Genomic DNA, 576,716 nt, shown 5'->3' with positions numbered 1-576,716 from the left:
TTCCTATCAAACACACAAGCTGGGTTGTGAACTTAGTCCCAGTAAGGAAGAAGAATGGAGAATTACGGCTATGTGTGGATTTCAGAGACTTGAATTGAGTCTCATTGAAGGATAGACATCCGCTTCCATCCATGGAACATATATTACAATGTGTGTCAAGAGCTGAAAGGTTCTCTTTGCTGGATGGCTATTTAGGTTATAATCAAATCCTGGTAAAGGAAGAAGATCAATTCAAAATAAAATTTACAACAAAATGGGGAACAATGGCGTACAAAAGAATGCCATTTGGATTGTCCAATGCTAGAGCAACCTTTCAAAAATCCATGGAAATGGATTTTAGTAATCTGATGTATAGGTTCATCTTGGTTTATTTAGATGATGTCACTATTTATTCGCAAAAAATAACAGATCATATTGATCACCTAAGATGGATTTTTGAGCGCTGTAGAAAGTTTGGCATCTCATTAAACCCCAAAAAGAGTATATTTTCTATGCATGAGGGGAAATTACTTGGATACATTTTATCTAATTCAGGCATCATGGTAGACCTTGGACAAGTTGCAGCAATTCTAGAGTTGCCTCTACCACAACACAAGAAAGGCCTTCAAAGTTTCATTGGCCACATTAATTTTGTATGAAGATGTATGCTTGACATTGCAGCTCTTCTCAAGCCATTGACAACCATGCTTAAAAAGAATGCGGTTTTTGCATGGACAAAGGAAGCGAAAGAGAATTTTTAGGCCATTAAAGATGCATTAGCAGCAGCACCCATCCTAATCAATCCTGATTTTGGTAAAGATTTCATTCTTTATGTATATGGTGGTTATGATGTGATCTCAGCCATGCTGGTATAGAAAAATGCAGAGGAATTGGAATAGCCAATCACATTCTTCAGCAAAGGACTAGAAGAATATGAGAAAAGGTATAGTTTTGTTGAGAAACATGTCCTTGCTTTTGTAAAAAACCTTAAGAAATTCAGGCACTTATTGATGCATAACAAAGTCATTTTGCATGTCATGCATCCAAGTGTCAAAGAGTTCCTCTTGAGTAAAGACTTGAATGAGAAGAGAGCTGGTTGGATCACACACGTCATGAAGTATGGCATAGATATCCAGATAACCAAGCTGGTTAGAGGAAAGGGATTGTGCGAGAAAATAGTAGATAAAGATATTTCAGAGCTTGAGGAGCAAACAAATGCTATTTTTTTTATTGGAGCTGCTAGAAACAATGACAGGACAACAAACTAGTTCCAGGATATGATACATTTTTTGAAAACTAGTCAATGTCGAGCCACCTTAGATCGAGCAAAGCAAAGATATTATCACTTGCAATCAATCCCTTTTGTGCTAATAAATGATATTTTATACCAAAAAGACTTCAATGGAGTCCTTCTCAGATGTATAGATTCAGATCAAATTGCTCAAGTATTGCATGAATTTCATGATGGGCATTCAGGAGGATATTTTTCCCCTAGGACAACAGCCTATAAGATTCTTCGAGCTAGCTATTATTGGCCTGATTTGTTTAAAGATTGTCATGCACATGTCAGAAAATGCACTAAATGCACCATGTTTGCAAGAAAAGAGAGGCTGCCAGCTTTTCCCTTGCAGCCAATTAAGACAGAACAACCCTTTCAGAAATGGGGAGTTGATTTTATAGGGGCCATTAACCCTCCATCAAGTGTGGGTCACAAGTGGATCATTACAGCTATTGATTATTTCACATGCTAGACTGAAGTAGTAGCATTAAAGGATGCAAATGAAATAGCAGTCCTAAGCTTTTATGATGAAAGAACAGATTTGGAGTACTAGATTCCATTATCTCTGATAATGCACTTGCTTTCATTGGAATGAAAGTCACTAATTGGGCTTTTAATCATGAAATGTATCTTAGAACGAGCTCTAATTATTACCCATAGGGCAATGGATTAGCAAAGTCTTCCAACAAGAACCTCATAAGGATCATCAAGCACAATTTGCAAGAGAATCAGAGAGATTGGCATTCAAAATTGAAAGCTGCCTTATGGGTTGACAGGATCACCCCAAAGCAAGTCATTGGAAACTCACCTTATAAGCTTGTATATGGGAAAGAGGCCAGATTGTCAATTGAGATAGAATTACCAGCGCTTGATCTTGCTACACAACTAGTTCTATTTGAGGAAGGTGACCCTATGCTAGTGCGGTGTGCCTAGTTGATGGAGCTGGAAGAAACCAGGAAAAAGGCCATGGAAACCATGGAGTATTAGAAAATGCAGATAAAGAGGAGCTTTGATAAGAGAGATCGAGCTCAAGAATTCCATGTTGGCAACATGGTACTGAAGTGGGATGTTCTCAAGAGCAGGCCCGGTCAGCACAATAAGTTTGACCATATGTGGGCTGGGCCATTTCAGATTGCTGAATGTAAATAACATAATGCTTACCAATTGGCTACCATGGAAGGAGATTTCCTACCGATCCCTGTGAATGGGATCCATCTCAAACCATGTTTTGGGGTATGAGTTTCAATCCTACCTTGTACATACTAAGTTAGTTTCCCTTGTTTTCAATAAATGCATCTGCATTGAGTTTTGCTTTGTTTCTGTTCTAGGTTAGCTTCCTATTTTGTTTTGTAGTTTAGTTCAGTTAAGTTGCTGGTTTATGTTGTTGAACCATCATATTCGCTCATTTCATTCATGCATGCATAAATATGTGTGCTTAAATGCATACACATATCTGCATACACATACATACACACATATATATCGCTGCAAATAAATGTCTAGCTGCCAGCCATACATATCTGCATACCCATGCGTATGCTTCATACATGCATCCATTAAAACCCACACATTCACCCATACTCAAACCAAATGGTCGACTATGACAATTTTGAATCCTAAAGTTGATACTTGAGTTTTGACCCTGCATATCCATCAATTTAATAAGAGTTTTAGGTCTTACTAAACTCACGTGCATGCATTCAAAACTGAACCAGCAAGTTTAGAAGTCACCTTGTGTCAGGTCTAGGTGCTAGGAATGCATAATCAAACTCTATGCCCAATGAATAACAACAACTAGTCAAGTGTCAAGTAGGTAGACAAACAACAGAACTCGCAAAAAAATGTTACCAAATTTTTTTGCATGCTGAAAATTTTACTCCAAGTAACATTGCAAAAGGAAAACATACATTTTCTATTCATTTATATTCCAACATTTTTGCAATCATATATGAAATCATGAGCAAAAGAGATACAATGTTCATTATATAGATCATCAACTGATATGTACAATTTTCATTTTTTACAAAGTATGAAATGAATTAAAATGCTGAATAGAGAAGACCTCACACAAGCCGTGAGTATAACTAGCTAGGTTGCTTTCATAAGGAAATGCATAAATAGAGAAACATATGCATGAAAAAAATAGGAATAGAGATAACCAGTCATTGCCTGTTGCTTTGACTGGTTATAAACTCTTTCCCTGATGTACTCATCCAGCTTCGAGCTACACACTCACCAACAACTGCAAGAAACATGAAAGTAATAGATGTTAGATCTCGAAGGATCTAAGCGATGACTATCTATCTCTACAACTACATACTATATCTGTTGATGCATTTCATTACGAAAGAAAGCAAACTGAAAGAAAGAAATAAAAGTCATTTGTGAGTATCACAAGCCCATGCTCGAACCTCACAGAATAATATGCCATAGGATCACAACGAATAAATAATGGTTAACATCACAAATTGCAAGGGTGTACTTGCTACAGGAAAGGATACTAGCCTATTGAGAGAAACATAATCAGCAAATGCTTTAACGAAAATCATTATTGAAAAGTATGATAGTTCCTACAACAGGTTCAATAGAATTCAGCACTATTGGCAACCCAATATGGGAAATATAAAAAATTGAATTTTGTTCTAGTATTTAAGTTCCATTGCTGATTCAGAAGTAGAAATCCATCATGTCATTTGAGGAGAAGTTCTAGCAAAGATGATGTAATAACACCACATGGGGAGATAGTAACAACGGAGACATTCCCTACCTGGAGGAAATGTTTTGAAGTAGAGCAAGCATTGGAGAGTGCAAATTTAATCCCATATTCTGCTCTTATAGCACCCTAGGAAAAGAAATTAACAAGACGACAATGGTTTGAAAGTGGAGCTATAAGGGGGCCACAAAACAACTGTCAAAGACTTGGAAGATGACGAAGAGGATATGTTGGAACATTATCTTATTGAGAAATCAGAGGGGTCATCTTATTGGAAAGGTGACCAGAAGGAGTTTGCAGCCTTCATCAAGATACAAGAGATTTACACCTGGCAAGTAATAATGGAGATTTGCAACAACAGGTGTTGATTAGAGAGCACAAGTAAGATAGAAAAGTTTTAGAATCATGCAGCCAACTTCATATTTCAAACAAGAAAAAAACTTTCAAAGAGAACAATAGCATTCATAGTTTTATGAATAGCATGAATATCTACAAGAACAGTGTGTGGGATGTGATGAATGCTAAATTGAAGAAATGTGAATCTCTCAGAAAAAGAACAGATTTTGAAAGCTTAAGGTAAAACTATCAGAATAATGGTGTCAGATACTGAACAAATTGAAAAGAGTGTTGCCTTAAAGTCATTACATTGTTAACAAATTTCATGAGTGGCTGAAACATGAATTACAGTACAAAGATGGTATTGGTGTTGTTAAAATGCAGGCTGCAAGTTGTGTAAGTCTTTCAACTGGGGTGACTGGAATTTTGGAGAGAGTTTTGAGTCTGCAAGAGGAAAAATGCAAAGCCATAACTCCAGTGTTGATTCAGAAAAAAGGAAAATGTGCTGATTTTGTGAACTAGTTGTGAAATGCTAATGTTAGATCCTACAAATAATGACTTGATAATATTTTACCCTCATTATACCTCAATATTTTTCAGCGAATGGAGGAAAAGAAAGTCCATATTAAAATAAATTATGGCTTTTTATTTAGTAACAACAGATCAAATAATCATACAGAGAAGGAAAAATATAGTTGCTTTCACTGGTGCTAACATTTCTACATCATGTGGTGACTAACTTGAGGTTTTAGAATTTTTTTAGCATAAAATTTGCCTTCATGAACATTGCCAATGTAGAGCTACAAAGTCGTGAAGACTTGATGTGAACAAGGCATAAGAGCTAGAACACCAATTTTTGTAAATGGAAAAGAATCTCCTCCTATAAATTCATTAACAGAATTGAATGAAATTGGGAAAAGAAATTGTGGTTTTTCAAATGTCCATCTCATACTTTGAAGGCAACAGATACTCTCAAGATTTCTATCAAACAGAAGCTGATGCTACAAGAGAAACCCCATTTTAAAAAAAAAAAAATTATGGAAACAAAAATATAACTTTCAGAATTGATCTTTCAGCACAACCTTTATGTAAAATGATAAATGCTGAAACATACACCTACAGTAGCATGTATGGCGCACATACAATACAAACTTCAACACTTTTAATGGCGGCTCAAGGGAATAAAATAAGCATAATAGATATATTAGTTTCATCCAACTGGAGGACATTTTATAAAAATCACATAGATTACCTCGTGCTTCAGGAAGCGTAGAGGAGGTGTTCATGACTCCAGATGTTATGAAGATGCGGAAAACATGAAGAGTCCAGAGTCTTGAATAGCACCAAGAAAAGAATTGCAACTTAAATAAGGATGATCCAGAAAAAACACAGAGAGAAAGGATGAAAAATGCACATAAAGGCTCTGATTTTTCCTCATGAAACCCTCATTCTCCTCCATGGCGGCGAGAGCTCCTCTTTCACAATTTGAAAAGTATAAAATGAGAGGTTTTTATATGTTTTAGGGTATTCTTATGATGCCTTCTAGAGCTTTCTCATCCCATTGTTTTTGTGGGATTTTCTTTTCTTTTCCAAGTGTTTTATTTCATGCCGTGAGCCTTCTTTTTTTTTGCCTGAATTTAATTATAATTTTGCAAAAGATTATCTTTCTGTAACTTTATTTTAAAGGTAAAATGAATATTATGAAATATGCATTATAGTATTAGGAGTGTGATTTTGATATATCAATGTTAACGATATGATTGAGTGATTTATGATTTAGATCATTTAAATAAAATTATTAACATTGTTAATCCAATCAATATATCAAAACAATACTCATAATACTATAATAAAAAATTAATTAATTTTTTTTTAAATTAATAATACTTATTATAAACCTTATAATTTATAATTTGATAAATATCAACTGGATTAATAATGTTAAGTGATTTAACGTATCATTTGATAACATTATTAATACAATTAATTCTTATTGAAATATAAATTATAAATATTATTAAATTAAATATTAAACAATTTATGATTTATTTATCTAATTGATATTAATCAATATTGACTAGATAACTAAATCATAAAATATTTAATATTAATGATAAGAATAAGATATTTATTTTACTTTTAAAATAATTAGAAGGATCTTAAGATATTTTTGCAAAGTTATAATATCAGTCATGTGTTGGTAAGACTTGAAGGCCGGGAAGTTATTGCATTTTGGAGACTTTTGAGAGTTTGCTTGGAGATATAATTGCATTTATGAGGGGCAGTTGATAATATTATCAAACCATGCCTTTTGAGCTTTTTTGTACACCTTTTTGAAGTCTTTTCAAAGACTGAAGTTTGGCCTCAAGGGCTTGATCCGACCTAGCATATATGGCTTTTAAAAACCAGTTGGATAAAAGTCCATAAGTATGAGTTTTTCAACCCATTGTAAGGGGTTCTGATTTTATGGATAGAGGTTTTGTGGCTATTTTCTGGGTCTTGGACTTTATTCTACAGAGTCTGTAATTCACTTTTTGGAAATATAATACAGGTAACAACAGTGTGATCATGCTTTGTGAAGTTATCAGTTAGGCCTTTTCCTTTCTGCAATGTTTGTGTGCATTTTTAAATGATTTGATAGATTAACTTGTGAATGTTTCATTATTCCTTGTTTTTTTGTCTCTTTCCAGCACCTTTGTGAAGAACAGTAAGTTTGTTTGCAGGTTATGATATGTGTTCTTAGGTGAAATTAGTCAAAGTGAGGTATTAGTTTATCCTCCTTTTTGTAGTTTTAGTATGGAAACCTTATTATAAATCAATTGTGCAAGCCTTTACAGGAAGTTGTGCTTTATCTGTGTTTCATAGAGCTATATAATCCTCTCTGTTACACGTGGGTTAGGTTTTCATAACCATTTTTGGTGTATCACCTCCTTAGTTTAAACTTTAGGTTTTAGGTTTATTTTAAGTAATTTCTTTCCTTTTTCCCTCACGTTTTTGTTTAAGTTTTAGAGGTTATCACTGAAAGATTCAATAGGAGCTGGCCTAGAATCTGGAGGTTTCGTTTCATTATCCAGTCTCACATAGTGAAAGGAATCCCATGTTAAGTGAGGGTTACTGAATGTTTCTAGTTTAGTAAAGGGTGCAAATGCTAAAACTTAATAGTAACAGCTTAAAGAGAAGAAGAATCAAATTCAAAATAGATAAGAGAAATTATAGGGAAAATGGTCACACTGAATGGGGGTTTGATTATCATCCATTGGTAAGTTGTTTGTTATATTTTTTCACAATTAATATACATATGAACCACAAAATGTGGATTTGATTATCATCATTTTTATGTAGGTCGATCTCCCCAGGGTAGTATGTGATATGGACCACCACATCTCAGAGGAACATGGAGGAATATGGAGGTGTCAGTACTGAAGGAGAAGATCATGATCCCATGGAAGATGATGAACATGCACCAAGAAACACATTTGAAGATGATGGTATGAATGCATTGATCCATGACACGTTTGCTATTGGTGGTGTTGTTGGTGATGATGATGATGATGATGATTATGATGAGGATGACATTGAGGTTGTCCATGATATACCTCTACTTGAGAAGGAAAACACTGTTGGAAATATAGATGAAGTAACTGAGAGGGGAGGAGTGAATCAGTTACCGCAAAAACAAGTCCAAAAATCCCTTAGATGTCTAAAATGCTTATTTATTGCTGATACTTGGTAAATAGTGCAGAAATACTTTAACTCGGTAAGTTAACTAATTACTGTTCATCTAGCATTCAAAGTTATTAATATGCATGCAAAGATTAACTAAATGAACACAAGAGACACCAGATTTAACGTGGAAACCCAATATGGGAAAAACCACCAAGTAACTAGTCACCAATTTTCACTCTTCTGAAGTGAGCCCTGTTAGGAGCCAACCCTGTTAAAGGTTACAATACACACTGTTAGGTGTGACCTTGTTAGAGGTCTTTAGAACAATTCAACTAAACTGTCACCTTGTTACAGGATTTACAAAATGGCTGTTAAACCAACTCTGTAAAGAGATTCTGAATTCACTGTTACAATGATAAGAAAGCAACAATGAAATGACCTGAATGATATGCAACTTATCTCTTTCTGATTATAGATCCATGTTCTGCTTTTCTAAATCCTTATTGATCAAATACGACTTTGCAGCACCTCTAGGATATCTAATCCTTCATCAGAATTCGCTCTTCCATTCACTTTTTTCACACGCACTCTCTATTCCACAACTTGAATATCTATATATATACCTTTTAGATTTATCAAGTCGGCTCAAATATAAGTTACAATAACAAAAAAAAACATCAGTCGGCTACATTAATTCCATGAAACAATAAAATCCTTCGCTAGCCAACTTAGCTCAGTAATCTAGTGTTAACCAAGTGAAGCTCGGTAAACACTGCTTCAGAATGTTCTCTAGTGTTAACCAAGTGAAGCTCGGTAAAGACTGCAAAATCTTGCAAAAGTCCTTTGGAGATCGAGTGAACTCGATGAGCACTGACTTTCCTTTGTTGTCCTAGTGAACTCGATGGAAGTTAACTTCCCGCCATATTTCCTTCGATGATCGAGTGAGCTCGGTAGACACTAGCTTTCCTTTGCTAATCGAGTAAACTCGGTAGAAGCCAAATTTCCTTTGCTGACCGAGTGAACTTGGTAGAAGCTAACTTTTCTTTGCTGACCGAGTGAGCTCGGTAGAATCTAACTTTCCTTTGCTAGCCTTGTGAGCTCGGTAGAAGCTAACTGATGACTGATATGACATTTGTGTAACATCAAAGACAACATTCAATTAACAATTGTATCCAACAAAACACAACCCTTTTATAAAGGATCACAATTAGCTATTCTCTCTATTGCATTATTATTGGTGAATTTAATGGTTATGAGTAGTTTATCCAACATAACAATGTCATGTATGGTAACGTTTGTCATATATGTCATTATAGTCTATAAAAGGTGAAATACGTATAATTAAGATTGTTTATACTAATGACCTATATATATATATATATATATATATGTGTGTGTGTGTGTGTGTGTGTGTGTGTGTGTGTGTGTGTGTGTGTGTGTGTGTGTGTGTGTGTGTGTGTGTGTGTGTGTGTGTGTGTGTGTGTGTGTGTGTGTGTGTGTGTGTGATTGATAAGTGACTCTTTGTTACCACCATTATATGTTATCCTCGCTCGTATCGAGAATCATGTGCCACTATGAAACATATTGGAATGAAGTATCAAGTAATAGATGTGTCCTGAAGATCATGCTATTTATCATAAAGAACACAAAAATGCAACAGAATTCCCCTAACGCCATACGAGTAGATATCAAGATGATTAAGTGACAAAAAAGGTGCATCACAAGGTTCTTCATTACATCCCCATTATTCCACGTCTTAAATGATTATTCAGGTGCAGTAGCTTGGCACAATTTATGGATTACCATGCACGCAATAGATTTCAAGATAACATTATTCAAATGCTTGTGGATGGTTTAACATCTATGGACATAGAAGAAAAGTGGACACACTTTAAAGAAGAACCTCAAAATCTTAGGCTTTCTCTAGCAACTAACAGTGTCAATCCATTTGGAGAGATGAGATTTGTTTACTTAGTGTGGCCTATTTTTGTTATCAACAATAACCTTCCTCCATGGATGTTGATTAAAGAGGGAGCACACTATGTTGGCAATGATTTTTATAAGTATTTTATTATTTTATTATTATCTACGTGTAATTATAAATCTTGGAGTGAAATGACCACAACAATTATCTGATGTTGTTCATTCAACTAGGTAAGTACCAAGTGAAAGATATGAATGTATATATTGCGTCTCTTATCAATGAGTTGATGGTGTTATGGAATGGTTTCACTATGTATGATATCTCTAGACCAATTGGACAAAAACAATTTTAATTCCATTCAATTCTTGTGTGGACAATTCATAATGCCCTAGGGTTGACACATTTATGTGATATGTTATGTTGAATCTAGTTGTGCATGATAATACTAATTCCAAAAATGAACATATTTAATCCAATTGTATCTTTATCTTGTAGGTCTTCAAATAAGGGCGAAATTGGCATGTCTAATGTGTGGTCCAAAGATGAAATCTCATCATTCCAAAAGTTTCATAAAGTAGGTATTTGATGAGAATAGACATTTCCTCCACAAAAATCATAAGTTTCAAAGTGCTGAAAAATATATTTTCAATGGGAAAGAAGAGACTACATCAAATCGACAAAGAATGACACCTCACCTATGGCAGTTGAAATATAATAGAATTTGAGGTAGTATCACTCTACCTAATGGTTTATGCTTCAAAATTATATATTTTGATTGTGTTTTGTTGGCTAATTATGTAATTGATGATCATGAAGGTCATTAGGGCATCAAAGGGACTAAAATTTTATCCCAAATAATTTAGTATGCTGCCCTACTATGAGCAGCTACAAATTATGCATCTATTTGATACTATGCATAGTGAAAAGAATGTAACATAGACACTGTTGAGAATATTGGATGGAAGGCATGACAAAGAAAAACTTGCCAAATTTTGTAGTGACATTCATGATTCCAATCATGCAATGAAAAATACCATTGAATCAAATAGCAATGGAGATTGGATTAATGCAAGTGCCCTTCCTTGGTTATTAACAAAGCAACAAAGTAATACCATAAAAGAAGTTATACAAAAAAATTGATTTCCTATAGGATTTGCTACGAATATAAGCATTCTCATATCAAAGAAAAGTACATTTGGGCTAGGGCTAAAAATGCATGATTGTCATACCTTCATCAAGGTAAGTCATAGTATTTTGTATTTACAATATATTTGTGAAACTACATTCAATTTTTATTGTATTATGTTAGAAAAGAATGAAATGATTTGTTGACAATTGTTGCAGTATGTACTACCCCTATCACTCCCAAACAACTTCAACAATAATATCAAACAAGCAATATATGATCCTTGGAAAATACATGGGGTAAGAAATGATATTTTTTCAATATATCAAACAAGTAATATATTGTAAATTCTCGTATTTATATGTTTTGTGTCTTGAATCCCTTGTAGGTGGTTGTCATCAAAAGAAATCCATAAAGAAGATATAAAATATTGGAAGAAAAGAATTCATCTACTAATGTGTGAAATGAAAAAGTGTTTATCTTCAAATTTTTTTAATGCACAAGTACATTACCTCATACACCGAATTGAGGAGATTGAATAATGTGGAGTTCTACAACCTAGGTCAATGTGGATGGTTGAGAGACACTTAAATTTTTTTGAAGGTTTTGAGCACATCCCGAGGGTTCTATGATTGAGGGATATATGGTATACCAGACAATGGTATACGTTACTCAATATCTTCCTAATCTTGCAACAAAGACTGATGTAGATTGCATTTGGGATCTCAACTCCATTAAAAAATTCAAAGGGGGGCACTTGGTGGGAAACAATAGATACAAGAAAGTGAAAGCTAATAAATTATGAGATGATATTATAGTTAATTAATTCTTAATCTTCAAAATAAATATGTTCTAAGTCATCTGTTTACTTTTGTACAATTGCTAAAGAGTAAGATGCAATACATTTGTCTATTGCAAACAATCAAAGATTGGATGATGGTATGGATTGAACGATGTCAATATTCTGGTTATAAATTGAAATGGGAATTTGTGTCTTCATTGGTTAAACAAGTTTTTTGTAATAGAGATCTCAATATTAGACAAAAGGAACTAGATTTAGCATATGGTTTAAGAGATCTCCATGTACTTATAAGTTTGGTAATCAACCGTATGTTTTTGCACTCATGATGCAATAATTTATACATGTTTGACATTATTGTAGGTGAAAAACCACAAAGTTATTTTATACAATGGTTATAAATTTTTCATCAAAGATTTTGATGACATGAAGAGAATTTGTGATTCTAGGATAAATGCAATCTTCCAGATGACCAATATTTCATCTAGAAATGACGTACATCCTCAAGAATCTCAAAATTTATACTATGGAATTTTGGTTGATATGCATGAATATGACTTTAATTCTTTCAAATTAGTTCTCTTCGTCATCAAATGGTATACTCTACAACTCAATCAAAATGATCCTTATAGAACTATTATTGAGCATGAGAATGGATTTCCAATGATTAATACAAGGTTGTTTGAGCTAGTTGGGGATGAGCCCTATGTTCTTCCAAGCCAATGTGAGCATGTATTTTACTCAGAGGTTTCACATAAACCAGGTTGGTCATTTTTTGTTAGACATGATCCAAGAGGAAGGCTGATAAAGTATAATGCGATAGAAGAAGAAGATACCGAGGAAGAGGAAGAAGTGGATCGTGATCAAGAGTTAATCAATGATGTTCCTGATGCTACCATTGATCATGATGATGATTCTTCTACTGTTCACGATGATGATGATGATGATGGTGATGATGGCGACAACAATGACCACAATAGTGGTACTAACGATGTTGACAATAAAAATGATCCTAATGATGAGATGGATGAAGAATAATATCAATGATGGGGAGGGTTTGATTAGATAATATTGAAAGGGGGTTTAATTATCAATGATAAGAATGAAATGTATAGTTATGTGATCAATGCCTATGCTATTCAATATTGAGTTCTTGATAGATTAATGATTAATTTGATTAACTTTTCATGTACCTTTTACTATTTATAATTCATATGTGATTCTACTATTCAATCTAATTTTGAGTATATGTATCATGAATATTTTAGCTAACATAAGACAATTGATTTACATATGCAGAAACCTAAAGCCCTTTCATAAGCATCGCACACAATCTCATGGATCATTGGGTATAAGTCAATACACCCCATAGAGATTAATGTATTTTAGCATTTGTAAACTATCTCTCTTATTGCCACCTATCTCTTTTATTTCATGGAGTGTAGGTATGAGCAAATAGGTATTTGTTAGATTTGTATTCCTTGAGCGAGGAAAATGTAGGAATGGAAGAAGAAAGTGAGACATTTAGTATGTCTAAATCAAGGAGATCAACTCGAGGTCAAAATATCAAAAAGAAATTCAATAAGCACATGAAATTTTTCCTTGCTCAAGGAGGGCCATGTTCATAATTATGACAATGAGAGTGAAAGTGACTCTGATGTGCCCTTTAGGTACAAACATATATAGAAACAATGGGTCCCCAATGAACTTCCTCCAATAAACACTAATTTTTGTGTTGGAGAGAGGAGATATCACATAGCACCATCCTCATTACATGGTTTGGGCCTATTTTCCATGGATGGCATGAAGGCCTCTTACAACAAGGTTGATGAGTTGACAAAGTAGGTCGGACCTTGCTATGATTACAGTAGTTGGATGCAAATTATTAGATATAAAAAAAATATGTGTAGGTATGAACTCGCGAAAAATTATATACAACAAAAATTTAGTGAACAAAGTAAAATAGTAGCTATATACATTGACAAAAGGCCAAAAGCATCAAGGAATATTGTAGGTCTTATAAATAGTACACGACCTGTGTCAACTAAGAAGCAATGTAATTGCATATTTGAGGTGCACTAGGGAAATCGTGTATTTGTATGTGTGATAAAATCAATATGTAGAGGTGAAGAGCTTCTTATTGATTACAATTTGAATCACATAGATACAAACAAAGCCACTATCATGGGTGAGGTGGTATGTACTGTGCACATTTAAAATTAAGTCCAATAAATGAATCCAACACACCATTAAATTTTGATATTTTTTTTGCTAACTTAGAATAATAACACACGTGTTTTAAAATGTCTTGATGCCTTTTTTTTTGGAAATATAAGGCTATAGTATGGATTAACAGCCATAGGATACACACGACAGTGATGGTTCTCACGAGACCTCTTCTTCCTAATAGGTAAAACTCATTGTTGTTGTACAAATTAGATACAAGAAATATGTTAATGCATTTTTATTATTATATTTTATTATTCACTACTATTTTGGATTGATTTTAAACATAGCACTAATAATATTGTTCTCGCAAATGAGTGTCGATCACGAAAAGCGAAAGGAAAAAGTAGTCCTCAAAATGTTATGGATCCTCTTCAATACAAGTCCTCTTCCCTCTGTGTATTTTCACTGAAGTAGAATGGCTACATCTACACAAAATAATAAATTTGTGCTCCCATGTACACTATAATTGCATTGCACTCCCCCTTTCAAGTCTCCACGAGAGGAAAAATTCTCACTATAAGGTGTACTAGAGACATAAGATTATGTTAAAATGAAAATGATTTCTTAACTAGGAAGAATTAACCTTTGTTTATATCAAATGTAGTAGCTTCTTACATGAACCACCTACATAACTACATTGTTAGATTTAGTGTATAGCATTTGCACAAGTCACATCTACATAACAACATTGTAAATTTGCAAGTGAAGCTACATGAATTAATTAGTAATCGGTACCACTACTTACCATAATTTATATAAATTAAATAATGTGACAAAATATAGGCTTAATAGCACAGTATCTCATTTATATTACATAGCACATTATCATGTTGAGGAACACTATATACTTTTCAAAATGATTTCGATTGCAATAAATGGAAGTTCAAAAATTTACAATATTAACAACTATTTTGAGAATCTTGTGCATTTGCGTTTTCTTTTGTTGTATAATCAATCCTCGGATTAGATTCCTCAGTGTGTTACCTCAACATTGAGAGGCTTTTAGGTCTTTCTTATTACAATTAATAATTTCCACAATGTTTTTAAAATCAAGTAATCTATTGTTTCAAGAAAAATGTTCTTGAATCATAAACAACAATTTTGATTCTTATTTAAAAATTATGTTGCTTCTATATATCAAAATTATTTATAAATTGTCTTCTTTTTTAATATTATTTCCTTATCGGTCTTCATTTAAATTGCTTGGAAGAACTTTTTCTGACATGATTTATTGTGCAAGTAAAGTTGTGTCTAAATTTTGTGCCAAGTTTCTACATCAAGTTGTGAAAGCTCAAAATCATAAAAGGGTGATATATGTGAAGTCCTTCAAGCAACACTTTCAGGTTCTTTACTTTTCATCATTTTACAATGAATTGATAATGCAATATTTTGTAGATTACAATTGAAGAGAGATTTTTCATTTCTTGATATGCTTTTAATTAGATTTGAACTTCTTAATCTTGTGATGGTCTGGTCATCCAAATTCAACTTTTCTATAGTGAAAAGTGTATAAATTGAATTTCATTGGCAATATCTTTTAATTATTTTTTGGACTGTTGCTAAAACCTCTGCCAACTTAGCACAAATTGCAATTCAGCTGATCTCCTATGCCCTAATCTACTCCAATGGTGTTTGCAAAACCAAAAGATATTTATTTGTTCAAGTAGATCTTATGGATTTATCTATTTGGAGCTTCTATATACAACACATTAAAAATAATAAGTACCAAAAATTTCAATGTGGTGAAAATAGAAGAGCCTAATCTTAAAAATTATATTATGAGCTACAAATAAGGGCAAATGCTAAATGACGCAGACAAGATTGGGGTATCTTATCAAACTACCTAATCTTGCAACCTTAACATATCATTCAACCCAGTATATGAAAACAAAACTAAAATGTATCTTGATTAAAACTTTCATTTGTACATTTATACAACACAATACCTGATGAACAATTGTACACATTAAGGATTTACATAAGAAACAAAATACATAATTTTTACAAAGGTTTCTAGACATCTCATGCCTGAACGTCTTCAAACCCTAATGTCTTCAAACCTTCTTGATTTCAATCATCTTTTCAAATTTTATTTTTTTCTTTATCCTATAGCTCTCGTGTTGTCTTGAACATCTACAACACACTCGCACAAGACTTTTTCTTCTTCTATTTCTCTTCTCCTCACAAGCTAATTTTTTATACTATTCCTTATGAAACTCACTAGATAAATCTGCAATTTCTCTCTCCAACCTTGATGCCATTGGTTGTTGCTTCTTAACACCATGAAAGGCTACATTAAATGCATTTATACTCTTTTATTTCCCATAATATGACCTTTGAAATTCCTTCAAAAATAATGAAATAAAATATAGTCTTCTTCCAAAATGTGTGTTATGCTGCTTCATATCAAATGCCTTTTTGTTGTAGATACCTTTAGAAAATGAATAAAATACTAGACCAAGTTGTGATACTTTGGTAATGGAAGAGTCATTAATTATTTTGCCTAAAGTCAACATCTATTCCTTGCTTTTTAAGCATCCAAATTGAATGAATAAGACAAGAATGGAATACCAAAAGTCACTTGTCTCATGAACACTTTTAGAGGCATCAAAATTGAAATCATAAAAGTAAATACTAACTCTTCTTTACAAGTTTCTTCTAATTTGCCAATGGACCCCTTCAACCTTTCAAATCTTGAAATTGTGTAATATATTCACATTAAACAACCTAGTTGGCTTTGATTTTGAGATGGAAGCCAAGTTTTGTCAAAAAGAAGATTTTGTCCTTACAACATTCCATAATATGCTCTTTAAATCACAACCTATACAAAATATGAAAAAAATGAACATGAGAAGAAAAATATTTTTTGGCGATGCATGATTGCTTGCAGCCCATCTCTCTTGCATCACTAAAAAATACTAACGTATTTCATGTATTGGTATCAACTACAAGGAGTTAAGTTAGTTTTGGTTAAGTTATTTGTATTTTTTATATTTAGTAGTTGACCCTCTATTGTAGAATCATGCTTACAATGCCAATTTCTACCTAGGAACAACATCAATAACAGGGGATTGAATTAAAGTTTCCATTGATGCCACCCATCAATCATAATTCAAATGTTTGGGTTCAAATATACTTCCAAATCTGTTTCTTATCAACAAATTTTCACCATGATACTTGTCTCATCACATTCTTAGTAGGTCCACTTATGGATTCTGAGCCTTTAATAATAGGAGTTAGTCCTTGTGTACACATTGTTAATGGCTAGGATTTGTTTAGCAGTGTTATGGTATGGAAGTTGGATGAGCTTGACATCATCCATGATATACAATAAGTTCTACCATATCAAATAATCAATATAACAAACGTGGGGTAGAGTTGACAGGTGATCTGCCAAATCCTTCTCTTCCTATTGATTGCCATGTGACACGACCCATTAAGGATGCATACCAATTGAAACTAGCCTCTTCTTTAATTGTATCCATGGTGTGAAGGGAAAGTAAATGGGTAGGGAAGCTAGTAATCCACTTTAAATTTGAGCACCCAAATATTAATATCTTTTAACATTAAGAAATACAACTAATGTCTTGGTAGTTTTTAACTTTATCTACTTGCAAAAAAGGTGCAATAGCACTTGATGGACATATATAGAATTGGAATTGCAATGCTCATATTTTGGCTTCTTGTTTTGTATCTTTTGGTTCATTTTCTCTTTTTTTTTTCCCTCTCTTTCTTTAGCGACATTCCACAAATTCCAAGTGTTCAAGTTATCTGGAAAATTTAAATAATTCTCATGGTATTGGGGCTAGGATAAATTCTCATCTATTTTTAGTAGCATTGAGTTTATTAAGATAGCCTTAATCATGATCCGAATCACAAGTGATTTTTTTGGTTTGGTTCAGGACTAGCTTGTTCGGTAACTTTTGAATGCAATTACAATCACAAGACATTCACATTGATTTGGAAATTTTTTTTGGCCTAGAAATGATCTGTATGTCATAACTCATATCCCTTGTATCTTTATCTTGAATACCAAATTGTAGCTTATGTGGGCGATTGGTGGTTGTTTTGATATTTCACACAACCAGTTTATAAGATATCTAAATATCTATATGATATCACGAGGTAAGGGACTTAACATTTTTCTTCCCTATCTGCTTGAAATAAATGTAATTCTCTCTTATTGGCTTATTGAATTCCTTATTTTTAAAGGAGATCTGAATTTATATGTTGAAGATTTATGAAATGTTTCAAGGTGAGTAAGAATGGCAAGTAGAGTGAATACTGTGGCACTGCCAAAACAACAATCAAATTGTAAGGAAACTTGGCAATAAAGAATATAACCATTTCCACATAACCCATAATAGATCTGAAATAAATACAGAATTAAAATCCACATGCAAGAGAATAGACAACATACCCACAAAATTGTGACACAAGATATACCCTAGGAAACCCTCATTGAAGGAAAAACCCAGCCTCCAAAAGCATCCATCACCATGTATTATTCAGCAAAAAATACCATTGCCATACAACCATGGAAGCCTTCATGGTCATAGCCACAACCGAGCAAACTATGTGAACAAGCATGAATCCACACATCCCATGCCATGCTTCCAACCTTCACAAATGCTCCCTTGGCTAACCTGTCAAGCCTTGTCCCAGTCGACTCTTATGTTTCTCACTCTTACTCTACAACAACTACCCTTGTGGCTGCTTATATAGTAGCAAATCCCACAAAACCACCAAGTGGTATTACATAACCATGTGCTAAAACCATGTGCTACCTAACCCATTGAACCCACATTTAATATTGGGCATTTAATTCTTTTCCCCAATATTAAATAATTACATGAAATATTTTCACAATGTTACAATACAACTCATCAAGAATATTCCATGGGAATCTTTACATGTTACACGTCCACCTAGATGCAACATTACATAATAAAATAAAATAATAAAATATAACAATATTATGCAATGTGTGCAACACCCATTATCTCAACACAAATGCATTATCCAAAGGATATAGCTTTGCTTCCACTTGGGACCAGGTTAATTTTTCCGTTAATGTATAAATTTTTATATACATGCATTATGCCAAATGTGCATTTGTTTTCTTCTTTTGAGGGACAAAGGCTTTTGAAACAATTCATTTAGTACTAGCAAAGCTTACCCTATACCTACATATTTTAAAGTCTAAACATATGTTAAAACAATTTGTGCCTCTTAAAACACCTCTTCCATTTATTTAAGCAATTCTTACCTTGCTAAGAACTTACAGTTGATTTTAATGTTGAACTTGATTGTATTTACATTTTGCTTTAGTATTACATTTCGACCTAAAGAGATTATTGTGGTTGAGCTGAACCCTAAACATTACTTGTATTTTACATAGACTTCTTCCATTCTTTTTTTATTGTTTGCGAACATATAAACATAAACACGATGTTCTTGTTGTCATTTTAGAAGGGAAGAAACATGCATGAATATGCAATAGTATTATAAAACACCTCCCCTCTTGTCTAGAAGTCTAGCACATAAAGTCTTGTTAAGCACTTGTTGATAGTGTACATGTAATTCATGTTCAAAATCTGAGACCTTTATCAAGTCATATCAGTTTTATTATTAGGTGGATTTGTACATATAATACAAAAAACTCCACAAAATACAAAGACTTGAAATTGGTTGGTAAATTGTGAGTAAATAAACAAAAAATATGCCCAAAGGCTTTTGTTGTCTTTCTTTGCTTCGGAGCTTTCAATTACTTGAAAAAATTGCCATGTATGGTTGAATGGCTCAAAGTCTATGGCTCAAAGGAAAGAATGATCTTTAAATAATAATTAATAATAAATAATAGTAAATATTTAATAATACATAATAGTAAGGTTTCAAAATCTATGCTTGAACTTGGCACGAAGGCCTCGGTGTGCAAATAGGTCATTCACCTTATAGTGATGGCTTACCCAACAATATATTTTGCATTATTGCTATTTGGATATAGGTAACACCAATCCAATTTCATAAGTGAACATTAAACAAGAAAATACAAAATTAGGCATTGCAAGCAACAATTTTTTTAAAAATTATTCTGTTATCCATCATAATTACGACGACATGTTCTAACAGATAGCTGTCACTCCCATAGCACAGTTGTCGCAACACCATTACAATTATGATGGCTAGTTTTGATGGTTTTCACTTCCATGGTAAAGTTGTCACATGGATGTCCCAATTGTGATGACAGACTAGAAGATTAAGAGATCACTATTGTGATGGTCCACTATTGCAATTACAATAGTGTTAACATGAACTCTTGCCTCTTCCTTCTTCCAAGTTACAACAATTTTATTTGCCACAATTGTGATGGAACCCCTTTTGAATGCAATTTGCAACAGTAAAAGTTTGACGCTCATCTAATAAGAGCTAGTTTGTGGTTCTATCGCTTGGGCAATGAGTGATCGTTGCAATTGTGATGACCTACCATTGCAATTTGGGCCCAAATGTATTAGTGTACACATCAACATTTTGTTCTTCTAATTTGGTCATATTTTCATCATTTTCTTCTTCCTTACCCAATCTCTTTTCCATTAGAGTACAATCATTTTCATGATGTTTTATACGACACTCTTCATCAAGTTCTAATGTAGAGACAAGATTAGTTTGGTGTTTTCAAGAATGGTATCTTTCATACTAGTTGTTCTCAAAGTTTTCTTTCACTTTGTTCCCATGTATCCCTTTTCAACTTTAGTGTTAGTGTGTACTAATCCTTGACATGTTCCATTCATTCTATCAAATTTATCCATTCGATCAATTTTCATTTGGAGAAGACTTTTTGTCACTAGATGTATAAGTTTTTTAAGGAGTATCAATTATTATATTTCTAGAATCAATGGCTCTATCAATCCCAAAATTGGTCTCCATTGCATCCATAATCTCTTTTGGGAAGTTTAATGGGAGGTGTTTTTCTTCTGCTTCTCTACTTGTCATTTTCTAATTTAGAGCTATCATGGCTAGAGGGAATATGTAACTCATAATCTCATATTCTCTTATAGTTTGGAAAGACATGCTCCTACTAGTCTTGAGATTAATTTATTGTCTAAGAGACACCATGGCGAGAACAACTTGATTCCATAATTTACCACTTTTTAGTAGATGTTGTATCTATTTTCATTGTCCCACCATTGAAGAATGTGTCTTTCTTGTTTTGATTTGCTTCTATAAATACTACGGTGTTCAAAATGGTTCATCACATCCTTCCTTTTTATCTAGAAGAAACCCTAGGTGTTTATTCTTGAACTTCTGATTGTCGCTCAAATGAAGTATAGATCATTACTTTTTCATTTCTCACCTTTCTACTTTGAGGAAAATTGGAGATGACTATTTCATTCATTGTTTGAGTGCTTGGGACAAAATCAATATTTTTCTTCTTCTATGGAATATATATCATCATCTTGTATGTCATTTTTGACAACATTATCATGAACCTCCTAAAACTACTCTTTGTTGGTATTGGACAATTTCAAATTCTATCCATGATAATTCAAATAAATATATTGTGCTTCACACTGCAAATAAATGTTTAAAAAATATAAATTTTAATAATAAGATTGGATTGAGAGGCATAATTTTGTACAATAGTTCAACTTGCCCCTTCAAAATAGAATGCTCATTATTTAAACCAATACTATCTTTTGAGTTGTTATAATAAGAAATGGAAAACATTAACAAAACTAGAACTATCTAGTAGATAGTTATAAGAGAATTCTAAGTCAACAAAAGAAAACAAAAACCAAAGAAAAAGAAAACATTTTATCATCTTGGCATCTATATAGCAAGGTAACAAATTAATCAAGTTTGTAAGTGGATGTGCTTTGATCATATCCCCAAATCATTTTCTATATCTAATTCAAATGACAAGAAGAAACAAGCTCAACCAAATAAAAAAATGCATCCTCACCATCTATTGTATTTTATATTATATTTTATGTTGTAGTGCACAATATTATCTATTATATATAATTTTGAGTCAAGAGTTGAGTATACAAGTGGCCACTTATCATACCATTTGTAGGGGTATGATCTTCATCTGCATAGGTTTGGTCAAACTTTCATATAAAATGAAAAATTAGTTTGACATTAAAATTTTAAATAATTCAAGTATAACCAACATTGAACCTATTAATGACATCTTAAAATAAGATATGTAGATTTTTTTTCCAATGTTCTCAAACTTGGTCATTAATTCTTGCAGTTTCAAATCAATTCATACCTTGATTCATTTTTGTGTTTTGAAGTTCCATTTTATGTTACTAGAATAAATTAAGGATAGAAATAACATGCACAAGTAGATTTCCCATTATTCAAATCTACTCTAGATACAAATCAATATAAACTTTGTAAATAAACCCATAATTTGCATAATAAATACTATAACTTTAAAGAACAATTGCAACTTGAAAATAATAATCATGAGAGTGTTAGGCATTAAACCATTAATTCTATGTTTCTTAACCATTATCCATGCCCTCCTCTCAAAATAAACATACTAATGTGTTAGCATGAATGTTGATGATACTACTTTGAGGAGTATCTTGAGCTTTAGATAGTATTGATATGTTGCATTCATGACTATGGTTTTCATTGATGTCAACATAGCATTGATTTTGTAAAGACTGACAAAGTAGCAGTTAGAGATTTTGATGGTATGAAAAATGGTTTGATTTTCTGGTCATGCATAATTATGGACATGTATGACACAATGTCCTAATGATGTGGTTGAGTACGTAGAGCTTGAGTCAAAGATATATAGAAGTTGTACCTAATTTACACAGAGCAGTTTAGAGATAGAGTATTGGGAAAGAAATTCCTAATGATTGTTAGCTATCTTACATATGAGATGTAATGAAGAGATGCACAATCAAGTAGTGATAGAGGATAGTCAGATGTTGATTTCATTGAGTGTGCAAGCTTTAGTATCACACACATGAAGTTTTGTATAGACTGTGAGCCAACAATGCTATTGTAATTGGAATTAATTAATTATCTTATTTTAATTAATTGGGAAAGCGTCAAGGCTGAGTCAAGGAATTATTATGAAGATGTGGTATAAAGGAAAGATGTTTTCTTTAATTGTAAAGAGTATGATGTGTATTGAGATTGTTGTTGAAGTGCAAAGTGTGAAAAGGAGTAGAGTACTTACTGAATTCGTGTAAGTGATCCAAGGGATTATTGGATGCAAGATTTGAGATCTGGTTACAAGATCTTAAGGAGCAGAAGTCTAGTTGACCAAACAAAAAAAGAGGAACAAAGTACATTTTAGTTCTATTATTCTAAAATTAATAATATAGAGATCATTTGGACAGTGGGTTCATTAGTCTTGCCCTTGAAGTTGTTTGGACAATGGGTCTAGCGGTCTTCCACAACTCCTAACAGGGTCGAAATCTCCTAACAAGGAGTCAAAGTCTTCTAATAGGGACTCGTATGTATTGAATGTTGTAACAAACTCCTAACAAGGTATATTGTCTAACAAGGAATATTATACATCATCTTGTAGTGATGCAGGAGCATCTTGCATGGGAAAATTAAATTGTTTTTTTTTTAAATTAAAAAAAAAAAAGAGAAAAGAAAATTGTGGAGGAGAGAGAAAGTGACAAAAATAGAAAGAAAATAATAAAAAAATTGAAAAATAGGAAAAAAGGAGAAAAGAGGAATTTCTATTTTCAAGGTGCACAAGTGGAATAAATAGAAAAATAAGAAAAATAGTTGTCATTACATTAATTGAGGTGTGTAGGTGGCATCTTAGAAGCTTGTGGAAAGTTCTTTAAATCATGCATTTAATATTTGTTGTGATCCATAAAGGAAATGTAATTTTCTAATTGGGCCACATGGTGGTGCTTAGTTGTATTTAGGAGGAAATTCTAGAAAGTTGTGGATATTCTAGAAGGTTGTGGATGAGTCATGAATTGGGTGTCAAGTGCCTATTTAAGGAAGGCTTATGTTCATTTGTAATCAAGCTCTTCGAATGTAATTTCTTGTAGAAGCTCTTCAAGTGTAAGCTCTTGTAGTGAAGCTCTTCGAATGCAATCTCTTGTAAGGAAGCTCTCAAGGTGTAGTGAACAAGCTCTTTGTTGTAAGCTCTTCTAGTTGGAAGCTCTGAGTGAGCAATCTCTCTTATATTGTAAGAAATTGGAGTCCTTTCATTTTGAGGATATTGTAATGAATTTCAAGTATTAATGGATGCTTTATGAAGCATTTTTGTCATCTCTCTATCTCCATATTGTTGCATTTTTGGTTGTGAGTTGGTACGGGTGGTGTGGCCCGACATTAGTGGTATCAGAGCAGGAGTTCCTGAGTGTGCGGACAGATCGCCGAACGTGAGGCAATTTGCACCAAGACCTTGAGTTGGGTGAAGTTTGTCAAGAAGTTCCTGATTGTGTAGACAGATCGCCAACTGTGAGGTAGTTTGCACAAGGTGCTTGTGTTGCACTAGATTTGTCTTATATAGACTTGATTATGGAGAAGAGAAAGAAGAAGATGACTTTTGTGATTGGATGGATTCTGAGGATTCTTCAACTTGAGAAAATTAGAGCAAGAAATCAAGGGGCATTGCTAGTTGATTTGCAGAAGCAAGTGAATGAATTAGAAGCTGAGTTGCGGCAATGAAGAGCTCATGACCAGAAAATGGATGTTGATAATTCCTTGGATGCAAAAAAGAAAGAAAATCCAGTGGAGTATTAGACATGTGATACAAAAGAAGAGCAAGAGGATAAAGCGGAAAATATTTGTGAACTAGAAGTTGAAGAAGATGAAAGAGAAGAGGAAGAGCATGAAGATAACCATTTGTATGCCAGAAGTAGATGAAGGTGATTTGAAGACTAAAGCAATGGAGGAAGAGTATATTGCCTTTCAAGTAAGTAGAGTAGTTACATGCATTGTTGACAACATGAAAGAGGCAAGCGAAGATGAAGATGTCAATGAGGTAAATTCTTATGAATCATGGGATGTTGTCTTTAATATGAGTTTAAATGATATTGATGATGGTTTTCATGAGGATCTTGTTAGTCATGTGTGGAATGCAAAGGAAGATTGGTATGATTTTGTTGGGTTTATTACAGGTGTGATTAATTCAACAAGATTGAATGAGGATGAGGTTTATACTTGGATAGAGTTCATTGCAGAAGAGAGATTTCAGCAGCAAACACTTGTTCTAGCCAGGTGTTGGAAAAGAAGAAAGAAGGAAATATATCGGCATCGGATACTTGTTCTAGCTATGTGTTGGAGGAAGAGGAAAAAAAGTCAACAGTGGCTACTTCATTTTGTGAATCCATACTCACAAAATTTTTCCTACCATGGGAGTCTGATGCAGGAGCATCTTGCATGGGAAAATTAAATTATTTTAAAAAAAAAGAAAAAAAGAAGAGAAAAAAAAATTGTGGAGGAGAGAGAAAGTGACAAAAATAGAAAGAAAATAATTTAAAAATTGTAAAATAGGAAAAAAGGAGAAAAGAGGAATTTCTATTTTCAAGGTGCACAGGTAGCATAAATAAAAAAATAAGAAAAATAGTTGTCATTACATTAATCGAGGTGTGTAGGTGGCATCTTAGAAGCTTGTGGAAAGTTCTTTAGATCATGCATTTAATATTTGTTGTGATCCATAAAGGAAATGTAACTTTCTAATTGGGCCACATGGTGGTGCTTAGTTGTATTTAGGAGGAAATTCTAGAAAGTTGTGGATATTCTAGAAGTTTGTGGATGAGTCATGAATTGGGTATCAAGTGCCTATTTAAGGAAGGCTTGTTCATTTGTAATCAAGCTCTTCGAATGTAATTTCTTGTAGAAGCTCTTCAAGTGTAAGCTCTTGTAGTGAAGCTCTTCAAATGCAATCTCTTGTAAGGAAGCTCTCAAGGTGTAGCAAACAAGCTCTTTGTTGTAAGCTCTTCTAGTTGGAAGCTCTTAGTGAGCAATCTCTCTTATATTGTAAGAATTTGGAGTCCTTTAATTTTGAGGATATTGTAATGAATTTCAAGTATTAATAGATGCTTTATGAAGCATTTTTGTCATCTCTCTATGTCCATATTGTTGCATTTTTTGTTGTGAGTTGGTATGGGTGGTGTGGCCCGTCATCATGTAGGTGCCATCCCCAACGAGGTTTTCCCTTTGATAAAGGGTTTCCCTAGTTAACATATCTGGTGTTATTGTGTATGTGTATCCTGTTGTGGTTTCAATTTATATTACTTATATGTTTAAGATTGTTTAAGGTTGTTAATTGTGATATTGGTTGGATAACTGATTCACCCCCCCGCACCCCAACACTCCCCACCTCTTAGTTATATCAGTGGACTATATATTCTAACATAATGCACAGATGACCATAAACAAGGTCAACTAATGAAATTTTCATCAATATTGCATCCATCATGTGGATATAAATTGTTAGAGTAATAAATTTATTTCTTATTAATTAAATCATATTGATATAATTATTAAGTCACTTATTATCTTTGGTTTACTTAAGCTAAACTTTGGGTATATAATAATTAATTCTTATCATGCAACCTAGGTTAGTTACATGTTAGGGTTTTGATCTCCTTTTATAAGGATTGGTCTATTTATTATTCATTCATTCACTTTTGATAATAGCAATATCTCTTTTTTCTCATCAAGATTGTCTCATATATGGATCTAGGAATTTCAGCCCCCATAGCTTTTGTTTCTCTCTTTTTGTGACACTTGTTTGCATGCAGGTGATTGTTGGGAGTTGTGGGGTTGATCTTTCATCAACTACAACATGTTATCAAAGTTCCAAATCTTCATGCCCTTGTTCTATTTATGAGAACTTTGGCTTGACTTTTAAATCTATGTTTTTTCTTTTAGAGGGTTTCATTTTTTAGAATTTTTTTATTGGACCTAGGGGGGTCACCTTTTTCTTGTACACTTTGAGTCCAAACAAACCTCACCGTTGAGCTCAAAGTGTCCAAAAACCTATATTTTAATATAAAATTAGTCCAATTTGGACACAATTGGAATCTAAGGCAAAAATAGTTACTGCTAGATTGCGCAAGTTTTCTTGAGGCAACAATTATGATTTTTTGGCACGAAAATTGAGATTTTTGGCATAGAAAATGAGGTTTTCTTGCACATATATCAAGACATTTTGGAACATAAATTAAGGTTTTTTGGTACAAAAATTGAGTTTTGTTTGTACAAAAATTGAGATGATTTCTAGTACATAATTGACACACTTCTTGATGTAATTTGGTACAATGTTTACATGCTTACCAAGACAATTTCTAGTACATGTTGTCCTACATTTTGTCACCACAAAATGTTGGTAACAACACCAAACTTTTTCAAGCTAGTTTCATGTCTCTCTAAGTTGAATTTGATATTCAATTGTTTAATGTTGATTGATCAATCAATTTCAATTCGTATATCACATTGTTTTACTGAAGGCTTTCGTCAAGTCTTTCTCGTTTTCTTTTTGTTTTGCCTTGCTTGATTTTTGAGGTCTTCATTGTCATTTTCTTTGCTTTTGAGTTTGCATTTGTTGGTTTTTAGTCCTTTGATCTTGCTTAAGTCATGGCTTTCAGTTTTCCCTTCGATTTGATCTAACCTAGAGCTTAATTAGAGTTGTCAGTCAAAAGTTATGGTCATTTTAGTGCCCAAGAAGTGGACCTTTTTGATGCAATAGCACAAATTTAAAATATCATATTATATTTTCAATTTGACATTCAATTTTTGAAAAATATAACTTAAATTCACTTTATGTTGTGTTTTTAAGTTACTTTATCATAAAAAATTTAACTGAAAGTAACTATAGTGCACTTTATGTTATAATTTTAAGTTGAGTAACTTTTTTATTTTTCACTTAAATTAACTATGTAAACTATATAGTTTCAGTTTAATTTTTTATTTTAAAATCAAATGCTCATTTTAATGTTACTTTTTAAATGATATTTATATGTTATATTTTTAATATGATATATAAATATTGTTCATGTCTGACTAAAGTAACAATTTAATGAAATTAAATGGATATATGTTTATTAAATGACTTCAAGTCAACAAAACTAGACATTTTATATGCAATTAAATATAAAATCCATAAAAAGTGGACATTTTACATGTCACTACATATAAAGTTCAACTTAACGTCAAAAGGCGATCAAAAGTGGACCTTTTTGATGTCATTACATCAAAAGGTAAGTTTTTGTTTCATTGCATCAAAAAAGTGAGATATAACTTAAAATATGCATTGCACCCCAAAAGGTTTGATTTTGACCATATGCATATTTTAAAATGTGTTATGCACTAGAAAAGGCCTGATTTTCTTTGTTGAAAGTTTTTAAAATATGCAAGTCACTCCAAAAGGTTCAATTTTGATCAAAAGCATATTTTAAAACATGCATATCACCCCAAAAGGTCTGATTTCGGAAGAACACATGCATTTTTCTCCAAGAACCCAATTTTGCTCATTGTGAGAGATTTACTTGATGGTTTTGCATGAGATTTTCTCCAATAGGGTCGTTTTTGCTTGGCAATGAATTTTCAAACATTGAAAATGAATTTATCTTGCTAAAAAAATATTTTTTCAAACTCCTTCCATGGGCATGCTTTTGAAAAAATCTTCAAACAAATCCATTTTGAGTGATTTAATTCATGGTTTTGCAAGGAAAAGAGGCATTTTGGCATATTTAATCACTGGCAATACATCAAGGGTCACATTTTTGCATTTGAAAGTGAAAAATGACTCATATTATGCCTTTTTTAAATCACATTTTTGCTAAAAATGCTTGGAAATTTGGGGTTTTTATCCACTTTTATGCATTTTGAAGTCACCTTTTTGCATTTGGATCCATGTATATGCATTTGGGGTAGTTGTTTTTTACATTCACAAGTCAAAAATGACTCAAAAACATGCATTTCTTTATCACGTTTTTGCAAAAATGGCCCAGATTTTTGCATTAAAAGATCATGTTTTTGTTCAAAAAACTCAAAAAATGACATTTCCAACCCATACCTTTGATCAAAAGGGATTTTTTTTGAGTTTTAAATCTATGAAATTGTCTTTGGAGACCATGTTTTTGGCCTTCTCATGTCAAATTCAACCATTGAATGTCCATTACATGCAGGTACAGAAAAAGTCAAAAAGTTGTTTGAAAATTTGGATTTGAGAGAGAATTGGTCTTCAAGTCTATAAAACTTGATATTTTGGCTCTTTAACCTCCAAGTAAGTGGATATTTTAAACTTGTTCATCAATTCATACTTATTTTGCTATTTTCATGCATATTATGGCTTGTTATTGCACACTTGTCCATATATATGCCATAAAAAGTGCATTTTGACTTTTAAAATGATGAAAACTCTCATTTTTACACTTTTGGAATTTTCCCAAATTCTAAATTTGAATTTTCACTTGAAGTAATTTGCATATTGACATGTTTGAGTTTAAGACAAAAGGCATGTGTTTGTTTTTCATTGTTTGTTTGCTTGCCTTTTCGTTTTCCTTCTTTTGGAAAAAATTGCAAGTTCTTTCCCAAGAACTTGAGCATGTTTCACTTTACTCCACATTCCATATCTGCATCTTTCCATGCTTCCCATCTCATCTATCATTCACACTTACATGTAAAGTGCATCTTCCATCCAACTTTGCATCACATCTTACTTTTCATCCCTTGTTGCATGTTGCACTTACATGCAATCATTTTTCATGCAATAACATCTTAAAGACCCTAAGTCATGTTTGAAAATCAACAATCTTTATTTGCACGCATTCTCATGAATTCGACTTTCATGTTTCAAGCATTTTCATCCTTTCAAACATTTGGTTCAAAAAAAGAGAGTTAAAGGTGCTAATGGAAAATTATTTTGAGTTTACATCTGGACATTGTCAAGAAGGTTTTTAAAGTGTCAGAGAATCCAAAATGTGCCAATCTACAAAGGAGAATTCACGACAACTTGAATGAGAATTTTTTTTATCACATCAAGATTTCAAATGACAATGGACAATTCATCAAAGAGAGTTAGAAGTTATCAAAATACACAACACCATGGTTATCAAGGTGATTGTAGTGACACAAAATACAAGAACTCCCAATCCTGGATCATCCAAGATTGCATCGTCAAGTACAAGGCCCTTTAGAACAATCCCTAGGATTGTGTCCATATCTTCTGTCTTCTTTCTTCTTCTTTCATATTTGTAGTTGGAGAGGATGCATGGCATGAAAAAATGTAATTACATGTAATGCAATTTACATGTATGTTAAAAGATGTAATGTAGTTGCACATACAGTTGCATGTAACCCTAAAATTTCTCTACTCATTAGATTGGGTCAAAGTCGATTTAGTTGCTCCCACTTTTTCCTCCATCTTTTTCTGAATTCTTGTGCCTATATAAAGGAGTCCCCCCTCATTGTAAAAATCATTTTTTGTTGTATACAAGAAAGCATTGCCACCTTTGTGCAAGCATAACTTTGATTATGTAGTACAAAGTTGGGAGAAAAGTGAATAAAAGAAGCAATTGGATTCAAAGCTTAGACTGGAAGCAATTGTGATAGAGCAAATTAGAAGCTTCGACTATAATTTGTGCCTATTTTATTGATTCATGTTATAATTGTGGTTCAATAAAATAACATAGTGATTTAAGAAGCAATCAAAGCAAAAGCTTTGACTAGGAGCGGTTATGGAAATATATAGCTCAAAGCTTTGTTTGTAGCTTATACTTCTTTCTTAATTCACAAAATAGTTAAGTTATTCTTACTTTTCAGAGTCTTTGTGCCCTAATTGTAGATTTTTTCCATATAAAAGTATGACCAGACTTTGAGCCAAACTGATACATTTTCAACTAGCCTTTCAGTTAGCGAAGATTTATTGGTATCATTATTTCCATCTTTTGATAGAAGTGTAGTTAGAGATTCACCCTGCCCATTACTCACTCCGTGAGTAAGTGGATTCTTTATTGAAAAATAAGAAGAAAGGATATTGGTAACACCCATTTTATAAAATATCTCAACTTCTTACTTACCTTGAGTTGATCCAAGGAATGGTGAGGAAGGGGAGCCTTCCCTTTAAGGTAGGAGAGACTCTGTCTCACACGATGTGGCTGGTCATCCTATTTTGTGACTAAATTTTTACCCAAAATTGTCAGTTGGAAAATATCCACCCAATAGTATGAACTAGCACGCTTCTGAGGTAATTTTTGCAACTAGCAGGCACACTTCCCAAGGCATTTTGGCATTGGTCCCAAGGCGGTGATTTTTTGTTTTAGCCTTTTGGATCTCTTTTGACCTACCTATGGTTTTTTGGCCCTAACTTTCTCATCTGGACTCCATTTTTCACATGCAAGATATCATCAAAAAGCTTATTCTGAGCCACTTGTGATGGTGTAGTTTATTTGGACTTTTGATGTTGTTTGGTTACTAGTTTATGCAACAAGGTTCTATTTTTTAGATTTTGCTTCCCATTCAAGTTTTTTTTTTTTTTTTGCACTCTTGTGGATATCTTGGATATTTCAAGTCTAGAGATTGATTTTGTTGCTTTAGATGATTTTTCATAGGTTGTACTATCTCATATATTAGCCTTATGTCTCTTTTGATCTTTGTTGACATCCTTTTGTAATATTTTTTTCAAACGCGTTGAGATAAAGTGTCATTCTATTGCATTTTGTAATCTTGCACATCTTTGTGTTTAATTGTACCCACACTACATTATAAAGTGCCTTGGGGGTTTCATATTGGTCATATTTTCCATCTTCCTTTGTTGAGTCAGTGTTCCTTCCATGACATTAACCTTATGATGTGTTGATGACACATGTCATTATAGGTATTTGTATTTCTTTTGCACTCTTGTTGTTTCTGATTCTTTTCTTTGTAAGAGATCTTGTATTCAATTTTAGTGTTCATGTCCTACCTCTCAACATTAGAGAAGGGTTATCATGGTTCTATTTCTTTCTTGGTTTGATGAAGTGAGCTATGTATTCAGTATTTGATCCTATGTACTAGGCAACTATAGTGGTTGGATACCAATGCATTTCAGTGAGATGGATCATTTACCATATAGATACTCTTTCATTCCTATTTTTGGAGGCCATGAAGAAAGAAGAGATTTCAACTTAGAAAATGAGCACAAATAAGCTCTATTGATATCCCATACTTAAGACCAAGGGAAGAAAATTAAAGAACTATTTAGTAACATGTTCTATGGAAAAAAATTGTTCTATGAATTATGAGTGAAAAACAAATCTTGCATTGGAATTTATGAGAAATCCAACAAAATTCAAGGAGACTATCCTCATTAAGAGGAAAAGTGGATCAAGTTGATAAAGATCAAATGAGATAAGTGCATACCAAAAACTTGGATGGGGAGATTCTTCACGAGTTCCAAAATAAGATAATATTGAATTAGGTAAAGCTAATGGGCCCTCAATGGTTAACCTTAGAAATAGGTTTCCCTACATAACTTACCAAAAAACAAAGATGCAACAAAAATTCGTACACATTTATGGTATCAAAAACCATAAAAATGCAACCTAGTGCAAATAAAGGTAGCATAACAAGTGTCACAAAGTGAAAATATATAGATGGCCTAGAACCATGTAAGAATATATAGCAATATATGCCAATCAAAACAATCAATAATAGTGATCACCAAGCCAATTTAATCAAAGAACAACTCATAAGACTTGAAAAAGTATAATGTAAGGTTAACAATGTCAGAGATTTCTAGAGATGAGCCACATCAGAATGGGTGAAATGGACATGAGTGAAACAAAGTTGAATAGAGGAATGTATAAATTAACTTTAATTTGAGATATAATCTCCTATAAGAAGATTGTTGATATACGAGACATAAGGGATTGGAAACTCTTTGATAAAAGTGTGATGTTTCAATGAAATATAAGAAACATAAATAAGAAAGACTAAAGTAGTTAGAAATTTTTTCCCTTGTAAGGTAAAAATAATTTTTGAAAATAAGTTAGTATAACAACTTAATTGGAGAAAAGAGCTTGAGAAATGTAAAAACGAAACTATAATGCCCAAAATTTCAAGTCAATTATTTGGCACAAAACTAGACATAATAATTTTTAAAATTTATGAAGTGTACGTAGTTTGTAATACATTGCAAAGTATTGAAGTCACATTAAAAGAAAGTAACATTACTATCAAAGTCATTACACAATTTTTAATGACAAGGTTGTAACCAATAATGTAACATTAGATAGATCAATGACTTGACTCAAAATCCAAGGTGAATAAAGATACCAATATTACATTTTGTTTTGATAGGTGACACCAATATTATAATTGATAATAAAAACTATGAAAAAATAGTATTTATTTGTTAAAAACAAGTATTAAAAATAAATTTTAATGATCATGAAATAACTCTAGAAATAGAGTACACCATATATTATTTTCATATCTATAATTCTTAATATTTTGATATTGTTTATATACAAAAGATTAACTTTAAGAAAAATACTATTAGTATTAAATAACACACAATTACTATTTAATGAACTAATATTGTAAAAATGGAAACTTCATCAAGATGTGAAAATTGTGATTACTATTAAACATTTAATATGCAAACATAAAAAGAAAAAAAATTAGAAGTTATAATAATGGGTTTATAAACCAATTATAATGTAAATTTAATATTGACAAAGTAGAAATCATTAAGTAGTAATGAAGAGAATCATTAAACAAAGTAATAATGAAAACAAAATTAATAAAAATACTAATCTTAAATTGAACTCAAAGACAAATTGTGTACCAAGGCACACAGACCAAATTGACTGTGTTATGGTTTGGGATTGGTTAAGTCTGTGTTTAATGCATAGGGCATAGTTGGTTAAGAGCACCCAATGGGTGAAGCACACACTCTCTTTTTTGAGTGCACAGATGACACACATGGTAAAAAGTTGTGGGTAGGCTAAAGGAAAAAAATGAGTAAGAATTAATGGAGGAGCGACCAACAAAGACAGTAGCTGAGGGGGAAAAATATAGTTTATTTAATAGTAGGTAACAAGGTGGTTGAGAGGCATCGGCTGAGTCTTTTGCAAATAAAAATGCATGACTTATTTTGTAGGCGATGTAGCCTTGAGAGCAACCATCATCAGCAACAAAACAATATTCAAATTTGGATACTCCCAAAAGATGCTACACTGGAAAAAAGATGATGAATGATGATGCATAGAAAGAATCAAAGGTTTAGTAGAGACATTGGGATAAGATGGCTTAGTCTTATCATGATTTATTTATTTATTTATTCTTTTTAGAAAGATGTTAAATGAAGACTAAACCTTCTACAAGGATGGACTTGGAGAAGAAAACGTAATGTTTCCCTTCTTTCTATGATTTATTCTCTTTGTTTTGTTTTTAAGGCAAGAGTAGTGCATAAAGGAAGTTTCTAAAATAATTTATAGATGCATTGAATGTAGACACTTTAGAAATTGTTCCCCCTTCTATGAAAACTCTATAGGTACAAGGCATTGTTGTAGAGAATTATGAGTGAGAGAGAATTGTTTGAAGAGCATTGTTATGCTATCAAAAAAAAATTGGATGTAGATATCACAACTGATTACAATTGAAGAGTTTAGGATATGAAAATCGTATTGTAAGTTTGTTGCTGATAATACGACTAGGTTTGGCTTTAGAGTGGTGGGTTTTTTCCTGAAAGGATTTCCCATGTATATCTCGTGTTTATGTGTATAATCCATTTTCTATATGTGTTTATTTAGTTTGCAATAGTTTAAGGTTTTGTGAGGTAAATTTCAGCATAATCTCTCTTGTTACAATTAGCATTTGGAAGCATTTTCACACTTTGGTTTCCTTTCAATTATTATCAGAGTGTGATCATCTTTGTTATTGTTGTTAGGTAGACAAGTTGTTTGTGTTGATCTAGTTTTAGTGAGAGTTTTTTCATAATCCTATTGCAAGTTAGATATGGAAAGCACATCCAACAGAGTAGAGAGGGATAAGTTTAATGAGAACAATGTTGAGTTGTGGAAACTTAAAATGGAGGACATGCTTGTAGATAGAGATCTATGGGTTGAGGTTTCCTCAACAAAACCTCAAACTACATCGCAAGAAGAATGGGATAAGATGAATAAAAAATCCAAGGGTTTGATAAGACTCTATTTGGCTAATTTTGTACTCCTGAATGTTCATGAAGAGAAGACTACAATTGTTTCATTGAAAGAAGATTGGTAATATCTATCAAGAGAAATCCTTGGTAAATATGTTATTTTTGAGAAATAAGTTGTATTCTTTAAGAATGGAGGAAGGAGGTTTTGTTGTTTATCACTTGAATGCATTTACGATGCTAATTGCTTAGTTGAATTATGTTGGTGATAAGATTGATGATCAAGATAAATGCATGCTTTTTCTATGTTCTTTTTCAGACTCATGGGATCACCTTGTTATGGCTATTGGATGCACAACAACCACTTTCAAATTGGAGGATGTGGTTGGTTCGTTGTTAGCTGAAGATATGCGAAGGAAATATTCTAAAATAGATAAGGATACCCTAGTTCCTCATGGTATAACAATGGAGAAAACAAAGAAAAAGGGAAAGAAGGGAAAATCCAAGTCTCTTGGGAAATCTAAGCTCCTGTTAAAAAGTCCAAGGCAAAATGCTGGAACTATCGAAAACTTGGTCATCTTCGAAAAGACTGCAAAGAGGAGAAGAAAAAAGAAAGGAAAAAATGATTTCTTTGATTCTAACATTGATAAATCTTCTCAAGATGATGCATATGTTTTTTTTGTAACCTTGGAAACACATGCATCAAAAGATGTGTGGTTGATAGATTTAGAAGCTTCTTTCCACATGACATTTCAGAGAGGTTGGTTTTCAAAGTATGAAGAGTTTGATGGTGGAAAGGTGTATTTGGGTGATAACTCTCACCTCAATATTGTTGGTCATGGTAGAGTCAAGATTAGATTCCATGATGGGAGAGTAAAGGGGATTGATGGTGTCCTGCATATCCCTAGTCTGGCAAGAAAGCTATTTTCAGTTAGCAAGCTTGTTGATGTGGGTGTGTAGGTTTATTTCTCAAGTGATGGATGCAAGATGATGAGATACTCCATGGTGCTTGGTAAGGATGTTAGGATGGGCACCTTGTATAGGCTGGATGCATGCACCTTTCAGTGCAATAGTACTTCTATGAAGTCCAAGAAAGGGGCTTTAGATTCTTCATCCTCACCAGTAGATGAAGAAAAGAAGATCATTATTTCTGCAACTAAAGGTCATTCTTTCTAGGTATTGTTACCTATTTTTTCCTCCTACCAAAAATTTGAATTTGAATACTTGAACCCACCCAACGGTGACTTCCCATCTTTAGTATTATTTTAACGCCATGGAGATACAAAAATAAATGAGTAAAAAACCTTATTGTATCCCATATATTTCTTAATTTATTTTTGTTGGCCCACAAATTTCTGCACCGTTAGATCTTTCATGATCTACGGTGGCCACTTTCCCACATTCTCAAGATGTACTACCTTTAAACAATGTGGGGAAGTCCCTTCGCAATGCATGGCAGGTGGGTCCATGTTCTTCTTGTGGGCTACAGAGGGAAGAGCTACTGGTGAGTTCGCAGTTTGATTGGCACCTACTTTCCCGCATTTTGTCTTTTGTCAAACTTTCTAACAATATAGGCAAGTGCCTTGGCAATACATGTCCTAGTGATGTCACAGAGGATATTCGCGCAGGTTCAGAGGGCACGTGTTATGGGTATCGTCAGATCTCCCAAGATCAATGGTTGGCACATGCCCGCAATGTGAAGTTGCAAGGATATTAAGGAATGTGGGTAAGTGCCTCACTACCGTGTGTCCTTGTGGGGTCAGGTTTGTTCCATATATTGCAGGGTGATGCCAGATGGGGCTAGGTCACTGAGGTGGTTGTCGAGGCATTCGTGGGCCCAAAAATTTTAGTGGGGCAGGTGCAATGTAATGAGGATCTTCACGATCATTGATCTTACAGAGATCAATGATCGATGGTTTCTTGCATTATGAAGATGCGAGGAAATTAAACAATGCAGGAAAGCACCTGAGGGACACGTGTCCCAGTGGGCCTAGCTAAGGAAATTAACATAAAGACTGGCAGTTATGAGACCATCGCAGTCAAGGTTTTGAGGAGGTGGAACAATTCGTTAAGAAGATGTGGTCAACTATGTGGAGACTTTGCAGGGTGGCAAAATGAATTTAAATGATTGGTCCATGTGGCTCATCTTAATGACAAGATTCAATTGACTTTTTGACTTTGTTGACTAATGAGAGAGAAGTAAGGGGAATCAGGTTTTCTTGCACAATCCAATCTTCATGATCAATTCCAACCACTTTCAAGTGAATGTTGTGCTTGGTAAATGAAGGAGAACACTCCACCACCCCCAATTTATCCATCTACTTGGTCAGAATGGTTTAATGGTGTCGTTTCCTATCTTCTTGAGGCCCTATTTTGGTAGAATATCAAATTTCATTGTATTTGAATCCATGCCCAAATCAGATTTTCTCCAAATCTTTATCAAGACTTAATGGCAGTGGTTGTGGAGTAACTTCAGTTAGAAAATATCTCAGTTATGCCTAAGCTATAAAGGCAATTTTTGTAGATTTTGTTCTGGTCGACTCTTCTCTGACTTCTCTGATATTGCCCTGCAACTTTAGTGTAAATTCCCTTTGCCTCTGAACTGTATGACATTCTGCCTTATCTCCTCCAACCATTGCTGTAAAGTGTAAGAACTATTTGCCTCTCTTTGGTGTATTGTAGAGATTTTCAATCTTGCATGACTATATCTCTTTTGGCCTATAAATGGTATATAAGTGAATCCCCTCTTTCCTTGTATCATTCATTTAGGTTTTCTAATCTGCATGTGATTGTTAGATTAAAGCAAGTTTGGATGTGTATATCTTTTGGTGTCATTATGGTTTGATAGTGCATGTATGGGTAGAGATTGATTTGAACACTATTTTGGTGCATCACCCCCTTAGGTTAGAATAGGTAGATTTGCTTCTATGCATTCCTTCTCCCTTTTCCTCTCCAAGAGTAGTTAGGTACACCTTGATAGTAAAGGAAGTTGGCCTTCTTTGGAGACTCAACCTCACAATTCAAGTCCCATAGTTTGGAAGTTTTTTCCATGTTTCACAAGGTTGTCCTTAGGTAAAAACTTTGGACATGGGTGCAAACTTTTGTGACAATAGTTTTTGGCATGCCCAATGGGACAAAGAAGATTCAACTATATAAGTCCACTGGTTAGCTAGTTGATCCTGACACACTAAGAATTTGGGTGTTATTCTTAGTACTACTAGCCTTTGGAGGCATCCAATCAAACACCATGGCAACTCTAGTGCAAATCTACTAGTTTCAAGCAGAAACAGTGCTGGTGTGTGTAAAGATCATCTCTGATCTTTTATGTTTTCAAGATTTTCTATGAGATTAGTTAATTGAATGCTTTATCATGGATTCTTTTCATAGAGATCCTTCCCACCTTCCCCCATATCATGAAGAGGCTATCCCTCATCCCCCTCACCCCCTACATCAACCTATCCAGTCTCCCTTGGAACCTCGTAGTGATCGAATGTCAAAGGCAGGATTACTCTATGATCGCTTAGATAGCTTGGGTTTCAAGTTTGTTGAACTTGAAAGATTTTTCAGCCGTGTTGAAAATCCATACCCAGATACAGATTATGGGGATTTTTCTCACATTAAACTCCTTATGTTTGCTTGGAATGTTGAGTTGCAAAATGACAAGGAAACATGGGAAGGTGACCCTCTTGTTTGTAGCATGGTGATTGAGGTTTATGATATTTTTGAGTTGGCTCATCATGTTCCTCATATAATGTGGCAAAAAGAAGAAGAGAGGGAGAGATAGAGACATTTTGAGGAGAACCTTGCAAGGCAAGTTGTTATAGCAAGAGAGGAGGAAATGAGGCTCTAGTCAGCTCATTTTCAAGCCAATGAGGCAGATGTCCCACCTTTTCCAAAATATGTCATCCCAAGCTTTAAGAAGCCCCCTCCCTCACAAGAACATGCTATTGTAGCCCCTCCACCATATAAGAGAGAGTTGGACTAGTCATGAACCCCCCAGACCTTTCACTATTTCCCTATTTCTAGGTGGGCAGGTTGTATGGACTCTTGATGGTCCAAATATGGAGTTTTGGGAGAGTGAATCCAAACCTACAAATATTTCATGTGATGAGTTGCAGTCTATTGAGGAGAACAAAGAGGAGGCTATTGAGCCAAAGGAAGAGGACCCAATCCTCTTATTTGAAGAGCTTCCCTCTTTCTTTGAGGAAGAAGAAGAAGACAATAAGGTTGTTCCTCCCCTTGAGGAACAAGTCATGGCTTTTGAGCCCTTGCTAGTGAATGAGGATCTGCTGCTAGAGAAGGAAGAGAATCATTTGCTGCAGCAGACAACCCTCTATGATGTGGAAGATGGACAATAAAGCCTCAAGGATAGCTTTGTCCTTGAGGAGGAATATGCTAACCTGCATGAGGTTTCCCCCCAACCTATGCATGTCTTTGCAACTATAATAGAGGAGATCAATGATGAGGATGATCTTTTGGACGAGTTGGATGCTATTTGCTCTTCTACAAATATTGAATCAGTATCTCCTATATGTGAGGAGCATGCTCCACAACAACAACAAGTGGAAGGTCACACCATACTAGTAGATCCAAAGGAAGTGGTTCATGGGAAGCATGAACAAGATGTGGAAAAAAGTTGTTTACAACAAAAGGAGGAGCCACTTCCGAACCAGTTGAAGGCTACCATTGCAGAGCACAGTCAAGTGGTCAAGGATGATTCCTCTGGCCCTACACCATCAAGAGGATGCCCCATAAGGTATCTAGCTTTGCAAAAAATCTACAAGTTGCCCCCAGTCATGCTCACTCTAGAGCATGAGGAAGATTATCATAAAGAGGAGCAGGTATGTTTTGCTCCACAAGGAAACACCCTAGTGTTGGAAAGCTTCATTGTTTTCAGCATTGGGAAGGAGGTGCTCCATGTAGCAGTGTGCTTATCATACCTGTTGATTCACCTGACTTCTATTATGCATGGAACAAAAAACCAGTTGATAAGGAAGGGTAGTTATTTCAGCAAACCAGTCAATGGGTTTGTTTGACCCCTCTCTTTGTAAATATTTGTATATATTAGAGTAGTTTTCTTTCTGTTGGTTTCTTGCTTTCTAAGAAGTGCACGAGCACAGGTTTCTCTCTATGAGATAGCCAGTTTTTTTTGAAGTTTTGAAGGTTGCAGAAGGTTTTTTGGTCTCTGGTTCTAGTTGTAGAGGGCAGGTTTTTCAGGGTTTTGTTCTCATAGAGGTAGGGTTAGGGTGTCACCATGCACTAATCCATAGTTTTTATGACTCTGTAACCCAATGGATGCATAAGGTCACTGGTCATACACATAGCTGGCTTGTGTCCCCTCTAAGTGGCCAAAAATGTTGCCTATCCATCTTTAGTATTATTTTAATGCCATCGAGATACAAAAATAAATGAGTAAAAAACCTTATTGTATCCCATATATTTCTTAATTTATTTTTGCTGGCCCACAACTTTTCACACCGTCAGATCTTTCGTGATCTACAGTGGGCGCTTTCTCGCATTCTCAAGATGTATTACCTCTAAATAATGCAAGGAAGCCCCTTTGTGACACATGGCAGGTGGTTCCATGTTCTTCTTGTGGGCCATAGAGGGGAGAGCTACTAGTGAGTTGGCAGTTTGATTGGCGCCCGCTTTCCCACATTTTGTCTTTTGTTAGACTTTCTGACAATGTGGGCAAGTGCCCTGGCGACACATGTCCTAGTGATGTCACAAAGGATATTCATGCAGGTTCAGAGGGCACGTGTTATGGGTACCATCAGATCTCCCAAGATCAATGGTTGGCACATGCCCGTAATGTGAAGTTGCAAGGATATTAAGGAATGCGGACAAGTGCCTCACTGCCATGTGTTCTTGTGGGGTCAAGTTTGTTCCATATGCCACAGGGTGATGCCAGATGGGGCTAGGTCACTGAGATGGCTGCTGAGGTGTTTGTGGGCCAAAAATTTTTAGTGGGGCAAGCATAGTGTAATGAGGATCTTCATGATCATTGATCTTACGAAGATTAATGATCGACGCTTTCTCACATTATGAAGATGCAAGGAAATTAAACAATTCGAGAAAGCGCCTGAGGGACACGTGTCCTAGTGGACCCAGCTAAGGAAATTAATAAAAAGACTGGCAGTTATGAGACCATCACGATCAGGGTTTTGAGGAGGTAGCATAGTTAGTTAAGAAAATGTGGTCAATCGCGTGGAGACTTTGCAGGGTGGAAAAACCAAATTAAATCATTGGTCCACGTGGCTCATCTTGATGGCAAGATTCAGTTGACTTTTTGACTTTGTTGATTGATGAGTCAGAAGTAAGGGGAATTAGGTTTTCTTGCACAATCTGATCTTCATGATCGATTCCAACCACTCCCAAGTGAATGTTGCACTTGGTAAATGAAGGAGAACACTCCCAAGTTTATCCATCTACTTGGTCAGAATGGTTTGATGGTGCCATTTCCTATCTTCTCGATGCCCTATTTTGGCAGAATATCAGATTTCATTGTATTTGAATCCGTGCTCGGATCATATTTTCTCCAAATATTTATCAAGACTTAATGGCAATGGTTGTGGAGTAACTTCAGTTAGAAAATATCTCAATTATGCCTAAGCTATAAAGGAATTTTTTGTAGATTTTGTTCTGGTCGACTCTTCTCTGACTTCTCTGATATTGCCCTAAAACTTCAGTGTAAATTCCCTTTGCCTTTGAACTGTATGAAATTCTGCCTTATCTCCTCCAACCATTTATGTAAAGTGTAAGAACTATTTTCCTCTCATTGGTTTATTGTAGAGATCTACAATCTTGCATGAGTATATCTCTTTTGGCTTATGAATGGTATATAAGTGAATCCCCTCTTTCCTTGTGTCATTCATTTGGGTTTTCTAATATGCATGTGATTGTTAGATTAAAGCAAGTCTGGATGTGTATATCTTTTGGTGTCATTATGGTTTGATAGTGCATGTATGGGTAGAGATTGGTTTGAACACTCTATTTTGGTGCATCACCCCTTTATCTTAGAATAGGTAGATTTGCTTCTATGCATTCCTTCTCCTTTTTCCTCTCCAAGAGTAGTTAGGTGCACCTTGATAGTAAAGGAAGTCAGCCTTATCCGGAGACTCAACCTCATAGTTCAAGTCCCATAGCTTGGAGGTTGTTTCCATGTTTCACAAGGTTGTCCTTAGGTAAAAACTTTGGACACGGGTGCAAACTTTTGTGACAATAGGTATCTAAGGGTCCTAATACTTTGGAGATGAAGCTCCTTGCTAATAAGACAATGTTATGGTACTAAAGACTTTGTCACATTGGTGAGAAGAGTCTTAAAGCCCTAAAAAATAAGAGCCTTTTTGAAGACTTTGATGATTGTAATATGGAGTTTGACTTTTGTGAACATTGTTTTTATGGTAAACAACTCTTTGTTTTCTTTTATTCCAATCCTCATAAGTCTTTTGGGGATTTAGATTATATTCATTCAGATGTGTCTGGTCAAGTTAATGTTTCTTTGATATCTAGATCTTTATATTTTATCTCATTTATGAATGATTATAGTAGAAGGACATTTGTGTATTTCCTTAGAAGTAAATATGAATTTTTTAGTCAGTTTAAGGAATTTAAATCCTTGGTTGAAAATTAGACTTGTAGAAAAATTAAGTGTTTGAGGACTGATAATGGCAATGAGTTTTGTTTAGCAGAGTTTGATAGGTTCAATAAGAATCATGGAATTGAGATACATAAGACAATACCATACACTCCACAAAAAAATGGAGTTGCAGAGAGGATGAATAAAATGTTGATGGTGAGTTATAAGAGTATATTGAATGGTGTTGGGCTTGAACAAAAGTTTTGGGCTGAAGTTGTAGCCACTGCATGTTATTTTATTAAGAGTTCTCATACTTCAACACTTGTTAATAAGACACCCATGAAGGCATGTCTATAAAGAAGCCCTAATTGAGACATCTTAGTGTTTGGTTGTGAGGAATATGCTTATGTGCCAAGTGAGAAAAGATAAAAGTTGGAGAACAAGTCAATTAAGTGTATCATCATTAGCTATGGTGTTAGTGTGAAAGGTTGCAAGCTTTGCGATCTAATTGAAGATAAGGTTATGTACAGTAGAAGTGTGATATTTCATGAGTTGAAACCTCTCATAGTTTATTTGTAGCTCGAGAAGGACAAGAAGCACAAAAAGGAAGTAGTAAATATTCCTACTACCTCTAAGGAAGAAGAACTAGGAGCTCATGATGGGCTTGATAATGAGGAGAGCCTAAGAAGCTCCTAAAGAATTGAAAAAGAGAATGAACTCGAATCTCAAACTTTGAGGAGGTCTACTTGTGATAGGAAGTGACTTGGTAGATTTGGTTATTCACTTGAGAAGTTTGGATATTCTTTGTTGGATTCCAATTGTATATTTTATTTGATTTCTAACACTGATGAGCCTAGGACTATTAGAGAGGTGATGGGTATGAATGGTGCAAATTCTTTGATGGAAGCCATGAGTGAAGAGATGGTAGTTTTGAAGAAAAATGCTACATGGGATTTGGTACTTTTTCCCAATGGAAAAAAACATGTTGTATGTAAATGGGTGTTCAAAAAGAAAGTGGGTCCAAACAGCAGTGTTGAGAAGTATAAGGCATAGTTGGTCATGGAGGGGTATTCATAGGTGGAGGGAATTGATTATGATGGAATATTCTCTCCTATAGCAAAGTTGACATCCATTCAATTCTTGATATCGCTTGTAGTAGATTAAAGTTGAGCAAATTGATGTGAAGACAACATTCCTTCATGGTAATTTGAAGGAGGAAATTTATATCATAACCAAAGCAATTCATTGAGAAAGGTAAAGAAAATCTTGTTTGTAAGTTGAAAAAATCTATATATGTTTTAAAATAGTCTCCTAGAATGTGGTATAAATTTTTTTACACCTATGTGTTGTCCTTGGGATTTTTGAAATCTAAATCTGACCATTGTTTATATTATAAATTTGAAAATGGTCACATTCTTATCATAGTCATGTATGTGGATGATATGTTGTTTATTGGGAATGGTAAAATAATGATTTTAGATTTGAAGTCTTAGTTAACAACACAGTTTGAAATGAAAGATCTAGGTGCAACTAGACATATTATTGGGATAGAGATCATCAGAGATAGAACTAGTAGAAAGCTTTGGATGAGCTAGAGGAAGTATGTTAACTCTATATTTGAGAAATTTAGCATGACATCTTGCAGGCAGTTAGTTGTTCCAATGTTAAATGGAACAAATATTTCCAAGGAGGATTATCCAAAATCTCCTACAAAGATAGAGGAAATGTCTCAAGTACCTTATGTGAATGTTGTTGGTAGTTTGATGTATGCTATGGTTTGTACGCGGTCACCCATTTCCCAAGTAGTGGGAGTCCTTAGTCAGTATACAAATAATCTTGGAAGGGTGCATTGGAATCCAGTTAAGAGAGTGTTCAGGTATATGAGGGGCACAATTGAGTATTGCTTATATTTTCATGGCAATCCTATTGTATCTCAAAAGTCTATTTGCAATTTTGGATATGTGGATTCAATTTGGGCAAGTGCAATTCATAGTAGAAGATCCACTGGTGGATATGTTTTCATGATCTTTGGTGGTGTAATTAGTTGGATGAGCAAGCAATATATTGTATCTGCTTTGTCCACTATGGAAGCAAAGTACATGAAAACTACTCATGTTTCTAAAGAGGCCATTTGGCTTAAGATTTTGTATTCTAATATTGGTTTTGATGTATGAAAGATTACTATCTATTGTGACAACTAGAGTGTTATCTATTTAGCAAAGAATGCTACTTTCCATGCTAGAACAAAATACATTGATGTACATTATCATTTGTTTAGTCATATGGTGGAAGCTAAAAAGGAAAAGTTGGAAAAGGTTACTACTTTGGAGAATGTTGCAGATGCATTGACAAAGCCAAAGAGCACTAAGAAGTTCAGATGGTGTGTTGGTTCTATGGGCCTTGGGGCCTATGCTGTGATATAGTAACTACTGTAAGGTCTTCATCAAGTGGGATATTTTTGGGATAAGGTGACTCAATCTTATCATGATTTACTATTTTATTTATGATTTTTAGAAAGATGCTAAATGAAGATGAAACCTTCTACAAGGATGGACTTGGAGAAGAAAACAAAGTGTTTCCCTTCTTTCTCTAATTTATTCCCTTTGCTTTATTTTTAATGCAAGAGTTGTGAATAAAGTAAGTTTCTAAAATAATTATTAGATGCATTGAATGTAGACAATTTAGAAATAATTTCTTCTTGTATGAAAACTCTATAAGTACAAGGCATTCTTGTAGAGAATTATGAGTGAGAAAATTGATTGAAGAGCGTTGTTATGTTTTTAGAATGATTATGGATTTAGATATCATAGTTAATTACTCTTGGAGAGTTGAGGCTTTGAATATTGTATTGTACATTGTTGTTGATAATACAACTAGGTCTAGCTTTGGAGTGGTAAGTGTTTTCCTGAAAGGGTTTTCCATGTATATCTAGTGTTTATCTATATAATCCATTTTCTATATGTCTTGGTTAGTTTATGAAATTTTAAGCTTTTATAAGATGAATTTCAACATCATCTCTCTTGTTAGAATTAGCATTTGGAAGCATTTCCAAACTTTGGCTTCCTTTCAACAACTTGTAAGGGCAAGAGATTAAAGTTTATTAAAGGTGATTGAGTAATGGGTGGGAAACACCTATGAGTACCAAATGTGAAGGTAACAATTGGAGCAAATGGAAGCAAGCATTACAAGTAGAACAACATCACCACCAAGTTATGAATTGATACACATACAGTTCAATTGATTATTAGCCTTTGCAAATATGCCAAGAATACAAATATAAACATGCATGAGTTACTATTTGATTATACTAATTGATAGAAATAAATAATTTGATACATTAGAAGCAACATCATGACTTGACAAAGGTTATAAGAACAAAACTTAATATGAGAAACTATTAGAGGTGTTTTGACATAGATGATAGGTTGGACTCATACAAGCAAAAAGAGTAGGTCAAATGCAAAGATGTTACATTTCTAGATGATAAAAAAAAGGTTAATACTAAAAATCTTTTCAATGAGTTACAAGTTGCATTGGAATGTATAATAGAGATCTGGGTTGAGGATATCTCCAATTGCAGAAGATAAGATAAAAGGAAAGATGATTGAGTTAACAATAATAAGTTTTATGTTTTCTTATTATTTTGCATTAAATGTTAGTATTCAAAATTATAAGTTTGATGCTACATTCAAAATTACTTAGCTAACTTGACAATATATTAGGTATACTAAATCAAGTTTATTAAATTTGGTATTGCTATCAAGTTTTAAAGGTCATTTATTTATATGCTATGGTGCTTCTAAAAAATATATTATAGAGATGTTTTTGTTAAAGATTCCTATTGTAAAGTGGACTCTAGATTGTTGTTTAAAAAATACTCTATTTTCAACTTTATGAGAGAACATCAATTGGAAATTGTTTAAAATTTTAATTGGAGTTTTAAATTATTAACATAAAATTTCTTCTTTTTTTTTCACTCAATTTTAGATGCTACGAGTAAATTAATTACAAAATGATAGATATACATATAATGTTAAAGGAAAATCAAAGTAAATGCATATACAAATATTATTTTTACTTGTAACAAGTTATGATGTTAAAGCTTGGAAAATGATTGAATGCAAAATGATTTAACTTTAAACTTTTATGAACGAATAGCATGATGATGAGGGAAATCAGGTCTGAAATATATTACAAACTTCTCAAATTGTGAGCGTGAATTCCAGTTTTAACATGAGAATTTCCACTTTCATCTATGTATATGAGGAACTATTTGTAGGTCACAATTGAATCCAACCAAGTGAGATAGGAGCTATTAAATGTATAATTGGAAATGGCGTGCTAATGTCATTGGTGCCAAGGAGCATATACCATACTCAAGTATTATTAATGCTACTCTCAAATGTGTACAACATATAACCTAAACATGATGCAATATTTAAGGTTATTAAAAGGTGCATAAAATTGGTGTTTGCAAATGTAATAATATTGGATGAATCTATTAGTAAGTATGACTTACATGGATCCAAAGATTTGGTGGGAGGGATAATTTTTATATGAGAATTGGAGATGAATATGATGATGGTGATATTGTTCGATACCATCAAAATATGTCTAGCACAAAGATATAGAGAGTATTTTTGTCAATAAATTACTCATATAGCTGGATTGCTCAACCTAGATGTTATGACAAATACTTTTTCCCTATTTGATGTAGTTCTCATCCTTGTTTGATACTATTCAAATGGTTATGGTCCCCCATCAAAATGAACCTCCTTTAGGAGAAGATAACATAAGTGAGTGGTAGAAGGAGTTGAAACAATGCCTTCGACAATATAGATGAAGCTTATAAAGGAAATGGGTAGGGGGTTTAGATGAAAAAATTACATGCTTTAAGTTGTCATAAGGGTTTGGGTCTCTAAGTAACAAAGTGGAAGATACTCTTTATTTTATTTTAATGTTTGTAATTTATATATAGTAGATCTCTTAGATGTCTTGGTTTATTGTAATGTTTGATTTAAAATATTTAGACAATATGAATGGAAGAACAAATTTGAATAGAAGCAAATCACATGTCTCTAATTCAGTGAGGATTCGAGGGTACCCCTATTGTAGGTAATTTAGATCCCTACAAATAACCACATAATGGAAACACAATACACGATACATAATTTGATACCAAATGCAACTCTTTATTCATAAAATAATTGTTTACTTGCAATATCCCTAATTGTAAGGCCTTTTGAGTTATGACCAAATACAATAGTAATTACAATATTAGTTTTACAAGATCCCTCAAGATCTAATCCCAAAACTAGCTAGTCCAGATCCACATTGGTAGAAACCTCCAAGGAAGATCTAAACTTGTGCTCGCAAGCCCACCGAGCAATCTCCTTGTTTCCCAAGCCTTGGCTACTAGCTCTTCTCAAAATTTTCTCTTCTGCCACATCCTCTTCACCAAGCTGGAGGATTCATAATGAGTAAAGACTCCACAAAACCCCCTACTTATACCCAACTAAGCCACAAGTCATCCTGCCAATAGTGGCATGGTGTGATGGTTAAAGTTGTTGTGTTGTTATCTTTGCCATCAAGGTTCAAATCTCATGGGGATGAGGTCCCCTGTTTGTGGCCTCACTAGTTCATAGCTCCAGGTCAAAGCGTTTACCCCTCTTTTAAAAAAAAAAAGAAAAAAAAAGCCACAAGTCATCCTAGCCCCTTACAAAGTAAAAAAAACCCTTACATTAAATATATACATAAGCCACAAGTCAACAACAACACTCAGTAAATATCTATAACCCAAATTAAATGCCATAAGGCTCATAGACAACTCAGGCAATATAAAAACTAAGACATGACTAAGTGTCAGAAACCTATAACCAAGCATCAACAAATCCATCAAGTATAATCAAGCCCCTTCATTGACCAAGCCAACTTGAGCAACACTATTGTCGAGTTCCTAACATAAATCGAGCCACAATATACACCGAGTGCCCCAAGCATCACCAAACACCTTCATTAGCTAAGTCACTGAATTAACACAACAACCACAAACTACCCAATAATGACCAAGTACCACTTCTTTACTAATTGAGTCCTCCAACTTCAAAGCCAAAGCACACCATCCTTCATACTTGCAAGCTAACTAAGGATGTTCTTGCATCAAACACCCCGGGTTTGAAAAGATGTTCTTAATTATTAGAAGAACATCTATTGGGATTCAACACATAAATCCCAATTTGGTTCTTCACATACATATCCTTCAAGTTCTCAACTTGTACACTCTTTCCCTTATTTTTCTGCTTCTTCACATTCATCCTCAGTGTGCTATAGGTCTACCTTCCACACTGATCTCTAGCCCTCTTAGAATCCTTTAGCTCAACTCGACTGCCAATACTTAGGTTCTCCTATTGATTTCTTCATTCTACAAAGGAATCAGGGAATGCTTCCTACTACCTTTCTCATCAGTAAACACATTCTTGACACAATCATGCACAACCCTTCAATCATACTGCCAAGGTCTACCAAGCAACAAATGACAACCATTCATGTCCACAATATCATACAACACTTGATCCTTATACTGTCCAATCTGGAAATCAACAAGGCATTGCTTCCTCATTTCCAAAGCATGCTCACCTTGCAACCAACCAATCCTATGAGGACAAGGATGTCTTACTCTCTTCAAACCAAGTTTTCAAACCATCTCCTCAATAACAAGGTTGTTTATACTACCACCATTCATAATCACCTTGCAAACTTTACCACAATACCTAAAACAAGTCTTGAACAAGTTACTCCTCTAACAAGACTCCAGTGTCCTCTAACTAAATAGTACTCGCAGAGCTAGTAAATTCTCTCCTTGCTCAAGTTCATTGGTAGGGTTTTCAACCTCATTCACAACAAAAACTCTTCTGTCACCAGCCTAAGGACAATTATAAGCTCTATGTCCTGCTTCATGACGTTTGAAACAAGTACCCTTAAACTCAGCTCTACTTTTCCTTCTCTTCTTATCAATAGGTTTTGGTTTATCTTCTGCACTTAGTTTAGCCTTTGTCGAGTACTACTACTTTTCCTTCCCTCTAGAATTACCTTGACCTTTCCTCTTCAACTTATCTTTTGCCTTCAAGACATAGTGATAAGCACCCTCAACCGAAGCAATCTTCAACATACCAACCTCATCTTGGATATTGAATCCCAAACCATTAATGTAGCAAGCTACCTTCTCCTTTGATAATTCTCTATGCCCAAACTGAATAGTCAACTTGTAGAACTCCTCGGTATAATCTTTCATAGTCATATCTTTCTGCTTCAAATTCTCCAATCTCTTAAACAACTCTAGTTCATAATCAATAGGAATAAACATGCCTTTAGCTTAGTTACCATCAACCTCCATCTAGTGATCTTCGTTTCACCTTCCCCCTCTCTGTCTCTTTGTAGTTCTTTCCACCAAAGAGTAGCATGTCATTTCAACTTAATTTGTGCCAACCTTACTCTAAGTGGATCCTCAACATCCTTAAGCTCAAAGTACTCTTCCAATTCACCAATCCAGTCAATCAAGTCTTCATGATTCAAAGTACCTAATAAATTAATTCCTCCATCTTAACTGAGATCCAGGTCTAGCAAACTAACCAGCCTTATTTCCCATAGGTCTCTCCACACAATCAATTCTATCCTCACCACTCAATCCAGCAAGTTCAAAGTCTTCAACAACTTCCTCATTACCATCTTTTTGTACCCATATGTCAAGGTACACCACCTACAACTTTTATGATCTCAACGGTCATATCACTCTTCATCAATGCCATATTCTCTAAGAGCCTCACTTCCACATCATCATAGAGATCACCAATCGCCCTAGGCTCCAATCTTCTTGGAGGAATCTTCTAAAATTCTTGCAAGCCCAAAGCAAAAAACCCACAAATATAGAAGATCAATAAGCTCCACATGATCAACCTTCTCTTCCAGTCTTCACCCAAGTCCTAGTGCAAACTACCTCAACTTTGGCGCTTGGTCTACACACTCAGGAACAATTGTGCTCTCATAACATCTGACACAGTGAGAATATGAGGGTACCCCTATTAGAGGTAATCTAGATCCCTATAGATAACCACATAGTGGAAACACAATAAAAGATACACAATTTGATACCAAACCCAACTCCTTATTCATAAAATAATTGTTTACATGCAATATGCTCGACAGTAAGGCTTTTTGGGATATGACCAAATACAATAGCAATTACAATATCAATTTTGCAAGATCCATCAAGATCCAATCCCAACACTAGCTAGTCTAGATCCACACTAGTAGAAACCTCCAAAGAAGATCTAAACTTGTACTCACAAGCCCACCAAGTGATCTCCTTGTTTTCCAAGCCTCAGCTACTAGCCCTTCTCAAAATTTTCTCTTCTGCCACATCCTCTTGTCCAAGCTGGAGGATTCATAATGACTAAAGACTCCACAAAGCCCCCTACTTATACCCAACTAAGCCAAAAGTCATCTTAGCCCATTACAAAGTAAAATAACCCTTACATTAAATATATGCATAAGCCACAAGTCAGCTGCAACACTTATTAAATACCTATAACCCAAATTAAATGCCAAAAGGTTGGCTCATAGACAACTTGGGGAATACAAAAACCAAGACATGACCAAGTGTCAAAAACCTATCGCTGAGCATCAAAAAATCCATCAAGCATAACTACACCCCTTCATTGATCGAGCCAACTCAGGCAACACTACTGCTGGGTTCCCAGTGTAAATTGAGCCACAGTATATGCTGAGTGCCTCAAGCATCTCCAAATGCCTTCATTTTCCAAGTTACTCGGTTAACACAACAACCACAAACTACCCAATAATGATCGAGTACCACTTCTTCACTAATTGAGTCCTCCAAATCCAAAGCCAAAACACACCATCCTATAGGATTGCAAGCCAACCAAGGATGCTCCTACATTAGTCTCTTGGTACATTTAAGAAGAAGAATATGTAGAAACTTGCAACTAAAGAGGTGAGAAAAAATTATAATAATCCTGCATAATGTTAGTGACTCAAACTAAGAAGAGTTAAATAGGTTTGGTGGGGAACCAACCAAACCAATAAAAATCAACAAGATTAGAATGCAAAGAGGATATTTCAAATTGAGTCTAGATAAAAAGTTAAACTTGCAAATGGTTAAAACCAAATGATATGCAATGAACCTAATAAGGAAAGATGATTAATCTTTTTCTTTGGTAGAAATCGTTCTAAAGAGAGTTTGAGTCATGCATAAAAATATATGGGTTTGGTGACAAGAATTCAAACCCCCCAAAAAGAACAACAACACACATTGGGTTAGAGTAAGATCTCATATGTCTATCTCCAAAAGTGTCTCCCAAACTAGTGAGCTCCACCGAATGACAACCTTTAACATCTTCTAGTCAAATAAAGAATAGTAACCTACTCTAATACCATGAAAGGAAAAATAAATGAAACAAGGAAATAATAAAATCCAAGAAATCTAGTTGATGAATAAAGTGTTACCATGAGAAAACCATAAATTAGGAGCTTGGACCAAAAGAGTTACCAATAGAGATACAAGAATTTGAAAGGAAAAAAAACAAATAAAAACCCTTTGTGACATTATGATTGAGGAAAATCCTATGAAACAGAGAGAGAGGGAGAATGAAGCTCATTTACAATAACATCCATTGTCATGTGTGTTGTGTTGAAGAATGAAAGAGAGACATCTCTTAAATAAAGATGAGGAGAGGAGTTGCACTTGTAACTCCCAAGTCTATGAATTCCACCATTAATACTAGTTGTGTGAAAATTGTCAACATCCTCTTAAAGATGATAAACTAATTTCCTTATTAAAGGAATTAAAAAATATGATATGTCCTCACAATTACACAATAGGATAAATAAGTTGTAGGGATCCTTGGAGTGTCCATTTATATAATACGTCCAAGGAAAGATTAATTTTCTAAAAATTCACAATCTAGATCTAGATGTTTGATGTGTTAGACAAAGTTGATGCCAATGAATGAGAAGAGTTTATTTTTGAATTTGATGAAAGATCAACCCCACAACTCCCAAGAGTCACCTACATGCAAACACCTGCCACAAAAAGAGAGAATCAAAAGCTATGGAGGCTAGAATTCCTAGAACCATAGATGATACATTCTTGATGAGTAAAAAGAGAAAATGCTATTATAAAAACTGAATGAATAAATTACAATGATGGATCAATCCTTATAAAAGGAGATCCAAAACCCTAAAAGGTAAAACCTAGGTTGCATTATAATAATTAACAAAAGAATTAATTATTATATGCCTTAAGTTTTGCTTCAGTGAAATAGAGTTAATAAGTGACTTAATAATTAAATTAATAAGTAAATACTGTATTACTCTAACACTCCCCCCCTCCTCTAAGATAAACATAGGGTGTTAGGATAAACCACAGACAGAAATAAAAACTACATGCAAATATAACCAATAACAAAAATAATAGAACACACAGAAATGAACACAAGGCACCAAGATTTAACGTGGTTCACCCAATCCCTGGGCTACGTCCACCAAACAGCAAGTCCGATCTTATTACAATCCAGTGATTACAACCTGATTACAATCCGTAATCCCTTACAGCTCAATACTGCCGCAAGAACCAATTTCGTATCACCACATATCAAAAATAACCAACCCTAAGCCCTTTTTATACAAGTATTAAACCGCTTTAGGGTTATAACATGTCGGCCATATGTCGGCCATAATATGTCGGCTACCATGTCGATGTCGGCTATTTCCAAAAAAAAAAATTTTCGGGGCGATGCCCCGAACCCCACTATTTATGAAGTATGTACAGTACTTTTCTGATCAGTCACCACAATCTAACATAGGGAGTAGCTAAAAACATAGAAACTACTACTGAAAGTAAATTTTGGTCTTGACAACAAAGCCTAATAAGGTAACCAAGCACAACCAAATATCTGAAAAGAGGAGAAATAGAAAAAACCACATGGAAAAAATTGTACTCCAAAAAGAGAAAGAAATTATGCTAAAAAGAACTAGTGAAGGACTGAAGAAGCCTCCAAACTAGGGAATTTCCTAGAAGATAGGAACAAAACATGATCATGAAGAACACCATTGAAGCATGAAGCTACAAACCTTACCAAACTGTTGATCTGAAGAAACTCCACTATATAGATCATGTAGATCAGGTAGAGAAGACTAAGCCTAAAGAAGAACCTCCACTATATACAGCATGTAGATCAAGTAGAGAAGACTAAGTCTGAAGAGCTAATCAATTGAATATGGAAGGTAACTTCATGGCCTCCAAAAATAGGAATGAAAGAATATCTATATGGTAAATGATCCATCTCACCCAAATGCATAGGTATCCAGCCCTTGTAATTGCCTAGTACATAGGATCAAATACTAAATACATATCTCACTCCATCGAACCAAGAAAGAAATAAAACCAACACAACCCTCCTATAATACTAAGAGGTAAGACATGAAAACTAAAATTGAATACAATATCTCCTACATAAAGAAGAACCAAGAACATCAAGAGTGCAAAAGAAGTAAAAAAACCTATAATGGAATGTGTCATTGACACATCATGAGGCTAATTTCATAGAAGGAACACTCACTTGACAAAGGAAGATGGTGAATATGGCCAACATGAAACCCCCAAAGGCACTTTATAACGTAGTGTGAGTACAACAAAACACAAACATGTGCAAGATCTTGAAATGCAATAGAATGGCACTTTATCTTAGTAATTTTGCAAATATACTACAAAAGGATTTCAAAAAGAAAAGAAAAGAAAAGATACATTAGGCTGATACAATAGATAGTACAACCCATGATGAATCATCTAAAGCAACAAAATCGATCCCTAGACCGAAAACAACCAAGATATCCACCAAAATGAAAACATGCAAAAGACTGAATAGAATGTGCCTAGAGAAGAATCTAGAAAAATAACCAAAATCACTAGAAAGAGCTCTGAAAGACCTTTCCAATGATATAAAAAATTCTCAAATCAAAGATTGGATGCTTAAGATATGTCTCCCAAAGTGCAAAAGTGTACCCCTAACTTTGATAGTATAAAAAACCATAAAAGGCACCAAAACTGAGAATAACTTGCACTATTGGAATGAGCTTGGAACAAAATTTCTGGCAATATCTTGTTTGCAAAAAATGGAGTCCGGATGAGCAAGTTACAACCAAATAACCACATGTCAGTCAAAAAAGAGTTGGAAGGGCAAAAAAATTATAATTTACTACCTCATAATCTATGCCAAAATGCTTAGGGAAGCATGTTGAATAGTCCCAAAATTACCTCATGAAATGTGCGTTATACAAAAATTGTTTTGATTTACGCACCACAAAATCTCAATTTATGTGCCAAAAAATAAATTTACGTGCCAAAAATCTCAATTTGCATATCAAAAAATCTTGATTTTTGTGCCAAAAATCTTGATTTGTGGGCCAAAATTCCCAATTTTTGTGCCAAAAAATCTCAAAAATCACAAAATTGCCACCTCGAGAAACATGCCCAATGTGGGAGCAATATTGTTTTGCCTCAGATTGCAATTGTGTTCAAATTGGATAAATTTCATATAAAAATAGGGTTTTTTGTGTGCTCTGAGCTCAACAATGAGGTCCATTTGGGCTTAAAGTGCACTGAAAAATGGTGACCCCCAAATTGAATACAAAAAAAAACTCTACAAAATGAAACCCTTTGAAAGAAAAAAACATAGATTTAAAAGCCAAGCTAAACTTCTCATAAACAAAATAAGGGCATGAAGATCTGGAGCTTTGATACCATGTTGAAGTTGATGAAAGATCAACCCCACAACTCCCAAGAATCACCTGCATGCAAACACCTGTGATAGAAAGAGAGAAGCAAAAGCTATGGAGGCTAGAATTCCTAGATCCACAGATGATACATACATTATGAGAAAAAAAAGAAATTGGTATTACCAAAAGTAAATGAATAAATTAAAATGAGGGATCACTCCTTATAAAAGGATATCCAAAACCCTAAAAGGTAAAACCTAGATTGCATTATAATAATTAATAAAAGAATTAATTATTTTATGCCTAAAATTTAGCTTGGTTGAAATAGAGTTAATAAGTGACTTAATAATTAAATCAATATGATTTAATTAATAAGTAAATACTTTATTACTCTAACACTATTATAAGAATACAAGTGATGTTGATGAGGAACAATGTTAGATAATCGAGCTATGAATTGCTTGTAGAAGAGCTAGATCAGTTGTTATGTTATCATTGATGTCAAGCTAATTGAAAATATTAATTCATGTAAGTTGCAAATCATATGAGGGATGCGACATTGAATAGAGAAATGAATGGTAATGATAGAAGATGAAATGAAGAAGTGATGTTAAGTATGTGAACTTAAATGGACAATTGATGAATTGGTCTATGGAAAGATAATATTGGTTTGATTATTTTATATGATTCAACGAAGAGGTAAGATGATGCACAAGTGAGTTATTTTGGTTGGTAAGAATGGAGTGAAGTTGTAAAGTGTAAAGTTAAGAAATCAATTACTTACACCAAGCTAGAAATGGTGGTTAGTAAAAGAAGAAGAAGGAAGGTTAAGAAAGTCGAGAACAATTTTAATCAAGCTGAAGATGCAACTAAGAAAGGTTGGTTACCAAGAGAGTATAGTGTTGACCGAGCGTAATGTTAAATAAATAATGGAGGTGTTCGACAAAGCAAGAACACAGTTTGGTAAAGAAGAATAGTTTGTGAAGAATCAGTTAAGGGATGACATGGAGAAAATATATGGACTATTCTAGAAGATTCTAAGATAAGGACAAAGGAAGTTAGCCAAATCAATGAATGAAAATGGAAAGGCAAGATTAGATGGTAAAGATTCAAGATATCCAAGAAAAGTTCAAGTTCTAAGGTGAAGTTACAACTGACATGATCTAAAAAATGTTTTACTTAGCGTTGGGTTCAATGAGTTTGAGTTGGTAATTGATCATGTAGATCAGAGAAAATCATGGAAACCCTAATGAATGTGATTAAGAGGCAAAAATTTATCTATATAAGGACTAGACAAGAAGATTAAAGGTGTTGGTCAAGTTGTTGAATGAGTTGATAGCTAGAAAGAAGAGAAGGTCATACCAAGAAGATCTAAAGTGTGAAATAAAGTGGATTGATGAAGTTAGTATAATGAATAGTGAGTACGAAAAATATTTGAGAGGAATTGAGATCTAAACAAGAAAAAGTAGTTGCATACTTGTCATTTTACTGTTACTTTCTAATTATTGTAGCATAAAATATCTTAACCATGTGGATCTAATAGTCATATTTGTAAATCCTTTTGTAAGGTGACATTCAATGAATGTTTATAAGTCCTTTAGGTAAGCCACTCATTGAAGGGTAATAAGGTCTAGATGATCTTTGGTGTAAATCCCCTAATAGGGTCACATCTAGAAAATGTGTATGTAACCTTTGATATGGTTGAATTTTAACTGAGCTCGCTTCAAAAAAGTGAATTATTTTTGGGTGACAAGTCCCAAGTTGTTTTTACCTTAATTGAGTTTACATGTTAAAAATTTTGATGTTCATATGTGTATGAATGTTTTTCATGGTATTTCATGTTTGCATGTGAAAATTCTATTCACTACTATGATTTGGTTGATGAAGTTTAATTTGTATACTGAGTTGATTTTTTGATAAGTTTAAGTTTTTGAAAGTGTTGAGAACTATTTAAAGGACCCAAGGATAACTGATTCACCCCCTCTCTGTTATCTAACATGATGTGTGATCTAAGGGTTGTAATAAAAAGATGAATTGGTTTTTATTCAGTTCTTACATGCTATGTTATACGCCCAAGGGATTGTAATACCCCCCTCCACTCCCCTTCTGAATGCTAACATAGTAGTCTTACTCATTTCTAGAAGATGATAATTTAATATGTAGAACAAAAATAAAACTACATTGATAAGACAACATTTTAAAAATGTGACACATAACAAATGATACACAACCATATAATCCTATTTACTTATGAATATATTAAAATATTCTCAATTTGTGAGTGTGAATTACTATTGTAACATGGGAATTTTTTATTACATCTCTGTACCTGAGGCACTATTTGCACATCATATTTGAAGCCATGCCAAGTGAGATAGAAGGAGCTATCAGATGTATTATTAGGAATGGTGTGCTAATGATCAAGCACTATTAGTGCTACTCTTGAATGTGTATGACATATTAGCTGAATATGATGTAATATTTAAGATTATTCAAAGGTGCATAAAATTGATGTTTGTAAATGCAATGATATTGGATGAAGCTATCAGTAAGTATGATTCACATGGATCCAAAGCTTGGGTGGGAGGGATAGTTACTATAAAAAAAATTGGAGATGAATATGGTGATGGTTATATTGTTGGATATCATCAAAATGGGTCTATCACAAATAGATACAAAGTATTTTCATCGAGAAATTACTCATATAGTTGGATTACTCTCTCCAAATGTTATGATAGGGTTTCTTTCCCTATTTAATGTACTTCTCCTCCTTGTTTGATACTATTAAAATGGTGTTGGTTCCCATCAAATTGGGCCTCCTTCTAGAGAAGGTAACATAAGGGTGGTGGTAGAAGGAATTGAATCAGTGGCTTCAACAACATAGATGAAGTTTATGAGAGAAATGGGTAGGGGGTTCAGATGAATAAACTACATGCTATAAGTTGTAATAAGTTTTTCGTTCTAAGTAACAAAGTGGAAACCACTCTTTATTTTAATGTAATGTTTGATATTAATATAAAGTAGATCTCTTAGATAACATGATTTATTATAATGTTTGATATAAAATATTTAGATAATATGCAGAATGGAAGAATGAAATTGAATGGAAGAAAATCACAGATCTCTTTGTACATTTAAGAAGAAGAATATGTAAAAAATTACAACTGAAGAGGTGAGAAAAAATTATAATAATCTTGTGTAATGTTAGCGACTCAAACTAAGAAGAGTTACATAGGTTTGGCGTGGAACTAGCCAAACAAAAAAATAAATCAAGAAGATTAGAATGCAAAGGAGATATTTCTAATTGATTATGGATAAAAGATTAAACTTACACATTGTTAAAACCAAACAATATGAGGTGAAACTAATAAGGAAAAAGGATTAGTCTAGCTTTTTGGTGTCAAGCCGTCCAAAGAGGGTTAGAGTCATGCATAATAAAATAATGGGTTTGGTGATAAAAATCCATACCCAAAAAAAATAACAATGACACACATTGCATTAGAGTAAGATCTCATGTCTTTCTCTCCAAAAGAGTCTCCCAAATTAGTGAGCTCCATAAAATGACAACCTTCAATAGATTCTATTCAAATAAGGATTACTAACCTACTCTAATACCATAAAAGGAAAAATAAATTAAGCAAGCAAATAAAAATATCCAAGAGATCTAGTTAATGAAGAAAGCATTAGCATGAGAAAACAATAAACTAGGAGCTTGCACCAAAAGATCCACCAATAGAGATACATTAATTTTAAAGGGAAAAAGAAAATAAATACCACTTGTAATGAGGTAAAGCTTGAGAGAGAGAGAGAGAGAGAGAGAGAGAGAGAGAGAGAGAGAGAGAGAGAGAGAGAGAGAGAGAGAGAGAGAGAGAGAGAGAGAGCATGATATCTCATTTACAATAACATCAATTTTAACGTGTGTTGTGTATGAGAATGAGAGAGATGTCTCTTAAATAGGGACAAGGAGAGGAGTTGCACGTGTGACTCCCAAGTCTATGATTTCCACTACTCATAATAGGTGTATGAAAAGTGTCAAAATCCTCTTAAGGAGGATAAAGTAATTTCCTTATTAAAGGAATTACAAAATAAGAAATGACCTCCTTAGAATATCCCTTTATATAATACATCCAAGGAAAGATTAATTTTCTAACAATATACAACCTAGATCTGGATGTTTGATGTGTGATATATGGATTGTACTAAAAAGAGGAATTGGTTATTATTTGTAGTTCATACATGCTATTGTTAGAGTTTTCGGTGACTCTACAACACCCCCAAGATGAAATGCAAGACCAAGAAAACTTCAACAAGAGATTGGCAAGACAATTGCATGAAGATGCAAGAATGTTATTATTGACAATGGACTTGATTAACATCCAATGGATTGATTTGAAATATACATAATAGGTCTCCTTATATTGGAGAGGCGATAAGAGACAATGATAAGGAGAAGATAAGCTATCACCCATACAAGGTGGAATCACATGTCCAACAAAGGTGGACCGTCCTCCATTATGCAATGAAGTATGTGCAATGATAAGGATGATAATGATATGTACACTAAAGGTAGAATGAGATAACAACTATGACCACCCAGAGTGGAATTCTCCTACACCATGTGTTTAAATGAGGTGCGAACTCCTAAGTGTCTCAATCACAAATTACTATGCAATGCATTATCCTAAGTAAGCTTAAGTAAGTGTAATTAGTGAATATTTAATTACACCAACACCCCCCCTTAAGTGCAACTTAGGGGAATGCACATAAACTCATAATGCTAGATGGGTCCTAGCTACATGACCATTTTAGGTACCCATGTACAATATGCAAAGTAATACATGAAATGTAATCTCTCATAAAGTGGAGAAAGAGAGAAAACCTCATGGGAAAAACTCTCCTCGAAAAAGAGAGATGAAAACAAGATGCATGGATGGATGGAATACTCAAGACCCCCCAAAAATTGTATACATCATGTATATAGAAAGAATGATCCCCCCATAAGAAGGAAATAAGGAGACATGATATCCCCCCCACAATGAAGAAGCTCCAATGTATATGAAGTGTACCTACAAGCAAAATATAATCCAATGCCTACAAGAAACATTTCTCTCCTTAGGAAGAGATAAATACATCAAATGATTGAGAAGCCACTCCATGTAAAAAGTGAGAAGGAGGACAAAGGTCTCCATATATGTATCTTTGAAGACTAAATAGGTGTCTCCAAGCTCAAAGATCTTGTCATGCCATCAAGCTGACCTATGAGATGTGAAAAATCAAGAGAATATGAAGAGTTGGGAAATACAATCTCCAAAGAAGGTGAAGAAGTATCTTGAAGAGAAACCTCCTTAGATGTATTACCCAAATTTGCATTATGAGACTCATCTGAAAGAGCATCTAGGAATCCATCCCACACTGCAAGATCTAAAGCATAAAGATCATCCTGCTGAATAGTAGAACTCATGTGTGAAGAAACAAGGGGTGGAGGAGTAGGAAGTTCAACACTTGTATCAAGAAAAAATGATTCAAGTGTCCAATGTTCTCCTCAAATGAATTATTCACCCCTGATAAAGGGTTTGGTACATCATGAATATCATCATCATTATCAACAAAATGTACAAAAGAACACAAGCGTTGTATGATCAACAACTCCCATAGCTATGACATCTCTAGTCTCCATGTCCCTAATATAGACATAATCATGAGTGAACTCAACAATTTTACCTTGTGCCCCATGAGTAATTTGGTAAATGGAAAGGAGATAAGTGGTCAAGGATGGTACACAAAGAACATCATTAAATGTACCCTCTCTCATAGGAATAGAAAATTTCCCACAAACCTTGATGTATGTATTATGACCCATCAATATAGGTGGAGAAGTACAAGGCTCAATAGAAGAAAACATATCCATAGAAGATGTCATATGATGTGATGCACCTAAATCAAGAAGCCATTTACCTTGTTCAGGATGTGTAGAAGTAATGAGTGCTTGTCCTTTGTCTTTGGATGATAATGTTGATGTAGATGTAGTAGCTGCCTGATATTGAGAATAAGGAGAAGACACTAATGAGGGAAATTGGATATTGTTCTTTTGAAGAATGTGAGTGAGCTCATCAATGTTCTTATGGAAACATTTATGCTCATCATGTCCTAACTTTTTGCAGTAAGCACATTTATCTCTCTTTCTTCTAGATGTTTCCTCTCTTGAAGAGGATTTGGATTCAATATTATGTTGTGAAGGAGATTCATCACCTTTTTCATGTTGCTTAGGATTCTTGTGTTGTTTGTTTCCCTTTCTTTCGGGAGCCTTTGGAGAGGATTCATTTGTAAAAAATACGTGATGCTTTAAAGGCTTCGATTGACCCATGTATGCTAACTTTGCTTGTGCCCTTATGAGCTGAGCTACAAATTCATCAAGAGAAGGCATTTTGTATGCACTACCAAGAGCATCCATAGTAGCATAGAATGTGGAAACAAAGATTGAATATTCAATACCTAGCTTAGAAAGAATAGATAATATCAATTGCTCATCATCTTTAGTAATACCACAATTAGAAAGCTCCAATCTAGTGGAATTGAACTTAGAGAAAAATTCTTGAATATTGTCAAAATCACATGGACTTAGACCTATAAGCTCATTCTCCAATTTGAATTTTCTTATTCTCTCAGGTTTACCAAAGATTCCTTCCAATGTAGTCTAATAATCATGATGATGTGTGCAGGATGCAATATGATATAGAAAATCATTGGAGATGGTAGATCTAAGAGAGCAAGTGCTTTATCCCTTCTATAAACCATTTCCTTCTTTCTACAACACCTGTAGCTAGTTCTAGATCCTATCCAAGAATCATTCTAAGAAATCCAATACTCATTAATTGATTAGAAATTACTTGTTTCCATTCATGATAGTTATATGGAGTGAGTAATAAATTTTTTGAAAAATCCATAATGGATAAAAAAATGACTGAAATTAACTAATAACTTCTTCAAATTATTGATTCAATTAACAAAATTACAATCCAAGTATTCACCAAGTGCAAATATAACCAAAAAAGACCTATTTATGAAAGTGATATGCCCACTCTGAATCACTAAAATTTGATTATAGATCTAGAAAGTAGACCAAAAATCAAGTACTTTCAAAAAAAATTGCACCTGAGAATGTTACCAAATGTGCCCAAATAGAGCCTTGAAAGTTGCAAAAAATGAATTTGTGATTTTTAGAAAAATTCAAAGACAGATCCAATATCACCTACACCACTGTGTATATCATGAAATTCTACCCCAAAACAAAAAAAATTGCTCAAAAAAAGGAGTAAGTATGAGGGAGATATCGTTGTTTGAAATTTTCCTCTAAATTTTTTTTTTGTGAATCGCTGCCATCACACCTTCAAAAGTCAAATGGCTCTAGATTTGGCCTTAGATGTCTGATTTGGATGAAACAAAATTTGATTTAGGGTTTTTGGACCTCCTCTATATGATTGCAACCTCTAATTTGCACCAACAAGCGTCAATTTTTGCTTGCAATAGGTCACAAAGTACGACTCCCAAAATCTCCTCCAAATTACAATGTCCAAATTGCCAATGCTGCACTAGCAATAAGTCAAGCCGAGATTGCACTTCTTGAGAAGAGGTTTTCACACTTTGAGAGCTATGATACCATGTTAGAGTTTTAGGTGACTCTACAACACCCCTAGGATCATTTGCAAGACCAAGAAGACTTCCATAGGAGATTGGCAAGACAATTGCATGAAGATGCGAGAATGCTTTTATTGATAATGGACTTTATTATCCAATGGATTGGTTTGAAATGTACATAATAGGCCTCCTTATATAGGAGAGGCGATAAGAGACAATGATAAGGAGAAGATAAGCTATCATCCACACAAGGTGGAATCACATGTCCACCAAAGGTGAACCATCCTCCATCATGCAATGAAGTATGTGCGATGATGAGGATGACAATGTGATAAGTACACTGAATAAGATAACAACTATGACCCCCTAGAGTGTAATTCTCCCACACCATGTGTTTAATTGAGGTGAAAACTCCTAAGTGTCTCAATCACAAACTACTATGCAATGCATTATCCTAATTAAGCTTAAGTAATTGCAATTAGTGAATATTTAATTACACCAAAAAATATGTGATGTATCTCAGGAATTGTGATGCCCCCTTCACTTCCTTTCCAAATGCTAACCAAGTAGTCTTACTAATTTGTAGAAGACAAGAATTCAATATGAAGAACAACAATAAAACCACATTAATAAGACAACATTTCAAACACATGAAACATAAAAAATGATACACAACTACATGAACTATTTACTTATGAATACTTGATATCTGAAATGGATTAAAAACTTCTCAATTTGTGAGTGTGAATTCCTATTTTAACATGGGAATTCTCAATTTTATCTATGTACCTGAGGCACTACTTCCAAGTCATATTTGAAGTCATGCCAAGTAAGATAGGAGCTATCATATGCATTATTTGGAATGGTATGCTGATGCAACTTGCTCCAAGGAGAATATACCAATATAATCAAGTACTATCAATGCTACTTTCGAATGTGTACAACATATTACTAAAATATGATGTAATATTTAAGATTATTCAAAGGTGCATAAACTAGTGTTTGCAATTGCAATAATATTGGATAAAGTATGATTTATATGAATCTAAAACTTGGATGGGAGGGATAGTTCCTATACAATAATGGGAGATGAATATGGTAATGGTGAGATTATTGGATACCATCAAGATAGGTTTAGCACAAAGAGATACATAACATTTTGTCAAGAATTACTCATATAGTCAAATTGCTCCCTCCAAATGTTATGGTAGAGTCTTTTTCCCTCTTTGATGTAGTTCTCATCCTTGTTCAGTACTATTCAAATGGTCATGGTCTTCATCAAAATGGGCCACCTTCAAGAGAAGACAATGTAAGGGTGGTGGTAGAAGGAGTCAAATCAGTGGCTTCAACAACATAGATGAATATTATGAGAGAAATGGGTAGTGGGTGTAGATGAATAAACTGCATGTTATAAGTTGTAATAGGGGTTTGGGTGTAAGTAACATAGTGGAAGTCACTCTTGATTTTAATGTAATGTTTTATATTAATATAAAGTAGATATCTTTGATGCTTTGATTTTATTGTAATGTTTGATATAGAGTATTTATATAATATGAATGGAAGAAAAAATTGAGTGGAAGCAAATCACATATCTCTTAGTACATTGAGAAGACAAATATATAAAATCCTACAACTAAATAAGTGAGAAATTTTTATTGTAATCTTTCAGATGTTAGTGAATCAAACTAAGAAGAGTTAATTAGGTTTGACAGGGAACCATCCAAATTTAAAAAAAAATCCAAGAAGATTAGAATGCAAAGAAGATATTTCTAATTGACTATGTATAAAATATTAAACTTGCAGATCATTAAAACCAAGCTATATGTGATGAAACTAAAAAGGAATGAGGATTAATATACATTTTTGGTGGCAAGACTTCCAAAAAGTGTTAGATTCATGCATTAAAAAAATAGTTTTGACGATAAGCATCCAAATCCAAAAAAATATCAACACACATTGAGTTAGAGTAAGATCTCATGTCTCTCTCTTCAAAAGAGTCTCCCAAACTAGTGAGCTCCATCGAATGAAAACCATGAAAACCTTCCACTCAAATAAGGATTATTAACTTATTTTGATACCATGAAAGGATAAACTAAATAAAGCAAGGAAATAAAAAAATCCAAGAGATCTAGTTGATGAAGAAAGTGTTACCATGAGAAAACCATAAACTAGGATCTTGCATCAAAAGAGCCACCAATAGAGTACAAGAATTTGAAAGTAAAAATGTAAACAAAAATTTGTTATAACATTATGAATGAGAAAAATCCTTTGAGAGAGAGAGAGAGAGAGAGAGAGAGAGAGAGAGAGAGAGAGAGAGAGAGAGAGAGAGAGAGAGAGAGAGATCTTAAATAGGGATGAGGAGAGGAGTTTTATGTGTAACTAAAAAGTCTATCAATTCCACCATTCATAATAGGTATGTACAAAGTGTTAACATTCTCTTAAGAAGGATACACTACTTTCCTTATTAAAGGAATTACAAAATATGAAATGTGCTCAACAATTTTATAAGAGGACAAACAAGTTGTACAGGTCCTTGGAATATCCTTTTATATAATATATCCAAGGAAAGATTAATTTTCTAGCAATGTATAGCCTAGATATGTACATTTGATGTGTAATCTAGGGATTATACTAAAAAGGTGAATTGGTTATTATTTTTGGCTCATAAATACTATGTGATGTGTCTAAGGGATTTTGATTCCACCCTCCAACCCATATTTGAATGTTTTTGATATTAATAGCAAGAAGAGGTCTTGACTCATGGTACAAGCAACACTTTAGAAGCACATTAACAAAGGATTAACAACTTCTAGAGACTAGAAATTAAAGGAGCCCCATAGAACTTGCCTCTATCAATAAAAAGAATAAGAAAGGATTTAAGTAGCATAATAGTAGCATTAAAATCTAAGAACCAAAATAAACTAAGAGAATTCATCACAACAAAGTAAACTAAATGATTAGGCCATAAAAGGCTAGAGTTTTCAAACTTGAACACCAGATAAAAAGTATCAAAGCCCCATAGGAAATCAAAGAAAAATAGAACCAACATAGAGGAATCTAACTACCACCAAGCCTCTTAGATAGTATATTTTTTGCCCATTCTTCATTCAGGAACTAGAAGAGCTCCTTGGCCTCTTTTTCGTGAGTAGTGCCCACATCGAGAATCTTTCCCTACAATGCATGCAAGGTGGTAGCAATAGCATGCATGATCTTCAAGGTAAACTTGTTGATGTCCCTAAACCTTTTGTTTAGGCCAAAAATTCATCTTTTGACTGGTCCACCATCTTGTCGAGCTAATCCACCTAGGTCTTAAGCAAGCCGAGCACATTGCCAAAATGACTACTCACATCAACATTTTCACTTGTCATAAAAAAAAATTAGAGGGACAGGTTAGGGTGAGTTAGGGGTGACAATCTGGGGAAAAGTGGGAGATAGGGGTTGGGTGGGAGAAGGGGGGCTGGTGGGTGACATGTCAATATCATGGATTTTAGTATCCTTGGAAGAGGAGTCAAAGTCAAATTCTAGGGTTTCTTTAACAATAATATCCTTAGAGGACTCTTCAATAATCATATTCCTAATGGCTTGTTTCCCTTTCTCTTTAGCAATTTTGGATGAACGTATGGTCTCAAAAACATTCTCATTTTGGCTTTTTTACCCCCAAACTCCCAGCCAGGTTTGCAAGCTCTTCCCTTTTCATTTTAACATCCAGAGTTTCCAAACATTTTGCTAAGGATATCAGGTTGCAATGCTTAGTCTAACTAAAGGTCGAGGGGTTAGTATTGGGCCGATTAGCAATGAGAAGAAAATTAGGACTAGAGGGGGGTAGAGGGTGTTAGAAACAATAGTTCACCAAGATAACTAAGAAGGGGGGGGGGGGGGGGTGAACTAGTTATCCAATAATTAAAACATAACAAGATGCACATAGAGAAGTAAACTAGATATGTTAACTAGGGAAGCCCTTGATCAGAGGGAAAATCCTGGTGGGAAAGATACCCACAAGATGATGTACTAAAATAAATATTCCTTGTTAGAGGATGGACCCTATTAGGAGTCTATTAAAACATTTAGTACATCGAGTCCCTATTAGGAGACTTTGAATCCTTGTTAGGAGATTCCAAACTTGTTAAGAGTTGTGCCAACCCTACTAGGAGTTGTAGTACAATGTATGCAAGATGAGCTTACTACCCAAACATGCAATTTCAATTACAAGAAGAGCTTACTGCCCAATCAAGTAATTTACTATTAAGTTCCTCTTTCCTCTATTCTATCAATCAAACCAATCACTGCCAGACCTTGTAGACCAGGTCACAAACCTTGGATCTAAGTATCCAACTTTGGATCACGCAATAAAACTCGGCAATGAAGTTTCCTTCACTTCTGCTCTACTCTTCTCAACTTCACATTCCATTCTCGTGCTACTTATAATCATCTCATATCATCCTTCTAAGATAAAGGAAAATGTCCTTCCTTTATATCAAATCCATAAAACAATTCCCTGAGTCGTTTGTTACACCTTCTTAATTAATTATCATAGGACTACATTAAGAGCATGTTACACTTAGTGATAACATTAATTTTCTGCCTTGCAACTTGAATAAATTTTTGTACATGCAATATTATGATGAGTGAGCTTAGACACGTCATCATCACCATGTCATCTTCATATCCTCAACCTTGATTCTTAGAATAAAAATTTTGCTAAGAGATATAACAAGTTTACCAGAACATGCCTCTGTAAACTCTATCTCAAAATAGACATCACCAAATCTTACATAACTTCTTCTAGACTTAACATTTCTTCACCTGATGTTAACTGCATATACTAGATACTCAGAAGCATCTCTCATAACCTTAGATAGTGAGAATACTCAACTAGTCATCTGTGCCAACTTGATCTTTCCGTTGTTCTTCTGTTAGATACTATAGAAAACTGTTATGTTGACATTAATGATAGACATAGTCATGAATGTAACATATCATGATGATAATGATCTAGCAATTCATCGATAATACTCCCCTATGCATTCATGCTTTCAACAATCTCCCCCTTTGGCACAAATGGCAACATAGAGGAAAAACATCTAGTTCCAAGAATACCAACTATAATGATTGTTAACCTTTTTTTTCAAATCCTCTTCATCAATCATTCTCCCAAACTATTTTTTTCTCAACTGCTAAACTACTCTCAAACATATTGTACTTGTTATTTCTTGTTTTCCAACTTGTTTTTTATGCTAATCTTCTCCTCCATTGACATCAATGTCAAATGTTTCAGCAACTATCAAACTCTGCAACAACTAATTCTTACTAACTCAAACGTCCAAAGACACTATTCAAAAACAACATCCAACAAGAGTCCTAGATGACTTTGTCCATTACAAATACTCCCCATATAGGAAGCATCAACATTCAGTCTAGACAAACAATGGTGCTCTGTTACACTAGACTAATGCATTCTTGCATCTTCCACTTTGATGTGGGAAGCTAACATACCTCACAAATACTCAAAAGTCACTTTGGGAAGAGGCTTAGTGAAAATATCTGCAATATGCTCTTTAGTGTTCACATAATCCAATCTAGTTTCTTTTTCTGCAACTTTCTCTTTCAACATGTGATACTTGATAGAAATGTGCCTGGTCTTAGAATGCAACATTGGATTTTTAGACATATTTATTGTACTTGTGTTATCACAGTGTATGACTAAAGGTTCACTAAATTCTATCCTTATATCCTTCAGCATCTGCTTCATCCAAACAACTTGATTACAATTGTTTGTTGCTGCAATATATTTTGCTTTTGCTATACTTTGTGAGGTACAATCTTGCTTCTTGCTTAGCCAAGAAACCAATCTTCCTCCAAAAAAGAAGGCTCCACCACTGGTGCTCTTTCTGTCATCCATACTACTTGCCCAATCATCATTAGTATAAGCACATAGAGTGAAATCATTAGATTTATCATACTATAATCTGAACTCTATCGTTCCTTTCAGATATCTAATTATCCTTTTGACTCCTACATAATGTGCTTCTTTGGGATCATCTTGGAATCTTGCAATAATTCCAATTGCATTTTCTATATCCGACCTTGTGAGTTAGATATTGCAAACCTCTGATCATGGATTTGTATTTATTTTGCTCAGTAGTAGGTGTCTCATCTATTCTAGATAACTTGTGTCCAGTTACCATAGGTGCTCTAATAGGTTTACATGTTTCCAAACCAAAATTTTTCAGTAAATCCTTCAAGTACTTAGTTTGAGAAATAAAGACTCCTTCTCTATCCTATACAATCTGTAATCCTAGAAAATATTTCATTTCTCCTATCATACTCATTTCAAATTCCTTCCTCATTTCATCTGCAAACTTGTCACTTTCCTCATCATTTCCTTCAAATATGATATCATCAAAAAATATTACCAAAATCATTAATCCATCATCAATTTCTTTCTAATAGAGATTGCTATCAACCATACCTTTTCTATATCCAAGCTTTTTCAAATGCTTGTCCAACCTTGCTTACCAGGTTCTTAGTTCTTGCTTCAAGCCATACAATGCTTTCTTCAATCTTCATACTATGTCCTTGTCATCTATTAAAGAACACCCTTCAGTTTGTTCAATGTATACCTCTTCTTCATATACTTTGAATTTCTTATATGTTGCATACGTTAAGAATAATCTTACTACTTCAATTCTAGCCACAGGAGCATAGGTCTCATCATAATCTATTCCTTCTTGCTATTTACACACCAATCTTGCTTTATTCCTTACAACTTCACCTTGTTGATTCATCTTGTTCCTAAATACTCATTTAGTTCCTATCACATTCTTGTCTGCTAGTTCGAGGACCAATTCCCATGTGTCATTCTTTACTATTTGATCTAATTCCTCTTTCATAGCTTGCTTCCAATAGTCATCTTTACATGCTTCATCTACATTCTTAGGTTCAACTTGAGATATCAAACATAGTTCTTCATTGACTCTACTTCTTATCATCACACCTTTATCTTTGCTTCCAATGATCTGCTTAGGTGGATAATTCTTTGTTATATTCTTACTTGAAGTAGGAGTTATTATCTCAACTCTTGGCTCTGCTAAAGGTTCCAAGCTTTATTCTTGCCTTGGCTCTCCTTCATTCTGCAAATCAATGTTAGTCTCAAGAAATACTTTATCATTCCTTAGTTTGGTAACAACATCATCATCTGAATTGTAATTAACTATTCTTTCTTGTATCCTAAATTTCTCATCAATTCTCACATTTGCACTTTCCACAATAGTCTAAGTTCTTTGATTATAACATCTATAAGCCTTGCTTTTCAATGAATAACCAATAAATATACCTTCATCACTTCTAGCATCAAACTTACCAATATTATGATCTCTTTTGATATAGTACTTATTGCCAAAAATACTGAAATACTTAACTATAGGTGAGTGACCAAACCATAGTTCATAAGGGGTCTTGTTTGTATCTTTCTTGACCTGTACTTTGTTTAGAGTGTAGACTATTGTGTTCACAACTTCTCTCCAAAACATCTTGGATACTTCATTCTTAGCTAACATAGCTCTTGTAGCTTTTGTTACCAATATGTTTCTTCTCTCTGCTATACCATTCTATTTAGGGGTTCTCAGAGCTGATAACTATCTTTTGATTCCATTTTCTTTACAAAACATATTTTACTCATTTGAAGTAAACTCTCCTCCCCCATCTAATCTTAAATAGTTAATCTTCATTCCTGATTCATTCTCAAATTTATTCTTGAATATCTTGAATTTATCAAATGCCTCAATCTTTTCTTTAAGAAATGTAACCCACATCATTCTAGAAAAGCCATCAACTAAAATCATGAAATACCTTTCACCATAGAATCCTTTAGTCTTCATAGGACTGTTGAGATCTGTGTGTACAATCTCCAATTTTTTTGTAGTAGTAAACTTCTTGTAGGGAAAAGAAGTTTTGTTATGCTTTGCTAAAACACACTCCTTGCGAATTGTGTTAGAAGGTTTTACAATCTTAGGCAAATCTCTAATTGCAAACATACTACTAGTCTTCATAATACTGTCAAAATTTATATGAAAAAATCTCTTATGCCATAACCAAATGTCATCTACTTTTACAACCAAACATGTCATTTAAGTAGGATTCAACTAAAATGCATTACCTCAAGATCTAGTTCTTGATCCAATTACCTTTCTATCTTTGTCTTTGATCATGCATGTCTTTTCTATCAAATGCAACTGATAATCTTTATCCACTAGTTGTCCAACACTTAGAAGGTTGTACTTCAAACCATAAAATATATATATATCCTTAGTGTTAGTTTTACCATCAGGAGTTATAGATCCAATAACTTTAACCTGGCATGTTGCGTTGCTTCCAACTTTGATAATGCCTCCATCCTGACTTTTAAAGTCAACAAACTTGTTCATATCACTAGTCATATGATGTGAACAACCACTGTCAATTATCCAATCAAATTTCTTTTCAACTTGTGATACCAAAGATACTCTCTCCAAGCTTTTTTCTTTGATTGCTACAAATCCTATTTCGTCATCACTAGGACATTCTACTTGTTCATCATATTCATCTTCTTCAGTTGCATATAGACACTCTCTATCTCTTCTAGGTTTGAAATTTCCTTTATACTTTTTTCTTTTTTTTAGGACACTTAGATGAATAATGACCAAATTCATTGCAAGTCCAACATTTAAATATTTTCTTACCATCCTTTTCTCTCCTTTCCAGAATCTTTCTATTGTCATTAGATCTGCTACTGCTAGCAATGTCTCCTCTAGCACTTGTACTCCTTGATAAACTAGGTTGAATATTCAAGGCATTAAAAGTTGTTTCTATTTTGGTCAATTCTTTGGATTGCCTAATCTCATTCTCAATTGCTTCAAGTCTTCCAAGCAATGTCTCCTTTGTGAAATATTTGGTACAAAATATCAACAACTATATCATTTGAATTGCTAACTTAAACGATGGTGTTAAAGTCTTCAATATCTTCTATATGAGCTCATCATCTTCTTTAGTTTCTCCTTGAGATTTAATACCTGTTGTGATTTTTGATATTCTACCTACATATGATATTATAGATTCATCTTCCATCATTTTAGCATCTTGAAATGTACAAATCCAATTTTTTAGCCTTAATTTCTTAGAATGTTCATCACCTTCAAGGCTAGTTTTCGAAGCTTTCCAAATCAAACGTGAAGCCACAAGTGACTTAAAATGATTATATTCAATTTTAGGAAGTGTAGTTAATAGTGCTTCTCTATCTCTCATGTCACACATAAAAAGATCTCTTTCTTCCTTGATATAAATTTCCAAATCTTATTAAACAATGATTGTCTTTGATGTTTTTGTCAAGTTCCAATATCCTAGAACCATACATAGCAGATGTGTCTTCATCTTTTCCTTCCACCTATCATAATTTGTTCCATCAAACTTTGAACTATCTTTCCTAAACATACTTGTCATGGATCTCCTGAAGTTGTTAAACTTTATCTTCAAAGACCTAATTCTTTGATACCAATTGTCAGAAACAATAGTCCACCAATATAACTAAGAGGGAGGGGGGTGAATTAGTTATCCGTAATTAAAAAATTTATTAACCTTAAGAAATCTTATCCATTCAACCAAAGTAAATAATAACCATAACAAGATGCACATAGACAATTACACTAGATATGTTAACTAGGGAAACCCTTGATCAGAGGGAAAACCCCAGTGGGAAAGATGCCCACAAGATGATGTACTAATATAAATATTCCTTGTTAGAGGATGGACCCTATTAGGAGTCTATTATAATATTTAGTACATAGAATCCCAGTTAGGAGACTTTGAATCCCAGTTAGGAGACTTTGAATATCTATTAGGAGATTCCATCTCTGTTAGGAGTTGTAGTACAATGTATGCAAAATGAGCCCATTGCCCAAACATGCAATTTTAATTAAAAGAAGAGCTCACTGTCCAAACAAGTATATTACTATTAAGTTCCTCTTTCCTCTATTATATCAACTGAACCAATCATTGTTAGACCTTGTAGACTAGGTCATGAACCTTAGATCCAAGTATCCAACTTTAGATCAAACAATAAAACCTTGGCAATGAAGTTTCGTTCATTTCGACTCTGCTTTGCTCAACTTCACATTCTGCTCTTGTTCTTCTTACAGTCATCTCATATCATCCTTCTAAGATAAAGGAAAATTTCCTTCCTTTGTATTGAATCCATAAAATAATTACCTGAGTCGGCTATTACACCTTCTCAATTAATTATTATAGGACCACATTAAGAGCACATTACACTTAGTGATAACATTAATCTTCAGCCTTGCAAGATGAATAACTTTTTGTACATGCAATATTATGATGAGCGAGCTTAGCCACATCATCATCAACATGTCTTCTTCATATCCTCAACCTTGATTCCTAGAACAACAATTTTGCTAAGAGATATAACAAGTTTGCCTAAACATGCCTCTGTAAACTTTATCTCAGAACATACATCACCTAAACTTACATAACTTCTTCTAGACTTAACATTTCTTCACCCAACATTAACTACATATACTAGATACTCAAAAGTATCTCCCATAACCTTGGATAATGAGAATACTCAACTAGTCATCTATACCAACTTGATCTTTCCATTGTTCTTCTATTAGATACCACAGAAAAATGTTATGTTGACATCAATGACAAACATAGGCATGAATGTAACATATCATCATGATAATGATCTAGCCATGCATCTACAATACTCCCCCATAGGAATATCAGTAGCATTCATGCTTCTAATAGAGGGCACATTGAAACTAGAACAAATGGTAAATTAGGCCTTGATGAAGGATAACCAGCTATTTTCCAAGGTTAAAGGCCTCTAACGAGTCCAACACACTATTTTCAAGAGAGTCTAAAAGGAAAAAGGGGATGCAAATGTGATATTTTTTATGAATATGGTTGAAGAAAGGGAGGTGATAGTAGTAGTAAACCCCATACCTTCCTTCCAGGGAAAAGTACTTGATAATGATTTTTCATATTTTAGGCCAAATTTCCAAGAGGTGCTCTGAGCTATAGCCACCATGCTTCTTCATAGGTGTTTCCTTAGTGTGTTTGAAGAATTGGTCAAGACCCATCACAACCAGAGACCTAGTGGTCTTCTTCCTTTTATGCCTAGTGGTGTTTAGGCCAGTGGCCTAGGCTATGACCTCTTCATTCACTTCAAAAGTGAGCCCTCTCACCATCACCTTTTTGTCTTTCTAGGACTAGAAAAACTGGACCAAAACATTTTCTTCATAACCCATCATACTTTCCATTAAAGGCAGAATGCCCCCATCCTTACACATATAAATGATAATGGGGTCACTCTTGAATTCCTCTTCAATTCTATTAGGTTTAATAGGATGCCTATCCCCACCCATATTCTCATAACAAACACACTTAGGAGAAGAAGGAGCCCAAACCTTGGCATAGTACACAAAACACCCAGCATAGGAATGGCTATGAAAAGTAAATACAAAAATTAAACCCCTTTGCTGCTCAAGAATGTAAAGAAGGCAGTAAATATAATGATGGCTCACTTCACATCAATGGTAATTGTAATTAATGTTAATCTACCATAACCATTGATAATTAATCAACTTCATGTGAAGCCCATAATCACACATATGTTCATACCCAAAATGTCTTTTCAAAATGCAATTTTTTTTGTAAATGAGGGTAATTTCATACGAGAAATCTCCAAACTGCAAGTAATTATTTTTCATATTCCTAAAATCTTGAGTATTAGCCATGTAGTGTCCATTACTCCAACACCCACCTTTATGCATGATAGTGAGGCAATGAGTGGGACCCATCAAATCTTCCATCTTTTTCCACTGGTAATTTGCAAGGAAACTGTCAAGTCTATAATGGTTAATGAGATGGATGTGCTAACTAGGTATAGTCATGCTCATAATATCATTATGAGTCCAATAGGGATTAATTTGAAAATTCAAAAGAATGACAACAAAGTTAAGAAACCCACTTATTTTGAAAATTGTGGAAAAGGAACTATATTGATTAGCAATCATGCATATTGCTAGAATAGACTTCCATTTCCTAATTGATGAGAAGTTGGGTGGGTTGGGGTAGCTATATGGCATGATACCGAACTATGAAGATGCCCAACTGAATCCCTTTTGCAATGATAGAACCCGCAAAAGTTGCCTTCCCTATATATGTGTTGGACCAAGATGACTTGGAATCTATGTAGGAGACTACAAATATCATCAAGGATCAGAACCACCTTCCAACCCGCATTTATTCCATTCTTAACAACATCAATATTGATTTTAGAGTCCCCTTCAATATCCAATTTAGTATACCCTAGATCATTAGCAACTCTAAGGCTCCATAAGAGTGCCATCCCTTCTACCTGGTTGATCATATGGTCTCTTAGAGGACCCGCAAAAGCTACCTAAATTTGTCCTTCACATTTTCTCAAAGCACCATGACTAGCCTAAAATCCTCCTGTGACAACACCATCAAAATTAAGCTTTAGGCATTGGGGATCTTGGGGGTCCACTTAATCTCCTTTTTAGCCTTGGCTTTAGAATCATCAAAAAGGGAGAAATTATTTTCAATCCTCTAGTTCATCACAATCTAGAGCTGCTCTCCCTTAGGGGGGAGACAAGGAGTTTTCATTTGGGAAGTGAGAAATTCTTTCCTCCAAATAGAGAAACCGTTTATGAAAGAATGTTCGGGAGAAGAGCAATGTCCCTGAAGATCCTGTTGTTTCTTTCTTTCCAAATGCACCAATAGATGCGTAGTGGAATTTGTTGCTAGAGCAAGTGGAGGATGGCATTTTGGAAGGGGGACTTCCAATCCAAGAAGAATTTTTGGATAGTAGAATTGAATGCCCAAACTATGTTCAGGTTATCTTGAGCAAGGACCTAAATGGCTCAAGCATAATAAAAGTGACTAAAAAGGTAGTTTATATTTTCATCAACTTGGAGACATAAGAAGCATTGATTAGCCATGCTAAACCCCCTTTTAGTTAGATTGTCTAGGGTGAGAATTTTCCCCTATAGGACAAGCATCCTCCCAAAATCTGGTGTCCCATCCATTATTAATTTGCCAATGTATACCCTTCTCAAGAATGCTCTGACTTTTCAAAATGCCATTCTAGGCTTTAGAGTCATGGGGGTGGCCACTACCCATAGAAAGTTTGCAATAGATTCCCCTATTCAGGAACCTAGTCTCCATGATTTTGTGCAAGCTAACCTTCTTAATAAGGACATTCTAGACAACCTTGGCTAGAAGTGCATGCCTAAGTTGCTGATCTTACGTAGATCCGACCCCCTCTCACTCTTGGGCATACACACTTGGTTCCAATTAACCAACAATAATCTATTGTGTTCTTCACCCCCCGATGAAAGGAAATCTCTCTGAATTTTCTCTAGTTTGTCAACCATAGCTCCCACGATTTTAAAGATAGAGAGGAAATAGACTAGGATGCCTTGAAGGGTAGCAGAGACCAACTAAATCTTGCTAGTGTTGATGATCAATTTTCCCTTCCAACTTGCAAGCTTCTTCTACACCCTTTCAGGGATGGAATTCCAAAATTTGTCTCTAACCTCCTTGACTTGAAGAGGGAGACCTAGATATGTCAAAGGGAGAGTAGTTTCCTGACAACCCAACATAGCAATAATCTTCTCCTGTAGTTTAACATTAGTATTGAAGAAGAAAATTTTTCTTTTATGATAGTTGATGTACTGACATGAGGTGATGGCGTAGTTGCTAGGAAGAGTTTTCCATTCTCTTGCCTCCAAAATAGATGAAACACCAAAGCAAGTGGTGTCATCAATAAATTATTAGATGAACTTTGGAGGGAGAGTGGACATAGGTTTAAAACTTTTGACAACAACAATGTTGACTAGGTGGGTCATATTCTGACCAAGGAATTCTTCAGCCAAAATGAAAAGGTAAGGGGATAGGGGATCTCCCCGATGTATTCCTTTGGCAAGCTTGAACTTCTAGCCCAGTTTACCATTCATGATGACTGCATACTTGAAAGTTTCCATGGATTCTTTGATAATGGTTATGAATTTATGATTTAAACTAATGGTAGCCAACACTTTATAGAGAAACACCTAGTTGACCTTATCATACACTTTAGAGATATCTAGCTTGAGCACCATGCGTAGGAGTTTTCTTCGATCCATAGAGTGAATGAACTCATAGGAGGTAATAAAAAATCACTTATCCACCTATCAAGGACAAACCCTTTCTGGTTGGGGCTAACAATTTTGCCAAGTAAGGGTTTGATTTGATTAACCATAATCATAGAGAAATATTTGTAGATGGTGTTGCAAAGGCTAATAGGATGAAAATCCACCATGGGGGTGGGGTTGTCAAGTTTAGGAACAAGAACAATTTAGGTATCATTTATCTCTCTCAATAACTTCTCCAATCTGACAAAGTCCTTATCAAACTTGGTGACATCTATCCCCACTATATCTCAATAGATATAGAAAAAGGTTAGGGGGAAGCCATGTGGGCCTAGAGCCTTGTAAGCATCCATAAAGAACATCACCTAATTAACCTCTTCATCAAAGAGCTTAGAGAGGAGCACATCGTTATCCTAAAGAGAGATAGTCTTGGGTGGGTTTGAAAGGAGTTGGTCTTGTAGTTGATCCAAGTTAATAACCCCATTGTTGTCAAAGAGTTGACAAAAGTAGCCAAAAGCAATGTCTTCTAGACTATTCAGGTCACTGAAAAATTTTCCATTGAGGTCCTTCACACCTTGGATGGTATTTATTTTCTTATGTTTGTACGTTGATATGTGGAAGAATGTTGAATTACGGTCCCCCTTTTTTAGCCAATTGATACGAGACCGCTACTTCAAGAAGATATCAATCTTAGCAAAGGTGTCTTTCCTCACATTTTCTTCCTCCATATGGATAGTGATGGAAGTGTCCCCTTCTGTAATATCTTTTTGCAATTTAATGAGTTTATCAACCAACTCATTCTTTATATTAAATATATTCCCAAAACTAGTTTTGCTCCATCCTTTCACTCTATTTCTAATAATCTCCAAATTTCTAGTAGTTCTAAACATAGTAGAGCCTTGGACTAAGGAAGACCAACATTCCACAATAATGTTGCTAAAATCTTCTTATGTAGTCCAATCAATTTCAAACCTGAAGGGGGAAGCCTAAGGGGGTTTAACGAGTTGCCAGTTAAAGGTGAGGGGGTTGTGGTCCAAAGTCATTCTAGGCAATGAAGAGAGGGTGGAGGTATGACTAAGATCCCAAGCACAAGAAGTGAGGAATTTATCTATCCTAACTTGAATAAGGTGGGTTCCTTTTCTATTATTGGACCAAGTAAAGGGGGATCCAATGAGTTCCATACAAAATAGGCCATTGGAAGCAAGAAAATGAGCAAAGTCTCCCATGTTGTCAAGGTAATCCATCAAGGCACCTAACTTCTCTTAGGGGAACAAGGGAAGTTAAAATCTCCAGAGACCATGATTTAATGAGACATGAAGTCTCAAGAACAAGTGGATAGGTCTCCCCACAAGACTAATCTTCCTTATTTGGTGTTTGGAGAATATACATTAAAACTTTGCCATTGCACAACCGCGGTGGAGAAAATAACAATGGGAAAATGATGAAAAGAAGCAAACATATCCACCTCTATAAAATCTAGGTTCCAGATGGTGGCAATTCCCCCAAAAGCCCCATTGGCCTCTAAGTAACAGAACATATCATTGGGCCACATTCTTCCCATAAGGGTAGAGAAGTTATCCAACATCATTTTAACTTCTTGAAGGAGCAATTGTCTACTTTCTGGTCAATGGTACGATTTTTAACAACAAACTACTTGAGGGTCCTATTCAAATCCCTAATGTTCTAAGAGAGTAAAATCATTGCTTACCTTTGATGTTGAGGTCCAAGGTGAGTTATCTCCCTGCAACAATCTCTCAAGACTTGCTTGTATGGTGATGCCCTTTCGAAGGGTCTTCCCACCTTAGTGTCATTTCCTACATCCATCTTCTTTCCTCTAGTCTTCTTCTTACGTGTCTGCCATTCTTCTTCCCCATTCGATATAACAAGAAAGTTAGAGGATGAGATCCTTGCCTCTCTGCCAATAGAAGTGGCCATAATAGGCAGAGTCTCACTCAAAGTAGTGTTCTTCTCTCGCCTCAAGGATGAAGGGTGGCTTCCCTGAAATCTCACGTTTGAGCTAGATGTACTCTCAAGATTATCACCTTCTATTTCTACTATGGGTATTTCACATTCTTCCAACAAGTTCTCCCCCCTAGGGGTAGTTTTGGAGGTAGAGGTGGACTTGGCTTCTAGCAGGAAAACAAGGGGGTTGGACCTCTTCTCCAACCATGATCAGGGTGGATTCAAGAAGAGCCTCCACCTTGTCTTTTAACTTTCCTTATTTGTCCTTGGGATGCTTGCTATCTATGCAAGTGTGGCCTTTAGTGTTTCATGTATGAAAAAAAAGGGAGGCACCTTCATATTCCATGACTTGGGACCAACAACCCGACTTGGACTTGAGTTTAATGATGTTGGAGAGGGTAGAGTTGATTGAAAAATTCACAAAGAACTTGGAAAAGACAAGCCTCAAATTTACCAGAGTAACCAAATTAGCAGAAATGAAGTTGCTAAAGGAATCAACTATCCATCTGAACACCTATTCATCCCAGAATTCCAGCGGGAGACCAGGGAGGCATACCCAAACATGGGCCTCTTGGGTTAGCTCAAAAGGATCAAACCCCATCTTCTACTTTGCCAAGGTGAGGAAAAGTTTCCCATAGAGCCAGGAGCTAGAGAGAACAAAAGAGAGATCTTCTATAGCTATAAATTTGAACATGAATAGACCTCCTGACATAACTGACATCGAGACACTTCCTTTGAGTTTCCAATTGAGGGCAACCCATTTGTGAACCATATCAATAGAATGCTAGAAGTTAAAGAAATGACCCACTAAAGCCAAGTTGAGCCTTGCCATCATTCTATTCACCACCTCGTTAGGAAGAATAATCTCAGTACAATCCAGGTGAGAAGAGATGCTAATGAAAAAATCCTCCAAACTGCTTATGGGGGGCCCAACAAGCACATCTTACCAATAAGATTTGAGAGGGAAAAGAGGGACTGATGAGCCTACCCCTAAGTCGTCAAAAACCTTAGAAGCCATATCTTGGGCCTCAAAACCTACAACCGATGGAGGAGGGGGTTCTGCAACAAGTGGGGGCAGGGGGGCTCCCGACTTGACAAAGCTTTTGACAAAAAAATCAAAATTCCAGAGGGCACAAAAGTTGTAGAGAAAATATTTGTAAATCAAATAGTCTTTACTGATTTGTAGAAGACAATAATTTACTATGAAGAACAAAAATAAAACCACATTGATATGACACCATTTCAAACATGTGAAATATAACAAATGATAGAAAACCACATAAACCAATTTACTCACAAATACTTGATCTTACTTTTACTTACACAAAGATAATGCCAGAATAAGTAGAAAGTCATAACAATCACCAATATCAAGTGAGTAATCTAATTTGATTCATTGTGTTTGATCCAAGCTTCCTCTTACATATATTTTTTTAGATTTATTTTGAACTCAATAAATAGAATTTTTTTTCAGCCACCACCAAAAATAATGCCAGAATAAGTAGAAAGTAATAACAATCACCAATATCAAGTGAGTAACCTAATTTGATTCCTTGTGTTTGATCCAAGCTTCCTCTTACTTATTTTTTTCTAGATTTATTTTGAACTCAATAAATAGAAGATTTTATTCAACCACCACTAAAAACATACATTATTTCCTAAATATAAATAACATATTTTTTAGCTAATTAAACACAAATGATTTTTTGCTTAAATCTTCAAAATAAATATGCACAGAGTTCAATCTCTAAAAAGACAACTGAAATAAGGGTTTAAAATATCCAAAATAGATACGTGAATAGGAATATTGTTAAGCTACAAAGAAAATACTAGACATTATACAAAAGTTCTTTAATAAAAGAGTTAAGAATCATGGTAGCTTCCATCATTCATTTTACTTTGCGTTTGCCATCAAGTTTCTTGTGTTTTGTTATTGCTTCTTGTTAGGAGCAATCAATTGGAAGTGTTGTGCATTTTTGTTACCTTAAGAATTTGAAATGCTATTTACTTGGTGGTTGAAATATTGCTCAAAATTCTTTAGGCGTATTGTTGCTATAGCAGATCAGTTGCAGGTTTCCTTCCATCATCGTGAATCTTGAATAGTGGGCACAAGTGAATATGGAAAGCAGAGCAGAGTTTAATAATACTAATTATGCACTTAATAACAAACATAGTTTCAAAGACAAGCAATCTAATCCAAGATTTTGGAGGAATGGCCAAAACCCTAAAGGCTATTTGCATAAAAAATAGCTGATACATCCTTCTTTGCCAGAGCACCAAATAAATAAAAATGGGAGATGACACAATAAAAATTGCCCCTGTATCAGCCCTCTATCTACAAATTTGAGCTATGCAATAAAGACAAATAATGCATTTTTGGCCCTATCTGAGCCAAATGAGTTGGACCATGCGAATGTATAGGACAAGAATCTCAATCACAAGATCATTAATAATACATCGGGTGCCACTAATCAAAATTTTCTAGAGAAATACGTAGAGAAGATAGGGGTTTGGGCAGTGATAAATCCAAATGGGTATATCAACACAATTTAGAGATTTTTCGAACCAAAATGCTCTAATTGTGAATAAGGCAAGTAAGATTATGGTTAATCAGTAAATAGATAATAGTAATAATCGTCATAAAGTTGGCAATTCTTTGGCACAGGAAGGCTATCGATCTCATATCATTTTTTCTATTGATAGCCTTGACAATCATTTTTAGTTTTTTAATCGAACAAAATATTCTTCCCACAAAAGATTGCCTCTGTATTCCCAGCAGATAGGTCTCATTAATAAAACTTATGCAAATTCCCCCAAAACCCTTGAATCACATCTTTGTAAGCTCGAATCCTCAAAGTTCAAACCCTTACATAACCTTCCAAGAACATATATTCCCCCTCATTGCAAGAATATTTTGCCCAATTCTCCCTCTCAATACCTTGGTCAACTTCAAAAGATTACTCAATCCAATATTAAAGCTAAAGAATAGATATTAATCATTAGTAATCCAGACAATGAAGAGCAGTGGCATGAATGCAAGAATCTCAATGTTTTTGCACTATAGAATGGGCCAAAACAAGATATGATCAATCTAATTAATTGGCACTAAGATTTCTGTCAAAACTAGGTAAGTATATCTCACCATTTTGAAAGAGTTATGTTAATTCAGTGTAGGGATAAAAATGCCAAAAAAGATTTTTTCTTTACCTTTGTTTGCTATTTGAATGGTTATGCTATTAAATTTTTAGAATGAATACTAGATTTTAAGGATGAATTGTTAAACTTTTCCATTCCAACTTGGGTTTCAATTCATTCACGGAATATAGGAACCTGATAAGATTAGATGCTTCATATAAATAATGTAATAACATTAGATTTTTGATTAACTATGAGATTAATACTCCTAAATTCTAACCTATTAAGGTAATAACCAATAGATCTATCTATAATTTAAATCCTCATAGATTTGAAGGAAAAATCTCTGAAATAATCAGATTAAATAATGAAAGAAAGATCACTTTTAGAACTATGCAACCAACCTCTGAGCTTAAAGACATCTTCCCTATGATGTGTATAAAGAATAGAAAAGAATTTCAGGGGAAGTGCAGTCATTTTATAGCAAGGAAAATAGTTGTAGAGTTGGAAGTTGGTAAAACAAGTAAAGAAAAAACATCATTCATAACTAAAATCACAAATATTAGAGACAAAGATCAGAAAGAAATTACAAAAAATCTACAAGAAACAAAAGAAAATGAAGCGCAAAATAAAGAAAAGGGAAAGTCTTCAATATCAGACAATAGTAAAGTGATTGATCTATCAAATGTGAAGCAAAATAAAGGCACTAAAGTAGGGAAATGAACCAACCTATGAAGATCAAAGTAATAAAGGTATCATCAAAAGAGATGGAGTAAAAATAGAACTTAAGACAACTTATATTAGGATGCAAAAGACAACAAAAAGATATAGAAGGAATAACAAGAAACAAAAAAAAGCTTAGACAACGAAGGTGACAGGAGAAATTGGTTGGAAAGAAAAAGCATCAGGGAAAGAACCCAAGTCCCAGGAACAAATTATTTTGGATAAATTTACCAACACTATTGAAAAAATTGAAAATGAAGGTCTCTTCTCTATAGTATCACCTAAGAGTAGTAAGGATATACACACAAAATAAGTATTAGAGATCCCATTGCTACATAAAGTAGAGTCTATAAAGGAAGCCATAGAAGCCAACAAAGAGGTAGTCAAGAAGTGTACCAAATTTTGGCAAACACCAAATACAACACAAGAATCTCCAAATAATAATCTCAGTGGGCACATTGTAATAAAGAATGATCAAAGTAAGATAAAAGGAATACATATAGAAGATTTTCATGACTTCTTAAATAATGAGTTGTCAGAGAATGATAATCTGGAAATGTCAATGTGAGATGAATCTCAAAAAGAAAACTTGGAATGATTAACACATGAATTGATACAAGTTTTTAACCATGATAATATTGATAAAAGTAGTGACGTACAAAAAGAGGAACCAATTTAGCGAGTTTTGAAACTAGGAGGAGATAAATACACTTTTGAAGATTTAAGAAGAGATTTGCTAATCACTAATGATGAAGATAATAATAGTAAAGCAGAATAGTCAATCAAAGATAGAATACACTCAGGACAAGGAGATGTTACAGATATGGCAGAAAATGGAATACACTAGATTTAGCAGTTAATATGAGTACAGATGATCAGATAAATCTTGCTGATCAGATAATGATAGAATTAAAAAATGAAGAGATAGATATGAAAGTAAATGCACAAGAGAACATAGAATGTTTAGGTATTTTGATGAATCAAGAAGGGATAAGCACCCCTAAATATTGAAGTCAAAAAGATAAGAAAAGAAGGAAGTCTCTAAAAGAACTAAGAGAAGTAGATGGGTAGGCAAAAGAACAACAAAAGATAAGTTAGTTACTTAAACCTAGGAAGGGGAAGAACCTTCCCATAGCAGCATGAAGATCACTACCTAGAATGCTAGTGGCTTAAAAGCACCTAGCAAGAAATGTTTACTAAAACATAATTTAAAACAATTTGATTATGAAATTATAATGTCACAAGAAACAAAACTGAATAAGGAAGAAGGAATTAAGCTAGGAAAGAAATTAGGTAGTTGGAACATCAAGTTACATGAATCTAGAGGAGCATTAGGGGGATTAGGAATGATTTGGAATCTTAGGAAAGTAAATATAAATATTATAAATTAAAATAATTCATGGATGAGCAGCACAATTAAAAGCATAAAGACTAACTTACAGTTAATTCTAATAAACATATATGGCCCCAATCCATAGTAGAGATAAAAAACTATTTTGGGAAGAAAAAAGTATATTTATAAAAAATCACAACAATGAACTTATTCTTATATGTGGAGATTTCAATACTATCATAGATATAAATGAAAAATTTGGAGGTATCCAGCAAATTCCCCAAGCATCTTTGGAATTCATAAAATGGATAGACCTTAATAACTTAGTTGATATCCCTATTAATAATGGTAAGTACACGTGGAATAACAAAAGGAAAGATTTCTCATAAATCACTAAGAAATTGGACAAGTTCTTCCTCAAAGGAGAATTAAGAGGAATAGACTTTGATAGTCAAGCCTTAATCCTACCCATAGCAGGATCAGATCACTATCCAGTAAGGATTGAATTTACGGAACCCCATAAACCTACCAAAAACCCTTTTAAATGCGAAAAAATGTCATTTTTAGACAGGTTTTTTACTGATCTCATTAGAGAATGGTGGAATCATGGCAATTTTAAAGGATCCAAAATGTATATATTTGTATCTAAGATGAATATGCTTAAAGAAAATATACTGAAGTGAAACAAAGAACATTTCAACAATATATTTAAAGAAAAACTAGACATAGAAGAAAGTTTAAAGAAATTAAATACATAAGTAATTAACGAAGATATGAACAATGAAAACTTCTTTGTAGAAATAGAACTCCTTGCTAAACAAGAAAACATTCTAGCAAAGGAAGAAGTCTTTTGGAATAAAAAATAAAGAGAGAAATGGCTAGAAGATGGAGATCATAACACAAAAAAATTTCATAATATCACGCTAATCAATAGAGTTAAAAGCAAAGTTAGTAAAACTAAAAACACTTTAGGCACTATCACTGAGAATCTTGATAGTATATCAAAGTTTTTTGTAGATCATTTTAAGAATTTATTAAATAATTTTACAAGTTCGAACATGATAGCTCAAGAAAAAATGTTGGAAACTATACCAAAAGTGATCTTTATAGAAGATAATAAAGCATTAAACTCACCCATATCTTTGGAAGAAGTCATATCATTGTTATTCAACATGAATCCAGATAGCTCTCCAGGACCAGACGATTTCTAGTCCTTCTTCTACAAAAAGTGTTGGGGCATTATCATAACTGATCTTTGGAAAGCCATTGATGCATCAAGAAATGGTGGGATCATTATTATCAAAAATTAATTATACCTTTCTTACGTTAATACCCAAAAAAGTTGATCCTAAAAAGCTAGGGGATTTTAGACCTATAGCTCTTTACAACACCATCTATAAAATCCTATCCAAAATTTTAGCTGATTGAATCAAAGCATTTCTTCCTAAGCTTATATAAGAAGAACAAACAGGTTTTGTACCAGGAAGATCAGTACTAGATGGGATACTCATTATTCAGGAAACATTACACTCAATGAATAAAAATAAAAAGGTAAGCATACTCATGAAACTGGATATTCAGAAAGCATATGATATGGTTGACTAGAGGTTTTCATGTAAAGCCTTAGAAGCCTTTAGATTCTCTCGCAAATGGATAAATCTTATCTATCAATACATATCTTCATCTAAAACATCAATTCTCATTAAGGGGACCCCTGAAGGCTTTTTTGACACATTTAGAGTTTTAAGACAAGGAGACCCACTATCCCCTTTCCTATACATTATCATGGCAGAAGCCTTTGGTAGAGCTATTACAAAAGCGTACTATGATGGAAAAATTAGGGGAATTACTATTATCGAGAATGTTGCTAATATAACCCATCAACAATATGCAGATGATACCATTTTACCAGGAGAAAGCACAATAAATGAGGCCTTAAACATTAAGATGATTATTCAACAATATATGGAAGCTTCAGGTCAAAAAGTGAATGCAAAAAAATTAGAAATATTTTTCATTAACACCAAACCTGAAATGGAAAAATAGATTTGTAATATTATGGGGTATAAAAGAGGTACATTCCCATGTAAATACTTAGCAATAGAGATAGAAAAAGGTAGTAAAACTAAAAAAGGATGGCATAATATTCTTGATAGAATGGATAATATGATAGGAGGGTGGAAAGATAAATGGCTCACTAAAGTAGGTAAAGTTACTAAGATCAAAACAGTTTTATCCACTCTCCCAACATATCCTCTTTCTCGCTTACCCTTATCAAAAAATACCAATAAGAAGCTTGAGGAAAAACTCATAAGTTTTCTCTGGAATGACACTGACAAAGAGAAAAAATTGGCACTTATTAAATGGGAAAATTTATGTAAGCCAAAGAAATCAAGAAGCTTAGGTTTCAAAAACTTAAGTTGGTAAAATGAAGCATTAGGGGCTAAACTTACTTGGCGTCTTTTTGTAGAAAGGGATCATAAATGGGCTAAAATTATGTATAACAAATACTTTAATGTAGATGATCCCTATTCCGTGTTTAGAATGAGGACTCTCCCAAATGGATCCAAAAGTTGGAATTTCATAGCAAAAAATAGAGCCTTATTAGCAAATATTTCACATGGGATGTTGGGAATGGTGATGAAGCTCTCTTTTGGGAGGATTCATGGGATGGTTAGCCCTCAATAAATAGCATAGGGATCCCAACTAGCATCAAAGATAAATTAGTTAAACTTTGGGGAAGTAAGGTCAGCAATTATAAAACTAAAAAAGTTATTAATGAAATTATAAGATGGGAATGAAAATCTGTGGAGAATATAGACCTGGAACCAGTAGTAAAAAAGGCATAAGAAAAAATCATTCAGAAAAGAAAAATAAAGTAGTTAGAGAGAAGTGACAAACTCATTTGGGTATCATCAAAAGATGTTAGGTATAGTGTTAAAAATGGATATAGAGTTATCACATTTTCCAAAAGATGGGAAGAAGTGAACATCCCACTTAAACTATGTTGGGATTCATCTTGTCTTCCAAAGGCAGGATTCTTTTTGTGGATGGCATCTCAGAATAGGATCCCAACTACTGATAGACTTAGTAAGATGAGTATTGAGGGACTGTCAAGCTATGTGCTATGTAAGCATGACAATGAAAATACTAATTATATCTTATATAGATGTCCATATACTCAATATTGTTGGGATTGACTCAAACAGATGTTGGGTTGGATCTCCCCTATGCCAGGATCCCTAGATGATTTTTTTAAGGGCTAGCCAATAGATAATAGTAAATGTATATATAGAAAATTATGGAATATATGCCCATCTATCCATATGTGGGAAATATGGAAAGAAAGGAACAAAATAATATTTTGTGACAAGGACATGATAGAAGATGAGATTAAAAAAAATTGAGGCATGTATAGTTGAAACTTTAAACGCTCACCTAAGGAAAACCCAGAAAGAGGAAGGATCATTTTCATAATGGGATGGATTAATGAAAAAGAATTGGTAATACTTAATTAATCCTCTGCTTATTTGTTAAAAGAAGAATAAAGAGGCAAGGGACAAATGTAGATGGATCCTACCACTGACAAGGTGGACCAAATTAAATTTTGATGGAGCCTCAAGAGGCAATCCTGGTACTGCTGGAATATGATGTATAATTAATAATGATTTTGGCAGCTGGATCGCCAAAAGGGCTAAATCCATATGATCAACCACTAACAACCTTGCTGAAATAAAAGCTCTGCAAGAAGGTCTCCAAATTCTCCTAAATCTAGGTTTATCCAAAACTTATTATTGAAGGAGATTAATAGATTGAACTAAATGCCATTAGGAAAAGGAAGACACTTAATTAGGTTTTACACTCTAAACTAGAAGAAGTACTAAATATTCTAGACCGCTTTGAAGATATTCAGATTCTTCATATCTACTAGGAAGGTGACAAAAAGGTAGATCAAATAGCAAATAAGGGTGTTAACGGAAAAAATATTTTTATATATAAGGATTAATAATGTAAACAAGACTCAAATAACCATATTAATATAAAGGGATTAGGAAAACTACTCTATTAGCGAAATTGATTTGGAGTAGTAGTCAACGATTAAGGATACATCAACATTACCTTTAGATATCTATTTCTATAAGGGTATAAAGGTTGGGTCAAGAATATACATACGTAAAATATATATATTTAGTTGAATGCAACTTATAGTCATTGGAACATTTGACCTGCATAGTTATAAAAGGGATAGTGGGAGAAAATTTATAGCTACTAATCAAGAATTTGAAAGAATCAAAGGCAATTTGGAAATAATTAATCAAAAAATAAAGGTTTAAAAAAATTTTAAAACAATTAGAGAATAACTCAAACATCTAGAAAAGGAACTCTATGTATGAATCAGGAATTAGTAAATCATATCTATTAATTTGTATTCCTAATTTATTGCTCAGAGACATGGGTTTATTAATACGTTTAGGGCTTTATGTCTCCCATGCTCTTATCATCATTATGTGACACTAGGCTAAATCTTATTACAAATTTATTTGGTGTCATCTTGCTAACATCAGGCAATGATGGTAAACAATCTAGTTGCTTCCAGATCCTTCAAATAAGTTTTAGTTTTCTATTTATATCGGTCAGGTATTTATAGCGTATATTTTCCTATCCATCTTGAGTTTGTTTTAACTTCGTTATTAGAATTGAAACAAATGTGAGCCTATTTCATGCCTCAAAGGTCCGTTCATGGCTTTCAGAGGCAATGTAAAACCAAAAAGATGGAATCGCCTCTTAAACTAGGTATATGATATGACTAGGATTGTTGTCATGCATGTTTTAGGGGAGGGTGTTTTTAATTACAACTTCTCATGGAGGACCAACAACAACATTATCGGCTCCTTTATAGGTTGTTTGGCCAAAGCCAAAGTGGAGAAGTGGGCAAGCATTAGACTATGTTATAATATTTTCAACCCAACTTGGTGTGTAGGGCTTGAAGAAGTTGTTAGAAGGATAAATGATAAGCTTAGGATTCCCCTGTCAGAGCTTTATATGGGGTATCCCCATGGGAGTTTCAAATTGGCCATTGTACTGAGATGTCCATCACTGGTTATTCGAGAGAATGACCTATTTTTTTTAGGTGTGGCCAAAAATAGAAGCAAGTATTCACTTCCTCCTTAGATGGAGAGGGATCCTTAAAGAACATAGCAAGGTTTGGCTCATGAATTACCTTAGCATTTTCATTTCCTATATTCACTCGAGAGTGAAGTTTGACAACTTGGAAGCTTTGGAATTCTATATTCTAAACATGGTAAAATCTAGCAGGGAAAAGAGCACATTTGAATTTTTGCTGAACTTTCAAACAAAGAATCCCAAGGACATAGCAAAAATCATCCTGGTGTTTTGGAAAAAGGCAGTTTAAGTTGATTAAAGTCCTCTGGAGTGTGTTTTTGTTAATATTGACCATCTCAGATATTGATTGGAGGTTTTTGTTTGTTTATCCTGATATATGTATGGAGGGAGGCTCAGTTTAGAACTCTAAGGTTTCATCTTCTTAGGTTTGTGGGTTAGGGTTATGTTGTTTTGAAAGATACTTACTTTGATAAGTTTGTAATTGATGTAAGTAGACATTTAGTTTTTTGGTTAACAAGGCTTCTGTTAGGGCATATGCTGGTGTTTGGTTTTATGTCATGGACAATATTCTACTCTTTTTTGATATTGTCAACCCATTATACTCTAGGTTTTTATGGATTTTGTGTTTGGATGTAATATAGAGTTAGGTTTTATACTTTGGTAATAGTTTTTAGAAGTTCAGGTTCTTCCTTCTCTGGAAAGCTATTTCTGTAAATATTGGACATTATAAATACATATAATGTTATTATCTCTATCAATGTGTTGGGCTTATTTCTTGATTTCTGCATCATTAGAATGGTTTTAATTTATTGACATGGCTAACACTTTCAAGGATGATTTATTTGCATTATGAACTGGCTAGATAAGTAGGCCCTTCTTTCTTTGGGTTAATTGTTTAGATGCGATAGAGTTCTTGATATCAGAATGTGGGAGATTTTCATGATTTACACTAATCTTAGGTTCAAAGTTGATTAGTGTCAACAAATTTAAACCAATTAACAAGGGGTTAGTTGATATTCAAAAGCTAGTGTAAACATAATCTATTGGTATAGGATACTATAGACTCAATTCTAAAGTATACAAATTCATAATATGATAATTGATCTGGCATTAAATTGACATGTAAGGGCATGATTTTATTTGCCGTTAGGAAACTACTGATAATCAAATTGAAGCCACAACCTTAGATCTAAGTATAAGGCTTTTAAATAAAAAATGATTTTAATAGGGATTCAGATTGACTGAAAAAATCTTAAACTATTTAGCATTGTTAGGATTGAGTTTGTAATATAGGTGGATACTGTGTTAGAATTTAAGCAAGAGCATTCCTAAAATGTACTACTGGTCAGTAATCTTTGACATAATGTTAAAGGAAAGAAACATAATAATCTCCAGCCAGGAATTTAGGGATATCTAAATTGATGGTTTTAATTAATAGTACTAACATTCATTTTGAGTTGCATTATTGACCAGTAGGTTAGTGTAATGTCCCCATCTTTTTAGCATCTTAGTGGAGCTCTTAGCCTTTACATTCTCTGAAGGCTAAGTGGAGAAATAAGGAGAAATTGATTAAATTAATTTCTTATAAACTCATTAAATAAATTAAAATTAAAAGTGACTTTATATTTAATTAATTTAATTTTCTAGAAGCACAATTAATTATTGTATTGCAAGAGAGAAGCTTCAAGAGAGTGCATTTTCTAGAAATACAATTAATTATTGTGTTAGAAATGGGGAACTTTCTAGAGAATGCAAGTAAATAATATTTTACTCCCTTCTAGAAGGGTGAAGGAAAAGAATAAATAGAGGTGAGAGATTCATTGTTAATCATCCGATTATTGTGAATTGCATTTGATATAAAGTTGGGAGAAGAAACTAAGGTTTCTAATTTTAGTCAGCCATTGGAGAACGTCAATAGTGTTGCAAGCATTTGAGGTGGTGAAATATCCACTGAATTTGGTATTCGGGAGAGCTTCAATTCAAGAGTTCTATTTGTGCTTAAATTGGAGAATATATTTTTGGTTGCTACAGTACGCATGCATGATGCCACACTATAATATTTATGTTTGATTCATTTCCATCCTTGGGCATCAATATCATCAGGTTCCTCTTTCAACTATTAGTAGTTAGCATTGTAATTTTTTAGGCATGGGATTTTGTGATAATTTAGAATCAGATTTTGGCATTACTGTAGCCATTATTGTAGGCCCATTTGTTTTGGCAAACTAATAGCAACATTGTACATGAGAATGAATTCAATAAAGGAGATACATGTTGCATACCATTTGTTTGAAGAAATGTCCATCTAATAGCATATATGATCAGCATAATAGTTGTATGTCAATTGTTTGTCAAAATGTCAGTTGGCTATAGGTATGCATGCCATATCTAGTTTCCATGTATGTGCATTGAAAGTACCAAAAAAATTGCACTTGCATATTAGTTCATTGTAAGAGGCATTGTAATATCATTTGTGAACATTCTAAATTTCTTAGCATTAAAAGGCAACATACAAGTGTTTGACAATATTCCTTAAGCTAAAATCAGCCAGTTTGGGCAAGGGATATTATAGTTAGCTAGGTGTTATCATTCCATCCAGGATTACAAAAGAAGAGTCAACTATAAAGTATATATAGATATGTTTGAAGGGGTCACTCTCATCTTAGACACTGAAGAGTTCAAATGATCATTATAGAGATTATTTGACCTTATATAACTCGTAGAAGGAATCAGTTATTTATATTGTACTCAACAACAAAAACTGGAAATTGGTAACTGGGGTATGCCCCTTTCAATAATGTAATAATAAAGGACTATGATCCCGGGAAAGACTGGAGGTTTTCTTCTTTGTTCTTTCCTACCAGTGTCCATTTGAATGGAGGTACTTTGATGCATTTTTATTTTTATTAAATTAATATAATCAAAGGCTTTGGCCGTTTACCAATTAAAAAAAAGAAAAAAGAATCATGGTAGCTTTAGTAGAATACTTTGAAATATTTAAATGTTTTACAACAAATATCTAAAATGGAACACCTTAAACTATAGAAATAGGGGAAAAATAAGTATAGAGGTGACTTAAAACCTAAAACTAAGAAGATTTTATCTGGGGTGAACATTTCCAAATTCATATAAAAATCAAAAGCATTTTACAAAGATTTCCAACTACTTGGAAATAAGATCAAAACTTGTGAAAATTCAATTTTGTGCAAAAGAGGGAAAGGGGGATGAATTGTGAATTTGCAAAAAAAAAGACAATTTAAGATAAGGTTTGGAAAAAAACATCAATAAGGAATTCAAAAGCTTTTATGTCAAACATTGTTAATCCATAGTGCATATGGTTTTTTTTGTCTCTATGTAATGAGTTTGTGTGATTTGATCCTCTCACCTATTTCCATCAACAAAGCAAACCTATTGTGCATCTTTTATGTTGCTTCTCGCTTCTCTGCTTGTGTTTTATATTCAAAGAAAATGAAGGCCAAATTGGGGAACATTCTCTTGTATTTGCAGATTCCTTGAGAAGAGCTTTTGATAATGAGGAAAATGGGTTGTTCAACATTGGGAGGGCCAAAATGGTTTCCTTTGCAATAAGTGATTCAACCAAAAAACTTAGATAATACCCTTCAAAACAGAAATCCATAAAATTTTGACAATGATTTTCACACATGTGAACAATGACCAAAAAATTTAAAAATATTTTACTTGTATTTAATAATGACCTTTTCTCTCTTTGCTTTGTGTAGAGTGTCATGTCACTTCCTCCACATAGTGTATACAATATTAAAACATGTTTTTTTTTCTTGACTATTTTTTTTTTCTAAGTTGGTGGGTCTATTTCTAGCCCCACCCCATTCTCACCTATTGAAATTGAGAGGGCTAAAATGTAGGAGCTCCTCTTTTATAGAAAAAGATTCCAAATAAAAGTTTATACCCCAAAGAAATTCTCATTGGACTAGTAACCCCTTAGCAGTAAAGCCCAAGGCTAGGGTCCCATGGAGGGGAATTCCTTCAAAATAGAGCAGGTGGTCGCTTATATTTTTTAGGAATATTTAATGGTGAGTGGTCCCACAATTTTTTAAATTTGTTTAAGTTAAAAAAATTTAGCTCCTAAATTTGAGGAAGCTGGTGGTGCCATGAATTTTAAAATGAAGACTAAATACAATTTTATATTTAACATTTAGTTTTTGTGGAAAAATAATGAGGAATAATTGACATGTAGCAAAAAAATCCTCTAAGTTGGTGGGGCTATTTTAAGCCCCATTCTATTTTCACCCACCCAAATTGAAAGGGCTAAAAAGTTATAGCTCCTATCATGATAGGACTTCCCACTCCACAAAAAATAGAACCCCAGCCCCCCTCATGAGACCCCTACCAAAGAGGTTTGTTTGTAGGATATACATGATGTGTATATATTGTGGCTACTTTTTTGCAATGCATGCTATTTTTATAGATTCTTCCCACGTGCTTATTTATACAGTTTGAAATTTTTGAATGCTTGATTTATTGATAACAAATGCCTTCACAATGACAAATGGTAGCTTGTACTTGCTTTAATGAATAATGGATGTACGCCTTGAATATGGATGTATATTATGATGATGAAATTAGAGGAGGAGATATTCTTTTATACTCATTCCTGGGCTCAAATTTTGTCCAAGACAACCACAAAACTAAACCTTGGAGGAAAACCTTGCCATCGGGCCCCAAGCCAAATTTGAGCTAAAATCTCCATGGACAAGTCATCCAATTGATTTGTCTTAAGTAAAAGAAGCTCAAATTCTCATAGGATGTTAGAAAATGTGAAAATGAAATGGAGAAGAAAATTTAGGTTGTTGTGAGGTTGGGATAAATCCTGAAATTTAAATAAATGGGCCATAGGTGAGAAGATGAATTATATGTTATTGGATGGAATATGAGAAATCATACCTAGAAGTGAGACCAATCATCGAGTTCAAGTAAGGTTGAAGGAGGATGACCCATATTTGAATTAAGTGTGCATTTAAGTGCAATATGAGGTCCTACCATAGGAAACACACCAAAGTAGACACAAAACGGTCCCAAAGTGAGCATAAGTTAAATGCTTACTTTTTAGGATAATACTTAAAGGTTAAACAATAGTAAAAGGAAAGAACAATATTCCCATCTTCATCAATACTTATTATATTATTGAATCATTGCAACTACTACGGGAAGAACGCCAATAGTTGTGCACTATAGTTTGCAAATTAAAAGCTTACTAGAAAATCACAAATGAGCCAATTGCCACCCAATATTTTGGGGGAAAAAAAGGTTAGCAATTAGATCAATTATGCAAGTTTATTGATGCTAATAGTGCACCATTATTGGGACATTTGTGCATAAGTTGTACTAATTATTTTGGCATATGTGTAAAAGTTGTAAGATTATTAGGGCATTTATGTAAAAGTATTGGATTAATTGTGCATACTTTTTGGTTGTCTAAACAGACAATTAATGGTGCAAAAGGGGCCATATATCGGTCAACACTTTTGAATGGGTACTTTTTGACTCTTACATGCTTAACAAATTCTAAGAAAACTCTATTAATATTTTGGGGAAAAGCCCCAATAGCTGTCTAGGCTAACTTCGTGCACCTAAATCTCCTAAACCATAAGTCGAATTATGCCCCTTTTTTTGGCGTACCTCCATAGGTGACTCAAGAGCTTAAATCTAAGGTTTCGACCTTTGGGCATATACATATCTCTTTGTAGAGTTAGTGGAGTGCAAAGTGGTCGGAAAGTGCTATTTCAAAACACTCCTCTGATACTATTATGTTCACCCCCCAATAGTCACTCGCCAAAAAACACTAGTACTTGTGGTAAAATGTCCTAGTAGTCATTATGAAATGTTCCCATAATGGTGCACAAATAGGTCAATCACCAACCAAAAAAGCTAAAAAAATGATTGAATATTAGTACATGTGTGATCGACTATTGGAGGGTATCTATGACAAAACTCTATCAAGATTATTGAACCCCTTGTCAGTTAGTGACTCTCTTCCCCTAGAAGACTCTCCAAATATAGGAAGTTCGCTATAACAACTAATGATACACTTCCTCCACCTCAAAACTTAACAGAAAAAATTGAAAAAATATCATCAAATTATTTTCAACAATCACTCAACTTAATCCATACTTTTAATTTTAAAATTTCCCATAAACTTATCCACAAACTCAAATTTATACTGAACTTTTCACAAAACTAGAAATGAAATCTTCCATTCCTTAGACTTTGGCTTGATAGATAGATAGATAGATAAAATTTTAACGTCCATGAGGCCAAAAATAGCCTATGGGACAGCAAGACAACTCAAGCAGACTTAAGTAGCGCTGTTTGCCTCTTGTGTAGACTAATGATGAGCCCCCCCAATTGCTCAATGTACTTTTCGTTGAACAGGTTATGCCAAGAACTGTCACATATAGTATCCGCAAACTTATCCCTCAAACTTATCCCTGCTATCCTTGTAGGCCTCACATTCTAGAATAAAGTGCTGTTCAGTTTCCACTTTCCCAGAATTGCAAAATCTGCAAATTCTCTCTTCCCAAGCCTCCTTTGGCCTCTTCCATTCATGAAATTCATGAAATCTTCCATTCCTTAGACTTTGGCTTGATAGACGTGGAATTCTTTTATTCTATTATATTGTAGGCCACGTGGAAGTAAGAGGTTAGGGACCCTCACATCCCAACGAACAATATAGGCAAACGCAATAGAAAAACTGCGCAAAAAAAGAGAATGAATTCCCCATTACGTCATTGTTTGGGCAGATAAATTACACACCAGTCCTCTGTTCTTGTACTCTCAGCAATTAGCCAGGCTGGTTCAAAAAAAAGCTTACAAAAACCCTCTGAGACTGTCAGCTATCATGGAGCCCAATTGGGGCATGGCATTGCATTCTTAAGCGATAAGAACAAAAATAAAGAAGCAGAATAAGATCGAGAATATGATATGACATAAAAGCTTCTTTGGATGTGAACTTTCTTAAACAAGGACAAAGAAAAAAGCTCAAATTTTCCTTTCCTTAAATGTGTTCTGTATTATCTGCCATGAGATCGGCAGCAGTCGTTGTAACGCTTTATTCCAGAACACTTATTATGCCAATGCCACTTTTCTGTTCCTCTTTCTGTTCTGCTTTATTCTCAGCAAGTTTGAAGAAGAATATTCGAATCCGACCATTTCATATATTAAGCAGAACAGCGCACTTCTCAGCTGCTTCTCGTCATTCCGCTAATTCAGACATACACGAAGGTGCATTTTCTTTCTTTCTTTCTTATTCAAATTAAAACTGAATGTCGCGAAAATTTTCAAATAATTTCAAAGCTTCGTTTCGATTCTGCAAATTTCTGATGATAACTGCAAATTCGGTGTAATATTTCTTTCCTTAATGCAAATGAATTTCCTTAATAACAATTTTTACTTGTTTTCTTCAATTTCTATTGATAATTGCAAATATCTTTTGAATTTCCTTTCCTTATTTCACATGTATTTTGTTCTCATGGCCTTAATTTCCAATTTCAACAGATTTGTGAGGATAGTTGCAAGTTATTTTTATATTTTCTTTCCTTACTGCACATGTAATTTATTATTGCTTTCGCTTTGCCTTAATATCCAATTTCGGTAGTTCTCTATTCATATTGCAATTTTCTTGTAAATTCTTTTCTTATTTCGCATGCATTTTTTTATTGCTGTAATGTTTCCTTATTTGTCCAGTTTCTGCAAATTTTGGACGATATCTTCAAATCCAGTGGTATATCTTCTTTGCTTATTGCACATGTATTTCCTTGTTATCTTATTTATTCAATTTCCGCAAATTTCTAATGATAACTGCAAGTTTAATTAAAAGTTTCTACTTATTTCAGACGCATTTCCTTATTGTGCTGATTTGTATTTTCGGCAAGTTTCTAATGTTAATTTTAAATTTAAGCCTTTTCTTTTTCTTTCTTTTACCCCACAAGATGTTGGAGGTTACAAGGAGGATCTCCTCCTTCCCATTCAATATATTCAACTTAGAAGCCACAGAAGCCGTTTAATCAACTCAAGGCAACATAGAAGACACATAGATGTCACTCTGGGGGATTCAAACATGGATCTTCAACATGAAAACCTTATGGCCTTGCCATTGGAGCATGACCCGATTGACCTATTCTTTTGTTTCTAATTTCACATGCATTTATTAGTTTCTTATTGCCTTGATTACCAGCTTTTTTATGGAAGAAATGAAAGCATGCATTCAATTTCTAGCAGTATAAATCCTTACCAAAATTTTCTAGAAAAAAATCAAAGCCTGAATTCAATCTCTGCGTGACAAATTTGAAATTTGCATATAATTGCTAATAGAAATATTCCAATTTTTGTCAATAGTAACAAATTCAGGCCTCTTTTTTTTTCTTCTAAATAACAGTGTCCTAGTTTCCTTCTTTACTTTGCCAGGTCAAACTTTTGGCTTCAAGACACAAAAAGGCTGAATACTTGCTGGGATTTTAATCTTATGCCTTATTTGTTGCAATAGTCTGTTGCATTTAATTTTTGACTGAGTTGTTTCGATTTCTGATAGGTGTAATAAATTCAGGCCTTTATATAATATTGGCATAGTTCCCTTTTCTACTAGAGTGCATGCACTGTTACAAAGTGGTATGGTTAGCACTGAATCCAAAGAAGTGTAGATTCAAGATATCACAAGGTAAACTTCTTGGCTACATTGTTTGGACATCCGGATTAAAGACTAACCCACGTATTTGTAGAGGTGAAATCACCTGGAAATGTCATGGAATAAGGTTATTCTCGGGTTAGATGTGGTTATAGATGCTTCATTCAAAACTTACCCCAAGTTATCCCATCTTTGGAAATGTCAACAAAAAAGTTCTGTTTGTACAATTCAACAGACAGAAGCAAATATTCATGAACTGAAGATACACCTTGTTAGTCAATTCGTATTTGCATATATAGTTTGGGACATAAGAGTTTCACATGCATATAGGTGCTTCAAAATTGCAGCCTTTCTGGCAATGCTATTCAAACTTTTTTGGGATCATCGAGCGTTGTTGAATTGGTTAGTAAGTCCATCATTCACAGTTGGATGCATAAATAACTAGTGTTGCTGCAAGTTGCAACAATGACAGTTAATTTTTTTTTGTTAGATTAGGCAAAAGACCCTTTGTAGCAAATCAATTCTCTAGTATCAACTTGGGTAAATTACCCAACTGTTTAAATTGTAATTTCCTTGATGTGAACTGTTGATACTTTTATTTGCCCCATTCCTAACAACACAAAACTGAACAATGTGAGTATATATCATTCTTTGAATTAGAATGGAAGCTTCCTTTGTAAGTAAAAACTAAACTATAAACCTAAGAACGTATGGAAATGAACTCTAGCTCTCTACAATATGCAGATTAAACCTCTGGTTTTGAGCACATATTGCAAGCAAACTAAAGAGATTGCCCATCTTTTGGGTTCTTTGGTGTGGGGCCAAAGGCTAATCAATATTTCTACACTTAAACAAGAGATTTAATATCTTTTGAGACATGTGAACAGTCTAATTATGACAAGTAATATTTGATCACTATTTTGGCTAAAAGTGGAGACTATAAAGAATAATGGAAAATGCATACAATGCTACAAAACCCACATTAATGAAAATTACAATAGATAGCTTGCAAGAATGATGACATTTTATCCAATTTGCCAAATCAACACATAAGATAGCTTGAATAATAATTCTAGCAACAATTAGGCATAAAATTACTGTTCTGTTTCTCCAATCTGAGTCCCTCAACCACATATTAGTTTTTTACAATATTTGCATTCTTAGGCTATGCAATTACTATGCTGAAAATAGAATGCTTGCACACAAAGCAAGCTTAAGAGCTAACACTGTCTAAGATAGATCATCTGTGTTGGAAATGTAATGCAAGCTAGGTGACTGAGAGTGGTTTGGGGGGGGGGGGGGTGTGGCGGTGAATCAAGAACCACTTAAACTTCTTTTACTCAATCCACTTTGTTAAGTTGTCTAATCTACTTGCATGCATGAAACATAAAGTAGTAAAGTAACAATACCATAACACAATATTTGGTAACCCAGAAACCCTCCAAGTAGAAGGTAAAACTGGGGTTGGGATGACACCCACAATGCTTCACTACTGCAGTAATAAAGTTGACCTATTAAGGCTTACAATTGATCACTTCTGGGGATCTACTCCGTTAAGAGTAATAAGGACTATTAGGTCCACCTTGTGAAAGGATTTATACAATAAAATTAAGTATGTACTCTGTTAGGAGTCTTTGCAAAGGACTATTAGGTCCACCTGGTTAAAGGATTTGGGATTGATGCACCTATTAGGATGAATCAGTGGATTGATCTTTGAAATGCAACTCTGATTGCTGATGAAGATCCTTTGAAGTAAACAGATCAGCTGACTATGATATGAAGATCCTTTGAAGTAAACAGATCAGCTGACTATGATAGATGAGTCTCTTCCTTTCCTTGTGCTGCTTGTAGCCTTCTAGATATTATGCTCTTCCATATTCGCTTCTATTCAACTCATGGTACAATGATATTACAATTCTTATTTGGATAAACAAAATACCTCATACTTGTATCTATCCAAGTAATTCCTTCATAGGTCGCCTACAACATAATTATTTCCAAAAACAATTACCAAGTTGGCTCAGTGCTATAACTCGGGTCCAATGACTTACTCGGGCGATGTTGAGGATACTCGGGCAACACTGTCACCTTGGCTAACTCTAGCACTAGGTTGACACTGGATGCTCGGTTCATACTGATCACTCGGTAGACACTTATAACTCGGTTCACACTGCTCTACTATCTTGATTATCATCTTGGAATACTCTTCTGACTTGGTTCTCGCTGTAGCTCGGTAGGATTGTCAATTTGGTTGACATTGCAACCCGGTTGACACTGCTTACTTTCTGCAAGGTTTACATTGTTGGCTTGGTTCCTTTGTGAGCTCGATTAACACTGCAGATTGATAACTTGATTATTCTTGGCTTTCCATTATGACTAAGTGTTTTGACACTAACTGACAATATATCTTGCAATGAGATTAACAATCTGTAGTAAAGAAATCTCCAAATGGATTTTTGTTGCAAATATAATTGTAAAATAGACCTAAAAAGAGTCGTTGACCAAAAAAAACTAGCAACTAAAAATACTCGTTGATAAAAATAGCTAGTTCGAAACATTGATCGGTTCCTTTGATGACTATGGTATTGTGAAATAATTCTTTTACATAGAACCATCACCTTGAAAGCTTGAAAATATGGTCTTCTAACATTTTTACCATTTTTGTATCTCAAGAACCTAGATTGTCTTTTTTATTTTTGAAGAAAGCATATTTTTCACTACTTGGTTCATTTTCTTTTATGGTATTTTTCTTTTTCCCTTTTAATTGTTCTTGGTAGCTTTTTATGTTTTGAAGAACTTGGCCAAAATTCCTTATGTCATGCTCAAAGAACCTTTTTGGACACTTTAGAATCTTCAATTTTTTTGTCCAAAATCACTTTAGGTATATCCATGCTTGTGTGCTTTTTAATGAAAATTTGTGTGAAAGCTCCTTAGGCACACGCTTGGGAAATCGTTTGCTTTTGTACTCTTGATTTTTTTTCAAAACCAATGACTCAGTGCATACTCAGAACATATTGTCCACTTTTTCACTTTATGAACTTTTTTGGATATTTCCTTGATCTAGGCATTTTTGCCCAATTTTTTTATTGTTGAGTTTTTGGCCCAAAAGTCTCATGATGAATGCCTAGGAGGTTTTGAACTTTTTGGAGATAAGTGTGCATTTGAATATTTTTGTCCAATTTTTAATTTTTGAACTTTTGGCTAGCAGTCTTATGGCATACACTTGGGAGGTTTTGGTCACTTTTATGTCTTAGCCACTTTTACTTTCTCTACTCATCCAATTTCTATTCTATGTCTCATTTGATGTGTTGTAAAGCTCCTTTCATTGTCCTTGAAAATATATCAACTAGAAACGATAATTTGACAATGATAATAGGGCAAGACAAGGATTTAACAACTCACTAGAGGTGGATAAATGATATTACCGACTTAAAATTGACTCCATTGAAACTTTTGCATGGTCGCAAGCAATTATTTTAAATAAAGTTAGTATCATCATGGCATGAAAACATTAGAGATTATTTATCCACATCATCTTTCCCAAAGGGTGTGTATTTAGTTAAATGCAGTAGAAAAGTTATCGTTGGTCAATCGATTGTTTTACAAATTAGGGCTAGATCAAATATTAAGGTGTATGATGTGAGTGGAGATTAGAGACATACTTCAAGAGGAATGTGCATCTTTTTCTATAAAACATAAGAGACTTGGGGCTATAACCCAAAAGGTGCTCTAAGTAGAGGGGTATGTGGTCAATAGTAGATTGAGAGGCAAAAGAGCTCATAATGGGTTGTGTACATGCTAGGTTGTAATGTCGCTGATTTAGCAGGTTCTAGTAGCTTGGTGATGTCAGCTCATCATTGCGACCCTCGTGAGCTGACACTTAGGTTTGAGGGTCTCAGATGGAGTGACTTGCTATTTATAGGAAGTCATATGAGTAGAGTTTCTGTTTTTGGCAGTCTAGTTGTGGCACCCTAAGTACAGGTTCCATCAGTACATTGATTGGGCTTTCTAGGTGGGTTGCATATTGCAAGTTATTTATTAAGTTTAACTTAACGAATAACTTTATAAGTCTTCTATTCTAATTTTATGGTGCAATGGTGAAGCCTCATTAGTGAAAGGTGTGTATAAGAAGCTATATGGCGTTGTGTATGGGAGAAGCTTTGGGATTTGTAATGTAATAAAAAGGACTCCTAATAGCAAATCAAATTTTCTCTTATATTTTCTTATGTTTGTGAAATTGAAGAACTTATGAGGGTTTGACGTTGGTTGCTTGGAGGCTGAATCTCTGCAACTTTCTTTGCACCTTGAATTGGCCATTAATGGCCAATGAATTGTGCTCATCTTCTGAATACTAATCTGCATTTTTTATCTGGAATTGAAAGTGTTTACTGTTCATCACTTAATTGTCTCTACTGCATTTTGACAAGAGAGGGGTATTGGTCATCTTGGCATTGAATCTGCTGCAACATTGTTCTGAAATCAATGCAGTTTTGAGGAGTTTAATGGGCTGCAATCACTGTCTCTTGGCCTGCGTTTGCAGTTCATAGAGCTGTGTTTGAGACTAAGACAACTTACCATTTATACTAGTTGTGTTTCATCTTATGCCGGCAGTGTTTCTAGTCCAGGAGGTGTGATCTGTTATTAAGTGGCATGGAATTACATTTCTCTGCTGCAATTTGCTATTCCAACGTCATCCATCAATTCCAGGTTCATTTAGCAATTAAGTTTGTTGCATATGTGTATTGCATTTGTGAATCTTTGCACAATAAAAGATAGCAATAAGGTGTCTTGATTTCAGTAATTTGTATATGCGTTTCCAAGCATTTCTATATTTGAAAAAAACAAAAAAAGCATATATCTTCAAAAAAAACAAAAAATTGCAAAACTCACCAAACACAAAACAATCTTCAGCATAATTTCAGAGTCAGCCAGCAGGGCTTCTTACATAGGTGTTATGGTAAATTGATGTTGTATTAACAGAGGAGATGAAAGCTCCTTATATAGATTTACACATACGATGTTTCTAAAAGAAACAATTGTGCACTAAAGACAAAAAAATAAATAAAAAACAACCAAATAAACTAAAGACTATCTAAGATGACCATTAAAGAAACATTACAATATTCTAATACCCTTCCTTAATGGTCATCATCTAATTACCTTGCAAAAGACTACATGTCTTGTGGTCATAAATTCTTTAGAACATTTTGCTATTGTTGAGAGTTGAGACCCTCTTTGGATTTGTAAAATGTTATTGGCCATGAAGCCATTCAATCTGATGTTGGGTAACAAAAGTATTACTCCATGTAGCTAGAGACATTGAGATAAAACTGAAACCACCATTTTGAGGAAAATTGCTGAACCCTTTTTGGTAGACGAGCACTACACCCCAAAATAAGTTGCAAGTTCACTAAGAACTTTTGCAGATGAGCACCACGACTCTAAACAGACTGCAAAAGCCACAATTTTTTAGAAGAAAAATCAGAGAAACCAGACACGATTTTGAGGTTAAAAACTGATCAAAACCAAACAAGAGAATCCGAGACACAAACCAGAGAATACAAAGCTATGTTTTTGAGGAAATTAAGTAAAGGAAAGATAGGATAAATTTATTAATGTCCAATGAAAGATCACAAAGAGTGTCTAAGGGATTTCTAAACAAAGTAGAGGTTAATCCATGACAGGGATATTAAATGGTGCCTGAAAAGAGAAGAAACATTTGAAAGCAAACGAACAACAACAAACTATAGCGTATTGCTTGGGGGTAACCAGGAAGACATCAAGAATAAAAGGGTAAGTCAATGGGAAGGAGGAGACCCTCAAATGACCCTAAAGACCTTAGGAAGTGGAAGAGGACTGCTACTGAGTAGAATCCCTATGAGGTCTCACAGATCTGGAAAAGCTAGAGGGGGTCCCAAGGAGCTACTTGGTGTTGTGCACTAGAGAAAGCGTTAGGAAGAAAGATGCGATAAGCTAACTGGAGTGCCAACCCAAGGGGCTGATGTTGAAGAAAGTGGTCCTATTGTCTCATGGCTTCCTAAAGATAAAGAGTTAGGCAACGCTGGTCAATGAACTTGAAGAAGGCCGAGAGAGAATGACTCTCCCTGAACATGCAATAGAATCTCCCCCTTTATCTTGTAGCAGATATGATACCGGAATATGAAGTGTGTCTTAGACTCCACCTCCCCTAAACTACAAAGTTGGCAAATTCTGTCCTCTTGACTTAGGTGATGGTCAATCTAGATGTGTAGCCGGTGTGATTCGACCCTAGAAGAACCAAGGGAGATATGAAGATAATGTGACTAGCAACGAGAGAGTAAAGGGGTCAATAATGATCCCATCTTCAATCTCTAAAAAATGTTTAATATAAAATGCCATCTTGGGGCGAAGCCCCCATGGGGGTTAACCCAAGTAGTCTAGATGTAGTGCTATTAAATATCTAAGCCGACGTGCATATTCAACTCTTGCCTAGAAGGGAGGAGATGGTGGGGGGCATCCAATGAGTACAAAAAAGGAGCAAGATGATCAATTGTGATCTCGATCAAACCGAGAAGGGTTGAGGCTTGAGCAAACCACCCGCGATCTCAACTTAAAGATGTTGTCGGGTAATTGGGTAGTTAGACGGTTGCCACATCTGAGGGAGTTACATGGTCATGACGGTTTGCCTCGCAACCCCTCGGACACTATATGTATGCATCATTTCGTTTAATTGAGACATGTTGGTATAGAGTACATTTATATATGGTGATCAATGAATGAATATAATATCTTTCCATTCCATGTTAAGTACTTCACTTTCTATATGCAATTAGTATTTGTTACCCCACGAGGGTAAACATTTGGTGTCGTTGCCATTTTTGAATATGGGGAAAGTGATGCGACCAATGACATATTGCAAATATATTAAATGAGAATACCTTTGGAGGAGAATGTGAGAATTAATGAAAACGGTATACCGAAGTTGTTCAAAGGGAAGCATGAATTGACGTATAACTTCCACATCTTGTTCCGCACGAGTATCTAAACCTTTGTACGGAGCGAAGCCGTACAAAAAGAGGTTCTAGAGGGCACTGTTTGGGACTCACTGAACGTGAGCCCCACCGCCAACTGACTATTGCATCAATTTCGTAGATTGTTTGCACAAGCCTTTCTGGCACAAATACGACTATGCGAGGAGATCGAGCAGGAGCAACGAAGCCAAAAGATCCTCCATAACTTTTGGGAACGCAACTGTCGGGAATCAAAAGAGCATGGTGAAAACAGTTGAAGGTCTCACCCATGAGCCCTAGGCCATGAGAATGTAAGTGGAGTGTGAGTAGAAAAAAACACTAACCTCTATAACGGTTGCACATATGACCATAATGATGTACAAAGACTTTACATAAATAAAAGTGTTCTTGTTAACTATGATGTTTTTTGAGATTTAATGCCAAATTAGTTGAACAAAAATAAAAATAGAAACAAACAAAATAATGATGCTATTCATGCCGCACAACGAGCTTTGATCCTTGCACAACAAGTCGAGCGACGAAAAAGGTTGAGGAAACTTGTGGACACGTACGACGGTGGGGTCAAAAAGGGTAACTTCGGTGCCGTAGGAGGTGCACTGAATGGAGAGTAAAGTTTGCCTAACTGTTTGTGACCGAGAATTACAGAGGACTTACTTGAAGAGACGTGATAAATGTTGAATTTGGTTGAGGAGACAAGGGAGGAGTTTCTAAACTTACATATACCATGGGTGGGGAACTCGGACAGAAGTAAAGAGGGAACCAACATGGCTCAAGGTGTTGAAGGAGTGTGAGCGCACAGTGATTACTCTGTCCTAGAAACACCGTTCGAGCAAGTACAGTGGGGAACTCGGACAGAAGTAAAGAGGGAACCAACATGGCTCAAGGTGTTGAAGGAGTGTGAGCGCACAGTGATTACTTTGTCCTAGAAACACCGTTCGAGCAAGTACAGTTCAATAGTTGACCACGCCTCTTCTCAGAAGTTATCACACCACAAGCACAAGTTCACGTGCAACAACAATTGTTATAGACACAACGACCAACTATAACAACACATCGACCATTAGTTATGGTAGGGCCGAAACAAAAACTACCCAAGTTTACTAGTGACGGGAAGGAAGATCCTATCAGACATTGCCGTACATGTAAAACTATCTAGTCAACAAATGGGGTTACTGATAAAGATGAATGGGTTCAATAGTTTCCTGCAACCCTATGAGGTGTTGCTATTGACTAGTATTCAGATATGGACAAAGCGAAAATAAATTCATGGGATGATCTTAGGAAAGAATTCCAATAAAAATTCATACTGCTTCGGGATGATAATGAGATCGTCATAGAGATCTACAATGCTAAGCAAGGAAAGAAGGAAACTGTTTGAGCATACAATAGAAGGTTAAAGGAATTGCTCGGGAAGATGGAAACCCAACCAGCCAATGAATTAAAGAAGAGATGATTTGTTGACGGATTAAATGCATCTTTGAGAAGAAAAATGAGGATTGTACTGCCGACATCGTACAATGATGTGTATGACAGCGATGAATTTGGAAAGTGAAAATAAAACATTAAAAAAGAAGAAGAGAGGCAAGTCATCATTCGAGATCGAGGAATCCTCGGACGAGGATAGTAGCAGTGATGATGAATCCAATAAAATGGTACAAGCATTACAAGAGGATATGAAACGCAATGATGCTGGAGTTCAAAACAATGAAAGGAGGCGCATGGTGAAATGACGAAGGAGAAATGTGGTGCACGGAGTGCAATGAAAGAAGGCACACAAAAGGAGCATGTCCTAAAAAGTCATTATGTGACATCTGCCAGGTGATGGGCCATTCCACCAAGGACTGCCCGTATAACTTAAAGACAAGAGGGCCACAAGTGTTGTTCACCTAGGAACAACCATCTATAACTCCGGGGAAGCCACCACCAACTAGCAAATAAACAATGCGTCATCTGCGGGTTCTGAAATAACCAGTGAGGAGGAAGAGGAGGTAATGAGAACAGAAGCTTGATACAATACGATTCGAAGGGCCAACCGATGATTCAGTGTCGGGTGTCCAGCCAGTGGGGCCACTTCGCCCAAGATTGTGAGAAGAATGAGACACTGCAGATATTGTGTTGATGGTGTGGTCTTGGAGATGATGAAGAAGCCAATTCCCTGAAGCCTCAAGTGAACTTACTCAACATTGAAGAAGATGTATTGGCAGTCACTTGTAATCAAGCGAAACAAGCCATGTACCCTGATCCCCGCACAAAGAAGTAGATAGTACAGGAGGCGAAAGAGGAAATAGTGAAGACAATGAAAGCGAAGGGGGATACACCTGTGGTTACAAGTACCTCTAGAAAAACAGAGGCTGAGAATAACATACTAAGGCGGATGTTGCAAATGGAGGTTCCAATTAAAATACAAGACCTCCACACCTTACCCCAGATGAAGACGACATTACTAAACACCTGCACCGCACAACCAAGTACCAACACCACACAACAACCAACCGTTTCAGGATCAACTATAGACCCTATGCTACTTGTGTTGAACAATGTACGGTACCTCGTGGTAGTTGAGATGGGTATCCTCGGGACAATCCTCACCGATACCATAGTTGATGGTGGGTCAGGGGTAGATGTGCTTTCGGAGGAGACGTGGAAGAAACTTGGGAGGCCTACCCTGTGGCCCCCCTCCTTCAACTTACTCGATGCAGACCAGCATGGAATCAAACCTTTGGGAATATTGATGATGCAGCTAGTCACCATTGGAACCCAGCCATTTGTACTAGATTTTGTTGTGATTCCATTGAAAAAGAAGGGTTATGATGCCATTCTCAGAAGGGGATGGCTAGTAGTAGCAAGGGAAAACCACAATTGGAAGAAAAACACCCTTTCATTGGAGTTGGCAAAAGGAAGTTCGTTATTGACCTTTGTACACAAATGGTCGATGAGGAGATGGCTTCGAAATCTAAATCTGATGGAGAATCTGGTGGAAGGGATGAGGGAAGACATAGGATGGAGCCTAATGATGAAGACATTTTGGAATTGGAAAGATGTTCGGAAGATGACTTGGATTCCTTGAACGGACTCTTCCATTGGCAAATAGAGATTACGAGTTATTTTCGAGTTGTAATATGCTAGGAGGAGAAGGAATGGATGGAGAGAGGGTGTTTCTGCTAGAGTTCGGGGGGTACAAAGAAGGAGAAGCACGGGTGAATGAGAGTCCTGCTCACAACTTTGATGCAGGGAAAAAAATCAAGTACAAAGAGCCATCCATTCGGGTCACGAATCTTGGGGATGAGAGTTTGCGCAACATACTAGTTGGCGATGATTGAACTCCTGTGTTGAAGGCGGCAGCATTCAAAATCTTCATGGAGTACAAAGATGTGTTTGCTTGGAGTTACAAGGACCCGAAGGGTGTACCACTAGAGTTGTGCATACAATGTATACCCCTAGTGCCTGGCGCTATACTTGTGTAGAAGAGACCATTCAGGATGAACAAGAATTATGTAGCTAGGGTTGATGAAGAGATCCAACGCATGTTGGATGCAGGAATCATATTTTGAGTTGAGACAAGTAAATAGCTCTCGCCCATTGTGATATCATTGAAAAAGGAGGCAAACCAGATTAGGATCTGTGTTGATTTCCGCTGCTTGAATGCTGTCACTATAAAAGACCCCTTCCCTATCTTGTTCACAGATATAATAGTTGAAGAAGTTGCTTGACATGAAATGTACTCATTTATGGATGGCTTCTCTGGTTATAACCATCTATCAATAGTAGATGAGAATAAGTTGAAGACCACTTTTGTGGTAGAGGATGGTGTCTATGCATACAACAAGATGCCCTTCGGTTTGTGCAATGCACCAACAACCTTCCAAAGAATAATTCTCCATATATTTGATAAAATGTCCTTAGGAAACTTTCGTGCATTTTTTGATGATTGGTCTATCTTTAGTGGACAAGACATGTATTTGGCAGCATTCGAGTAATGCATGAAAAGGTGTCGTCGGGCCAGACTGGCATTGATCCTGAAGAAATGTAGATTCATGGTACCCTGGGGTAAGCTATTGGGGCACATTGTATGTAAGATGAGACTCAAAACTGATCCAGACAAGATATGTGTGATCGTGGAGATGGAAGCACCGACCGATGCCAGTGGAGTCAAATCATTCTTAGGACACATGGGATATTACATGAGGTTCATAAAGAACTTTGTACAAGTTTCATGCCCCCTCAACAAGATGATAAGAAAAGGGGGACCCTATGTTTGTGGTATGGAGCAAGAAACCTCCTTTAAGGTATTAAAGACAAGATTCTTAGGGGCACCAATTCTGGCATATGTCGTCAGGAAATAATGTATCAGGAGGTTCCCGACGGTGTATCAGGAGCTTCCCGACGGTGTTTCAGGATGTTCCCGACGGTGTATCGGGAGGTTCCCGACGGTGTATTAGGAGCTTCCCGATGGTGTTTCAGGATGTTCCCGATGGTGTATCAGGAGCTTCCCGATGGTGTTTCAGGATGTTCTCGACGGTGTATCGGGAGGTTCCCAACGATGTTTTAGGATGTTCTTGACGGTGCATCGGGAGGGTTCTATCAGTGTATCGGGATGTGTGACGTCAGGCCGACATGTATCAAGATGTATCTAGAAGGTTCTATTATTGTAGTTGGCATGTTGTATGTGGCCGACGGATACCTTCGAGAAGGTTCCTCAGAGAGTATTTATATTTCCCTTCGGGATCATTGTAATCAGGATGATAACCTAATGTAATATCTTTGCATATGCGAATAATAATAAGAGTTCTGCTGTTCGTGTTCGTGTCTATTTCCTATGTGCGTTGCTTAATTAACTTATGCAGTAAACATTTGGCGTCGTTGCCCGATGGACCTGGAAAGGCAGGAGAATGAAGAGTAATGCCGAATCAGCTGAAAAAGAATAAGAACAAAGTAAAGGACAAGGACGAAATACGCACAGCACACGGCGATCTGATTTTGGCGCAGTAAGCTGAACGCAGAAAGAGATTCTAGAAGATTGCTGTCGACGAACGCAGAAGTGCGGAAGCATTATTGGAGGAGACGTGACAGCGGGTGGAATTGGTTGAAGAGGCAAGGGAGAATTTTTTAAATTGGTGTTCGCCGAGGGAAGACAGTCCAGACAGAAGAGAATCGACTCGCACGACTCGGAGTGCCGAAGGAGCAAGAGCGTGGAGTGAACTCTTCGTCCAGGATCCACTTCCAGAAGGAACAGATTCACTTAACGGAGACCCTTCTTCACCAAACACAGCTGTCGAGATACCAAGTGTGAGCATCGAAATACCAAGCGTGAGCATCGGGATGGCGGGACCAAAGGAGAAGTTACCTAAATTTGATGGTGATGCAGCAGCTAATCCCATCCGACATTGTAAAACCTCTGAAACGATTTGGAGAGCTAATGGCATAACGGATACAGATGAATGGATGAGGCAATTTCCGGCAACCCTCCGGGGTGTTGCAATTGATTGGTTTACTGATACTGATCCACAAAAATTAAACAGTTGGGATAACATTAAAAAGGAGTTCATCGCCAAATTTCAACTTCTGCGCGATGATAATGAAATTGTAGCAGAGATATTCAATACTAAACAGGGGAAGAATGAAACAGTCCGAGTCTTCGCAAGGAAATTGAAGGACTTGATCAACAAGATCGAGAATAAGCCAGCTGACGGGTTACAGAAACGATGGTTCATTGAAGGCCTTCACCCAAAGCTGCGGAAGAAGATGAAGATCGTGCCACCATCGACATACATGGAAGCGTATAACCGGGCAATGAATTTGGAAAGTGAGCCGAAGACCAAGAAGAAGAAGAAGAATACTTCATCCGATTCAGATGACGATGCCTCTTCAGGAGAAGATAGCAGTGATGATGAAGGCAGCAGCAAAAAGGTTCGTGCCCTTCAAAAGGACATGATTCGGATGATGAAGGAATTCAAGAACATGAACAAGGAGACTAAGGGCAATGAACTGTGGTGCACGGAGTGCAAGAAGGAAGGCCATGCAAAGGGATCCTGCTCGAAAGAGCAATATTGCGAGATCTGCCAGATTATGGGACACTCGGTAAAGGAATGCCCTTTCAATTTGAAAACAAGAACACCGCAGCAAGTGTTCCTGACACAGGAGGCATCCCCGTCAGGAGGGAACGGGAACACCAGTATGGAAGGTGCCACATCGAGAGGATACAGAAATAATCGGTGTGGTCAAAACAACAACAATATTGGCAGCAACAATAATGGCGAAAGAAGTCGGATCTAGTATGATGCGAATGGCCGACCGATAGTTCAATGCTGCGCATGCAATCTATGGGGTCATTTCGCTCGAGAATGTACAACGGTGAACACACCGAAGTTGCTATGCCAATGGTGCGGACCTGGCGATCATGATGATACTAAGTGTCCGAAGTTCGGAGTAAACTTGATTGCCGTCGGAACAGACGAGGAAGAAGTTCTAGCTATCACACGGAAGCAGGCGAAGCTCTACCCTGACCCGACGGAGGAAAAGAAGGGACTGGAGGAAGTCCGTGCAGAAATCCAGAAAGCAACACAGGGAGAAACGACACACCTGAAGGACACACCTGGCACCTCTGTACGGAACTGTGCAGAACAAAACATTGTACGGCAAATATTGCAAGCTGAAGTACCCTTCAGGATTAATGATTTGTTGCTCACCATGCCTCAACTCCGTACGACACTCACGAATACAGCCCCGATTGCTAAGCAACTAGTAGAGCAAGAAAAGGAGAAACAGGGGGGTACAAGTGCAGAAAACCCGATGCTGTTAGCTCTTTCATCTGGATGCTATCTGGCGGTTGTTGGAATGGGCATTCTCGGGACTGTGCTAATGGACACGATCGTGGACGGAGGATCCGGTGTCAATGTACTACCAGAGGATACTTGGAAAAAGTTGGGACAGCCGACATTATGGCCACCTACCTTCCAACTGTTAACAACCGATCAACACGGAATCAAGCAATTGGGAATACTCACAGTGCAACTAGTGACAATTGGAACACAACCATTCCTTTTGGACTTCGTTGTGATTCCTCTCAAGCGGAAGGGGTACGATGCTATTCTGGGATAGGGGTGGCTGATACAAGCAAAAGCAAAGCACGATTGGAAGAAAAATACTTTATGACTCGAAAGCAAAGGCCGGAAGTATGTCATTGATCTGCACACTCAGATGGTCGGGGAAGAAGCCCTATCGTTAGATTCTGAGGGAGAAGAGGATGAAAAGGGGCAAACTATGGAACCGAATCAGGAGGGAGTTCTAGACTGGAAGGAGATGACGATTTGGATTCAGTCAATGGTCTTTACCATTGGCAGATAGAGGATTATGAATTGTTTCCAACCTGCAACGTACTGACAATAGAAGAACACAATACCGATGAATTTCCAAAGGAGTTCACTGAAATAAAGGAAGGGGATACGTCATTCGATGTGACCCCGACACATCAGTTCACTAAAGGAGAAACCATCAAATACAATGAAGTCGCGTTGCAGACCATGAATTTGGGCGATGAAGCCGAACCACGGAACATACTAGTAGGAGACAATTGGAACCTAGTACTAAAGGCAGCAACATTCAAACCATTTTTAGAGTATAAGGATGTGTTTGCATGGACATACAAGGACCTGAAAGGAGTACCGCCGGAGTTGTGCGTGCACCGCATTCAGTTGATCGAAGGAGCAATACCTGTAAGAAAGCGACCCTACAGAATGAACAAAAATTATGCGGCACGGGTTACGGAGGAAATCAATCGAATGTTGGAGGCCGGCATTATTTTCAAGGTACAAACCAGTGAATGGGTATCCCCGATCGTGATTTCACTAAAAAAGGACTCCATTCAGATCCAAATATGTGTTGATTTCCGATGCCTAAATGCAGTCACCATCAAGGATCCGTTCCCGATTCCATTCACAGACAGCATCCTGGAAGAGGTAGCGGGACACGAGATCTACTCATTTATGGATGGTTTTTCCGGCTACAATCAGATTTCCATCCCAGAGGAGGATAAGCTGAAGATGACATTTGTCGTAGAAGATGGGGTGTATGCTTATAATCAAATGCCGTTCGGTTTGTGCAATGCGCCTGCGACATTTCAGCGGATCATACTACATATTTTTGATAAGATGTCCATCGGAAACTTCAAGGCATTTTTGGATGATGGGTCGGTGTTCAGTGCGGAGGACAAACATCTGGCAGCCTTGGGCGAGTGTATGGAAAGGTGCCGACGTGCGCGCCTGGCCCTAAATCCGAAGAAGTGCAGATTTATGGTTCCCCAGGGCAGGTTGCTCGGACACAGTTTGTAAGAAGGGACTAAAGACAGACCCGGACAAAGTGCGAGTCATATTGGAGATGCAGCCATCCACCAATGTAACGGAGGTAAAATCTTTCCTTGGACATATAGGCTATTATAGACGCTTCATAAAAAATTTTGCCAGGGTAGCATATCCACTGGATAGGTTGACGAGCAAGGGAGAATCATTTCGATGGGAAAAGGATCAAGATGAAGCATTTGAAGTGCTCAAAGTAAGGTTGGCTACTGCACCCATCCTGGCCTACCTGGATTGGAATAAGGAGTTTCATGTGCATGTTGATGCATCTAACTATGCGATCGGAGCAACTCTCGCACAAACCGGTAGCCACGGGTTGGATCATCCGATCTACTTCGCCAGTTGGTTACTATCAAAAGCAGAACAAAATTATAGTACGACCGAACGGGAAGCATTGGGGATGGTCTATGCTGTACAAAAATTCCTACATTACTTGCTGGCTACTCCGTTTGTGTTCTATGTCGATCATCAGGCCTTGTTGTATATGATCAATAAACCAGTCATTCAAGGAAGGATCAGCCGATGGTTACTCCTCTTGCAGGAGTTTACCTTCAAGATCATTGTACGACCAGGAAAGAAGCATGTAAGCGTCGATCATTTGTCACGTATCAGAATAGGAGAACCGGTAGACGGTGTGAATGATGACTTTCCTGATGCACAATTGTTCCACATTGCCGCACTACCAAAGTGGTATACAAGCATCGGCGAATACTTGTCCACAGGACAGTTTCCAGATACCATGCCATCAAATGAAAGACGGAAGTTGGTGATATGGAGCGGAACATTTCAGTTGATTAATGGACTGTTGTATAAAATGGGACCCAATCAGATCCTCAGGCGTTGTGTCTTGGAGGAAGAAATTCCACGGGTACTGAAGGAAGCGCATGAAGGACCGACAAGAGGACATATGGGCCCGAACACAACTGCACGAAAGATACTTCTAGCAGGATTGTGGTGGCCAATGGTATACAATGACGTCAGGGAATGGGTTGTTGCATGCGATACATATCAGCGCGCGGGGAAACCCTTGAAGAGAGACTTCATGCCTCTAAATCCCTCTCATGCCCAAGAGCTTTTTGAACGATGGGGTTTGGATTTCATAGGACCCCTGAAGATAAGCAGAACCAGAAGGTGCTGTTACATTGTGGTCGCCACGGAGTACTTGACTAAATGGGTGGAGGCGCGTGCACTACCAGACAACTCAGTGGTAAGTACAACACAATTTATTTATGAGCAAATTATTACCAGGTACGGCATTCCATTACAATTAACAAGCGATAGAGGAGGACATTTTGTAAACCATGCGATCCGATTGCTCACCACGGAGTTCAAAATTTACCATTCCCTGTCAAGTCCGTACTACCCAAGAGCAAACGGACAAGCCAAAGCTACCAACAAAATCCTGGTATCAATTATATACAAATCCTGTGCAGTCGAAGGAGAGGATTGGGAGGAAAAATTACCTTCTGCTCTGTGGGCTTACCGTACGGCGTATAAAGTTACAACAAGACACGCCGTTTCAACTGATGTTCGGGCAGGAGGCGGTAGTACCAGCAGAATTCATGATACCAAGCCTACGGATAGCGCTAGAAAATAAGTTGGGCGACATGGAAAGCTTAAGGGAGCGGCTGTACAAACTAAACAGGTTGGAGGAAAAGCGATTGTTAGCACAGTGGGCCATTGAAGTAACCCAGAATAGGCGGAAGGCATGGCACGATAAGCACTTGAAATTGAATAGGTTTCAGCCCGAATAGTGGGTGTTGAAGTACGACGGTCGGAATGAGATCAAACCGGGCAAGTTCAAAGTTAAGTGGGTCGGACCGTATCAGATTCAGGAAGTAGGAGACAATGGAGCAATAAAATTATGGACTTTGGATGGACAGGAAGTGCCCCAGGCGGTGAATGGCTCGAAGCTCAAGGTATACCATGATCAGAAGAATTTTGTGTCAGAAAATGACCGTCGGGTGTCTCCGTCGTCGTTGCAGACCGACGATGGTGACGGTTGTAGAGAAAAATGACTCTGCTATTATTATAAATTAAAATTTAAAAAAAAAAAAAAAAAAACCTGTACGGTGGTCACCGTAGGGCAGGCTATTTCAGGACAATGTCACCGTACAGTGTTGTCCATGTCACCGTACGGTCCTATTTTGGTTATATAAGAGTAAGAAATACAAAGAGAGGCCATTTGACTGAAAGATGTCTGAAAGCTGAACATGAAGGCCATTTTCGAATCAGCTGTTCTCAGCACGATGCTTACGGATTAGGAGAGAGAGGGCGTAGGGCGAGAAAGTAAACCGGCAGGAACCTTCTTACATGAAGCGTCATTGGTCTTCTCGGATTTGAGTTCTCTTCATTTGGCGGAGCTTGGCAAGAACGAAGAAACCATTGGCTTCGTCTTTGATTCCTCCTGACTTTTATTAGTTCTTGATCGCATGGATTCTGTAGATGACGGACTTAAGATTTTTCTTCTTCAAATTGTTCACGACAAATTGGGCAGTGCCACTTTCCAGGAGAAGTGCGCTTAAGGGGTAGGTCAAGACACTGCAAATGATAAGTTCGAGGGCAGCAATCGCAACAAAGCAAGTCGCCACCGGCATCGAGTTTCGCATGTATCTATTCATGCTGCTGCGCTGTAGCTTCATCAAGGCCTTCACATGGTGAATAAGTAAAACAACGTAGGGGGAGAGTTTTCAGGTTATCATCTGCCCTCCTCCGTTTGGATACTTGACAGGCCACATTTTGCATATGTTCTTGCCTTTGCCTATAGCAGTATCGTTAGAGGGTTTCTTCAAGTGTCTCTGCACCTGTTGTAAGCCGTCAGTCAATATTTGGAAGCCGTCTAGACCATAGCTTGGAAGTAGTACTTTCAAGGTTTTCATCGGAAGGCACTTATAGTAGGAGTTACAGTGCTCTGAGGGAAAAGCTGATGAAGAGGGTTGCACAAACCCGTGGGTCCTAGCAGGCGGGGTAAAGTTTCACGCAGATTGTCCTTCACGTCGGGTAAGCAGGAAGTAATAGCATGAGAGACAATTTTGATGGCCACTGCAGAAATAAGTTCCCCCCTATCAAGGTAACACAGGCATGACATGTCATCCCATCATCCATGCTTATACTGAGCTATTGTAACAGTTATACATTGGGATCGTCAAATTTCAAGCAGTAAGAAATACGTGGAAAATTTAGGAATCCGTACGGCTGTACAGCAGGCACAGGAAACATACAAACTGCATAGTATACAATCAGCCGGTAAGAGAGCTTGGAGGAAACACCTGGAACAGGATTCAGTCATGAATCAAGAGGTGCAGGCAGGACCCTCACAAGCACGGCCACGGGGAAAGGAGACAGGCAAGCATAGGGCAAAAGTATAGACTCAGCCGAATGTCCATGCAACACCACAAACTGTAGCTTTTGAAGGGCTGAATGGAGGGGATTGTTAGAAATGGTGGGAGGAACATCTCGATACTCACCTGGTTGAAGCAAGCATCAGAAAGGCGCAGGTGGAGTGGGCTATCCGGATGCCAATTTTTTGCATTAGAGACTTTGAGGGCGTTTTGCGGCCGATGATTGAGGCTTATGACAGGCATTCTCGAAAATGCTCAATTCCATATTTGGGGTATGACATAGTGGTATCCTTTCGGCCAACTAATTTTACGAGTCTTTGGTATACCAGGGGCGGTGCAAGGTGGAGCCAAGATTGATGGCAAACCCAAAAAGATGAGCAAGGAGACGAAGTTGCAGCTCATACGGATGGTGTGTAACGACGAAGTACAAAAGCACATCGATACTCTCATGGACGCGTCGAAGAAAAGAGGGCTGCGGAAGTCTGAGATTCGTGAAGGACATTGGAAGTGTTTGATGGATGTGGTTAAAAGCAGGCTTACAAGATCCAACAGGGCATTTGACATTTCCTTCCCCTTGGTCAGTATGATGAATGGAATCATGAACGGTAAGGTCTATGACTGGGCTTCATTGTTAGCCACGCGCATGGAGGAGTTCATGACCTTACAGCACAAAACGTTCTATATGCCGGATTACGCCATCGGACTCTTTTTGGACGCCACGGCCAGGACGATACCCCATGAGCAGCTAGGAGTTAAGCCGACTCCGGCAGTACCTGGCGAGCCTCCGGTAATGCAATGGAAGCATTTAGATACACCTATAGGTCAGAAGAGCGGGGGCCAAAAGAGGACACGGCAGGAGATGGATGAATCAGGTAACACCGATAGTGGCCATCAGGACACCTCTGGCGATGAGGATGATGACTCTGAAGGTATGGAGGTAGAACAGGAAGAGGAGGAAGAAGATGAGGAAGGTAGCATAGTCTCAGCAGTCCCACTTCGCTTTCCGCGACCAGCTGCACCTGTGACTATCACTTCAGCTTCGGTAATTTCAGCACCCCACATTCACACCATGGCAGATGTTCACATCCCAGGGTTTGGTCAGTTTCGGCGTCCAGTAGTGATGACCCCGGTTACTTTACATCTTGCATCATGAACAGTAGTAGCACCTGTGCAGCCAGCAGTGCGCCACCGGACAGCAGTACCTGTAGCCACGAGTACGCAGCCAGAAGTTCACGAACCGGCTCCCATGCCTATACTAGAGAGTTTGCCTCAGCCACTTCCTGTGGCAAAGCCGGTGATAGAGGAAGGAGTCAGTGGGAGAGGTACGCAGGAGCAGGCTCGGTTGGAAGTGATTGGGTCAGATGCGGTCACTGTAGCAGACACTCTGCTAAGTAAGGATCAGAGTGCTCACCCCAGTATCCCTGAAGCGGCACCCCAGGCTCCAGCAACAAGTGTAGCAAGTCGGGCGAGTGAGTACCTGAGGCGCCGACTACTTGCCCCTGTTGCCAGAGGTCATTCCATTCAGTCTCCCATGAGAGAGCTCACGCCCTTGGCGGCCCATTGGTCCAACAGTGAGATAGTCGAGATACCGACATCACCTGAAGGGGAGGATCAGATTGCAGCGGCAGCCAAGAAGGTGGCCACGGAAGTGCAAGCGTCAGATCCTCTACCAGTAGAGATGGAGGACATGGATATTCATTCTCGCCTGGCTGTCATTGCAGAGCAAAGCAAGTCCATAGCGGAAATGGTGCTGACAGAGTGAAGAAAGGCAGAAGTTGGGTGGAAGGCTTGGGAGACGGCAAAAAAGGCTCGGAAGGAGATGGCCGACCAACTTACCACCCAGCACTTGGCATGGGAAGCGGAACGGACAGCGCTGTTAGCACAGCTTGAGGAAAGTACGCGAGGAAAGCAGCAGGCAGAACAACAGTTAACCACAGTAGAGCAGAAACTAGCAGCAACCGAGCAGCAGTTGGCAACAGCACGTTAGGAGAAGGACTCAGCGCAGCAGGCTCACGATCAGAAGGAAGTTGAGTGTCAGGAGGTTGCTTTAATGCTGAAAGAAATGGTGGAAGAAAACTCACAGATCAGAGCTGATTTGTAGATACAGACAGATCAGGTGTACCAGCTTCGACGCAGCTGATCGTCATAGTCTGAGACTTAGCCTTCGGGTTGATGATGTTTACGTCCATGTTGTTTTTTGTAGTCTCGTCATCGGGAGACGACTTTTCTTTTTGGGGGGGATGATGTCGTCAGGAAATAATGTATCAGGAGGTTCCCGATGGTGTATCAGGAGCTTCCTGATGGTGTTTCAGGATGTTCCCGACGGTGTATTGGGAGGTTCCCGACGGTGTATTGGGAGGTTCCCGACGGTGTTTTAGGATGTTCCCGATGGTGTATCAGGAGCTTCCCGATGGTGTTTCAGGATGTTCTCGACGATGTATCGGGAGGTTCCCGACGGTGTTTCAGGATGTTCCCGACGGTGCATCGGGAGGGTTCTATCAGTGTATCGGGATGTGTGCCGTCAAGCTGACATGTATCAAGATGTATCTAGAAGGTTCTATTATTGTAGTTAGCATGTTGTATGTGGCCGACGGATACCTTCGAGAAGGTTCCTCGGATTGTATTTATATTTCCCTTCGGGATCATTGTAATCAGGATGATAACCTAATGTAATATCTTTGCATATGCGAATAATAATAAGAGTTCTGCTGTTCGTGTTCGTGTCTATTTTCTGTGTGCGTTGCTTAATTAACCTATGCAGTAAACAACATACCCGAATTGGGATAAAGAGTTTCATGTGCACGTGGATGCGTCTAACTTTGCAATTGGTGCAACACTTGCACAAGTGGGTGATCATGGCCTGGATCATCCTATCTACTTCACTGGCAAATTGTTGTCAAAGGCGGAGAAGAACCACAACACGATGGAGTGGGAGGTTGTAGGAATGGTGTATGCTGTACAAAAGTTCAGACACTATCCGTTGGCAACACCCTTCACAGTCTACATAGACCACCAGGTGTTGATGTACTTAGTAAAAAAACCCATCATTCAGGGGAGGGTGAGTAGATGGTTGTTGCTACTCCAGGAGTTTACATTCACCATCGTGGTGCGACCGGGGAAGAGCCACATTATAGCTGATCAACTATCTTGGATCAGGTCTGGGGAGTTGCCGAAAGGAGTTGTTGATGACTTTCCAAATGTGCATTTATTTCATATAGCCATCCTTCTGGAGTGGTACAAAAGCATCAACGGATACCAATCCACTTCACAGTTCCCTAAGGAGATGCTACTAGGTGAATAACGGAAGTTTGCATTAAGGAGCAAAACATTTTCGCTGATTAATGGTTTGTTGTATAAAATGAGGCTAGACCAAGTATTGAGAAGATGCGTCATAGAGGAGGAAGTACAAAGCGTCCTTCGAGAAGCCCACGGAGGCTCGACAGGGGGGCATATGGGACTGAATACGACGATAAGGAGAGTACTTTTGGCAGGGCTATGGTCGCCTACACTATACAATAATGCCAGAGAGTGGGTGGTTAGCTGCGAAACTTGTCAGCATGCGGGTAAACCCTTGAAATGAGATTTTATGCCGCTCAATCTGTCACATGCCCAAGAGTTGTTCGAACGATGGGGTTTAGATCTTGTGGGACCCTTGAAGCCAAGTCGAGCTTGGAGATGCCATGACATTGTGGTAGCAACAAAGTATCTCATGAAGTGAGTGGAGGCATGAGCGTTGCTCGATAACTCGGCCATAAGTACAACGAAGTTTATTCATGAGTAGATCATCATGTGTTATGGCATCCCTATCTAGTTAACCAATGAAAGGAGAGGTCACTTCGTCAATCATGTGATCCAACTACTCATGCTCGAGTTCAAAATGTTTCACTCCATGCCGAGCTCGTATTATCCAAGGGCCAATGGTCAGGTGGAGGTAACAAATAAAATCCTAGTGTCGGTCATCTACAAGTCATGTGGGGTGGAGCAAGCTGATTGGGAAGAGAAGTTGTCATCGACTCTTTGGGCATATCGATCAACGTACAAAGTCACAACAGGGCAAATGCCATTCCAACTAATATTTGGGCAAGAAGCGGTAGTGCTGGCAAAATTTACGGTCTCAAGCCTTCAGATAGCGATTGACAATAGACACGGCAATATGGAATGTCTTCGGGAGAGATTGTATAGGATAAACAAGCTAGATGGATGACGACTAATGACGCAATGGGTGATTGAGGTAGCACAAACTCATTGTAAAGCGTGGCATGATAAACATTTGAAGCGGACAAGGTTTCAGCTTGGATAGTTGGTACTAAGGTACAATGGGCGTAATGAGATCAAACTCGAGAAGTTCAAGGTAAGATGGCCAGGACCCCTACAGAATACGGGAAGTGGGTAACAACGGAGCCATTAAGTTGTGGACTCTCGATGGATGAGAGATAGTGGATTTAGTGAATGGCTCGAAACTTAAAATTTAACACCAACGACATGAAGGACGGAGTGATCCACAAAGTAAATTAGCTATGAGAAATAAAAAAAAAATAAAAATAAAAATAAAACTAAAAATAATAATAAAAAGGGAATGAGGCTAGTTTTGCAGACGTAGTTGCAGACATGGCCTTGCGGGTGTGATCCTGCGGCCTATATTTTCATCCTACGGAAACATCACAAGAACAGAGCCCACAGAGGAGCAGAGCCATCGGTGGACTAAGAACCGCAGATGGAAAAAGTTCGGTGAAATTAGCAGAGCCTGTGGAGGAGCAAGTCATCGGTGGATACATAGAACAAGATTGTTAGGTGTCCGCAGAGAAGGAGCAACCAAACGATGGAGAAGGAGAAATCAGACGACAAAGCAAGTGTTAGGTGTCCGTGGAGGAGCAACTAGATGGTGAAGAGCAAAGAAAACCAGATGGAAGTCGGAGCCATTGTAACCAACACAAAGTGCAGCACTAAGACTTACTATGAACATACGACCGCATGCACACAACAAACAACCGTGGGGAGGTATTGGAAGCGACAAAGATCATTTATGCACGCAGACACCAATTGAGTGTTGGAAAACATAGAGGGGACACAAAGGGTACCGGAGAAAGGCTGCAAGCAATTGTGGATAGGCCACAGAAGGAGGCACGAATCAACTGAGCGAAAGAAAAATCCAATCCATTCTTCGATGGAAAAGAAACCAAACATTAACCAAGGAGATTGTGGGCATTACATCCGAACGACAAGAAGATGAGATCTAGTTGCTTGCCATTAAGACAAAATAAGGAACGGTTGTTATGCAATTGGCCGGCAAAAGGAAACCTTGGAAGGACCACTTGAAATAAGAGAGTCCCAACATGGATAAAAACACGAGTCTTGGCTTCAGGCATTTGTGTTGTAGGCCAAGGAGCTACCTCTAGTAGTAAGAAGTAGAGAATTCATCCCAAAGTACAACAGGCATCCTAGAAAAAAGACATTTCCCATTGCACAGTTCAATTTGAGGGCTTGAACGACATTGAATATTGTTGATAGTGGCAAGAGACGCTGGACATAGATCTTGTCAAGCAGATAGTGGTACGAGCATAGGTACATTGGGCAATCCAAATGCTAGTGTTTTCCATCCGACTTTTTGAGAAGGTATTGGGAACCATGATTGGATCATATGACAAGTATAGCCAGAGAAGCTTAGTCGAATACAAAAAACACCCTATGACTATTTTGTTCAAATCTCGCAATTTTACCACAGTTTTTGGTATTCCAAGGCAAGGAGGCAATAAAAAATTACATCTTCCACAGATCGGAATGAATATTGGGTTAAGCTGGTGGGTCAAGAACTTACAATTGATGGATTTGATTCTATGATAAAAGGCACAAGGAGTCGCGGATGAGACGGGAGTTTGTCAGGGAAGGGCCTTTGCATTGTATCCTGGACATCATGAAAAGTCGGCTAACGGGAGCAAGTGGGGCTTCAGATATTGCCCTACCACAAATTGCTTTTATGAACGGGATCATGAACGGAGTGGTATATGATTGGTCATCCCTCCTGGCATATCGAATGGGTTTATGATGTTGCAACACTGCACTTTTTACATGCCCCACCATGCCATCAGATTATTTTTGGAGGATACGCTTCACAAAATTCTTGATGATGTGTTAGAGGTACCGTCGAAATGCAAGTTGGCATAGGGAGAGCCTCTTGTACTTTATTGGCAACAGTTAGACACAGTTGGCACGATGGTTGGCTAGAAGAGGGTAATGTAGGAATTGGGCGCTAGTGACATTGATAGTGGCTGAGAAGATGCTACAGAGTGATGGGATTACTTCGGAGGGAGACAACTCTTCAGTGGAGGACGAGGATGACATGACCCATGCAATGTCCCCACCTAGGTCACTCTTCACACCTCCTTTATTACTCACATCGACACACTTGGTACCCACCACTTCCACTCCTTTGATCCCACCATTCAGCCAGAGGAGAGCAACAATTGTTATAACACTGCCCTTGACGATGATTGAGACCACAATGGCGGTGATTGAGCAGGCGACAACGGAGAGGGAGGCAGTCTTTCTAAAGATGATGGGAACAAAGATTGTAGAATTGCCATCCAAGTAGCCCCTGAGAGTCAAATAGTGGAAGTTGCCTAAGATCAGACTAGCCTGGATGTTATGGTTGTAGTACTAGCAAAAGGTGCGATGGAGATGCACTAGGAGACAGAGGCAGATGAGAGTAGATTACCAGAGCCTCAGGTCAGATTAGAGGTAATTGGCATGGAGGCTATCGTCACCATTGCTTCTACCTTGTTGGCCGAACTAGTGAGCATGGCACAATCGACAGAACTAGAGGTTGAGCATGTTTAGGTGATGGACTGTGCCAATATGTTCTTGCGACAACAGTTCTGACTCACCCTTGCAAATGTCGATCCCTCCATTCAGTCCCCAAGACAGGAAGAGGTTTTGGCTAGAGTACCAGCAAAACCATAGAAGGGGATTCCACTATCCGAGGATGCGCCAGGAAATGAGGGGGTCGCACCGGAGGTGAAAGTCATTGCCATAGGAGGCATGGGGATAGATACAAATCGGGAGGTGGAACAGGAGGACGAGGATAGGTTATCCTATGGGTCGGACGAAGAGAGATCAATGATGTACATTAGGTCTCTAGAGGATGTGCTGGAGAAAGGTCGGTACTTGGACATAATGCCTTGACTAGGACAAGGGAATTGTAGTTGGTCCGAGCCTACAAATGGTGAAAGTGCCTCGAACGTTTCCACTCTTACTTTGAAGCAAGAGGTTGGCCAATAGTAGAGATGCCAGGGATGTTGGCAGACTAGGCTACATAATCTGGTTTGGGACCAAGCAACAACACCATGGAGAAGCTTGTACATGAGATAGTAGTGGCGTATAAAGGTGCCTACTATGCTTAGGGGCATGCAGTGGTAGACAAAGTTGCAGATGAGAGGTCTAGAGAGGTGGAGGCGAAGGCTCGGGAGGTGTTAGCCAATCACTTGGCTAGCCAACAGGTTGCTTGGGCAACAGAGTGAGTAGTGCTCTTGCAGGACAAGGAAAAGGTTGAAAAGGGGCTAGAGGAGGCTAAAGCAACCTGTGCATAGAAGGAAGCATAGGCCATGGAGGCAACACTTTTACTGAAAGATGCTATGGAGGTCAACACAATGACACAGAAGGATTTGCACATTCGCACGGATCAGGTCTACGAGTTGCATTGGTTGCTAGACACTCCAGGGACGCAACCTCTCCCTTAATCTCCATTTTTTGATGTATTTAGCTAGTTGTCTCCCATTTTGTAAGCTATAAGTTGTCAGGAGATGACTTTTCTTTTGGGGGGATGGTGTTGTTAGGTTATTGGGTAGTTAGATGATTGGCACATCCGAGGGAGTTACACTATTGTGACGGTTCGCCTTGCGACCCCTTGGACACTATATGTATGTATCATTTCTTTTAATTGAGATATGTTGGCACGGAGTACATTTGTATACGGTGATCAATGAATGAATATAATATTACTGTTCTCTCTTTCCATTCCATGTTAAGTACTTTACTTTTTGTATGCAATCAGTCTCTATTACCCCACAAGGGTAAACAAAAGGAACAAAAGCTGTAATAGCCTCCGAGGAGCAGAAGGCAAGGTAGGAGTATCCGTGGCGCTCCTCCCGAAAGTTACAAAGCCCATAAGCTGGTGCAAGAACCAAACAAGGTCAAAGATAATACCAAGCCTCAAAAGGGTTGGGCCGAATTTAGCCAAAATAATACCACAAAGAGTGACTTGGCTGCATCTAATGATACACTGAAGAAGTAGAGTTTGAACCCACTCCACTAAGGCTCAATCTGACTCCAGCAAAGGGGGACCCAAAATGATAGAGCCATAGAGAGCTGTTGGTCTAATCAAGGTGTCCATGAGAATTGACTTGGACATGGTGTCTTGGAAGTGGTGTCGGAAACACCATCTCTTAAGAAGGGCCAAAAAATCATACCCTTTGTAAAACCCATTAGATAAATTTTGAGGAAAAAATTAATAAAAGCCACCCATATTTTTTATAGGGAAAAATATGAAAACCCACTAGATTATCCAAAAGATATGTAAAGTAATATGGATCTAATAATTCAGATATTTTGCTAGCTTTAAATTCTGATTTGTGCTTTCAATTTCAGATTTCAATTACTTTAAGTTTTATGTATATCTCTGCAAGAATGTAATTCAGATCACGTCTTCACTTTAATCTGCAATATCTCCTTTTATATCTGCTGCTATAGATATTGTAATTTCAAATTATCAATGACACACACACACACACACACACACACACATATATAAAGTCACAGCTTGCACTTACTGGTACTTAGTTTTTGCTGTATATATTTTCCTTGCATAAGTGATGTTGAATTATATGTATAAGATGAGAGAGCCATCACCCATTCATCACCCACATAGGGGCATGACTCTACGTGGCTTATGCCATGTAGGTTCATGACCCTACGTGGTTAATTCTTGTCATCCCTTAATACAACACACTGTAATGAACCGGTGCGTCGAATAAATGTCAAAACACTTATAATTACTGCTGTAATGATTATCGGGCTTATGTAATTTCTACTGTGAGTAATGGTTATCATGTATTATAGTCATTGATGATCAATGCACGATAGTGTTTGTTTATTCAGACAAGGTGGTGATTAAACCACAGTATATTCAACATCCTACCTTTAGCATAATCAGGTTGCGATGAATGAGACGATCTGTCTTAACAGATCTTGCACTTTGGTAAATCATGTTAATTAGATTTAATAATCATGACTGTATATTAATAATCATGAGTGTATATATATATATATATATATATATATATATATATGTCCATATGTTACCACTCAGTATATATTATAATTATGACTCAATCTCAATTATGATTTACAGTGTGATAATCTGACCGACGCTATATCATGGACAAGATAAACCTTCATGTAACAAAACATGAGACTTCGTACGGTAAACACCACATGCAAGCAACATGCAACTCACAAATTGAGCATGTGAGCAACATACAAGTACATTAATCCTAAAAAATCAGACTTTTTCTCAAACTAGGAAATCGTGCGATGAGAACCCTGGACGAGGCTCACAATTTTCAGCAAAAACCTTCGAACATCAACCACAAAATTTTCATAAAATACCTTCAATGATTTTTATTCTAAAATGTCGAAAAACAAATTTCTCAAAACAATTTTAGATCAGAAGAGGCTTAAATGTTTCTTTTAAAAATCATCTAATTTAATGAAATCACATAGGCTCACTCTAATAACATGTTATGATAAATTGATGTTGTATTAAACAAAGGAGATGAAAGCTCTTTATATAGATTTACAAAGACAATGTTTCTAAGAGAACCAATTGTGACTAAAGACAAAAATAAAAACTACCTAATAAACTAAAGGCTAACTAAGATGACCATTAAAGAAACATTACAATGTTCTAATACTAGGGAATTAACAAAGCAATAGAGAGAGACTATATGTCTTTTTCAACATTCCTAACTAAGAATTATTTTTAAGATGGGGATCAAAGTTTTTCCTTTCATTGAGGATAAGCAAGATACATTTGTGTAAGGAAATATTGATCTTCTCAAGATACTTGATTAAGTGGGATAAAGGGAAAACAAAACAAAACAGGGCAAAGAAACAAACATAAATGAACAGAACCATTATTGCCATTAATGAACTAGGTGTTGAATAAATTTATCATGGAAGATTGCAAACTAGTTTGCACACCTATTATTACTAGGTGTAAATTGAGTAAAGATAGTCAAAGTCTTCCCCAACTAATCAGACCTTGTATGGATTTATTCTTGGGAGTTTTTTTGTTTGTAACTTGTTGTAGATTAATGCAAGCAATATTTATATGGGCAAGGTTTCAAGCAGCACCTATGGAAATTCATGTTAAGGTAGTAAAACGAGTATTTAGATATCCTGAAAGCTATAATTTCAGTTTCATAGCATTTGGATTTTGCACTATGGTATCCTGAAAGCAATAATTTCAGTTTCATAGCATACACATGCAGATTAGTCCAAAATTGTGGATGACTAAAAGAGTACAAGTGGTGGAGCATTCTTTCTTGGTGTCAGTCTTGTTTCACAATTAAGCAAGAATCAAGATTCAGTTTCTTCAGCTACAACAAAAGCTGATATGAAACTTCAAGAAACACAAGACCTCAAAAATGTACATAAGACAACAAAAATGAAACACAATCAAGTAGAACCAGCCAAGAAAATGCAATTGAAGAAATCAAAAGATACAATAACCATGGAGGGTCCCTATTTTGTCTTAAACAAAATGTGGCATGTGTGTTTAAGGCACAACATTTCCCTTGACGCCCCTTAATTTTTTTGTCAATCTCCCCTTTATGTAATGTTTTAATTGGAGCAGGGTTTTGCATTCTAGTGTGCAACTGCATATTCTTGTCCTATACCTTGATCATGTTATCTTTTATCTTTTGTAGTTATATCATTGTATATTGCAAATGATTTGCATTGCTTCTTTTTATTAGGGATCTAAAGAATCTTGACATGATTCACATCAACAATTTGATTTACCTTGCAAACTGACAATATCAAAACTCTAATATCATTCTAATGTCCTCAACATAATTAGATTAAGCTTTGAACTACGAAATCTTCTACAAATAAAATATGCTTTGATACCATTGTAGTATCCCCAACAATATAATTGTAAATATTCTCATATTTTTAATATATTTAGCAAATATTAGATAAATATTCTAAAATAATCCCTATTGAAAATGCATATGTTGAATGTTTATTATTTATAATATTATGTCATAGAAAAACTCAATGTTTGCACATGTGAATTATAATTTCACAAAATCATTTTGTGATGATTCTTATTGATGAAAAATGCAACAAAATGTTGGTATAAAGAAGAAATTACAGAAATACATTGGAGAATAATCCTTTTATGCCGAGGCTCCCTTCTGTGTAATTTTAAAATGCAGATATTGAAATAATGCCGAAAATCAAAGTGTACAAATTCCGAGTGAGATTTCCCATAAGAAACCAAAGGTTTATTTTCTCTTTCATTTCCAAGTATTGAAGAGGTTCTTGAAGAAAATGTAGACCGTAGTAATATAAAACATTTACACATGACCCGGAAAAGAAAATATGCAAACAAGTATTGGATTTAAGCATACAAAATAATAGACAAACACACCATCAAGATGATGTGAGAAATACATTTCACAAGAGAAAAACACACCCTTAAAAAGCATCCACACTCAATGTATTATTTAGCAATGAAACATTATAATGCACCTTCTATGAATATTTTTGAAACATCAATCTTGTTTAAATGCATTCTCCATGTGTTTATAGATAATGACTAACCATGCAACCACACATCTCACATAATGAATCACACATGCACTCTACAATAGAGCTCATTGCGAATGATAGCCAACCCAACCACTAAATGGGTTTTTTTTAATAGAATTAAACTCACACAAATACAACTTTGGTGTTAACAAAACAATGTGTCTCAAAACCATGAGAATGCAAAACCATTGATCTACGACATTTATTTTTGGTACTAAGTTTACCCAATACACAACATATTTAACCATTGTTATAGTACAACTTTACAAGGGGACCCCTCTCACATCTTGAGATGTAGCACAAATAAACATTTATTTTACATAATTAAAATATTTCTTTTCCCATGCAAAGCATATAATACCCTTTTCCAACATTTTCTCATGTATTTTATGCATTGGGTAAGGGTCATTTGATGAAATACTTCATGGCCATTCATGATTCTAGATGAATCTATAGCATACTTTGGTGCTTCATCAAGATACTTACAATAATATCAAGTTACCATCATTTCAAGTAAGAAATCCTCCGATCCTCCAACATGTCACCTATAGAAGAAAAGGAACAAACCGAAGTGAAGATGCACCAATCCAAAGAACACATGCATTAAATGCATGCAATAAGAAAGGCTCTAAGTAGCTACAAAGGAAAAAACTCCACACAATTAGAAATAGAAATCACAATAAATTCTAGTATCTCCGATCATCCATAACCCAAAATGTATTGAAAGAGAACTCATGACAACGACATACCCAACCCATAAACCAATTACAAGCTCATTGTATAAAATTTGTCAGTGAAGAACATGCATAGCGAAGAACTCCCATTGTATGGGTAATGAAAAATCCGGAAAGAGGGCAAAGGATATGAAGTCGTGCTTGATAATTAGAATAATTAGAAGCATTTTGTACAAAGAACAATCACCATGATCCCCATATGCAACAAAAACTACTGCATACTCTCTCACATCTAGTCTCCATGCTTCTCCCAAATGTTCCAACACTACAAAAGAAAGAGACTAAAGAGACCTCCATGTTGTTAATAAAAAAAAATTAAGTGGAATAACAACACATGAGTGCATAGTGATCACAATGGCTCCATATAAACTTCATGTAGTGTCCCTTTTTAGAACTTCTGTTAATTCTTAATTTGTTTTTCTAATTTCCTAATTTCTGATGCAAAACGCAAATTTGAATAGCAAAATAAAAAGAAACCAGTTGTATAACCTTCTATGGCTGGAAAACAACTGCAGCTTCACCCCAAACTTCTATAATTCACTTATAAATAATAACTAGCCCAAATGAAAGTGCTGATTAAGATCTAATATGAAATGGACGACCAACTTAACAACCTCTTATGTACAATTTGACTCAGTTCTGAATAATCAATTAGTACACACTTCAAATGCAAATGTTGATATGAGTCAAAATAAACGAAGTAAATAAAAAATGATAACAAACATTAAAAAATGGAACCCTAAGGTGTTAAGCTTGCATAGATTTTAATAAAATACTATCACCTTTAAAATGCTTTTATTACAGTTTTAAAATGTTGGAGCAACTTAGAATGATTGATAATAGATATGCTCATATTGTAAATGTGGAATGCATAGCTATAGGAGCCTACATGGTGAATATTAAGTAAGTTTGGTGGTTGGAATTGACTGTAGAAGCACTACAGCAACAACCATCATGAGAAAAATGACCAAGGGATGTAATGTCCCCATTTTGACAAGTCCATGCAATTGATGGAGTTAGCGCATCATAGCGACACTCATGAGCTGACAGGGTGTTTTGGGGGTCTTAGTTGTGAACTTACTATTTTTAGTAAGTATTATTGGCAGTTGCTATTTTTGGCAGTGTAGTGGGTGGCTTGGTAGTTGGTTGTCACCTGCAGTAAATCAGGTTAATAATTGCATGAGCCCTTATTTATTCAATAATTATTAAGTTGCATTATTATAATAATGATATTAACAGATATTTCTAAAATGTATGTTGGAAAGTTTCTAATTGTTGAGTTCTTTTGGGAAACTTTCACAATTTCTGAAGTGGAGTTTTGTAATAACCCCAACAGGTTATAACTCCTTCAAACACCAAAAATCTTTATACTTCAGTTGTTTGACATTTCGTCAAACACTTTGCAAGCAAGCTCTGATACCACTGTAATGGTCCTGCTCAAATCCGACCTTAAAATGCTGATTGAAGGCTCGAAGAATTTTGTCAAACACTTTGCATACAAGGTATAACTTTTCAGATTGCTGTAATGACTCTTGTTTTGATTTGCATCAAAGAGAATGCTTACAAAATGACTCCAGATTGTCTAAACAATGACCTAATATGAATGTGCAACTAATTTTGGCAATATTCAATACATATATGTGACTTAAGCTACTTGCAAAATGCAGCTACAACAACTAGTAATTATGACAAATACTTTGGATGCAACCTAGGATGGCATTAATGCACTTATAACCAAGTGTCATTAATATAAACACTTAGTATGCAAAATTATAACATTATTTATGCCAAAAAGAGAACTTACAGCCAATTAATATTTTGTCAAACAATTGGAATGCAAACTAATAAGCTGATCATCAACTCTAGGGTTGCAATATAGATAGTCTAAAAATTACAACGCTCTTTCAATTTCAAAATCCTAGCCTTCCTTTGATACCAATAATGCCAAATGGCAAACAAAGACAAGTACAAGGTGAAATAATGAAGTGCTGAAGCTATATTTTGTACTCAGCTGAAAACCTACATTGTTCAGAAAATATGCCAAATGAGAAGTGAAGAACCTGATTGTGGATGGCTGTAATATTTTCCTTCAATGCTGCCCCTTCTGCTTGCTTTTTTTCCGATCTGCTTTTTCCACTTGCTTTTTCGAACTGCTTTTTCGGATCGCTTTTTCGGACTGCCTTTTCGGACTGCCTTTTCGGCCCGCTTTTTTTTTTGGACTGTTTTTTTTTTCGGTTTTGCTTTTTCAGCCTGCTTTTTTCGGACTGCTTTTTCAGCCTGCGGACTTGCTAGAAATGACCTCCAATAAGTTCGACTTTGCTAAAAAAAACCTCTTGAAATGTTGAAATGCTGAAAATGGCTTTAGGCCCAATGATGCCCTAGCTGAAGTGACTGAAGTATCACCTCCAAATGTGCAACCCTTCAGAAGATATTTCACTTCCTCAGTTATGCAAATCCAAGGGAGTTTTCGTTTTCAAATATCAACTGACTATCTGAAACCACTTGGCTCCACAATAGACTATGTGACTGAATCACAATTTGATGTCAAAAGAGAAATAAACAACTGGATGATTAGAATGAAGCCCGGGGTGCCTATTTATTCTTTTTCTCCATTTTCTCCAGAAGCTTCTAGAACATTATTTTATTTTATCTATTAGTGACTTTATTAAAAATATTTTATAATTCAAGTCACTTTATTAAATTAATTAAATATAAAATTACCTTTTAATATTTATTTATTTGATAACTTTATAAATAATTAATTTAATATCACTTATTTATTTAATTAAAATAATTAATTAGTCATCCTCATAAAATATTCATTATTTTGGACAACCTAATTAATTAAATTAATTAAATCAAATTGCCTCCAAAATGGGGACATGACAAGTTTTTTAGGAAACTTTGGCCAACGAAAGATTATAAATGAGAACTCATTTCATTGGGAAAAACATGCTTGAAAATATAATTGATTTTGTTGCCTTTGTGGCTTTTTCCTGAAGTCTGAATTGTGAGCCCTTGCTGAAGTATAAGGGTCTTTGTGTTTCTAATGTTTGAAGTCTCTGCTGAGGTATAGTGGCTTCACTGGTCAAATCTCCTAACTTTCATTTTTTGTGTCTGAGAGATTGGCATTATAATTCTGGAATTCATCTCTAAGTATTGTGGCAAATTGTTGCTGTTGTACAGCAATTTTCTTGGTCTCCTATTGTAATCTTGTGGCTAAGGAAAACAATCTTGATTCTTATAAAAAACTTCTAGAGTACTTAGCTGAGGGTTTTATGAATTCTGAGAGCTCTGTGATTTTCATTGGCAATTGCGCTGAAGTTAGCAATTGCTCAATTCTCCTATTGTATTTACTGCACCTAGGAGATTGAACTGTTGAAGGTAATAGTGAGGAATTGATTAGTAACTGTGTGGTGAATTTGATTGCAAATTTGCATTGGGTTTAGAGGCCACAATTTAATTATTTCAGGTGGCAGATTCCTTGTTGAAGGCAACGTTAGTATTGTTCAGGGCAAATATCAGACCAAGTCCTCACGCGAGGGGTTGGGCAACACTCATTTTGAACCTACAATTCCTATCCAGTCAGCGTGGAGGCATTTATAATAGTCGTGGGTGTAATTGGAGGTCTGCAAACTGATAATCGCTGCATATTCTTCATTGTGGCATTTGCATTCCAATTCGCCAGCTTCAGGCATTGCAATTTCGAGGAAATTGCAGAACTTTTACATTGTGCAAAGTGGGAACGAAATTCAGGTTCCATTTGTTATTACTTTACAACTGTGCAATCAGATTTATATATTTTTTTCATGGTGGTGAAAGATTGTAGTTAGTTAGTTTGTCAATTGGCTATTGAGGTTTAAAAGAGTTAGTCTCAACATTGGAACTCATTGGAATTTGATGCTCTCTTAGCTATTACACAAGTAACGATTTCAATTAGCATTTGGTTTCAGTATTTTCATTTGAATGAATTTAATTTGCAATTCATATATGCCAAAACTAAAAAGGAGTACATTCCAAATATGCATATATACAATAATGATCAGCTATGTGCCGAATGTTTAACAAAATGCCAAACATCTGATTTTTGAGGGAGAACTAGTGAAAATTTAGAGAAGAATGGAATTGCTCAAGTTATAGCCAGTTAGGGGTTTTGATATTGGTATTAGAGTGGCTTCCTGCCAGCCTGTAGGAATTGGGCTCAGTTATTATCAGTGTTGAGTTTGAAAATTTTTAGATTGATTTTGTGATTTGGTTACTGCCATTATGGATGGTGATAGAAGATTCATTCCGGGTAGATATTATACATGTAGAGGGCGTACTTCTTCACCTAGGGATGCAGTGGTAATGGGGGTAAGTGTGTGCGATGATATATCTACAGCTACTTCTGTAATAAATGAGCCATCTAGTGAGGCACATAGAAGTAGTAACTTAGATGTTCAAGTGTGCGTTGTTGATAGTACGCATGTTATTGATTTTGAGGTTGACAATGATCACTCACCTAAGTGGAGTTGAGCTCAATTTACACCATCTGCAGATACAATTCAGTTTCTTATAGTAGCAGTTGGTGGTGTTTCTATACTTGTCGATTCTAATGAGGATGTGGGGGTTGTGGATACAATGGAGGTGAGTGCATTTGTTGAGAGCAATAGAGAACTATGTATTGCACCTCGTTCTCCCGTGGCTTCATCTTTTACAGGGGTTACTAAAAATGATCGAGATTCTAGTGAGGTATATTTTATGGGGAGTCCGTACTACTTCAGATTTGTGCAGGATTCATATGTTGTGCAGAGATTGTTTGTACCTACGTTCGAAGATTGGCAAAATGATTGGGTTAGTGCAGAGGACATATTAGGACCTTCTATAGATCTGACCACAGGTGACTCTTTGGCATCAATATCATCGGCACAAGTGTTCGGTGCTATATTGCAAGTCATGTTATTGGTTCTAATGTTGTTATTAGCATTTAGTTGGTTCAATGAGGATAGGGACATCACTTGCTTCTTATGGGATCCTAGTGGAGGTTTTTGTATGATGCCAGATTGCTTGAGGACAAGCAATTTTGGGGAGGGAGGACTGTAATGTCCCCATTTTTGATAAGTCCATGCAATTGATGGAGTTAGTGTATCATAGTGACCCTCGTGAGCTGACAAGGTGTTTTGGGGGTCTTAGTTGTGAACTTACCATTTTTTAGTAAGTATTATTGGCAGTTGCTATATTTGGCAGTGCAGTGGGTGGCTTGGCAGTTGGTCGTCACCTGCAGTAAATCAGGTTAATAATTGCACGAGCTCTTATTTATTCAGTAATTATTAAGTTGCATTATTATAATGATATTTATATTATTATAATAATGACATTAAGAGATATTTCTAAAAAGTACGTTGGAAAGTTTTGAAGTGTTCAGTTCTTTTGGGAAACTTCCACAATTTTTGAAGTGGAGTTTTTTAGGAAAATTTGGCCAACAAAAGATTATAAATGAGAGCTCATTTCATTGGGAAAAGCATGCTTAAAAATATAATTGATTTTGTTGCCTTTGTGGCTTTTTCCTGAAGTTTGAATTGTGAGCCCTTGCTGAAGTATAAGGGTCTCTGCGTTTCTAATGTTTGAAGTCTCTGCTGAGGTATAGTGGCTTCATTAGTCAAATCTCCTAACTTTCATTTTTTTGGTCTGGGAGATTGGCATTATAATTCTGAAATTCATCTCTGAGTATTGTGGCAAATTGTTGCTATTGTATGGCAATTTGCTTGGTCTCCTACTATAATCCGGTGGCTAAGGAGAACGATCTTGATTTTTATAAATATCTTTTGGAGTACTCGGCTGAGGGTTTTATGAATTCCAAGAGCTCTGTGATTGTAATTTGAGGTTGTCATTGGCAATTGCGCTGAAGTAAGCAATTGCTCAATTCTCCTATTGTATTTATTGCGCCTAGGAGATTGAATTGTTGAAGGTAATAGTGAGGAATTGATCAGTACTTGTGTGGTGAATTTGATTGCAAATCTGCATTGGGTTTAAAGGCCACGATTTAATTATTTCAGGCGGCTGATTCACTGTTGAAGGCAATGTTAGTATTGTTCATGGAAAATATCAGACCAATTCCTCACTCGAGGGGTTGGGCAACACTCATTTTGAACTTGTGATTCCTATCTAGTCAACGTGGAGGCATTTATAATAGCTATGGGTGCAATTGGAGGTTTGCAAACTAATAAGCGCTGCATATTCTTCACTGTGGCATTTGCATTCCAATTCACCGGCTTTAGGCATTGTGATTTGGAGGAAATTGCAGAACTTTTGCATTGTGCAAAGTGGGAATGAAATTCAGGTTCCATTTGTTATTACTTTACAACTGTGCAATCAGATTTATATATTTCATTCATGGTGGTGAGAGATTGTTATTAGTTTGTTTGTCAATTGGTTGTTGAGATTTAAAAGAGTTAGTCTCAACATTGGAACTCATTGGAATTTGATGCTCTCTTAGCTATTACACAAGTAACGATTTCAGTTAGCATTTGGTTTCAGTATTTTTATGTGAATGTATTTAATTCGCAATTCATATATGCCAAAACTAAAAAGGAGTACATTTGAAATATGCATATATACAATAATGACCAGCTATGTGCCAAATGTTTAACAAAATGCCAAACATCTGATTTCTGAGGAAGAACTGGTGAAAATTTAGAGAAGAATGGAATTGCTCAAGTTATAGATAGTTAGGGGTTTTTACAAGGGAGGTCATGTGGTAGTTGGTTATTGTCAATTAGATATGGTGCAGCAGTCCCATGCCTTTCAAAATGCTAATAAACGGTTGATTTGGTTATAGCTAAATCAAGTATCAATTTCTTTCACATTTCAATGGTTTGACATTTTGTCAAACACTTGGCAAACAACCCAATTACCACTGAATATATGATGTCTTAAATTTTCAAACACAATATCAGGATGTATAGGAAACTGATCACAAATTTATTTAATTTTGGCCTTATAAGTTTTGCATAAATAAATACCAAACACCAATAAATAGTTATGAAATGATTCACACTAGCCTCTGAATTCATTCATCAACAGACCATATAGCAATATAATGAAAAGGGAATTCAATTGTTGGTTGATTATAAATCAGAATTTGAAGCCAGCCTGTTTACTTTCAAAATATGTAATATTAATTGAATTTTACAAATTAAGAACCTGGTCTTTGCCGTAGAATGTAATTGCAAAGTCAAACTGAAAGCCACCTAGTCCAATTTCAATCTGGCGTTCACAATCTACCCTTACAAATGCTGCCCAAAACAAACTCCAATCTATAGACTAAGCCCTTGTCCAGTAACAGAGAAATTATAATATTCAATTGTATAAATGCTCCTCAGCCATAGTTAATACAGAAAGTGAAGACAATAATAAAACTCAAAACTCCACAATACCTCAGCTGTGGATTCTCAGAATTAAATCTACAATACTTCAGCTGTAGATCCAAAACCCTTATACTTCAGCAAGGGTACAAACTTTAGACTCAGAAATGTCACAAAGACGACAAGGGCAAAATAAGATAATCAAATAACTAGATGCTTTCCTCATCAAATGTCCTCATATTTATAATCTTCAAATGGCACCAATTTTCCAAAAGAATTCCACTTAAGAAGCTTTCTTTTCACAACATTAAAATATAATAAAGTGCCATTAATATAATTTATTAATTGCTTTTGTCTCCAAAAGTAACCTTTTCCACTATAACTTAATATTCTGACATGTAAGGCTACTGTTTCTTTTTCCCACAATTAAAATTTTTTCGTCCCGATTCCAACAAGCTATGATACTGAGGTGACCAACCAACAACACTAACAAAAATAACAACCTCAGTGTATTTATATGAATGATAATAATAATTCACCCTTATTGCGAAAACAATTGAAGAGGCATCAGAATCAAAATTTGATAACACCAAAGTGATCCTGATGATGAATGATGATGAATTGAACTTGACAGGGTGACTTACTATAAATAGACGCTCCCTCCAAGAGTCTTGGAGCTCAAACTAGAAGCTTGAAATAAAAACTGAGAGCATCATCCAACTCCTTTAACTCAACTGAGCTCATTGGAACCAATAGATTGACTTCCTATAAATAGCAAGTCTCTCAAATAGAGCCAAAACACACCATAGGCTATTGGAAAGTCTATAACCACACAATTGAGACCCTCAAATCCCATTGTCAGCTCATGAGAGTCGCGATGGTGAACTAACCTGACTGCAGAAACCTGCTGAAAGTGGGGACATTACATGTGGTAGCTGGGTATTGTCAATTAGATATGGTGTAGCAGTCCCATGCCTTTCAAAATGCTAACAAACGGTTGATAAAATGTCTGCAAACAACAGAAGACACCGATGATGCTTGCCCAAAGTGTTGATGGAATCTTTTGCAATGCTCAAACACATAAATATGGCTTGGGAATCGATAACAACAATAGTTAGAAAAATGTGCTCTCCCAAGCAATTATAGTGCCAAGGAAAGCTGTTGAAAATGTTTTGATGACAAATGATGGAAAACTCTCCTTAGAAACACTCCAAAGTGATGATATTATCACTAGATCTTTGAAGTTTGAAATGTGCAACATATGATGATTAATTCACCTCTGCAATGGTACTATACTCCATTTTATGGCTGCATATGCTGGTTTCCGCACTAATGATGAAGAATTATTCCTTGGTAATGCTTATTTCATTGTACCAACACTATAGCATTGACTTGTGAATGTGGCCAAAATGCAGATTTCACTGTAGTGACAATAAAGCAACAATAAGTGTCCAAAACTCAAAATTTTGGTATCTACATTGAAACCTTCCAAGTGACAAACCCTCAAATTGCAAGTAATTCAAATAGCACTCAGGCAACTCTCTATTCTCTATTTTATTTCTGTATACGCTGGTTGCTGCACTAATGATGAAGTCCTTGGAAATGCTATTATCATTGTACCAACACTATAGCATTGACTTGTAAATTTGGCCAAAAATGTAGATTTCACTGTGGTGAAGTAACAATAAAATGTGTCCAAAATTCTCAATTTTTATATATCTGCATTGGAACCTTTCAAGTCACAGACCCTCAAATTGAAAGTAATCCAATTAGCACACATGCAACACTTGGTTGGAATTGCCAATGTTGGACATGAGGGGTTTTGTCTCCAAACTGAATAGCAAAAACCTTTCCAAGATTCTCAAATCAACTAAGGGTTTTTGTCTTCAGAAGCAAACTTGAACACAAAGCTCAAATTTTGAAAATTGAATGGAAAAAATAACGACAAAACTTGACTCAAGTGAAGCCAAGCTCCCTCGTTTTATAGCAGTCAAATTGGGCCTTTTGGATGAATCTCCATCATTAAGTATTCAATTTATTTATTTATTTTAGTTTATTTAAGTATACAAAAATACATTTTATTTTGTTAATTTTAAAAAATAATTTTTATTTTTTGATAATAATATTATTTTTGTTGCCCCTCAAATTAAAAATTAGTTGGCCCAACTTAAAGTAATATTAAAATTTGTTTGTCTTGCTTGATATAATGTCCCCAAATTAAAATTTCCGCTATTTTTTATTTTTTCTAAAACAAACACAATTGGATGAGCAACGGAATTTGTACTATAAGTTCTGATTACAGCTACTAAGCTGGAAACTTCACTAAAATCCTCAAATAACCCTAAATTATGCTCATATGATTTGCAATCATTATGACAATAGAAACAACAGTGATCTAATTTAATTTCAGCATATATAAATGATTACAATACTGATAATGTTTAAGTTTCAGAAGTGCAACTTTAGTAAATCAACTCGCAAGTGGTGAAATGTTACAGATTCATGCACTATGGTTGTTTGTAGGGCATTCCAAATGATTTTGTAATACTTCAAAACTGAGGCAGAACACTATAATGTCTGATATAGCCTTTGAATGACTAGGAAAGACCTCATATAACTATTGCAATCCTCCAAAATACTGGTTCATCTGAAATGACTGCAGCCAGACTAGAAATGAATGTTGGCAACGAGGAAAAATTGTGAAGTGTTGTGCTAGGCTCCACGGGCTTACGAATTGCAGATCCACCTCCAAGACATTGTCCAAAGTGAAAATCACCCATAACAAGAGACTTAGAATTATTCAGGAAGTCGATGAAATCTCTAACGAAGGGGTATGCGAATCAAAGGAGTTAAGCTGAGGTTGATGTTATCAAGAAAACTAGTAAAGATGCATCAATTATTTCTGCTCCTATGGGAAGGTCAATTGGGATTATTTTTAGTGTTTTGGATTAGTCAAGATGTGACTAATTTTCAATGCCAATAAATAAGAGTGACTTGTATATTGTATATTGAATAATGGCGAACCTTTGTCGTAGAAAGATGTGATTGCTCAAGGAAATACATTATAATGAATTTATGAAGAGACATATCTCTTGAAAGGCAACCCTACCATCATATATATGGGAGTTAAAATTCATTCCAGCATCATTGATTTGGACAGCTCTATTTTTCTTATTCCTTTTTGGATCTTCCTGTTCCCTATTGAGCAATTGGCAATTTAGCATTATTGGTTGCATACGCATAAAGCATGATCAGAGACAACACCTTGTTGCAAGAATCAATCAACCATATCAGATTGTTAGTCGCCCAATTTTTAAGCTTGGAAATCTAGCCTTCCCAGTGACCCTGCCTTGGAATCTCGGTCTTCTCCTATGATTTATGTTGAAAATGTTGTGTGTAGGTATGTTGTGTAGCTTTCAAATACAGTTTCATGACAATAAACCCAAATGCCCAAGCACACAAGTTCGAAACCTTCCTTTGTAACTTTGGAACCATATTGAACATGGTTCAGGTGGTTCAAACTGTTCAAATGGTTCAGATGGTTCTCTTGGCCCAATTAGTCAAATTCAAGAGTTCTTGAGTGCAGTTCAAAGTCAAGATGCAAATCCAAAGTTCATCTTCGAGGTTCTCAAGTTAGAAGTTCAAGGCACAGGTTTAAGAACACAAAGGGTTCTCAAGTTCCTCAAGTTTGATTGATTTGAAAGTTCGAGGTTTGAAAGCTCAAAATGCATGGTTCAAGTTCGAAGTTCACCAGTGTAGTACAAAGGTTGAGTGACTCCAAGTTTGAATTCAGTGTATGCAAATCTAAGTGCAGATTCAAAGCTTGTGGTTATGATCAACCAAATATTTCAAATGTGCATTTCGTGGCCCTAATCCTCGAAGCTAGAAAGTTTCAAATTGGTTCGATACATGTATGATTGAGGGTGAATACATCATTTGGAGAAATTAGCTGGCTTCTTTTCCGGATTGCATCATTAGGAATTCATTAACCACAAAGATAAAGGGATCACAATGAATATCAATCAATTGATTTCGAGGAAGTATGAGCTCAAATTGTCAGTAATAGATAGAAAAATACATTCATAGATGTGCACATGGCATCAAATTTTTGGCACATATAAATGATGATTCCTTGTTTCCACGGGCCGCTATCAAATATAAATGTTTCAAAAGAGACCAATAATAGATTGAGTTCATTGGCTGGTCACCAGGCTTCGAATATGTGATTGTTTTCCTCTTGGAAATAGTGGTAATTGAAGCCAAAGTTTCACTCTTAAATCAACTTGCTTTTCCTTGCACAGGCATATACCCATCGAGCATCATTAAAGAGGCAAAGAACTAAATCAGTTATATTCAGTTCATTTTAAACATGAAGTGACAATGAAAGATTCTAAGTACAGGGTATCAATGGAAGTAGTTTGACCGTCATGAATGGCATGGAGGTCAGCATCGGCAAAGCACATGAATTGTTTGACAAATTGCCTACCTGAGCAGGACATGCAAAGGCTTTGTTTCAAATCACAAAGTTTGTGAGCATAGTGTTGGCATACTAATACGTAGCAACCCAAGTTAAAATCACGCATATACAATAATGTTCGAGTACCTCCAAATGGAGAACCCGAAACCCATAGAAAATATTGAGCATGGGGGCTCGTATTAAGAAAAGCATGGTTCATCAAATCGTGCACAAGGAGTTTAGAGATAGCATGTGAATTGTTCGATAGTAATCTCGATGCCATTGCCCTGATGAAACCCAAGCTATGATTGAAGGATGAAGATCATGGACACGCAACCATAAGTGATAAGCTCGCAGGATCTTGTAGCAAATATGGAGAAGCCTGATTCTGCAAGGGATTAAGTCTATGATGTCATATCAGAGACAAAACATCGCCCGCAGATTGCTTGATCAAATACCCAAGCTCCATTAAGAGACACGGGCGTTCTCTTTGCATTCACATCATAAGTTAAACTAGCCCATTGTTGAGCAAGTGGAAGCTACAACGGCTCCTTCATGTTAAGAAGAGGCCTGATTGCAATAACAAAGCATCACTAATCTTGGGGTCACAAAGTTTGGTACCGCCTTGGAATAGTAATCCCACGCACAAAAAGGGATAGTTTAGATATGATGGGATTAGAGAAAAAGTTTGGAAAATGCGGAGATCATTAGCAATATGTTGACAATATGTTGCCAAAATGAAAGTGGGAGAAGCTCACATGTAACAGTTGTGGAATACTTTATATTGGACTTATCCGCAGGAAAAATAATCAGCAACGGACCCAAATGTACCCGATTCCTTCAGAGGAAGGTTTAGTAAAGAGATTTAATCATAAAGGAGAGGAAAACATGAAATCAATTTGGAAATGTCAGATGGTATCATGCTCTGTAGTAAAGCTCCTATGGCAACAGATATGAGCCATATTACGAAGAGTTTTTGAAGTCTTGACAGATATCAACACAAACAAGAAACAGTTTTCCCCACAGATTTTTCAAATGCCAACTGTCCAAGGAGATATGCATGGATCTTTTAATTTGACATGCTATCTTTTCTATTTATAATTATAAAGAATATAGTTATAAATAATATTAAACATTAAAGCCCACGGAGTGAGGGGAGGAAAGCAAAAACAAATAAAAGCCTTCTCTAGGAATCGGTTAAAAAAATTGAAAAGTGCCACCAGAATGCGAGGGGTGACAGAGACTATTTATTGGGAAAAGTTTCTCAATATTGGGGGTTCTTCTTTTTCTGAAGGAGGCAGACTGTGGACTGCACGTGAGGGGAATTTCGAATGTATAGGGTTGACAGTTCTTGATGGAGATCATACTGTGAATTCTTAGCTAGTTTCATTGGTTATGCAAGTATTTCGGCTTTAAAGCATGATACAAGAACAAGATTGTTTTTGGATGAAAAAGACTCGATAAATATATTTGAAGACTGTGTGCTTTGGATTGTTCGCTGTTGGTTTAGGATTGAATCGACATTGAATAGTGGGATTTCTTTCTGATGCTGGATGCTTTTATTGTGCGTAACTTAGATAATATATTTATTTCATAGTTCTTTTGAATGGTGATCTATAGGAAAGCTGTGAATTTCCTTTGTTTACCAAGCATTTGATTTACTTTGCTGTAGTTTGTTTGATTGTCTCCCTATCTAAGAATATTGAGGGAAGCCTTCGCTTTTTGGTTAAAAGCATCTTTTAAATTCATTTATTGTATATTTAATCGGGGAGCTGTACCCTGCAAAATTCAGAGGATGCTTGCACAACTCCATTGCAATGTGATGCAACTGTTGGTCCTATTTTGTCTTCAAGTCTGGGCGTCTTTGAGTCTTTTTGTAAGCATTTTATACGAAGACAAATCTGTTTACCAACACAGACATAGCAGCATTTTCAGAATTGTATAAGCATATCAGATACAGCAATTATTGGTATAAGCATTAAGCAGAATTGATTGCACAGTTTGAAGGATTGCAGTAGAAATGACAAGTATATAACTATAAGTTATAATTAAAGGTCAGACATTGCATGTTATAAGGTTATATGAATATCAGAGACAACAATTTGTATTGCAATAAGCAATACCATTCACACCAATTGCATAGTTACATTGCCATATTCGACATAGCAAGTAATCATTAGTAATTACACTAAGTGCAAGACATGTCAATTCACTTTCGCATACATATAATTGCATATATTGGAGATAGCAATTGATATTCTTTGTAGTTATTTTATACACATTTATCCTTATATTAAAAATCAGATATTGTAAGTTAATGTAATTGTTGTATTACTAACTAAAAGGAGACATTACAGGCTCAATCAATGCCAAAATGGAAAATAACAAGTGGACCTAGATCAATGCCAAATTCGCAAATGATGATATGGAAATTTAAAATGGGTCTAGCAGCAAATCGTCCAGGATCTACTTGCAATATCAAATGCAATTACCATTTGATACTAACAGGTTCAAGATCATACAATGATCTCAACTCTTTATCTGTAAACCATCCAGTGTTTACTATGCTTTTTTAATACTTGAAAGTTTTATCACGAGTGGTAAAACTTTGAATATGTTGGCAACAATCCTCAACCAATTGGAGCTAAATTCTTGAGTTATTTAGCAGCAGAAAAATATGAAAACCTTCCAATAATCAAGAAACAAAAAACTTAGAACCTTTCAAATATTCTTCAATATATAGTTCAATATGCAGCTGTTCAGATTGCCACAGTAAATCAGAAATTACCTTTGAGGGGTGTGGCAGTCCCAAAATGGCATGATCCCAATGATCAGGTGTATGAATGTGCTGATGATAGAAGCAGCAAGGATTAAAAGCCCATCCAAACCTCCAAAAGGGCTGTGATTCAGCTATTAGACAAGTACAAGCAAGGTCACTACCATGTACTGGCTCCCAAAATAAGCTACGTACTTAGGTTAAAGTAGCAGATAATAATCTCGAAATTGGGTGGCTAATGTTGTAAAAACTACTACAGTGAGATGAGTGATAATATTCCTTTTATAAACTTTCAACAGTTATTCTTATAATGAGATCCTGGATATATACAGCCATCAAAAGGTGGTACAATCAACGGACTAAGTAGTGATAACACTGATGAGTTTGACTTAGCAAATACAAATCACTATCTCCTTCAAAATTGAAACTTGACAAATAACCAATAACTTCAACAAACTTGAAAAACCTTCCGACCAACTATATTAGATATTGGAAACCCAAAGGAATCGAACAAGAATAAAATAACAGAATATGCAGCATGGTATTGTGTCAATTGCACAGTGTAATAATCCTGTAGGGCATTAGCTCAAATCCCAATCTTTATCTGGCTATTAACTCAATTTTGATCACCAAGTTCCCAAAATGGGAAAGGTGAGAGCATATGGAATTAGAAGGATAGAGGAAAATAACATGAGAGTTGTTGGCAGGAAGTTGACCAACTTAAAATTTTGTTACAACTCTGGAATTTCTCTAGACAAACTAGCTGTTAGTGATGTGAATAAGTTACATCAACATCAAAATGGTGGATGTACTCACCTGATTCTGGTTTACACCGCCCAAGGCAGAGAATGATAGAAAATCAAATGGGATCCAGCAGTATTATCACCCAAGGATTTAATATAATAGAAACATTCATAAAAAGAACGAAATTTATTTACAATCATATTTGAATCAGTTTCAGATACTTTTCTTCATTATTCTAAAAACGAGCATTTCATTAAATATTTGGCATGAAACTAAAAATCATAAAATAATACCCAAAAAGAAGTTGGAGAGATGAACAAGCATTGTATCTGAATTAATCAACTGATAAATCATTATTAATTCAGACCCAAATCAATGATTAATTGATTGTTCTACAATTCTGATTTTTCACATTAAAAATCAGAAATTTGTGACCTTTATCCTGTGAGACGACCGCTTTGAAACTGCCATTGATCATATAGTTGTCAAGTAGATTGCCCTGCTGCATTTTCAGATTGTTGCAAGTTGCAACACTTGAAATAATAATAAATAATAAATTGTTCCTTTGTATATAGGTACAGCACTTCCCGTAAGAAGTATGGGTGCCAAATGAGCACTCAGTAAATTTGCTTTGCTAGTTCTATATATATATATATATATATATATATACACAAAAAGTTACAAACCACTACATAAAATCAAATTCATAGAGGATGCTATTATTTTGTTATTTTCTAGAATATATAAATCATTGAACATTGAATTCACATCAAACCCCCAAAATACTTGCAAACCTGAAAAACTAGAAACCACAAACCACAGTTCCAAATACCCATTGAATTTGAAACTCAATCTACAAGCACAATGGTGATTCTAGAGTGAAACCATGTTTTCCCCTTAGGGGTAACAAGAACTAATGCATAAAGACAGAATAAGGCATTGAACACAGGAATTATAAAGAACTTAGAAGCAACTCATGTATTCATTCATAATTGAATGCAAGATTACAGTTCCAATGCATAACATGTCTTTGCTTGTGATGGAGACTAGTACATGTAGGAGCCGAGGGATGCAAGTGAACCGCCGTGTCCGTAACTTCCCTCAGTCACACAGAACTGTCTAAATACCCTATTACCTGACAACTAACTACCCCATTAACCGACAACAAACCACACATCCAACTAAGAGGGTTTCCACACATCCAATTAAGGGGGTTTTCATCCTTAGGTAAATACAAGAATAATCAATAAATTCATTTATATGAAAAAATGAAATTTGAAGAGTAAGCCTTATTGTGATGATCCAACTTCCTTTTATAATATTTTCAAAGCTATTTTTTGAACAACATGTTCTTTTTTACCTTTGTTGTTATTTTTTGAAAAATTCATTTTTTTATTGGTTTTTCCTTTTTATTTTTTCATCACCAAAATAACATAAAATACCCTTATGATCACCTTTCTGCACCATGAGCATAGTGACACTTAAAAAAATCCTTTAAAAATAGTTAAATGTAAGCTTTCAACAATAATATTAACCAAATGTACTCTTTTTGGCAACTTAATTTAATCATTTAACTTTTTTCCTTTTACCAACACTCAATAGCCTATGAGAAAACTTAGGAAAATAGGGCAAGGGTTAGTAGTGGCTTACATTTGAGAAGTGGACAGTGCACACAGATCATTGTAGTAGCCAAATAGTTTATTGTAGCCACAGTATGGATTGTTCTAGTTGTGATATGGATAGTTATAGGAAACTTCAAAAAAAAAATCCTTTAATGTCTTCATATTATAACTTGAACTAGGAAATACACAGAAAATATGTTTTTGTATTTTTTGAATATTCCACATCATAAAAACTGACAGAAGTCCACAATTAAAACTGACAATCTCCAAAATGGTTTAGCATTAAGTTATTCCTATAGTGGAATTATTTAAATACCTAGTAGGGTTTTTGTCCTTGAAACCATCTTGCAAAAGGGTTTTTGCCCTTGGCCAGAAGAATTCATGTTCATCCTCTAGAAAGTAGAAATTGTAAATGAATAAGAAGTAGATTTTCTAAGCACAAGCCCTCCTTAGATAGGCTTTGAGGAATGCATTTTAATTTTATATTCTTTTTCTCATTTTCCTTCAAGAACTCAAAATTACTAAAAGCACATTTTAAAATAATATCACTTTTGGATCCCATTTCTAGTGACACTTTTTGATCCTCTTTTAAGATTACTTTTTAAATAATAAAAACAAGTTGCCTTATAATATAACATAAAGTTACTTTTGCCAACTTATGTTAATTATTTAAGTATTTTTCTTATAACATTCCACTAGCCTATGGGACAAATTATATGCCTAAGGTGTTACTAACCATGATTGCTTGAAAAAGGGGACATGATAATTGATTTGTCTTATAAAAAATTCAGTATTAGGTCTAAACTTACTGATAGACAGTGGAATCGAACTGGGACAGCCAGACATGGCAAAAAGTAAAATCCTTTTCAATGGTTTTTGGATTATTTTTTGTAGCATAAGAGAATCTGCAAAAAAGAGGTATAACTGAACCCTCATTTTGCCTTAAACTCTGAAGTATAAAATAAACTCAGAATCTGTGCACTTATTTCTACACTCCCCTTTGCCTACAAAAGTGGGGAAGGAATTTGATGTATTATTTGGAACTGAAGGGAAGATGGAAAACTCTATCGATCATGATTTTAAATGATAGAGTGGCATCTCAACAGATATTTCCATTTTCCATTACATATCACAAATCAAACTGGCCTACATTACGTTGCATTTATGGAAGGAAAGAAATGCTTTAGTGCTCAAGAATGAATTATTTACTTGTACTAATTTAGTTTAAAAAAGAAGGGCTAATGTCCATGGCACAACTACAAGCTGAAAATCTTGACAGTTTGATTCTAATTAGGATATTTTGTGAATGCAAAGGCATCTTGTTCTTTTGTAATAATTCTTCCTAGGAGATATTTTATACTCTTTTACTGATAGTTTAGATAAAGTCTGTGTGTATGAAGTTACTTAGAAAGTAGGGTCATAGGCCTTTCCCTTGACGCTGTCCTTTAGAATGGTAGTACAAAGAATTGAATGCATGCTAATGCAGATCATCTCTCTTTAGAACTTTCTTGTTGAAAACTAATGAATGAAATTTTAAACATATATAATTCTACAGGGATCTGACACATTAGGCAATACCCATAGCCACATTGCAAATTGTGACCTTAAGGTGCTAATTTTATATGTGTCACATTTGTGTTGGCCAAACTTTGACACATTTGTTGATTTTCTCTTGCCATTTGTTTGGATATTCTTTGTTATGCTAATGTTATATTATATTTATCTCTTAGGTTCCATGTTGAATCAGGTAGTCAATACAATGGAGGGGACTGCCCAAAGCGGTGATGCATTATTTGAGCACCAACAAGTGGCTAATCATTTTGGTCAGAAGTTTTCTATATGGACATCACAAGAATCTGGTCATAATATTGATATGAGAAAACAAATATTTTGTAACCGGTCTCTTAACATGAAGAGCGTTGTAGCAATTGGTTTTGACATGGACTATACACTTGCACAATATAAGGCTGAAACATTTGAAACATTGACATATAATGGCACACTTAAGAAGCTTGTCTACGACTTGGGATATCCTAAAGAGGTTTGCTATTCACTTCCTTCATCTCTTAATTAAGTTGCATAAATAATCACCTTTTCATTTTGAAACATTTTGTTCTTTTACTCCAAATGAAGTCTCTTTAAGTTTGTCACATTATTCAAAGTACATCTAGCTTTAGTTGCGACAGTATCTTCCGAAAGGTAAACTATGCTTTATTGGGAAAATATAATCTGTTGTAAAGCAATTTATGCAAGCAATTTCGGCTGATTTAATCTTTACCAAGATAAATTCAATGTGTTAAGATGTGGGCTTACAACCACTTGTAAATTTGAACTCAATTTTCGACGAATTTTGGTCAAAATTTCGACCAAGCAGTTTGTGGCAATTTTTCTCGTTGAAATTTTTTGTCTTTGCTAACTCTGATTTGCCATTTTTGGTTGAAGTTTCGACCAAATATTGGTCAAAAAATGTCAAGAAATGGTTGAGATTTCAAACAATTCTTGGTCAAAAACTTTCAAGAATTGGTTGAAATTTCCACAAATGTTTGGTCGAAAACTTTCAAGAATTGGTTGAAATTTCCACCAATGTTTGGTCGAAAACTTTCAAGAATTGGTGGAAATTTCGACCAATTCTTCATGGAAATCCATGAGGAGATAGTCGAAATTTCAACCAAACTAAGTTGTTTTAAAAAAAAAATAGAGCAGGTGAATCCCCCAATGAATGCCTACCCGTGGACTCTCTCTTAGATTATATGGAATATAATGGTTATGGAGATATGTTAAAGACAGAGTAGTAGACACATATTTGGGATGAGGCTCTCACTAATCTAATTCAGGCTTGTTATAATCAGCATTTAATCATTTGAATAACAGCTCTTGTGAACGAAGAGGGTTAATGACAATCTTAAATAACAGTTAATGAAAATCTTGAATAACAGCTCTTGTGAACAAAGATGACAGCGATTAGCATACATTGGCAATCTTAAATAACAATTAATGAAGGAAAGGTGTGATTAAATGTGAAATATAAGATATATACATATTAGGTGTTTTTCTTTAATGATCCCAATCTTGAAGTGGCCACTATCTTCATGGGCTATGGCATCACCATCTACTACCAAGATACTGAGATATCACCAACATACTAAAAACACAATTTTTATTGTATATATTAAAAACACTGAATAAGTTCCACGTCTTTTATTGAAACTCGTATGAAGCAAAACTGTAACCAGCTCGACCTTCATTTGTTGCCTTTAGCTCCAACTTCTGGAATGGACTGAAATTTTCAAATTCTCCTTCCACAACCTACATCTAAAGTTTCTCGATTTGTCAACTAGAGCTACAAACCGCCTTTCCAGTTCCCTGAAAGATGTTAGAGGCAATAATAGTCTTCTTTACTCTTGGGGTGAGATGGGGTGGGGTGCCCATCAACAAGTTCCAGCACTGCCTCCAAACCACCCTTAATTCAATTCGAGCAAAGCATGACAACAAATGAAGAACAGCGTCTTTGCTGCCAGTCAAAATAATAAGATTGGAAAGATGGAGGCCACATCAGACTTGACACAGCTCTGATCATTTGTCAGCAGCTACAGAAAGAAATACATATATACTCAGCAATACCATCAAACAGGAATAGAGAAAATCCAAACTAAATAGCAATCAAGACTCATTCAAGGAAACAATGATGTATTTGTTATATCAGCAATTATTAGTGATATGCATTTGTTAGAGTAGACATAGTAGAGAACATCAATTTGAGATAAGCATCTAATCAGACGTCCAATACAACTTATATCTGTGATATTGCATCCAGCAAGGAAATCATACAGCATTACATCCTCAATCATCACAAAACATAAAACCTTCATCAGTAAATCAGCCCCATAGACACAATACATCAGTAGAGCAAATAGCACATGAAGAATATAGAATATTTGACACATAGCAAGTAATAAGATCAATTTGTCATCTGTGAATATTCCAATTTCGAATGCACGGCAACGGCTTTTCTAAAGGGTAAAAGGAAGAAATCTGCATTAAGGCAGAACAGCTATAGGGCACCTTTCTATAGTGGCAAGTAGGGAGAACAGCTAGTAGGGCATCTGTCTATAGTAGCAAGTAGGGAGAACCCCTACTAGGGCACCCTATTGTACATGGAAGGGAAAGAACAGCTAAGGGCGGCCAATTCCAGTTTCCTTTTAAACCTTACCTTGAGGGACTGTTGATGAACCCAAAGATAACCCATCTAGGAATGGAGGAACATTGCATGGAGGAAAAACTGTTGTCTTAAGGCACTCTACTATGCCTTTTACATTCATAAAAATAGGAGCTGAACATTGTGATGTGAATTATACAGCTCCACAAGGTTTCTATTTGTCTAAAATCCATAACCTTGAGACAGCTTATACTCTATTCAAGTTTTAGATGTTTGCAACAGCTTTAGATTATTGTGCCTCACTTTCAGGTGTTGTTCCCTTCTCTCATAGCCTAGCTTAAAATTTCTTATGATTGAGAAAAGTTGATAGAAATCAACATAGTTCTAATTAAAATTTAGCTATAATTTCATGTCTAGCATATTTCTTAAAACACTATAGATAAAATTGCAGATTGCATCTAAGCTGGTATTTGTTTATAGTTTAAAAACAAGAACTATTCTAAAGTAATGGCATCGTTGTAGACTGAAACTTTGAAGCAACTGAATAATACTTTTAACAGTTTAAAGAAGATCTATATGAAAAGTAAATTACCATCTACGATAATGGGAAGACTAAGTTTCAAGATTACTAAGCTACTGTTTACTGAAAGTTTGTGATCGCAAGAGAATTGTGTATCGAGGGTAATTAGCAGATAGCAAGCTATCAAATAATAAATAACTGAATAAAGCATTATAACTAACCACCAGCACAGACAATGCTTTTAACAGTAACAAAGCAGTTCTATTTGCGGATTGCCAAACAAGAAGTTTCAGGATTATAAAACACATCTGTTGAGGTAATTCAGACCAAAACCTTCAATTCTTTGTTGTAGAATATTTTTACATATATATATATATATAAATCTTGAACGGAGAACTCAAACCAAAAAACTTTTGAGCAAATGTAAAACCAAAATTTAAACCAGATTCTGAACTGAAAACTAGCATCTCACAGTAAAAAGCAGATCTATATGGAGGGGACTTTACCATCTATGATAACAAAAAGGCAAGATGTTTCAAACAAAAATATATCTTTAGTTTTGGAGAATTTTAGTAAACGGCTTCTAGTTTGCCTATGCTATTGGCGGGAGTCTATTGCATGGACCACACAGCTTGCGTTTGGATCTAAGTCACTGTAGCGTCTTTTGTTAACCTATTTGGATATGAATGGCAATAATTGTTGTTGGCAAGAATAAAAAACCTGATTCTGGTTACTGCCACCCTTACTGGTGTTACTCTCTTTGCCATCGTACACAAGAACAAAAGCTCCATATTGTGCAAATATTATCACATTGTTCTGTGTTTGGCTGATAAACATTAACAAATGCAAGCTTTCCTACCATTAGTGCCAACCAAGAAAATATTTAAGGCAAACTTGGAAGTAATTGAGGAAGAGGAAATTGATACTTCTACCCCCAGTTAACATGAAATTGATTGTGGCATTTAACCATGGCTCTTGTGGCATTCATTAGATAGTGGTTACCCCCATCTAAGTCTAGTTCAACACTTAATTTTCTTTTAGGCATAGACTTACAATGTAGGCACCATAGGCAACTTTGTAAGAATTTTCCTAAGGGCAAAATTCACCTAAGAACTAAGAACTCAAACACAAGCACACAGTAGACCAAAGAGAGAGAGTATGATAAGAATAACAATGTATTCAATAACTTGTTCATCAGAGTACACTAGGAGTGCCTGAATATAAAGGCCTCAGGAGAGCTTCTAGAATGCATAGAAGTTAGCATCATGATGTGTCATACAACCAAACACATGTCCACCAGATATGGGTTATCCTCCATTAAGCACGGAAGTAAGTGCGGTGATGAGAGGATAAACCTACAAGGGTGTGACACGCAAAACAGTGTTGTAGACACCATGTGCTTAAATAGAGTTGCGTACTCCTGTGTTGTCTACATGACAACCCAAAAGGTGTGCAAACTCCTAAGTGTCTCACAAATAAAAATAATAAAATAATGCAAAATAATTAAATAATGCATTAACCTAAGTAAACTTAAGTAAGTGTAATAAGTAAATACTTATTTACACCAGCAAACTTTAAAAGTGATGAAGTAAAAAGTCTATTTGATTGTGCTAAATTATTACCTTCAAGAAGCACCTCAGACACACATTGTTGCCTCCTGGAAACCGTGAAATTTCTATAGATGCTGATAAAACTCCAAAAATGACCACTAAGAAGAACTGATTTAAATTATTGTTTCCATGCACATTGTTGTCTAGACTCTAACTAAAGTTGCACAATTTCTCTGTGCATTATTTTGGGCCTATTTCCTCTTAGGCTTGCCTTGATTAAGTATCCCCTTCCCACCATCTAGCTTGCACAACTACATACGAAATATCATTAGATGTTTCGAATCAATTTAAAATCTAAACAATTATCATTTAGCTTAATTGTTAATTGATTATATATATAAAAGCGTATTCAACATCTTAAGATGTGCATCCATATGCAAGTTTGGTGTTTACTGATTCCATCAAAAAGGTGCGTACTAGGATTCAGTTTCATTATGCTCTAACGAGTTTGGAGCAGAATGAAACACAATTAGAAATCTAATGGTTAGCTTGAAATTCCTTAGGCCTCATAAGTGAGGCCATACTCTATATAGCTTGAAATTCAAATGGTTGCTTCACTTTCATGTGTTGTGCCTTCTCTCTGTTTACCGTACAGGTAAAAAAATCAATGCATACAGAAAATGAACACGAACAACAGAATTATATTCGCAATCGTAGATGAATGATGCTTTACAATGATCCCCGACGGGATATAAATACTACCGCCGAACCTTCCCGAAAGAGTCCGTCGGCCACAAATATTCTATTCGTTACAAACTATTTATCGACGACGTCGGCTACAGAATACAGAAACACCGCCAGACCGTCGGCTACAGAATACAAAATACAGCCGGAACCATCCAGTCGGCTAACACCATCCCCCCCAAAAAGAAAAGTCGTCTCCGGACGACAATTACAACATATTTGAGACAAATTAACAAACAAAATATATCATCAAAGTGACTACAACAAGAAAAATCTACTTCTGACACATCACTGTCACCTTCGTCCCATGCCTGTAGCCTCTGCTAACACAACATTGCCTCCTTGATGAAGCTGCCCTTGATAGCCACCTGTGCTGCTTTCTCTGCTTCCAACACTGGGTCCACTGAGCTAAGTGTCGCTGCACTGCCTCCAATTGGATGATTAGCTCCTCCCGAGCTCTCTACGCATCCACCAAGACAACCTCCCGACCAACACTTACTCCCAATGCCTCGATACACAAATAGTCCATGCCTGCAGCAACTTCAACTCTTTTGAACTGGTCAGACTCCCACGACTGATATCCGCAACGACTGGGGGTCCAGGGGGCAAGGCCCCTGGCGGGGTCGAGGGGGAGCGCCCTCGCAGGGTCTTGGGGCAGCTCCCCGGAGTACAGGGCGAGGTCGAAGGGCAGCGCCTCTCGCCGCCAAGACCAAATTAGCACTTCGCAACCCACACAGAAATGCACGGAACCCACCATTTCTGTCATTTTTTGCCGATTTTGCACTCTTTCTGACAACCACTGATGCTTCCCCTTCCTTTTGGCATCATCTGCTGCTCATTCCAAACAACTTGAATCTGTCGTCGTTTTTTTTTTTTTTTTTAAATTTTATTGCTTCCTCTACAATCCACCACAAATCCCTCTGCACACAGAAATTCTTCTCCTTCCCTAGAAAACTCAAAAGCGCCCAAACTAAATATGCCATATTTTTCCCACTCCTCACAAAACCCTGAGCTTCTCCTTCTGTAGAACAATCACTCTTCTTTATGTCTTTGTTTCCTCGCGGAAGTCTGGCTGGAGGAGGGAATGGAGTCTGGCTGGAGGATTCAAAAGTTTTATGCCCGCGGCTAATTTTTGGCAGAGGAGATCGATCGGCAGAGACACTCTGACTGGCGGTATTTACTGGTGAAGACTGCTCGCGCGGAGGAGATGTTTGGAGGTTTCAAAGGAAAAAAGCCCAAAAAAAAAAGTATTTAAGCCCGCGGGGCTTTGCTTGGCAAAGAACTCAAAAAAATTTTGTGCCCGCGGACAGCTGCCCGCGGGGCTTATAACAACCCGTGGATAGTTGCCCGCGGGGCTTATAACAACCTTCTGCTCCGCTCCTGCGGACAAGTTGCTGCCTGCGGGGTCTTTCTCTGCCCGCGGACAGGTAGTTGTCCGCGGGACTTTCTCTGCCTGCAGACAGGCAGTTGCCCGCGGGACTTTTCAGTCCGCGGGGCCTGCTTTTTTTTTTTTTTTTGGTTTTTTTTTTCAATTTTTATTCATTTATTTATTATTATTAATTTATTATTATTATTTTTCTTTTTTTTTTCAATTTTTTTTCAATTTTTTTTTTTTTGTTTAAGAAATCAAATAACAGAGGTACCTTTGGACGACGTCGCCGCCACAGAGTGCTGTAATGACGACGATGGAGGATTCAACGACGGTGAGAACTTTCTTGCGCGATATAGTTTCAACTTAGATCCGTTAACTGACTGAGCCATCTCTTGTTTGTCCAAGGTCGCCAATTTGATTGCTCCATTGTCGCCGACCTTCCGAATTTGATATGGTCCAACCCATCTGCCCTTAAACTTTTCCACTTTGATTTCATTCTGACCGTCGTACGGCTTACGTTTGTTCTGTGCCACCCCCGTCGCCCAATGTGCCTGTGGTCGTCGCGCAACTAGATTATTTCTTTGCTGTCAGTGCCCTTCCACTAATTTTATGCTGCGGTATAACCTTTTCTTTCTGCGCAGTCCATTCACCATGTACCAGACAGTGGGATCTTCCGTTTTTCTGTGTTCAGACTGTATGTTCTTCCCCTCAGCTTCAGCCATGGCAGCTTTTCCTTCTTCTGCTTCCCTGCATTCCTCCAGACATTCATTTTCCTTTGTTTTGTCATGTTCGTCGACTGTTAACATATTGCAACTCGAAAACAGTTCGTAGTCTTCTATCTGCCAATGGTAAAGGCCATTCACCGAGTCTAGGTCGTTGTCATTCGATCTTCCGTCTAGTCTCAATATTCCTTCTTCCTCTGGTTCCATTCTCTTCTTTCCTTCATCATCACTTTCGTCGTCGCTTTCTGAATCTGATGATGCTGCCTCCTCGCCGACTATTTGTGTGTGCAGGTCAATTGTGAATCTTTTGCCTCCGCCCTCCATTGATAGGGTATTTCGTTTCCAATCATGCTTTACTTTTGCTTGCACCAACCAATCTCGTCCCAGAATAGCATCATATCCTTTTCTTTTCAATGGAATAACTACAAAATCCAATAAAAATGGTTGCGTACCAATAGTTACTGTTTGCGCCCTTAAGGTTCCCAACGGTTTGATCCCGTGCTGGTCCGCCGTGAGCAACTGGAATGTAGGTGGCCACAGCGTCGGCTTTCCCAACTTCTTCCAGGTATCCTCCAGTAAGACATTCACGCCGGACCCTCCGTCAACAATTGTCTCTGTCAAAACATTTCCCAAAATCCCCATCTCGAAGACCGCCGGATGCCGTCCAGAGGTGAGTGCCAGTAGCATTGGGTCTGTTGTCATCACTTCCCTACTTTTCCTTCTTGTGTCTTCCGGTGCTTTCGAAAACAGTGTATGATTCAGAATGGCCGTCCGTAACTGGGGCATTGTGAGGAGGTCAGTTATCTTGACTGGTATCTTTGTTTGTAATATCTGTCGTACAATGTTTTGTTCTGCGAAGTTCCTTGCCAAGGAGCCGATGATGTCCTTCAACTGAGATGTCCCCGCTGACGATGCCTTTGCAATGTCCGCCTGCACTTCCCCCACTTTTCTCTTTTCCTCCGCTTGCCTCCGTGTAATTGCCAGAATCTCCTCTACCTCCGTGCCAACAGTGATCAAGTTTACTCCAGCCTTTGGACACTTGGAATCTTCGCGATTGCCGGGTCCGCACCATCTGCATAATAATTTCGGTGTGTTTTCCGCTGTACAATCTCGCGCAAAATGACCCTACAAATTACATGCTCGGCATTGAACGATCGGCCGTCCGTTTGCATCATACTGGGTTCGACTTCGGCTTCCATTATTATTGTTATTATTTGCATTGTTGTTATTTTTTCCTCTGCTATTATTCCTATACCCTCCGGATGTAGCACCGGCGGTATTCGTGTTTCCGCTACTACCCGATGGGGAAGCCTCCTGTGTGAGAAACACCTGCGAAGATCCTCTTGTCTTCATGTTAAAGGGACAGTCCTTTGTCGAATGGCCCATGATCTGATAGATGTCACAGAATTGGTTCTTCGGACACGATTCCTTAGTATGACCATCAGTCTTACATTCCATGCACCATAGTTCACTACCTTTTGGCTCCTTCTGCATGTTTTTAAACTCCTTCATCATGCGAACCATATCCTTCTGTAGGGCACGAACCTTCTTGCTGCTGCCTTCGTCGTCCCTACTATCATCTCCGGTAGGCTCATCGTCATCAGAATCAGAGGAGCTAGTTTTCTTCTTCTTTGTCTTCTGCTCACTTTCAAGGTCCAGTGCTCTGTTATACGCGTCCACATATGACGACGGTGGGACAATTTTCATTTTCCTCCGCAATTTCGATCGTAGGCCGTCCACGAACCATCTTTTCTGCAATCCGTCCGCTGGCTTGCTTTCCATTTTGTTTATTAAGTCTTTTAATCTGCTGGTGTAGACGCGGATAGTTTCGTGCTTCCCTTGTTTGGTATTGAAAATCTCTGCTACGATTTCATTATCATCCCGCAAGAGTTTAAATTCTGCCAGGAACTCCTTTTTAATGTTATCCCAGGTATCCAGCTTCTGCAGATCCATATCCGAAAACCAATCAATCGCGACACCCCGTAGGGTTGCCGAAAATTGCCTGACCCATTCGTCGGCATTTGTGATTCCATTTGCCCGCCAGATCGTCTCACATGTCTTACAATGTCGGAGGGGGTCGGCTGTACCATCGCCTTCAAATTTCGGCAGCTTTTCTTTGGGTCCCACCATAACACTGGAGGTCTGCACTCCTACACTGGTCGGTACTCCCACACCGACGGTCGACACTCCCACACCGGCCGTCTGTACTCTCACATTGGAGGTGTCGACAGCTGCGAACCTTGGTGAAGATGAAGGATCCTCTGAAATTGTTTCTCGCGAAAGTCTATCCTGGACGAAGAGGTCACTCCACACTCGTGCTCCGTCGGCACTGCGAGCTGTGCGAGTTGATGCTTTTCCGTCTGAATTTTCTTCCCTCTGCGAACACAAATTCAAGAACTCCTCTCGTGCTTCTTCCACCAATTCCACCCGCTGCCGAGTCTCCTCCAACAATTCCTCCGCACTTCAGTTTCCGTGGGCAATCTTCTGAAATCTTCGTCGGCGTTCGACTTGCTGTGCCAGAATTAAATTCTCCTACGCAGTACGGATTCCATTTTTTCCCTTCGCCTTATTTTGATCTTTGTTAAGCTGATTTGGCATTAATCTTCATTCCTCCCACCTTCCAGATTCATAAGGCAATGACGCCAAATGTTTACCGTACAGGTAAAGAAATCAACGCATACAGACAATGAACACGAACAACAGAATTATATTCGCAATCGTAGATGAATGATGCTTTACAATGATCCCTGACGGGATATAAATACTACTGCTGAACCTTCTCGAAGGAGTCCGTCGGCCACAAATATTCTATTCGTTACAAACTATTTATCGACGACGTCGGCTACAGAATACAGAAACACCGCCGAACCGTCGGCTATAGAATACAGAAACATCACCGGACCGTCGGCTACAGAATACAGAAACACCGCCGGACCGTCGGCTACAAAATACAGAAACATCGCCGGACCGTCGGCTACAGATTACAAAATACCACCGGAACCATCCAGTCGGCTAACACTCTCATAGCCTTGCATTATAATTTCCTATGATTGATAAAGGTTGCTATGGGTCAACATGGTTCTAATAAGAGTCTGGCTATAATTTCACATCTACCATATCTCTCAAAACTATATAGTTTAAAAACAAGAACTATTCTGCACTAGTAACATTGATGCAGGCTGAATATGTGCACCAACTGAAGAATAATGTTAACATAAAAGAGCAGATCTATATGGAAAGTACTTTCAGGATTATAAAACAAGACAAGACAAGACATTTCAGGATTATAAAACAATCACGTCAAACACATGTGCTAAGGGAAATCAAATAAAAACAATTAATGATATGCACTAATTCCATATCAAGTGAAAATCAAAGATGAAAAATCTAGTAGTGAGTATCGCATTATATAATATCTAGGAAAAAGTATCCCATTATATATTGTTTCAAAACATCATGGTTGAATCAGCCATTCTGGCTCATGCATAAACAGGCCTACATACTAAAATATGAAATGAAAGTTTCTTCTTTGCAAGCTTTAATCAAAAGTTTCATCCCAAAGGACAATCTGATTGCTGTGTACATCCCACCGCTAAGACGAAGCACAAGATGAAGGATGGACTCCTTTTGGATATTGTAATCCACCAAGGTACGCCCATCTTCTAGTTGCTTGCCAGCGAAGCTCAACCTTTGCTGGTTTGGCGAAATACGCTCCTTTTCCTGTATCCTGGCCTTGATGTCGTAAATTGTGTTTGAACTCTCGACTTCCAAGGTAACGGTTTTGTGACGGGTTTTCACAAAAAATTGCATACCTCCCTTGAAATAGAGCACAAGATGGAGTGAATTCCTTTTGGATATTGTAGTTGGCTAGAGTCCATCCATCCTCCAGTTGTTTTCCTGTAAAGATCAACCTTTGCCGGTCAGGGGGAATGCTCTCTTTGTCCTGGATCTTGGCCTTAACATTATCAATTGTGTCGGAGCTTTCCATTTCAAGGGTAATCATTTTTCCGGTGAGGGTCTTGACAAAAATCTGCATACCTCCCCTCAGACACAGAACTAGGAATACAAATCTAGATTTGTACAGGGAAATGTTGAGAAAAATCTTCTTACATTAAAATGCAATTCCTTTTCGAGATAGTATTTGAAGTATTCTACAATCAGCAAATTTTTTCCAAAAAAGCCTAAGAGTCCTAATCAACAAAAGATTACAGCGTAATGATTGGCAACAATTGATCCAACAGATTTGGAGTGGAGGCAGTAAAAGACACATAATTTTCAATATATAAGTCAGTGATGGACTAGAAGAAAGGAGGAATATGAGTGGAATTGGAATTCTTTCAAAGGATGCATAAAATGAATAATTGAACTAATCAATGAATACAATCCACATCATAAATTATGCACGCAAATTAATGGGATGAATCAAGTGCCTAGACCAGGAAGCTGGAAACCCAGTGTGAATCACTCTATTAAAAAGAATAGAGAGATAGGGACCCAGAACTGAAGCACCTAACTTGAAAAGCTCAGCCTGAAAACATTTCTCATCAGTAGCTCTACTACATTTCATGGATCTGATAGCCTCATAAATGTGGGAAGGTTGAAAAGGCGAACGAAAGGAGGTGAGGGGGGTGAATGGAAGGCTGCCCAGGAATATCATAAAGAGCCATGGTATGCGACGCAAGGGAGTGAAAGTCAAGGGTGGAAGGCGCAGGGGGATGACGGGGGAAAAGACATCGAAATTCTCTCTTTATCCAAGTTGTGATTCATAGACATCAAAATGTCTCTTTCACAACACAATCTTGAATCTATCCAAGGTTTGCTAGTAGTCCTCTACTGATTAAAAACACCATAAGATCATTTGATATCACATCAAATTTGTGCTGGAAGATTTTTTTTTTTTTTTTCCTATTACTGTAAACTGATGCTGCAAGACTGTTTGCTGAAAAATGCTTCCACACCATGATGTTTATAAAGGTAGGCCCATCAGATGGTTGCTCACTTTAGATCTTCAAGACTCCTACTGGATATCAAATCTTTTGAGCTCCTTATTCAAGGTTGCCTTGATGAGATGTTAGACTCTCTCTGAATCCAAACTTCTTTCTTACAGGAGCATTCTTCAGAAAACAAAATCAAGGCATATACTCTTCTTATAAGAAATACAAATGAAAGATATTATAGACATAAGGTAAAAGATGAGCTCAAGTACAATAGATACTTATCTTTCCATCATAACCTTGATGAAAGCTTTTGTACTTTATGAGTATACACCATCTTGACATGTTACACTGAGTCTGAGTTTGTATAACCTAGATCCTGGGGAGTCAACTCGATCTTCTAAGTACTCTCTCTGACATATAACCTTCTTATAAGTTGATACTTATGATTTTTGCTACAAATTCTTTATTACTCGGGAATAAATAAAGCATAGTCTACTCCCTCTTGGACTTGAGGAAAGATCAAAAATGCTTTGAGTAAAATGTTTTGATATCGCATATGATATCATGAGTATTGGCCTCCTAGAATATCAACGATATTTACCAAATACTCTTTGAGTAATGGCCTTCTAGAATGGTAGATATTCACCAAATATTACAACGAATTTTGTGCTTGACTATAGTTTCCAGCAGCCTAATGTATCCTCCTTTAATATTCCCAACTTGACAAAGCCTTACCAAAAGTATCTCCCATCTAGAGATCACAACCTTCATTTCTAGCCAATTCCATAGAACTAAATATGCTAGAATCTGATTTAGCTAATTTCAATACTCCCTTTTAGCTAGGGAGGATTCAAAACATTCAAAATATTGACATAATCACTATGGCATTCTCAGAGTGTGATATTGAACATTATGGACTTTCTATGATACCATCTTGCATACTTGCAAAGGATGGATCTACCTAGCATTGCCCATAGAGGGTGGGAGATACAACTAAATGTATCAATGAAGCAGTCTACATATCTCTCATCTTCCCATTGCGTTCCTCTTATGAAAAGTAATTGCTCCTTGGTAGAAGAATACTTAGATACATCTGGTACTCTAACCTTGGTGCCATCCTGACAGCTTTTCACGGAGATTAATAACAGTCCAAGAGAAATATCAATGCTTGAATCATTCATGATTCATTATCCAAATAATATAGCATGAATTAATAACAACATTAAGGATTGAAGAGCATTATTCAACCATAAAGAATACTTGTCTCTTTGTACTTCTTGGTCCGTCTGTAGTCAACAGAACATAGAAGTCAGACTAGATCACAAGCTCTAGTCCATGGTATATTCTAAAATACTTTACTCGTATAGATCTTGAAGTAATTTCAAGTGCAGACCCATCTCAGTTCATTATGTTTCCATTAAAATGTAAAGTGTTGCTAGTTAGAGTACTGAGACTTCCAAGAATATTGAAGGTGTAAAAAATATGACTTCCACAGTTTCAAGCTGAAGGAACTTCACACTATGCACTTTATTAGGATTTGCAATTATCTCCATTAAAACATCAACATCCTCAAACCTCTCAATGGCCATTATAACTCTTGCTATGCCTTTTGCAGTCTTTCTGCCCATCAACTCTGTACTGCCTGGAATCATGTGGAGTTGTTCTGACAACACTCTTTGTTCAATATTTCCCTTGATGGCTAATTCCAGGAAAACTTCATAGGCTTCCTTAGTGTTTGCTGATTATAGGCTTGAAGTGCAAAAGTCTACTATCTTATTTTCTGACCGAGTTGTTTCATCCAATTACAACTTTGAGGGTTTCAACCCTAATGAGAAACAATCCCTACTTAGAAAAACTCTTTCAAAATTACAGCATCCACTCAATCAATTTGAGCACCAATCCAATGCCAACTTACAAATGATTTGAGGAACCAATTACATTAAGTCTGAAGTCATATTAATCCAATAATATTGCTGTAACTTCCGTTATAATCAAACTGAAATTCTGATACAGTAAACTGTTTATGAACAACTTTTCAGAACAAGAAATTTAACTTGAGATATATGGAGCTTCCTTGCAAATTAAATCAGATATTATAGGGAAATGTCTCTAGCAAAATTGAAGCATGTATTGGAGAATATCACAATTATTTCATACATGAACTGAGCATTGATCTGTTCAATTTAATCTTTGAAGTCTGAAGTGTATTACTGAATCTTCTTTCTGTAGTACATCGATAATCACAACTTATCTTGTCACTTTCAGCAGCATTGAGTCCACATCACCCTTCAGCAGACATACTGTGAATATATATATTTTATTTCAGACATAGTCAATCCGTCTCTCAGTCTATTTATCTGTGCAATTGAATTTCTTCAGATTTTACAAGGATGCTTTTCCTTATCCACACAGATGTCATAAAGGAATCGAGAGCATATGTATATACAAGTCGCTGTTTGTTTACTCATACGTTTTATATTTGATACAACTGATCAACAAAATGAGTTTTATTTTCTATTGAGTGTGAGATCTTTAAACTGTGGCACTCATATCAACCCGATCTGCATGTGGATTGGCCCATGTGACCCATCCCAAGCACAAGGTTTTTACGGTGGATTTGGTCAGATCATATCTTATAAGCCCCAAGCACACCATCAAGGGTGTTGATAGTCATATCAGCGTATAAGAAAAACAAATCCCTGCACCGGAACTGCCATATGGCCCCATCTGTGGCACATTGGTGAAGACACACGGGTTCCTTGGCATCACAGAGCATGAGCCAATATGCTAGCAGATCCACACTCCTGCATACAAGATCTTTACAACATGAGTGATTTTGTACATCGACTATGATCCAAGAATCAAATCTTCTCTGAATCTAGATGCCCAACATCCCATGGATCACGTGACCGATGGTGGAAAGCAATTTTTGATGAAAGATGCATCATTGGTTGTGAATACGAGCTTGATTCATCTTCATTGATATATCTAGTGAGTTGAGTTTGCTAAGCTTGAAAATCATTGGTCTGATTTCACCAGCGAACCTTCCAAAACTCTGTTGAGTCCAATGAGTTCAATACTTGACAAACCTCTTATTGATATTATTATGAATCTTTACTATTTCCTGCGTGATTAAGTTCCTAGATTTGTACAGTAGGTTTCTGTAATTCAACAACACTTGTAGATGATTGCGCCTTATAACCTTATCGCTTGTCAACAATTAAAGTTTATTATCATCGAACCCCCGATGACAACAAGAAGTCTTTGCCGTAAACAGAAATAAAACTCTAGTTTTTTTTCTAATGCTATTATGTCTGTATTATAGATGTAATGCTGTCATGATGAATTTGTGTAAAGTGCCTTGACAATTTTTGAAGTTTTATCCCTGTTTTTCTGCGTTAGGAATTTTGTCAAACACTTCCCTTGCAGCCTCAGTTGCTGATGTTTGTTGTTTTGCTATGATTTTTGAATGCCAATGATATTGATGAATAAGAATGATTGCAAAATAACTAATTGAAAATCAAAGTGATATGCAACTTCTTTTTATTATTTTCCAAATGCAAGTACATGAAATTCTGATGTAAAATGCACACCTACAGCCAAGAGGTATTTTCACAAACACTTGGTATGCATCCTATGACTATGCAATGAGACGTTTTTACAAACATTTGGTATACAAACTGAACAACTGAATTAAGTTGATTTCCCTTCAATACTTCAATGTTCACAATGACTGAATACTTTGGTAACAAAAAAACATATATTACTTGTCAAATGTATCCATCTACAATTGCCAAATTTAAATACCAAAAGAACCTGGAATAAGTAGCTGAGATGACATGCTTTTTGGCTTTTCTTTTTTCGGATTTGCTTTTTCGGACTACTTTTTCGGATTTTCTTTTTCAGACTGCTTTTTCGGCTCTACTTTTTCGAATCTGCTTTTTCAGACTACTTTTTCGGATCTGCTTTTTTGGCTCTGCCTTTTGGCTTTGCTTTTTTGGATCTGCTGCGAAAACTGAAACCTTTCTCCTTGCCAACTGATGTCAAAAATTAGATGCACGGACTGAACAAAAATCACTGAATATTATCTCCCAATCAATCACAAATGAATTGGCTGAATACCAATTCCTCCACTCCCAACTAGGGTTGATATCTCACAACCGAAATTGGCACCTTAGAGTCTTCAAACCCTCAGGCAAGTATGCAAGCACTAAGGCTCTCAGCACAATAGATGAATATGCAACTCCAGATGTGTAAAATGATTCCACAAAGGCTCCTTATAAAGATTTCACAAGCAACTCCAAGAAGCTTCTAGAGGAATCCAACACTTATTTCTTTTAAGTGACTTTTTGATATTTTATTATGTTAGTGACTTTAATATTAAATCAATTAAATATAAAGTTACTTTTTAATATTTCATTGTTTAGTAACCTTATAAGTAATTAATTTAATATATCTTTTCCCCCTTATTTCTTCCTTTTTAGCGTCCGGGGAAAATAAAGGCTAAAATAAAATAAGTAGTTGGTGCCTGTCAAAAAGGGGACATTACAATTTGGTTCCAAACCTTACATTTGCAGTTGGCTCCAATACCATGTTAAATTCATGGATCTTCGACAAATGTATATTCAAAATTGATTGAGGTAGATATTACTAATGTTTACTGCAGGTCTAGTCCTCTATATTCGATCTTGGATGATTAATAATATCTCTGCTATGTAATTTGGAGGAAGTAAAATGCTTGGAAGATTAGACTACTGTGTATGTGTGTCTTCCAAACTCCATTCACAACCCTATATATCCTATCTAGAGGGTATGTCCCTCAAGGGACATAACTCTTGGCATTAACAAACAACTTGTTATCCCTAAGCCAGTGATCTTTAGTAAATAAATTAGTTATGACTAAGTAAGTTAACCAAGAACAAATAATGTATTTGTCTAGAAATCGCCCGCATCTTTAGAGACAATATATATTAAATTGAATGCCATTCATTAGGAATATATGTATAGAAGAGCAGGTACAATCTGTACCATCAGACCTGTAGGTTTATCTAGGTTATATTCTTAACAATATATAAATCTCAGATTCACTGTATTGGAGAATTGTCAATGAATGTAATCAGAATTTCATCTCATCTGTAGTAGAGGAAATAAATATATTGATAGGTACCTATTTAAAATAAAAAGTTTTGAGAGACTGATGAGCCTTACATAATGATTCCATAACCCCATAATAATAGATAAGGATAACACTGTAAACACAAAGATACTACACAAGTCTGGAAAAAATGATATAGCTCAGTTGACCAACATTTAATTTAATACCAAACAATTACATAATTTTGGGAGTCATACTCTCTTGATAATTTTAATTGAATATACTATACATTACAATCAACGCATGATTCATAGTAGTCTTCTTTATATCTCATATCAAACATTGGAATTTGTCTATTAAGATTCATATTGTACCGTCTTAAGGAAAGTTATCACTCTTAAGGGAAGTTGGTAGTATGAATTAAAAGACATTACAGAGAGGAAAGGAAAGTATTATGGTCATTTAGAAATTATTTACAATTAATAGAATATCCAATTGGCGTATAACCAATCAGCACATCAATATTGAATAACTATTTGAGTATTATATTGATATGAAGATAAACTTTGCAGTCAGCATAACAAGGATCAGTCATGGAAGCAAAACTCTTTCAAACTGTTCCAAAGGTCTAATAGGCTGTCCAATAACCCTGCAGCAGACTTAGGATGGTAATAACTTCGTCTTCCCACAAAACATTTGACAAGATGATAGCATTTCTAGACACCCTTTTCAGAGTTCTATGATATATCAAAAACTTTCATATGCTTGTTTTGGATCAATACACCTAACCATGACTGACCCTCTGTTTTCAATGCATAAAAATGACCAAATTTTCAAAGGAAGTATCAACCAACAATCTCCTATCAACCCCAACTCCAGGACAGTGTCTTCTTATGTCTTCAATTGCTTAATTCCAAAAGGAATTAACCTCCAATGCTGTTTGACCAATTCTAGAAGATATTCGGAAGGAATGTTGAATCCTTTGCATTTCTAAATGATAAACAAATCTGGAATTGACATTGCTATGAACATATCATCAACGTGATTTTACTATAGAGACCTAGTTGCTCATGTCCCAAATCTATAAAAATGTTGATTCACCCAACTATAAAAATGTTGATTCACCCAACTACATGTTGCAGTGAAGAAGATGAAGCGTTTAATTTTGATGATAATCATGATGATGAATCTGTGTATAATGATGTTCCTAACTGTGATTTTGATCCCAAAGAGATGTAATTAGATGAAAGAAACGAGGAAGCGCAACAAGTTGATATTGCTTATTAGAGTATCAGAGTATTAAGAAGCCAAAACTCAATGTCAGAGGTAGAATCCTCGAAGAGGCCTTCTGGGCTAGGATAAGGGAGGTTTTGTTGATGAACCTATTGGAAATGATGAGATGAAGGGACTTCATGCTGTTCTTGAAGGTGTGGAAAAGCCCCTTAATCAGATTTCTAAGTCTTGTACAAGGATAGAGATTCTTACAGATGTGGATTTAGATGAGCTGGAAGGATGCTGGGATCTGGGATTTGGGTTTTACTATGAGTAAATTCCAGAGTTATATGTAATACTTTACCTACCTTAGAGTTTATCTTATGCCATTAACCAGAAGTTTTGCTTAAATTGCGAGAAGAAATACAAGACTTGAGAAGCTAGGACAACCTTGACAAGAGGCACGAGGCATTTTTGACAATCCATTTATTAGTATAATAATTTTAAATTATTGAAAGTCAACTGAAATACCTAGATTCTTCTTAGACTTTTACGATCCTTATTTACCAAATTCAATGGTGGAATAGTGATCTTACCATTAATCAACATCTATGTCACCACTCTGTAGAGTTTATGTAAGATGAATACCATCCTAGTTAACATAAAAGCATTTAAAATATAGCTCACCATAATGCTTAGGGTTTCTTAAAATTTTTAGTGCAGCTGGAAAATAGTCTGCATATACAATTGAGACATTTGGACAATCTTTTTGGATAAGCTTGTCATTGCTTTGAGAGAGTTTGTCAAACTTGACCAGACAACCAATATCATCAAAATCACATGAATCATTACTTGGATATGTAGATAAATAGAATGGTGAACATCTTATGGGAAAATTGCATTGAATGTCTAGACTCTTCTTTTTATTTTCTTGAATTAACAACAAACCAACATTCAAGATACATTAAAGTTGCATAAATCTTGAATTCTTGAATTAACAACAAACCAACATCAGTGATACATTAAAGTTGTATAAATCTTGAATGTTAATGAATATATAATCATTATAAAACAACATAGTGCAAACATAAAAAAAATAACCAACCTCAAGGAGGCTTTTTTAATTTCTTGGATGATCAAAGGTTCAGAAGGTTTGACTATGTTTATGGATATCCCCAGGCCAAATGGGAAATTAGCCAAGTCACAACAATAAATAAAGTTACATCTCTACATTGACTACAATAAAACTATAAAATATGAATCAATCTTGAGTGCCAAAACCATAAACCTCCTTAAAATCCTTGAACCATTAGGTCTGAGTACTTAGGCTCAAGTTTGCAATAATTTGTATCTGCTTGTGTATAAAAAATGAGGCATTCAAAGGCTATGGAACCGACAACAATAAAATTCATTCCAGAACTGTAGTTTGTAAGTCTCCTTAAATATGGTTGCAAAAATGATAGGCCATATGCTTCGGCTTATCAAAGAAAGTAATACATTCTATCAAAATCATAGAAATATCATTACATCCTCAACTAAATAGATTATATCCCTAAGATCTTCATTTCATATTATGTCTGCCTATATGAAACTATAACAAAATCTAACTTTTAGAAAAGACAAATGCATTTAAAGGCCACATCTATGTTGGAAGAAGCTAATTTCTCCTGTTTAGAAACCATGCAACACTTAAATTGAACTATTAGATCAATTGATCGAGAGTATGCTATCCAGACAAGCTGTTAATATCAAAGACTATATGTGCAATATATACTTCTACATGCATGCAATCAATCAAACTAGAACTACAGTTATTATATTAATATTTTATTGTCTTCCACTGGTCAAAAACTTAGTTACAATTAGGTATCTCAATAGGGAAGACTAGTGATTGCAGATATAAAACCATAGCTAGATTTAAGTAGGATCCCTGTATCAGCTAATGAGTCTCCAAACTTGTAAATGGAACTAATAACAATTATCCTTAGGATGAACTAAGTGAATAGTGCAATTATGTGGACAACTGAGAGAAATGTGATGGTTTTCAAATACTGATTATCATTACTGCTACTTCTATACTTCATATTTCTTATCTTAAAATGCTGAAAGGCATAGCTAAGAGATGTAGTCTGCTCCATATTCATGATATAACATAATCAAATATAATATCAAGGTATAGGTAGCTCTCTATTCATAACATTTATAAAATTTAGAGTTGTTGGGTAATAATTTGTTTAAAGACACCTCTTATATTAGTGATTGATTGATTAATTGATTTTATTATCCTAAAATTTATTGTACATCTAGAGGACATGTTACTAGAGAGTTAGACTTTTTGCTTAGAATTATTGTTGACATAGAGAATTTGATATATGATAATGACTACTATATTAGAGTACCCAAGCTTTTGAAAATGTAGCCTCCTTTGAATAGTATTTTACATTATATTAGAAAAAAATCCAAGTCAACTGATAACTCATGGTGTACATTTATTGTTAAGTTGAAACAATAATATTATAGTATTGACTCTAATGTTATTAGGTGGTGAATATTTTTCTTTCCAAGTGTGTGCTGTTGATAATGGTGGTCCATATAGTTTATTTTGTCGGAAGAGAATATATAAAGTTCTGCAAAATGGACCGCTGAGGCCAAAACTAGACATTTAACATGGTCTACTTGTTGTTTGTGCCAAAGGATTGAGACGACGTTCGGCCTTGTGTTTAACTATGCAACTATAACTTGATAGGACCATGTTTGGCTTTGCAGTAAATGACATGGCTCTACAGTTCAATCCCCTGTTTTCCAGCCCTCCAAAATTGAAATAGCATATCAGGAGATAACAAAGGCGAGCAGGACAGAAGAAATCTGAACCCTTGACAAGGAAGAGAAATTAGAGACAGAAAATTAGAAACCTGACCTTTGTCAAAGGGACTAAAACAATCCTTGGAACAGTTGAAGCATTTAAGTGGAAGGCCCAATAATAAATAGATATATTTGGAAAGGAGGGAAATCTATAACCTTATAACCGCCTTCTAGAGGAATTGCAAATGCCTAGATTTACAGCGTTTCCTAGTTTTCTGACTGCCCGTAGTAGAATGAGGGATTTTTTACTATAGGAACCTATATAAGCATAATCAAACAATTTTATCAATATTGGAGATGCCATGGTAGGCATGCCTACAAAACACAATAAGGCTAATCATAAGATAAACTATCTCATGAGCATGCCTACAAAACACAATAAGGCTAATCATTAGATAAACTTTCTCATGAAGAGAGACACTTGCATGCAATACACAACAAATTTTATTGAATGGCTTATCAACTTAAGTGAATGTATTTAACAGGTGTAATTTATTAGTTTAAAACCCTTAGCAAAACTTTTTATTGTGCACTATGGAATGGGGGAGTAAAATTGACATGGGAGAAGTGTGAAGGGTGCTAAGGAAGAATGTTGGAAGGGGAAACATTCAAACCAGCGATCTGATCACAAAAATATTTGCAGTATAAGTGCAAAAGAGGAGGGACAGGTGATTTTCATCTACTGTGGAAATAAGAAAGAAATGAGAACCGTCACGTTAAAGATAAAAAGCCCAATGGCCATACCTGCTGATCTGAAGCTGCATTCTGTGCATTTCAAGCAGAATCGCTTGCAAAAATAATTAAACATAACCGTAGTAATAATATTGACACCAGTGTGACGAGCGCATGCCAAAGCCACATGTAGTGGGTTGTACGAAGCACGTGGTTTTCTTTCCACGACCTAGGCATACATATTTTTAGCAGAATTTTGCATTCCAAAAAACAAAAGACTACTGAGAAAATAAGTTCAGACCAATGAGATAGCTGCGAATTTGAGAATAAAACTAATATTTAATAGAAAATGACAAACGATGCTTATTTGATGGGATTACTTTCGTTTTTGAATGATTCCCAGGGCACGATTAAATGGAAAAGTTAGGTGAAAAAATTAGTCCCCGCCTATGGGCAGCAAGGACTAACAAATTGATAATTCAATTATCAGTAGCATACATTAATCTTCTTAAGAATCAGTAATTAGTGATTAATATGTGATGATTACAACTAAAAGTTGAACTTGCTAGTAAGATAATAATGAGAGCGTACCTCGTGTCTATCCTCCATTGTCCTCCTGAAGATGTCATATAGCAGCTCATCAAGCCAACCATGGTATACAAAAGAGCTCTCTTCTGCGCTGTACGCTTTGTTCCCACGCCTTTCTTCTTTTCCTATGTTTCTCCCATGACCAAAATCAGTGTTTCAAAAAGTACTGACATTGAAACAAATAAATAAATAATGAATAGACAAGCAATACCTAAGAGAATAATAGTACATTTACGTGATGTGTAAAAGATAGGCAGCATACGGACCTCGTTTCTCAACAAAATAATAATAATAAAAAGATGGACTTTAATGTAATGATTTTTTGTTTCGAGAGTGGGAATCTTTATTTCAAACCCGGTTGCTAAAGTTTTCATAGATAGATCTTACATTAGGTTAAAAATGTAGCAACTTCATGGTCCTCTATTAATTTTATTTAAATTGAGTAGAGCCATAACTCAGTAGTGATGAACTTAATTTACATTTGGTGAAGAAAATAACAGCATTTGTTCTGAAGCATATCCTAATATCTAAATAGAAAGAGCGAATCAACTCAATAAATTGTATCTTAAAACCTTGAGATGTCAATCTGATTTAAATTATTAATTGTTGATTCCAAAAAAATTCTTTTGAATGTTGATCTGTAGAAATCTAAGTTGAAAAACAATGATAAGCCTTTTGAAATCAATCCAAATACCTGAATAGAAAGAAATCAAAGAGTAGCTTATAGACATCCCAATGAGAGAGCAACACATAGAAAATTTCTACAAGATGAAAACTTCGTATAATACCTTTGACACATTTAGGAATCCTTTTGGTTTGATGGTTTCTAGGCTTCACAGCCAGTTGGGCCTCCCCATGATCCCATGGACATGACACCGAGAAGCCGGCTGGCAATTTGCCCAAACTTCTGGCTGACACTTTAAGCACTTGATTTGGCTCAAGTCCTTCCTTCCCGCCGAATCCTCTTTCTTCCGTTTCTTACCCTCGTAGGCAACGTCCTTTCTTGTTGTCCTTTGAATCTTGCTGATTAGGGCTAGATTCTGCTCCTCGTTTAAGCTCAACAACAATGAAACCACCCATAGAGCTTTTAGCATCATTTTTATTTTCTTCAATCTCAACACTCAAAACAAGGGCATACAAGAAAATAACATAGGAAGAGAAGTCAAAGAACCTAAAACAATGGAATTTCGACTCAGCTCCACGCCCAAGACTCAGTGTATGCTAGCTGATCTGCAAAAAGCCAAAATGGGAAAAGCCCCAATACACAGGCGAATTTGTCCTAGTATTACCTGACGCGGGAATGAAGTCCCATTTTTTCTGCTGCCCGTGCTCATTTTTTACCCAGAATGAATGCAACTTTTTCTTTTTTTGTTATAACATTGAGTTGGTCGAAATTCAACTTGGGAAAACATGGGTTGGTCAAAATTTCAATCAAATTGGGCATATAATTTTTATTTTCGACCAATGCGGGAATGAAAATAAAATAAAAGGAATGATAGCTTTGGTTGAAAATTTTGGTAGAAAAAAAAGTATAAATGTACTAGTGAACCTAAAAATATTTAACAGAAAACATCATGAATTTAATGGTAGTGGAAATGTACATATATAGGATATTCAAAGATAAACATTGTATTAATAGACAAGAACATAATATAGAAAAATAAGTGTCATTATAATGCTCATGATTCACTTTCTCCAATTTATTAGATCTGAACTCTCCACATTATGTTATGTCAAAGAGTAGTAAGTGTAGATCTTGTTCAATTTTAGGTGACTAGGTGTGAAGGTTGATCCTAATTGTTCCATGGGAAAGTTTGTTTAGACAAAAGATTTGAAAAAATGATCTTTAACAACTTTTGTACATTGTAGTAGTTTTAGTGTTTTAATTTGTCACTTTTTTGACGACACAAAATGAAGTAGTGTGTGGTATAATTGTTCTTCAGATTATGAGGGAAAGATTCTTGAGATTAATTAAATAAAAAATAAAAGAACTTACAAATATGCACATCATACAAATTATTCGTTGAGGTTCTACATTTAATGTAAATATTTAATTGATTATGTTTTTGCGTCAAATGCAGTGCAAACTATCAATGATCAAGCCTGCAGCAAAATTTTAGATTCAAGGAGGACTAATGATTCAAACATGAACAAACACAAATGTAAGCTTTTAGATTAGACAGGTGTATTCAGCAGCAGATGGGGATTTGATTGAATAACATCGATGGATCTTGATTACTAACTAAACTAGAGACTAATTAGAGACCAATGAATTGGCATCAACATAGGAAATGAGTGAATGAACAAACATATTGCAATTTCATGAGGTAAATTGCTAAAGCAATACAAAAAGTTATCACCTTTATGAATGACGAGTATCAGCACAAAGTTTGACGAAGTTAATCAATTCCATTTAGTTGACAAAATATCAAATGCAGTATAAATGATCTCCCTATAGGCTTTGCATTATTTTACATAGATATGTTCAATAAAAAAAACATACAGATTTGACTTTAATCCTTTGAACGATGATTTCATCACATAAGTTTTCCCTCATCTCTCCTATATTATGTGTTCATCAGACATTAACAACTCTCAGCCACAACTTCTAGGACTAAATAAAGTTAAAATAATTTGTTTAAAGCAATTCAATCTAATTCTCTTACAAACAGGAAACAAGCCTTCAAAGTTGTTTGAAAAGTGCCCCTTTTCTGCTTTAAACCCGCTTTCCGTAGGCGATTAATAATTGTTAGTAGATTAGTACTTGTTAGTACGGGATTATAATAAGTTAGTTGTATTGAAGGATTGTGACGGTTGGTATTCTTAACTGACTGAGATTACTGTATATAAGGGATTACAAAGACTATGGAGGATTATGCTTATGTAAGACTTATGTATAGTTAATGAAAAGAATATTCTGCCATTCGAATGTGTTGTGTGATTTCTGCTATATTGTTCTTTTGTTGTGAATAGATTTTGCTAGAAGACATTAGTAAATGGTTACTGTGGCAATATCACTTTTACATTTGGCATATAACATTTTTGGTGCCATTGCCTAAAGTTCAAACCTAGAAGTTGGACAGTGACGGGTGGATGGATGGAGGCATAATGGACCATACTTTCAACCAACAAGTATTGATTAACAATGGTGATATTGGGGGGAGTAACCAAGGAGAACCAGTTGATACAAGACCTCGTTTAGGTGTGGGACATAGCGGTAGACAAGTACGAATGATGAGAGGTAGAGAAGAGGGATCTTCCCATTGGTATGGTAATTGCCGAACTCATGGTGAACAAGGTAGTGTGCGATCTCCTAGGAAGCCTTTTGCGGTTACTGGTACGCTGGTGTAGAGCACCAAGGCACTTGATTTATATTTTGGTTTTCATGTTTTTTTTTTACCTAATTAGGCTAAAATAAAAAAACCTTGGATGAAAACATGGTTGTCAAAGAAAGACACGATTTCGTATGCTTAAGGCACTTTATGCAATCTATAAGCAAAAGTTGCTCATTAGGTGAATTCAGGATTTTTAATGTTTTCGGTCAAGAAAGCATAGGATTAGCCGTTTTTAGTTGGTTTTAGGCATGTTGGAACCTTTTCGAAGTCCTAGAAGTGGAATCAAGTGAAAAATGTAAAAATTGCACTTTTTGTGCAAAGTTGCATTGTTGAAAATTGTAAAAGTTGCTCAAAATTGCAACTTAGTGGGAAAAGGGTTATAACTATTAAAATATTGATTATAAGTTATAACCATTAAAATAGACATAGGAGATATATATACCTCATTTGTGAGGTCTGGAGGGCATTAATGTACAGATTGGAAGAAGTTGCAAAGAAGGAAATTCAATTTTGCAGTCATTTTTACTGTTGTTTACACGCTGCACAAACTGTATGGACTATCAGACCAGATCTAATGGATGTTTGAGAGAGATATTTGAATCATCTTTCTTTTCTTTTGGTCTCATCGTTCTACATGTTTTCTAACTCAAGTTATTGCTTTTTTGGTGAAACTAAGTTTTTAGGACAGCATTTTGGTGCACACAGCAAAAATGGGCCTCTAACTGCAATTTCCTTTGTTGGAATTTCATGGCCACTTGGGAAATGGTAGTTAGTAGGGTCCTTTTGAATATTCCAGGGTTTCAATACTGGAGGATGTGTTTTTTTGATTGTTCCAATCAAGCCCTAGTTCAAGTACCATGAAGGATTTGACCTCTTGTAGTGTGTTGATTTGTAAAAGGAAGGAGTTTGGGACTTGGTGAAGGGTTGAGCATTTGGAAATAAGTTATTTTAGTGTTGCTGATCATTCTTGAGTATTGAGCTCATTTCCATGACCTTGTTTCCTATTGGTTGCTTTGTAAACCAAGCCTAACTTGATCACTTAGGTCTGTGTTGCTTTGTGTAGGAAAGGGAACGTTGGAGTGGGGTTAGAACTTGATGCTTTGGGGTTTGAAGTAACTTTGAAAAGGGTATTCAAAAACCTAATTTGTTTTGGGTCTTGTTTGAAACTTTGTGAAGTTAGATCCAAAAAGCCATTTCAAGAGGGCTAAAAGGGGCTCATAGGGCTACTAGGCCAAATTGGGGTTTGAGGCTTTGTGCAAGTGTATGATTCAAGCTAGTGGTGTAGTCTGTGGTAAATAGGTACCCTAAGATCATTTAACCTCTTAGAACCCTTGGGACAAACTTCTAGGGTGTTTTCCTAGTATTGATCTAGTTGTGGGAGATTGGTGCAAAACCCATAAAGTGGGCAAGTTTGGTTCTTTGTCCTTGGATTCCTGGTGAAGTTGGAGATTGTGTTTCTTTAATCTATTGGAGGATTGGAGTGTTCTGAAACCTTGTAATAAGGTTAAAGATTTGATAGCCAGTTGGTTGATTTCAAGAGTGGGAAGCCCATTTGAAGCTTCTTAGTTGTGCTCTCTACATCACACACACACACACACACTAGTGGAAGTCGAAAGGCAATAAGAAGCAATGGAAGTGGCAGGGCACAAATTTATCGAGGTTCTCAAAAACACGAGGATCCCTCATTGCAAAGGGCTGGTACCCTCCTAGAAGTTCCCCTTTCTTCACCCTGAAAAGCCCATCATGGGATTCTAGCATAAAATCCATCCTCGCCCTCGCGTACTGAAACGACACTATGGGCTCCAGTCTCATGTCCTCGTAGACAATCGATTTCACCAGAGGCATGCTCTTTAGAGCCCATATGCTGATCTGCCCACCATTGACAGTTCGAACTGCGGCGTGGACTTCATCCACCTGGTCCTTGTGCAGCTATGTGCCGGATTGTCCGATCAAGCGAATGATGGTGGGGAATAGCAACAACGTTCTACCCCAAGTGTTGAAACAAATTTTGAAGAGTAGATTGTGCAAGGCCTCATCATGCGTGAGCCCAAATTTCTTTTCGGCATCCAGAGCCCAAGTGGCATGGATCATGAAGAAGCCGTGCAATTTCTGGTAGTCGTTCATGAGCCCGAATGACACAAGAAGGGACTGGATTGTGAGCTCCTCGATCCCCCTAGGGAGGTCGATGCTGGTAATGGGCGCGTGTTGGAAAAAGATCCATTTTTTCATTAGTGAAGGGTTGTTCGAGCCCAAACTGCAGTTATTAGCATGCACACTTCTGGAAGTCGAAAGGCAATGAGAAGCAATAGAAAGAGAACAATGTAGACAACAAATACTACAACTATACGAGGAGAGGAACTAAAGGAAGGAGAAACTCCGAGATACCAGTAGATTTTGTACACCTAGTAATCCCAAAAAATAATGCCCCTCCTCCCCAAAAAAGATAGAAGGCGTACTAAGGAGGAAGCGTAAACTGAGAAGGAAGTAGAAATTGGCCTATGAAGATGACATAGGATCCAAGAGTAGATATGAAGACGAAAGCAATTGTAACAGGACACGAAAAATTCCTTCAACTCTGCCACTCAAAGTCAGAACATTCAAACATCTACCCATCAGGAGGGGAAGGATAGTACACAAGAATCACCCTTCCAGAGCATATCATGGAGGTAGGAGGGAGACAACGAGGAGAGCATGTTGCCATCATCAAAACCATCTGTGTACTCAGAGGAAGGAGACGAAGAAAAATAACTTGAAGGGATGTGGTGGATCTCTTTCAGAACACCTTACGGAGAATAGGAAACCTATCTATATCAAAAATAAGGATAGGGAGAATGGAACTAGAGACCTTGGGGAGAAGAGATTATGGGAACTACTACAAAGGAGGCAATTGAGACGTGAATGACAGAGCTAGAGTGGTAGAAGATCCACACATAGTCAAAGATGCATAAGACGCATAGGGACGTGGAGGAGGAATCAACCCACCGAAGTCTAATAACTTGCATGATACCTATTGTACGTGGTGAATGAAAAACCCCCTGGACAAACAAAAACTACTCAAATTTAGTGGCAATGGATCGAAAGATCCCTTATGCCACTGTAAAATGTGTATGACCATTTGGGAAGTTGAAGGACAAGAAGACAAGGGCTATTGGTTGAAAGCATTCCCTGCCACCTTGAGGGGCATAGCATTTGATTGTATACAAACCTTCCAGTAGGGGATAAAGAAACATGGAAAGTTTTCAAAAAAGCCTTTGAAGTAGAACTTAGGCTACTCCGCGATGATGACAAAGTGGTAGCTGAGATATACAATACTTGACAAGGGAAGAATGAGATAGTTCGGGCCTACCATATTGTAGGATGAAGAAACTAATTGGTAAATTGGAAAGTCAATCGGCTAATGATCTAAAGAAGAGATGGTTTGTAGAGCGGTCAACACCATTTATCCAAAAGAAGGTGAAGGTAGTACCGTCATCCTCATATAGAGAGTTGTGCGATTGGGTGATGGATATTGAAAGTGAGAACAAGACATTGTGAGGCAAAAAGAGGTTAAGTGTTGATGGCACTTTAGATGGTGACAAAAATGGGTAGTCACAAACAATCTAGGCACTTCGCAAGGACATGCTGAGGATGATGAAGGAAATTAGGGTGGAAATGGAGACAAAAGAAAACAAGCAGATATGGTGTACAAAGTGTAAGAATGAAGGGCACTCCATAACCAATTGTCACAAGAAATCATTTTGCGATATTTTTTAGGTACTGAGACACTTGTTGATGGAGTGCATGTACAATTTAAAGGTAAGAAGTACCCAAGTAATAGTCGAATAGGTCACTTCGTCTACTACACCACCAAGAGTCATGACCTTGAATGCCTCTCTAGGAGGCTACCAGAGCAATGGGCATGGAGGAAACAACATGCCACGAAGCCACATCGAGTACAATGTGAAGGGACGACCAATGGTACATTGTAGGAGATGTAGTGAATGCGGTCACTTTGTATGGGAATGTCAAAGCAATCAAGGTGGTGGAAATATGTTGTGCAAATGGTGTGGGCCAGGGAACTATGAAGATGCCAACTGTCCCAAGTGAAAGGCCGTGAACATGATAGCTATAACAAATCCGATGGAGGAAATTTTAGCAATGATCGAGTTGCAAACCAAGAAAGCCACATACCCAAATCTACACACTGATAGGAAAAGACTGAAGGAAGCTGTAAGGGAATTGGAGATGAAAATGGAAGAAGAATAGGGACAAACAAAGGAGGCCACAAGTACCTCGACTCTGTCAGTATCTGAGGCTAATATCATAAAATAGATGTTGTAGGCCATTGTACTGGTATGGGTAACAAATCTACTAAAAACATTGCCACAATTGAAATGATAGTCTCCAACATGGAAGACACGAATGGAGGCCAAGGGAAGGACACAAAAATAGAGGAGAAGAAATGCTCAAGAGGACCCTATGCCTATCGAACCAATCTTGCCCACAATTTGGGTATGAAGGACCCCTGTTGTAGTAGAAATGGAGATCATGGGACATATAGTCACCAATAGCATCATGGATGGAGGATCTGGAGTAAATGTACTCTTGAGAGAGATATGGAAGGTATTGGGAAAACCAACACTTTGGTCACTAACATTCCATTTGGTAGGAGCACACCAACTTGGCATAAAGCCACTTGCGCAACTCATGGAGCAAAAAGTGATCGTGGGAACACACCAATTTTTTCTTGACTTTGTGGTCATTACTTTGGAGAAGAAGGGGTATGATGCCCTCCTTGTAGAGGTTGGCTGATCACAACAAAAGTCAACCATATTTGGGAAAAGAATACACTATCCATTGAGAGAGAAGGCGGGAAATACATCATTGACCTCGAAAGACAAATAGTAAGCCAGTAGTTGGCATCCGACTTTGAATTAGAGGAGGGTGAGTGCGACAAGAATAAAGGGATGGAGCAAAATGACGAGGATCTCCTAAGACTAGGAAGCTGCTTGGAACATGAAACCAATTCTCTTAATGGGTTGTTCTACTACTAGATGGAGGATTATGAGGGATTGCAACCCAATTGCCACATGTTGAAAATTATAGAAATAGGGGAATGGAGATATGTATGCAATAAAACACAAGGAGTACAAGGAAGGGGTAGCCAACATGGATGAAACTCTTGCCCATCGATTCAGGAAGGATGAGAAGTGGAATATAAGGAACCAAGTATAGAAAAAATAAACTTAGGAACAGAGGAAGACCTAAAGGTGATCTTGGTGGGGATAATTGAGACCTCGTATTGAAGGCAACAGCATTTAAAATCTTTCTGGAATATAAAGATGTATTTGCTTGGACATATAAAGACTTAAAGTGTGTGGCACTAGAATTGTGTGTACATAGAACACCCCTAGTCCTAGAAACAAGGCTAGTATAGAAGAGGTTGTACTGTATGAATAAAAAGTTAAAACTAGGTTGCCAAGGCACAAGAAGAAATTGCAAAGATATTGAATGATGGAATTATTTTTTAAGTATAGACAAGCGAGTGGGTGTCACTAATCATCATGTTACTCAAAAAAGAAGCCGATTAGATCAGGATTTGTGTAGACTTCTGGTTTCTCAATGTGGTTGCAATTAAAGATCTGTTTTCGATCCCATTTGCGGATACCATATTGGAGGAGGTGGTTGGGCATGAGATATACTTGTTTATGGATGGGTTTTCGGGCTACTACCAAATCAATATGGTAGAGGAAGATAAATTAAAAACAAATTTTGTGGTAGAAGATGAAGTGTATGCTTATAACATGATGCCATTTGGCTTATGTAATGCTCCTGCCAACCACCTTCTAGAGGATTATACTCCACATCTTCGACACAATGTCCATAAGAAATTTTGAGGCATTCCTCGATGATTGGTCCATATACAACAAAAAGGAAACACATCTCGTAGCATTACGGGAATGCATGGAGTGGTGCTAGAGGGCACACCTGATAGTCAATCTAAAGAAATGTCGGTCCATGGTTCTACAAGGAAAACTACTCAATCACATTATTTGCAAGGAGGGTATGAATTTCGACCTAGATAAAATAAAAGTAATTATTGAAATGGAAGATCTAGGAGATGTAACATGGGTCAAGTCCTTTTTGGGCATGTGGGATACTATTGATGATTTATCAAGGGATTTGTAGAGATTTCCTTACCACTAGAGAAACTCACAAGAATGGATGATCCATTTACATGGGAAATGAAACATGTAATCGTATTCAAAGAACTCAAGTCAATGTTGGTAAGTGCACCAATTCTGGTGTTCTCGGATCAGGAAAAATAACTTCATGTACACATGGATGCCTCTAACTATGGCATTGGAGCCACCTTGGCCCAAGAATGTCGTTGGTAAATATTGTGTAGCCGATAGGTTGATGTCGTCGGTAATTGTTATGTAGCTGACGGACCCCTTCAAGAAGGTTCTTCGGGATGGTATATGTACAACTTTGGATCATCATTGTAATCATCATAAGGATAAAGGTAATGTCTATGGCATATGCGAATAATAAAAGGAGTATTGCTGTTACATATTCTTGTTTCATTGTCTGTATGCATTAATTCATTTACCCCATACAACAGACATTTGGCACCCTTGCCGGGGATGATATATAGATGGAATTTTTAAAGGAATAGGACTTGCCCCCATAGTGGACAAATTCTTTGATCTCAAATGCTTTGGAACATGTTGTGAAACAAGTGCTATGGAACATATCTAGGAATTTGTATGGAGTAGTATGTTAGAAATAGAGGTTTGAAGGCACAAAGAAAAAGGAAAAAGAAGAAGGTAGGAGCGCAATATAGGAATACCCACAAAGAAACTACATACCATTGGATGGACAGACAAAGGGAAACCAAAAAATTCCAGAAGGGGATGCAAACCAAAGCCATCCAAGTGGGAAAAATAGTACCAAGGAAGGAAAGAAAGTAATGAAACACGAGGTATGAGATATTTAAAGAAAATATTTATTGTTAATTTTGGAAAACAAAAACTAAATAATTGTAAAGTAAAAGAACTTATGTTAAGTGGAGACAATAATAAAAGTAAAGGGAAAACATGAACCCTAGAACGGAGATCTTTTAAAAAGGAAGCTGTATAGGAAGAAAGAGAAAGGCATGGAGGAGGTAGATGAGTGACGAAGGAAAGGGGAAATATAGGGTGTACATGCGCACATTACATCATACAGTTGAGGCAAGTGTTGAGTCATATGGATGTACGAACCATAGATTGGAGGCAAATCAGCATAGGAGTGCCAAATCGTATGGACTGACAAAACAACCAATATTGGAGGAAGAACTTCCATACTAAATATAGCCAAATAGTTTTATGCGGCGGAAGAAAAGACAAGCACAAATGAGCTCAAGTTGTATGGCCTGTATGACACAACTATTCCACAACAAGCAAAGGCCCATACGAGAGTGGAGGTGTATGAAGAGGGAGACCTATGGTGTGGGAATCCATACAGAAGCAAAGGTAGGAACTTGTACCTTTTTATTTTGCAAATGAGCAATTACCTATTTTTGTAGAATGTTTGGAGTTGAAAAACTAGAGGTGGGGTTCTTGTTCAGTAAATACAAATATTATAAACTGATAGTTTACATGCAATCTTACAATTTCAAGTGTGCACTGAATTAAGTATTCCATATTGTAATCCATAGGAACATAGAATTTGTGTTTGGTGTTTTTTTTAGCAAATAACATTAGTGGGAGGTTTTTTTTTTATTAAGGAGGGTAATGGGCAATGCTATTGACAAAAGCATAATTCAGTTTGATTATCTCTGTTTTAAAATATTGCTTTGAATGCACTTCAATTTATAGAACTTTGTGTGTTAATTCTTGTAGATTACAGAGTTTCATATTCAAAGCTCATTGTACTTAATACATTGGAATTGTATCCTATGCAGTTGCTGCAGTGGAAATTTGACTGGAAATACATGGTTAGGGGTTTGGTCTTGGATAAGAAACGAGGTAACATCCTAAAGGTGAGTATACATGTTTGTGAATTGTTGTTTCTTAAACATATATTCAAATTGGAGAATTTTGTAGATTTTTTCAGTAAAGTATTTTTCATAATTAATAAGTGTTGGGTTTGTGATGGAAAATGTTTATTTCTTTTTCCTATAAGTTGTGGTACCTAAATATTCAGCTTGAAGATCAAGAGTTTTCAGTTGGAAATGGACTTGATTTCATATAGGTGGTGTTTTGGTTGGTGTCTACTAAGTTCTGAGATGTTTTATTAGGACTTCATAGTTTCAAGTCAATCTCCAATAATCCATACTTTATGAAAAAAAGTTCACCTATCCCCCATGACCGTGGATGCTCCTCTTAGTGCTCACTGCATTTAGGTGATGCTCACTAAGGTAATTGACTGGAACTTTTCCTTGCCATGGTTCCTTTTCAACAAAAAATAATTATTGGGAGGTTTATAAGCCTTAGATTAAGTATTAATTCAAATATTCAATTTCTGTAATTTATTAATATTTTATTTTCTTATTTTTCTTTCTAATAATAGAATATGCTAAGTTTGATAACCTTATGCAATGTTGCATTTTTTAATTTAATTTTTATATAGTTTACTCAAACATTTTGTATGCCTTGTTACCAGATTCTTCCCTGGCAACCCTAAAGTCTGGATCAATTCTTGTAAAAGTTTGCCCAAATTTTGTCAGATGAACCTGACAAGAAGTTTGTTGTTTTTACTGTGAATTTGCAAATTTGCAGCAAGACCCAGGCCAAATTTGGCAGACAATGGATTTTTTTGACTTTTTAAATGTTTTTTTGGTCTATTGTAGTCAATCCAACCCTCCATTCCTATAATAGACTACTAGAAAGGCTAAAAAGGTAAAACATATGTCATTTGGACTAAAACATTAATATATATCATGGTGTATTTATCTATGTTGCTTTACTCTAGCATTGTGGTGTATGAACTTATTTGCTGCTACATATATATACATATACATTATATACATATGAATACACATTTTTAAAACGGAAACATCTTTTTTGTATGGATGTCCGATGAACCCAAAATGAATTCAAACCTGGCCCCAAAAAATTTGAATGAATTTTGAAACCGAATCTTGAACCCGCATTCGAACCCAAATCCAAACCGGCAACCTCGATTGTATGCCATTTAACTTTTTTGATAAAATGTGACACAATCATCATAACAGTACTTCACAATGTTTAAATTTGTGCCAACTTCATTCAAATTTCACACACAATTTATTGTATAATATAAACAACCAACAATATTTTTCTATAATTCTTTATATTGCAAATACAAAACATTGAACAGAGACATTACATATCAGAATGTGACAATTAAGGATTTTTAATATTCACAATATCTTGGTTGACATGAAGAATAGATTGATCAATACTATTAAACTGAAATACTCTTTGCTTCCTCTGTGGTTATATGATTGCTCTTCCTATGGTACGGTTCCCCTTTTAATTTTACAACAGCTCAAGTGTAGTGACTAACTTTTGGAGGGCCGTGATTTGTCAAAACTACTCCCTAAGGAAGCACTTACTCCTTCCTTCTAGGCACTGATATGTTTGACTTGGTCTATCTTGTCTAAAATACCACATTGCTTCTTACACTCAGTTGTAAAGAAGGCGGTACAGGTGGCTATTAAGGTCAGATTGGCTAAGGTGACAGCATTGTGTTAGTAGAGGCTACAGATGCAACGTGTTTTTGGAGACCAGTTTGGTGCAGGCACGGGAGGATGTGAATGTGATGTGATGAAAACAGATCTATCTTGTTATAGTAAGTCAGTTAATGTATTCTGTTTTGTTAATCTGTCTCAGATATCTTGTAATTGTTGTCCAGAGACGACTTTTCTTTTGGGGGGGATGATGTTGTTGGTAAAATCTATATTGTAGCTGACGGGTACAATTGTATCCGAACGGGCGTGTGACGGTTGAGTCACCCCTTTGGGAAGGTATATGTACACTATCCGGAATGGACTTTGTAATCATCATGATTGTAATAAATCGTATCGAATATTGTAGTATCTTTTGTATACATGCGAATGATAAAAGGAATACTTCCGTGGTACATGTTCTTGTCTATTGTCTGAATGCATTAATAAACCGTTTACCCTGTACGGTAAACACACTCCAATATTTGTACAACACCGTTTCAATTAGCTGGGTCCTTTGGTGATAATTTTTAATATATTAATTCTTCTTAGGTTTTTAAATTGAAACCACAGTTCAAGATTTTGCAATAAGAGAAATAAAAATGTTCAATAAGTACAAATGAGCCTTCATTCCTCTTTTATAACTTAGGAACTTTCAAGAATTTTTACTCTTAAATTGACCTTTTTAATAAAATAATCCCCTCTTGCCCCCCATAACATGGGTTTATTTTAGTTTCTCTTTTTTAACCTAGTCACTTTATCAAATTAACTAAATAAAGTCACCTGCAACAACTAAAGGTAATTTAATTTAATGAATTAAAAATATAGTTAATCCTCCAAACTAGCCTACAAGAGTAAACTATGCTAATGACATCTTTTTATACCTAAGACAAAGGTGTAAGAATCCCTGGGCAATCTGATTTTTAAAATTTTTTTTGGATGTTTGACATTTTGTCAAATACTTTGCATGCAAGGTCTGATTTCTGATTTCATAGTTTTTTAATAACTTTTTTTGTTTTGAATGCCAAAGGATGAGAAGACATGTAGAATTAAAAGAACAAGATATGCACAAAATATAATCAAAATTCTCAAGAAAAAACCACTTTATTAGCTTCATCAGGTATGACAGAAGTCTGAGAAAGTTACAACAGTAAACTGATCACTTCATATTTGAGTTTTATTACAAATCACAATGAATCTTACATATTCGGAAGCAAGGATGGAAGCCCAACAACTTGTAGATGGTATGGTTGCCTCAGAGGATGACTGCCTCAGAGGATGACCATAATAACTGATAACAGTAGCAAATGTGTAAGAGCCCCTGCAAAACCCTAGCTTCTCTGATTACTGATCTTTGTATGTTTTGAAGATTTTATGTTTTGCAATTTTTTTGTATTTTTTGATATGTATGCTTTTTTGGGATTTTGAACAAATATTTGAAATCAAAAGACAAGGCTTGGAAATAAACTATTTACAATGCAACACAACACTTCTATTTTATGCTTGAAATATGTAGAATGCCAACAGAGAGACATCAAATATTATATTTTCTATGAACCTGTAAACTGATTTGCAGTCAATGTGGATTCTCCAATAGAGATTGCAGATAAATATAATGAAGATCCTCTTGATGCTATTCCCTGGAACGAAAATGCTGGCACCTAGGAAGCAAAATGTGCCTTCCCTTCAAATGCAAACCCAATAATAAATAATACTGTCTCTTTATATTGTGAATCGGTTCTCTACATGAAAAATGGCTACCAGTATTTTCAAATGCAGCGTGCTTGAATGTAATCACTGCACCAAATATCTCATCCCTTCATGCAAGTCATTTTACTTCTAATGCTGATCTCTAATCACATTAGCATCGCTGTTATTTGCAATCTCGGTTATTGAATATAACTGCTGATGATGGAACAATTCACCAGCACAAATGCTGATTTCAAGTGCACACAAATCATGCAAGAATGCTCAGTCCCTGCAGATTGGCTCTCCTTCAAACCCTTTCCAAGCTTTTAGCCAAGAAAAAGCAACTATAAAAAATGCTTAGAGAGATGGTTTGATTTTTCCTTTTACAAACCATATATATTTTCTTCATGTCTATCAAACTTGTAGCTTCATGGATACTTTTCATATGACTTAAATGGCTTGGCATTGCAAAACATTGGCAATTCAACTATTTGAAATAGTATAGTTAAAGCATAGTTCAAAATCTCGTTCTCTGCCACTTATTAGCGAGGCAAAAAAAGTTCCCTACGAATGTTAGAGATAAATTAGTAACTTCTTGGGAAAGTATTGAGAATTTTTAAAATGACTTAAATTTAATAAAAACTGCAATATTTTTGCAAAATTCAATAAGTAGATGCATCTAATGAGTCAGTAAATGAGTAAACAAACCAAACAAGCTGTTCTAGATATATATAAATACAATAAGTAGAAAAATCTCATCGTTACGAGGAATGCCGATGTGGTTAGAGACTTTGACCTCTGAAGTAAACTACAAATACCAAATTGTCTTTGTAAAAAGATAAGAAAATACAAATGCCAAGTACAATATGAAACTAGTCTACATTATCCTCTTCCCTCTCCCAGTAGTTATAGTAAAAACTATGGGAGAGGGAGGGGGTCTAGTGGCTCTAGCCCTAATAGTCCTCTGTGATGTAGATGGTGCTGATGCTGGCACTAGAAATGACTCCCCATCATCTGAATCCTCACTGTCACTGTCCTCATTCTCACTGCCCTCCTCTTGAATATCGTCTAGTCCTGATGCAAAACCCTCCTCCATAGCTTGCCTCTCCAAATCATATATGTCATCCTCTGTGAACAATGGATGTTGCTCCTGTGTTGTATCTATGTCATCCAAATCAAGTGGCTCAACTGGTGATGACTCTACCAATCTTATGTACAACCTAAGGTTATGTTGCACAAAGATAAGGTCATTTAGGCATTTCAGTGCCAACTTGTTACCTTTCTTCGTGTGAATGGATTCTGTAACATACGAATTTTCCTAAAGTTAAAAATAGATAATTGTGCCCTAGGGATTAAGACTTAAGTTCTTGTCCTGTACTATAAATAGAAAGGTGTGCCCTAGTATTACAATCATTACTTAATTACATCAAGTATTTATCATCAAGATAATGGTTTTCTTCTCAGATAATTATAATCTAATTCATTTACATTTATTTGAAGGAAACTAGTAATCATGATCTAAATCATTCGTAATCATCTTAAGGAAACAATAAATCTAAATCACATATTAACATCTGATAGATACGCTAGAAATGAAATCTAGGCTGATTAATTCAAAGGAAATAAATAAGGTTTTAGATTGCATACATGTAACTGAAATAACTGACAATGCGTTGATCAAGCCTTGACTTTTAGGAAAGAGGAGAAGCATTGACATAGGCCTAACCTACCAACCAAAGACCTTAAATCATCCCCACACAATCTTTAACAAGATAGGCCCTCCCTACCCTAGGTTAGGCTTGGGGCACTATAGTCCAGCCAATCGAGCATCTCGGTGTTAGAGTGTCCGCTCAGTAGTTGGCAAGGTTGAGGATATTCCTCCTTTAACCTTTTCTCTGTTAATTGGCACCATCGACGTCTTAGTGATCAAATAATAGGCAAACATGCCTCTAAACAACCTTGGCCAAGGATTTAAATGGGTATCAGATAACTTGATCACCACCACTTGACATTTCCACAGAGTATAACATTGGACATTCATGAGTTGACTCTTTTAATAGTTTTGCATTTAAAGATACTTATCATTCACGAAAGCTCTGACATATTGTATTTTTCTTGTAGGGAACTACCCTTCACTTGTTATCTAAGGCTTCTCTGCCTTGGTGAGTCCTTGGATTTCATCAATTTTTTGAGATCCTTACACATGGTCTCATTATAAGATTTCATATATTGGGAGTACAATGTGCACCCGCATGTACATATTTTACTCCTCATGGCATTCAGAGTTTTTGAAACATAAATAGATTCACATGATATAAGATCAAGATGTGGATCGGTTCATAACATAGATCAAACTTGGCCATGGGTTCGGCCTTTTGATAAATTAAAAAAAAAAAGATCTGAATAGGCATTATATTCATGCTGGCCGCACATAGTGGAATAACTAAGCATACAATATTACAATCTTTGATTCATGCAAAAGAAAGCATAACCTGTTCAAGAAGATGGAGTATTAGAACTTGCCCGAGCTCCACTTGTGTGAGATATTAGATTGGGAGAGAAGTTGTGAGGTAAAAACAAGGTAAAGAGAATAGACAGGAAAAAAAGAAGAGAGAGAACGCCTGCTTGGCGGAAAGACTGAAAAATGCTTGCTCTCTTCTGCGGAAAAGACTAGAAAAGGAATGCTTGATCATTCGCACCCGTGGTGTATATAACTTGGACTTGTGGTCAGTTAAAAAAGAAAGAACATCGGTTGACAAGATCACCTGGTTCATGATTCTTTAAAAGTTCTTTGGTTAAGAATAAAACAGCACCTACTTGTATGGGTCGCCAAGTTGAAATGAAGGGGGAATAATATGAAGTTATTTGATTTAAAGAAAAAAAATCAGTATTATATATATACATATATTTATAAATATATATAAAATATAGGGAATCATCATGCTACTTGATTATTCCTATAATCGTACCTATATGTGTACGTATATTTATATACGTATATGATTTGGAGAGAATATATGATTTATTTCTAACCTTATTTTCCCTTTGTATATGCATGTGCATATATATACATATACATATATATATGAGAATAAGTATCATCCATGTATCGAGGTGATCGCGCACACACACACACATATATATAAAATAACTTATAATGATAACACTGTCGGAAACTCAGATGAACAGAGAGGTAATTGCTCTTACCAATATATTTAGATGTTTACTGTTTTTAAATGTTTGACCAAGTAGCTCATGATTGTCCAATTGTGTACTCTATTGCGAAGTCGCTAAATCCTTCATCAAGGTAGTTAGAGGTTATACGTGATGATCTGATAATAGACTAGGATAGTGCCCCATTCCTTGAATCTCGTTTAGCAATGCTTTCTCCCTTTCGTCTGCGCTCCCAACCACCAATGCAACATTTCCACAATAACAAGTTCCTTCATTTAAATCAAACATTAGAACTAACTGATAAATGTAATAACAGCTAACTACCATCATCAATAAGTATATATGATAAATAGGTAATCAATTTCAAATTCATCAGATTATAACAATTCAATTTCGCATGAAATAAACAGTTAACTATAATTTCCCTTTTCACATGATCATGACATTTGATAGTTCTAACTAATCATTGCAACAGCTATAAACTTATTTGAAATTTGGGATGTAACAGATTCAAATAGGCTCCAATTGCACTTGCAACTAGATGTGCTACATAGCTGACATAAGATGCGATGGGTAAATTTTTGCAGATTTGGGACATTTCCACCCTAATTTTGCCACCAACCATCTACAAGATAAATATTAAAGAGTTAGAAAGAACGGCGAGGACGATTTTTCGTAGCTTAATATTTATCTACTTATCATGCATGTGAATTTGACTCCAAATTCCAAATATTGTACCTGGAGTTTGAGTGTGTTTGCCTCTCTTTGCCGTGTTTGAGGAGAATAGCTTGCCCATTGCATTTTGATGCACTTCCATCTCGGCCACAATGAGGTCTCTCACCGCAATGTTAGGTTCCATCCTCTAGATGCGTTCATTGAAGCCCTCCATAACCTCTCCATTGGGATCCCCATATGATGGAGAGAAGCGGAAATGAGGGTTGAGGAAATACCCCGCTACATGAATGGGTTGGTGGAGCTGATTGCTCGACCTATCAATTATTTCTCATACGAGCTCAAATTTTAGGTTGTTCCCCTTGTATTGATTTCTTATAGCCTCTTTGGCCCTATCAATGGCCTCATAAAGGGATCCCATTGGGGTTTGTTCCCCATCTATTAACTAGAGAACTTTAAACAAGGGTTTTACCACCTACAATTGAAATGTAGAAAATGATTAATTAATCAGAGAGTAGGTTTATAAATTAATAATGAAAGACTTGATTAATGAATACAAAAAAAATAAATGCTCAACTTTTGAAGTATCCAAGTTACCTCCACAATTTCTATATCTAGATAAAAAAAGTGGCTATCAAAGACAATGCGTGCAACACTCTTTCTATTGAACTTCTTTGAATAACTTGACTCTAGCCATGGTGGTCTCCCAAACATCTACCTCAAAGGATTCATGTAATGAAGAACACTTTGCAATGTTGAAAAAATTGTTGCAAATCTTGTGACCACAGGTCTAATTGACTCCTCATGGATGAAGTCTCTCTTCAAGTGATGGACCCAGGGGTGATTTTAGATATATTTTGTTATCTTCGTTGCATCCTCTATAACCGGTTTCACCCAATCCAATTTCGTTGTATCCTCCAAAAGGAGGTCAGTAACATGCTTAGCATAGGAAGACCAAAAGAGTGTGCTATGCCTTTCTTGTAAGATTCTACCCACTGCCACATATGCTGCTGCATTGTCAATTATGATTTGCATCACGTTTTCAGCCCCAATCCCCATCACAACATTCTCTAGCATTAGAGCCAAAGTCTTAGCTGTCTTTACCTTCTTTGAGGCATCCAGGGATTTAAGAAAAACTATTTGATCCTTGCAAGAAACCAAAAAGTTGGTGATGGAACGATTTCTTCCATCCATCCATTCATCTGAAAGTATGGTGCAACCATACTGTTTCCAGTGTAACTTTTGTTCTTCAACCACATCTTTAGCTCTAGATGCAACATCTTTGAGCAATCTACAGGCACAAAATTAAAAATGACATTAAATACACAGCTTTGATTAAAAAAAGTTACTTTCAACAAAAATCAGTAAATTGTAGAATTGTAAAAGTATTAAAATTTGAAACAAGTAAACTAACCTCCTGCTACCGTACAACCAATCACAAAATTCAAAAAATATGGACTTGCTGCAACATTGAAGGTGATGTTAGTAAACAAAAAATTGACACATTGAATATCAACTTGTCAATGCACATCATTGTTCCATCCAAACTGTCTAGTAATGGTTGTGCTCCAAGTGTGTTTCTATGCACAAATTAACCATTGAGAGAAGATTTATGTGGTCCACTAGAACCAAGAGAAGTAGAAGATGAGTGAACGGTAGGTGTGTGGATTGGTGGGCCAAGAAGAGAGTCCACTATTCCCTCAATTGCTTCTTCTTCTTCATTAGGGTTGACTAGGATGCCTGGTCACAACCCACATCATTTCATTATGATCATTGGTTTAGCACAATCCTAAGTACAAACTGCTAATGGAGATTAGAAAATAATAAATGATTCTTAATGGAGACATACCTTGCAATTCAAAAATGGCTGACCTCATGGTCAATTTAGCCTTTGCCCTTCTCAACTTTTTCTCTTCTTGGGCACTGAGCAAGGCAAGCATCTCTTGTTTTATTTCTTTAGTTGTCTCATCACAAACCCTTGTGTCATGCTTTTTTATACGAGCAAGGTGGTACTTAAAACAAGATATGCCTCCACAAATTTTATTCCTACATTTAATGCATATCATGCTATTATACTCGGTTCCTTGAAAGCCATATTTTCATGCCTTGTCTCTAGCCCCTTTAGGGTGTGTGCCTACAAATCATGATGGACATGTAGCTATGGAGACACTGCCAGATGTTGCAGCTAAGCTAGTTGTAGAAGAAGCCATATTTGTCAATTAATGTAAAATCAACCTACACATACTAAAACAAAAATTGAAGCCACAAATTAGATATTTAATAAACATATTTAGGAACAAACTAAATTAGATTATAAGTTTTAACACAAGCTGAAACTTGAAAGAAAAAAACCAAAAACGTGTTAGGGTATGAAATTATTGAGAAAACTATGATTTTTTATGGAAAAATTGTAAAAATATGGTATTAGATCTTAGTATTCAAGAGATTAATCAAGTTACATGCAACTAAGCCAACACAAACCAACTTTTAACTCAAGAAAAAGAATTTAGAATACTTATTTGTGATTCTGGATTTTCTTGAAAAGAGCTTCAAACCCATTTGCAATTGCTCGACAAGGCTTCCAAACACTATTTCTCTCCTCCACAACTCTTCTCCTCTCTTCCAAGCACTCTAGAATGCAAAAAAATAAAATAACAGTCACTATTGGGCGTCTTGGTTTTTACCTTCCATGTGTGAGAGAAGAAAATAAGTTATCGCGAGAAGTTGGACACTTCTTGACGATATAGTGCAAACTTCTCAGCGATAATTTTTTAACTTGACCAAGATTTTGGCGCGAAAACCTTGCAATTTCTCACCACACCCAATTTCTTGCGAGAAATTGATATCTTTGCCACTCATTAACGAGATTTTGAACTATGGTTAAAGGTATCCCTCCATTTTGAGTTGGCACCATAATATAAGCTCTTTAATGAACATTTAAAGAATTTGTTATATATATAGTTTAAACCATATCATTAATTAAGTTAGAATTAATTAATAAGCATTAAAATATTAACCATTTCAACAACCAAATAATCAAGTCAACTCCAATTCCTTGTAATGTCCCCATTTTTTCCAGCATCAAAATTTCAAGGATTAGCCTATTATTGTGATCCTCACAGGCTAATATGGTGGTTAAAGGATTTTATTGGAGATTGGCACTTTATGAGGGGGCATAATTTCATAAGTGAAAATATTATAATTTCATATTATAATATTATAATGAAGTGAAAATATAAGAATATCTTTTATCCCACATTGGGGAAAAAAGTAAATGAGCTCCCACAAGGAAAGAATAAAGGGGGCATGAGAGGCTTCTTATCATTAGAGTATTGTCATTTGCATTTGATGAGTTTTGTGAAGCCAAGGGTTTCAACATTTGCCACTAGAGAACGAAGTTCTTTTGTGTGCCTCTATTTAAGGTGGTGAAATGCCTAGTGAATTTGGTATTGGGAGGACATCATATAGGTGTTCTATTCGAGCATATTGGTGAAAGATCCTTCAAGGGGTTGCAGCTATTGAAGAAGACAAATTAGTCTTTTCATTGTGTCAAATTTGTGGCGTAGGACCAGATTCGTGGAGTAAGATTGAAGGAATAATTTGGATATTGCTATAGCAATGCTGCTACTATGTCGTCACTACAATGATTTGCTATAGTATTGCTGCTACAGTGTCATTTCTATAGTGATCTGCTACAATAATTCGCTAATGTGTCATTGCTGCTATAGGAACGTGCTACCTTAAAAATCTAGATTTCCTTGTGCAGTTTTCTAGGTTCCTATCTATTTCATTTGTATTGCATGGAGGATAGATTTGAATATTTTAGGGCAGGTATAAGATTTTAGAAATCAATTGTAATTTGATTTATATCAGAGTTTTACATCAAAATTTGTTTCCCTAATGTCTTATTGATGCAGATGCATATTTTCTCATTTATAGTCAATGCTCTATGTTTCAAAAAAAAATACAAAAACATTTCTTGTTGGTTGTTTGGAGTTTTGCAAGCATATCAATTAAAGTTTGGCATTTAGAAAGAAATCTGAATTTAGATCTGCAATAAATAACCTTTGCTTGCAAAGTGTTTGACGAAATGTCAAACAACTGAATTAGAGAAGAATTTGGTGTTTGATGAAGTTATAATTGGTTGGGGTTATTAAAGTGGTATAAGAGCTTGCTTGCAAAGTATTTGACGAAATGTCAAACAACTAAATTAGAGAAGAATTTTTTGTTTGACGAAGTTATAACCAGTTGGGGTTATTACAGTGGTATCAGAGCGATTTCCTGCCATCCCGTGGGGTAGGAAACTATTAATTATTTTCAGACTTGTTGCATTTGGAGTGACCAACACTCTAGCATTTTCTAGCCATGGATATAAATAGGAGAACTAATAGTTCTAGAAGTTGGTGGAGTAATGAGGAAGTTAATGTGAAGATGAATGCTTTGTAGGAGAGTATGGAGAAACTTAAGTTTCATCAATAGAGATTGGCGGAGAGCTTGTTGGATCTAGAGACAAGTTGTTAAGGCATTGAGGTATATGGTTTGTGCCTTTAGAAGTCCGAGATCAAAGTTACAAGGAAGGAAGCTTGAGTTTTCCATGACATGTGTCCATGATGCAGATGTACCTATATTGACTATGACAACATCTAGTCTTATCCACAGTGTTTATGATGGACTTTTTTCATAGGGACATGTGGATGTGTTAGTGCCCTTGATGGATGGCTGCACTGAGCTTCAATAGGTTAAGGTTCCCAGAGTAGTTGCTATGGTTAGTTTAGAGGCAATTGATGATGTAGTTGTCACTAACTGCTCAAACTCTCTTGAGGAGGGAGTTGTTATTGGAGACTTATATGTCAACTATCATAGAGTTGCTCCAGTGCAGGAGGCAGTTGATTCCTTAGGTGGGACTGAGGCACGTATAGAATCACCCAACTGTGATGTTGGTGATGTGGGTGTTTCAGTAGAGTTAGTAGATGTAGGTTTATGCTCTAGTATTACTGATTCGTAGCTTGATGTTGAGTCATGTGTGCAAAGTTAGGAGTCCACAGTTGAGGCTTTGTTAGGAGATGTTGATGCATATAGTATGGACACATTTGATGATCCATTTGATGATGCTATGAGATGTATTGGGTATGACACCCCTTGTTGGATATTGGGTGATGACTCCAATGAGGTTCTGGATGGGTCCCACGATCGATGCTTATAGGATCTTACTATTGAGGTGGAAGCTGAGACATGCGAGGAGATCAATATGGCAAGGGCTTCCATTTCTTCGGATGAGGAGTTGGTTGAGGCACATGGTAGTTGTATCTCGGATGCAAAATTGTTCGAGGACGATAGTACATGTAAGAGTGATCTTGTGGTGGATAGTTTTGATTTAGTTTCCTATCATAGTGTAGTTAGTGAGATAGGGAGCTTGCATAGGAGTCAGGGGTTACAAAGGCATCATGTGACTCATCAGTTGAAGGTGAGTGATAGTGACATCTCTTCATCTCTTAAGCATTATGATTCTATCCGTCAGATGTTAAATACTGATGACTGGGGTGCTCCTGTGTCAGATGAGCATGGTGATAATAGTTTTTCCCTAGTAGAGGTTCATTCGCTTCAAGAGGTTGTTAGGATCTTGGAGCATAGTTACTCTCAGTGTTGACAGGGATTACCTTCTGGAGTGGGGTAGCACTTGTTATGAGACGTTGTTAGGGAAAGAGGTGGTAGTTGAGCTCACCCGAGCGCTTGAGGTGACTGTGGACTCTCTTCAATATACTCAGTTGGTTCTTCAGGAGTCATAGTCATATTTGGGTGAGGTTACCGTGGAGTTAGAACGGGTACAGTGGACACCAGCCTTAGACCCTGTTCAGTTACATATTGTGGTTGGTGGTGAGTTTGCTTCTATGGTTGAGGATGAGGGACGTGATGATGTGGTGAACATGTTTGTGGAGGATATGAGTGTAGTATATACAAAGGAGGTGAGAACATTAGTGGAGATAGGCTCTCACAGTGATTTCTGTCCTTCTACTGGAAGTGAATCTATTTCTTCTTTTCATATAGCTGGTAACATTGGACAGTTGGCATTATCACATTTTCAAAGGGATCAATTGTGGATTGCGGGGGAGTAGATTGATGCTTCCACATATAATTTGTACTGTACTGAGTCATTCATGGAGTATTTGTTGGAGAGCTCGGATTTGTGAGAGGTTTCATATAGTATATCTAAGGGTACTCTCATTTGGGGCTTTTGTGCTATACGACGATTGGTGAGAAAGATTGTAGAGACCTTGGCTACAATGCTTCTCAATAGGGATATTGTGGTTTGGTTTGTTGAGAGGGTTGCCTAGGATCCTACCCGACCAATAGTTCGGAGTTAGAGATTAGAACCATCTTTTGATTCCCAGTTTGATGATGATGAGCCCTTGACAGAGATTGGGAGTTTTTATCAGCACTACACTATGAGGAGTGCTCATCAATTTTCTTTTGACCCACAGGTAGAGGACTTGGTTTTCAGTGTTATGGATGGTGACAAAAGGTTTGGTTTTACTATACTTGCAAAGGGTGTACTTCTTCGCCAAGGGATGGAGATTTTGAGATATAGGGTATTGTGAAACAGTTGGATGTGCTAGTGAATGAGATGAATTAAAATCACAAATGGATGACCCAACTGATTTCGAATCCGAGATTTGAGCAGAGCATGATATTGCTTTTTCAAAGAGTGAAACGTGATGATACAGGTGCAACTTCAAATTTGTCGGACATTTCTTATGAGACACTGCATGAGTTGGGCACAATTGAGGTGGAATGTGATGAGAATTCATGTCAGGTTAAGTCTGATGATGTTGTTATTGGCATGAGTTCCCCGGATCATGTATTTGATGGTGATGCGTGATAGTGGGAGTAGGAGCATGCGAGGATACTATCATATCAACAGCCACTTCTGTGTTGGTTGAGCCATCCAACGAGGAGTTTAGTAGTATGCATGCAGTTGTAGATGTGTGCTTTGATGATAGTACACTTGTTATTGTTGTTGAGGTGAGTGATATAGTGACAATCATGTTATACTATTGGTCAACAAAGTGTTGATGTTCACTTCACGGATAGTCCTATGTTGGACATGGATGCAACATTGTATTATGACAATCCCCTGTTTGAGGTTGATGTTGATCACTCACCTGAGTGGAGTTGGGCGCAGTTTTCACTAGCTGTAAAGATTTAGTTTTGTGTTGCGGCAGTTGGTAATGTTCTCGTGTTCACAGATTTTTATGTGGCTATGTTGATATAGTTGGCATGAGTGCATATGGTTCTCCTATAGCTACGTCTCTCCAAGGGATTGTTGATCAAGATTCTAGTCCAATAAATATTATGTGGGTGGGGACCAGGATGAAGATATTCGTTGTGGGGTTTTCTTCTGGTGATATTCTAACTCCTACATCATTAGCATAGGTTTTGAGTACTATACTGTAGGTTACGTTCTTGGTCCTGATGATGTTAGTGGTATGCAGTTGGTTCAATATTGATAGGGGTGTCACTTACTACTTCATTTGGGATTTAGGTGGAGGTTGGAGATCACTATGTTGTTGGATTGCTTGTGGGCAAGCAATCTCGGGGAGGGAGGACTGCAATGTCCCCATTTTTTCTAGCATCCTAATTTTAGGGATTAGCTTGTTATTGTGATCCTTGTAGGCTAATATGGTGGTTAGAGGGTTTTATTGGGGATTGGCACTTTATGATGGGGTATCATTTCATATTATAATATTATAATAAAGTGAAAATATAAGAATATCTTTTATCCCACATTGGGGATAAAAATAAGTGAGCTCCCACAAGGAAAGAATGAAGGGGGCATGAGAGGCTCTTTTCTTATCATCCGATTATTGTCATTTGCATTTGATGAGTTTTGTGGAGCCAAGGGTTTCAATATTTGCCACTAGAGAATGGAGTTCTTTTGTGTGCCTCCATTTGAGGTGGTGAAATACACTTGGCAAGAGAACTCTACTAGTATTGAAATGAACTGAATTGGTTCTTAATGCTCCATTGAATGATCATATTGATTCTCTGTAAATGGTACTTGCAATTAATTTCATAACAACATTTGCACTTAGTTATTCAAATTCTGAAAATTATAGGATCTTCTTGGAAATTACCACAATAACCTTTGGAAATTTATTCTTTCATCTCTGCTAATGGATTACTTATGAATTCTATGCCAGCACAATGATAAATACAAAATCCAACTTCGTCACTGTATCTATTGAAATAAACGATTTGCCGATTACAACTTAATTATTAAAATAAACAAAGAACCTGGTAATGTCAAAGAAACATCCAGCTTCCCTTCTATTGAATTGTGGGCCTCCCTAATGCAATCGCAGCCTGTTAAGAGGTGAACACAAGCCTCAATTGGATGAACCCCAGTCTCTAAACTTCAAATGCAGGCTTCAGTAACTGATCACAGGGAATTAATCAGAGATCGCAGACCCTAAACATGTATCTACAGGCCTCCAAAATTGATCGCAGGCCACAGGTGATTGATAACAGTCCTGAATTAATTCCACTGATTGCTATAGGCGGTATTTGCAACCCTGTCAATGATGTTATCAGCTACCAACAGCAGTATAGTCAATCTAGGAAGTGCAGAACTAGTGCTAGCAGATCATGTCACAAACAACCAGCCTTTGGGTGTAGAAATATGTCGGATGCTGCTACAGGAAGAATGAAAAAGCAGCCCCAAACAAACCACAGTTTGAACCCCCAAATGTATTCTTAGAAGGATACAAAAACTTCTATAATTTCCAAACACAATTACCAGCATTGATATTCTCCTTAGCCACAGAAAATAGAGTAGGAGATGCTGGCCAGTTGTATACATCAGCACAATTGCCAATACAATCTTAGAACAATCTCAGAATTCAGAACCCTTATACCTCAGCAAGGGCATAGAATCCAATAACTCAAAATAGTCACAAAGACACAAAAGGAAGTAATATCCAATCGATGGTTTTCTCATCAAATGGGCTTGTATTTATAACCTCCAAATGCCCTTTTGTTTGCAAAATGTAACTTCACTCAAGAAGCTTCACCACACAACATTATTTAAAAGCTTCCATTAGATTCTTTTAGTTGATTTGGCTTATAACTAATTAAATAAATGGCCCCTTCCAATGATAACTCAACCCTCAAAAGAAATTATAAAGTTAAATCATAATTTTATAATAAGCCATTTAATGAATTAATAACAATTTGGCCACTAAAAATATAATAACTTCCAAAATACTCATTATTTAAATATGTTGTCTGAATTAGGAGTCACGCCTATTATTTCTCCATGTGACCAAATGCACTTTCCAAAAATAGAAAGGGTTCATCTCAATCAACACCCGACTTACTACAAATAGTAAGTACACAAAATCAAGCCCAAACAATGTCCAATCTGAGCCAAATGAAGGCCAACCTGTAACTTACTAAATTGTGGAGAAGACAATACCCTCCCAAGCTAAGTCTACCTCAAAGGATCCTCTATCCACAATGATCAGCATAGGAGGATCATAATAATAGGCTAGTCTCTCAAACTTCGATGTTGGCAAAAATAAGGACATTTCAACAATTGCAATGGATATACCAAAATCACATCATGGGGCCATGGGTGTAAATGTGCATCAATGGAAAAGATGATGAATGCCTCAATTTAGATCTTCTCCGTTAATGGCCAACAAATGCTAAATCTTGAAAAGGAAATGCTCACAAAGGATCCTTGAATGCTTGATAAAAACTTCCTTGCTTGAATGCTTGATGAAAAATTCCTCACTTGAATGCTTTGAGTTCTTGAATTGCTTGATGTCTTGTCTTCTTATGGAGTGTGGATATGAAAATGGAGATCCCAAGCATCTTTATATACTAGCTTTTGGGTGAGAAAGCAATACAAGCCGACTGTGAGACAAAGTTAAATAATTGGAAACCCCGAGGCACTTTGGGCCTCACACTCCCAAATTCATGAGGAAGAGGTTGACTTGTTTTTGAGGAAGGGCTAGGGGAGAGCTCCAGAAGACCCAAGTGGAGGTGCATATGGAATCAAAAGAAGCGGAAACCAATGGGAGAAAGGGTACATTGAGCACAAATTCATCCATGGTTCAAAGTTAAATGATTGGAAACCCCAAAGCACTTGGGGCTTCGCGCTCCCAAATTTGTAAGGAAGAGGTTGACTTGTTCCAAAACAAGTCGACTAGGTCGACCTATTTTTGAGGAAGGGCTTGGGAAGAGCTCTAGAAGACCCAAGAGGAAGTGCATATGGAATCACAAGAAGCGAAAAAAATGGGAGAAAGGGTACATTGAGCACAAATTCATCCATGGTTCAAGAATTCACTATGGGAGGGATGCTAAAAGGTCTTAATCTCGGGTGCTTCCATTTTAAGACGGTACAGTGGCAAAGGTGTCAGAGAGTAGCAGGATGAAGAAGTCCTTCATCCAAGGACTATAGCGCTGTATCATGGATGTTATAAAGAGTAGACTGACAGGGTCAAGTCGTGCTTCTAATATTGCTCTTTTGTAGATAGTGGTGATGAATTGCCTGATGAATGATACATTATATGATTGAGCTACATTGTTGGTGGAACAAATATTTTAGTTCATGACCTTGAAGCATAAAACATTTTATACGCTCACTATGCCATCAACCTACTCTTGGATGCCACATGCACAAAGATCCCAATCAATTGACTAGTGGGGAGAACTGGTCCACTGATGTGTGGCGAGCCACCCATCATGTGTTGAAGGCACTCTGACACGTCAACAGGTTAGAAAGATAACTGCAGGGAAGAAGCAATAGAGGCAAGTTGTCTTTGGGTCAGAGTCAGGATGTGGACAATGGACGAGAGGAGATGTCAAAGAGTTCTAGTGCCTCATACGAGGGGGGTAGTTAGGTGGTAGAGGACGACCCCATTGAGCTAGTGGTTTCTATAGTCACCTCGACACTTATGGCTACATAGGTCTTGTTCACACAACCTTTATTATCAGAAACTACACACTTGACTTCAGCAGTATCGACCTCCACAACCATTCCAACCTTTGGCCAAATCCGCACACCAGTGAGCATGACACCCATGATAGTAGCACCTTCGGCAACAAAGATAGTTTCAACACCTTCCAGAGAGTAAGTTTTTTGCCCCTCACACTGTGCGTTTTTGTGGCACCACTACTTGTAGTGGAGTTGGCTATACTTCAGGAGAATGGTGAGAGTGCACAAATGGAGTTGCCTAGTTTGAGCCACACGTAGAAGACCATAGACAGATAGAGATGGAGGAGAGAGAGCCACACATTGAGGTGGAGATTGTAGAGGGTGGCGAGATGCTAGAGTAGGCAACACAGGTAAACTCATGGTTAAGCTAGTATAATATGGCAATGATTAAGGACATCCTCACTTATCCATGACACCACCCACTAGCTCCACAAGAGGTAGTTGATTTGGATGATGAGAGGTCACCAGGGATATCTATGATACCTCTTCCCATGGAGTTAGAGTAGGTAGATTTTGAGCCCACTCAAGAGCCTGACACAGTAGTGGAGTTAGCCACAAAGCCTACTTAGGAGACAATTGCCACATGAAGTGTGGAGTAGGGTCTTGTATACGAGTCTTGTAGAAGAGAGTCTAGAGAGAGTGACTTTGAGCAGTCCCTGCAAGAGATGGTCGTAGGAACTGAGAGGATGAGAGCTTCTACTCAGTCACAAACCCAAGAGGAGTTGGTAGAAGAGTTGGAGAAGCTTTTGGTATTTATGAGAGTGGAGTGCAGCGAGGCACTGAGAGCATGCTATGATTCTAGAGGGTGGCCTACCACATAGTCCCTCACTATGATGGAGGATTGGGCATTCAAAAAGAAACTAGCGGAGACTTAGATGGGTGATTTACTCAAGGAGATTGAGTAGGCCTTCAAGGAAGGCTATGACTCTTATAATGACCCCTAATAAGGTCTTAACTTAATTTTCTTTAAAATTCTTAATAGGGTTTAGATTATGTTTGTTTCATGCTAAGATAATCCCAAATCTCTATCATTTCATAATTAGAAACAGAAATTGACTTCTAATACCTACTTAAGCCTTAATTCTTTATTACTCTCCTAACCAACAACCCTAAGTTAGATGGCATAATTACTACTGCTCAAGTACAAAAATTGTTTACATGAGGCTTCCTCATGAACTTAGCCTGTTTTTGGAATCTTTGTCTCAATGTGACCGAATTACTTCCTCCCTGTGCAAACCATCTATCGGCTTGGTCATATTAGAGAGTGATTAAAGAATTGACAATATATATTACTATATTAAAAATATGTTGATGTGATACTTATTAATAAGCATGCAATTTCATCATGCATTTAGCAATTAACATGGTTATCTCAATTCCTTATCTCTTAAATTTAACCCTTGGGAGGATGTGGATTTTTTTGTCATAGAGCGCTCGGCAGTAGTATACTATCTGGATTTATTTTGCCTCTTCCTATACAACACCAACTATCAACTCCAAGGATTATAGCAATAGAATAATGAATAGGCTATACATATTTTAATACCTCTTGTATATATTCATATAATATATAACATACATATCGTTATGATTTCATCATTGTTAACATGTATATACATAACCCCTTCTTGTTAATAAATATACACTTCCCAGTATACACATAAGTCATCTTCATATTTATATAGGAGTTGAAACTCTTTCAATAAATCACAACACTTCATAATCATAATCCTTCTGAAAAGTCACAACCTTTCATAATCACAATCATTCAAAAATTCACAACCTTTTATAATTACAACCCTTCTTAATTATAATCTATTTGAAAAGCCACAACCCTTCATAATTATATTCCATTTGAAAAGTCACAACCCTTTCAAAAAGTCACAACTCTTCATAATCATAATCCATTCAAGAAGTCACAATTGTTCATGACTACAATCCATTCAAGTCAAAACCCTTTGTAATTATAACCCTTTCAAAGATTCACGTCCTTTTATCATTGTTGCCTTTTGAAAAATTCACTACCTTATTTTTTTAACATTCCTTTCCTCTTCTATTAATCCTTCTTTAACTCCTCTCTCTCTTCTTTTTGCGTCCTCTTTTTCAAATGAACTCTCCTCCCTTCTTATATCTAATTTTCAAGGAGTCACATTTCTTTATTACATATCTCTTGAACTTTCAATAGATTTAGTTAATTTATATTATATTATTTATTTACTTACTTTTTATCATTATTATTAAATCCTATATAGAAAGGTAACATACTTTCTATAATATTATCTTTTGTAGTTAATTTGATTTATTAATTCATCCTTTATAAATTTCATTATTATCTGATTTTATTGATAATAGATTATATAATATTGTTACTATTCATATTTATATTTATATTTAATTCAAATAGTATTTATATAATAATAATATTTAACTATTATTTCTTATTTTTTTGTATTTTAATACTAATTGTAATAGATGAGTTTATTATTATTATTTATTTAATAATAATCTATTATTTAATTATTATTATAATTCTATCTTAAAGTGGAGACATGACAAATCTTTACGCTGCTACGAGCATATCTCGTCCACACGTGAGACAACCTAGATGGAATTGGCAACGAAGTTAGGGACGGTGAAGGAAGATGTGGCTTGATAGAGGGAGGGATGGGCCGCAAATAGGGCAGCCATACAGGCAGAGAGAGTAGCCATGTAGAGAGAGAGAGAGAGAGAGAGAGAGAGAGAGAGAGAGAGAGAGAGAGTTTGTCGACGCAACTACAGGAGGCCAAGGTAGATAAGGTGATGTTGGAGTCATGTGTGGCAAGTTCTATGGCGGAGCTCCATGCCAAGGAGAAGTAGTTGTTAGAGGCGGCAATGGTGGTGAAGAAAACGACGGAGGGGAAGATGGTTGCAAATCGAAACTTGTAGCTCAGAACACAATAGGTGTACGAGTTGTGGGCTTACTTATCACCCACTCCACCACCTTCATCCACTGTTCTGACATCAAGGAGGCACTCAGCTTTCCCCATCCCGATTTTCTTTTCTCTTTTGTATAGTATAGTGTGGGTTGTGGGTTTAACGTCATTCCATTTTTCCTGTATGTTATCAGGAGATGACTTTCTTTTTCTGGGGGATGACGTTGTTGGTAAAATCATAAGTGTTGTCAAAAAAAATGTCATTGGTAGTTAGCGTGATCGAGGGGTAGGTAGTTGTGGTCATGACGGTTCACGTCGCACCCTCTCAGAGGTTATTTGTACACTCCCTCAGATGGCAGAGGGTATCATTATTATTGGCAATATTAGTATCATTGGTATGATTGTTGTTGTACTTATCACTAGTGTAAACATTGACTGTGAATAATGGGATACATTGCGGTTCGCTGATGTTGCCTTGAATATACATATATCTGTTATAACTCTAATTCAGTAGCATGCATTAAACTTTCTTTACTGTAGGCAGTAAACATCAATCGACTAATATAAATATGTGCTAAAGAGGCACGATAGAAAGTCGCCAATTTTCACAACCAGTACTTTTTATTTACTCATAATAATCACTTTCAATTATTATGAGTAATCAAATTTGATTAGTCATAGTAATCATTAATAATTAGTGACTGCAAGCATAGGAAGACTGTCAGCTGCATTGTATCATTGCTCTGTCAGTCTGATATACTATTGGCTGTATAATATGCTACCCTGGAAGAGCTTCGGTTAGGAAGTGCATAGTCTAAGTTCAGGAGTTGGAAGTGAGGCCCGACCATGGAAACAACAGTCTCGGTAATGTTCATTCTCATTATATGCAGAGATGTATAGATGAATATGACGCTTAAGCAGAATGCCATGATGCTGAATATGGGTTCATCTATTGGCGTATGATGTTCTCCGTATGTGCTGATGTGTATGGAACATATATCATGGGTGGATGTATTTATTTGATAATGATGTATATGATGAAATATCATGGAACTATGTGTTTGGATATGCAGAAGAGTGTTTATTCATCGTGAAGTACAGGGAATGTACAAGATCACGTATGTTTTACTTCTCCTTGCCCCTATGTATATGTTTTTTGTTTTGATTAGAATTGCAGGATGTCAAATCTTTCCTAACAAGCCCATCTTCTTTGGCTGACTTATCTTACTCACTAAACCCACAATTGCGATCAGTTGTCTAAGTTTTCTGACAAGTGAAACAAATTTACGCTTTCCTCACCTGATTCTTTCTCTTTTTAGGATACCCTATATCCTGTTAGTTTAGTTTCTCTTCATTCACTGCCTCCTTTTCAGTCTTTCCTTCAATGCCTGATTTGAAATTTTGTTTATCTGTAGGCTGATTAATGACTGCTGAAAACTCTTTATAATTTTTTTTGCAATATTTTGTGCAAATAGATGAAGAGCTATCATGTCTTCTTTGACAAATCAGCCTTGTAGTGTACTCTTGGATGCGAGTCCATGAGATCAATAAAAGGTAGATCTCTCTTGACATATTTAGGGAGAGTATCAATTTCCTCAACATACTAAGTATTTCTTCCCTTTTATCTTGCTTTGTTGAACTCTAACTTGTATATTTGGATGAGTTATTAGATTTCCTAGATTGTCTTGAAGGAGATTCTTCATAATGCTGCAAATTCTAAGCTAACCTTCCATGTGCTTGACCAAGAACCTTCATGATCTTTTCCATACTCTGCATCTTTCCAATAATGGATTAAGCTGCTGTCCACAAGTACAATCCGTTGATTTCACCCAACAGGATGGCAGAATCCAAGCTCTGATACCACTGTAAGAACCCCTGCTCAATCTGATTTTCTTTTCTAATTTTGGATGTTTGATAATTTGACAAACACTTTGTATGCAAGGTCTGATTGCTGATTTCATAGTTTTTTTTCTCTGTTTGTTTGAATGCTAAAGGATGAGAGAACATGTAGAAATGAAAGAGCAATATATGCATAAAACATAGACAACAAATTTCTCAATGAAAGACCACTTTATTACCCTCAAATTAGGTCTGACCAAGCTACCAACAAACTGATTACTTCAGATTTGAGGTTTATTACAAATCACAATGAATCCTCACATACCTGCAAACAAGGATGGAAGCCCAACAACTTGTAGATGGTATGATTGCCTCAAAGGATGACCATAATAGTTGATAACAATAGCGAATGTCTTCAGAAGTTTTGATGTAAGATATTGTCCTTTAAACTCTAGTTGTACCTTGCTCAACCCTTTCAAAATATGCAAGCCTTGTGCCAAAATTTCAAAAAATATTCCAGCTATGATAAAAATATAATTCCACCTAAATGGCTTCCAAATCTCAGTCCAAATCAAGTCGCCTTAACTAGAAAAATTATCAAAAGCAACAAAGAACAAAGTCTAGCAGTTGGAGATGTGCAAACAAATGATATTTCCAAATCCTCAATGCCAAATACCTGCAATAAGCTCAATGTGAATTCTGGATTGAATCCATCTAATAGGTTGAATGAGGTTTCATCCACAAAACTGAGAAACTCCAAGGATTTTGGTCCTCAAGATTTTCTGTAAATGAAAGCCAAAGCTCTCAAGCTTCTCAGAGAGAAATCGTTCAAAACCAAGTCTTGCAAATGACTTCCTCAAATCCCCTTTTGTAATCCTCTCATGAAGTTTCCGGAAACCCTATTTAAAATTCTCAGTTTTTGTAATTTTATATTTAACTTTAATATGAGAAATAATAATAAAGTAATCCCTTCATATAATTTTTTTGTTAATGTTAGAAATAATAAAATCGAAATGAACTAAAATTAAAGACTTATAAATTAATCCAAGAGAGTTTGTGATGAACATAATTACCATCATTTATAAGAGCCTCCCAAGATCAACACAAAAGAGGAGACAAGGATTTTGAAAGAGGAAAGCAAAGAAAACCCCTTGTGAATTATATGAATGAGGCAAATGCCTAAGAATGAAGAAAGAGAGAGAAGGAGATAATGTGGAGCCATAGGGTTCATTACATGAACTACATTGTGATTGTGTGTTAAGAATGAGAGAGAAGCATCTCTTATAAAGAGATGAGAGGAGGAGTTATTTGTAACTCCCATGTGAATGGTTGCCACATTCATAAGTGTGTGCATAACAAGTGTCATAATCCTCTTAAGGAGGAATAACTATTTTCCTTAATAAAGGAATTACAAAATAGGCTTGTCCTCATATGTGGACTAGAGGACAAACAACATAAGGGATACCTTGGTTTATCCCATTTAATAAATAGAACCAAGGAAAGATTACCAATTCTAACACCCCCCTTTAATCTTTACTTGGGGAAATTACATCAAAGGGTATTAAATCCAAATTTTTACAATGAAATTCTCAATGGCAGCAACTTGATCTTTGAGAATGTCTTCAATTATGCAAAAGGTCTCTTGTGATTGTAGGTAGATCTTCGTAGATCCAAGAGAGAAGTGGATAGGTAATCTGAATGTACACCAAATAATATTGTCTTGTATGGATTACCTGAAAAACATAGACACAAGAAACAAGACAACTATCCACAAGGAGCATTTCATTTTATATTCAAATTAGAAATCCTCTTGAATAAGGATAAGAAAATTTTCATAGAGAAATAGAGAGGAAAATACAACATGTTACCACAAAGCAATGAAGTTAACCTGATATTATATGCTCAAAATATTATCAACAAGGACAAAAAAGCTTGATCAGTGTTCTCAAGAAAAGTATATTATACTAATGTACTAATGACCATAGACAAGGCCAACTAATGATACTTGCATCAATCACGTGGATATAGACAGTCCACTTAATGAATCATCTCACTGCAAGTTAATGGGGGTGTCCCTCCATAACATGCATGACTCATGATCTAAGCAATAAAGTATGCAAATTATTATCACATTAATATATGAAAATAAAGTAAAAAGAGAAACATGCTGATCAAATTAGTATTATCATGATTTTTGTTAAGATACTCAAATGAATGGATTATGAGGGTTTAACAACATATTGCCTTCAAATTGGATCAAATCATCTGAATTTGGAGGGACAACTCCAATAATAGTATCCTCTTAATTGAGCAACAAAATAGAACAACATGGAGGGAAACTCCATAAATATCAACCTTTCAAAGTAGAGCATATAGAATCAAATGGAGGGAAACTCCATATAAATATCAATCTTTCAAAGTGGAAGCAATAGAACCAAATGGATGGAAACTCCATATAAAATGAGTGCACACCAATATAGGATGGAGGGATACTCCATGGGCTAGATAAGGAAACTATGTATCAGTTATACTAAGGGGACCTACATAGTTAACCTTGATGAAATTGGCTCCCTATGCAACTCAAAGAATATATCATATAAATCATGTAAATCAACGGTCTAAAACCATCAAGTGCCAACATGGGCATAGAATAATGCTATAAAAGCATAAAAGTGCAACTATGTGCACATTAAAATATCACAATAAAGTTGAAGGCAAATGTGTAAGATAACTCATAATCCAACAAAATTGAAGCAAATGTAGAGATCCAAGGATGATCAATGAAAAAATAAACAAAATATGTATATCAGGTATAAAACTCCATTGAGGGTAAACATGAGTACTTAATTCATTTTGTGAAGGTATATATCAATTTCTGAATCATTATAGCAGTGTAACGAGACTCGGACTCAGCTCGGACTCGGCAAGGGTAACTTGACTCGTGACCCGGCTCGGCGGTGACTCGGCAAAGTGAAAAAACCTCGAAATTTTGAGATTTTTTAGGATTTAAAGAACATTCCATGCACCCATTATTGAATAAAGCATAAAGACACAATAACATCATTAAATAGAAGATAATTTGATCATAATGCACATGCCACATACTTAAAAACTTAAAACTTAAAAGTCAAACATCGATTACATATGTACAATATTACAAACTACAAAGTTACAAACTTACAAAGGTGAATTGCTAAAAGTAAATACTATATTACTAGTAATTAAAGTCAAACTAAGATAAATCCATGCAAACCATCAAAATGTATATGTATTATCATTTATGCATTATGAAATCCAACACATCAAGATTCAATAGTCATCATCAAATTCAAATGTTCCAAATGCTGATCATTTATTAAGTTACTGTTAAACTGTTAAACAAAAAGTTAAAACAAGACTATAAGTCTACAGCTATGGCTCCTAGTCGGAGTCCTCATCATCATCCTCATCCTCATCGTCATCCTCATCGTCATCGTCATCCTCATCCTCATCCCCAACCTCAGCCTCAACCTCAGGCTCAGGCTCAGTATAATCTACAAAATGCCTCTTAGTAAGGCATCTAAGGTAGGTCTTGGATGTCTCAGTAGCCATAGCATCAGCTCGTGAGGTGCCTCTAGGATCAACTGTACTCTCTGCCTCTGGCTCTGCCAATCTCTGTGAGCTGCCACTAGGAACAACTGGAGCTCTCTGGTCCTCTGCTTCCATAGCCACAACCTCAGCCTGGCCCTCTCTATCTACCTGGTCAAGCCATTGTAGGTCCTCATCATCAAAGACAGGATCAGTAGCCTCAGTGATCCAATCAGACTCTGGATCAACCTCCTCTAGAGTAATCGAAGAGGTGTCACTATCCAAAATCTCCTTGATCCTAATGTGCAGGTTGTAGTGCACAAAGACTAGACTATTCATTTTTTGCATAGACAACCTGTTATGCCTCTTCGAGTGGATGTGCTTGAACATGCTCCAGTTGCGCTCACATCCAGAAGCGCTACTTGGCTGGCTCAAAATGCGGATGGCGATTTGCTGAAGGTTTTTGGTTGAAGGCCCAAACATTTGCCACTATCTATCTGAATTTTGAAAAAAGGAAAACAAAAAAATATTAGTCTCATTTCAAAATTTGAGCTTTAAGTTTAAAGCTAGAAATTTATAAACTAGATTGTATAAGGCTTAAGCTGCAATCTTTACCTGGCTGCAATTTTGTACGACCTTGTTTGCAAATTTGACTTGAAAAAATGGGCCCTGATGCATTATTATAGGCATCCATCTCAAGCAATATATCTGTGGGATTAGGAGACATCTTCGATACCACTGTGTATAGGCCACTAAGAACCTCCTCATCTGCCTTGAAATCATCAAGGAAACAGTATGCCGGATTGAGGTAATAGGCTGCTGCGTGGATGGGCTTATGAAGTTGATTTTTGCCATCTCCTATCAATTATGTCCCAAATAGGGCCATAGTTTTCCTCAACTCCTACATATTTGGCCTTAATAGTCTCCTTGACCCTATCCATACCCTCATAAATGTAGCCCATAGGGGGCTTCTCGCCATCAGCAACTCGTAGGAGGGCTACAAGGGGCTCGGTGATCTACAAAACAATTAAACAAAAAAACAATTTAGTGAATGATGAAACTTTGCAAAGTTGCACAATGAATATAAATCAAAAATATGTATGAGACAAATTAATTTATAAAATTTTAAGACTTAAGCTTTTAAAATTTAAAATTTAAATTTTAAAGTACCTCCACAATCTTCGAACATGGCTCCCAAAAATCATCATCATCATAAATGCATTTTGTTGCATCTATCCCTGCAGGGCTGCTCGCAAAGGAGGAGGAACTCCATTCTGGACCAACAAACATGCACCTCAACTCTAACCTTGAACTCAGCAACGATTTTAGTGTGATAAAGTTAGAGGCAAATCTTGTGATACTAGGACGAGCCAACTCCTTTCCATTCGTGTATTTCCTCATAGTGCTGAGGACCAAGGCATGATTATAGATGAACTTATAAAGATTTTTGGCTTTGTTAACACATGATTTCACCCATACAAGCTTGCCAATATCCTCTAACATGAGGTCGATGCAATGGGCCGCACATGGAGTCCAAAAGATTTTTGAGTGTCTCTCCATCAATAGTTTTCCTGCAGGAATTTTAAATTAGTTAGTAAACAATGAAAATTTTTGATGTATTAAAAATCTTTTAATTTTCAAAATTTAATGAAAAACTAAAACAAATTTTTTAGAAGTAGAACTTAGAAAGTTAGAAATTCAAATTTTACCTGTAGCAACATAATTAGCTACATTATCTGTAACCACTTGGACAACATTGTCTTCCCCCACCTCCCTTATGACATCCTCAATAGTCTCACATAAGAATTTTGCATTTTTCACACATGAGGAAGCATCTATGGACCTCAAAAACATGGTGGATCCTGAAAGTGAAAATTAAACAAAATAATTATCATTCAAGAATCAAGAATCAATACTCAATAAAACAAAATTTTCGTTATTCAATAATAGTATACATTAAATTTTAGACTTCAAGAAGTAGAGCATGATGAATTACCTCCGCTAGAAACAAGAAAATTTAGGAGGGTTCTGGACCTCCTATCTGTCCATCCATCTGTCATGATGGTACACCCCTTTTGGCTTCAAATCTTTTTGTGGTCCTCCAACTCAAGTTTCATCTCCTCAACCATATCTAGCAAGAGAGGGCCACTCAACTCATCTTCAGTGGGGGCTTTGAACCCCGCACTACAGATGGAAATTGCATCAATCATCCCCTGCCAATAAGGAGTCCTATTACATTTATAAAAACATTTTAATTAGCATATTTCAAATTTTCAACATCAAGTTAAAAGTATAAAATTGAATATAAATTTTAAAACTTAAAATGTAAAACAATCAAATATAAATGAAGTTGAAAACTTGAAGTACCTAGCTGCTATAAATGGAATGTCGCAGAAAAACCAAAACTTGCAAATTGCTCTTACTCCAGCTTCACGTATCTCCCTATTCCAACCCATGCTCTCAAGTGAGGTTTGCGCACCAGGAGTGGTACGCGGTATAAAAAAGTTGTCCAACTTACTAGATTTTCTGACTCTAGGACGAAGAAGAGCAGCACTACTAGAAGGGGCAGCAGCAGTAGCATCACTAGAAGTGCAAGGAATAGATGTAGAAGAAGCACGAGCAACGGAAGCACTAGGACGATAGGGGGGATGAGAAGAACCTTCTCCAACACAGCCTATTGACTCAGAAACATTTGCAGATGAGCGTGGAAGGGAACTAGAACCAATCAAAGCTAACTCTTCTAATTTTTTTTTTTTTAATTCTTTTTCTTGTTCATATTTTTCAAAGGCTACATAACAAAAACATTGAGCATCAACAGATGCAGCTCCACAAGGCTCAATATCATGACCACGTAAGCCAACAATATGGTATTTTAATCTATTTATCCCCCCACTATTAATGGTTTTGCAAAATAGGCATTTTGTTTGAGTTCTCTTTTTACCCGGAAATTCTATGGTGAACTTCCAACACTCATCTATTTTGTTGCCTTTAGAGAGCTTGGGTTTTTTACCTCCAAACGCCATTATGACTTAATTAAGGAACAATGTAAAGGTTGCTGCAATAAGACATTTTAGACCAAATATTACCATTTCAGCATTGCATTTTATGAAGATCTAAAGTAAAAAAAAAACTCATAAACAAACAAAAAAAATTCATGCAAAAAACCATAAGCATAGACAAAAAAATCATCAAAATCTAAACAATCAAGTCTTACCTCTTTCAAATGCTTTGGGAAGTGTTGAGAAGAGCTCCTATAAACTCCTTGATGATCTAAATGCAAGCTCCAATGTCACAAATGCAAGCTTTTCTCGTCCTCCTTTCAGCTGGTTGCAAAACAAGAAACCTCTATTTCTCTTCTACCTCTCTCTCTCTTTCTTCTTTTCACTATAGACTGTTATGGGAGCCCTTTTAGGGTTATATGAGTGAGATATGTAAAAAAAAAACATAAAAAAAACATGCAAAAAATTATATTTTTATGGCCCGGTTTCTTGCTCGTCGCGGCCGAGTCAAGAAGGCCGGGTCATGCGAGTCACTCGATGACTTGCGAGTCACGAGTCATTGTGACTCGGCGAGGTCAGCGTGGATCGCTGACTCGGCTAACTCAAGTGACTCACCGCGAGTCACGTTACCCTGCATTATAGTCATAAAATTATATATTTATCTGGGTATATATGTGTGCACCCATATATACTTAAATAAATATATGTAAATGATAAATCACAATATTGAGAGGATCCTTCTAAAAAGATATATATCAAGTAGAATAAACATTTTGAATAAAGAGAAAATCTTTTAAATAGTAATTTTTGATAAATTGAAAAAACAAAATCTAATCACAATTATTTAGGAATGACTGCCAAAATAGAGTACTTTTTTTGTTAAAAAATAACATAACCGAATTTTCAGAATGATGAAAGCCAAAAAAGCATCTTACATGAACAACTAAAAAACTCTTAATTTTGTGCATACATGAATAGAGACGTTAAAGAAATGATAGAAAAGTTTAGCAGTTACAAAAGAATATAACTAGAATAGATAGTTGCAAGTAAGCCAAAAAAGAATCCACTAACACGCATTGGGCAGTCAACAGTGTAATCGAATAGAAAAGGAAAAAAAAAACTTCTATAAGTTGCAAACAAAGAGAATGAAGTTGAGAGAAGCATTTAGAGTCTTACTCAAAAAACTTCAGTCGAGTTGATTCTAGGCGAAGGTAAAGCATATGAAAGTAGAGTATGCAAAAGTATTTTTTTGTCATGAAAAAACACTTATATTCCTAATGTATTTTTAATGCAGGTTGCAGAGAGGAAATGGATCACAAAGTGCTGAATCTCCGAGTGATGATTCCCATTTTAACATGGGAACTTTCATTGGAGTCAACATACCTGAGGAGAGATTTTGATGAACTATTTCAAGCAATGCCTAGAGAGGTAGAGCATGCAATAAGGAGCATAATAGGAGATGGGGTGTTGAGGCCAAAGGCACCGCGACCTATCTATCAAACTCAAGTATTGTCCATATTGTACTCAAACATATATGATATGTTACCTGAGTACAAGACGTTGATGAAGATTCAAGAGATATGTATTAATCCATCTTTTGTGAATGCAGCTGTATTGGATGAAGCAATCAGTGGTTATATGTTGCATGGTTCAAAGGCATGGGTAGGAAGAATTATTCCCATCAAGAAGTTTGATGAGGATATAGTACGAATGACCCTTTTGGATACCATGAGGATAGGATTGCGGCTAAGGAATCGCATGTATTTTGAAAGGAAAATGATTCATATTGTAGGGCTACTGCCAACAGATATGGTGGCTAGGGCATATGCATTATTTGATGCAATCTTAGTAGTGGTTCAATACTGTGAAAGTCGAAGGGTTCGTCCTCAAATGAGGGCCTCTTTAGGGGATGATAATATAGGGGTTATTGTGGAGTTGGTCGGTTCTACAAACCAAGTGTAGGGGGTCTAGAGGAAAGGGTTAAGGAAAGGTTAGGCATGCAATAGGTTTAGGTTTAATTATGATAGAAGGAGAGAGAAAAAAAAACATTTATGTACTAATTTTTATTTGAAATAGACTAATGAATCAATGAAGAGTATTGCATTAATTGCCTACATGAATTCATTTTAACATAGAAAAAGATGTTTTAACTTTGTTAATTAGCAACAACTTCTTTTGTTAGCAATGATTTCTCTTTGTCTAAGACAATGCTGCAAATGAAAGCATTGGTAATGATAATTGTTCTTTCCTCATGAGACTTGGAATAATATTCTTAAAAAAAATTAAACTAGAGTTAAAAAACTTGTCAGGAAATAACTTAGAATAGATGTTGTAACAGGCGAATAATAATGCAATCCTGCAAGAAAATGTTAGAGGAATAATAATCCTGCAACATAAGGAATCAAAACCAATGCAGAACCGTTATTTAATTATTAAGGAATCTGCAAAACCTTAAAATAGAAATTTAAAAATGTGATATTTTAGATGTATCTAACTAATACAAATTTTGATTAAACAAAACTAGGTAACTAATAATAAGAATGCCAAACGTATAAGTTATAAATGAATTTTATAACTTATAACATAATAACTTTAAAAAAAATTGAATTAAACTTATTAGTTATAAATTAATTGTATAACTTATGATGGAATTGTATGACTTATAACCTTGGAAAACAATATGAAATATAAGAATGTCAAATGTAAAGTTATAAATTAATTTTATAACTTACATTATGACCATTCTAAACTTTAAAAAAACGAGTCTGCTAAACTAAAGATAACACTTTATTGATAAATCAATAATTAAACAAAATCAAAGTAACTTCTTTTTTTCATCATATACTATGTTGCCCAATAAAAGAAAAAAACAATGACCATACTAAAAACACATAAATGATTTAATGATGAAGAAAGGGCAGGGGTTTGAAAAAAGCTTTATTAATAAAAAGAATTAAAATAAGCAACTCAAACCATTTTAATAAAACAAAAAAAACTTAAAACTTTATAGTAAACCTAGCTATTGTTAATGACAAAAAAATTATAAATAAAACAATAATGAAAAAAAATATAACTCAAATCTCTATTAACAAAAAAACTTGATGATTTGATTTTCAATTGGCCTTCACGGATATCTCAATCGGCCATGATTCATGCTTTTAGAAGAAAAATCTGATTTCACTCCTCAAGTGGATGAATTGTAAGACTATGTTAAGACAGATATAATATTTTTGATGAAAATGAGCATTGCTCTGATCTTTTTAAAAGCTGATATGCTTTTCCAGCAGGTCTTTGTAAAAGGCAGCAAACATGAAGGCAAGGTAGATCTAGTGAAGAAGGGCTGGGTATTTAAGTGGCAAGGCAGAAGAAAAGAGGAGGTGGCAGAGGGAGTAAAAGTGAGATTGGATCAGCAATACACGTAGGCCAACAACTCACACAAGCAGGAGGAAAGAGTTGTAAATGGTGCATGATACATGTTCTTGGTTCCAAGAAGATCATTAACAAAAAAAATGCAGCAGCCTGTATAATCAAATAGCAAAGTTCTTTAAAAGGCTTTTGCATGTGAAGGCAAAAAAAAAAACAAACGGCTAAGAAATGTATCTCCTATGGAGGAGATTCAACAGCGTGAAAATCTTCTATAACTCTTCTAGATATTAATTATTTAAAAACTACTTAACAACGCCATTACCATGAAATAGATCACAGATGAAAAATGCCTCACCGACAAAGCTTAAGACACTGTTAAAGTATGCTTTCAAACTGTATTTTTGACATAATATAAACACAACCAAATTGTGTCATATTACACAACAAATTTACAAGCATCTGAACAAAACATGACATAAAAACCAAATATCAGGCCACTTTGTAAACCTACCAGAAAAAAACACTGAAAATACTCAAAAAATATATTCTATATAACATTGACTGGTAGCTTCTTTAACACCAAACAGGCTGATTGACATTTTTCATTATGAGGTACTGGATTATTTTTTAAAAATGGGGTTGAGAGTAGTGAAACAGTAAAAAATAAAAATAAAAATGTAGACCCATAAACAAAACTCAAATTGAATCCAAAGATAAATGTAAATGAAAAAATACTTACAAGGAGGAATACAAATTAAATAGATAGTCGATTTGGAAAAAGAGATAAAACAGGAGATTTCTAGGAAAGAACTTGAAAGGAAATCAAAAAAGTGAGTTCAGATTTGGAAAAAAAACAGAGATACTAAATATTTAAAATATGTAATAAATCTCATAAAACAAGATACTAAATATTTAAAATATGTAATAAATCTCATAAGGATATAGATTAGAATATATTTAAATTTCAAAAGAGAAATATGAATAGGTTTAAAATAATTAGTATTTGTAGAATTAAAAATATATATAATCATACTTAGGATTATTAAAGTGTTTCTTCCAAGGGAAAAAAGAATTAGGGAAATAATAAATTTTGATTTTAAATATGAAAATTTAATAAAAAATAATAATAATATAGTGTGTTAGTGTAAATTTTTTATTAAATATTTAAAAATAAATAATAAATAATAAATTAAAAAATTGCACACTAAATAATTAAAAAATTTAATTAACAATAATAATTTTAAATTTGTGATTAAATATTTAAAGAATAAAAGATTGCACACTAAATAAAAATATTATTAAAAAAGATAAATGCTACTTGTTTTGGTGGCATGCCTTCCAAAACAAAAGCAAAACAAAATTATATAATTTTAATAGAGATTACCTAGGTAGAAATATGGTGTGCTCTATCCTTCATCACATAAACTCAAAACAAGGATTAGTTTGTTCTGATACCATGTTAGAAATAATAAAATTGAAATGAACTAAAATTAAAGACTTATAAATTAATCCAAGAGAGTTTGTGATGAACATAATTACCATCATTTATAAGAGCCTCCCAAGATCAACACAAAAGAGGAGACAAGGATTTTGAAAGAGGAAAGCAAAGAAAACCCCTTGCGAATTATATGAATGAGGCAAATGCCTAAGAATGAAGAAAGAGAGAGAAGGAGATAATGTGGAGCCATAGGGCTCATTACATGAACTACATTGTGATTGTGTGTTAAGAATGAGAGAGAAGCATCTCTTATAAAGAGATGAGAGGAGGAGTTATTTGTAACTCCCATGTGAATGATTGCCACATTCATAACTGTGTGCATAACAATTGTCATAATCCTCTTAAGGAGGAATAACTATTTTCCTTAATAAAGGAATTACAAAATAGGCTTGTCCTCACATGTGGACTAGAGGACAAACAACATAAAGGATATCTTGGTTTATCCCATTTAATAAATACAACCAAGGAAAGATTACCAATTCTAACAGTTAATATAAAGTCACGTTAATAATTAAATACTTTATGACATTAATATATTAAAGAGACACTTGACCCCTTATTCCCCCTTTAATCATAACGATATTTAATTTAATTAATTGTTGTAAAGTTTCTGCAAATTCTGTTATAAAATCAGACTTTTCAAATACCCTTGGTTTGCTGTAGATAAATATCTTTTAACTTTTGAATGTAGGAGGAGTTATCAGAATATTGAATGTTGTTCTGAATTTAATTGTCTTTGCAATAAATTCATATGGGGCAGTATTGCTTGAAGGAGCACACTTATGTTAATTGTGTGTCCTCAAACTACAATAACACCCACCTATTATACCATGACCAAAGGGCATGTCCCTCAAAGGGACATGACCCTCTCTAGGCCAGCCAATACTACGCTTACATAAATCAGCATCCAATAATGGAGATAGTAAAAACATTAACTAACATAACTGTTTAGTTATAGTTAGTGCTAAACATGAATATTTCCCAAGGATTGCTGCCCATCCTTTTACCAAGTGTAAAGTATATAATGCTTTAAATGGTATGCAAGGGGAGAAGATTATGGTGCGGTCTGCACTCTCCGACCAGTATGATATCACTATTATAAATTTAACACCCCCTCTTAACTTGATAATCATACTAAGAGATAACATATCTAGCATCATCAATTACGATGAATAAGCATAGAGTGATACTCTATATCTATCTGAATCTTTTGAGCAAATGGCATCACGTAACACATGATACTAAGTCATATAACCATCTTGTGATATTACTTATCACTTATACTAGTGATGTTAGTATTGCATATAATGCAATACACATAGGATAAAATCTGAAGAATGATTAAATTCTTCATTTATCCAGGTTGTGACTCATAGGAACTGGTAATCCTATATCACAACTTGATCTTGAGTTAAGATCTACCAGAAAACATAATAAAGTCTGAAGAATAAATTCTTCCTTTATCCAAGTTGTGATTAATAGACATAGAAATGCTTATGTCACAAATGATCTTAAACTCACCTAGATCTAATAGTAGGTCTAAACATTATCTGAAGGATTGTCATCTCTCATGATGTCTTTTATGCAAGTATTCATTACTTCAGAGACTGTCACCTCTATATAATGAATACAAATGGTGGAGCCCATAATAGTCAATAGCCTGACAATAAAATTATTTTATTAATAAAATAAAGAATACAAATGAATTACAAATCAACCATACCAAGTCTTTTCCCGAAGTGATCTATCTTCACTCTAGAGAGAGGTTTGGTGAGAATATCTACTATCTGATCTGCAGTGCAAATGTATTCTAATTTTACAGTATTCTTATCTACCATATCTCTTACATAATGGTAAGGAATTTCGATATGCTTGGACATATCATGAAAAATTGGATTCATCAAAAGCTTGATGGAACTCTAATTATCACAATGAATAATCCTATGATTTATGGCTTGCCCAAATAATCCCACAAGTAACTTTCTAAGCCAAACTGCTTCTCGATAGGCCATTGCTACTACAATGTATTTAGCTTTTGTGGAACTTTGTGCTACTGAAGACTATTTTCTGCATATCCAAGATATCATTGCTGATCCTAAACTGAAACATCCTGAAGTACTTTTTCTGTCTTTAACACTTCCATCCCAATCTAAGTCAGTGAATCCATGTAAATCTAAGTCAACTTTCTTACATTTGAGCCCAAGATCAAGAGTACCTTGTAAGTATCTCATAATGTGTTTGACTGCAACTAGGTGAATCTCCTTTGGCTCACACATAAACTGACTTAAGGCATTAACAACATAGCAAATATCAGGTCTTGTATTTACCAAGTACATAAGGGACCCAATCATCTGTTTATAGAGAGTAGAATTTATGGAAGGTGATTTTGCTGCTGCTTCTTTAAGTTTATGTAGATTAGTCTCCATTGGAGAAGACATAGACTTGCAATTTCACATTCCAAATCTCTTCAAAGTATTTGATGTATACTTCCCTTGATTAAGTATAATGCTGTTAGAATTCTGCCGTACTTTTAGTCCTAGGAAGTAATGAAGGAGTCCCAAGTCTTTCATCTCGAATTCTCTAAATAGATCTTTCTTGCATTGATCTATGAGATGATCATCACCTGTTATTAGTAAATCGTCAACATATAGTATCAAAATTATCATATCATCTTTATCCCTTTCATAATATAGATTTGGATCGGCTTCATTTTTGGAGAATCTTAAATGGGTGAGATACTTATCAATTCTTTCATACCAAGCCCTTGGAGCCTGTTTAAGCCCATAGAGAGCTTTCTTGAGCTTGCAAACAAAAAAGTTACGATCATGAGTTTCAAATCCTTCAGGTTGCTCCAAATATACTATAGGGTGAAACTATGGTACAAATAAAGGATAATTGATAAGATTAAGAGCCAACTTATCTCACATTTAAATATCAATCTGGGTTCGTAAACTCGTGAAAGGTATAGTGGCTATATGCTCGAGGGATGAAGATAGCATGCTATGTGGGGATGGATGCTCATGCAACTGAGAACATGTGGAAGGAAACCTACAATAAACCAAAACAAAACTGGCGATAGGAACTGTCACTTCCTCGTGACAGGAGCTACGCTGAAACCTACAATATATCAAAACATAACTGGCGACAGGAATTAAACATTTAAATCTAAAAGAAAACGATTCTAAAAACTAGAAAGCATAATAAAATGTAAAATTTAATTTAGAATTTAATATTGCATAAAATAAATAAAAGACCACAGAAATCTGAATTCACACTTATATCTTAAACAATACATGAATCAATAATTAATTACAATAACACGAATTAAAACAAATAAGCTAATATAAGAATTTTATATAAGATATCAAATCAAAACATACATAAAATAAAACGCACTCTAATCTAAAACAAACCACCAGTCATTCTGCGAAGTGGATCCTACCTCCTTAGTATGCCTAGTGATGGAAACAAATGATCCTCTAGGCTCCTTCAATCAAAATAATTGTATTTTATTCATCCATATATAACAAATAATTTACACAGAATTCTGCTATAGGAAGATTTGTGTGTAGAAGTGTTTTTCTGATATATAAATCTGCTATCTCCTGTAGCTTACATAATATGCATATATATATAAGTGAAGACTGCATAATAATGAAAGGAAAGTTATGTAGCTTGTTACAATAGATGAGTGAGCAGGAGGCTCATGTAAATTATTTAAAACCAACCGTGAATCATAAACAAATCAGTTGAAACAATAAACACAAATTAAGATTGCAAATACTATCTTTATCTCCAACTATGCAGCCATGTAAACCAAAGATTCTCCTCCATATTTCAGTTGGTTTTGCTCCACCAAATATCTAAGAAATAAACCATATATTGTACAGCAAATTATATCCTCCATAAATCAGTTTCCGCATGATTAGAATCATCACTTATTGTAGAAAAACGTTGAGAGTTGGCTGCCCGTAATAATATGTTTGAAATTATTATGTTTAGAAAATCATTAACAACTCTTTAATGATTCACTATATGAAGGTTTTGCCGCACAGAAAGTTAAATGGCCTCATTTTGCACAAAACTCAGATCGTGGATTTTTGAAATTCATCCTCATTTTTCTGCAAATTGAAACACAAAAAAGAATATGGTATTTTTGATCGGCAGATTTTTCTCTTTTTCCATAAGTCCACATTTTGTAGTATATGTTCCAAGATATATAAATATATGTTTCAAGGCATAAAATAACAACATTGATTAGTAAAATCAATCAATTATAATTTTCATTAATATATCTAAAAACTTTATTAAGTATTACTTATTTATATTTAACCATATGCAATATAAGATGACAAAAATATGGATGAAATGGAATAGAATAGAATATGGAAATGAATATGATGGTATATAAAATGGTGAAAAGATGGTATGAATATGGGTCATAAATGGCTCTCGTCATTCCCCCCAACTTAACATATTGTACGTCCTGGTGCAATCATTATGATCAGGAGGTCTTTAGTTTTAAATGGAAGTACTTGGATTTATGGCTTTAGACATTGTCTCCACCCTAAACCATGATAACTCATATAGAAACACAAATCCCTTTCTTCACATGATAAGCTTTCTTATTTTTTTCTTCTTCAATAGGGATCTCTTTCAAATTTTCATTAGTTGTTTCTCTTTTCTCTTTTCTTTTTCATTTCTTTTCATTTTTTTAATAGCATCATGGTTCACAAGGTTACATATTGGAGAAATTTATCTCAATTTGCAGAAGAGGATTTTAAATGGGCAAAACAGGAGAGATAAGAGACAAAGCAAAGACTATTGTGTGATGGATATGATGGATAGTGTGACGGAATTATTAAGGGTGATGGATGGAATATAATAGGATGACATTCCTCACCCCAACTTAAAGGTTGACCATCCACGGGAAACAAGGAGAGGATAGGGAGGGGTGTTACATAATGATCAACATAATAAGCAATATAAATAAAGTTGATGTTAGCCGATTGGATGGTTTCGACGGTGTTTTTGTATTCTGTAGCTGACGGTCTAGCGGTGTTTCGGAAAAGTTCGGCAGTAGTATTTATATCCCGTCTGGGATCATTGTAAATCATCATTCACTTACTATTGCGAATATTATTCTGCTATTCATGGTCATTGTCTGTATGCGTTGATCTCTTTACCTATACAGTAAAAATTTGGCGCCGTTGCCTTATGAATTTGGAAGGTGGGAGGAATGAAGATTAATGCCAAATTAGCTTAACAAGGATTGAAATAAGGCGAAGGAAAAAGATGGAATCCGTACTGCGCAAGAGAATTTAATTCTGGCACAACAAGCCGATCGCCGACGGAGATTTCAGAAGATTGCCAACGGACATCGGAGCGTGGAAGAATTGTTGGAGGAGACTCGGCAGCGGGTGGAATTGGTGGGAGAAGCGTGGGAGGAGTTCTTGAACTTGTGTTCGCCAAGGGAGGAAAACTCTGACGGAAGAGCATCAACTTGCACGGCTCGCAGTGCCGACGGAGCACGAGCGTGGAGTGATCTCTTCATCCAAGATAGACTTCCGCGGGAAACAATTTCTGAGTATCCTTCTTCACCAAGGTTCGTAGCTATCAACACCTCCAGTGCGGAAGTGCAGACCGCCGGTGTGGAAGTGCAGACCACCGATGTGGGAGTTTAGACCTCCGACGTGGGAGTGCAGATCGCTGGTGCAAGAGTTCAGACCGCCGGTGTGGGAGTTCAGATTGTTGGTGTGGGAGGGCTGACCGCCAGTGTAGGAGTGCAGACCTCCAGTGTTATGGTGGGACCCAAAGAAAAGCTGCCGAAATTTGAAGGTGATGATACCGCCGACCCCATCTGACATTGTAAGACATGTGAGACGATTTGGCGGGCAAATGGAATCACAGATGCCGACGAATGGGTCAAGCAATTTTCGGCAACCCTACGGGGTGTCGGGATTGATTGATTTTCGGATATGGATCCGCAGAAGCTGGATACATGGGATAAGATTAAAAAGGAGTTCTTGGCAGAGTTTAAACTCTTGCGGGATGATAATGAAATCGTAGCGAAAATTTTCAATACCAAGCAGGGGAAGCACGAAATTGTCCGTGTCTATGCCAGGAGATTAAAAGATTTAATAAACAAAATGGAAAGCAAGCCAGCAGACGGATTGCAGAAAAGGTGGTTTGTGGACGACCTACGCTCATAGTTGCGGAGGAAAATGAAAATTGTACCACCGTCGCCATATGTGGATGCTTATAACAGAGCACTGGACCTTGAAAGTGCACAGAAGACAAAAAAGAAGAAAACTAGCTCCTCTGACTTTGATGACGACAAATCTGCTGGTGATGATAGCAGCGACGACGAAGGAAGTAACAGAAAGGTTCCTGCCTTACAGAAAGATATGGTTCGAATGATGGAGTTTAAAAATATGCAGAAGGAGCCAAAAGGTAGTGAATTGTGGTGCACGAAATATAAGACTGACGGTCATACTAAAGGATTGTGTCCGAAGAACCAATTCTGTGACATTTGTCAGATCATGGGACATTCGACAAAAGACTGCCCCTTTAACATGAAAACAAGAGGATCTCCGCAGGTGCTTCTCACACAGGAGGCTTCCCCGTCAGGTGGTAACGGAAACACGAATGCCGCTGGCGCTACATCTGGAGGATACAGGAATAATCGGCGTGGACAGAATAACAACAACAATAACAATACCAATACGAGCAGAAGCCAGATCCAATATGATGCAAACGGACGATTGATTATTCAGTGCCGAGCATGTAACTTGCGGGGGCATTTTGCGCGGGAATGTCCAACAGCAAATACACCTCAACTATTGTGCCGATGGTGCGGACCCGACGATCACGACGACTCAAAATGTCCAAAATCCGGAGTGAACTTGATCACTGTTGGAGCGGATGAGGAAGAAGTTCTGGCAGTTACGCGGCAACAAGCAAAAGAATACCCAGCCCCCGCCGAAGAAAAGAAGAAATTTGCGGCAGCACGGGTGGAGGTTGGAAAAGTATCTCAAGCAGTAACACCTGCGGACACCGCCGGCACTTCAGCAAGGAATTCTGTAGAACAAAACATAGTACGACAAATTTTGCAAATAGAGGTGCAAGTAAAGGTAAGTGATTTGCTTCTCACCATGCCCCAACTTCGATCTGCTCTTTCAAATATGGCAGGAGAATCAAGCCTCGAGAAGGAAAAGTCACCGGGAGAACCAAGTCGACGAAAAGAAAAGGAAATTATTACGGGAGGAGAAGATCAGATGTTGCTGGTGCTGACATCCGAACGACACCCTGTAGTTGTCGAGATGGGGGTACTTGGACATGTTCTCACAGACACCATAGTGGACGGAGGGTCCGGCGTAAATGTATTGCCAGAAGAAACTTGGAGGAAACTTGGACAGCCGACATTGTGGTCTCCAAGGTTTCAGCTACTGATCGCCAATCAACATGGTATTAAACCACTGGGTATTCTCATGGCACAGCCGGTAACCATTGGCACCCAGCCGTTCCTGATGGATTTCGTGGTGATTCCATTGAAAAGGAAAGGCTATGATGCCATGCTGGGCCACGAGTGGCTTATCGAAGCAAGAGCTCGACACAACTGGAAGAAGAACACTTTATCCCTCGAAAGTAAAGGCCGTCGATTCGTCATTGATCTGCATACCCAAATGGTAGGGGAGGAGGCCCTGTCGTCAGATTCTGAGGGAGAGGAGGACGAAGGTAGATGACGGATGGAATCGAATTAGGAGGGCGTCCTTCGATTGGACAGGGGAACAACGGATGACGACTTGGATTCTGTCAACGGTCTTTACCACTGGCAAATGGGGGACTATGAATTATTTCACAGCTGTAATGTTCTGTCAATTGAGAACGAATATCCGAAGGAGTTTACTGAAGTAAAGGAGGGGGAGGCATCGTTGGATGTTACACCCGCCCATGCATTCAGTAAAGGAGAGACAATCAAGTACAACGAAGCTCCGCTGCAAACAATGAATGTGGGGGACGAGGCAGAGCCGAAGAACATACTAGTCGTAGATAATTGGGATCCAGTACTCAAGGTTGCGGCATTCAAGATATTTATGGACTACAAGGATGTGTTTGCATGGACATACAAGGACCTCAAAGGAGTACCGCTGGAATTGTGTGTGCACCGCATTCCGTTGGTAGACGGAGCTGTACCTGTACAAAAGCGACCCTACAAGATGAACAAGAACTATGCCGCATAGGTTACGGAGGAAATCAACTAGATGCTGGAAGCTGGCATTATCTTCAAGGTACAGACCAGCGAATGAGTGTCACCAATAGTCATTTCATTGAAGAAGGATACTATTCAGATCCGGATATGCGTTGATTTCAGATGTCTGAATGCAGTAATGATCGAAGATCCTTTTCCGATTCCATTCACTGATAGCATTCTGGAGGAGGTCGCGGGACATGAAATCTACTCTTTTATGGACGGTTTCCCCGGATACAATCAGATTTCTATAGCGGAGGAGGATAAGTTGAAGACAACGTTTGTTGTTGAAGATGGGGTCTATGCGTACAACCGGATGCCTTTTGGGTTGTGTAACTCGCCGGCCACATTCCTGTGGATTATACTGCATATCTTCGACAAGATGTCTGTGGGAAATTTCAAAGCCTTCTTGGATGATTGGTCAGTATTTAGCACGGAAGACGGACACCTGGCAACACTTGGTGAGTGTATGTAGAGATGTCGTAGGGCCCGGCTAGCATTGAATCCTAAGAAGTGGAGATTCATGGTTCCGCACGACAGACTGCTCGGACACATTGTCTGTAAGGAAGGATTAAAAACGGATCCCGACAAGGTGAGAGTCATTCTTGAAATTCAGCCATCTACTAATGTGACGGAGGTAAAATCTTTTCTCGGGCATATAGGTTATTATCGGAGATTTATTAAAATTTTTGCCAAGGTGTCCCAACCGTTAGATAAGTTAACCTGCAAGGAAGAATCATTTAGATGGGAGAAAGAGCAGGATGAGGCATTTGAAGGGCTGAAGGTACGATTGGCTACGGCACCCATCCTGGCATATCCGGACTGGAATAAGGAGTTTCATGTTCATGTGGATGCCTCCAACTATGCGATCGGCGCGACCCTGGCACAAACTGGTAATCACGGACTGGATCATCCAATATACTTTGCCAGCCGGTTGCTCTCAAAGGCCGAGCAGAACTACAGCACGACTGAAAGAGAAGCGTTGGGAATGGTTTATGCTATGCAAAAATTCCATCATTATTTGCTTGCAACACCGTTTGTGTTTTATGTTGATCACCAGGCCCTGTTGTACATGATTAATAAACCCGTCATCCAAGGGAGGATCAGTAGATGGCTACTACTATTGCAGGAATTCACTTTCAAAATCATATTCCGGCCAGGAAAGAAACACGTCAGTGCCGACCACCTGTTGCGGATCAAAACAGGGGAACCAGTGGATGGTGTGAATGACGACTTCCCTGATGCACAGCTGTTTCAGATTGGTGTATTGCCGGAATGGTAGAGGAGTATTGGCGAGTACCTGTTAACAAGACAGTTTCCCACGGGGATGTCACCGAATGATAGGCGCAAGTTGATAATCAGGAGTCGTACATTTCAATTGATCAATGGGTTGCTCTACAAAATGGGGCCGGATCATATTCTTTGGCAGTGTGTATTGGAAGAAGAGATACCGCAGGTGTTAAAAGAAGCACATGAGGGTCCCGCGGGAGGACACATGGGACCCGACACCACTGCACGAAAGATATTACTCGCCGGACTCTGGTGGCCGACGGTGTACAATGATGCACGGGAATGGGTTGTCGAATGTGACACTTGCCAACGGGCCGGGAAGCTGCTGAAGAGAGATTTCATGCCACTTCAACCCTCTCATGCGCAGGAACTTTTTGAGAGATGGGGACTAGATTTCATTGGACCACTGAGGGTGAGCAAGACTCGACGGTACCGCTACATCATTGTTGCAACAGAGTACTTGACCAAGTGGGCGGAGGCCCGGGCGTTACTAGATAACTCGGCCGTCAGCACCGTGAAATTTATTTATGAACAGATCATCACAAGGTATGGAATCCCGTTACAATTAACAAGTGATAGGGGAGGTCATTTTGTTAATCATGTTATTCGACTGCTCACCACTCAGTTCAAGATTTATCATTCACTGTCGAGTCCGTACTATCCAAGAGCAAACGGGCAGGCAGAGGCCACCAATAAAATTCTAGTATCCATCATCTACAAATCCTGCGCGGTGGAACGTGCTGATTGGGAGGAGAACTTACCCGCTGCCCTGTGGGCATACCGCACGGCGTACAAGGTAACGACAGGGCACACACCATTCCAGTTAATGTTTGGACAGGAAGCAGTGGTCCTAGCGGAATTCATGATTCCGAGTCTCCGAATAGTGTTGGAAAACAAATTGGATGATGACGGGAGCCTACAAGAGCGATTGAATAATTTGAATAAACTGGAGGGGAAACGGTTGTTGGCACAGTGGGCGACGGAAGTGGCGCAGAACAGACGCAAGCTCTGGCATGATAAGCATCTGAAATGTAGCAGATTCTAGCCGAGATAGTTAGTATTGAAGTATGATGGCCGTAATAAAATCAAGCCGGGAAAATTCAAAGTGCGATGGGTTGGACCATATCAGATCCGAGAAATTGGCGACACTGGGGCAATCAAACTAGCAACCTTGGACGGACAGGAGATAGCTCAGTCAGTTAACGGATCCAAGTTGAAACCATATTGTGCAAGAAAGTTCTCGCCGTCATTGAATCCTCCATCGTCGTCATTACAACACTCTTTGGCAGCGACATCGTCCGAAGGTACCCCTGTTATTTGATGTATTCGGAAAAAAAAAAACAAAAAAAAATTAAAAAAAAAAGAGAGCGGGCCCCGTGGATAGAAAGGCCCGCGGACTGAAAAGTCCCGCGGGCAATTGCCTGTCCGCGGGCACGGAGGCGGAGGTCCTCGCGGACAGTCTGTCCGCGGGATGTTATAAGCCCCGCAGGCAGATGTCCACGGGCATAAGATTTTATAAAGCCTAGGAAAGCCCCGCGGGCTTACGTTTGTTAATCTCTTGTCTCGCCTTGTTCTCTTTTGTAATGGAATAGATCCGCCTCCTGTACTGAGAGCAACTGGCACTGCTTTGGAAGGTTTATTCCCTCCTGTGCTGGGAACAACAGTTATTGAATGGTCATTTCACCTAGAACTAGTAACTGGGGCATTTTTTGCTACGGCTGAAGAACATTTCATTGCTGAAATCTCCTCCGCGGGCATCAAACAATTATTAATCTTACTGCCGGCAATGAGTTTGACAATTTTTTGCCTGAGCCAAATACCTTGCTCGATAAGATGAGCATCCCAAGTTGTGTACTCAAAGATAATGACGCGGGAGACAAAACCGTTGTCAAGTACCTAGAGCATGACATGGCGTTACCTTCATTCAGAATGAGATGCTGAAGGCAGTGGTGGCACATAAGGATTCGGAGCAATCAAAGGTTATGGTGGCAAACAGCAAGCGAGATATACTTTTTTAGAAATTCAATGGAGGCGTAAAACAAAGAAAGGCTGCGGATATACAAGCAGAACAAGCAATTTTTCTCAGACTTCAAACTTCGTCCTTACCTCCAGTACCATAACGGTCCGTGGGAAAGGTGACTTGAACACATCCAAAGTGACATTTTTGTAGCGGTCGGAGGCAGCAAATATAAGGACAAATAAACCATCTTTGCATGGAGTCAGCGGGCAAGCGGAAGCCCTGGAAGAGTCAGTTGGCAGCTAGCATGGAGAAGAATTCAAGAGTTTTGGCATCAGGTATTCGAGTTGCAGGTCCTTCCGGTTCCAGTAGCAAAAAACAGAAGACCAAGGAGGAACTCACTTATCTCACCGTCCAGTTTGAGAGTCTTAGTGGAAGCGAATGCTGGAAGTGGTGGCAGGAGACCCCTGAGGCAGACCAAATTAAATAGATTTTTATGCGGGCACAGGTACATTGGGCTATTCAGCTTCCCATCTTTTCTATCCGGTTGTTCGAATCAGTTTTGCGCACCATGATAAAGACATATCGCTCCAAGCAGAACGAGTACATTCCTGTACAAGCAGCATCAGATGACAGTATCTTTTAAACCGAGGGATTTCACTAGGGTTTTTGGCATCCCTGGCCCCGATGAGAGGAAAGTGGAAATCAGGAATCATAAACTGTCATGGGAACGGAAGGAGCATTGGATAGCTTTAGTGTGCAAGGACCTTACACCCGTGGAAAGGGAGACAACGGTTCAGGGGACAAAGTGCAGAGGGCTTCGCAGAGACTTTATTCGAGAGGGTCATTGGCATTGTATCATGGACGTCATCAAGAGTAGGTTGACAGGCGCCACCCAGGCCTTTGATATCGCATTGCCGCAAATTGTGTTTATGAATGGTATCATGCAGGGAGTGGTATATGATTGGGCCTCAGTACTTGCCGACAGGATGGAGGAATTCATGACGCTTCAACACCGAACATTTTTTATGCTGCACCATGACATCGGGTTGTTTCTAGAGGCTGCAGCTAGCCAGATTCCAATGGATGGCTTTGAGGCTCCTCCAAGGGGCAAGTTGGCAGACGGGGAGCCTCCCATATTCTACTGGCGACACTTAGATACAGGAGGATCAGCAGTAGGTCACAAGAAAGTACTCCGTGAATTGGCTCCTTTCGGAGAGACGGATAGCGGACGGGAGGGCACTTCAATGAGTGATGAGGCTGAGTCCGTGGAAGAAGAGGTGAGCACATCGGCGAAAGTTGAGGGTGAGGCAATAGGTAGTGGGCCCACATTCTTTACCCCTCCTCAGATGTCAACTTCATTGCACTTGACTACCTTTTCGACAGTCATTCCGACGTTTGGTCAGCGCCGTGCCCTGGTCCTTATGACTCCTCCAGTAGAGGCAGATGTCCCACGGACAGTGACGGAGGTGGTTCCACAGGCACTGACGGATGATGTCCCACGGACAATGATGGAGGTGGTTCCACAGACACTGACGGATGCCGTCGCACGGATAGTCGCTGAGTCATTGCCGACGGCTGTAGCGGAGGTGATTCCAGTTGTACCAGCAGATGTCACCGTCGTAGTCATACCGAGAGCATAGTTGCCATTGCCACAGTTTGAGCTGCAAGTTCGGTTGGAGGTCATTGATTGTGATGCAGTGGTCACCGTTTCATCATCCTTTTTAGCAGAGGCCGAGTCAGCCCAGCCAGTACTGGCGACGAACATGGAGCTTGCGCAGTTTGACCAACCAGAGGTGATGGATAGAGCTAGTGAATTTTTGAGGCAGCAGTTTTGACTCACTCCGGCAAAGCGGGGTCTGTCCATTCAGTCTCCTAGGCGTTCAGGAACATCACTAGCAGTACCAGAGCCTCAGCTTCAGGAGGAGGGAATGCCACATGCCGTGGTTGCACCAACAGCAAAAAGGGTGGCATCGGATGTGGGCATGGCTCCCGTTGATGAGGAGAACAGTGATGCAGAATGGTCGTTGGAGGCCTTCGCCAAGGAGGACTATGGGTCGGATGAGGACAGGTGCCGGGATTAGCTCAGGACTATTAAGTCTGCATTGAAGAAGGGACACGATGTGGCAATTTAGGCCCTGACTCGACGAAGGGAGTGGCACTTGATTAGAGCGTATATCCATGGGATTTGTCCTCGGCGATTTCAGACTTGCTTTATAGACAGGGGCTGGCCGGCGACGGAGACAGCTGAGATGTTGGCAGATTGGTCCACGGAACCGGAGTTGGGACCCAGTGACACTCCTATGATGAAGTTGGCACATGAGATTGTGGGACTATACAAAGATGTTTACTACGGTCGTCGGTGTGCGGAGGCGAACAGGGTTGCAGCAGAGAGATCATTGGCAGCTGAGACTGAGGCTAGACAGAAGCTAGCCGCCGACTTGGCTGACCAACAGGTAGCATGGGCCGCAGAGCGGGCAACACTACTGGCAGATTTGGTAGCAGCGGTGCAAGAGAGGGACGTGGCTAAGCAAGGCACGGAGGCAACGGTTCGAGATAAGGATGCGGCTGAGCACGAGATGCAGTTAGCCAGGACGCAGGCCATGGATGCGGCACTTCTTCTAAAGGAGGCCTTCGAAGTTAATTCTCAGATTCAGACAGATCTCTGCATCAGGATAGAGCAGGTGTAGGAGTTACGTCGCCAACAGCACACTTCTGGGACGCCCCCTTCTCTCTAGTTTCTTCTGTGGTCTGTAAGTTGTCTCCTAATTTTGTTAGTCGTTAGGAGACGACTGTTTTTCTTGGGGGGGATGGTGTTAGCCGACTGGATGGTTCTGGCGGTGTTTCTGTATTCTGTAGCTGATGGTCCGGCGGTGTTTTGGGAAGGTTCGGCGGTAGTATTTATATCTCGTCTGGGATCATTGTAAATCATCATTCACTTACTATTGCGAATATTATTCTACTATTCATGGTCATTGTCTGTATGCGTTGATCTCTTTACCTATACGGTAAACAGTTGAGAGAAAATAATAAAAAACAAAATTGATTGTTTTACCAACATCCGTTTGTAGAGAGAACATGGCTGGAACATTGAGAAACTAAGCAACAACTGCCTCTAAAATAGATGAATCAACAAGAAGGAATGAAGAGAGGCATCCAAAACTACAACTCCACAAAAGACCTCCATCGAACTGAAATCACCAAAGAGTATACCACTTAAAGAAACGAAAAAGTATAATAGAGATCTCGAGGAGCTACCATCATCAAATTGAAGTAGTGTAAAACAAACAAGAGGTAGCAGAGTCCATGGAAACACCTTAAGTAGCACATTTTATGGGTGATCAAAGCTGGGAAGATCACACTGAATAGGAGTTGGAGAGCGATAGGAGGTGCCTAGAACCGTAGAATCCAATGAGTGTCCTTGAGAAGAATGATCAGCAAAAAAGCCAAGAGCACCATTTATTGTATTGTTTTTTTGTTTTGTTTTGTAGTTTTTTTTTTTTTTTTTTTTCAAATTTTAATAACTACAAGTGACCGCTGGCAAGCCAATTTTCAATCACTTACCGCTTAATGGTGCTGTAAAAACAATTTTCACCACCAAGAATTTATATTATAGTTAACATCTGCCAGAAACCGGTTTTCAAATATTAGCTGGCCAACAATGCCCGAAGGTTTTCATTGTTGGATCTTTTATTGTTTTTTTTTTTTTCACTTTTTCATTTTTTTCATTTTTCAATAACTGCATAGAATGACCAAAGGAAAAAACAATTCCTTCTATGGATGATGAAGAGTGATTTCATCAAAAATTTGATTTCTTTCCATGTCCTGAAAAAAAGGAACCATTTAAAGAGGATTGCATAATGGACTAGAAATAATGACGAAGAATAACCTGAGCATGATAACTGTTTTCCCACAAAACCAGTCTAATCCACATATCCCATGCCACTAAATCTGGAAGCTTCTTCTAGAACTTTGGAACATACACTGGCATGCGTGGATACAATAATTGCTCATAATGATGATAATTTGTAAAAGACATATTGCTCTATGATGGAACCACATGAAGCTATGCTCTCTTATCTTGGTGAGGATAAGAGTGAAAAACCAATTGTAGTCACCAATATGTCCATAAAATTAGAGGTAGATAGAGACACGTCTCTAGGAAGTCATGTGGTGATCTTCAATACTCCCAAGATGCTTATGTATGTCTTCAAGTTGTCTCTAGATGTATAGCTCTATAGAATAGTACTAAAAGATTCAGGAATCTCATAGACCAAGTTACTGACCACCATGCTCCATATAGCTTGGAAAAGCCAAGATAGAGTGTTACTTAACACTCACACAAAGAAACATTACCAACTGATATCATCTCACCACAATAAGAGACCTGTAACCATATTCTTAGGACCAAGCATATCAAGTATAGTAAAGAAATATCATTCATTCGATAACTCTACCATTTAGTTTTTGAATGATGGGTAGAGTTATAAAAATTGATAATAATAAAATGAATGAATAAATTTTATATAAAATATCAATGCTGATCAACACAAGAACACATGCCTTGAATTGGTTGAGATCTCACATTTGGAGGTTTACTAGAAGGTCCAATGAAACAATTGATGGAGATTTATTGTAAATCAGCCAAGAGCCTTAAAATTGGAGGGATTTCCCCCCAACTTAACTTCATGCTACAGGGTCATGAGAACATTAAGATAATCCAAAGAATGAAGTAAAGTGAATAACACATTTATGTATTTCTTGAGCTTTAGTCAATTGATAAATCAATCAAATATTTTGAGAAATCATTTGATTTCTCCTTAATGTCACATTCCAAAAGCACAGGCATTCGAATCATCCAAGGAATCAAGAAAGTGATTTAGCACCTATTATATATGAATGATCATCTTAAGATACAACAACCAAGAATGAGAAATATATAGATATGAATACCTTGATCCTTGTTAAATAAATTAAGCATTCATAGTACATTTGGTTATCTTCGGACAATGCAAAAAATCAACAATGAGGAATAATGATCATCCATTTACAAAACATTTTGTTTTGTCATTAATGCATTCAAATCCTTCAAATTCTTTTTAATCAATTGGACCCAGATCAATAAGTGTGTGAGGAATACACATTTTTGTTATAGGCCTCCCAAGATCTAGATGTTTGAATACTAAAATATTATTAGAGGATAGATCTTGTAAGATATCGTTATTCATCACACACAACTCTGGAATGATTAAGAAATATATTAAATCAACTTGTGGTGCATGATTAATTCCAACACACATACATATCTTTTTAATGATGATATCAGAATGTGCAATTTCCTTATTTGTGTGAAATATCTCAAAAATTTGTGATTCAAGAAGTAGATAAGAAGAACTAAATTGATGGTTTTTGAATGGATCAATATGTTCCTCTAATTCTTCTACACAAAAATCACATATTTTAGTCATATTATCATTTTCATGCTTATTAAGAGAATTTAAAATGACAATTGAAATGTCATTAACATATGCTATTTAATCCACCTTATTATGTAATGTTTCATGAGGAATTATAATTTCCATTGGTGGATACGTTGGGGTGGATGGTGGGTGAAATGAATGGAATAAGGATAATGGAAAAGGTTGTATTGGATATCGAGTAGGTGGATATGAGTAGAATGGGAATAATGGAGATGGTAGAATATAAGATGGATATATAGGTTGTTGTGAGAATGCATGATTATATTCATTGTGCACACTAGGTGGAAAATTATGTTTTGAAATAATATTTTGTCTTTCCAATGTAATAGAGTAATCCATACCTTTTTCTTCTTGATTTAGTGTATGAAATTGCTCACCAGTTACAAGGAAGATTTGTTCACTTACATCCTTAGTGTGGAGAGGTTCATAAAGATCTTGTACTTCATTTACCATGTGTTCTTTGTTGTTCGTGCATATGCATTTATCACCTTGCTTGTAACAAGCCGAACAACTAATGGTTAAATTGTCATTCATGAAATCACATTGTTCTAGAAATTCATTAATTATATGCTCTCGTTCAGACATATAAATAACATTTGGATGTACCTGTGACAAAAGAAGATCAATAGAAAATGCCTATCAGATAGATATTTTTCTTCACATAGATCTTCATTCGTCATGAGGAAGAATGATCATCTAATTTACATTCATTAGGTAGAGTTTGTAAAAACATCACCTTTGGTTGACACATTTCGTCTACCAATTCTTGTTTTCAAATTTGATGTGTTTGGACTACCTTGAAAATGCATCATTTTAAACATTTTTCTGCAAAATTTCATTTTCTTTACGAGTTACTCACAACAAGAAATGAAGAAGGAAAAAAAAAAAAAGAATTTACCTACACCTTAAAACAAACAAAAATAAGGGATCTAACTTCTAGGATCTACCCACAAACTAAAACAATGCATCGATATGATTTAAGCAACGCAAATTAGGATTAATTACTCAGGAAAGGCTAGCAATTGCAAAAGTTTTCATCCTAACGCATTGTTCCTAACTTAGTTCACTACGACTTCATGCCTTTAATAGCTTTCCTCGGCAATGGCGCCAAAAATGTAGGGTGAAACTGTGGTACAAAAATTAAGGATAATTGATAAGATTAAGAGCCAGTTCATCTCACATTCAAATATCAATCCGGGGTCATAAACTCGTGAAAGGTATAGTGGCTATATGTTCGAGGGATGAAGATAGCATGCTAAGTGGGGATGGATGCAACTGAGAACATGTGGAGGGAAACCTACAACAAACCAAAACAAAACTGGCGACAGGAACTGTGACTCCCTGGTGACAGGAGCTAAGCTGAAACCTACAATATATCAAAACATAACTGGCGACAGGAACTGCCACTTACTGCAACAAGAATTAAACAGTTAAATCTAAAAGAAAATGATTCTAAAAACTAGAAAGCATAATAAAATGTAAAATTTAATATAGAATTTAATATTGCATTAAATTAATAAAAAAGCAGAGTCTTCTGAATTCACACTTATATCTTAAACAATACATGAATCAGTAATTAATTACAATAACATGAATTAAAACAAACAAGCTAATATAAGAAATCAAATCAAAACATACATAAAATAAAACACACTCTAATCTAAAACAAACCACCAGTCATTCTGAGAAGTGGATCCTGCCTCCTTAGTATGCTTGGTGATGGAAACAAATGATCCTCTATGCTCCTTCAATCAAAACAATGATATTTTATTCATCCATATATAAAAAATAATTTACACAGAATTCTGTTATAGGAAGATCTATGTGCAGAAGTGTTTTTCTGATATATAAATCTGCTATCTCCTGTAGCTTACATAATATGCATATATATAAGTAAAGATTGCATAATAATGAAAGGAAAGTTATGTAGTTTGTTACAATAGATGAGTGAGCAGGAGGCTCATATAAATCATTTAAAACCAACCATGAATCATAAACAAATTAGTTGAAACAATAAACACAAATTAAGACTGCAAATACTATCTTTATCTCCAACTATGCAGCTATGTAAACCCAAGATTCTCCTCAATATTTCGGTTGGTCTTGCTCCACCAAAGATCTAACAAATCAACCATATATTGTACAACAAATTATATCCTCCATAAATCAGTTTCTGCATGATTAGAATCATCACTTATTGCAGAAAAACGTTGAGAGTTGGCTGCCCATAATAATAGGTTTGAAATTATTATGTTTAGAAAATCATTAACAACTCTTTAATGATTCACTGTATGAAGATTTTGCCGTGTGGAAAGTTAAATGGCTCATTTTGCACAAAACCTAGATCATGGATTTTGAAATTCATCCTCATTTTTCTGCAAATTGAAATGCAAAACAGACACTGGTATTTTTGATCGGCAGATTTTTCTCTTTTCCATAAGTCCACATATCTTGTATTATATGTTGCAAGATATATAAATATATATTTCAAGGCATAAAATAACGACATTGATTAGTAAAATCAATCAATTATAAATTTTCATTAATATATCTAAAAACTTTGTTGAGTATTATTTATTTATATTTAACCACATGCAACATAAGATGACAAAAATATGGATGAAATGGAATAGAATAGAATATGGAAATGAATATGATGCTATGTAAAATGGTGAAAAGATGGTATGAATATGGGTCATAAATGGCTCTCATCATATACTTCTTCTATAATCTTCCCATTCAGGAATGCTGTTTTTACATCTATTTGATGTACTTTCCATCCTTTCGATGTTGCAATGGCTAGGACTACTCTTACAGAGGTGTATCTGGCAACAGGAGCAAAATTTTCTTAATAATCAATCCTCTCTTTTTGAGAGAATCCCCTGGCTACAAATCTGGCTTTATATTTTTCAATGCTACCATCTACAACATGCTTTAGTTTAAAAATCCACTTGGAAGAAATAACAAATTTTCTTTTAGGTCTTGGAACAATTTCCCAAACATCATTTTTCATAATAGATTGGTATTCTTCTGTCATAGCATCTTTCCAAGCTGTATGTTTAATAACATCTGAAACATCGGTTGGTTTTGATTTAGACAAATCATTCATGTTTGTTGTATAACTAGAAAATCTTTTGGGTCTTTTGCTTTCTTTCATGGTTCTAGATAGTGCAGCAAAGTCTTGTGCTAACTCTACCGTCTTAATGGGCCAAAGTGGTCTTTTCTTAGAATTTTGAGTTTCTTCAAGATTAAGATTTTGAATTTTATCTTCAATTTCTTCCATGTTCTCCCTTTAAGACTCAAACTCAATATTTCTTTCAAAATTAGGTAAAGGAGAGGGTTCTTCAGAACTTAGGGCCCTTTTGAATGCACTTTTTCAAAAATTACATCCCTACTAAGTTCAATATTATTTTGTTGAGTTAAAATCCTATATTCTTTAGATGTTTCACTATACCCTACAAAAATACCTTTCCTCCCGGAGGGTTCTAACTTATTTCTCTTTTCTTTTGGAAAATGGATATATATAGGGCACCCAAAAATCTTAAGATGACTTATATTGGGTTTAACCTTAGTAAAAACTTCTTCAGCAGTTTTATCTCTAAGGCAGTAGTACAAGAGGCTTTTGCCCAAAGATAATATTCTAGATTTTGATCAAATATCATAGCTCTTGCAACTTCTACAATTGTTCTATTCTTCCTTTCTGCTACCCTATTTTGTTGCGGGTTATAAGAAACGATATACTCTCTCTTAATTCCTGTTTCTTTACAAAACCCTTTAAACAAATCTGAGGTGTATTCCCCTCCATTATTAGTTCTAAGAGTTTTAATTTTATGTCCTGATAAGCTTTCAGTTAAGGTTTTAAATTCTTTAAATCTCTTTAGGATTTCTTCTGATTCTTTGCATTTTAGGAAGTAAATCCAAGTTTTCTTAGAGAAGTCATCTATGAACAAAATATAGTATCAGAATCCTCCGAGAGAAGGAACAGACATAGGTCCACATAAATCCGAGTGGATTAATTCCAAAACATTGTTAGATTTTCTAGTGCTATCATGAAATGCACTTTTGGTATTTTTACCCAAAGTGCATCCTTTACATATGCTTGAGTTATCTTTATTTGATTTAGGTAAACCAGTAACCATCTGCTCCATAGTTGATAAAGTTTTAAAATTTAGATGTCCTAACCTTCTATGCCATATTTCATTTATATCTGTAGCTTCATGAATTAAGGTTTGAATAGGTCGACTAGATTTTGAATTTAATTCATACTAATACTCTTTTCTTTGACCAATCAATTTTGCTTTCTTAATTGAGGAGTTCTTAGCCTAGGTTATTAGTTTACCTTCCATGAATGCAGCATTATGTCCATCATCTTCAAGTGTTGTAACCGAGATTAGATTTCTTTTTATTCCTGGTACATAGAGTACTCCTTTGAGAAGAAGAGAATTTCTTGATTTTAGTTTCAAGGTGCAAGTTCCGATTCCTTTGACGAAATGTGTTTAATTATCACCGATGGTGATTTCACCATTAACCTTTTCTGCTATAGAGGCTAGTGCTTCTTTGTATCCTGTAATATGTCTAGTGTTTACCGAAAGGGGTAAATAGTAAAATGCATATAAACAATAGACAAGAACAACAATACTCCTTTTATTATTTGCATATATGCCAAAGAGATTATATAGTGCTTCCAATCCTGATTACAATGATCTCAGATGGTGTACATATACTCTCTGAAGAACCTTCCCGAAGGGGCCCATCGGCTACATAACAATTAATGACTATATGCTAATCTACTCATCGGCTACACAATATTTACCGACGACATCAACCTGTCACCTATGCAATATCTACTGATGACATCATCCCCCTAAAAAGAAACAGAGCTAACAAAATAGGAGACAACATACAATATAGAAATAATTTATACTAGAGAGGAGGTTGCGTCCCTGTAGAGTTCTGCTGCCGGTGCAATTTGTACACTTGATCTGTTCGGATGCACAAATCCTTCTGAGTCTGTGTATTAACCTCTACGGCTTCCTTCAGAAGAAGTGTTGCGTCCATAGCCTAGGCCTTAGCTAATTGTAATTCTTGCTTGGCCGCTTCCTTATCCCGCAAAAGTGCTGCACGCTCAGTTGCCCACGCTGCTTGCTGGTTGGCCAAGTCCGCAGTTAACTTTTCTCTAGCCTCCCTCTCTACTGTTTGAGATCTCTTAGCTGTGATCTTTTCTGATGCCCTGTCTGCCTCTGGACACTTGTGAGCATAATAGACTTCTTTATACAACGCTACTATCTCGTGCACTAACTTCTCCATCGGAGTGTTGCATGGTCCCAGCTTAGGTTCGGTGGCCCAATACGCCAACATCTCTGGTGTCTCAATTGCTAGCCAACCCTTGTCCTCAAAGCAAGAGCGAAACCGCTTAGGAAAAACCTCCTGGATATAAGCCCGGATCAAATGCAACTCTTTCCGACGAGTCAAAGTCTGTCATGCAATGGTGTGTCCTTTCTTCAGCGCAACCCGCATGGCTCTGAGCTAATCCCTGCACCTATCCTCATCTGACCCATAATCCTTCTTCGCCACATCCTCCATTGTCCATTCCCCATCATTACCCATCTCTGCCACTCTTGCGGTAGCCATGTCCACATCTAGTGCCGCCTCCTCCTCCTTAGGCGCATCCTCGGACTGTAGAACAACCACCTCCTATGGCTCCGATACGGTAGCTGGTCCTGGAGAGACCCCTCCATGCCTTGGGGACTGAATGGATGAACCGACATTTGCAGGAATGAGTTAGAATTGCTGCCACAGGAATGCAATCGCTCTGTCTATCACATCCATCTTCTCGAGTTGCTCAGTCTATGTTGGTTCAATGCTCTCATCTTGCTGTGCTGGCTGTATCGACTGAACTGACTGTGCTGGTTGCGCGTCCGCCAACGAGGACGAAATGGTGACCACAATATCAAAGCCAATTACATCTAATCAAATTTGAGGTTCGGGCTCTAGTTTTGGCGACTACCATCTCTGAGGTTGGCTTTGCTGGTGTAATGGAGTCTGGCGAACAACTCTGGGAAGGCATGCCCTTGGTCGTGGCCAATGGTGGAACAACATCTGTCGTGGTTGTTGGGGGAACAACATCTGCCACCATTCGTGGGACAACATCTGCCATTGTCGGTGGAGTCATAACGACCGGCGCATGATGCTGGCCAAATGGAGGAATGAGGGAAGTGGTGGCGGTCAAGTGTGCCAAAGTTGGCAATTGAGGAGGGGTGAAGAATGTGAACCTACTGCCCGCTGCGTTGCTGCCAACTTTTGCAGAAGTACTCTCTTCCTCGGACTCAGCCCCACTGCTCTCTGAAGTGTCCTCCTGTCCGCTGTCCGTGTCTCCGTATGCCTCCAATCCTTGGAATACTTTCTTCTGCCTGGCTCCTGTTCCACTCGTGTCCAAATGTCTCCAATAAAATATGGGGGCTCTCTTGGCGCCAACTTTCCCCTTGGTGGAACCTCAAAATCGTCAAGTGGTACTTGATTAACTACTACCTCCAAAAACAACCCAATGGCATGGTGTGGCATGAAGAACGTCCGGTGCTAGAGTATCATAAACTCCTCCATCCTATCAGCGAGGACCATGGCCCAATCGTACACTGTGCCATTCATGATGCCGTTCATGAATGGAATCTGCGACAAAGCTATATCCGACGCCTGACTTGCACCTATCAACCCGCTTTTGATGACATCCATGATACATCTCTAGTGGCCCTCACTGAATAAAATCTCTTCGAAGCCCTTTGCACTTGGCACCCTTTACCACTGACTCCATTTCTTCTGGTGTAAGATTACGGCCTACTAATTTCACCCAATATTCTTTTCGTTCCTATGATAGCTTGCGGTTCTTGATCTCCACTTTCCGTCCTCCTTAGCTAGGAATGCCAAAAACCCTAGTGAAATCCTTTAGTTTGAAAGGAATTGTCATGCGGTGCTTATTGTACAAAAATGTAATGGTTTTGCTGTTCCTATTGTATGATTCTATCATGGTTTGCAAAATCAATTCAAACAATCAAATGAAAAATACTGGAAGTTGTATGGCTCAATACACCTGTGCTCGTACCGGAATTTGTTTGATTACCTCTGTCTCGAGTTTCTTGCCATCATTTCCCACACTTGCTGCCGTTTAGTCCTTCAAACTGAACCATAAGGTGTGAGAGGTCAGCCCTTACTTTTTGCTTCTTACTGTTGGATGTTGTTGGCCCTGCAACTTGAATTTTGGAAGCCAAGACTCTGGCATTCTTCTCTATATTTGTCTTCAACTGGTTTTTCCATAGCTTCCTTTTCCCTGCGGATTCCATAATAACGGCTTCTTGCTTTACCTTTATAATGTAAGTTTTTTCCTCTTTTCGCTTTTGTCTTCCTGCAAATAATATGCCTCAATATATTTTTGCCCGTTGCTTCTTTCTTTTCCTTCCACTTGGTGATGACATTTCCTTTAACTAGCGGCTGGAAAATTACTTGTCCGTGGGAGTTTAGAACTTTGTCTTTATGAACCCAACCAATGAAAACACTGAATGATACAAATGAACAATTGTCACGTGCCCTTCATAAATTCGGCCTGGATGTACGAATGGAAGCTCATACATCCCATGAAGATTTAAAACACAGTTGAAAGCACATCCAAAGCACAACCAAATGCACATCCGTGGAGATTTAGAACACAGTCCATGTGAATGTGAAACACATTTGTGGAGATTTAAAACAGAGGTTGCGAGATTGGAAGACATAAGCCGCGGACTTTTAAGGCACATCTCGTGGGTCACTTTCCGTGGGGCAGAGGTGTCCGCGGACACACGTCCGTAGGACATTGTGTGTCCGCGGCCATGCGATTGCGGGACACTCAGTGTTCACAGAACACCCCGTCTGCGGGACAGATTTCTGTGGGACACTTACACTTTTTACTTTTTTTTTCTTTTCTAACTTGGCCTGATAGGGCGATTATTACTTACTTCGCCTCGTTGTCGCTCTTGGTAAATTTTTAGCTTCTATCCTTTGATGGCCTCGGGAATCTCGTGCCCGTCCAAGGTCCACAGCTTTATTGCTCCATTATCACTTCTCGAATTTGGTATGGCTCGACTCATTTGACTTTAAGCTTCCCTAGTTTGATTTCATTTTGTCAGCCATACTTCAACATTAGCTATCCCTGTTGGAACTTGTTCAGTTTGAGGTGATTATCATGCCATGCTTTATGCCTATTCTGCATCACCTCCGTGACCCATTGTGCCAATAGTCGCTTCTCCTTGAGTTTGTTCAGATTATGCAACCTTTCCCTTAGGCTTTCCATGTTGCCCAACTTATTCTCTAGTGCGATCCTCAAACTCGGTATCATGAATTCTACTGGTACCACTGCCTCCTGGCCAAACATCAACTAAAATAGTGCATCCCGTCATCACCTTGTATGCCATGCTGTATGCCTAGAGGGTAGAGGGCAATTTTTCCTCCCAGTCTTCACCTTCGACCACACATGACTTGTAAATGATTGCTACTAGAATCTTGTTCATAGTCTTAGCCTATCTGTTTGCTCACGGGTAGTACAGGCTTGATAGAGAATGATATATCTTGAATTCTGTCGTTAACAGTTTAATGATGTGATTGACAAAATGCCCTCCACAATCACGCTTTATCTGAAGTGGAATCCCATACGGAGTGATTATTTGTTCATAGATGAATTTTGTTGTACTGACTGCTGAGTTATCCGGTAGAGCCCGTGCTTCCACCCACTTCGTTAAGTATTTCGTAGCCACGACTATATATCGGCATCGGTGCCTTCGGCTTACTCTCAGGGGTCCCACAAAATCCAATTCCCATCGTTCGAATAATTCTTGCGCATGTGAGGAGTGAAGCGGCATAAAGTCTCTCTTTAGTGGTTTTCCGACCCTTTGGCAAGTGTCACACCCGACGACCCATTCGTGTGTGTCTTTGTACATTGTTGGCCACCACAGTCCTGCTAGCAATATTTTTCGTGCTATGGTATCAAGTCCCATATGTCCTTGTGCTGGACTCTCATGTGCTTCCTTCAACACCCTTGGTATTTCCTCCTCTAACACACACTGTCGCAAGATGTGATCAGGCCCCATTTTGTACAGTAATCCATTAATCAATTGAAATGTACGACTCCTTATTGCTAATTTCTGCCTTTCACTTTGTGGCATATCCTTCGGTGGCTGTCCTGTGGAAAGGTATTCCTCAATACTCGTGTACCATTTTGGCAGTACTGCAATTTGAAATAATTTTACATTAAGGAAATCATCATTCACTCCGTCCACTGGTTCACTTGTTTTAATTCATGATAGATGGTTTGCATTGACATGATGCTTTTCGGGCCGTATAATGATCTTGAAGGTGAATTCCTGCAACAAAAGTAGCCATCGGCTGATTCTTCCTTAGATGACAGGTTTATTTACTAGGTACAACAAGGTCTGATGGTCTACATAAAACACAAACGGTGTCGGCAGCAAGTAATGTCGGAACATCTATATTGCGTAGACCATTCCTAATGCCTCCCATTCTATTGTACTGTAATTTTTCTCTCCCTTAGATAGTAGTCGATTGGCAAAATACACCGGGTGATCTAGCCCATGATTACCTGTTTGCGCTAGAGTTGCTCCTATTGCATAGTTGGATGCATCTATATGAACATGAAATTCCTTGTTCCAATTCGGGTACGCCAAGATAGGTGCTGTGGCCAATCGTACCTTCAACCCTTCAAATGATTCATCCTGTTCTTTCTCCCATTTAAACAGTTCCCCTTTGCATGTTAACCTGTCCAGTGGGTATGATACTTTGGCAAAGTTTTTGATGAATCTTCTATAATAGTCTATTTGTTCCAAGAATGTCTTGACCTCTGTTACATTTGTAGATGGTTACATTTCCATTATCATTTTGACTTTGTTTGGATCTATTTTCAATTGCTCCTTATAGACTATATGCCCCAGCAATCTTCCTTGCGGAACCATGAATCTGCATTTCTTTGGATTTGAGGCTAGTCGCACCCTTCGACATCTTTCCATGCATTCGCCCAATGCTGCCAGATGTTTGTCTTTAGTGTTGAATATGGACCAGTCATCCAGGAATGCTTTGAAAATTTCGACGGACATTTTGTCGAATATGTGTAGTATGATTCTTTGGAATGTCGCCGGCATATTGCACAGGCCAAATGGCATCCAATAATATGCGTATACCCCGCCTTCTACCACAAATGTCATTTTAAGTTTGTCTTCTTTTGCTATACAAATTTGATTATATCCCGAGAACCTATCCATAAATGAATAAATCTCATGTCTAGGTACTTCCTCCAATATATTGTTTGTGAAGGGTATCGGGAAGGGGTCCTTGACTGTTACTGCATTGAGACATTTGAAGTCGACATATATCTTGATTTGGGTGGTATCCTTCTTTAGGGATATGACTATGGGTGACACTCATTCACTTGTTTGAACCTTAAAAATAATACCGACCTCCAGCATTCGGTTAATTTCTTCTGTATCCTGTGTCGCATAATTTTTATTCATCCTATAAGGTCGCTTCTATATGGACACTGCACTTTCGACTAGTGGAATGTGGTGAACACACAGTGCCGGTGGAACTCCTTTCAAATCCTTATATGTCTAGGCGAATACATCTTTGTATTCCAAGAATATTTTAAATTCCGTTGCTTTTAGCACTGGATCCCAGTTATCCCCCTCCATTATGTTTTTTGGTTTGGCCTCATCTCCCAAATTCATGGTCTATACTGTAGCTTCGTCATGTTTTATTGACTTTCCCTCACTGAATTCATCTGCAGGTGTTTCATCTAGTGGTGTGTCCCCTTTTTTTATTTCCTTGAATTCTTTTGAAAATTTGTCTCCATTGTGCCCTTCCTCTATCGTTCGTATGTTGTAGCTTTGGAATAGCTCATAATTTTCCATCTACTAGTGAAATAATCCGTTCACCGAATCCAAATCATTGTCTGTCGATCCACCTTTCAACCATAGAACTTCTTGATGTGGTAAATCAATAATGAATTTTTGCTCGTTGCTTTTCAGTGATAATGTATTCTTCTTCCAGTCATGCTTAACTTTTGCTTGTACGAGCCATCCACGACCTAGAATGGCATCATATCCTCTCCTCTTCAGTGGGATGATGACAAAATCGAGTAGGAATGACTGTGTTCCAATAGTTACTGGTTGTGCCATTAGGATGCCAAGAGGTTTAATGCCGCGTTGGTTCACCGTCAGTAATTGGAAGGTAGGTGGCCACAACGTCGGTTGTCCCAACTTGTTCTAGGTATCTTCTGGTAACACATTCATGCCTGACCCTTTGTCCACAATTGTGTCTGTCAGAATAGTTCTCAAAATTCCCATCTCGATGACCGTCGGATGCTGTCCGGATGTGAGGGCTAGGAGCATTGGGTCCTCTACACTTGCTCCACTTTCTTTCTCCCTTGTTCTCTTGGTAATTTACCAGTTGGAGCGATGTTTGTGAGTGCTGATCAAATTTGAGGCATTGTGAGCAGCAGATCGTTTATTTTGACTGGTACTTCCGTTTGTAATATCTATCGTATGATGTTTTGTTCAGCGCAATTCCTTGTTGAGGTACTGGTAGTGTCCTTTAATTGTGATTTCTTCGCCGGCATTGCTTTCTTAATTTCTACCCGTGCTTCTTCCAATCTTTTCTTTTCTTCCGTAAGGTTAGGGTACAATTTTGCTTATTTCCGTGAGATTGCCAGAACCTCCTCTTCGTCCGTCCCAATGATGATCAAATTCACTCCTGATTTTGGGCACTTGGCATCTTCATGATATCCAGGACCGCACCATCTACATAACAACTTTGGTGTATTTGCTGATGTATAGTTTTATGCGAAGTGGCCCCACAAATTGCATGCTCAGCATTGAACCATCGAGCGACCGTTCGCATCGTACTGAATTTGGCTGTGGCCCCCATTATTATTGTTGGTATTGTTGTTTTTCCCTCTTCTATTATTTTCATACCCACTCGAAGTGGCACTATCATTGCTGGTGTTTCTGCTCCCTCCTGACGTGAAAGCCTCCTATGTCAGGAGCAATTGTTGATGCCCTCTTGTCTTCATATTGAATGGGCATTCCTTTGTGGAATGTCCCATAATTTGGTAGATCTCATAGAACTGGTTCTTCGGATAGGATCCCTTTGTGTGACCTTCTATTTTGCATTTTGTGCACCATAGCTTGTTTCCCTTCATCTCTTTCTACATATTCTTAAATTCTTTCATCATTTTGATCATATCCTTCTTGTTGCCTTTTTCATCATCACTGCTATTTTCTTCCGAAGACGTGTCATCTGAGTCGGATGAGCTACTTTTCTTCTTCTTTTTCGTTTTCCATTCACTTTCTATGTCCATCGCCCGATTGTATGCTTCGATGTATGATGATGGTAGCACAATCTTCATTTTCTTCCTTAACTCGGGGCATAGTCCTTCAATGAACCATCTTTTCTTCAGCCCATCTGCTGGCTTACTTTCCATTTTATTTCTTAATTCTTTTAATTTCCTGGCGTATACATGGATTGATTCATTTTTTCCTTACTTTGTGGTGTAGATTTTTGCTATGATCTCATTGTCATCTTGCAGCAATTGAAATTCGGTGATAAACTCCTTTTTAACTCCTGCCCATGTCATTAATTTCTGGGGATCGGCATGGCAAACCAATCAATTGCTACACCCTTTAGAGTTGCTGAAAATTATCAGATCCATTCATCTGTCAGTTATGCCATTCGCCGTCCAAATTGTTTCGCATGTCTTACAGTGTCTGATTGGATCAACCATTCCATCACCATCAAACTTTGGTAATTTCTCCTTTGGTCCTGTCATTATTATTGGATTTTGTATACGAGCGTTGTTCGTTACTGTGACATTGGCATTGTTCTGCACTTTAACACCGGCGCTCTACACTTCAACACCGACACTTTGCACTTCGACATCGGCGCTTTGCACTTCAACACTGGTGCTCTGCACTCCCACAATGGTGGTCTGCACTCCAATATTGGCGCTGTTTCGGACAGTTGTCTTATTTCCAATAGTTGCTTTACTTGGTGAAAAAGGGTTTTCCTCAAGCGAAGTTGTTCCTTCTAAAAGTGTATCGCAGACGAAGAGTTCACTCCACGCTCATGCTCCCTTGGCACTCCAAGCCGTACGAGTTAATTCCCTTACGTTTGGATTCTCTTCCCTCGGCATATACAAGTTCAAAAATTCCTCCCTTGCTTCTTCCACCAAACCCAACCGCTGTCGAGTCTCTTCCAACAATTCTTCGGTGCTTTGGTGTTCGTCGGCAATTTGCTGAAACCTCCATCTGCACTTGGCCTATTGTGCCAAAATTAAAATTTCTTGTGCGGTGCGTATTCCATCTTTTTCTTTTATCTTATTTCTATCCTTGTTAAGCTGATTCGACATTAGTCTTCATTCCTCTGCCTTTGTTTTAGGTCCATTGGGCAATGACGCCAAATGTTTACCGTATGGGGTAAATAGTTTAATGCATACAAATAATAGACAAGAACAACAGTACTCTTTTTATTATTCTCATATATGTCGAAGAGATTACATAGTGCTTCCAATCCTAATTACAATTATCTTAGATGGTGTACATATACTCTCCAAAGAACCTTTCTTTACCATATGGGGTAAATAGTTTAATGCATACAGATAATAGACAAGAACAACAGTACTCTTTTTATTATTCTCATATATGTCAAAGAGATTACATAGTGCTTCCAATCCTAATTACAATTATCTTAGATGGTGTACATATACTCTCCGAAGAACCTTTCTGAAGGGGCTCGTCGGCTACATAACAATTAATGACTATATGCTAATCTACCTGTCGACTACACAATATCTACCGACGACATCTAGATGATCCATTATCAATCTCCCATGCTTTATTTGAGACTTCATTTGATAGTGGCGAATACAATACATGATTCTCAAGATCATAGTTATGTTCTTCCCTAGTAACATTTATACAGTTCACTTGTTCTTTAGAATTCTCAGGGCAATTAGATCTGTAGTGTCCAAACTTTTCACATCTAAAGCATTTTATTTTGGATAAGTCTTTCTTAGTTGTCATTCTTTTGATTACCCATTTTCTTCTTGAAATGCCTCTTCTTGCCTTTATAGGAGATTGTATTAAGAACATGTAGTTCTACATCTTTCATTTTCAATTTCCCTCCTTTCTTTAGTTTTCTAGATTCTTCCTGAAGATAATCTCCCTTAAGTCTATTGAATTCAAGAAGTTTATATCTGACACTTACTCCTTGTGCTTAAGTTTCCCATGAATCTGATAGTCCATCTATAGCCATCAGTGTTAGTTCCGTGTCATTAATGGTGGTTCCTATACTAGCAAGTTCATCTCTTAGGTTGGCAACCCTTAGGAAGTAAGAATTCATTGATTTTTCCTTTGTTATTTATATATGATTTAGTTTCTTTTTTAGTGTGAGAACTCTAGTTGCATTATTAACATCATATGCATTTAGTAGTGCATTCATCATAGAAAATGTTATTTGATGTTTTGTTAGCATAGGTACAATATCATTTTTCACTCCATCTAATATGATTTGAATGACTTTTCTATTTCCTTTACTCCAGATAGATTTATGAGGTTCAATTGTAGGTTGTCTGGATACTGACTCAACAAATTGTTTTACATCATTTTCTTCAAGAGTCATCATGATTCTGAATTTCTAGACATCAAAGTGTTCTTTTCCGTCAAACTTGTCCTCGGGTTTGATTGTGTATGCCATTGAAGATAGGAGAATGATGCTAGATATATATAAGGTCTGATTACTTAATTTGCAGAGCCTAGGTTCGACTACCAGAGCTTTGATACCATGTAAAGTTTCTACAAATTCTGTTACAAAATCAGACTTTTCAAATATCCTTGGGTTACTATAGATAATCTTCTTTAACTTCTGAATGTAGCAGGAGTTATCAAAATATTGAATGCTGTTATGAATTTAATTGTCTTTGCAATAAATTCGTATGGGTCAGTATTGCTTGAAGGAGCAGGCTTATGTTAATTGTGTGTCCTCAAACTACAATTAACACCCACCTATTATATGATGACCAAAGGGCATGTCCCTCAAAGGGACATGACCCTCTCTAGGTCAGCCAATACTACACTTACATAAATCGGCATCCAATAATGGAGATAATAAATACATTAACTAACATAATTGTTTAGTTATAGTTAATGCTAAACATGAATATTTTCCAAGGATTGCCACCTATCCTTTTACCAAGTGTAAAGTATATAATTGTAACATCAAGTTTTCCCAAGTCTAAATTAACATTTAACATACTCAAAGAATACAGTTACTTCTTTGTTTCATACGAAGACAGTTATATCATTCATGTTCATGTGAATAAGATTTGCCATTAAAAATCTATTATACAAAATTTCTTAACTAAAAACTTGAAATACCATCAAATGAAATTACTACAGAAATTGGAAATCACATACCTCGAAAAACTGAGACCGAAATCAAACTAGGGCTGCTTTTGCAACCACTCGGGTTAGTCCACAAATACACTATAACAATTTCACATAAGGACTAACATCTAAAAACCGCTATTTCAAAATCAAATGATAATTACAATTAAATACCACTATATTTTAAATTACAGTGTCACATACCACTATATCAATTAGGGAATCATTTACCATCGGTTCAATTAGGGCTTCTGATACTGCACTAGGGCTTCCACTACCACTGATTCAAATAGGGCTTTCAATACCATGGATTCAATTAGGGCTTCCAATACCGTGGATTCAATTAGGGCTTTTGATACCACTGATTCAATTAGGGCTTCAGATTCATTTCCCTCCGATTACTTAACTGTGACAGTATCTCAAGATTAGAAATATGCTTATATTCAATATTCATATAAATGAAAAGCAATCCATGATTCTATCTCTTATATCAATGTGTAAAATAATAGTAACAATGAAATAACTCAATTTAATCTTACCTCCTCATAAATAAAAGTGATATTACCTGTTTCCAATAAACAATTGAATGCATAGCTTATCTTTGTCTAATGCACAACTGACATTCTTTGGAAGAGGTGACACATTGTTAGGGGCTTAATCACCCAACCTCGAACCAAATCTTATCCCCACACGATCTCTAACGAGAAAGGCCTCCCTACTTGGAATAGACAGGGGTCATCTTGCCATCCACTAGGCTTCTTGGTAATTAATTGGCCGTATGGCTTGGCAGTAGGAGATCACAATAACATGAATATGCATGAGTTATTAATTAATTCAAGTTAAAAATGATAAACGTTGTTAGGTCACATCTGATACTAATTCATATTATTGATGATTCCTTTCTATCACTTCATCACCCATCTACTTGGCTACATAGCTAGTTGAGTCTCATATATTTGGAATTCTTAGAGTAGATGGCTCTGTCAATTACTCAAGAAAATTACATACATCCAGCATTTCACACTTCCTGATTACATAATTATGTTTTTTAAAGATCTCAGAATTGAGATCATTCTTGACAACCTTCTCTACCACTTGGCTTGACAACATTCTTCATGAGTGGAACATGCATGAGCTAAAGTAATATTTTAAATATTATTTTTATGAATACTAATGTCAACCTCATTTTGCAGGTTCTCTACACCTCCTCACCTTATTTAGGCCTCCAAGCCAGTGATTCCCAGGTGTTATCATATTATAATTGCAGCAATACAACCACCTTCTTCACCATATTATGGCATTATTGCCTGGTGAATTCGTTGGTGTTCTGATTTTGAGTTATTAAATACACATTATAAAATATGATTGGAAGCATTTGGATTCAACATATATTTACCTAATTGTACAGCATGGTTTCCAATATTAGGAACAAAATACAAATGTATAAATATCTAATTTCATCTTTCATCCTTTGCATTCAAATGGAACTGTCTAATATCATGATATGGAATCAATATCACTATCTTTTACTACTGCTGTTACAGTAAGAAAAAGAAAACTGAGAACTCGTGGAACTTAGAGCATCAATATATATACAGGGTTTGCTGAGCTACGAACTTGGCAATAAAGAACAACAAAATATGATAAGTGTGTTACGTGACTCCTTTAAATGCTTGGATGATTCCTTGACTATTGCACTGTGAACCGTGGCTGATTGATAGAAAGTTCAGGCAAAACGGATTTAAAATCTGAGCTCTGTACCGGCGGCAATGGTATGAAAGACTAAAAGGAAATGTTCGAATTTCTCAGCTCTGTTTTTGGGATTATTAGCGGCTATGGGTTTTCAAGGACTAAAGGAAAAGAAATTGAATGCCTGAACGATTACTGGAGTCTAATAAATAATAAAGAGCCCGACTCTATGGCTTCCATCCATTAGAAGAAACCTTTGAATGCAAAACAAATCGAATTTTAAAAGAAAAATGAAGTTGAAATAATTATACAATTCAAATTGTCAAAAATTAAATCGATCTCCATGCCAAGTGTTATTGTTAAAAAGCAAGGAATATTAAATTGGAAATAATAGAGTTTGAAAGTTATAATTTGAGAATTATAGTAATTGAAATGTTATTATAATTCGAACGTAATTTAAAATCTTATATGAACAAGCAACATTACTTTATTAATTATTAAATTATAATGGTGCCAAATCATTTATACATATATGAACGTTTATAAATATTGATTAAAATAATATGATGAAAGATATATTAAAATCCTTTGAGATATGTTTATGTATTTTAACCCAATTATTTTAATTAAATTATTTATTAAATAAGTCATGCGGGTCCTGCAGATGTATTCCGTTCCAAGTCGTTAGGTCCTCTACCCATCTGCTTAGTGATGGTGATGCTCCTGTGCCTAATTCTTTTCTGACAATGTTTCCCCCCTTCGACATGTTTCCTGCAAGGAAGTTCTTTGTAATTAAATTATAAATTATTTAATCATAAATAATCATAACGATTAACCTTCATCTCAATTCCATGAATTCGTGATTAACAATCAACTAACATGTCATCTTCACTTGAAATCATAATGACTAACCATCTTACCATTTCATAGGATTATAACAAATTAAATTGCCAACTGACTTCATGCGAACCTCAACTACTATATTTCAAGCTAGGTCAAAAGTTGTGATGTAACATACCATTCCCCTTGTGGTTCATCATCCTCGATGAACTTGAAATTGCAACGAACATTATAAAGGAGTATTTTAAAATTGGAATTTAACGTACCATTGCCCTTGTGGGTCATCGTCCTCGATGATCTTTACAAATTAGACTCTAAAAGAATATTCAAATAGAAGATATATATATAAAACATTGTGATATCATTTCTTTTCTCAATTGGGTCAAAATGAAAACTATAATTGAAACTCAAGATCCATTTTTACTTTAAAGTTTCCAAAAAAAAAAACTTGCATGGTAACATATATTTTAGCACATGCTCACCTGAGTTCTCCTTACCATTCTTGTGGTTATCTTAGCATCAATTGAGTTGATTCTATTCCGTATTCCTGTCATACTCATGTAGACACTTATCATATCATTAGTTCGATTCCATATTGATATCTTCATTTAAGAGAATTTTCAGAGTTCAGCGACTGAAAGTAAGATAAGCATTCAAATTGAAATTCTTCAGCTAGCAAGTTCTAGATCATAACTTAAATCACTCATACATACGATTTGGCATAAAACACTTATTAATGGGTAGATCATCCTGGTAAACTTATAAGTCACCTGAAATAGGTTAGTGAAACCAAGTTTTTCCATTTATGTAACCTCGGCCTCATTGCCCGTCTTATCACAATAGCATTTCATTATAATAATCCTCTCATGATAGAATACAAAAGCTTAATATGTAAATCAATGTCATGCGTATTATACATGTATAGCAATGTGTCAAAGGGTAAAAACATGATATACTATGCATGATCATCAAATCAAGATCATAAGCATCTGAAACAATTCATAAGATTCTCATCATTCATTTGTAAATACTTGGAAATTCATCTTTTCCATTTTTGTGATTTAAGCTTCCATGCCCATCTCATGAAAGTTTACATCTGTAAACAAGCATTGATAGTTCCAATTATGCAAGTGTGTTTACTGCTTACTGGAGCACATAATGATCTTGTTGTTTAACCAACATTAGAAAGGATCATGGTTCACAGTTTTGTTTTCATTCAGTTCAAGTTCAAATAGGTAACAATTTATTTCTATCATTAATTGCATAAAGAATTATTTAGGCATCATGATGGATTTTGATAACTTTTTATCAAGGTTATATAAACTATGTTTGGATTGCGCAAGCCTCGGCATTGGGACCCATTTTAATCTTCTCATTCTCGACAAAGAATGGCCTTCCCTCCAGGGATAAAGCATATGTATCATTCTGGTCCTGCCATCTGAATATGCAAGTGGGTTGAAGTCCCAACAGTTATTCGACAAAATAACTGAAGCGTTTAGACAATCAACAAAGGTCACTTGTTTGACAAATTAGCCTAATTCCACCCTGGCCAAGGATTTCAAAATTTGGGTCGACAAATCCGATCTCCACCACTCAACTTGCCAATCCTTTTTATCTTTTAATTAGGTTTCATTTTTATGATATCATAGTTTATACATTTGTCCATTTTATATCATCTCGGCCTTCCTGGCTACTTTGAAAGATTTTCCAGTGTGTTTTTCCAGTTTTGATTGCAATATCCGTTATGCAAAATAAATCTTTTTCAACACTTACATTTTCAGTTTCTTAGAAACTATGATGGACCCAAAGTTTCAGCATTGAACCCAACGCTCTGATACCATATGTAACATCTGGTTTTCTCGGGTCTAAATTAACATCTAACATACCTAAAGAATACAGTTACTACTTCGTTTCATAGGAAGACAGTTATGATCATTCATGTTCATGTGAATAAGATTTTTCGTTAAAAATCTGTTATACAAAATTTCTTAACTAAAAACTTTAAATACCATCAAATGAAATTACAATAGAAATTGAAAATCACATACCTCGAGAAATTGAGGCCGAAATCAAACTAGGGATGCTTCTGTAACCACTCGGGTTAGTCCACAAATACACTATAACAATTGCAAATGATGACTAACATCTAAAAACTGCTATTTCAAAATCAAATGATAAATACAATTAAATACCACTATATTTTAAATCAGGGCATCACATACCACTGTATCAATTAGGGCATCATTTACCATCGGTTCATTTAGGGCTTCTCATACCGCTATATCACTTAGGGCTTCCACTACCACGGATTCAAATAGGGCTTCCAATACCATGGATTCAATTAGGGCTTCGGATTCCTTTCCCTCCGATTGCTTAACTGTGACAGTATCTCAAGATTAGAAATATGCTTATATTCGATATTCATATAAATGAAAAGCAATCCATGATTCTGTCTCTTATATTTAGGTGTAAAATAACAGTAACAATGAAATAACTCAATTTAATCTTACCTCCTCATCAATAAAAGTGATATTACCTGTTTCCGATAAACAATTGAATGCATAGCTTATCTTTGTTCAATGCACGACTGACATTCTTTGGAAGAGGTGAAACATTGTCAGGAACTTAAACCACCCAACCTCGGACCAAATCTTATCCCCACACGATCTCTAACGAGAAAGGCCCTCTCTACCTAGAATAGATAGGGATCATTTTGCCATCCACTGGGCTTCCTAGTAATTAACTCACCATATGACTTGGCATCAGGAGATCACAATAACATGAATATGCATGAGCTATTAATTAATTCAAATTAAAAATGATAAACGTTGTTAGGTCACATCTGATACTAATTTATATTATTGATGATTCCTTTCTATCACTTCATCACCCATCTCCTTGGCTACATAGCCGGGTGAATCTCATATATTTGGAATTCTCAGAGTAGACAACTCTGTCAATTATTCAAGAAGATTACATAGATTCAGCATTTCACACTTTGTGATTACATAATTATGCTCTTTAAAGATCTCAAAATTGACAACATTCTTGACAACATTCTCTACCACTTGGCTTGACAACATTCTTCATGAGTCGAACATGCATGAGCTAAAGTAATGTTTTAAATATTATTTTTATGAATACCGATGTCAACCTTATTTTGCAGGTTCTCTACACCTCACCTTATTCAGGCCTCCAAGCCGGTGATTCCCAAGTGTTATCATATTATAATTGCAGCAGTACAACCACCTTCTTCACCATATTCTAGTATCATCGCTTGGTGAATTCGTTGGTGTTCTGATTTTGAGTTATTAAATACACATTATAAAATATGATTGGAAGCATTTGGATTCAACACATATTTACCTAATTGTACGGCATGGTTTCCAATATTAGGAATAGAATACAAATGTATAAATATCTAATTTCATCTTTCATCCTTTGCATTCAAATGGAACTGTCTAATATCATGATATGGAATCAATATCACTATCTTTTACTACTGCTGTTACAGTAAGAAAAAGCAAACTGAGAACCCGTGGAACTTAGAGAATCAATATATATATAGGGTTTGCCGAGCTACGAACTTGGCAATAAAGAACAACAAAATATGATAGGTGTCTTACGTGACTTCTTTAAATGCTTGGACGATTCCTTGACTACTGCACTGTGAACCGCAGCTGATTGATAGAAAGTTCAGGCAAAATGAATTTAAAATCTGAGCTCTGGACTGGCAGCAATGGTATGAAAGACTAAAAGGAAATGTTCGAATTTCTCAGCTCTGTTTTTGGGATTACCAGTGGCTATGGGTTTTCAAGGACTGAAGGAAAAGAAATCGAATCCTTGAACGATTACGGGAGTCTAATAAATAATAAAGAGCCCGACTCTATGGCTTCCATCCGTTACAAGAAACCTTCAAATGCAAAACAAATCGAATTTTAAAAGAAAAATGAAGTTGAAATAATTATACAATTCAAATTGTCAAAAATTAAATCGATCTCCATCCCAAGTGTTGTCATTAAAAAGAAAACAATATTAAATCGGAAAGAATAGAGTTGGAAAGTTATAATTGGAGAATTATAATAATTGAAATGTTATTATAATTCAAACTTTATTTAAAATCTTATATGAACAAGCAACATTACTTTATTAATTATTAAATTATAATGGTGCCAAATCATTTATACATATATGAACGTTTATAAATATTGATTAAAATAATATGATGAAAGATATATTAAAATCCTTTGAGATATGTTTATATATTTTAACCCAATTATTTTAATTAAATTATTTATTAAATAAGTCATGCGTGTTCTGTAGATGTATTCCGTTCCAATTCGTTAGGTCCTCTACCCATCTGCTTAGTGATGGTGATGCTTCTGTGCCTAATTCCTTTCTGACAATGTTTCCCCCCCTTCGACATGTTTCTTGCAAGGAAGTTCTCCGTAATTAAATTATAAATTGTTTAATCATAAATAATCATAACGATTAACCTTCATCTCAATTTCATGAATTCGTGATTAATGACCAACTAACATGTCATCTTCACTTGAAATCATAATGACTAACCATCATACCATTTCACAGGATTATAACAAATTAAACTGCCAACTGACTTCATGCGAACCTCAATGGCTAAATTTCAAGCTAGGTCAAAAATTGGGATGTAACAATAATGCTTTAAATGGTATGCAACGTGAGAAGATTATGGTGCGGTCTGCACTCTCAGACTAGTATGATATCACTGTTATAAATTTAACAATTGTATTAAAGTCAATGCTATATTATACTTTAATTTATTAAATTAAATCATTAAAATGTATTAAATGCCATATGTTAAACCAATAGTTGCTCGTGCCATCTTTTCAGATATAAGTGCCATGCCCTTTGACTGTCTAGATGGCTACATAAATAGTATGGACTCAAACACCCAAGTGATTTACTAAAAATAGTGTGTAAAAGGAGCCTAAAAGACCTCTAGAAGGAAAATCACAAATAAATTTAGGCATTGAGATGGAGAGTACTCAATTAGATACCCTAGTTAGCTGAATAACCTTGAATTGCCCTCAATGGTCCCCTTAATCACCACAGTGGCCTATGTGAACCATTAATAATAGGCTAACCTCTGAAAATAATTGATATTAGGAAGGCTAAAATTTGGGGACATTACAAAATGGGGCATTACATTTAATTTGACATCACAATAGCTACTGAACTTTGATGCCAAATTTATGACTCCATGTGCATTGCACAAAAGTGATTACTTTATGATCTAATTTAGAAGAAAAATAATGACTAAATTTGGGTTTGCTTATGATTAATTTGATCTTTAAGTGAATTTTATCTAGGCTTTAAACTTTTATGAATTATCTAAAGATTCTAAATAATGTGCAATCAAATATAAGAGGATAGAACAATAGAAAGCATAGGAATATATAGATTAATATAATCTACACTACATTGTTCTTTGATGGGAGACTAGGAAATGGGTTTCGGATAGTTTTTTTCACCATTTTAGGGTATGGAGGGGTTGACAAAGTGGATGGCTATATAAAAAATAGGGAAAATTTAAAATATATAGGGAAATTTAATATATTCATATGAAAAAATGGATGAAGCATGCTTATTTATAGTACAGAACCTTTACATGTAATGTTTGTATTAAATAATTTAAATTGAGAGTTAGAGTCAAACAAATTATCAAAACTCAAACATTAATACTATGGGGCAGCTAGGGGATGCATTTCTGAGTTTTCAGAATGCCCCCATTTTTGAGACGAGTCAAATTATGGCGGAGATGCATTCCCAGTTAACACGGAATATAATTGAAGAATGAAATCATATGAGAAGGTAGATGAAAATAGTTAGTACTTATATGATTCATAAATGGACTAGGAAAAGAGCTAGTCATGCTATGAATCCATGACAAAGTGAAATACAACTTGAACAATTCTGAGGAAGGGAGCAAGTTTTTCTGGGTAGAAATAGAGTATTTTTTTGGCTTTTGTAATAAACTTCTGGTCCTAATAGGAGGCAGTTACAAAATCACAGCCTTATAAAAGCTTTGGTTTTGCAACTGCTCGTGCCATTCTGAAAACCACAATCTATATCAAGTGCTGGTCCCATCATGCATAAATTCCACACTTCTTGACTTCTGGAAATCCTTTCATCTTCTCTCCAGGCTTGTACAGCGTACATAAACATTGTAAATGCAAATTACCATATAGAGGACATAGAGAAAGCATCTAAGTTATCTCTGGTTGTGATTTGTAGTCATATAGCAAACAATTGGGACTGTGTGCAAGTTTTAAATATTACAGAGGAAAGTGTGTGGCTTGTAATTAACTTAGGGGTAGAACATTGTTCATTTTTGCTTTTTATATGCCCAAGAAGCCTAATTGGAGATAGTGGATAAAGAGGCCATTGTACCTCATTCTCACTGCAGCTTTTTCTTGGAATGAGAGTTTTCTAGGATAAATTCCTTGTGCTGCCGGTTCTTATTCTCTTTTGCTCAGTTAACTTTTTGTATGCTACAGTATTCCTTTCCTCTTTCTAAATTCGTAATTGAAGATCAATATATACAAGAGATCTAATATGAATACAAGGATGCATCTCCTTGAATGTAAGAACCCTGCTGGTTCTAGCTTTTCTGCTAGCACTGAATCCTGTCCATTCTTGGAAAATTGTGTCCTTTTGAAATTTTAGAACTTTTTTTGTTTTTTTCCAATATAATTTGTTTTCTTTGAAATAAAATAATTACAGTGCAAGGGAATTGAAATTATAATTCTTACATGCAATGATTACAATGCAAGAAATATATATGTATGCAACTCTTAGCTTTATTTTAGAATTTATTTAAACCTAGAATTGACTTAGAAGATCATTGTTATCCTCTAGAAACTATCTCTGCCCACCAAATAGCTACCTCAGATTGACCTGGATGATAGGAATGGTATCTTGGCATCAATATGAGCAAAAGAAAGCATTAAGAATTGATACAGGCTCTGTATTCTGGAACACAACTTCCACCAATATGTTATCACTGCCTCAAAACTTCCTTAGCTGTGGCAGCCACTTTATGTTTGAAACGCAGCCTAAGGAAATTGCTGTAATCTGATAACTGAGGCTGACCAATCCTTATTAATTTGCAGACATACGAAATTGCACCCTTGCATCAAATGTTCTTACAATTACTTCAACATATCACTGCATGAAACCATTTCTACTAAGCACAATTCATTTGCAAATTATTAACCAACTCGGAGTGCCATCCACTACAAGAATTTACAATTCTTCGAGTTTCAAATCCCTTAAACCCTAAACACCTTCAAGCACAAAACTCACAAATACAAATGCATAATCAGATTTATCAAGATTGATTTCAATCTTGGCCCTTTTGAATTCAACCTTTGCAAAATTGATCTCCTAGCTTATTCTTCACAGTATGAACCTCTAGCTTCAATGGCACTCTTCACATGATATTAATGGCAAAGTCAGCAAAGTTTTTAAATGTTTGAATTATAATATTTAATTATAATTCCTTTACCTTAAGTTATCGCCAAAATACACTTATTAAGTTTCTTCTAAAAGCACTTAGTCATTACATGAAATAAGCCTCCAATTTAACTAGTAATTAAATAATAAGTCACACTTTCTCATGAATTAGGTCAAACTTAATTAATAATCATTAACTTAACAAATGGCTTATGAAATTCCTCCAAATAATCCAATTGCTCTCTGATAGAATGTGACGCCTACCTGACATGCCCAAATTAGCAACTGGCTCACAACTAACATACTATAAATAGTAAGTTGCAATTTTGAATCTCTGCTGATAGCCCCCACACTCCATGCCACTACCACTTCAGATGCCCCTCCTTAGAATAGTAACCGGTTCTGTAATGTCCCCTTTTTGGGACATTAGAAATATTGAAGGCATATTATATATAACCTTAGAATTGACTTGGAGAGTTTGAACTCAAAATATAAAGGGTCACTTTAATATTACAAAGTGGACAAAAGGACAAGGAGAGATAAGACAAAATGCAAGGAGGGAAGTGGAAGAGTCACAGCTACGGGGTTAAAAGGAGAAGAGACTCTTTCATTTGGGCATGCTTGATTTATTATTTCAGATTTTAGTTCTCTCTTGCGAGAGTATTTGGAAGGCTTTAGCTTTTAGCTAGTATGAGGACATAGCCCCTTGTGCTGGCAGATAGTGGAAACAAAGCCATTGTCCGAGGAGACATGAATTCAAGTGTTTCATATGTGCTTATAGGTTCTTCTCTTAAGTTTTCCAATCTGACTATAAAGTTGTATTTAGGATTGGATTTTTGTAGCTGGTTATTATATTGCTGTTGTATAATGCAATAATGTTGATTTTATGGAGTTTTTATGAGAGTTTATTGGTTTGTGCTATGGGTTTGTAATGCATGTTATATGCTTGAATTCCTAAATATTATTTTGAAAAGAACGGGTTATATTTATTGGAGAATCTGTTGTTTTTTCTGTTGCTATTTGTAATACATCTACTTATGGTTTAAGTTTTGAATATCGGTCTTGAGGTAACAGTTGGGTGTGCAACTATTGGAGATATCACTAGTTTTTACCATGCAACTTCGCATTTATGTGTTTTGAATGTTATCTAGGAAAGAATTTCGCAAATATCCAGTTTGGGATATTTTAGTGGTATCAGAGCTATGAACTTGCCATCCTTTTGGGTATAGTCACGTTTCATTAGAAATGAAGTTACAGATTTTTAAAGGGATTAATATGTATTTACAATTCTCATGAATTTATCAGAAACAAAGGTGTAATATTGGAAGATTATAGTATTAGCATATTATTTGTTTTCAAAACATTATTTCATTGTAAACATACAGTGGTAGTTGTGTCACACAAGGGGACAAGCTTTCATTAATAGTTTCAAGAAGAGTGGTCTAGGTAACAAAGTCTCTGTGCAAAGAAATTGCAGAAGATTTGAAGTTTCTACGACTACTTGTGTCGTTGAAAGCTACTTGGCCATAAATTGAGATTCAAATTCACTATCGTGAATAATATATGATTGAAAGTTGCATGCAACTCAGGAAAAATTTATCGAGTGAACACGTACTTGCAAGATATATAAAAATAGGAAATTATTTGTATAAAAGCTATAGCCAAGAAATAGATTTTTTATATCATGCATGAGTGGAAGTCCCAAGTCAGATTTAATTTTCCATGAGCTGAACTTGTGGATAGCTGGTTGAGTCATTGTCTTTTATAGAAAAACGTTCCAAAAGAGTTGAAACGAAAGTGCTAGGGTACAGTTCAGAATCGGCTTCTTAAGAATGGCTGCTAGTTGTGGTATGAGGTGGAAATCCCGCGTGAACAATATTCTTGGCATTCAAGGCCATTATTGAGATCAGACAAAGCCGGTGTTAAAATATTAAATCGTTCCTTTGATATGACCTTTGAAACCTTAATTTAGTTGCTCAAGCAAAGTAGTGCTTGACGGGTTTGAGTCTGGAAGAGTTAGGCTAGAAAACACATTGTCACATAGGGCAGAAGAGAGGAGGAAGACATCCTCATGGAGTAGATTAGACAGTCAACAGACGACACATTGGAGTACAGACCGAGTTGCATCTGAGGTCATCGCAGGAGTTTCAGTAACCATTACCACAGGCCGCCAAGGGATACACACTAGTTGGGTGCATTAGTGAGATGCCACTTCGGCCAGATATCGCGTGTGGAGCATCATTTCCATAGTCGACGGGTTATGATTCCTTCCGCAAGTGGTGTTACATACTCTGACATGTGGAAATCTAAGATGTTACTAGCCAAGTTCAGTTCGATCCAAGGAGACGGGTATGAATCATACTAAAACGCACAAACCAAATTGTTTGGGCCACTGTTATTGCCGATAAAATACTTCCATTATTTTTGGTATCATATTTGGTTGACTCCAATTTTTGAAATTGCTGAGATTTCTTCTTGACGCAACACGTCATTCCCTTAGCCAGATTGGAGTGACATATGTGTGTCCATTGTTAGGATTGTGGGAATGAAACTCTTAAGAACAACATGGAGTGATGGTGTAAAGGCATTGAATGTTGAGGTTGGCAGAAGAATACAATGAAAGTATTCATCCTTCACCTATTTTTTACAGAGTTGACGTGTATATGATATCTCACTGTTACAGGAGATTTAGGAAGTCGAATGACACCTATAGTCCGGAAAACCAACAAACGTTACCTTGAAGTTTATTGTGAGATGTTTCTATTTTCGTGAACCAAGTTTGAGTAGGGAATTACGATAAGCAACAAATAACTCTCTTGCCATGAAATATTTAACGTTAGAATCATATAGAACACGTGCTTACTTTTATGGTTGGTTCAAGAGAGGCTTTTGAGTTGTCCCTGGCAGATGTATCGCAAACATGACTTCAAGGAATGAATGATGTCTTGGAATTCCACTTGGATGATACAACAGAATCAATGAGATAGTGGACAAAATCTACAAAGATTGGCATGGCAAATATTCGTGAGTAGGAGGAAAACCAATTAAGGGAAGCTCAAGAAATTTCTGCATCATAGCTTGAGCTGCATAATCAGAAGAAGTAACATCATTGGAGGAGCTAAAATTGAGAACAGATGCATTAACTAAGGCTGAGCAGAAAGTTCTTAGCATGTCCAATGGTAAAATAGGACACACATCACCTTTGCAGGGTACAAAGGAAATGGCTGAACTCCATGAGAAGTTGCGGGTTGTAGAGAGTGGGTTTGTGACTCTTGCGAAGGGGTTTGAGGCAATAGGAAAAGATCTATGTGATAAGATTAGATACTTGGAAAATGTTAATAAGCAGTCTAAACAAGCACAAGGAAGTTCTAAAGAAGATCATTTGCAAATGGAGCTTACAAGGTTGCAAAAAGAAGTCTTATCTCTGTCATAGCAAGAGCATGAACTTCTAACCAAACTTGGTGCTCAGGAACAAATTCAGAAAGAAATTGAGAAGTTAAAGGAGTTTAATAAGCAGTTACAGTCTCAACATTCAAGATTTAAAGAAACTAAGTCAGTGATATGGTAGATAGGGTTCTTGCTTTGGAAACTGAATTGGTGAAGGCATTGAAATGAAAGGAAGATGAGTGCGAAAGTGTTAAATAGGAACTGAAATAGCAAGCTAGTAATGTTACAAAAAACATTGCAAAACATATAAAACTTCCTACCTTATCAAGCCCAATGGAAATTGACTCGTCAGGCCCCAACTACCCAGTGACAAATGTTGGTTACTCAAAACTTAGCCTATCTCACCAATAAGATCTGAGATCAGCTGATCGAGATATAGGAGATAGGAAGAATAACTATGCCAAGGGAAAAGTAAAGAAAACCAATGAATATGAAAGGAAGATTTATGATAAACTTGTATTGTTGGTAAAATTATGAAACAGCCGATGGGTAGATTAGCATGTAGTCGGTAATTGTTATGTAGCCGACGGACCCCTTCTGGAAGGTTCTTTGAGAAGTATATGTACACCATCTAAGATCATTGTAATCATCATTGGAAGCACTATGTAATCTCTTTGGTATTTATGCAAATAATAAAAGGAGTACTGCTGTTACATGTTCTTGTTTATTGTCTATATGCAATAAACCATTTACCCCGTACAGTAAACATTTAAGAAAAGTCGTCTCCGGATGATAACATGGATATCCACAACATGCTAATGAAAAGCTAGCCTATAGAAGTGGAAATTCTGATATAAGAGCGGAAATTCTTGACATTAACAGAGAATATAAAAAACTTCATAACCGAGTTCAGAATAACTTACCATTCAGCGATTACGTGGAGCTTCATCCAGAGCAGAAAAATAAGATGGATGTAACAAAAATAAAGTATTTGGAAGTGGTTCAGGATCTCCTCACAAAAGATCAGTGCAAGAATGTGTATGAAGAATTTCTAGTAGATGAGAACCATCCAATAGAGGGTCTTGAAAAAGAAGAGCAGTCAACCCCCATTGAGTTGTAGCCTTCGGTACTGATCACGTAGAAGAGATTACATAGGGCGCAAGTTTCTACGTTGGTGAGTTGGAGATTAGCTTTGACAAGCAGGTTGATGAGGTCAGTTACACATGAGGTAATAGCAGGTTGGAATCTTTGTATAATAGACCATCTATTTCTAATACCCATGACATGAATTTAGAGGAACAATCTAAGATGACATTGCAAGACGACGAATCACTTCAATAGGACAATAATGAAAACATACCTTAAAGAATCAATTGAAGGTTAGTAATGATAGGGTTGTGGCATTGTTGATCCATTATGATAGTACACACAAAATGGTGGAAGATCTCTATAGGAAGGTTCAAAGGGAGTGGAAGAAAATTGGCTTGTTTCTGATTTGCAAGTGATCAAAATATCTCTTGAAACTATGAAATTAGATTATTTGTATTTGCCTTTCGACAGGAATAACATTCTTAAGGTTGCTGAAATACATGTTGATCGGTTGAGTAAAGAATGAAATGAGATTATGGAGCTCAGTAGAAAGCTTAAGGATACTCGTGAGGCATTAGATGATGCTCGGATTTCCTTTCAGGGAGCAGAAAATGAGATCAGGGTCACGAATCACTCTCGGGAACATGACGGTAAGGTAAGGCAAGAGATTTTCAAAGAAGTCATTGTTAAGCTTGATAGCATTCAACAAACTTATGACTTGGACAGTTGTCCTAAAAGACCAAGTACCAAAGTTTCAGATCACATTCAGCTTATTGATAACTCATGTTTGAAGTAGATGCTGGTTGTATTTCCAATAATCCCCTTTTTGAGATAAACGAGGAATCTCCTTTTGGCTATCATGAAGAAGATGATTCTAATTTTAGGATATGGAATCCTAGTATGATTCCTAGCAATGAAAATGGGTCACAGGATGGAAGTGGTGAATTGATTACAGTTGATTGTCATTGGATCAGTTCTAGTAGGGTTTTCGATTTCACACCAGATAGGAGTTGGTTGGACTGCATACATCAGCCTTTGGATAGACTTTGGTGTAGTATTGAATGGGAGTTATGTTTTGATTTAAAGGAAAGGGTTTTCAGCTTCATTCTTATTCATAAGACCTATGTACCTGGAGGTTCTCTAGATTAATGATGACAATATGGTATTTGATGCGCCTAGGGTGTTACTTTCAGTTTTTGAGCATCTTGTTTATTACGTCATCTATTTAGGTTAGGTTGTCACCATCTATTGGGTCATGCATAATTCATTGATACATTTCTACCTTATCATATCGGCTGGTTATGACAACAGCGTTTGGGACCTGGGTGTTGACAGGTATGGATCTATGGCTTATTGAGGAGTTGGATATAATTCTACTCAACTTGAGACTGGATGCAAGGATAGTCAGAGTTGTACAGTCTATAGGTATAGTGAAATCTTATAGATTTATATGGGATCCAGGGGTCTGGTTGATAGATGGTTTGCAAAGTGGCACCTTGCTTTGTAGTATGGCTAGATTTGTTTTCAATTTGGGCTACAGAGCTACTTGCAAATTCGTATAGGATCCTGGTACTGATTGCTTGAGGACAACCAATTTTAAGCAGGGAAGATTTGTAATGGCCCCTTTTTGGGACATTAGAAATATTGAAGGCATATTATATATAACCTTAGAATTGACTTGGAGAGTTTGAACTCAAAATATAAAGGGTCAATTCAATATTACAAAGTGGACAAAAGAACAAGGAGAGATAAGACGAAATGCCAAGAGGGAAGTCGAAGAGTCACAGTTGTGGGGTTAAAAGGAGAAGAGGCTCTTTCATTTGGGCATGCTTGATTTATTATTTCAGATTTCAGTCCTCTCTTGCGAGAGTATTTGGAAAGCTTCAGCTTTCAGCTAGTATGAGGACGTAGCCCCTCGTGCCGACAGATAGTGGATGCAACCCCATTGTTCTGGGAGACATCAATTCAGGTGTTTCATATGCGCTCATAGGTTCTTCTCTTAAGTTTTCCAATCTGATTATAAAGCTGTATTTAGGATTGGATTTTTGTAGCCAGTTATTGTATTGCTGTTGTATAATGCAATAACATCGATTTAAGGAGTTTTTATGAGAGTTTACTGGTTTGTGTTGTGGGTTTGTAACACATTTTATATGTTTGAATTCCTGAATATTATTTTGAAAAGAACTTGTTATATTTATTGGAGAATCTGTTGTCTTTTCTGCTGCTGTTCGTAATACATCTACCAATGGTTTAAGTTCTGAATATCAGTCTTGAGGTAACAATTGGGTATACAATTATTGAAGATATTTTCTAGGATTTATATCACTGGTTTTTTCTATGCAACTTCGCCTATATGTGTTCTGAATGTTATCTAGGAAAGAATTTCGCAAATATCTGGTTTGGGATATTTCAGGTTCTCCTGTAATAGTAACTTACCATAATTAGTAAGTTTTCCTATCCGTCTCCAATGAAGAGCAACCCTATACATCACCGACCACTGTAGTGGGAATATAATCTTCGGCTCGACCAATGAGACCTAACCAACCGATTGTCCCATGAAGGTCACTGAAGGGCTAATTCTGACTGTAAATCGAGATGAGCTAAAAGGGGGACATTACATTGAAGGTAGTCTATACTAACTAATTGAGATTAAAGCATTAACTGTTAGGCGAACTGCAAATTCTTCTTGGATGTGCTCAAGCCTCAGATTAAGCTTCTTGATCTAGATGTTTAGCTAAAAGGTAAAGGTAAGGGAAATTTTAGGTTGATGCCTAGCAAATATGCTCACTAGGACTATATGTTTTCTAACATGGACAGGTAAGACTTTTAAAACTTTTTCAGTATACTGTCAAAATATTGTATATTATCATATTTCTACCTCATAATCATTATTTAGAGACAGGGATGTCCAAATAACCTGCATGCTTTATTTGTTATTGGCATGATTTGATTCACCATTTTTGGAATAAGGAAGTATGAGCTAGCTAAATTGATCTGTATAGTAGTTTTTATTTTGCAGTTTTGAAGTTTTGCTATATTTTATTTTGTTTTCTTCAGATATTGTCTATGCATACTAATTACTTGTTTACAGATGGACCGCCACAAATATGTGAAAATAGCATACCATGGCCTAAATGAGATGTCAAGGGAAGATCGAATTGCAACCTATGGCAACACCTTATTACGGGAGCCCTTTGATGAACCTGATTATGCTCTTATTGATACTCTATTTTCTCTTGGTGAAGCATATTTATTTGCTCAACTTGTTGCGTTGAAGGATGCATATCCAGAGAAATTTCCTCCAGGCACCAAGTACGTGCTACAATGTTCTCTGTCTCACCACGCATGGTTTTCTATCTCTTACGAGTCAAAGAATAGAATAACTTGTAGTTACTGAAATCAATCTTCATGAAGAATAATCATCCTGTCCTTTTATATTTGTATTGATACTTCTTTTTATATCTGGATCTCTGGTTTTGTACTGTTGATATTTATTAATGTTTTAACTTTTTATTTAATAATGTTTTTATTTATTAATTTTTTTTGCAAAAAGAATTAAATTTCTTTTGAAAAGTAAAAAATTGCACAATGTTATAAATGTTGTCAGATGTTCAGATTGAGGTTTAGAAGCATTTTGTGTGCCTAGGCAAGAGATTTGCCTCCTTATATTCTGCTCAAAAAACTTTCGTGCAGTTTTGGGTATTGATTTAATTTCACTTCTAACGTTCAAGATGGTAATCTGTTATCATTTTGGCTAAGGCATTATTTTAAATGGTATGAACCTTATAATAGCCTGTTATTGATTAATTTGTCCCTCATAAGTGTAAGTCAACTTTCCTGAATGCAAGTCCTTCAACAAACCTTAGAAGTTAGGATACATGTTTCATAAAACTAAGTCATTGAAACCAGTTTATGCACAATATTAATATTCTTCTTCTATTTCTTTGGTCTCTAATTCTGTCTAGAGTTGGCTCTCTATTTCTGTATTAGTTAGTGATTTTATCTTTTCATTTTCAATTTAAACATATTAGAACATTGATCTTGTATTCTAGACATTTGGGTTTTTAAGCTTGGTAAAAAATTTCATTGTTATTTTTAACATAAAAGTATGTGAATCACATAGGCAGCAATCATAGAAAAAATTCTCTTTTAGTACAATTCTGTTACATCCCTGCAAATCCCATGCTAAAAAAACATAATATTCATGATATTGATTAGGGCCAACCTGGCTTCTGCCATCAATTCTGGCCTACTGTTGTCTTTCTAGCATGACTTCTCATGTATTTACGTCATTTTATTTTGACGACATTTCCTTCATTCAATGAGTACAGCGAGGGAAGAGGCAAAATAACAGATTTTCATGGAGCAAAAACAGGCAGTGATCAGCAGAATGTAAGTGCAAAATGAAGTCACCAGCTACATTCACAGAAAGAAGTGAAAAGATGGTCTGATCCTTAAGAAATTCTGATTGTTGAAGAGTCACACAACAATCTGAAATCACTGCCCTGTTCTAGAGAATGGCAAAGGTGATTAGTAAGTTCCACTATGAAAAGGGGACACAGTTTTATCATGGCACAACGAAGACAACTCCACCATGTTATGACATATTCACTATACTTCGCAGAGACAAGACACATATTCTCTGTGACTTAGCCATTCAAATTCTCCGCCCAGGCATACTTTAACAGTAGCTGTGCCATCTGAAATTTTGACCAAAAGTGGCTGAAACCCCATGAGCACCCATTAGTGATGGCAAGGCCATTATCAAAGTCTGCCATGGTTATTGCAAAACTTGGCTTTCACGAGTTTTGTCCATTTGCATATATCTCCGCCTATCATGAAAAGGTTTGCATAAATGAGTTGGGCATATTTTCGGAGTGACTAAAACACTAAAGAGATCTCTTCATGAGATTAGTAAACTAGAGTAAGAAATCAAAAGTTCTGCCCAAAAGGAAAAGTGGTGCAAGCGAACGTAGGTTCCCCTCATAAGAAAAAGGGTACCCACATCTCCTGGTGAAAATATTTACATGTAATATAAATATTGTCCAGACCATTATTCATATATTCCTGTTCAATATTTCAACATGATCTTTTGGTCCTTGTATCTGTACATTGAATCTACAGGTGTCCATACTCCTAACCATAGCTAATTCAAGTAAACTAATCATTTCTAATGTAGCACATAACAAAATAATGTTATTTGTGTGCAGATGCCCTTGGTTTATTCACTTCATTTGTATGGTCTGTTGGGCACTTATACCCTTATTTCAATGGTTTCTTTTGCCTCTATTCAAGTTTTCTTGACCTGCTTATATGGTGCTACTGCTAAAATTAGAGAATTGAAGTCAAACGAAGTTAGTCAATATAGAAAGTACAAGTTAATTCAACTGATCATTTTTAATGTAGCACATAATACAATAATGTTCCTGTGTGTGCAGATGCCCTTAGTTCATTCACTTCAATCGTATGGTGTAGGGGCACTTGTGGCCCGATAATAGTGGTTTCTTTGGTTTCTATTCCAGTTTTTCTTCTTGTTTATATGGTGCTAAAATTAGAACATGAAAGAAAAATAGAGTCGGTCAACAAGGAAATGGATGAAAGCAATCAGATTAAAAATAGACATAAGAGAGATTGCTATGATTAATACAAATGGTAGGAGGAAAGGGTGGTTTATTTTTTAAACGCTTACTTGGACGAACCATTGGAGTAATATCTTCAGTTATTGAATGAAAAAGTATGCAAGACATGCAACATATTCTGTAAATATTCATAGCTTTTTTTCCTGTCATCTTGTATGACTTTTAGAAGCTTGGTGAACTGATAGTATGAGAATGTGTTTTATGCAGTTATAGCCAAATGTATAAAGCTGTTCGGGCAGCTGTTGACTTGTGTCATCGAGATGGAACTGTGAAGCAGGCAGTTGCATGTGATCCCTCCAAGTATGTATATTGTTGTTATGTTTTCTTGTTTTGTGCTTACACAGCAATTAAGAGACCCCGTACATGAAGATTGCATAAAATTTTGCAAGAAAAAGACTATTGCAATAATAAGTCGCAACATTATTGGGTTATAGAGCAGATCCAAAATATCATGTAGAAAATTCTTAACATAGTTATATCCAGAAGCATTTGTGATTTCAAGCTACAACATTGTTAACAATTAATATTGAGGTAGTCTAGAAACACATTGTTGGAGTGCATTTGACCACTGCAATTGAGATAGCCTTAGAAACTTCTTACATGTGCTTGACAAAAACAAATGGGACACTCAAGAAAACTATTGTTCCAGTGCATAAAAGTTTGACAGATAGAACATTGCCAAATCTTTGTAAATTAAAAAGGGGAGAATTGTTCCCAAAAAATTTGGGTGCTAAATTGTTCTTAAGAAAATTGTATTTTTGTCCAGAAGAAAGCGAATTCTTTAGACCTTGTTAGGTGAATATTTTCCAACTGACAGTTTTGGGTAAAAATTTGGTTGCAAAAGAGGATGACCAGCCATAGAGTGTGAGATAGAGTCTCTTCTACCTTAAAGGGAAGGCTCCCTCTTCTCACCATTCTTTGAATCAACCCAAGCTAAGCAAGAAGTCGAGAGATTTTATAAAACGGGTGTTACCAATATTCTTTCTTCTTGTCTTTTAAGAAAGGACCCACTTACTTGTGGAGCAAGTAATGGGCAGGGTGAATCTCTAACTACACTTCTATCAAGAGCTGGAAACAATGATACTGATAAACTTTCACTAACTTAGAGGCTAGCTGAAAATATACCGGTTTGGTCTAAGTCCGGTCGTACTTCTAAATGGAAAAGCTTTACAATTAGGGCACAAAGACTCCTAAAAGTAAGAATAACTTAACTATTTTGCGAATTAAGAAATAAATATAAGCTATAGACAAAGCTTCTAGTTATATATTCTCACAATTGCTCCTGGTCAAAGCTCTGGCTCGAATTGCTTCTTAACTCTTTTATATTCAATTCATAAGATACAATTACCAAGAACACAAGATAACATGACTCAAAAATAACTTAGATGAATTATAGACAAAGCTTATAACTCACGCAAGTAACAATCTTAGTTAATCAAAGTTAAGTCTCAAATGCTCCTTTGTATTCACTTTCTCTCAGAAGAGTGCTACACAAACAAAGTTTTGCTGACACAATTTCTCTAGAGCTCTCTTGCATAAAGATAAAGATGATTTTTACAAGGAGTGGGTACTCTTTTATATAGGCACAGTAGTTGAGAAAAAAGTGGAAGAAAAAGTGAGAGCAACTCAACCAATTTTGACTTAGTCTAACTAAAAGAGAAAATATAGGATTATATGCAACTGCATGTGCAACCTGCATTACATGTAATTACACATTTAAGTCGTATTATATGTAATTACACATTTTCATATAATACATTCTCTTCAATTACAAATATGAAAGAAGAAGAAGAAAGACGGAAAAGAAATGAAACAATCAAAGGGATTGCTCTAAAAGGCCTTGTACTTGGTGATGCTATCCTGGATGATAATAGGATTGGGAGTTCTTGTATTTTTTGCCACTGGATTCACCTTGATAATCACAGTGTTTCATCTTTTGATAGCTTGACTATCTTTGCTAAATTGTCTATTGTCATTTGAAAACTTGATAAATCAAGCTTTTCTCACTCAAGTTGTTGTGAATTTTCCTTTGTAGATTGACACATTCTAGATTCTTTGACACTTTGAAAACCTTCTTGACAATGTCCAAATGTAAACTCGGTATATCTTTCCATCAACACCTTTAACTCTTTTTTTTCCGAAGTGCTTGGCGCATGGGAATGCGTGAAATGAGAATTTTTGGATTTAAAAGTGTGATCTTTAGTCAAAAATGGGTTCTCTAGATGTCATTACATGGAAAATAGGTCACATGTAAATGCAACATGTAATGAGGAATGGAAAATGAGGAGATGTAACTTGACTCATGACCTGGCTTTGACTTGTGACCCGGCTCGGCGGTGACTCGGCAAAGTGAAAAAACTTCGAAATTTTGAGATTTTTTAGGATTTAAAGAACATTCCATGCACCCATTATTGAATAAAGTGTAAAGACACAATAACATCATTAAATAGAAGATAATTTGATCATAATGCACATGCCACATACTTAAAGTTAAAAACTTAAAACTTAAAAGTCAAAAATCGATTACATAAGTACAATACTACAAAGTTACAAACTTACAAAGGTAAATTGCTAAAAGTAAATACTATATTACTAGTAATTAAAGTCAAACTAAGATAAATCCATGCAAACCATCAAAATGTATATGTATTATCATTTATGCATTATGAAATCCAACACATCAAGATTCAATAGTCATCATCAAATTCAAATGTTCCAAATGCTGATCATATATTAAGTTAAACTGTTAAACAAAAAGTTAAAACAAGACTATAAGTCTACAGCTATGGCTCCTAGTCGGAGTCCTCATCATCATCCTCATCCTCAGGCTCATCCTCATCGTCATCCTCATCATCATCGTCATCCTCATCCTCATCCCCAACCTCAGCCTCAACCTCAGGCTCAGGCTCAGTATAATCTATAAAATGCCTCTTAGTAAGGCGTCTAAGGTAGGTCCTAGATGTCTCAGTAGCCATAACATCAGCTCGTGAGGTGCCTCTAGGATCAACTGTACTCTCTGCCTCTGGCTCTGCCAATGTCTGTGAGGTGCCACTAGGAACAATTGGAGCTTTCTGGTCCTCTGCTGCCATAGCCACAGCCTCAGCCTGGCCCTCTCTATTTGCCTAGTCAAGCCACTGTAGGTCCTCATCATCAAAGACAGGATGAGTAGCCTCAGTGATCCAATCAGACTCTGGATCAACCTCCTCTAGAGTAATCGGAGAGGTGTCACTATCTAAAATCTCCCTGATCCTAATGCGCAGGTTGTAGTGCACAAAGACTAGACTATTCATTTTTTGCACAGACAATTTGTTACGCCTCTTCGAGTGGATGTGCTCGAACATGCTCCAGTTGCGCTCACATCCAGAAGCGCTACTTGGCTGGCTCAAAATGTGGATGGCGATTTGTTGAAGGTTTTTGGTTGAAGGCCCAAACATTTGCCACCATCTATCTGAATTTTGAAAAAAGGAAAACAAAAAAATATTAGTCTCATTTCAAAATTTGAACTTTAAGTTTAAAGCTAGAAATTTAGAAACTAGATTGTATAAGGCTTAAGCTGCAATCTTTACCTGACTGCAATTTTGTATGACCCTTTTTGCAAATTTGACTTGAAAAAATGGGCCCTGATGCATTATTATAGGCATCCATCTCAAGCAATATATCTGTGGGATTAGGGGACATCTTCGATATCACTGTGTATAGGCCACTAAGAACCTCCTCATCTGCCTTGAAATCATCACAGAAACGGTATGCCGGATTGAGGTAATAGGCTGCTGCATGGATGGGCTTATGAAGCTGATTTTGCTATCTCCTATCAATTATGTCCCAAATAGGGCCATAGTTTTCCTCAACTCCTACATATTTGGCCTTAATAGTCTCCTTGACCCGATCCATGCCCTCATAAATGTAGCCCATAGAGGGCTTCTCGCCATTAGCAACTCGTAGGAGGGCTACAAGGAGCTCGGTGATCTACAAAACAATTAAACAAAAAAACAATTTAGTGAATGATGAAACTTTGCAAAGTTGCACAATGAAAATAAAACAAAAATATGTATGAGACAAATTAATTTATAAAATTTTAAGACTTAAACTTTTGAAATTTAAAATTTAAATTACCTCCACAATCTTCGAACATGGCTCCCAAAAATCATCATCATCATAAATGCATTTTGTTGCATCTATCCCTGCAGGGCTGCTCGCAAAGGAGGAGGAACTCCATTCTGGACCAACAAACATGCACCTCAACTCTAACCTTGAACTCAACAAGGATTTTAGTGTGATAAAGTTAGAGGCAAATCTTGTGATGCTAGGACGAGCCAACTCCTTTCCCTTCGTGTATTTCCTCATAGTGCTGAGGACCAAGGTGTAACGCCCCGCCAAGGGATCCAAAAGAATTAACCTAAAGTTTCACTAAGTTTGCTAAACATTTTTTTTTTTAAAGTAAGAATGTATAACATACACATCAAACACATAGTAGCGGAAGCAATAACATGTAATCATCGACAAACATACATTGCAAGTTACATTTCTTAAAGATCCCAAGACGTTGAGTCACGTTTAAATTTAATTAATTCTAAGTCTAACAACTATCACATACATATGAAAGAATAATCAGAAACTCCAATGTCCATAATATACATTTGTTCCGAATGCTCCTTGGCAAATTAATTCAGAATGCTCAATCATCCACTGTACATGTCACAGGGTATGAAAGGCTTAAAAGAATATACATATGTAAAGATAAAGATACAACATCCTAAATCCATGATACAAAGTACAGTAAAAATATATGAAACTATTCCCATACATGATACATCAATACATCCATAATGATAAAACATCTATCATAAAATCTAACCATCCATCATAATAATCCAAGAATATAGTGAAGGTAAATGCCAATCACGAAAAACTCCAGCCGCGGTGACCACGGAACGGATCTCAATGGTAAGAGTAAAAGCACTACCACCCGACTGCGTGGAACCTAAATGGTCCACTCCCACCGCGCTGAGGAGATAGTCTCAAGTCCCAAATAGGATAACAAAACCTATAATCATAAATACTCTCCAAGTCCAGGAAATCCTATAAGTATGCTAACTCAAAGGTTCCTAAAAAGATCGACATCTAAATCCCAGAGGTACCACAAGACACGTAGGAAACCTAATATGCAAGCGGGAAAGTGTCATCGCAAAAGTCACGTAGAAGTTACCCGAGCAATCCCTTAGGAATCCCGGGTCCCTACTGATCCTGCGGCCACTAGTATCCTCTCGTACTGACGAGGCCTACTATGGAATGCAAGGTCGTAATCAAGCGTTCTCTCTACCCCATCCTAGTCTGTACTAGCACTCAAGGCGCGGGAGAGAACATACAATTATCTTGTTAGGTTCATTTTCTCTCATTTAGTGTAAATGTTTTCACTTATTAAAAATGACTTACAATGGGTTTCTCAAGGCAGCCTCTTAGGGCTCCGACCCCCATTGCAAGCCACTTCTCGACTCTACACATAGATAACCTACCCTAGGCTCATGAAAACATAAATCAAAGAATCATAATAAAACCACCTCAGTCCTATACAAGCAACTGAAAAACATCATAAAAGATAAGCCACAAAATTACATCAGTTCTTCATGAGCAACAGATAAGCATCAAATAACAATCACATGATCACGAAAATTCTCTATCAGCAACTAAAGGTATCAATGATAGATCACAAAAATCCAATGGTTCTCCAATAAGCAACCAGAAAGTATCCCAATAGTAAATTACAATACTGATCGAAGACTCCAAAATGGTCATCAAATATAACTGATCGAGACTTGAAAATGGTTAAGTCAAGTATCTCAAATACGTACATCTCAGCTTCACACAAGGAAACTGGAAAGCATTAACAAATAGTGAATACAATCATGTCATAGAGCACTTCATCACATTACCATGGTCAGGTTAAGAAAGATCGAAACCAAATCATCATGACATCACATTCACAACCCCGAGCCTCTGGTAACAACCTAAACTGGTCAACGCTAAACCAACCCCAAAACATTCAAAGCACAAGGACAACATCAAAGTCTCAAAGATTGGATCTGAAAGTATGTTATTTGAGTTAAGGTAAGGTTTCTGTTTCAGTTTAATGTCGAATTTCAAGTAACTAAGTTTTCATAGCTACCCCTTACGATTAACCCATTTCTATAATAACTTCCATTAAGTCAATATTTCAAATCTACCATTTAATCAATTAACATTCATTATTAATTAATTTTAATTAAAACTAATTTTAATTAAATTAATCAATAATCATTTGTTCCAATTACTTATTTTAATCTATCCATTAATTGTTAATTTATTAATATTTAACCAACATTATTAATAAATTAATATTCACAAACTATGTTAAATGTATTATTATTTAACTAATCAATATTAATCAAGATTAAAAATATTTATTAATTAAAATATATTAAAAATTTATAAATTGAAAAATTTAAAAAGTAATAAAATTTATACATAATAAAAAAAACGAATTAAAAAAAAATCCTTTTTAAAAAAAAACGTTTTAAAGCCCGTTGGCTGAAAAAGACCCTGCCGTTGCAGGGCCTGCGGTGGCAGGTACTTTGTACCTGCCGTCGCAGTACCTGCGACGCAGGTACTGTCAGCTCTGCCGACCGTGGGGGTGGGCACGGGATAATTCCTTCCCCCCCACTAATAACATATGAATATATTTTTATTTTTATTTATTTATTTATTTTTTTATATATTATATTTATTTATTTTTAAACAAAAGAATACCATTTTGTTATTAATAAGATTTTTATTAATAAACAAATTAATTAAGAATATATATATATATAAATTTATAAATATATATATATATAAAATTAATTTCTTTTAATATATATATATATATATAAATCAAAGCATTGAAAAATTGGTTCCCTTCTTTAAATTGATATAGAAAATATAGTCAACCATTCGAACTTCTAATTTAGAATTTCGGTATTAGATTCAACCCTTCCCATTTAAATCTTATGTATACAGAAGTTTATTGACAAGCATCTGATAAATTCCAATATCGTAATGTTTTAACATTCATCACAGAGAATTCCAGATTTACAAACCCCAGACACGAAGAAGACAGGAAAGGATAATTGCGTACTTAATCGATAATCAAAAACACAAGACCCTACCTGATCCTGATGCTAGTATGCAATCTCCAGGAACTGTAAGAGAATTCGCTCCTCTCAATAACCTTCTTCCGAAAATCTTCCTTTGGTATTAGCCTTCTGAAATTCGCTTCCAAAAGTTGTCTCCCCGAAAATTCCTGTCCAACTTCGTATATCTCAAAAATGAACCCCCCAAAGTTGTGATAAGCAATTTCTCCTCAAATCGGGGCACGAATTGTGCGTTTACCCGAGAAGACTCTTTGCACAACTTAGTTAACTCCAAATTAACCTTTATTATCTTTTATTTTATTTTGCATTCAACTTTCATGCACATTAAGTTGAATTATTAAATAACTTTATTGAACATTCCACTTGACTTCTATTTTTAATTAATTTATTACTTTAATCTTATGTGCACTTTTAAGAAATTAAAATAACATTATTAATTTCTATAATTTAATCTTTTAATTTAATTCTCATATTTAAACTCATGCTTAGATCATGCGATCTAGAATTCTTAATAATTTAATATCTTTCAACTTTTAATTTATTTTAGAACTTAATTGATAACATATTTAATTAATTTAAATAACAATAATATTTAGCATTTATTTAAAAATGAACTCCAAATATATTATTATTAAATTAAATAAATATTACTCTGTTCTAAATTCATCTTTGAACTTTAATCTCCAAATTTAATTCTTTTATTTAATTAATTAATTAATTAAATATAAAGATATCATAATAATTCTCTATTAAATTAAATCATTAATTAATCTTTTTAATTAGACTTAATTAATAGAAAATACACCAAGGACTCATAAAGCAACATACGAAAACCCATCATAGAAAAATACATACCAAATCAAACAAAAGGGTTGTAATCACGAAATTACATCATTTGATGCATTCGGAGGGTACTTAACTCAGATACTTGTCCTAATTATCAATTAGGACAATTGGCTAAAGGGTTTAGGATTTGGACTTAAGAGTTTATCTCCCCTCTCTTACCATTGAGACAGTGCGATAGGGTATGCTCATCCTGACAATTCAAGGAAGGCGATACCCGGTACCTGCAACCTGCATAAAATCCACGCATGTACAAACACAATATTCTAAGCTAAACAGACAATGGCAGGAAGTGGTGCATCGTGTAGATCCCGACTAGCAGGTGACTACGACTCCCTTTCTTAACCATATCAGAAACACCATACATAAATAAAACAACACGCACACCATACACATGCAGTATGGGGTAAGTATCCATAAAAAGCACATGGAATAATAAACCATCTAACTAATCATCATCGATATCTGAAACCATTGAATAATCATCATACATGCATGAAATATAGAGTACCAAGTAATCTCATCATATAATAAACTGAGTGTAAACATCATCTGATAATCTCTAAAATAATAATACTAATCATCAAACATAAATTGGCCTAAAAGAGTTTGGCAATGATATCAGAAATGTAGCTCGAAAATGTAAACTAGGGGCAGGCACTACACAAGGCATGATTATAGATGAACTTACAAAGATTTTTGGCCTTGGTAACACATGATTTCACCCTTACAAGCTTGCCAATATCCTCTAACATGAGGTCGATGCAATAGGCCGCACATGGAGTCCAAAAGATTCTTGGGTGTCTCTCCATCAATAGTTTTCATGGAGCAATTTTAAATTAGTTAGTAAACGATGAAAAATTTTGATGTATTAAAAAACTTTTAATTTTCAAAATTTAATGAAAAACTAAAACAAATTTTTTAGAAGTAGAACTTAGAAAGTTAGAAGTTAAAATTTTACCTGCAGCAACATAATTAGCTGCATTATCTGTCACCACTTGGACAACATTGTCTTCCCCCACCTCCCTTATGACCTCCTCAATAGTCTCACATAAGAATTTTGCATTTTTCACAAATGAGGAAGCATCTATGGACCTCAAAAACATGGTGGATCCTGAAAGCGAAAATTAAACAAAATTTTTGTTATTCAATAATAGTATACATTAAATTTTAGACTTCAAGAAGTAGAGCATGATGAATTACCTCCGCTAGAAACAAGAAAATTTAGGAGGGTTTTGGACCTCCTATCTATCCATCCATCTATCATGATGGTACACCCCTTTTGGCTCCAAATCTTTTTGTGGTCGTCCAACTCAAGTTTCATCTCCTCAACCATATCTAGCAAGAGGGGGCCACTCAACTCATCTTCAGTGGGGGCTTTGAACCCCACACCACAGATGGAAACTGCATCAACCATCCCCTGCCAATAAGGAGTCCTATTACATTTATAAAAACATTTTAATTATCATATTTCAAATTTTCAACATCAAGTTAAAAGTATAAAATTGAATATAAATTTTAAAACTTAAAATGTAAAACAATCAAATATAAATGAAGTTGAAAACTTGAAGTACCTGGCTTCTATAAATGGAATGTCGCAGAAAAACCAAAACTTGCAAATTGCTCTTACTCCAGCTTCATGTATCTCCTTATTCTAGCCCATGCTCTCAAGTGAGGGTTGTGCACCCGGAGTGGTACGCGGTACAAAAAAGTTGTCCAACTTACTAGATTTTCTGACTCTAGGACGAAGAATAGCAGCACTACTAGAAGGGGCAACAGCAGTAGCATCACTAGAAGTGCAAGGAATAGATGTAGAAGAAGCACGAGCAACAGAAGCACTAGGACGATAGGGGGGACGGGAAGAATCTTCTCCAACACAGCCTACTGACTCAGAAACATTTGCAGATGAGCGTGGAAGGGAACTAGAACCAATTTGAGCTAACTCTTCTAATTGTTTTTTTTTTAATTCTTTTTCTTGTTCATATTTTTCCAAGGCTACATAACAAAAACGTTGAGCCTCAATAGTTGCAGCTCCACAAGGCTCAATATCATGACCACGTATGCCAGCAATATGGTATTTTAATCTATTTATCCCCCCACTATTAATGGTTTTGCAAAATAGGCATTTTGTTTGAGTTCTCTTTCTACCTGAAAATTCTATGGTGAACTTCCAACACTCATCTTTTTTGTTGCCTTTAGAGAGCTTGGGTTTTTTACCTCCAAAAGCCATTATGACTTAATTAAGGAAAAATATAAAGGTTTCTGCAATAAGACATTTTAGACCAAATATTACCATTTCAGCATTGCATTTTATGAAGATCTAAAGTTATAAAAAAACTCATAAACAAACAAAAAAAAATTATGCAAAAAACCCATAAGCATAGACAAAAAAATCATCAAAATCTAAACAATTAAGTCTTACCTCTTTCAAATGCTTTGGGAAGTTTCGAGAAGAGCTCCTATAAACTCCTTGATGATCTAAATGCAAGCTCCAATGTCACAAATGCAAGCTTTTCTCCTCCTCCTTTCAGCTGGTTGCAAAACAAGAAAACTCTATTTCTCTTCAACCTCTCTCTCTCTTTCTTCTTTTCACTATAGACTGTTATGGGAGCCCTTTTAGGGTTATATGAGTGAGAAATGTAAAAAAAAAAACATTAAAAAAAGTTGCAAAAAACTTATATTTTAATGGTTGAATTTTTTCCTGCCGTGGCTGGGTCAAGCTCAACCGGGTCAGGCGAGTAACTCTGTGACTCGCGAGTCACACAAGTCACTACTCGTGACTCGCCGCTCGCGGGTCACGAGTCATTGTGACTCGGCGAGGTCAGCGCAGCTCACTGACTCACGTGACTCGCCGCGAGTCACGTTACCCTGCTTTATAGTCATCTTTAGTGAAAAGGTGAAGTCGAAGTACATGGAAGATGAAAATGACATCTTTTTGACTTTTCAAAAAGTGACTTTAAGTCAAAAATAGGGTTCTGAGATGCAATTACACATAAGGCTTTTTGTGTAATCGTGTTGTGCGAGTGAATGCGGAAAGTGAGATGAATGAAAATGGAAGCGGAGAAAGGGATTACATGCATGTGCAAATAGTGAATGAGATGAAAAATAGGTAATCGCATTTTTCGGATGAGATGTGTTGTGACGTGGAAGAAGGAAGTGAAATTGATGACGCTTTCGCATGAAGTAAAACAACAAGAAGTTCTTGGGAAAGAACTTGTAACTTTTTCAAAGTGGAGAAAACTAGCAAGCAAGCACAAAGCACAATAACTCAAAAGAAAAATGTATCTTTGGAAAGTGACTCAAACATGTCAAGATGCAAAGCACTTCGACACACAAATTCGTATTTGGAAATTGAAGAAAAACCAAAAACATGAAAATGAATAATTTCTTCATTTTTAAAGGAAAAATGCACTTTCCATGGCATTGATTTCAACAAGTGACAATCATCAAGCAATAATGTGTATAAAATCAGCAAGATAAGCACAAATTAAATAGCAAGAAAGAATAAGTCCACTTACATGAAGATTAAGTACCAAAAATGAAGGAAAAAGATGCTCCAATGTTGAACATGTCTTAAAAAACAATAGGCTTTTTCCAACTTTGCAAATTCGAATGGGAGAGGGCAGCAAATAAGGCATTTTTGAGGAAGATGCCAAAACATGCCCTAAACTTGCTCCAAAATCCAACGTTTTTGGATTGCATGTGCTATGGGACGTTTTTGGTGAAAAATGTTTTTCACCAAGGCAAGAGATCAAATCGTTTTAGTTGTTTAACACCAAATCATTTACCAATATGCAATGCAATCACTAAATAATGCCAAAACGATTCTTCTTGGAGCAAAAACTTTGATAAAAAATGGATTTATTTGAAGTTTTAACCAAAAACGTGCCCTAAGATAGAGCTTAGAAAAATGTCTTTTAGCAAGATGAATCCATTTTTGATGTTAAAAAATCCATTGCCAAGCAAAAACAACCCTAGTGGAGAAGATCTCATGCAAAACCATCAAAAAAATCTCCCATAATGAATAGAATTGGATTCTTGGAGAGCAAATGAATGTGTACTTCCAAAATAGGACTTTTTAGGAGTCACAACATGTTTTAAAATATGCTTTTAGTTGAAATCAGACCTTTTGGGTGACATGTATATTTAAAAAATTTCCAACAAGGTAAATCAGACCTTTTAGGGCGCATGACACAATTTAAAACATGCATTCGGTCAAAATCGTACCTTTTGGGGTGACATGCATATTTTAAGTTGTATCTCACATTTTTGGTGCAATGACACATTTCAAGTGAAAGTTCACACTTTTGCTGTAATTACACCAAAAATGTCCACTTTTGATAGTCTTATGCTTTTAAGTTGAATTTTATATGTAGTGATATGTAAAATGTGCACTTTTGATAAAAGTCATTTAACAAACATATATCAATTTAATTTCATTAAAATGTTACTTTAATGAGACATAAACAATATTTATATATCATATTAAAAATATAACACATAAATATCATTTAAAAAGTAACATTTAAATGAGGATTTGATTTAAATATCAAAAATTAAACTAAACCTATATAGTTTATATAGTGACTTGAAGTGAAAAATAAAAAAGTAGCTCAACTTAAAATTATAACATAAAGTGCACTTTAAGTGAAAATTTAAATGATAAAATAACTTAAAAACATAACATAAATTGAATTTAAGTTATATTTTTCAAAAAGTGAATGTCAAATTAAAAATATAACATGATATTTTTAATTCGTGTTGTTGCATCAAAAAGGTCCACTTTTGAGGTATTAAAACGACCATATCTCTTGATTGACAACTCCGATACACTCTAGGTTAGACCAAATTGAAGGGGAAACCGAAAGCCACGACTTGAGCAAGACCAAAGGACTAAAAACCAACAAACACACTCAAAAGCAGAGAAAAGGATGATGAAGGCCTAAAAAATCAAGTGGAGGCTCGACAATCAAAAAAATGAAAAAAACTTGACGAAAGGCTTCAATAAAAGCATTCATTATATTAATTGGAGTTGATTGGTTGATCAATACTAACCGATTAAATAATGAAGTAAACTCAGAGAAATGCGAAACTAAGCTTGAAAAAGTTTCGTATGTTACCAGCATTTTGTGGTGACAAAATGTAGGACAACAGACCTGGTATGTAGGATGGAAATCTAACTTTATATTTTCCTATATGAATTCACAAGTATAGAGGTTTTCTATTCAAATAAGATCAAAATCTGTCTGATGCAAAATGAGTAAGAAGTTTGTAATTGAATATGATGTTTCTAATATGTATCTATATTGAGCTCAAAGATTTCTTTCAAATTGTTAGGGTTATAAATCTTAATGCTAACTATTGTGATTATAATAGTAGATTTTCCACTTTAGAATTGGTGTACAATAGTACTTATTGAAATAATAAATAACAGTTCATCATTGGTAATACCTTCAACTATTTTTCTTTGGAGTTCAATCTACTGCATAAATTCTTGATTGATTGGTTCCTTTATTATTACTCTAGGTTTATATAAATGCTTCATTTTTTAAATAAATGTTATCAATTGGTTGATCTTTTTGGTCACTTAATCATGCTGTAGACCAGTTAGGCACAAAGTTAACACATCCCTTTTCATCTTTATGGAGCAGTGAGATGAATAAACAACATCATAGGTGGGTGATATAAGAGATTACAGTTGTAATTCTTTTTTGGATTGTCAGAAAACTGTCTTGCATGAAGAGATAAAAAAAGTACATTAAACTGTAAACCTAGTTTCACATGTGTTTACCGTATGGGTAAATAGATTAATGTACACAGACAATAGACAATAACAATAGTACTCCTTTTATTATTCACATATGCCAAAGACATTACATTATGCTTCTGATGATGATTACAATGACCCAAAAGGGTGTATATATACTTTTCGAAGAACCTTCTCGAAGGGGTTTGTCGGCTACATGACAATTACCGAAGGGCCCATCGGCTTCATAACAAGAACCTTCCCGAGGCCCCCATCGGCTGATATACAATTTTACTAACGACATCATACCCCCCAAAAAGAAAAGTCGTCTTCGGACGACGATATAACAAAAATCAAAATCATAAATAACCCAAGTACATCAATACATAAATACTGAACAGAAGGATGGGTCCTTGGCATAGTGGTCGTCCGCACTCTCAACTCATTCAATTCCACCCGTAGCTTGTAGGCTTGTTCTTTCCTAACCTTTAGTTCTGCTTTTGCCTCCATCTGAATCTCTAGAGCTGACTGCATCATGTCTGCAATTTCCCCTAACTCTTTCTCCTTTCCTGTTGCCACTTGCTCTTTTTCAGTTGCCAACTGTTCCTTTTCTGCAGTGAACTTCTGTAGCTGACTTTGTTTGTCCAATAGGGCTACCCTATCAGATTCCCAGGCTACCCTCTCTGAGGCCAACCTGGCAGCTTACTCCTCCTGAGCCCTCTCAGCTGCTACTTGATCTGCCTGGCTCCTCCGAAGAGTGTAATTCGCCTCCCTGTTTATCTTCACTACCTCATGAATCAAAGCCTCTACTCGGATCTCCATACCGGGATCTCTCGTTGTAGCCCAATCCTGCCACATTTCTGCAGTCTCCACATCCGGCCACCCTCGCTCCTCAAAGAAAACAGTAAAGGCAGCTGGGCATCCCAATCTCATAAAAGATATAACCCTCTCCAGCTCCTTTATGACCAAGTCCAAAGCCTGAGTCTCCGTCGAAGCTAACACCTGGCGAGCCCGAGACGCTAGAGATGCTAGAGCTACTACATTAGCAAGAAATGCCTCTCTCATCCCTGTCTCCTGTGCTACTAGATGTTCCTGTTGGACACCCATAGCCATCTCTATTGCTTCCGCCATATGCTCAACAACACTACGTGACGGTCCCTCAATGTGAATTGGCTTCGTTACCTATTCCTGCTGAATATCTCCCACTGGAATTTCATCCCATGTAGGTGTCTGTATGTTGGCCATTTGAGGGACTAGAGTACGGTGGAACCGCGTACTTAAGTAAGTACTTAACCTATGTGCTCTACTCTCCTTGTCATGCTCGGGTGACGCCAAAAGTGCTGCTTCCACTGTAACTACGACATCCGACCCTACTACATCTAAGTGCACACTCAGCGTACTCTGGCTCTCTGCTATCTCTGTTACTGGTAAGTCAGGTACTCAATGGCAGTGTCTTCTGCCACCTCCGATACACTCTCTATTGCAGGCGCGCCAGTTGCTGTTGCTGGTTGTGTTTCTGCAGGTGCCATGGTTTTTTCTATCGAAAGTGCTTTAGCAGGAGTTGGCATACTCTTTTAACTGATAGGTGCTATCACTCGTGCAAACCGCACGACAAATCCAACTACTGGTCGGACTGGGTAAGGCCTTACCTTGTGCTGCCAGGGTGCTGCAACTGTAACTATCTACTAATGTGCTGTAGTCATCACTAGCAGCCGCCATGTCTGTCTAAATCGTGGTATATGAGCCATGTGTAGACCCGTTGGGACTAGACAGGAAGTGGTGGATAAAGCAGGGCACTGGAATAATAAGGGAGTGGCTGTGACAATCTCAACCTCTTCATCGCTATCCTCCCCTTCTTCCTCCCCCACACTGTTCTCCTTGGAAGATGTCTCATGCTGTCCGTTGTTCGTATCAACTCCTGTATCAAGCCGGGGTCTCTTTTGTCCTGCAGGACCCTTTTTCCTAGTGGCTAAGTCTAAGTGTCTCCACTGCATGATAGGGGGTTCTCCGGGAGCTAATGGCCCAAGTTTTGCCTCCAACCTGTCCTCTGGAATCATCTGCACTGTAGCATCGAGGAAAAACCCTATGGAATAATGTGGCATATAAAATGTCTTATGTCGAAGAGTCATAAATTCGTTCATACGTTCGGCCAATACAGATGCCCAATCATACACCTTTCCATTCATTATGTCATTCATCATAGATACCTGCGGGAAGGAGATATCAGATACCTTACTTGATCCCGTAAGTCTGCTCTTAACTAAATCTATCAGGCATCGCCACGGTCCCTCCTGGATGTTTGTTTTCTTCAATCCCCTACCTTTTGATGTTTCAACCAATGCTTCCTGTTTTGCTTCAGTCATGTCTCCACATACTAGTCTGATCAAAAACATTTTTACCTCCTTCGAAATCTTCTTCGGTTGAACCTTCTTGCCCTGCAGCCCTGGTATGCCAAACACCTGCGTGAAATCTGCTGCTTTAAATGAAATTGCCAAGTCTTTTCCCAAGTCCTGAAATCTGCTCTTTTGGGAGCCCCTGCCATAAGTCTCAATCATGACGCGCAGGAAACCCTCGTAGTCTCGGATGCAAAAAATAGGCATCCGAATCGCCCATTCCACTTGTGCCCTTCTGATGCTGGCTTTTACTGCATGGTCGTCAAGTGTTTCTTGCCACCACTTTCTATAGTCTATTCTGCTCAACGCTTCAAATACTATATTCTATGGTGTGATCTCAGTGCTTGCAGGTGCTTGAGCCTTACGTTTCTACTTGTTGGTGCCTTCACTCTGGTTACCTACGGTTGCCATTTTCCTACCCTCCTCAGTTATAGATTGTTCCAATTGCTTTTTCCACTTTCTCTTGCCCGCAGACTCTATATATTTTTAGATCCGTTATTTTTCTACACAATTCCTTTCCCTTCCTTGGATTGTGTACGGATCCGTACGGCCCTTGCCTTGGATGAAAGCTAACACTCCCTCCCTGGCATAGTCGAATAGATTTCAGACTCCACCAATTTTGTTCAGTTATTTCATCTGGTAGGCTGTACGGCCTTTCCCTTAATACTTTGTGAATGGCTCCTATTTTCATACAGATTTTCTATCTTGCCTCCTTCCTTTGTCTGCCCCTAAAGATAAATTGTGGTGCTGTATTGTGTTGATATATAGCTATGTTTCTCTTGATTGCAAGGTCCGTACGGCTATAAGGCTACAGGAGAAGCCGTATCAAACATTACTTCAATAAGTTGCACTGCGGATGAAAGACACTCTTTGATGTGGCTAAAAGAGTCCTGAATCGCCGTACGATGCCCAACAGAGGGTTTAACCTTCAAACCCATACTGTAGCAACCTGAAAAATTGACCTTCAAAGCCGTACGATTGTAATTAGAAATCGTAATCTCCAAATCCGTACCAAATCCGTACAGTAGCAAACATGAAGTTAAACCTCCAAATGCTGTACGATACCAAATAGGGAAATAGATCTCCAAAAGCCGTACAACCCCCAAATAGAGAAGCCAATTTCTAAAATCCGTACGCTCTCAGAGATTTTTAAATCCGTATGGTGGTGATCAGGCACTTTATTCCTCAAATCCGTACGCCAACTTTATTCTTTAAATCCGTATGCCAAACAGTGAACTTAATCTTTCAAATCCATATGGGTGTGTGGCTGCTAAAGACCGTATGGCTAAGGGGTCCATTGTACAGTGTCTTTTAGGACACCTTAAGTTACTGTACGACATCTTTCAAGACACCGTAGGTTACCGTACGACAACTTCTTTTCCTTTTTTTTTTTTTTTTTTGCAACTTATATAAAATTAGTTCTCCTTCTGAGCTCCGTCATCTTGTGATGATGACAGAGTCGTTCTGGCATGGTACATTTTTAGCTTCGAACCATTGACTGCCTCTGGTATTTCTTGTCTATTTAATGTCCACGACTTTATTGCTCTGTTATCACCTACCTCCCTGATCTGATATGGCTCGACCCATTTGACCTTACACTTGCCCAGTTTGATTTCGTTCTATCCATCATACTTCAACACCCACTGTCCCAGTTGGAACTTGTTCAGTTTCAAGTGTTTATCATGCCATGCCTTGCGCTTATTTTGCGTCACTTCCGTGGCCCACTGTGACAATAACCGCTTCTCCTCGAGCTTGTTTAGATTATGCAGCCTCTCCCTCAAGCTTGCTATGTTGCCTAACTTATTTTCCAGTGCGATCCTCAGGCTTGGTGTCATGAATTCTGTTGGTACCATTGCCTCCTGTCCAAACATCAACTAGAATGGTGTGTGTCCCGTTGTGACCTTGTACGTCGTGCGGTATGCCCAAAGGGCAGAGGGTAGCTTTTCCTTCCAATCTTCACCTTCCACTGCACATGACTTGTAGATGATTGCTACGAGGACCTTGTTTGTAGCCTCAGCTTGTCCATTTGCTCTCGGATAGTACGGGCTCGACAATGAATGATAAATCTTAAATTTTGTAGTGAGCGAAAGGATAATATGGTTAACAAAGTGCCCTCCCCTATTACTTGTTAACTACAGTGGAATCCCATACCTGGTAATAATTTGCTAATAAATAAATCTTGCTGTCTTACTGCTGAGTTATTCGGTAGTGGGTGTGCCTCCACCCACTTAGTCAGATACTCCATTGCTACAACAATGTATTGACACCTTCTAGTCTTGCTCACCTTCAAAGGTCCGATGAAATCCAATCCCCATCTTTCGAAGAGTTCCTGTGCATGTGAGGGGTTAAGCGGCATGAAGTCTCTCTTCAGTGACTTCCTGGCCCTTTGGCAAGTGTCACAACCAACGACCCATTCTCGTGCGTCGTACACCATTGGCCACCACAGTCTTGCCAATAGTATCTTCTTTGTCGTGGTGTTAGGACCCATATGTCCTGCTGGTCCCTCGTGCACTTCCTTCAATACTTTCGGTATTTCCTCAAACATACACGTCGCAAGATGTGATCCGGCCCCATCTTGCACAGTAATCCATTGATCAATTGAAATGTACGGTTCTTGATTACCAATTTACACCTTTCATTTGGTGGCATTTCACTCGGAAACTATCCTGTCAAAAGGTACTCTCCAATGCTCATATACCATTTTGGTAGTACTGCAATCTAAAACATCTGTGCATCAGGAAAATCATCGTTCACTTCGTTTGCCGGTTCTCTTGTTTTGAGACGCGACAGATGGTCTACGTTGACATGTTTCTTCCCAGGCCGTACAATGATCTTGAAAGTAAACTCCTGCAACAAAAGTAACAACTGGTTGATTCTCCCTCGGATGATAGGTTTATTTACCAGGTACAACAGAGCTTGATGTTTGATGTAGAACACGAATGGCATTGCCAGCAAGTAGTGTCGAAACTTTTGTACTGCGTAAACCATGCCCAATGCTTCCTATTCTGTTGTACTGTAATTCTATTCTGCTTTTGACAGGAGTCGGTTGGCAAAGTATATCAGGTGATCTAGTCCGTGGTTGCCTGTTTGCGCCAAAGTTGCTCCGATTGCATAATTGGATGTGTCCATGTGAACATGAAATTCCTTGTTCCAATCTGGATACGCCAATGTAGGTGCAGTGGTCAACTGTATCTTCAACCCTTCGAATGACTCATCCTGTTCTTTCTCCCATTTGAACGGTTCCCCTTTGCATGTTAACCTGTCCAATGGGTATGATGCTTTGGAAAAGTTTTTGATAAACCTTCTGTAATAGCCTATGTGCCTTAGGAAAGACTTTACCTCTGCTACATTTGTGGATGGCTATATTTTCATTATGACTTTGACTTTGTCCGGATCTGTTTTCAATCCTTCCTTACAAACTATATGTTCGAGCAATCTTCCCTGCGGAACCATGAATCTGCATTTCTTGGGTTCAAGGTGAGACGCACCCTTTGACATCTTTCCATGCATTTGCCCAATGCTGCCAGATGTTTGTCCTCGGTGTTGAATACAGACCAGTCATCCCGAAACGCCTTGAAGTTTTCGACAGACATCTTGTCGAATATGTGCAGTATTTTCCATTGAAATGTAGCCAGCACATTGCACAGGCCAAATGGCATCCGATTGTATGCGTACACCCCATCTTCTACCACAAATGTTGTTTTCAGCTTGTCCTCTTCTGCTATTGAAAATTGATTATACCCCAAGAACCTGTCGATAAATGAATAGATCTCATGTCCAACTACCTCCTCCAATATACTGTCTGTGAATGGTATCGAGAAAGGGTCCTTGATTGTTACCGCATTGAGACATTTGAAATCGACACATATCCAGATTTGGGTGGTATCCTTCTTCAATGAGATTACTATAGGCGACATCCATTCACTTGTCTGAACCTTGAAAATAATACTAGCCTCTAGCATTCTATTGATATCTTTTATAACTCGTGCCGTGTATTCTTGTTGATCCTGTAAGGTCGCTTCCGTACAGGGATTGCGCCTTCGACCAACGGGATGCGGTGCACACACAACTCTGGCGGTACTCCTTTTAGATCCTTGTATGTCCAAGTGAATACATCTTTGTATTCCAAAAATATTATAAATGCCGCTGCTTTTAGTACTGGATTCCAGTTGTCACCTACCAATATGTTTTTTGGTTTGACCTCATCCTCCAGATTCATGGTTTGTATTGTAGCTTCATCATATTTTATTGGCTTGCTGTCACCAAATTCATGTGCAGGTGTTTCATCCAGTGATGCATCCCCTTCTTTTATTTCCGTGAATTCTTTTGAAAATTCGTCGCCGTTGTGCCCTTCTTCTATCATGAGCATGTTGCAACTTCGGAATAGCTCGTAGTCCTCCATTTGCCAGTGAAAAAGGCTGTTTGCCGAGTCCAAATCATCATCCGTTGATCCTCCTTCCAACCGTAGAACTCCTTCCTGATCTAGTTCCATCCGTTGTTTCCCTTCATCCTCGTCTTCGGAATTAGATGAGAGCGCTTCCTCGCCCACCATTTGCGTGTGTAGATCAATAATGAATTTTCGGCCTTTGCTTTCCAGTAACTATGTATTTTTCTTCCAGTCATGTTTGACCTTTGATTGCACGAACCATCCACGACCTAGAATGGCGTCGTATCCTCTTTGTTTTAGCGGGATAATGACGAAGTCAAGTAGGAACGACTGAGTTCCAATCGTCTCTAGTTGTGCCATCAGAACACCAAGAGGTTTAATGTCGTGTTGGTCTGCTATCAGCAACTAGAATGTAGGTGGCCACAACGTCGGCTGTCCCTACCTCTTCCAGGTATTCTCCAGTAACACATTCACACTGGATCCTCTGTCCACAATCCAGAATTCCCATCTCGACTATTGCTGGATGTCGTCTGGATGTTAGGGCTAGCAGCATCGGGTCCTCTGTACATGTTCCACTTTCCTTCTCCCTTCCTTGGTCTCCTGATAATTTAGCAACGAAAGCGATGTTTGTGAGTGTCGATGGGAGTTGAGACATTGTGAGTAGCAGATCATTTATCTTTACTGGCACTTCGGTTTATAATATCTGCCATACGATGTTTTGTTCCATGCATTTTCTTGTTGAGGTACTAGTAGTGTCCTTTAAGTGTGCTTTGTCAACCTGCGTTGCCTTCTCAATTTTCGCCTGTGCTTCCTCTAATCTCTTTTTTTCCTTTGTCGGGTCAGGGTACTATTTTTCTTGCTTTCATGTGATTGCTAGAACCTCTTCTTTGTCTGTCTCGATGGTGATCAGATTCACTCTTGATTTCGGGCACTTGGCATCTTCATGATCTCCAGGACCGCACCATTTGCATAACAACTTCGGTATGTTTTCCGTTGTATAGTCTCGGGCAAAGTGGCTCCACAAATTGCATGCTCGGCATTGAACCATTGAGTGGTTGTTCGCATCATACTGAATTCGATTGCGGCTTCCATTATTATTGTTGGCATTGTTGTTTTGCTCTTGACTATTATTTTTGTACCCTCCTGACGTGGGACCCTCATTACTGGTATTTTCGCTCCCTCCTGACGCGGAAGCCTCCTAGGTCAAGAACACTTGTTGAGGTCCTCTTGTTTTCATATTGAAGGGGCATTCTTTTGTGAAATGTCCTATAATCTGGCAGATCTCACAGAACTGGTTCTTTGGACAGGATCCGTTCGTGTGACCTTCTGTCTTACATTCTGTGCACCAGAGGTCATTTCCTTTCGGCTCTTTCTGCATGTTCTTAAATTCTTTCATCATTCAGATCATATACTTCTAGAGAGCTCGGACCTTCTTGTTGCCCTTTTTGTCATCGCTACTCTCTTCTTTCGAAGATGCTTCGTTATCTGACTCGGATGAGCTACTCTTCTTTTTTGTTTTCTGTTAACTTTCCAGGTTCATCGCCCAATTGTATGCTTCAGTGTATGACGATGAGGGCACAATCTTTTTCTTTTTCCGAAACTTCGGGCGTAGTCCTTCAATGAACTATCTCTTTTGCAGTCCATCTGCTGGCTTACTTTCCATCTTGTTTATTAGGTCTTAATTTTATGGCTTATACTCGAACTGTTTCATTTTTTCCTTGTTTCGTGTAGTATATCTCTACTATGATCTCATTGTCGCTATGCAGCAGTTTAAATTCGGTGATAAACTCCTTTTTAATGTTGTCCCAATTGGTTAATTTTTGAGGATCCGTATCGGCAAACCAATCAATTGCTACGCCCCTTAGGGTTGTTGGAAATTGTTGAACCCATTCATTTTTATTTGTTAGGCCATTTGCTCTCCAAATTGTTTCGCAGGTTTTACAATGTCGGACTGGATCAGCTGTTCCATCACCATCAAAATTTGGCAACTTCTCCTTTGATCCAGCCATTATTGTTCGAGGTTAAGGGATTTGTTGCGTACTTGTGTTGTTTTGTACACCTGGGCTGTTCTGCACACCTGCACTGTTCTATACACCCGTGCTGTTCTGCACACCCGCACTATTTTTGACAGTCATGCTATTTGATGAAGAAGGGTTTTCGTCAACCGAAGCTGTTCATTCCGGAAGTGTGTCTTGGACGAAGAGTTCACTCCATGCTCGTGCTCCCTCGGCACTCCGAGCCGTGCAAGTTAATCCCCTTCTGTTTGGATTCTCTTTGCTTAGCATATGCAGGTTCAAAAACTCCTCCCTTGCTTCTTCCACCAAATCGAGCTGTTGTCGAGTCTCTTCCAACAATTCTTCAATGCTTCGGTGTTTGTCGGCAATTTGCTGAAACCTTCATCTGTGTTTGGCTTGTTGTGCCAAGATTAAATTTTCTTGTGCGGTGCGTATTCCATCTTTTCCCTTTAGCTTATTTCTATCCTTGTTAAGTTGATTTGGCATTAGTATGCATTCCTCTACCTTCGTTCCAGGTCCATCAGGCAACGGCGCCAAATGTTTACCGTATGGGTAAATAGATTAATGCACACAGACAATAGACAAGAACAATAGTACTCATTTTATTGTTCGCATATGCCAAAGACATTACATTATGCTTCTGATGATAATTACAATGACCCAAAAGGGTGTATATATACTTTCCAAAGAACCTTCCTGAAGGAGTCCATCGGCTACATGACAGTTACCGAAGGGCCTGTCGGCCTCATAACAAGAACCTTCCTGAAGGCCCCCCGTCCACTGATATAAAATTTTATTGACGACAATATGCATAGGTCCTATGCAAAGGGATTAATTTGAAGATGTACTAAATTTACACATTGTTAAATGCTTTCAAAGTATGATATACTAGATTGTAAAACTTTAGTGCAAGACTAAAAGTTCTTGGTTACCGGTTTGAGTTTGGTTCGAAATGCGGGTTCAATGATTTGGTTCGCCAGTACGACAAAATTTTGAAAAGGGTTTTGGGTTCGTTTGGGTTCATTCGTAAAAAAAAATGTAAAAATTAAAAAAAAAAAAAGAAAAAAATATATAATATATATACATATTTATGAAGCCTAGAAGCATAGAGTATCATAAAATTATATGATGTAAACTAAGTTAATCATTTAAACAACAAAAACACCATAGACATAAACTTGAAACACATAAATTGCAATCATAACATCATGAAAGATCATACCATCATATATTTCAATTTTCAATTTCAACATTAAAGATTCAAAACATTAAAACATAAAAGTAAATCATTATCCATGAATCATAAGAGCAAGTTCAAGTATCATTGTTTCAACTTCAAGTCAAGTAATCATAATGTATAAATTTTTTATATTCATCATCATCATCTTCTTCTTCTTCTTCTTCTCCTCATAGTCCTTCTGCATTAGTTGACTCAACAGTAGAGCTAAGGCCAATGGGATCAGCACCAACAACAATAGTATGGGTATCAAAATATTCAAAGTCTTCAATTGTAAGCCGAGAAGTAGAAATATCCAAGTCCGCCAACTCTGCATCTACATCCCACTTCTTTGTCTCTCTTTCTTTATATTCTTTACTCTTGTGCGAGAGGAGACAAGTTGTAATGCACATACACCAAGTTTGTCGTTGGTAAATATTGTGTAGCCGATAGGATGTTGTCATTGGTAAATACTGTGTAGCTGACGGTCCTTTCGGGAAGGTTCTTGTTATGTAGCCGACGAACCCCTTCAGGAAGGTTCTTTGGAAAGTATATATACACCCTTGAAGATCATCAGAAGCATAATGTAATGTCTTTGGCATATGCAAATAATAAAAGGAGTAATGCTGTTATCTTGTTTCATTGTCTGTATGCATTAATCTATTTACCCCATGTAGTAAACATTTGATGCCTTTGCCCGATAGACCTGGAACAAAGGCAGAGGAATGAAGACTAATGCCGAATTAGTTGAACAAAAATAAGAACAAGCTGAACGAAAAAGATGAAATATGAATAGCACAAGGGAATTTAATTTTGGCATACCAGGTTGAATGCAGATGAAGGTTTTAGCAGATTGCTGACGGACACTGAAGCACTAAGGAATTGTTGGAAGAGACTCGATAGCGGTTGGATTTGGTGGAAGAAGCAAGGGAGGAGTTTTTGAACCTGCATACGCCGAGGGAAGAGAATCCAAACGGAAGGGGATTAACTTGCACGGCTTGAAGTGCTGAGGGAGCACAAGCGTGGAGTGAACTCTTCGTCCGAGATACACTAAAGAGACAACGAGGGTCCTTGCACTAAAGAGATAACTAAATCACATCGAAATAAAGAAAGGAGAATCAATCAACTCCTATTTTCTAAGAGTTTCCGGTATTAGAGATGAATTGGCAAGCATAGGAATCATCATAAATGACGCCGAACTAACGCTCATGGCCTTAGATGGACTGCCAGAATCATAGGAAATATTTGCTCAAGGAATAAGTGCTAGGGATCAGCTTCCGGATTTTAACAGACTTAAGAATGATTGTCTTCAAGAAGAATCAAGAAAACTAAAGAAAGGAGGAAAACCCAAAGTGGAAGATGAAAAACTTCACGTTCTTAATGCCAACTCTTATAAAGGCAAGAAAAAGCATTTCAAGAAAAATAAAGGAAATCAGAAGAATGGAAAGTTCAAGAAAGACCTATCAAAAATAAAATGTTTCAAATGTGAAAAATTTGGACACTTTAGGTCTAATTGTCCAGAAAACTCCAAACAACAAGCGAATTGCACAAATATTGTTAGAGGAGAAGAAACTTACGATCCGGAGAATCGTGTTTTATATTCCTCCTTATCAAATGAAATCTCAAATAAGTCATGGGTAATAGATAGTAGATCCTCCAGGCATATGACGGGATACAAAGAAACTCTAGATTTCTTGTTTGAGAAAGTCAACGGTGAAGTTACTATTGGTGATAGCTCTGCTTATTCAGTTAAAGGGATTGGTAGCTACACTTTGAAGCTGAAAACAGGAAATACTCTCATTCTAAAAGATGTACTATATGTACCAGGGATAAAAAGGAACCTAATATCAATTACAGCATTAGAAGATGATGGACACAATGTTGCATTCATGGATGGCAAAGTACTAACTTGGGCTAAGGATTCTTCCATCAAGAAAGCTAAAGTAATTGGTCAAAGAAAGGGATATTTGTATGAACTAATTATACAACTCATTCAAGCCCTTGTTCACAAAGCAAAAGATTCAAACGAAATATGGTACAGAAGATTAGGGCACCTAAACTTTAAAACCCTATCTACTATGGAAAAGATGGTTACCGGATTACCAAAATTAAAACAAGATCACTTTAGTATTTGCAAAGGGTGTGCCCTAGGTAAAAGTACTAGAAGACCTTTTCATGATAGTACTAGAAAAACAAATAATGTACTAGAATTAATTCATTTAGATTTATGTAAACCCATGTCTGTTCCCTCTCTTGGAGGATTCTGGTATTATGTCTTGTTCATAAATGACTTCTCTAGGAAAACATGGATTTATTTTTTAAAATGCAAAGAATTAAAATAAATCTTACAAAGATTTAAGGAATTCAAAGCATTAACTGAAAATTTTTTAGTACATAAAATTAAAACCTTTAGAACAAATAATGGAGGAGAATACACCTCAGATTTGTCTAAATTTTTTTGTAAAGAATCAAGGATCAAGAGGGAGTATATTGTTCCTTATAACCCTGAACAAAATGGGGTAGCTGAAAGGAAAAATAGGACAATTATAGAAGTTGCTAGGGCTATGATTTTTGACCAAAATCTAGAATACTATCTTTGGGTAGAAGCCTCTTGTACTGCTGTATACATCCAAAACAGAAGCCCTCACTCCTATCTTAAAGATAAGACCCCTAAAGAAGTATTTACTAAAATAAAACCTAATATAAGTCATCACAGAATCTTTGGATGTTCTGTATACATTCATGTGCCAAAAGAAAAGAGAACCAAATTGGAACCATCTAGGAGGAAGGGTATCTTTGTACGGTATAGTGAAACTTCTAAAGCATATATAATTTTCATACCTAGACAGAAAACTATTGAACTAAGCAGGGATGTAGTCTTTGAGGAAGATCTTGCATTTAAAAAGGCAGTAAATTCTCTTGAACCCTCTCCTTCATCAAATTCTGGAAGCGTAAGTGAGTCTAAATCCCAGAGGGAGAACTCAGAAGAGGTTGAAAATGAAGTAAACCTTGAAGAAAGTTCAAAGAAAAGGCCACTTTGGGCCATTAAAACAGTTGAAGCAGCCCAAGATTTTGCTGCACCTTTAGGATCAATCAGAGAAAGTAAAAGACCTAAAAGATTCTCTGGTTATACAACAAATATGATTGATTTATCCAAAACAGAGCCAACCAAACCTTCTGATGCTATTAAATATCTTGCCTGGAAAGAAGCTATGACAGAAGAGTATCAATCAATTATAAAAAATGATGTTTGGGAAATAGTTCCAAGGCCAAAAGGAGAATCCATTGTTTCTTCAAAATGGTTATTCAAAATAAAGTATGCTGCTGATGGAAGTATTGTGAAATATAAAGCCAGATTTGTAGCCAGAGGATTTTCTCAGAAAGAAGGAATTGATTATGAAGAAACCTTTGCTCCTGTCGCCAGACACACTACCGTTAGAGCTGTCTTAGCAATTGCCGCATCTAAGGGATGGAAGGTACATCAGATGGACATAAAGACAACATTTCTCAATGGGAAGATTTCAGAAGAAGTCTATATAGAGCAACCAGAGGGATTTGAAACCCATGATCCAAATGCCTTTGTTTGCCGACTCAAGAAAGCTCTTAATGGGCTTAAACAGGCTCCCAGGGCGTGGTATGAAAGGATTGATAAATATTTTATTGGCTTAGGATTCTCTAAGAATGAAGGCAATCCGAACTTGTATTATAAAAGAGATAAAGATGGTATGGTAATATTGATATTGTGTGTTGATGATTTATTAATCACAGGTGATGACCATCTTATAGATCAGTGCAAGAAAGATCTTATCAGAGAATTTGAAATGAAAGACTTGGGTCTTCTCCATTACTTGCTAGGATTGGAAGTGCAACAGAATGTTGATAGTATCATACTGAATCAAAGAAAGTACACTTCAAATATCTGCAAGAAATTCGGAATGTGGAACTGCAAGTCCATGTCTTCTCCAATGGAGACTAATTTGCATTAACTTAAAGAAGCAGCTATAGAATCACCTCCAATAGACTCTACTCTCTATAGGCAGATAATTGGGTCTCTGATATACCTAGTAAATACAAGACCTGATATTTTCTATGCGGTTCATGCTCTAAGTCAGTTTATGTGTGAACCTAAGGAGATTTACCTAGTTGTTGTTAAACATATTATGAGATACCTACAAGGTACTCTTAATTATGGACTCAAGTATAAGAGAGTTGCTTTAGATTTGCATGGATTCACCGATTCAGATTGGGGTGGAAGTGTTAAAGATAGGAAAAGTACTTCAGGATGCTATTTCAGTTTAGGATCAACTATGATTTCATGGATTTGCAAAAAGCAGTCTTCAGTAGCTCAGAGCTCCACAGGAGCTGAATAGATTGCAGCAGCAATGACCACTCGAGAAGTAGTATGGTTGAGGAAGTTGATTGTGGGATTATTTGGGCAAGCCATGAGTCCTACGATCATTCATTGTGATAATCAGAGTTCTATCAAGCTCTCAGTGAATCGAGTTCTCCATGATAGATCCAAGCATATTAAAATTCCTTACCATTATGTAAGATATATGGTAGACAGGAATTTTGTGAAATTGGAATACATTTGTACTGCCGATCAGACAACAGATATACTCACCAAATCTCTCTCTAGAGTAAAGATATAACATTTCAAAAAGAGACATGGTATGGTTGAGTTGTAATTCATTTTTGTACTATTTGATTATTAATAAAATGATAAATTTTATTTTGTTAGGCTATTGACTGTTATGGGCTCCACCATATGTAATCATTATTTAAGAGGTGACGATCTCTGAAATAATGAATACTTGTGCAATAGGCATTATGAGAGGTGACGATCTCTTAGATAATGTCCTAACAGTAGATTTTACTGTAAGATCCAGGTGAATTTTAGATCGTCTTGTGACATTGACATGTTCATGGGTCACAAATTGGATAAAGAAAGAATTCTAGAAATTCTTCGGGTTTATCCTGTATTATGGTAGATCTTAAATTCAGGATCTAGTTGTGATTTAGAATTACTAGTTTCTATGAGTCACAACATGTGTTTGATCACTAGTATCAGTGATTTGTCATATCACAGGTTTCGTGATATGACTTTGTATCATATGTTTTATGATGCTATGTATTAAGAAGAGATAGACAGATATAGAGTATTAATTCTTGCTTAACATCTGTATAGATGTTGCTAGATATAATATCTCTCTGTAGGATTATCAGGTGAAGAGGGAGTGTTAAGGAATTAACCTAGATAATCTACAGGTCTACAGGTGCAAGTTGTGCCTAACTCTTACTATCATATACTCCATTATATGGCATTTATAATTATTTATATCTGTTCTAAAGGTGTCGGCAATCAAAGTGGAACATGTTTAGTTTTTCCTTAGACTAATCTTAGTTTTAAATCTCTGCTCTATAGTCGCCGACTTCGGATATATTAATTACTTGTTAAATCTAAGGGTGATGTCCCTTAAGAGACATAACCGCTGATATGGATATATATATGCAAGGCTGAGAAGGCAGTCTGGAGACACACAGTCACCTACAGTCTGATCTCCAAGTCTTCTTAGCCTTACGGGTTATCTGCTGTAGTTCAGAACTCCAGTTCATACAAATATCAAGATATACAGTCATTTCATCTGCACAATAAAATTCTAAAGACAAGTTTATTGTCAAGGTCGTTCCTGTTCTTATCTAATCTTTGCATTCGTAGTCTGATCCTATTATCAAAATCTATAGATAATTACAGAGGCTATAGATGCAACATGGGTTGAAGACCAATTTGGTGCAAGCACAAGACAAATGTGAGAGTCGTGTGGCAGAAACAGATCTATCTTGTTGTAGTTAGTCAGTTAATATATTCCGTTTTGTTAATCTATCTCGGATATTTTGTAATTGTCGTCTGGAGACGACTTTTTCTTTTAGGGGGGATGATGTCGTCGGTAAATATTGTGTAGCCGACAGGATGTTGTCGTTGGTAAATACTGTGTAGCTGAAGGTCCCTTCGGGAAGGTTGTTATGTAGTTGATGGACCCCTTCGGGAAGGTTCTTCGAAAAGTATATATACACCCTTCGGGATCATTGTAAGAATCATTAGAAGCATAATGTAATGTCTTTGGCATATGCGAATAATAAAAGGAGTACTGTTGTTATCTTGTTTCATTGTCTGTATGCATTAATCTATTTACCCCATGCGGTAAACAAAGTTATCCGCTCTTTTTGATTGCAACTTATTGCGTTTCACTGAATGGATGAAATAATATGTGCTCCAATTTCTCTCTAAAGTGGAGAAACTACCAATATATGAAGACATGACATGTAAACAATTAAAATAAAATTTAAATTATTTAACATGAATCTTAGAATTGCTAACAATTTTTTTAGACAAAGGAAACTAATAACAATTGTTTTAAAATTAAACTTACTTGTGATATCACTTTGATTGCAAGGGGCTGCAAACTTTGAAATCTTTGGCCATGGAGGTACCGCCAACTATGAGCATCATTTCTAAACCGATGATGAACAGCATCATTACTTAATTTTTTTTTCTTCCACAAACTATATGAACTCATCCGTAATCAAATCTTGCATTTCATCATCAAGAATGAGTCTTTCAAATGCTGCCTTGTATCCATTAGACACTTCTATGTCTCTATAGGGTGGTAGCCTTCTTGGTAGATTAGTATATTGGGTGCTATAGTATTTGGGTGTCAATGCATGGGCAATCAAATGTAGAGTGGTCATTTTGTTCCATCTTTCTATAAAAATTGCTCACAATTGTTTGAAGAAGGTCTCTTGAGGATCTTGTTTCTTTTCATTTACAATTTGCTTGATCTTCTCAAGCATTGAGTCTATGCCATCATAGATCTCTCCAAGGCAAGGCCTATTCATGTTTGTGTACCTAAGCATGATCATAATGGGTGCGGTGAGATTAATGAGATATTCCACATGTTCCCACCAATTTTCATCCAATATCCTCTTCCTTATTGTGGTTGCCCTCTTAGTATTGCTTTGCTGCCATATAGCCCAATTGTTGTTGGTTACCATATTTGTAAGTACCTCTTTCACTTGCATAAGTCATCTGAAGACAATTACATTTGATGTAAAACGTGTCTTAGCAACCTCTAACATAAAATAGAGCAAAAAGAATAGAAATTGTTGTCATCCGTAAATATTGTGTAGCCAACAGGGTGTGTCAGGATGTATCCCGTCGATATATGCTCCTTCGGGAAGGTTTTTATTATAGCTGACGGGCCCTTCGGTAATTGTCATGTAGCTGACGGACCCCTTCGGGAAGGTTCCTCGGGATGTATATATACACCCTCTGGGTAATCATTGTAATCATATCATCAGAAGCATTATGTAATGTATTGACATATGCGAATAATAAAAGGAGTACTGCTGTTCTTGTTCACTATGTGCATTAATCCATTGATCTATGTTGTAAACATTTGACACTGTTGCCTATGAACCTGGAAGGAGGGAGGAATGAAGATTAATGCCAAATCAGCTTAACAAGGATCGAAATAAGATAAAGGGAAAAGATGGAATACGTATTGCGCAAGAAAATTTAATTTTGGCACAACAAGCTGAACACAGAAAGAGGTTTCAGAAGATTACTGACGGACACTGAAGCGTTGAAGAATTGTTGGAGGAGACTCGAAAACGGGTGAAATTGGTGGAAGAAGCAAGGGAGGAGTTTTTGAACCAATATTCATTGAGGGAAGAGAATCCAGAGGGAAGGGAATTGACTTGCATGGCTCAGAGTGCCGAGGGAGCATGAGCATGGAGTGAACTCTTTGTCAATGATATACTTCCAGAACGAACAAATTTGCTTAGCCGAGACCCTTCTCCACCAAAAAGCATAGCTATCGAAATACAAAGCGTTGGTATCGGGATACAAAGTGTTGGTGTTGGAGTACAAAGCGGTGGTGTTGGGATACAAAGCGTTGGTGACGAAGTACAAAGCATTGGTGTTGAGATACAAGGCTTTGGTGTTAGGATACAAAGCGTTGGTGCCGGAATATAGAACATTGATGTTGCCCTACACAACATCCAGTAACAATGGCAGGACTAAAGGAGAAGTTTCCTAAATTTGATGGTGATGGAGCAGCCAATCCAATCCGACATTGTAAAACATGCGAAACGATTTGGAGGGCGAATGGCATAATAGATACAAACGAATTGGTCCGCGGTAGTTTCCGGCTATGCTACGGGGTGTTGCGATTGATTGGTTCGCTAATACAAATCCTCAGAAGTTAAACAATTGGGACAACATTAAAAAGGAGTTCATTACGAAATTTCAGTTGTTGCGCGACGACAACAAAATTGTAGCGGAGATATACCATACAAAACAGGGGAAAAATGAAACAGTTCGAGTCTATGCAAGAAAATTAAAAGATTTGATAAATAAAATGGAAAATAAGCGGGCTGACGGACTGTAAAAAAGATGGTTCATTAAAGGCCCGAACCCAAAGTTGTAGAAGAAGATGAAGATTGTGCCGCCATTGTCATACACTGAAGCATACAATCAAACAATGAACTTGGAAAGTGAGCAGAAGACGAAAAAGAAGAGTAGCTCGTTTGATTCAGATGACGATGCATCTTCAGAAGAAGAGAGCAGTGAGGATGAAAAGGGCAACAAGAAGGTTCGTGCCGTTCAAAAGGATATGATTCGGATGATGAAAGAATTCAAGAACATGTAGAAGGAGACCAAGGGAAATGAGCTATGGTGCACCGAGTGCAAGAAAGAAGGCGATACGAAGGGATCCTGTCTGAAGGACCAATTCTGTGAGATTTGTCAGATCATAAGACATTCCACAAAGGAATGCCCTTTCAATATGAAAACAAGAGGACCTCAGCAAGTGGTCTTGACACAAGAGGCTTCCGCGTCAGGAGGGAGCAGGAACACCAGTATGGAGGATGTCACGTCGGGAGGATACAGAAACAATCGGCGAGGTCAAAACAACACTAGCAACAATAATAATGGCAGCAGGAGTCGAATTCAGTACGATGCGAACGGCCAACTGATAGTACAATGCCAAGTATGTAATTTGTGGGGCCACTTTGCTCGAGACCGTACAACGACAAACACACCAAAATTATTATGCAGATGGTGCGGACTCGGCGATAATGAAGATGGCAAGCGCCCGAAGTCGGGAGTAAATTTGATCACCATTAGGACAGACGAAGAGGAGGTTCTGGCCATCACACAAAAGCAAGCGAAAGTGTGCCCCAACCCAACGGAAGAAAAGAAGAGATTGGAGGAAGCACAGGTAGAAATCCAAAAAGCAACGTAGGCAGAAAAAACACACTTGAAGGACACTATTGGTACCTCTGCACGAAATTACACAGAACAGAACATTGTACGACAAATATTACAAACCAAGGTACTCGTCAAAATCAACGATCTGTTACTCACAATGCCTCAACTCAGATCAACACTCACAAACATCGCTCTAGTTGCTAAACTACCAGGAGAACACGGAAGGGAGCAGGAAAGTGGAGCAAGTATAGTAGATAAAAGGGAGAAGGAAAGTGGTGCAAGTGCCGAGGATCCGATGTTGTTAGCCCTCTCATCCGAATGGCATTCAGCAGTCGTCGAGATGGGAATTCTGGGAACTATTTTGACAGACACTATTGTGGACGGAGGGTCCGGTGTGAATGTGTTACTAGAAGACACCTTGAAGAGGTTGGGACAGTCGACATTGTGGCACCTACGTTCCAATTATTAACGGCAAACCAACACAGGATCAAACCGTTGGGAGTCCTGATGGCACAAACAGTCACCATCGGAACACAGCCATTCCTGCTCGACTTCGTCATCATCCCACTGAAGAGGAGAGGATATAACGCCATTCTAGGCTGAGGATGGCTCATACAAGAAAAGGTTAAGCATGACTAGAAGAAGAATACCCTATCAATGGAGTGCGGAGGCAGAAGATTCATAATTGACTTGCACACACAAATGGTAGGTGAGGAGGTAGCGTCGTCAGATTCCGAAGGCGAAGGTGGAGAGGATGATGAGGGGAAGAAGAGAATGAAACCTAATGAAGAGGGAGTATTGAGACTGGAAGAAGGGTCGAATGAGGACGACCTAGACTCGTTGAACGGCCTTTTCCACTAGCAGATGGAGGATTATGAGCTCTTTCCGAGCTGTAATATGTTAAGGGTCGACGTAGGTGAGAAAGAAAAGAGAAATGAATGTCTGAAGGAATATAGAGAAGCGGAAGAAGGAAAGGCGGTTGGGACTGAAGCTGAAGGGAAGAACATATAGTACGAACCCACAAAAAAGAAAGATTCCACTGTATGACCGCACAGAAAGGAAATGTTACATCGAATCACAGATATAGCAGAAAGGTGCCGGCAACAAGGAAGACACATCATACTGTCTGCATAGGAAACAAAGAGGAAAGGTTTAATAAAAGCTGCAGCGGTACAGAGTGATGGTTCTAAAATCAAGAATACAGTTATTGATGGCAAGGAGTGGCAGTCGACGGAATTCATAATACTGAGTGACAGAAACAAACTGGGTGATATGAAAAACCTGAGGGAGAGATTGTGTAACTTAAATCAACTTGATGAGCGACGATTGCAGGCACAATGGGCCACAGAGGTGATACAGAACAGGCGCAAAGCATGGCATGATAAACACTTCAAACTGAACAAGTTTCAACTGGGACAACTAGTGTTGAAGTATAGTGGACGGAATGAAATCAAACTTGGAAAGTTCAGAGTCAAATGGGTAGGACCATACAAGATATGGGAAGTTGGTGATAATGGGGCGATCAAGTTATGGACACTCGATAGGAAGGAAGTACCGAACATGATGAATGGGTCAAAGTTAAAAATTTATCATGAAGGGAATAGTCCCCCGTCGACGAACAATTGAAGCAGGAAATTTAAAAAGAAAAAAAGAAAAAAAAAAGAGAAAAAAATAGAAAAATTGAAAGATAATTAAAAAGAGAGAGAGAGAGAAGCACCGTACGGTCAAGTGATCGTACGAAATCATGAAGGAACCGTATGGTAAGCAATGAACACCGTATGATGAACATCCTACGGCATATCCTTGCGATGTTTTAAAGTGTTCACACATTGAGCCCATAGAGCCTTTTCTAGACGTCATACTATAGCATTTGTTGCAATGACTCACCTAGCGCCGTATGACATTCCTCTCTATAGGCAACATACAGACCTTCACACATCAAAATGCTGTACGACATGCAAAATATCAAGGAACAACACCGTATGGCCCTTCACTCGTATGTCATCATGTTCTAAGTTGCTAGCGTACGGTGTTAGGGGGTTGTAAAGGTATCAAGTATGGTGGCAAAAGCATAATCACCATACGACTGAATGGGATGAAGACCATACGACATCCAACGTTTAACTGTATAGTGGCAATATGGCAAGATAGGGTACGGTCTTTCTGTGATGGTTGTGGTCCTGAATGAGACTGTATGGCTTCAGAAGGAAAAATGGGGGAAGTGTACAAGGCACTAGATAAAGGAAGGTAGTTTTTAATGTCTCACGTGCCATCCTAGGTTCGAACTTAGCCAAGAGGGGGAGATATCATTCAGCAAGGAAGTATTGTAGCTGTAAAAAAAAAAAAAAAAAAGTTGACAAATAAAAAATGTTCAAAATGAATGATGTATCATGCCGAAGGGAAGGGAAAGATATAAGCAGGTAGTAAAACATCAGCAGTTTCTAGAAAGAGTGTGGGATCAGAAGAAAATCACAAAAACTGTGTTCCATGCAGTTTTCTATGGGTTTCGGAGTGCTAATTTGGTGACCCCAATCGGTGCGGTTATCAGTCGTGGGAAGTGTGACTAGTTGATGAGACCTGGAGCTGCTGCAGGCATGCAGTGTCTGTGTACTAGAGGCACTTGGAGTAGGTGTTGGACGTGAGGCTGTCTTGGTGGATGCATAGAGAGCTCGGGAGGAGCTGATCATCCAGTTGGAGGCAGTATAGCGACACTTGGCTCCTGGTACCCAGGAGTTGAAAGCAGAGAAAGCGGCATGGGTGGCTATCAAGGTCAGCTTGATTAAGAGATAGTATTGTGTTAATAGAGGCTATAGATGCAATGTGGTTTGGAGACCAGTTTGGTGCAGGCATGGGACGAGCGTGAAAGTGGTGTGACAGAAACAGTGGCCGACCGACTTGCCACCCAGCAAATTGCTTGGGAAGTAGAATGGACAGCCCTGTTAGCACAACTTGAGGAAAGTGCACGAGGGAAGCAGCAGGTAGAAATACAAACTAATGAAATTCAAAAATATATTTTGGTCTTCTTAATATAGAGCACAAGATGACTTATCACATCAGCACTAGACGAGAGATTTTGGTTTATTGACTGCAAGAAATTTCTGCACTAGCATGCTTGCATTGTTTACCTAAAAGCAGGGATTGAACAATGCAAGTGCACATGTAGATTGAATAGTTTCAAAACATAAAGACCTGAATGCTTTGGTACTTTAAATCGAGAGATTAGTAGAAAACAGAAACAGTTCACTTTGAGAAAACTTCCAATACAAAGCTAGTAAACTCATCTAAGAAATTCAATCTTTCTCAAAACACATTACAAGACATCTCAATATACATTTGAAAGAAAAGTAGATATCATAAATTCTGTTAAGTAAATAACAAATTGTTGATAACAGTTTGTACTGAATCTGAAACTTGATCCTGGTACTACTTGGTACTCATTTGTCATCATACTATTAATTATTTGTATGTCAAGTCGAAGTTAGTATTATTTTCTTTTGGTCATCATGCCAAAGTATCTACTAATGAATTCTTCCAAATTGATCATTATTGTGTATATTCTGATCACGATTCCATACATTCGAAGTTTAAGAAGTTCTTGGCAGAAGGTATTTTAGACTTGGATTTGAAGAAAGACTAATATCGCCAAATAATAATCAATGATGGAGGTGAAATCACAATGTGTGTAATGAATCTGTACTGCTAATCCCACAATATCTCTTACACTGCTAAAACACTACAAGCCTATTGGTTAAGTCCCCCCAAGATAGAACTTTATTTCTTTTTATATTAAAAATGTCAATGTGTTAGCTCCCTCAAAAACAAGAACATGTATGATGATATTTTATATGTTGGGTGTAGCTGCATGAAAACTGCACAAAAAAATTTAGACACACTTAGCAAGTTCCAATGTTTAAATACCTTATAAATTAGGGCATTTACAAAGTGAAAGTTGATTTCCAAAGTTTTACAATGTCCAGTGTGGGCCAAAAAGCTATCAGTGCAATCAAGTGTAAGCACAAAAGTAAATAGCTTGTACCAATGCAGAGTGCATGAAAAAAATATCCATAGAAAAAATGACTCAAATCCGAGTCTGTTTGTGAAAGTTTCAAGGCCTAGAAGTTCAAAAGTTCTGATAGCACAACAATTTCTGTGAGAAAACTGACATTCAATAAATTGAGGAGTCATGAACAGAACTGGGTTATAACATTGTAAAGTCCATGAAATTCTGGTCCATTTAGAAAAATGGAGAAAAAAATATCTTGGTATGACAAAGATATGGCCTTGTAGAGCTGTCCTTGAATATTGAAAAACTCATTGAGAGCAGTATCTCTGCCTTGGTGGTGCTGATAGAAGTGGCAATAGGACAATGAATTTGGATGTTGTAGTTGGTGGTTGGCTGGTGGGTGGTGCACTGGTGGTTCCAGGTTGCGTGCTTACTGAATGACAGAGTGGTGGACTGTGGTTTTTAAAGTACAGAGAGGTAGAGCGGGAGGTGACATTAAGGCATAGGGCTGGGATTGAGGTGGCCCTATGGCAGGGTGTGGATGGCAGTATGGGTTGTTGAAATATTTTAAAATTGCCAATAAGTTCATAGGTTGCTGCTAGTTTCGGAGATTGAAATCTAGAGGGAGTTTTCTTTTTCTGGCGGGGTGGGGAGGCACTCTTAATAGCCTTGCCAATATAGACTTATATGATAAGATATGGGATAACCCACATTGCACACAAAAATTATTTTTTAAAATAATACTTCACAATTTTTTTTGGTTTTAAATCAAATATTAAAAAAAAAAATTGTGGGATTTTTTTTAAAATTAAAAAAGTTGTCTTGTCAGGCTTGTGGAGGCAGGGCTATATGGCTACCTGGACTGATTTTTTTTCTTTTTTCAAAAAATATTTTAGAATTTCTCTGTGTTGACAAATTTTATGTCAATTTAGGTTTTCAATTATTTTCAATGCAATGCATGGTATATTTGTGAGTAGCTTATCTCCAACAAAAGATTCTTGCAAAAAATAAAGCAATTTTTTTCCTTTACTTGGCCCAATTCAGGTTGCCTGATTCAGATAAAACTTTCCTATTCTAGACACAATGTGGTGAACTCAAAATGGCTTCGCAATTCATTACGTATGCCTAAAACACAAATTAACATCATGGCTTTAAATACCATGCTTAGATTTGTCGTATACACATGCCTATAAACTAATCACAAAATTAGGAAATGAATTGAAGGTTCAAAATTAAAAAAACTAATATGATGGACCATAGTTGCAAAGAGTAATATACAAATATATAGAGCTCTTGGATCCACGAATCCTGGAGATGAAATGTTGAAGAGTTATGAGTTTGGTTCTCAATTACTTTTAATTAGGATGTGAATTAACTCAGTCTAACCGAGGCAAAGGTGGTGCTGACTAAAATTATAGGTGGCATCTAACAAACATCAATCAAAGATTGATAAGGTTGTGATTGCATTTATGTACCTCAAATAAAGCTTTGAATGTTATTATTAGCTACCCAAGAGAGCATAAATAAATATTCTCCATATTCTAACTAAACTTATTAAATAGGTCCAATATCACGCCTAGGATAAAGACATTTTCAATGTGGAGTAAATATTACATTAAAAAATTGAGTTCTATTATTAATTGTTTGTGGAAATAATAAAATGGCCTGTTCACAACAGAGGAAATATATTCTTTATTAGTACCTTTTTAGGACAATAACATGTTTATTTTTGCTAATTAAAAAAGAATGTGATTGATGTTAAGGATAAAGATTACTTATAGCATTAATGCATTTCTTAGTATAGCATTCTCAAATTACTAAGGCTTTTTTATTGGGAAGACATTAAGAGTATCCACAAATTCTACTTGAGCAAACAATTTTGTTAATATCTATCACTAGTAAAGGAAAATAAATTTTACATGTACCATTAGTCTTCATTATATATGAGTTTTGCACTGATTCCGGTGTAGTATTGTTTTGCTGATTTAAATTTTTTCTTAATACTTAGGTTTATTCATGAAGACCGCATGATATTACCAATGTTAAAAATGCTTCGCAATTCTGGACGTATGACCTTCCTAATTACAAACAGGTAACGCAATATGGCTTCTTAATAAATATGTGTCGAACTAATGGTCAATATTGATAAATATTTAATTCTATCAAAGTACTACATATTTGCAATCTGCTTTCGTTTTGCTATTTCTTCCTATTTTCATATTTTTGGTTACTTTCTCTGTTTTGCAGCCTGTGGGATTATACGCATGTAGTTATGAATTATCTTTGTCAAAAGTGTGGAGTGAATGGAACTACACCTCGTGATGATGAGTGGCTAGATTATTTTGATGTAGTCATTACTGGCAGGTTCTCTCTTTCCATGTTTGTCCAGTACAAGGATTTCTAATACTGTTTGTCTTTTACTGCTCTGAAGATGTGAGAAGATACCAAATAACAGTTATAAGCAGTTCATTTAGTGTTTTTAGAAATAAAGAAAATATAAGAATTAATGTAACTGCAACTTCATCCAGAATAGTTAGAGGCTGCTGTTTGCTTGATGAACTTTTCTGTCCTCTTTCTGTTTACACACTAAAATTAGGAGTATTTGTACTGATTTTGTCCTTAATTGTACTTTGTGAAAGAATAGCTTATGGGGAATTTAGTACTGACTTCAACGTGTTCAATAATATTTGTGGGTAGCATGGAACATAGATTTGTTCCATTCTCTCTCTTGCAACATTTCTGTTGCAATTCAATTTCCTTCACTGCTTCAGTTTTGTTCTTAGTATGCATTTTACTATTCTCTCCAAGCTTCATTGCAACTTATGCCTATTTGTCTTTTAAGGCTTCTATGATTTCCAAGTAAGGGACAATGACAAGTGATTTAGGGGACAAAGAAAAAGCCTTTTAAAGATATAGAGAAAATTGGACAATGGTTCATCGGCATGACCTTTTTGATGAGTTTTGTAGTTTGTCTCCAAAATTGCACAACCCCAATATTGGCGCTCTAGAAGTCTATTAAGTTGTTTGGGAAAAACAAGGATATTAGGAAGATATAATGCTAATATCCATGAATGACCAAATACAGATTTCGTGGATTGGAATGAATATGTACAATAGTTAGGGCTACGAGAAAAGAAACCATAGGCATGAAGAAAAAAGAAGTGAAAAAACAAAAAAAGATGTACGTGGATACCATTTGCGGGCCTTTATTGGCTCATGGAAGTGTTGTTTTCAATGTGTTTGGCCAACCATTCTTGAACCTAAGCTAGCTTACTTTTCTTTGTGTATTCTCTATCAAGGCTTTCCTTTTGGTGCTTTCTTGGCCTCTTATAGGGTTTCTAGTCCTCATCCCTTTTGTGGGAAACTCAAAAATCTCAAACACCTTTTTTTGGTTTTCTCCTAGAGCTCAATAAGTGTGGCTTTGGGTCTATAATCTTTTCATGCCTTTTAGGCCGACTCTTTTTTTTGGCATCTAGTTCTATTAAGAGATTGATCTTGTCTCCTTGTCAAGTATACTGAGATTTGGCATGTTTTTAGGGTGAAAATTTTCTTCATTGTTTGGGAACTAGAAAGATTGAAATGCAAATATTTTTTCTGTTTGTTCTACAGACAAGCATTTTGTATTTATACTAAAGCTATATGTTTTTTCTGGTGTTCTCATGTAGATTCAAGTGTAAGGTCATAAAGTTGCATTTGAATTTGCTAATCTTTGGGAGCTTTTGGACCACTAGGGGGATACTCTTTGCACTGTTTCAAGGGTACCTTTTCACTCCCCCTCACATTGTGGCTGTAGACACAGTCCCAAAAATCCTATACACTCTCATGTTGATGATGGATCAAAGAGTGTGAGCTAAAATGTTGATGCTAAAAAACACACAATCAAATTCAAAAATGAACTTGCATTATAAATGTATTGTGGAAATCTGATAATGTTAAGTGAGGGAGGTTCTCACACCTCCAATTCTTAGCTTCTAAGGTACCATAAAAATGTTCCTTGTAGAGGATAGTCTCAATCTTTCCATGCTAAGTCATAGGGTTCATCGAATTTCGGCCATGAGGTTTGGAATTTGGTGAACTTTAGAATACTATAAAAAAATCGTTAAAGTTTGACTATTGTTTGGCTAAATAAATTTTTTAATAAAATAAATTTGAAAAGAACAATTTGCAGAGTTCCCTTTCGCTTTTTTAATAGTTTAAGATTTGACAAGGGTTTTGATTTTCATTGTAGTGCATTTGAGACAAACCTGAATGAATGCCCCCATTCTAAATCGTGAGCTTGACCCCTTTCCAAAACACTATAAAATTAAAATAAAAAAAAATTTGATAAACTTTTTTTCTATAGACATAAATCGCGTGGCCTTTGTAACAGATTAGTGGCATCATCAAACAAATTGCTAAAGCACAGGCTTCCAGACAAGAAAAAGTTATCTAATTTATTTCCTGTCGTTGACGATCATTCTTAAGTTTTAATAATTTAATATATTAAAACTATATTGTATGTGCTCAGATTCATTTATTTACCATTGCATCTATATAGTTTGAATTTAATTTTAATAGTAATTTTGTTTATTAATACATGTACATATGTACGTTAGGTATATGATATATTATTTTAGACTATAAATATGTACATATTTATATTTTTATAAATGTTTTTGTAATATTATAATATTAAAATAGTTTTATGGATATAGTAAAATAGTTTTATAATTCTATTTAGTAACATTAAAATGTTTTAATAGTTTTATGGATATGTTATTTATATTTTTTCTAAATCAAATTTATATAAATCGAATTTTATGATGAATTTTTGATCAAATTTCTCCCCTTTGTTGAACATCATCCAAATTTTATTGTTGCCGAACACGAATTCAAAGTCGAACCTTGTGAAATAGCTTCCATGGGTGTGGTTCAATTGCATGACCTGATTTAGGCAAGGTTCTATACTTGGATTTGGTTGTCTTGTAAGGTTCTACACTTGGATTTGACTATCTCCTTGGTTTGTACTCAACTGTCGTTGGAAGACTCTCTTAAAGAGGATGGGGCTTTCATTTTTAGGACCTATTGATGAATCTGCTCTTAGAGATGTTTGGAAAAGGTCTAATGGTGAAGTTCTTCCCTCTATTGGGATTGCTCTAGTTGCTTAGTGTTATTTTGGATTTTTGTCTTTGTATTCGAGTCTTGGACTTTGTCACACCTAGAATATGAGGGCATGCCTTTTTATAACTTGCCATTTTTTTGTGAATTATATACTATCATCTTTTTAGTTTAATAACAAATTAATAGGACTTATTCATCAAAAAAAGAAACTATACACATGATGTTAGTCTAAAAAAAGTAATCCCAAATTAATACACAATTATAAATAAATGGGGGAACCCTTGCAAAGTAGTGGGAATAAATGAGGACAATCAAGGAGGGGAAACAAAATTCTTAGGTTTCAGCATTTTAGGATGCATGGAATGAGCTAATAATAAAATTATTGATCATTGTAGAGGTACTAATGCGAAGTTCGAGAATGTTTGATGGGAAAAGTACAAGATCATAGGGACAAATTAGACAATCCTCTCCTAACATTTAAAGCCAAAGAAATGTACATGATAAGAAAAAGAATGTAACCAATTGCCTCTCATTTTTGTATTGTGGAAGAGGGGTGTGAGAGGATCCTTTGATGTTGAGAATAGATAGAGCCACAATCATTAGCATAAGTTGTAATCATTGACATGTTAAAGAACCTTTGCCTTTTTCATACCCTAGTTCCAAGTATAAGTCATTTGAATACTCGGCCTATTTTTTAATTTTCCATGGGCCATTGTAATGGTGCAAGGAGAATCCACAAATATAGTTTTTGAAAAAGTGACTTTGTGCTATTTTCATAAAAAGCAACTCATATTTATTATTGAAAAGTTAGTGTTGTTAGGGCTAAGGGTCAAAAGCAATGATTATTTAAAATGTTTTTGGTACAAGCTAGGGTTTTCATTGCACCAAAAGATCAACCTATCAATGCTCAATACAACCACTAGACTTATAGAACACTGGAGGTGGTTAATCCATGTCGTGAATTCCAAAGGGGAACGTTGGCGGTTAGTCCAACAATCCCCCCTTCAGTATTCCCCAAGGAGATTCGAATTTGTGACCAAGCTCTGATACCACTTGTTACAAGCTAGGGTTGCGAAAGCACCTAAAGATCGACCTGTCAATGCCAGATACAACAACTAGACTTATATAACGCAGAAGGTGGTTAAGCCATGTCACAATCCCAAAGGGATCATTGTCGATTAGTCCAACAGTTTTTCTATCCATCTTGAAGTGTAAAAGGAAAAGAAAATAATTTTATATCTCTATTGTCCTCAATTTTTAATTCTCAAAATTGAGACAACCATGCAAAAACTTGTAATAGATATTTTGATTAACTAATATGGTTTGACACTCTAGATTCTTGTTTTATTTTTAATATAAAAGCCTTATATTTTTATGTTATCAAGGTGTTTTTATACACTGGTGACTGAGCCTCTCTGTTGTTGGGTTTTTTTCTAATAAGCTCGTGATGACAATCCTAGATTAGTTGTTAATGTTTGGAATGTGGCAAGTACAAAGGGAAGCTTGTGAAGCAAGTAGTGAAGGATGTTCTTCAGGCACTCCATATTAAGGTGTTAGATGTTGCCCAGCGCCCCGTGGACTCACAGTTCTCTGTGATGAGGTGAGAAAGCTATTGAAATTGGGGAATTAGACCAATGATATAATGCTTAGTCTTGGAATCTGGGGCATGGAAGGTCTGAGTAAAACTACTCTGTCAAAAGCGCTTTATAACAAGATCCATCACCTCTTTCAAGCTTCATGCTTTGTATCTAATGTAAAGAAAGAGGAGTCCATCCAAGGCGTTAGAAAATTGCAACAACAAATCATTAGAGATCTGTTGAAAACATAGATAAAGTTGAACGACGTAGATTCTGGAAAAGCTGTAATGAAAGATCGCTTGGCATCTGTAGGAGCCTTTTATTTTAATTTTATTTTGGTTAATTTTGGTATTTTTCTTATTTTATTTTTAATTTTAAATGTGCAATATATCATTTTAAATCTAAAATATATAGCTATATATTTTCCATTTAAATATTGTTTTTACAACATCCAACTCTTTTAAGTATTTGGAATATTCCATGTCATTTGTTTAAAATATTACATTTCATAAATTATATATAATGTAAAGCAATTGGAAATTCCCGATAATTCTAAGTCATTGTGTTATGTACATGTATAGCCACATAATGTACCATACCCAAAACACTTCCAAATCCTTGATATATGTTTTAGGTGGACCTTTTGGATGTCTTTACATATGCAATTACAAATAAAATGTAATGCAAAGACCTTTAAAGTCATTTGCAGAATTTTTAGGTGATATGTAATGTCCCATGCATAGGTGGTATACCCCAACAACCACATGTCCAAGGTCTGCATAATTGGGGGGTGGTTCTGGCCCTCAGATGCTCTCGTGATGGGAGATGTGCCCTACACCCTAATGCCCTAGGTAGCAACCCTTACCACTAGGTCGGTCTTTTGGTGTAGTTATTGTGATTGAGTGGTATTAAAGTCGAGGTCGAGACTTGCGGAGTGTGGTTGGCTATGATGTCCCATGTGTAGGTGGTGCACCCTAGCAACCACATGTCCAAGGTCTGTGTAATTGGGGTGGTGGTCCCCACCCTTAGATGCTCCCAACCACCACACCAAAAGACTATCCTAGTGGTAAGGGTGGCTACCTAGGGTGTTAAGGGTGTGGGGTACATTTCCCATGATGAGCATCTAAGGGCGATGACCAACCCCTAATTATGCAGACCCTGAACATGTGCTTGCTAAGGCACAACACCCGCACATGCGACATTACATGAATATACCATGATAAAGGACCATATATTTTATTATATGAATCATTCTTAACCAACTCCATACATATGTTTTAATATCGTATCTATATTGATATTTCAAATAAATAATGTTACCCAATAATTATCCTTATTTTCTAATATAGCTATGTTATCAAATATTAAATAAATAATATTGACAAGATAATCAATTACTGATATTTAGATAAACAATAATTATAATCCGTTCAATAACAATAATAACTATATTATTGTGAATACAATAATAACTATATTATTGTGAATACAATAATGTAGTTAATAATAAAAATAATATAGTTATAATATAATAATTACTATATTTTTGTAAATATAATAACATACTTAAGAGGCGATAAACGTGCTAAGGAAAATGATACAGTTGCACCACCTCATAAGTGGTTTATGGATCACATATAAAAGGAGATTTTTATTTGGGTTATAATATAATTATTCCTTATAGCATTGCAACCTTCAAACACTACGAATAATCTTAGAAGAATGGGACCGAAATAATATTATATTATTATAAGATGGGCGAATTATTATATTATTATTAATCTAAATATGTTGAGGTTGTTATTCTTGTTCGTGTTTAATGTCGGTCACCTTAGTATTATTTCCCGTTGGAACCGGGACGGAAAGTACTAATTGTGGGCACAAGAAACAATGGCCTTGTGTGTCAGAATATTATGTTTAATGGGGACTCAGGTGTGGACAGAGTTGGTATTTCAGTTGGATTGAGTTCCGATGGGTTGTTATCACCATCAATGCCTATAGTCAATTTCTAGATGATTCTATCATTGATAGAGTTGCTTGTACGTTGTAGGGATAGTATGCAGTTCTGCCCTTGGGATCCAGGTGGATTGTGATGTTCATTTGTTTCGAGATTGCTTGGGGACAAGCAATCTTACGGAGGGAGGATTGTAATGTCCCCATTTTTAACAAGTTCTTGCAGTTGGCTTGGTCAATTCACCATTGCGACCCTCATGAATTGACAATGGGATGTGAGGGTCTCAGTTGTGTGGTTATAGGCTTTCCAACAGCCTATGGTGTGTGTTGACTCCATTTGAGGGACTCACTATTTATAGTAAGTTAGATTGTTGGTTTCAATGAGCTCAGTTGAGTTAGAGGAGTTGAATGATGCTCTCAATTTTTATTTCAGGTTTCTGGTTTGGGCTCCAAGAATCTTGGAGGGATTGCCTAATTATAGTAAGTCACCCCATTAGATTCATTCATCGTCTTTCATCATCAGGATCACTCTAGTGTTGTCAGATTTCGATTCTGATGCTTCTTCAGTCATTTTCACAAGATTATGAATTATTATTATTCATCTAAATATGTCGATGTTGTTATTTTTGTTGGTGTTTAATGTTGTTCACCTTAGTATCATAGCTCATTGGAATCAGGATGAAAAGTACTAAGTGGGCACAAGAAACAATGGCCTTGTGTGTTAGAATATTATGTTATGGTGGAAAAGGTCATTTTTTGAGCCAGAGTAATTAATAAATCATATTATATGACACTTTGTTATATTTTAATGTTGTGTAGAGGAAGCTTCTTAAGTGAAGTTTATTTGGGAAATGTAATAACCCCAATAGGTTATAACTTATTCAAACACCAAAAATCTTTATACTTCAGTTGTTTGACATTTCGTTAAACACTTTGCAATTAAGCTCTGATACCACTGTAATAACCCTCCTCAAATTTGCCCTCAAAAAAATGCTAATGAAAGCTCAAGGAATTTCATCAAACAATTCACATGCAAGGGACGTATGACTGATATAGTATTTCAGCTGGCTTTAAATGACTCTTTTCCAATTTGCATCAATGAAAAACTTGTGCTAGAAGACTCCAAATGGACTACACAATGGCCTAACATGAGTGTGCTACTAATTTTGACAATATTTAGTGCATATATATGATCTTAGCATGAGAAATGTACACCTACAGCCAACTGGCACTTTTACAAACAGTTGGTGTGCAAACTAACTAGCTAATAAATAATGATATTAAATTGCTTAAATGACACCAACAACTATTATCTTCTTAATTTGCAATGAAATTTCTAATACAATGCTCATGAAATATGGCCAAGACTTTTTGACATTTACATGGATTACAAATGATAATGCTGCTACAATGCACACTTATAGCTGAAACTTATAACACCCTAAAAAACAATACTAATAAAGGAACCTAGTTGTAGATGGCTGTAATAATCTTTTTCAATGCTGCCCCTTCTGAGTTGCTTTTTTTTTGAGCTGCTTTTTCGGTTCCGCTTTTTTCGGACTGCTTTTTCGGTTCCGCTTTTTCGGACTGCTTTTTCGTACCCACTTTTTCAGCCTACTTTTTCGGTTCCGCTTTTTCGGACTGCTTTTTCGTATCCGCTTTTTCAGATTGCTACTATGTTGAATCTCAAGACCATATCTTTCAATGGCGTCAAGATTTTCAGCTTGAAGGGATTTCGTCCTTCAAACTATTGAGATATAATCTCCAGAAAATTCTCCAATTTCTTTGATATTTCCAAGCATGCTTAAAAGAAGCTCTTCAATTTCTTTTATAGCGTTCTCACAAGAGCTCCATTCTTCGTTTTCTCAATGTGGGATAAAACATAACTCCCTTTATGTAACTTATGTCTCCAATGTGTTATAAAATAAAGGGGACTCTTTTAATTTAAATATTTCTCACAAACTATAGTCTATGCATTAATAAAGTTAAATATTTAAATTTAACTTTATAAAATAGCTTTATAAATGCAAAACAAATCTTATCAATGATAAACAAGTCTTCTTGCCGATTTTAAACAATTACCATCGACATACCGCTGCCACTGGATGTCCACCCATGCTCAAGATGACTTACTATAAATAGTAAGTATGCCCAAAGTTGCCTCAAAACCCCTCAGAAAGACCTGCAACTGAAACTATCTAGGCCAAATGGCCTTTAAGCCCCTTTAATGTCTTGGTTAGCCTACGGGATCATGGGGAAATAGGCTAATGACAACATCATGCTATGAATGCTAAAAAGGGGACATTACAGTCCGCCCTTCCCAAACTTGCTTGTCCCCAAGCAATGGCCGACCAACAACCCAATCAATCCACCTGGATCCCAAATGTAGTCATGAACTATATTGCTGTTAGTCAACATAGGCTCCTGCAACAACCTGTGAAAATTAACCAAGAGGAATCCATAAATGAATCATGAATCACGGTGCAACTGAACTCCGAATCCACTACTGCCATAGTCAGGAACCCACGAGGCACAAACTCTCAAAATATTAGACCCCAAGTAGAGTAGATCACCCAAACTGTCAACATAATAAACACCATCCACACAATCCACCGTGTTATGTGGAATGCACACTCCAACTCTGCTACAATAGTGACCACTCCCACATGAAACTGCACCAAATACAGAGAATCCACACACTGTACATCTGCTGCAGTTAACACAACTCTGCAGATTACCGGCCACTGTCTCATAACCATAACACCCATGCACTGCTGATGGTGAATAGTCATTACACGGTAGATAGCAAAAATGAGAGCCCAGTCCAAACCTGTCTGCCATCAACTCCTCAACACATGGATCAAAAGCAAACTGATGAACATATCCTTTAGTATAATGCCGGTAAAAAGAATCAATCTCAGTCAAAGACTCATCCTGCAGACGTGATATGACCAACTGTGACTGATCATTAGCTAAGTCAGAGGATGATATAGCCAAGTGTGCAGAATCAACAACAACATCACTAGTCTGTTTGCCCTCCAAGTCAAACATATCACAATGCTCAGCTGCAGCGCCCAACTCAATTGAACCTGCCTCCAGTGGAAATGGACCAAATATGCCAATAGTATTGTTGTGGACAGATATATCCTCATCTCCACTACCTCTATCAACCTCGACCATGGACATCTGCGGATCACCAGACACCACGGTCTGTGATTGTATAGAATCTAGTAAAGACTGAAGTCGCTCTAACTCCATGGTCACCTTAGCCAAATGAAACTGTGACTCCTCGAAAGCCAACTGTGTACTCTCAAGAATCTCAGAAGTCACCTCGAGCTGCTGAGTAAGCTCACTCACCTCATCTTCCTTGGCCAATAATGCATTGTATGCTGTACTCCCCCACTCCATAAGATAATCTCTGTCGGCTACCAACTGCATATAATTTTGTCTCAGAATCTGGATAGCCTCCCATAAAGAGTGGATCTCTGTCAAGGAAAGATAATTGCCTCCTTGCTCATCACTAGTAGGAGAGCCCCATCCATAAACTGCTAACAACTGACGAGCAGCATCGAAATGCTCGCGAGCGATAGAAATGTCTCGCTCGCCAACTCTCAACCGACTAGACACATGATTGTGCCGACTAGTCGAACTCCTATACTCTATCCCTGGTACACTGTCCAAAGGAGTAACCTCGGAATAGCTATCATCTGTAATACTCGGATCCTGGGACTCTTCTGTAAACTCTGTCATATCTGAGAGATCATCAACCCATTCCAACAAGAATGGTTGACTGGATATATGAACAATGCCCAACACAAGTGTGTAAAAACTAATTCCAGCATCAAACAAGTTGCTGGCATGGATGAGAACTACACCTGGCAAACTACTAATCAAGTCCATGATGGTGCAATAGATACTACTACCAAGGAATGATAGATATCTCTGGTCAAAACGATCCCAAGTACTAAGATAAGGATCCCAACATCTAATCCATGAACGGAAACCAGCTGGCAATTCAAGTAAACTTCTCACCTGAGTAATGTGAACAATACCAACTGACTTCACACACCTGTCTACAATCTTTGAATCCGGAGTGTGAATGCTAGACATACTCATATCATCATCATGTGACCCGACTGTAAAAGAAAATTGAGTCCCTGCTATACGCGCTAACTTTTGAACTGAACTCACCTCAAGACAAAGCTCGTCCACGTGTCTCTCAGAATCCTGGAGAGCCAACTGAGTACACACCAAGGAATTTCGAGTATCCTCCAGCTCATGAAAAAGCCAGTCAACCTCCTCCTCCTTCATTGCATCTTCCTTGATCTGTTGTAAGTCGTCACAAGAAGAACCTGTTGTGACTCCTTTCTGTCCGTCCTGCAGTTGAATCATCCAAATGTGATTCTCAATCAATCCATGTATCCTGTCATGATGAGATAAAGCCGTGACAATATCCTTGTCCCTTGTCTTCAGCTGGCTTGCCAAACCAAGTGAAGAGCTACTAGCCTCTATCTCATGTGAAGAAGCATCCAACTGTGCTTGATACTCATTTTCTGCAAAGTCCTGAATGCTCACTTTCTGCTCAACTGTACTATCCTCAAACATGACAGTATCCTCAACTGCTGTAACTTCATCCAGCCCAACTATACTGGAATCTCTATTTGTGTCAATCATGCAATCCGGTGTGCCTATGATATCACCTTCTGATGCAACTGGCTCAACCTGCACAACATCTGAAACCCCTTTTGCCTGTGAAGATGATGTAGATAAACCATTACCTGAAGATGTGTTGAAGTCTCCCTGTATCGAATCTGTATGTCTGTTAAACTCCTCATACAAGTTTCCGCCTGTCATAGGGAAAGTATGATCCTTAGGCCTATCAAAGCGTTCAATCAGTCTCTCCGTAAACTCCACATATGAGGTAATGTGTGCATGACCCATAGTGACCATACCATGATGTCACCACTTGTGTGCTAACCCATCCAGGTGAATTGCTGCATACTTAATAGCTTCTTCCTCAGGCATAAGGTTCAATTGTAAGTATGTGTCAAGCTTTTGAACCCAAGCTCTTGCTGTAGACTTCCCCAAGCCATCATAATATGGTAACTGAAGTTTCCCTACTTTCTTTCGTAGCTCATAGCTCTGGTTCCTATCATGTCCACATGGCATATGCTTCATCCGCACATCTATATACTCCCTAAAGGTGATTGCAGCAATAAAATTTGGACCTCCGGCTTCCCAATCTCTCCTCAGCTGGTCCTATATATCAATGATCTGGGGCTCTGGTATGGGCTGCTCTGGAGCTCTAGGAGGAAATGTGGGAATAATGGGCCTCGAACTCACTGTCCTAGTTTGCTGGGGTGCATGACCGAAATTGTTCCCAACTTGTTCACCTCCATTATGTGCCCCATCCTGATTATTACCATTCTGATTATTTCCTCCACCCACATTAGCATTCAACCCCATTTGACAAGCCATCATCTGCATCATAAGCTCAAATCTCTGACTCTGTTCCTGTGCTCTTTGCTCTGCTGATCGTTGTCCCTGTGCTAAGGTGTCTAATAATTGTAAGAATCTTTCCTTTCCCTGATCTGGACTGGCATTCATTTTGTCAAACATTTTTCTCTCTATCCGGCTATTCCAAATTCCCTATAAGACCTCCATAGGATGGTAGGACTTATAGCTTTGATACCACTGTAATAACCCCAATAGGTTATAACCCCAATAGGTTATAGCTTTGATACCACTGTAATAACCCCAATAGGTTATAACTTCTTCAAACACCAAAAATTTTTATACTTCAGTTGTTTGACATTTTGTCAAACACTTTGCAAGTAAGCTCTGATACCACTGTAATAACCCTCCTCAAATTTGCCCTCAAAAAAACGCTGATGAAAGCTCAAGGAATTTCATCAAACAATTCACATGCAAGGGACGTATGACTGATATAGTATTTCAGCTGGCTTTAAATGACTCTTTTCCAATTTGCATCAATGAAAAACTTGTGCTAGAAGACTCCAAATGGACTACACAATGGCCTAACATGAGTGTGCTACTAATTTTGACAATATTTAGTGCATATATATGATCTAAGCATGAGAAATGTACACCTACAGCCAACTGGCATTTTTACAAACAGTTGGTGTACAAACTAACTAGCTAATAAATAATGATATTAAATTGCTTAAATGACACCAACAACTATTATCTTCTTAATTTGCATTGAAATTTCTAATACAATGCTCATGAAATATGGCCAAGACTTTTGACATTTACATGGATTACAAATGATAATGCTGGTATAATGCACACTTATAGCTGAAACTTATAACACCCTAAAAAACAATACTAATAAAGGAACCTGGTTGTAGATGGCTGTAATAATCTTTTTCAATACTGCCCCTTCTGAGTTGCTTTTTTTTTTAGCTGCTTTTTCGGACTGCTTTTTCGGCTTGCTTTTTCGGTTCCGCTTTTTTCGGACTGCTTTTTTGACCTGCTTTTTGGGTTCCGCTTTTTCGTACCCGCTTTTTCAACCTGCTTTTTCTGTTCCGCTTTTTCGGACTACTTTTTCGTATCCGCTTTTTCAGATTGCTACTATGTTGAATCTCAAGACCATATCTTTCAATGGCGTCAAGATTTTCAGCTTGAAGGGATTTCGTCCTTCAAACTATTGAGATATAATCTCCAAAAAATTCCCCAATTTCTTTGATATTTCCAAGCATGCTTAAAAGAAGCTCTTCCATTTCTTTTATAGCGTTATCACAAGAGCTCCATCTTTCGTTTTCTCAATGTGGGATAAAACATAACTCCATTTATGTAACTTATGTCTCCAATGTGTTATAAAATAAAGGGGACTCTTTTAATTTAAATATTTCTCACAAACTATAGTCTATGCATTAATAAAGTTAAATATTTAAATTTAACTTTATAAAATAGCTTTATCAATGCAAAACAAATCTTATCAATGATAAACAAGTCTTCTTGCCGATTTTAAACAATTACCATTGACATACCGCTGCCACTGGATGTCCACCCATGCCCAAGATGACTTACTATAAATAGTAAGTATGCCCAAAGTTGCCTCAAAACCCCTCAGAAAGACCTGCAATTGAAACTATCTAAGCCAAATGGTCTCTAAGCCCCTTTAATGTCCTGGTTAGCCTACGGGACCATGGGGAAATAGGCTAACGACAACATCATGCCATGAATGCTAAAAAGGGGACATTACAGGAAACTTGTGCCATTTTGGATATTATAAATACAAGGCCATTTGATGGGAAAGACATCCGATTGAATATTATTGTTCTTTTGTGTCTTTGTGACTTTCCTTAGTTATTGATTTTGTGCCCTTGGTGAAGTATAAGGGTTTGAATTCTGAGATTCATCTGAGAAGTGCTTGGCAATTCACAGTTGGGGTATTGTGAATTGTTTGATTTGAATTATTGATCTCTCCTACTGTTTCTTTTGTGTCTAAGGAGATCAGTTATTGGTAGATATTGTTTGCATTTGTTGCATCAATTCCACTGCTACACATTTGGGGTTCGATCTGATGAATATAGACTATTGTTTACAATTGGTGGCTATGTGGGCCTCCATCAACCTTTGCAACCTTTATCATGTTTGGCGTCATCATTTAAGGCTGGGTGGATCCAATTGTGTGTTTTGTGATTGCATTACTGGAAATCGCAAGCATTAGAGGGGCTGCGGCTGGGTTTTAGAGGACAGTGCGAGTATTTTTGTATGTTTAGAAGTGCATACCGAGCAAGAGAATGAGTTTTTGATCAGCAATAAAGGTGGAGAAGGTCTATTGTTACACTCATGTTGGGGTTTCAGTCAACAACATTGCATTAATTGAGCCGGCGGGCATATATTTGGGACTGATTATCTCTACATTGTCATTTGCCATTTTCTAATCTGAATTACAAAAAGGTGAAACAAGCAAACTTTCATCATCATTTTAGAGGTGTCAAGACAAGGTTATTACATGTATGCTTTGTGTCTTTATCGTGTCTTCATGCATTAATATGTATACTTTGTGTTTGCATTGTGTCTTCATACACTAATATATATATATATATATATTCTGTGCATACTTTGTGTTTTCATATATCCTAGTATGTGTTTCTTGTATTTTGGATCTCTAAGTGATTGTTCCATATGCAAGTAAGAAAAGGAAGCCAAGTTATGATACCATTAATTAATATAAAGATCACTCACAGAAGGCTTTCACATCAATAGCTTGAGGACCATTCTAGAAAGGCTATTCCTTCCTAGAGAGCTTGGAACCCGATTATGAACTCTTCCTTAGGATCATCAAACAATTCCATTGCTTAATTTTCTTTTGGCAGAATTCCATCAAATATAAAACATTCATCAGATCACACTTAAAGAAATCCACCTGGGATAACCATTATTATCAATGTGTACTGCACAACCAGCAATTGAAATAATGATACAAATATCACAGTTAAAAGGGAATACAGTTAGTGTGTTGAAACCTCAATCAATAGTGAGTATATAATAAGATCGGTAAAGTATTACTTAGAATATCAGGAAAAGAAAGAATTAATTATTCTTGAAAGTTTCCAAGTTTCATAGAAGTATAAAGGAGGAAAGTTTCTTATCAATTGGTAAAAACAAAAGTTATATTTCATGTAGATTAATACAATCAAAGCCATCAACTTATTTGATATATGCACACAACTAATAGTAATTTGATTAGATCGACACTACCCAATCACTTGCATATTGTGGAAATACTCAATGGTACAACATTACCGGATTAGTTGCATATCACTAAAGTATCTGATAATCACAAAAATTGTCATTGCATAGGTTTTTAAGATCTCTTAACATTCCCATTAATTGCAAGATATTACTGTCAAATTAGGGACAATGAGTATATATTGCAGATAACGGATATGTAATAACCCCAACCAGTTATAACTTCAACAAACACCAAATTCTTTTATTATTCAATTGTTTGACATTTCATCAAACACTTTTCAAGCAAGCTTTGATACCATTGTAATGAGCCCTGTTGGCTCTCAGACAATTTGTGATGAAGAATTGATTTCTTTGTTTTCAATGTTTTGCAATTTTCAACACAACAATATAGCAGCAAAATAAAAGATATTGCAATAGTAATTTGTACTCAAATATTTGGAAATTACATAGGGAATATACAGCTGAAAATTTCAGATTTTAATATCAATTAAGATATTGAATATTTTCACAAAATATCAACAACCTTGTTGATAAAATATCCCTTATTATCTAAATGAACAATATTTAGAAAAATTAGAAGTTACAGACCATGAACTTACATGTAGACATGCCTTGAAAACCCTTTGAAATGAAGACCAACAATAGCAAAAGAATTCTCCAACAAATAGATGCAACTGCAAATATGCTGCTCCCAGAGTGCAAATAGAAAATAATGCCGAACAACAGATATAAATGGCCTCCACCAACTCCAAATTAACCATCAAACAATTTGATATAACAATTCCAACGAATCCCTCCACAAATTCTAGACCAACCTTCAGTAGCAAGAAAAATTAAACTTTTCCTTAGCAACAGTTAATATAGTAGAAGAAATGATAAATTGTATACCTTAGCACAATTTGCTAATAAATTTCGGAATAATTCTCAGAATTGAATCTACAATAATTCAGCTGTAAATCTCAAACCCTTATACTTCAGAAAGGGCAAAGAAAAATCGCAACTTCAGAAACGTCACAAAGACGACAAAGCAAAATAAGATTATCAAATAATTGGATGCCTTTCTCCTCAAATGTCCTCATATTTATAATTTCCAAATGGCACCAGTTTTCCAAAAGAACTCCACTTAAGAAGCTTCCTCTACACAACATTAAAATATAATAAAGTGCCATTAATATAATTTATTAATTGTTTTTGGTTCCAAAAATGACCTTTTCCACCATAACTTAATAGTGACACGCAAGGCCACTGTTTCTTGTTTTCAAGATTTAAAACTTTTCATCTCGGTTCTAAACGAGCTATGATACTGAGGTGACAGACCAACAATACCAACAAAAATAGTAGACTCTCTTCAAGAGGGAATTGTTGTTGGAGACTTTGCAGAGAGTGTGAGCAATGATGTCTATGATAGGTATCAAGTGACGATTCAATGTAGGAGGTAGTGGCTTCCTTCAGTGAGATTGATGTATGAATGGAATCAACCAGCTATATTTTTAGTGATCTAGGTGTTATGGTAGAGTCAATGGAGGTTGGTTTAGGCTCTGGCATTATGGATTCACAGCATGACATTGAGTCATGTATGCAGGGTTAGAGGACAATAGTGAATGTTTAATTAGGAGGATACAAATTTTATGGACACCTTTGATGATTCATTTGAGGATGAATGAGTTATGGATCTAATATTCCTTGCTAGATGTTAAGTGATGACTTCGAGGAATTTTTGGATGGGTCCTAAGACCAATGTGTACAACGACTTACTATCGAGGGGGAAGATGAGACGTATGAGGAGTTTGATACTGCAAGGGCTTCCACTTCTTTAGAGGAGTTGGTAGAGGTACGGAGTAGCTGTACTTTGACTATTGATGTGTGCAAGGATTGGAGCGCACATGAGGTTATTGATCATGTGGTGAGTAGTTTAGATTCAATCTCATATGATAGTGTAGTTAGTGAGGCAGTGAGCTTGCAGAGGAGTCAGGTGTTACGAAGGCATCATTCAATCAGCTGAAGGTGAATGATAATGACATCTCTTTAGCTCATGAGCATTATGATGCTATTCATCAAATGTTAGTTGCATCTAGTTGGGGTGCTTCTGTGTTAGATGAGCACAGTGATAGTAGTCTTTCCCTAGTAGAGGTTTAAGGAGTTTTTGGATGGGTCCCAGGATCGATGTGTACAAGGACTTACCATTGAGGGTGAAGTTGAGACATGCGAGGAGTTCAATATTGCAAGGGCTTCCACTTCGTCGGATGAGGAGTCGATAGAGGTATTGAGTAGTTGTACTTCGACTATTGATGTGTGCAAGGATGGGAGTGCACATGAGGTTGTTGATCATTGGGTGAGCAGTTTAGATTTAGTCTCCTATCACAGTGTAGTTAGTGAGGTAGTGAACTTGTAGAGGAGTCAGGGGTTACAAAGACATGATGTGATGAGCTAAAGGTGAACGATAATGACATCTCTTCAGCTCTTGAGCATTATGATGCGATTCGTCAAATGTTAGCTACATCTAGTTGGGGTGCTTCTATGTTAGATGAGCACGGTGATAGTGGTCTTTCCCTAGTAGAGGTTCATGTGCTTCTAGAGACTGTTAGGATCTTGAAGCATAATTATTCACAGTTAGTTGCTCACAAGGATTACCTTTTGGTGTGGGGTTGCATTGGTTATGAGGCATTGTTAGGGAAAGAGTAGGAGGTGGTTGAGCTCAACCATGATCTTGAGGTGACTGTGGATTCTCTTTAGTATATTTAGTTGACTCTCCAAGAGTTGCAGTCATGGTTGAATGAGGTGATTGTGGAGTTGGAGCATGTTTGGTCCACATAACCAACCACAGATCTAATTCATCTTCAGATATGGTGGTTGGTGGTGAGTTTACTTGTAGGGGTAGGGAGGATGGATGTGGTGATGAGGTAGTTGCATCCATCTAGGATACAAGTGCAATAGTTACAAAGGAGATGAGAGCATCAATGGAGGACGACAGAGTGATTCCTATTGTGCCAAGTTGTCTAGTAGTTAACATGGTAGTGGGGGACTTTTTCGAGGGATTTGTGCCAGTTTCTGACACTACTCCCTCTTATTCATAGGACTTGGACAAGATATCACTTGATGTGGGGATGTGCTCCCTTCTAGTAGGAACACATCTGTTGTTTCATCTCATATAGCTGATAACATCGGATAATGGCAGTGTCATGATTTCAAAGGGATCAACTGTGGATTGTAGGAGCAAGTTGCTGCTTCGACATATAATTTCTACTGCATAGAGTCTTTCATAGAGTATCTATTGGAGAGTGTAGATTTGTGAGAGTGACCATATCAGGCATCCGAGCGTACTCTTATCCAGGGATTGTGCTATTCAGAGGTTGGTGGGAAAGATTGTAGAGACCTTGTCTACGATGCTTTTGTAATGTCCCCATTTTTTTCACCATCAAAGTTTGAGAGATTAGCCTATTATTGCATTCCTTATAGGCTAATTATAGAGGATAGAGGATTTTCTAATGTAGAGGCTTGGCTTGGGAGAGTCTTGTCTTCTCCTTAATTCAATAAGTTACAGGTTGGTCTTCATTTGACTTAGATTGGACTTTGTTTGGGCTTAGTTTTATGTGCTTACTATTTGTGGTAAGTCATGCATTGATTAAGATGGACCTTTTCCTTTTTTGGAAAGTGCATTTGGTCACATGGAGAACTAATAGGTGTGGCTCCTATTTCAGACAACATATTTAAATATTAAGATAAGATAAAGATAATAGTATTAATGTCCAACAAAAGACCACAAAAGGTCTATGGGACTAAGAGTTTACAATAGGACAACAGCCAACAACAGGATCACCAAAATAGTGTCTGAGAAAAACAAACAAGAACAAGAAGATGAAAAGAGAAGAGAAGTGCATAGAAATGCCAAGACAAAGATTAGGAGTCCTTCGTTGTCGAAAAGAAATTAGTCACAGAAGGATAAGACTGCGGGAGGACACAAACTCTAATCTGTCTCTGTGAGCTCCTGGAGGAGTGTTGCTAATGAAATAAACTGTTGCAAGGTCCAACAGATCTAGAATGACCAGTAGAACTAGACGACTTTTTCACACATCGTAAGGGGATAAGGGTGAGAAAAAGGTAGTAATAAGCTAATCAGAGGAATGTTGAGAAGGAAGAAGTGACTGTAAAGTAGTATCACAGAGTAGGGTGGCTTCCTGAAGATAAAGTGGCATCTGTGACTGAAGTTGGAAATCAAGGATCCACTAGTAGTCTCATCCCTAAAATTTAGGGATGCTCCTAAAATTAGGAAACAAGCCCTATCCCTCTGAAACTGAACCCAAAGAGTAATCTCATGGAGACCCAACACTGGGCAAGATCATACCTCCTAAAAAGTAGGAATTGCCTCCTAAAAACAAAGAATGTCTCCCAACTGATCAATAACTGCTAGAACATCAAGTCCCCAACACTGAATAATCATACTGCGTCTCTATCCAATCCTGTCAGCCTACAAGACCCCATAATAAGCTGACTCACATGAGGGGACATGACAAAGTCAATCAACATGATGGTATTTTGGATCAAGAATATTATCATCATCCTCTATCTAAAGATTAGATGGAATTTCTAGCATGTTAAGAGCAATGATTTGCTGTAGAGTGAGCATGAAGTATCCATTCTCATAATATCTAGTTCTGTGCACAGGTCAATCCATACGTCCTCCATGTGATGAACATGAGTGAACACCCTCTTAATCATTGAATGCATCCCTTGATAATCAAAATCAAACATAGCCTTGAATCTTTTTAATGTGATAAGCTGAAGTTCTGGCTCCATATTCTTTGCCTTATAAATTGAATTGATCATATATTGCCCAATTACCAAGGGTTTGGTTGTGATACCAAAACCTGGCCTATGCTGAGAATTTTGATAAGACTGTACTTCCATGAGTTGTCTAGCCAATTCCATCAATAGGATCTTATTTGTAGCATATCTTGGCAGATTATATGACTCTCCTTTGAAATAACCAACCCTCAAATAAGTGAAATTTGGAAACTGTAGAAAGATAACACCAAACTGATTAACTCTATTAAGCTTCATCTGACACTCTCTTGGTTACCAGCTCTTTATCAAACAAACATCGGAAATATCCAAAGAATGCATCTTGCACTCTCTTGAAATGATATTTGTTGTGTGATCAGGGGATTTGATCATAGTAGTCCCAAATAGGAACTTGTAATTGGTCTGCTTTGGTGGAGAGACCTGAAATAGATCCCATGGATGCATCTATGTAGTGTAATCTCGCCATTTTTGTCAGCATTGGAGTTTTAGGGATTAGCCTATTATTGTGATCCTTGTAGGCTAATTATGGTGGATAGAGGGTCTTCTGAGGTAGTGGCTTGGCTTGAGAGGTTCTTGTTTTCTCCATAATTTCGTAAGCTATAGGTTGGTCTTCGTTTGGACTTAGTTTTGTGTACTTACTATTTGTGGTAAGTTGGGTGTTGATTGAGATGGACCCTTTCTATATTTGAAAAGTGCATTTGGTCACATGGAGAAATAATAGGTATAACTCTTATTTCAAATGTCATAGTTAAATGATGAGTATTTTGGGAGTTATTATATTTTTAGTGCCCAAATAATTATTAATTTATTAAATGACTTATTATAAAGTTATACTTTAACTTTATAATTTCACTTGAGAGTTGAGTTATTATTGGAAAGAGTCATTTACTAATTAGTTAAGCTAAGTCAAGTGAAAGAATCTAATAGAAGCTTCTAATTAATGTTGTGTGATGAAGCTTCTTGAGTGAAGTTACATTTTGGCAACAAAAATGGCATGTAATGTCCCCGTTTCGGAGGTAATTTGATTTAATTAATTTAATGAATTAAGTTGTCTAACATAATGAATATTTAATTAATTAAGTGCGTGCATAATGCCATCTTAGATTGCATCCACAGTGTTTGTCATAATTACTAGTTGCTGTAGCTGCATATTGCAAGTAGTTTCAGTCACATATATGCATTGAATATTGTCAAAATAAATTGCACATTCATGTTAGGTCATTGTTTAGTCAATTCTGAGTCTTCTTGCAAGCATTCTCATTGATGCTAATTGAAAAAAAAAGTCATTAAAGCAAACTGAAATTTTATATCAGTCATATGACTCTCGTATGCAAAGTGTTTGATGAAATTCCTTGAGCCTTTATCAGCATTTTGAGATCAGATTTGAGCGGGGTCATTACATGGCATTTGGAGGTTATAAGTACAAGCCATTTGTTGAGAAAAGTATGCTTGGATAATTTATTTGCTTTTGTTGCCTTTGTGATTTTTTTTGAGTTCTAAATTTTGTTGCCCTTGCTGAAGTATAAGGGTTTTGAAGCTAAGTTGTGCCTTTAATCCATAGCTGAGGTATTGTGGATTAAAGTTCTGAAAATTATTATTAATATCTCTTGTTGTATATACTGTGGTTGGGAGATGTTGTTTATTGCTTGATATTTCCTAAGAGGGTTTTGAATCTCTGAGTTCTACATGTCATCTACTGTTGAGTTATAGCGGATTGAAGTTTGACTTTGATTGCATGGGAGCGTCCTTCCTCTTGTGTTATATATCATTGGTGCTGATAGTTTGTGGCAAACGTAATACTGTAGATTGTTCAAGCTGAATTTAATGTGTTGGGCGATTGAATCCATATGCATTTGACGCCTCTTTATTTGTGTTTTTGTTGTTGGTAAAAGGTGGTTATTGGCTGAAGAAATTATTGATTGAAGTTTCGGTTCTGATAATTCAGAGAGTGGACGTATTTGGCATTCGACACTAGATTAATACTGTTGTTGGGCAGCCCAAGTAATCAGCATGCATCTTTGAAAATTTGTAAACATAATTGCAGACCTGCATTCAAAATTGTGGAGGTTTGCATTCTTGTCTTTGGGGTTTGGCATATTCAGATTTGTTGTTAATTTAATAGTGGTCTAATAGTTTGCAATTGGTATGTAGTGAACATAAGGTCCAAGAAATTCATATGGAAATTCTGATTTCATAATTAATTTGAAGAATATATTTGCAATAAGTTTCAGAGCTAGTGTTGTTCAAGATTTCAAAATTTTAACAGTCATTTGGCCTAGCAAACGATTTGCAAAATATTTCTTTGAAATCTGAACTGGTTTGGCAAACATTATTGTTATTCAGAAATTGCCTTTATTTTTAAATTATTTGGAATTGGGGTAAATGGTGTACCAATAGTATTTGGAATTCGTATTAGTGCTATTAAGTTGCTTGCCAAGTGTTTGATTAAATGCAAAATCTCTAATTTATAAAGGAAGTTGATGTTTGGTTAAGTTATAACTAGACATGGTTATTACACATAGACTAGGTAGGAATTCATATAGAATGATGCATTAAGCAACTGCTTACAAATAGTGGTGCCAATAAGTTCTCCCCAAAAGATAGGTTCTTCATTATTAAAGATTTGGAAAATGAATTTATACATCCAAGGCTCAAAGTCACTGGAATCTTTGAGGCTGCATATCTTGCTGAGAAGAGTTATCAAGTCTTTGCATTCTGAGTTGAAATTTGACCTATGAATTGTTTTAGGCCATCTTGAAAAATTGCTTCTTCTAACGTTTGACCAATATGCACTTGCATACTTTTAATAATCCGTACTCTTTTTAGTCCACAACTTTAAAGACATATCTTTAGACAAACCCACATACTCTGCATTTTGAGGAACTTTAAATATTTGTTCATTAACCTCTGGATCAAGGCTAATGATGGCCTTTCCATTTGCATTCTTTATTGTCTTAGTTTTTGGATTGAAATTTTGTGCACAACCCAAAAGGAATTTTGGTTCCAAAGCAGCCATAGGAAAATTAGATACCAAATGAATATTACTTTTCTTGATGTGCCTTATTTCATGTGTTGAAGGAGATTCAACCCTTTGCGAGAAATCAACCATGTCAACATGCCCAATCTCTGTATTTGAAACATTATCAAGAGGTGAGGAAACCTGAGATGTGGTCGCATGAGCTAATTCTTTGTCAAATTGGTACTTCATCTTTCCTTTAGACTTTGTAGATGAGGGCATTTCTTGTGCTGCAACATGAAAATCCAAAAATGTGAACACATCATCAGAAGGTATTGATTCCATAAAAGCGTTGATTCTTGACCACCAACAAAGGTTTGGAGTATGGATAGAATACTCAAAAGATCTAGCGTGATGATTTTGAAAAAGATGGCACGCATATGCAAGGTTGAAATACAACTTGGGAGGATGGAAACATGTGTAAATGATGATTCCTTATGTAAAGGTTTGAGGAGTGAATGTTGGACACATGGGAATGTGTGTAAATGATAATTTTTGACTTTTAAAGAGTTTGCTTTAGTCAAAAATGGGTTCTCAAGATGTCACTACACGTAAAATGAATTACATCTAGATGTGACATGCGATTGGGTTCGAAGGATGAAAATGTGTGTAAATGCAGATGGAGGATGCGTGTAAATGCAGATGGAGGATGAGGTTACATGTAATCACATGTGGAGAATGAGATGCAATTGGCTATGACATGAAAAGTGAAATTACATGTAATTGCTCTTGAAGTGTAACTGCATATGAAAGGAATGAATGCAATATGCCTTGGTATGTAATGGCAGATATGGAATGAAATGATGCACTTGCACAAGATGATGAAAAATGGAGTGAAGTGAAACGTGCTCAAGTTCTTGGGAAAGAACTTGTAACTTCTTGTTTTACCGTACTGGGTAAAGAAATCAACGCACAGACCATAGATATGAATAGCATAACTTCTTATTATTATTCGCATCTGCCAAAGACATTACATTATGCTTGATAAGACAAGATGAATACAATGCTTCCCGAAGGGGGTATAAATACTTTCCAAAGAACCTTCCTGAAGGGGTCCGTCGGCTACATGACAATTACCGAAGGGCCCATCGGCTACATAACAAGAACCTTCCCGAAAGGGCCCATCGGCTACATAACAAGAACCTTTTCGAAGGGACCCGTCGGCTAATACAAGAACCTTTCCGAAGGGACTCGTCGGCTACATAACAAGAACCTTTCCGAAGGGACCCGTCGATTAATACACAATTTCTACCGACGACATCATCCCCCCCCCAAAAAGAAAAGTCGTCTCCTGACGACTATAGAACAAAACTCAAACAACTAACTACAATAAGATAGATTTGCCACATCACTTTCAAATTCATTCTGTGCTTGCACCAAATTGGTCTCCAACCCACATTGCATCTGTAGCCACAATATTGTCTCCTTAGTCAAGCTGACCTTGATAACCACCTGTGCTGCTTTTTCTACTTCCAACTCTGGGTCCATTGAGCCAACTGTCGCTGCACTGCCTTTAACTGGATGATCAACTCCTCCCGAGCTCTCCATGCATCTACCAAGACAGCTTCACGTCTAACACCTACTCCAAGTGTCTCTGGTACACAAACACTCCATGCCTGCAGCAACTCCAGGTCTCATCAACTGGTTAGACTTCCCACGACTGATAACCGCAACGATTGGGGGTCTAGGGGGCAATGCCCCTCGCCGCCAAGACCAAATTAGCACTCTGAAACCCACACAAAATTGCATGGAACACACTATTTTTGTGATTTCTTCTGATCCCACACTCTTTCTGGCAACCGCTGATGTTTTCCCTTCCCTTTGGCATCATCCATCACTCATTCTGAGCATTCTTGATTTGTCGACTTTTTTTTTCTTATTCTCCTTAAAGAAAATCTCCTGTCACCCTCTGTTACGTTACAACCTTAACCTTGTATGCCAATTCCTTATGCAATAACCTAAAATGTCATTCAAAATCTGAATGCCATATTTTACAGAAGCCGTACATCCAGACCTGTACAATCCATACGCCATAAAAACCCATGCAACATTTTATGCAAAACTCAAACCCCACAAGGCAAAATCCGTACAGCAACAATATTTCAAACATATAATGAAATCCGCACACCAAATTTTGGAAGGCTCTTCCTCACGCCAAGCCCTAAGAATATTAAAACAGAACTTTAATCTTTCAATTCTGTACGCCAAGTCTTTCAATCTTCAAAAATCTGTACACATGCCCTTTTGCAAAATCCGTATGCAATTGGAAGCTTTAAATTTGCAAATTCATATTGAAGCACACAGAAAATTTATCCATTGAAATCCGTACTGTAGCAATATCCTTCCTCATCCTCAACTCTGTGAAAATCCGTACTATGACTGCATGAAAGAAGCCGTACTCTGCTTGCTAAAACTCATGTGCTAGCCACTCATTTAAAAATCTGTACATTACGTCCCAAACTGCAATTTTCATATGCTGCCTTTACTTCCAACTTCCTCCAAATTTCGTACGCCTTACGGCCAAAATCCATATAGTGCCAGTGGCTTTCCTCAGAAATCCGTACTGATCAAAACCCCCTAGAAAATCCGTACGGTCACTATACTCAAAAATTCGTACCATACTTTTGTTGAAAATCCTTACTGAGATACCGTACAGTAATTGTCAATAAAGTCCGTACGGTGCATGGTTAAAATAGCTAAAAATCCATAAATTCATGTGTGAAGGAAACTGTACAGCTTTATGCCAATTCCAAACTTAATATAAAATTCCGTACGCTCTTGCCAGATTGGAAAATCCATATGGTCTTTTTTTTTTCTTAATAAAAAAATAAAATTCCTGTCCTTACTGATCTTACATATGTACAATATTTACATATATACAGTACTTACAGTCGTTCTTTTCTTAGTTGTTTGTCAATGGAGGTGCGTTATTCCTTTCATGGTAGACATTCATCTTCGACCTATGCATTGTGTTGGCCACTTCCTGTCCATCTAGCATCCATGATTTCATTGTTCCATTATCACCCACTTCCTGAATTTGGTACGACACACTAATCCATTTCACTTGAAACTTGCCTGGTTTGATCTCGTTCTGTTCATCATACTTCAACTTCTTCTGCCATCTCTTTTGCCTATATTGTGTAACTTTCGTGGCTCATTGTGCCCGCAGTCATCGCTCATCTAGTTTATTTAAGGTACACGATCTCTCCATCTAGTTTTCCATATCGTCCAATTTGTTCTCAAAGCTCGGTACCATGGACTTTGTTAGCTGCCCTTTCTTGCCATCAATAACATCTCCACTCCGTACTGCTGCAACTTTAATTAAACCCTTCCTTTTTGTTTCCTATTTGGACCGTATGATGTGTCTTCCTTGCTGCTAGCACCTTTTTGCTATATCTGTGGTTCGACGTAATACTTTCTTCCTGCACGATTGTACAGTGGAATCTTTCCTCCTTTCGAGTTTGTACTGTATGTTCTTTCCTTCAGCTTCAGTCATACCCGCGTTTCCTTCTTTGGCTTCTCTGTGTTACTTCGAATATTGATTTCCTCCTTCGGCTTCTCCATGTTCCTTCGGACATTCATTTCCTTCTTCGGCTTCTCTGTGTTCCTTCGGACATTCATTTCCTTCTTTCTTACCTTCGTCGACTCTTAATAAATTATAGCTTGGAAAGAGTTCGTAGTCCTCTATCTGTCAGTGGTAAAGACCGTTCACTGAATTCAGATCGTCGTCTATCAATCCTCCTTCTAATTGCAAGACTCCCTCCTGATCTGGTTCCATATTCTGCCTCCTTTCATCCTCTTCTTCGAAATTTGATGATAGAGCTTCTTCCTCGACCATTTGAGTGTGTAGATCGATGATGTACTTTCGCCCTTTGCTTTCAAGTGATAAAGTATTTTTCTTCCAATTGTGCTTCGCCTTGGCTTGTATTAGCCACCCCTAGCCCAGAATGGCATCATATCCTCTCCGCTTCAGTGGGATCACGACGAAATCCAACAAGAATGGTTGTGTTCCAATTGTCGCTGGTTGTGCTGTCAGGACTCCCAATGGCTTGATTCCATGTTGATAGGCCGTTAGCAGCTGGAATGTAGGCAGCCATAATGTTGGCTGTCCCAACCTTTTTCAGGTGTCTTCAGGCAACACATTGACACCGGACCCTCCGTCCACAATCATTTCCATCAATATAGTCCCGAGAATTCCCATTTCGATGACTGCCGGATGGCGTCCGGATGAGAGGGCTAACAGCATCGGATCTTCTGCACTTGCGCCCCTCTGTTTCTCCTTTTCTTGCTCTACTGGTTGCTTAGCAATTAGAACTATATTCGTGAGTGTCGTACAGAGCTGAGGCATAGTGAGCAACAGATCATTTATCCTGACAGGTACCTCAGCTTGCAACATTTGTCGTACAATGTTCTGTTTTGTGTAGTTCTGTACGAAGGTACCAGGTGTGTCGTTTCTACCTGCGTTGCTCTCTGGATCTCTGCACGGGCTTCCTCCAGTCTCTTCTTTTCCTTCGTCGGATCAGGGTAGAGCTTCGCCTACTTCCGAGTGATTGCCAGAACTTCTTCCTCGTCCATCTCGACAATAATCAAGTTTACTCCGGACTTCGGGCACTTAGCATCGTCATGATTGCCAGGTCCACACCATCGTCATAGCAACTTCGGTGTGTTCGCCGTTGTGCATTCTCGAGCAAAGTGACCCCACAAGTTGCATGCATGGCATTGAACTATTGATCGGCCATTTGCATCATACTGAATTCGACTCCTGCCATTATTGTTGTTGCTATTGTTGTTGTTGTTTTGACCGCGCCAGTTGTTTTTGTATCCGCCCAGTGTAGCACCTTCCATACTGGTGTTCTTGCTCCCTCTTGACGCGAACACTTCCTGCGTGAGGAACACTTGCTGTGGTGTTCTTGATTTCAGGTTGAAAGGGCATTCCTTTACTGAATGTCCTAGAATTTGGCAGATCTCACAAAATTGCTCTTTCGGGCAGGATCCCTTCGTATGGCCTTCTTTCTTGCACTCCATGCACCATAGCTCATTGCCCTTAGTCTCCTTGTTCATGTTCTTGAACTCCATCCGAATCATGTCCTTCTAGAGGGCACGAACCTTCTTGTTGCTGCCCTCATCATCACTACTATCTTCTCTTGAAGATGCATCATCATCTGAATCGGACGAGCTGTTCTTCTTCTTTTTTGTCTTCTGCTTACTTTCGAGGTTCATTGCCCGATTGTACACTTCAATGTATGTCAATGGTGGCACGATCTTCATCTTCTTTCGTAGCTTCAGGCGAAGGCCTTCAATGAACCATCTCTTTTGTAGCCCATCAGCCGGCTTATTCTCCATTTTATTGATTAGGTCCTTTAACTTCCTGGCGAAGACTCGGACTATTTCATTCTTCCCTTGCTTAGTATTGAATATCTCCACTACAATCTCATTATCGTCTCGCAATATTTGAAATTCCGCAATAAATTCCTTCTTAATATTATCCCAACTGTTTAACTTTTGTGGATTTGTCTCAGTAAACCAATCAATTGCAACACCCCGTAAGGTAGCGGGAAATTGTCGGATCCATTTGTTTGTATCTGTTATGCCATTTGCCATTCAGATTGTTTCACATGTTTTATAATGTCGGATCGGATCGGCAGTTGCTTCATCAAATTTAGGCAACTTTTCTTTTGGTCCTACCATTATTACTAGATATTGTGGGTTTTGTTGTGTACTTGCGCTGTTTTGCACTCCCGCATTGTTTTGCACTCTCGCGTTGTTTTGTATCACACCTACGCTGTTCTGCACACCTACGCTATTTTGCACACCTGTGCTGTTTTGCACACCCGCGTTGTTCTACACACCTACATTGTTCTGCACATCCGTGTTGTTTCCAACACCCGCGCTGTTTTCACCACCTGCCTTGTTTTCGATACCCGCACTGTTTTCAACAGTCGCACTATTTGGTGAAGAAGGGTTTTTGTCAACCGAAGCTATCTGTTCCGGAAGTATATCTCGCACTCCGAGCCGTGTGAGTCGATCCCCTTCCGTTTGGATTCTCTTCCCTCGGTGTATGCAGGTTTAGAAACTACTACCTTACTTCTTTCACCAAATCGAGCCACTGTCGAGTCTCTTCCAACAATTTTTTAGTGCTTTTGTGTCCGTTGGTAACTTGCTGAAATCTCGGTCTGCATTCAGCCTGTTGTCCCAAAATTAAATTTTCCTGCGCGGCGCGTATGTCGTTCTTTTCTTTGAACTTATTCTTATTCTTGTTCAACTGATTTGGCATTTAGTCTTCATCCGTTTGTTTGTGCACCAGGTCCATCAAGCAACGACGCCAAATGTTTACAATATGGGTAAAGTAAATCAATGCATATAGATAATGGAAACACGAACAGCAGAACTCCTTAGATTATTCATATATGCCAAACAGTACGTTATGCTCCATCAGATAAGATGAATACAATGCTTCCCGAAGGGGGTATAAATACTTTCCGAAGAACCTTCCCGAAGGGGTCCATCGGCTACACGACAATTACCGAAGGGCCCATCGGCTACATAACAAGAACCTTCCCGAAAGGGTCCGCCGGCTACATAACAAGAACCTTCCCGAAAGGGTCCATCGGCTACATAACAAGAACTTTCTCGAAGGGACCCGTTGGCTACCCAATATTTACCTACGACATCATCCCCCCCAAAAGAAAAAGTCGTCTCTGGACGACAATTACAAAACAAAATACATTAATTGACTAACTTCAACAAGATAAATCTACTTCTGTCACATCACTTTCACATTCGTTCCGTGCCTGAACCAAACTGGTCCCCAGTCCACATGGCATTTGTAGCCACTGTCTCCTAAGTCAAGCTGACCTTGATAGCCACCAGTGCCACTTTCTCTGCTTCCAACTTTGGGTCCACTGAGCCAAGTGCCGCTGAATTGCCTTTAACTGGATGATCAACTCCTCCTAAGCTCTCTCTGCATCTACCAAGACAGCTTCACGGCCGACACCTACTCCAAGTGTAACACCCCTCTCGAAACGCTTGTTCTGTAGATCTTTCCACCTCTGGCACACTATGTCTACAGTAGCTCTAGGTTTCATCAACTAGTCACACTTCCCACGACTGATATCCACAACGACTGGGGGTCCAGGAGGCAACGCCCCCAGTGGGGTCGAGGGGCAGAGCCCCAGTGGGGTCCTGGGGCAGCGCCCCAGGTGCACTCCCTGTCGTCTTGGACTCAGATATGGAGGTAGAATATGGAACCAGATCAGGAAGGAGTCCTGCAGTTGGAAGGAGGATCGATAGATGACGATCTGGATTCAGTGAACAGTCTTTACCACTGGTAGATAGAGGACTATGAACTCTTTCCGAGCTATAATATGTTAAGGGTTGACGAAGGTAAGAAAGAAGGAAATGAATGTCCGAAGGAACACAAAGAAGCCGAAGAAGGAAATGAATGTTTGAAGCAACATAGAGAAGCCGAAGAAAGAAAGGCGGGTACGGCTGAATCTGAAGGGAAGAACACACAGTATGAACTAGAAAGGAGGAAAGATTCCACTGTACGACCGTGCAGGAAAAAAGTATTGCATCAAATCACAGATATAGCAGAAAGGTGCCAGCAGCAAGGAAGACACATCATGCGGTCCGCATAGGAAACAAAGTGGAAGGGTTTAATAAAAGTTGCAACAGTACGGAGTGGACGTGTTATTAATAGCCAGAAGGGGCAGCTGACGGAGTCCATGGTATCGAGCTTCGACAACAAACCGGGCGATATGGAAAACCGGATGGAGAGATCGTGTACCTTAAATAAACTTGATGAGCAACAGTTGCAGGAGTGGGTTACGGAGGTGACAGAATAGGCGTAGAGCATGGCATGATAAGCACTTGAAACGAAACAGGTTTCAGATGGGGAAATGGGTGTTAAAGTATGATGGCCAGAATGAGATCAAGCCAGGCAAGTTCAAAGTTAAGTGGGTCAGACCATATCAAATTCGGAATGTGGGTGATTAGCAATCCAAAACCCACAGAAAAATGCACGAAACACACTATTTCTGCAATTTCTCCTTATCCCACACTCTTTCTGGCAACCGCCGGTGCTTCCCCTTCCCTATGGCATCATCTGATACTCATTTTGAGCATTCTTGATTTGTCGACGTTTTTTTTTTTTTTTTTCTTTTTTTAGCTCTTTTACTTCCTCTTTCTTGCAAACCCATTCGTTCTGTACGGCTACCAGGCTACAGGAGAGGCTGGACGTATCTAGTATCCCATCCCTCAAGCTTGACGCCTTTAAAGTCCGTACATGATAGGTTGGGGTTGAATCCTCAAATTCTTATTGCACCTAGTCTTGTTCAAATCATATAGCAACCTGTTCTGACAAATTGAATCTTCACTTCCTTGCTTGGGAATCTGTATGGCTGCAGTAACACGAGAGCTCCAAACTCTGTACAGTGACTCGTTCAAAAACCTATACAATGCCTAAAAATCGTACAGCAACCAATCTTAAGAAAATTCGTATAGTAGCTTTTATTTAGAATCTGTCCTCGTTTTAAAATCCGTACGGTGAGCAGCTTTAAATCTCATTGAATGATTTAAAAACCCGTACGTTGGCCATGACGTAATGAAAAAATCCGTACGCCACATAAAGAAATCCGTACGGCACACATGCTTATAAAGTTGTACGGTAAAAGTCGTACAATCTCTCAAAATAACTTTAAAAGACCGTACAAGCTGAAAGCCGTACAGTGCATCAGCCTTCAGAAAATCGTACGGTGGACTTTCATCATTTTTTTTTTTTTCACTTTTTGATCAACTATGTACAATATTTACATATATATAACACTTATAGTCTTCTTCTCTCAGTTGTTCGTCCACGGAGGTGCATTACTTCTTTCATGGCAAATATTCAACTTTGACCTATTCACTACATCAAACACTTCCTTTCCGTCTAACATCTATTGTTTTACTGCTCCGTTATCACCCACTTTCCGAATTTGATATGGTCTGACCCACTTAACTTTGAACTTGCGTGGCTTGATCTCATTCTAGCCATCATACTTTAACACCCATTTCCCCATCTGAAACTTGTTCTGTTCAAGTGCTTATTGTGCCATGCTCTACGCCTGTTCTGTGTTAGCTCCGTAGACCACCCCTGCAACTGTTTCTCATCAAGTTTATTTAAGGTACACGATCTGTCCATCCGGTTTTCCATATCGTCTAGTTTGTTGCCGAAGCTCAATACCATGGACTCCGTCAGCTGCCCCTTCTGGCTGTTAATAACACGTCCACTCCATACTGCTGAAACTTTTATTAAACTCTTCCGCTTTGTTTCCTGTGCGGACCGTATGATGTGTCTTCCTTGCTACTGGCACCTTTTTGCTATATTTGTGGTTCGACATAATAATTTCTTCCTGCTCGGTCCTACAGTGGAATCTTTCCTCCTTTCGGGTTCATACTATGTGTTCTTCCATTTAGCTTCAGCCGTAGCCGCCTTTCCTTCGGCTTTTCTATGTTGCTTCAAACATTCATTTTCTTCTTCGGCTTCTTTGTGTTCCTTCGGACATTCATTTCCTTCTTCTTTCTTACCTTCGTCAACCCTTAACATATTACAGCTCGAAAAGAGTTCGTAGTCTTTTATCTGCCAGTGGTAAAGACCGTTCACTGAATCCAGATCGTCGTCTGTTGATCCTCCTTCCAATCGCAAGACTCCCTCCTGATCTGGTTTCATATTCTGCCTCCATATCTGAGTCCAGGACGACAAGGACCCCGCGGGGGCGCTGCCCCTTGACCCCGCCGGGGGCATTGCCCTCTAGACCCCTAGTCGTTGCGAATATCAGTCGTGGGAAGTGTGACCAGTTGATGAAACCTGGAGCTGCTGCAGACATAGTGTGCCAGAGGTGGAAAGATCTACGGAACAAGCATTTCGAGAGGGGTGTTACACTTAGAGTAGGTGTTGGCCGTGAAGCTGTCTTAGTGGATGCAGAGAGAGCTCGGGAGGAGTTGATCATCCAGTTGAAGGCAGTTCAGTGGCACTTGGCTCAGAGGACCCAGAGTTGGAAGCAGAGAAAGTGACACTGGTGGCTATCAAGGTCAGCTTGACTTAGGAGACAGTGGCTATAGATGCCATGTGGGCTGGAGACCAGTTTGGTTCAGGCACGGAACGAATGTGAAAGTGATGTGATAGAAGCAGATTTATCTTGTTAAAGTTAGTCAGTTAATGTATTTTGTTTTGTAATTGTCATTCGGAGACGACTTTTTCTTTTGGGGGGGATGATGTCGTAGGTAAATATTGGGTAGCCGATGAGTCCCTTCGGGAAGGTTCTTGTTATGTAGCCGATGGGCCCTTCGGTAATTGTCATGTAGCCGATGGACCCCTTCAAGAAGGTTCTTCAGAAAGCATGTATACCCCCTTTGGGAAGCATTGTATTCATCTTATCTGATAGAGCATAATGTACTGTTTGGCATATGCGAATAATCTAAGGAGTTGTGTTGTTCGTGTTTCCATTATCTATATGCATTGATTTATTTTACCCATACGGTAAACAAACAACAACTTCCTTACCCTTCCTCAACATTCTATAAATATCACGAATGAGTTGATAACCTTGTGATTCAATGTTGGTTGCCCATTCATCTACAACTTGGGCCTTTCTTTTGATCTTCTCGGTGCAAATATCTGGAACAAATTTAGTTTCCAAAGAAGAATTTTTCAATTCCTCAATGATCCCTAGGAGACATGCATTCTCTACTTTCAATTTGCTCTTCTTGTTCCATAATTCATCATTCTTTTGTGCTAGGAAATCGTGCTAGGATACTGATAGCCTCAAATGCATCTTGCTAATAACCCTGCTTGGTTTTTTTTACCGAGTTCAACTCTTGTAGTTTTGTAATCAGTAGGATGCATGTCTTCAGTAGATTTCTCCACAAGTGGTTCAGCTACTTCAGCATACTTATTGTGATTTTCATCAACCACAACTCAAGAAATTGTCTTGACTTTCTAATTCTTTGAAATCCTTGGTTTAGTCACCTGTTTGTTTTGTTAGACTCTTCAGGTGGGATTTGCTCTTTCTTTCTCTTTTGTGTGACAATACTCAACCATGGAGAAAGACTGAAAGAAGATGTATCATCTAAAGCGGTGGTCACCATAGTTAACTTTGGATTTCTTTGCATAACATTAGTGGCTATAGAAGGTGCCTAGGTTAGAATGACCACAGGAGTAGGGCTTCTATGTGTAACTTCAGTCATGAATTGCTCAAACTGAGTTGAAGTCTTATCAAGCAATGTTGTAGAAGGAACAGTGGTAGTAGGAATTGACAAAAAGTATATATCAAAAACACTTTCATAATCATATTGATCTCCCCCTATTTCTAATGCATGTGCAGCTAAAGGCATAGGCAACACTAGAGTGATGGTCACAGGATCTTCAAGAGATGGATGCTCTCTAGAGAATGCATTCATAGCCATACCTAGGGGTGAATCATGAGATTCATTTGATATTGGAAGAGAAGACGTAGCAAGAACCTCAAGAGGACATGAACCCAATAGTAAAGACTCCTTTGATCTCTTTGCTTCATCATCACTTGAGTCAAATTAAATTGATTGAATTTCAATTCTTTTTATCTCGAGTACTCTTAAATCCTTTCCTCCTTTGATAGACAGCTCGGGAAAACTTTGAACAAGGGCTTCAAATGTAGACGGGGATGTCCCATCTTTACCTTTACCTTTTATTTTTGATCTTAGACCAATTGAACCAGCAGGATCAAAGTCTTTGCCAGGCTTTATTTTAATAGGTTTCAGACCCCTTCGTTTCATCCAAATGTGGGTATTAGCAAGAATAGAATGGAATCTATCCAAAGTGAAGTACTTTCCTTACAAGACGAAGTAGGAAGAAGAATAGGTAACTTCTGCACATCATGCTGAAAATATTTAGGATCTAGAATTTGATCATAATCTTCATATCCAAGAGGGATTGATGCCAAGTTGAAACCTACAATCTACTTCACAGTCAATGGAGTACATAGTCCATGCATCGTATATCCACCTCAGTACATACATCAATCCAAAGATCTTCTAGACGATATATGTGCAAGAATTGCTTCCTCATCTTATTGTGGAACCTTCTCCAGTCAAAACAACTTCTAGCTGCAAATCTTTTCAACGTGATCCTTTGGAGTTCAAACTTCATGTTCTTTTCTTTAGGCACAGTATCTATTGAGTACCCACCAATTTTCAATGGGTTACGTGATGAGATCCCTACTCCTGGCTGGTGCAAACTAGATTGATAAGCTTGTACCTCCATAAGTTGCCTTGCCAACTCCATGAGTATAATTTTATCAGCAAGGTACCTTGGCAACATGTACGGTTCTCCCTTGAAGCATCCAACTTGCAAATATGTGAAGTTAGGAAATTGTAAGAACATACAATCATACTCATTTACCTTGTTCCATGCTTCATCAAAGATTTGCTTGTTTGGGAGTTCTTCATCGAGCAAGCACATGAAATGCCTGAAAAAGGCATCCCAAACCCTCCCTAAATATATCCAACTTTTCTTCAAAGGCAATTGCACATAGTACTCTCACACTTCAACTATAGATCTATCAGTTTTTGTTGATAAACCAGAAAAAGTACCCAAGGCAGCAACAATATATACCATGTAGTAGTTCATGTTGAAAACACCAATAGACAACATGCTTACCAACTGCTCACCTATTGAATCACTCACTAATTCAGCCCAAAACACATTCTTCTTTTACCTTATAATGAGTGAGATGTACTTACGCATCCAGGGTGTTCAAATCCTTGAGCCCTGTGAAGTGACTAAGCAATGTAATGAGATCATTGATTTCTTCCTTGAAATCACATTGGCACAAACCCTTGATTAGCCATCTAATAAAGTTGGGCCTCTTAGTAATCAACCAGTTATCATTAACAAACTTGGTACAATAAGCAGTATCCTCATTCCACTACTCCATAGCCTTTTGTCTTGTGATGTTTGTAACAACTGGTGTATGAGGAACATGGAAAATATGATCAATACTCTCAGGGTCGAGACTAATGATAGTATTGCCATATTGATCTTTGATGGTTTGAGAAGGTGCATCAAAGTGTTTAGCACATGCAAGAATGAATTTCGGTTCATGTGCCACCAAAGGGAAAGTAGACAAGAAATGAATATGATTTTACTTGATCCATGTCATATTCTTGGTAGCTTCAGCATTAACTCTTATAAGGAAATTTTCAATGTTCATGTGAGAAATATTAGTATCCCATACTTCATCACAGTAAGAAGTTACTTAGTGATGTTGGAATAGAGTTGTGATATTAATCGTATTGGTATTTCATTTTCTTTTTGTCTTTTCCCTTTGCTGGAGTAGATTCTCTTGACATTGCAAATGCCTGAACAATTGTGACATGAAAATTCCATAAAATGAGAACGTCTTCATGTGAAGGATCCATAAGAGGATTTTGATGACTTTTGGACAAGATATGGATAGGGGAAATGAATGGAGTGATTAAAGATAGAGAATGAAGAAATGGGTCAAGCTTAGAATGGCTAAAATATGAATAAAATAGCCAAAAACAAGTTTTTAAAGTGAATTGCATATGTGACCAACAAGCTTGGAATTAAGTGATCGAAGGGGAAAATGAATAACACATTGAGCGTCTCATGTTTTAACAAGTGCAAAATGTAAAACTCTATCGGTAAGCCTGTGGGAGAAACTTCAACCATAGGGTAGCCATATGGAGGTACACGAAATGCATAATAGTGGGATTTTAACTTGCATTGGCATATGAGGTAAAAAAGAACTTATATTTCTTTTAAGAACAGGATTTTACACCCGATTGCATATGCAAGAAAGATGAAACCTTGCATATGCAACTTGGAGAAAAAGACAGAAGATAGAAGGAGCAACTTCACATACACAAAAGAAATGCAAATCTGAAAATGGAAATGATAAAGATTTGCAAGAACTTTCAAGGAAAATAACCAATGAAAACTTTTCTCAACTCCCACCAAGAATGAGAAAGGCAAGTCTTTATCCAAACCTTGAGCAAATCTGAAATAATCCAAGAGATTTAGGATTTTAGATTTGTCCAAAGCCAAAGGCTTAAGTAGATTTTGAAATCCACACAACATGGTTCGAATTTGGACATGTGGGGATGGTTAAATAGTATGCAATGCTCAAAATGTGGAACAAACTTTGAGCTAGCAACTTCAAATTCAAAGATACACAAAAATGATTTCTAGGGCAAAGATTAGCTTGCAAAATGATGAAGAACAAACTTGGGAACAAAAACCCTTACCTTTGAAAGCCTTTTGAAGAGATTTGATGCAAAAATTCCTTGAAATCACAAGGTATTTTGATGGAGGTCAAGCCCAAAACGGGTTGATTTTGCCCAAACACATGTATTGATATACATGCAAAAGCTCTCAAAATTGCCACTCACAACCTTATAGAGGAAACACAAGCTTCGAATGGCCTTTAGGAAGGCATTAACATGTTACAAAATACATGCATTCCTCCCAAAAAAACGCTGTCTAGAAGGAATAGGTTATTTTTAAGCAAGAATGCATTTTTTAGAAGTCACAACATGGTTCGAAATATGTGCATTTCCTTTGAAAATTGCCACTCAGCTCTTTATAAAGGAGACCACAACTTTAAAGAGAAAAGACATGTACAAAAGCATGTGTAATCTCAACTAAAATTGCCACCATATGTTATGAAGACTAAAACACACCTTTCAAAAGCAAACGCATGGATGTCAAAATCGAGGACAACACTTGTAGAGAGCAATTACTACCAGAAGTTACAAAATATCATACAACTATTACTGTCAGAATCACCAATATACAATACCACAATGTTATCATAATGGAGGCGAGGAACAAATTTATTTTATTAATATCACCAAAAACATGAATGTACAATGTCCAAGTATCAATTTGCTTATAAAGGGGTCGGTTGGTTAGAAACCAACCGACACACTCCCTGCTTCGTAACTACCCACTAACATAAGTATTAAATACTTAAATCACGGAATGCCAACTACATATATCCCCCCAAAAAAAGAGTCGTCTTCCAGATGATAACTAAAACAACTGAGAAATGTTTCAAAAAGAAGGATTGGAGGACATCCCTGGACTCAGAGTGCCTCGCAAGTGGTGCAGCTCCCGCTCCGCCATTTTTTGTTTAGTACGAACGCCCTGAAGTACCCGCAAAGTATCCATCTTTTTAGCTTCGGCCGTTGCCAACTTGCCTTCCAACTTAGCTCACTCTAATTGCCAACCTACTATCAGAGTAGTTTTTTCTGCCTGCACTTGCTTATGAAGATTTTTGTCCCATTGGGCTTCCAAAAAAAACCCTGGAAAGCAGTCTCTATAGCAGCCAAAGAGGCCATGAGAGGAGAGGAAGCAACCTGGGTCTGAGAAATGATAGAACGGCTGGTCCAAGTAGTGGCAATATCTTCTTGACTGTATCTACTCTGTTCTAAGAGATCCCAGTCTGTGTAGTAGTTAGCTCGCATGAACTGGGCTAATGCTGTAGCCACCAAATTATAGGACTGGGCTAATGCTGGGCGAGTACAACCACCAAATTATAGGACTGAGCATGCCGAAGGAGTTCTCGGGTAGAATGCTCCATAGCCCATAACTTCGTAAGAAATCCTTCTGCCTAAGTTGCAAAAGAACTTGGAACCAAAGGTTCCTCATGCCCACTCTGTATCTCCACTGGTTCCTTAAGCCGCAAGGGCACAGGGAATGACACCAACCCCTCTTCTTCTAGCAACTTGCCAGCCTTTCCTAAAATAGTACCTGCTTTTGCCATTGTCACCTGAGTACCTAGAGAGGAAGGGTCCTTCGATTGCTCCCCCACAGCTGACTTAACCACGAGAGCCACAGGCTGGATCACTCTGGCCCGAGAGGTGTCTTTAGGTATACCTTGTGTCCACAGTGAACTTCTCCCCTTAAATCAATCACCTTGGTGCAGGTATGCTGGTTTGGAGAGAGAAGGGGTTGGATTCCTGGAATAGATAACTTAGAAGCCCCCCATGTCAGAAAGTGTCCTAAGCTAGTGGCTTCTTTTAAGCTTTCGTCTTCAGTAGAAGGAACTAGTGGTACCACAACATCACTAGGTGGAGAAGCTGGCTGAGGAACCTCAGCGATCACTATAGGAAGGGGCCCTGTTGTAGGTGGCAGAAACACTACTTCACTTGGGGTGCCCTATAAGTGACTTAGGAAAATCTTGGCTTCTTGGGAATCAGAAGAGGAGGAATCTGTATCCCTTGCCGTGTCCTCAAAATTGACTTGGTCCTCATCCTCTTCCACTACTACGGCCTGTTGTGCTTTCTTTTTGGTGGGTTCACCATAACCCTGGGAGCCCACACCCAAGGTGTCTAGATGTAGCCAATAAGTCATCGCTGGTCAGTACAGTTCCACTATACTTGTTGGTACCAATGTCACATGACATTCACTACTAACTTGAAGCCGAACTGCCTCCAAGAACAAAGCCACTGCATGAAGGGGCATGTAGAAAGCCTTATGCCACATCTCCAGAAATTCTCGTAGTCTACTAGAAAGGAGTTGAACCCACTTGTAAATCTGTCCTTGGAATAGGCCATCCACCACTAGCAATAGCCAAAGAGCAATATCAGAGGTGCGACTGCTAGCCGTGAGCTTACTTTTTACCAAATCTGCCACGCAACGCCATTCCTCATTTGCAATGAAAACCTTTCCCAGCGCTCAACTATTCTTTAGAATATCTTCCCATTCCTCATTGGTAAGATCTTGGTGGCATAGGAGTTTTAAGCATTTCCGCTTGTCTTCTCCTGTCATAGGGGCTTTGCTCAACTCCTATCCTCGATTAGGGATTCCAAAAACCCTACTAAGTACTTCGGAAGAATAAGAAACTACCACCTGGTGCTGAGCATACTGTATGATAGATTGATGACCTACTCCATCATATGCCGTAATCAAATCTTGGAGGATAGGTTCAAATTCGTGTAAATCAAAGATCGGCATAAAGATAATCTTGTCCACCACAACTGCGACCAATGCCTTCCGGAGAGGATGATCTGCATCTAATTTTTCCCACCATGCCCTACACTCACTGCTGAGCACACTTTCAAAACTAATACTGGAAGTAGTGATCTTCTATGACAATTTAGTCTTGCCCTGTGCCATGACTGACTTCTGAGTTCTTGCCTATTAGGCAGTAGCTTTGGTACCTTTGGAATCAACTATGTGGCCCCAGCTGGGATTCCCCATACTTAACTTCATGTCGGAGGAATATTTTCAATTTACAATCTGCCAGTGTGTGTTGAGATATCTCCAATGACCACCCCAAAGAACTATTGGCCACGTGCTAAAACAGTAACCATATAATTCCCATACAAGTAGAATGGTAATTTGTAAAGAATATGTTTGATTGGACCATACATTGATATGTTGTCGTACGGCAACCGTATGTAGCTTAACCTTGTGCAAGTTCATATAGAAATCTCCCGTACACCTAGATGCCACCCGTACACTGTCCCTTGTATAGCCAATCCTCCATATATTGTCCCTCATATGGCCAATCCTCCGTACACTGGGTTCTGTACGGCACACCAAGTCCGCCCTTCATACACTGGGTTCTGTACACTGCCACAACCTTGTCCTCCGTACGTTGGATTGCATACAGGTATGTCAAAAATTTGTCCATACGTTGGGTTCCGTATGATAGACTTCTTCTATCTTGTGTACGGTTGTAACCTTGCCCCTTCCGTACGGTCTGATAGGTCGTATGTTGCCTTGCTCCACTGTCCAGACACACCGTACATCCATAATCCTCTGCACTGTACTTGCATTCGCCTTCCTCTGCTTGCCTCGTCAAGAAGAAATGACTTTGGCTGAAGTCTTGAGGGTTTATAAAGTAGGCAGGAACTTTTCGCTCTTCATATATTTCCAATTTAGACCCATTCATTAGATCTTTAATTGGCTGATTATCAAGAGTAGCTAACTTTACTGCTCCATTTTCTTTTAGTTCCATTATTCTGTAAGGTTGTTTCTACAGTGGTCTTGCTCTAGGTATGAGTGGAATCCGGTGGAGACACACCTTAGGAGGTACTCCTTTCAAGTCCTTGTACGTCCATGCAAAAACATCTCTGTATTCCATAAAGATTCTGAGGGCTATTGCTTTCAGCACTAGATCCCAATCATCACCTATAAAAATTTCTTTGGTTTGCCCTACTCCCAGGTTTAGGGCCTGGAGACTAGCCTCTTTGTATTCCACTTTCTGGTCAAAAATGTGGGCAAGTGTCATGTTCAGGGCAGTTACACCTTCTTTGTACTCCGTATACCCTTCTGGGCATCGTTTCTCCGATTCTTGTATTTGTAACATGTTGCAATTTGATTGGAAGACTTCATAATCTCCCATTTGCCAGTGAAATAAACCCTTAAGGGAGTCTGTGTCATCCTCCAAGTATTCTCCTAACTTGAGTACTCCCTCCTCGTCACTTTCCATCCCTTCATATTCTTCTTCTTCAGAGTCAGATACCAAGTCCTAACATATTGATTGGTTTTTGAGATCTATAGTGTACTTCCTTCCTTTCAATTCAATAGAGAGGGTGTTTCGTTTCTAGTTGTGATTGGCCTTTGCTACTACTAGCCATCCCCTCCCTAATAAAGCATCATATCTTTTCTTCTCCAAGGTAATAACCACAAAATTTAAAACAAATTGTTGGGTTCCTATTATTACCTTTTGCCCTATCAAGGTGCCAATCAGTTTGATGTCATGCTGATCTGCTCGGACGAGCTGGAATTTGGGCAGCCACAAGGTAGGTTTCCCGATCGCCTTCCAAGTATCTTCCGATAGAACATTCACCTAGAGCCTCCATCAATTATTGTGTTTGAGAGTTTGTACCCCATGATTTCCATCTCTACCACTGTTGGTGCTCTCCCTAGACTTGTTGTAAATAAGGTATTTTCTTCCTTTTCCACTGAAGTTTCTTCTTTTTCTACCCACTCTATTGCTTCTGGTTCCACTTGTTCTACTGTTTTTGGTTCCCCTTGGGGATCCTGTTCAGTTGGCAGCATTCCTTCTGTCAATGCGACTTGTAACTATGGTAGCGTATCTAGTAATTCCCCAATGGAGATGGGAATGGTAGTACAATTGGGTGATGGACTTAGAGAGAAGAGAAGTAGCTCATCTGACTCAGATGACTCGTCTTCGGAAGGAGATAGCAGTGGTGATGAAAAGGACTGAAAGATCCCTTATGGATCTCTTTTGCTGATTAAAATTTTCTTGCAGAGCTAGACAGAATTTGTAGAAGGGTTTGATTGTTTTGTATTTTTGATGATTTTCAATAAGTAATAACATAAGTACAATAATATGAACCAGTTTTGAAAATGTATTCCAAATATATTTAAAAAGTCGCTTCAAGCAGATTTTCTTGAATAGCTAGACAGAAGTTGTAGAAGGGTTTGATTGTTACGCCTAATAAGTAACCAGATGAAGATTTATAATCATATCCAGAGGAATACAACCAAGGACAAAGCCAACCTAAAGGCGTGAATGAGAAATATGAGCCTAGAAAGAAGTTATGGCCAGATTCCAGCTCTTCAAGTGCTGCACGTGGGAAAGAATATAGTTGTCAGGCGTGGCTATACAGCTGCAAAGTGCCCACACGTGGATAAAATGGCCAAACCCTAGCTAAAATGCTGACTCAATACTGTGTTCCCCTGAAGAAACAATGCACAATCTCCAAGATGCTTCTGGCTGCTAAGAATCCAAACCACTGTTTTAGGGGCTACGTCCCAAACAGGAAAAGCAAGTGGGTTTGGTGTCCCAAATGCTGAAAGCTCAATTAGAGCTCAAAAGCCAAATCCAAAATGTAATATGTCAATAATGCCTTCGAACTTTGTCTTTACCTCATTATAACCCACCAACTTAACTCAAACCCTAAAAGTGTCTCCATGTGGCGTTGGGTTATAAAATAATATATTTCTCATTTTTAAAGTGGTCAAGTATCCAAAAAATAACCTTTTTCCCAATAGAAAGAAATCCGTTCACCGAAATGCTCTGAGTCAAAAGAGAAATATTTAGAAAAGTTGAAGACCTTTCCAACGAGCTATTACACCAAAGGATATTCACCTAAATGAGGCCAAAAAACCCCTTATTACTCCAAAATGGCTATAACTTAGCCTTATTTAAATTATTAAAATGCTAACTTAGGAGAATATTTAAATATTTTCCAAATAGCGAACTGATAACCAAAACACTTTTACAAGGTGAAACTAATCTCGTCACCTCCTGTGATTGATGTCAAATAATCTAAAATAACTGACAATCTCATCCCTCAAAAATAAGGATACTCCTAAAAAATAAGAATGTCTCCGAATCTCTCGAAACCGAAACCATAGAATGATCTCGTAGAGATTCAAGAATGTAATCCATCTCCAGCTCCTAAAATGTAGGAAACTCTTCCTACAATTAAGGAACTACTCTCAACTGCTCTCCTACTATCTAAAACTCCAAATCTGAACACTGTGTACCCTAACTGAGTCCCTAAACACCACTGCAAGCCTACGAGACTCTAACAATAGGCCAACTCTTTCGTCTCTAATGTCCACTCTAGAAAGGGGACATGACAATCCTCCCTTCCTAGAGATTGCTTGTCCACAAGCAATGAACAAACTCCTGTTGTGCCACTTTGATATACACTCCTGGGTGTGAAATGAAGCAACACATCAAGGATCGCCCAATCAAATGCATTGCATAGGATAATACCAGGATCCCACATTGGATGAGAGTGTTCCCACAACCAAGGTGGTAACATATTGGAATCCTTGTGAGACAAGGCGTCAAACAAAACAACACCCAGATTCGAACACCATCTGAACCAGCACCCATCCATCAGGTATAAACATGGATAATTGGAAACCTCTATCATGCCATATCTCTCCACAACCACTGTGATACCACCACGAAAGTAATTATCATCCAAAGCATCATGTCTGCTAATACCCACATCATCCTGTAATCATGATCTCGGATGAAGTCTCTGTGATATAGATGTGATAGCCCATGTCAGAAACTGCTTGACATAATGCTGGATCGTTTGCTGATCCCACCAACCAATCCTCCCAAACTGCTGAGTCAGGTGCCTACAGTCAATAACTCTATCCTCAGAAGATAGGAGCGCACTATTGCAACACGGATAGTATAAGTCCTGCTTCAATATCCCCATAGCCTTATGAAGAGCATGGAAAATTCTCCACTATCCTACACATCAGTCGTAAGAGCACTCCGCCTGAGTGTAGATAACATCTGTCGAGTGACATCAAAGTGCTCAACCATCATGTCTACCCTCCTGTCATCAACCTTGAGTTGTCTAATCAAGCGACGAGGAGTCTGAAAATGATAGTTCTCAGGCATGTGTACTACCTCTGACTTTGCGCTATGGTAGAATACTGTCTCGGAGTCATGTACATCGTTGTAAGGACTAAGGAGTATCCAGTATGCATTCACTAATGCATGTATCCTCATTTATAGTACTACAACTTTGTACCTCTGAGACCACCTCCTCTGTCAATGATGAAACTACTGTCACCACACTATGCTCACTCTCATCAACTCCCTATGTGTCAAAATAATCCTAACCCTTTGTATTACTTGTTGTTCCATCCAAATCAATGCTGGCCTCTTCTTCCATTGGAAGAAATAAAGATCTAATGGATGATTCCCTTTGTTTCCTTGCATCATCTATCTGATTATGGCATTCCTTGACTCTTTGGAGACATTGTCTTGCTTGGGCAGCAAGTATCTTTGCTTGCATAGCTCTATCTAGCCAATATTTATTCAACCTTTGACAATGTTTTATATCATCTACCCCAAAGTACACAAAATCAGGCTTATGACTTGTACCATTCCTATCATCACGTCCCATGCTTGCACCATTTGTACCCTCAAATATAGAATACAAATCATTGTTCTCTTCTTGACCAAAGGATGCCACATCTTGAGGTGACGAAGTTGTGTCACTGTTGTTATGAACTTTAGAATTATTATGATATGTTCTAGTTATATTTTTGACCCCTTTAAGTGTATTATCATAGAAAGCCTCATGGCCACCTCTTGCATACGGGCCTTAATGACTATTCCCAAGTGAAAGAGTTACCATATTACAAGAAGGAGGATGTAAGCTATCACTACCCCAAATCAGAGTTGTGGGAGCCTCCTCCATGCTTCCATTCCAATCATCAAATAACACCTCATCTTGATTCTTCACATGCTTAGATAGAAGTGGCTCAAAGAAGTCTTCAACTTGGCTTCTATGAGATTCAAAATCAGACTGCCTGCATACTAAACTTGTCATCCCATTCTTAAGTTGAATACCATCATCAACATCATTACCTCCATTTGAAATAAATGTTACCTCATGATTTGAATTGATGTTGCAAATTTCAAAATAGGCCTCACACCTTGGTGTCACATTTCTAACATCTCTAATGGTTTGTCCCCTAATTGTAATCTTTTCCAATTTGTGACCAATGGCTTCTTTATTATCATTTAATATTTCTTTCTCTTTTTGTTGCTGAAAGGAGCTTGTAGATACCCAGTTATCATCTGCTTCAAGTACACCCATAAATTCTATAAAGGAAAGGAGGTTGCGTATCTCCTTAGGAAGAGAACAATACTGATGGTAGTTGCTCATAACTACAACATTGAATGTCTTGGCAAAAGGCATCTTACTTGTGCTTGTTAACGAAGATGAAACCTTAGAGCACCCATTTTTATTTCTAGCCATGGTAGGTTCTTGCTTTATTCCAAACCCTTGCTCAAGTTGGGCTCTCCTGCGCATATAAAATCTGTGTATCTCAGCTCTTGGATGCATAGATTTGTATTCAATCCACCAACTAGTGACTACATAGATGCTAATATGAATTATCAAAACTTTTGATCCAGTACCCAAATGCCAAAATGAATTATCAAAACTTTCTAGCCCGCACTCAAATGTCAAAATGAATTATCAAAACTTTTGCTGAAATCTGTTGTGACAATTTCTCACAAACCCTACAGGCTGGCAGGATGTAATCTCTGATACCACTGAAAGATCCCTGATGGATCTCTTCTGTTGATTTGTTGTAAATTTATATTTTTAAATTTGTTTTTCCTGATTATTAAAATTTTCTTGCAAAGCTAGGCAGAAGTTGTAGAAGGGTTTGATTGTTTTGTATTTTTGATGATTTTCAATAAGTAATAACAGAAGTACAATAACATGAACTAGTTCTGAAAATGTATTCCAAATATATTTAAAACAAAGTCACTTCAAGCAGATTTTCCTGAATATACACCCAATAAATAACCAGATGAAGATTTATAATCATATCTAGATGAATACAACCAAGGACAAAGCCAACCTAAAAGCATGAATGAGAAATATGAGCCCAGAAAGAAGTTACGGCCAGATTCCAACTTTTCAAGTGCCACACGTGGGAAAGAATATAGCTGCTAGGAGCGGCCGTACAGCTACAAAGTGCCCATACGTGGATAAAATGTCCAAACCCCAGCTAAAACTCTGACTCAATACTGCGTTCCCCTGAAGAAACAATGCACAATCTCTAAGATGCTTTTGACTGCTAAGAATCCAAACCACTGTTTTGGGGACTACATGCCAAACAGGCAAAGCAAGTGGATTTGGTGTCCCAAATGCCGAAAGCTCAATCAGAGCCCAAAACCCAAATCCAAAATGTAATATGTCAATAATGCCTTCGAACTTTGTCTTTACCTCCTTATAACCCACCAACCTAGCTCGAACCCTAAAAGTGTCTCCATGTGGTGTTGGGTCATAAAATAATATATTTTTCATTTTTAAAGTGGTCAAGTATCCAAAAAATGACTTTTTTTCCAATAGAAAGAAATCCGTTCACTGAAATGCTTTGAGTCAAAAGAGAAATATTTTGAAAAGTTTAAGACCTTTCCAACGCGCTATTACACCAAGGGATATTCACCCAGATGAGGCCAAGAAACCCCTTATTACTCCAAAATGGCTATAACTTAGCCTTATTTAAATTATTAAAATGCTAACTTAGGAGAATATTTAACTATATTAAAATATTTCTCAAATAGCGAAGTGATAGCCAAAACAGCTTTACAAAGTGAAACTGATCTCATCACCTCTTGTGACTGATGCCAGATAATCTGAAATAATTGACAGTCTCATCCCTCAAAAATAGGGATACTCCTAAAAAATAGGAATGTCTCTAAATCTCCCAGAACTGAAACCATAGAATGATCTCGTAGAGACTCAAGAATGTAATCCATCTCCACCTCCTAAAATGTAGGAAATTCCTCCTACAATTAAGGAACTGCTCTCAACTGGTCTCTTACTGTCTGAAACTCCAGATCCAAAAATTGTGTACCCTGACTGAGTCCCTAAACACCACTGCCAGCCTATAGGACTCTAATGATAGGCCAACTCTATTGTATTTGATGTCCACTCTAGAAAGGGGACATGACAAGGATAGTAAGAAGGTTTGAGCCCTCTAGAAGGATATGATCATAATGATGAAGGAATTTAAGAATATGCAGAAAGAGACAAAGAGAAACAAGCTATGGTGCACGAACTGTTAGGCAGAAGGTCACACAAAGGGATCTTGTCCGAAAAAGTAGTTCTGTGATATCTGGCAAATTATGGGACATTCCACAAAAGAATGCCCCTTCAATATGAAAACAATAGGGCATCAATAAGTACTCCTGACACAGGAGGCTTCTGTATCAGGAGGGAGCAAAAACACGAGTAATGATGGTGCCACTTCAGGTGGGTACAAAAATAATAGAAGAGGGCAAAACAACAATACCAGCAATAATACCAACAATAATAATGGGGGCCATAGCCGAATTCAATACGCTGCGAATGGCTGCCCGATGGTTCAATGCCGAGCATGCAATTTGTGGGGTCACTTTGCTTGAAACTATATATCAGCGAATACACCAAAGTTGTTGTGCCGATAGTGCAGTCCTGGAGATCATCAAGATGCCAAGTGCCTGAAATCAGGAGTGAATCTGATCAGCATTGGCACAGATGAAGAAGTCTTAGCAATCACTCGTAAACAAGCAAAATTGTACCCCGACCCGACGAAAGAAAAGAAGAGATTGGAAGAAGTGCGGTTGGAAATTGAGAAAGCAACGCAGGTAGAGAAATCACAATTGAAGGACACTATCGGTTCCTCAACGAGGAACTGCGTAGAACAAAGCATCATACGATAGATATTACAAAGTGAAATACTAGTCAAGTTAAATGATTTAATCCTCACAATGCCTCAACTACGAACAACACTCACAAACATAGCCCCGATTGCTAAACTACTAGGAGAACATGGAAAGGAAAAGGAAAGTAGAGCAAGTGCAACGGACCCAATGCTGCTAGCCCTCACATCCGGATGGCATCCAGCGATCGTAGAGATGGGTATATTAGGAACGGTCCTTTCAGACACAATTGTGGATAGAGGTTCAAGGGTAAACGTCCTACTAGAAGATACCTGGAAGAAGTTGGGACAGTCGACGTTGTGGCCACCTACATTCCAATTACTAATGGCGGACCAACACGACATTAAACCTCTTGACATCTTGATGGTACAACCAGTGACTAGTGGAACACAACCATTCCTACTCAACTTTGTCCTCATCCCGCTGAAGAATAGAGGATATGACGCCATTCTAGGCTGAGGATGGCTAGTACAAGCAAAGGTCAAGCATGACTGGAAGAAGAATGCACTATCAATGGAAAGCAAAGGATGAAAATTCATTATTGATTTACACACACAAATGGTGGGCGAAGAAGCCATATCGTTTGATTCCGAAGAAGAGGATGAAAGAATGCAGCGATTGGAACCCAATGAGGAAGGAGTCCTACAGTTGGAAGGTGGATCGACGGACGATGACTTGGATTCAGTGAACGGCCTTTTCTACTGGCAGATGGAGGATTACGAGCTCTTTCCAAGCTATAATATGTTAAGGGTCGATGAAGGTGAAAAAAAAGAGTGCAATGAATGTCCCAAGGAATACAGAGAAGCGGAAGAAGGAAAGGTGGTTACAACAAAAGCTGAAGGGAAGAACATACAATACAAACCCAGAAAAAGGAAAGATTCCACCGTATAGTACACAATAAATAGACTGCGCAGAAAGTAAATGTTACGTCGAACCATAGATATAGTAGAAAGGTGCTGGCAGCAAGGAAAACACATCATATGATTTGCACAGGAACCAAAGCGGAAGGGTTTAATAAAAGCTTCAGCAGTACGGAGTGAAGGTTCTAAAATGAAGAATACAGTTGTAATGTCCCGATTTGGGTTTACTCTTAAATGTCCTTAATTTCCACCTTAAGGTTTTATGAATTACTTCGAGTGTTTGCTCTTTGCTTGAAATTATATGAAGTTAGCATTTATCTCCGAGAATCTCTTAGTTTCTTGAGGAATTTATGTACATATAAGAAATGATAGTTTCCTCTATAAAATAAATAAGAATATAATCTTTTATATTAATATGGAATTACCCCCTTTTATTGATAAATCAAATCTTCAATCCTATTATCGATACTGCCTCACTTTATAGACTTCTTTTATAACATTTACCTTCTTCCATTAATGTTGTTCTAACTTTACACTTGCATGTATCTTATTAAAGGGATAATAATATGTATAATACTACCCACATGAATGATGGGGTATCCTCTCGTACGCAGTCACTATCACTTCCAAGTCGCTACCTTTATACGTGCTTACTCAGGTCCTTACTGTGAATCAAAATACCCAAAAAGTGTCATCGCACCACGTCCCATGTCCTTCAATGTGATTCGGTGGTTGACGGGTCTGATTTCAAATCTATGAATATTTATTTCTGATTGCCCGACTTCCTCCTTGTCTTGTTAACGCTGATCCTGTTCAAAGAATTTACCAACGAATTTTATATGGTTTTTCTATGATCTCATCCGATACCTTTATTGCTGACTCGGTTCAATGTATTTATCAGCGACTTGATATTTTCTTTTGGTGATCTTCTGATGTCCCTTCCCGTTGTTCAATGTCCCATCCTTTGTATGCATGCTTCCTTAAACGATGCGACGTGATCCTTCATGAGCGAGGGTCACCCTTGCATGCATTGTAATATATTAGTTTACATAATGTTGGTTAGGTTTATTAATATGACTTGTGTATTGTTGATTATATTAGCAATCAACAAATATAGTATATTTCGTTATTAATAATAGTTACTTGTCATATTTTAAAGTAATATGCTTATTTATATTTATATTTGTGTTACTATGATATTTTATAGTATTTATTTTTGGATATGTTCATCTCATAATATATATTATAAAATTATTATTTATTTGATATTATTTATAATTAATATCTTTGTAATTATTATATGCTATTATAACATATTAAATATGTGTTATGTAAATAAAATATCATATTGTGTTATCACTTAAATTAATTCTTGTATTATTATTTATATATATAATATTATATTGATTAGTTTATTAATCAATTATCAATATTATATATATTCAAATGTGATAATTATAATCTTCATTGGTTTATAATGTAATTATAATATTTATTATTATCTATTCATTATCATTCTTAATTATTATCATTGTATAATATGTTATTCAAATATTCATATATTCTTAAATTTGGGCTCATGACAAGTCCGCCCCTCTTGAGTTTGCTTGTCCTCAAGCAATAATCATTTTCATATTTGTTTCACCTTATATGACAAAATTGACTACTAGATCCCATTCAAATTTTTACTTGTAAGAGTGCTTCATTCTATTCAATAAAAGGGTCACACATGTAGTATGCATTTGAATGCAAAGTGTACATATGAATGTATGAAGACACAAAGAAAACACAAAGCATACACATTGATGCATGAAGACACGAAGTAGACACGATGTAGACACATCATACATAACCTTGATTAGATCCTAAAATTAATAATGCGCAATGGCTATACTTCTTCATTAGGCTTATGAACCCTGCAACCACAAAATAAGCATCAGTACATGTATATAAATATATATAAGCTTTAAAGAAATTCAAATAATAATAATAAGTTAATCCAAGCCAATTCCATACTAAGCCCAAGAGCGGAACTTTTGCCCCCTTGGCCCCGGTGGTGGGTGTTAGACATCCACATGAGGTGGTCTACTTAGTGGATTTCTTGTTTGGCTAGAAAAGAGGAGTTGATCATCCAGTTGAATGCAGTACAGCAACACTTGGCTCAATGTACCCAGGAGTTGGAAGCAGAGAAAGAAGCATGGGTGGATATTTTGTAATTGTAGTCCGGAGACGATTTTTCTTTTGGGGGGGGATGATGTTGTCGATAAAGTTATAAAATAGCCGACAGGTAGATTAGCATGTGGTCGGTAATTATTATGTAGCCGACAAGTAGAATTAACTATATCCGAATGGGTGCGACTGTTGAGTCACCCCTTCGGAAAAGAATATGTATACCGTTCGAAATGGACTTTGGATCATGGTTGTACTCAAGGGAAGCACTATGTAATCTCTTCGGCATATATGCGAATAATAAAAGGAGTACTACTGTGTTACATATTCTTGTCTGTTGTCTGCATGTATTAAACTATTTACCCCATACGGTAAACAACATTGTTGTAATTGTAGGCAATTATTATAGAAGAATGAGTTGCTTATGAAAAGATTGTGAATCAGAAATTTGGTGTCAATGCCTCTTGCTCGTGTGTAATGTCCCCATTTGTTGCCAACATCAGAATTTCAAAGATTAGCCTAATATTGGATTCTCGTAGGCTAATAAGGTTGGTTAGAGGGTCTTTTGAGGATTGATTCGTCTCCAACATTCAAGGATTTATGGATTTGGCCTTCGTTTAATATTTTTTGGACTCCATTTTCCATACTTACTATGTATAGTAAGCCAAGAGTAATAGAGATGGACCCTTTCTATTTTTAGAAAGTGTATTTGGTCACATGGGGAATTATGAGGAGAGATTCCTTTTTCTAACGGCATGGCAATCAGACAAGTATTTCAAGATATTAAAGTTCAAGGGATTTATTTTAATATTTTAGTGTTATTATAAAGTTATAAAGTCACTTTATGATAAAATAACTTGAGTGACTAAAAGATGGAATAGTCTTTTATCCCACATTGCTAAGTTGTTTGTACCTCTCCTCATTTTGAAGTTATAAAGGAAAGCATTTGCATTGGGATTGAAACCACAAATATGTGTTATTACTCAAATCCTAAATGGTTGCTTAAACTTAACTGTGCCTTCTTGAGGACGAAACACCATAGGAAGTTCAGGAATTTGGACGTAGCCCAAGGATTCCTTGTGAGAACTATATCAAGTTCTGGAAAATAGGTGGATAGTGTATTTGCTTCAAGACAGGATCTTATGATAGCCATGAGGCATACTGAAGGAGTGGTTGCTCACTAACTTGGAGGAAGCATAGGATCAGGTATCACGTGAGGTATAGAAAGGTGGAGTGTGAGGTATCAGACATAGCCCGATAGTCCCTATTTATACATGTGTAGTTTAGTAGAGGAGCAGTGATTTTGTACAAAAAGTTGGCACTTATAACACTACAACAGTTATATTCCAGTAAGTAAAGGTGAAGCCGAGCTGAATAGTCATGTTTGCTGGTACTGAAGATACTGCAGAGTAGAAATAGGTATAGACCCTGTGTATTGGTAGCAAGCGCCTCTCCATCTAGTTGGAGTGACACCGGTCGGGTGACCAGATTTTCATTGCGCATGCAAAATGCTTAAATGAGGACCCCACACCAGCGGCAAGTCATAAACACATAGAAACTATTAGTCTGCGATTAACACCAGGTTCCGTCCTCTCACCTTGCTTTCACTCTATCGAAATCTATATAACATTAAGGTTAGAAATATATGTGTGGGTATGTTGGCTAATACAAACCCAATCTTGGAACTTACATATGGGATGAGTTTGTCTTAAGCATTGATTGCAGATTGTGAACTCTGAATGGATCAATACTATCACTATTGCAATATATTTCTGTTATATCTACTGGTTTCCACCATACTGAATTTTTAAATATTAGAACAAACATGTGGTTTACCATTTCTAGTAACAAGATATACATTTCAGAACTATTATGTGTATTGTTGTAGTGGTTTGACATATTTCAGTTGTATCCGAGCGTAAGACCTGGGTTACGCGTCAACTATTTGACGAAATCCTGCCAGTTCAATTTTGAATAATTTGATCAGAACAAGCAGGGATTCTTACAGTGGTATTAGAGCTGGTATCTTCAGAACATATGTCCATTGAAGTACACGCCAATGTGAACAATACATTTGCTTGTATGCACGTTGCCAACCATCTGTAAGTTATTAGCTGGCGGAATAATCAAGTCTAAGATGATTAACGCCGCTGATTTTGTATTAAGTGAAGTTCTGGAATAAATCTGAGAACATTATATTATTGGTTTAGGTCTGCTTTTAGTCACCATTTCAGAATTAAATTTGGTTCCTTGGCAAGAGTTTGTTGTGTTATTTCTAGTTTTATGGAAATCTGATAAACTTGGCAAACATGCTCAAACCAAATAAAGATTTTTATATTGAAGAAACTAAGCAGCATTCTCAGCATCTAGATTGTACACCAACTGTTTGGAAAAATTCCTCGAGCCAAAGTTTAATTTCTTATATCAGACCAAGGGGGATTATTAAATCGTGAGTGCTTTCAACTGTGATTGTATTTGCAGCACAAAGCTTTCCTCCTGGCCTGCATTTGGCATCATACCTAGACTGTTGTAGCTGCTATGTTTTGGGCAGAGCTTTGTTTTCAAGGAAGATGGGCATCCTTCAGTTCCACATGACTGTTATTTTCAGGTTCTTCATACCTTTTAATTGTTATGTTGCAGAAGTATTGGTTTGAATTAATAAAATATTGCTATCACTCTTCTTCTAGTATTGGCCATTGTTGAGAATTGTAAATCCATCCTTTTAATGTTTAAGGAAAATCACTATGACATTGAGTATCGAAATTCTCATTTTCCATCATAAGCAATAAACAGTAAAATTCTTTTGTTTTCTCAAGAAATCTGATTAACTTACCATTAGGGGTTTTACTTGGGGTTGAGGAGATTACCATCTAAATTCCAATACTTAGTGTATGATTTGAGGGTTTCCTGCAATTGTTTGACGAAATGCCATGCTAAAGTTTATAAGGTAAATTGATGTTTGCTAATAACTAATTGAGGGTTATTATAGCTTCCCCATAGGGATTTTATGGTTGGCTGTAGTGAGAGGGTTGCCCAAGATCCTGCTCGACCAGTAGTTTGGAGTCAGGGATTGGAGCCATCTCGTAATTCCCAATTTGGTATTGATGAGCCATTAATAGAGATTGGGGCTTTTTACTGGCATTACACAATAAGGAGTGCTCATCATTTCGTGTTTGACCAATTGGTGGAGAATTTGGTTTCATGTTGGTGTGTGTTGGCTCCAGTTTCATACCGTCCATTATGGGATGGGTTAGCACCATCTTTTGCAGATGGGATCGATAGCTGCAAGTTAGATCACTTGTAGTATCCACACACCTAGGACAACTTGGGAGAGGTTGGAGTTAGTGGTAGTGTTTTTGGTACCTTTAGTTGTTACCATCTCCACAATGCAATTGTGTGTGAGTGTCAGTTTGATGGGAACTCAGGTGTTGACATAGTTGGTGTTTCAGTTGGGTTGAGTTCCAATGAGTTTTTTTCTCCATTAGTGCCTCTAGTTGGTTTTTAGATGATTCTGTTATTTATGTCAGTTATTTGGGTGTTGATGCTACAAGAGTCAATTGTGCACAGTAGGGATATCACATAGTTTTATTCTTGGGATGTAGGCAGACTATGAAGTTTGTTTTGCTCCAGGATTTCTTGGGGACAAGCAATCTTAGAGAGGGTGGACCACAATTTCCCCATTTTTAGCAGGTTCCTATAGTTGGCTTGGTTAGTTCATCAACACGACCCTCATGAGTTAATAGTGGGATTTGAGGGTCTCAGTTGTGGAGCTATTAGGCTTTCCAAAGGCCTACGGTGAGTTTTGACTCCATTTTGAAAGACTTACTATTTATATTAAGTAAACAGGTTTGTTTGATGAGCTTATTTGAGTTAGAAGAGTTGAGTGATGCTCTTAGTTTTTATATTTGGCTTCTAGTTTGGGCTCCAAGAATATTAGAGGGAGCATCTATTCTTAGTAAGTCACCCTATTAGTTGTTTTTCTTCATCAGGATCACTCTTGTGTTGTCAAATTTCGATTCTGATGCATCTATTTTTAGTAAGTCATCCCCCTGTCAGGTTCATTCATCATTTTTCTTCATCAGGATCACTCTTGTGTTGTTAGATTTCGATTTTGATGCTCCTTTAATCAATTTTGCAAGACAGGTGAATTATTATTATTCAACTAAATATGTTGAGGGTGCTATTTTTGGTTGGTATTGTATGTTGACCACCTTAGTGTCATAGCTCATTGGAACTAGCTTGAAAAGTTTAAAATCTTGGGGATAAGAAACAATGATTTTGCATGTTAGAATATCATGATATGGTTGTTTTTGGGAACCAAAGGGAAAATAAGTTATATTATGTGCCTACGTATAAAGCAAAAGGCTTTTGAGTAAAAGGTGTGTAGTTGGAACTAAGTTGCACAATGAAGATTATAAACATGGCTCCAGTTATGAGAATTGATCATCCAATTGTCTAATTTGCTTTTGTCGCTTTCTAGTGAGATTTTTTTGTTTGTGAATTCAATTCCCTTGCCGAGGTATAAGGGTTTGAACTAGGTTGCGCATTTAATCCATAGCTGAGGTATTGTGGATTAACTTCTAAGATTTAATATTGTCTTCCCATGCTGTTGCTTCTATGATTGAGCAGTGAATTTGTTCCTAAGTAAGAATTTATTGCTGGCAAGCACTTTTAATCAGTTTCTGCAATTGGGCATCCACCATCATTGGATTTACTCTTCAAATTTGGCGTCAAGGACCAGCTTTAACGTGGGAGTTTGTCTCTGTAAATTGAGATTGTTATTTGCAATTCATCACCCACTTCTCTGGTATAGCCGCGTTGGAATTCATTGTTTATCTAGGCGGCCATTCTACCTACTGATTGGCATTTGTTTTAAGGCTACAATCTGGGCGCTTTAACTGCATATTGGGTGCTTCTTTCTCAGATTGTTTGACGAATTACATCTGTGCCAATTCATGAGCCAGCATTGGTATATGCTCTACTGCTGTGGATGAAGTATTGGTGCACATTCATAAGGCTGCGAGTGAACAGACCTGCATTTTGCATTGGGAAGTGATCTATGTTTGGCAGCTATGACTTCAATCATATCTTCATTACCAGGTTTTCGATGTATATTGTAATTTCCAGATTTTGTTGATGTCTAGTTGAATCTCATACTGAATGACATTTCTTGTTTTTAGTGTTTGATATACTTGCAAGAGAAATTTTGTGTCTTATCAGCAGTGAGAATTTCCGCATTAAATTTCACTCTTTTACTCATGCCTTATATGCTTCTCAAGGTAAACACAAAACAATCCCAAACATCATCGTATTCATCAGTGTTATTAACAGTGGCTGTAGAGCTTGCATGCAAAGTGTTTGATGAAATGACAAACATTTAGAAGTAAAGCCAATTTGGTGTTTGTCAGTGTTATAGCCAGTTGGGGTTATTACACATTACTTATCTCTACCTTATAACTACAAATTACCTTATGATGGCAAAAAAACTTACACAATCATTCCCAGAAATCTAATAAAACATTACAAATTACATCTAAATTTAAATGGATACGTAGGTTTTTTAATTGATATCGTATATAGATGTGCTTTGTTTTGGACATGTAAGTTGACTATTAAACTCCACCATTAATGTTTTCAACTTATAAGCCCTTTGTGGGGATTTTTGGAGGCATCACATATTTTCTTTTAAAACAAAGTTCAAAATATGCATTTCGCTTAAAACAACCTGTTCAAGTCTTGGTGGTGATTTTTAAATCATTTGCATATCTTTAGAAACATTACAGTGCATGTGTTTGCCATCTAAAAGCCCATTTTAAGTCATCTCTAGTGCATGGTGGTGATTTTGTGAAGATTTCACATGTTTTAAGTTCCAAACATATGCAAATGCTTTATTAAAACATGTTATAATCTTTCATCTGCTTGCATTTTGCATTAAGGCATGTTGGGTGGCAATTTCAGACTCATTTACACATGTAAATGTGTTATAAAAACACGTCTTTATGCATTTAAGAGCTGTGTTTTTTTAATCAAAACTCAATAGTGGTAATTTTTAGAGCAAATAAATGCTTTCAAAATATGCATATGCTGCATTTTGACCATGAAAATTCTGGGTGGTGATTTTGAGCTCAAATGCACATGATAAATGCATTCCAAATCCCCTTTTTAACTTCTATATATGCTGTGACTTACTTCCAGCACATTGGTGGCAATTTTTAAATCATTTACATGCTTTCTAAGCACCTGTGTTTTCCTTCAATAGCCCATCTAGGGCATTTTTTGGTTAAAAATGGGAACTGGAGTAGCAAATGCAAGTTCTCATACCTGCATTTTTTGTCTAGAAGCCCCTCCAGGGCATAAAACATCATTTTCAGCTTGTTCTTCATTGCCAAGGTTGTGTTTTTGAGCCCTAGGTGCCATTTTTGGATGTGTTCAAACACAATCATTTGCAGGTTTGAATCTTTCAATCTTTTTGCTAAATTTATGCATTTTATTTCTCCACCATCTACATTTGTCAATCATCCATTCTTGACTTGAATATGCATTCATTTCTCAACAATATTGAGTCAATTGTTTTGCCTATATAACATCTTTTTGGGGATCTTTCTCTATGTCCGAAAATTATTTGGATTTGTTTTTACATTTTCTCAAAGATTTTGGTAAGATTTTTTTTTTTTAAAAGAAGTGTTCTTGTGCAATTTTAGGGCTTTTTTCTTGTATATATTTGTGTTCATGTACATGAATCAGAGTTCTAAAACTTGCCATGAGTTAGGCAAGTCCGGCAAGCAGGGTCAACCTAGCTGAGTTATGTCAATTCGGCAACTCAACTCGCTAAGTTTTGGCACATGACTTGCCCAACTCACCGAGTTGGCACAACTTACCCAACTTGCTGAGCTCAAGCATGCATAACTTAGATGGGTCCAAGCATACACTTGCAAGTTTACTCTGCAATTCAATCTTGGTTCAATAGGTAGGAGGATTTATTCAAATATAACATTCAAGTATAAGTTACATTTATTATACTTGAATTTATATTTGTATAAATACTGTTAGGATGTTCGAGATAGGTTTCAGCTTCATAGAAGTTAAGATGCAAAATGTAGATTTTGGGGTTCTCCAAAAAATTTCAGACTTGGCCAAATTCCAAGATTCAGTACGCCTTCAGCACTCTAACAATGGTTGACTTCCAGGTTGACGGAATTGGAAAATAATGATTATTCTTGGACTTATATAATGATTAATAAATTGATTACTTTATTGATATTTGTAATTATAATATTAGGCTTAAGGTATTAAAAATAACTTAATGTGCAATTGGTCCATGCCTCTCACTTAAGTGATTTTAAAAGTGCATTAATTAGTTATAACCTAGAGGCTAAATATTAAAATATTTTTATAAATTCATGTGCACACATTGTTTACCGCATAGATTAATTAAGAAATGCACATAGACAATGAATACGAACACGAACAGCAGAACTCTTATTATTATTCGCATATGCCAAACAGTACATTATGCTTCGATGATATGATCTGATGATAAGATGAATACAATCCTTCTCGAAGGGGTTATAAATACTTTCCGAAGAACTGTCCCGAAGGAGTCCATCGGCCACATACATGTCGTTACATAAAAACCTTTCCGAAGGGATCCGTCGGTTGATACACAATTTCCTTTCCGAAGGGACTCGTCGGCTGATACACAATTTCCTTTCCGAAGGGACCCATCGGCTGATACACAATTTCTACTAAAGGGACCCGTCGGCTGATACACAATTTCCTTTCCGAAGGGACCCGTCGGCTGATACACAATTTCTACCAACAACACACATTTAATATTATATTAAATGATATTAATTGATTAAGAAGACTCTAGAAATCAACCGACATTGAAAAGTTTATAAAAGGGTTCAAAAAGCTAATGAAACTCATTATTATTGATTATTTTCAATAATTGGTTTTGTGCTTTGGCATTTTGGAGTTGAGACCTAGGGTTTTTCTATGAATTGGTCTTGGGGAGTGAAACTTCTCTTTGATTTATTCTTTCCGAGGGTGTGAAAGATCATCTAAGATTTGCTAATTGGTGGCTTTATCTCATAAGTCATATTGTTCTTGATTGGAGCTTTTTAATCAACATTTTTAGAGGCTACTATCCTTGATATGTGAGGGAAGGACTAGAAATATCTATAATGGTACGAGGCTAAAAGTCTGTGATATGTGAGATTGCCTATTTGTGGATCAGCTACATCAAAGGGACAGTAAGTTAAGACAACAACTGTCTGGGCAAAGATAAAAAGTCAAGATAATCATCCCAGTAACCTAGAGATCTCCTTTCTTTCCTATATTAGAAAGTAATAGCCTACACAGTTCACCTCATGTCCGTGTAGCATAAGGCTGATAAGGAATCTTGTGAATCTATATATAAAGTATAAACAATAAAACGTCACACAGATCTCATAGAAAACAAGACATCTAAAAATAAAATGATCTTCATCTTCCATCTTTCCTTCCAAGGAATATCATCCCAAATATCCTTGGACATAGGCCAGTTCCCTACTTTAGTCATTGCCATCGAGTAATTACAAATATACTATTCTCTTTTTCTAGCTTCTTTCTTTACCTAAATGATGGATCCTATAGAGAGATGTGGAAAATTTAACAAAAGAATGATCATTTTAGAAAATTCACATGAAGCACCAAACTACAAAAGTCACCTAACAACACATCCAAATGTCTTTGGAGGTTTTTAACTTGGGATTTTGCTACATACACGTGTTTGATTTATAGTTTGAGCTCATCCATGTGGCTCTGTGGTAGAGCGATTATTATTTCTTTGGATATTAGACTTCCTCCAATTTAGAGTTCAGTATCCATTCCAGCTAATTACATGGTTTTAACCATAGTTACGGGACTCGGACTCGCCTTTGACTCAGAAAATCAAAATTTGACTCGGACTCAGACTCGGCCTCGACAACTAAACTCGGCAAGGACTCAAAAAATTGAAAAATTCATGAAATTTAAAGATTTTAAGGATTTTAAGATTGTTTCATGCATCTTTCAATCAATTAACATCAAATACACAATAATTGAGATAAATAGAAGCTACTTAATACACATACACAATTTTTCATAGATCACATAAGTATAAAAGCAAATTTCTGAAGGAAAAATACTAAATAACACAATATAAACTATAAAGTAATAAACATAGTGTCATTGCAATGTCAAAGACTCAAATGTTTACAATATTCATGGATTACGAAATCCATGGTATCAAAAGTTCAAAACATATATCAAAATAACAACTAGAAGACTAAGGCTCATAGTAGTCTATGTCCTCCTATGAGTACGCTTAAGATAAGTGATGGAAGACTATAGAGCCATCCTCTCTCCCTGTCTCTGAGCCTAAACCTCATCCTCATCCTCATCCTCACCCACATAATCCTCATCATCAGACTCAGATCCATCACTACTAGCCTTAGAGTCTTGCATTCTATCTCCTTGTGCTCTAGCCTCCTCGACTACCATCGCTACTGCCTCAGCCTCCAAATCCACCTGATCTATCCACTCTACATCTTCATCACTGATGATAGGATCAACAGTGTCTGTGTTCCACTCTACATGTGGATCAATATTCTCTAATACAATCGGTGATGTATTGGTGCCCAGGATCTCTCTATAGCGAAGGTGAAGGTTGTAGTGAACAAAGACAAGATCATTCAAATTTTTCACTGCCAACTTATTGCGCTTTTTCAAGTGTATGTGCTCAAATATACTCCAATTACATTCGCATCTTAATGCACTAGATGGCTAGCTCAAGATGTGAATCGCAATCCTCTATAAATTTGGCACCTTACTGCCAAACATCTCGCACCATGTATCTGAAACAAGAAAATTTAAAATCATATCAATAACTTTGACTTTATCAAACTAAAATGGTAATAGAATTAGAAATTAGGATAAAGAATCAAAGATTTTTACCAAGCATCAATTCTATCCTATTTTTCTTGCACAACTCCTGTGCAAATAAGTCCTCTTGAGCTTTCTTAAACAACTCAATCTCACGGATTACAATTGTTCCAACTCTTGAATCAGGTGACATTCTCTCTACAACATCATAGAGGCCGCTCCACACCTCATTATCAACCTTGAAATGTGGGTTGAATTGGTATGCTGGATTAAAGAAGTAGGTTGTTGCATGTGTAGGCTTGTGAAGTAGATTGTGCCAATGTCTATCAATGACATCTCATATAGGCCCATACCTATCTTGATTCCTTGCAAAAAAAGAGCGAATGGCCTCCTTCACCCTATCCATGCCCTCATAAATGTAGCCCATTGAGGGCTTCTCTCCATCAGCAGTTCGTAGGAGAACAAGCGGCTTTACAAACTGCAATTATTATGAAAGTTGGAAGAGAAATATTCAGCTTTAATTTTTTTCTTTAAAAAATGAACAATAATTTATAACATAATTTTATAAACAAAATAAAGTTGAAATGAAGACAAAAAGGAAAATTAACGTCATAATATCAGCAATCAGTGTCCAAAAGGAAGTCTCATAAAAAACATGATCAGCTGCATCAATCCCTACAATGGTCTTTGCATATGATGAAGCAATCCACTCCTCACTAGCAAACATGTGTCTCAAACCTCTCTTTGAATTAAGCAAAGATTTCAATGTGAGAAAATTGATTGCAAATCTAGTGACCCCTGGATGAGACAACTCCTTTTGGTCATTGTGTTTCCTCATGAGGTTGAGGACCGATATATGATTATATATGGATTGACATACACTCCTTTGCTCTATAAATGTTTTTATCCAAGGGAGTTTACCAAGATCATGAGGTCAATGCAGTGAGTAGCACAAGGGGTCCAAAATATGTAAGGGTGTCTCTCCATAAGAAGCTTTCCTACAGCAACATAATTTGTTGCATTATTTGTAACTATCTGCACTACATTCTCCTCACCCATGCCCTTTATCACATAATCTCACAAAGATATTCAACATTTTTTTTTCTGAGGCATCAATTGATTTCAGAAAAATCGTGGCACTTGAAGAAAAAGAAACAAATTAGTATAATGATTGATAATGAATCATAATTTATAAATTCATAATTTATAAACTTAATCACTTAAGTTCTACTTCTAAATTTTTAATGTCTAGGACTCTAAGTACAATTATCTGATGAGGAGACAAGAAAGTTGAGGAGTGTTCCACTCCTATTAGTCCAACCATCAATCATGATGGTGCAACCCTTCATCTTTCACTCCTCACGCTGCTCCTTGATTGCACCTTCTACATCAGCCACCCTTTGAGTCAAAATAGGGCCTCCTAGCTCGTCAACACTAGGGGTTTTGAACCCTGGACCACAAACAGTAACAACATTGATTGCAATTTGCCAATAAGGGGACCTAAAACAAATTAAATAGAATTTAAAGATAAACAAATTAGTATATTATAAATAAATTTGAAAACAAAATACAAATTAAAATAAACAAAATAAGCATATTATTGTCTCTTGAAAGTTGAAAGTTGAAACTTGAAAGCAAGAGAAGTAAGACATGAATTAAAATTTAAATAAATAAGTACCTTTCTGCATTGAATGAAATGTTGTTGTAGATGAAGAAGTCTCCAAGTGTCAATTTTGCATAATCATGCTTCTCCTTGTTCCAACCCATGCTCTCAAGCAATGGTTGTGCACTTGGAGCCATGCGTGGAACAAACATGGAATTAAATGTCAATTTTTGCTTACGAATGTTAGGCCCAATGACCACACTTGTAGAAGCAATGGCATCCATAGGTGGAGTAGGGGATAATGGAGAGTGAAAACTAGAAGATCCCCATTGGGCTAGTTGTGCCATTTCTTCTCGTTGCTTCTTTTTCAATTATTTTTTCTCCATTTTTTCCTCTAAAAGAGTTTGCATGTCTCGCATAACATCTTGGGGTACATCTTTGCATTTTTTAGCATCACGCCTAGGTATATATGCTGGGTGATACTTCAATCTATTTATTCCTCCCCCCTTATATACTACACTGCAATGCCAACATGTAACAACTCCCTTTTTGTGCCCCGAGATGGCATGTTTCCAAGCCCTATCCCTTGCTATTGCACTTGGGTCTACATCCGGGTTAAATGCAGGCCTAGTTCCACTTCCAAAAGGCTCACCGTGAGCCATTATGTCAATGTGTTTGCTGTTGCAATATGAATATATTATAAATAGAAAAAAGTTAGCATCAAATCAGATTTTTAAACTTTAGGGCCTTCTTACTTTGTCATCAAGATAAATTAGAATAAATTTAGATTCTAAATAGTAGATAGTAGATAGTAGAAGTAGAGACTAAACAAATGTAAACAAAATGGGAAGTAAAAAATATGAATGTAAAACATATTACAAAACAATACAAAGAAATGCAATTTGTTGCTTACCTCTTCAAATTTGCACAAAGTCAAACAATGGAAATGCAAGTAAGTTTGTAGAAGCCTCCTCCAAATGCTTCTTTAAGCTCCTCTTAATGCTTAAGTGCAAGCTACAAAGTAGCACAAACCATCAGCAATCGATACGGGAGAGCCAACCGGTTTGCTGATTTCTCTCTCAAAAATCCAATATTCTTCTCTAACTCTTTCCTCTCTATCACAAGCATAAGCAAATGGTGGAATGACCTTTTTAGGTCAAATAGATGTTATAACAACCGGAAAAATGCAAATTAAGTCATTGATTTTTTTTTATTTTTTTTTTAATGTCTTTGCCACTGGTGAGAGTCCTGTGCTTGGGACTCGGCAAGTCCACGTGGACTCTGCCAGGACTCGGCTAAGTCCAAGTCCAAAGGCCAATTGCCTCGGGAAGTGTGCCTCTACCTCAGACTCGCAAAGTCTCGGAACACTGGTTTTAGCAAAGCATATGGCCTTCGACAATAGGAATGAGTCATTTAAAAATGAAATTTGAGAGAATACTAGTCAACTTGATCTCAAACAATGTATGCTGCTTCAATTGAGTTTTGAAAATGGAATAAACAGATTTCATGTGGGATTGTGTGTTCTATATGGTTACAGCTGTATAGCCAATTAGAAGAATGTTATTTAATCTGGCATTCACGACATGATCTAGCACACTTCTCAACACATCAAGTAGGGATTTTAGCAATAAAAAACTAAAATTATTTAGTTAGTGCATGAGAACATAGCTGGTATTTTGAAGTCTTCTTTTCTTCAGTGGTCTAGAAAACTGGAAATGCAGAAAAATATTCAAGCATTCTCATCCAAGTATTCTTTGAAGATTCTCTTGATCCTATTTTTCATTTAGACCAGAGATCACTTTATAAAGCAACAAAAGCAGTTTAGTTTTCACCAAGGCTAAATATTCTCAGGTTTTAGTGATCACAGTTTGCTAGGCTACTCAATCCCTCATTTAGTTGCTGAAGCATGCATTATTCTCTTTGTTGCAGTGCAAAGCCTGGCTTCTTTATGGATGGGAATAACTCTCCACTGTTTGAAGTGGATATCCAAACAGGAATGCTACAGAACACAGATAACGGCACTCCCCTTCCACAGGTTTGACAATTGCAGTTTTCTTCATTTGTCAGTGCTCTTTGTAATATGTATATTTGTATTAGAACATAGTTTGTTTCATTTATGTTTTCTCAGATTGTTGTTTCTTTCTTCTTAAGATTGGAGAAACTGGGTTAAGCCGAAGATCACTCTCTGAAAAGGGGGTAAAGCAGGGATGCAGGGTATTTCAGGTAATTATTTTGGTATCAGAAACATATGTATTGGGAAGTATAGAATACCTAAGAGTGCAGATAGAGATAAGAACTACAGATGCCTGCACTATATATAGGGGCTTAGAGGGTGTACTTGTGCTGCAAAGGCACACATTAAGACATTACGAATGGGGTTTTTGTTGAGTTTGGATCCACTGTACTTTAAACTATTTTGAATCAGTTATTGATGGACCCATCTTGTGCTTTTTAACAACATTTGATATTCTGTAATAGCACCACTTGTTTAATAATGTTCTAGTTACTCAGTCCGTTGGAGCCATTTGTGGTCACTTGTTGGACTAATAAATTTAATCTTTATCTTTACATAAAAGAACAGAAAAAACAATAATAGGCAGGGAACTATTACTGGCTATAATATATGTTAGTTCAATGCAGGAGCTCCCTACATGTTAATGCTGAGAATATTAGTAACTCAAATGTACTAATTATTAAAGGGTAATGTGTTTAGGGAGGTAATGTTGGTCATCTTCATCAGCTTCTTTCAATTGAAGCCAGTTCTCAGGTTTGTCTAGCTGTTGCCTCTTCACATTTCTAGAGTTTTGCATCAGTCAATTTTAAGATGACCCAATTTCTAGGATGAAAACTGAAATGGTAGGTTTATCTCCTTCAGATCAAACATGAATTAAAACTCATCATATATATTTCTGTAAATGCATATTGAAATGCTTCAGGTTTTATACGTTGGAGACCACATTTATGGAGACATACTGCGCAGCAAGAAGCAGCTTGGTATGCATAGTTTATCCCTCTCCAGTTGATATTTTTTAACTTGAGATATATGTTGCATTCAAGATACTTAGGCTTGACGTAAAGAATTTTGCTTTCCATGTGTGTATCCATTGCACCATTGGACACAATTTTTTTGAAGTTACATAAGAATTGAGTTTTGTTAAAATAGATTTATTTTGGAACAGGTTGGAGAACAATGCTTGTAGTGCCAGAGCTTGAAAGAGAATTGGAGCTTCTCTTTGAGACAAAGGGTATTCGTAAGGTGCAATGGTCCTCATATTTCTTCAGTGCAAAATATATATTTAATATTTGGGAGCACTGTTTTGCCATTTTTTGCAAACTTATTAACAATATAGATATTATATTATAGAATTGGTTCATGCATACTCATTGTGATTTCAATTCTGATTTCTTGTTTTTATCATTCAAATCTCCATCCAACAATCCATCCTTGTATAAATTTTCTAATAAGAAGGTATTGTAATATATTGAAACATATATGTTGTGTTGACACATGTTCTAACAATACGAAATTAGGGAAGTGTAATCCCTACCAAAAACTCTCAAGTAAATTTATGTTCATAGGTGCCTTTTGTAATGTCTCGATTTCAGAGTTCTCTTGCATTGCAATTGACTTTAACTTTTGCAGTGGGTGTCTAGTTTCTTAGATGAGGTATTTGATGTCGCCAATGAGCTTAGGTAGTTTGGAGGATTCATCTGCATCTTTCAGAAGTTATTTCCAACTTATAATGTGCTCTCCAAAAATGTTGGAGAGGTCATCTTTTTATAATAAATGACCAAGTTGTCTTTGTTTGTCTTTATTCTTCATCGGATTCACTCTCGTATGATCAAATTTTGATTTCAATGTCATCCAACAACTTTCACTAATTTTGTGCATTAATGACTTATTTTTAATTATTCTTACTAAGGATGCTAACATTGTATAAATATATTTTACAAGCACCTTAGTATCATAGCTTGCTAGAACTAGGAAAAGAGTTCAAATGAAATAGATTTCCACAATCCATTTAATTTTATGCATAGACTTTTGGTTTTGATTGTGTATATGTTTTTAGCATCAACATTTCAGATCACACTTTGTGATTCATCATCAAGATGTAAGAGCATGCAAGATATGTAAAATGAAGATGCAAACCAAGCCTCTCTCAAAAGATACAAGGAGAGATGGGTATAGGAGGGGGCACACAAAGTGAGAGGAATAGGGAAGACAAGACACGATTGCAAAGAGAGACAAAGAGGAGGCAAAGAGTTTCAAATCATGGATGTGTTTAGCAAGGACCTAAGGTGTCAAATTTTCATTATTTTAATGAAAAGAGCATTTTTGGAGTTTAACAAGAGTTAAAATTATCAAAGTGATTTTAAATTGGAGTCTTTCAAAAGTTGGAAAGGAATAAGTATAAAAAGACACTCTAGGAGCTCTTTTGGCACTATGCATATGATTGAGATTCTCTCTCATGAACCCTTGGGGTTTTGGGAATTGATCTTGTTCAATTCAACCTTCTAGAGGATGAATACCCTCTTGAGGAAGGTTGACTATGGTGGTGAAAGATGCTGGAAATATTGTCATTAACATCAAATGTTGATGATTGTTGAATAAATAGTAGCTTTGGTCAGATATAGGTATGATGATTAATTGTTTTGGATGATCTTATTGAAGATAGATTATTACCTATATCAGATTGTAATGGATCCAAGTATTTTGTAGATCTACATTTGCAGACTCTACTACCAATTATTGTCATTTTTATGTTCGTCTTTCCCAGATCAAGTTATGATCAAATGCTTGACTAAATCAGATTGAAGTCTGGTTATTTCTCATTGCAGATTGGTGACATGTCATATATATTGGTTAAATGCTAACTATTGGTTAAATGCTATCTATTGCTAATCCCGATTAGGGTCAGGCTTTGGTTTGGAAATCAAATAGTTGCATTCAAAGAGACATATCCATGAATGGACATGTCTTTTCATCTGATACATATACTCAAACTGATTGGCCAAGAACAGCGTCAAAATCAATTAATGCTCTTCCCTTTGGAGTTTGGTGACAACATATATCAAATTTAGAATAACAAATTAATATTCAGTATTTATCAGTATTGAATTGCCACTTGCATCCACAACAATCAAATTCTGATTACATCCTGCAAAGTAGAATTCTGAGATTAGTAATAATCAGATTCTGGAAAATAAAAGACACTCATAGTTCTAAACTGAAATAAATTTAAACAACATTTACAATGATCGTGGTCATATTAATTTTGGAGGACTACTATAATGTCCATTTCTTATATTATTAGACACTATGTGGAATTATCCAATTCCTTCTATAAATATGAACAATAAGTAATGCAAAGACGATTGGTTGGTAGTTCCAAATGCTAAATTAATGCAATTATGTATCACAGTAATTCCAAATGCTATAGTGAATTATGAGACTTAATGAATTGATACAATATGTGGTGATATGGATGCAATGATAGTTCTTTAATATATATGCAATATGTGTGATACAGATAATGGAAATGGAATTATATGCATTTACAATGATTATTCCAATGCCAAATGGAATAGAAATTACAGATTGTTTACCGCATAGATTAAATAAGAAATGCACATAGATAATGAACACGAATAGCAACAATAGTACTCCTTTATTCGCATATGCCAATAGATTACATACAGAGCATAGCATAAGATAGGATGATTTACAATGATCTCAGACGGGGTATAAATACTTTCCGCCGAACCTTCCAGAAGGGGTCTGTCAGCTAAAAACAATCCTAATCTACTCATCGGCTACAAAATCTTTACTGATGACATGAACTCGTCGGCTACAGTTTCTACCAACGACATCATCCCCCCTAAAAGAAAAAGTCGTCTCCAGACGACAAATACAAAATATCTGAGACTCATTAACAAAACGGAATACATTAACTGACTAACTACAACAAGATGGATCTATTTCTATCACATCTCTTTCACATTCGTTCCATGCCTGCACCAAACTGGTCTCCAACCCACGATGCATCTGTAGCCTCTGCGAACACAATACTGTCTCCTTTAGTCAAGCTAACATTGATAGCCACTTGTGCTGCCAACTCTAGGTACACTGAGCCAAGTGTTGTTGTACTGCTCTCAACTGGATGATCAACTCCTTCTGAGCTCTCTATACATCCACCAAGACAGCCTCACGTCCAACACGTACTCCAAGTGCCTCTGGTACACAGACACTCCATGCCTGCAGCAGCTCCAGGTCTCATCAATTAGTCACACTTTCCACGACTGATAATCGCAACGATTGGGGGTCTAGGGGGCAATGCCCTCAGCAGGGTCGAGGGGCAGCTCTTTCTAGCAACCATTGATGTTTTCCCTTCCCTTTGGCATTATACATTATTCATTCTGAACATTTTTGAGTTGTCATGTTTTTTTTTTTAGCTCCTTCTGACCTCTTCCTTCTACCTTCACTCCTGGCAAGACTCCTAATTGCAAGAATTTACTAACCTCCACGAGAACATCAGCCACAGGAATTCATTCCACGGAAGAATAAAACACCCCTGCCGAAATCATAAACACCTTTGCCGAGATAGTACTGTCCGTGGAAGAGGGGCTCTACAGGAATGAAGTCTGCGGGGGAAAAGACTTAGCCACGGGCTCTACAAGAACTACAAGAATGAAGTTGCCAACGAACAAGATAGCATCCGCTAAAGACATTTGGGGAGAAAGAATACAATAACACTGCGTAGAATGACAAAATCTCACTTCAATCCGCGGGGAAAAGCATAACAACATCTGCAAAAGAGTGCTTAGCGACCGAGAAAAAAGAAATACCACCACAGGCATAAAGCCATGGAAGAGCAAGATACCACCTGGGTTAAGACTTCCACAGGAACTAGAGCATCATCCGTGGAAGAAACCAACACACGAGGGCAAGAGAACATTCCGTGGAAACAATTGGTGCCTGCGAGGAAAATAGAAGCATCCACGCAAAAGCAAAAAAGGTTGTGGAAGGGTAAGAAAACCCGTGGAAAAACGACACCCGTGGGAAGGGGGTCCGCGGGACCACCCACGGAAAGCTTCCCACGAGAGAGCCTGCTCGTGGAGCAACAGTCCGCGGGTGTTCCTGCGGGCACACCTTCGCTCTCTTTTTTGTTTGTTCAACTTTTTTTTTCTTTTTTCTTTTTTCTTTTTTTTTTCCTAACGTTTTTTTTTTTTAACCTTTTTTTTTTTTGAAACACAACTTAATTTTCCCTCCAGACCTCGCCAATCTGCAATGATGAGGGAGACATTCTGACTTGATGTTTCTGCGATGACGACGAATTCTTTCGTGCACGGTACATTTTCAACTTTGACCCGTTGACTGCCTGAGGCACTTCCTGTCTGCAATTTTATTACTCCATTGTCGCCTACCTCCTGGATTTGATATGGTCCGACCCATCTGACCTTAAACTTTCTTGGTTTAATTTCATTCCGCCCGTCATACTTTAGTACCAACTGCCTCGGCTGAAACTTGTTCAGTTCTAGGTGCTTATTACGCCACGCTTTGCATCTGTTCTGTGTCACCTTCGTGGCCCATTGTGTCTGTGGTCGTCGATCATCCAGATTGTTTCCTTGCTGTCGGCACCCTTCAACTAATTTTATGGTGCGATGTATTCTTTTCTTTCTATGCGGTCCATTCATTAGGTGTCGGATGGTGAGATCTTTCCTTTGTCTGGGTTCTTACTATATGTTCTTCCCCTTAGCTTCAGTCGCAACCGCCTTTCCTTCTTCCGCTTCTCTATATTCCTTCGGACATTCATTTTCCTCTATTTTCTCACCTTCGTCGACCCTTAACATATTACAACTCGGAAACAATTTGTAGTCTTCTATCTATCAATGGAAAAGGCCATTCACCAAGTCTAGGTCGTTGTAACACAACTTAATTTTACCTCCAGACCTCATCAATCTGCGATGACAAGGGAGACGTTCCGACTTGATGTTTCTACGACAACGACGAATTCTTCTATGCATGGTACATTTTCAGCTTCAACTCGTTGACTGCCTAAGGCATTTCCCATCCAAGGTCCACAATTTTATTACTCCATTGTCGCATACCTCCTGGATCTGATATGGTCCAACCCATCTGACATTAAACTTTCCTGGTTTAATTTCATTCCGCCTGTCATACTTCAGTACCAACTGCATCGGTTGAAACCTGTTCAGTTCTAGGTGCTTATTACACCACACTTTGCGTTTGTTCTGTGTCACCTCCGTGGCCCATTGTGCCTGTGGTCATCAATCATCCAGATTATTGCCTTGCTGTCGGCACCCTTCAACTAGTTTTATGGTACGGTGTATTCTTTTCTTTCTGTGCGGTCCATTCATTGTGTGTCGGATAGTGGGATCTTTCCTTTGTTTGGGTTCGTATTGTATGCTCTTCCCCTTAGCTTCAGTCGTAACCGCCTTTCCTTCTTCCGCTTCTCTATATTCCTTCGGACATTCATCTTCCTCTATTTTCTCACCTTTGTCGACCCTTAACATATTACAACTTGGAAACAGTTCGTAGTCTTCTATCTGCCAGTGGAAAAGGCCATTCACCGAGTCTAGGTCGTCGTCATTCGATCCTCCTAGTCTCAATACTCCTTCGTCCAGTTCCATTTTCCTCTTTCCTTTGTCGCCACTTTCGCCTTCACCTTCTGAGTCTAACGACATTGCCTCCTCTCCTACCATTTGTGTGTGTAGGTCAATTATGAATCTTTTGCCTCCTCGCTCCATTGATAGGGTATTTTGTTTTCAATCATGTTTTAGTTTTTCTTGCACTAACCAATTCCATCCTAGAATAGCATCATATCATTTTCTTTTCAATGGAATGACCACGAAGTCCAATAAAAATGGTTGCGTTCCAATAGTTACTGGTTGCACCCTTAAGGTTCCCAACGGTTTGATCTTGTGTTGGTCTGCCGTGAGCAACTAGAATGTAGGTGGCCACAATGTCAGCTTTCCCAACTTCTTCCAGGTATCCTCCAGTAACACATTCACGCCGGACCCTCTGTCGGCAATTGTGTCTATCAGAACATTTCCCAAAATCCCCATCTCGACAACCGCCGGATGCCTTCCTGTTGTGAGTGCCAGAAGCATTGGGTCTGTTGCCATCGTTCCACTACTGTCCCTTTTGGTTTCCTCCGTTGCTTTCAGAAGCAGTGTAGAATTCAGAATGGCTGTCCATAACTGGGGCATTGTGAGGTCACTTAATTTGATCGGGACTTCCATTAGCATCACCTGCTTTATTATGTTTTTTTCGGCGCAGTTCCTTGTTGAGGTGCCAGTGGTGTCCTTCAACTAAGATGTCTTCCCCTGTGATGCCTTTTCAATTTTCGCCTGCACTTCTCCCAATTTCCTCTTTTCTTCCACCGGGTCTGGGTACACCTTTGCTTGCCTCTGTGTAATTGCTAGAACCTCCTCTTTGTTTGTTTCGACAGTGATCAAATTTAATCCAGATTTTGGGCACTTGGCATCTTCATGATCACCGAGTCCGCACCATCTGCATAGTAATTTTGGTGTGTTCGCCATTGTACAATCCCTCACAAAATGACCCCACAAATTACATGCTCGACATTGAACGATCGACCGTCTGTTTGCATCATACTAGATTCGACTTCGGTTGCCATTGTTATTGTTATTGTTCGCATTGCTATTGTTGTTTTGCCCTTTGCTATTATTCCTGTACCCACCCAAAGTGTCACCGTCAATGTTTGCATTTCCATTCCCTCCTGACGTGGAAGTTGCTTGTGCCAGAAACACCTGTTGAGGTCCTCTAATTTTCATGTTGAAGGGACATTCTTTTATGGAATGTCCCATGCTCTGGCAAATCTCGCAAAATTGGTTCTTTGGATAGGACCCTTTAGTATGACCTTTTGTCTTATATTCCGTGCACCACAGCTCGCTTCCTTTTGTCTCCTGCATGTTTTTAAATTCCTTCATCATACGGATCATGTCCTTCTGTAGGGCGCGGACCTTCTTGCTACTGTTTTCATCATCACTGTTATCCTCTCCCGAGGACGCGTCGTCATCTGAGTGAGAGGAACTATTCTTCTTCTTTTTCGTCCTCTGCTCGCTTTCCAAGTTCATCACTCTGTTGTATGCTTTTGTGTATGACAATGGTGGCACGATTTTCATCTTCTTCCGCAACTTCGGGCGTAGGCCTTCCACGAACCATCTTTTCTAGTCCATCTGCCGACTTATTTTTCATTTTACTTATCAAATCTTTTAATTTCCTGGGGTAGACGCAGACGGTTTCATTCTTCCCTTGCTTCGTATTGTATATCTCTGCGACAATTTCGTTGTCGTCATGCAACAGTTGAAATTTGGTAGTAGACTCCTTAAGGTTGTCTTAAGTGGTTAAGTTCTAGGGATCTGCATTGGCGAACCAATCAATTGCAACACCTTGTAGGGTTGCCGAAAACTATTGGACCAATTCGTTTGTATTTTTTATGCCATTTTCCCTCCAAATTGTTTCGCATGTTTTACAGTGTCGGATCGGATCAGCCCTACCATCACCATTGAATTTCGACAACTTTTCCTTTGGTCCTGCCATCACTACTAGATTTTGTGCACGGGCATTGTTCGGTCCTGTAACACTGGCACTGTTCACTCCCACAACGTGGCTTTGTACTCCCACACCAGCGATCTGCAATCCCGCACCGGCGATCTGCAATCCCACACTAGCAAACTGTTCTCCCACACCGGCGGACTTTCTCCCACACCAGCAGACTTTCTCCCACACCGGCAGACTGTACTCCCAAGACTGTTTTCCCACACCGGCGGACTGCACTCCCATACCGGCGATCTGTACTCCCACATCGACAGACCGCTCTCCGACACCGGCGGTCTCAATAGCTACGAACCTTGGTGAAGAAGGATATTCTAAAGTTGTCCCCTGCGGAAGTGTATCCTGGACGAAGAGTTCACTCCACGCTCGTGCTCCCTCGGCACTCCGAGCCACGCAAGTTGATTCTCTTCCATCTGGATTCTCTTCCCTCGGCGAATACAAATTCAAAGACTCCTCCCTTGCTTCCTCCACCAATTCCACCCGCTGTTGAGTCTCCTCCAACAATTCTTCCGCGCTTCTGTATCCGTCGGTAATCTTCTGAAACCTCCTTCTTCGTTCGGCTTGCTCTACCAGAATTAAATTTTATTGCATAGTACGTGTTCCATCTTTTCCCCTGACCTTATTTCGATCCTTGTTAAGCTATTTTGGCATTAATCTTCATTCCTCCCACCTTCCAAGTTCATGGGGCAACGGTGCCAAATGTTTACCGCATAGATTAAATAAGAAATGCACACAGATAATGAACACGAACAGCAACAACAGTACTCCTTTATTCGCATATGCCAACAGATTACATTCAGAGCATAGCATAAGATAGGATGATTTACAATGATCCCAGACGGGGTATAAATACTTTCCGCCGAAGCTTCCAGAAGGGGTCCATCGGCTACAAACAATCCTAATCTACCCATCGGCTACAAAATCTTTACCGATGACATGAACCCGTCGGCTACAAAACCTTTACCGACGACAACACCCTGTGGGCTACAGTTTCTACCGACGACACAGACTAAGTCTGCAATAATAGATCAGACCTTTAGGTGATGCTATGGCTGTCTTTATTATATTGATATGGCTCATGTACATTCCCTACTAGCCGTCTCTGATAAGCCTTATAATAGATGTTGCTGTTCAGTGAGATGATCACAAGCAGTATGCCATCTCTGATCTTCTTCGACTTGTATATGAAATCTACAATTCATTAGAGACCTCTCTGATATAAATATAAATGTGGTTGATATGCTGTTGTGTCTAATATCACTGATTTGATGCTTGTGCTCTTCTTCTGAGGCAACAATTTTCTTGCCCAATGGAGCAATAACTCGACAAGGGAAATAATTAAAAATTTATCTTCATAGCCGATTGGCATGGCTTATAAATATGTTTCCGATTGGTCCGTGAAGAGTTGCACCATATAGATATCAGCTGTTATGATTAATTAACATCACCATCAGTTATCTTTAACCGATAACATAATGCGATCAATACTTATCGCATGAAGATGGCAAATGATCATGTGTTGATAATCATCAACAGTGTATGCTTTTCATTACTCATAATGAGTAATCATGATAATCATGATTTAGTCTTGCTTCCATAAATCGGCAGTGATACCCGATTATGGATTAATTGTTCCATCTCTGAATATGTTACTTGAGCATCTGACATCTTTGCTGTATGGATATATGATATATCCATATATGTTAGAATGATCATAGTATCGATCATTGTAATATGTATGTATATATATCCATACATGTTAGAATGATCATAGTATCGATCATTGTAATATATATATATATATATCATGGTATGCTGATGCATGATATAATCATGTAAATGAGCATGGATGCATGTATGTGGATACTCATGTATGTATGTATATGCATGTGTACATGTATATGGATAAGCATGTGTGCACGTTTCTATGTATATTTAGAGGTATATATGTAGACATGTGTATGTATGTGAGTATGCATGCATATACGTATGTAGATGCATGGGTATTGATGCTCAATGTATGTGAGGATGCATCATGAATGAGTAATGTAATGGATTATGTCTAAGAATACAAGTGCAGTGGTGTTAACTACTTTACATGTGCTATATATATTCATGACAAGGTATGTTTTATTTCCTTGGCCTTATTTACATTTTGAGTTTCATGAATTTAGAGTTTAAGGGATATCATAGTCTCCTCTCCTTCAAAAATGCTTGCCCACAAGAATTTGATGTTTCTACTCTCATGGTTTCTTCCTGAAACTAATGTTGATTCTGGATGTTCCATCATTCTTGAAAATCAGTTCTATATTGCTCTAGTTTTGATCTTTGATGATTAAGTCTTTATAGGGGGATGGTTGCTTAAAGTTCATACCAAGTGTATTTCTTCCTTCCTGCTTTCCTTGAAAGTGATAATTTGATAGTCATATCTTTCTTGAAGGTCTGATATGTTTCATCTAAGGGAATCCTAGTATGAGGTTTGTATATCCTGATTCTAATATGTGAAATTGAGTCGTGTATGAGTATTCTCCAAGTTGTATTTTGAGGGGACGTGTCAGAGTATTGCAGAACACACTTCTTCCATTTGCCAATTTAATCCTAATGGAGTCATAATGGACTGTAGGGAAGTTATGCTGCAGGATCCAGGACTGGGTGATGAAGTTGTGTGAGGAGCCACTCTCTAGGAGTGCCTTTATATTCTTTCCTTCTAAACTTCCTTGATTTTGCAAAGTGCTTGTGTTGTGCCCTTCTAGGTTGTATATGATACCTTCTTTGGTAGTTTCCTGTGGTGGTTTATCCCCTAAATCAGTGTCAGTGTCTGTATCTCCCTCATTATCATTGGACCTGACTTTGATAAAGTGAATTTATCCTTGTCCTTTGGACTGGTGGCTTGGAACCCAATGTTCTTTGCAAGTGAAACTTAATTTATGCCTTTAGAGATCTTGACAGGTTTCAAAGTCTAACTTAGGTTGGTAGTTAATTTCTCTGTTAGGAGGATTTGAACTTTTTGTTGGAATTTGGCTTTCCTTTGGAAAGGGCTTTCTTCTTGTGGAACTAATATCTGTATCTTGTGCTCTCTTGATGGCTTTGGATAAAGAGAGAATGTTTAATGCCTTGATCCATCCTCTTAAGGGGTCTTGTAGCCCAGCCATGAAAAGGACGATCAACCTTCTTTCCAATTTTAATTACTAAGATTGATATTCTTTGGAACTTAGTTATATAGTCCTCTATATTTCCTCAGTTTTGATGAAGTCTTAATAGGAAATTATTCTGGAATTTCCTAAGGTTATCATTCCATGGTGTCCCTAGTCATGTGCTACTCTATCTAAATGTAGTGCCTGTAATTTATGGCAACTTCCTCCTCTATTGGGTTTAGTTGTAGGTAGATGTCAAGCTTTTGTACCCAAGCTCTTTTTGAAATCTTGGTGGATCCATCAAAGTAGGGTACACTTAGTTTCCCAACCTTCTTCAATTCTGAAAATACTTATTTGTTGCTTCTTCAAGGCATATATTTCATTGTCAATTTGAGGTATTCTTTAAAGACATCTAATTTTGCCTTTCGCCACCTTCCCAATCTTGTTTGATTTGATCTTGAATTTGGGTAAAAGATAATTTGTTTTGAGTGTGCTCGACTAGTGGTGTAAAATTCGGTAATCCTTCTAGAAGTTTGTCTTTTGGGTGTTCGATTGTGTGACAGTTCTTCATAGTTCTTTAGATTCTCATAACCTTGAGTTAAGATGATTTCTTTGAGGGAATCCATTAACTCTGTGAATTTTTTTTGCAATTCCCTCTATTCATGGATTACTTTGTCCACCTTGCTTTCATTATTCATTTCAGTGACTTTTTGTTCCTCCTTTCTCTTACTAAGGGTTTTGCTTAATCACTTTAGGCAAGAAAGATGGCTTGGATATCATTGTAATGTCCCTTTGTCATATTATTAGACCCTACTTGGAATTATCCAATTCCTTCTATAAATACGAATAATAAGTAACGCAAATACAATTGGTTGGTAGTTCTAAATGCCAAATCAACGCAATTATGTATGATCGGTTCCAATTGCTACAATGAATTATGAGACTTATGAATTGATACAAGATGCAGTGATATGGATACAATGATAGTTCTTTAATATATATGCAATATGTGTGATGCAGATAATAGAAATGGAAATATACGTATTTAGAATGATTATTTCAGTGCCAAATGGAATACAAATTACAGACTAAGTCTGCAATAATAGTTTAGAACTTTAGGTGGCACTATTGATTATTTGGAAACAAGAATGGACAATTTTATTAGCTGTATATGCATTGGTCCACAATGTGTTCAAACAATATGAGGGGAATCTTAAGGTTCACTTGAATGAAGAAGAACAGATGAAAAAATCTATGGAAGAAAATACCTTCTTTCATGATGAATGTGGAATAGATTTCAAGGGTGTTTTCAAAGAAATAAACAATGAGAAAACCATTTGTGATTCCAAAGAGGATGAAGATGAATCTGCATTCATTTATTCTATTACATATCAGTACATTGATGATCATAGATTCCAATCTTGCTAAGACAACAATGGAAGGGTGCTCAAGTTTTTATGTGGTTTATCTAGGGCAACATTGATTAGTGTAATAAAAGAATGAATATTAATCATAGAGATGATGAGTGGAAGGAAACAATAGAATCTAAGTGTGCTTTGTTACAAAATGATGATGATGATATTTTTTATATCTGGAACTATGTCCTAGTTCCAAATTATCAAGTGCGTAGAGAAGGTGGTATAGAAGAAAGTCAGGTTCTTCAAGGACAATCAATCATTTTATCATATAAATTTGATTTTCCTAATTTTGTGAGAGAGAATTGAGAGTTGCAAGATAAAATTATTGCAGTTCTAACACACTTTGATGAAACATATTTTGTAATGACCCTACTTTCCGCTTAGGTTTGAATGCTGTAACCTGCAACCATTTGTTAGTACAATATCAAAAATTGTATAAAACATATTAGCAATAATAGATTTAAGAAAATACTAATCTAAATACTACCCAATCTACCCTTCTTAATCCTTCAGGAGGAATCCTTTCTCCAGTCACCTAACCCTCCGGTGAGAACTACGTCTCGATTAGGTAATTGTAATAGAAAGAGTTTCTCCCTTAGGCCTCTTTGGGATCTCTGGTAACACTACATGGTAGAGATCCCACCTCCACCAAGTCTCTATCTCTGACATATGCATATATTTGACCACTACAATATATATTGCCTCTAAGAGATTCTCTATAAATCTCTCTCTGGGTTCCTGTTTGGAATCCTTACATTCAATCAAGAATGCCCTCTGATCTCTGAGTTCTCTTTTAGAGAAACTCAACATCCATAACGGATGCCCTCTTCCAAGATTGACTTGGTTCTTATCATATTATAAATTATTTGATAAAGAGGTAGATATAATACCACCTTTATGTTGCCGCTAAGGTTACATTGAATTCTTTATTATTTTGTTTCAATTTTAGTCTTCTTTATATTATCTTCTTATTTCAGACTTTAATGCTTATCAGAATAAATAACTGTCATAAATAATGACCAGTCCCCTCATGGTCTCTATATAGTGCAGCTAATTCCTCTATCTCCAATTCCTATATTCGCTGCTGAAGATGTTGAGTTAATAATACCAATACTATCATCTTTTATCCTTCGTATACTCTCTTTGTTGTGGATATATTTATGTGCTGATGTATACATGCATCTCTGTCCTCTCTTTTATTATCTCTAATTTATTAGAGCTCTGAGTACTATGGATAATACTTTGTCTATGCTTGACTAGATTCCCATACTATCACAAGTATTCCTATTTTTCGTTCTCATGCCCTGATTATATTATATTTTTTTTTGGTACTGTCATTCCTCTGTTATTCTTCAAAGATCAAACTGAGAATTTACATAGTCTTCCCTTCCCTTCTCTATATTTGATGAACATACTTCTCTAACGTCTTCTCCTTATGTAGAAATTGTGCTGCTCTTGAGCATCCTTCTTCTACGATCCACACTGTCATGTCTAGCTTATCGTTCATAGCTATTCTTTGACTCCTTTGCCTTTCACCTACGATTATCCAGTTTTGGTTTCAAGAGTAACTCAATTAATTTGTGCTAAAGTCTGTCCTCTGCCTTGCTCGATAGTATTTTGATTGCTTCTATATTGGATTATTAACTATATTGGATTATTATCATTCTTTTGTCCATGTTGATGATATCAACCATAGCTTGTTCTTCGATTCAACTTCCACTTTGTGATTCCGTCACATGGGTAAGGCACGTCTCCTCGTCAAGTGATAGATGGATTATCGTTGTGACCAATGATGTCCAGATCTATTCTTTTCCTATCAATGTTTGATGTCTATATCCCTCCTTTTTGTTCGAATTTGATTGCCTGATTTAGTTGCTTCTATTTGGTATTGTCTGATAATACAGCCTTTTATTCTTCTTTCCTGTTTACTATCTTTCCACTCTCTGTTTGGTTTTCTATGATGACTCTCGATAATACTTTTGCTCATTGTTATTCTTTCCCATTTGATCCCAATCTGTCTGTCTTCGATTTATCTACCCTCAACATGGCATCTACCAGCTTGGTAATGTTTGCATTTTTTTTCCTTCTCCCCTCTGCTTGGATAATTGCTACTTGTTTTGTATCTGTATCTTATTTAACTTGGTTCCCTTTTTGTTAGATAGGTTTCCATCCATATTTTATATCAGATACGTATCTTGAATGGACGCATCTCTTCATTTGATTAATAATAAGTTTTATTTATATTAGTTTGATATTTATTTATTTAGGACCTTTTATTTTATTTTATTATATTATAATATAATAAAATAATATAATGATAATCATATTATTTATTTATTCATTAGTATTTAAATCATAAGACAATATGATATTATATTTATTTATTATTATAGCTCATCCATTTAGAAAATTGTCATCTATATGTTCATTTTGGGGGTTATTACATATTTGATGATTGAAAGTCACCTTTTAGAGGTACAAAAGGGACAAAAGGGACTCAAAGAGGAATTCTCACATTTGCAAGTGATCAAGGAAGGGATGAAACCAATGAAATTAGTTTTTCTACATCTTTCAGATTGAGATCATCTCCTTGATCTTGCAAAGATTTATTCGAAGGCATTGAGGAAGAAGGAAGAAGTAGAAACCCTTACCTTTGAGCTCTCAAACACTAAGGACATCCTAGAGACTACCCTAGTAGCTTTACATGAAGCAGAAAATCGGGTAGATGAGCTTTTCCTAGAATTGATTTTGTCACATTCTTCATCTCAATCAGAAATCTCATCTTCTATGGCATCATAAGCTAAGATGCAACAAGTGTGGAGGACCACCATGTAACAAGAGTAGGTGATGAACTTCACTTGGGAAAGTTAGTACACGCAGATTGTAATTGCAAGCATGAAATTTTTGCCTTAACAAATATGACAGGTGAGCATGAAGTTGATTGTAAATCAGTTGTGGAGGAGAAAACTCCATATCTCATTGGCAATAATGATGGGAAAGCACATCAAGAGTTTTAAAAGTGGAGTAAAAAGATTTGTAGGAAAATGCAACTTGCAGCAGTGAAGAAAAGACTTTGCCAAGGAATACATTTGATTTTCAGCAGTTTACACCTCTTGGAGCAGCTCTTGAAGGTGAGTACTGAACAAATAAAGAAGTTGCACAAACCTTAGCTTGTTTTGCTATCCCAGATAAATTCATTGAATACCTGATCTAAATAGTTCACTAGATAAGGAACAAAATGAGCCTAGGGATGGGGTGTTAGCATTGATTTTACAAACGCTTAGATGAGTACTTGAAGTGATAAAATCAGGTTACTTTTAATTAATTTTAGATAGAGACCATGCTGTCATGTGTTTTACGCAGCTAGATAGAAAATTTGCAGGGAAAGGGGCACAAGAAGCGAATTCAATGGATATAAAGATTGAACAAATCAATGATGGAGTTTATGTACTTGAGAGTAATAAAATATCCAAGGGCGACAAGGGTTCCATTATCACTAGGGGTATACATAATGATAACAAAAGGGTACAATAGGACGAGTGTGATTCAACAGGGCATACTAGGTAGATTGTGCTTGATTATGCAAGTTTTTCTGTTCCCTGCTCTATATGGTAATTTTTCTAATTCACATAGTGGGGTATGGAATTCTAGTAACGATTAAGACTTCCATTGAAGTTTGTTAATGCATTTCCTATTATTATTTTGTGAGATATGCATATTGTTTTTTATTCAGTCCACCTACTAATGACTTGATGTTCTAAATGACACATAAGACTAGGGTGGATGATTAGTATGATGATGCAGGAGCGTCCTTGGGTTGTTGATGATCTTGCATCAGCCAAAAGGATTTCCTTTCAGTTTGTCTATTTACTATTCCAGTGGGATAATTTCTTATTGTTTTAGGTAGTGATCATCCTAGTCGGTCCATTATCTTATACGATCCTTGTTTGTGTGGTTCAAGCATCACGAGGATCCTATGTCTAGCTTTGCAGCTCATTCTGATGTTTCTAGATAAAGTTATCTTAAGATTGGTATGTTCTTATAGTTGGTTTCCTGTTCTACTGGCCAAGATGGCAAGATTCAGCTTGTGATGGAGTTTGACAACATGCGATGCTAATTGGTGCATTGTTCTATGTTGTTATACATGTGGCCAACCCTTTTCTGTGTCGCTATGGCGTGATGTATCTATTTGAGGGTGTCTTATGGATATTGATCTTGACCTATTTGTTTGAATGCTATCTTGGAGATTGTTGATCGGATAAGTCAACTTGTGGTTGGTGATATTGTATGTATGTAGGGTAGTAGTCCTTGTTTTAGGCAGTGCTAGTAGAAGAGGAGAGTTGTTGATCTAGCATTTGATTTAGTAAACAATTAGGCTTGTATTCTTAGAATGTAAGAAGGCTCATGTCATAAATTTGTAATCTGCATTTGCAAGCGAACTTGATGATAATTGAAGATCGATTTTTTTATTGTTTGGTGTTATTATTGCTTTGTGTTTTTATTTATGTTGTGTTTCTTAATGCAAGATTGGACATCTCCTTCTGGGAACTTCTCTAACCTTGGTTGCGTCAAGTGGTACCAGAGAACAACTTGATGCAGGGGACTCCCCTTAATACCATAAACTCATAACAGAAACAAAGAAACAACAACAAATGCGAAAACAACATATGGACTTCTTATTATCACCGCAAATGAGGAATTATAGAATTCTCAATTACAATATGCTAACCCAAATGGGTGCCTTCATTATAGTAATCTGCAAGATAGTGCTACAAACTATCACCCCAAAGCTGTCCTAGACAATGTTCGGGCCTTAAATAGGCAATTTTATGCTGCCCGGGAAGGTTTTAGATGGTTAAACTTAATACCTAGGGCCGACAGACCCTAACAATACTCATAGAGTTGTCCAAATACATCTTTGACAAATTATTTTAGAAATTTCGGTGGCCCAACTTCCGAAGGGCATAACTCACGAACCGTTGCTCCGATTGGCTATTATAACCACTTTTCGGAAATGCCATCTCCTAATCTACTGGCACAAAACTACACAAGTGCCCTTCCATCGAGTTTTCGGACCTCATCCGAGCACTCTAAGGCCTCCAATGTTGAGCTTGAAGATTTTTTTGCAAATTTTTCCACTGAAAATCTGCAATAACTTTTCTGATACTAAAGCTAGAGCAATGAGATTTTTATGGTAGGTTTATATCTCTAAAATGAACCTTCCTGTAGAAAATAAGAACATTCTGAGCTCGTATGACAAACTTATTAAAAATAGCAAGTTCCCATAAATAGTAACCACCCTATCTACTAGTCCTTATTAAAATAGACAAGACTGAAAATAAAATAATTTCGGGTGATGCAAGATTGCCCTTACACCCAGGATGCTCCTGCATCACAACTATGTTTCTTGGTTCATAGATACAGATTCTTCAGCTTGTGAAGTTGATTACTTGCTTGTAATTTGGAAAAGTAGAGGATCCTACCTATATCAACTGGTAGCTTGCTCAAGGTGATCAGGAATAGGATTTGTAGCTGACTAGCATGTCAAGGAGAGTTACAACAATAAGGAGAGATCATATTAGGTTCTGGAGATTGTGAACCCTAGAAATCTTGGTTGTGAGGTGACAAATGATTGATCTGAGCTACTATTGTGGAGGATTGCACAAGGAAGAGGCGGTGAATTAGTTGAGTGGCAAGTTGGTGATTCTAGGACTAAGCATATTGGTTGCTTGAGGCAGATTGTTTTGGAAGATTGTTTGTTAGTATAAGGAGATCAACACTTGTGATCAAAGCTCTGAACCGAAGGAGATTCCTTAAGTTTGCAAGGATGTTGATGTAAGAATCCGAACTTGAAGAGCAATATAATGACTAAACAAACTATATAAAATGTGAATGCTTGGAAGAAAGAAACTCATAGCACCCTCAAAATTGCTTTAAAATAGGTCCTCAATTTATCTATTAGTTAGCTTGTGATAACAAAAAATTGGCAACGCCATACACTTATATTCAATCTTGAACTACAAACATATTAATTCATGCAAACAAAGTATAAATTGAATAGCATTGAAACCTGGAGTTGTTGTGGAATGCTGATTGTCTATGCACTCGCTACATTGCTTAAACTTCATGCGGAAATGGGATATTGAGGCTCATTACTGATTTCCACCATTGTACCTACAATTGCTATTGTGTCTTAACACACCCAACTCCTGAAATGTCACCTGTGACACCTTAGAATCCACCTGTAAATCAGTAACTTGCGCTCCTCTCTAGCTGCATAAGGATAGAGTCTATCCGACACCTTGGATTCCACTTCAGTGATGGCCTGCAGGCCTGATAACACGTTGCCCAAATCACCTTCCCCATAGCTATGATATCTTCCCCACATATCATAGACTTGTCCCTCAAACTCTAGCTATCACTAAAACTCCCACCACTGCATATACGTGAGATAGCCTGATTCTTGGGGGCAGATTTGATAAGAACAAAGTGTCACTCCTCAAATTCCACATCAAAACTGAATGTAGTCTCCAATGAGCAATTGGGGCTACGTCCAACTTCGCACTACCTTAAGGGGTTTCATCCTCAAAGCAACTAGTCACGTTTAAGCAACCTCTATTATTTTGAACAATATTATATTTCATAGTGCCAATTCCAAGGAAGCTCATTGCTTTTATAACCACGATATGAGGGGAAGTACAAACAACTAGACAATGTAGGATAAAATTCATTTTTGTCTTTTAGTTACTTAAGTTACTTTTGTTATAAAAATGACTTTAAATCATAAAGTAAATTTATAAATCCACTTTATATAATAAAGTGACTTAACGATAGGAAAGCTCCTTAAACTTTAATATTTCCCCAAACGAAACCAAATAAATTCCTGTGACTGGCTGGCATCCTCTAGATTAATGTCATTAGCCTATCTAGATGGAAAGATAGCGTAATATCCCCATCATAAAATAGATTATTAATCAAACTCTTGTTAATGGGCCGATTGATTTAATATATCTCGAACCCATTTTTGTTTTGTTTCTGTTGTTTGTGTTATCAGCTATCTTTTTACACTCTCAAAAAGTTTTCCCTCATTGGTATTTAAGCATGGCTTGTAGGTTGTCCTTAGGTATGCATTCTGATTATTTCTTTTGTACTGTAAATTCCCATTGGGATTCTCTGTTGTTTGTCATTTCAGAAGTGAAAGATCTTTCCTACTTGGCTTGTTTGGTTTTAGTGGGATTCAACCCTCACCCTATTCTATCTGTGTATTTTTTGGTTCGGATCTGGCAATTCGGAGTATTAATTTTTAAGTATTATTGTGTCTGGATTTCATCTAAACTATTTGTAATGTCCCCACTGATAGGGTTAGTTAGGGACAAGTAATACTTGCAAAATAAATGTTAGAATCACAATAATAATAAAACTAACTATATTATTCTACCCTCTAAGTTAACCTCAATCTTAAGGACTTCTCCAAATCGGGCTTCTTAGCTCATAGCTACATCACCATCATCCCAGGAGCGCATCGCTTAAGATTCTTCTTCAATGGCATCCTCTATCCAAGGCCAACGACATATGCATATATTTGACAACATCAGAATATTCTAGCACATCGATAATCAGCCATGGTGGACAATGGAGATCTTAATATCTCCATGCTCCATGCTTCGAGTCTTATTAATATCCATGGTGCTAACCCCATGAGCTAACACAATACTATCCACAAGTATGATTCATAAATATAAATAAATACATAAACATAATTAAACAAATATAATCCATAAACATACCTTTCTTACCTTCTGCTTTTCCAAGAGTCATAACCTTTGATAATACAAATCCTTTGGAAAGTCAGAACACTTCATAACTAAAATCCTTTGGACAAATCTCAATACTTTATAATCACAATATTTTTGAAGAGTCACAACGATTCATGACTCTTTTGAAAGTTCACATCCTTTCAATATCATTCATACCTTTTTTAAAAGTCACTTCCTTATTTTCTTCATGATATTACTTTCATCTTCCATTTTTCCTTATTGAACTCCTCTTTTCTCCTCTTTCTTTTTTCCCATCTCTAAAATAAACTCTCCTCCCTTTTATATCTTAATTTTAAGGAGTCGGATCTATTTGTTAAACATCTCTTGAAATTTCATTAGATTTAGTTAATTTATGTTATTCTATGTTCTATTATTTATTTACTTATATGTGTTTATTTTATTTATTATTAAATTCTATTTAGAAAGTTAACATACTTTCTACAATATTTTCTCTTGTATTTAATTTAATTTCTTTCTTTACTCATTGAAATTTTATTATTTTTTAATTATTTAAAATATCATACTAAATACTATTTTATTAATAATATAGATTAAATAATTATTTCCTTGGTTTATAGTTTAGTATTAGTTATAATATAACTTTATTATTTATTTAATAACATTGTATTATCTAATTATTATTAAAATTTTATCTTAAAATGGGGATATGACACTATTGTGTTCATCTATGAACGATATTACATTCACCCTTGGTGTCTTATCACGACTGGCTCAAGTACCTACCCGTATGACTTCCTTTCAAACATTTCTGTACTACAATTCTGTGTACTGTATGGCTTGCTAACTCCACCATACGACCTAAAGACACTCCATCATATGGCTTGAAGACACTCCACCATACGTCTTGAATTATACCTTGTACGACAAGCACTTCCACCTCTACCGTACAACCTCTTGCACACTCTACCATATGGACTCCCCAGTGCATCCTTCTTCTGATAATGTACGACATTTACATATGTCCTCTAGTAGTTTGCACACCATTTTTTTTTTATTGTTTCTCTTCGAAGAGGAATGGGATCATTACATTGGTATCAGAGCTTTGATCCTACCAGCTTGTGGATAGTGAATGAGAGTTTATAGCCAAAAGAGAAGAAGAACCCATTCCGTTGATAGAATGGTTGCTGAACTAGAATCTACAGCTGCTAAACTCATGGCACTAGTGAGAGAACTTGCGAGGAATAGGCACAGATCAATGATACTCAATGACTCATGGAAGAGGCTCTCAAGAAGTTGGCAAAAACTCAAATATCCGGTGAAAAAATGGGTTACAGCCTGGACTCAATGTCGGGTAAGGAAAACCATCATCCAATAAGCTCTCGACCTTCCATATTGTCTTTTCCCCTAGGGACAGAGGCACCACTTGGAGGAAAGCAGCCGACCTTTGAAGAAATGCAAGAACAGCTAAGAGATGACTAGAAGAATGTGAATTTGGAGGAAGATATATCGTATAAAGATTATACAGATCTGAGAATGAGATATTCGGGAGGTAAAAACAAAGGATATTTTAATGATGATCTTAGAAGGAAGTTGAATAAAGTAAATCTGTCACCATTTGATGGATTTGGATCCATATATGTGCAAGCATGGGTAATGAAGGCAAATACTTACTTCCAGCTTAATCCCATGCCAAAAGAAGCAATTAAATTTGCAGCCTTACACTTGGAGGGAGTTGCGCATGAATGGTACCATCATGACACCATCACACTGGGGTATGATCAAATAAATACCTATTCTAAATTCACTGAGAGATTGATAGATCGATTTGACGGTAAAGATCCGAAACACAATTTCAAAGATTTGGCACAACTGAGGCAAACTAGATCGGTTGACCAATACATTGTAGAATTTCAAAAACTTTCTGTTTTGGTCATGGACATTTTTGAAAGAAGATGGATAGTGCTCTTCATGGATGAATTGACAAAACCTCTGAAGGGTTGGGTAAAAGGGTTCAATCTTGTCACCCTATCGGAGGCTATTAAGAAGGCAAGGGGTATGGCATCATCAATGGTGTTATCCTCACAAAGTTACATTCCAAACCACCAATGTTTTCGAGGGACAAAGATTACAAACCTCCACCAAGAAAACCATTGTTGGATGAGGCTACCAGATAGGAGCTCCGAAGGAAGAAACTATGTTTCAACTGCAAAGGACCATGGGAACTTGGGCACAGATGCCTCGGGAAAGGAAAAACCCACTACACTGAGGTTGTGTCTATTGGCCTGCATTTTGTCACCACAAAATGTAGGTAATAGTACGAAATGTTTTCAAATTAGTTTCGCATTTCTCTGAATTTAGTTCATTATTTAATTGGTTAGTATTGATCAACCAATATGTACCAATTGATATAATGAATCTTTTTATTGAAGGCTTTCGTCAAGTCTTTCTCGTTTTGCTTTTTGTTGAGCCTTTGCTTGATTTTTGAAGCCTTCATCGTCGTCCTTCTCTTTTCTTTTGAGTTTGCGTTTGTTGATTTTTAGTCCTTTGGTTTTGCTCATAACATGCCTTTCGCTTTTCCTTTTGATTTGATAACCTAGAGGTCAATCGGAGTTTTCAGTCAAGAGTTATGCCCATTTTAGCACTTCAAAAGTGGACCTTTTGGGTGCAAGTGCACGAGTTAAAAATATATTGTTATACTTTTAATTTGACTTTCACTTTTTGATAAATATATCTTATATTCACCTTTTGTTATGTTTTTAAGTTACTTTAACTTTAAATTTTTAACTTAAAGTGACTATAGTGCACTTTATGTTATAATTTTAAGTTGAGTTACTTTTGACTATATAACTTTATATTTGCAGTTTAATTTTTGGTTTTAAAAATCAAATGTTTATTGAAATGTTACTTTAAAATGATGTTATATTTCAAAATATGATACATAAATATTGTTTATGACTTATTTTGTAACATTTTTTTATAATTCTAAGTAAATTAAATGACTTAAAAGTCTTCATAAGTGGACATTTTATATGGAAGAACATGTAAAATCTATCAAAAGTGGACATTTTACATGTCACTGGATATAAAGTTTACTTTGGTGGACCTTTTTGGTGTCATTACATCAAAAGTCCATCATAAGTGGACCTTTTTGATGCTATTATATCAAAAGTAAAGTTTTTATACTTATACATCTAAAAGGTGATTTGCATTTTAAAATATGTTTCTTCCTCCAAAAGGTTTGTTTTTGTCTATGAGCACATTTTAAAACATGTAATGGCACCCAAAAAGTGCGATTTTGGAGAGATGCATGTTTTAAAATGTGTAAGTGACTCCAAAAGGTCCAATTTGATCAAAAGACATGTTTTAATATATGCATTAACCCTCCAAAAGTCCATTTTTGAAGAACGTGCTCTTACTCTCCAATAACCCGATTTTGATTATAACTTGAAATTTTCTCAATGCATTTGTATGAGATTTTCTCCAATAGAGTCGTTTTTGCTTAGCCATGAATTTTCCAACATTGAAAATGGATTTATTTTGCTAAAAAACAAATTTTCAAACTCCTTCCAAGGGTACATTTTTGGAATAATCTTCAAATAAATCTATTGAGTGATTTAAATCACATTTTTGCAAGGAAAAGAGGAGTTTTGGCATCTTCAATCATTTGCAATACATCTTGGCTCACATTTTTGCACTTAGAAGCCAAAAAAAAATTCATTTCATGCCTTTTATGAATTACGTTTTTGCTAAAAATGCCCAGAAACTTGAGATTTTTATCCACTTTTTTGCATTTTAGAGTCACGTTTTTGCATTTTGATCCATATATATGCATTTGGAGAAGTCGTTTTTGCATTCACAAGTCAAAAATGACTCAAACATGCTTTTTTTGCCACGTTTTTGCAAAAACAGCTTAGATTTTTGCATAAAAAAGTCATGTAAAAGTTCAAAAAAAAAATTTAATGACTTTTCAGCCCATACACTTGCATTAAGAGGGGTCATTTTTGAGTTTTAATGCGTGCTCATCTTTGGAGACCACATTTTTGGCCTTCTCATGTCAAATTCGACCATTAAATGTCCATTACATGCAAGTGCGGAAAAAGTCAAAAAGTTATTTGAAAATCGGGATTTGAGGGAGAATTGGTCTTCAAGTCTATAAAACTTGCTATTTTGGCTCTTTGACCTCCAAGTAAGTGGACATATCAAACTTGCTCATCAATTCATGCTTATCTTGCTATTTCCATGCATATTATTGCTTGATTATTGCTACTTGTTGAAATCTATGTCATGGAAAGTGCTTTTTTCCTTTAAAAATGATGAAATGGTTCATTTTCATATTTTTGGTTTTTTCCCAAACTCTAAATTCGAAATCGCATGTTGAAATGCATTGAATCTTGACATGTTTGAGTCACTTTTGAAAGGCATTTGTTTGTTTTGTGCTTGTTTTGGTGTTTTGTGCTTGCTTGCCAGTTTTCTCCACTTTGGAGAAGTTATAAGTTCTTTCCTAAGAACTTGTTGCTTCTCTTCATATGAAAGCATCTTCATGTTCCATTTCCATTTTTCCATGCCACAACACTTCACATCTCATCCGACAAATGCGATTACATATTTTCCATCTCATTCACCATTTGCATGTTAATCCCATTTTCCACTTCCATTTTCATTCTTGTCTCTCCATATGCATTCGTGCCTCCATGAGCAAATACATGTTTTTTTCACTTCCCATGTCATTACATGCTTTGCATCTCTTCCATTTGCACTTACATGTAAAACCTCGTCTACCATTTGCCTTCACTTTCCATCTCATCCTTCATCCCTTGTTGCATGTTGCATTTACATGTAATCCATTTTTCATGCAATGACATCTTGAAAGCCCAAGTCACATTTTGGAAATTAGTAGTCTCTATTTGCATGAATTCTCATGCGCCAAGCACTTTACTTCAAAAAAAAAGAGGTAAAGGTGTTGATGGAAAGTTGTCCTGAGTTTACATCCGGACAACATCGAGAAGGTTTTCAAAGTGTCAAAGACTCCAATTTGTGCTGATCTACAAAGGAGAATTCATGACAACTTGAGCAAGAAAAGCTAGATCATATCAAGTTTCCACATGACAACGGACAACTCATCACAGTCAAAGGTTATCAAAAGATGCAACACAATGGTTATTAAGGTGAATGCAGCGATACAAAGTACAGGAACTTCCGATCCTATGATCATTTGGGATTGCATTGCCAAGTACAAGGCCCTTCAGAACAATTGCTAGGATTGTTTCAATTCTTTTCTGTCTTTCTTCTTCTTCTTCTTTCATGTTTGTAATTGAAAAGGATGTATTACATGAAGTTGTGTAATTACATGTAATGCAAGTTACATGTGTATGTAAAAGATGTAATGTGAGTTGCACGTGCAGTTGCATGTAACCCTATATTTTCTCTTTTAGTTAGACTGGGTCAAAGTTGGTTGAGTTGCTCCCACTTTTTCCTCCACCTTTTTCTCAACTCTTGTGCCTATATAAAGAAGTGCCCCCTCATTGTAAAAATCATCTTTTGTTGTATGCAAGAAAGCTATGCCACATTTGTGCAAGCACAACTTTGATTGTGCAGTACAAATTTGGGAGAAAAGTGAATAAAAGAAGCAATTGGATTCGAAGCTTTGACTAGAAGTAATTGTGATAGAGCAAAGTAGAAGTTTTGACTGTAATTTGTGCCTATTGTCTCGATTCATGTTATTATTGTGTGTTCAAAAAAAGAGCATAATGATTTAAGAAGCAATTGGAACCGAAGCTTTAACTGGGAGTGGTTGTGAAAATATATAGCTAGAAGCTTTGTCTGTAGCTTATACTTCTTTCTTAATTCATAAAATAGTTAAATTATCCTTACTTTTAGCAGTCTTTGTGCCCTAATTGTAAAGCTTTTCATATAGAAGTATGACTAGACTTTGAGCCAAACTAGTACATTTTCAACTAGCCTTTGAATTAGTGAAAGTTTATCGGTATCACTATTTCTAGCTTTTGATAGAAGTGTAGTTAGAGATTCACCTTGTCCATTACTCGCTCCACGAGTAAGTCGATTCTTTCTTGAAAGTTAAAAACAAAGGATATTAGTAACACCCATTTTATAAAATCTATAGACTTCTTGCTTACCTTGAGTTGATCCAAGGAATAGTGAGCAGGGGGAGCCTTCCCTTTAAAGTAGGAGAGACTCTATCTCACACACTATGGCTGGTCATCCTATTTTGCGACTGGATTTTTACTCAAAACTATCGGTTGCAAAATATCCACTCAACAGTGTTCGACGATGAGGACGAATAGGAAGATATACACTCCGAAGACAACAAACCCCACAAGGACACCAAAATGATTGGTTTGAACTATACAGAAAGAATTGCAGCATTTGTATGGCGTGGAGGAACTATCGCCCCAACCAGTAGCCCGAGATGCATGATGTTTCATGTACGGGGAACCCTTCAAGTGCAAAGGGTTATGGTGATGCTCGATAGTGGAGCCACTCTAAACTTCATAAACTCATCTCTGATGAAACAAAGAGGTTTACCTATGGAGACGCACGTAAGATTCCAAGTCAAATATGTTGGAGGGACTCTTCGGCCCCACACACACCTTGTTCCTTAGCTAAGTATCACAATGGCGAATCACACAGTGACCGAGGATATTTTCATAGTGGACTTTGATGACATTGAGGTTATTTTAGACATACAGTGGATGTTGACACTTGATGAATACACTCAAAGCTTCAAACGGATGGACTTCACTTTTGTTGTCAATGGAAAGAAGGTTGTTCTCCACGGAATGGCAAATGAGGGTCTGCAAGAAGTTTCTACACATCGGATGGAGGCAATCTTTCGGCATGATGACGTTGCTTGTAATGTTCCCACTTGGATCTCCTAAAACTGTTCACCATCATGTCAATTGTGATAGACTTCTTCCTATTAAATCTTTTGAAAATGCAAGTTGATTCCTTGTTTACTGATATGTTGAAGGATTGTATTGGTAATGCAATATCATTCTTAAGGCACACAATATGACTTAACCAATCTATCTAAAATTTATACTGTTCTTGACTCCACAATTATACTCATGTCCACATCTTGATCAATTGTAAGTCTCAGTTATCTGAGGCTGAAATTCAAATTCTTTACTCTTGTTCTGAAACACTCCTAATCTGCAAGGTATAGACAGTGATAGTATCATTTCCAAAACATTTGTATATCTTAGATTCCTTATAGACTTGTTGCTGTTTAGATATCTTATTGCATAATGCTGTCTCTGATCGGGCAACTTGATCTATATGTTGAATTGATCTTATAACATGTATGCTAAGAATGATGGCCAATGATGAAGTCTTAGATTGATTGCTTATGATATTGTTATAGAACTGTTAAGTAGATGTAAAATAGATTAATATAGGAAATATTTTCTCTTTAATGCCAGTTCAGATATAATTCATTAATTAATCGGGATGTCTTCTTCTTTTTATAATTATAAAGGATAAATAATTCTTCCCAGCCATGAATGAATTCTCCTGTTGATCTCCAATTCCTTTTACAAATATTTTCATTGTCTAAGAAATTACTGATTCTACATGGTTATGCTGCATGTGCTTGTGGACTGATCACCATTACGCCCTTCCTATGCAGACTGTATATAACTTCCTTCATTCATAAACTCAATACTAGATATATGTTGCCTGAGGCTCGTCGATGACTGTTCCTTTTAGATGTTTCTGATTAAGTACTAAATTGATTGTGAGTCTCCTGTCAATCCGCAACTCCCAATATGTTAAAGATGGTGTTTCTGCAAGAGAGCTCACTGCTGACATCTACATGTACACTATTCTTCACCACTGGGGCAATATGACTTGGCACTGTATTTCAGTATGAGTTGGCACTGTGTATGTTATGTCTTGGCTTGTATTCATGATCATTGTGTATGCCTCGCTGTCAACCGTTCAAGTTTTCCAATCACTGTCTACGCATTGAATTGGTTCGATTATGTTTGTAACGTTGATTAAAGATACATGGTATCGGTAATGTTCCCTCTATTTGAATTGTTCTGTGTCGTCTTTGCTGAGGGCAGTCTTCTCTTCGTACTCCTTGATCGTTCTATTCAGAATGCTCCTTCCAATTCCTCCTCCCTTCTTAATTCCCCTCCATATTATCTATTTATAGGCTCAATAATAATAGGACCTCCCTTAGGTCATGATTGTTCATTAGGAAGTCACAATTTGTAATATATTTCTATAATATAGTTTATAAAATGAATAATATCATTTTATTTATTATATAAATATCATATTATTGTATTCATTATTTTATTACATTATAATCATACATAATATGTAAAATATATATGATATTAATTTTCTCATTATATTTATAATATATATAATTAATTATATTATAAATATTTATTATTTATCCTCATGATATATGTATTGTCTTGATTATTTTAATGATTAATATTTTATTTATTTAAATGTGATGAAGCAATATATATTATTATTTTACTATCTATATTAGAGATAATATAAAAATAATATATATTATAATCTTATTTGTTATGTTATTTCTTTATTAGTATTATTTGTTACGCTATTTTGCTTTATAATCTATCTTTATATTATAATTATATTATTTAATATTAATTCAAAATGGGGACATTACATTGCTTGGGCTGCACATTGTTTTGTCTTCGCGGAACGTATAAAAGGGCAACGGACACCTATCAAGGATGATCATCTCCAGAATATTTTGAGTGAACATAATAAATTTTTTATATACATTCCTCCTGGCATACCGCTTCATCGATGGTTTGAACACACTATCAAGTTGGAAGCAGGAGCCAAGCCAGTCATAACCATAGCCTACCGCCATCTGGAGAAATTGAAAGATGAGATTGAAAAGACAATTTAGGAACTACTAGAGAAAGGATGGATCTATCATAGTTCTAGCCCCTTCGTGTTATCAATAGTATTGGTCAAAAAGGACAGAACAATGCGCATGTGTGTGGACTATTGTGCGTTGAACAAAAAACAATAAAGAATAGATATCCCATTTCGAGGATAGATGAGCTGTTGGATGAATTACATGGCGCAATCTATTTTTCGAAAATAGATTTTCATTTCAGATACCATCAGATCCGCATGAGGGAGGAAGACATGGAAAAGACAGCCTTTCATTGCCACTACGGGCATTATGAGTTCTTGGTTATGCTGTTCAAATTAACAAATGCACCTACTACATTCTAATCATGCATAAATCTCCTCTTAAACAAACAATTACATAAGTACTTGCTAGTATTTTTTGACGATACTTATTTATAGTAGGACATGGGAAGAGCACCTAAAGCATTTGGATGAAGTCCTAAGAATTTTGAAGGATTAGTCTTTGGTCACCAAGCAATCCAAGTGTGAATTTGGTATGACAAAAATATTGTATTTGGGGCATATTGTCAATAAATATGGAGTTTAAGTTCATCAGAATAAGTTCTGAGCTATCCTTGATTGGCCTCCCCCAAAATCACTCACAGAATTGCGAGGGTTTTTCAGACTATACAGTTATTGATGGAGGTTCATCAAAGGATTCTCTCAGCTCAGCGCACCCTTAATGGATTTGACAAGGAAGGGTTCTTTCTAGTAGAATGGAAAGACGTAATTCACTTTTGATAAGCTAAAAGAGGCAATGAGCACTTGTCCCATACTTGCATTACCTAACTTACTTGACCGTTCATTTTGGAGTGCAACACATCCGAAGAAAGCATTGGCGCAGTACTAATGCAAGATATGTAATGGCCCTCCTCAAATCTGCTCTCAAAAAAATGCTGATGAAAGCTCAAGGAATTTCATCAAACAATTCACATGCAAGGGACGTATGACTGATATAGTATTTCAGCTGGCTTTAAATGACTCTTTCCCAATTTGCATCAATGAGAATCTTGTGCTAGAAGACTCCAAATGGACTACACAATGGCCTAACATGAGTGTGCTACTAATTTTGACAATATTCAGTGCATATATATGATCTAAGCATGAGAAATGAACACCTACAGCCAATTGTCATTTTTACAAACAGTTGGTATGCAAACTAACTAGCTGATAAATAATGATATTGAATTGCTTAAATGACACCAGCAACTATTATCTTCTTAATTTGCAATGAAATTTCTAATACAATGCTCATGAAATATGGCCAAGACTTTTGGCATTTACATGGATTACAAAATGATAATGCTAGTATAATGCACACTTACAGCTGAAACTTATAACACCCTAAAAAGCAATACTAACAAAGGAACCTGGTTCTAGATGGCTGTAATAATTTTCTTCAATGTTGCCCCTTCTGCTTTGCTTTTCCAATTTGCTTTTTCGACTGCTTTTTCGGATTCGCTTTTTAAACTGATTTTACGGATTGTTTTTTCAGTCTGCTTTTTCATATCTACTTTTTCGGACTGCTACCTTGTTGAATCTCAAGACCATATCTTTCAATGGCGTCAAGATTTCCAGTTTGAAGGGATTTCGTCCTTCAAACTATTGAGATATAATCTCCAGAAAATTTTCCAATTTCTTTGATATTTTCAAGCATGCATAAAAGAAGCTCTTCCATTTCTTTTATAGTGTTCTCACAAGAGCTCCATCCTTCGTTTTCTCAATGTGGGATAAAACATAACTCCCTTTATGTAACATATGTCTCCAATGTGTTATAAAATAAAAGGGACTCTTTTAATTTAAATATTTCCCACAAACTATAGTCTATGCATTAATAAAGTTAAATATTTAAATTTAACTTTATAAAATAGCTTTATCAATGCATAACAAATCTTATCAAATCTGATGATTCACTCAAATCTCGCATTTACCAACTTACAGGCTATTCATTTCAGTAAGATACAGACATACACCAGCAAATAGAGAGATCGATAACAAAAAAATAAAGTATTAAAGGGACAATTCATCTTTGTTTTGAAACCTTTTACTTTGAGCGAGCAGTAAAGCATATGAAATCAAACAATGGATTGAATGAAAACAAAAGAGACGCATACAAAGATAAACACTTTCAGCCAACAAGGAAGAATGCATGCTACAGTTTCAAAAGACAAGTATTGTTGAAATTGCAAAAGAAAGATGCCACAGTAACAATAGAAGTGCCTTGTTTTTATAGAAAAGGAGGTAACTGTTTCGTTTCGACATTTCAAGTGAACCATGAAAAGTGATAATTAAGGAAACTAGCTGAAACTTTAATTTTTTGCATGAGAAGCACAAATTCAGATTACAAAGCAGAATAAAGCAAACTGAAAATCTTTTCATAAGGAAAAAGGAAGCACAGGAGAATAGTATAAGTTTTTCAGCAACTTATTTCTGTTACACACACCGAAGATCATAAAGGAATTATTCTCCAAAGAGATAAGTGATTCTTTTCATAACTGTTTTATTTATAAAGGAGACAGTATTCAGCAAAAAGGAGATTCTTAAGCAGTTTCAGAACTCGTATTGAGAAGGTTAAAGAGGGAGATTGAAATGCATGAAGGAAGAGTATCTACATTCTAAGAGAAGGGTAATGCAGCCTGAGAAGTATGCAAAAGGTTTACACAAAAAGGTCTAAAAAACAGAGATGAGCCTAGTGTTATGATGACTATTAGCAATAAACATTATGTTTAACATTTTTGTAAACATCTTAATAGAAATTTCGTATAAAGCAGAAGATCACAGCTGGAATATCAGTTTTGAGGCCACAAAGAATCCTCATAATAAGGTACAAATCTGAGTTATCTGCAATGTCTTCATGCATAGTTATTTCCAGCAAAAAGATAAGGCAATGGAATATCAAACAAACAGAATGTTCATAACTTCTATATAATAACCTTCAACAAAGCCATCATTATCTGCAGAAAATCTTGCATACATCTTAATAGAAATTTCGTATACAGCAAGAAGAAAGAAAGATTAACAGCTGGAGTTTTATTCTGGCATTCCCACGAAGCAGAAATCAAAGAAGTTCAAGAAGAAACCCAGAAATCTATATAACTACTTCCAGCAAAGCAACCCTCATCTACAAAAGTTTTGTGATTATCTTTTTTATTAAAAAATTTTCATGAGAGGGTTACTTTCAGCCTTATCAAACATCAAGTATACAGTCAGATCAAAGAGGAAAAGTTCATAAAGAAGAATCAAAGCAGTTTGTTACTGATTACTTACAACAGCAAAAGGAAAATGGAGAGGTGTCTTTCTCGTTTTCAAATGCAAGAAAGGAGTGTCGTTTCAGTCTGTTGTAGCCCACGGCCAAGAACAAGACAAACAACGTCTAGGTCGAGCACAAAGATAGAACCCAGCAAAGAAGAGAGATGACTGCACATAATAGCCGATTCACTTCAAAATCCATGCATGGCTGAGTATAACAGTAGATAGAACCTCAAAAAAACGTCACAGACTCAGGTTTCATATAACCCTATTGCCGTGCTTTACCCACAGCAGAGCAAAAGACAGATGCATTAAAAATGACAAATAAAACTTCTCGCCTTTCCTTTTATCAAATTCCTTAATGCCATTTAAGAGAATTTCGGGTCCGTTGCATATGTTTAGAGGATGGAGATATTTATTGCATGAGATTATTAAAATGCGTTTGCATTAATTGAGTTAATTTTTGCATCATATATTTCATGTCATTATACTTTAGTTGATTCTTTTGTAATCAATTTAAAGATAATAAATATTTATGCAATTTTAACAATTGTGCAAATAAAAGGGATAGACTCTTAAGTTAGGTCTATTATTTTTATTATTTTTTAATTGCATTTTTTGAAAAAAAAATTTGTAATTATTATTTTTTATAATTGATAGTCTATAAATCAATTATTAAAAAATAATAAAACATTCATGCAATAATAATAATAATAGTAAAGTCCAAAGGTAAAAAATCATGCAAATAAATGGAGTTAAGGAAGGAGTTGGTATTTAGCAAATGCCAAAATTCAAGGGAGCAACTTCAGTCGATATTTTTTAAGGGCCCAGTTCAGACTGAAGATTTCAAAATGCAGCATGGAGTTATTTATGGCAGTTTGGGGAGCTTTTTCTAGTTTTTCTCATGCATGGATAGTGGAACCTCAGTTTGAAGTCTTTTGAACATGAATTTGGAATTTTTAGTGGTTTTTAATCATGAGTTAACTCATTATTTCGACCCAACTTTCCTGTTTTGGGACAGTTGTATTGTTGATATATACTCCTCTTATTTTTGAGAAGGGGGTTCAGATTTTGAGGGAGGACGCTTATGTGATTTCATCCTTAAGTGTATTTTTTTTTTATGATTCTGATCCATTATGCAGATGTACTGTTTTGAGGGCCTTTGATGGAAATAAAGTTTTCATTGGAACCAGTTTTGGAGTTGACAGATTTAGTTGTGTGCGTTAAGGTGATTGATGTTATTCAAATTGTGTTTAATAATAGGCCTTTCTGAATGATGTCTTATCTTGTACCTTCTTTATCCAAATAGCTGTTCATAGGTTTTGAGTTGTGTTTTCAAGTTCATAAACCTTCTCTTGAATTATTAAAATGAATTAGCGGATTTTCAAGTAAGGTCTCTTGTGATTATCTTGTCAAAAACTTTCATTGTGTCTCGGGTATAGCAGTAATCTGTGTTATCAATATTGGTGTATCGCCTTATTTCTTTAAGTTTTCCATGTTCTAGGTTATCTTCTTACCCTTTTCCATCTGAAAGTTTCACATTTCCATTAGTATAAGTAAGGTATAAGATATATCATACAAGAACCGGCCTAGAATCCGGAGGTTCAGCCAAGTTATAAGTTACCCACAACTTTTGGCTGATCCCATGTTTCTCCAAAATCGCTGCAAGTTTTAGGACTTAAAGCAAATTTTCAGGGTGCAGATTTTGGAGATAACAGTTACCACCCTCAAATAGACGGACAAACGAAGATTGTGAACAAGTGGCTCAAAGTTTACCTTTGGGACTACATTTCGGCACAACAACATGCATGAGTCAAATGGATACACCTAGGGGAATATTGATACAATATCACATACCACTTGTCTATTGGGATGGGACCATTCAAAGCTCTATACGGGTACAAACCCCTTTCCTTCATTGAGACAGTTTTGGGAGGCAGCTACGCACTAAGGGTGAGGGATTGGCTTCAGGAGGGTCAAGACATCATAAGATAATTGAAAGAAAACTTACAATGGGAGTAGAATCAACAAAAGATGTATGTCAACAGACATCGAATAGAAAGGAGTTTCGAAGTAGAAGACTTGGTCTACCTCAAGCTCCAGCCATACCGACAATCCTCATTGAAAGAAAAGGGAAAAGAAAAACTAAAGCCATGATTTTATGGCCCTTATCATGTAGTACGTTGCATCAGTGAAGTCGCCTAAGAGCTAGAACTTTCAGAGGGCAGCCGTATTTGTAATGTTTTTCAAATTTTCTGCCTGAAGAAAGTTGTGGGATAGAATGTCACGGTAGTTGCAGACCCTTCGCTGCTCAATGAAGAAGGAAAGGTTGTATTGGAACTAGCAGAGATTATTGAAGTACATGAGAAAACCCTGCAGAAGCGAACGGTGAAGGAATATTTGCTATGTTGGAAACACTTGTTGTTGGACGATGCAACTTGGGAAGGCGAGCACATTCTACAGCATCCAACATTGCATTTTCTTGAGGACAAGCAAATTTTGGGATGGGAGGACTGTAATATCCCCATCATAAAATAGATCATTCATTAAACTGTTGTTAATGGGCCTATCGATTTAATATATCTCGAACCCATTTTTGTTTTGTTTCTATTGTTTGTGTTGCCGTTGGCTATCTTTGTACACCCTCGGAAAGTTTTCCCCGATGGGTATTTAAGCACAGTTTGTAGGTAGTCTTTAGGTAAGCATTCTAATTATTTCTTTTGTATTGCGAGTTCCTGTTAGGATTCTCTCTTGTTCGCCATTTTGGAAGTGAAAGATCTTCTCTACTTGGCTTGTTCGGTTTCGGTGGGATTCAACCCTAACCCTATTCTGTCTGTGTATTTTTTGGTTTTGATCTAGCAATTCGAAGTATTATTTTTAAGTATTATTGTGTCTGGATTTCATCTAAACTATTGTGTTTATGTATGAACAATATTGCATGCATCGTTGGTGTCTTAGCACGACTGGCTCAAGCACCTACCCGTACAACTTCCTTTCAATCATTTGTGTACTGCAATTCTGTGTACCATACAACTTGCTAACTCCACCATATAGCTTGAATTATACCTCATATGGCAAGCACTTCCCCCTCTACTGTATGGACTCCCCGATGCATCCTTCTTCTGATACTATATAACATTTACATACGTCCTCTAGTAGCCCGTACACCATTGTTTTGTTTTTTTTTTGTTTTTTTTGTTTTTCTTCAGAGAGGAATGGGATCATTATAGAAAGACCAAAAAGGCACCAGAAAGGCCAAGTGTAGAGAAGGGGACATTACAGTCCTCACTTCCTGGGATTGCTTGCCCTCAAGCAATCTCAGTGTCAGATGTTGTAGGATTGATTCCCCCTCCCAAGTGGCATCCTCATATAGCAAATCTTTCCAATGAACTAAATACTCTCTAATGGATCTGTTACACAACTTCTTCTCTCTGATCTCAATCACCTCGGCTGGAAAAGAGGCAAGACACATGAAAAACATTATGGATCTTGCTGTCACCTTGCAAGCTCATAAGCAACCTCACCAACCCTCTTGGTCATGCGATAGGGACCATAAAATCTAGGCTAAAGGTTTTCGGATCCACTCTTCTTCAAGGAGCTTTGCCTGTAAGGTTGGAGGCAAAGATAAACCATGTCACCTAATTCAAACTCTGCTCTATTTGGTGGTGATCAACATACACCTTCTACTGATTTTGAGCCTGTAGGATGTTCTCCCAAAGAGATCTGAGAATGTCCTACTGGTCTTGTATCCAATCTCTGGCTAGCGGTGCTCTGTTGTCTTGTAAGGCCAGATCTACGAATGATAGTGACTCGCTACCATAGATAGCTCAAAATGTTGTCATCTAGATGGACATGTGGTAGGAGTTGTAGCAATACCCCCTTAAATACAACCATTTAACCTAGGCTTTATGTTGCCCCGCTACACAGTTCCAGAGATAACCCTCCACCCATTTATTTACTATCTCAATCTGCCTGTCTCATTGTGGGTGGTAACTCGTGTTAGGTGTCAATTCCGTACCTACCAATCTGAGTAATTCTTGCCAAGAAGTGCTAAGAAATTTGCTATCCTTGTCATTCACAATGCTCCAAAGTAGACTGTGTAGATGGAAAACGTCTCGAAAAAATAACTTGACTACGTGAGAGGCCAACCAGTTTGCCGCTATAACATAGAAATGAGCAAACTTAATTTGTCCACAACTACAAAAATAGAATCTCTACCCTAAAGTCCATGGAGATACCCTCCCATTTATGTGCTGGAATAGGAAGAGTTTGTAATAATCTAGCTCGAAACTCATGCTCTATCTTGTTCTGGTGACAAATTTGGCATTCTCTAACATGAAGGACATCATCCTTGAGGCCCTTCCATGAAAACCTTTCTCTGACTTGTCTATAGGTTTTGAAAAATCCTAAGTGTCTGGCTAATGGCATGTCGTGAAGAGCATTCATAATTTTTACCTTGATCTTAGACTCGGGCACGAGGTAGATCCTATCCTTATAAAAAATTATATCATCGATTACCTTGTACCTGATATCCTAGAGTTGCCCATCCATGATCTAACAAGCTTGAGTTTAGAATACACAACAAAAAACTAGGACTTACAATCTACTAATATCTTTGAAATGGCACAACAGAATACTATTGAAGGTCTCTTGGAAAGAGCATCAATAATTATATTGTTCTTACTCTTAACATACTCGATATCAAAATCATAGGCCTAAATCTTGCTGACCCACTTTTGTTGTCTTTCATTTAGATATTGTTGTTCTAAGAAATATCGCAAGCTGTTTTGGTCTATCTTAACCATGAATTTGCCACCCACCAAGTATTGTCTAAACTTGGTTAAAGCATGCATAATGGCTAGCATCTTCTTGTTATGGGTGGAGTACCTCTCATTGTCCTTGAGCTTTCGAATCTCATAAGCTATCGAATGCCTATCTTGTATCAGAATTGCGCCAATTATGTTCCTTGAAGCATCACACTCTAAGACAAAGGGGCGAGAGAAGTCGGGAAGTGCTAGAACTAGGCACGTGCTCATCACTCTCTTGAGCCTATCAAAGACTACTTCTGCATCATTTGTCCACCTGAATGCCCCCTTCCGTGTGAGGTCGGTGAGGGGAGTTGCTATTGGAGAGAAGCCTCTAGCATACCTCCTATAATAAGAGCAAAGACCGAGGAAGCCTCACAAATCTGATACATTCCTCGAAAGTGGCCAATCTAGGATTGCTTGTATCTTTTCCTAATATACCTTAACCCCATCTGCACCAATCACGTGTCCAAGATAAAGAATCTTAGTCAATTCGAACTCGCATTTCGATTCCTTGGCAAACAATGAATGCTCCCCCATAATGCATAGTACCTCCTCTAGGTGTTGTAAATGCTCCTCCCAAGTCCTGCTAAAAGCCTGGATATCATCAAAGAATACCAACATGCTCTTGCATAATTTCTTTTTAAAGATATGGTTCATACATGACTGAAATGTGGCAGGCGCATCAGTGAGCCCAAATGGGATAACCAATAACTCATAGTATTCGTAGTGGCATCTGAAGGCTGTCTTATGCACATCCTCTTCACGAACACATATTTGATGGTATCCATATCAAAGATCTATCTTCGAGAAATAGACTGCCCCATGTAGTTCATCTAATAACTCATCAATGCGAGGAATAGGGTACCTATTCTCAATGGTCCTCTTGTTGAGAGCACAATAATCAATACACATGCGAAGAGTAACATCTTTCTTCACCAAAACTATCAAAGAAGCAAAAGGGCTAGAGTTGGGTCTGATGTGTCCCATGCCTAAGAGTTCCTTAATTGTCCATTCTATTTCCTTTTTAGTGTCTAGGGTGATGATAAGGAGTGTTAATGATAGGTTTGAGGCCCTCTTCTAACTCAATGATATGTTCAAACCCTCTATTTGGGGGAATACTTGAGGGTATGTCTTCAAAAACCCTCTTGTGCTTATCAAGCACCGACTGAATGTCACAGTGAAACTATTGTCCTGAACCTAATGTACCCTTAGAGGAGATGAAACAATGTCCTGCCAACTCCGTGTCATCATGCCTCATGATTGCCTCCATCCTGTGAGTTGAGATCACTTTGGGTTCACCCTCTAGCATGGCCTTGAGAATCACTTGCCGGCCCTCCTATATGAATTCCAGCTGCATCTTTCCATGATCAACTGTATACCTGTCAATAGTCTGTAAACATTGCCTACCCAACATGGTGTTTAACCCATCCAAATCAACAACATAAAAATCTGCCTCTAGAAGATAGTCATCAAAGTGAATTGAAAGCCCTGACACTTTACTTGTGCACCTTATCACCCCGTGCTACCTTAACTTCAAACTTTGGTATATCATCAACCTGTAACCTTCTTTTCGATACCCAACATGTGCTTATGAAATTATGTGATGCACCTATATCTAAGAGACACACAATACGTTGTCCTCTAACTACACCTTTCAAACTAAAGGGGTGATCAGTGAGATTGCCTGAATGAGAAGCTATAATAGGAGACTGTCCTGGAGTGGATTCCTTCTTTCACTCTTTAGGAGGTTGTTCCTCACTTCCTTCCTCATTGCTGCCATCAATATTGCTGCCTTCTTGTTGCTCATCCTCCTCTTCCGAAAGAACCTTGACATAATGTATTTTACCATTGCCAAGGCACCTGTGATCCGGTGTCCACGACTCCCTACAAGTGAAGCATAGCTTCTTCCTCCTCAATTCATTCTGTGTCTCAAAGTCCAACCTTGGGGGGAAAGTCTTTTGCTGATTCTTGTTCTTCTGGATCCAAGTGGACCCCTATAAGGTTTCTTAGGAGGTTGTAGTATCGAAGAAGGTGAGTCCAGATCATGTGCGATCTTAATAACATCATCCAATGTGTCTAGTTTAAGGACCTTGACCAAACCTCTAAAATTGTCTTGTAAGCCCTCGATGAACAACATTACCTTACACTTTTTTGTCATATCTAAAACCATAATTGAGATTTGTTGAAACTTATCAATGAAGTCATGTAAAGATCCACCCTGTCGCAACTGTGCCAAATCTCTGTAGTAGACCTCAATGTCCTTCCTATCAAAACGAGTGGTCAACTTAGAGCTAAAAGTCTCATAAAATGTAATGAAACCATGATCCTAGGTGACTAGCCCATGATACCACCAATCATATGCTGCTCCCTCTACATGAATTGTGGCAAATTTAATAGCTTTTGTTTCCGACATGGGTTTGAGTGTCAGGAATGTGTCTAACTTGTGAATCCAAGCCCTAGCAAATATCTTACTGCTGCCATCAAAATTGGGGAGGGATAACTTGTTCATGGTGTGCTTCAAGTCTCTATTTTGTACCCTGGGCCTCCTATCCTGTTGTGTCCTCTCTGACTCCCTTCTTTTATTCGTGTATTGAATAAAAGTCAAATTCTACTTAACCGGAATAGGGAATAGATCCCACTCATTGTATATAGCCATAACATTATCTAGAAGCAAGCATGTTGCCGCAAGTTGGGCTACCTCTTCCTCACCATTATGAAAATGGGCATCAATGGCCTATCAATGTTCCGTGTGGGGGCCCTAGCAGCCTGGGGTGATTCTGCCACACTACCATGTCCACTGTGATGACTCGGTGCTCTCTTGTGTATCGGGGCTAGCTGTTGCATAGTACCTATAAGCTGTTGGAGTGCAGTAGCAAGATTATTCTGTCCATCTCTAATAGCATGCAAGGTTTCCCTCACTTCTCGTTCTTGATCATTAGCATCATGAGCCATCTGAGTGACCCGTACCTGTTCAACCTGTTCAATCTATATGCTCATCTCAAGGGTTAGCTCCACATCAATTGTATAACTGTCCTCAATATCAATTTGGTCTAAAGTTCCTATCTGTTCAGGTCGAATGTGTCTAAAATTATATGGCTCCCTATTCATGCGTAGTCTGGCATTTTTCCTATTTTATCCAGCCTACAGTACCAATGGTTTACCCACAAGTTGGCAAGCCTTGTGGCTCTGATACCACTATAAGAATCTGAACACAAAGAGCAGTATAATGACTAAACAAACTATATAAAATGTGAATGCTTGGAAGAAAGAAACTCACGACACCCTCAAAATTGCTTTAAAACATGTCCTCGATTTATCTATTAGTTAGCTTGTGACAACAACAAATTGGCAATGCCATACACTTATATTCAATCTTGAACCATAGACAAATTAATTCATGCAAACAAAGTACAAATTGAATAGCATTTAAACCTGCAGTTGTCGTGGAAGGCTGGCTGTCTATGCACTCACGACATTGCTTACTCTTCATGCGGAAACAGGATATTGAGGCTCATTACTGATTTCCACCACCGTACCTGCAACTGCTACTGTGACTTAACACACCCAACTCCCAGTATGTCACCCACGACACCTTAGAATCCACCTGAATCCACCTATAAATCAGTAACTCGTGCTCCTTTCTAGCCGCATGAGGACAGACTCTATCCAGCACCCTAGATTTCACTTCACTAATGGCCTGCAAGCCTGATAACATGCTGCCCAAATGACCTTCTCAAGAGCTGTGAATGGCTGTGATATCTTCCCCACATACCGCAAACTTGCCCCTCAAACTCTAGCTATCACCAGAACTCCCACCACTGCATATATGTGAGACAACTTGATTCTTGGGGGCATATTCGATAAGAACAAAGTGTCACTCTTCAAACTCCACCCCAAAACAACCATTCACATTTAGGCAACATCTGTTATTTTGAACAATATTATATTTTGTGGTGCCAATTCCAAGGAAGCTCATTGCTTTTATAACCACAATATGAGGGGAAGTACAAACCACTAGGCAATGTGGGATAAAAGTTGTAATGTTCCTGTTATAAAATAAATAATTAATCAAACTATTGTTAATGGGTCAATCGATTTAATATATCTCAGACCCATTTTTGTTTTGTTTCCATAGTTTGTGTTGTCGTCAGCTATCTTTGTACACCTTCGGAAATTTTTCCCGATGGGTACCTAAGCACGGCTTGTAGGTAGTCATTAGGTATGCAATGTGGATTATTTTCTCTATACTGTAAATTTTTGTTGGAGTTCTCTGTTGTTCACTATTTTGGAAGTGAAAGACCTTCCCTATTTGGTTTGTTCGATTTCGTTGGGATTCAACCCTCACCCTATTCCGTCGTCTATAATGCTTTGCTCGAATCTGGCAAGTTGGAGTACCATCTCTATAGTTGATGCATAAATCTATATTTGGAGTTGCATTAAGTCTCTCATTCTACTGTGGTATAACATATTTGGTTGATATATTGGATTGGTATCAATTACAATGTGTTACCCTCATTCCGGAAGATCTCCAACTCTGTCATTCCCCTCCAACAGTTCACTGTATGGATACCCAGTGCTATCGTACGATCGTCTTGGCCCACCATACAATCTTTATCATTTGTCCCACACTTGTCCACTGTACTTCCTCCCAAAGACCGTATGGCCTTCAACTAGTTGTGTACGGCCAGCCTGTCACTTCTCTCCATTCCATCAATGTTCGTACAACACTTTTTCTTGTGTCACCTACGACACATCTTCTGCTCCACACCATACCGTACGACCTCCCCATTGTCCATACATTTGCCATTGACATCTGTACACCATCTCAAGTCAATCGTGCTAGCCTCCAGATCACCATACATATTCCATCTGATTGCCAAATTGCCTAGAGAAAGATTGTTTGTGAATCTTGTATGGGGAACATATCATTACAGTGGTATTAGAGCTTCGATCCTACCAACTTGTGGACAGTGAATGAGAGTTTATAGCTAGAAGAGAAGAAGAACCCATTCCATTGATAGAATGGCTACTGAACTAGAACCCACTGAACTCGTGGCACTACTAATAGAACTTGTGAGGAATCTGGCACAGATCAATGATACTTAGTCACTCATGGAAGAGACTCTCAAGAAGTTGGCAGACAATGAAATTTTCGGCGAACATGGTCGCAGCACGGACTCAATGTCGAGTAAAGCAAACCCTCATTCAACACACTCTCGACCTTCCATGCCATCTTTTCCCCCACGGATAGAGGCACCATTTGGAGGGAAGCAACCAACCTTTGAACAAATGCAAGAGAAATTGAGAGAGACTGGAAGAATGCGAATTTGGAGGAAGATATATCCTACAAAGATTATGCAAATCTGAGAATGAGATATTCGAGAGGTGGCAATAGAGGATATTTTAATGATGATCTCAGAAGGAAGTTGAGTAAAGTAAATTTGTCATCATTTGACGGATCTAGATTCATATTTGCGCAAGCGTGGGTAATGAAGGCAAATACTTCCAGCTTAATCCCATGCTAGAAGAAGCAATTAAATTTGCGGCCTTACAGTTGGAGGGAGTTGCACATGAATGGTGGCATCACGGCACCATCACACCGGGGCATGATCAAATAAATACCTATTTAGAATTCATTGAGAGATTGATAGATCGATTTGATGATAAAGATTCAGAACTCAATTTCAAAGATTTGGCACAACTAAGGCGAACTGGATCAGTTGACTAGGGCATTGCAGAATTTCAGAAACTTTCTGTTTTGGTCATGAACATTTTTGAAAGAAGACAGATAGTGCTCTTCATGGACGGATTGATAGAACCACTGAAGGGTTGGGTAAAAGGGTTTAATCCTGCCACCCTGTCGGAAGCCATTAAGAAGACAAGGAGTATGGCATCATCAATTGTGTCATCCTCACGTTCCAAATCGTTGATGTTTCTGAGGGACAAAGATAACAAACCGCCACCGAGACAGCCATCGTTGGACGAAGCTAACAGCTAGGAGCTCCGAAGGAAGAAACTATGTTTCAACTACAAAAGACCATGGGAATCTGGGCATAGATGCTTTGGGAAAGGAAAAATCCACTACATTGAAGTTGTGTTCGATGATGAGGATGAACAAGAAGATGTACCCTCAGAAGACAACCAAACCCACAAGGACACCAAAATGGTTGGTTTGAACTATAGGGAAAGAATTGCAGCATTTGTACAGCACAGAAGAACTATCGCCCTAGCCGGTAGCCTGAGGTGCATTATTTTTTGTGTATGGGGAACCCTTCAAGGACAAAGGGTTATGGTGATGCTCAATAGCGGAGCCACTCTAAACTTCATAAACTCATCTCTAGTGAAGCAAAGAGGTGTACCTATAGAGACGCATGCAGGATTCCAAGTCAAGGTTGTCGGAGGGACTCTTTTACCCTGCACACACCTTGTCCCTCAGCGAAGTATCACGATGGCAAATCACACAATGACCGAGGATTTCTTCATAGTGGACCTTGATGACATGGAGGTTATTTTGAGCATACAATGGATGGAGACACTTGATGAATACACTCAGAGCTTCAAACGAATGGACTTCACTTTTTTTGTCGATGGAAAGAAGGTTGTTCTCCATGGAATGGCAAATGAGGGTCCAAAGGAAATTTCTGCACATTGGATGGAGGCAAATTTTCCGCATGATGACATTGTTTGGGCTGCACATTGTTTTGTCTCGGCAGAATCTATAAAAGGGCAACGGACACCTCCCCAAGATGATGATCTCTAGAATATTTTGAGTGATCACGACAGTGTTTTTATAGACATTCCTCTTGGCATACCACCTCATCGAGGGTTTGAACACACTATCGAGTTGGAAGTAGGAGCCAAGTCGGTCATAACCACACCCTACCGCCATCCCAAGAAATTCAAAAATGAGATAGAAGGGATCCATCCCAATTCTAGTCCTTTCGTGTCATCAGTGGTATTGTTTAAAAAGAACCAGATGATGTGCATGTGTATGGACTATCATGTGCTGAACAAAAAAACAATAAAAATAGATATCCCATTCCAATGATAGATGAGTTGTTGGTTGAATTACATGGCGCAGTCTATTTTTTGAAAATAGATCTTTGTTCCAGATACCACCAGGTCCGCATGAGGGAAGAAGATGTGGAAAAGGCAACCTTTTGTTGTCACTACAGTCATTAAGAGTTCTTGGTCATGCCGTTCAGATTAACGAATGCACCTACTACATTCCAATCATGCATGAATCACATCTTCAACAAACAATTGCCTAAGTACTTACTGGTGTTTTTTTGATGATATTCTTATTTATAGTAGGACATGGAAAGAGCACTTGAAGCATCTGGATGAAGTACTAAGGATCATGAAGGATCAGTCCTTGTTTGCCAAGTGAACCAAGTGTGAATTTGGTATGATAGAAATATTTTACCTAGGGCATGTTGTCAGTAAATATGGAGTTCAAGTTTGTTAGGAGAAGATTCAAGCTATCTTTAATTGGCCTCCCCCAAAATCACTCACAGAATTGCGAGGCTTTTTCGGACTATGCAGTTATTACCGGAGGTTCATGAAAGGATTCTCTCAACTCTTCGCACCCTTAACGGATCTAACAAGGAAGGGTTCTTTCCAGTGGAATGAAAAGGCACAACTCAGTTTTGATAAGCTGAAAGAGGCAATGAGCACTTGTCTCGTACTTGCATTACTTGATTTCACTTGACTGTTCATTCTAGAGTGCGACACATCCGGAGAAGGCATTGGTGCGGTATTGATGCAAAAGAGACACCCCATAGCCTGTGAAAGCAGGAAGCTTATGCAAACAAAATGCTTATATTCCATTTATGACAAAGAGATGTTGGCCATCGTACATGCACTAACCAAGTTCTGGCAGTATCTGGTGGGTGCCAAGTTTGTCATTCATATGGATCACAATAATTTGAGATATTTTCTAGAACAACGAGACTTGAACAAGAGGCAACAAAAATGGGTGTCGTCGGTAGATATTGTATAGCCGACGTCATAGGTAAATATTGTGTAGCTGACGAGTAGATTAGCATGTAGTTGGTAATGATTTATTATGTAGCCGACGGACCCCTTCGAGAAAGTTCTTCGAAATGGTATATGTGCATCGTGGGAAATCATTGTAATCATCATCATAAGCATAATGTAATGTTTTTGGCATATGTGAATAATAAAAGGAGTACTGCTGTTACATATTCTTGTTTCATGGTCTGTATGCATTAATCTATTTTCCCATATGGTAAACATTTGGCGTCGTTGCCTAATGGACCTGGAACAAAGGCAGTGGAATGAAGACTAATGCCAAATTAGCTTAACAAGGATAGGAATAAGATAAAGAGAAAAGATGGAATACGCACAGCACAAGAAAATTTAATTTTGGCACAACCGGCCGAGCGCAGATGGAGGTTTCAACAAATTGCCGACGGACACCGAAGCACCGAGGAATTGTTGGAAGAGAACTCGACGGCAGTTGGATTTGGTGGAAGAAGCAAGAGAGAAATTTTTGAACCTGTACACGCTAAGGGAAGAGAATCCAGACGAAAGGGAATTAACTTGAATAGCTCAGAGTGCCAAAGGACCATGAGCGTGAACTCTTCGTTCGCGATACACTTCCGAAACGGACAACTTCGCTTAATGAAGACCCTTCTTCACCAAAGAACTCAATTGTTGGAAATAAGAGAACTGTCGGAGAGAGCGCCGGTGTGGGAGTGTAGAGTGCTAGTGTGGGAGTGCAGAGCACCAGTGTGGGAGTGCAGAATAGCGCCGATGTTGCAGTGCCGAACAGTGCCCGTACACAAAATCAAATAATAATAGCAGGACCAAAAGAGAAGTTGCCAAAGTTTAATGGTGATGGAATGGCCGATCTAATCAGACATTGTAAGACATGCAAAACAATTTGGACGGCAAATGGTGTAACCAATATAAACGAATGGGTCCAACAATTTTTGGCAACCCTGAGTATAGCAATTGATTGGTTTGCCGATACGGATCCCCAAAAATTAACCAATTGGGCAGAAGTTAAAAAGAAATTTATCACCGAATTTCAATTCTTGCGCGACAACAATGAGATCGTAGCAGAGATATACAATACAAAGCAAGGAAAAAATAAACAGTTTGAGTATATGCCAGAAAATTAAAAGACTTAATAAACAAGATGGAAAGTAAGCTGGCAGATGGGCTACAAAAGAGATGGTTCATTGAAGGACTACGCTCGAAGTTGTGGAAGAAAATGAAGATTGTGCCGCCATTGTCATACACTTAAGCATACAATTGGGCGATGAACTTAGAAAGTGAGTAGAAAAATAAGAAGAGGAAGAGTAGCTCATCCGATTTAGATGACGATGCATCTTCGGAAGAAGAGAGCAGCGATGACGAAAGGCAGCAAGAGGGTCCGAGCTCTCCAAAAGGATATGATCTGAATGATGAAGGAATTTAAGAACATATAGAATGAAATTAAGGGAAACAAGCTATGGTGCACAGAATGTAAAACAGAAGGTCACACGAAGGGATCTTGTCCAAAGAACCAATTGTGCGAGATTTGCCAGATCATGGAACATTCCACAAAAGAATGCCCCTTCAATATGAAAACAAGAGGACCTCAACAAGTGCTTCTGACACAAGAGGCTTCCGTGTTAGGAGCGAGCAGAAACACTAGCAATGATGGTGCCACTCCAGGCGGGTACAGAAATAATAGAAGAGGGCAAAACAACAATACCAACAATAATAATGAGGGTCGCAGCCGAATTTAGTATGATGCGAACGACCGCCCAATAGTTCAATGCTGAGCATGCAATTTGTGGGGCCACTTTGCATAGAACTGTACATCAGCAAATGCACCAAAGTTGTGCAGATGGTGCGGTGTTGGAGATCATGAAGATGCCAAGTGCTCGAAATCAGGAGTGAATTTGATTAGCATCGGCACAGATGAAGAATAAGTCTTGGCAATCACCCATAAATAAGCAAAATTGTACCTCGACCCAACAGAGGAAAAGAGGAGATTAAAAGAAGCACGGGCAGAAATTGAGAAAGCAACGCAGGCAGAGAAATGACTATTGAAGGACACTACCGGTACCTCAACAAGGAATCTGGCTGAGTAAAACATAATAAGGCAGGTGATGCAAATGGAACTCCCAATCAAATTAAATGACCTCACAATGCCCCAGTTATAGACGACCAAACTGAATATGACACTGTTGGTGACGAAGGAAACAGGAAGGGACGGTAGTGGAACAATGGCAATAGACCCTATGCTACTGGCACTCACAACGGGAAGGCATCCGATGGTAGTCGAGATGGGCATTCTAGGAACTGTTTTGACAGACACAATTGTGGACGGAGGGTCAGGCATGAATGTGTTACTAGAAGATGTATGGAAAAAGTTAAGACAACCTACGTTGTGGCCACCAGCATTCCAATTGCTCACGGCAGACCAGCACGGGATCAAACTATTGGGAACCTTGAGGGCACAACCAATAACTATTGGAACGCAGCCATTTTTATTGTACTTCGTGGTCATCCCGTTGAAAAGAAAAGGATATGATCTGGGATGGAATTGGTTAGTGCAAGCAAAAATAAAACATGACTAGAAATGAAATACCCTATCAATGGAGTGCAGAGGCAAAAGATTCATAATTGACTTGCACACACAAATGGTAGGTGAGGAGGCAGCGTTGTCAGACTCGGAAGGTGAAAGCGAGAGTGACAATGACTGAAAGAAGAGAATGGAATCGGATGGAGTATTGAGATTAGAAGGAGGATCGAATGAGGACAACCTAGACTCAGTGAACGGCCTTTTCCACTGGCAGATAGAGGACTACGAACTCTTTCCGAGCTGTAATATGTTAAGGGTCGACGAAGGTGAGAAAGAAGAGAAAAATGAATGTCCGAAGGAATATAGAGAAGCAGAAGAAGGAAAGGAAGTTATGGCCGAAGCTAAGGGGAAGAACATACAGTACGAACCCAAAAAAAGGAAAGATCCCACCATCCAATACACGGTGAACAGACTGCGTAGAAAGAAAAGAATACACTACACGAAATTAGTAGAAAGGTGTTGGCAGTAAGGAAAACACATTGTATGGTCTGCACAGGAAACAAAGAGGGAGGGCTTAATAAAAACTTCAGCAATACAAAGTGAAGGTTCTAAAATCAAGAATACAGCTATTGACGGCAAGGAATGGCAGCTGACAAAATTCATGGTAGGCGACATGGAAAGCCTGAGGGAAAGGTTGTACAATCAGAACAAACTCAAGGAGAAGTGGTTATCGGTACAATGGGCCACGGAGGTGATGCAGAACAGATGCAAAGCGTGGCATGATAAACACTTGAGATTGAACAAGTTCCAACCAAGATAGCTGGTATTGGAGTATGATAGACAAAACGAAACCAAACCGGAAAAGTTTAAAGTCAAATGGATCAGGCCATACCAAATCCAGGAAGTAGGTGATAACAAAGCAATAAAGCTATTGACATTGGACGCGTAGGAAATTCCGAAAATAGTGAATGGTTCGAAGTTAAAAATATATCATACATGAACTGTTTCGTCATCGACAAATAATGAAGGGCAGTAGTGTTAAAAATAAAAAATAAAAAATGAAAAATGAAAATGAAAAAAAATTGATGAAAAAAATTGGAAAAAACTTGAAAGAAAATAAAGAAAATAAAACAAAAAAAAAGTTAAAGTGTTGCGAGAGTGTCTCGCAGACACCTATTCTGCGGATGCAGGGTGTCCCGTGGACACATGTTCTGCAAACGCAGGGTGTACTTGTCCTGTGGACACAAAGTGTCCGATGGACATGTGGCCGTGGACCACGTGTCCCTGGGGATATGTGCCCCATGAGAGTTTGAGTCCCGCGGTGGAGAGTTCCGCGGATATTCCTGCGTATGGATATTTGCATTTCCACGGATTGGGTTGTATACGTCTCGTGGATAGAGTAATTTCGTAGCAATAACATTCCCGTGCACAAAGTAATTTCGCAATGACAACATTCTCGTGGACAAAGTAATTTTGTAGCAACAACATTCCCATAGACAGAGTAATTTCGCAACGACAACATTCCTATGTATAGAGTAATTTCGCAGCGACAACATTCACGTGGACAGAGTAATTTCGCAACGACAACATTCCCATGGATAGAGTAATTTTGTAGCGACAAACATTCCCGTGGATTGTTTTTCCTGTCCTCCGCGGCTCTACATTCCACATCAAGCAAATGCAAGGGGTGTTTTGTGTGAAGTTTAGCAGTAATGCAGCAACGGCACTAATCTTCAGCTTGGAAGGCAAAAACATCAAAGTAGTTAGGAGTGATAGAGAGGCAATTATCGGTTCAATTATCAGTCGTGGGAAGTGTGACCAGTTGATGAGACCTGGAGCTGCTACAGGCATAGCGTGCTAGAGGTGGAGAGATCAATGGAGCACACCTTTCGAGAGGGGTGATATGCTTTGAGGCACTTGGAGTAGGTGTTGGATGTGAAGCTGTCTTGGTGGATGCATAGAGAGCTTGGGAGAAGCTGATCATCCAGTTGAAGACAGTAGAGCAACACTTGGCTAAGTGTACCCAGGAGTTGGAAGAGAAAGCGACACGGGTGGCTATCAAGGTCAACTTGACTAAGGAGACAGTATTATGTTAGCAAAGGCTACAGATGCAACGTGGTTTGGAGACCAGTTTGGTCCAGTCACGGGACGAATATGAAAGTGGTGTGACAGAAACAGATCTATCTTCTTGTAGTTAGTCAGTTAATGTATTCCGTTTTGTTAATCTGTCTCAAATAATTTGTAATTGTCGTTCGAAGATGACTTTTCTTTTTGGGGGGGATGATGTCATCGGTAAATATTGTGCAGCCGATAGGTAGATTAGCATGTAGTTGGTAATGATTTATTATGTAGCCGACAGACCCTTTTAGGAAGGTTCTTTGGAACGGTATATGTACACCGTGGGAAATCATTGTAATCACCATCATAAGCATAATGTAATGTCTTTGGCATATGCGAATAATAAAAGAAGTACTACTGTTACATATTCTTGTTTCATGGTCTATATGCATTAATCTATTTTCCCATATGGTAAACAATGGGTAAGAAAAGTTCAGGCTTTTGATTTTGACATTGAATATGTGAAAAGAAATAACAATGTGGTTACAAATGCTTTGTCCAGGAAACTCGCCATTTGCTTACTAACCCGGATTTCAGCTGACTGGAAAGCACATTCGTTGGTAGAATATTCCAAAAACATGTTTTCCTATTAGCTAATGGATGGCAGCACCTAGAATGATTGGTACAAAGTGGTGGATGACATCATTTACTATAAGAATCAGATATTTTAGTGCCGGAATCCAAATTGAAGCAGAAAATCTTGAAGGAGGTGCATGACTCACCCTTGGCAAGACACCCGGGCTTCCTCAAAACTTACAGATGTCTCAGGGAGAGGTTTTCAAGGAGATGTATTGCAGTATGTAAGAGAGTGTGCGGTCTACCAGCAGAACAAATTTGAACATACTCTACTTGTTGGGTTACTGCAACCTTTGCCAATTCCAGAATAGAGGTGGGAAAGTCTCTCAATTGATTTCATTACTAGACTTCCTAAGGTGAACAAAAAGGATTGTATTTTCGTGGTGGTTTATAGACTGACTAAGTACACACATTTCTTTGCCATTCCCTCAGACTTTCAAGCCACACAACTAGCCAATCTATTTTTTAGAGAAGTTTTTCAACTACACAGGCTACTGTGAAACATTGTCAGTAATCAAGAGGGACGCTTTATTAGTATCTTCTAATAGAACTATTTCGACTGGTAGGGACAGAATTGTCACCAAGTACTAGTTACCACTCTTAGACAGATGGACAAATGGAGATTGTGAAGAAGAGGCTTGAAGGTTACCTTCAGAACTATGTTTCAGCACAACAATGGGTGTGGGTCAAATGGATACACCTAGGTGAATATTGTTACAATACCTCATACCACATGTCCATCGGAATGGCACCATTCAAAGCTCTATATGGGTATGAACCCCTTTGCTTCATCAACATAGTTCTGGATGACAATCACGCACCAAGGGCGAGGGACTGGCTTCAGGAGGGACAAGACATCCTAAAATGCCTAAAGAAAAACATACAATGGGCACAGAATCAATAGAAGACGTACGCCAACAGACATCGAATAGAGAGGAGTTTTGAAGTAGGAGACTTGGTCTATCTCAGGCTCTAGCCATATCGACAATCCTTATTGAAGGAAAAGGGAAAAGAAAAATTAAAGCCCTAGTTTTATGGCCCCTATTGTGTAATTCACTGCATCGGTGAAGTTGCCTATGAGCTGGAACTTTCGGAAGGGAGTCGTATTCATAATGTTTTTCATGTTTCATGTCTGAAGAAAGTCGTGGGACAAAATGTCACAGTAGCCACCAACCTTTTGCTGCTCAATAAAGAAGGGAAGCTCACATTGGAACCACTCGAGATCATCGAAGTACGTGAGAAGACCCTACAGAACTGCACAATGAGGGAATATTTTGTACACTGGAAACTGTAGGAACTCAAGTCTGTCTTGATAGAATTTTTGACGCCACAATGTAATGTTGCTATATTTCTTATTTTATTTATAATTCAACAAATATTGGTTCATACAATATGCTTCCAATTTACTGAGTAAATTTATTAAGAAACGGAAATATAACAAGATTGCACAATATTTAAAATTTAATATTTCCGGAATGATATAATAGATAAACCTGGTTTCTGCTCTGCCAGTTGATGGAAACAATTTCATTGAATGTCCAATATCATTCCTTGAAACAACATGACCAAGTGAGATCCTAATGCCAGAAAAGGGAAAGAATAGTTCAACTGTTATCAAAGTGGCCTCCAAATGTAGTGTGCAGCCAATAATTAACATCCACCACTTACACTATAAGATTAGACGATATTCGATACCCAAACCCTACGTGGAATGCTGGTGGTTTATATGCTAAACCAGTAACAAGTTACGGCTTGACTCTCAACTGCTATGATTTCAGACGCAACCTTCAAAATGTGCAGTCACACGATTAAACCTTATAATCAACTTGCAGTTTGATTTTGAACTTTGCAATCCCAAAACCAACGATGTACTTCAAAAAGAGTAATCTCCATAGCCACAGTAGCCATAGTAGGCGTAATTTAGTAATTTTTTACCTCAACACGATTAAAATACCATAGAATTTCTTCAAACCCTCAGTCAAGCAATACGAGCAAATTAAATATATAAATTCAAGATGATCTCTCCTCATCAAAAAGTTGTATTTATAACACCAAATGATCCATCCAGCTTAACTCTCACACTTTTTGCTTAAAAGGCAACTTTATTATATATAGTTATGACACTTTATAATATAAAGTACTATGATTATTAAATGTGAATTAAATAATTATTAAGCCAACAAACTCACCAATAAAAGACTTTAATAAAGAAATCCTAGAGGGAGACCAAATATCCAAAACCAAAGGACCATCCTGCTTGAACTGCTCAATCCAAAAATAGCAATTGACCAAGAGTGACTTATTAGGAATAGTAAGTCCAAAAATAGCAATCTCACGACAAAGACACCCAAAACCAAACATCAACTTACAAGGGTCGCGATAATGAGCTGACAAACCCACACTCTGAAGCCCTGCTAAATCGGGGATATTACAGTCGATCCGAAGGATATTTTCACTGAATTTTGAAGTATCTCCAAAATTCCAATTATCAGTACTAGATTGAAGTCCTCAAAATTCTGAATCCAACGGAACTCAAACAGGTGAAAAAGGGGTCCGTATGCTCGAGATATGGCCAGTCAAAGGTTGGTCAAACCTTGGTCAAAGGCTGTTAGAAAGGCAAAATTTTGAACTCTCCAAAATTGGTCAAAGTCGGCATCAAAATAAAGGTCTCGTCGAGAGCTTTTTGACGATGTTCGTTTCATCAAAATTGGAGCTCATACGTGAAAGATATGCTTAGTCAAAATTTAGTTGACCAAAGGGGGTTGATGATGTCAGCATGACCGTACGATGATGTCAGCATCAAATAAATGAGCCAGTCAGGAGGTGACACGTGGCATTTTATGTGGCAAAAAAAATTGGGTGCCACGTGTATGGCAAGGAAGCCACGTGGCACCGTAGGGTGAGTTGGCATCTGACGTGTCCTTCATCCGACGTGACAGACACATGTCGAGCAGTGGCATGTACACAACAACAGCAGTTTCCAACTTGGTAGCGAAGGTGGCTAGTTAGGAGGATTTGACCCCACGACCACCGGTTACCAAAACTAACCGATGGCCATTAGGCCACCGATTGCATTTAATAACTATTTGTTAAAGTTTTTATTTAAATGTAGTTTGCTGCCAATTTTTGTTAAATGGCCGACGGCAAGGTTTGAACCCCGGACCGTTCGGCCAGGTAAAATCTTAAGGGCCGTTGCGCCATGCGTGGGCTTTAGTATATATAAGTCAAAGTTGGTATTTAAGTTGTTTCAAACTATCGAGCTCCCTTTTAAAATAGAGTTTTCTTGTTATTTTTTTAGATGTTTTAACCCCAAATCAATGTAAAGCCAAATTTGTTAATATATTTTGTTTTAAGCCCTATTTTTGTAATTTTTGGTTTTGGCCTAATTTAGACAAATTTTATGTATAAAGAGAGGGGGGTAGGTTCATTTTGAACATAGAGAATTTGATAGACATAGAGTTGATGGAGTTGATAGCCAGTTGATGAGCATTTGAGGAATTGATAGAGAAATGTTGAGAGCATTTTGTTGATGTAAAGTGAGGATTTTTATGCAATTAAATCCTTGAGGAGAGAGAAAATCTGGAGGATGTATTTTCAGTCCCAAACATCGGAGCAATGTTATGCTGATGTTCTACAAGGGGTTGAATTTGTAACACATTGTACTTGATTTGGAGTTAATCGGATCGGTCCGTCGGAGACGTAGTCCTGACAGGGCGAACTCTGAGATCATGTGATGTTCTTTTATTGCATTTTTCAATAACGTTAATTTGCTTCTGTTAAAGCATTATTTAATTGCACGTAATTGGTTAAAATTCCTCTGTATTAGTTCTTTAATCCTCTTCTTTGTAATTTCAATGGTTTAAGGAACATAGCCAAGCATTTACTGCCTGGATCGGGAAGTTAAATCTGATCGTTAGGATTAAGTCATAATCTTATAAGTCCTAAATCAGATCAACAGCCCTCCCTCCCCAAGATTGCTTGTCCCTAAGCAATTGAAGTCCAGAATGTTGTAGAATGTCTTTAGTCTCCCAGGTAGCATCCTCATCTGGAAGATTCTGCCACTTAACCAAAAACTCACGAATGGTCCTCCATCGTAATTGCCTTTCTCTAGTATCCAGAATCAACTCCAATCTCCCTTCATCATCCAACGAAGGCAAAACAAGAGGTCTCACATGATGACCCAAAGCCCCTTTGAGGCGTGAAACATGAAACACATTATGAACTTTGCTATCATCAGGCAACTGCAACTCATATGCCACCTCACCAACCCTTCGCACAATCTTAAAGGGCCCATAATATCGCGACTTAAGTATCTTGGCCCCACTCTTTTTTATCGAAGATTGCTGATATGGCTGCATCATCAAGTAGACCATGTCATCTACTTCAAAAGTCCGAGTTACTCTCTTCTGATCAGCATACTGCTTTTGCTGATTCTGTACTCTTTGTATATTATCTCTCAAGGACCTCACTAGATCCTAACTGTCTTAGAACAAAACTCCTGCACTTAGTACTCTGCTATCATCACATAACAAGTCTATAAAACTAGGTGGATCATACCCGTATAGAGCCCTGAAAGGCAACATCTGTGTAGTCATGTGATGAGTGGAATTGTAACAATATTCACATAAGTGAATCCACTTAACCCAATCCTTCTGCTGAGAAGAGACATAATTTTGCAGTTATCCTTCTATCCACTTGTTTACTATTTCCGTCTGTCCATCAGTTTGTGGATGGTAGTTGGTACTAGGAGTCAACTCAGTCCCACACAATTTGAAAATCTCCTACCAAAAATGACTCATAAATCTGTTGTCACAATCACTCCTAATGGTTTTAGGTAAACCATGCAACCTGAAGATCTCTCTGAAAAATAATTCAACCAACTACATAGCTAAATACGTAGTGGTAATAGGGAAGAAATGAGCATACTCCGTGAGCCTATCTACCATCACATATATGCAATCCTGTCCTTGGGCTTTAGGCAAGCCCACAATGATGTCGATGGAAATTCCTTCCCACTTCTTTTTAGGAATAGGAAGTGACTATAATAAACCAACAGGATATGTGTGTTCATGTTTGTTTTGCTGACAAATCGAACACTCATGGACATAGTGATGAACATTAGTCTTCAATCCCTTCCATGTAAATCTCTCTCGAATCTATCTATAATTCTTGAAAAACCTGGGTTGACCAGCTATAGGAGAATCATGAAATGCTCGTAGGATAATCTTATGCACATCTAACTCTGGAATCAAATATATTCTCCTTTTGTAGATAATCAACTCTCCTGAAAGAGAATATCTATTATCCTAAATACTACCATTCACAATACATGTTGCCCACTGATCCCTGGCATATTTAGCTATAATCAAATGTCTCCAATCCTCAAAAATATGAGAAACTATACAAAGGTGAGGTCTCCTCGAAAGAGCATCTGCAACTACATTTTGGGTCCCCTTAATAGAAGAGATATCAAATTCATAAGACTGTAGCTTGCTGACCCATTTCTGCTATCTCTCATTCAAATCCCTCTGCCCCAAGAAATGTCTCAAGCTAGTATGATCAGTCTTAATGCAAAACTTGTTGCCCACCAAATATTGCCTAAATTTAGCTAAAGCATGCATGATAGCTAATATCTCCTTATCATAAATATTGAAAGCTCTCTCAAGGCCCTACAATTTCTTGCTCTCAAAAACTATGGGATGTCGATTCTAGGATAAAACGGCACCAATACCTCTCTAGAAGTGTCACAATGCAAATCAAAAGGCCTAGAAAAATCAGGTAAAGCCAAAACTAGACATGAAGTCATAATAGCCTTTAACTTCTCAAAACATTCTTATGCTTGAGCCGACCACTAGAAAGCACCCTTACAGGTCAAATCTGTAAGGGGAGCAGTGTGACATGAGAACTCAGCCATAAACCTATGGTAAAAGGCACAAAGTCCAATAAACCCTCTCAACTGTGTCAAGGTCTTACGTGTAGGCCACTCTACAATAGCACAGATCTTATCTGGGTCCATGCAAACTCCATCAGCACTAATAATATGCCCCAAGTAAAGCAACTCTATTATACCAAGAGCACACTTGGACTCCTTGGCATACAAAGAAGCCCTATCCAATATACCCAAGACTGTATCCAAATGAACAACATGATCATCCCAAGCCTTGCTATAAATCAGAATGTCGTCAAAGAAGACCAACACAAACTCTGTCATACCAAGAGCGCACTTGGACTCTTTGGCATACAAAGAAGCCCTATCCAATATACCCAAGACTGTATCCAAATGAACGACATGATCATCCCAAGTCTTGCTATAAATTAGAATGTCGTCAAAGAAGACCAACACAAACCTGCAGAGCTGATTGTGGAACACCCTATTCATAGTGGACTAAAAGGTGGTAGGAGCATTGGTAAGACCAAAAGGCATGACCATAAATTCAAAATGCCCATAGTAACACTTGAATGTTGTCTTCTCTATATCCATCTCTCTAATCCGGATTTGATGATAGTCGGATCTGAGATCAATCTTTGAAAAATACTCAACCCCATGCAATTCATCAATGAGCTCATCAATCCATGGAATGGGATACCGGTTTTTAATGGTCCTCTTATTCAGCATCCGGTAATCAATGCACATCTGGAGGGTCTCATCCTTCTTCTTCACTAGAACAACTAAAGAAACAAATGGGGACTTACTGGGCCTAATTTGCCTCTGATCAAGTAGCTCTTATATGGTCTTCGCAATCTCATCTTTGAGCCTCTTCGGATGGCGATAGGGAGTAATCATAATAGGCTTAGTGCCCTCCTCCAACTCAATAATATGCTCAATCCCACAGTTCGGTGGCCTACCAGGGGGTAAATCATTAAACACTTTAGAGTGTTTAATTCTCAACTACTGGATATCTAGATGATATTATGTTTCCTCAATATTCTTTTGAGTAGGCATGATCTTGCACTCCATTGCCCAACCAATAATATCCTCATGGCTAACCAAATGCTGCATGTGCCTAAGGGAGATTTGTTTCAGCTCATTATTACGGAATGCTTTAAGAACCTGGGGCTGCCCATCCTTAATGAATCTCATTTCCATCTTCTTTGTACTCAACTAGATATCCTTAAGTCTGTGTAACCAGGCTATACCAAGAACTATATTTGTCCCCCCCAATGTCTACCACATAAAAATTTGTAGAGAAAGCATATGTATTAAGTTTCACAGGAAGATCTGCAATCATCTTGTTACACTTCAAGGTGTAACCATCTGCTACTTGTAGACATAGACCCTCAAAATCCTTAATTTGCATACCTCTCTTGGTAAACAAACAAGCATCAATAAAATTATAAGTACCTCTAGTATCGAATAACACAACACTACCCTGTCCTGCTATGAGCCCACACATCCTAAAAGCTCCCTCCTTCTTCATATTGGATAAGTAAGCTACCTTGAGGTTGGAATCACCCACCTCATCATCAACATCATCACTCCTATGCTGATCCTGATCAAAATCCCCAAACTGTTCGTGAAACTCAGCATCATCATCATAAAACCACTCCATCATCCTATTTTTACCCTTAGGCTTCATAGGACAGTCATGGTCGATATCATAAGGTCCCCTACAATAGAAAGACAACTTCCTCAAATCATTAATTGTTTCCCGGTCCAAAGGTGCTACAACAGGATGCTTACCCTCAGTTCTCTCCTCTCTCTGGGGAGGTGTCCTTTCATAGGAGGACGTAGCAGGCTGTAATGTCTGTCGTCAACTTCAAACAAATTTGGGACAGAATTATTTATTTGGCCAAAGATCTCCTTCTCTCAGCACTTTAACTCCAAAATTAATTCCTTTAAATCCTTGCTAGGATCTATGGGACAGTCCTGTTATCGTACTATACATGTGTGCATCTTGCCTTGCAATAGAATCCTTTGGTACCCATGAATATCAACAAGATTTCTAAGACATCTTGCAATGTTTGAATAATTACTTGATTTAATAATAGGATTAGTTTGATACACTCATCAAAAATGTCATCCTTCATCTCTTATAATCTTGAACACTAAGCCTCCTCATATCTGAGTATGCGTGAGAATATGTTGATTAGATTCTATCCAATGTGGAATGGAAGTCTATGAGTCATATCTCTTCAATTCTCCGGTCACGTGATAATTATTTGGTGGCTCATCTCATAACTTGATTAACTGGTCACTATAGCTTCTAGTGATTGTTCTTCATACTGTGCAATGTTGAATTGATCTGAATGTTCTTAAATATGATTCTGATTTTATCATGCCTATTAATATCCTTCTTGATAGATGGCTCCAAGTATTAATATTGTCAACATCTCCAACAGTTGGGTTGTTCAATATTTCCCAAGTCTACCCCAAAAGCATTTTCAGTATTCTTTCTTGATACTCTTACCCACGTTCAGATTGATTCTCTCTTCATCTTTTATTTGCCGAGTGCAAACATTTTCCAACTGTGATTGTTAACTCCTCTTGCCTCAGTGGATATCTCCATTTCCGTTCCCTAAAGGTGGAATGTGCTCTGACACAGCTAGCATAGTCTTTGAATTATAATTAGCACTCCATTTGTCTTCCATGGAGAACTCTTGATATGGCTTCTGTTATGGTCATTCAATAGGACGTATCTAGAGTTTGCACCTCAAGATAGGTACCTTAAGGTATTCAATATAAGTACCTTGACGTATTCGCTTATCAATAAAAGTGTTTAAATTTTGGCTCATGATGTATTTAAGTTCTTCAACTCTGTATGTGTCAGCTTCTATTGTGCTGAATCCACATTCTCCATTGCTGAGTTGGATTCTTTTTGTATCTTTTCTTATCCTAGTGCCCTCTACATATCTCATCCCCAATCATATTTATGACTGGATAACTGCTCTAGTCTTTGTTGACTATATATATCCTCTCATAGTAATATTCAATTATGTATTGTACAGTAATACATCCCCACGTTGGATTTTCTATTGCCTCATCTTGCTACTTATCCCTGTCATCGATTCTGTGGAGTGTCTTTGGACCTGTTTACTGTTTACACATATAACCTATCTGCTTATAGTTATTTGGATTGGCTCACTGTTCTGAAATTGATTTGGTCTGCTGTCCCAGCTGTCGACTTGATTGCTGTTTGTGCTGATGGTATTAGTATGTTCATCACTGTTACCTCCTTTTCCCATGTTGGTTTCTGTCTTATTCTCTCTTGTCATCGCTGCTGGTTTGTTAATGTTCTTATTCTTCTATCTATCCATGTTCTTCTAATTCTGAAGTATGCTCTTTATTTCACACATCTTCTCAGTAATCTAGGAGCATCTGCCATATATAACAATGATATTTTTCCTCCCTTACTATATATCCAATGATGGGAAAGGTCACAACCTTTAGTAAGGACAAGTTTAATTGTTTATTTAGTAACTAACTATATTATATTCCAAAATATATAATTATTTGTTGAATACCTTATATTTTAATTCATTTGTTATATTATATATAATTATTACTAATAATTCTATATATGATATTATTAGTAATAATGTATAATTATTTATTTTATTTAATGTGAATATGATTACAATTATAATTATATATATCATTTATTTAATCTTATATTTAATTTGTATTATCAATAAACTTTTCTCTTAAAAGGGGACATTACACAGGCTTCGAGACAAACTTACCTCTAGGTGTAGAGGCCTCTAAATTATGGGATTTTTCATTGCCTCTTACAATGAAGGGGGATCTAATGACTTGACCACCCTCTAAGTGGCTCAGCAAGACCCTCAATAAAAAGCATAACCCTCCTTTGCTCAATATGTCATACACCATCACTGACAACTTCTGAAACTCGCTGATGAATGCCTCCAAACCAGCCATTTGTCATAAATGAGCCAACTCCCTAAAATATACCTTAGGATCCTTCTTATCAAAACACTCAATCAACCTATCAACAAACTCCTAGTATGATATGATCTGATCATGATGGAGAGATACTAAACCATGATACCATCAATCGTGCACAACTCCATCATGATGTAGTACAGCAAACCTGATGGCGTCCTTCTCAGTCATAGGATGCAAAGCGAGGTAGGTGTCGAGCTTGTGGACCCAAGCTCTAGCAGTCACTTTACCGCTTCCATCAAAATGAGCCAATGCCATCTTACTAGCTGCCTGTTGAAGCTTAGTATACCTAGGCCGTTGTCTGTAAGTAGCAAGCCTACCCCTGGAATGCTCACGCTTTTGTGTCAAATATCTGTCAAAACTCAAGTTATCCTTTAGGGCCTGAGGAAGAGCATCTCACTCATGAAAATGAGTTAGTACGTCATCAACAAATAGGTTGGTTTCGGAAGTGGTGCTAGCTGTATCTAACGTCAGTCTCAAGAAAGTGGGTCTCTGTGGCTTGTCTTGAGCACCAATATACCCTGTCCTATCCACCCTATCATCCATCCTGATATAATCCTTGATGCAATGCCTATCATCAGCCTTGGGCCCAGCATCCACACGTGACCGATTGGAACTTACCGAAATGTCACGAGCCCTCTCTCTACCCTGATCCTGAGGCAATGCTAGTTGTTGCAAAGTGTCAGACTATTGGAGAACACTTGTCATCTACTATTGCCTAGCTGCAATATTTCTAAATGCCTGCAAGGCATCTCTATCAACCTGAGCATTTGTAGCTTGTTGCTCAATGCCACCAGAACCACCCGGACTACCTACTGAGCCAAACTAAATCTCCAGCTCTCCCTCTCTGGGAGGTACATTCTGATGCCGTCAGGCATAGTGCATGCCTGGCACAAGTCTTTGATCACCATCCATTTTCTCAAGATGTCGACCAACTAAAGATATAAATTAATCTGAGCCCAATTCCTGTTGGCTAGCAGGAAATCGCTTTGATACCACTATAGGAACTCAAGTCTGCCCTGATAGAATTTTTGATGCCACAACGCAATGCTGCTATATTTCTTATTTTATTTATAATTCAGCAAATATTGATTCATACAATACGCTTCCAATCTACTGAGTAAATTTATGGAGAAAGGGAAATATAACACGATTACACAATATTTAAAACTGAATATTCTGGAATGATATAATAGATGAACCTCATTTCTACTCTACTAGTTGATGGAAACAATTCCATTGAATGTCCAATATTGTCCCTTGAAACAACGTGACCAGGTGAGATTCTAACGCCGGCAAAGGGAAAAAACAATTTGATTGTTATCAAAGCGGCCTCCAAATGTAGTGTCACCAATAATTAATGTCCACCACTTACACCAAGATTGGACGATATTCGATACCCAAACCCTACGTGGAATATTGGCAGTTTATATGTTGAATCAATAACAAGTTACGGCTTGACTCCCAACCGCTATGATTTCAGCCACAACCTTCAAAATGTGCAGTCACACAATTAAACCTTACAATCAACTTGCAAATTGATTTCGAACTTTGCAATCCCAACACCAACGATTTCCTTCAGAAAGAGTAATCTCCAGAGCCATAGCAGGAGTAATTTGATAATTGTTTACCTCAGCACAATTATCCAAAAATATCACAGAAATTCTTCAAACCCTCAGCCAGGCAATATGAGAAAATTAAATATATAAATTCAAGATGATCTCTCCTCATCAAAAAGTTGTATTTAAAAACACCAAATGAGTCATCCAGCTTCACTCTCACACTTTTTGCTTAAAAGGTAACTTTATAATATAAGTACTATGATTATTAAATGTGACCCAACAAGCTCACCAATAAAAGACTTTAATAAAGAAATCCTAGAGAGAAACCAAATATCCAGAATAAGAGGACCATCCTACTTGAACTACTCAATCCAAAAATAGCGACTGACCAAGAGTAACTTACTAAAAATAGTAAGTCCAAAAATAGGAATCTCACAACAAAGACCCCCAAAACCAGACATCAACTCATGAGGGTCACGATAATGAGCTAACAAACCCACACTCTAAAGCCCTGCTAAATCGGGGACATTACAGAAACATTTGTCATTGTATGACACGATGTGGGAGGGCGAGCACATTCTTCAACATTTGGCATTGCATTTTCTTGACGACAAGCAAAATTTGGGACGGGAGGACTATAATGTTCTCATTATAAAATAAATAATTAATCAGACTATTGTTAATTGGCCGATTGATTTAATATATCTCGGACCCATTTTTGTTTTGGTTTTGTAGTTTGTGTTGTCTTCGGCTATCTTTGTACACCCTCGGAAAGTTCTCCCGATGGGTATTTAAACACGGCTTGTAGGTAGTCATTAGGTATGCAATTTGGATTATTTTCTCTGTACTGCGAATTCCTGTTGGAGTTTTCTGTTGTTCGCCATTTTGGAAGTGAAAGACTTCCCTATTTGGTTTGTCTGGTTTCAGTGGGATTCAACCCTCACCCTATTCCATCGTTTGTAACACTTTGCTCAGATCTAGCAAGTCGGAGCACCATTTGTATAGTTAATGCATATATCTATATCTGGAGTTGTATTAAGTCTCTCATTCTACTGTGGTATAACATATTTGGTTGATATATTGGATTGGTATCAATTACAATGCATTAACCTCATTCCAGAAGACCTCCAACTCTGTCATTCCCCTCCAACAGCTCACTATACAAATACCCAGTGCTACCATACGGCTGGATTTGGTCTACTGTATGGCCATCTTGGCCCATTGTACGGGCTTTACCACCTGTCCCACACCTATCCACCGTACTTCCTTCCAAAGACCATACGGCCTTCAACCAGTTGTGTACGACCAGCCTATCACTTCTCTCCATTCCATCAAAGTTTGTACGGCCCTTTTCCTTGTGTCACCTATGACACATCTTCTGCTCCACACCATACCGTACAACCTCCCCATTGTCCATACATTTTCCATTAACATTTGTACACCATCTCAACTCAATCGTACTAGCCTCCAGATAACCATACGTATTCCATTTGATTGCCTATAGAAAAATTGTTTGTGAATCGTGTACGGAGAATGGATCATTACATAAGTTGTTTTCGTCTTTTAGTCACTTAAGTTACTTTTTTAATAAAGTAACTTTATAAATCCACTTTATAAAATAAAGTGACTTAACTATAGAAAAGCTCCTTAAACTTTTATATTTCCCCAAATAAAACAAAATAAATTCCTGTGACTGGTTGGCATCCTCTAGATTAATGTTGTTAGCCTATTCGGATGGAAAGATAGACCAACAAGGTGCTAGAAAGGCCTAGCGCAGAAAAGGGGACATTATAGTTGCTTAGAAGAATGAATCCTAGAAGGTTAGAGAAAACGATGGTGGAATTCAAAAATGCAATAAGGACTGCGATCCAAAATGCATTGACTGGGGTTAGGAGAAAGCCTAAGGCTGAAGATGAATTTGAGGAAGCTATTGAAGGTCTTGAAACTACTGAAGTCGAGATGTCTATAGAAGAAGAAAGATTGTTTTGAGCTATGGTACAAATGGGTAAGAGTCATAGAATGGATGTTGCATGTTTCTCTAGTCCATTACATCTGGAGGAATTAATAGACTGGGTTAATGAACTAGAGGATTACTTTGAGATTTAAGACATTAGAGATCTACAACAGGTTTAGCATAGACTAATTTAAAGGGTTATGTTGCCTTATGGTGGAAATACTTGCAAAATGATAGAGAAAATAATGGTGAACCAAAGATCACTAGGTGGAGAGTTATGGTTTCTAACTTAAGACCAAATTCATATGTGGGGATTATGAAATGGAATTTGTTTAAGGAATTGCAAAATCTGAAACAAAAAGATTAGATAGTTAAGGAGCACACTGAGAAATTCTATAAGATGGCAATAAGATGTGGACATTGAGAGTCATCTAAGGAAAAGCTAGGTAGGTATGTTAGTGGATTGAGACTTAACATTCAAGATGAGTTAAGTATGTTGAAGATTAGTACAATTAAGGATGCTTATCTATATGCTCTAAAGGTAGAAGATAAGTTGAAGAGAAAACAAGTTGCACATAGGGTTAGGGATAAGCCGATTATTGATAAGGGCAAAGCTAAACTTGCATTTAGAGAGGAATCTAATCAAAAGATCCATGGAAGGGACAAAGGCAAGTGAGAGTTTGAAGGTACTTGTTTCAAATGTGGGAATGTTGGACATAGAGCTTTCCAATGTTCGATTGGTTCTAGCAAAGGAAAATAGAACCTAGTGGCACATGAGGAACAATTGAGAAAGATGAACTTGGTAAGAGAGAAGCTGCACCTGAAATGGGAAAATCTCTAATGTTCAGGAGAGCTATGTTGAATAAGAAGGAACTGGAGCCTATGAAGAGAAGGTAGTTGTTCCAAATTGTTTGTAAATCAAGAGGCAAATGTTGCAAGGTAATAATGAATAGTGGAAGTATTGATAACCATGTATTAGAGGAAATGGTACAGAAGTTGGTGTTAAGGAGACTCAAACACCCTTGTCCTTATGGGATAAATTAGTTTCCAGATGATCGTATGGTGGAAGTAAAAGAGTAGTATTGGGTTAATTTCAACATAGAACTATACCAGGATGAGGTATTGTGCAGTGTGGTTAACATGAGTGCTTGCCATGTTTTGTTGGGTAGACCTTGGCAATATGATGGTGCTATTCATAATTTTTGGAGGAATGTTGTGTCTATTAGAAAAGATAACAAAAGGTTTACTTTAATTCCTTTGAAGGAAGAGGGAAGGAAAGCTAAGAAACTGAGTATGATAAGGACTTACACCTTAGGAGATCAAACTACTATGGATTAGAAGGTGAAGAATTTGTGGCAGGTGAATGAGAAGGTTACTAAGGTTGTACAATTGTTGAAGAATTTGATGAATGGACATGAGCCGATGGGATGGAAGTCTAGTGACAACCAAATGTTGTTGCATCAGGTTACCAGAGGAGTGGTATCAGATGAGAAACAAAATCTTGTGAGTGGCTTAGAGATTAAGGAATTGTTGAATGATGTCAGAATTGGAATCAAATGACAAATGATAAGAAAACATTGGTCATTTGTTGCAAAGGTGACAAAGGTACAAGTAATTGGTGTTGATTGGAGAATAAGAGTAGAGGTTGTGGAAACAATAGTAGAGATGTACCTGAGGGTGGAAGGTGTTCTAATGGACTTGTAGATTTGTAGAATCGACACAACTGTATTTCTTCTAATGAAGAGGACATGTGGGTCAAGACTGAACATAGGGTTTATGTCTTGAATCCTTTCAAATGTTCATAAGTTCCTCTTATGGAACATCATCTTATTCACTTGGGGTGTCTAATGCAAAAGCATCATTGGGTCATTGGCAATCTTGCATCACCCAAAAAGATTTCCTTTCAATTTCTTTTGTTTACTGTTCTAGTTGGATATTTTCCTATTGTTTTAGGTAATGATCATCCCAGTTGGCTCGTTATCTTATGCGATTTTTGTTGGTGTGGTCCAGGCATCATAGGGATCCTATGTCTAGCATCACAACTCATTCCAATGTTTCTGGATAAAGTTATCTTAAGATTGGTTTGGCCCTATATTTGGTTTCATGTTCTAATGACTAGGATGGTGAGATTTGGCCTGTGATATAGCACAACAACATGCAATGCTAATTGGTGCATTGTTCTATGTTGTTATACATCTAGTCGACTCTCTTGTGTGCTTGAATGGCTTGATGTATCTATTTGAGGGTGTTCATATGGATTTGGGTCCCGACCTATTTGTTTATAATACGTGTCCTTTATCTTGAAGATTGTTGATCGGATAAGCCGACTTGTGGCTAGTGATCTTGTATATATGTAGGGTAGTAGTCCTTGTTTTAGGCGGTGTTGGTAAAAGAGAAGAGATTTGTTAGTCTAGGATCTGATTTAGTAAATAATCAGGCCTACATGCTTGGAATGTGAGAAGGCTTATGCCCTAAATTTGTAATCTGCATTTGCAGGCCAACTTTATGATAATTGAAGTTCCATTTCCTTATTGGCTGGTATTATTATTGCTTTGTGTTGTTATTTCCGTTGTGGTGTTTCGTGCTACAAGATTGGACATCTCCTTTTGAGGATTTCTTTGACCTTGACTACATCAATTCCTCTTCAACCACAAGTTTATCTTTGCCCTCATCAACAACCAATTTATCCCTAACCCTTGGCATACTTGAATGATCCCTAATAAGTATCCTCAATTATATTGATCCTTAGCATACTTAACTCATCTTGAATTCTATGTTGTGATCCATTAACATACCTAGCCACCTTAAGGACTCTCAATGTCTAGATCTAATTGTCATCTTGTACAATTCCCTTGTATACTCCTTAACTGTCAATTTTTTTTGCTTTAGATTTTGCAATGTCTTAAACAATTCCATATTCATAATCCTTCAGTGTAACAAATGGATTTCATAACAAAATAAAGGCGATCTAGAAAGAGTTTTTCTCATCAGATTATTGAACTAATATACTGAATTCCTTTTCATGGGACATAAACTGCTTTTAACTACCAACGATTAACTAAAATAACAAAGCTCAACTGAAATAACTATATCAATGTTCAACTGAAATAATTGTAACAATGATGAACTGTAATAACTATAATAACGATTAACTGAAATAACTGTAACAATGATCAACTGTAATAACTGAAATAACGATTTACTATTTTTTCCATACATATAAGTAAATGCTTAACATAAAAAAGAACATACAATAAATATGCGTTGAGTCTTTAGTTGGTTGTCCAAGCCTTGGCTTTTGGTAAGAAGAGAAGCATTGACTTAGGCTTAACCTCCCAACCTCGGACCATATTTATCCCCACACAATCTATCGAATAGAAAGGCCCTCCCTACCCTAGGATCAAGTCTTGAGATACTTTTAGTCCAGCCACCTAAGCATTCCAATGTTTAGAATGTTCACATAATTATGGATGGACATGTCTGAACAACTGGCTCTACTGACATCAAGTGATCTTAGATAGCAAACATGCCTTAAAATGACCTTGGCCAAGGTTTTCTTATGGGTTCACTAACCCGATCACCACCGCTCGACTTGACAACAAGGGAACAGTAATATGGACAAGCATGAACTATTAAATGAAATTAATTTAGATTTATTGTATCATATCTGACTTATATTTCCATATCATTGCAAATTCCATCTCACCTCTTCACCTTTTCCATGGCTATACAGCCGATGAGTCTTAGGTGTTCGGATCTCAGAGCAATTGGCTCTATTCGTTGATTCTCAATTGATTCATGAATATTATATGTTTCCAACTTATCACAATCTATGATTTGAAGAATGTGTTCTTTAAGACTTATAGAAAAATATCATTTGATTCTGATTTCTAGTGGTATAAATAAATCATGATTTCATAACATGGTTACTTGGCTTTTATTTTCCATAAACATCGCTAACTTAGAAGTGATCTAACCTATGATATTAAGCAAGATGTTTTGCATCATGATATAAAGTGTAGCTTACTGCTATATAAATCGAATTGTTGTAACAACTAATAAAGAAATCATATTGCAATGTTTGGATTTTGGATAACCACATAACCTGATATAATCTGAAAAACAATGGAATCTTGTTGGACGTTCAACAACCTGCCTCACTCTTAACAGAAAAGATCTTGAATGCTAATTCCCAGTATGAATACTGCTCACAATTTCAGCAAAACACCAGTATAACAAGGAAATCGTGGAAGGGAAACAATGAAATGGTTGCTAGATGGTAACTGCAGAGATATCGGGTGCTGTGAAAAAAAAGTGGTCAGGTAATATGAAAGAGTCAGGTGGTAAACAAAGAAATTGGGTGATAAACAAAGAAATCGGGTGATGGAAAAATCATGTCTTCCACCTCTCTTGACTTCATAATATAAAGAGATTATATGTCTCTTTGGCTTCCAAGAAACCATAACATAAAAGAAGAGACTTGGCTTATGGATGCCAAATAAATATGCCAAGTGTTCAATCGGTTTCTAGCAAGAATAAATATGGAAAAAGATTGAGGGTTATAAATCGAGAATAATTATAGTTTATATCTATCTACTTGCACGTAGATATACTTATGAGGTGGCATCATATTATAATAAAAGAATAATATTATGGTGTAATTTTATTCTTATATCTATGTGTATGTACATAGGTTATATTATAATGATGTGGTGGAAAGATCAATCAAAAACCTTTGTGAGGTACGTATTATTTTTAATTAAATTAATTTATGTTTTTAAAAATGTTTATTTAATAGCTCATGCGGGTCCATCAATTGTATCCTAAAGCTCAAGTCGCTAGATCCTTACCAAGGCAATTTAAGGTTATACCTATCAACTTGATAGTTGGACTAAGCTAGAATCTCATTCCGTTGATCTCGTTTAGCAATGCTTCCCCCCTTCATCTTCTCTTGCAATCACTCATGCAATATTTCCACAATAATAACAAATTCAATGATAATTTTGTAATAACATTTAATATAGATAAAGAATTTAATTATTAGCCATAATTCCAAAATCAAGCAACTGCTAAACATCACATGACAAATAATGGATAATGACTATCTTCAATTAACGTAATGAATACAACAGCTATATTTAACTACCTTCTTCACATGTTTATGAAAGAAAATTTGTTTAATCTAACAGCTATAAATAAATTTAAAATTAGGTCAAAATTTGGGATGTAACATCCTGTATGAGTCTAAAAACCATAAGTCTCAACCTACTGATCTTAGCTTCATCATTATCTTCTTTATCCTTTTGCAACTCTTTCCACCATAAGGCAGCATGGCCCTTCAACCTAGTTTGTGTTAACCTAACCCTCTGTGGATCTCTAACATCTTCAAGCTTAAAGTAATCCTCTAGTTCATTAACTTAATCTATCAATTCCTTTGGATTTATGAACCATAAAAACATACATCTATTCTATGGCTCTTAAGGGCAATAAATCTTTCGGAAGGGTAGACTGTAATATCCCCTTTTTGGTGCCTTCCTAAGCATCAATTATTTTCAGAGGTTAGCTTATTATTAGTCGTCCCATAGGCTAATGTGGTGATTAGGGAGCACTTTGATGGTGGTTCAAGCTTATTCAATTGACCCTTTGGGTATCTATCAATACTCTCCATCTTAGTGCATCAGTTTATTATTGGTTTTCCTTGCAGAGGTCTTTCAAACTCCCATTATATACACTTACTACTTTTACTAAGTCACTAGAATGTTTGGATACATACTATTTATGACAAGTCATTGGGAATCTGGATGATCAGAGAGCACCACAATTATATTCAAAAGTTGGTAGGATTAATTGTTGGTTTGATATTTTGCACTCAATGGAATTTAATAATTTAATTTAATTAATTAAAGTCTAATCTAGCATTGACTTTAATATAATTAATTTAATTAAATATCTTTATGATTAAAGGGGATATAAGGGGTCAATTGTGCGTTTAGTATATTAATACCATATCATATTTAATTATTATGCCAAATGGGCACCAACATATGGAGGTATAACGATATTTAAGTGACTTTAATAAAGAAATTATATGACAGGTCGTTTTATTATTATTTCCTATATGTAAGTTAAATATTAAAATGTTAAAAGTGAGGAACTTAAATAGGGTTTTCAGAAACTTCATTAGAGATATAGGAGATTTGGGAAATCATTTGACTGGGTTTATTTTCTTTTTCTTTTTAAGAATCTTGAGAGCTTGGCTCTCAATACATAAAATTTGAGGAAAGCCTCGGAGTTTCTTGGTGGTTTGGATGAAAACCCAAATTCATCTTAGCTATGGATTCATCCAGAATTCCCCACTGTGCTCATTATCAAATTTTTTAAGGTTTCAACTAGAACTCTCTTTAGAAACTTTGACAGGAATTGAAGATATTGCAGTTTCGATCGTGACACAACTATAGCATTCATTTGGCATAATTTTATGTTGTTTGAGCTAGAGTTTCAAACCCCATTTTGGTGATTGTTGAAATTTTAAAGGATTTGATCATTTCACATTCGGTCACCATTTAAGGTAGTTGTACTTTCCACTAGGTAATGGGCTTCTATGTGTGTAACCATTTTGATTAGTTATAACCCTTAGTATTTGAAGGATCTTGTTCATTGTTGTAGTAAATTCAAACCCATATCTCATTTGATATCATTCTTTTTTTTTTTTGTTATTCAAGGAGAAAAATAAATATAAGATGTGTTCCTTCATCATTTGTTTCCCATAAATATCAAACACAGATTCCTAACTCATAAATCAGATTTCAGAAAATTAACATGCCAACTGTTTGATAAAATGTCTAACAGCCAAAATTGAAAATTCGGGGCAGAATTAGCAGGGTTTCTTACATAGGCTTCCTTGCTAGGTGTATTACTAATAATGGTTATAGATGTTACGGTTTTTTACTTTGTGTACTTGCAAATATAAATGGTTGACCAAAATATTTTTCATGAACAAGAAATATAAAAATTTAACTGGCCATTCATTATTAATATTTTAGATAAAGACATTGTTAGACTTCTATGATCATATGGGCATTTTTTGCTTATGATAATGGTAGGCTTCTATGAAATGTTCATTTATTGCTTATGATAATAAATGGAATAAAAGTTGATTATGTAGGAATTCCGGTTGCTGCGCCAAGAACGAGATCGCATCGAAGATGAAATACAACACCTCAACTGGACTTTGAAGTATGCTTATTATATTAAAATTCAATGATTATGCCAAATTTTTACTAGTTCCTCTTATGTATCTAAAATTATGAGCATTTTGATGTTGTGCTTTGTTTTGATATCTTGTTTCATTTTTTATTATTTTAAACAATTTTATGCTTTTATTTAATCTGTTAGATCAGAAAATTTCATTACAATAAATGATACCCATATTTCTTCCAAACTGACATTTTTTGCTAACATCTAGCTAAATACCCTTTTGATAAGTGTTCTTGTTGGGGTGGATAGGGTTGATTATCCAGGTAGTTTCACTTTAGAATCTATTCACACCTAGCTAATCTTACTTAGGTCATAACATTTTGTGTCTCAAATCATAGGATTAAGATACTTGTCATAATTCTAGTTTTAGTTAGGGGTTACATTTATCATTTTATCCTTGTCTATAGAACAAAGTTATCTTATTGTATTTTAATCATCCTATATTACTTTTTTTTTGGAAAAATAGCAATTCTTTCTATAGCATCTCTCTTGTGGAAGGTTTTGGTCTTGCTACTTAGATTGTTGCACTCGTGAATTCTTCACTGACTCCAACAATTCCTTGTCTAAAAGAATATAAATTCTAATAAAAAATTAGGCATTGTCAAATTAACATGTAAAAAATATTTGACCTCTTACATGAAAATGCTACAAAGTTATAAACCATAGTTACAAGACTCAAACCTCACACCTAGGAATCTGAGTTTTGACTTGGGCTTAGACTAACCTAACACTTGGGGGAAAATATGAGAAATATATAGATTTTAAGAATATAAGGCATTAAGCACTATGTCCTCTCAATAAATAAAGTTTAAAGATGCAATAAACTAATCAAATAGAAGTTATTTTTATCATGTACACATGTATACATTGATCACGTGTATGAAAAAGAAGCTAAAGTAATGACATTTTTGTGTATGAATATTATCTAATGTTTTAGGTTTATAGGAATCATGGAATTTGATATCCATGACACCGAAAACAAAAATATCAATAAGGAATCATCAACTATGGTAAAAAGGAGCTTGTATTACTTACTTTGATGTTGGTGGTACTATGTGAAGTCATGCACATGTATCAGTGTTTCTACAACCATAAAAGCATTACTTAGGATAGGGATTGACTTAGTAACATATAAGCATAAATTAATTACATTGAATTTAATTGTGAAAAATCAAAATAATAAAATGATGATTCTTTTACATTGAACATGGCCCAAAATGATTTAAAAGATGAGAGAAGGGTTTTGGGGGTAGTGCCCCTAATGGGGTCAAGAGGTAGCATCCCTTGTGCATTTTGTGGACAACATTGTTAACCAATCTTCAAGAGTCCTCCAAAACTGTAAAAAACATTTGAATTTAACATTTCTATCATATATGTTCAATCATTTTTCAATTTTTATTTTATTTTCTTTTATTTTGATTTTCATCAACCTTCAAGAGTCCTCCAAAATTATTAAAAATGTTTGAATTTCACACTTTTATACTCGATCGTTTTCCGAAAAAAAAATTCATTTTCAATTTTTTGTTTTATTTTATTTTAAATTTCACTATCATAATCAAACTCTACAACGTCTTTCTGTCTTATTTGGATTTGTTCACCTCAATTGATGCAGGAGCATCCTAGGCTTTCTTGCAATTCTGCATGTTGAAGCAGAGTGCCAGTGGTTTTCAATTTTCTATTGTTGTCGAGCTGGTTAATGCATGTCGAGTTACTGTAGCTCTAAGGATGCCGAGTCACTATAGCTCTTGGTGGTTGCCGAGTTACTATAGCTTTTAGTGGGTGCCGAGTGAACCTGTAGATGTCGAGTGTTCCAGTATGTGCCAAGTTTGCCAGTATTGGTTTTGCTTTTGTTCATGTCAAGTTGTCTGTGAGCCGACTTTTGGGCATTTAATTTATGTATGGGTATTTAATTAGTGTTGTGGCCGACTTGTGGCTCGACATGTATTTAATGTAAGGGATTTAATTTAGTTTGTAATGAGTTGGGCCGACTTGTGGCTTAGTTGGGTATAAGTAAGGGGTTTTGTGGAGTCTTTAGGTGGTAGTGATTCATTCCAGCTTGGAGAAGGGGATGAAGTATAGATGCCAATTTTGAAGAGCTAGGGTTGCGGCTTGAGAACCAAAGGAGTTTTTGGTAGACCTGATGGTACAAGTGTGGATTCCTCTTGGTGTTCTTATCCAATTGTGGATCTGGAATAGTTGGAATCGAGTTTGTAAGTAGATTGTGTTGGATCTTGCAGAATTGATTTTGTAATTGTTGTTTGTATACGGCCCTAACCCAAAAGGCCTTACAATCGGGCATATTACATGTAATCAGTTACATCTATGAATAAAGAATTGTGATTTGGTATCAGATCTTGCATTATTATTGTTTTCTTGTTGTGTTTTCGTTGTGTGGTTATTAGCTGGGGGTTTGGACATCTCCTTTGGGGATTCTCCAGCCTTGCACTGTGTTAGATGGTATCAGAGCGAAGGTTGTTCCTGAGTGTGTAGACCGAGCACCAAAGTTGAGGCAGTTTGCACCAGGCTTTTGTGAAGTGGATTTATTAGGGTTTGAAAAAATCTTGGAAGATGCCTCCAAGATGATTGGACCCTAGGGAAATTGATGATCTTAGTGATGTGGAAGAAAGAATCTCAAAGAAGATTAGAGCAGAGTTCAAATCTGAGATTGCATTGATGAAGAGTGACATGATCGCTGAAATTGTAAGTGCTTTAGGTGGTGTACCTAGGCATGTGGGTACTGAAGTTAGTTATGAGGAAGTTGTTGAAGATTTTGAAGCTATTGAATCTAGTGGTGAGGATAGAATTGATCGTGTGGAGAGACCTATTGGAACTAGGACTGGTCAGTTTGCTAGACCTGGATCTCAATTGAAACTGAAACATAAGATAGAGGTTTCTAATTTCTCAGGTACTTTCAATCCTGAAGACCTAATTGATTGGATTGGTGAATTGGAAGACTACTTTGAGCTTGAGGATATTGAGGATCCACTTAGAGTAAGGTTGGCACAAACTAAGCTGAAGGGACATGCTGCTCTTTGGTGGAAAGTACTGCAAAGAGACAGAGAAGATGTCATGTCCCATTTTGGAGGCAATTTGATTTAATTAATTTAATTAATTAGGTTGTCCAAAATAATGAATATTTTATGAGTATGACTAATTAATTATTTTAATTAAATAAATAAGTGGTATTAAGTTAATTATTTATAAAGTTATCAAATAAATAAATATTAAAAGGTAACTTTATATTTAATTAATTTAATAAAGTGACTTGAATTATAAAATATTTTATAAAGTCACTTTATAAAAAAAATCCAAGAGTTCCCCTTTTGAGTACATACATGGACTTTGTAAAAGGAAAAAAAGAAGTAATATTAAAACTCGTGTATTATCCCACATTGGCAAGACGGAAGCATGGAGCAAGTGACGAAAGGATTAAAAGAAAGAGGATAGCTCTCATTTATTCATGCTTGGAAATATCAAAGAAATTGAAAAATTTTCTAGAGATTATGTCTCAATAGTTTGGAGAATGAAATCCCTTCAAGCTGAAAATCTTGAGGCCATTGAAAGATATGGTCTTGAGATTCAACATAGTAGCAGTCCGAAAAAGCGGAACCAAAAAAGCAGGCTGAAAAAGCAATCCGAAAAAAAGCGGAACCGAAAAAGCAGGCTGAAAAAGCGAGTACGAAAAAGCAGTCCAAAAAAGCAGAACCAAAAAAAGCAGGCCGAAAAAGCAGTTCGAAAAAAGCAAAGCAGCAGGGGCAGCATAGAAGGAAATTATTACAGCCATCTACAACCAAGTTCTTTTGTTAGTATTGTTTTTTGGGGTGTTATAAGCTTTCAGCTGTAAGTGTGCATTATACCAGCATTATCATTTTGTAATCCATGTAAATGCCAAAGTCTTGGCCATATTTCATGAGCATTGTAATTTTCATTGCAATTAAGAAGATAATAGTTGCCGGTGTCATTTAAGCAATTTAATATCATTATTTATCAACTAGTTAGTTTGCATACCAACTGTTTGTAAAAATGTCAGTTGGCTGTAGGTGTTCATTTCTCATGCTTAGATCATATATATGCACTGAATATTGTCAAAATTAGTAGCACACTCATGTTAGGTCATTGTGTAGTCCATTGTAGTCTTCTAGCACAAGATTCTCATTGATGCAAATTGAAGAAAAAGTCATTTGAAGCTAGCTGAAATACTATATCAGTCATACGTCCCTTGCATGTGAATTGTTTGATGAAATTTCCTAAGCTTCCATCAGCATTTTTGAGGGCAGATTTGAGGAGGCCCATTGCAGTAGTATCAGAGCTTGCTTGCAAAGTGTTTGACGAAATGTCAAACAACTGAAGTATAAAGATTTTTGGTGTTTGAAGAAGTTATAACCTATTGGGGTTATTACAGTGGTATCAGAGCTATAAGTCCTACCATCCTGTGAAGGTCTTATTGAGAATTTGGAATAGCCAAATAGAGAGAAAAATGTTTGACAAAATGAATGCCAGTCCAGATCAGGGAAAGGAAAAATTCTTACAATTATTAAACACCTTAGCACAGGGACAGCGATCAGCAGAGCAGAGAGCACAGGAACAGAGTCAGAGATTGAAGCTTATGATGCAGATGATGGCTCGTCAAATGGGGTTGAATGCTAACGTAGGTGGAGGAAATAATCAGAATGGTAATAATCAGAAATGGTAACAATCAGAATGGGAATAATCAGGATGGACACATAATGGAGGTGAACAAGTTGGGAACAATTTCGGTCATGCACCCCAGCAAGCTAGGACAGTGAGTTCAAGGCCCATGATTCCCACATTTCCTCCTAGAGCTCCAAAGCAACCTGTACCAGAGCCCCAGATCACTGATATACAGGACTAGCTGAGGAGAGATTGGGAAGCCGGAGGTCCAGATTTTACTACTGCAATTACCTTTAGGGAGTATATAGATGTGCGGATGAAGCATATGCCACGTGGACATGACAGGAACCAGAGCTATGAGCTACGGAAGAAAGTAGGGAAACTTCAGTTACCATATTATGATGGCTCGGGGAAGTCTACAGCAAGAGCTTGGGTTCAAAGGCTTGACACATACTTTCAAATGAACCCTATGCCTGAAGAAGAAGCTATTAAGTATGCAGCAATTCACCTGGATGGATTAGCACACGAGTGGTGGCATCATGGTATGGTCACTATGGGTCATGCACACATTACCTCATATGTGGAGTTTAAGGAGAGACTGATTGAACGTTTTGATAGGCCTAAAGATCGTACCTTCCCTATGACAAGCAGAAACTTGTATGAGGAGTTTAACAGACATGCTGATTCGATACAGGGAGACATTAGCATATCTTCAGGTAATGGTTTATCTACATCATCTTCACAGGTAGAAGGGGTTACAAACGTTGTGCAGGTTGAGCCAGAAGGTGATATCACAGGCACACCGGATTGTGCGATTGACACAGATAGTGATTCCAATACAGTTGGGCTGGATGAAGTTATAGCAGTTGAGGATACTGTCATGTTTGAGGATAGTACAGTTGATCAGAAAGTGAGCATTCAGGACTTTGCAGAAAGTGAGTATCAGGCACAGTTGGATGCTTCTTCACATGAGATAGAGGCTAGTAGCTCTCTACTTGGTTTGGCACGCCAGTTGAAGACAAGGGACAAGAATATTGTCACGGCTTTATCTCATCATGATAGGATACATGGATTGATTGAGAATCACATTTAGATGATTCAACTGCAGGAGAGACAGAAAGGAGTCACAACAGGTTCTTCTTGTGACGACTTACAGCAGATCAAGGAAGGCATGGAGGCAATGAAGTTGGCTCTCCAAGATTCTGAGAGACATGTGGACGAGCGTTGTCTTGAGGTGAATTCAGTTCGAGAGTTAGCACATATAGCAGGGACTCAGTTTCCTTTTACAGTCGGGTCACATATTGATGATGATATGAGTACGTCTAGCATTCACACTCCAGATTCAGAGACTGTAGACAGGTGCATGAAGTCAGTTGGTATTGTTCACATTACTCAGGTGAGAAGTTTACTTGAATTGCCAGTTGGTTTACGTTCATGGATTAGATGTTGGGATTCTTATCTTAGTACTTGGGATCGTTTTGACCAGCAATATTTATCATTCTTTGGTAGTAGTATCTATTGCACCATCATGGACTTGATTAGTAGTTTGCCAGGTGTAGTTCGCATCCATGCCAACAGCTTGTTTGATGCTGGAATTAGTTTTTACACACTTTTGTTGGGCATTGTTCATGTATCCAGTCGACCATTCTTGTTGGAATGGGTTGATGATCTCTCAGATATGACAAAGTTTACAGAAGAGTCCCAGGATCTGATTATTACAGATGACACCCAGGGGGATGTTGTGGACAGTTTTGAGGACTTGGTCTCCTCAACAGTTTCCTTTGATATAGAGGTTTATGTTGATGCCTCAGTCACTCCGTTTGATGATACAAGTTCAGCAGTTGGACTGCAAAATTTGGATGGCAGTATTACAGATGATAGCCATTCTGAGGTTACTCCTTTGGATAGTGTACCAGGGGTAGAGTATAGGAGTTTGACCAGTCAGCACAATCATGTGTCTAGTCAGCTGAGAGTTTCCGAGTGAGACATTTCTATCGCTTGCGAGCATTTCGATGTTGCTCGTCAGTTGTTAGCAGTTTATGGATGGGGTTCTCCTACTAGTGATGAGCAGGGAGGCAGTTATCTTTCTTTGACAGAGATCCACTCTTTATGGGAGGCTATCTGGATTCTGAGACAGAATTATATGCAGTTGGTAGCCGATAGAGATTATCTTATGGAGTGGGGCATTACAGCATATGACGCATTATTGGTCAAGGAAGATGAGGTGAGTGAGCTTTGTTAGCCGACTGGATGGGTCCGGCGGTGTTTCTGTAGCCGACGGTCCGACGGTGTTTCTGTAGCCGACGGTCCGGCAGTGTTTCTGTAGCCGACGGTCCGGCGATGTTTCTGTAGCCGACGGTCCGGTGGTGTTTCTATAGCCGACGATCCGGCGGTGTTTCTGTATTCTATAGACGACGGTCCGGCGGTGTTTCTGTACTGTAGCCGACAGTCCGGCGGTGTTTCTGTAGCCGACGATCCGGCAGTGTTTCTGTAGCGGACGGTCCGGCGATGTTTCTGTAGCCGACGGTCCGGCGGTAAATAGTTTGTAGCGGATAAAATAATTGTGGCTGACGGACTCCTTCGGGAAGGTTCGGATAAAATAATTGTGGCCGACGGACTCCTTCGGGAAGGTTCGGCGGTAGTATTTATATCCCGTCAGGGATCATTATAAATCATCATTCATCTACTATTGCGAATATAATTCTGCTGTGGGAGTCCAAACTGCCAGTGTGGGAGTGCCGACCACTGTACGAGTGCAGCCCTCCAGAGTTATGGCGGGACCCAAAGAAAAATTACCGAAATTTGAAGGCGATGGTACAGTCGACCCCCTCCGACATTGTAAGACATGTGAGACGATCTGGCGGGCAAATGGAATCACATATGCCGACGAATGGGCCAGGCAATTTCCGGCAACCCTACGGGGTGTCGCGATTGATTGGTTTTCGGATATGGATCCGCAGAAGCTGGATACATGGGCTAACATTAAAAAGGAGTTCTTGGCGGAATTTAAGCTCTTATGGGATGATAATGAAATCGTAGTGGAAATTTTCAATACCAAGCAAGGGAAGCACGAAACTATCCGCGTCTATGCCAAGAGATTAAAAGACTTAGTAAACAAAATGGAAAGCAAGCCAGCGGACGGATTGCAGAAAAGATGGTTTGTGGATGGCCTACGCTCGAAGTTGCGGAGGAAAATGAAAATCGTGCCACCGTCATCATATGCCGATGCTTATAATAGAGCACTGGACCTTGAAAGTGCGCAGAAGACAAAGAAGAAGAAAACTAGCTCCTCTGACTCTGATGATGACGAATCTGCTGGAGATGATAGCAGCGACAACGAAGGTAGTAGCAAAAAGGTTCGTGCCTTACAGAAGGATATAGTTCGAATGATGAAGGAATTTAAAAATATGCAGAAAGAGCCAAAAGGTAGTGAATTATGGTGCACGGAATGTAAGACCGACGGTCATACTAAAGGATCGTGTCCGAAGAACCAATTCTGTGACATCTGTCAGATCATGGGCCATTCAACAAAAGACTGTCCCTTTAACATGAAGACAAGAGGATCTCCGCAGGTGTTTCTCACACAGGAGGCTTTCCCGTCGGGTAGTAGCGGAAACATGAATATTGCCGGTGCTACATCTGGAGGATACAGGAATAATAGCAGAGGGCAAAATGACAACAATGCAACCAATAACAATAATAATGGGAGCCGAAGTTGAACTCAGTATGATGCAAACGGACGGCCGATCGTTCAATGCCGGGCATGTAATTTGTGGGGTCATTTTGCGCGGGATTGTACAGCGGCAAACACACCGAAATTATTATGCAAATGGTGCGGACCTGGCGATCACGAAGATTCCAAGTGTCCAAAGGCTGGAGTAAACTTGATCACTGTCGGCACGGATGTAGAGGAGGTTCTGGCAATTACACGAAGGCAAGCGGAGGAAAAGAGAAAAGTGGGGGAAGTGCAGGCGGACATTGCAAAGGCATCGTCGGTGGAAACATCTCAGTTGAAGGACATCACCGGCACCTTGGCAAAGAACTTCGCAGAACAAAGCATTGTACGACAGATCTTACAAATGGAGATACCGGTCAAGATAAGTGACCTCCTTCTCACAATGCCCCAGTTACGGACGGCTATTCTGAATCATACACCGTTTTCGAAAGCACCGGAGGACACAGGAAGGAATAGTAGGGAAGTAATGACAACAGACCCAATGCTGTTGGCACTCACCTCCGGACGGCATCCGGCGATCGTTGAGATGGGGATTTTGGGAAATGTTTTGACAGAGACAATTGTTGACGGAGGGTCCGGCGTGAATGTCTTACCGGAGGATACTTGGAAGAAGTTGGGAAAGCCGACGCTGTGGCCACCTGCATTTCAGTTGCTCACAGCAGACCAACATGGAATCAAACCGTTGGGAATTCTGAAAGCGCAACCGGTAACAATTGGTACGCAACCATTTTTGTTGGATTTTGTGGTCATTCCATTAAAAAGAAAAGGCTATGATGCTATTCTGGGACGAGATTGGTTGGTGCAAGCAAAAGTAAAACATGATTGGAAACGCAATACCTTATCAATGGAGCGCGGAGGCAAAAGATTCATAATTGACTTGCACACGCAAATGGTTGGCGAGGAGGCAGCATTGTCAGATTCTGACAGTGAAGGCGAGAGTGATGACGAAGGGAAGAGGAGAATGGAACCGGATGAAGGAGTATTGAGACTTGACGGAGGATCGAATGACGACGACCTGGACCCAGTGAATGGCCTTTACCACTGGCAGATAGAAGACTACGAACTCTTTTCGAGTTGCAATATGCTAAGGGTTGACGAAGATGAGAAAAAGGAGGAAAATGAATGTCCGCAGGAATGCAAGGAAGCGGAAGAAGGAAAAGCTGCTATGGCTGAAGCTGAGGGGAAGAACATACAGTTTGAACACAAAAAAACGAAAGATTCCACTGTCCAGTACATGGTGAATAGACCGCGCGAAAAGAAAAGGTCACACTGCAGCATAAAATTAGTGGAAGGGCATCGACAGCAAGGAAATAATCCAGTTGCGCGACGACCGCAGGCACAGTGGGCGACGAGGTTGGCACAGAACAAATGTAAGGCGTACGACAGTCAAAATGAAATCAAAGTGGAAAAGTTTAAGGGCAGTTGGGTTGGACCATATGAATTCAAAATATATGGTGCTAGGAAGACTCCATCGCTGTCACAAGATGGCCAGCTGACTCCGTTGTCATTGCAGAATGATGATGCCTGGAGGCAAAATGGAGGTACCTCTGTCATTTGATGTGTAGAAGAAAAAAAAAAAAAAAAAAGGAAAATTGAAAAAAAAAAAAAAAAAAAAGTAAAATTGAAAAAAAAAAAAAAAGAGTAAAATTGAAAAAAAAAAAAATTGGACCCTGCGGGCAGAGTCTGTCCGCGGGTGGACAAAAGCCCCACGGGCAGAGTCTGTCCACGGGTGGACAAAAGTCCCACGGGCTTCAAATTTCCGCGGGTGGACAAAAGCCCCGTGGGCAGAGTCTGTCTGCGGGTGGACAAAAGCCCCGTGGGCAGTCTGTCCGCGGGCTTCAAATTTCCTTGTCCGCGGAGTTCGGAATGTAGCACGTGAATAAAACGAAGGCAGAACAGGAGGAGAATGAAGTTTAGTTTGCACAGATGTGAAAGACTCTGTCCGCGGAAGCAGCTTAAGCTGCGGAGTTCCTTTCCGGGCCGCGGGTTTGGCTTTGCGACATTTTTCTTTTCCCATAACACCGAGGAAGCTGATCGACAAGGTTGGAAATCCTGCAGTTCCTTGATGCATAGTTCCCGCTACCACTTGCTGCTCCGTTTTCACTCTATTGCATATTCTTTTCCTCCCCCGCGGGGTGAGACCATCTGTAACGGGCGGAGGAGGCAAAACTATAATTAAAAAATTAATTAAAAAAAAAAAAAAAAAAAAAAGACGACGACAAAATCAAGTTGTTCAGAATGAGTGACAGATGATGCCAAAGGGAAGGGGACACATCCGTGGTTGCCAGAAAGACTGCAGAATCGGCAGATAATGACAGAAATGGTGTGTTCCGTGCATTTTTGTGTGGGTTTCGAAGTGCTAATTTGGTTTTGGCGGCGAGGGGCGCTGCCCCTCGACCTCGCCGGGGGCATTGCCCCCTAGACCCCCAGTCGTGGCGGATATCAGTCGTGGGAGTCTAACCAGTTGAGAAGAGTTGAAGCTGCTGCAGGCATGGACTTTTTGTGTACCAGACGCAGTGGGAGCAGGTGTTGGCTGTAAGGCTGTCTTGGTGGATGCGTAGAGAGCTCGGGAGGAGCTGATCATGCAGTTGGAAGCAGTGCCGCGACACTTGGCTTAGGGCACTGAGGAATTGAAAACAGAGAAAGCAGCACAGGTGGCTATCAAGGTCAGCTTGAGGAGACAGTATTGTGTTAGCAGAGGCTACAGATGTAACGGGATGAATGTGGAAGTGATGTGACAGAAGCAGATTTCTCTTGTTGTAGTCACTCTGTTAATGTATTTTGTTTGTTAATTTGTCTCAGATATTTTGTCAGTCGTCAGGAGACGACTAGCTTACTCAGCAGCTCGAGGTGACTTCTGAGATTCTTGAGAGTACACAGTTGGCTTTCGAGGAGTCACAATTTCATTTGGCTAAGGTGACCGTGGAGTTACAGCGACTGCAGTCTTTACCAGATTCTGTACAGTCACAAGCTGTAGTGTCTGGTGATCCGAGGATGTCCATGGTCGAGATTGTCAAAGACAGTGGAGATGGGAATGCATCCATCCTTGATACTAACATTGGCATATCGGGTTCGTTCCCACTAGAGTCAGGATCAGTTGAGTTGGGTGCTGCAGTAGATTGTTGTGGTATGCCTGACATGGTGGTGGCCTCTATTACTGATGGCACAGAGACTAGAGATGTTGTATCAAAGATCATGTGTGATATTGGTGAGCCGGCAGTTGGCATGGTTCCTGCTAGTAATACTACTCCCTTGGTGATGTCTTCGGAGGTAGTAGTCAGTTCCAACATGGTTAATGATCGATTGCAGTCTGAGCCACTAACTAAGATTGGCGCATTCTATCGGCATTACACTGAGGTATGCTCATCAATTTACCTTTGATGACCATATTGATGAGATGATGATACAGAGATGTACTTTGGTTCCTAGTGCTTGTCATCAGTTATGGGACGGTTTGACGCCTCAGGATGAGAGTTGTGATGGGCATGACATGGCGATAGGTTCTGCGGTTGACAGCTTGATAATACATGACTTAGAGCAGGAGTTTGGGAGTAATGCTTCAGCGGTTGTTGTTATTGATTCTACTCCTTTGGCTATGACATCTCCTGACTTAGCTGGTGATCAGTCACAGTGGGTTGTATCACTTGTTCATGGTGAGCTGTTGACTGAGGTTGGTTCTTTTTATCAGCATTATACTGCAGGGTATGTACATCAGTTAGCATTTGATCCTTGTGTTGAGGAGTTGATGGCAGGCAAATTTGGTTTGGGTTCCATTTCTTGCTGTTTATCTTGTGATGTCTTTTCACCATCAGCGGTGCATGGGAGTTATGGTTATGAGACAGTGGCCAATGATCTGCAGAGTTGTGTTGACTGCAGGAGTTGTACAGTGTGTGGATTCTCCATACTTGGTACAGTTTCATTCGGGAGCATTCACCATTGTTGCAGAGTTGGATTATACATTCTGTATAGGCCAGTGGGATGCGTTGATGGTATTTACTGTGTTGGCAGCTTGATTTGGCCACTTTACTTGGGTTCTAATGTTCTAAGAGTTTGTGTCTTGTGGGTTTCTGACTGTGGTAGTTGTGATTTTGGAGTTTGGTTGAGCTGTAATTATCAGATTGATTATGGATTCCTCTTGGTTATATTGCAGGAGCCTATGTTAATTAACAGTGATATAGTTCATGACTACATTTGGGATCCAGGCGGATTGATTGATTTATTGTTCAGCCATTGCTTGGGGACAAGCAATTTCAAGAAGGGCGGACTGTCATGTCCCCATTTTGGAGGCAATTTGATTTAATTAATTAGGTTGTCTAAAATAATGAATATTTTATGAGGATGACTAATTAATTATTTTAATTAAATAAATAAGTGGTATTAAGTTAATTATTTATAAAGTTATCAAATAAATAAATATTAAAAGGTAACTTCATATTTAATTAATTTAATAAAGTGACTTGAGTTATAAAATATTATATAAAGTCACTTTATAAAAAAAAATCAAGAGTTCCCCTTTTGAGTACATACATGGACTTTGTAAAAGGAAAAAAAGAAGTAATATTAAAACTCATGTATTATCCCACATTAGCAAGACGGAAGCATGGAGCAAGTGAGGAAAGGATTAAAAGAAAGAGGATAGCTCTCATTTATTCATGCTTGGAAATATCAAAGAATTGGAAAATTTTCTGGAGATTATGTCTCAATAGTTTGGAGGACGAAATCCCTTCAAGCTGGAAATCTTGATGCCATTGAAAGATATGATTTTGAGATTCAACATAGTAGCAGTCCGAAAAAGAGGAACCGGAAAAGCAAGCTGAAAAAGCGGGTACGAAAAAGCAATCCGAAAAAAAGCGGAACCGAAAAAGAAGGTTGAAAAAGCGGGTACGAAAAAGCAGTCCGAAAAAGCAGAACCGAAAAAAGCAGGCCGAAAAAGCAGTTCGAAAAAAGCAAAGCAGAAGGGGCAGCATAGAAGGAAATTATTACAGCCATCGATAACCAGGTTCTTTTGTTAGTATTGTTTTTTGGGGTGTTATAAGCTTTCAGCTGTAAGTGTGCATTATACCAACATTGTCATTTTGTAATCCATGTAAATGCCAAAATCTTAGCCATATTTCATGAGCATTGTAATTTTCATTGCAATTAAGAAGATAATAGTTGCTGGTGTCATTTAAGCAATTTAATATCATTATTTATCAGCTAGTTAGTTTGCATACCAACTGTTTGTAAAAATGCCAGTTGGCTGTAGGTGTTCATTTCTCATGCTTAGATCATATATATGCACTGAATATTGTCAAAATTAGTAGCACACTCATGTTAGGTCATTGTGTAGTCCATTGTAGTCTTCTAGCACAAGATTCTCATTGATGCAAATTGAAGAAAAAGTCATTTGAAGCTAGCTGAAATACTATATCAGTCATACGTCCCTTGCATGTGAATTGTTTGATGAAATTTCCTGAGCTTCCATCAGCATTTTTGAGGGCAGATTTGAGGAGGCCCATTACAGTGGTATCAGAGCTTGCTTGCAAAGTGTTTGACGAAATGTCAAACAACTGAAGTATAAAGATTTTTGGTATTTGAAGAAGTTATAACCTATTGGGGTTATTACAGAAGAGGAAGGGTTCATTCTTGTTGATTATGAACTTGAGTTGTTTAAAAGATTGTAGAATCCAAATCAGAAGGATATGATTGTGAAAGATTATACTAAAGAGTTCTACAAGTTGACGATTCGGTCTAGTCATAGAGAATTGTCAAAGGAAAAGGTAGCTCGTTACATTAATGGTTTGAGATTCAATATTCAGAATGAGGAGGATGCTTATCAGCATGCCTTGAAGGCAAAGGATAAGTTGAAGAGGAAAGGTCAAGGTGATGCTAGAGGGAAGGAGAAGCAGGATAGCTTAGCACAAGCTAAACCGAATGTAGAAGGTGAACCAAAACCTGCTGATCGGAAAAGGAAGACAGGTGGAGGTGGGTTAGAGGTAATTGGTAAAGAAGGGCATAGATCTTTTGAATGTCCAATTAGTAGGACAGCTGCTGTTGTGAATGAGGTTGTAGTCCAAGACAGTTAGCCTGAGCAAGGAAAAAGTTTGCTAGCTCGGCAAGTGTTGGTTGGTGAGAGGACATTGGATCCTTGTCAAAGGACTAGTTTGTTTAGGACTCATTGTAAGTCTGGTGGTAAAGTTTGCAAGGTGATTGTGGATGGTGGTAGTACTATATTGTCCCCTTGTCTACTTCTCGTTGGATTTGTGACTTATTCAAAAATATCAGAATTGGTTATAATTTATTGGGATTGATATGAACATGAAAAATGTACTTCTAATATGTATCAATAATTGAAATCCAATAAAGATATCCCTATAGGAGTATATACTGTTATCTTACACCCATAAACTGTGATTCCATACCTTTTATGACTTATAACTTGTGATCATATTAGTTTGTATAACTACAATGTCATTAGAAGTTTCTATCTCCACGATGAACTTGATATTTTCCTCTATATGAGTGTGAACTATTTCTAATAATGCTTGTAGTCTTTGCTAATGGCTCAACCTTTTATCCAGTATATACTTGATACGTGCAGTTTTAACCCCTGATGATCTCTTTGCCTCACCAATATTACTAATCGGTGTAGTGTCTCTTAATAGATGCTTATAATAATTATTAAATCAATGATTATCTTCTATTTTCTACTCCCGGAGGTTTATGTCTGAGATGTCCGTATAAGATTAGAATGTTTGTAAGTGGTGAATCAATATCTTCTTCCTTAGTCGTTTAACGATTATTGCTGACGAATGGAGAAAGGCAACCCACGAAATCTATGACTGTCTACTTGCTTATCGCTGCATGAATATTTTTCTATTTGTGTTCTCCAGTCGTCCACCCAAAATAATGGAGAAATTGCTCGATGCCTTATTTCTCTAAGACGTTCTCTATCTGCCGAAAGTTCTGCAATATGTTTGCTGAAGTATACTTAAGAGCCTTTTGTCTTATTTGATGGTGTTCGATCGGTGTCCTGATGATTTCTTCCCCTTCTATTCTTTTTCCTTCCCCGGCTGGGCGTACTTGTTATCCTACTCGACATCTTCCCTCTCCCGTAATGGTCGTGGTTGTCTGCAAACAGATGCCTTTGTTCGACAAGATTCCCCAGTGATAGAGTTTGAGGTCTGACTATTTTTTTTTTCGCCCCTCGACTTTGACTTATCTTTGCCCCTTTATCCCCCTTGGAGTTCTGTGTCTTGTTCAATATAGATAGAATTAAAGGTCACAAATTTTGCTTGAGTTGTTTGTTATTTTGATTATCACATATTTTATACATTATTAAATATTATATTACATTGTATTTATTATGTCATATGAGTAATAATATTTAATATTTTATTATTATTTGTTATTCTATAATATTAGTATATATAATAATAGGTTATTACTATTAATATTGTAATTTATATTTTATTATCTATATATTACAATCTTGATTTATAATTTGATATATATTGTACTATATATTTAAATAATGTTATTACTGATATATTATTATATATATTTTACTTACCATTGGTTATTATTTATTTTTTAATTAAGAATTATTTGTTGTTAAATCATATAAATAGGGGGACATGACAAGTATGGTGTAATGTCCCCCTTGGTATAGTTTGGAAATTTGGAACAATTTCTTTTCAAGGCACTTTCTAGAAAACCTTTTCTCTTCTTCAAACCTTATTATGTTATCTAATATGATTGATGCAAGCTTAGGTAATTGATAAGATATATGTAGATATTGGTATTATTGTTTCAAGAACAATACATAGGTTAGATCACTTGTAAGAATATATTTAATTTCAATTTATCGGCATCCTTGATTTGAGGATTAAATATATATTGGGTGATTAGATCTTTTTATACTGGTGAATACTTTACACAAATATGTACTTATATGTAGTGACAACTTTTTACTTCTAGCAATACGCTTTTCTTCAGATATGGATATTATACAGCTATAATAAAAATATCCGCCCAGTAATGGTTTGTCTATGAATGGTGCTTTATTCTGTTGATATATGTTGATTGTATGTCCAATATTACTAACTTAAAAAGGTACGAATTCTTCTCTCTTTTCTATTTATCTATACAGAGGATGTTGTAATTTGAAGATAGATTTCTTAGTAGCAGATGACTTTTTTTGTGATATTATCTCTTCTCTCTATTGTTTATTCTGTTGATAAAAACAATCATCAGCCACTGACTATGAATGGTTATATACGCTTCTCCTAATAATTATCCGTATTATCTCATATCCCATGTCTTCCTGTCTATATTTGTGGTGTATGGTGTATTGTCTGATCTTATAATTATCTCCCAATCATGTCTGAATATATTCATGCCTAACTATATAGGATATCTATCATGTATATTCGATGTGTCTATATCTTCCCTGAACCATCCTCTATTTATATTTCTTTGTGTAAGGGGGTACAACTGTTTGAATCGACGCCCAACCCATATTCGTGTGATTGTCCATATTGTAGCATGCTGACGATGCTCGTATTTGACTCTGATATGGAGCGTCATGGACCACTTCCTATCCAATATGTTATAGCCATTCAATTGTATGAGATCACAGGTGACGTATAAACTCAGAAGAGAGACGCGTCGGTTCAACCCTTCATAGTTCTGTAGTGTATTCTCCATATAGATTAATTGGTTTATAGACGTTGATTATCGGTGATTTCATTTAATCAATTGGTAATGTTTTTGTTTCCCAATAATTGTATCTAATCAATAACAGATGATTGTATTCGAGTTATCTATTATTGTCATTCCTCCATATAAGATTTATATTGTCATTTATTAAATGTATTATTTTGTTGATATTATTAATGATAACAATATATTCAATTTAATAATTAGCTATATTATAATTAGTATAATTTAGTTATTATTTTTATCATCATCATTATTATTATATATTTAATTTATTATTATTATTTCTTTCTTTCTTTATTCAATGTTTATCAATTGATATAATATTATATCCATTTGATATAAGATAACAATAAATATATATATTTAATATTTGTTTATTTTATTTTATCAATGCAATCGTAATTATAACTTATATTTATTGATTTATTTATCTTATATTAACTTTATTATTATAAAAATTGATCTTGGAGATGGGGACATTACATACGGATAACCTTGTTGCTGAGGAGATGGTTCAGAAACTTGGTTTGAAGAGAATGAGACATCCTTATAGGATTGGCTGGTTGTGAGGTGAGCGTGCTTTGGAAGTAAGAGAGCAATGCCTTGTTGATTTCCAGATTGGGCAGTGTAAGGATCAAGTGTTGTGTGATATTGTGGGCATGAATAGTTGTCATGTGTTTCTTGGTAGACCTTGGCAGTATGATTGCAGGGCTGTGCATGATTGTATCAAGAATGTGTTTATTGTTGAGAAAGGTGGCAGAAAGTTTTCCCTAATTCCTTTGCAAAATGAAGAGCTCAATAGGAGGAACCTAAGTATTGGCAGCCGAGTTGAGTTGGCAGATTTTGAGAAGGTTGGAGATCAGTGTGGAAAACAGACTTGTAACACACCTAAGTTGGATGTGAAGAAGCAAAAGAAAAATAAGGGAAAGAGTGTACAAGTTCAAGATTTGGAGGACATGTATGTGAAGAACCAATTTGGGATTTATGTGTTGAATCTTAGATGATGTTCTTCCAATTACTAGAACATCTTTTCGAACCTGGGGTGTCTGATGTAGGAGCATCCTAGGCTTTCTTGCAATCCTGCATGTTGGAGCCGAGTGCCAATGATTTTCAATTTTCTGTTGCTATCGAGCTGGTTAGTGCATGCCGAGTTACTGTAACGCTAAGGGATGTCGAGTTACTATAGCTCTTAGTGGGTGCCGAATTACTATAGCTTTTAGTGGGTGCTAGAAACAAAGAAAAAGACACATCGGGGACCCCAAACTCTTGATTTTATTACCAGAAAACAACCATTTTTCGATCTGGGTTCACCAACAGTTAGACACAGGGTATCCTTTCCCTCCCTTTCCCTTTCCCTTTCCCCCCCTTTCTTCCCTTTCTTCCCATTAACTATGGCTAGTAAAGGCATCCTATCGACTACGGCTAGATCCCATTGACTATGGCTAGTAAAGGCATCTCATTGACTACGGCTAGTAAAGGATAGTAAAGGAAGGCTAGTAAAGGCTAGATCCCATCGACTACGACTAGTAAAGGCTAGTTAATATCCACCTACCCTTTACATCCCATCGACTACAACCAGTAAAGGATAGTAAAGGAAGGCTAGTAAAGGCTAGTAGCATAGCTTTTTTAAGTTTCACCATTGTGGTAATAATAGGCTAGGCAGCAAAGGCATTGACAACATCACTAGCTACACCCTAGTAACAGATAAAGATGGAGAGTCACCATCCTGCCTAATAGAATTTCCAGGTTGATAACCAATAGCATTACAACTCCAGTTGCCCTTTCCCTTATAATAGTAGGGCTCTAGCCAGGGTGGTGCATTCCTTATGGTTTGTCTTGTAGTAGGGGAAGCAGATCCAGTTAGGCCTAGGGTGGAGTTTGCATTTCACCTCTACAATGTAATAGCTGGGATGTGCCCCTAACCTAGTTTGGATGATTGGCTGGGACCTATTCATCAAAGAGCATAGACCCCCCCTTTTAATTCCCTAGAATTCTATGGGCTATAAGCAGATAGATTATTGTCAGGGCCTACTATAGATGTGTAAGGGCTACATCTAGGCAAGACTATAGGCATAATACTAGTTATAAGTAAGTCCATTCGAAGCAGGATCTCATCTCAAGGGACAGAAACCCACCATATAGCTAGGCACCCGGTTGGGGTCCTAGGGAGACCAGGTATGTGCAAACTCGGGCACCTTCAACTAATATACCGCTACCAGCCGCCCTACTATTCTAACGGCAGGGTCCTGCCACCCATGGTCCTATTATTATAGCAGGGTGAAACATGGTAGTGGTGCAAAGGGGTTGGGAATTTTAGTTTGATGTCAAGCAAGAACAAGCAAGATGTGTGAACCTGTGGATGTTGAGTGCTCTTGTATGTGTCGAGTGCCAGTATTGGTTTTATTTTTGTTCATGCCGAGTTGTCTGTAAGCCGACTTTTGGGCATTTAATTTATCTATGGGATTTTAATTTGTGTTGTGGCTGACTTGTGGCCCGACATATATTTAATGTAAGGGATTTAATTTAGTTTGTAATGAGCTGGGCCGACTTGTGGCTTAGATGGGTATAAGGGGTTTTGTGGAGTCTTTAGGTGGTAGTGATTCATTCCAATTTGAAGAAGGGGATGAAGTATAGATGCAAATTTTGAAGAGCTAGGGCTACGGCTTGAGAACTAGAGGACTGCTTGGTGGACCTGAGGGTACAAGTGCGGATTCTTCTTGGTGTTCTTATCCAGTTGTGAACCTGGACTAGTTGGAATCGAGTTTGTAAGTGGATCCTGTTGGATCTTGCATAACTGATTTTATAATTGCTGTTTGTATATGGCCCTAACCCAACAGGCCTTATAGCCGGGCATATTACATGTAATTCTTTACATCTATGAATAAAGAATTGTGATTTGGTATCAAATATTGCATTATTGTTGTTTTGTTGTGTTTCCACTGTGTGGTTATTTGCTGGGGGTTTGGACATCTCCTTTGGGGATTCTCATGCCTTGCACTATGTCATCAATATTTGCCATGTTTGGATAGATCTTGTATATAAGATTACAAGACTTAGACTTGGCAAGTTGATTTGACTTAAGACTCAAACTCCACAAAGAATGAACAAATTAAAAAAAGGTACAAATAAAGAAATGTTTAAATATTTAAAGCTTGAATATGCACCCTTCAATAAATCAACTTCAAAGACATAATACACTTGTTAATTGGAAGCTACTTTGAATCATAAACAAAAATCACAACATACTATTGTACTGAAGAATTTTTTATCACTGGCTATATGTCAAGTCTTGCACTTGTATTGTAAATAAGTTTGCAAATATTGCTATCACTAGAGGAACATTACTGAGGGTAGGGATTGCATTAATAAACTGTAAGAACCTCTACCAGTTCTAATCTCACATATGTAGCTTTGAATTTGTCAAACACTTGGTTAATCATCTCAGACTGAAATGTTTATAAATTCTTTATAAACATTATATCAAACACACACTGTATCCTATTAGCAAGAAAAATACTGTTGTGAACTTCATATACAAAACATTGGCATTCTGTCATACACTTGGTCAGCCATATAATTCTATGACATTCACTTATCACACAGAGACATTTTAACAAACAATTTGTATGCTTCTCTCCGACTATAAGCAAAAGACAGTTCCTTTGCTTGAGTCACATGGCTGCTATTACTAAATAGAGAGTAACAATGAAGACATCAAATTCTGCTAACAAATGCAACCAATTCGCTACTAACTTGTTTCAGATTTGTGTAAGAATCAGATTTGACATACATATTCATATAAGCTTGCAAAGAAAGCCTGCAGCTGAGAAATCAGTTATTATTTCAAATGCTATTGCAGTACAAACTTTCAGATTTTAATTCGCAATTGCAGTTAGCTGGCCTTCTTCATACCTAGATTTTGTTTTGTTATTTTTCTACCTAGAATTGTTGTTTGTCTGTAGATTCACAGTTCTTCTTCAATCTTGCCTCACTTTCCCTGTTTTCGCATTTCTTGTCACCTATTGTTGTAAAACTGCCAATAGTATAGTATTAGAAGATAGGTCTATCCAAAGTGTCCCATGCTAATCTAATATGCAGGCCAAGGTTTGAACATTTCCTTTATCTAGGAAGGAAGAAGTAAACAAATTTCTTGTGTGAACCCTTGAAAGGTTATTTGTGGCTTTTCAATTACGACTTATAATGAAGAAAATGGAAGATTTGTAGGATATCATACTAAATATTAGTTGAATAATATATTTGCATTTTTCCATTGCAGATTTCAGGAGAATGGTGAAGAGAGACAGCATCAAATTTCTTGTAAAATCAAGGAGCTCCAGGTTGTTATATATATATGTTCATTATCAATCTCTTGAATAATTCATTATCAATCTCTTGATTAAAGAATTTTTATCTTATATATTATATAATATAACTATGCAAACGAAAATCTTCTCTCTTATAATATACCCCCCAATTGTAGAATCTTGTGCAGTCTGATCCTTCCACTGAATTCTGTGTTTTTTATTGCAAGTCTAATGCTTTTTTGAATTAATGAAGGTTATAATGGTTTTTCTTTGCTTTTAATGTAAAGATTTGCAATACCAGAGGAAAAATCAACCAAAGCTGATAACAACAATTTTAAGGATCTAAACATTTAACTGTGAAAATCTGATAAATTTCATTTGCTTCAAACAAATACATGTCCGTATCACTGTTGTTATGAGCCAGATGCTGCTATGGGATGTTGCTGATCATTTATGACAGCCAGATCACAACCAGTTTCCTCCTGGTAATTTACTAGTAAACCTTTGCAAAATGGAAACTGCCAAATGCTACCCCTAATCGCTGAGAAATCTGAACTGATCTGCTATATCCCTCCTCAGATGTCCAAGCTAAGAGTTTATGAATGATGTTTGAGGCTGTAAGGCTAGCTATAGGTGTCTGTAATGCTTAAAACCTGACTTACTTGATTCGCACCCTAGACCCACGAACTGGGTCCAGGCTTGTGTGGGAGTTCATGTAATGTCCCCTTTTTAGCATTCATAGCATGATGTTGTCGTTAGCCTATTTCCCCACGGTCCCATAGGCTAACTAGAACATTAAAAGGACTTAGAGGCCATTTGGCCTAGATAGTTTCAGTTGCAGGTCTTTTTGAGGGGTTTTGAGGCAACTTTGGGCATACTTACTATTTATAGTAAGTCATCTTGGGCATGGGCGGACATCTAGTGGCAACGGTATCTCGATGGTAATTGTTTAAAATCGACAAGAAGACTTGTTTATCACTGATAAGATTTGTTATGCATTGATAAAGCTATTTTATAAAGTTAAATTTAAAAATTTAACTTTATTAATGCATAGACTATAGTTTGTGAGAAATATTTAAATTAAAAGAGTCCCCTTTACTTTATAACACATTGGAGACATAAGTTACATAAAGGGAGTTATGTTTTATCCCACATTGAGAAAACGAAGGATGGAGCCCTTGTGAGAACACTATAAAAGAAATGGAAGAGCTTCTTTTAACCATGCTTGGAAAATATCAAAGAAATTGGGAAATTTTTTGGAGATTATGTCTCAATAGTTTGAAGGACGAAATCCCTTCAAGCTGAAAATCCTGACGCCATTGAAAGATACGGACTTGAGATTCAACATGGTAGCAGTCCGAAAAAGCAGATACGAAAAAGCAGTCCGAAAGAAGCAGTTCAAAAAAGCGGATCCGAAAAAGTAGTTCGAAAAAAAAAATCAGAAAAGCAAAGCCGAAGGGGCAGCATTGAAGGAAATTATTACAGCCATCTACAACCAAGTTCCTTTGTTAGTATGGTTTTTTTAGGGTGTTATAAGTTTCAGCTATAAGTGTGCATTATACCAGCATTATCATTTTGTAATCCATGTAAATGCCAAAAGTCTTGGCCATATTTCACGAGCGTTGTATTAGAAATTTCATTGCAAATTAAGAAGATAATAGTTGCTGGTGTCATTTAAGCAATTCAATAATATTATTTATCAGCTAGTTAGTTTGCACACCAACTGTTTGTAAAAATGCCAGTTGGCTGTAGGTGTTTATTTCTCATGCTTAGATCATATATATGCACTGAATATTGTCAAAAATTAGTAGCACACTCATGTTAGGCCATTGTGTAGTCCATTTGGAGTCTTCTAGCACAAGATTCTCATTGATGCAAATTGAAAAAGAGTCATTTAAAGCCAGCTAAAATATTATATCAGTCATACGTCCCTTGCATGTGAATTGTTTGATGAAATTCCTTGAGCTTTCATCAGCATTTTTTGAGAGTAGATTTGAGGAGGGTCATTACAGTTCAAGCTAGGTCCGTGCAATGTCTGTACCTAGACCTATGGGTTTGCTTGGGTCTGCACGCCCAGACCCATGCGGACACACAAGTCCGAGCACAGACCCTGCATAGACCCAATCTAGACCCGAGAGGATCCAACATGAACTTGTCGGAACCAGCAGTCCATAAAAATTAGTAGGCCCAAAAAACATAAAAAACACATTTTTACATTAATTTTTTCTTTCTAACCCTAAAATGGTCCCACATAAAGCCTCCAAATGCATTTCATTTCACATTTGCTCTTTCATTTTGCTCTTTCATTTTGCTTTCTCCATCTTGCCCGTCTGAACTATGGTGATTCTATTCAAAGGAGATCGATTGTGGAGTGCCAAATACCATCCACAGAAAAGACTTGCATGTGCAAGGTATGCATTTCAACCATATTCATTAGTTTTTTGATCAATTGTTTCAAGTTTTGCAGTCTTGAGTTTTTTCCAAGTTTGTGAAGAAGTTTTGAAGTATGTTTTTTTCCAAATTTTCTAATAAATTACAATGTGTAGTCAAAGCTCAGTTGGTGGGGAGGGATCTCAAAAATTTAAAATTGATAAAGGGTATCCTCTATCAAACACTACAAGAATTTATCAACTTCTTGGAGGTGGGGGGTTTAATTGGAAATGTAATTTTTGATACCCACAATATAGAAGCTCCTACTCCTGAGTCAAGCTTCATTTTTCCAGCCTTGGGGATAAAGGGATTAATCTATGTTAGGGACTAGGGCCATATAAGAAGGGGTTGTCAAGTTGGGCAAATAGCAACATTCATAAAAGAACAAGAAAATGCTGAAAAATTGGTTGCAAAAGGAAAACAAGGTGGTTATAGTACTGGGAAACAAAAAACAATAACACTGCCCTTTCAACAGGCTCTAGACATCCTTTCTTGCCTATGCCTTCTAGGGAGGATGAAGATGTAGACGAACCACAAACCACCACTCACAAGAATGGTCCATTAGATAAGGCAGTTCAAAATGAGGCAAGAGTTATTTCTGATGAAAAAAATTCATGTTGCCTCTATGGGAAGGGTCTTTCATTCCACTTAGTCAAATCACCTTATTGGAGGGAGATGGTGAGAAAAATAAATAATGCACCTTTTGGTTATATAGGTCTTGGTTAAAAAGTTGTGCACCCCCTTATTGCATAAAGAGAAAAAATGTAGAGGCCCAACTAAAACCAATTAGAGATTCTTGGGTTTAAATATGTGTATCTATTCTTTCCAGTGGATGGAAATATTGTGAAAACCATCTATTATTCAATGTAATTGTTGTGTCCCCAAGGGGTCAATGTTTTTGAAAGAGGTTGACTATGAAGGAAAAGTAACAGATGTAGAGTTCATTGTGAAGATTCTCATTGATTCCATAGAATCAATGGGCCATGATAAGGTTTTCCAAGTAATTATGGACAATGCAAAAGTTTGCAGGGTTGCAGGTGCTTTGGTAGAGGCTAGATATGGTTACATCTTTTGGACACTGTGCACTGTCCACTTGCTCAATTTGGTGATGCAAGCAATTAGCACCCAATTAGAATGAAACAAATATATGAGGGTGAGGAGATTCAAATGTTTGTGACAAACCACCATATGTCACAAGTAGTTTTCAGAACTTTCTCGAGATTGGAATTATTGAAGGTAAATTTTAAAATTTTAATTATTTAGTTTCATTTTATCATTATATGTCATGATTTACATAATTGAATAAAATATTTTGTGTTGTTTACATATTTAAATGTGTTATTAACTTACTATTAACATGTTCTTACGTGGCTGAAACTCAGTTTGCATCTCACACAATTGTTCTTAGACGACTTGTGAGGGTGAAAGAGGTATTGTCACAGATGGTTATTAGTAACCAGTGGGGTATTTGGAAGCAATCAAATAAAGTGAGGACCCGAAAAATGAAGGCAATGATACTGGATGAGATTGGTGGCCTCGTGTGGATTATGGATTAGATTTTACTGAACTATCATGTTTATGCTTTATTTTGCTGACATTGATGATCCATGCTTGGGGGATATCTATGATAGCATGGGCGCAATGTTGGAGAAAATAAAATTGGTAAGTTCTAATACATTCCTTTATCCTTGTTTATTGAGATATCTAAATTGGCATAACTTACATGAACTTCATTTGATATCCCAGGTCATACAAAGGAGAGAGAATGATCCTGAGGACACCTTGTACAAAAAGGTGGAAGCAATTGTTCATCATCATAGGAACAAGATGACCACACCTTTGCAACTCTTAGCATATGCCCTATCTATGAGGTACTAAAGCGCAAAAGTACTTGCTATTCTAGGTAGAGCGACACCATATAGAAATATTGAGGTTGTTAGTGGGTACAAGAGGGCATTTAGTAGATTTAACCTCCTAGCATATGCTTTATCTCTGAGGCACTATAGTGCAAAAGTACTTTCTATTCTAGGTAGAGTGCCACCATATAGAGATGTTGAGGTTGTTAGTGCGTACAAGAGGACATTAGTAGATTCTTCAATGATCCAGAGGTGGGGGGAAATGTTGTGAGAGAATTTGGATTGTTTATCTTAGGAAATGATGCAAGCCCTACTACCATCAATGACCGAAGCAAAATGGATGCTATTACATGGTGGTAGCTTTATGGGCAAGATTATATGTACCTCCAAACTCTTGCAATTAAGATCATATCACAAGTAAGTTTTTAAGTTTTTTTTTTTTTTTTTTGGCCACTTGCATCGGAGAATTACTCACTTAACACTCTTGAATTTATCTCGATTTTTTTACTTTTAATTTTATTGGTTTCCTGTCTAGGTTATGAGCTCTTCTACTATCAAGCAGAATTGGAGTACATACTCCTTTATCCACTCAACGAAGTGTAATTGGTTGGCTGCAAAAAAAAGCAAAAGACTTGGTGTTTATTCACGCCAGCTTTGGGATGTAGCACTCAAGTTTGCCGACTTGGATTTGACCATTCTGAAGTTTGCTAGAGCCACTTTGCTTGATGTGGATTATGATGATGACATAACACCCTCCAGTGCTAGTAGAATCGGTTTGAGTTCTACTGATGATGTTGATCTACCACTTCCAACTAATGAAGACCCCATTGATGCCGATTTTTTTGATAATCCATTGATGATTGATGAACATTATTTGAATTTTCATTTTGTTATTCAGTAATTCAATGTGATAATTTCCTTTAGAATCATGAGCATAGATCAATGATCAAGCATCATACTATGAAATGATTTAGTTTTACAACTTTGTATATTTCATATATATATATATATATATATATATATATATATATATATATATATACGCACCCATTTGTACCATAATAGAAAAAAAATTCCATGTATCAATGTATCAATTTCTCATATCCAAATCCGTCCCCGAACCCAAACTCGTAATTTAGCTTAAAATCATTATGATTTTCACTAACAATTCCCTAGATAGCAACCAATCTGCAACAACAAGGAGAAATGATACCACTATCTATTTGGAAGACCTAAACCCTAGCATGCAGATTCAAATACAATAATGTTGAAATTTTGGGCAATATGACTGGCTACTAAAAAGTAGACAATTGATACTCAAAGCCTTCCAAATGGATTTGCAAATTGCTTATGTAAATTTTTCCCAATACTTATCTGATCCAATAATTAACTTCATTGGTTCAAATTGTAAATGCAATCTACGTGTATTTAATTACCTTTGGGTGGTTTCTCACACCTATAGGCATTCAACCTCTAAGAGATTTTGTTCTCATAAGGGTGGATCTACTAAAAGAATCTTCTTAAAGATCTCACACTTCTTTCATTGGCATGACTCATGCAGAGACTATTGAGGGTGTTGTGGTATAGGTTTGATGACAAGAAGATTAGTTATTGTGTTGTCTTTGATGCCAACTAAGTCTTGTGTTGGTTAAAAGTGTTTCGGATGAGCTAATAAGTGTTTGAGTACTTGAATCCAGTGTTGTGATTGAAATTTTAGCATGCAATTCTTATGGGATACTTAGAGATGTCTCTAGATGTTTTATGTTGGTTCCCAAAGGTTTGCAACATTTATGGAGAGAGCTATGATCAATTGAAGATTGACAGAGAAACCAAAAGAATAGACAGCTACAAAGGATGAGTGATTTGACTAATCTATCAAATCGGTGTGGTTTTTGGTGTTGAGGTTCAGTATAAATTATCTTAACTAAGCTATGAGATTGTTGTTGCAATCACAAGAGAATTGCAGTACCGGAAGGCATATTTTCAAAAAACAAAAGATTGTTTAGTGGAGTGAAAATTACTCAGAACAGTTGGTGTTAGATCCTCAAGCAGTGATGATGCAATTGGTTGTGGTGAATCTTTTTGTATTTCAGGCATCATGGTGATGTGGCAGATCTGATGTGTAATCATGAGTTGGCTTCACTTCGATCATGCTAATCAGATTTATCGAGATTATGAAATAGTGTTGGAAAGAGTTAAGAAGTTTGAGTGTTCTTGATCAAATTGATGTGCAGATGCATTTGGAGGCCAACATGGATTTGTAAATGTTTTATTATTGTTTGGTAATATGGTTAGGTGGACTAGGTTGAAGTATGAAGATTCAAAAGATGAAAGTCAAATGTAATTAGTTTGTAAAAGGTGGTGGCCGCCCTAGTTAGTGAAAATGTATTTATATCCAGTATGATGGATTATGAAGTTGTATATCATGCATGCTAGGGTGTGATCAAGAGAAGAATGTGAAGAGTTTGCAAGAGAAGCATAGATTGAGCTTAATTGGATCTGTACTAGTTGTTGGTGTTTCAAAACATTAGGTTTCAAAAACCCAATGATGAAAACACAATACATCTAGGGGCAGCTAATTCCCATCTACAACATACCCATTCAAACACCAGGCCCAACTATAAGGCTATACTCCTACTTCAAGCTCTGCAAGACCTAGGCAGGTGAACCACAAATTCTTCATATGGTACCAGCGTCAAAGCATACAACTGGATCTATATAGCAGATTATACCCCTGAATCTTCTATGCATATGCAAACAACATAAACATGAAATAGCTGGAATCATGACATATGAACTAGATAAGCTAAGTGAGGGTAACTCTTTTCAGCTCCTAAATAGAAAGGGAAAAGGATTCTGATTATAAATTTGATTTCAACATAACCAAGACATGAACAACAAAACACATCGATCCTAGAGTTGATCAGTGCCTTATCTATTTGGCAATTCCACTAATCACTAACACACATCCTTGGAAATCATTGATACATTTCATATATCAAGACTTCCAGATCTATCCATTCATCTTGTGAATCAGACATCTAAATCACTTTTGAATCTCATACTCAACGTATCCCTTCATGAAATCTACAACCCTATGATGATAAACTAAGCATTTACATGACTCCTTGAATCACAAACAAAATATATCAACACATACACCCCAAAAATAGGATGCAACTGAGTTTCATGCTCTTCGTTCACAAAACACAAAAGATTACGGACTACATGAATAGGAGACGAGATTCGGATTGAAGATAAAACTTGCTTCTGCACTTTTATTTATTTCCTTGAAACAAATACATAAAGGATGCATGAAATTGAATTATAAAATTGTTGAATAGACTAGAACTATCTATATTCTCATTAGCTATTGTTCATTACATGAGAAAAATGTTGAAGAATGGTGGAAACCCAACTAAGAACCTGCTCAAAGAACTTGCGAACCAACCCTAGAGAAAGAGAAGAGAAGAGAATATAAAGATAGGAAGCAATCCCAGATCAGATTAGATGTTGCCATTTTTCCATTTGAAAAGTTTCCGTTTGTTGATGTAGAACTTCTTTCTACTCTCTCTCTAACTAAAAATCAGATCCTTTTCTTGCTGCTGAAGAATGCTTGAAAATATCTTCAAAATGATAGAAACATGTAACTGATTAAGATGCCAAATCTGATATTAAAGCAAGGGCAAAAACACCCACTAAAATGACCTCTAGAGGCAAAATGAGACTCTCAGAAATATTTTCCTCCAAATGTAGAGCCAACAAACTTCATTTCTGCTCTTCTAACTGAATTAGATGCTTAATAATGAAAATTGCTCATTTTGTTGAGAATGCCCCCCATTTTACAAATCTGCTTGTAGCTCTTATCACTGAATACCTGTGCATTTTTTACTGCATGTCTAGATAGCTCGTCTTCTCTCGATTCCAATGGTATACTACACTCTATCTTTCTGATAAAAATTGCCCCTCTGGCATGCATTTGAAGTTCCAAGCCCCAACTCATTGAATAGAGCTTTAAAATGAAAAATTTTAAAAGTATATAGTTGAAACTATAGAATATTTTCAAATTTATTTAAATTTTTCACCTTAGGCTTTGCACATTCAAACTTTGAAAGAAAAACAATAGAAAAATGATTTTTTAATCATTTCATCTTTTTACTTTTATCTCTGAATTTGGGTCAAACCCCAATTGACTGCCATGTGTCAATTTGTGATTCGTCGGATTGACCACATCATCACTACCTTGTTGGAGTGCCCTACCACGTGTCAACTCCTCGCATTGTCACAGGCTTAACCCTTAACCCCTGCGACCTAGCAAAACATGCATTTTCGCATCGTCGGAACCCTTCTTCGCTAACTGCGGTTAACTGGCATGACCATGCAAAATAAGGTTTTTCGTATGGTCGGGGCACTTTTTCAACTTAACATTTATTGCTTGCGACCTTGCGATGTGGTTAAGTTGATTGTTTTCCCACCGTCATGCGGTTACTACCAGATTGCGCAGTTAACCCCGCAAAGCTACACCTAATCGCCATGTCACATGGTGACATCATCCTTCTCTTTGGCTGCAGTTTTGTTTTAAAATTTGCATATGTCATCATTACATCACTGATAGTTGTCATCCATCCACAGGTAGGTGGGCCCCATGCAAGCACTTGTGGCTTCCAAAAGCTGCGGTGTCTTTTAGACACTTGTGTATATTGCATTGATGTATTTAAACATTAGAAAGGGACACCCCACAGTCAATGTGGGATAAAAGATTTCATTGTCCCTCACATTTTCCTTTGTTGTGCGTTCACACCTTGCATCTACTCCTCTTCCTTTGTTGTTCCTCTCCTTCACCCCCTTCATGCGGAAAGTGCCACACCTCATCCAAATCAAAAACCTATATCGTCAACACTAGTGCAAACAAAACCCATATGAGTGAAAAAAGGGTATCAGCCATGCTTTCAAAAGATTGACACATTATAAGTAGATTCTAGTTTGCATCGTGGTGGTTCGACAAACATTATATTCTCTCAAACACAACTTTCCCCTTCAACTAAAGATTTGCAAGATTGAGCACTCTTCCGTAAGTTCTGAAATAAAACTTTGATTTATGCTATCTTTGGGATTTGTTGATTTCTGATTGGGAAGGGACATCTAAAGTGTCGTAAATAGATCATAGAAGTGGCGTCTTTTTGTGCTTTTCTCTACACTTGCAAAATGCTCTACAACTACCATCCAATCCTCCTATGCAAAAGTCACCTTACAAAATGACCACTAGGGGATAGATGAACATAAACTAGGAACTTCTGGCACCTGGGACACGTTGCTCTCTCAGTCCAAAATCTTGACATTGACCTTGCATGTTGTCCCGTCCTTCCACTCTCTGCTTGCCATACCTTGGCTTGTCATTAGATCTTTGTTTGGGTCTCTCATTATAAGGCTTGGGAGGATTGGGATCAGGTGTTATAACCCCATTGTTATATCTATCACCTGCAAATATTCCAAGTTTAGGGTCACCATAGCCATCTGGAAGTACCCAATTAACAAGAGGTTGCTCCTTGAGTCTCTCCGATGTAGCTTCATCAATATTGCATTGAAATCTAGTATATGTGGTTGTACTCAAGGCATATATTTTCTTTTTAGCTTCCTCTTGAGCACCGGCTGCTTTACATTCTTAGTGTATTGGCACAATCTCCCTACGAGGATCCAAGTATCTACTGTTGTTGTTAATTTGGGCATCACCATATGATCCAAAATGTTATAAGGTGTTGAAGCCAGTAGTAACTTATCCCATGTCCAATGACTTAGCACCACATCACTTCGAGCCACACCTCCTCTGTTCTTGCGGATAATCAAATGGGACGGTCTTTTTTCTTGCCAAGTGCCAAAGGAGATAACTCAACTTTGATCTTAGAAGAAGCTCCCCAAATAAATCGGGCTAACCCATAGATCCAAGACCAGCTGGCTCGAACTTCTTTAGAAAACATGAGTATTGTTGCAAGAAATCCTGTCTAGGTAGAAAAGTCACTCATGAATTAATAATAGAGAAGCAAAGGATTTCCAAATATTGAGGTTAAAATAAAGATTTTGAATATTTATCGCTTGGTGTTGAAAAGGAATGTTAGTTTCTCTCTACTGCATATTTAAGATCTGTGCATGCCTTAATTCCTATCATTCTTTGCATTCATGCTCATTTTGCTTATACATCTAAAAAAAGTCTCCATCCTTTACTCTTAAATAGTAGTTCATTGTCTGGTTCGAGCTCATAGCTTTGTATTATTGAACATTGGTCAATATAGTGGGCTCGAGGAGTTAAAATTTTCTCAACACAGGTGCCTAGAAACAATTAAAAATTATAATTGCGAGCACCTGAAAACTATGATAGGACTATTTGATCTTCCAATGCTAGAGAAGATACCAGATACTAGAATATGTTCATTGGAAAGAATGAAGCTTTTATATTGCAGTAATGAATGCATTCGCGACTATATTCTCAATATGGAGGTATTGGATCTTCGAGATTCTCAATTTTCTTTTTGAAGTTTTAAGTTCCTCTTTGACTTCTAGATTTAATACCCCATACCCATTTGATTTTAAAAAAAATTGCATACATGATAAACTTATCAAATCATTATTAACCTTGGGCTTTGTAACATTTTCTACCTCAACATCTTGTCAATCTGATTAAATTCAGCCGGACCCCCAAAGTGGGTCCGGCTAAAAAAATTTTGAACTGAAACACCTGACCTTTCCAACTAATCAGATGAACATCTAGCATTGACTGAAATCAATTTGCATCACTAAGTCAATCTTTAAAACTCATTTTTTACCTTTCCTGCAAATGCCAATTTTGTGCCAAGGAGTCCTCTGACTGGCCTTAAAAACTGATAGAAACACCTGACTAAGCTCTGAAATTAGACATGTTGATTCTTTGTTCCACATTCTTGCACCTGTCAGATTTCATGTCATGACGACACCTAGGTCAAAAGATACTGACCATCAAAGTTGCCTTCGTGAAAATACCTACAAGCAAACATGTCAGAAAACAATAAATCACATTTGGTTTTGGCTTCAAAAACAAGTCAACCAGACACTTGGAAGCACGAAAACTGGGGCAGTAGTTCACTGTCACGAGGAGTATAAATTTGCGATTTGGGCTCATGATGAATAACTGGGTGCATTTGGCATGTGGTCAAAGCGGGGTACTTGGATTTGCAGAACTGGGAACACTGGCAAGATATTGATTTTCTCAAATGGAATGGATCTAGGAAAGTGTGCAAACGGATTCGTCAAGACTTGCAAATTGGTACACTTAAATTATTTTCAAAGTAGAACATAGTGGTACAACCTGTTTGGTTCAAACAATCGCAGATTCAAAGTTATGACATCCCGAACAAGGTTACTAATCAATCTGCACTTAATGACACCAATAAAACTTCACAAATTGCAAATGGAATCACGTTTGAAAACTAATCAAACGGATTCATCATATTCTCGAATCTGGAACATAACATCTAACCCCTAGAATGCAATTCAAAAGGAAATTTCTCATTTCGGTCAACTGGGTCAAAGTGATAACTGGTCATACAGGGCCTCCCAAAATTCTAAACAATTTACATCAGCATGACAACAGTAAACAACTAACTTTGAGGGATTCAAAAACTAGTCAAAATATATCGAAATGACTTGAAATTTGAAACATAGGTTCTCAGATATGTGTATTAAACACTCCCAAAGCGGCGAGTCATGAAACATTACTGGGTGCAAGATATTCAATTGCAAACTAGACCTCCTGTTGTTGTTTGACACTAAGGCAAAAATGCAGATCTGAACATTGCTTAAAACAAAATGCCACGGAATGACTCGGAATGGCAATTTATCATTATGAGATGAATGCATATACTCAATGCAAGGTGTTAGAAACATAAAACACCTCTTAGGCTTCAAAACAACAGCCGGGTACACATGTATTAAATGTGCTTATATGGGCTCAAATTGACTCAAGCTCAAAATGGTACTCAAAATGGGAATGCAATTTTGATTCCCAACACTAGCAAAACTATTGTACTTGTTGAATCCTAACATGTTCTCCAGTTAAAATCCCTTAGCTAGGTAGATCCGAATAGGTCTGAAATTGAAATCTCCTACCTAGACAACTCTTTGACTAGGATTTGAAATCCCTTATTTGGGTTACTCCTAAAAGGGTAAAGCTCCTAACAAAGGTAAATCCCTTAACTGACTGACTCCTAAGAAGGTCTTTCCCCTAATAGGGCATTGCAAAGCTCCTAATAGGGCATACTTCAAAACAATGCAAATTGTTGTGGGTACTAATTCTCATTGTGATTTTTTCCTCTAACCAAGGGTTTCCACGAAAAAATATTGGTAGTCTTGTGTTGCATATTTGGATGGCTTTATTTGTTTCGTTGTTTATTATTGCACAACTTATAAGTTGATGAATGTTGTTGATTGGTTGATGAAAAGTTTGGATTTGGTATAGTACTAATTCACCCCCCTCTTAGTAATTTTGGACCTTATAATACTAACATTTTCACCAATTGAAATTCTCAAATCTGCATAATCCAAATGACTTTCCTTCATTTTCCATTTAATTTGTTTTGCTATTCAAACTCCTCCTAGGTTTCTCCCCTTTTGAATAAAATATTTTATTTTATCAAAATGCTTTTCCTAACAATGTATAAGGAGGATTAATTGTTCATTAGAAAACAAACAATTTAAATTTATAACTTATGAGTTCCTTCTCCAAGGGACTTGTAATAACCCCCTTCATTTTAATTTATTATTATGTCATAAGGGATGATAATAGCTCACTTTATTTTATTGTAATCTAACATAGGAAATAATTTTATTATTTCCTAATTTATTCATAACTCACTCGTCTAGACCCTAATTTGAATTTTGTCTCCTGTGCATAGATGATGTCTAACCACCGTGAGTTAATTGGCACTCTCTTTCCAAAACTTTGGAACTTTCCTAAAAAATAGGAACCACATCAAAAGTGTCCAAGTTGATCTTGGGGGTCTTTTGATGTGCTTGGTCAACTCCCCAGTCCATCCCTAAAAAATAGGGATTCCTCCTAAAATCTAGGAGATTGTGCCAAACTAGCCAAATTGTTTCACAAAACCCATACATGATTCCATAACCTCTCTATTAGTCCCCTATGCAATCTACTGACCTTTAGGAAATAGATAGTAGGCCAACTCTGCTAGAAACAATGACACTAAAAAGGTGCAAAAATGGGGACACTACATCTTGGAAGTCTAAAATCCTATAGTAGCATGTCCTTATTTATTGTCGTAGTAGTATTTGTATCATTGTAGTATTTTTTGATTTTGTTGTTCTCAATCCCTCTCTTCCCAAAGTCTTGAAGGAGGATGAAGTCTCGTGTGATAAGCCTTGGCAGCCATTGCAATAGACACTCAAACTCCTTGTTGATGGTGAGGTTGTCCAAGATAGCATCCTGAGGGACCTCCTTGACAAGATTGTTCTTCTGAATGTACCCTTGTAATGAGATGCTAGAAAGATTTCTTACATCTCATATCACTTGATCATCACCTTCTTCATTATATTTTAATAGTCTGTCAATAGGTTTTCCCATTAGAAAGCCATGATTCTCACCTATGAATTGCATTGTACCAAATTTCGGATCGACAATGATGCCAAATGTTTACTCGCCTATTTTACTTTATAGGATTGTGAAGTAAACAAAAATATATATTTACATAACATAGGAATTGAATTAACTTGCAACATGTTCATAAGATATAGCTTTACTTAGCCATTCTCATAGCAATCCTAACCATGAACAAGTACATATAAATAGTAGAGTGATACTAGTTTAGGCTAGTAATTGTCAATCACTACCGATTGACAATTAACTACTCGGTTAGGAACTAGCACCACAAAACAAAACATATTAATTACTTATTTAGCCAACTTTTTTAGTGTAATCTAGTCTTTGTTGACTACAACAATGTAAGGAATATGTGAAGTTTCTACAATATATAATGAATTTGTAAGGAATATTCTCTATTACATGGCTTGTATAATCAAGGAGGAAGTTTTTTCAATGGCTCCAAGGAAAGTGCTTTGGTTCAAGGAAATGGTAATTGATCTATAGGCTCTTGGGACTTCTTAAATGAAACAACATAGTTAGATTTGACACAAAAAGCTCCCAAAGTACAACTATCACAAAATTTAGCATGCTCCTCCTAGGTTCAAACTTCTGTACATCTAGCCTTCAATGTCCAAGTTGGATGCAACAAAAGGTCAAACTAGCTTTCTCAAACACTATACACTCAGTGGTGAGGCTACATTTACTCCAGGAATCAACAAAAGCAACCTGCAATATAAAGCCACAAATGGAACCCCCTAGAATTTGGTCTCTTAACTTTTCTAATTCTCCAGATTATCCAAGGATGCAAGAGAAGAGCTTACATAGAATTGAGAAGAAGACAAGCTTATAGAAACCCTCTTGTTTTGGTATCACGTAAGATTTTCCTATGAAAGCCACCCAATACAAAAGATTAAAGATGGCTCAAAAAGATCAATAGCTCAATAAAATGCATAAAACATGATCAATGTGTAGAAATTGAGAATATATATATATATATATATATATATATATATATATATATATATATTCATATATATGTTCATATATATGTAGGTACACCATCCAAAGATGTTAATGTACAACTAATGCAGGGACAACGAAGATGTAGTCACATGTGTGCACATCTTCTCTACCAAGGAAGTACAGTTCACATGCGCCACCTACCTAATCAGATTTATCATATCGTAGATGCAAGTATGCAATTAAATCAATAAAACAAATGCAAGAAAATAAATATTCACCAACATAGGTCCTATTGTTATATACTCTTTACTTTTAGATACATGCTTCATTCCAATGTTAGTAAAATAATTGAAAGATTATCTTGTGTATTGAATAATTAATGAATGAATTACAACGAGCTTACAAGCTCATATATACAAAACGGGTATACAGAAAATAGAAACTATCTACATATGATAGATAAAGCATTATTAGAAATATTCTAATATAGAAGACCATAATCAAGAGTACCACTCACATAGTGCAGGACACACTTTGCAGCTGTCCAATGATCAGTCTTGGGTGCTGTCATAAAGCAAGAGACATAGCTTACAGAAAAAATAATGTCAGGTCTGGTGGCAGTAAGAAAAATGAGACTACCCACTAGTTGTCTAAACAAGGTTCATCTACAACAGGTGAATCAGACTGAGCAGATAATTTGAGCCTAAGTTCGATAGGAGTGAGAGCGCGTTTGCAATCCTGCATTCTGAACCTGTCTAGAAGACTTCTAGCATGCTTAGAATGAGAAAGAAAGATATTGTGTTCAATCTACCAAACCTCAATTCTGAGACAATAGTGCAAGAGTCCCAAATCTGTCATATCAAAAGTGTTGCACAGATCCTATTTGATTTCCGCAATCAAATGTGTTGAACTTCCAGTGATGATCAAATCATCAACATAAACAACAATAAACAAGACATCATCACCTACATGTTTGATATATAGGTTTGAATCCGATGGACTCCACTGAAAACCATGGTCGGTTAAATATTTATCAATTTTCATGTACCAAGCCTGAGGAGCTTATTTCAGACCATAAAGAGCTTTGACAAGTTTACAGACTTTGTGTTCTTGACTAGCAACCTTAAATCTAGAAGGTTGCATCCTATAGACCTCTTCTTGTAAGTTGCCATTCAAAAAAACACTCTTGACATCCATCTGATGAACTTTCCAACTGAACTGAGCTACTAGAGCAAAAACAAGTCGTATGGTACTCATTTTAGCTATAGGAGCAAAAGTCTCCTCATAGTCAATACCTTCCCTTTGTGAGAACCCTCGAGCAACAAGACGAGCCTTATACTTGTCTAAGGTGCCATCAGCTTTATATTTTACCTTGTGTACCCATTTTTACAACTAATGGGCTTCTTCCCTACAGGAAGATCAAAATGAACCCAAGTTTGATTTTTCTGAATGCTCTAAAGTTCAACTTCCATAGCCTATTCCCATTCAGGAATACCTTTAGCCTCAGAATAATTCTGGGGCTCATAAACACTATGAATGTTAGCCATAAGAGAAAAGTTAACTATTTGTTTGCGCTTATTTTGAGAAACTCTACCTTCAATGAGCTCATCATCCCTTAGATCACTTATATTTTTAACCCACCATTTGGGTCAGAGAGTAGAAGAACTGACCTCTGGAGGAGTTGGAAGAGGTTCAGGAGCAATAACGAGAGGAGGATCATTCTTAGGAGTCTCAACAGGATCAACATCAAGTGTCCCAAGGCAGGCATTATCTATATCATTCTACCTATCAGATGGTGCTAAAGGAAGGGGAACACTGTGAGGCTGTTCCTCAGAACATTGCTCAAAAGAGGACGGAAACGATCCTCGAGTTTCATCAAAAACAACATCACGACTAAAGATAAGATGATCAGTGTCGATATCTATCAATCTATAGGCCTTATGGTTGTCACTATACCCTGTCATCATGAGTCTCTGAGTCTTGGAATCTAATTTGGAACGTTTAGCATTAGGAATCCAGACATGGGCAAAAGAGCCAAAAATCTTCAAGTTGTTGATCTTGGGCTTACGACCAGACCACAATTCTTTGGGAGTTTTGTTCTTGACAACCTGAGTAGGAGAACGATTCAAAAGGTAAATAGCAATTAACACTGCTTTTGCCCAATACTTATTAGGAACACTCCTGTGTTGTAACATAGAATGAACCATCTCAACAATCGTATGATTGCGACACTCAACAACACTGTTTTGCTGAGGAGTGTAAGGTGTGGTGAATTGGCACTTGATGCTATGTTCAACACAAAAAAGCGGAGAATGCATGAGAACAAAATTCCCCCCCATTATCTGTTCTAAGCGAAATGATACTGCAGCCAAACTTGTTTTCAACCAACAACTTAAAATTCTGAAATGTACTAAGTGCATCTGATTTTTGTTTAAGAAAGTACACCCACATTTTTCTACTAAAAGCATCAACTATAAGAAAAAAATATTTGCAACCAGTAACTGAAGATGTATTCATAGGACCAAAAATACCAGCATGAAGTAATTGAAGTATCTAAGGGGCATGCCAAGAATCTCCATCTTTCAAGGGAGTCCGATATTGTTTTCCAGCTTGATAGGCATCACATACTCCAAGATGTTGCGGCTGAATCGGAGGTAGTCTAGAAACAAGTTCCTCCGGGGATAGCTGAGAGAGATACTAGATGTTGAGATGTCCATATCTCTGATGCCACAAAGTGCTGAGAGATAAATCACGAGCTGCCATAGCTATTTCAGGAGAATCACTAGTGTCAATAAGCCGATATAGGCCAGATCCTCTAAACCAGTAGCAACAGTAAGACGAGTCTCTCAATCAATAATAGAGCATTTGTGGGCACTGAAAACCACATCCAACTGAGGAGAATTTCTCATGATCTGACCCACAAAGAGAAGATTGAGTGCCATACTAGGAACGTAACAAACATTGAGAAAGATGAGTTAACACCCACCAAATTGTATCTGAACATTTCCTCTGCCAATAATTTTGAACTCCTCTCCGCCGCCAAACACAGCTGAATCGTTGTATGGATAGAAATCCATAAACTAGTCACGCCAATGAGAGAAATGACGTGAAGCACCAGAGTCAATATTCCAAGCAGAGGATCGGGCTGAATCAGAAGGGCTTTTAGCCATAAAAGCATAGAACACAGACTCCATTGTCTCAGAATGTTCAACAACATTGGCCTGTTGATTGGACCCTCCCAACTTCTTCTGTTCGGAAGCGAGTCATTGACGACAACCTTTCTTCATGCGGTCATACTTATGGCAGTAATGACACTGAACACTCTTTTGCTGAAAACTACCTGAGGATTGATGGGAACTACCCTATGGAAATGACTAAGATGGCTGAAACTTAGCTGCAAAGGCTTATTCTAACGAGGGTGAGGAAGCACGGCTACCAAACTGCTGCTTCCAGCGATTTTGCTAGAGGAGTTTGGTGCACAACTCTGGGAATTTCAGAGCAACATTAGTTGAGGTAATGTTGAGAGTCTCTATGAAATGCTCATAAGATGTTGGCAAGTTTTTTAGGGTAATAACTACCATATCTTCTTCCTCCATTGTCCAACCGATGGCTTCAAGCTGATCACAAATGTCCTTAATCTTCGTGGGATGTTTTTGTAAGTACATACGTTCATCCATCATAATGGAAAACAACTAATTCTTCAGAAAGAATGCCCGACTCTTGTCGGATGTTTCATGTAGCTCCTTTAAATATTTCCAAATGTCTACAGCCGACTTGCCAAAGGGAATCTGAGGTAGCTGATCATCTGTGACAAAGAGCTTGAAAAGCATAACAACTTCATGATTCCGATCATCAAACTTATCCTAATCTATTGTAATGGAGGTCCCACCAAGCATGCTAGTGGGGGCAGGACGAGTTTTTGTACCTAGAACAAGTGCATCCAAACAACAATACTCAAAGATGGTTAACATGCATTGCTTCCAGTGGTTGTAATTACTGCCACTAAATTGTTGACTATTTTCTAGCATCAGGTTGGTCAAGGATGCCATTTGCACAAAGTTCGAGGCAATGTTTAGGTTGACCTAGAAAAAATGACAAGTACCCAGAAGAATTAGGGAGACCTAGAAGAGAGCTCGAAAAACCCAGAAGGAATATGCTATCAGTTTCTAGATCTAATGGCTCAAAAATCAAGGCACAAAAATTGAGGCATCTAGGAAAAACAATGACAACCCAATTGAGCTCTCAAAAAATCCATTGAAATTTTGAAAACAAAAAAAAATCCGACCCCAAAAATTAGGGTTTCAAGCCAAAAAACTAGTTGGCAGACATGGAGGTCAAAACAACCAAAAAATGGTGTTTGCAGGTTTGAAAATGCCCGATTTGTTTCAGAACACAAGCATTTTGGTAATGACGGCAGAGAGAATGCAGATTTGTGGTAAAACCTACACTGTTTTCTCCCTTAAAAATGTGAGCCGTGACCTGAGAAAAAACCCATCTTTACCTGAGCAGAGGTAAAAAAAACGGACACCAAACACAAGAAAACTGTCATTATTGCAGGCCGTGGATCTCCCATTGTGGCCGCAATTTTTCAAAGAAAAAAAACCAAAGATGTGTAGGCTGTGAATTTCAAAATCGGATGCCAAAAAAACCCGTGATTTTCAGAGAGGTATTCGACCACGATTTGTAGAAAATGAGCCATGAATGGATGTCCGAATAGAAACCCTGGCTAGGTTGTTTTTGAAAGATCAGAAATAATTTTGAAAAATCTTAACAAATAATTTCAATAGAAATTATAAATTTTTCGAAAAAATTTGAAGTATAGGCTTTGATACCATAAAATAATCGAAAGATTATCTTGTGTATTGAATAATTAATAAATGAATTACAACGAGCTTACAAGCTCATATATACAAAACGGATATATAGGAAATAGAAACTAACAGAAAATAGAAACTATCTACATACGATAGATAGAGCATTATTAGAAATATTCTAATAGTTAGAACATAGAACAACTTATCAGTGACTACCCTTGTTAGTGTTTTGGTTTGTCTTTTGCAATACAACTCAACCCAAAAGAATATGTGAGTAACAACCCTTTTCAAATTTATAAGGGGAGCCTCCTTGAAGATTTAACTAATTCTAGTTGAATATTGACAAATTATACGATTAGTAACACTGCACAATATCTTTTAGAAGTCCTTGCAATGTGAAATAAGTTGAATAATTTCTGCCCTACTTTTTTACCTTGGCTATGACTAGAAGACTAGGAAAGCACTTGTCTCATAGGTGATATCTTATGGATTTTAGACTTTAAGCTAAGAACAAAAGCATAGTACCATCTTATTGGTGAAAAGAAAAAACCATCAAGTTAGTGCACATAAAATTTTTCAGAAATAACTACTCTAGGCACAGACAACATTCAAAAAATAAAATTTAAAAATAGCTAAGTTGCATAGAAAGCTACAAACTAGATTGACAAATAACTCAATACGAAGCCAATGTAATTAATTTGAACATATTGACATATAATATTTTAGGGACAACTAATGACTATATGGGATATCATCTAAAGTCTCCGAATTTGCCAATTTATGTATATTTTTGAGATAAGAAAGAGTAGCGATATTCATAGTATCTTTTGTGCAGCTATAATTTATTCTGTAATTATGTTTTTTAGTTATGTTTTCTGCTTTTGGGTTTAGTTTTACCCTTGCTCATTTCTACAGTAATTGGGTGTTCGTTTGAGTCTATTTATTTGTAATATTGTCTGTTATAACCAACTCAAAAATGCTTTTGCACCATTACTAGAATTAGAGATAGAAGCATCCTCATGCAATAGGAACACTTACACCTTAATAACAGTAGGAAAGCAGCCAGTTACCGTCGGAATAAAAATGCTTAGTAGTTATGAATTAATCTTCCATAATTGTCTCACTACAAATAAAGAGTGACCTTTAAATGGCCTTGAAGCCCCTTAGGAGGAAATGGTCACCAACATTGAATCACCTCGCTAAACTACAGTTCAATAAGACATCTTATATAGTGCTAGTTTGGTTTAATCATGGGCATTGAGGCATTATTTATAATTTCATGTCTGTTATTTTATTAATCATTTTAGATATCAAAGGAGTATGTTATTATCTTTACCATTGTAAATCAATTTGTCATTTTGAAGTTCGAGACTATTTTCTTTTGTTTAGAATTCAGATTACATGGAACTTAGTTTTGTAGAAAATTTAAATAACAATGTGCACAAAGATAGATGATATATATTATATACTATTTGTATTTCATAAAACTTTCAAAACAACCTTACCATACTTTGATAGGTCCAACGGACCATCTTGGCATAAAAGACATCAAATGGCTTCCCTTTTACACTGAAGTCATATGTGATATCATTTGTATTTGTCTCTTTGCAGTTGGCTTTGGAGAAAGTTCGTGAACATCATCGACATGCACAAAGAGAATGTCACCAAAAGGTATTCTCTAACCAAATTTCAAGCTATATTTGTTAAGCTCTGTGCTTGTGAGGGGTGATTCCTGAGAGAAGTAGGTGGCAAACTGCCAGCAACTTATACATTATTCTTCTATTAATGAGGATATTAAAGTCTAGTTTTCTCTTTTCAATTTTAATTCTTAATATTATACTAGAAAACTATGCAAACTCTGCATAGATTGTTTAAAAGCAGTAGATTTTCTTCCAAAATTTGAGTAGATGTTTTTAGGTATGCCAATTGCATAGTTTAGAAATATGTTGCCAAACAGCCACTAGATTAAAATGCCACATGAAGACATTACATTAGAAACATCATTTGAAATTGGGCATTGTTTTTGTGATATCACATTATTTTAATCAATAACTAACATGTAAATAAGGGCAAGGAAAAGTAAACATACCTTGACTTGTACATATATTCCCTGCACCTGCATAATAGTTAGATTCATTTCAAATAAGATCCCTATCATATTCTGCATAATCATCCATATAGGTGCATCACCATATTCATGCATACATCCATACATCATACAATGTTCCATGCATGTTGTCACATACAGGGAACATCATACAATGTATAGACGCACACATATCATGCACTCATAGCGTTACACCATAGCATTTTCCACCATAGTATCATGGCATTCAGAAGTATCATGGCACTTTGCAATAAGCATCATGTTCAGATATACCTCTCTGCATCATGAGATTGATAAGAATGGTATCATAGAGATCATTTCTCTCCATGGTTGGGTGTCACTGCCGACTCATGGACTTAGTATACAGCTGACGGTATTCCAGGCTGACAAAAAGAATAATAACTTATGATTACTATGAATAATTGGAACTGATTTCTCATAATAATCATAAGTGATTATTTGTAAAGACCCTGTCTTATCTCCGACGGGAATGCTGAAAGTATGAAAGGAATTTTATTTTTATTTTTTTGTTTTTTCTGTTTTATATTTTGTTTTTCTGGAATATATGCTTTTTTTTGGTTTTTAAGATTTCAAGAAATTAGAAAAAATGCAATACAGAAGAAAGGAAATACTTCATGCACAACTGATTACTCTTATTGAATGCAACTTATCAGTTACACCAAATTAAATAGGAAATACTAACAGCTTTATTGAATATCAAACTGGAACCTGGAAACAATTGTGACATCCAATATGGATGTTGTGAGCCTCTTCTTGATCAAACACTGCAGGGAATGATGTCTTTGTATATGCATCAGCAGGGCGTGACCCTAGGAAATGCCAGGCATCTGCCTTAATACAAAATGTAGCCCCACATACCAAATGGCAGGCCCCTTGAGTAATTCGCCGGTCTCTATATCAAATTCGCAGGCCAGAATATTAATCGCAGCTCCTTAAATAGGGATCACAGGCCTTAATTGCACTCACCCAGCCTTCAACCAGTGACGTCTGGACCATGTAATGGTTGGAGATGCTATACAAAGTCCAAACGCAGGCCCAGGTAGGACAACAACAGACCAGTTCTGCTCAAAACAATTTCCTTCAGATGCCTCCAGCAATTTTCCTGAGTGCTGGATGCAAAATCAGACTCAATTTGTTCTTCTTGATCTTCAATATAAACCTCAGCATCAACTCTCCTTAGATACAGTTAGAATAGTTGGAGAAATTTGCAAATTGTATACTTCAGCACAATTTGCAAGGAATGCAATTCTCAGAAAATTCACAAACTCCAGAAACCCTCAGCCAAGTAAGCAAAAGCAATAATATAATATTCAAGATGTCCTTTTCTCTCTAAATGAAGACATATTTATAATGTTTTTTGTGCAACCAAACTTCTCCATGACACTTTTCACTTAACATTGCTTTATAATATAAAGTCCAATTACTTTATAATATAAAGCACATTAATAATTATAAGTGCATTTAATATTTATAAAGTCTCATTATAATTGCAATAATTATGACTTCACAAAAGAATATCTCATCCAGAACCCAATAGCGAAATGACAGGCAACCACCATGACCTATACTGCCTTGCCAAAAATAGAAACTTGCCAAAAGTGAATTACTAAAAATAGTAATTCCAAAACTAGCAAATACACAACCAAGACCCCCAAAACCAAATGTCAACTCATGAGGGGTGCAATGATGAGTTGACAAATCCTAACTCCTAAAATGGGGACATTACATTATTATGAATAAAATAATAAATTCCATTCTCGGTGATGGCTATATTCATTTACTGATTTACCATCAATACTTGGCATATATCAATCTTTGATAAAAACTACTTCATGCAATTCATCCATCGACTTATCGATCTTGGGAAAGGTTACTTGTTCTTAATGGTCTTTGTTTGGGGCGTGATAGTCTATTCACATCCTCATGATCCCATCCTCCATGAGGAGAACTAAAGCAACAAAGGGACTCGAACTGGGTTTAGTGTGCTCCATCTCCAACAATGGATTTTTATATTTCTTCCTCAAACTTATTAGGGTGCCTATAAGGAACAGTGATGAACATGCTCAAACCCTCTATCTAAAGGTCTCCTTGGAGGAATATCATTGAATGCCAAGGTGCATTTGTCTAACACTATTTAACTATCCACATGATACTAACCACTACCATCAGTAGGAGCCTAAGATGAAATCAAAATGTGATGCCTATAAGAATCCCAACTAGTTCTAACTTCACCACTGCAATATCCCCTGCTATTCCTAGTGAAATTTGAATCTCAAGGAATTTTGTCAAACAATTGACTTGCAAAGTCTGACTGGCTGCTTTTTCTTTCAGTCAGTTTTGTTTTGATGATTGCAAATGGCGTTACATGTTGGGTAATGGATACTAAGAAACTAAACATATGGAATGATGCAACACAAGACCTTTATGTACTCCGCAATGCAGATTAATGAATTATACTAATGTAACCCAACATCTACAGCTAATTGACATTTCATCAAACACTTGTCATGAAACTAGTTTGCTGGTTATGAATAGATTAGACGTGAAGATTACATCAAACATTTGGCATGCTACTTTACAATCGTTATGGATATGCCAAATTGAACACTAAAACTAATAAGCAAAGATATGAAACCTGGTTACCAATGTGCTTGACTGATTACACCAGCAATCAACAAATAATTCCAGCACAAGGCTTTAATCATTTCCATGCGGCCATAGCATGATGAAATACAAACCCAAAAAATACTGTTTGAACCCTGCTAGAGTCCCAAAATCACTCCCAAATGCCTTAAATGGGTAACAAATAGTGGCTAAGATAATTCTGTACAGAAGCCTCTAATGTTCATGTTCTCTTCTGTTGAACCACATTCCCAATGCTGGTAATAATAATTGTTATCTGTTGAAAAATCACAGAGTTTTGAAGCAGTTCCACCAAATTAATCCATTAAAAGCTCTACAATGACTCCAGAATGAAGCCATGTTGCACAATTCATTGGAGATTCAACCAACTCAAAGTGCAGAAGCAGTACAGAAATACACGGTTCCTCAAGTTGTGATTCTTCAGACCCTTCTACTTTTCTCCACACAAAATAATCCAAAAACCACAAGAATAAGGTTTATTCGACTGGCAAATGTATATTTCTGTGCGTGAGATTTATTTTAGTGATCCAATAACTGTTATTGTTAATAATAACATTATTGCTGAAGATCAATCAGTACTCTGAATGTTGAATCTAATAATGATCAACTGTTTTCTTGCACTATCAATTACATGTATTACATTACTGTTCAAATGTAAAAGAGAGTCGTATACATAAGATCAAACATAGATCTCTCTCTCTCTCTCTCTCTCTCTCTCTCTCTCTCTCTGTTTCAATACATATATATAGATAAATTCAAACATACATATGTGTTGCAGATCGTACATATTGTAATCGCTCTCGCTAAGTAATGGTTATTGATCTCAAACAGCATAACAGCTGATCAGTGGTGTATGTAAACAATAGTTATGAAGGGGCATGTCTCAATGTAGACATATGTCCCTATGTGAATGAGATTCATGATGAGACATCTCTCTCTCTCTCTCTCTCTCTATATATATATATATATATATTGAATTCAAGTATTCTTGGAAAACACATAAAATATCAATTGAGTGCTATTACAAGTAACACATTCTTCACACATCTATATCAATTTTAAATATATATATATATATATACTTACAGATCTGCATTATTTTTGTTGGATTATTTCTGCCAAATAAAAGAGAAGAATTGTATCAGACTGAAAAATATCATAAACAGTGTTGATTCCAATCCGTTGCATTGAAAAATTAAAATTACCTCAATACACATAATCTGATCTAAACTTGTAACATAGTATCAGAGCCAGGTTGAAGAATAAGTCGAGATAAGATAAAAGCAAACAGAAAATCTAATCACAATCAAAAGAAATTTTAATAAGCAAAAATGGTGAGCGGAATTAGATTTGAAGATAGGCTTGAGAGAGCCACAAATTTTGTCTCTTGGAAAAACAGGATAATGATGGCACTAAGAGAACAAGAATTAGACTCATTTGTGGACAAGGCTATACCTATACTAGATGAGGAAAATGAGAAAATTCAATGGAAAAAGATCAACAACAAAGCTATGAAGATTCTAGTAGATGCTGTAAAAGATCATATAGTTCCAGTTATATCAAAGTTGAACACTGCACATGACATGTTTACCTTCTTAAAAAAACATGTATGAGATAAACAATACGAATAGAGATCTCACCCTATAACAGCAACTGTATCATGTAAAAATGAACAAGGGTGAATCTATTGCATCATATTTTATAAGAATAACCGAGTTAAGAAATCAGCTATCTACTATTGGCTATATAATTGACAACAAGGAATTAACTATGCTAGCCCTAAACAAACGTCCCACATCCTAGGAATCATTCGTACAAGGGATCAGTGCCCAATCTAAACTTCATACATTTGACCGATTGAAAACTGACTGTATTTCAGAAGAATCAAGAGGGATCGGAATAAATAATTTTGGTGAAGAGATCCAAGTGTTGAATACAAGCTCACACAAGAAAGGGAATAAAGGTAACTTCAAATGGAAGAGAGGAAAGAACATCAACAACAAATTCAAAAGAAAGGACATGTCTAAAGTACAATGCTTCAGATGTGACAAATATGGACACCTTGTTGTTAAATGCTTAGATAGATTCAAAAATCAAGATCCAATAGCAGAAGCAAGCAAGAATCGGGATACAGAAAGAAGGGTATTTTTCTTAGCACTATCAAATGAAATCTCCACAAGTAGAAAGACTTGGGTCGTTGACAGTGGAGCATCTCGACATATTACAGGATTTGGAGAACAATGGGGTTATCTAGATGAAAACATAGATGAGGAAGTCACCACTGGTGATAATTCCACCTACCCTATAAAAGGAATTGGGACCAATACAATTCAGCTAAAACTTGGAGTTTCACTTCAACTAACTGAAGTACTCATTGTGTTTGGCATTAAAACAAACTTAGTCTCTATCTCATCCCTTAAAGTCAAAGGATATCATATCACCTTCCAAGACGGAAAAGTTCTAGCAGGGCCTAAGAACTCAAACATAAAGAAGGCTTACACTATATGTACTTGAGATGGATGTCTATACAAACTATGCACTGTTCAACCTGGAGCTCTAATTCATGGTGTTTGTACTACTAATGAAATATAGCATAGGAGGTTAGGACATCTTCATTACCATACCCTACCCTCCATAGAGAAAATTGTTAAAGGCTTACGTAAACTAAATCAGGATCATAAAGGAATATGTATGGGGCGTTATTTAGGTAAGAATAAAAAAAGGACTTTTCATAACAGCGAGAGAAATCAAGTAGTATCCTTGAACTTATTCATGCTGACTTATGTGGACCAATGTCAGTATCCTCCTTAGGGGGACTGTTGTATTATGTTATCTTTGTTGATGACCATTCAAGGAAAACGTGAATTTACTTCTTGAAATTTAAAGAATCTAATGAGTTCCTATCAAGATTTAAAGAATTCAAAGCCTTAGTTGAAAATATGTTTAGGAAAAGAATAAAAGCCATAAGGTCAGATAATGGGGGAGAATATATTTTTGAGAGCTTTAAAGAATTTTGTAGTATTAGGATTAAGAGGGAGTACATTATTCCTTAAACCCACAGCAAAATGGGGTAGCCTAAAGGAAAAATGGGACCATAGTAGAGTCGGCCAAAGCAATGTCACATGATCAAAACCTTCACATTTCATTTTGGCTGAAGTCTCTAGCACAACTATATACATACAAAACAAATATACTCACTCCTATCTAGACAATATAACCCTTGAAGAAGCATTTATTAGAACCAAACCAAATATAAGCCACCTTAGAATATTTGGTTGTCTAGTCTACATTCACATCCCAAAGAGAAAAGATCCAAACTAGAACCATTAGGGAAGAAAAGGAATATTTGTCTGATATAGTGGATCATCCAAAGCCCAAAGAATTTATATTCCTAGTTAGAAACAAATTGAACTCAGTAGAGATGTAATTTTTGACGAAGATACTGCATTCGAAAGATCCAAAAACATGAATGAAACAGAGGATGAGTTTCCACAAAATATAGAAGAGGATCTTAGACCTGGAATTCAGAGGGAGACACCTATAGAGGATAATGAACCTCAGAGCCCTACCCCTGAACCTTGTGAGACTACTGTTACTTGAAAAAGGCCACTCTAGGCAAGAAAAATAATTGAAGTAGAAACTATGCAGCCCCTAAGGGCACCTTTAGAGAAAGAAAGAAACCTAGAGGTTATTCAAACTATGTTGCTCTTATGAGTCTTATTAAATTTGAAACCCCCTAATGTTAAAGTAGCACTACAACATCAAGTTTGGAAGGATGCCATAGTCAAAGAATATCAATCTATTTTAAAGAATGATTTATGGGACATTGTACCTAGACCAAAAGAAAAATCTATTATATCATCCAAATGGCTCTTAAAAATCAAGCATACAGCAGATGGAAGTATCAAAAAACATAAATGGTTCTTCAAAATCAAGCATACAGCAGCTGGAAGTATCGAAAAACATAAGGCAAAATTTGTTGCCAAAGGGTTCTCACAAAAGGAAGGAATTGATAATGAAGAGAAATTCACCCCAGTTGCTCATTAAACCTCAGTCAGGGCAGTAATTGCTATTGTTGCATCAAAAGGGTGGGAAATTCACCAGATGGATGTAAAGACTGCATTTCTTAACTACATCATAGAAGAGGAAGTATACTTTAGAACAACCCAAGAATTTGTTGTTCATAATTTAGTGCCTCTTACTTTTGTAAGTTAAAGAAGGCACTTTTTGGTCTCAAATAAGCTCCTCGAGCTTGGTATGAAAGAATAGACAATTATCTCTCCAAATTAGGATTCTCCAAAACTGATGCAGATCCTAATCTTTATTTCAAGGTGGTAAATGGTGACATGTTGATTCTCATTCTTTAAGTTGATGACTTACTAATCATAGGAGAAGATCGTCTTCTCACCAAATGTAAACAAGAACTTTGTCATGTCCCCATTTTTGGTGGCAGTTCAATTTAATTAATTTAATTAATTTGGTTGTCCAAAATAATGAATATTTTATGAGGACGACTAATTAATTATTTTAATTAAATAAATAAGTGATATTAAGATAATTATTTATAAAGTTATCAAATTAATAAATATTAAAAGGTAACTTTATATTTACTTAATTTAATAAAGTGACTTGGATTATAAAAATATTTTATAAAGTCACTTAATAGATAAAATCAAAAATGTTCTAGAAACTACTAGAGAAAATGGAGAGAAAAGAATAAATAGGCACCCTGGGGCTCCATTCTAATCAGGCAGTTGTTTATCTCTCTTTTGATATCGGATTGTGATTCAATCACATGTGCATTGTGGAGCCTAGGGTTTCTGCAATTGTCACAACTAGCCATTGAGAACAATAACTCTCAATTGGTACGCAATTTTGAGGGTGTGAAATATCATCTGAATTATTGCGGATTGGAGGTGACGTTACAGTCATTTCATCAGGAGCAGAATCTGTGGCCTAAGGCCAAATCTGAGGATCATTGACTATTGGAGGGTTAGCTAGAGCAGAATTAATTATCATTTACCCAAATCATTGCAGTATTAGAGGAAATTCAGAAGGAAGCCAGGAAGTGAAATTAATTGATACCCAGCAAGGATTCGATTCAGGACAACATATCAGAGGGTTCGAATTTTTAAGGTGATTCCAAGCAGCGACTCATTCACATGCAAGCAAAATTCGAGTGGCTGGTTCAGAGATTTGACATGCGAATTTCGGGTCAGGCTAGGATGACCTGTCATTGAAGGTTATACTGGTTGTTTGGACGAGTCGGCAGTTACTTCAAGACCCTTCCCAACTCAGACTGAGATCCCATTTACGGCTAATATCCAAGGGTTGGTTGTGGGGGTAGAGACTCGCTAAATCCAAAGTTCTCTTAGTTGGCATTGCTCACGGAATACATACTGCACATCTTCGCGGGATTCGTATTGCATTAGTTTAGCACGACCGTCAGTGTCCGAGAGTTAAAGATTATCAGGAAATCGCAAGAATATCCCGCGGGATAAGAGATTAATTGCAGACTCTTCTGGACTCAGCGGAAATCGTGATTCAATATTGGGCGTAACTCACAGATACCATCCGACTCAGCCAACTAGTTCACCGTCTGGAGTGGGTTTGAAATGGCATCCAACACGATTTGGTAGTGAGTCAACAAAAGCCGGACATGGAGAAGCGTATTCGATGAAACCTCAGGTACCTGCGATCTCCATATTGGTTAATGCGTGTGCAGCCTGCGATTTTTCCTCAAGGAATAATAGTGCATAATCTGCCATTAACGTGGGTAAGAGATAACCGCATAGCCATCAAGCGGCCAGTTTCGTCACCCTAGCTAAAGAGGGTGTGTACAGACCCAAACCAGTCGTTGCGATTGGGAATAAATCTGGTCATCCCACGTCATCTAATGATTCTTTCCTGAACCTTGATGGTATGATTATCTACTGCATTTGATACATCTATATTAATTGGTGAATTATTTGAGATATTACCCTCTGCATGACAAATTTCATAGTACATTGTCTTTCATAGTACAACTCAGACTACAAGAATAGAATTTGTCTCAGTTTATCACTGGTTCTTAGCGACCTTGCTTTCAAAGTGTTTGACGAAACGTCAAACCCCTAAAGTATTAAGATTTCGGTGTTAAAGAAGCAATAATCCTGTTGGGGTTACTACAGTGGTATCAAAGCTTGTTTGCAAACTATTTGACTAATTGCCACAGTACAGTATTGGGTTTTTTTTAGTGACCTTTATAGTGAGGGTTATTTCAAACTTGCTTTCGAATTTGACATGAAGGGTTTGAGTATCCTACACTAGTTTCTTGGTCTAAAGTATGGCAGGAAGAAAAGTGTATTATCCTAAAGCAAGGTAAATATACCATTGATATTTTAAACAGATTCAGAATGATGGACTGCAAGCCTCTATCTACACCTAATGGAGACAAATCTATATAAGCTAAAAGAAGCAGCATCAGAACCATAACATGTTGATCCTATTCTCTATTGACAAATAATTGGGTTCCTGATATATCTGGTAAACACTAGACTAGACATTTGCTATGCAACAAATGCTCTGTCTAGTTCATGTGTGAACCAAGGAAATTGCAATGATTGCAGCAAAACATATTATGAGATACCTACAAGGGATTATTAGATATGGACTGAAAATGATAACATAGATCTAAAATTACATGGATATTCAGACTCAGACTTGGTTGGAAATGATGTTGATTGCAAAACTACCCCCGGATGTTGTTTTAGCCTGGGATCATCCAAGATCTCCTGGTTTAGCAGGAAGCAGTCCTCAATTGCACAAAACTCTACTAAAGCCTAGTACATTGCAGCATCCATAAGAGCCCAAGAAATTGTATAGTTGAGAAAATTGTTGGTGGGTTTATTTGGACAAACCATGGACCCCACAATTGTACACTGTGATATTTAGAGTTGTATAAAGCTTTCTATAAACCTAGTATTTCATGAAAGATCCAAGCACTTTGAAATTCCTTATCACTATATTAGAGATATGGTGGAGAGAAATGTTATACAACTGAGATACATTAGTGTTGATGAGCAAATTGTAGATATCCTCACCAAGCCGCACTCTAAGATAAAAGTGGATCACTTTAAAGGTAAGCTCGGTAAAATTGTAAAATTTTATTTGAGGTCAAGTCTTCATAAATCTATTACAAATGTTTAAAAGATGTTTTTATTAACTAACTCTTTTGTCATGTGTGTTATTACGTGATCTTGTAGAAACATTATGAAAGATGACGATCTTTCTTTAATGTTTATTTGTGGTTAATATTGTAAATTGTAGATATCATATGGTTGATATCTATGCATATATCATGATAGTTCATGTCTCTTACTTGACTGAGTAGTATTACAACTACAATGCTTTGTATTACTTAGATATGTCATGGTGAATGCTATGAGTTATAGCATTCGTGGATATGCCATGAACAGATATCTTCTTTGGTAGGCATGATGAGACTTGATGCCAGTGCACATACTAGAAAAGATAGGAGTATGGTGAATAGCATATGGTTGATATTCAGGATCATACCTTACTCTTGATGATACCATGAGGTATCATCTGTTAAAGTGGATGTCAAGATGATGTCCTTGAATATTGTGATGAGATGATAGAAATTATCCTCCTTGGCTAAGAGGGAGTGTCATTGATTTGTAGCTTCGGTCGGATAAGCCCAATCGATAAAGTCAAATCATTATCTATTACACTTATACATTCACTGACGATCCCTTTTTGTGATATTGTTATTTATATCATTAATATTTATTGGACTGACATATGTGTGTGCGCGCGTGTGTCATGTATTTTTAGTGATCCAATAAATATTAATATTGACATTATTGTTGAAGATCAATTAATACTTTGAATGTTGATCTAATAATGATCTACTGTTTTCTTGCAATATTGATTACACATATTATATTACTGTTTGAATGTAAAATATAGTCATATACGTAAGACTGATCACATATGTGTTCGAACACATATATATGTGTTCAATACTTATTTAATTGCAGATCGTACATATTGTAATTGCTCTTGTTAAGTAATCGTTATTGATCTCAAATAGCATAACAGCCAATCAGTGGTTAATGTAAACAGTAGTTATGAAGGGGCGTGTCTCAATGTAGAGACATGTCCCTATGTGAATGCAATTCACATAGAGACATTTCCCTACACGAATGCAATTCACATAGAGACATGTCTCTACATATAAATATATATATTGATTTGAAGTGTTCTTGAAAAACACATACAATATTAATTGAGTGCTATTACAAGTAACAGATTTTTCACACACACACATATATATTTTCACACACACACACATATATATAGATATAGATATAGATATAGACACATACTTACAAATCTGTATTATTTTCTTTTGATTATTTCTGCAATATAAAAGAGAAGAATTATATCAGACTAAAAAATATCATAACAGTGCTGTTTTTAATCCATTGAAAAATTAAAATTACCTCAATACACAAATCTGATCTAAACTTTTAACAAAGAATCGTTCTAATCATGACCCAATGTAAACATCATGTGACGCCACCTCTCATGAGCACTACCATTCAAGTGCATAGTTGCATTTTTTATAGCCTCATCTTCTAGCATGGGATTGAACTGAAAATAAGTATCTAGCTTTTGCATCCATGCTCTAGCTATATTTATTTTCAGGCCCATCATCGTTATGTTATCTGCTAATGTGTTGAACCAGACAAATATGAATACAATATACAGAAAAACAGAAAATCATATGATTATGAACAGATGACACCATTTTTTACCTAGGGAAAACCCTCCTACTCGAGGGAAAAAACCAGCCACACCCGAAAGTTAGGTTGCTTATTTAGATTCAAATAAATACAAGTGTTCTCATTTAGGGTTGAAGTCTCCAACCAGTCAATCAATAAGCCTGATTTTTCTCTTATCAGAGTTGTCTCACAGTCTCACAAACTTTTAGAACAACTGATTACAAACATAAAGAATCACATAGACTGCTCAACGATCACACACACACATATCGTATACAAATAGATAATATAAAATAACTGAGCCTCAGCGCATATACACTTAGTGCGATTGTTCCAGAACTCAAAACATACTGAGATATATAATCACTGCAGATACATTGAGACTCATGCATACTCAGAGCAGGATAAACACCCAACCTGATGCCATAGATCTATTATTGATACAACCAACCTCAACACTCTATTCATGCTTCTGAATCTATGGAAAGACTTTCATCTTGAAAAATGTTTAACAAGAAACTTGCAGCAAAAGGTAATTAGTTTTACAATCCCCGTCTACAGAGTAGATTAATCAGATTTCTTCACATTTTGGAGAAAGAACAATAAACAATTGAAACTCTGGACATTTGTGTTGAACACATCGGCTTTCTAATTCTGAAGCATGAATAGAGACTCGAGGGGGCATAGGAGGAATTCTGCTTTCAGAAACTGATAAATTGAAGAATTTCGAAGTGGTCACAAAAGAAAAACGTGGCATAAAGAAGACATAGCAGAGGCCGAAAGAGCAAACCGTGGTCAAATATGTATGTAGAACACTGAAGACAATCACGCTGTTGAAAGCTGAATTTTATTCTTGCATGTTCAAGAAAAATGGAAGTATTTTTTATGTCTGTTCTTTGGGAAGACTGATTTTGTAACCCTTCTTTTAATCAAATACATTGTTTTCCTTTTCTTTTCATTTTTCGAAAAAACAGTATAAGCAAGAATTAGATCTTATTTAAGCAACAGCTGGAAGCTCACCAACACCACAAAATAATTTCAAGCCTCATTTATGACATACGTGTTGTTACTTAGCAACATGATAAGTTTCAATTTAGCAGAGACGAATTCTAGTTTTTATTTTTATATTTGTTTTCCAGTTTCTGCAGTTGATTTAGAAAAATGTAGAAGTCATGTGTATTGTCTTCCTTTTAAATTTAAAAGAGATTATTTCCATTTCCCTTTCCTATTATCTAACATTTATCCAATACTTTACAGTTCCATAAAATATGGGGTCAACTTATGAAGACTGGCTATCAAAACTCTCGTTTTGCACATCAGGTATAATGTGAAAAAAAATGAATTTGACTTAATTATTATAGGAGCCAAATTTTTTATGAACAGTTGCACAACTGAACTAGATTCTAACATCTGAATTGTACAAGCCCAAAGAAAGTGTAGAAGCAGCAAACTCAAATTTTCGGCTTCGAACTTGCTAATTGTTTTTTCTTGAAATGATTCAATTTTCAGGTTGAAAGGTTCGCATGTCTTTATACGAGCCAGGTGTCGAATTTGGCTTATTATTCTCCTGATAGATGCTATCGAACAAGTGAAGATTTTATGCCCCATGAATTTGATGTTTTGGGATTTTGAAAAATGACATGATAATAAGTTCTAAATCATTAGTGCAAATGGTATCATTTATACTAATGGTATTACTTACCAAAATCTTTTAACTATTTGTATGATGGAAAACCAAAACGATGAAAGGCTCCAGCTATTCATTGTCAAGTTAAATGTCTTCCAATTAGCATATTGGTTCACATTAATTGTTCTATTCGTGTTGGGCTGTCGTTCAATCATTGTCATTGCATCAAAATTGTCTAAGTTACGTTCAAGGAGATGTATAATATTACACAAATTTAGTTTCTTCATAAGTTTTTGTGGCTCATAATGGTATATTAATTAATGTACTGATGAAAATATTTAGACAGTTAAATATAGTCTTTGGGACAGTTAATCCCATCCTTTTGTTTTTTCCTTTTCATTTATTTTCTTTTTCAAGAATATTATAAGCAGCTTCATCTTATCAATAGTTTTTTCATTGAATAAATTGTGTCAAAGAATCATTGTCATTAGTTTGATTTGCTTGTCTTTGATGTCCTCTAAAGTTTTTACTCCATCATAAAGTGTCGATTCTATGCACTTTTCCTTACCATACTTCTTTACATCTTTTCCACCTCCTTCGACATGGAGTTGAGAGTTGTTTTAAGAATTCTCTCTGGTTCCAATTGTTTTTGACCCCTAATCAAGCTTTAGTAACTTATTTTCCAAATACAATTCTTTGTTCAATAATCTTATTCGAGCATGAAACATGTGAAAAATTGAGTGCATTTGACAAGTAACTCCACTTTGAATTTTACACTACCAATACTTTCTATAACCTTATAAGGCTCATAATTCTTTATTGCAAGATTTTTATCCTTTTGTCATTTGAGTACATGATTATATGGTTGTAATCACACAAACAGCTTATATACATTTAAATAATCTTCATGATAATGCTTATTTATGTGTTGCTTCATTATGGGTCTTCCTCTATCAATGAGGAAGCATACAAATAGATACTAGAATGGTATTGTGGAGAGGGTCTAAAGAATGTTGACTTGATGAAAGGGAAAGCTCCTTATACAAGCTAGAATATACTAACTCCATATTATCAATCCTTATTTAGAATTCTTAATCCATGGCATAGAAGAAATTTCTCTGGACACCCTTAGAGGAAAGGGGAAAAAATCCCCTCTAACAAATTCTTCTTTATAAAACGGGGTGAAATCAGTTAAAAGGTGGCAAAATCGGGCCTTAATGTTTACAATTAAGTACCTTAAAAAATAGAGATCAAATAAGGTTTATTAGCACCTCTAGTTTCCTCCAAAGGTTTTGTAATATGGAATAGCATATCAAAACCATAAATTATTTTTAAGTAAGTTATGATATAGAGAATCGGAAATGGTTGAAGTACTCATTTTTAAGAAGATAGATGGCTTGATAATACTCCTCTTTTTTCTCTTCCTCAATTGACTAGTTTGGTGGAACCTTTAACCACACTTAATGCGACAATGTTGAATGGATTGGCTACTTTCAATGGAGTAGTTTTGGCTGTCATTTAGTCTAGATGAATATTCTTTTTTATTGATCATTCTCTGCAAGCATTGGGAATTTTTATGAACTCTTCATTATTTTAATAGGGTTATTGGTTCCTCTACATATAACATGATTTCAAATTGTCTAAATCCAACTTTTATTGGAGGTCAATCTAGAATCATGGCATTACTCTCAAAACAATTGTTTTTAGTAGGTTGTACATAGTAAAATTCATACTTGAGATAACAAGTGATTAAATGAAGGTTATATATAGATAATGTATGCATTGTGTATTTTTTAATCTCTAGTCAACGAGTTGCCCTTTTCTCCACTTTTGTTTTGATAAAGAAATATAGTAAATGGTCTTCTTTATGTTTGAAGTCTATTTTACCTTATCTAAAGACTGGGTTTTTTTTTCTAAAAGTAATTTAATTATCATCCTTTTAGACATCTCATTATTTAGGATGTATGAAACCAAGATCCATTTTCATATTGCTTGGGAATTTTGGGAAGAAAAAATAACACAATCTTTAAAGATAATTTAAAATATAATAAAGAAGTACTTCATAATATAGAAAATGTGTTATAGAAAAATGTTAATGTGGCCAAAATTAGAAATCCTACTTAGTTTTCTTTTGTTCTTGAAATTAAAATTGATCAAAAGTGGGGAATAAATTGAAGTTTGAACAAGGTGATTCGATGTAATTCATTCTTAGAAAACACTCCATATAAAAAGAGATATCCATAGGAATGTGTCAAACTCAATTTGAAGGGTGTTCAAAATGGAATCTTGGGGCAAACAACTATCGGAGGAACCTTAACACATGAAAATTGTTTAGTATTCAAATTTTCTTTTTGGAAATAGTGGTTACAAAACACGTATTGAAGTTAAGGCTGAGGCTTTTATTTAGGGAATGAAAAGAAATAAAGTTCATGAGTTCAAAAATATTGAAATCAAAAGGGCATCCAATATTAATTTGGTTTAAAATTCAAATTAACTTTCTTGGTAGACAATACTAGATGGAACAATTTGATCCTCAAACAAGAAGATTTTAAATTTCATTCCATTTGTATATATGAAGAGAGGAATATAGTAGTTGACTCAACTAATGATTGAATTAGTTTAGGAGGCTTCTACTTAGTGTTAGAGATATTTTTACTAATGACACGCATGGTTTCTCATATTGATAATGAATAACATGAGTTATAAATATCTGAGAGTTTTTAGTGAAAGGTTTAACGCTTTTATTACTAGTATTTGTCATTAAGTTAGCACTATTGCAATCATTTTACAAGTTCTCTCTTCTTGATAAAGAATAACGTGTGTTTTTTAATGTGCATGGGTTATTAGTAAAAGGCTTTCAAACAACGTTTAATACTTTTATTATTAATATTTGTCATTAGGCTAGTACTATTGCAATCATTTACAAGTTCTCTCTTATTGATAATGAATAACATGTGTTTTTAATATGCTTAAGTTCTTAGTAAAATACTTTAAAATAAGGTTTAATGTTTTTAGTATTAATATTTGTCATTAGGCTAGTACTATTGAAATCATTTTACAAGTTCTCTTTGCTTTTTAACATTAAAAGCAGTAAAAGGGTGTTCGCTCATGGAACAATAACTAGTGTATAAATAGCACTAGCACATTTTCAGCACAAGTTCTCTCATGTTGATAACAAATGACGTGTTTTTAAATATCCGTGAGTTATTAGTAAAAGACTAAAAAAATACGGTTTAATGTTTTTATTATTAATATTTGTCATTAGACTAATACTATTGCAATCATTTTATAAGTTACAATTTTAATTAATTTGATTAAAACTATGTTGGACCAATTACAACATGATATTTCATCCATTTTGTTTAAATTTGATTTTTCTATAATCTAAATGTGTATTGTGTAAGTTTAAAATTTTTGAAAAATATTTTATAGCTATTTGATTGGCCAAATATTTTTGGCTCCTATATGTATATTTGCATATCTATTATGATGACACATTTTGAGGCAATAAATTTGTACATCATCTCCATCAGCTATTACTCTTAGTAAATTAAATTTTAATATTATATTCTCATTTGTAGTAGTTTAGAGCATAAAATTTAAATAGTAAATAGATGGACCAAACACTACTAGTGAGGTGAAGGAAACTTCTCATTGTAAACTTGGTAAGCAAAGTGAAAATAGAGACATTGCATTTGAAAATAAATTTATAAAAATCATAAATTTCATAATTAGTGAGGGGCTCAAGGTTAGAAGCTTAACAAATTTGATAAGGAAAAACATAACACAACTCAAAGATTTTGAAATCTCACACAAACTACGTATGGGTAATGCAGCAATTGATGCAATTTCAATATGGGTAGTGACTTTATTACAAAACAATGAGGAAATATTGGAAAATTCTCAAGGCATTTAGTGGTATAAGAAGTGGGGTAAAGATTACTAGAATCCCATACATAAAATAAAATGGATGTTCGGGAAAAATGAAACATGCAATACCTTATGATAGTGAAAACAAGCTCATTTATATTCTGGATTTGAAAGGCGATGAAAGATCAATAAAGAAGAAACAACCTACAATTTGGATTATTAATAGAAGAGACGAAAATTGCCCATTAATGGAGGCAAGCTTTAGTTTAATGACCAAGAAACAACAATGGCATGTTGGGATACAATCACAAATGATTACTTAAGGGCCATTTTCAAAATGGATGACCCATTATTTTGGCCAATGGTAAAAATATTGTTTGGGAATGAGTAAATGATGATGGAATATAGATACATAATGAACACTTATGCAACCTCCATGTTTCTTGCATGGTGCTTGGAGGTGGGCGGGAAAGAATATTTAAGGAAGATAATGAATATGTGTCTAAAAAGATTATTCCCATGGAGAGGAATCCTTCATTTCTATCTCCACCCTAAGTGGGGATTTTAATGGAAGAGGAGGTAATTGGTTACATGTTGCTAAGCTCATCACATCCATGTGCCCTTTTCTGCTTTGGAGTGTTACAAAAAACCAAGAAGAAGAGCACATGCACAATAGGGATGACAATACATCACAGACTATTTGTGGGAATGGGAGAAGGAGCAATGAGTAGGGGTCGTCATGGTAGAAATACAAGAAAGAAGGAAGTATAAATTCATAAAGGATAAACAGTGAGAGGAACATCAGGATAGGAAAGCAAAACCAAATTAAATTCATGTCTTTTTTTGTTAATTTTGATATGTAAACTTAGTAGATCAAGTAGATTTATAATACTCTTAAAATATGTAGCAATTGTACATTTTTGTATGTAGATGGAACCACTAATGTATAAAATAATGATAAAGCTTTTCATTATAATTATAATATTTTTAAATATCAATATAAAACAAAACACCTTTTCCTAGTTAAAAATATTATGATATAACGTATTAAATTAAACATTCAAAAAAATTGGATAACACAGAAGTGGGGTAGCTCTACAACTTTCCTGTTCCCTTTTGATATTGAATTTTTAGTGTGTGTGGCTTGTGAGGACTGGTTGGAATTTAACTTTGGGCCTCTTGTTTGTCTGAATTCGCAACTGGTGTTGGCCTCTTCTTTGAGGGCCCAATGTGAGGTGGAATGTGTCACTACCCACTCAAGGGGGTTGGTTGACTTTGTGAGGATTGACCCTACTGGAGTCTCTAAGGGATAATTTGACATTCTTGGGAAAGGAATCAAAGAGTCTCAATGGAAAGGAGAAGGGTACCCCTATCATGATGGGTGATTAGAAGGGGACCCTTGTTGGGAATACGACTAGTCTCTTCCTTTCAGAGGATCCCAAGGTTTGTCTAGGAGCAGATAGTCTGAAGATATTCCTCCCTAATAGTATAGTGGACAATATATCTTCCTCCCTACAACTCTGATTGGTAGGACGTTTTATTATCTTTAGGCCTTCAATTGATATGGTCAAAAAATGTGTCCTAAAAAATGGAAACTAAAGGGAAGTGTCAGTGTTGTTGCTATGCCCAGTGGGTTTTTCCTTTTCAAATTTACAATCACGACTAATATGTCTATGGTTCTCTTGGGTACCTGGCACTATGGAAAGAACAATTTGGTGATTCCTAAATGGCACCTTGGATTTGATCCTACTTTAAAATTGAGTAGATTGGCCCCAATTTGGATACGATTCCTAGGTTTTCCTATAAAGTCTTGGGATGAGAAAATCTTTAGATGAATTGGGAACTTGTTTGGACAATTTGTCTCAGCGGATTATGTTAATCATTCAAATATTAAGGCTATTGTATGTCTCTTTTTGTGTGAGTGTAGCAGTTAACAAAGCTCTCCCTAACTTTGGGCAATTGGAAGGGGACCCTTGTTGGGAATACTACCAGCCTCTCCCTTTCAAAGGATCCCAAGGTTTGTTTGGGAACTGATAGTTTGAAGATATTTCTCGCTAATAGTATAGTGGACAATATATCTTCCTCCCTACAGCTCTGCTTGATAGGATGTTTTATTGTCTTTAGGCCTTCAATTAATATGGTCAAAAAACGTGTCCCTCAAAAATGGAAACTGAAGGGAATTGTTAGTGTTGTGGCTATGCCTAGTGGGTTGTTCCTTTTCAAATTTACGGTCACAATTGATATGTCTATGGTTCTCTTGGGTACTTAGCACTATGGAAAGAACAATTTGGTGATTGCTAAATGACACCCTAGATTTGATCCTTCTTCAAAACTAGGTAGAGTGGCCCCAATTTGGATATGACTCCCAGGTTTTCCTCTAGAGTCTTGGGATGAGAAAATCTTTAGATGAATTGGGAACTCATTTGGACATTTTGTCTCAGTGGATTATGTTAACCATTTCAAAATTAAGGTTGGTCTATGCCCATTTTTGTGTGAATGTAGCAGTTAACAAAGCTCTCCCTAACTTTGTTGTGCTAAACATAAAATGGGAAAAGAGGCAATAACCATTATTCTATGAGAAAGTTGGACTATACTATTAAAATTGTTCAAAGTTTGGCCATGTAGTTGTGGATTGCAAGGCTCTACAAAATAAGGATAAGGATAAGGTGAGCTCTTTAGGATTTGTCATGAAGGAAACACTAAAAGTTAAATTTTCCTCGCTTCCTCCTCTTGGTGATGACAAAGGTGAGAACCAAGATACCTACAACAAGGATTCAACTCCTCCCCCCTCATGAGGGCAAGGAAAAAAAACCCCACATTGGGAATTTGGGAAAAGTTGAGACTGGGGTAACCCTAGTAGGATTTTTGATGAAAGGGTTGAACAAGGTGAGATAGGGGGAGAACTTCAAGTGGAAACAAAATGAAATAAAATTGATGATTACCCTTTTTTATGAGTGATTGATTATTTTTTGATGACCCTTAACAAGGAAACAATTTAGGCAGATGTTGAGAAAGAAGCCTGTTTTAGAGGAAGGTGAAATCTTGGATTTGATAGGAATGCAAAAGGGGAGCAATGGTGTAGGAGTAATGAGTGTGAACACTTCCTTAGAATTTAAACACCATTAATGGGGGGATAATATTTATATAGCCCCTCGAAAGAGTGTGTTAGTGACAAAGGTCCTCTCACCACTACTCAAAGAAATGACCAATCTCCTAACTTGTGACATGTTCTTCACACCCTCTTTGCAACAGGAGAGTGATGTTGGTGAATGGAAAGTTCAAAAGAGAAAAGGTAGAGGAAGCAAGAAAGTAGATGTTGGTGTGGAGGTTAAGTAGGGAAGACCACCCAACAAGAGTACAAGGACTAAGAAGATGGCAAGGGAGATTGCTAATGACAAGCAATCAATCTTGGATGGTGTTACTAAGGTAAGAAATGAAGTTCCTCTCATGGAATATGAGGGGGCTAAATTGACCTCAAAAGCAATTCTCTCTAAAGTAATTTATTTATTCTTTGAGAATTGATATCTTCTTATTCATGTGGTTAAAATGTCCTCCTCGTCTTTCTCTAAATTAATAGACAAAATGTGGCCTCTGGATATGGCTAGTTATAGTGAAGTTGTTGGGGCTTATGGAGGTATGGCTGCTCTTTGGAACCCTAAAGTGGTGTCCAGGAAACTCCTATAGCATGAAAAAAAAATTATTGCTATAGAATGTTTTTTTAACAATATGAGCTAGTGTATGTTGAACATCTATGCTCCCAATACGAGATCTAGGAGGTGTGGCACTTGGCAAGCTTTGTCCAATTTCATGAATAATAATTGGAACATGAATTTTTTATGTGTGGGAGATTTTAGTTCTCCTCTTTAGCCCTCTAAGAAGTTGGGAGGGAAAAATGAATTCATAGAAAGTATGCAATATATGGCTAGTGCCATATATCTTAATGATCTCATTGATGTGGACTTGCAAGGGCCCCCTTTTACTTGGTCAAACAATAGGAAAGGTTGGGAGCTTATCTAAGTTAAGTTTCTACTACTTGGTAGCATCTAATGAGTTCTTTAGTGGTCCAAAGCCATTCAGATATGACATTATGTGGCAATCACACCTTGGCTTCAGGTAGTGTGTTGAAGAATGGTGGAACATTAGAGTTGAAAGTACATCCATGTTTAGACTTTCCACTAAACTTGAGAATGTGAGGAGAAATGCAGTCCAATAGGGAAAATCCTCATTCAGGGACATTTTCAAGGAGGAGATTGAGTAGTCAAAACTGGAGGAACTTCAAAAGGCCATTGTTGAGGGGGATTTGTCAACTAAAACTCTCAAGGAGGAAGCAGTTTGAAGGGTTGAATGGAAGGATTTCATTTCTAAAGAGGAAATGCATTGGAAATATAGATTCAAGATCCAATGGCTTATGGAGGGTGATAGGAATACCACCGCTTTCCATAGGTCTTCCTCTAAACACAAAAAGAGAAATACAATCACCTCCCTGTAGGATAGCAATAATAATACTCTAGTGGAATAGGAGGAAATGGGAAGATGAATTGTTACTTATTTCACTGCAACCTATGTTGCTATGGATAGGTATGTGGATGTGACCAAAAAAATAGGCTTATCCAGAATGTGCCTAGTTTTCTTAAAGACAAGGATAATGAGCTCATCACTGGGAAGGTGTTGGAGGAGGAAGTTAGGAAGGCAGTTTATTCAATGAAGGCCTACGAAGACCTTGGACTGGATGGTTTTCCCCCAACTTTTTTTCAACACTTCTAGGAGCTAATAAAGGTTGATTTGACTGAGGCTACTGGGGACTTTTTAGAATAGGTAAATTGCTAAGGAGGCTTAGTAAAAAATTTATTGCCCTAGTACCAAAGGTCTAGGATCCTAAAAGCCTTATTGATTTCAGACCTATTAGCTTATGCAATACTATGTATAAAATCTTTTCTAAAATCTTAGTCAATAGAATAAACCCTTATTGCATAACTTCATTCGCACTTCCCAAAAGGGATTTGACCTGGCAAGATAGATTCTGGATGCAATCATGATGAGACATGAGGTAATCCACTCGATGGATAAGAATAGAAACCATGGTATGGCTCTCAAACTTGATATTTTGAAAGCTTATGATAAGGTGGGTTGGGAATTTATTTATAAGGTTCTGAGTAGAATTAGCTTTAATAATAAAGTTGTGGGGTTAATATGGTGGAAACTATTAATATTTTGGTTATTGTTAATGGGACTCCCTGGGGGTTATTTAAGGATGGTAGGGGTCTTAGAAAAGGGGACCCTATCTCTCCTTATTTATTTATCATGATAGTTGAGGTTCTAGGAAAATCTTTCTCTAAGCTTGTTGGTTTGGGGACGTTGACTATTGTTAAGGTTGCCACCACCATCCCCTTGGAGGTTATTCAACATTTTTTTGATGATACCTTCTTATAAAGCTATGCTTCAATTGTGGAAGCTAGAATCTACTATAATTTATTGGATGATTCTACAAAGAGCTCAAGCCAACATATAACTTCAGTAAGAGTAAACTATACTTCTTTAATACTAATCAAAACCTCCAGTTGCATATATAGAACATTCTTGCTTGGCAATCATTTGGTCTTCCCAATACTTACCTTGGTCTTTTTCTTATGGTGAAGGAAGTCTCTAATCAATTTTGGAATATCATCCTTGAAAGAATGCAAAAAAATATTGCTAGTTGGAAGGGTAAGCTTTTGAGCAGTGGAGGGAAGCTTTAATTACTCACAACTCATTGTAAGGGGTCCTTGTCTACTTTTTTTCCTTATTCAAGATTACCCATGGCGGAGAAGTTGGAGAAACTTCAAAGAAATTTCTTATGGACAGGGAGTGAAGAAAGGAATAGACTTAGCTTGGTGAATTGGGAAATGATGTGTAAACCCAAGGATAAAGGGGGATTGGGTGTGAGAAGGATAATGGATCTAAGTAAAGAGCTCCTTGCTAAGGTGGGTTCAAGACTTACAAAGAATTGGGTGAGATGGTGCAATATAATAAAAGCAAAGTACCTTGGCAATGTTCAATGTGTCTATTAGTTTTTGGAGAATGACTAGTCATAGGGGTCCAAGATTTGGAATAATGATGAAAAATGGTAAGATTCTAAGAGATGGGTTGCAGTGGCTAGAAGGGGGGATAGAGTCATATTCTAGGAAGTTAAGTGGTTGGGAGGGAGAACTCTACTTCATATTAAATTCTCTCAGTCAGAGGAGGTGTTAAAATGGAATTTTGGGGAAAAGGTCAGTGACTACTTGTCTACACAAAAGAAATGGAAAAATATTCTGGAAAGCATCCCTAACAACTTGAGCTCTTTAGCTGTTGAACTCAAAGAACAACTTGAGTCCTACATGATTACTCTCTTCCCAAGGGAAGACATGTTTATCTGGGAAAGAACCTCATATGGTTCCTTTTCTATGAAATCTGCCTACTACATGATTGTTTGATAATGATATCAACCCCCCGCCGTACTAGAAAAAGGTTTGGAATAGTCAACTTATCCCTAAGATCAATTTCTTTTGCTAGAAAAATTTGCATGGTAAAATCCTCACTATTGACAATCTAAGAAAGAAAAGATTTCAAATCTCTAATAGATGTTACTTGTGCAAAGCTAAGGAAGAAAGCATCTAGTACATCTTTATTCATATTCTGTTTGTTGTAAATATTTGGCAATCCATTATGCGAAAGTTTTACCTTGAATGGATCATTTAATTAGACTTGCACCAATTCATCTTATACTGGGACTACCCTTTTCAACACCCATTTCTCAAGCTCATGTGGAAAATGATACCTCCTTGTATGAGCTGGGGAATTCAAAAATAGATGAACAACATGATCTTTAGGGATTCAGAGAAGGAGGAGGATATTGTGAGTGATATTATTTTCAGACCGTTGAAGGAGAATCTAGAGATCAGTAAATGGAAGATGTCACAAGACCCCCCACAGATATTTGAGCAAAATATTACTATATTGTGGAACCTCTTAGAGGAAATTAATAAGTCTAACAATACTAAAAAAAAGAGAAGAAATACCAAATGGAAACCTCTGGCTATCCCTAAGGTAAAGCTTAATTTTGATGGAGCTTCCTGGAATGGGGCGGTGGTTGGGGGAGGTATTATCATAGACTTTGCTATTAGACAACTCATAGCTTATATTGGTAACTTGGGTAACACTTCCAACAACGTGGATAAGGCTATGGATTTTTTGGAGGTTTGAAACTGTCAGCTCGAGATGGAAACACATCAGCATTGAAGGTGACTCTATGCTGCTTGTGAGGTGGTTAGAGGAAATCATGACCCGGGGTGGTCAATAAGAGTAATTATAGGAGACATCTTGCACCTTCTAACAAAGATTTAAATTTATGACCTACAACACACTTACAGGGAAGGTAATGATGTGGTTGATGCTATGGCAAGCCCTAGGGCTTAAGGGGCTCGAGGCAGTTGGAGGTCATCCCGGTTGATATTCACACTCTAATTGAGAAGGAACACAATTTTATACAAAGTGATAGATGAATAATTTTAAAATAAAATGTTTTTATTGGATCTTGTGGGTGACAAACTTATTAAGGTGGGAGGTGGGTTCAAAATTGATTTCAAACCATAAAAATGAAAAAGATTATTATTTTACTGCTAACCTTGGTGACTAGAAAAGATATGATGGTGTCTGACGAAGATTTTGGGAGATTATGTCAGTTGGAGTGAATATTTATTACTTAATTATGAGACCTTCAAATGACTTTTGGAAGTAAGATTCTTGAAGGCTTAGGTGGCAATGAGGGAAAGGAGAGGATGGAAGTGCACATGTCTCTATCTGTTGTTGAAGGAACAATTTTTTTAAACACATGCCATGTAGTTATTATTACAGCTCAACTTCTAAATTTCTTGCAAATCAAGTTATGTTCATTTTATTTCTAAGGATTTTGATAGAAAACCAGGGTAGTTCTAAACTTAGCAATCTAAAGGTCTTTGAGAACTTTGAGCAGGGCTCAAAAATGGGGGGATATGGTGTGCATTGAGCCTTCTACAATCGAGGATTATCTAAGGAAACCATGCACTTGAATGGCTATGAGTGAATGTAGACTAGTTCCATTTATAGAAGCCATGGTGGGGTATGACAATAATATCTCGGCTCAATTTGTGGACTCTTGGATTGAAAGGAGAGTCATCATTAATGTTATTTGAAATTCTATGTAAACTAGGAGATCATTTCAATGGTTACTAATCTTTCTATGGATGGGCATAAATTGCAAAAGGTAATGAAGGTTACAAACAAGACCAACGTGAATAGATTTTCCAAGAAGAATGAGCAGTTAGTGAGGTTTAGGAGTGGTTTCAATAGAGAAATTCTCCCATCTCCTTGGGATGAAGTATGCTTTGTTCTCATGAAGTATATAACCTTATTTTGGGGTCTGTTATTTTTATCATTTTCCTTTATTGAATCACTCTAGGCACCATGATAAAATTTCAATTCCTTTTTTCCTTTTGCATGATCATGAATCCAGTGTAGTAGATGTTAGGGATAGGAGAAAAAGGGACAAAAGTTATACAATTATAGACCAAGGTTTAACCCTCAGGCTTTACAATTTCTTCCTTGCTCTTGCCCCTCCTCATTATTTCATAACAATAAAGACCCTCCTTACCTACTTGGGAATGGTGAAGGTTATTCTGCAATCCACCTTCATCCACACCCTTGAGAACCCCAAACAAGACGAGACCTAGAAAAACCTAAAAGTTGAAAGTCAGGAGGAAGTTGACCTGGTTGATTCAGAGAAGATAATGAGGGAGGTAGAAGAAGATTTTGGAGACTCACTAAAAGTAGGAACATGATGAAAAAAAATCTTGTAGGAATTGGGAGATCAATGAGGAAACAAAGTTAGAAACTAGTGAAAAAGGACAGAAAATATCGAAGAAGAGAATTGGAAAGGAGGAAGATTTGGAGGGGATAGGGACTAAGGAGACTAGTTTGATGTTAGAGGAGATAAAAACAAAGAAAAAGAAGAAACTTTTAGGCAAGACACTACCCGTGTATTTGCTAGCTTTACTATGAATGCAGTGGATTTCACTTCCAGTGTGGTGCCTTCTCCGAGAAAGCATAAAGATGACTCACCAATGATGATGACTTTCCTAGTGCCTATGTAGAAAAAGATGGTTTCTATTGACTCCATGTTGTTGTAGTTACATGCTACAAAGGCTAGAAAAGGAAACTAAGTTGGTTACTAGGAGCTATCTAGCAATGTCAAGGAAATTGAGTAGGAGATATTGACCCTCAAGGAACAATTTGAGGCCAAGGATGAGAGTTTCACTACTCTATCCAAGTTCTCTCTTAAGTTAACTCATGTTGCTATTGTCACGATCTAGCTTTCACAAAAAGAGAACGAGGTGGACATCATTAATGTGGAGGACTCTTCTAAGCTTTCTAGTGGATGACTGGGCCAAAGTCTTGTTGGACAATAAAGGAAAGGAGAAGACCAATGTTGAGGCCTAGTATCTTTTTTCTTTTCTTTTTCTAATGAGACTTTTCTACTAGTTATGCCCAACTTATACTTTTATTATCAAGTCATTAGGCCTTAAAGACTACATATTTTTATGGTTTAATCTTTGCAGTAGATATGTTGGTAGATGTGTAGCTAGATTGAACTTTATGCAATTTGATAGATACTCTATTAATTTTGATATCAACTGGTAATTTTGGTCTTTTTACTAGTGGATTTGTGAATATGCATGCTTGTATCTAGGCTTGGTTTCCTTGTTGGGTTACTATGTTTTTGATGTTATGGGCATGTTGAATGTTGGTAGTGTTTTGTTGTAAATGTGTTGCTAATGGTCTAACCATGGTTTAATTTTGTATTTAGGGCCAAATCTCTTGTTTTGCCTACTACTAATATGAAAAAAATTCAAAAATTTATAATATAGATGATTAATTATTAAATTAATATTAATTTATCATATATTTAAAAGTTATAATTAGGCATTACTCATAAAAAATAATTATTTATTAGATATTTGTTTAATATAGTAATACACTACATTAATAATACATTATTGTATATAAGCATATTTTTATTGATTATATTATTTTATAATCATTTTTTAAATCACTTTAGCTCTCTTCTATTCGAATGATTAATCAAAATTGACTCAAAAAATTTACAGCACATATTTAATAATAACACATTTAAATTTTGAAATAACAAGCACTTATAATATAATAAAAGGGTCTATAATGAAAGGGCCAAAGGCATGAATATGGGGGATGATAGTGCAGAAGGTGAGGAGGAGGCTTATCTCATAGAAGGGGAGGGCATGGAGAGGAAGATGGGGAAGAGAAACATCACCATCAGAATGCCGACCAACAATGTGGAGGAAGTCATGACCTCCAAGGGCCGAAAAATAGGGAAAGTCTCTAATCCCATGGAGGAAAAATAGGGGATGGGGAAGGATGGGGCAGAGGGGGACATTAATTAGAGTAAAGGGGATGAGTAGGAATAGGGCTATGAGGAATATGGAACCAAAAAATACAAATGCTTGATAACGGGCAAGGATAGGAATGTGGTGTGGAGAAATTTTGACACTGTTTGTGCTAAAATGGGGATTAATAGAGAATTGATCAGAACTCTGGTCAAAGAGAATGAAGAGGGAAAAATCCAAATGGAAGAGTTGATTGACCCAACCCTTGTGATTTTTAGAGACACCCCTAAGGAAAATCCTCAAATGGACGTCCTCAACAATGCCAAAAACAACACAGTGGATAGTTTTCGCACCATCAAATGGATTTTTCATGAAATCCAAGAGCTCAAATATAGAGTGAGCAGCTTTGAGAGGAAGAAATACAACTTGAAGAATAGGATAATAGAGGATGAAAAGAGCATGGACAATAAAGTGGAGGAAGTGAAGAATAGGGTCCAAACTATGGAGAGCTCAATGCAAATTATAGTTGAACAAAGCTATAACATTCTCAAAGAGGCTAATGAGAATATAAAGTTTCTCATTAACAAAGTAGAAGATCATAGAGCCAGAAAGGAGGAGGACCCTTTTCTCCACAGCGCTAAGGACAGGTCACCTGAGTGGCCTTCTTGATTTTTCTTGCCAATCTTGGTTTTTTGTCCTACCCCCCTAGTTTTTGTAGGTTTCTTTCTTTTGATTGTGGGGGCTATCTCAGTTGTTTTCTTTTAGTTAAATTTTTACTTTAAGCATTCCTTTTTTTACTATTCTTTGTTATGTAAGAGTTGCAGGGCCCCGTTAAAACCTATTTTCCTTAATAAAAACCAAGCACTTATAATATAACAATCTATTGGTTCCAATTATTCTTTTAATGGACATATTTTGTAAAGCTCACATAGATATATATCAACATTTACTTGAAATCACTTAATCAAAACATGAGGGAGATTATCATTTAAGAATTAATGAAACAAAGGAAAATATAAAAGTCATGTAATAAAATTAATTGTGGTGGAAAGAGTGGGCTAATATCTCAACAAAAAGAAATCTATGGTGTAGATTGAGGGATATACTCACCGTGGTGAAACATGAGAGATCTTGATGTCAGACAACTTCAATAATTTAGCCAATTTGGTTTAGGTTATAGGGTAAAAGGAAGGGAGCAAAGAGAAAAGGTATGTTATGGTTTTCCAATAATTATGGTATGATGTTCAAGGAATTGGAGGAGTGGATAGCATGGTAAAAGTGGACCTGTTAGGGTAAAAAAGAGGAAGATGTTGTGAGGGAAGAATATAATCATAATAGAAAGAGGGACATGGATAACAATATAATAGAAGGATTACAGAGGTAGAGGTAAATAGGAGAGTAGGATGATAACGAATCAACATAGAGATTAGGTGTGGTCCTATCAAAAAATAGTTGGAATGGCCTTGGCAAGAGTAGTCATGAGATGAGAAGTGAGCTACATAAGAGCACACATACATGATCAAAAGGCATCACAAGGATTCTAGGATAGAAAAAAATTCAAAACAAAGGATGCCACTAATAAGGTGTGTTTAGAAGAGTGAGAGGGTCCAATCAATATTTTATTGGGTAGTAGACTTGACTTAAGCTAAAGCAACCTTATGTTAAAAAAAACTTTCACTATCACTTGAATGTAGGAAGAAAAATCTTATGGATTATGTGGAAAGGGAAAAGAGAAAATAAGATACACAAAAGTAAACAGAACGAGTAAATGCAACTAGAAGGAAAAACCATGTTTAGATTGATGCATTAGCTATGATACAATGTGATGATACATGAAATAAAATTTACACCCTAAATAACCAATAGAATTTATAAAAAAATTTCTAAAATAAAATATATATTTTATAATCCTTAAAACCAACATCAAATACCATATTTGCCTAAAGGCATTATGAATTTAAATGTAAGATATGGTAAAATTTGTAAGTACACCACACTTTTAAAATAAAATATATATTTTTAGTAGTTATGATAAAATATTAAAATGATAATGCTAAATATTTAAAAAATACATTAAAAGAACTAATAAACTTACTTAGAGGCAAAGAGGATGTGATGTAGAGCGAGGAGGTGGAAAAACTTGGTGTGTGGGGTTCACAATGATAAGTACATGTTTTAACGTGAATTGTTCTTTGTCATTGGTGTTGTACATGTAGAAGAGAAAATGAGGTCACAAAGATTTTCTATAAAATACACAATCTTGTAGAATAGGTGCACATTATAACATTTTTACATGTTCATAATTGTTACTCATTTAGGCACTAGACCCCAAACTACGTTGTTACCTATTTGAAGAGGGTGTATGTTTAGGGTAAGAGCTCTCATTCTTGTAAGGATTTTTTTTAATCTAATATTTTTACTAAAAGTGGACTAATTGGCTTGCTTTTTCCATTAAGGTGTAATTTAAAACTATTTTGTGAATTTCCTAAGAATCTTGGAATTAGTTTTCATATACATTCAATAAGGTGGTGCACAACAATGGAAATTACGATTGACTTTGGACTCACTCAATGTGCTTTCCCAGTTCTATGTGCTTGGATTGAGGAGTGAAAATTGTGTATGATAGATAGGAACATGATGAGCTTTCCACTTCATAATGTGTCAATATATTTAAGGATGTGAGCCAATGGGAATTTGTTAGAATTCTTTAGAATAACTGAGAGGGGGGGGGGGGGGGGGGGCGTGAATCAGTTATTCAAAGTCCAATGATGTCCAATACAACTTTTTCTACAAATCCTTAATGGCACATAACAGAAATTATCATGCATGTAATTAAACATTAAACAACCATGAAAAGTAAACATGCATCACACCATAACACGAAGGATTTGATAACCCAGAAACCCTCCAGGAATAAGAAGGTAAAACTGGAGTGAGGATGATACCCACAAAATAACTGCACAATTGTTTTCAACCACTTCTGATGGTCTGCCCTGTTAAAGGCTACAACACATTGTTAAATGTGACCTTTGTTAAAGGATTTAAGAACATTCAACTTGGAATGTCACCCTGTTAAAGGATTCACATAGAGCTGTTAGGCTCACCCAAGTCCGTGGGATTTACAGTCACCTACTCAAAAGAATCTTTCATCCCTCACTAAGGATCTCCTATCCTCCTCCTAAGGATCTCTTTATCCTTCTCCTGGGCATTTCTTTATCCTTTTCCTGAGGCTTATCCACCTAGTTGTTAAGCTAACCTAGCAATGTAGGGTTTCAATATTTAATACAATGGTAATAAAGTATTAAAAGGGTTTTGACCTGATACAAATTGCAACTTCAACCTTGCAGATTTCATATCGCTATTCAGTCCTTTTCTTTGCTTGGCTTTCCTCCCTTGCAGTGCTGATAGCTTGTTCACCCTTCAAGATCTATCTCCTTGAGTTCTTCCACTCGTTATGCCAATGCTCTCTCTAGTCACTCGATCAATTCAGAGTCTTGATGCTCTGTTCTTACTCCTCTTGGCTTCTTCGCATGATTACACTTATGACCAACTTCCTCTCATGCATACGCTCTTGATCTCTGACTTGTAACTCCTTATAAAGAAATTCTATTCTTGATTTCCTACTCAAATCTCCCTCTCCAACTTTAGGGTCTCAATGGATTAGGTAGGATACAATGTATCTATCCCATATCTTGTTTCTATCTAGAAACTTCATGATAAATCCATTAGCATTCACCAAAAACATTTTACATGGTGTTCTGTGTCACCAGCTCATCATTCTTATCTTCTATCTAGTTCACAAAATTCTAGATAACTACCATGTCGGCTCAAATTTGGCGAATCTTTGACTTTTCAAAATAATGCAGCAACTCGACATCATTGGTTTACTAATGCTGGGCACCTTCCGTGTTACTCGACTTCTTAATATTATTTACTGTTGCTCAGCACCTGTATCTTGCTCGGCACCTGTATCTTGGAGTATTTCATCAATGCACCATTTCATCAATGGCTTAGCTGATCCTTATACTTCATCACAATATCATAACTTCAACCTTTCTCTAGGTACTCTAGTTACATCTTATTGATTGCCACCTCCTCGTCAATCAACCAATTGATAGTATTTGGATCACTTAAGCAATTGTCATTCCTGCAAGTAGCAAGTTTGACATCAATGACAAAACAATGATTGAAACATTCTTTACCAATTCCATTTCTCTTGATTCATGATCTTTTTCAATCATTTCCAACAAAATTATGATAGAAGAGATGTATTTGTGGTTACATTTGTTATTTAGGTGGCCAATTGAAATGGACTTGTGTAATTTCCTTGTGAATTTATTTATCACTTTATTATTCACATAATATATTTTCAAAGGCAAACATGGTATTCTTAAACTATACTATGGATCTAGCAAACCATTGATGGTTTTTACTTTCTTTGTCCCTATGTATTGAGAGTATGAGATAGTGATTCCATAAGATTACTGTACAATGACATAGGGTGTATTAGACATATCTCAATCTTATATATCAACACATATTTATCCTCTTTTTGTGTGCAATTGTTTCCAAAGAGATTTTTCCACATAAATCTTATGTTGATATGGATTTCTAGCTTGTTCTTATTTCTAACTTTATGTAATCACATGATTATTTTATGGCGATTCCTATCGATTTATTATTATTATTTTTAAATCTTTTGAATTATGCAATAGTTTTAATTTGGATATAGAACTAAACCAAGTGTCTCATGACATGTCCCACATCTAAGGCTCTTTCTTTATATAATCAATTATTGAATACATTCCTTAATAGTAGGTGTCTATGAATACACATCCTTCTTTTACCTTTTGGTCAAATATAATACAATTATAAAGAGGTTGGTGGACCCCTTTGATTCCCTTATTTATGCCACAAGAAGAACCTAATAAGTTAATTTAGAAGATTGAGGCAATACTTGAGGGACACAAACATGATGATATGTATAAATGGGTGGGCATGAGGATTTTGTTGGCCACTTGAATTCAACTAACCAAACATAAGACACATACTCTAGTTCATGTGTTTTCTTCTAAATTTGTTGACAAACCATTTGCATATCCTTTGAAGTGACATCAACACCAAAATGGATGCTAAGATATTTAGTGACAAGGCCTTGTTTCATCTCTCGCCATTCATAAAGGATCCATAAAGGATGAGGATTATGCCCTAAAGTTTTGTAGTGGGATTGATATGATAAAGAGCCATTCATTGCCAACCTTCATTGCCATCTATGCACAATATTAAAATATGAGCAAGGAGCTTAGTACAATTTTCTTACCATTAAAACATGTTAAGAATGAAACACTAGTTTATGTAATTAAGAGGCCAAAGCCAAGATTCATTATCATTATCATTATTATTATTATGTGTTGTGATTGATTATTATTATTTATTATCCTCGAGTAGATTTGAACCGAAGACCTCCTAGATAAGAGGCTCACAATTTACCGTTGTATTGTAGGCTCTTGCTTTAAACTAACTACTATTAATACATTTAAAATTAAGAAAAAACCAACACCTTTTCTCCTAAAAAATACTACATACAAGACTAATCTAATTTATTATTAGTCCTTGACTATCTATAGGTAGGGAACTAATGTTCCTAGTGGTGATCAATTAATTTTTATAGTTAAAATTAGTAAGTTTCTAAAGTTTAAAAAATATTTTATTTTTTAATTCATTTTCAATCATCAAATCCTAATTTTTGATTGGCCAGTAGCAATTATGTTAAGGGTAAAATTATTTTTTTGACACAAAAATTAGAGGAAAAATAGATTCTGGAATGTTATTCTAAAATTGTCAAAAAAATATCAAACAATTTGAATATTTCTCACATCTTCTACAACCTTCCAATGGACGTCTGAAAGCATTTAATGGTTATTTCTGCAACATCAAGCATTGCACTTCCCAAAAGAAAGAAATACTGATCCTGCTTTGTTATTTGCCAAAAATTATTCCTTCCTCTCACACAATCACCCCATGCTTATCTAGGCTTGAAAGAAAATCTATACAAAAATAGTATGCGTACTCCTTGTAACCCCACAAAAATCTATGTAAGAACACTATAACCCTTGCTGCATTTGAGCCCATGCCCTGATTGCTTTAGTTGGCAAGACAATTCTCTTCCTTTTCCCAGAAGTTAGGTCGTCATCATGCACTCGGAAGAGCAGGTGTGCCCTACAATTACAACCAATGAGCATTAGAAGAAAGTAAACGAGAGATAATCCAATACACACAAATCAAGCCTTACCCTTAGGAGACATAATTATGGAAGACCAAGGTGGGTGTTTGGTGACATTAAACAACACAAGTCACAACAAAGTACATAATAAAGGACACATGAAATGTACATATTTTTGGTGACATGGCAAACATAATAAAAATTGAGGTAAAAGACTATGCACATTATCGAATTGAGTTTTTTTCTAGGGAAGAAGCCATAGATTTTGGCAATTAGTCCAATAGCTTGTGGACGTTAGAATGCAAGTCATTCAACATAAGGGCATCAGATTTGCCCACTGATCTCATATTATCTTCATTTGCTCCATCTTTCATTTTCATTTTATCCTTTGCTTCCATTATGCGTGAGTGATTGTGCACAAGGAAGCCATTGCAGATGAGCTTTTGGGCAAATGTTTAGTCAACCTTTCTCTCGAGACATTTATAGAGTTTTTGGATCCTTCTTTTTGACACAACTGATGACCAATAAATGGGTTCCAACTACAATTGAGTGTGTACATGTATTATTGTGCCATATATCACTCCAAGAAGGCACAAAGACATTTGATAAATTTCAATAAATATCTCGCCAAACAATTTTAGGTTTTTAAAACTAGGTTATCAATATAAGATTGGTTTAGGAAACTGACCTATGGTATCAAATGGGAGTCACTCATCTTTTAAAAAAAAATTAACATACTATTAATCTCGTTTTCATTATATATTTTTTGAATTTACTTTTTACAATCATATTGATATTTGATGTTTTAAAAAAAGGGCCAAGACCCACCGATGAGAGGCTCACAATTTACATGTGTTGTAGGCTCTTGCCTCAAGGTAAAAATAGAATTAGCGGCATATATTACTATTAATTTTTATTTAAAGAAAATGTATTTGTCTAGTGAGAATATTTTATAAAGACATTAAAATTTTGAAATAAATAAAAGTTTCAATTTATATACTTTTGTTAAATGTGATATAAAATATTAAGAACGTATTAAATGACTTTATATCCATAAACTTAATTCACTTTAATGATTTAAAAACTATTTTATTCAAAGAAGGAAAATGTAAATAAAAATATTATAAAATGTAATCTTAAATCTAAAACAACTCAATAATATACTATTAAAAAGATTACTTATACATAATGCACTTCTTAAAAATTATTTTGTGATTATATTTTGAATCTCATTTTACCATACCTTGAGGAACTCTAATTTAATAATCCATCAAAATAATAGAAAACAATAAGAAAATGCACTTTACTCGCTGGATACAACCCTAATCGGTTAGGGTATGTTACAAACCCTAAACCTAGCTTTATACCAAACCCTAATCTTTAGCTTTATAATTTTCGTCAGCTGCTTTAGTTTGTTTGTGGTAGGATCCATGGCAAATACATTTACGCCTCCCTTTGTTAATTCAAAGGATCTTTGTGTGGATACTGTAAATGTTTCTTCTGCAGCTGTTTTGACGTTTTTGGCTAATTTGTTCTGTTTCTTTACCATTGTGTATAATAATCTAGGGCATCCTTTCATTTTCTCCTTCCTTTAGGCTCTGTGTTTTTAAGGGTTTCTATTGTAAGCTCTGTAGAATTAGGCGATGAATTAGAGTCTCTTGTGTGCAAGCAATATGCACATACAGTGCTGGAATTCGCCAAGAGAAAATGAGAAGGTCACGGAGTCTTGTTGGAAATGTTTACCACCGGCGAGTCTTAAGTCCGTCTCTACATTTCCATGTTCAGATTTGTAAGGTTTGTTTTAATCTAAAATACTAGATTTGTAGATTTTTTGAGTAAAATTTATATTGTATCCACTCCAAAGTGTTGATGCAGAATACATTTTACGCCATCAAATCTGGAAAATGATTATGGTTGAAATAACAGTTCTCATTCGACAGCGAGCAATACATTTGATAATTTAATGAAATGATGAATCAAGAGAGCTTCCTCATTCTTCCAGGCCTTCAACTGTACACGAGTAAATGTTAATTAAGCTTGCATTTGATTAACATTTGATTAAAATTAAATGCAAGCTTAATTAACATTTGTATTTTAAATTTATCAATTATAGGTGCGGGCATGTTTGGTAGGCATAGGAATGGAGAATATGAATGCATATTGGGAATAGGAATGGCTATTCCAATAACAAGTATGTTTTTTGAATGGGTATAAGCTCATTTTAGAGACAAAACGGGAATATGCATTCCTATTCCCTATTTCAGTAGAGGAACCAAACGAAAAATAGAAAATGTATTCTAAATTTTTATTCCTATTCCAACAACCAAATAGGCCAAAAGGTTTGCAATTTCATTTCCAATATTGGGGATTAACAGTTCAATAAGTTATTTGTTTTATAATTGCAATAAATGACCTGATTGGAAGGGCTTGAGTAAAGGGCTTGAGGAAGGGCTTGAGTATATTTGTTAGCTATGTTATCTTTGCCACTAATTTAACCAAGATGACAATGCCAATTTCCTTTTCCTTCCCCATAGTGTCTTCTTCAAACATATATCTTAGAAGCATCAACATCTCCTCCTTATCTCCTCTCTTGAGGTCCACAAGGTAAACAAAGAATTGAGATGTAATGTTTGTATTCAACCAATATATCTATAGATACCAATAATTCTTCACCCAACACCATCCTCTTAGCTTCATATATGAACAAGCCAACCTCCCTACAAATTGAATGCAACCTTTTAGTTCGTCTCGTTTGTTAGCCAGATAAGATTACCATCTCCACCTAACAAACATGCAATGTTGACCCAAGGAAAATCAAGAAAGAAAGTAGCCTTCTCCATGCGTAAATAGCCATAAAGATGCCATCAAATCTATCCATCATCTCCAAAATGATACTCTTTTTAACTCTTTTGTCCTCTTCAATGAAAAAAACAAGACACATTTTCCACCAGACCCAGTTTGCTAAATCATTTGCATCTCTTAATATATTTCCCATAAAAAGGAGTTTGGGAGTGATGCCATTCTATTGTACTAAATTGACCTTTCAATTAAAGATCTCGTGTGGAGGGAAATTACTACTTGGCATCACAACTACTAGCATATGGAGCCTAGTTTATCTATTCAAAATCATTAACTCCTAAATTCATTGAGTAGTTTTCTATAATATTCCCCTTCTCATAAATATGATTAAATCATGTTTTTTCACCATTGTTGAGTCATCTTCAACTTCAAGCTTTCTCTCATATATTTCATGCTACATAGTTGAAGGTCGATGATGAATGACATCAATTATATTTCATTGTTAGTGCCCTTAGGAAAAGATTTGAAAATTCATAATGACCTTTTCAACCAAATCCAAGATAATGTCTTTTCCCCGAGTCACCCAGGTAGCCATCAAAATTGAATTTTCATCATAATGCTTTCAAAGGTTCCCATTGCATTGTAGCTTGAGCTTCTACAACTTGTTTTCCACATTTAGCTATTGAATATGTGATCTTAATTCTAGGCTTATCAATTAGAAATCAATATTACACTTAAATTTGTTAATTCACTATAGTTAATATATATAATATTTTTAAAACATAATATAAAATGTTTTAACAATTAATAATTTAATACGTAGTACATAAACTTAAAAAACTTACTTAATTTGGGACATATTGCTAATTGCTATTTTTAAATATAATTTTATAGTATTTTATTAAACATATGTATTTAGAAACATAAGATTTTTGTAAATGACAACTAATATTAACGTTGAAATGCAAGAAAGGCAATAAAATCACTAAATCATCATAAAAAAATCATATGACAAGTAGGGGTGATCTAAGCTTTAAGCTTTAATTTTATAGTATTTAGTACATGATTTCTCTCTCTCTCTCTCACACACACACACACACACACACACACACAGTATTGGGGAATATGTCATATCCCTAAATTTTGATGTAATAATTAAATGGTCCTAGAATTTAAATAATATAACAAAAGGACCTTTAATTAGTTACTTTAATTGATTAATATGGGGTCCAAGTTAATAATATTTGTATTTATGGTTCTGATTATCCCTAAATTTTGATGTAATAATTAAATGGTCCTAGAATTTAAATAATATAACAAAAGGACCTTTAATTAGTTACTTTAATTGATTAATATGGGGTCCAAGTTAATAATATTTGTATTTATGGTTCTGATTTATTTAGAATATCTGAGACCTATTTTCATTTTTAATTGTTTTGATAGGTGTTGTTGTTGGCTATTTTTGTAAACCCTTGGGAGTTCCTCCAAAGAGTATTTAAGCATGACATGTAGGTAGTAGTTGTTATGTGATTTGGTCTATTATTCTTTTTACTACAAATTCTTGTTGGTATTCTCTATTGTCGTCATTTCAGAAGTGAAAGATCTTTCCTACTTGACTTTCGTGGTTTTCTATCATTTGTATTTGGTAAATTTGAAGTGCTACTGTTATTTCTCTATGTGCAATCATTTGCAATATAATTGTTATTGTTAACAATTTGTCTTTCTTGCGTGGATGTGTAAAATACTCTGGCAAAGTGATCACATTCCACTCTCTCTCTCTCTCTCTCTCTCTCACACACACACACACACACACTCTCTCTCTCTCTCTCTCTCTCTCTCTCTCTCTCTCTCACACACACACACACACACACACACACACACACACACACACACACACACACACACACAGAGTATTGGGGAATATGTCATATCCCTAAATTTGTCTGTAATAATTAAATTTAATTAATCACATTCCATCACCCTTCACTCATACACCATACACTTGCAACTGTACAGATCCATCTACTTGCAATTGTGCGGATCCATTAACAAGCACCATATGGAGTGGGACAACATCACTGTACGACTCCCACAAATCACAGTGTGGAATAGCCCCCTCATTGTAGGGACACCTCCTCATCATCATATGACCTCCCTCCCAACACCGTATGACTTACTTTCCATACTGTAAAACCACCCTTTATACCAACAATATGACCAACCTAAAACACTATATGACCAAAGCCTAAGACATTGTACAACTAACTCAAAGACATCGTACACTTCCTACTTTTTGTACAATACCCTCCAACTACTTGACAGAGACATAATTAGGATATAGAGAAAGCACAACTTCAACTGCAGGGGATTGGAACATTACAGTGGTATCAGACCAATTGACTTTGAGTTAAGATTCCCTTCGGATTGAGTTTCCCTTCAAATCACGTTCCCCTTCAGGTCAACAGATCAAGTTCCCCTTTGGGTTGAGATTCCCTTTAGACTAAGTTGCCCTTTGGATCGAGTTCCCCTTCGGGTCGAGTTCCCGTTTGGACCAAGTTTCCCTTTGGATCAAGTTTTCCTTTGGATCAAGTTCCCCTTCTGATTGAGATTCCCTTTGGACTGAGTGTCCCTTCTGATCAAGTTCCTCTTTGGACTAAGATTCCCTTTGGATCAAGATCCCCTTCAGATTGAGGTCCCTTTTGGATTGAGATTGCCTCCGAACAGAGATCCCCTTCGGGATGAGATTCCCTTTGAGTAGATTTCCTTTGAGTTGAGATTGCTTTCAGGTTGAGTTCACCTTTAGAACATTACAGTGGTATCAGAGCTAGTGATCTTGCCAGCCTATTAGGATGATTGAGAAATTTTGGTATTTGGATCACACTATGGTGCTGAACAACGATGGAGAGTGGTGGGTGGTTGAAGGACTACAAAAGATTGGCAAAGATCTCAGTGAGGGTGTTGATCTTCCATTAGATATATTGGAAGTATGTTTGTGTCAGGTGAACCAATTACCTTTAAGATTTATACAAAGAATCCTCTCGCCAATTAAGGACGCTTTAAGTCAACCTAGGCTTTTGAGACACCATGACAAGGATAAAAGATTGGCAGTTGCAACATGTCTCAGTGAGGTATTGAGAATTTCAGCTCCTAAAGAACTGTACGATGATAACACTATGATAAAGATATTGCATTTGATAGTTGACAACTTTCAGAGTCTTGATGACTTCAATAGTGACCCTTTTGGTAGGAGATCTAGAATATTGGAGAATTGTGCAAATGTCAAAGTAAGTAACCTCCTCTTAGATCTCAAATTGCAAAATTTGGTCCATGATATGTTTCATTACTTCTTGGTCACCATCAAGGAAGATCATGATACTAAGATTTCAGTTGCTATGGAGAGTCTTATGATTTCGTGCATTGAGGAGATGGATGAAATATCCCAACCCATCACATCTATGTTATGGTTGTTTGCAAACTAGAATGTATCTCCCATATAACAACATATAGATTGGTTAGTAATGTTTTCAAGCATTTTGAAGAAAATGGGTGACGATGATAAGGGTGATGATTTAGGTGAGGAGAATGAAGACATGATTACAAGGCTTCTCTAGGAGGATTTTCTAAATCTTTCTTCTACACCAAGATGTGGAGAACACCAAAAAAATGAAGATGTTGCTTGCAACTTGTGAAGACATGGGCAGATCAAGTTGTGCTCGAGGTTGTGCCTATCACCGAGGCACTATCTGTCAAGAAAATTCTATCAGTTGCTAAGGTTGTGTCCATAATAGAAGCTATGTCTATTGCTGAGGCTCATTATGTCATCAAGTTTGTGTCCGTCCCCAAGGGTGTGTCCATCACTGAGGTTGTGTTTGTTGTTGAGGTTGTGTCTATCATCGAAGCTATCTCAATTATCGTGGTCATGTCCTTTGCTAAGGATGTATGTCCATCACTGTGGTTGTATCCGTAACCATAGTCGTGTTTGTTGTTATCATCGTCACCATGTCTATCACCATGGTTGTGTCTTTTTTTGTCATCGTCACCATCACTGTGCCCATCGTTGTGCTTGTCAGGGTTATTGTGTCTGTTGTTGTCACCCTTGCCATGTCCTCCATCACTGTGTTTGTCACTGATGTCGAGTTTGTGTCTGTTATTGAGTTCGTGTTCACCATATCCATCATTGTCATTGTGTTCATTGTCGTCATCATCGCCTTGTCCATTGCCAAGTCCATCATCATGTCTATCATTGTCATCATCATCATGTATGTCATCTTCATTATGTCCGTTGTTGTCACTGCCATTGTGTTTATTGCCAAATCCATCATCATGTCCGTCACTATCATTGTGTCTGTTATCATTGTTGTATCTATCATCGATGTCAAGTTTGTATTCGTTGTCGAGTTTGTATCCATCGCTGTAGTTGTGTCCATCAATGATGTCATCATTGTGTGTCCTCTGTGGCTGTGTCCGTTGCAATAGCTACGTTTGTCACCATTGAGACATTGCTCACTGTCAAGGCTCTATCCATCATCGAGGCTTCAATTGGGGTTTTGTGTGCCATTGAGGTTTTATCTACAGCTAAAATTTTGTTTGCCGTCAAGGTATTCTCCATTGAGGTTTTCTCTATCAAGGCTCCCTTCACCGAGGTACTCATGGTCGTGTTTCCCTTCATTAAGTTACTCTCTGTCGAGGATCCCTTTACTGAGGTACTCTTTCCCAAGGCTCCCATCATCGTGACACCCTTCGTTGAAGCTCCTATCACCAAGGTACTCACAGTTGAGCCCCCCTTCATTGATATTGTCATTGCTAGAGATCTCTTCATCAAGTTTTCATCTGCTAAGAATATAAAAGTGGTCATTGTGATTGTATTAGTGGCTAAGTTTGTGTCAGCTTCAACGTCTTTGTGCATGACCATACCCAAAGAAATTTGTGAACATAATGACATGAAATATTTCATTAATTTGTGTTTGTAGGATCCTGTTGAAGGCTATGACAATATTTATATCAGAGTGGCACATTAAAAGTTTGATGACTATGTGGTGTTGCAGAGGATTGATGCCATTTTACTTGTCTTGCCTGTGCATTTGAATTGGGACCTAGGAGTTGTTGGCATTTCATCTAATGAAAAATTGCTTGAGGGAAAGCAATCTTTGGGCAATGTGGATTTGTCATGTCCCCAAATTTTATAAATTTAAAATTAAATGGTCCTAGAATTTAAATAATATGCAAAAGGACCTTTAATTATTTACTTTAATTAATTAATATGGGCCCAGGTTAATAATATTTATATTTGTGGTTCCAAATTATTTAGTATATCTCGGACCCATTTTTATTTTTAATTGTTTCCATAGGTATTTTCGTCGGCTATCTTTGTAAACCCTCAAGAGTTCCTCCAAAGTGTATTTAAGCACAACATGTAGGTATTAGTTGTTATGTGATTTGGTTTGTTATGAGCTTTGTAATACAAATTCTTGTTGAAATTCTCTATTGTCTCCATTTCAGAAGTGAAAGATCTTCTCTATTTGGCTCTCACAATTTCAGTGGGATTCAACCCTCACCTTACTCCATTTGTATGGTTTGGCTCAAATCTAGAAAAACAGAGTGTCATTTTATCTATCATTTATATTTGGCAAATCTGAAGTGCTATTGTTATTTCTCTATGTGCAATCATATGCAATATAATTGTTATTGGTAACGATTTGTCTTTCTTGCATGGATGCGTAAAATACTCTAGCAAAGTGATCACATTGTGTCACCGTTCACCCATACACCATACACTTGCAAATATATGGATCCATCTAGTTGTAACTGTGCAGATCCATCAACGAGCACCGCACAAAGTGTGACAAAATCACCGTATGACTCCCACAAATCATCATGTGGAATAGTCGCCTCACTGCAGGGATACTTTCCCATCATCGTGTGACCTCCCTTCCAACACAATATGACCTATTTTCCATATTGTACGATCACCCTTTATACCAACAGTACCACCAACCTACAACACTGTATGGCCAAAGCCTAAGACACCATATGACTAACTCATTTTTACCATATGGACAACTCAAAGACACCGTACACTTCCTTCCTAATTTCTATACAATACCCTCCAATTACTTGACAGGGACAAAATTAGGATACAGAGAAAGCATATCTTCAACTATAGAGGTTGGAACATTACAGTGGTATCAGAGCAATTGCCTTCGGGTCAAGATTCCCTTTGGATCAAGTTTCCCTTTGGACCGATTTTCACTTCGGGTCGAGACTCCCTTCAAATCAAGTTCCCCTTTAGGTCAAGATTCTCTTTGGACTGATCTCCCCTTCAGATCGAGTTTCCCTTCGAGTTGAGATTCCCTTCAGATCAAGTTCCCCTTTGGGTCAATTTCCCAATCTAGTTGAGATTCCCTTCAGATTGAGTTTCCATTCAGATCAAGTTCCCCTTTGGGTCGAGATCCCCTTCGGACCAAGTTTCCTTTCAGATCAAGTTCCCCTTTAGGTTGAGATTCCCTTCGGATCAAGTTCCCCTTTTGGTCAAGTTTCCCTTCGGGTCAAGATTTCCTTCAGACTGAGTTTCTCTTCAGATCAAAATCCCCTTTTGATTGAGGTCCCCTTTGGATTTAGATTGCCTTCAAGCATAGATCCCCTGCAGGACAAGATTCCCTTCAAGCCGAGATTTCCTTTGGGATGAGATTGCTTTTAGGCCGAGTTCACCCTCAAAACATTACAAAATATAGACCTATTTTTGTTAGGTTCCTTCACCATCCTCCGAATAAGCATTGCTCCCAAAGTTATATTCTAAGAAAACAAGTCATTATGCTTACACCACCATCTTCTCTTTTTTTATAGATCTTATCCCAAAATACTAGAGTCAACTTATCATTTGTCCTCTACCCCTTGCCAAAAGAATTTTCTTAGGGATCAATTAATATAGTGTCCAAAGCTAGATATAAGATCTAAACAAGATAACATGTAAAAATGGTTTGCAGATATACTAATTTGACCATCAATAATCTTCTAGATCAAGAGAATTATCAACCTTTCCAAGAAGCTACATTCACTCTTATATTCTCTTTTAGGGGATCCTAAAGTCTATTGTATCTACTTCCTTTTACTAAGGGAACCCCAAGATAAATACATGCATATTTTTCTGTTTTATATTCTAAACTAGTATAATTTAGTTTTCTAATATAGAATTGAAATTTAAGAAAAATAGTTTGGATTTTAACTTGTTTATCTCATGTCCTAATGATTTGGAGTATATCTAGGATATTCTTAAAGTTTGCCTCTATTTTCTTTTCTCTTTTGAATATCATGGTGTCATCAACAAATTGTTGATGAGATAGAGAAGGGGGAGCATCAGTGACTTCTAAACCTTCAAGACCTCCATTTGGAACTTCTTGTTTGATGGATGTGCCAAGATCTTTTGCTAAAATGATGAAAAGAAAAGGTGATAAAGGATCCACCTTCCTAATGTCACTTAAAGATTAAAAGCACCCTTATGGAGTACCCTCAAGTAGAATAGAAAATGAAAATGAAATCATATAGTAGAAAAAAAAAAGTAAATGTAAAGATAAATGTTAGATCTACCTTGTAAATACATTTGTGAATGAATGTTGAGATCACATATTCATGAAAATACTTTCATGTTGTTTCAATTGTATTTCTTGACCTTGGAAAGAGTCAAGGATGTCATCACAAATTCATGGACATATGAATTCCACTTTGAGATCTTTAATTTTATGCTTTATTGAACACTTTGTATGCAGGAAGAATGAATGTGGATGGATAAAGGATCATATTGCTTGCTTGAGAATTCCTCTACTTAGACATAATGAGAGAGAAGTTTATTACAATGGAGAAGATATAATTCGCAATGCCTTGGATGCTTTGAGATATGTTAAATCTTGAATGCTTACCTCTTCTTGATCATGAGTGCCTTAGGTCCATTTGTTTGCTGGAATAAGAATAAAAAATTAGGAATATGTTTTCTTATTGGACTTGGTTTTGCACCTCTTGTTCTCTCATCCTGATGATGAATCATGTAGTGTGATTTGAAACATTGATGGTAAAAAATTGAACACAATTTAATCCAAAAATCATACCAATAATATGTTTTCTACTTTTTGTTTGGTTCGCCAATTGGAATAGGGAATAGGAATACATATTCACATTTTGCCTCTAAAACAAGCTTATGCCCATTCCAAAAAATAATTATTATTGGAATAGCCATTCCTATGCCTGCAACCAAACTGGCCCTTAATGATAAGAAATGTTAAAATGAGGAGATATAGGGTGCTTATATACCTAATCACACATTTTGGGATACAAAATTAAGCTTGGCCTATCATGAGATCTATTTTCGCATAGAAACACTGCAACAAAGCCTTGATCCAAATTTAGGCCCAAACCTCATGTAAAAATGCTTAGTGCATGTGTTCCTAGGCTAGGAACATAAAAGCCATGGGCATTACGTACCAAGGACAAAACACCAAAATTCAAATGGTAAGATGAGAAGATATTATAGATGAGAGATTAAGGGGTGATAGTAGTTGGATCAAGCATGACGGAACTAAAATCTTGACATCACCAAAATAAGGTCTAATTAAGAATCTAATAATTGTGCTAACCTTTTAGGATGGTACAAAAATATAATGAAATAACAAATTTAACTATCTTCTATTGAAGCCAAAAGCTTCCATGAACTTAATTAGAAATCTCCAATCAAGTCTACCCTAGGCCTTCCTTATGTCTAGTTTGATCATCATGCTTTCTTTTTTGCTAATATAGATAGAATATATTGTTGGTAATTTCTAGGAGGATATGTAAGGATGATATAAGGTTGTCATTTATGGTAATATATACCTACTATGAGGAAGGAAAAACATGATATTAGGTTTTGGATGCTTGGACTTAGAAATTTGTCTAAGTATTATTCAAGAAAATAGGGAACAATTATACATTTCTCTTTAGCATTGTTTACTGGAAGAATTTCAGACTATGTGCGATTGAGGGAAAGAATTACATAATGTGATGAGCATGTGGATAAAAGCGCTCATGAGGATTTGTTGTACAGACAACATTATGGACAATTTTCTAGGTACAAGTCATAATTGGCTAAACATAATAGATGACAGAGTAAAAACATTTTGGTTAAGAGATTGTTTTGGTTTACAAAAATAATGAATTAACAAGGTAGGGACAACATCCTAGATCTTAACCCTGATTTAGAAAAAGTTATTTTAAGTTTTGGTAAACATGAAAAGTATTGAGGGTCAACTGGTTAAGCAATTTGGTATAAAGGAAGACAATTTTTATTTGTAATACATCTGGCATTGTAATTTAATGTTATAATGCTTGAATGCACACTTTGTATATTCAATATTGATGCGAACTTGATGATAGTACAATGTTATACGGATGTATAAATTTTTTTGGTGAAGAAAGCTACAAAGGACAAATCAAATATTGAAGATATCAACACTATTAGAAAGGTTTTTATATCTATACCTTTTGTATATAGATTGTACTATTGTATACGCATGTTTGGGTAGTGGGATCATCTTGCTACTTTTGTATTGTGATAAGAACTCCTAACAGGGTTAAGGCTTCTAACAAGGACATATACACTATATAGATGTAAAAAATTCCTAATATGATCAATATCTTTCACAAGATACTTTTGATTAGTGGATCATTCTGTGGGTACCATCTCCACTAGGGTTTTCCCTTGGCCAAGGTTTCCCTGTGAGTTGCATTTTGTTATGGTTATGTTTACTTTTTAGTTTGATCATATATGCATGCTTAAAGATTGTTAAAGATATCCATAGTTGGGAAAAAGTTTGTGGAACACTGATTTATCCCCCCTCTTAATATTCCCCATTTCTAATAATTGATATTAGAGCACAATTAGTTAGAGGAGACCTAACATCTTGAGTAAGATCTCCATGGACATGGATCACTTACAAAAGAACCTAGAGGAAGCTCTTGAGGAACTTGATGTAGTTACAGAGGAAAGAAACAAATTGAAAATCAAACTTAAAGATGCAAAGATTTCATTCAAAAGTTGAAAGAATAGATTGAATCATCTAGATCCAAGAAGAAAGAGTCAAATAATCAAATCAAGGACAATGATGCAATTTCTAATCTTAATAAGGAGAATGAGATTCTAAATCATGAGCTTGAGATAACCAATCTTAAGATGAGCATGATGGAAGATGAAAAGAAAAGTCAATCAGATTTGAGATTTGAAAATGCAGATTTGAAATCTCAGCTTACCAAGGTGACATTTGAGCTTGAGACTATAAACCTACAATACACATAACTTGAGAAATACAACACTATTATTAAAGGAGAACTTATACAAAGAAACATATTGAGAAGTTGTATTCTAACATTGAGAAGCTTGATGAGCATATTATGGCACAAATACTTGTTTATGACAAGATAGGGATTGGATATGCTAAAGGAGAATAATCTAAAGGATATGAAGTTACTGAGGAACCATAACTAGTGAACCAACAACCTAAACAACAATAAGATCTCAAAAAAGAAGTACCTAAACCATTTAAACAACATGAAGAAGTAAAGAAAAAATTTAATGGAAGATGCTTTCCATGCAATTAGCTTGGGCACATGAAGAATGACTACACATGTAAGTAAGCCCTTTTTTTAGTTATTGTTATAATTACTTAGCTTATGGACATAAATCTAATGGATGTAGGAAAGCTCGATACAATAATAATAATGGAACATATGAAAGTACTTACCATGCAGCTAGTAGACCATTGGGAGCAAAAAATTCCATAAGAAATGAGTTGTGTTATAACTGCAACAATTTTGGACATATCACTAGAAATTATAGACTAATCAATTTGGACCTAGATATGGAAATAATGTGATAGCATATCAGATTTGAAACAATTTGGGACATACAAAAAGGTTGTGTACGATGAACAATATGAGAAACCAAGTATAAGATCATAGAACATGAACTATAGAAGGAATGCAAACAACAATGTAAAAATGAAAGAAAACAATAATGAAAGGTAGAAAGAAAAGTGAAAGAGCAAGTAGATCACTTCAATGAAATATTTGTTAAAGAAAAGACACCTAAAAACACAAAAATATGGGTTGAGAAGAAAAATGACACCTTTGAGAAAAAGTTGAAATCAACTATAGTAGTTGATAAACCCTTATCAATTTAAGCAATCAATTCATTAGCGAAAATATGGGATAACACACTAGAAACTCATTAGACCTTGACAAGGTGACATAAAGTTTTGCACACTTGTCAGAAGCATTGAAATGATGCTTAAAATCTATAGTTAAGAGAAGATAAGGATATGAGGTCATATGTGAGCTTGAGAAAGGAATTTATCCCATTGGTTGTAGAATCAACTTTTTAAGTTTGCGCACTAGCACAATTAATGCAAATCAGATTTGTGGCAAATAAAAAGACTAAAATCAATGTGATTAACCACTATATGAATGTTTGAGAGCCAATAGAAACTTGTGGAGGATATTTGTGAGTGATTTGAAGAAGAATTGAAGTGCTGGAGAAGCAAATTCAAACAGTTTATGTAAGAGCCCTAATCTTGTTATTTCAAGGTATTTGTTTGCATCATTGAGACTTAACTATGAATTCATTTGAAAATTTTAAAATGGATCCCTCTTTGTTTCATGATATTATGGTAAAACCAAGGTATAAGTTTAAGAGGTCTTCAATTGCACATTTAGAAGATGACCCTTTTAGGGCATTTTTTTGAATTCCTGATTGAGTGTTAATTGTGGAAGATGTAAGGTCATACACATAGTGCAAGTTTGAAACCCTATGATATTCATACATTTCTAGTGAATTTGAAGAGATTTATAAAATATATATGAACTTTAAGGACGAATTTAACCATTTAGGACAATTAAATATTATACATTTTTTGTTTCATCATGAGTTTCATAATGAAGAATGGGCTAGAGTTATCTTAACTATAATCCATGAATTTGTTTTTGTTTAGGAGACCAAGGAATTGAGATAATAAGTGACCTAATTGAGGAGGTAACTAGACTAGGCAACAAGGGTAGAATACCTATAAATGAGAAGAATGTGAAGAAATTTGTACTAGACATCACTAAGACAAAATGGAATGGTAGATGCATGATGTTGAGTTTAATTCAATAAGATGGTGTTAGGTTTATCAGTAGAATCTTAGCTTATAAGACGAGTTCTAGTTCTAGAGAAGCTGAAGTCTCCACAAGCTTCATAAATGCACCTCATAAAATGTGTGTTGAGAGAGTGGAAGTAAATCTATGTGAGATTATAAAACAACAACTCTTTGATAAAATTGAGAGGATTTTGAAGAACAAATATGTAACATTCAATTTTGTATCTTTGATAACTTATTTATTCTTTCATGTCATGAAAATATTCCCTACTATACTTGTATCAAATTGGAAATCAGACAAGTGCACCATGAATCAATCAATTATTATTATAGAAGTATATATGAAGAGAACATAACCATTATGTTGAAACCATTTCAGATTGAGTTGAGTGAGAGAATGAGGATACCTAAATCAATTGTAGAGAGGTACAAGAAGCAAATATATTTCCTAGAAGAAATTGACAAGACATGTATGGAGGCAGTTACTCCTAGAGTAATGTTTGTTGAACCCTTAGGCTATGAAGTTACAAAAGCATAAACTAATGAATATGTTGAGGAACTATTGAGGGTAGATATTGATGATGAAAGTGAGAAATGGGGGACCGCAAAAGAGAGATTGGATGAGGCACAAATATTGAGGATATCTAAGGCAACCAAGAAGAAAGTAGAAAATGTGGTGAAGAAAATGCTTTATGAAACAACGATGAAAAAAGAAGAATATGTTGAGGCAAAACAAATAGCTATAGATCTGAAGATAGTCCATTAGAGGACTATCTTGCTAGTGCAACCTCTATCTGTTACACCTAATTCACCACCACCACCAACATCTACCCCTGCAACACCTGTTAGTGTTATACCATTTGTTGCATAAGAACAATCAATAGAAGAAGAAGTGACAATAATTATGAGATAACCAATCCTATAGATTCAAGAAGATCTACAAGCATTTCACCATTTTTGACATTAGCACCAGTTAAACAAGAAAAAGAAGAGGAGAAAAAGGAGGAAGTTACACCTAAAAGGTAAAAAAGGATCAAGGAAATAACTACTGGTCCAAGACCTAAAGTCATGACGAATTATGTTGGAAGGAAGATTGCAACTAAAGAAATGGAAAAGGAAAGCACACCTAAGAAAATGAAAGGACATTTATTGCTCCACCAAAAACTTAGCTACAAATACAACCACAACCGCAACATTGAGAGTAGTGGAAAGAAGAAGAAATCTTGGAAACCAGAAATTGGGAGAATGAATCAGATGATCATAAAGGATGTAAACCTTACACAATTGAAAAACTATTATGACTTGTATGATCCATTGTAGAAGAGGTAACTAGAAAATGTAGTTATCAAGCATATGATTGATTTCAAGTAATATTTTATACATATACATAGAAACATACCAATTGAATTATATGAAAGGTTGAAAATAAGGAAGAAGAGAGATAATGAGGAAGAGAAGAATATAAGGGGGAAAATATAATTCATAAACTATGTACTTTAGATAGTAATAATCAAAATGAAGATATCAAGAAGAAGTTGGAGCCCCTATTGATAAAGAAAACAAGAGCAATCCAAATAATGAGAGGCTTGTATGAAGAATTAATCAAGGAAACAAATGAGGCAATGGTAAAAGTAATGATAGAAACATCACGTACTCCAACAATAGAAGATGAGCCCTAAGAGAATACTATAATGGACACTGAGGATGCATCTAATGTGCTAGATTGTCACAAGATGTTACCAAGATATTTCAATTTAACATGGACATCAAATAAATATCTTCAAGCAACAACATTTACACTTGGAAAGATAACTAAAGAATTTGGAAAAATGAGTAAAATGAATTGGGCACACTTGACAAAATGACAAAGAAAATGTAGGATACTATTCAAGTGCAAATTGATGAGTCTGACATAGAAAAGAGAACAAAGAGGGTATTGGAGGAAATGGATAAGCAATTATCCACATTGGTAGAAGTTTCAACAATAAAGGCAAACACCACTATTGTTGCTAACTTATTTAGCACTATTTGCAACAATATCACCAATGACTTATCAATACTTGATACTTGTATTAAGGATCTAAGGAGATGCTTGCAAGAAGGAAAATAATTGTATGGTAAATGTGCTTTATCTTTTGATTACGCCAAAGAAATTAAGAAAAAAATCATGGAAAAGGAAATAGAATTGAAAAATGTTGTGGATGAACTGAAATATCCAAATGCACATATCATACATTTGGAGAGAAGGATCAACAATACTCATGATGATCTGAAGCCATTTGACTTGCAAAAGGAAAGGACTACAAAGAAATTTTCACTATTGAGGGAACACCTTACCTTGAAAATTGATCATGTGTAGACGTAGCTTAAGGAATGTACATATACAGAATAATCCTTTTATAAATTTTTTTATTTTGATCTTTATGTAGTTAAATTAATGAGCTATAACTTATGTGCATTGATCAACATATTAGAAGTAGTCAAGGACACTTGGGAGAAAGAATTCACTAGATTGAATAGAATATAAATAAGAGGAATTTCAAGTTAAAGTAGCAATAATAAAATAAAGGAAATGGCTCTTAATAAAGAATGTATTAAAACTAAAGGAGATAATTAGATATAATTAAATAACATATTTAAATGGGATGATGTGAATATAAAGAAATATTAAAATATAATCAAATAGAAAACTTGCACATTGATTCAAATAGTTCTTTTATAAGAAGAAGTTCTAAAAATATTTATATGTTATGTAAAATATTCTAAATGAATTTGGAAATTAAAAAACTTAAGAGTAAATACCAAACGAAGACATTATAGTGGTATCAGAGCATGATCTTGCCATCCTAATAATATAAAGAATATATAGAAAAGAAATTTCAAGTTAAAGTAGCAACAATAAAATAAAGGAACATACTCTTAATAAAGAATGTATTAAAAATAAAGGAGATAAAGAAATATTAAAATATAATCAAATAGAGAACTTGCACATTGATTGAAATAGTTCTTTTATAAGAAGAAGTTCCAAACATATTTATACGTTATGTAAAATATTCTAAATTAATTTGGAAATTAAAAAAATTAAGAGTAAATACCAAATGGGGACATTACAATGGTATCAAAGCATGATCTTGCCATCCTATTGGGTAAACATGATCATAAGCATTGAATATAGGTGATAATTTAACGCAGAGAATATGAATTCATGATTAAAGAATTTTATTGTCAAGAAGGGAGAGACAAAGTAAATCGACACAAGTTAGGTAGATTCCAAGATAGGTAAGGACATGGGTTCCAATGCCTTGAGGAAAGATTCCAAGATAGGTGAGGACACGGTTTTGAATGCCCCAAGGAAAGAGTCCAAGATGGGTAAGAACATGATGCCAAAATCCTTGAGGAAAAAATTCCAAGAAAGGTATGAGCATGCAGTCTAAATACATTGCAGGAGCCTACTCGTAGATGAGTATCTAGCACCTTGTGGAAATGAAATTTCTATCCTCCAAGATGTCATGTAAGAAGAAAAAATGACTAAGAAAAAATGATCCTCAAAAAGACCAATAAATGAATCAACTACACCAATAAGACATTGAAACTATATATCACAATCACTCATAACATTCATACATAAGTGCACATTTCAAATTATCAATTATTTTAAATTCAAAATTGAACAAGTCATGGATAAATTTTTGATCTAGTCAATGGAATGAAAAATTGTAATTGTTTATGGACAAGCAATTTTAGGAGGGTAGGACTATAATATCCTAATTCTAGAGCTTGAAAATAAATATAATTATTAAAATGAATACATTTATGAATAAGTGCATCATTAGCATACAAAATATAATCAATTAATATGAGATCAACAATATAAATTACTATTTACATAAATAAAGCATAGTTAATTATATTGATATCATAATTAAAATATTAAAATAATTATTGAGCTATAACAATTAAGTGATAAACAATTACTTATAATTATTCAAGAAACTATTAATAATTAGTACTCTCCCATGATAAATCAAATAACATAATATATAAATATTAAAAAATACAAATAAACAATTGCAATACAATATTAAAATATTAAATTTGTAATCAAATAATAGGCTGACCGCATGGGACACAACTTGTGGGAAAAGGTACGCAAGTGTATCTAAAAGACTTGAGTATAGGAAGTACAGAGAGATAAGGAGTGAATTATTGGTAAGGTGACTGGAAAATAAAGAAGTAAAAATTATAAGAGATTTTTTCAATGACATTAAAAAGTAATAAAAAAATATCAAACAAATAATCAACATATAAATAGCAACAATATTTACATGGCTGAAAATATATAGCATAAATATAAGAATATCTCCATCCCATTTTCCACTTACATGGGAAGAAACAAACTACATGGAAATATTAAAATGAGGCATAGAAACCAAAAATATAAAGGAGTAATTGAATGATTGACATTAGAAATGTGATTTAATAAATAACATCTAAAAGGAGCAACAAATAAGGGATGGAGGAAGTGTAGATAACAATATAAAGAAGAGGAATTTCAAGTTAAAGTAGCAACAATAAAATAAAGCACTCGTAATAAAGAATGTATTAAAACTAAAGGAGATAATTAGATATAATTAAATAAGAGGTTTAAATGGGATGATCTAAATATAAAGAAATATTAATATATAATCAAATAGAGAACTTGCATATAGATTGAAAATAGTTCTTTTATAAGAAGATGTTCCAAACATATTTATACGTTATGTAAAATATTCAAATGAATTTGGAAACTAAAAAAATTAAGAGTGAATATCAAATGGGGACATTACATTGAAGTAGAACTATGGAGAGTACATGATACTCATTACATGTAAAAATTTTGAAGGAAGGAAGATTACAAATTTTTGATGTGTTTATCAATTTTGACTCACCTTTGCCATTGACATCAAAGGGGGAGAGTATTGGGGGAAACTACAAATTGTTTAGTATACTTTATTGTAGAGAGTTATAAGTATGATAAGGTAAAGAAGAGAAAGTACATGAGTACAATATGAATGTATACCATCTTATATATAAGATGAAGAAGATCCACAGATTTTGAATTTTCACAAAGCCACAATTTTGAAATTTTTGTAACTTAGTCAAATTTTCCACATGTTGGCATCAATACCAAAGGGGGAGATTGTTGGTAATTTGTCTAGGAGGATTCGTAAGGATGATATAAGGTTTATTTTATGGAAACATATGCTGACTATGAAGAAGGCTAAATATGATAATAAGTTTTGGATGCTTGAACTAGGAAAATTATCTAATTATTATTCAGGCAAATAGAGAATTGTTATACATTTTTCTTTAGTGCTAATTAATGGAAATAATTGAGACTATGCATGATTGAGGGAAGTAAGTACATAATGTAATGAGTACGTGGTTAAAAGCACTCAAGAAGATTTATTGTATAGACAACGTTATGGATAATTTTCTAGGTACAAGTCATAACGAGCTGAACAAAGTAGATGACAAAGTAAAGACATTTTGGTTAAGGGATTTTTTTGGTTTACCAAAAAAATGAATTAACAAGATAGGGATACGATCCTAGATGTTAACCCTCACTTAGCAAAAAGTTATTTTAAATTTTGGTAAACATACACAGTATAGAAGGCTATCTAGTTAAGCAATTTGGTATAAAGGAAGACACTTTGTGTTTGTAATTGTTAGATAACTGGGAGGTGGGGTGAGGAGGTGAATCAATTATCTCTAGTTATCATATAGTCCCTTTTAAACATTCTAGTACCAACTAAACATCATCAACATTAACTTTAATCACTTGATATGAATATCCAACTTAATACTTAACACTTTCATTCACTTCATTCCAAACTATTAACAAGTTGTTCCTTGCATTACTGACCATCAACAAACTCCTAGTTATTACTTAGTTATATCTTAGTTATTACCGAGTTGTAGTAAATTGTAAAACATATAAAACAACTAACATTCACACAATTAACATCATGATGTTAATGTGGAAACTCTGTAAAGGAAAAAAACCACCAAGGACCAACAACTTAAAAATTTCACTCTTTTGAAGTGAGCTCTACTAGGAGCTAACCTTGTTAAAGGTTACATACATATTGTTAGTGTGGCCTTGTTCGAGGATTCCACCAAAATATCACTCCTCATCACTCGACTAAAAAGAGTGGTCTGATTTAAAGGACTTACAAACACCACTAATCGACGTTACCACATAGGATTTCAAAGACTTGTTAGGTCCACTCAAAACTTTTTAGATTTTCTACTACAATGGTTAAATAGTAAAATTATAAAGTGATATGTTAAAAGAGTGGTCTGATTTAAAGGACTAAAAAGAGTGGTCTAATTTAAAGGACTTACAAACACCACTAATCGACGTTACCACATAGGATTTCAAAGACTTGTTAGGTCCACTCAAAACTTTTGAGATTTTCTACTACAATGGTTAAATAGTAAAATTATAAAGTGATATGTTAAAATAACAACTACCTTGTTTCTTTAGATCTCTATTTCTCTCTCTCTCTTTGTCTTATCCATCTCTTGGATCTTCTTTCACTCTAGACTTTGACTTGGATGATTATCTCCTTCTCTTTCTCCTTCCACTGCTCGATTCACCTAGCTCAACTCATCACTTTCACCTTCTTCAACAGTTTGTACTTTGATCTTCTCTCTTGCATATGACCAAAAACTCCAACTAAATCAAATTTGAACCAGCAATATGAGTTCAACAACCTAAAATCGTCTTGTTCTCCTCCTTAAATAGTTTTTTCAATGCTTCTAGATCCATCCATCTTTTGTTTCTTAATCAACATCATCGATCTTGGGGTTTGCAATGGAATTCCTTCATACAATGAATATAGAAACTTAGTGTAGATGCTCAAAAATGGTTCGCATCTATGGTTTCATCACATTTTCATACTAATTCATCCCATTTTCTCATTCCACTAACTTTGATCTTTTGGCCAACTTGGTCATATCTCAACAGTGTCTGTCATCATTCATATCCTATTTTACATCAATTTCATATCATTTTGAAATCATATCATATCAACTTGAAATCACCCAAAATCAGTCTTAATCAACCTGGAACATGTCAAATATGCCAAATCTATCATCATTTATCCAATCCTAGGCATTATTGTGGCTTTTAGTGCCCCGAAAACCTATCAATCTATCAAATCTTATCAATTTGACCTTAGTACTATCATGGCTCTTAGTGCTAGGTCAAACTGTCATTCACATCATCCGATCTTTCACATTGTTGAATCTCTTAGTGTCAAATCATGGCATTATCAACCATTTAATAATATTGACAGTGTCCGGTTATGTTATTATGATCAACCCTATCAACCAATCTCAATCCTGTAGCATTTTACAATGTCCGTTAAATGTTATGTGTCCTTAGTTCATGTCATGTGTCCTTGGCATGTTATCAATTTTATTAATCAATCGATTTGACCATGGCTTTGGTCTACCCATCATCATCCCAGTCAACCTCCATTATCATCACATTTCATCAAAGGATATTGTCATATTTATCAAATCAAATTGGCTAATCATCTACTAATTTTCTCTATAGGACTAAATAACCTATAATTTAATCCTATATCATTTCACCACTTATTCTTCCTAACTAACATCCTCAATTAATTAATTGATTCATCATTCACAAACTATGGGAATTCATAGTTTCTTAAGTTTTATTTTTCACCATCAATTCCATATTTTTACTAATTTCTATTTGTGTGGAATAATTCAAATATTCCACATAATATTGACATCATCGTGACACATGGGCATGACACATCATGGATTCTCCATTTACACTTGGTTAAGATATGTCATAATCCATTTATTCTTATTCTCTTATGCACATCTATATTTGGCTTCCATTGTCATAGATTCTTGGCTTTAAGTGGGTTTGAGGTGTCACATGATGCGTCATAGATCCTCTTCCATTTTTAGCCACGTTTGACTTCCAAAGTGTCATACAATCCTACATTTGGCATCTTCTATCATATGTGTGATGGATTCTCAAAGGAATCTCTTTCCAAGTTGCATATCCAAGGTCACAAGTCCAATGCTCTCATCTTGCGAATTGATTATAAAGTGATCATTCTTCCTCTCATTTCCAGTCCCTAGGTTCTTATTCTCTCTCTCTCTCTCTCTCTCTCTCTCTCTCTCTCTCAAGCTAAAATCACATCTTCTAGTATTCTCATAGCATTATCTTTACCATAGGATTTGCTTCCAAATTGTGTGCACTATAGGCAATTGGAGCTACATTACATGGAGAAAAAAGGACATGGGAGCTACAAGTGAAAGAAGGAGTTTTAACTTTGTGTTATTTCTTTTTTTAATTTGGTTTTCATGGTAGACTAGAGGGTGTCAATGTATGTTTATTGAGTTTGTGATTTGCTCATAGTATGTTAGACATTAGCCCATTTTCTAGTCCTACACTTAGAAAATATAAATTACATAGCACTTTGTGTCCATCCTTATCTTCATTCAATTTACTTCATTAGATCCTTCTTAAATTTTCTCAGCACTAGATCTTACAAAAAAAATTGGCTCATGCCTCAAAGCTTCTCAAACTTTCCAATTTTTCATCAAAAGTCATCCTCAGATTCCACTTTTCCAAACTTGTTCATCCAACCATCACTCAGTAAACATAACATTTACTCAGGCAACATAACACTCAGTCAATACTAAATCACTTGAGAAACATTGTATTTTCCTTCTTCCCCTATTACAAAAATTTCAAAGTTCATTATAAATTTCAACATGAAACTTATTAAACCTTGTAGTTATCCTTATACCTTGCATGTAAAAAGTTCATCACATTCAACTTCACAACTTCAAAAATGATCCTAAAGTGTGAACACTTCTACATCAACACCATAAAGTTATAACAATTCATCCATAAAGTAATGCAACCTGAAATTCCATTTAGTGAATTTTGGATAGGGGCAAGACCTCCATTTTACCTCTTAGATACTCAAAAGTATCCTTAGGTAGTGACTTTATAAATATGTGAACAATTTGTTCCTTATACTTCACATATTAAGGCCTTACTCTCTTCTCTTATACTCACTCCCTCAAGTAATGATACTTGATTGATATGAGCTTTGTTTTTGCATGCATCACTAGGTTTTTTGAAATATTTATGACACTTGTATTATCACAATAAATAGTGAAAGGATTAGTTACCTCTTCTTGCATTCCTTCTAAGAATTGTTTAATCCATACAATATTTGAACAATTGATTGTAGTAGCAACATATTCAACTTCAACAATAGATTGTGAAATGCAGTTTTGTGTCTTGCTTATCCATGTAATCAATCTTTCTCCTGAAATGAAAGCTCCAAAACTTGTTCTTTTTCTATCATCAACATTACTAGCCCAATCAACACCAGTATAGACTTTAAGATTAAAGTCATCCCCTTATTTATACCATAGGCCATAATTTTTAGTTCCTTTAAGATATATGAATATCCTTTTCACAACAGTCATAGGTGTCTCTCTTGAATTGAATAAAAACCTTGCAATGATTCCAACAACTAGGGAAATATCTAGTCTACTATTTAAAACATATTGTAGCTTTCCAACCATTGATATGTATAGTGTTTGATCAACCTCACCAATAGTATCTTCTTTTGATAATTTCACTCTAGTCACCATAGGTGTATTGATTGGGTTAGACTCATGTGTCCTAAATGTCTTTAAGATTTCCTTTACATACTTAGATTGAGTGACATATATACCTTTCATTATTTGATGAACTTGTAATCCAATGATTTTTTTAATTTCACTAAACATTGACATCTCAAATTCACTACTCATTGTTGGAATTACAATAGGAAAGGTAAATTATGAGAAGGGGTGATGAATCAATAGTTTAAAATTTTAACCCATAAAATATTCACCACACATCCATCTCACATATTCAATAAGTAAACTGAAATACCATGTAAAGCATGTACATCTCAAGCATGAACATCTAAAGCATGTAAATAAATAATCATTCACACATATATGACAGTAGATATGATTACCTAAAAACCCTCCAATGAGAAGGTAAAATTGGGGTGGGGATGATACCCACAAATCCTCATTACTACAGTAATAAAGTGTATCTAATGAAGGTTACAATGTTTTATCATGAAAGATGATCTATCCTGTGAAAGGTCTACCCTGTTAAAGGCTTACAAAGACTATTAGGTCTTATCCTGTTAAAGGATTTCAACACACCCTATTAAAAGTATGCCTTGTTAAAGGATTTCAACTCACAATAAAGTAAGCACCTTGTTAGAGGATTTCAATACAACCTATTAGGACTACTCTATTAAGAGATTTAACAGATTCATCTGTTGGAATGTCTTACAATTGATCTTGTGGTTAGCACTTTGTTGCTTGATGACATATCACCTCTAAATTGATGTATTCTTTGATCCTTCTTGATTAGATGTCTCTCTACTATTATTTGACCTTCCTCTATTCTCCTTTAACTAATTTTGCAATGCAATTTTAGATCATAATACCTTGGTCATCATTAATGTCATGGTTTGTGCATGCAAAACTCTCCTTGATCATTTATTCATTCCCCTTCTACTCTCATAGAAAGTTAGGGTCTGTCCTCCTTAAAAAGACCTAGATGACTTAGGGTTAGGTATGAATCAACAACTATGATTCATCCATTTTTCCACTTAAACCTTTCCTTTGCCTAATTGGATGCATGTAATGCATAGCAATTCAAACATAAGATTCATCCTTATCACCAAAATATTGTAATTCAATGTGTAAATTGGCTCCAAAATGGTTTATATAGTAGTTTTTGCCAATACAAAAAACTATGACAAAACTATGTTACTTGATATCTATAGCCCCCGATGCTCAGTATATATTGATTTCAATACTATGACTCGGCATGCACTGCTTGCTCAGCTCTTGAGTGACTTGACATATACTGTCTACTCAGCACTTGAGTGACTTGACACTCACTGTTGACTCGACATGTTCTAACTTATACATGTTGTGCTCAACATATACTACTTGTTCGATGTGAACTAAGTAAATGACTTAAGTGTATAGACACTCACTTGTGCAAACCAATCTGAGATCAAAAATCTCCCCCTTTGACATGAGTGTCAAAAACACTTGGTCATACATTAATACTTTTATTCTTACAAGCATAACATAACTCTTATTCAACTTTTATACAAAATATAAAATTTTTGCACCAACTTATACCTCAAATTCTTATAAATCTTATAACTCCCCCTGAGTTGTTTGATCTGTTCTATACTCAAATTCTTACTCTTGCTAAGTAGATGTGCCTCAACTAATATTCTTTTACTTGCTTTTTGTTCTTTACTTTCTCTCCCATGCTCGCTCCCCCATGCTCTTACTTCCCCATAGCTTTTTTTCTATTGACATTGATGTTAATGGGTTATACACTAATAGTGTGTTTGTCCAAGAAAGATTTATGGACCTCAAGAATAATCTTAAGAGCGACATCTCAATTGTCACAAGCTACCTCCAAAGATTTAATTTGGATGGCCAAATCGGCAACAAGGTGAACTAGGCCATATAATGTAGAAAGATTGGGGTCTTTCTTCATAAGAGTTTCTGCATATCCTAACTCCTTGTGAAAAATCTCCATGTGAGGAGTCAATTTAGTCTAGATGCTTATCAGTTTGGCCCTTATGTTGGTTTCATCTGTAGATAGTGCTGCTAACTAACTCTGGGTTTACAATAGGGTCTTGAAGTGTTTCTCACTTTGAGCTGGAGTCGTGGGAAATTTAGCTCAGGATGATTACATTTGACTCTCCAAGCTTAGGATGTGATTCCTTATTTCTTGTGTGAAGAGTGTGCAATTACACAATTTGGTGTACAAAGAGAAAATGTCCTCAAGTACCTTCTTCACACTGTCTGTCTTAGTTGCCAATGAAACTTGTGTAAGTGTTATATCATTTGATATCTTCTCATTCACTTTATGTTGAAACATTTTCTCAAACCATAATAAGAACTTTGCATTAGCATCAAGGTCTGCATCACTTACCTTTTCCACTATGTTGGTCAATTGTTCAAGAATTGGGTTGGTTTCATCTAGAATAGGCAGAATGAATGCATCTAAGAAGATTTCTTTTATTTCAAGCAAAGCTTGCTTCTGCCTATGCTCCCTTCTGAGCAGTTCTTGATGTTTCTTTCTTGCCAAGGCTTCTTAAAGTATAACCATATGTTCAATTGTTATTATGGCATAATCATATTTTGGAAAAATAATTTCTTCATCTAGGATTACATCTCCATATGTTATTACCTCTCCTTCCTTTGATGAACTTGGACTCAGCACTGAGAATTGCAAAGGTGTTGCATCTGTGCTTGAACTTTGAAGAGTGTGACTGGAAGGAGTTCTAGATACTGGTAGTTTACCAATTTTTGAATTGCTTCTTGCTCCTTAATCTTGGGTGTCAACTTAGTCTCTTTAGGATTTTCCATTTCAACCTCATTTCTTTGAACTGCACCTTGAACTTGTGTTGGAGGTACAAATGAATCTATCTGACCTATTTGATTCTATGTCTCCACCTTATCTTCTCCAATTGTATCAACCTTTTCTAGTGCAACTTTTGGTACATTTGTGACTTGAGGGGTGATGGTAGGTGGTTCTTGTGTTTGTACCTCCTCCCTTGTAGGTTTGGTCACTAATTTCTAAAGTTCATCTACACTCACCAATAGAGGGTTGTTACACAATTTAGCTTGTAGTGTAGATTGATCAAGTATCTTTTTCAAGTAGTCCTCTGATAAGGGATTGATGTTCTAAACAATGAGATCAGAAACATCTTTTATTATGAAAATTTCAATAATTACACTTGTTATTTGTGGAGGGCTGACATTCAACAATTGTGTATTCTGTACACTTTGTTCCTATTGCTACTTTGTCTCAGCTATTACCTGGTCAATTACATTCATTTCAGAACCTCCCTCAACTGTGCCTTCATTATTATCATCATCTTCATCATCTTTAACCTCAGTAGGCTCTTGTTGTCCTACTTTGACTGCAGCTAGCCCATATGTAATTTTCCACATTTGTGTGGTCTTCTTTACAACATCTTCATGTGCCGAGTGGTTTTTAGATGCCAAATGAAGATCAGATACCAAGTGAAGTGTAAGTGCCAAGCAACATAAGGTGCTGAGTGTTAACAAGTGTCGAGCAACATAAGGTGCCGAGTGTTAACAAGTGCCGAGCAACATAAGGTTTCGAGTGATACAGTTTTGTTTAGGTGCCGAGCTATCCAGGAAACAGCATGTGCCGAGTATCAACAATACTTCAAGAGCTGAGTAACTCAGATTATCAACATAAGAGTTTGTAATTGCACAAACTATGATGCAAACAGTTTTTACAGCCGACATAAGGTAAATCTCGAAGGATTTAATGATGAGATCAAATCTTTTATTTTTCCTATGCAATCTACATGCAACCAATAAGAAAAATGATGAAGGCACACAACCAATAGAAGAAGTGCAAATAATAAGCGAAAAATAAAGATTGAATATGGATCATAGATCCATACCTAACCCTAAATCCTCAAATGTCTTTATAAGGAAGATGAAATTTCATTGTAAATGAATGAGTGGACATACAAGGGTGCACAAGAAAATTTTATTTTCAGAAGCAAGGGTTATCTGATCACAAAGGATCAAGATCAGAGAAAGCGGAAAAGGTGCCTGCATTCAGCAATCAAGGATTGTAATCTATCAGGTTCATTATACCTAATACTTTCTAGCAATTGTATTAGAATGAAAATCCTATGGTGATAGGTTAGCTTAACAACTATTTCGTAGATCCTTTAATTAGGTGATTAAATCCTTTAACAAGGTGACACTTCATGTAAAGTGTTTGAAAAGCCTCTAACCAGGTCACTATTAATACAGTGTAAAGCCCTTAATAGGGCAGACCATCAGAAGTGGTTGAACAATATTGCTGCAGTAATTTTTGTGGGTATCATCCCCACCCCAGTTTTACCTTCTTATTCCTAGAGGGTTTTTGGGTTACCAAATTCTAGTGTTATGAGTTGTTGATGCATGTGTTTAGTTTCATGTTTACTTGATGTATTTACATACATGCAATTTACTTTCAGTTAAAAGTTTTATTGGCTAAAGTGCGATACTTCTGATTCACCCCAGTTTTACCTTCTTATTCCTAGAGGGTTTCTGGGTTACCAAATTCTAGTGTTATGAGTTGTTGATGCATGTGTTTAGTTTCATGTTTACTTGATGTATTTACATACATGCAATTTACTTTCAGTTAAAAGTTTTATTGGCTAAAGTGTTATCTCAATGTCCTTGACATTCAATTCATAGTTGGCATTCATCATTTGATTCAAAGTATCCAATTGCATATTAGCAATCCTAGTTACCTCTAATGATTTCTCTTCCAATCTTTTGATCAAAAATCTTTTGTCATCTTCAATCATGGCTTTGTCTCCCACTACTTTCTTTTTCTATTTGGTCAGCTCACATAGCAATATGGTTTGTGATTCTTGCTCTAACTTGAGATTTCTGATTTCTTCAGCTTGGGCTTTGTTCTTTTCCATTAAATCTACAATTGCTGCATCAAATTCATTTGAGTCTCCATTTGCAAATAGCTTAGTGTCCATTTCTCTGTATTGTGTGTCATTCTCCTCAATGGTGATTTCTTTCCTTCTCTTCAATGATTTCTTTAGATCATCTCTTACTTCATTCAATTGATGTAGAATGCATTGTATTTAAATTCCCTAATTCTCAATGATATTTCCCAACTTGTAGACTTTCACTTCCAAGATCTTTCCTCAAAGTTGTAAAGCTTCTCTTTTAGAGAAGTAGGCTCTAATACCAATTGTTGGAATTATAATAGGAAATGTAAACTTCTTTGGGGAGGGGGGGTCGGTGGGGGGGCGGTTGGTGAATCAGTAGTTCAAACTTTTAACCCATAAAATATTCACTACACATCCATCTCACATATTCAATAAATAAATTGAAATACCATGTAAAGAATGTACATATAAAGCATGTAAACAAATAAGCATTCACACATATATGACACCAGATATGATTACCCAAAAACCCTCCAATGAGAAGGTAAAACTAGGGTGGGTATGACACCCACAAATCTTCACTACTGCAGTAATAAAGTGTATTCAATGAAGGTTACTGTTAGGATAAACCACGTACAAAAATAAAAACTACATGCAAATATAACCAATAACAGAAAATAATATAGATCACATAGAAATGAACACAAGGCACCAAGATTTAACGTGGTTCACCCAATCCTTGGGCTACGTCCACCAAATAGCAAGTTCGATCTTATTACAATCTAGTGATTACAACCTGATTACAATCCGTAATCCCTTACAGCTCAATACCACCACAAGAACCAATTTTGCATCACAATATAAATGAAAAATACCCAACCCTAAACCCTTTTATACAAGTACTAAACCGTTTTAGGGTTATAACATGTCGGCCATAATTAGCCATAACTTTAGTGGCAAATCTATGAATGGCTAATAGTACCAAAAAAAAAATTTTAGGGCGATGCCCCGAACCCCACTAATTATGAAGTATGTACAGTACTTTCCTGATCAATCACCACAATCTAATAGTTACAATGTTTTATCATGAAACATGATCTACCCTGTGAAAGGTCTGCCCTACTAAAGGCTTACAAAGATTGTTAGGTCTTACCCTATTAAAGGATTTCAACACCTTGTTAAAAGTGTGCCTTGTTAAAGGACTTTAACTCATAATAAAATAAGCACCTTGTTAGAGGATTTCAATATAGCCTATTAGGACTACTCTGTTAAGAGATTTAACTGATTCACTTGTTAGAATGTTTGAGCATTGATCTTGTGATTAGCACTTTGTTTCTTGATGACAAATCACCTCTAAACTAATGTATTTTTTGGTCCTTCTTGATTAGATGTCTCTCTGTTGTTCACTATTTCCTTCTCTATTCTCCTTTAACTGATTCTGCAATGCAATTTCAGATCATAATACCTTGTGCACCATGAATTTCATAGTTTGTGCATTCATCATTCATCATTCATTTGTTCCTCCTTGATCATTCATTCATTCCCCTTCTACGCTCATAGAAAGTTAGGGTTTTTCCTCCTTAAAAAGGCCTAGGTGACTTAGGGTTAGGTATGAATCAATGGTTGTGATTCATCCATTTTACCACTTAAAGCTTCCCTCACTTCATTTGATGCATGTAATGCATAGGGATTCCAACTTAAGATTTTTCCTTATCACCAAAATATCATAATTCAATTTGTAAGTCAACTAAAAAATAGTCTATCTACTAGTTTGTGTCAATACAAACAACTATGACAAAATTATGTTACTCGGCATATGCAGTCCCTGATGCTCGACATATATTGATTTCAATACTATGACTCAACATCTAAATGACTCGGCATGCACTACTTGCTTGACTCCTAAATCATTTTGCATACACTTTCTTCTTGGCACATGAGTGACTTGGCACTCACTTTTAACTCGACATGCTTTAACTTATACATGTTGTGCTCAACATATACTACTCGTTCAGAATGAACTAAATAAATGACTTAAGTGTATAGACACTCACTTGTCGAAACCAATCCGAGATCAAAACTAATTTGTTCAAAAAATGTCTTACTCAACTTATTATTTCCACCAAATATTATGTCATCAACAAATATTTCAGCAATCAACACCATATCTTCATATTCATTATTCAAATATAGATTACTATTTCACTTGTTCTAGCAAGTCCAATCCTAATCAAATAAGAGTGTAATATTTCATACCGTAGGGGCTTGCTTTAATCCATATTATACTTTGCTCAACTTACAAACCATGTTCTTCTTTTTTAGGTTCAACGAATCCTTTAGGTTGTTCAATGTAGACTTCATCTTTAAGTATCCCATTTAGAAATACATATTTTACATCTATTTGATAGACTTTTATGAACTTCTCATATGTAGCATAAGCCAACAATGTTATTAATCCTTCCAATCTTGTCATAGGTGCAAAATTTTCACCATAATCAGTTCCTTCTTCTTGTGCATATCCTTTGCAAACTAATCTTTCCTTGTTCCTTACCACTTCTCCATTCTTATTCAACTTGTTTCTAAAAATCCACTTGGTTCCAATCACATTTTTGTTAGCAAATCTCGTACTAGTGCCCAAGTATTTTTCTTCTCAATTTGATAAATATCCTCATTCATAGCATTAACCCAACATTCATCATCCAATCTAGTTTTTACTATTCTTGGTTCAAAATCAACTATTAAACATTTACCTTCTATTATCTTGCTACTTATTTGCACCCCAACACTTCTATCTCCAATTATTTGTTTAGATGAATGGCCAAATTATATTTTTATCTACCCAGATGACAACAAGGAAAGAGATGGTTACACAGGTGCGTGCTTGACGTCCCTAATTTCATCATGGATCCACTCTCCACCCTAAGTTTTGTTAACCTCATAATGGTTTTTGACACTTGAGTGCCAACACACTTAATCACATTCCAAATTGGAGCCGAGTACACCATGCATGCCGAGTCACAACAAATGCCGAGTTAGGAAAGACTTCAGGTGCCAAGTAGTTTTTAGATGCCAAGTAAAGATCAGATACCGAGTGAAGTGTAAGTGCCGAGCAACATAAGGTGCCGAGTGTTAACAAGTGTCGAGCAACATAAGGTGCCGAGTGAACACAAGTGCCGAGCAACATAAGGTGCCGAGTGATACAGTTTTGTTTAGGTGCTGAGCTATCCAGGAAACAACATGTGCCAAGTATCAACAATACTTCAAGAGCTGAGTAACTCAGATTATCAGCATAAGAGTTTGTAATTGCACAAACTATGATGCAAACAGTTTTTACAGCTGACATAAGGTAAATCTCGAAGGATTTAATGATGAGATCGAATCTTTTATTTTTCCTATGCAATCTACATGCAGCCAATAAGAAAAATGATGAAGGCACGCAACCAATAGAAGAAGTGCAAATAATAAGTGAAAAATAAAGATTGAATATGGATCATAGATCCATACCTAACCCTAAATCCTCAAATGTCTTTATAAGGAAGACGAAATTTCATTGTAAATGAATGAGTGGACATACAAGGGTGCACAAGAAAAATTTATACCATGATTGAGTCTTTACAACTATTATCTTAATGTGTCATTCCTTGAGTCCAATTTTTTGATTTGGTAAACCCTCATGTTGTTGTGACTTCTAGAAACCCTACTCTTTTGCACAAATAACTTGATGCTTGCTTTCTACTCCTTTCCAATTTTTAATTACTAACAATGTGAGAAGTTATTTTTATGCCATTTTCCATTTCGCATTGGTTGGGTATTGTCATTGCCTTGGGTAACTATTTATTACAAACATTTTCCCTCTTCTCAAAATATTCATGATGGAAAATATATAATCTATTACCGGTTGTAACTTCATAGTCACCATGCTTTTCTCTTGCTCCAGCTATACGAGTTTGAATATTTTTTCCTCTTACAAAGTTTGCTGCATTTCATGTTGGCTCTTACCTCAAACTTGAAGACCTTCATTTTCCTTTTCACTAAAACTACATAGTGCTCAATTTATACTTGGAATTGCTACATATCTCAACTATAGTAGATTACTGAGTCTAAACCTGTCTTATACGTAAGTTTTTGTGATGCACACCTATAGAAAATCCCATTACATTTTTTCCTTTGACTGTTGAATCTTCTCCAGAATTGAAATTGTGAATCTAAAGTTGTCATGAACTATGAAACAAAATTTTCCTTATGCAATTTACTTTTAGACATGCAATCATTAGTTCTTTCCATGAAATGAGTGTTACATACTTCATGCCACTCTACAATGTTTGGTATAGAAAATGATTGAACAAACAACTATAGAGTTTGTTCCAACTTCCTCAAAGTGTACTACTAACACCCGATAGTCCAACTTGTGAACAAATATATTTCCAGTTTGTCTCCATAGAGCTGTAGATTAATTGTCAATACATGAAAACATTACTGTTGACCTGTAATTGTTGATGATTGCTCTTAAATCTGATTTTGATATTTACTATTTCTACTCAAATAAGATCATGATTGAATAACATAAGTGCAGAGGTATGTTGTTATTGGAAATCAGTCATTGCTTAGATCAAAAAGATCTAACCTTTTTCCTTTTCTTATTTTTTTGTAGGTCATGAAAAATGTGGAGGCACATTTGACACACACAGGCAAAGAGGACAAAGGTCTACATCATCCATTCAAGACCAGGCAATTGTTGGCTTCCATTCCCTTTATACATATGCATTTATGTTATTACTTTACTCCTCTCTATTTGCATAGGAATAGTAAAGACCACTCTCATGGTCTTGTGTGGGAAAACATTTACATTTAGCCTTTCATTTCATTTCAACTTTGTAAATACTAGTTGTATATCTCAATGTGTAATAATACAAAGAGAATTTATGCTATTCTCATTTTGTTCTGAATGAAATATGTTTTTAAAGTAACATATTATCATATTACTGATTATAAGTAATATGTACCTTATTTCCACCTGTTCAATGTTTAGAATTGAATTTTTGACATGAGTCAAAAATCAGTAACAATACTCTTTGTTCAGCTTCCCTCTAGCTCAAGTGTTCGATGATGCATTGTATGGACAAAAAGAAAAGCCCAAGGCATTTCATCTCTCTTCAGATGTAAATTTTGGGAAGTGCTTGTCAAAGTATGGCCATTTGTATGGGGTGCACCAAAAAGCATGTAGGGGGCATATTCTTGGGAAATGGATGTCTCTAAGTGTCCTTACTTGGTCACATGTACAGTGCACATCTTTGCATTGTGACTCTACTACGAGCATTTGTGATTTGAATGGTTTTGGGGAATAGGTTTTGTACGAGATATTCTTCTTAGGCTCTTGTGAACCAAGTGCTCATCTTTGCAATGGTCTGACAAGTGTAGGCCCAATGTGTTTGTCTAGAGGAAGAAATCACATAAATTATTTTTGCCAAGATGTGGGGTGCTCATGAGTGGTTCACTCACACTGAAGTTCTTTAGTATGTGCATGTGATTGAAGCTTGTTTGTCGATGCTAGTGTGAATTTTCTCCAATAGGAACTTTTTTGTGCCTATTTTGGCAGTTCATGTGTCGTGGGGAATGGTTAGCAAAGTTGCGTTGGGAAAGGAGATATCTTCTAGAGGTTGAGACATGTCTATGTATGTGGGTGGGCTTTCGTCACCTGAATGTGCGTAGGGGGTGATACAAATGATGCCCTTGAGTGGCCTTATAATTGAGGTGGTTGTGTGCATAGTGATGTCCCTGTCAATTGCATGCCTTGTAACTAGCCATGTTTTGACTTGCATGGTTCTTCTTGTTTAGCATGATGGTCTTCGTTGACACTTTGGAAACTAGCTCTTCATCATGGGAAAATGTTTTTTGTGATCGAGAAGGTCTTTGTCTATATGGGTGCACCTCAACAAGCGTATAGGAGGCATATTCCTAGGAAATGGATGTCTCTAAGTGGCCTTACAATTGAGGTGGCTACATGCATGGTGCATCTTGTACAGACTAAGACTTCTTTTCAAGTAGTGGTGACATTGAGCTTGAGGGTAAAGGGTTCCATACAAGATGTTCTTCCTAGGTGCCTGTGAACCAAGGCTCCCTGTTGGTCCTCTCTGGTCAACAATGGGGCACTTTCTCTTGTATGAAATCTTTGAGCATTGTGAGTCTCGCTTGTGTGCTAATATATTTCCCTCTTGTTTTTTTTTTGGGGGATTATGTTTGGATGCATGACGAAGCAAATGCAAAAAAATTAGTTTTCCATCACAGCAGGCATCCCTTGGCTATAGCAAGTCTTAGGGGTCCCGTCATTGTTAGAAGCTAGTTGGTCAATCTTACTAGTAGTCATATGCTTGTCTCAAAGATTATGCCATGCATGTCTAAGTATGAACTATTTTAGACTATGAAACTACAAATGACTCATTAAATCAGTTACAGTTTCTTTGATGGTACTTTGCTACTCAGATAACTGTAGTAATTCTAGATCTAATACATGCACCAAATCTTGACTCTTGAAAGGGATAAATTTATTAGATAAAAGGCTAGCATGCGCTCGCCTACTATTCTGGTGATTCATGATAACTCGACGGATCACACAACCTTTGTGTTGGCGATGGTTCATTCAAAGTTCTGCCATATCAACTTTCAGTGGTAGGATAGAGGCCTACCATGGTGGTGATGGGTGATGGAGAATTAGGGTTTTAATATAGAGAGGGAGCCTGAGAAATGGCTACCACATCCAAGGAAGGCAACAGGCACACAAATTACCCAATCCTAACACGGGGAGGTAGTGACAATAAATAACAATACTAGGCTCATCAAGTCTAGTAATTGGAATGAGTACAATCTAAATCCCTTAATGAGGATCCATTGGAGGGTAAGTTTGGTGCTAGTAGCTATGGTAATTCCAGCTCCAATAGCATATATTCAAATTTATTTAGTTAAAAAGCTTATAGTTGGACCTTGGGTCATCATGGTCGGTCTACCTTCTTGGTGTGCACTAGCCCTCATGTCCCTTCTACCAGTGGCATGTTCCTGGCCTTAATTGGATGGGTCACAATTCCAATGCCATTACTTTGAAAAAATTAGAGTGCTCAAAGCAAGCCTATGCTCTAAATACATTAGCATGGAATAACATGATAGGAGTATGGTCCTGTTTCATTGGCCTTCAGGACCAGAGTAATGATTCAAGTTCACATATTTGGCTAATATAGGTTCAAGCCTCTGATTCTCAACATTTCCTTCACTTATTAGTGCTTCATCTTCCTACTTAGGTTGTACTATCTGGTGCTTAGGTATAACTATGTGAGACACAAGTTTCCTTATCTAGTTATCAGTAGCTCTGTACTATAAGTTGGGTAGAGTATTAGGTGCCTCTTCATAGACAAATAAATTTGTTGTGATCTTCAAGTTCTTTCTTTCTTTCAACATCATTCCTCTTTGCAAACTCATCAAATCTTACGTTTTTACTTTCAGTCATCTTGTTGGTAGCCTTGTTCAAACATTTGTAAGATTTATTCTTACATGAATAAACCAAGAATATTCTTTCATCTCCTTTCACATCAAGTCTATTCCTTGTATCTTTGTAAATGTAACACCTACTTCCAAAGATTTTTAAATAACTTACATTTGGTGTATGACCACACCACAATTCATAGGGTGTCTTGTTTGTTACTTTCTTCGATTGAACTTGGTTGAGAGTGTTTACAATACTACTAATTGCTTATCTCCAAAATATTCAAGAGACCTCTTTCTCAATCGTTAAAGTCCTTGTACAATCCATGATAGATCTATTTATCCTTTTAGCAATACCATTATGTTGTGGTGTCCTCAATCTAGACAACTATCTTTTAATTCCATTCTTAGAACAAAAAATGGTGAATTCAACAGACATAAATCACCATCTCTATTAGATCTTAAACATTTCAAATATTTACTAGTTTCCTTTTCAACTCTAGCTTTATACCATTTGAACATATCAAAGGCATATGATTTCACTTTCATGAACATTAGAGTCATTATCCTTGATTAATCATCCATAAACAATATAAAGTATCCATCACCATAGTAACTATCAAAAAAAAATGGACCACATTAATCAATATGTACCAGTTCTAGAATATCATTTGAAGTGTGTTCCTTGCTAGAAAAACTTGACTTTGTCATCTTACTGAGTTGACATTCCTTGCACATAGAATTCTCTAATTTTTTAATATTCGATAAGCCTCTTACTCTTTTCTTTTTATTGATTTTCACCATATCCTCAAAGTTTACATGATACAAACTTTTATGCCATAACCATATTGTCAACTCTAGAAAATAAGAATGTCTCAACTGTAGGATCAAGGTAGAATAAGTTACATTTTTTTTGCATTCCTATTCCAATCAGATTTCCCAAATGATCAAAGATCTTGACCTTACTTTTCTCAAATTATGTCTTGTGATCTGAGTTATTCAATTGAGCAACACTCAAAAGATTATATTCAAGTCCTTGAACACAATATGCATCATCACATATGATCCTATCATTTAACATTAGTGATCCTTTACATTTCACTGAGAATGGAACATCACTACCAAACTTAATAGTTCCACCATCATCAATTTCTTCAAATTTATCAAACTTACTTAGGTAACCAATTATGTGATGTGAAGAACCACGCTATCAATAATTAATGAATCAGTCTTAGTAACATATGAAATCAAGGCATTTTCATTCTCATACCTTTCACCATTTTTATCCTCCTAGATTGAAACATAGACTATTTAAACTACTTCCTCATCATCAAAAAAACTTGACTTGGTATGCTCTTCCTCAACAATATAACAAGAATTCTTTCCTTTGTCTTTGCAATCTTTACTATTCTTATACTCAAAATATTTCTTGTCATTTCTATTATTTCTATTAGACTTTGTTTGGTTAGGACATTTAGCAGCAAAGTGACCAACCTCATTACATTTGAAACATATCAAGGGCAACTTACCTTTATATTTACCTTTACCTCTTGATAACTTTCTTTCAAGCAATGATTCTATCTCATCCATAACATCTTTAGTTTTAGACTCACTTTCTTCTTTGATTTTCTTCTCTTTATTGAATTTTTGATGGTTATTGAAGACTTAAAAGGATTTACCATTGTCCATAGTGTTATCATAATTTCTTAACTCAAATACAGTCAACCGACCAACTAGACCATCAAGTGTCAGATCATTTCCAGGAATAGATCTTGCTTCTTGAATACTAGAAACTTTAATAGCATAAACATGTAGAAGATTTCTAAGAGCTTTACTTACAATTTGAGAATCATCTATATCTCCTCCTATAGGTCTAATTTCACTTACAACATCCTTAATTTGCCTTACATATTGTGTAGTTCTCATATCATCATACCTACCTTCAAGACTTTTAGCTTTGTCTCTTCTTACATTGTTATCTCCTCCATGTACTAGCTTTTCTTTATCCTACATTTTATTAGCATTAGTAGAGTTTTTTATATCATCAAGTTCAACATCATTGAGAGTAGATGCAATCTTAGTCATCGGACTATTATGATGTCTGTTCTTGGTCACTTTCTCCATAGTCAGAGGACCAACAAGTGTGGTGTATTCATTCTCCAACCAATATCTCCAATACTAGAAAGATGCAACTTCATCCAATTTTTCCATGAGGAAAATTTCTCCTTGTTCAACTTTGGTACCTCTCTCTTATACATCTTTGATCTTTAGCTCAAGTTCCTTTAAATTTCTTTCTTCAAGCACTCAACTTTGATACAAAATTGTTAGATAACTTAGAGGTGGGGGGGGGGGTGTCAATTATCTCTCGTTATCATACAATCCCTTTCAAACATTTCACTACCAACTAACCATCATCAACATTAACTTCAATCACTCAGTGTGAACATTCAACTTAATACTTAACTCTTTCATTCACTTCATTCCAAACTGTTAACAAACTATTCCTTGCATTACCAATGAATAATAAACTTCTACTTATTACTTAGTGATATCTTAGTTATTACTAAGTTGCAGTAAACTATAAAACATATAAAATAACTTTGAACACAAATAAAATTCACACAATTAACACCATGATTTTAACATGGAAAGCTTGTAAAGGGAAAAACCTACCTAGGACTGGCAACCCAAAAATTTCACTCTTCTAAAGTGAGCTTTGCTAGGAGCCAACCTTGTTAAATGTTACACACACATTTGTGGCCTTATTAGAGGATTTCACCAAAAGATTATCTAGAACTTATCACTTCCTATGCTTGAATAAAAAGAGTGGTCTGATTTAAAGGATTTACAAACACCACTAATTGATGTTACCCTTTAGGATTTCATAAACTTGTTAGATCCACTTGAAACTTTTGAGATTTTCTTCTATAATGGTTAAATAGTAATAGTATAAAGTGACCAGTTATAATAGAAACAACATTTGCTTGTTAAGATCTCTATTATTTCTCTTTTTTTGTCCGATCTCTCTCTTGGATCTTCATTCACTCTATACTTTGACTTGGATGATTGTCTCCTTCTTTTTCTCCTTCCATTGCTCAGTTCATTTGGTTCAACTCTTTACTTTCACCTTCTTCAACAGTTCACAATTTGATCTCCTGCATATGATCGAAAACTCCAACATAATCAACTTTGAACTAATAATACAAATTTAGCAGCCTAAAATTGTCTTGTTCTCCTTTGTAAATAGTTTTATCAATGCTTCCATATCCTTCCATCTTTTGTCGATTAATCAACATCGTTGATCTTAGGGTTTATAACATAATTCTTTTATATAATGAATTTAGACACCTAGAAAATATAATGTGCATATAAATTTGTGTCCATCCTTATCTTCATTTGATTTCCTTTATCAAATCCTTCTTGAATTTCCTCAACCGTAGATCTCACAAAAAACTTTGACTCATGTCTTAGACCTTCTCAAACTTTTCAATTTCAATCAAAAGTTGGGCTTAGATTCCAATTTTCCAAAATTGTTCATCTAGTTGTCACTTGGTAAAGATAAATTTTACTTGGGAAACATAATAGTCGATCAATACTGACTCACTTAGGCAACACTATATTTTCCTTCTTCCTTTACCAATCACTTGGGAAACACTATAGTCACTCGGTGAACACCGTCTCCCTTCATTAACCTTATTACTTGATTAACCTTGTGACCTCCAATATATTACAATAATACATAATTTTAAAACAATCAAACCAATAATACATTATCATTGCCCAACTCATTCAAGTGCCCATTGAATACCTTACATATCACTTTTGTCTTTATCATACTTTCTTTAAATCCTCTTCATCAATCTAATGATATGGTACTTTATTGAGTTAGCATAATGTTCAGACAACTAAGACTTTGATACCAATGAAAATATAACAAATGATATGACTCTCTTACATACATTCATAGCATCATCAACTAATAATCTCCCACTATCAATTACATTGTCAATTGGGGCTAACAATCTCCCCCTTTGGCATTAATGGAAATAAATAACATAGATTTTACATTACAAAAATTACATAAGATAATCAAATGTATGTATTGACAATAATACAAATTTGTAGTTCTTTATCTTCAAACAGATACTTAGTCTGTATCTTCAACTCCTAATAGGGTTGAGGCTTCTAACAAGGCCTAGTCCTCTAACAAGGACATATACACTATATGGATGTAATAGATTCCTGACATGATAAATATCTTCATAAGATACTTTTGATTAATGGATCATTTTTTGGGTACCATCGCCACCAAGGTTTTCCCTTGGCTAGGGTTTCCCTAGTTGATAAATAATGCTGTTATGAGTTGCATTGTGTTATGGTTATGTTTACTTTTTAGTTTGATCATATGTGCAGTGCTTGAAGATTGTTAAATATATCTATAGTAGGGAAAAACCTTGTGGAACACTGATTAACCCCCAACCCCTCCACCCGCCACCCAATATTCCTTATTTATAACATAGATAACTTCTTAGGAAATAATAATCGCATCCAGAATGTCTCTTCCTAGGCCATATTTGTTCCTATGAGATAATGTATTATAAAATATATTACAAAATATTAGTCATAGTTTTAGTTGCTACTTTATACATTTCATTGTAGAGTGAAATTGGTCAAAAATCATCTAGTGATGATGCATCCACATTTTTGGAATAGAAGATATAAAAGTATTATCAACCTCCTTGTGAGAGAATTATCAACTTTTCATGTTGGATTAATAGATTCCACCATATCATCCCCACTAATCTACCAATATTTCTGAAAAAATCTTGGATGAGCTTATTTAGTCTAGGAGCTTTCTCTAGGTTCCTTTGGAAAAGTCCTTTAATTTTTGCTTTTCCCATATACCCATTATGGTGGTCCACACAATTCTGGTTATACTAAGAGGGGGTTGAGTCTGTATAACACTAGTTAACTCAACTTTTACCTCTTACTAGTCTATGATGTTCTTACTTGTGGCCTAAACATTCATCAAGTAAACAATATGACATGCAAGACAAAATATATTCACACATAACATTGGTATATCTCAAAAGTAAACCCAATTTGGGTGAAAATCATAGTGTGAGTCAATTCTCACAAAGATAGTACCCATCTAGAGTGTGCCCAATGAAGATCTTATCTTTATTAGAAGATTATAGAGACATTGTCAAGTGTCACCCGATTAAAGAATTTGAGAGATACTTGTTAGAGTCTTTGCCCAGTTAGTGGTAGCCTGATTAGAGGACTTAGAACATTTGAGTGAATGTGTTACTTGGTTAAGGGATCTAATATAAAAGACTTGTTAGAGTCCACCCTTAATGGGTTTTGTTGTTATAATTTAAAGAGAACAAAAAAATATTTGACTTGTGGAAGATAGCTACTTAGCTTGATTTAGATCATGTTGATGCTCATATACCAGTCTACAACTTGCACAACTCTCCTCAGATCTGCAACTTAGATTTTACCACTTTTGTAGTCATCTCTTCTTTGCTTTAGCACTTCTATTTGTCATGTGTTAGGATCCTCTAGCTTCATTCAACACACTTCATCTCTATTCTTCACACCTTCTCTTTTCTCTTCTTCTCTAATGTGATTGCAACAACCTATCACTTTGACATTCCATCTTCTCAAATGTGCAATCCACTCATTCATTCAAAAGTGAACAACTATAAATATTTCCTATGAATTGACCTTCAAACTCAAATGTGAGAATTCAAATTTTCAATTCTCTTTCCTATGGAATACACCTTTTTTTAGGTTGTGTGTGTTAGGCACACTATCCCAAAATGGAATATCACAACTTTTGTGTGACTCCTCTTGTTTGCTCATTAACAATAACTTAAATTTGAATTCTCCTACATGTCTTCCTGTTGGATCAAGATGTGAAAAATTATCCATTCTTTGAGATGTCAAATGAATTCCACCTTCCCCATAACATGTGCAGTCACATGTCTTTTTCCTTTTTCCCTTTGGCCTTGATGCTACCACAATCTCACTAGTTATCACTGAAGACTTCTTTTTCATCCTATCTTGTTTGGATACTAGTCTTTGCTTTTTGTCCACCTATCCACACTTCTTCCCAATGTAAACTTATACTTATCCCATTTTGTCTAATTATGTTGCAAAGATCACTCATCTCCATGTGTTCACTTTCACCATACTCCAGTCCCTTTCTAACTAGGATTGCACTAGTGTTCTTCCTCACCTCATAAATTTACTTTTTGTAATAGTTGATACTTCTACTTTCTCTTGAAATCAATGGTATAGCCACTAATCTCTAATCTTAATCCTTTGATTTTTATGCCAAAAATTTTCCCCTTTGGGATTAATATAAACCTCAATGCCTTTTAATGCCTTAGCACAATCTTTACTCTGTCTAATGGAAATCCTTTGACTACTACATGATTAGAAAATAATAGCACATTTCATTACCTTTCTCTTTTGGTTATGTTCTGCAACATCTATACATCTCAGTCCACCATTACAAATTGTCCCTTTCTCTCTCAACACTTTCTTGGTGCAGGTACTTTTCTTAATTCTCCCCCTTTCTCTATTTACTTGTTGGTGCTCCCTTTTCCCTACTTGGTTGGTGCTCACTTCTCCCCCTTTGACAACAATTTCAATGGTCCATACCTATCACATTTATCTCTATAAATTCCCCCCTTATGGATTAGTCTCCTTGAGATCATCAATCTAGTGTAAGTTTTAATCATGGAAGATAATGGATTGAAGTTTGACCTTTTTATTTTTACTTCATATATGATAGGGGTATGACCCCTAATTTCACTCTAAGATACTCAAACATTTCCTTTTGAAGAGGTTTTGTAAAGATATCTACTAGCCATTCGTTATTTAGAACATTTTCCAACTTGACCTCTTTCTCTTATACTTTCTCTCTCAGGAAGTGATACTTGATGGAAATGTGCTTTATCTTTGAATACATTAGTGGTTTCTTTGATATTCTTATGACAATTGTATTGACTTAGTTTATTACCACCAGTTCCATTACACTTTTTGAATACCTTCTAGTAGCTATTTGATCCATAATACCTATGTACAGTTATTATTGCAATTACATATTCAACATCTACTATTGATTAAGAAATGCAATTTTTATTTTTGTTGGCCCATGCTACTAGTCTCTCTCCAAGAAATAATGCACCACTAGTCATGCTCTTTTTTTTCATCTACATTTCCTACTGAATCAACATCTGTGAAGACACCAAGTTCAAAGGTTCCTATGTGAGGATAATATAATCCATATTCATTAGCTCTCTTCAGGTATATGATGACTCATTTTACAACAACCATGTGTATTTATTTAGGATTGACAAAGAATCTTTCCACTATCTCTACTTCCTATGAAATGTATGGTCTATTGTGCACTACATATATGGTCTATTATGCACCACATATTGTAGTTTACCAATCATGGATTGGTAAAGTGTTTCATTCAGTCATAGGCTCTCATCTTCCCTTGATAGTTTGTAACAAATCACTTTTGGGGTGACCACATGTTTGAACTCATCTAGTCCTAAGGTCTTCAAAATATCCCTTGTATACTTTGACTTATGAAGATTCCACCTTTTAATTGAGATACTTGTAGTCCATTGAAGAATGCCATCTCTACAATCATGGACATCTAAAATTCTTTCTTTGTATCCTCAACAAAATCCCTTCTCATTTATCATTACTGCCAAATATGATATCATATACAAATATTTCTACTATTAGCAGATCGACTCTTATTTCCAACTACAGATAGATGTTTTTGTTATCACTCATTATAAACAACACAAAATTATAATTAGATATGAGTGAAGTCTCTCATAACATGCATAGGGTGCCTATTTTAGTTCATACAAGGATTTCTTTAGCTTGCATAATTTTCCATTTCTATATTTTGATACAAACCCCTAGGTTCATCTATGTACACCTCTTCCTTTAGGACTCTATTCAAGAATGCACACTTTACATCCATTTGATATACTTTGAATTTATTGTATGCTACAAATGCCAGAAGCATCCCTTATCCTTCCAATCTAGCTACTAGTGCAAATTTTTCTCCATAATAAATTCCTTCTATACATATCCCTTGCATAAAAGTTTGGCCATGTTCCTTATCACTTTCCATCCTTATTCATTTTTTCTTGTATACCTATTTTTTGCCAATAACAATTTTTTCCTTTGGTTAGGGAAGTAAGGTCAATGTCTCATTTTTTCTATCTGCTCAATTTCTTCCTCCATGTCCTTTTACCAGTCTTCATCCTTCAAATATTCTCTTGTAGCCTTAGGCTCAACTTGTGAGAGTAAACATATACTCTCTCTTTCCTTTCTCCTTGTCATCACTTCAACATCTTTATCTCCAATAATTTGATTATTTGAGTGGTGTCTCCTTACATATTTTCAAGAATTGATTCTTCTCTTAGTACTTCATTCATTGGCTCTTGAGGTTGAGTTGCTTCTTCTTGTACTTGTTCTTATGCAGCTTCTACAGGATCTTCTTCCAAAGGTGCAACAAGTGATGTGTACACAAACTGCTTGTAGTCTTTTGGTTCTTTGTTTCTTCAACATTTTTCTTAGAGAACTCATCTAGTTTTACTTTTGTAGACTCCACTATTTTTCTTGTTCTAGTGTTCAAGCACTAACATGCTTTTCTCTTTGTGGAGTATCCTAAGAAGATTGCTTCATCAGCCTTTGGCTCAAACTTTTTTCGGTACTCATCCCTTTCGATGTAGCATTTTCTTCCAAAAACTTTAAAATAACTCACTAATGGTGAGTGTCCAAACTACAATGTATAGGGGTTTTTGTGTGTACCTTTCTTTACCTATACCTTTCTTGGGTTATATATTGTTGTGCAACCTACTTCTATTCAGTAGACTTGTACAATATTCCTCTATATCATGAGAGTTCTGGCACAATTTATGATTGTCTAGTTTCTTCTTTCATCAACACCATTCTACAAAGGTGTCTTGGGGGCATACATCTGACTTTGATGCCATTCTCCTCATAGTAGCTTACAAATTCTTGTGAGGTGAACTTAACTCCCTTGTTTGATCCCAGTCATGTAGAATGCCTCATAATTTTCTTTCAAGTAGACAACCCACATCATTCTAGAAAAGTTATCTATGAATAACATAAAATATCCATCACCAACTACACTCTTCATCCCCATGGGACCACATAGATCAGAGTGTGCTATCTCTAGAATGTGTTCAAAAGAAAAAAGATTTACAAGAAAAACTTGAATTGGCTAGCTTACCTAGTTAGCAATCTTTCCACATAGCATTATTAGGGTTAGTGATCGAAGACATGCCTCTCACACATTTTTTTCTACCTACCTTTAAAATGCTATCAAAATTTACATGACATATCCTTCTATCCTAGAGCCAACCACTTTTGAACTTGGGTATTAAGAAACTATTTATAGTAGAGTTAAGGTAAAATAGGTTATTCTTTTATGATCACTAATTTCTTGTTGGAATTTACAAGTGGGAAGTTTTACTGCTGAGAGGGTTGGGGAGGGGGGTGAATCAGAAGTAACTAGCTTTAACCTTTTAAAACTTTTAGCTAAGATCATTCACATGCATTTAACATATCTACTTAATATGAAAAATAAAGACATGCATGAAAATAGATAACACAAGATTTCGGTCACCCAAAAACCCTCCAAAATGAGAAGGTAAAACTAGGGTGGGGATGACACCCACAAATTATCACTGCAACAATATGTAACTACTTAAGGTTACAAAGGTTGACCACTTCCAATGGTCTGCCCTATGAAGGGCCTATCCTGTTAAAGACTTTACACTATTAAAAGTGACCTAGTTAGAGGATTTACAAACAATCACTTGGAATGTTACCCTGTTCAAGGATTTAGCACCTTGTTGAAAGGCTTACAACATAGCTATTAAACCAACCTAACATAATAGGATTTTCATTCCTAATACAATGGCTAGAGAGTATTAGAATGTCTTGACCTAATGACTTGCAATCTTCAATTGTTGATTGTAGATCCTCATTCTGCTCTGTCTATTCCGATCCTTACTTGATCTGATATGTCTCTCCTCGAAGTTTTGATTCTTTGTTCTGAATAAACTAAATTCTACAATGTTGCCTTTCCTTCAATAATTCTTTAAACACCCCTCTAAACTTTGCTATAATTCTCCCATACACTTCTCACACACACATGCATATGCATAATGGGGTTTTTTCCTCCTTTTAAAGGTTTTAAAGACTTAGGATTAGGTATGAATCTACGATCAATATTCATTCTTCTTTTCCTGCTTAATTCTTTCACTTTTCCTATTGGCTACATGTTTTCTCCATTTTTCTTATTGGTTGCATGTTCATTACACAGGAAATGAAAAAGATTCGATCTTATCTTCAAGATCCTTCGAGATTTATCCTGAGTCGGCTCAAAAATGGTTTACATCTGAGTTTGTGAAGGCACAAACTCATATGCTGATTCTATGTTACTTGGCACTTACTAGTTGCTAATGCTCAACACATATAGGAATTTTGTCTCGCTCGACATCTATAGTAATTTTGTCTTGCTCAACATCTATACTCTACTTGACATCTATAGTGACTCAACATCACTTATCACTCGACACTTAAATCTTGCTCGACACCTGAAGTTCACTCGGCACCTATTGAATCTCTGGCTTAGCACATACTATACCTTGACATCCAAATTTTACTCAGCATCATCTTAGAAATTGGTTAAGTGTGTTGACACTCAATTGTCAAAACCAATCTGAGACCAACAATCTCCCCCTTTGACATGAGTGGAAAAAACACTTAACTAGGCATTATGAATTTGATCTCTATGAGTATAATACACATCCTATTTGACATATGTACAAAACTTCAAAAACTTGTTCAAAAATTTTGTATACCTCAAAAACTTGTATCTCCCCCTAAGCTGATGTGACATTTCTGTAACCAAAATTCCCTTAAGCTGAATTTGTCTCATGTTGATGTGTCTGATACTCTTTGCCTTGTCTATTCTGTGTCTGGTCTGTATTTTCTCTGTTTGTACTCCCGCTTTGTTTTTGCTCCCACTTTTACACATCTCCTTGCAATTTTTGTTATCTTTTGGCTTTATCTTTTTAATATTCAAAATTTGAATAGCTCCCCCTTTGGATATTCTTTCTCTTTTGGATTTAATTATTATCTCCATCAAAAATGTATTTCTCCCCTATATCTACATACATTTCTCCAAAAATGTATTATCTCCCCCTTTCTTATTATCTCTTATATTTCTCCAAAAATGTATAATCTCCCCCTTTTTGAAACTTATGTCAAAGGTTCCTAAGGATGAATGGAATATTTAGCCAAAAATGTTCTATTTACCTCCATTATCATCTTCAGAGAAGCATCCCAATTATCTAAGGCAATTTCCAATGCTTTGAGTTGGATGGTTGTCTCTGCTGCAAGATGTACAAGGCCTTCTAAGGTAGAAAGATTTGGATCTTTCTTCAAAACATTTTTTGCATAGGCCATCTCTTTATGCAATACTTCCAGATGTGGGGTTATTATAGACTTAATTTGTATTAGTTTGGCTTTAACATTAGCCTCTTCTACTGTTAATACAGCTAACTCCTTATGGGTGTGAAGTGTTGTTATAAAATGCTTCAGACTTTGAGCTGGATCCTTAGGTAGTTGTGTGCTTCATATCTTAAGGTTCCTCTCCAAGCTCAGTATTCTCTGGCTAGTTTATTTTGTGAAATATAAAGCGTCACATAGTTTGGAGTATAATGAGAATATGTTCTCAAGTACTGTTTTCACCTTTTCTATCTTCTTAGCCAATTCCACTCGTGATAGTGCTATCTCACTAGATATATTTTCATTAACCTTCATTTGAAATTTCTTTTCAGACCATTCTAGTATTGAAAGGTCTTCATTTTGTACCAGGTCCACTATGTTGGACAATTGCTCCATGATGGGCTTTGTTTCAGAAGGTACTGGCAAGTTGAATGCATCAAGGAAGATGTCTTTGATTTCTACTAGTGCTTTCTTTTGCCTATACTCATTTCTGAGTATCTCCTACTTCTTTTTCCTTTATAGTGCCTCTTGCACTTCATTGATCTATGCTAGGTTCATTGGCTTGTAGTCATAACTTGGTATGACTATTTCTTCATCAAGTGCAGGATCTCCATAGTGAAGTACCCTTGCTACCTTGGTGGAGCTTGAGCTTGGTGCTGAAATCTGTAGTGGTACTGCATTAGTGCTCGACTACTTGGTAGGATTCCTTGAGGTAGGCTAATTAACCAGTGCCTATATTGCCTTGATCAATTACAATGATTTGAGGAGGTGCACCTTGGCTTTGTGTTGTAGGATCCTTTTGTCCCATTTGCTCCTTATCTTGCTCCTTCGCAATTACTATAACTGTAGTGTCAAACTTAGTAGTTGTGTCTTGTGCTATTTTCTCTTTTGGTTGATCACTTGTAGTTGTAAGAGGTTGTGAAGGTGTTTCTTGTGTGTTCACCTTCTCCTTGGTTATTTCAGCTACAACTTTTTGTAACTCTTCTACACTCACCAAAATAGGATTTGTGCACAACTATGATTGCAATGTTGTTTGGTGAAGGATCTTTTTGAGATCCTCTACAGTCAATGGATTAATGTTCTAAATTGAGGTGTCAAGAACATCCTTTACAATTAATTTCTCTGTAGATGTAGGTTCTATATGTGGAGGACTTGGTGGTGGCAATTGGGTCTCTTGGACACTCTATTCTTGTTGCTACTCCTCAGTTGTTGCCTCATCACCTTTATGTGTCTTCTCATCCACTGTAACATCTTCTTTCTCTTTCTCTTTCTCTCCTTCTTCCTCCTCATTTTCCTCTCCTTCCTCTTCATCATTTCTTCCCTCAAAGGGATCTTCTTGTCCTTCCTTAATAGTTGTTAACCCATAAATTAATTTCCATAGTTGTGTGGACTTCTTTAGAACATCCTCAATTTTATTCAATAGAGTGTTGAAGGCTCTATATTTGGGTGCAAATTTGCTCCCATATTTCTTGTTAGCCTTTCTTATTTGACCTTTTGTAAGGTTTGGCATTACATGAGCCATTTTTTACTGCCTTATTTCCTTCTCCATTTTTAGGCAATAATGCCATTTATTTTAAACTATTGAACTTAGCTCCTTATGTATTGAATTATCCAGTTCAAGTGGAGTAGTCTTGAACTTGGCCATCATCATGTAGATAGATTCTTCCACTATGTTTTACTCTTCTCTACTCAACTTATTAAAATCAATATCTTTTAAACCAATTAAATTTGCATTATTCCTAATGTTATCACAAACATTCTCCAAATTAGATTTGGTGGAGTGTCTTACCACTCTGAATTGATCATTGTCATATTCTTTCTTTTCTTCATCTAACTCTTGGGTGCAACATCTTTTCTTATTTTCTTTTCTGTAGGCCCTCCTTGCTCTGTGGCTTTTTCCTTTGCCTATTCCTTAGTCACTTTTGTTGTTGCCCTTGTAGTAGGCTTGGCTTTGTTGCTTTCTTCTTTCCTTTAGGTTGTGCAACAAGCTATTTTTGTACTTTTCTCTTCTTAGGTTCAGCCTTGGGTGCTTCTTGATCGACACCTTCTTCTTTTGCATCCTCACCCATGCCTTGGGTCAAAGCTAATGGTTCTTGACCTTGTTCTTCTTCTTCATCACTTTCACCTTCTTCATCTTTTTCTTCTTCAACAGTGCCCTCACAAAATTTTGTCTTTAACTTTTTAACCAGTCTATCATTTTTCTTCAGTGTGGAGTCAGTCTTCAATTCCATGTCCACTTTTGATCTCACCACATCAAAAGTCCCAAAATGTGGTGCACTCTTGTCCATTTATAGCTACAGATGCCTCATATATGTTTATCTCATATCCAAGAGGTCTTAACCATCTAACCCTTGGTATGGCTACTTGTATATAAGTATAATCAATATCTACAAGAAAACATACATCATTTACATGTTGTTCTACCAATAAAACTAGTATCCTTAGCCTCTGTTTCATGGTCTTCTTAAAATCTTCAAAATAACTTGTCATAAGAGTTTCAAAATTTGCTCCCATTTGTTCAATATATTCATTTACTTGAGCTACTATAGACCTATTGATTTTCTAGCTTACTTTTCCAAAGGATGGAAATTCATTTTGTACATAGAAAAATATGCAAATCAAAATTGCACCAAATTTGCACTGTGCTCCCTTAAGTTCTCCTTATTGCTGGTAAGTTCTCATTGATTTGTTGCAATTACAATTCTGCAAGATCATAAGTATGATCCTTTTTCACTAGTTTGCAACCAACATCCACTACAATGTAAGGTACATTGTTAAGTCTCCTGAATTGGTAGAATTTATGAGAAATAACTCTAATAGTAAAGTCAATAAGAGGGTCTTGGATAATATCTATAGTCATTCCTCTCTTGTTCCATTTGGCACCTATGTTTTTCTCAATTGCTTCCTTAGAGTCACTTCTAAGGGTCTTTGGCTGATCTAGGGTTGTATACCTTGTTACTCTGTGTACAATCCTTTTTGTTATTTTCACTAGGCCATCTTCCAGCCACAAACTTCCATCATGAATCCTGCTAAGCACAATTCTAATCCATTCCATTTTGAAGATAGTGGGGAATTCTAAGGCATGAGTCAAACCCTTCTTCTTAATGATTTGGTATTCTTCTTTCAAGACTTTATTTTCACACAATTTTTCATACGCTTCCCTCATCTCCTATGGATCCTATCTTGTAGTTGTAACATCTCCTAACGTCTTGGACCATAACTACCTTAGGAGGTATAACAAATAGGGCTCTAGCTGGGTCATTTTTGTATGCCACTTTAGGGATTGACCTGAAATCAAGTTGTTTTACTTCATTTGACACAAGTTGGACCTCAAATGACTCTTTCTTCTGTGGTTTCCTAGAATTGGAGGCCATTTTCTTCTATCTAAGGTTTTAAACATGAAGAAAATGTGAAACTACATAGCTTGACACTAGTATAAATACCTTGAATCAATGAGATTGTGCTGAGTCACTGTTGAAATCAGCTCAAATGTTGGATTCTCTACTTTGAAGTCATTCTGCACTCTTCTTTGTCTTTTCTTTATGTTCATGATGGAGAAAAATGGTTCAAAATGTGATCATATACCCCTATTTCATAGTATTTAATGCTTAGTGCATTTATAGTTGTCCACTTAGCTTCTCAAGCTTTTCTACATTGCTCAGCTTTCATTGATATTTGAGCACTTAGCATCCATTGAAGTATCCTTTACTCTGCTTCAACTAAAATTTCTCTTTGCTTGGCTTCTACTACCACTCGGCTATAACTAATGATTTGGCTTCTATTGACTTTAGTAATCAACTCGGCTTGTACTAATATTCTACTTGACATCTGAAGGCAACTTTTCTTACTTGGTAATACTAGTGAAAACTTGAAGTTTAACTTTTCATCCTTATTCATGTTGATATATTCTTTTCATTACTTATTTACCTAGGAACTAATGTATGATAAAGCTTTGTATAGCAGTTCCACATGCCTTCTTGTGCTTAGTTGGATGAAGTAGGACCACTTGACCTTTTAGATGAAGTGATCCCTTCATTTGATGTGTTGCTTCCATCTTTCTTCCTCCATGTCTTATTCATCTCTCCTCTGATGTGTTCAACATCTACCTTTTCTTTTCCTTTGTTAATCTCTGAGTTGGGTGCATTTGATCTTGTTGGGAAATTCCTACTGATATGTCTAGTCTTTAGACAACTGAAGCATGTGGTTTGGTTGAGCCATCTGCTGTAGTTTCCATTAAAATGTGTTCTTATGAAATTTTCTAGGATGTGTCCATATTCCTGACAGTAATGACAGCTATACCTGGTGTTGTAGTCCCAATTGTAGTGATGTCTATGATTGTTTCCCCTTGCTGGCTGATTAGGTGTCCACGTAGGCTTTGATCTGCACTCAAAAGCTCTATGTTCATACTTCTTGCAATTATAGCAATGACCTTCAAATCTTGGTGTTTTGATAGTCCTAGTCCTGTAGTCATGTGCTTGATGTCATTGCTTGTTGCACTTGTGATAGTGACCCACATTCTTAGGTTTGTCATGTTGATGGGCATTCTTTCTCCTACACACATTAGAGGTATGTCCCTTTTTACCACAAAAATGACAAGTAGGTTTAGCGTTCTTACCTTTGTCACTTCTTTCTTCTGTTGTCTTCGATGACTATCCTTGTTCAGTGCTAGTGTATCCTAGTCCTGAAGTATCATTGTTGGCTCTTGGTGATTTTAGTAGTTGTTCAAAGTACTTGATGGCCTCATTAGGTTTGTTGAAGCTCTCTACAATTTCCTTCTCTCTTTTTAGGTCATTTTGTTGTTCATTTTGCATATTCAGTGTGGAGATCTCAATGTCCTTGACATTCAGTTCATGATGTGCATTCATCATCTAACTTAAGGTGTCTAGCTACATATTGGAAGTTCTTGCAAGCTCAATTTACTTTTCTTCCAATTTTTTGGTAAGGTTTCTCTTGTATTCTTCTAGCATAGCCTTATCTTCAATGGCTCTTTTCTTTTGTTCAGTTACTTCACAAAAAATCATGGCTTGTGATTCTTGTTCAAGCTTGAGTGTTTTGATCTCTTATGCTTGGGCTCTATTCTTCTCCATTAGGTCTGCTATTGCTGCATCAAACTCTTTGGAATCTCCATTTGCAAACAATTTTGAGGTGTCAATCTCCTTGTATTGTGTATCATTCTTAGCTATGGCAATCTTTCTTCTTCTCTTTAAAGATTTCCTCAGTTCTTCTCTGGCTTCTTCCAAAGTATGTAGAGCAAGTTGTATATCAATTACCTAGTTTTCTATGACCTTCCCAAGTTTATAGACTTCCATTTCTAGATCTTTTCTCCAAGCTGTAAAGCTCTTCCTTGTGAGAACTCAACTCTGATAACAATTGTTGGAATTTACAAGTGGGAAGGTTTACTTCTGGGGTGGGGGGGAGTGAATCAGAAGTAACTAGCTTTAACCTTTTAAAAATTTTAGTTGAGATCATTCACATGCATTTAACATATATACTTAACAAGACAAATAAAGACATGCATGAAAATAGATAACACAAGATTTTGGTCACCCAGAAACCCTCCAAAATGAGAAGGTAAAACTGGAGTGGGGATGACACCCACAAATTATCACTGCAACAATATGACTATTTAAGGTTACAAAGATTGACCACTTCCAATGGTCTACCCTATGAAAGGCATGTCCTGTTAAAAGTGACTTGGTTAGAGGATTTACAAACACTCACTTGGAATGTTACCCTGTTAAAGGATTTAGCACCTTGTTGAAAGGCTTACAACATGGCTATTAAACCAACCTATCATCATAGGATTTCCATTCCTAATACAATGGCTAGAGAGTATTAGAATGTCTTGACTTGATGACTTGCAATCTTTAATTGCTGATTCCAGATCCTCATTCTGCTTTGTCTGTTCTGATCCTTACTTGATTTGATATGTCTCTCCTTGAAATTTTGATTCTCTGTTCTAAATAAATTGAATTATGCAATGTTTCTCTTCCTTCAACAAGTCTTTAAACACCCCTCTAAACTTTGCTATAATTCTCCCGTACACTTCTCACACACACATGCATATGCATAATGGGGTTTCATCCTCCTTTTAAAGGAGGATAGGGTTAGGTATGAATCTATGATCAATATTCATTCTTCTTTTCCTACTCAATTCTTTCACTTTTCCTATTGGCTACATGCTTTCTCCAATTTTCTTATTGGTTTCATGTTGATTACATAGGGAATGCAAAAGATTTGATCTTATCTTCAAGA

At 36.5% G+C, this 576,716-nt stretch overlaps 2 protein-coding genes and 1 pseudogene across 8 annotated transcripts; 2 read left to right on the top strand and 1 right to left on the bottom strand.

Annotated features, from left to right (window-relative positions):
• Positions 1–96,315: 96,315 nt before the first annotated feature.
• Positions 96,316–501,632, top strand: LOC149550827 (HAD-superfamily hydrolase, subfamily IG, 5'-nucleotidase). 7 transcript variants are annotated; one of them, XM_089786393.1, is made up of 18 exons: positions 96,798–96,892; positions 97,355–97,391; positions 148,287–148,580; positions 182,232–182,309; positions 266,737–266,957; positions 269,492–269,584; positions 308,333–308,416; positions 308,572–308,688; positions 373,194–373,299; positions 373,416–373,487; positions 373,978–374,031; positions 374,201–374,258; positions 374,444–374,520; positions 445,005–445,075; positions 466,444–466,504; positions 487,768–487,827; positions 500,974–501,036; positions 501,226–501,632. In XM_089786393.1, exons 3-18 carry the CDS (start codon positions 148,299–148,301, stop codon positions 501,346–501,348), a joined length of 1,620 nt encoding a protein of 539 aa, XP_089642519.1. In that variant the 5' UTR covers positions 96,798–96,892; positions 97,355–97,391; positions 148,287–148,298; the 3' UTR covers positions 501,349–501,632. The 7 variants fall into 7 exon arrangements, with proteins under 7 accessions (XP_089642517.1, XP_089642520.1, XP_089642518.1 ...); XM_089786395.1 differs by having other exon boundaries at positions 96,861–96,892; positions 148,291–148,580; XM_089786397.1 differs by having other exon boundaries at positions 96,862–96,892; positions 148,270–148,580.
• On the bottom strand, positions 209,460–210,141 carry LOC149550828 (uncharacterized). The gene is made up of 2 exons (XM_089789584.1): positions 210,000–210,141; positions 209,460–209,845 (listed from the first exon to the last, which is right to left on the bottom strand). The coding sequence occupies exons 1-2, from the start codon at positions 210,117–210,119 to the stop codon at positions 209,663–209,665; spliced, it is 303 nt and encodes a 100-aa protein (XP_089645710.1). The 5' UTR covers positions 210,120–210,141; the 3' UTR covers positions 209,460–209,662.
• Positions 501,633–557,742: 56,110 nt separating the features above from the next.
• Positions 557,743–558,644, top strand: LOC149550826 (18S ribosomal RNA; annotated as a pseudogene; the record flags this gene model as incomplete).
• Positions 558,645–576,716: the final 18,072 nt, after the last annotated feature.

The sequence above is a fragment of the Cupressus sempervirens genome, chromosome 6 (assembly GCF_028749045.1).
Source record: "Cupressus sempervirens isolate cs-2001-9-10 chromosome 6, ASM2874904v1, whole genome shotgun sequence".
NCBI classification, from domain to species: domain Eukaryota; kingdom Viridiplantae; phylum Streptophyta; class Pinopsida; order Cupressales; family Cupressaceae; genus Cupressus; species Cupressus sempervirens.
This window is presented reverse-complemented; position numbering and strand designations above follow the sequence as displayed.

What these genes read in the sequence shown, in the direction of transcription:
- LOC149550828 (XM_089789584.1), bottom strand. Translation starts at nt 210,119, where the DNA reads ATGTTTGTTGGTCCAGAATGGAGTTCCTCCTCCTTTGCGAGCAGCCCT. An exon ending in CATGTTCGAAGATTGTGGAG is followed by an intron (nt 209,846 to 209,999) that starts GTACTTTAAAAT and finishes ATTGTTTTGTAG; the next exon opens with ATCACCGAGCCCCTTGTAGC.
- LOC149550827 (XM_089786391.1), top strand. Translation starts at nt 96,670, where the DNA reads ATGTGTTCTGTATTATCTGCCATGAGATCGGCAGCAGTCGTTGTAACG. An exon ending in ACCTTCCTAATTACAAACAG is followed by an intron (nt 308,417 to 308,571) that starts GTAACGCAATAT and finishes TCTGTTTTGCAG; the next exon opens with CCTGTGGGATTATACGCATG. An exon ending in GCGCAGCAAGAAGCAGCTTG is followed by an intron (nt 374,259 to 374,443) that starts GTATGCATAGTT and finishes ATTTTGGAACAG; the next exon opens with GTTGGAGAACAATGCTTGTA.